Genomic DNA, 564706 nt, shown 5'->3' with positions numbered 1-564706 from the left:
TCCTGAAAAACGTGTTTCAGTCAACAGGACCCTTCTCACACACATCTGGTGGGAATGGCATTAAAACAGAGCGCAACTAGCTATGAACAGGAAACTAGTTAAGTCAATTAATTATTGTCTTGAGAGAAAATAATGGCGTGGACGGAAATGAGTTACGTCAGCCAGGAAGATTCACTTAAAAACTCTAAAGTAAATTGAATATATTAAATATCTATAATATGAGCTATGTGTTTGTTTGTGCCATTTTGAAACCCGGGTGTTGAATTTTGAGCTCTACACAACAATATGTTTCAAAATAACGATTTTTGTTTATAAAATCAACTTAGCTTTGCTAAGATACTATATTTGTGCTTTTTTATTTATTTATTTCATTACATTGAAGTAAAGTGGACGCATGTTTACAAGAAAATGCTAAATTAGAATGAAAAGAAGCAGAGGGAAGAAAAAAATGATTATTTCTGCCTCTTAACAGGAAATATTTACTTTTCACATTTAAAGAGCTTTCATTATGATTATTACACTTAAGTACCATTCTTGTGATGGGATTCATTTTATACCATGACATGAATTTTACGCCATATCGCTCAGCCATCAGTCTCTAGTTGATGCACGTTAGTCTGACCAAAATATGAATAACAACTTACACACGTTCAACCGTACTTGCAGCCATACTTAACCATATAAAAAATGCTGGCATGTTTTCATTTGACAACGCGACATTGGGTGATGCTACAGTATAGAGTATACCTTCTTGATGACAGTAACCTGTCCGAGGTATCCTGCTGTGCCACTCTCAATGAGAGGGATGTCGGCTGCCAAACACATTCTGTTCACATGGTTGCGAGCGGCTGAGGAGGTAAAAAGTAGATGAATATCCTCATCATCTTGGGAAAGATAGAAAAAGGTCAATGAGCCCAGATGTACACACCTCGGTTATCCAACGCGTTCATCACGAGGATAAAATGTTTAAAAAACTCCACATTGTAGTCAGGACTGTTGGGAGAAAGTTTTTTTTAAATCCATGATTTCCACATACAGTATTCTTTGAGCAAAACGGACACACGGCAAAGACAATTACTTCATGATGCTGTCATGGTAGGCAGTAATTTTTGCAGACGGGCAAAACTGCAAGGCACTCTCTTTGGCGACCTGGAGTAAATATCAACACACAATCTGGAGTTACTGAAGCACAAGTCCAGCGACAGTGCATCATTACAACAGCAGGTATCACAAAATGTCACATGGAGAGCATACCTGTGCTTTAGACTTGCCAACATGCTTCTTCTGAAAGAGGAACTGGCGGTTCAAATTGCTGACATCAATTGTGTCCAAGTCAATCTGCAAAATGAATGATTTCATAAATCTCATGTATACATGTAATGAGTGCTGACCTAAACCTTGACTTGATAAATGCTTTACTATCCAAGTAGATTACTGTATTTATTTTAATCAAAGCCAAAACAGCACACTGTTTTGATAGCAGAGTCGTTGTATTTTTGTTTTCAATACGAGCACTATGTAACCTTAAAGTGGTAACACTATTTTGTGTGCAGTATATGCCTCCCAGTACTCATTTATTATTGCTTGTGTTGTTAAATACGCCTCAGAAGCTGTACTCTCTCATTCAACCAAATTTTGGAATTGAACCAATACTTCAAATGTAACCCCAATCTTTGTCCACACAAGAATCTGCATTTCCACTTGTGCACAAATTGCGAGTACTTTTGCCATTGGGTATGGATCACAGTGAGCCACTCCAACACGTCCTATCAATTCCTTATGAAGGCAAAAGACACGAAGGAATGAACGGCCCCAGTTACTGTACCTGTGAATCACACAGCTGGAGCCATCTATCATTGTGTCAAGATCGGCCTCATTAGACTCACTCGTGATCGCACACAAAAACACAGCAACTAAATGTGATGCTTATTCTAAACACAAGCTACATTTGTATACATTATTTGAAGTGATCAGACAAGTCAGTCGTGTTAATGGCGCCAAAATACCTCTCCTGGCGCTCGGTATGTGCGTAGATTCCACGAACGAAATTGTTCCCACACATTTATTTCAGTTATTGAGGTGAAACGAATCACCAACATATAGGAGTACAATTGACTTATATTTCTAGGGGAAGTCAGTCACCTAAAATCTGCACAGATTAGAGGTACAGTGCTGCACAAAGACTTCACATGGTAGTAAGCGCGACATTCTGTAGCACAAAGACTTTAGCGTGCTAGTCGGCTAAGCTAATAGGCAAACAAACGTGAGGTGTACAGACCACTTCTATATTTTTGAAGCCAGTGAGGACGAGATTCTTCAGCAACTCGCAGCCGATACCTCCCGCTCCCACCACCAAGACCTTGGACGTAGAGAGGGAGTCAGCCAATTCCTTTCGGAGGGAACCCACAAGTTGAACCATGGTTGATGGGTACAGCCACAAACTCAGTCTGTAGCACCGGGATGCTAGCGGTTAGCTTAGTCTTCTACCTCGGAAGGAAGGACTGACGATGCCCCGCATAGACATATGTAATGACATATTTAATGAAGTTTCCCTGTTGCAGCGATACGTTAACCAGTCCGCCATATTAAATGTGGCATATCTGAACGAACCAACAAAGTTAATGTCTCACACGCACTCAATCAGACAAATAATTAATTCATAACAAAGTTTTTCTTGAATTATATAGCTATGTTTGTTGTTGACCAGTTAGCATAGAAGCTAACACAGCTATGTACTCGTGGACAAAAACTCGAAGATTAACATTGATTTGCATCCATTGCCGGAACTGACTAATAATTAATTGAAATTACGATTCAAATAAAATTTGTGGCTTAGTATTATTTTATATATATATATATATATATATGTATTCTAGGTGCTTAAGCATATAGACTGAACCAAACATCTTAAACTATTTGAAATGGCAATTCAAATAAATATCTTCTTTTTTTTCTTCTTTTTTTTAAAGGGCACCGTTGCTGTTTGACTGTACGTTGCAAACACTGATCGGAATATATGACTGGATAGCCGATAGGCCAAGACTTTTAAAGTCGCGAGGCCGCCATATTGCTCCTCCCAAAAAACGTTTCCCGGCATAGATCATATACATTTACAGTATCGAAATTGGAGACCATTTAAGACAGTACATAGTAGAAAGAGCATGATTTATGATATTTTGAATTTAAGGATTTAAGACATTTTACAACTTGCTTGAAATACATGTATACAATTTTATGCTTAATGACGTTTGCAGGAGGAAACTTTTGTATTGACCTTTTGCACGTGACGTCACAGCCCTCATGGGAACGCCCCCTACAGGACGCTGGACGACAAAAGAGCCACTTGCCTGTATTGTAACCATTAAATCTCGTACAGTGTAAAGTCCTTTATCTAATCGATCATCTTATAAAATGGTCAGATCTTGCTGGCAGTCGGTTGTGCAGAAAGACAAAGGAGTAAACCAAATGTTGCTTTTTATCGCATACCTACTAATGAAGACGAAAGACGTCGATTGATAGATAAATGTTGTAATTAGTAGATAAATGTTGTAATTAGTAGATAAATGTTCAAACATTTTACTAATAAACGTACACTCTAACAAAGATTGTAACAACCAGACCTCGGATAAGCGGTAGTTAATGGATAAATGGATTTAATAGCCAAATCCTGAAATGTAGATTTGACATGTGAGTTTTTTTTAAATAAAGAGCACTGACATTTACATTTAATGGATCTTGATTGGTTGTTTTTATATTTTATATTAATTTATATTTGTTATATCAATTTAGCTACTAGTAATCACAATCACTGGAGAAAATCTGCTCGTTTTAGTTCATTGTATTTGCCATAAACTCATTAAATTATAGTTTTTAAAAAAGTTTTTCTAATGGTTGTTTCAATCAAAAAATAATCAGTCAAGAAAATGTTGGCATTTTTGCCACATTCAATGTGGCGATGACTTTGCTATATAGGCCTAAATCAGGATCCGAAGAGGAATTTTGAGGATATGGTTTTTGTATCCTTCTGTGTGCCCCACCATGCAATTGTCATTCTTATTCTCTAACCTTCATGTATTTTTTTATTTCCTTCTTTTCTTTCTTTCTTTTTTCTTTCTTTCTTTCTTTTCTGGGACAGCGCCATCACTTGCAGATTGAAAGTAATGTTCAATACTTTTGCCACTTTTAAAAACACAAAATGAACCACTTAACGCTGCAGCAATTGGGGAACTGCTTTTGTTGACTGATACTATACAATATCTCTAATAGACTAATAGAATGTGCATATCTGGATATGTTGATTGGGGCGATACACAGATATTTGAAATAGCCTCATGAATTTTGGACAACTGTATTTTTGATTGTTAGGATAAAAGTTCTCATTAACATGTCAGACAGTGGCCAAACTGGCTATATGCTTAAAAGTGCCCGAGCATAAATTATAGGTAATTGCCCTGTAGTAACCCCCTGTTGGTCTATCAACGGGGTAGCACAGAAGAGGGACAGTTACAAGGGGTCGAAATATAAGCATTATTTCAAAGGATGAAGCAGTTTAAATAAAAAGGGTGGGACTTTAACAGTGTGTGAGTAATTCGTCTTGGCTGATCATCAAATATGCCATATTATGTCATTATAAAACAATAATTAGAAATATAGCAAGTTTGCAAATTATTGTGCAGCAAATGCACTTTGTATAACATATGAAGACTTAGATTACGAATAAAAGCATTCTATTGAGTCATGAAAACGGAAATTTTGGGAGTCCCCTGAAGGCACCAGCAGCTGCCCGGAAAGTCGTTGGTGTCATCCACTCTACTGTCATTTGGACTCATTCTACCAAAGAGACCGCAAGGCACGCGTTAAATGTAAGTCAACTCTCCCACGTTTTGCATCTTCTATCCGTACATGAGTAAATTACAAAGTCACGTTGTGTAAAGTGCATTACAATAACGAATGTAAACAATTATGTTTTATTCATTTTCTATAATCTCGTCACCCTGTGCGAGCAGTCAACTGTCGTGTAAATAAATAGCTGGTGAAAATCAATAGGGCATGAAGACACCACTCGAGTTTGTGTGTGCATGCGTGCGTGCGTCTGCGTTTGTGTGTGCGGTGACTAAGCACGCGTGGGCTGATTACACACAGTTTAATTCATCATCCATCCCCTTCAACTAGATTTGTCAGAAGTTTATAACAGGCTGCTAACAAAGTTTGGTTGAAGACACGTCGGTCGGTCTTTTTAGGAAGGTTACCGTTCTCATTAACTCCATGTAAGTCCCCCCCGACCTTTTTTTTAATTTATTTGTTGATCAAGCCAACGCCATCAGTGTTGCCAAGGCCGAGACGAGACATCGGCCAACACTGCAGCAGGCAGAAAGGACACTAACAATGGCTTCCTCAGGACAAAGCTGGCCTTTGCTGACACTTGGACTTTTACTGGGACTTCATCACACCTCGTGCTTCTGGATCCTCGATGTTGTCTTCCCTCCCGATTCAAAAGCTCAAAACCATAGCAACATCACACCTCCACTCATCATTGGTAAGTTTACTTTTACCTGAAAAGATGCTTCTTCTACTGCCCATTGTACCCATTTTGTGAACTTGGCGCAATTGAACTTCAAATAGTAATACCGTAGTTTTTGGGTGTTCCACTTTGGAGGTCCCATTGTAAACTGTTGAGATTAGATTACAAGGAAGCTTCTGGGCGCCATGTGGGTGGTACTGTGCCAGAGGTAAGAGCTGTGAGCTTGGGGCCCACAAGGCTGTTTGTTTAGTAAAACAAACCTGCTCACTGATTATATGCATATGTGACCAAGGCTGTTCATTTACATTTGGAATTATGGATTTAAACTAAAACAACGTAGTTCAATTAAATATGTACATTTTCAATGCATAGACTCTAATGTAGGCTACTATGCTATGCTAATGTTCAACTGACTTTATGCTATCACACAATGTTGCATTTAAATCCTGTACATTTTATGTTACACTCTCAACTAAACAAATATTATTGGGGTCTTAGAGGGGGGACTTGTTATTCACTTTTTGGTGTTTTCTATGCTCATCCCTCTTGTCTTTGCAGTTCCAGGAAACTTGGGGAACCGTCTGGATGCTAAGATAGACAAGCCAAAGCTGGTCCACTGGATGTGCTACAAGAAAACAGATAATTGGTTCCCCTTGTGGATTGACCTTAACATGTTCATGCCTATTGGTGTCGACTGCTGGATCGATAACATTAGGTAATATGCGTTTCATCTATTCTGAGCTCATAGACTTGGAAAATTTCTTTGATCAGAAGCTTTGACTTAAGTCGGGTGATCAATGCTTATACAGGTGGAAAATACTTTGCTGGTCTTTTGGCCAATTTGTAACCCTACCTCTTCTTACATTGGACACAATGTTGACATTTTCCCACAAATGTTTGTGTTCAGACTTGTTTACAACAGGACAACAAGACGGTCAGTCAACTCGCCAGGGGTGCAGGTGCGGGTGCCGGGGTTCGGACAAACCTATCCCATTGAGTTTCTTGACAATAACAGATTGGCTGGTGAGAGAAATACATCTATCATAACGGCAACAAACTTCAACATTAATATTAAGGTTATAGGTTAAATTCTATCAACGGTACGGGCTAAAAAAGAACTGTAAGAATTGTGTGCATTGTCTTGAAATAAAACTGAGATTAAGAAGATGTATTTACATAAGGATAAAAACGGAGTCTGCTCTGTGTTTTGCAGGTTATTTTCACACTATGGTGCAGCATTTAGTCAATATTGGCTACGTTCGAAATGAGACTGTTCGTGGAGCACCGTATGATTGGCGATTAACTCCTAGTAAGTGGTAAAAATATATTAGGTTTACTTCACTACACTATATCGAGTTTATGTGGAATATAAACAGATTATCATAAGAGAATATTGATGTTTGATACTGTGTCAAAAAAAGGACTTACTTTTTATGTAACAATGTTGCGGGAAGTCAACCCCAGCATTTTTTTTGTTGGGGTTGACTACTATGCAGCCCCACTAGTCTATATACAGTATTCTGGTTAATATTGCATTAGTGGAATATGCAGCAAAATTCAGATGTTTTTATCCATTTAAGGGGGCGGCCATTTTGCCCCTTTGCTGTCGACTGAAGATGACATCAATGTTGCTCAGGTAACAACCAGTCACAGCACAGCACAGCTTCAGAAAACAGGTGAGCTGTGATTGGTCGTTGCCTGAGCCCTGAGCAGCACTGATGTCATCTTCAGTCTGCAGCAAGTGGCAAAATGGCCGCCCCCTGAGATGGATAAAAATGGCGTGATTTTGCTTCATAACTCATATTCCAAAAATGTAAGATTAATCAGAATGTCATGTTTAGACCAGTGAAGTCACATATAACATATTGTCAAAAATGTTCTCACTTTAAGGTGAGAAAGATAAACAATTTGCTATACTGTTGTCAGACTCTTAACATAATCCACATCATTTGAAATGTGCCAATTTATTAGTTTTCCAGTAGTGCATCTATTTCTGCAGAAAAGAGAGTGACAATGATGACGACAGATGATCTTTCTTGTCTTCCCACAGATGAGAATGCAGAGTATCTAACGAAATTGCAGGAGCTGGTGGAACAGATGTACGAGCAGTACCAGGAGCCTGTTTACTTGTTGGGACACAGTATGGGCTGCCACTACGTCCTCTACTTCCTCAACCATCAGCCTCAGGAATGGAAGGACAAGTACATTCGGGGCTTCATTTCCCTCGCCGCTCCATGGGGGGGCGCTGTTAAAGTACTGAGAGTCATGGCATCAGGTACTGTTATGGCATGGCAAGTGTTTTCTAGCCTTTATTGAGCTAAAGCACTTATTTTTCATTAGAATTATATCGTGCACTTTACCAAAAATAGTAATTCAGTACCTTCTGATAGAAATGAAATTATGTTTCTATGACACACATGGTGATCTCTCACAGCATACTAATTAATGTGCTGCTGCATAATGGTTGGGAATCAGCGCCATATTTTATAGTGCAATAAAAGTTATGTACCAACAAAAACCTAGTTCATTTATTTTATTTTTTTTAGGTGAAAATGACGGCATCCCAATGATTTCCAACACCAAGATCAGAGAGGAGCAAAGGATGACTACAACAAATCCCTGGATGCTGCCAACAGAGAAGGCGTGGCCTAAGGACCACGTCTTCTTATCGACGCCATATTTCAACTATACTGGACAGGACTACCAGCGCTTGTTCCAAGACATCAATTTTGAGGACGGCTGGTAAATTCATATTGTACTTGCATCATACTTTTAGCTATTAGCTTTATCCACTTCTGCTTTGATGTTCTGCAGACCCAAATGGCTTTTCATGTGCATTTATATTATGAAATATATATATATATCTACACACAATTATGAAGTAATGGTGAGTATTCAATATTTGATCTGTCCGGGTCAGTAATATTAAACATTAAATGGGAGATATACTTTAATAATAATAATGCATTATATTTAGCGGTGCCTTTCTTGGCATTCAAGGACACTGTACAGTATGTTGGCAAAAAATAAAATAAATACAAATGTATTTGGTCTTCACATCCCAATTAAAACACATTAAAAAATATGTAATAACAAACCAAATATGTTAAGCACCTCTCCAAGGGAAAGAAAGTATCCACCACGAGAACTCAGCTGACAAACATTTGATTGGTTTCAGGTACATGAGGGAAGACACGAAGAACCTGACTGGTGATCTCCGCCCTCCTGGTGTTGAGGTGTGGTGTATGTACGGCATTGGACTACCTACTCCAGTCACGCATATTTACGACGAGAGCTTTCCCAACGCAGACCCCATAGACTTTGTTTACGACGATGGAGATAACACCGTGGGCAGCCGAAGCATGAGTCTTTGTAAAAATTGGGTAGGACAGCAGGAGAAGCCTGTGCATGTTACGGAATACAGGGGGTTGCCACACCTGGATATTGTATTCAATGAAAAGGTGCTCAATCAAATACAGCAAATCTTAGAGGGGAAATCGGAGATACCCAAAGAAGTTGATGTCAGGTCTGGGCAGATATAGTCAACAGCATTTTGAAGTCATGTTAAAAAGCACATGCAGCAGGACCGGGAATAGCAGCAATAAAAAGTTGTGTATGCCTGACCTCAAGTTTATAAATGATGAAAATATACTCTGAAAGCTTGATTTTTTTTTTCAACATAACAATTCTGTTGTGCATAAAGATATTCTTTTGTCCGGCATTTTCGTGGTTATTGTGCTAAATAAGTTGTTGTAGTATGAGACTAACAAGAACCCATACAGTTTTATTGTGTCGCACCGATACACCCATCCACTGTAAACCCATCTTGTTTTGTGTTCATTTTGTGTGTTACTGGGATTCAAATGCGGCGTTTGGTGCGCAGACTTCTCCCTTCGAAAAAAATAAAAAATAAATCCCCGTTGGACTTATCTGAGTTCGATTACTTCGGCCTTGACTGAAGTTGCGTTACCAAGTAAGATTGCTCTGCGTTCTGTTTTAAACCTCGTGACGCGTCATCATCACGTTGTTTCATGCAAACAACGTCAACTATTTAAGGTTCGACAAACGGAACGGGACAAGTTACTTCGTCGAATGGCATCTTAGCAAAGTGGAAATGGCTTTTCGGCTATGAGACATCGGGAGTCATGGGGGGTAGACAGCGGATAGCCGCCTTCTCGCTTCTCACAGTCGCGTTGTTATTGTGGCTGTTTTCTCAAAGGTGCTCCGGAAAACCTGTGGGGAAATGTGGGGGCAACAAGCCGTGTCAGTCCGTGGGTGCTCCAGTGGTCCTCGGTAAGTGTTTACTGTACTTCACAGTTCGCTGTCTTTGCTTTACTTTGGTTTTGTTTACATCGATGTTAAACGTCAACAGTTGACGAACGATGAGCGACACGCGTCCAAATGTGACTTCAATATGAGGACAAATTGCATTTGTTTCTTTTCTCAATATTCTAACTTAATATTTTGTGGTATTTAGGTCAGTAAAATATAAGATCAAGTAAATGCTTGGATTGAACACTGCGACTGCGTGATAGACGCGATGAACGTTTTAAATTATATTTGCGACATTATTGTGCAGTTTCACTTTACTGTGACGCTGTCGTCTTATTGTTATTTTAAATCCTTTAAAGTCCCCGAAGATTGACACTATACATTAAGACACTCTGTGCACTTATTTCTTCATCTACAGACGTCTGTTTACGTTTACAGCCCTATCACAAGACTGCTTTGTTGCAGCCAATCAGATTCCTGGGGCAATTTGAGCCAATCCCTTCATTTATTTGCACACTACATCATGTGACTCTTTTCAATCAGTGCATTTTACACAGTAATCCAGTTTACACATGATTACCATTGTATTCTCCTTGTCCCCCTGACTCGCTTGATCAAGTGTGGTTGATTTTGTGGAAACCTTATCTTGTTCGTACTTAAGTCTGTTGACATGAGGTCAGGATAACTGTTTGTGTGGCAGTGGCACTGATTAGCACATAGTTGGAGCAATCGTCCACGTATCTATCTACCTACCTCAATGTGTCTGGTGTGTTGGAATATTTTAGCCTACTTCTTGATGATGAAGAAATATGTCTAGCAGTCTTACTTTCAGCTAACAGTTAAAAAAAAATTAAGATCAATGTTTTGTCTTTTAGACAAAATGGCCACATGTACTCAAGGCCATCAATGGTCAAATGTCAATGTGAATGAACTCAGAAAGCGATCTATAGCTGAAGACATCCAAACAACACTTTGCATGATAAAAATAGCAGCTAGATAAAATACATGTCCAAACTTTTGATTTGGGTACAATTTCATATTTGAAAAAGGGCCAATGTTATAGTTTTTTTTTAGAATTCAAAATACATTTTTCATTGTGCTTTCGATCATCTTGGTCACTATAATCGTGATATATATTGTGTCTTTGTGGCTGATTGCAGTTCCGGGGGACTTGGGAAACCAGCTGGAGGCAAAGCTGGATAAACCCAGTGTGGTTCATTACATTTGTTACAAGAAAACAGACACCTTCTTCACTTTATGGCTCAACTTGGAGCAGCTCGTGCCCGTTGCCATTGACTGCTGGATGGATAACATAAGGTATGACACCTGTCAATCAAAGATGCCGCTATCCATACCTTCCCTTCCCGATTTTTTGATTTAGTATTCACTGTGAATTAATGAAATTCATTTTTGGTTCATGTTTAAGGGCAATTATATTTGGTCTTTCAAAAAAAAAAAACATTTTGATAGCGTGCCGAGTGAGTGAAAAAAAATTGACAGACTAGTTCCAAAATGTAAAAATCTGTTAGGATTGAGGTTCATGCTAACTGATTATGACTGAAATCATTTTAAGTCGTCACACTCCCAACATTCAGCTCACTACGGTACCGTTCGGAGCTGTCAACCCTGACCAGTTTACTACACTGTAGAAGAAGAAGTGGAGTTATGTTGCATATTCTATGGTTAAATAATGGTTAAAATGTGAGTGTGAATAGTTATCTATGTGCCATGTGCCGGTCTTGTTGACCACTAGCCATCTCTGTTGTCCTTCCAAAGGTCAGTTTTCCCAATGAGAGGTGCCGTAAACAAACAAATGTTGAGGTAATCCTTAACAGTTAGGAATGTGTCTACAAAAACTGTTATAAACTACATTTTAGTAGGATAGTATTAAAGTAGAGTAGTAGAGAGTACAGTCTAAAATAAGACTATTATATTTATATTAACTGACTTGTGCAACGTATCCCGTACTCGAGCTGCGTCAAATGTTCGGCTTTTACAAAGAGAATGTTGAGCTTTGACGATAACGAGGTCCTGATGGACAAAATAATGCAAACGAAAGCTTATCTGTATTGACACTGCAGTTTGACACTACTGTGAAGTAAATTAAATCCCAATAATACACGTTGCTCAAATGAATAGCCCTTTGACTCAGTCTCAGTCAAAACGGAGTATATTTATTTATGCTTGTAAAAACTGGATTTTTCATAATCATACAGCGCTTGTATTGCAAATCATTACGGTAGTTTGCACAGGTGGTCGAACTGTTGTGGATTGTTTTTACCCTCTCGAAAAGCACACTGAGTATTTGTGTCTAAATTATTTGACTGGAAATGTAAAGATAGCCTATTTAAGAACACTTCTAGCCTTTTAAAAATATTTTCCCATAGTGAAACAGTCAAAAATGGGCCTCTTCACATGATCATTTTTGCCTCAGTAATTTCCTTTCCTGTCCTATCCGAGTGAGATGATCCAGAAGTACTTGGAGGATAAGTGCGTTCAAATTCTATAAATGCTTAGGAAAGGTGCCAGGATGCAACCTTTAAGCCACCTTCAGCAAAGGTTACTCTTGTCCAACCTTTATGAAATGATATTACCCACAATTCTTGTCATATGCCACCTAGAATCACGTGAAAATGTATTTAAAATCCAATTTCTTTTTGAGAACAAAGCTTTACTATGATCCCAAAAGATGACACTTTATGTTGATAATAATTTGCGGACAAATAGTTATATCTTTTTATTTCCAAATAATTGAGGAGACCAAATAAATACAAATAGCGGTCCAAAGTTTAATAAATGAAACAGTAATGACACAGCACTTTGTTTTATTTTTCTTCAATCAGAAATGCTTTGCGCTGGTTACTGCTGTAAAGAATATTGCAATGTTCACTATGATCTTTTAAGCAGTACTGTATCATTGTAGTAAATCAGGAAACATCAGTACGTTAGTAACTACCCAAAAAAGGGAAGATGTTATTCACACAAGGTGACGGTCTCGCACCACAGAAGCGGAACTAACACCTAAGTCAAGGTCTCCCTATGACTGTGTTCATGTGTGTGTAGGCTGGTCTACAACAGGACCACACACACCACCTCGTCGCCACCCGGGGTGAACATCACCGTGCCGGGATTTGGCCAGACGTACTCAGTGGAGTATCTGGACCCCAGTAAACGCAGCTTGGGTGAGTGCATTTCAGCCTACAAGAACTCCAATTGTAACTTGAGAAAACGTTTTGATTAACTCGTCTCTGCCTGGTGAGCCTTTTGGGCTCTTGCAGAAGTGAAGTTAATTTGAGACCATTTTGTGTTGTGAATTTTCCTTAATTTATCTTATTATATATATTATATACATATAAAGTGTGTTATTGTTTTAGTTCATTCTAAACCAGTAATTTCTTATTAGTCAAGGAGAACGTGAAGTAAAATGCTTTGGAAAAGTTACCAATGCTTCCATGTAGTGTTAATTTTATCCGCCATTTTTGAATTTAGTCTCAGTTTAGTCCAGTTTCAATCACACTTGTTAGTTTTTAATCATAGTTAGTCAACCTCATCCTGTTTTTAATTAGTCAATTTTTAGTCGACTATAAATCTAGCAATTTAGTCTTTATTTTAGTCCAAGAAAACATAATTTTATCCGTCAAGTTTTAGTTGGAGACAACGTTGTAGTCTAGTTTTAGTCAGGACACTCATTTAACCCCTGTAATTTTTCTCTCCATAAGATTTATGTTGAACATTTCAGATCTAAAACTATTTCACATAAAAATATATATATATATTTTTTTTAATGAAAAACAACTTGACACACACACAGTGGTTACTATGGCTCCATGCTACGAGCAAGTAAGTTAGCTAGCATTAGTTAGCGGTCGGTTTAACATTATTGTTGGAATGTTACAGCCGTTGGATTAATGTTACGTTACTATAACTATATAAATATATTTTTTTAACTTTTCACCGTGAAACCACCTCCTGTCTGTCCCATGTGTTTGTGCATGTTGCACTCGCTAGCTAGCTAGCTAGCTGCAGATTTGAAAGGGTGTGTGTCACGTGACAAATTAGCAGAGACAAGATTTTACAAAATTATATCATTTTCGTCTTGTTTTTGTTCATAAACAAAACTTTTAGTCCACTTTTAATTAAGTGAAGTACATTGTCTCGTCTTTATTAGTAAATAAAGTAAATTAGTAAATACATACTGATTTAGTCCTAGTTATTTTTTATTAATGAAGGTTTTAGTCTAGTCTAGTTTTAGTCCTGTGAAAAATGTGTGTTGACGAAATGATGTTTGTTTAGTTTTTGTTCGAAATCAACACTACTTCCATGCCACTAAAACCAGCTTGTGCTCTTGTCTGCCTTTTAGGTATGTATTTCTTTAATATCGTACAGGCGTTGGTGGACTGGGGCTATACCCGAGGTGACGATGTCAGAGGAGCTCCCTATGATTGGAGGAAAGCTCCCAGTAAGATGAACACACTACGGCTCCTTCCGTGAGCATCCATCTGCTTCTCAGTTTGGATTCTGAGACGCCTTGTTGCTTTCTTCCCAGATGAGAACAAGGACTATTTCCTGGCATTGAAGCAGATGATCGAGGAGATGGCAACGAATGCGGGTCGGCCCGTTGTTGTGATTGCCCACAGTATGGGCAACATGTACACGTTGTACTTCCTCAACCAGCAGACGCAAGCCTGGAAAGACAAATACATCAAAGCGTTCATCGCTCTGGGAGCGCCGTGGGCCGGCGTGGCCAAGACGCTACGTGTGATCACATCTGGTGAGAGAAGGAACTGTGTCTTGCTTTTTTTGAGTGGTATCAGACAACTATAATACCCACAGTAATGCCAGTAACACATTACTCCAAAATGTGTATTTTTTTCTAGGAACTAGTAAGCGCAATTTCTGCAAGCTGAATGCTAATAGCTGAATGCTAAGTTGAATGCTTATGAAGGAAATATAAATTATGTGAAATTTACAAAGTATTAATTGTAGTTGATAGTTAAATTAATAAAAATAACACCTCAACTGCAATCTGTCAAAGGTGGGATTCGAACCATTTGCCAGTCAAAGCTCAGTCCCATTGAAAATGAATGGGGAAAAATTTATATTTACCGTTAAATTGTGCGAGTACTGTAATGTGAAATCAGACGATATAAACACTGGAAGGTGGACGGTGTAAAACGGAAGTATTATGTGTGAGTTGTTTCTCAGCAAAAAAGTGAGGAGAATAAAAATCACAATAACATATGTGGGAATGCTTCCAGCATACTGCTGCTGAAAATGGCTCAACGAGTCAAGTATCCCTTTAGTATTGCGTTAGTGGAAGGTGAATTAAGCAGCAAAATCCAGCCGTTTTTTTTTTATTAGTATCAGAAGGCGGCCATTTTGCCACTACCTGTTGAGTGAAAATGACATCACATTTCAGGTAACAACCAATCACAGCTCAGCTTCAGAAAACAGGTGAGCTGTGATTGGTTGATACCTGAGCAACTGTGATGTCATCTACAGTCGACAGCAAGTGGCAAAATGGCCGCCCCTTGAGATTTTTCTGCAAAACTCATATTCCACAAATGTAATATTAATCAGAATGTAATGTTAAGACTACTGAGGTCACATGCAACATATTGTCAAGAAATGTTTAAGGTTGACCTCCCTTTTAAGTGAAAGCCAGAAAAAAAACATCGAAGTTTAGTAAGGTAACAAGCCTATTTTAAAGTGTAATTAAAATAAACCGTCTTTCATATTAATTCATAGCTCATTTGCATCTATTTTAGCATAAGCTTAACATATAAGACAAAACAAAATCTGATACTGTTTATTGTAATAAAGATGAACTCATTGAAACCCAAAAATGCTGTGCAAGAGCATACAGAAGGCCATGATGCAGCTTCTGACATGAAGAGGTCGCTTAGAGCAATGGTAGTTATTAACAGAAACGACCAGCAGGTGGCAGCATAGTATAAGAGATCAGCAAGGGCCATGTTGCAACAAGCTCTTTTTGATTGTGTCTTCACCAGGAATGTGAATATTAATGAAACTTCGCTATATTCTACTGCTAATTGCTGCAAAACGGAAACAGGTACAAATTTTAAAACATTCCTGATGAAAGACGAGACTCTAATCTTTTTTTTGGTAGGTTCCATGTTTTTGTAGCAATAGAACACAATATTCTGCGGGCCTTGCAAAAATCGGTCAAAATCGAGTAAACCAGCGGGGGGGCGAAGGGGATTGCTTCAGTGAAAATGGCTGGGAGTGACTGAGTTAAATTATCTTTGTTCAAAAATACACGGGGAGAAGAAATTGAAAAATTTATCGCTTATTCGATTGCAATTGCAAAATTGAGGGGGGAAAATGGCAATTAGATATTTTTTCTATTAGTTTAACACCACTTTTGCTAACAAGAGTATGAAAACCTAGGATATTTTTATTGTATTAGAACAGATAGAAAATGTGTGGTTAATTAGTGAAGTCATGCGATTAATTACGATTAAAAATGGTAATCGCCTGACGCCCCTAATTTTTTATAATCTTTTCTTAAAAAAAAGATTATAAAAATTTTGAAAAAAATAATTGCAATTATTTTATTTTATTTTATTTTTTAAGAAAAGATTATTAAAAATTAGGGGTGTCAGGTGATAATTTTTTTAAATTGCAATTAATTGCATGACTTTACTAGTTAACTCACGATTAATCACAAATTTTATATCTGTTCTATATGTACAAAAAACGTTTTTCTAGGTTTTCACACTCTTGTTAAAAAAAGTGGATTTTTTTTAAACTAATAGAAATAGTTCAAATGAATTTATGACGGGTATAGCCGTCAATGGCAGTGAATAAGTTAATCAAAATGTCATGTTTAGTCTCCTAGTGAGGTCACATATAATATTATTGTCAAAAATGTTTAAGGTTGGCTTGCCCTTTAAAAACAAATCAGAAAGTTCCACACCTTTTGATAATTGTATAGAAATGGGGGGGGGGGGGGGGGGATCAAATAAAAGTAATGAGTTAAAACGGTGCTGGATTTTGAGCAGTGAATGAGTTAACAAATATAAATGATACATGTGTTAGCTTTCATTTGATTATCATTAAAAGGCCGTCATCAGAGAAGTACACACTGTCTACTTCCACTTTCTTTCAATCGGTTTGTGTTTTAGGTGACAATAACGGCATACCGGTCATCCGACCACTGAAGATCCGCTCTCAGCAACGCACGGCCGTGTCCACCTCTTGGCTCCTTCCCTATTCCCACACATGGCCTAAGGATAAGGTGTTTGCATGTTTATTCATTATTAAAGCTCCAAAGAACTCACCATCAAATTTTGATTGTCCCAACAATCAAATACCTCCCTGCCACGGTGCCAACAATTTCACAAGCAACCAATTAATTGTATGACACGTCATCAGAATTACAGCAGTTCAAAATGAATTTTCCGCATTTCCGTGCAGGTTTTGATCCAGACACCCACCACTAACTATACCGTGACGGACTACAAGCGGCTATACATGGACCTGGGATTCGAGGACGGCTGGCTGATGCGTCAGGACACGGAGCCTCTGCTCTTCGACCTCACGCCGCCGGGCGTGGCCGTCCACTGCCTGTACGGCTCCGGCGTTCCCACGTCGGAAGCCTTCCAGTACACCTCCAAGTTCCCCGACGAGGATCCCACCGTGGTGATGGGCGACGGCGACGGGACGGTCAACCTGCTGAGCGCCACCCAGTGCAAGCGCTGGGCGGGGCGGCAGGAACAACCGGTGACCTTGCAAGAGCTTCCCGGGAACGAGCACGTCAACATGCTGCTCAACGTCTCCACTGTGGCCTACATCAAGAAGGTGCTTTTCTAGACTGCGGCAAGTTTGCGCAAGCCGTCTTCAACATACGTCAACACACTTGTCGTCAGTTATGCTGTTCAAATTGTCATTGGTTTTTGCCCTCTAAAGTGCACATGCCAAACTGCCAACTGGAAAAACGCGGCAGCCATTTTGACACCTCTTAACCACTCAAGTAACATCATTATTATTCATATCTAATTGTTTTCAAATGACTGCTGTACAAGTGCGTCTTGTGACATCTTTTTTTTTGAAGAAGAAGTTTTAAAGGTCTCATTATTCAACATACTAAAATAGTTGTCAAATGTGTAAAAGACATGTCTGTGACACGCATTCGTCAAAATGGGGGGGTGGGGGGGGATCAGGCTAGTCCATTGTGTGTGTGACCTGATGGTCTTGACTGGCTAAGTGTGCCAGAGTGCAGATAGATCGGAAGACGCCAAGCCAGGACGGGTCACAGCAACACAACAGCCTAGCTCAAGTCACCTATCCACTCATTAAGAGGCCTATTCAAACAGTATACATTACTCATTCAAATCTGAGCTTTTAATTGAGTAAACTCATATTTTCTCTTCTTTTTTTTTCTTTTTTTTAAATCAAGTTTTACAAAAGTCTCTGGCTTGTTACATTGTGTTCATTTTGTATGACAAATTATAAATGAGTAAGATTGTTGTGTCGAGTTAGTTGGGCAGTTTTACTTTAAATGATTCTGAAAATCTGACCTCATATTCTTCGTGTCTCTTCTAACTGCTTCTCATATGTTAACGAGGACGACGCACTGTTTCTGATATTTATGTTCTAAAATTATTTTCAGTTTTATCTTGAATATTTTTTTTCTGTTGCATCAATGTTGACCCGTGTCATTTTAGCCAGTGCCAAATTATAGACGTGTCCCAGTAAACACTAAATTTTTTAAATATTTGCTTTTGTTTGTCAAACTAACAAATTGGGTGCCTGGTTGTTTTATCTGTACAGGAATTGATTTAACAGAACACGCCATGCTGGTCTGTTTTGTTGTTCGTTGCCATCCTATGAGATTTTGCCATTACATGATGCTTTGTTTTTGGCACCACATATCACAATTAGAGATTATTTTCTGTCTTTAGACAATCAAGAAGTGTCCAGGTTGTGCTTCTCAAAAATTTTCCCAAAGGTGTGTGTGTGTGTGTGTGTGTGTGTGTGTGTGTGTGTGTGTGTGTGTGTGTGTGTGTGTGTGTGTGTGTGTGTGTGTGTGTGTGTGTGTGGGTGGGTGTGTGTGTGTGTGTGTGTGTGTGTGCTTGTGGAAATGACGTTAGTTACTCTTTCTGGCTGGAGTAATCATATTAACTGACCACAATGACACTTTGCAGTGAACTGTCAGTTAAGCACTGCCCTTGATAAAATGTTGTTATTCAAACTGACTTTGTTTTTCTTCAAATTTATTTCCGCATATGTTAGTTACATTTGAAGTGTTTTAAATTATGTCTAAAATATTTCAATAGAAAATCTGAAAAACTATCACAGCAACATCAATATCATGCAGCATGTTTGGACTATTCAAACTGACTGTATGCTCAAAATGCGAAATCACACAACTTCCTGTCTTGGTGTGTTTCACATGCCGCGATGTGCAAACATGAGAATCCACAGATGAAAAGTGACTACATTGGAAAGCATACAGGAAGTATGCTATTTATTGCATTATTGAGATTGTTAGAAACCCTGAATGACAAAAATCCCCGTATTTTGTTGCAGAACGTTTTGAGGCAATCAATGACACTTAAACTATTTTGGGTCACTTCTCGAGAGCACTCTGCTCCAGTTGTCTTGGAGACATCTATCCCCAAACTGAATGTCCTGTCCAGTATTTGTTTCACAGCCATTCTCGAGTGTCATCTGATGTGTTTGATATTATTTTGACTTGCAAGCGCTAACGGTGGCAGTTGAGTCAACTGGCTTCACAACAAGCAGCAGATATGATTTATAATAGATGTGTAATACTAACACGCATATATATATATATATATATATATATATATATATATATATATATATATATATATTTATTCCTTTTCTTCTGCAAAAAAATATTAGTTAATATATAAAGAATATAATATTAGGCCTACTGCCATATGGGGTCGATGCCTCCGACTTCCGGGTTTTACACGTCAGCGCTGTTTCCAGCCACTGCTGGCTGCGTTCCAACACTCGCACCCCCACCCCTACGCCCCCCCAACCGCGTGCACCCGCTCATCGTCGGGAGACGTCTCCGCTATCTGAAATGCTTCGGACACTGAGACAGACACTACATACTCGCAGCATCGCACCCCGTCGACGGGAACGGGCAACCGAGGGGCACAAAGGCGGAAGCGCAAGTACTGGGACGCGGCCCACACGTTGCAAACTGGAAGCGAAGTTGATGGGTGAAAACCCGGAAGTCGGAAGTCTCGCCTCCTCCTTGGCATATAGTCCATTGAAGAAGCCAAGACGAGTTAAGAATTGAGTCTCCGTTACAAGCTAGCCGTCTGTCTTACACCGCCCCCATGTGGCCAAGCCGCGTACACATAGAATGAACAGCACAATTCATTGCAGGAGAAAATGTAACAAAAACGGTCAATTGTTTTATGTAATTAGGTCCTTAGATTATTTTTCTTGTTAAAAACACTGTACAACGTTTTGGGGCTACTTTAACCGATTATGGCCTTTCCTTTCATTTTAATGGCGAAATATGTTTTGGGATACAAGTGTTTTGAGTTACGAGAGTGGACAAGGAATTAATGAACACATCTCAAGGCCCATTGAGGTAAATGGCTCTGATGTGTGGCAATTTTGGGCTGGAAAATATAAGGAAGAAAAGAAAAAGCTACTTATTTTATTGCTAAACCTTTAATGGACAAATCAGTATATAATGATACATTACCATAATAGAAACAATACTCAGTCATGAGTTACTTTTTAGGTCCTTTTATATATGATTAGAGTACATTTCAGTCTGTATTTGAATGTTATATTATCTGGCCATTTAGTAGAAATTATAAAGCCAAATTTCAAATCAAAACAAGATCATTACGATTGCGGTGCAATGTGCCTGCTGTTGCTGCTGAGCAGTTTGGGGTAGGCTGTGCCAAGCGAGCGTCCATGTCGGATGACCACCAGCTCCATCTGACACTGGTCGATGTTGACCAGCACCGTGGTGCTTCTCTCCGTGTTCATGAGGAAGATGACGGTGAAGACGGCCATCTCGAACTCGGGGCTGGTGCCGATGAAGGAGCTGCCCACGGGTTTGACCACGCTGTGCCAACTGAACTGGAGGCTCGCCACGTGGTCGTCCTCGTCGGGCTGAAAGGGATGCGAGAGCGTCAGGTGGCCTGACGACCGTAGCGACGAGCGGCCCGAGTGTTCACACGTACCAAGTCGTGCTCCCTCGCCTTGTAGCCCTTATAGTCCAGCAGTCCGCCCTTTTCCTGCATGTAGAACTGGATCCAGTTATGGAAGCCTGTGATTTCACTGCTAGATTTGAGCTCGCCAACAAACACATGCTCGAAGCCGCAGGAGTCAGGCCTGTAAAAATGATTCCAACAGAAATGTGTTACAAATTCTCATTGATTTTGGTCAAATTGCCGCCCTTTTCATTCAGTGGTGTAATGGTTGTTTGAGCCAAGCAACATCGTAGACAGGGAATGTGCTCTTACCCAGTGTTCCTTTGTCTGTGGTAGAGATGAAACCAGATCAGGCGCAGCTGACTCTTAAAGTGTCTCAAGTTTGTTGAAGACTGTCCTTTACTCACCAGATATCTGTGAGTACGCTGCAAAATAAAATAAAAGTCTCAATCTACATTACTGAGCACTTCTCCTTTGCCGAGATAATCCACCAACCTCACTGTTGTGGTGTAACAAGATAATAAAAAGGAGACTCTAAAATGTGCAAACAACATATCTTTGCTTTTGCATCTAATTCAACTGAGATAGGCTTCAGTTCAGCCAAGACCCGAATGAGAACAAACACAAAAAAAACAGCTGAATGCTACTGTTTTGTAATTGATTAAACACAATCAACAAGGACAATCAAAAAAAGCTTGGGTAAAAAAATAACCCAAATTGTGTCAAAAAGGGACCACCCCAATTTTGGGGTTATTCACTTAACCCCTAAAAAGTCAGGTCAAATTAATGAGTTACAAAACAATCCCAAAAATAGTTGCTTTGTGTTTTTTTGTTGTTGTGTGGGTTATTTAACTGAAAAAAAATTGGGTCAGGTCATTTTCGACCCATACAATCGGGTTATCCAATTAATCCCAAAAGTTGGGTGTAATGAATAACCCACAAAACAACTCAACAAATTGACATCAACAAATTTAAAGAACTCAAAGTTGGGTCAATTAATTTTTGACGAAATTCAATTGGCTAATTCAATTAACCCCAAAAAGTTAGGTCAAATGATTAACCCAACAAATTGACAACAAATAAATAACTCATAAAGTTGAGTCAGATCGCCCTTGACCCAATTCAATTGGGTTATTCAATTAACCCAAAAGGTTGGGTCGAATTCAATTCAATAAATAACCCACAAAGCAACCCAATCTATTGGGTTGTTTGTTGGGTCCAATTAAATTAAATGACGAATCCACAAAGCAAATCAATCTATTGGGTTGTTCGTGGGTTATCCATTTCATTTAATTTGACCCAACCTTTTGAGTTATTTAACCCAAAAAGTTGGGTTGGGGCATTTTTGACCATATTCACGTGGGTTATTCAGTTAATACAAAAAGTTAGGTGAAATGAATAACCCACAAAATAACGTTTTATAGTTTGCTTTGTGGATTATTAATTTAATGTCACTTTTTGGGCTAAACAACTCAAACAGTTGGGTCTATGTTATTTGATTTTTTACCCATATTTTGGATTATTTTTGACCCAACTGTTTTTAAGAGTGTACAGCTTGCCCCCCCTCACAAATTCCTCAAGTACTGGTACAGGTCCAGTTTGCAGTGAGGCCAAGACAACGCAGCATTCCACAGCTGCACACAGATGTTCCACATGTTTACTGTTCTTCCTCCGTGAAAGAATGTTTCCAGTGAAAAGACCAAACTCCCTTTGGGGTGCAGCTGCAACCTCACCCCAGAAGCCGTTCAAGAGGGCGAAAAACAACATTCAACACGCTACTGAGTGTGAGGGGAGGAAACTATGGACACACACAGACCAATCGTTTCTTGTTAATTAATTGAAATTATATTTAAAAAAAAGAACAAATATATAAACAGTGCTATTAGCACTTTTTCACGTTTTATATTCTTAATTTAAACATTTCTTTCAATCTCATCTAAAAATGACCTGCCATTTTCTAAATCAAAGGTGGCCCCCCCGAGCCCAAAAGTTCACCCACCACACCAGATGGAAAGTAACAACAACCCAAGTAATGGGCACGTCGTCCCAAACACATCTGAAGTGTACCTTCATGACTTCTGTCTCTAAGATGGCATCCAAGAAAACGTTGGTCTCGGTCAGCTCTTCGGCAGTGACTCGCTCAGCCACGCCAGTTGCCCTCTCGTAGTTGTCCAGCAACCTCAAAAGCCCTGAAGAAGCATCATTTACACACACACACATGCTAACTGTGGACTCTTAGAATTCTTAATAACCACATTTACGCTCTTTGTCCTCACTAGTAAGACAATTCAGCTCACTAGTAACAGCTGTAATATCTTTTTTTTCATTACTCGTGCCACTAATAACCTTCTAGTATGCAATTAAACCATACTAGTAAACTACTAGGCCAAGCTAGTAGGCAAGTGTCACGCACTAGTAAGCACCCTAAAACAACAACAAAAAAGCTTAAAATGGATACCGAGGGGATCAAATAAAGGCTCTAATTGGCTGCCCATTTTTACGGTCACGAGTCATGATTTCATGAGTTCGGCATCTTATCACAACATCTCACAGCATACACACACCTTTGACACAATAGAATACAATGGTAGTTGTAACTAACTTAAAATGGTGGTGGTGTTTCTCATCTTGAGCTCATTGACATTGGAGAAGAGAGGCAGAGAAGCGTGATCTAGGACAACCTGACTGCCCGGGCTCACGTACCCTGCTCGACCCTTGCACAACAAAAACGTCATTACAATCACATCAGCATTAAAAAAAAAGAAAGAAAGAAGACGATGCACTTAAGAGTGCAGAGATTCTTCATACTTGAACTGAGATGGTGTAATCTACACCTGGCGTCATTCGATTTGTATCCAGCCTCCACAGCTCATCGAAAAGGTTGGAAAGTTCTTGGTTTAATACCAATCTGTCATGAGGGGAACATTCGGCAGTATTTTGTTATTGTACGTCTACAACAAAATGCAGTGGTGAAAAATAAACACGTTTAAAATAGGTTCTTAGTGTGATTAAGTAAGATTTTTTCAGGTATCTGTACTTTAGTAGTTTTATTTATTTATTTATTAGAAGTTTTTATTTTTATTTTCCGTTTTTCAACATATAGCCTAAATAACTGAAAGTACAAAAAAACACCAAAAAAAAAGTACCGTTGTAGTAAAGCAGTATGTACATTTTAGTATGTACAGTACTTTTTTCCCCCTTTTAAGTACAAGAGTTTAAAGTGTGAGTATTTTTGGCACCTCTAACAAAGTGTTAATACAACAAAAAAATAAGAAATAAAAAATATGGTACAGTACCTGGATGCATTCAGTCCACTGAGAAACACTCCCAGGAGGAGGACTACACATATCCTGCTAAAAAACAAACAAGCGGGGGGAAGGGGTGACTTTGGAATGTTTTCCATCATAAACGTCAAAATAGTATTACAAGCACCCTTAAAAGGTGCAAGAAAAACAAATTAAAGACCAAACCTGAAAGCCATGATGCTTCTTGTTTCCCCCTACTGCGCACCGACAGCAAGCAACGAAAACAATGCAAGTCCTTTAAATTGCGCATGCGCAAAGCTGACCTCAGGTAAACGCTGCAGATCCGTACATTCACCACCAGGGGTCAATGTGCCTCATCCTATGAACTAGCGCGATTTTTAAACGAGAAACTAGTTTTAACTTTATACATTTAATGAGTTAATTGTATTATATCTGGTGTGTATTGCTTTCCCCTGTGACTATAATACAAACCAGGCAGATTGTTACAGCAGTCAAACAACATTCCATCACATTTTGAAATCAAAATCAAATTAAAACGCTCCAAAGTCCAATGTATATCAATGGACGGAGAGGGTCATTTCACAGTTGACCACCATTTTGTCTCCTGACGTAAACTCGAAAATATTCATTTCCGCAGCGAGGATAACTTTATATTGCCATCTACTGTATTAAGAAATATTTTGACAATTGTTATGCTCGTTGTTAAATATTTGACTTTTTGAATTAAAGGCTACACTGATTCATTCTCAACTCAGGTCTTAATACTTACTTAGTACCCGAGAGCAGGATTACAGTAGACCTGAAAATATGACGACTACATTTTCACAGCATATCCCCACCGCACGGACTTAGTGGTTAGCTTGTCTATCTTACAGCTCTGAGGTTCAGGGCTCAAATCTTAGCTCAGGCTTTCCTGTGTAGCATTTACATGTTCTCCCTGTGTTTATGTGGGTTTTCTGTAGGTGCAGTACACCAGAGCCCTCCCACATAAACAAACATTAGACTCAAAGAAGACACTAAATTGTCTATATATCTGAGTGTGACTGATGAGTTGTTTGTCTATAAAGTCTAGTGCATACCTCACCTTTTGCCCCAAGTCAGCTGGGATGAACTCCAGCTCATGCACAACCCTGAATACAAACACTGTCGAAAATGGATGGCTCTCCCCCACAATCCCCCACATCTACAATAAAATTCCAATCTCAGTAATTGTGAACTGTTGACAAAGACCAGTGTGATTTTAATTACTTTATTGCTCTTCGAATTAGAAATAGCATTAAGTAAAACATCTGTCAGGTCAGTGGGTGCATTATATGGTTACTACTGAATATGACAGCTACTTAAAGCAGAAAAAGTAATGCGACAGATTTCCATTAAAAAACAACAACGGAAGTAAGAACAAAAGAGAAAAAAAAATGCAGCAACACTTTATATTAATGTATCAGCTCAATATGCATTAGGCTTGTACAGTTTCATGTATTGGTGCAAATGCATGCAGTATATTATTGTTGAAATGTTCAGTGTACTATAAAATATACGACAACTTACTTTGTATTAGAAATGTATATTTTTTTTTTGTAGAAAAGATAGCAGCTGTCATTTAGAAATATAACTTTATCTCCCCTTGTCAATGAAGTTCATTTGTCCCCTACTCAACACCAAGGAGTTCATTTAAAAGATATTACATCTATAATGTCTTAATCCACTTTGAATTTGATTTAAAAAAAAAAAATACCAGCACATAACTTAGTAGAAAATATTTCCAGAAACCAGCTGGCAGGCAGTGGCGTAGTCCTAAATGTTTCCTCCCTTCTTTTGGCAACAAAGGAGACACAACTAAGCGACTAACACTAGCTTGATAAAGAACGGTATGGCTCGTCATGAAATGGAACGCTAACAAACAACTATTGAGCAAAAAATGCAGGCGAGTGGAGTTTGGTGTTGTTTTTCATTCACATCAGGACCAGGTCACATGGTGACGACAGTCTCATGCGGTGGAGTCGTCATCCGTCACGCTGGGGTTGGGGGAGTTGGACATCTTGAAGAATTCATCTTCTTTCAACATGCTCTGTGCACGTGCAGCAAACGGAGATGATCAATTTAAATGTCAAACATCAGTCAAATGTCAACATTCTTGACCGTTTGTACCGTCAGATTCTGGATTCCCTCGGAGAAAGCGCCGATTTGTCTGACAGTTCCCTCGGAGTCGTCCATCTGTTTTACGGAAAGCACAAATGTCAAACGCGAATGTACAGACGGCGCAGGTTGGCGTTAGAGACTGAAGTGGTCCAAGCTCACCTGGTCCAGCCTATCGAGGTCGTCCTCGTAGATCTGGAGCTCAAAGCCTTTCTGAAAACTTCGTTCCTTCGGCATCTCCACGTCCATGGGACACACGTACTCCTCGTTCTCCTCCTGCCTTTTCTTCCGCAGACTGCCGAAGTTACCAAATGACAGTTTCCTGGGCTGGTGCGGGAACCAAAATGGGGGACAATTTTAATGGTGTCCTTCACGTTTGTAGACTTAAAAAAAACAACCATTCAGCCTCACATTTACATATTGGCAATTTAAAAGGGAAGTCAAACTTAAACATTTATTGACAATAATATGTTATATGTGAACTCACTTGTCCAAACATGACATTTGGATTAATATTACATTTGTGGAATATGAATTATCCATCACAGGGGGTGGCTATTTTGTCACTTGCTGTTGATTGAAGGGCTCAGGTGACAACAAATCACAGCTCACCTGTTTTCTGAAGCTGAGCTGTGATTGGTTGTTACGTGAGGCCTGAGCAACTGTGATGTCATCTTCAACCGACAGCAAGTGGCAAAATGGCCGCCCCGAGATGGACAAAAACGGCTGGATTATGCTGCTTAACTCCTATTCCACCAACACAATATTAACCATACTACCGTAAACTGGTTGGGCTACATAGAGCGTATTATTGTAAGGATTTTTTGGGGGGGGGTTGACTTCATCTTTAAAAGTGTGTTTTGGAAACAGGAGGTTCCAAATGACCTGCTAACCATAGTCCACCATGATGCCCAGGCTATTGACCTTTTGCATGTGACGTGACAGCCCTCATGGGAACGCCCCCTACGTCGGGACGCTGGACGGCAAAAGAGCCACTCGCCTGTATTGTAACCATTGAATCTCGTACAGCATTAAGTCCTTTATCTAATCGATTATCTTATAAAATGGTAATATCTTGCTTTGCGGTCGGTTGTACAGATGGACAAGGGAGTAAACCAAATGTTGCTTTTTATTGCATAACTACTAATGAAGACGAAAGACGTCGATTGATAGCAACAATCGACAGAAAGGACTGGCAGCCCACAAAGTATTCACGAATTTGCAGCGATCATTTTTTGCGAGGTTAGTAGATAAATGTTGTAATTAGTAGATAAATGTTCATACATTTTACTAGTAAACGTACACTCTAACAAAGATTGTAACAGAGGTGTCAAATTGCGTGTTTCAAATCACATTAACGAGCCAGATAGTTAGCGTCCACTCCAACTGCACGAACACACAGCTTAGTTTTAAAATGTACCTTCTTCAAAACTATTAAGTGCATTTGACTGTTTGATAATGTGGGATTTCATCTTTGTACTTGGAGTTTTTTTTTACTCTAGAGCCAACGGAGTCATATTCATGAAATGACTGCATAGCTTGCCACTACGACAGTCATTTGTTCCATGCTAGTAAACATAGTAACTTAACATAGAACGGACTGTGTTAAGAATAAGTCAGTTAGCATGATCAACAAGTTTTGCCTTTGCATTACGAGGTATATTGTCCCCCGGTGTGAGCGTAGCATCTCGTCCCAGAGACTCAGCCAGCGACGAGCTTTTAAATCAGCCCCGGTGTAAGGAGAAGAGACGGCATTGACTACATAACGTTATAAGTCGTGCGCTGTGAATTCCGGCAAAGTCGGCGATTTGATTAACTTGGTAAAAACAGCAGGCAACAGAAGGTAAGGGCTGTTTTCAAACTAGCGATCTCCAATTTAAGTAAATATCGCGCTCTATGAGTCCCGACTAAATGTGCCACTTCGACCTTTAGTTGAAGTAGTAGATTCAATGGCTCTATGGGCAATAGTACATTTTAAGTCGCTAAGTCACTAAGTCACTCCGGGTCCATTCAACAATCATTTATTTCCGCCGTCCGTCACAGGGCAGTCACGTGATCACGTGACGTCGGAGCAAATGGTCAATAATGAGCCTCAAGTAGCACCAGTTGAAGGAATTCAATGAAATGCTCAAATTGCCATATGAGTGTGTGGTCCTACCTTAACCTTGGTGGTGGCAGTCAGCAGAGTGTAGTCCGGGTTTTCCAGACACTCCTGTTTGAGCTGCTGGGCCTCCGAACCAATGAGCAGGTTGAAATGTGTGGCCAAGTGGCGACGCAGCAGCGTCTTGTTGGGGGGGATGTTCAACAGCAGCGCCATCGTTTCCACATTAAACCTTGGCTCCAGCACCTTTAAGACACACCAACGCTCTTAAATTAAAGTGCAGTTAGCGCAAAACAGCACACGACTCACCATCAAGCCTCCGTGCACGCCGCTGCCTCTCAAGTTGGGCGCGTATTCAGCCAGATCCGCCGAGCGCAGCCACTCCATGACCCTGTGGTTGGTCCACTGGGAGATCTCGGCGGGGGATATATTGTTCTGCGGGCACAAGGAAGAGGAAAACTAAATGCCGTTGAAAATGTTGTGGCATGAAGCAGCATTCGCGTCTGTTCGGTATGCACCTCGTCAGATGGTCTGCGTCGCAAGCAGTTGGGCTCATAGTTGTTGAGTCGCAGCACTTGGATGGCGCGCTTGATACTGAGGTGGTGCAGGACGCTGCCCACTTTCATAGAAAGCAGGTCATCCTGAGGGATTAAGGACACACTGATGACTAATAGGAACGATTCTCATGATATGATTAAACCAATCAAAAAAGAATATATGCCCGAGAGTGTTGTTGTGTGCTGTTTTGATGTGTTGTGTGCAGTTTTTGGAGTTTAAAGGCCCATGCCATCTATTTATTATTATTATCATATTTTTTTAAAGAATATCTTGTTGCAAGCCATTACCTTCAAAATACTGACATTTCACTATTGTTGCCGCCCATCCAGTTCATATTAGTAGATAGCAGCAACTTGTTGCTTGAATGCTTTTTTTTAAATGATGAATTAAAACAAAAACAAGACTGTAGAACTGTGGAAAAAGGAAAACACTCTAATACCTACCGGGAAGTAACAGTTTACATGACTATGCTTCACCAACCAATACAGATTTGCTGTGTGAGGTAACCGCCATGTTTTTTGTTTTTGTTTTTGTTTTTTTTACCACCAAGCTGATGCCATGCTTTACATTTTGATGGCACATTTGGCGGTGCAAAGCTTGGTGGCTTGGGTTGCCAAATAAGGTCTTAATCTCCTGCTGGGCTTTGTTCCGGAAGTCTAAAAAAACCTGGCGCTCTTGAACAAAAATATATATACAGTTGATGAAAAAAACGGTTCAGACGCCAGAAAGACCATGTTGACAAAAACAGGCAGAAAGACACGTTCAGTTCGCTTTCGCCTAAAATTTCAGTGAGTTCATCAACTTTTGTTCATTGAACACTGGCCACCTCGAAGCCATACAAATACAGCCAAGTATTCATATATCAATAATATATGTATATCAACACTACTCACAAAAAGTTAGGGATATTTGGATTTTAGCTGAGATTTATGGAAAATGTGACGCTACAGTGATATATCATGAAAGTAGGACATTTAGTGCACTTTTACTTAGAAGTTCGCCCACATCGCTGCGTGACTGCTAGCTTGACTTCCCTTTTTGGCGTTTCTTTGATTGACATTGTAGTTGCGACCAACGTCAACACAACGCTATCCCGAACTCATGTTCAGTCGCTAATTTAGGACGCTAAGAAACCGCTCATAATTTACGCCGTTATTGTTTGATACAGCAGAAGTCTTGCGGCTCGCTGTTGGCTGGACCAATGAGTGTCTGGCTGCCGGCCGGCAAGTAAGCTTGGGTCTTACTATAAATCTTTTTCAATATTCTGGACCAAGGCTACTTTGTAATCCACTCTCCATGTTTAAAGGGAGGGAATGTGCCTTAAATTGCACGGTCTTTTCATTTAAAAAAAAGAAAATAAATTGACGGTCTTTTCATTTAAAAAAAAGAAAAGAAAGATCATTAGAACTTTGTCTTCATTTATTTTATAATACACTTTTGATCATTAAAAAAGAAAAACATTAAACTCAAAATGTCAAACTTAGCTGTTTAGATTTTAGGAACACAACTTTAAGCCATTAATACCTTGTTATTTTACACATAAACTATGTAAAAAAAGGAATGTTTCTTCCTCATATTACTCTTAAAAGTTGTGTTCCTAAATCCTAAACAGCTATATTAGACATTTTGAATTATTTTTTCAAATTTAATGGGAAAAGGTGTTTTACAAAATAAATGAAGACACTAAATCCTACACGGCTGTATAAGACATTTTGAATAGATTTTTTTTAATTTAATGGAAAAAGCACTTTACAAAATAAATGAAGACAAAGTACTATTTATCTTATCTTTTTTTTTTTTTGCTGATCTGAAAAACGATCCGATCCGTGACTCAAATCCGTGATCCGTTGCGCCAATAATGATGATACAAAAATACCCTTTTTTTTTTTTACAGGAAACTTCAACTCGGACTGACAAACATTGTGAGGCAAGCATGTTTTGCATCTTATTCCGAGAACTAGGAGGGAGTAAATTTGTTTCCTCAATGTGATGTTCTACGAAATGTACCTTTTCTTCACAGACCGTGATTGAGATTGACCTTGTGATTTATTTCTATTATTATTTATTTCTAATAGACAAGGTGTTGAGTAGACTTAATCAGTAAGAAGACTATTAGGGATGCCCACTGTCAAAAAAACTCACCACAGTCATGTAGTGCAGCATACGACCATCTACCCGTCCCTCATCAAACTGGGTCTTATACTGCGGCAGCCCGATGTCGTCCAGCCACCCTGAGAGGACGAGCACAAGTCAGTGAAATTGGAATTTTCCGAGCAGCGCCCAGCGGACAGCTGGTACTCACTGGTCACCCAGTTGTAGTCCAGCTTTCCCTTGTTGTTCTCTTCCTCTGAGCCAAGAGCCTGCAGAGCCAGCTGCAGCTTCTTCCGGTGCAGTGGGTGTTTGATGCCCAACTCCTGAACAGCAGCAGCATGACAAGCGAGAATGATACCATTTTTAGGTTAGCATTTTTCAACCCCAAGATGGAAGACTGTTGTTGAGAATGAAGTTCAGTTAATTATTTAAAGGTATGTATTTTCTCGGTAAAAAGTTTTACCCAGACAGATAATTTTTCAATTGAACAGTTACATTCACTTTACATTTGTTAAAAGTTAACCTCTGTTCTATCCATCTCACCCTCTCCAGGTCATGTTGGGAGGCCTGAAGCAGCGTCTGTCCAGACGAGATCCACGCACGTGCCATGTTCACGTAAAGACCAAGACCTTGCTCTTGCAGCCACTCACACACCTGCTCCTTGGACCAGCGTGCGAACGGAGCATCCACATCACTGAGAAAGCCCAAAAGTAGCTTGTTAGGGTGAAATGTAATGGTCAACCAAAAGGATTTCTCCAGAGGTAGGGATGTAACGATTCCCTCAAGCATGATTAGATTTTTGATTTTCAGCTAACGATTTTCAATTTGATTTTTTTTATTATTATTATTATTATTATTTTTTTTTTTTTTTTTACAAAATGTATTATTTGATAACCAAAAGATGTTTTTATTTGAACATATCTATTTTGTAACTTTATTTAAAAAAACAAAAAAAGCAAATATTTTTGACCGTTTAACTATATTTTTATCTTGTTATCTGTGCTTTGTGGTTAAGGTTAATATTCTGCCCTCACAACACGTTCTCAACTTTGTGTGGCGAGACAGATATTATGAAGAAGGAAGCTCCAGAAGCTTTGTTAAGGATTCGTGTTGATTCCTTGACACGGAGGTTTGTTCTTAAACTTCTATTAATCTTCTAAAATGTATTGAAATACATAATGTGTATGTCTTTATGGATTCTCATAAAAAAATGATGTAATGGGGAGCTAACTTGAAAAGTTTTGCTTCTTTCTGCCCCTTCTCAAACTTGCATCTTATCATATTGTGCTTTTTTTCCACAACAGTTAGCATGGCGTTGTGAATCAATGCTTTTATTTTTTTTACTATCTACCTATCCAGAGGCCTGAAAATAAATGAGAAACCCCTATTGCGAGTGTGATTATGAATCAAAGGCTTACTTGTTGACTCGCTGGAAATCACGAGACCAGCCCAGTCTGGGTCCAGCTGTGGCTCGCACGCCTCCCCTTTTAAAATCTCCAACTGGCGGGTTGTCGTCCAGGTTAAATGTTGTGGACTGGCTTCTCTTAAGCCTTAAACAAGGGGGTGATTTTCATTTTAAACATAAGCCAGTTTGAATCTAAGCTCTTTAGCCAAGGCCATGACTATCAATGTCATGTCATAATAATAAAAACGCACTCACTTGCCAAAAAGTTTCTTAATTCCTTTCGACTTCTTCTTGCCTTCTGGCGTGGTGGAGAGCGTGTGAGTGCTGTCACTGTTCGCCGAACTCTGAGGCAGCCCGGCCAAATCTAGGTGATCTGTGCCTTGGCGTTCCGTATCAGCTGTGCAGACAAATGGACACACAACATTATCGGCATGATGAGAACCCGAACTTCTCTGTGGGGGCCAAAAAGCAGCCAGACGGACGCGGTGTTCCAAAGCAGGACTTTCCATGCAGAATGGTGCATGCGGACTAAAACATCAAAGAAATAAATCATGTTCTTTTTCTTCAACTAAATGAAGCAGAGCTTAAAAGGTTTGGTTGCAAATGGAGAAATGTGGGAGGATCTTTCAGATGCATGATCATTTCGGTTGGATACACATTTGTGTTGGGGGTGGGGGGTAGAAATGCATGCAGGCACGCAGACAAATCAGCATACACAACGCAACTGTTATGTTTCACAGGCAGACAAATTGTGACTTTAGTTAGGCAGCTAAAACACGAGCTGAGCGGCGAGTTGCAGAAAGGCGGAGTTGCAGAACTCGTCACTCCTTCCTGTAATAACCAATGGGCTATACTGTACCTAGCATAGGCGCGCTTGCACTGCGGCTGCGGTCTTCATGTGTTACACACACAGACACACAAAACATCACAGGTACCCAACAGAAAGAAAAACAAGACAAACACAATTCATGATTGAAAAACCAAAACATTCAAGAGGAATTAACACTTAAATATGAGTGCGCGCACAGCGAACAAAGGGCGTAGAGCACCACATAAACAGACTTGCAGTTTATAGTAAATGATGGCCTTTGTGGTTGATCCCATGGGTGTGTCCTGGTGCTATAAAAACGGTCCACAGTAAAAGAGACATCTACAGTTTGAGACGTCCCCTTGCTACCTTGCCTTGCACTCACCAAGATTCTGTGGGCTTCCAGTCTTCTTGCCCCCGCGCAGCTTGAAGAAGCCCTTGCCAAAAGACGAGCGGGCCTTTTTGGAGCCAAAGCTGTCGTCCTCTGTGGTGGTGAGCGAAGCTGCTGCGGAACTCAATGGTGGCTTCTCGACTGTTTCAATGACGTTTTGTGTGTTCTAGGACAACACACACATAGAGGACACAGGTTATAAAGTGATCTGCAACAGAATAATTTACTGATATTATTATGCTTAAAACAGATGGCTTATGAGATATATAAACCACAGGGGGTCTTGGTTTAGGTCTGAATTCCGTTATAAAAGTGGCGCTGTAGCCTCAATGAGTACAGAAGCCATGTGGTAACAACACAGCAGTAAAGGCAACTTTATGGTAAATACTAGGGCTGGGTTAAAAATAATAAGAAGAAAGATTTTTGAGCCTGATATCTATCCATAAAACTAATGAATCGATTATTTCTATTGATCTTTTTTTCCACATTAATTCATAAGAAAATACAATTTTAAAGGCCAAAGTATTTTTTGTATCTGAGTGTTTTCTTGAAATTTACTGTTCACATGAATTTAAAATTATTTTCTTACTGGTACATTTATGAAAGACCTGACTTATTGCACTTTAAGATAATACAGAATATTTTTTAATTTATATCCACAATAATATAATTAAAATTGTGAAAATATATTTATTTCATCCTTGTTGATGTCAATGTTTGTTTAACACTTCTGTGAGCATAACACACATAACTTAATTTGGAATTTAATGAACTCTTGTGAATCGAAATCAGATCGATTGAGGAAATTAGAATCGATACCCAACCCTAGTAATTAAAAAAAAAATGTTTTTTTTAATCTTATGTATTCTTACATTACTGTGTAAAATAGTAAATTACAAGCAATTCGGAATGTCAAAATGTTGGGACTGACAAGTGTTATTTTGTTCAGTATTCTTCTTACCTTCTCATTTTTGCTCCTTTCTACAAAATCATGGCTGGCATGCTGGCTTGTATCTAGGCTGCTGTAATGATGAACAGATCAGAGTTGGAATTAAATAAAGCGGGGTTTGAGGTGAGCTTTGCAAAGTCCTCCACAAATTTTAAAGTAAACAGATGCATGCATGTGCATGAGAAAATGAAATGTTTTCAAAACCATGAATTAAAGACCCGAACTGTCCAATGAAAACCAGGTGCCCTTCATAGGGCCTACAAAAAAATGTCATTTTGGGAGTCGGATGATATATATTTTTTATGCTCTACCAATGTGCATCTGAAGCTGCCGACTCTGCAACTTGGTCAGCATCAGAAGGGCTGGACGAGGACGAACCATCGTCACACAGACCATTGAGGATTTCCAGCTGCGCAGAAGATGGAAGACAAAATAAACGGATGACACACTCACAAAAACATATAACCATAAGTAGTGCTATGGCAACTTCCTTTCATGGCCTCCAGAATAAACCTCAGTGTCTCAATGACCTTAAAACTGAATAGAGAAAGCGCCATATACATCTGATGCATTAGTATTATCACATTGTGCTAACAAACCTCATCGGTGTTCTTCTTTTGCTCTTCACTATCTGTGAGCTCATTTGTGTCAGCAGACAAAAGGTTGGACGACAAGCATGAAGCAAAAACATCAGCATGAGACGCAGTAGGATCTGTAAAACAATGAAAACGAGTACATTGAGAAGACCAGAGACGTTACAGAATAATGTACTTTTAACACGGTTTCTTTTTTTTCCAAATTTATTTTCAGACATTGTAAGATGTTAGTAACTAAAATATCGCCAACCTTTTTTCCCTTGCACTGACATCACCATTTCCTGAACTTTCTTGTACCTCATCAATGACTGCTTTAGATCCTCAATCTTATGGTCCTAAAAAGAACAGTTTGTTCAGCTAACATAAGAGTAAAAGCGCAATTTGGTGGATAACGGAAAATGAAAGCAACTCTACCTTCTGTTCATTGGCCACCGTCAATGATTCAACTGCTTTCTTCATCCGCTGTACTTCCACATCTAGTGAGTAACAACAGATGTTATTCGACATGTGATAGTCAGCAGTTTCTGAATGAGCAATCAGCTGGAACACAGAAAGTAAAGTTATAGGCCTTTAAAATGTACAAGGGGAAAAAAAAACATACCTCATTTGTGATTTTGTGTTATTTTTTTCTATTTGGTTATTTTTGTGTTTGTTTTTGTGTCCGTACACACACCAGGAGGTCATTGCCGAAAAGGCTGTCTCTTTCCCGAAAACTGGGTTCAGTGGGAAATTGAATGGCAGGGGATTCTGCGCAAGCAACACTACGGCGTCAGAAGTGTCTTATCTGGGCTAGAGAGAAAAAGAACTGCACAACTGCAGTCCTCATTACTGATCAAAGTTATATTTGGTCTTTAATTAAGCATAGCTGTGCAGGTCAACAAAAAGGTGCAAACAAAAATAAAATCCCACTTGGAGTGAATTTCATGTGAGAAGCATCACAATATATTGTAGGAACTGCTTTCGTTTTCCTGCAGAATTCAACATTGGCCACCAAATTTGAAGAGCACCTGTTGTGTTAATTCTTTCGACATTTAATGTTATGAACACATCCTTCAAAAATGTTTGATCAGCTGCACACACTCATCCACCTATTTTCTTAATATCAGTTAATTACTTGCATAATTTAAAAAGACCCCCAACAGTTTGACATGAACAAATATTCTGACTGTCAGACAAACATTTATTAAATGCGTTACTTTAATGCATGTAGTTATGTTCATTGCTCAAACAAAACCTATGTTACCTTTAACGTAACCGTCCGCTGTCAAGCTAAAGAATCATCTGTGGCCAAAATTAATAATGTGATTAATCTGCATTAATACATGATTAATGCAATTTTTGGGGTGATTAATCAATGAGTTAACACTTTAACTTTGACAGAACTATTTTTTTTAAATCAACATTAAACTGAATGCAACTTCACTTCTTATCAAACTAAATGGTGAATATCAGTAATTTGCAAGAATTGAATAATCGGCCATTTCAGAAACTTATCATGCCCAAGACATTTAATATATCAGTTAAAACAAAAGTCAATCAGCCAATCAATTCCAATGATTGTTCACTTCATGCGATTAAATGAGATGATTTCGGTGGCAGATGAGTTACAGTGTTCTATGAATACATGAACGAACAGAGACAGGAAAGGCACACATATGGACACACTCAAACAATGTCACACACACACACACACACACACACACACACACACACACACACACACACACACCCACCCACACACACACACACACACACACACACACACACACACACACACACACACACACACACACACACACACACACACACACACACACACACACACACACACACTCACACACTCACACACACACACACACTCACACACACACACACACACACACACTCACACACACACACACACACCAGTGAGCACAACAGCAGGTTAGCAGGACACACACTGGTCACTGGTGTGAGCAAGAAGTGTTTAGAGAAGTGACACGGGTTGGAGGGGGGGTCTTCAGGGCTACAGGGGTTGAGGCAGAGGGATGAGTGAACAGCCTGAAAGGTTGCAAACACATTTCATTCCTCATTCCTGTCAAAAACACAAAGCAAACAGGTCTTGTCGCTGTAGCAGCTTATATGTTAAAAACATACTGTTAGGGACTTGAGGATGATGTTGGTTTGGTTTAGATCCTTACAAGCTGTATAAAAACAACACAGTTGACCGGAGCTGCGGTGTTCTCAGGGCACATACTACTAGCGCTCTGATGGGCAAATACAGTAATGGACAAGCAGAGTTCACATGGCTCATGCTCGTTCATGCAAACAGAGGGTGAGATGGGTGCAATAATGAACAGAAGCATAAACCCTCTTACGTTTTTCTTTCAGCCTCTTTCTAAGAGTTTCATCTGGATGAGAGAATAAAGAGGAACAAAATGGGGAAAACAAAACAAAATATGCAGTCAGTCGTGACTTATATTTAAAAAAAAAAAAGGAGGGGGGGATCCAATTGCTTTGGCAATTCAACGACCTTGTAACCACTGTAACATTAACGTCATGCATGCTCACATTCAGACTAATTCACGTTTCCCACCTCTCTCTGTCGGATCTGCACAGTTTGAGGTCGTGGCTTTGAAGCCCGTCTCATCCTGCGGTCTGCACATCTCGCCGTCTTTGCCCTCCAGCTGCCTTCTCAGTAGGACGAGCTCCTCCTGTCAAACGCAGGACACGTGTGATGACATATTCTTCTCAAAGACACTCGAATACTCCGCCTAACTTCACGCAACAAAGCACAACACAAAAAAGGTTTCATAGATATCGATGTGGCCAACAGGCAAGCCACAACTGGAGTGCGTCTCATCCTTCTTAATTGCAAACTTCTTCGTTCCTTGATGGAATCTCTTGGAGGACGAGTTTACATGTAAACAAAGGAGCTTGCAAATAAGAAAGAGAGTCACGTGTGCTCTGAAGGTATGTGTGTGGGGTGGGTGCAGTATGCCAGCACACATCATAAACATATATATTAGGAGTAGGAAGCAAGCATGACAAAAATAAAGCAGGGGGGGGGGAAGCTTTCTTCAATTGGTGTCTTCCAATCTAACGGTACTCTCTGTACATTTGGTTAAAAGAGTTAAAGCAAAACTCAAAGAAGGTCTGCAAGGCAATTGAAACTGTTTGGTATCCTTAAATAAAAAAATAAAAAAAGGAGGAGGAGCTGAAGGAAGGGAGAGGCCAAGCCGATAATCATACAGCAGACACAACAGCGATCCTGTGAAACGCCAACCTTCAGTGCCTGCAGTTTGTGCTCCTTCCTCTCTTTCTCATACTGCATCTGGCCCATTTTGATTTTCTGGCTAGAAAGCTTGGCCATTAAAGACTAGCAGTAGGGAGGAAAAATCAAGACAATGAGAGAAAATGTGCAAGAACGTAAAAGAGATATACACTAGAGATAGAAACAGTGGTATTGGGACGCACACCTCGAGTTGTAGCAAACAATCAGCTGTTGAGCTAAACCCCTAACTAACCCTTACAAGTAATTATTTATGGTATCAGGACTTTTTAGACAATTCTATTTGTCCAACAGTTTGGGAAAGACCCCCGCATGATTTGGCCCCAGGATACAAAGACAGTCATAAGTCTGATGTTTGAAGAAGGCCCTGAGCTCAAGTCCAACAAATACTTTTGGGTCATGGCCCCTCTTGTTAAACATCAGAGGCCTAATAAATATTTTCCTGCATGAATGGACAAAAAGTCGTCCAAGAAAAAGCTGCTGTAGCTGCAAAAGACAACTCCGTTGTTTGTCTACCCAGTACCTTAGTCCGTATTAGGGATGGGAATTTTTACGCAAAACATTTTTGGGGATGTTCGACGCTTCTTTTTTTCAGAACGATGCCAGTACTCAATTTATAGCTAGTACCAATACCACTGGTACTTTTGATACATAAAATCCCCCCAACCAAAAAAAAAAAGACAAATAATTTAAAAGAAAGACTTAAGATAGCATTTTTCCTTAAAATGGCAATTTTCTATTCTACTAATTTCTAGTTTCTGAGTAAAATGGCCACAAGAGGGCAAATAGCAATACGCAAAAAAATAGGTTACAAAGGAAATTGAAAGAAATTGTTCATTGTTACTGGAATACAGATTTTGCCCTCTGTAAAGGAAATGTGTTTGAATGCCCAAGTTATTGCATAAAGCACAATAAAAATGAATATACACATCCACTAGCTTCATCATACAGGCAAGCAATGATTTCTATTTGCTAGACTGCAATTCGAGCCATATAGAATGTCAAAGATTACGTGATAAGGCTTCTATTTCAGTTCGGAACGTATAAAATAAATAACATTAAGTCAGCATATAAGTGGTGATACGATCTGGAATGGTTGTGCACATGCTTCACTGTATGGAGCGACAATATATATATTTGTTTCTGGAGCATAAAATCAAATAAAATTACAGCAGTCTAATGTGAGCTTGTCTGATGAGGTTATATTGAACGTGACAGTAAAGAATAGAGGAAACGGAGAGAACAAAGTGCAAACCAAGAAATGTAAATTTGTAGTTAAGAATTGCTATTTTTCAAAACTATGCAAGTTTCAATTTAATAACTCACCTTTGTTGTTTTAAGTTTCTTTTCATACTGTTGCTTTTCATTCTCCAACTCGGTCAATCTGTACCGCAGTTCATTAATCTCCAGGATTAAATCCTAAAAGAGGAAACTCGAATAGAATAATTCTTTCAAGGACGGCAGACAAGTACTTTGATCAGAAACAGAAATGCAAACGCACATTTTCCAGATAGATGCTCAGTTCCCAGAGCGATTGTAATTACGATATAAGAGGCTCAAGTTACAGTCAGCAAGTTCAATGGAACAATACACCCTATGGCATATGGACGTCTTATATTCAATGCTATATTTGAAATGTAATTTATTACTGCAACAGTGGTTTAGAGAAGTCGGAGTTAACTTCAGGAAGCAAGGCTAGTTGTATAGATGAGAACGGAAGGTGTGAGAAGTGCGACTTAATTCCTTCTACTGTTTGTTAATTTATTGACAACATCAAAGGCAAGAGTGGAAGCATGAATGAATGCCTAGTTGGTGCGTGTGTGTGTGTGTTTGGGGGGGGGGGGGGGGGTTCAAGAGAGTGACAGGCAAATGCAGACTATTCCTGTCTGCATACCTCGCTGTCCCGAAATTGTTCATCAAAGTCCAGTCTCTCTTTCTGAAAGGAATTCAGTTTCGACTTTAGGTTGGACAATTCTGATGCCAGCTCCAGCTTTTGGGTTTCAAGGGCTGATCGGCACAGAAGTTCCTGCAAGGAAAAATGAAGACAGGTACGAGAAAATTCACAATGTCAGTATCGGCAAGCATTGCAGACCACATGAAAATTGTTTGTATAAAAAAATACTAGTGACTGCATAAAGATGACCTGTTGTAGCATCTCCTCAGTTGCGTTGAGCTTCTCCCTGTGCTCATCCAAACACAAGTCCAGGTCCCGAATCTTTTCTCCCTGAGCGTCCACCTGGTCCGTCAGTACACTAACCTGCACGCAAGAGGACATCGGTCTACTTTAAAAAACATTTTCAAAGAGGGGGTGTGTCTTTGTGTCCTCTGGCCTTACCTGAAGCACCAGCGACTCCTTATCACTCTCAAGTCGGGTGAGCCTCTCCTGGTAGTGGTCACCCCCTCCCGCAGAGAGGTGCCCGTTGGACTACAAAGACAGAAGACAGCAGGGATTAGTCAAAGAAAATAATGTAGTTGGATATGAGCGTATGGGAATGTTAACAATAATAAATGTTTTGGCATCAACTTAAAAGCGCTCGCAGTATAATCGTTTGTCCCACACAAACCAAACCTTACATGGCTGAGACTGCTGGACAGGGTGAGTTATGACATGACACAAAAACTGTGGCATGTAGCTGGAAGTGGGCCATCCCTTTCCCCCAACACAATTTAGGTCTCCCAGAATCAGCAATTTTCTTGTGACAAAAGACAACAGTTCATGCATTCCAAAAGACCTCGGCAAATTGGGCAGTCATGTTTCCACTTAACAAACCATTTTGTTGTCGCCTCGATGAATTAATGTCTGCGTTTCTGGATTAAGCAACCGTGGCAGCATAATGTGCAAGACATATTTGAAAGAAACCCAAACAAACATCCCAAACATCTAAACTGCACATACGCCATTTTACATCAATCAATTTCTTATGAGACTGATCTGAAGTGAGGCTACGCCACTGTCAAGACAATTCTCTGCATGTTTTGGAGCCGCTCACCAGGCGACCCTGAAGCCACTCGACAAGACTTTCAGCTGTGGAGTCAGGAATCTGGCAGCGAAGACTGTTGCGTCCATCATTATCCAGCAGCTCCAGAATGCCTCGAAGGTCTTCCAAAAGATGAAGAGCCCGTAAATTGCCCATGAAAGGAGAGCTGGGTGACTGACAGTCAAACAACCCATTGGAGTAGTCCAGAGCCTTGGATCCTAATATAAAGAAGAGTAACAGAGGCACGCATTATGAAGTGCTGGAATACAATGAATAAGATAACTAACTACTTAAAACTAAATTGGTAATGACACAAAAGAAGGCTGGTAGCTTAACTCATTCACTGCCATTGACGGCTATAGACGTCAAAAATTCATTTGAACTATTTCTATTAGTTTCACATTTTTTTCCACTTTTGTTAACAAGAGTATGAAAACCTAGAACAATTTTTTATTGTACATTTAGAACAGATATAAAATGTGTGATTAATCATGAGTTAACTAGTAAAGTCATGTGAATAATTACAATAAAAAATTTGAATCGCCTGATGCCGCTAATAATAAAAAAAAGAATAGATTATTAAAAAAATAGGGGCATCAGGCAATTAAATGTTTTAATTGTAATTAATCGCATGACTTCAATAGTTAAATCACGATTAATCACAAATTGTATATCTGTTCTAAATGTACAATAAAAAAAAGTCTAGGTTTTCATACTCTTGTTAACAAAAGTGAAAAAAAATGTGAAACTAATAGAAATAGTTCAAATTAATTTTTGACGTCTATAGCCGTCAATGGCAGTGAATGAGTTGACGTGTGAATTAAAAAGTATTGAGCTCTCAGCACATCAGCTCCTCACTATGCAAATATTACTCAAGTAGGAATAAAGCTCTCATAGAGGAAAGGGATGATCAAAAGCTATTTAAAAAAATTATAACAACACCTTATGCTCTTTAGTTCAGTTACTCATGTACCTGCAATAAGCACGCTATTCTGTTTTTATGGGGTTGTAATTTGTAAGCATAATGATCCAAACCATAATTGACCATTTTGATTTTTTCATGATCTACTCTTCAAAGCACCATAAATTATAGGCGCCAATTGTTGGCTTCTCTTGTGACATCACAAAGTCAAACAAGCAATGACATCAGTGGCTCCAATGACGCGTCGCTGAACAAGGCTGCATCAATTGTGAACATGGCGACTTACTGTAAGCCACATGGTGTAAATGCGGACAAAATGAGAGCGTGCCAGTAACTTCAAATTGGGCTTAGCTTATCATTTGCGCTTTCTTAGTCATTTCTCTGGAAACAAAGTGGACCTCAGCAGAGGCTTGTATTCACACATTCTGACTATAATGTGATTATGCGCCGACACAAACCTGCTATAATGCCATCCATCTGCTCAAGAGCAGCTGCCAACATGTCGCTGGCATCCGCCATCATCTTCACACGCTACAGAAAAAAAACTGGAAAAAGACAAAAAAACATATAAGGAATGCATGTACATTTGATATTTGAACAATTGCGTGAATTGGGTCTCTTGTTACCCAACCCCAAAAAAAAACCACAACATATGATTCAATGATCCGAGTGTTTACCCTGTCAAGCATACGAAAAGCTGGTTTGTTTTAATGAAGTTCAGGTCCACTACCAGGTCACTAAACACTTGCTACCAGGCAATGTTCATTGGTTTCAACTCTTAACAGCACCAAATACATACACATTACAGTCAACACAAATACAAATTCTACAAACTTTTACCAGGTGCACTTAACAATTAAATCCATATAAGATGAATGGTAAGCCATACATTATAATGTTCCTATTTACAGTAGTCTGTCATTGTGATGTGTCCTGAATCAATTTGACTATGGAAAAAGATCGTGATTGCAACATGATAAAATAATTGGGCATAAAATTAACGTAAGAAAAAAAAATCTGGTGAATGGAGCCCTTGAGAATTTCAACGAGACCATTTGTCTAGAATTTTGGCCGAATGACTTTCCCCCCACATGACAGTGAATACTTTGTAAGTGACGTGAGGATGCATTTTGGGGTTCCAGTCTTGCATGAAGGCCAAAACAGGATAGTGGATCCTTTCTCTCTGGTTAATCAAAAGGCATTATGATCATGCGATGACACATGCACAGGCACTCATTGCGTGCATGCGCACACATTTAACCTTAAACTTCAGTAAACTTAATCTTTGCTTGATTATCTACTGGTTTAGTTTATGGAGACTTAATTTTTGAACCTCTAAAGGTGTCTGACACGCACAAACCCTCTTTCTTTAAACGCCTGCCCTGCCTCACATCCTGGGAGTGGCCAACACTGGACACATTTTCTAACTTGATGGAAACCACCCACGGTACTGTTATTTCAGCATTCCTGTGGGCACATTTTCCACTTCATTTACCGTAAACTAAGCATCCACTGAAACATACGAAAACTTGAGAGAGCCGAGAGAAGAGACGACCCCGCAAAACAGCGCAGTCAGTACGATAAAGTGATGGTGTATTGTTAATGATACCATTTTCAATGTGTCATAGGACTTTTATCAGCAACTACATTTAACGTTCTACAGAATCCATCCGTTTTATTCTGTTGTGCCAAACAAATGTGCATACAGTGCTGTGAAAAAGCACTGTGGTACCATCATTTTCATCCAATAGTTTGGTTTTTCAACTGATTCTGATGAACCAAACCAAAATTAAAAAACAATGTCTAATTTTATTTTTCAATTGTCAGTATTTTATTTATTTATTATCACCTTTGTCAGTGTTTAAGTTAACTCAGTGACCAGTGTAGAGTTTTCTTTCATCAACATTGAGGTAGCAGCTTGTCCATTTGTACTGTATAGATACAAGTCTATTAGTCAGGTAGACATATCATGAAAAGGAGGAGAATAGCAGTACTGTGCAACTTTTAATCGACAACTAATCGATTCTCGAGCAATCATTTAGAGACCTGGTCAAACTTAAAATTGTCCAAATCCTCAGAATTTCAGCAGTAAATATTCTCAGATTTTTGTAGCCCTCCATGAAAGTCGTTTTTTTACAATGAGATATTTGCAAATAACGATGTCCCGGTCACATTTTTTTTGCAACCGAGTCCGAGTCACTTAACTATGAGTATCTGACGATACAGAGTCCCAATCCATTACCTATGCAATGCAATGCCATGAAGAAGAAAAAGAAGGCCACATCCAAATTGTGTCAATTATATTACAGTATTTGAATGAAAGTATGCCAAGAGGATACGTTTTGGTTGTAATGTAAATGAGCAGTGTTTATCAAGTGAAGAACTAAAATATGTTAGCCTGCGCTATAGAAATTAGGTACATTTAAAAAAAAGAGAGAATTTTTTTTTTTTTTCAGCAGATACCGAACATCTGAAAATTATGTGATTGGCCCCAATTTCCGATCATATTGATCGGATTGGGACAACCCTATTTTCAACCATTTGCAAACATCTGCCTTTAATTTGGAAAACAATAATCAACATTTTTGCCAATCTGATGGATCTTACGTACCAAACCCATAACGGAATCGTAATTAACTTATATTTGTGCATTTTCTGCCCAGCCCAATTGAAATAATGTCCTGGGTTTTTTTTTTAAATAAAGGGATGGAAATTAAAAACTTTTTTTTTATTAATTAATTGACAAAATAATAAACAAGTTAATCAATTATTAAAATAATCGTTAGTTGAATGATTAGAGGAGAACAACATTTTAACATAACACGGGTACAAACTCAATCTAATAGTTAATAAATGTTTTATGACGACATCACAAGCCAAGAGAGAGGGTTGCATATTTACACATGGTTGCATATTTACACATGGCTTCCAAGCAAAAATGCTCCCAATACAAGACCAGACACGCTGCATCTGTCGCCACTAAACTAGTGTTAAGACCATGACTGTCGTCGCCATCATGTGCAGTGCAGGGACCTCAGCTCAAGGGAAGCTTAATTACAGGGAAGACCGATCTGTCTTTAGATCCTGAAATACCTCCTCAGGATGTCAGCTCCATCCAGACCAAAAGCTACAACAGATTGCCAAGCTGTGATGGTGTCTTCACAAAATCCATTCTGGTTGTCGAACCAACTTGGTCCATATGTAAATATCGCATCTGTACAACATGTCAAAAGCGACATCTCTCAAAGTCCAAACATGCAAGCATCATTCTCCAACACAAAGTCATACTGTCTGCCCCTCTGAGTAGCTCTTAGAGCAGCCATAGCAGGCACAAAGACAGTTATTGTTGCTGCTAGCAGGGTGTTTTGACTGATGGACAGAAAGGGGGGGGGGGGGGGGATGCAGTGGTGCACTACACATGATATGTGAAAAAAACCCATTGATCTAGAGTGTTTCCAAACAAACCCAGAGTCTTGCCCTAAAGTGAAAAAATCCACATCATTTATAGAGGGACAGGCGGGGAATAAAGAGTGAGAGAGCAGACCACAACAATGGCTGTTCAAATCCATCAGCTCAGGTCCCTCCAGGCAGTGAGAAGAGACACTCAAGTCAGCTCAAGTATTCCTGCTATCCGAAAGACAACAATCTTCTATTCCTCAATCCCTGTGCGACCCAGTCAAACAACAACAGCAGCCTCTTGTCTGGGAGGCTAATAGAAGCCATGCAACTGGCTTTCACAGCTGGTGATGAGACACTGAAAAAAAAACAAAGAAAGGTTTGGACAGATGGGAAATTTCTAGTCATAAATCATGTACTTTCTGTGCTCTTTTTAAAATTGGGACCAAAGAACTACCGGTAAATAAGTTCCCTCACATAATGATGACGCTTGGGAAAAATTTGTTTCAATAAGAACGCAACAGGTTTTTGACCAGAACTTGTGACATACTTTAGAGGCCATGGTAGGCTATTTAAAGTGAGCTTCTCAGTAGGTACAGTTAGTCCACTAATCTCAAAGCTGTTAGTTTGATCCCCGTCACCTTGACTTCAAGCAAGAGGTGCCCTCATTTGCTCTTCATGGACACAATATATTGTAACACAATGAAAGGTCAACGAAGCACCTACATTTTGTATAAAACATGACAATAGTACTGTAAGCATTAGCTTGTGTTCATAAACGGTAAATACAACAATTTTATGCCATGTCTTCAAAAGACGACAATATTGTCTTGTAAATGGGAGCAAAATGCAAGCTGTGCACTTGCAGCCTACTTGTGGCAGTCGCCTGCTCTGGGAATAACCTTGCAGCTATTTTCAACCTAAGCAAAAAGGCAGGTTGCATCATCACTAATTTTACACTGCAAACTAACGAATGCCATGGGAGCGAGATTAAGTGTAGAGGTGAATAAAAACTTTTTTTTTTAAAGAACCAGGCAGTGCATCCATCTTGTGGAAATCTACTAGCAAAGGATAGGAAATGGCTCCTGCGGTGATTCTGAATACCATGTGATTAAAATCTTCTGAAATGTCTCTCGTCTATACGTTTGCCAAATATCTTAGCGACCGGTTGTTGACTTGGGAAAGTAGAGTGCATTCCTTACATTTGAACCAACTGTACTCCATTTGACTCATTTCTGTAGTTACTTGACATCATGTTTCATTGTTCCACAAACTGTCACCACCCTAAAACATTAACCGAAAAAGAAAATATTCAATTAACATCCTAATTTTCAAGCAGAAGTTAACAAACACTATACACACTTCGAACACTTAATAAGCACTGGACCTCTACAGTGTGACGTCACTATTTATAAGCACAAGGCAGCTAGCCGGAGAAGCTAACACAAACATCTTCACTCAAAGCCCGTCAAACATCCCAATCAGATGGACTGAAACGCTCACAAAAAAGCTACAAAGCCCATTGATCACAATGAACTTTTCAATATTGAGAGTCATATAAAGCCACGGCCAAAGGACCAGAACCAAAGTAGAAACCAACCGATAACCACAAACAACGCTTGTGCTCAGTCATCTATATAAGGGGTGTGCCCAAAAAATGTATTCTCATAAGAATCGCGATTCTCATTTAGTACGATTCAGAATCGATTTTAAATGTCCCAAAATCTATTTTGTTTGAATTATTTTATACTGTCCTTGTTGTATGTGCCTTTATTGGGAGCACTGTTCATGTTGTACACGATTTGGCCACTTAGGGGCAGTGTGGTTTCACATGTTCTGATACACTGTTAAGTTGTAGCCACATAGAAGCAAAAAGTAATGATCAAGTTATTCCAATAAAAGGTTGTTTTTTTTGCAGTGTAGGAAGAGCATATGTCGATCACTAATGTTAAGATGCTTCCCTGTATACATTCCTGAAGTGTTTTATATGAATAGTTCTTTTGAGTGATAAAAGTGCCACGAGTAGCGCGCTAATTAGCATTAGCGAGTCAGACTGGAGTAGATCATGACAATTATTTGTATATTTATAATTTGAAGAAGAAATCATTGTCAATCAAGTCATTTTAAATCTAAAATCGTTCTGAATCGAATATCGATTCTGAATCGAATCACAGACCCAAAAATCGGAATCGAATCGTGTGACAGTCAAAGATTCCCAGCCCTAATCTACATGGCCACTGGCAAACATCTTCAAATATCATGACGTTCAAATGCTTGTTAACACAAGGTAGTTGGGCACTGCCAGAGTTTTTTTTCTTTGAGTCCACTTCCAGCAACCAGTCTTCTTCCACTTTCCACCATAATAGTCAAAATCACAAAACAACACAAAAAAACTAAGTAAAAGCATGAGTCCCTTGTTACTGGCTGACATGAGCTGTATGATGACATCATGTGGGATGATGGTTCAAACGCCTAAAATACTTTGTTTACTTTAAGGCATATTTTCCCACAAATGCCTTTGAACTTCATAATGCAACTTTTGGGGCTTCTGAAATTCAACGTACTGTATTTTAATTATTTCAAATGTGGAATATTGAAAATGTGGAATCTGAACACACAAAAGGTAGAGTAGGGATTGGCAGCCTAAAATACTCTTAAGAGCCATTTTGTTTTTTAGTTTTAGTTTAGTTTTTTTTTTTTAACATGCAATAATCAAAAACTGTAGTGTGTTGCATTCATGAACTCAGTGGGCTACTACAGAGAAGGGGGAGGTGGGCAGACTTTAACCCATCCATTGTAAGACAAGATGCCATCGGTGAGGCTATGTGAGCGATGTTTGTTTTTAATTTAGTCCCGACAGGATTTCATTAAAAAACGGGCCACCAGGCTTTTCTTGCTCCCCTGCCAGGCAAAGCAGGCCCAAAGCCAGTGATAAGTAGTCGCGGCCGTCGTGTGCAATCATTTCTCGTCGACGAACGGCTAAGGTGGGACGCAATGTCTTGGCGCTAAGTCATTTGTCATCCGCACAGTCTATGAAATGCTTTCCTGCTTGTTATTTGTTGTCAGCAACACCCCACCCCCGTCGACAAATATGTTTCGTTTTGATGATTTCAAGTAAAAGTACCCAGTCAATCGCGGTACGCGGAGAGATGGACAACTTCAATTCGACAAATTCATGCTCAAATTCACACATCAATCTGTAGGAACTGAAACCACACATCAGTAAGGATCACGACACCATCAGTGATGTTATACTGTATATAGTAAGTATACACTCTACACCAGAGGTGCCCAATTTCGGTCCTCGAGAGCCCCTATCCAGCCTGTTTTAAACCATGTCTCCATCCTCCAACGCAGCTGAATCCAATGATTAGCTCACCAGCAAGCTTTGTAGAGGCCTGATAACGGTGCTGATCATGAATCAGGTGTTTGTGAAAAGAAACATGGAAAACAGGCTGGATAGAGGCTCTTGAGGACCGGACTTGGGCACCCCTGCTCCACACTACTCCCAAAAAAAGTTTGGGATCTTATGCTTTCGGGTGCAAATTCACGATGAACCTATAATGCACTTTAATCTTTACAAGTAATTTTTATTTGACCTTTTCTAACCTTTTGACCTACGTGTCCAACTATTCAGTGTTTCAGTACATTTTGCACTACTTTCTGCTCTCTAACAAGGAGCGGAATGGCCAAAATTCACAATCGGCGTTTGATCTATGAATCGACCAATACGTTTCACACAAGTCCACTTCTATACCTTTCCTGTGACTCTTCAAGCCTCCTTGTATATCTGCTGTGACCTGTTGGTGACACTGAGCTCAGTGGGCTCTGTTGATCACTTGGAAGGTGTCAAAATGTGAACCGCATGATGAAGAGGACGGCTTGAAATTTGAATAAATATTGGAAATGAAACAAGAAATGCATCGGTCCATTCATGGATTTAAAAAAATATATACTGTTCGAACAAAAAAGTACACAAACATTAAATCGTTTTAATGTGCAAATTAAGTTCAGGTGTAAAGGATAGAGTGCATATTAGGTTCATCCTGAAATGTCCCTATTATAAACTTTTTGTGAGTATTATGTAATATTATAGTGAGGATAAGCAGCATGTAACAAATCTATATAGTTTAAAGCCCTGAATAAATGTTTCCACATGGGCATCACCTCCACTCCAGATGTGCTGTATAGTTAAACAAGATAGAATTCGAATCACTGTGGTTTGTTGACATTGTTATTGGAGCAGCTCATTCTCAGACGATTGTATTGTCCGGGGACGCATTTGAAAAGTGATAGGTTTTAAAAGGTCGGCTGCAGGGTAATAACCGGAAGAGCAGCTGATCAAATGTTACTGCTTTACAAAATCCATCTAGTGCACAATCTCTCTTTGTATGTGGGATAGGTAAACACTAAGGAAATCTCAGCAAACTGCCTGTCTTCTCATGCAAGTGACTTTATACGTGCTAAAGAAGGTGGCTGGCAAAAACAAGACCCAAGTGGCAGTATTTAAAACCACACTACAAAGAAATACTCAAGACGTTGTCGTTTGCGATTTCTATTATATACGAAATTACTTTCACTAGAATGTGTAAGGTTATACACGGACAGTCACCGTATGACACAAATTGGGGAAACGTTAGCATCAATTTATCCACGCCTTCATGAAATGTAAATTGGTATCACTATCAATCAACTCTTTCTGTTGGGTTGAGACATCAGCCATGGCACCGTTATTACAATCTCAGCTTCGTGTATAGTTGTGAAAAACAGACATTCCAGTGGCGCAACAATGTGGAAACGTGGACAAGCAACTCCGCTGTGCGAGCCCGCGACAACGAATTGTTTCCACGAACGAAATGCGCAGCTTTTTTTAAACACTAAAGTTTAGTTGGATATGTTAAATCACTGCCGAGACTGCTAAGTCACTCACCCAGACACAGGCGTAAAGTACTTCACCGATAACGTTGGCCAAAAAACTCCACTAAATCCCCAAAGTGTCGAGTGGCTTGTTGGGAAACTTCTCTGTGTCCACCAGTGTAGCCGTGGGTCCACATCGCTACGCCATGATGTTCCCGTCACAAGACGGTTGAAAACGCGGTGACGTCACAGACGGAGAATCCCACCCTGCTGCCGCCTGGAGTCCTGCTACGTTCACGTACAGCAGCCAAAGTAGGAAAGACCGCATTGCCAAATAAGAGACCGAACACTTGTTTGATAAAATTTGACTTTTCCAACTTTTTCCAAGAAAAACAAGGAAAAAACCTCCATACAACTTGAATCGTCCAGCTCAACCATCAACGGTACATTTTTTTATGAGCCATTTTGTACAGTTGGGACATTTTGGTGGTCCACACCTCTTTTTGAGAATCAAGACTTGGTTTTAGAGTTTAGGTTTGAATTGGGTTATGGTAAGGAATAGAGGTAGCCAATCATTTTTTAGGGTTGGGGTTTGGGGAAGGGGCTAGGGGAGGCATTATGTCAATGAGATGGCCCCACAAAGATAGTAAAACAATCTTGTGTGTGTGTAGGTGTTAGAGTTGCGTGCGTGCGTGTGGGTGCGTTTAGACCTCTTTCTGAGAGTCAAGACTTGGTTTTAGAGTTTAGGTTTGACTTAGGTTATGGTTGAGGTTAGGGTAAGGAATGGGGGCAGGCAATCAATTTTGATGGTTGGGGTTAGGGGAAGGGGCTAGGAAAGGCATTATGTCAATGAGATGGCCCCACAAAGATAGCACCGTGAGGATGGGTGTGCGTGTGTGTGTATGTGGGTAATCAATAAAAATTAATACCTAAAATGGCACTGTGTGCGTACTGCGTACCCGATGTATATGTTGCTTTTCCTCTCTGGTTGTCCCTAATAGAAAACATTTAACATCAATCAGTAGCTCATGGCAGGCGAGAGTGTGTCAAACATAATCAAAAATATTAATGCATATGAAATGCATTACTAGATTTTGCCGATAACGATACCAGTATTTGGAGGTGCCCTGATACTGCACTAAAGCGCTGGCATCGGTATCGGTGAGTACTAACAAATAACGGGCCAATGCCATTTACCGATACTAGTATAGAAATTTGAATGCAGCACACATTCACTGATGTGTGATCACAAGTGTTCGGTGCATGAATTTCCCTTTTCACAAAGGTTTTTAAACAGTGCCCGATAAGATAGTAATAATTAGTGAGTATGCAGTTCTTTAGAATTAAAAAAATATGTTTTTTTAAATGGCGTGGTATCGGTACGGTATTGGCATTGGCCTATATGGCACAGCCCGGTATCGGAAGCCAAAAAGTGAAAAACTATCTATGCACTACCAACACAGAAATGTAACACAGGCAGCAATGTCTCCTGTGTCTACTTTAAAGTAACTCAGGACTAACGTATGTTTAGCCATTTCAATCCAAAGTTCTTGAATAGACAATAGAAGTTTAGATCAATCATGGACTCCCTTTGCCGAGTCCCTCTTCAGGGGTTTCTCCACCCTGACGGTGCAGAGATCACATTCCAGCATCTTTTTGATCCAGTCATCATCCAACGCTCCCTCGATGAACTCCTCCACACTTATGACGGCTGCGGACATAACAAGGGCGGGCAAAGATTAAACCAAAAAGTGTTTTATCTTTATTTACCCTCTTGAAAATATGTCACTTTTTTTTCAATTCAGTTGAAATAAGACAAAAATGGTGCAGAAGGTTGTGAAAGGATTTATGTGGCACTTGAACAGGGAGGGGGTGTGTAGACTTATCCACTGTATGCAGATACATAGGGGAGATAATGTTCTCAACTTCTCACCATTGTTGTCTTTGTCTAATCTCAAAAATATCTTGTCAGTACATTCCTCAGCTGTTAGGGGGTTTGGTTCAGTTAAACCTGCTGCTTCATTCATCTTATAAACAGCCTGGGAACATGTGGAGAACATAAAGCAGGTGATATTAGGTCAAATGACATATTCATGAACAGAAAACACACACACACACCTGCATAATAGCGAGCATCTCCTCTCTTATGATGGCGCCGTCGCCATCTTTGTCAAAGAGCTTGAAGGACCAGCGTAGCCTCTCTACTGCTGAGCCTTCAACCAGCATGCTGATTGCCATCACATACTCCCTGAAATCTACCAACCCATCCTGCAACAATACGGGCTTTTTTTTTTTAATGACAGCTTTGCACTGCACACAAGTGTTGTGTACTTTTCTTACCTCATTTTTATCCAACGTGCGGAATATCTGTTCTGCATACTCAGCTGATTCCATGCCCACTGTTACATTGCAGAAATGCCTTTGAAACTCATGAAGCGTAATGAGTCCACTTGGGCATTTATTAATAAACATTCTGCCATGACAAGAAAGATGCGTTTCTATTTATTGAGCAGAATAGTTTGAATAGCTGATTAATTACCAGATAACAGACATTATTTTTTATATCAAAATCTAAAAACATACATAAAATATAAAGAATATCTGTAATGTTTTAGAACCACTTTCATGTTACCGTATTTTTCAGCGACAAGATACTGATCTGCGAAACATATGCCCAAGGTCAGTGTGTGGAGATTACATGTGCTGGAAAAGCTTGATTAAACCCCTGAGATGAGATAGTCAGATAAGTCAACTGATTTTGAACCACTTTTTCCACAGCAGCATCACATAAAGGGTGTTTATATTTACATGCTGTAAATACTTTAATTCCCTCAGTAAAGTAGGCTGCTTTATAGTGTTACATAGATTTCATTCTGGAAGGCATGTACTGTACATAACATTTTTAGAGCTATTCTATAACCAGAAAAAAAAAAAGCAAGGTAGAAAGGTGATGCTTTTTGGTAACCCTGCAGAGTAACGCACATGAATTTGTTTCTAACATTCATTAGTATTATGGTTTTAAGTTCATAGTCATGTTGTATACACATTCAAAAGCACAAACAGACATTACCTGGACCATTCGTAGAGTTCCGTTATATAAGACTCTCCCTTCCAGTGATACATGCTTGTAGCCTGGCCCATTCTGTGGAGCAATCGGTCCGAGATGAGCCTTCACTTTTACACAACAAACAAATCCCAGCTTACAACGCTGCCTTTATACAGGGTGTCTGAAAATTACTAAAAGCTGATCACCTCAATGGAGTAGAGACAGCCTTTTGCAAATAGCAGGATGGGTGGGGGGGGGGGGGGGGGGGTCGGGGTCCAAAATGAAACATTGCAGTGAAAATCAAGTCATATACATTGTACTCCTTCAGGATGATTCTGCCTACATAAGTTCAGTCCTCTACCAGATAACACAAATTAGTGTAAAGTTTGGTCTAAAAAAAAAAAGCACATTCTCACACCTTGCCATGTCCCCATCTTTGCTTTTGGAAAACCACAACCAGAACAGCTCATGGCTTCATCACCTCCAATGGCTGTACTGGCCATCTGGCATTATTTTTTTCTCCATTTTACCGGCCCACAGCCTGAGAGAGCAGTCCATTAATCCATTTGCAATATTGACAGCAAATTGAACCAATCATTGTGCTTGTCCAGCCCTGCTTGCCACTCTTCCATATAGGCCAGAATACTAATTATCAATTCATTTGATAATTGATTAATTGTTGATGAAAGGGGAAGTCAATCTAATAATATTATTTACAATAATATGTTGTATGGGCCCCCACTAGTCTAAATACGGCATTCTGATTAATATTGCGTATGTGAAATATGACTTGCGCAGCAAAATCCACAAGTTCTTATCCACTTCAGAGTTCAGTAAATGACCAATCATGGCTCACCTCTTTTCTGAAGCTGAGCTGTAATTGGTTGTTATCTGAGCTACTGAGATGTCAGTTTCACAAAATGGTCGCCCCATGAGATGGATAAAACGGGTGGATTGTGCTGCTTGACTCACATATTCCACAAACACAATATTAATCAGAAAACCGTGTTTACACTAGTTGGGCTGCATAGAACATACTGTAAAACAAACAAAATAGCCCCCCCTTTAACTTTTTTTCCTGCCGTCAACATTAATTAACGCGAACGGAAATCCCAAAGTACCGCCATCGTTACTTGACATCATCTACGTATTTTTTGTTTTTCAACTCAATGGGCATCGCAGCGTCTTGTGCAGCTCTGCTTTCGTGAATGAGCTAGAAGGGGGAGAGACACTAACTATGGCCAGCAGATGGGGGCATTGCATCTCTTTTCAATGGCATCCCATGGATCAAAACAATTGAAATGATAACATGGCGGATGTTTGGGAATTTTAAACATTTTCAAGGATGTCGTGAATGATCAAAACGTTTGTCACATATTTAACCTCCTAAGGCTTAGTGGCCACATACGTGGACAGTACTTTGTATGTAAAAAAACAGCTTGGACAGCACTTTGCATGTAAAAAAACAGCTTAGGAGGTTAATTCAGTGTGTCACTAAACAAAAAATATTAGCGTCTTACTGTTGTGCCGAAAACGTATCTTCCCAAAAAATTAGAAAAAAAATCAATTAGAGCTGAGTGTTACTCAAATTACTTATTTTCAAATGGTGATTACTAAAGAACGGAATAAGGTATAATCATACTTTTTTTTTTTTCTAATAAGAGAATGGAATCCAATCATTCATATGCTATCCACCATATTTACGTAGTCATAGCACACAATATTCTGTCTGCCTTGAAAGATGAGTGAAAATGCTTGAAATTGGCAGGCACTTTTAGGGTTTTTCTTTTCGGATGTTTGGCAGTAAAAAAGTTAATTATTGCACCTCTTGTTCAAAGCTTAATTTTTTTTTATTTTTTTTTTAAACACTTCTAGTTGTAATTATATATGTGACTTGGGCCGGCATCCGCATCAATATTACAGTTTCTGATTTAAAAAAAAATGCACATGGGGTCATGTTGTGAGTTTATTAAACTAACATTTATTAACAAGACGGCCTGGTAAGAGATGCCACACTTGTTAATTGTAGCAGCAATATGCCATAGACAAATACAGTAAGGGCTTCCTCTCGAGTCAAACGTGGCAGAACGTGGCTGAAAACAGTACCATGTTTAACAAATGACAAATTCAAGGTCCTGTGCAGCAGCAGTCAGTTGTATAAATGCTCACATGCACCAGTCATTCTTGACAACATATAAGAGCCATGCGACTAGAAAGAGAACAGATATAAAATCAAAACACGATAAGACAAAATATATGGTGTCACTTCAACAGAATAAGAGGTCAAACATAAACCCTTCCTGCAAGGTTGATCACTCACAAAAGAAGCTGATGTTGAGGCAGACAATGGGAAACTGTAGCGCTACAACAGTGCAATGACTGAATTACAAGAATGGACATACAGTGAGGTGTATAATGTAATTGACTAGCTTGTGTCTGTGAATAAAAAACAAACGATGCTGCTCTCCAAATTTGGTCAGATAGTTAATATAGAAGCAGTGATCACAGCTTTATTTAAATCATGTGTGGCATAGCATGCCACGCTTTGTCAAGTCGAATCCAGAAATATATTTCAACATCATACAAGTAGCCCTACTTTCAGTCATCTGAAGTGTCACACATGAAAATAAAACACAGACCGGCTTATTGCATGACAAAGTGGAAATGTCCAAAGGCACTTTGGACAAAAGCAGGAGTGTCCAGGAATTCCGATCCTCTTAACCTGTGGACCCCTCGTATTTCAAGCATGTGACAAGAGACACATTTCGTCACGGATCATAAATAGCTGTTATTATAAAACCTTTAGCAGCCCCAAAAGGATACTAGTAGGAACAATGGCAGCATGGATACATGGAATTACATTACATAGCTTGGCTGGTACTCACATCTTTGCTTTCAGTGACTGAATGGTGCACAAACGGTATGGGTGTTATTTGAACATCTCTCATCATTCACAATGCACTGAAACACAAAAGGCCTTCATCTGCACTGTATCTGTAACAGATGGTCTTACAATGCAATGAATTAATTTCACGACGATGAATGGTACAATTTTTCAAAGTGAAATTCAACCAAAAGACAAGTCTTGAGACATAGTCTACCAATCTATCCAAGAGCTGGAGTGGACCTGTGAGTTTCACCTTCATCGAAATAATTCCTCTTATCTTATCAAGACTTTTTCCACAATTGGATGCTTGCAACTTTATGATAAAAGTTTGGCGAAGACCCCATTTTGTTCCAGCACTGGTTAAACAGCTCTGCAGTGAGACTGAAGTCCCACAAAATCCCACACAAGCCAGCCATTCCCGTGTAGTGTGTTTTGTGCAATGTCAACCGTGGACTCAACAACATGAGGTAACTAACTGAAGAACTCATTCAAATGTCTGATCACAGTACAGCAAGAGAAATTTACCGCCATCATAAAACAAGGGTGACAATGACGTGGAAAACGGGCCATACTTGAACCATAAATGGAATGCTTGATGACTGCATAATATTATCTCTTAAATCTCTGAACGGGTAACTGCCATTGATATAATATGAATAAAAAGCTTAACTGCTTATTATAAAGCCGACCACAAGTATGAACACAGTTGCACATGTGAACAGAACAGTTACATATTTCAAGTTTAAGTATGTAGGGGAATAATGTTAAATATCAAATACTGCTGCTACAGCTGCTGAGAACTGTCTGACTATACCTTAATAGTGGGTGGGTGGCTGGCTTGATCCCCCCCCCCCATCAGTCCTGAGTATTCACCTCTTCTAATAATCACACAAAAAATAAACTATATTATAGCTTTAATAAGACAGATGTGTGGTGATCGCTGAGCCATTGTCTCATAATGTCTATTGAAGTGCAAGTGTGAGTTGCACGTGTGGGTACTGCAATGTTTACAAACCCACAAGGACTGTGACAAAAACTTCTGCTCTGAGGCAAAAGTGGGAAGGGCGAGGTTAACATATATAGGAGAAGCATCGCTTCATTAAAAAAAAAAAAATCAAAGTTCAATGTAACAAAAAACAACAACAAAACGTCAGTTCAGTGGAGTTTTTTTTTTTTTTTTGCATGACTCCCATCCTGTCTTCAAGTGTAGGTGGAAAACATAAGCAGGACTCCCAAAGCACTGTTTGTTTCAACAATGTCCTTTAGAAATAATGGATTTGTTAACTGTGAGAGGCCTCACAGTCAATCATCATTTTCCATGGCAGGCAGACTGCAGTAAGGCTTTGGAGGCACATGAACATCCTCCAGAGAAAAGCCGTAGGTCCTCATCAATGGCGACAGAGTTACCTGTTAAGAAGAGTCGTTCACACAGTTTATAAGCAGGCTTGGGGAGTAACGGAATACATGTACCGCCATTACGTAAGCAGATTGCAAAAAAATAATAAAAAATTCCATTACAGTTACAGGAAAAAAACGTGTAATCAGATTACAGGTACATTTATTAAAAATGGGGATTACTTCGAGGGATTACAATTTCTACGATAGAGTGCGAAATAGAGTGTGAGAGAGAGTTCGAGAGCGAGCGAGAACGAGAGCGAGAGAGAGCGCGTGCACGCCCGCACGAGTGGGACCGTCGCTACATGTCGGGGAGGTGGGATCGAACGAACGACCTGACTAGTCGTGTCCTCCACACGCGGGCAGTTTGAAAAAGCTTCACGGACGGGAGGAGGAAATGGCGACCGGTATTTACTGGAACTTACTCGGAGCAAAAGTTTGAGCTGAGACTCCAGCGGCATGCTACGGCGCTGTAGCTTCTTCCAAACAAATCTTCCTCTCACCAATTCACTATTTAAACATCATACACTACATATACACGGCTAAACTTGTGACTGGGATCAAAGTTCATTTTGCAGTTGATGTCACGCATCGTCATCCTCATTGGATCACTCTATTTATCTATATATGAGGTGTGGTTGCTTTCAGTGACAGTTCGAAAACAGCATATGGCCTTCAATCAATCAATCAAACGCCTACATGCTTTTTAATTACATTAGGATTTTTGCTATTTGTAGGCTGCTCGGGTCCCTCTCACCCGCAAATAGCAGGGGAACATTGTATAGAATATATATTGTGGTGATATTTATTTTTATTTTGTTTTCATGAGCATACTCAATATTGGAGTAAACCAAAAGTAACCCAGTTACATTACTTTAATATGATGGTACTTGGATTACGTTACCAACTACATTTTTTAGCAGGTAATTTGTAACTGTAATGGATTACATTTTAAAAGTAACCCTCACAACCCTGCTTAATAAATAAAATATAAAACCTGACAGATCATTCCTGTCATTGTCTCGCCTTTCAACTGTGGATTCTATAAGGACCAGTGCATCTCTTCAAAGTCCTCTCCTTCGCCCAAGTTGGAGTCGGTCTCCAGGAGTCTCATGATCACTGCCATAGCTGCTTCGTCGTTGCTAAGACTGCCAAAGCCCGGTTCAACCACACTGTCCAGGTCGAGCTGCGAGTTGGCCCCTGTAGCGGGTTCACCGAAAGAACAAGGTTATTGAGATGCGTCGGCCATTTCTTTTTGACATGACAACAATGCTGTAAATACACGTCAGACTCAGGTTTTTGACACCAAAGAAGAAAGTACTGTAAACCACACCGTTTATTTAGGGGGATACTGTCAAGGGAACAATGTTAACGCTTAAGTAGACAAAAGACACAACAAATACTTTAATATTTATAAGGCAATTCTACACGGCAAATATATATACATTTTTGTTGCCAAAAACAACAAAAACGTGTAAATGAATATTGATTGAGTAAAAATAAAATAAAAATGTTGTTTAAATGACCCCCAAAACAGGATTAAAGAATGTACCCATGAGTGTCCCCCCGCCAGGAAATGAAGCTGCCTGGGAGTGATCTTCTGAGTTGGACTTTTCTGACATCTCCATCTCTGTCGCATCCCCATTTGGCACCTAGACAGCGAAAGACATGAAGGTCAAACTGTAAGTTTGCATATGGCCCACAAGATCTATCCTTCTACCCATCCATTACGGGCCAGGAGCTGTAAATTGTTTGGTCATGTCGTAATTGAGGTGTCGGGAAGGAGAACCAAACGTGTTACCTCGGACGACTGGACTAGGACTGACTCAAGGATCCTCAATCAACACACGTCTGCGTAACCATAACAAGCTTCAATTGATCATGAGCTTATTGACCTTGAAATTATTTTTGTTTTAAAATGCCACAGTTGTTTTGATTGAATCTGCAAATCTAAAAATTAAAAAAATATGAATTATGGAATTAATTAACTGGTCTCAACACAATAGACCAAATATTTTCAATGAGAGGATCAGGAAAGGGTGAGTCTTCTTGTTCGGTCGGAACGTTTGCAGCCGGGTATATGATGGATTCCTGGAACAAGTGGAGGATTGTATGCTTGTCCATCCTTTGTGTCAAAAGTGTCAAAGACATATAAAGGACATCATTGGAATTCCCAATTACAGGTATTTTTCTCTTTGGAGTTGGCAGTTTGGTGATTTATCGCAAAGTTGGGGCAAAGCAGTTATGACAGAGGGCCTGAATCATGTTACTAAAGCTCAAGCGACGACTGAGCTCAGTCACAAACTAGATGCGATTCCTGGAATTCTTTCGCGAGATGGATAACAACATGGCACAGTTGACCTCAAAGAAATGACAATAACGTCTAGTAATTGATGACCATTGAGCGGTACAGGCAGCGACCTAAAGATGACTGAAATTCAAGTCAGCCTGAGCTAAAGCATCTGCTTTTTTTTTTTTTTTTTAACTACTGAACGTAGAATATTCCATTTCGAATGGCTACTGCCACCTGCTGTCTAAAATGAAACTGCACATTACGTCACATCCGCAGACAGGGCGTGGGAAATTCTAACCCGAATCCAGTCTGAAAACTATTGGCCAGAGTCTCGCAGGGGTACCCATTGTGAACAGCTAAGGTGTTAATCTACTAATTAGAAGGCATTTCAGTCATAAATGGTCATATAAAAAGCTTATTGTAAAGTTCCATATTGCAGCTTTAAGGCCTTGGCGGAGGTCGTTGTCCCACCCCAACGTTTACACAATCCGAATGCTCGAGCTTCCTTCCTCTTCCTTACCCCTCTCTGACCTTTTGTGATTTAGGCCACTGTCAGGACTCACCCGACAACAATGAGACAATGTGTTTTGACGAGCTGGCTAAAACCAAGACACGGATGAAGAGTATAAAATTGACCCACATTGTTGTTGACTTGGTTGTGTGTAGTTGTGAGCGGGGATTTGTCCAGAGGCAGGCTGAACGGGCTGACATTACCACTGGAGGGTGACGAGTTCATCCTAAAGCAGGATATAGGCAGGCATTAACACACGTGGAAAGAAAAATCGACGTTAAGTACATACGGTGTGTACTATAATGATTCCTCACCTGTTTAAGTCAAGCAGCTCATTGGCAATCTGAGTCCCAATGGTTCCAGCATATATCATCGTACCAGGTGTGGTAGAGATGCCCGGTATAATTGGAAGAGATTTCTTTCCGTCCTCTAAAAGAAAGAAGTGATAACAAAACATGTACCTTGAGTACAACACAGTACAATAGCTCATTTGAACTGACCTCCTAAAGCCTTCGAAGACTGTTCCGTCATGTTCCCTGACCGACTTCCTCGATTGTGATCATTTCTAGTGAGAGCAAGGAGGATCGTTGGTGAAGTCGCTACATTGTTGCAATTGACATCAACGTGTGAAGCATCTACTTACGAGATGACTGTATTTGTTGACACGATGTATTCCACTTCTTTGGTCCACGGGTTTACAAAACTAAACCATTGACTTTGCAGTGTGACAAATGAGCCATATTTTGTTTTAAACTTGTAGCAGTTTGTTTCTATTTTCTCTTTACTTCGCAGCACTGCAAGAGGGAAGAACAGCCAGAATTGGAGGAAAAGGAAACGTGTTGCCATTTACTCCCATCTCGGTAGCGAGAAGAAGTGTATCTTACCTTTTCGATGACGGTCAGCTAAATGCGGTAAGTCGTCTTGATGGAAGTACTCATAGCATGAAGTACCAAGCAATTCTTGGGGAAGGTAACCAAGAATGGTTGTTGCTCTGTGAAATGTCATCCATTGTTAGAATTGGAATAGCAGTGTAAAGGCCTAGCTAGATACACCAATCCGACGCCGGCCAAATGTGACGCACGTCGCGTTGAAAAATGACGTAAATACACACCGCACCGACTACAATGTACATTCAGCGCATGCGCGAGATGTAATTCTCCTCCATACCATCGGCGGCGGTAGTCATTATTCCCAAAGGCAACCGGAAACCTCTTTACAGGGCGGGATATAAAAAACGTAAACAATGCATACCGGTTACTTTTTCTCTCACAATGTCCACCCACATGAATGAAACCCTCCGGCTTTTTGCACAGTATCATATATAAAAGAAAATCCTACCTGCTATATCCAGTCGCGTCCCCATGTCATACCTTTTTCGGCATACCCTTTAACGGTAATATCATACAATGCTGGTCCCTCTTGAACCAAAGAGACAAAGTCATCTTCCCGATTTTCTTTCCAGACAGACATTGTACGTTCAAATGCGGAGGGTACACCAGGGTGACGATGCGCAAAATGAGCGGGGGGAAAAAACGGCCCAGGCTTTCCATCAGTACTGTTTATCCGCGTTCGTCACTTCCTCTTCATGCTCCGTGCGCTGATCCGCTAGCTAACAGCCAATCACAGACTCAACATGTCGAATTTGCTGAAATCGCCCCTTGACGTAGTCCAACTCGATCTGACTTTACGACAGTAATTTATACACTGATCAGACGGCCCAACGCTGTCCAATTCCTGACATCGGATTGGTGTACGGAGGCCTTAAAAGCAATGAAGTAAATCTCAAATACCCAAAGTGAATAGTAGGGGTGTTAAAAAAAATATAAATTCGGCAATATTACAGCACACAATTTTCGTATCGATTCATATGCAGCCAAATTGATTTTTAAAGACACATTTGATGGAAATATTCTACAAAATGTCTTAGGGTTAGGTTTCACACTTTAAGCATGGAAGAATGTTATATTAATGGAACATTTTGCCTTAATATTTTATTTCAATGCTGTTCAAACATGAAACAGATTCCAACCTGTTTGTTAAATACAGTGGCTCACAGTTATAAGCCTGAAGTACATTTTCATACAAAGCTTACAGTGTACATGTACAAGTTTACTGATTAATATTTTCAAAATTTTAGTAAAAAACATAAAAAAATCGTTAAAATCATTTTAAGATTAATCGGTATCGAATCGTGTTACAGATCGAATCGCAAGGTACTAGGCAATTCACACCCTTAGTGAATAGAGCACCAAAGAAATTGAAAGTGGCTAATTTGTGAATATATTTGAATTTAAAAAAGCAGTCAAACTAACAAAAAACACACACTTCAACAATGTTTCCCTCTGAAAAAAATGGAAGCGCTTCAATTCCAGTTTACCTTTGATCAACAAAGGTGAACTTGCCATCCATGGTATAGCGAGTGATGAACTCTGTGGGTTTGACCCGAAAATCTCCATTAACTTGGCTGGACGAGTGGGAGTGGATGCGCCCCACGGCGACCAGACAGCTGAAGTGGGAGCTATCTTGCTTATCCGTGTCACTCTCGCCTTCTGTTTCCAGCTGACTGGAGTGCCAGCTGCGCATGTAGCCTGTACAGTGCACCGTACAGTACTTCTGCGACTCTAAGTAAACACAGATATAGATCAGATTGAAATGGGACATCTGGAGTAGTAGAAGTGCTTGGATCATCGGCTACCCATCGTTTCAGTGATCCATACCTTTCATTGCCAATCACAAAACGGATCACCTGCAGCGCGCATTTTGCTACTACTACAGACTAGCCTTCATGTTAAAGACCAAACCAGTAAATGTAATGTCTATTTGAAATAATGTCTTGTTTTTGTATAATAAATGGATAGAAATTTGCATATTTAAAAAAATAATCAGATTAATCAATTAATGGGGAAAAAAAATAAGGTTGGGCGAGTACCAATACCAGATATCGTATCATGCCAATACCAAATATTGGTGTCTGGCTTATACCTGGCCTTATTTCAAGGTATTAGTACTTGTGACAGCAATTCCAGTAACCCTCTTGTGGCCGTTTTACAATCACAAACGAGAAATCAGAAGAATAGAAAATTGCCATTGATTTCATGAAATTAGAAGGAAAAATGCTATAAGAGATCTCTCGTAGGTCTTTCTTTAAAAAAATGTAATAAAATGTTTTATGTATCAAACATACTAGTGGTATCGGTATTTATTGATTGTACATGAAAAATAATGAAGTTATGAAATTAACTCTGGACAAAAATAAACTTTTTATTGCTGAAAATGGCTCAATGATTCAAGTATCCCTTTAACACATAAGGCCTAAAGCGCCTGGCAAAACATGCCTCTAAAACCCTTGAAAAAAATGAGGTTTTCCTGGAAATTCAACAATATTAAAAAAATAATTGATATCTCAGCTCCTGAAGCAGATAGAAACAAAATTCCAAAAACATTTTAGCGGATATGTCATTTTGTTTTGTTTTGACCAATTCTTAGTAGGGACTCACAGATCACAATTTTCTGGCCTTTCACCGATCTTTTAAAAAGTCTGACCTGCCGATCCCGATTTTTTTTCCATTACAAGCAACATATACCTTCAGTGTTCCAATCTTATTTTATTGGAAAACATTGACCAATATGAAATAATACAAATGGGTTGTTTTAACTGCACATGAAGTAGTTCTCTCAAATAGAAATGAAAATCCTATTAGTCATCTCAGCACAACAGGACAGTGGTGGACTTTTTCAGACCTCTACAAACAAATGTCTGCGGGTATATAACTCCATATATATTTACCTTCAACACTGGAGCGCAGTTAGAATAACCTCGGGGGATCGAGTGGTAATTATGTGTCATTCATTCCGTTCCGATTTATCTGCCCCGACTTCCTTAATTTTGGAAGATCGGTGATCGGCCGATCCCTTAAAAATAAACTGATCCCATCTCCCTCTTTAGAGGTCTGGAAAAGTCAGCCACTGTCCTGTTCTGTTTTGTGAGATGACTAATAGGGTTTTCATTTATATTTGAGAGAACTACTTCATGTGCAAATTTAAACAACCCATTTGTATGATTTCACCGATATTGTTCAATGTTTTCCAATACAACAAGATTGGAACATTGAAGGTATATGTTGCTTGTAATGAAAAAAAAATCGGGATCTGCAAAGGGAAGAGCGGCTTTAACGGGAGAAGTGCGGTCAGTCGCTCCCGGCCTTAATTGTGTAAGGAATTTGACGTGACAGTTGCTAATATATGGTAAAGGAACCTGAACTTGCCTTCTCTGCACGTTTTTCTGTTCACATTTATTTTTCACAGAGTGAGGTCTTAAGGCTAATGAAAAATTAGGATGCTATTGTTGTTATTGCTAAACTCTTCCCTTCTGTGAGTGCTCGAAAATATTTACAGAATGATTTCACTACCTTTCTTTTTGGAGGTGCTGGCCTGCAATTCCTTCTCTTCAACTTTGACAAAGTTTTTGTTGCTCTTCATGCGGCAGTAAAAGGAGCGCCGTGCGCCTGAACACAATCGTGTTGCGCCGACTGGGAGGTCAGCCTGGACCTGCAAACCAGCTGTAGATACGACAGCATCACATACTGCATGTTCTCACCCAGCCACAATTTGACAAACAAGAAATAATTGCTTTACTTTTTGCATCTATTAGCCGTTCCCGCGGGTACAGTTCAGAGGCTGAGAGCTGCTCCTTCACTTTACCAATGTCTTTAGGGTGGACATAATCAAAGAAGCTCTGTCCAATCAGTTCCACCTGCAGGGAGAAGGCAGAAGTTTGAACATGACCTACAATGGTGCCTAAGAGGTCATAATCCATACCATAGTTGTAATTCATAACACAGTAATACAGTGACTACAGATTTCATATCCCAGAGCACACTATGTAAATCTAAAAGTTAACGAGAAATGCAAACAGAAGTCATGAGAATGATTAATTTTTATTTAAGATAATAACTTTTTATACACATACCAGGCACTAGATTATGACAACTTGTACAATAAGATATCCAATATAAGAGTTTCATCACCTTTTTTCTCCCTTTACAAAAACATACATTTTTGATTTGACACCATCAATAATTAATTCAGTAATATGTTTATTATTGTGGTTATTAGGGGTGTGAATTCCCTAGCACCTGGCGATTCGATTCGTATCACGATTCGAATCTATAAATTGATTATTATTTTTAAAAACTCAAATTTAGAAAATACTAATCAGTAAACTTATACATGTACACTGTAGGATTTGAATGAATTTTTATTTATTTATCTGAAAATTCAGGTTGCTGTCTGTTTCATGTTTGAACAGCACTGAAATAAAACATTAAGGCCCAAGTTCCATTAATATAACATTCTTCCATGCTTAACCCTAAAGGTAAGACGTTTTGTTGAATATTCCCATAAAAAATGAATGTTCAAAAATTTATTCGGCCGCATATTGAATCGATTCGAGAATTGCGCGCTGTAACGTCGCGATATATTGCCGAATCGATTTTTTCTAACACCCCCTAGTGGTTATAGTTTGCTTTGATGTAGAACTGTATTGCATTATCCAAACAGAACACAAAATAAAATGATAAAGCTCTTGTACTGGATATCTTTGCATTGTTGTGGTCATTATGTTGCTACTGGTTGATGATGTGTATGTACTCTTTGTTTTAAGTGTGTCACATTTAGAGATTCACATGCTGCAGATAGAGTAAAAAAAAAACAAAGAAACGTAAATGGAACAAAAAAAACAACAAAAACCAAGTGTTACCCGACTATAATTTAATATCTTCGTGATGGACTCAGAGACAAAAACAATTTTCCCACGGTCACAGCCGACTACAAACAGGAACCCATCTGCAGCCTGCCGACAACAAAAAAAAAAGAGAAAATCTGAAGGATATGGTGCGCCACTGTGATAACATTGTCACGTGTGATAACATTGTCAAGACACTAGGACGAATTCACAGAGAATTACAGTATATGAAAAGCATTAAAGCTGTTGAATTAGAATTAGTGGTGCTCCGATCGATTTCTGTGTAAAAGTACGTGATCGGCATGTGTCGATCAATGCCTTTCATTGCCAGTCACAAAAATTGATCACCTGCATCTCATACTTTGCAGCCAGCTAGAGACCGGCCTGTGTGCAGCGAGTCGCCTCTTTTTTCCTTAACATTGCACAGGTGCGCGGCAAACCAAACCAAACATGCTGCCGCGCGGAGCTTTTATGTAATTTGAGAGTGCCACTTATCGATGCGATCGTCACTCATGGATGATCATCATCATCACAATCAGCAGCATGAATCACTGATCGGAACACCCCTAATTAGAATTGAACATGTTAGTGGAAATCAAGTCGGACGGCAGGTATTTTTTACCTTTAAGATAAGGTGCTGGAGCTCCTCATCAGGTAGGAATGATGGTTTGTAGTTGGTGTCAGAAAAAGAGCTTGCAGAACCTGAAATGTGGCAGAAATCAAAAGCGCTCCAAAATTCATGTTCTCTTCATTGTGTTTTCATTTCAATTGGCAATTGACTGATATGAAACAATTGTAATACACTTGTCAGCAATATCGCCCAGCTCCAATTCCACCACTTTCCCCTTTTGTCAACACTGCATGGAATCTGGTAGAATTGCGTGAGCACACACTTTAGCACTCGCTGTTTGGGATCTTAGTGATCTTTATTTGGAGCGCTGTTCATGTTGTACCCGGTTTGGCCACTGAGGGGCAGTGTGGTTTCACGCGGTCTAATACACTGTTAAGTTATAGCCACATTAGAGAGTAGAAGGAAAAAGTCACAATCAAGTTATTCCAATAAAAGTTGGTTTTTTTTCAGCATGTAGCCATTCTTTTGAGTGATAAAAGTGATTAAACGTGACTTCTCTGTAAATCCTATAAATAAATTCCACACCTCATTCTCTAAACATAACAGGAGTGTGAATGATTAAGCCCTCCAACAACCAGACCAGACATCCCAAATATAATTATTGCATATTTGTAGAGAATCTAATTTATGTGTCATTAATGGAAAGGGTCAAGCAAAACACAGTGGATGTAGTGGATGTGGTTTCAAGTCAAATGTGGTACCTCTGAGGGATTTGAGGTGTTGCACGGCCATTCTGAGCACAGTGAGTTTGTCCAACTTCCGAGACATTGGGTTACATGTTGGAATCATGTCTGACAGCTTGTCAATGAGCGTGTTCATTTTGTCCCGCCTTCTCTTTTCAATTTGGCTGTGAGGCTCTCTGCAAAGACAAACAATCATATTTTATTTTCACAGCACATTCTACATTATTTTTTTAATACGGAGTAAAAAATGCTGTTTGCAACCTGAAACATTTCATTTTGGCATGTTGATCATCTCCATCTGAGCTGTGGGCAAGAAAAAAAAATGTTGAAATTTGAAATATTGCGGATATGTAATGTAATACAAAACACATTTGTGGTCTATGTTCAGTGCGGTAGACACATCACCACCAAACGGCAGCGACTCATTGTCACACTTAAAATGGCCAGACTGACTTATTGTAAGTTTCAAGACGCCATGGATACTAACTAGAGGACACACCTTAGTTTAATTCCTCCGTGAGCTGGCACCTTACCGTGGTGGAGGAGTTTGTGTGTCCCAATGATCCTAGGAGCTATGTTGTCTGGGGATTTATGCCCCTGACAGTTTCACCCATGGCAAACCCCTTATGATGAACACAATATATGGACAGAAGTGTCCCTTGCCTGGACGCGGGTTACTGGGGCCCCCCTCTGGAGCTAGGCCCGGAGGTGGGGCTCGCTGGCAATCGCCTGCACCCATGGGGCCCGGCCGGGCACAGCCTGAAAAGGCAACGTGGGTCCCCTTCCTATGGGCTCACCACCGGTGGGAGGGGCAAAAGGGGTTGGGTGCATAGTGGGGTGCCTGGCGGGCCTGCCGTGCCCCGTCCTGCTGCGTTGGGGGCGCGGGCCGTGTTGGGGTGGGGGGTGCTCCTGGCTCCTGGGTTTGTTCTCCGGCCGGTGGCCTCTGAGGGGCCCGAGGGTTGTCCCTTGGCGCTGCCGTGGCCTGGGGGGCCCTGGGGGTTGCGCTTCCTCTGTCCTGGCCGGGGTCGACGGCTCCCCTCTTTGATGGAGGTTTTCATGCATGCCAGATCCACCACACCAGCATCTATCGAAATTCAAACACAATCTGCTTCTTCCTCTGGTCGTTGAATCGGTGGAGGCTGGTGTCTGTGGATCTCACTCTGCTTCGTTTGTCCTTCCTTCCTTTCCTCAGTCTCTCCTTTGGTCTCTTGAGGTCTCCCTAATTTGTTGGAATTTAGATGTTTCTGGGGTTGGTGAAAGACTCTGGTTGGTAACCCGGTGGGTAGTAAGTGATGTCTGGTCGGTGCTGGATTTCACTTTCCTTCTTCTTTGATCATTCCTCGGGTGTCCTGACAACCTCACGACTCTAGCTGGATTCTGAAATATTCGGTTTAGGTGAACGGTATGGGATTTTTAATAGGTTTTAGGTGAACTAATGAGTACACACTCACACACACACACATGCACACACACGTACACAATAAAAATGAGAGGAAAAAAACATGTTCAAACATAAGGGTGTCCATATGTGCACTGAGTGACTTTGTAGTTGTGTCATTGGATTTGCGGCCGCATGTTTTGGACACTCGGGTGAAGAAAGAGGCGGAGCTGTCAAATGTTCAAGGATCAACATTGGCCCGGCTTTCACTTGCTGGAGTGAGCGAGCTAAAAAACGACGCTTGTCCTCATAGGAAACGTGGTCTTCCTTCAGACATAACAATATAGATTTTGTCCATATGGCGTCGCCATAATCAACGTAAACTGAGATTTCTTTAGTGTTGCTTTAACATGTCCCTGTAGGCAAATTATTTTCCAACTTTTCTAGGTGTATCATCATTTTTGTGTGTGTTTTTGTAATGATTCTGTTGAACCACAATTCAAAAGCAATGTCTGTTTTTCATTGGCTAATTTCCAATTAAGTTTAATTCAATATAACGTCCGTCAGATTTAAGTTATTTAACCATTGCGGCCTTGCAGAATAAACTGGGACTCATTAGTTCACAACTTCTTTCTTCAGTAAATTTTTTTTTTTTAAATTTGCAATGAAATAATCATTGGAATTTATATGATATTCTAAATTTAGAGGACCAGTGCAGTTGAAGCAGGTCCCATGTCCCAAAAAGGCTAGGACCCCTAATAACATTTTGACTTAAAATCTAATTTAATCACTAGTATTAAAGGTAGTAACGTGATGCATGTTTTTTTTTAATTACTTTTTTTTTTATTATTTCTACTTTTGTACTATGTAGTCAACTTTTTTAAATATATTTTTCTGTTTGATCCTCGAGAGCCCCTATCCAGCCTGTTTTCCATGTCTCCCTAATCTAACACATCTGAATCACATTATCAGTTTATCGACAAGCTTTGCAGAAACCTCATAACGACCCTGATCATGAATCAGGTGTGTTGGAGGAGCGAAACATGGAAAACAGTCTGGTTAGGGGCTCTCGAGGACCGGATTTGGGTACCCCTGATTTAAAGCAACACACCATTTATTAAAAATGTACCAGCTATTCTGCAAAATGGTTAATTCTCAACTCAAGACATTTTTGGAGAGTCACGTGATCATCGTGACGTATCGCGTGCTGTAAACATGCATAGAATAACATGGCTGCAAATTACTACAATGAGACTCACGAGGATTTATTGCGTCCCCCCGGCGGACATCAAAGGGGGAATTATGAATACTGGCTGATATATCAAGGTGGTTCCCTTCTCGGTCAGGCTCTAGTATATACTGTAATACATTCATACATAGATACAGGGTTGGGAAGGTTACTTTTAAAATGTATTCCATTACAGTTACCTGCTAATTTTTTTTATTTAGTAACATAATCCAAGAACCATCATATTAAAGTAATGTAACTTGATTACTTTGGATTACTTTTACTCCAATACCGAGTATGCTCATGAAGACAAAATGAAAATAAATATCACCACAATATATATTCTATACAATGTGCCCCTGCTATTTGCGGGTAATAGTGACCCGGGCAGCCTACAAATAGCCAAAATCATTGTGTAATTAAAAAGCATGTAGGCTATAGATTGGTTGATTGATTGATTGAAGGCCATATGCTGTTTTCGAATTGTCACTGAAAGCAACCACACCTCACAGTTTAGACACACAGACAGTTAGACAGATCCAATGAGGATGACGATGCGTGACATCAACTGCAAAATGAACTTTTATCCCAGTCACAAGTTTAGCCGTCTATATGTTGTGTATGATGTTTAAATAGTGAATTGGTGGGAGGAAGATTTGTTTGGAAGGTGTAACTCACATTATGGTTGTAGGCTAGCGGGCTAGCTAGCAAGAAGCTATAGCGCGTAGCATGCCGCTGGACTCTCAGCTCAAACTTTCGCTCCTTCAGCAAGACGAGTAAGTTCCAGTGAATACCGATCGCCATTTCCTCCTCCCGTCAGTGAAGCTTTTTCAAACTGCCCGCGTGTGGAGGACACGACTAGTCAGTTCGCCCGTCCCCACCTCCCTGAGATGTAGCAATGGTCCCACTCGCGCGGGCGCTCTCGCTCTCTGTCTCTCGCCCTTGCACTTTTTCTCATCGTAGAAATTGTAATCCCTGGAAGTAATCCCCATTTTCAATAAATTTACCCGATTACATGTTTTTTCCTGCAACTCTAACGGAATACAGTTAAAAAAAAAATTCTGATTACACAACGGCGGTACATGTATTCCGTTTACTCCCCAAGCCTGCATAGGCACATAACTCATATGTTCACACACGCAAAACCTACTCAATTTGGTCTTCTTCCATATCTGCATTGATGATGGAGGTCAATCTTGTTTCCCTAAGAAGATGAAGATATTAAAGTAATAATAAGCATCACTGGCAGCAATTTGAGAAGAAACAATGTTAAGAAGAAACAAAGTGGAAGCAAAAGTCATACTTACTGGTTGTCCACACTGCCCTTTCGTTTCCGGGGCATCTCCATGCTCAAAGACATGCCAACCATCGAGGAAGGAGTCATCAGGCTGGGCAGAGGGATGCAGTTCATTTGGTTGTCCTCAACCAGTACATCTTCTGGAGAAAAAGATCAATAGAGCAAGCTGCAGGTGGATGGAACTGTTGGCAGTCATCTCGCCGTTAGGTTATTGTAAATGGCATTAAATCGCCTGCTGTTGTCCCGTGAGGAATGGACACCTACTTTACTTTCGATAGCTCAGCATTGAGCAACATCGATTACTCAAAATTCCGTGCATGCGTGGACTCTATTCTTAAATTCCCTCCAGCTGAAAATACTAATCATAGTTTGCCAAGCGTTCAAAGAAAAGCTTGCATGTGAGAATATTATTAGCCACAGATGTCGATGAGTGAATGCAGGCACTGCTAGCGGGCTACCTAAAGCCTAGCTTCAGTGATTGAGGCGCTCACATGCTACACATGACAATTATGCATACATTATGCTCCCCTCTAATGGCTGATGTTTTTCAAATGTAGTCAGTCCACTTCAACACAGTTGAATTTTTCCCCCCAAAATCTTCCCATCCCATCTTCTATAGCAGAGGTTTCCAAAGTGAGGGGTCGCTATTACAAATTGTATATTGGGAGTATTACTTTCAAAAGGTTCCAGAACTTTGTGTGTGTTTCTGATTGGTGTCATGTTTAAAATGTTCATAGCTGTTTTGACGTGTCACTACTGTTTAGATTTCAGAGGTTTTCATTAGATCCCACTTTTTTGTGTGTGCCCTTTCTGCAAATGCTTCTTACTGGCTAAAATGTCAGTTGAATATTACATGAAACCTCACATAAGGACTTATTTTGGTGTTACTGAATTACCCTCCCCTAGTTTGAACGAAATGCACGTATTTGGCAAGCGTGTGCTACCATGACTCAGAAGTAAGTCGGTCATAAACGTGAGAGAACAGCACGAGATAAACCAAATGCAGCAGATATCCCAGACATCTATTTTTAGCTCTTTTCCACACTGTGACCCAAATAGCAATTAACAGATCATCTGCTAGATAACCAGGTTGCAGAAATGACTGGGCATCCCTACGTGCATAATCCTGGTCACTACCTTGTGCGTTCATTAACACGCTCATTCATTAAATCCTTGAATGAACATCTGCTGTATTTAAGATGTATCTGCCGTCAACAACGCTGCACAAGCTCACTTTGTCGGGTAGCATGGTTAACACACACAAGTTAGTAGCTTTATACAAAAATTCACAGCATTTTGACTTGAGGTGCAATGATTAATTGACTAATCAACAACAAATTGATTATCAACCTAACAATAATTATTTTTTATAATCAATTCATTGTTTAGTTACCTTGTTTAAAATTTTCAATATCAGTATTTCAGCCTCTAAGCAGTAGATACTCTCAGATTGCTGTTGTCCTCCATGAAAGGTGACTTATTTTGTTTGCGCCTTAATATTTTATTTCAGTGCTGTTCAAACATGAAAAAGATTGCAACCTGTTTGTCAAATACAGTCGCTCAGTTATCAGCCTAAAGTTTCAGAGAAATAAATACATTTTCATACATATTTTACAGTCTACATGTACAAGTTTTATCAGTATTTTCTAAATTTGAGTAAAAAACTAAACAAACACAATAACCGACGTATAGTTTTGTATCGGGATTAATATGTATCGAATCAAATCGCCATGTATTTGGCAATTCACACCCCTAACACACACAGAGTTAAAAAAAAAATCCTTTCAAAACATGCCAAGTGCAACTGAAGACACATGTGATCATGCTAGCGTGAATGAAATTGTAACAACTCAGTTATAGTCACAGTAAAACCAGCAAACCTGAATAACGGGCTTAGAATCAACTGAATGCACCATGCAAAATACCAAATGAAAACGGACCAGACTAAGACAATGTGTCAAGACAATCTACGGTCCTCCTACGGATGTCTGACGAAGAAGACAATATACCGGCAGAACGGTAACAATGTGACAAATGCAAAATGGTGGTAAAAATTACATCATCAACCATACCTGTACACTTGGTGAAACAAAGGCGCTTTACTTCAAAGTTCTTCTAACACTTGAATTCCATTATAACACTATAAAAATATAAACGCAACACTTTTGTTTTTGCTCCCATTTTTTATGAGATTAACTCAAAGATCTAAAACTTCTTCCACATACACAATATCACCATTTCGCTCAAATATTGTTCACAAACCAGACCCCCCCCCCCCCCCCCCCACACACACACACAATATTGTCTTCTTTTGTACACCGCTCTACGCCGACAGATCTCCTTGCATGTTTGCGTGAGTGGTCTGCTTCTTCGTGTGATGTGCAACAACAACAAAAAATATGTGTGAAATGTATTTTCCCCTTGATGGATCATAAGTTTAATAAAGTGAATTACATTTGATAGTTCATCACCCGTGCTGGCTATTTTACAGTATATTTAGCAGAGACTGAGTCTTTCTTATAAGCTGAATTTCAATTTCTATCATCAAACTTTCCCTTGCTGGTAGCCTATGATAACCAATTTTTTTGCCGTAGAAAGAGAAAACAATGTGGAAAAGCCGCGTAGAAATCAGTGTTTTCAAGTTAGGGTTGCTTAGCAAGTGGCAACTTAAGATGGCCGCCATGCATACAAGTCGTTACTGTAATATTACCATCCCTTCGAAACACGATGCAATCTGATTAGGATTTTTACAGTTCAGCGGTGAACTGAACAGCATTTTCCTTCCACCAGGACTGCAAAACATGACTGGAGATGTAACTTGAATTAACATAAATGACAAAATTAAAGAAATAGAAGCATTGGTGCCTTCAAAAGAGAAAAAAAGGGGGGTGGGGGTTAAATTGTACATTTGATCTTAGTTTCAGCAGGAAAAACATTTAGAAACTGTACTTTATATGTTATATGCAATTCAAGATATGATTTAAATTCCTTAAGTTTGTGCATTTTGTACGAGGTAAAAATAAGTTGTTGGGCCTTTCACAGGATTATGTGAGACCCTTTAAGACATGCATGTTTACGAGAGATGGCAAATATTTCCTGAAGGTGTGCAAGCTTAGTCAACGTTCATCTTGACAGCGAAAATACGTTTCTAACGTAATATGTAATACATTAACCATACCATTTGCAAGTCAGGCAACCTGAAATCGCCATGTAATTTTTTTGCAGGGGTTCTTACATATTGCTTTCCAGTAGTGTAAAGCTAACTTTAAGCCGGGCGGTCGTCCGGACCAGTAATTGATTAAAAATGACGAAACAGTTCGATGGAGCACATTTGATAAATGTTAGGTTAGGATTAGGGCTGTTTAAAAGACAACGAGATCGTAATGTCAAACTTCGCTGGGCTATTAGAGTGTCGATAAAAAGCTAAAATGGTTACTTTTGAAACACGATAAACAGGCCTTGCTACAATGCTAAGCTAACATTGGCTTGATTTTGCTGGTCTTTCAGGCTGCTCATGGAAAAATGCTCGCCTTTTGTTTCAAATGTAATTATGGCAATTGGAAGGCCGACACGGACTTACTACACACACTACTCTGGAAACATGAAATATAGTTAAGCGTTGCATAAAGAGTCGCAACGGCGACTTTGCTCTACTGATCTACTGACCTACTTTTAGCGATGGCGCAAAGTTACGGTCACCCGTTGCGGAATAAACAAGCGTAAACGACAACGTTTATCACACTCAGCAGATAAATATCAGCGCGACAAATTGAGCCTGAGCGTAGAAATGATCAACGTTAGAGAAATGCATTCAACAAATTACCTTCCATTTCGCCGTCCGCTCTGTCACCGCCGCCAGCGGCAGTATGCGTGGCCGCCATGGCTGGAGCGGGTGCGCTTCGGCCCTCGACTCCAATGCATAGATGAGGCTCGAATTACGCCGGAGATTGCCTTTTGTCTTTACCAAGACGGGGACTTAGACAATGAAAGATGCATCGTTTTACAGGTGTCGTGCTTTCGTACAATGAACACAGAAGGATCGCCTGTATTGTGGACAGTTTGGTGGTGAAAAAGCGCGGAAGCGATGGCACTTGTCTCCTCCTACCCGTGTTCTGTCGGATGACCACCACCGCGGTGTCTCCCTGCTGTCACTTTACAGACAGTACAGTCCCACCATTCACATAAATTCATTGTTTTATTGTTGTTCAACTCACACGCGGTCCTAATTATGACTGACAACGTAAACTTTAATTCATTCGTTGCAGACATTATAGCTGGACAAGGATTATAGATACAGATTTAACAATCAACTGTTGACTGCTACTCGATTAAAAACAACAACTTGTTTTAGAATATGTCAGCTGGAATGAGCTCAGGATTGCGGTATGATTAGTTATCATATTATTATCAATCATAAATTAACATTATTTCACTGCATCGAAACTAAGACAAGTCGAGCGCTTTACACCTACAAATACAACTTCACTTGCGTTTTTTGTACCATACGTACGAGAACAAAATTGTCACTTAATCTGTTTAATTTGGAAATTACATTTTCATTTTTATTATTCAATAATTGCGAGACAAATGAAGTCACGTCCAATGGCAGCACTCTCCAATTTAAATACTCCTCTTTTTTTCTTTTTATAAATGAAACTAATGTTGGTCAGAGTACGTACTGCAGTGGCGTCGAGGTCAACTCTTGTAGAGGTCTGCATTCATCCCGCAACACTTCTCACTCCGACCACTAGATAGTGCACTAGTACTGTTTAAAAATGGAATGGTTAACAACTGGTGCTTTTATTACTCTAGTTGTCTTTAATGAACATGAATGTAATTATGACCAATCAAATGGTTTTCCATTAGATAGTAGAAGGTAAAGTAAATCTGTATCCATATTCATATAAATGCACAAGTCATGGCTTCATGCAGGTTATACAAATCCAGGGTTGTATTCAAATAAATGCAGGCTCAGATTTTGCATCGATCAAGTCAGTTTGTGAGTAAATTAATTTACCATTTTTGCTGAGTGGTGTGTTGTGAGATGTTTCTGATGTAAAATGTATGCCTTCCTTGACTCAAGGGTTGGGAAACACTGTTTTACCGAATCACGTACATAGATAGATTTATTGTGATGCACATTAAACTAGAACTGTAAATATCAAAGAGAAATAAATGCTCATAAAGCCAAGAACAACATTCCCTTATTAATATATAAAAGTATTCCCTCTTTGCAGCTAAAGGCCTAAGCTTAAAGCTGGCAATCCGCTATGTGTTGGCATCGCAATCAATTACTTGAGTAGGTGACCCTTTGGAAGTTGGAACAACCCTAATATCAAAAACATCATAAACGGATATCAATGCAATGAATAGAATAATGACTATAGCAATATAGCTGATAATACAATTCCTCTTTGGGCGCATACGTCTCGCCTCAATGCAAGTTGTCAAGCTCATGCATCTTTCATTGTTCACCTGACTGGCTGAGATCAGATGAACCTGCACAGACGATGTTGGAACAAAAATGATGGTGACGATAGATGAGCGTGTTATAAGCGAGGGGTTGGGCAATACCTGCCCCTCCTTTCTGGGAGTATATGCCATAGAGAGGTAACAGGAAGGTGTGCTTTTAGTTTAAAAATGACCATCATGCCAACAAGCTACAAACTGGATCCTCTGCTTTCATTTACGCTTTACTTTACTTACAAGTCCTTTTCTCAAATGGAACTTTTCAGAGATGAAATTGCCATTAAGGAATACACCAACATCATCAACCCCTCCCTCCACTTCTCCGAAACACGCTGAATCCTCGGACAGGGTGGTTGGATAACGTGCATTTTATCCTTGGCGCTACTCAAAGGTGCACACAACTTCTTCGGCGACAAGCTCACCAAGAATGGGGAACATCTAGTGGATTTTTAGGGGTCAGAAGTATCAAGACATTTGAAATAAAGAAGGTCAAGACATCACCAACATGTCTTTGAGGGGGCAGATGCTAAACCCTGCGACAGAAGAAGTGAAGAGTACAGTGGGCAACTCTTTGGGGAAACTGCAACGGTGAGGACGTTTTTTTTTTTTTTTGTCGAGCTGTTGTCTGCAGATGAGGGACAAATTTTAAAAAGTATTTGTTTACGCAGTGTGCTGTGACATATGCTACCAGAGGGATAGCTAAGACAAAACATTTTCTCAGATGTTAACATGCATACATTAAATACTAGATTATTGTGCTTGACAACACCACCTGTCTGTAATTTAATCTTGAGTCAATTTCAAAAAAGTAATACATACCTCATGTCTGATAAATAATTGACAGGGATTGAGAGTCTGTGTGTGCGTGTGTGCAGTTTTTGCACATATGTAAGATATAGAGTAAACATCATTTTTGAGTCAGTATTATAAATGGCATGGTACGTTCCTACAGTTGTAGCGTTTGCACATTGACACGTCTCATGTACAATCAATCATCCCTAAATCTGGAAGTATAATGTATAATCTATTCTGAAAGATATTGGTTCTGTACTGCACTGTAATATTGTAATAATACTTGTATTGCTAAAAAAACAAAAACAAAAAAAACACCAATATTATGACAGTTCTAATTATTATACATAAATGAACAGCTTATATACATACTCACATACTCCCAAAAATATTCCTCATCGACTGTATATAATTTGGGGGATGCTTTATACACCCACCAATCCAATCCACACACCCATCCAAATGTATTCTGTAGATTAGAGTGAGGGGCTAGGTAGCGCAAAAAAGATCCCTCTCCCGCCTAATTCTGGGGGCATCGAGCATCTTTTCTAAATATAGATGTAAACAGATTCCATAGTTTATCATATCATACGTCAAAACCGTATACCAGATATCGGTATCAGGCTGATACCTGGCCTTATTTCAAGGTATCGGTACTCGCAACAGCAGCCGATACCAGTATCGACCGCTCTCTTGTGGCCGTTCATGATCAGGAGCTAGAAATGAGAAGAATAAATAATTGCCATTGATTTCTTGCAATTTTAAGGGGGAAAAAAGCTATATTAGGATATGTAGGTCTGTTATTGTTTTTTGGGGGGGAAATGTATCCGTCAAAAGTACTAGTGGTATCGGTATTAGGGATGTAACGATATCCAAAAAAGTCACAATATTGTAAAAAAAACAAAAACCTCAATATTGTATTTTTGTGAGATACTTACTTGCTAATGCAATATATTTACTCGCTTCACAAGCATATAAGGTTCGCCTTCATCTGCCCATTAGCGTGGATTTTAAATAGGGATGCACGATAATATCGGTGGCCGATAATTATCGGCAATTATCGACCACTTTGACGTCACACAGATAAACCAGACAATAAAGAAATCCGCCGATAATAATAGACATGCCACGTTGGTCTATCTCTAGTGGTCGTCGCTCAAGTTGTGCCTAACTCCTCAACCCCTCCCCTCACCTAGTTTAGTGTTGCATATTTGTGACATCATAATGCGCGCAACCTTGTGTTGACATGTCAGTCGCCAGTGTGGGCTTTCTTTAATGTGTCTCCCCAAAATGTTACCCACGCAGTTTTTGTTGCATTTTAAAAACATGACTGTTCTGTTTTGGCAAACTCCAAATGAGTTACCGGTTGTCACCTTGACAAGCAGCACACGCACGCACACACACCCCCACGCACCCCCCCCCCCACACACACACACCCCACCCCCACACGCACGCACGCACACACGCACACACGCACTCACGCACTCACACACTCACGCACTCGCACGCACGCACGCACGCACGCACACACACTTGAATTCAAACCTAAACTCTGAACCCAAGCCTTGACCCTCAAAAAGAGGTCTTTAGTTATGAGGACCGGCCAAAATGTCCTCACTTCACAAAAATGTCCTCAATCTGTTGGTTAAAGACGTATTTTGGTCCTCACAATGTAGGGGAAGAGGCAGGAGCCCTGACAGCAAATAATTATCATCTGACTTATCGGTTATCGACATTGGCACTTTCTAAATTATTGGTTTATCGGTATCGGTTGAAAATAGCATTATCGTACATCCCTAATTTTAAACATAGAAGGGCCAAAACATGCCGTGTGAAAATTAAACTGCACTAACAAACTAACCACCAGAGGGTGCGAGAATTGCACAAATGGATCGACTTTTTTTTTTTTATAACAGATGTGCTGCTCTTAATATGGTGACATGACGACGACGATATTGTGGCAGTTTTAATATCGCGATATCACGATATTGCTGTTGTCGTTACATCCTTAACCGTATTGGTCACTACTTACTTACATACTGATATCAGTTCAGTATATGAATGAACACTTGTGTAGTTATATTAAAAAGGTGAAATAATTGAAAACGTTTTATATTCTAGTTTCTTCAAAAATAGTCACTCTTTGCTGATGATTTTCTTGCACACTGTTAGCATCGATGACCTTCAATAGTAGTCACCTGAAATGTCTTTCCAACAGCATTGAAGGAGTTCCCAGAGGTGAGAATGCCAAGAGTGTGCAAAGCAGTAAACAGAGCACAGGATGGCTATTTTGAAGAAACTAGAATATAAAACATGTTTTCCAATGATTTCACCTTTTTTTAAGTACAAAACTCCAAATGTGTTCATTGTTAGTTTTGATGCCTTCAGTGAGAATCTACAATGTAAATCGTAATGACAATAAAACAAACACATTGAATTAGGTGTGTCCAAACTTTTGGCCTGCACTGTATACACATGTACTGGGTACAGCAAAAATATCTAAATCAATCGCAGTATTACGCAATTGACTGGTGACCTGGTTTACCCCGCATCTTTCCCAAAGTCAGCTAGAGACCGTCTCCAGCTCAGCCACAACACAAATAAGGACAAGTGGATGGACATAGCCTATAAGTACGCTTTACTAACAGCTCATGTGATTTGTTCTACCGTTTTATGCGCAGGAAAATAGATGGCAGCAATGTGGAAGAGGAGAGCCACATTGAACTGACTGAGGATGGGTGTCCGGTGACATCCCCATCTCGTCCGGCGCCGCTGCTGGACTGTAGCTGTGGTGGTCTGCCCAAGCGTTACATCATCGCTATCCTCAGTGGCCTGGGATTCTGCATCTCCTTTGGCATCCGTTGTAACCTCGGTGTTGCAATTGTGGAGATGGTTAACAACAACACTGTATATGTGAATGGAACTGAAGTACTCCAGGTAGACATTCGCTTGTGATATTCAGTATTTAGGGGACCTCCAGGGTCAAAGTTCATCAGGAAGCTGCGTGCTTTCATTATACACATCCCATCTTCTTAACTCTTTTTAGAAAGCTGAGTTCAACTGGGACCCGGAGACAGTCGGGCTGATCCATGGCTCATTCTTCTGGGGCTACATCGTCACTCAAATTCCTGGTGGTTTCATCTCAAACAAGCTGTCTGCCAACAGGTCAAATCTATTTGAAGACAAATTCTATCAAGTTTATTTTTTTGCAAGATATGACATATTTTGGTTTGCTTGTTAATGTTTCTCCTAAGTGAGTTACATGTCGATAGAATTAGTACGCGAGCACTGCCTTTCAAGTTGAAGCACTTGAGCTCGATGTGGGCTCACTATTTGGCAAGCAGTAGGTCACTCTATTGACGTACAGCAGTGTATGACGTTTTTACAAAGGCTTAGCATACTCATGAATAATTCAACTCCTCATAAAACAATTTAATTTGATCATGTTACTGTTTTTCACTGCTGCTGGGAATACGTAAGTGCCACAGGGATTCGCGTTCATTGCATGAAAAATAGGGCTGAGAATCGTTGACTGTCTCACGATTCGATTCGATTCTGATTTTTGGGTCTGCGATTCGATTCGGAATCGATTATCGATTCAGAACGATTTTAGATTTAAAAGTATTTAATTGACAATGATTTCTGCTTCAATTTATAGATATGCAAAGAATTGTCATGATCGACTCCAGTCTGACTCGCTAATGCTAATTAGTGTGCTACTCGTGGCACTTTTATCACTCAAAAGAACGACTATTCATACAAAACGCTTCATGAATGTACACAGAGAAGCATCTTAACATCCTACACTGCCAAAAAAAAAAACTTTTATTGAAATAACTTGATCATGACTTTTTGATCATGTGGCTACAACTTAACGGTGTATCAGAACGAGCGGAAATAGTGGCCAAATTGTGTACGACATGAACAGTGCTCCCAATAAAGGCACACACAAACAAGGGCAAGACAGTTTATAATAATTGAAATAAAATCGATTTTGGGACATTTAAAATAGATCCTGAATCGTACTTAATGAGAATCGCGATTCTTATGAGGATCGATTTTTTGGCACACCCCTAATGAAAAACATGTATTTATTCTATGAAAGAAGGCAAAAAGCATCCAGCAGCATCTTCAGGGTAGTGTTCTTAAATGGTTAAACCTGTTCATTGCTCTGAGCAGTGCCGATGGAGCAGATAGTAGTCCTGTAATAAAAGCCTCACAGGAAAAGACGACACGCCACCGACAGAGTTAATAATGAAAGATCCTGCCTCTGATTTCTTTCTGAAACACCAGCCACTGGAATATTACAAGTGTCACTTACACCCTGTTTTGGAAAAAGAGGAGAACAGGGGGATTCAGTGATGAAGGAGAAAAAGGCGAGAATCATGACAGCACTCATGAAGAAACGGTGGACTCAAAGGCATTACTTCAGTGCACAATCAGAGGTGTGAGATACGTACAATTGCACGGCTGACAAAAAGAAAGTAAGCAATACTGTATTTGGAGGGAAGAAATCCAGTGGTCCGTGTTATCATGACCGCTGACATCAAACAAGGGTCTCCCACACATGCCAGAACCCACTCTCAAAATAATGTTTTTTGTTTGTTCTTTTTCTCACTGCAGGGTGTTTGGAGCGGCCATTTTCTTGACATCAGTGCTGAATATGTTCATCCCATCTGCAGCAAGGGTGCATTACGGCTGCGTCATGTTTGTTCGCATCTTGCAGGGCTTAGTTGAGGTAAGGAATGTCGATACACGTCACCACAATAAATATCCATGACGCTAGCGAGTAGCGACTGACTTTAGGGGGGGTCAAACTCGGCGGGTCAGTCATGCTAGACGCATGGAAACAGTCTACGAGCAAGATGTTTACTGAGCTAAACCTACTATGTTCCTGGTGCCAAATTCACTGATATAGACGTTGAAGAACATACTAATGTTCAATTGAATAGATGGCTTGACTGTAGAGGGCTGAAAAAGACCCGACCTGATCCAGAGGTAAAGTTTTTTTTTCCTCCTTTTTTCTGAATTATCGCAACTGACACTGTCATTCTCCAGTTTCAACTACTTGCTATCTTAACAAACCTCAATTCTTTCAATTCATTTAATACTTCCCGCTTACTAAGGCTGTTTCCTTACTTCAGAAAAGATAACTTTTCATACATCTCACACAATGCCGCGATTTATATGAAAAGCAAATTTATTTATTTATTTTTTAAATCAGGCAGTAAGCAAGACAGGTCCAAACAACAGTGCAAAACCATTTTAGCATTTTTCCTCGTCATTCGTTATTGTCGTCCAGCAGTCGGAGTAGGGCCAAACGGCAAAAATGAAAGGCTTCACTTCACTGGCGTTAAACTGGTCTTTCGGACGTCCGCACAAGTTGACCCCCATTCACATTTATCCCTCTGAGTTTTTGGCTTTGGGAAACGAATAAAAAAAAAACATATCCTTCATATGTGGACGGTCGTAGTGTCTGGAGTTGTTTCTGCAAGTTCCATAGCAACAGTGTTTACTCAGTAGGGATGGGAATCGATAAGATTTTTACGATTCCGATTTTGCTTTACGATTCGATTCTTAATCGATTCTCTTATCGATTCTTTAAAAAAAATATGAATAAACATAGACTAGCATCCACTTTTTTATGTCTTAGTTGTATCTGTAAACAAGAGACATGTTTAAAAGTAACATGGCCCGACAAACCCAATAGTGAAGTTTTAAGGTCCACATTTGAGGACTCCTCAATGGGGTGCCATGGGGTCCCCAGAAAAAACTGAAAAGAAAGAAAAATGGAATTGAAAAAAATTATCATCTTCTGTAGAAATTTACAAAATACAATCTAGATTATTTTGTGACAATAATGTCCAACTCCAGTAACATTTTAACACTAAGATGAAACTCCTCCCAGTAGACTGGTGTGTGACTCCCGTGAGCAGTGTCAGTGTGGCCGCGTGGAAGAAGAGAGTGTTGCTTTTAAATCATGGTTTGTTCTGTACATCTTTGCATGTTTTGCAACCTTGAATGAAGCCTGATTGGAAAAAAAAAACACGACACCCGCGGGCCGCGGCCTTTACCCTCGCAAGCCGGCGCCGTTTAGTGAGATACGGGCTTTAACATTAGCAGTTACTAACGGCACGTTTCACATAAAGGCACACTGGCGCTAATATAGTTACTAGCAGTATCCAGAGTGTTGGTAGGAGCGAACGCTTGCATTGCTGGCGGCCGTTGCTGCTGCGTTGATCCCACCGAGACTCCGGAGCACTCACAAACACGACAGTCATCGCATGCTGTGTGTGCAAATGCTCTTGCATGGTGATAGTTTCCTCCCTTAGATGAAATATCCAATTTGCAAACATTGCAAGTTGTCCTGTTGTTAGCTTTTCTTGGGACAAACTTTCGAACCTGGCACCATGTTTGTTGCTCGGCGCGCACGGGAAATCAACAAAACGCGTGTGTGGTGACGTCAGCAGAAACGGCAAACGATGCCAACGAATTGAAACACTGGGAGCCGGTTCTCAACAACAATTGCGGAGGCACGTGGTGGCCAGGGGTGGCCACGGCCAACCCAACCCCCCTCTACAGCCACCCCACGCGCCCCCCGGCGGCCACCCCGCTGGATCCTGGATATTCAACAATATTGTCAATGCCTACTAAATAATTGATATCTCAGCTTTTATTATTATAAACTTTCAATATATATTTTTTTAAATCAACAAACAACTGTGTCGCATCTGCTACTAGTTTTAGTTATTTATTTGTATGTTTAATGTTCAGTGTTTTGAACAAATAAATGTGTGTTAAATTAGACACAAAAAGAAAAAAATTGATGTATCAATCTTGTACAGTAGAAACACGCTGATATTTTAAAAGGACACAATAAAACAATTAATAAATAAGAACTACAGAAAACAATATCATAAAAACAAACCACGGGTTCTTTTTAACCTGTATTTCTTGTAAAAATGGTCCATTCAGATATTATGATTGTATTGAATTATGAAATCAAATACACTTATAAAAAGCTGTAACAATATCAAATAACATGAAACAATGTGATCATCCAAAAGACATTTATTTATGTGTGAACTTTGACTTTCAAACATGATGCCAAACAGGCAAAGAACTCCTGCATCAAATTAAGTTCAGAGTATTGAGTGCTGTTTACTAACACAAAAATAACTACAGGTTTTACCACAGGAAAAACAAGGGGGGGGGATCATCTTTTAGTTTTTTTTTTTTAATACTTAGTCGGGAATTTCGCTGTTCGGTTTTCGTTTCTACTTATTGTGTACAGGTCAGTAAGTAACATTTGCCTTATTGCCGCCAAGTGGCAGAAAGCTGTATTGTAACTGAGCAACTCATTGACAAATGTAACAGCTCCAATGCATGTTTTTTTTCTGAGATAAACGAGAACAAAAACAAGCAGTACTATAGCACTCTATTGTGAAATGACTAATGGACGTGCTTTCATTATTTTTTGGGCACATTTCCCATCTAGGGTGTCACCTACCCAGCCTGCCATGGCATGTGGTCAAAATGGGCTCCGCCTCTTGAACGCAGTCGACTGGCCACAACATCCTTCTGTGGTGAGTTCAACTTACGAAAGAAAGCATCCGTTCATCCCTTTTCTATATGTACCGTAAAATGTCCCCCAGCTGGAATCTTTCCTAGGGTAGCCTACTCCAGTTTCCTTCCACATGTTAAGTTAAGACTAAATTGTCAGTATGTGCCCTGCGACCAGTTCAGGGTATCCAAAGTCTGCTGGGACAGGCTCCAGCTGATCTGTAACCAGTGTTGGGGCTAACACATTGTAACGCGTTACCGTAATATGTTACATTTAGGCAGTAACAAAGTACTATAACATGTTACTCGTTATATCTCTGCAATAGTATTACAGTTATTGAGTCCTGTAATGCATGTTTCAATGTTTTCAATTGCGTGTTTCAATCTGCCTCTCCACGTTCGAACTGCTCCCACAGCGGAGTGTTTTAAGTGTCGTCATGTGACCCACTATTATTCCTTGGCTTTTAGTTCAACGTGAATTGTGTGGTCCTCGAGGTCTTTTCATGTTTTTATTTTTATTTTTTTAGTTATTATTTTTATATTAATTTTATTTTTTTTAAATTGCTTTTTAAATTATTTTTAATGTATCAAATTTTTTATTTTACTTATTGTATTTTAGTATTTTATTGACTGTTTTTAATTTTTATAGTTGGTTATGACTTTGGAAAAGGCTTGTTTATAAAATGTGTGGATTGGATTATATTTATGGATTATATTTATAATTTTGGACCATAAAACAAAATTAATCACCAAATATAAACAAGAAAGCAGTTAATATAATCATTTACAATTTGAGTTGGTAACTGACACTGATGTTTGATCTCACAAATGCTCTTTTGGAGGACACACTCTAACACCTTGTAGAATGGCAGTTCATTTCAATTGACTACATACTGTAATTTTCAAGTTTATAATATGACAGATAACTGAAAGTTTCACTGTATCCCGTAAAACTGCTACCACCGCCAAAGTAATATTATGGCCTTAAAATAACATTCAACTAAAACCCGTCTTGTTCCAGGATCCTATGCAGGAGCCGTGATTGCCATGCCTTTGGCTGGTGTGTTGGTTCAGTACATTGGGTGGCCGTCAGTCTTTTACATCTATGGTAAGAAACTGAATGTCATGCATGTAACATTTCTAGCAAGAACAAAGGCAAACAAGTGTAGAGCTTCTTGAGTCATTAAGTCAACAATAAGCTGTGAGAGGATTTGTTCACAAATAAAACATTTCAGCGTGCAAGACATGAAGGTCATCTTTTAATTTTCACTCTGGAAACCAATTTTACGAATTAAAAGGGGACTCAGCCCCCCAAAAATTCTTCCCAATAATATGTTATACTAAGACCCATTAGTGTAAAGAAACGTGATATTCTGATTAATATTGGGTTTGTGGAATTTGTGGCAAAAGGGTCCTCATGTGTCAAAATGGCAAAATTGAGATATTCATATATTTGAAATTCTACACCTAATTCCTTTTAAAATGATATATAATACATGGGCGTACCTCAAAAATAGACAAAGTTTCAGCAATTTTAATGTTGCCAGGTTGAATTACCTAGTTTTGAAAAAAAAAAATTTAATTAATCATTTTCAAGTTTTGCATCTTTCAAATTTCCATAGCAACCAATACCTTAGGAAAAAGATACTGACCCCAAATTCAAAGATCACTGGAAAGTCATTTCAATAGCAGGTAAGGACATCATCAGTGATTTGAACCCTTTAAAAGGAAATTTAGGAAATTTGACCTTTCTCCATTTTGAAGAGCACATTGATCTTATAATTCATCTTCTGAGGCATCATCAGATTTTTTAAATTTTATTTTATTGTTGCTCCTTGTAAATATTTTCTTTTCTTTCAATGAGGTTTAGTTGATTTAATAATTTTGTGTCATTTAAAAGATTATTTGTCATTTGGCGTACACTACTGTATTTACAAGTCACTCATGTGCTATGTGCATTTTTGGGCGGGAAGATTGACCATTGCCATAATTTTTCATCTTCAAGTTTCAAATTTCATTGCTTATATTTGATTTAAAATTCCAACCTAGAAGAGCATAAAGTGAAAAATTGTGGTGATATTCTGCGACTCTGCCAGACGGTTCATTTGTGACGCATCGATCAAGTGGCGTGTCATCTTTCATAGACATTCATTTTTGTGCTGAACGGTTACATTATGGTGTATTTCGACTTTTATTATGTGTCTTTTTATATCAATCATTTGTAACGCGACATTAGAGGCGAAGATCTCCGGGTTATTTTGAGGCAGGTTTCTGAGATGGGCTGCTAGCTTAAGTCGGCTAAAGACAACGTTGGCTAAAGATGCACTTTTTCTTATAATTGTTTATTTATATACACTTCTATTATAATTGTAACTTTTGGGCTGCTGGGAAATGAAAATAGAAACCTCAAAATCTCAAAGTCGACATTTTTGTCCACACAATCTATTTTTGTTATTTACTCCAAACTAATGTTGCCGAAATGCGGAGACCTTTTGCAGGGCTCAAGTAACAACCAATCACGACTCAGCTTCAGAAAACAGGTGAACTGTGATTGGTTGTTGCCTGAGCCGTGAGAAACTGTGATGTTATTTTTAGTCGACACCAAGTGGCAAAATGGCCGCCCCCTGAGTTGGATAAAATTGGGTGGATTTGCCACTTAATTTATATTCCACAAACACAATATATCAGAATATATCAGAATGTTTAGACTTAGTGGGGCTTCATAGAACATTATTGTTAAGAACACTTCTGGGTTGACCGAAGCAAATCACAAATTATGGTACAAGTTAGCATAAACCACAAACCACTTACCAGTATTTTATGAATTTCAGTATTACTGATTAATTTATTCACTGGACTTATTAGGAATATTCGACAAGAGGCTATTTAAAGATGTTATCCCATTAATGACAGTTCAAATTCCGTCCTGTGAAAATTCATTTTTCGTTACTATATAATTACATGAGCACAGAAATCCAGTACAGTATAACATGGATGCCATTTGCAGGTCGTTCATGAACTAACACCCACAAATCTGCTTAATTGAATTTAATTGCTCAAAATGTCCATCTCACAAGATAAAGTTGCATACTGTATAAAATAAAAAAATATATAATGACAGCCAACAAACATGCAAGAACACCATGTGGAATCATTATTGGATGCTTATCATCACCAAACAATCACGATACTTTACTGTTAGTTGTATTTTGAATGCGTTTCACAATAAACCTTATCTAAATTGCTCTGAAGATTGATTAAAACGATTAACGCTGACATAAAATTCACACTTTGCTAGATGTGTTTTAATAAAAAGCCACTCCGCTTTGTGTGCGATACGATCTCATGATTTATTGATGTAAAGTAGCACCGTCCCGTCTGGGTGCTGTGACTCATTATTTCATCTGAATAATAATGAAGCTTCTCAGGTAGTGAGTCAAGCTTTCAACTTGGTTTCATGATTCTGCCTAGCTCCTCATCAAAACTTTAAAAGGACTTTGCCGCTTAGTATGTTTTATTCACTCTTGTGTTTCATTGACAAAAAAAAAGGTGTTTTTGGAATCCTATGGTATATCCTGTGGCTTCTGTTGGCCTATGGAAGCCCTGCGGTACATCCAACCATCACGGATGAAGAAAGGACATACATTGAGTCCACCATTGGTGAAACAATCCACCAACAGAGTGTCACTCAGGTAAGGGAACAGTGAAATGTGAAATGATCATTTCACACAACATGTTGACGTGACAAGCTTTTTCTCACTTCTTATACGGTAAGAAATTCAAGACACCGTGGCGTCGTTTCTTCACCTCCATGCCAGTCTACGCCATTATCGTGGCTAACTTCTGCCGCAGCTGGACCTTCTACTTGCTTCTCATCAGCCAGCCGGCATATTTTGAAGAGGTCTTCGGGTTCCCAATCAGCAAGGTTCATCACACTTTTATTTGACAGAGACCATGAATCAGGGCAATGGTATTTTATATTACATGTCCAAAGCCTATAATGCTCTTGCAGGTGGGGATTCTGTCTGCTGTGCCCCACCTGGTCATGACTATTGTTGTTCCAATCGGAGGACAGCTAGCGGACTTCCTGCGTAGCAACAAAATCATGACCACTACAAATGTGAGGAAACTCATGAACTGCGGAGGTAGGTTGAGGAAACCCAACATGTGTTCCAACTGAAACGGACCACATGGTCGTTTTTTCAAGCACGAAAATCTTAGATTAGATTAGAAAATAGAGAGTCAATGAAAAGGCTACTCTCCCTGTTTATTTTGCAGTAAACTCTATGACAGGGACCTGCAATCTGCGGCCCTGTGGATCTCTAAAAAACTTACTAGTAGATTTTCTTTTTTTTTACATTTAAATTTTTTAGATAAAATATTATTTAAATGAAATAATTATTTCGATTATTAAGGATTTGGATTAAAAAAAGAATAATACAAATTTTGTCCCAAAAGAAAACAAGAAAACAATAAATGTCTTGAAAATGTATTTTAAAAAGGCAGAAAAGAAAACATTTAAAAAGTAACTATAAAATGTCCAGAAACAAAACCAAAAAAAATCACAAAAATGACCATTAAGTGACCACAAAAGTGCCAAAAAATGTCAGAAAATTGATAGCAAAAAAGGCACAAACCAAAATGTGAGAAAAAAACTAAAGAAAAAAACTAAAGAAAAATAGGAGACAGAAAATTACCATAATGTGTCCATAAAATTGCCAAAAATGTCAGAGATTTGACAGTGTAATGGCACCTTTCCTTTCCTTTTCGTCGTTACGTAAGCAGGGCCACCAACCGTAGTCGATCTTTCCACCTCAGCAATGACCACAAATGCAAAACGCCATTGCGAATGAACAAAAAAGGTTTCCACTTTATTTACAAAAAAAATAGTGATTACAAAAGCATAAACAAACTTACGTTCAGCACGGTTAGACAAAGTTGTTGCTTCTAGCCCTACTTGTTTTTCCTTTTTATTTATGTCAACAACACACTTTACGACAACCTAACAAGATGGACAAACTAACGGAGCACAAATACTCAAATATTCGAAATAAATCTACATTACACAAAGTAACAAAAATAAAATGCCAAATATAGGTTTGTGACTAGTAAACAAAAAGTATTCAAATGGAACACAAATAGATAAACATATATTGACATTTTAACGAATCTATATTCATATTTTTCTTATGGCTCTAACAGACAGAAATGCGCAAAAGTCTAATAATGTATGAACAACGAAGTCAGATTTTTTTCTCTCCAAAAAACGAAAGATGAAAGGTAGAAGAAAATGAAACTCTGATGCTGCATATTTTTATGTTATGGTGCAACTCTATTTAGCTCTTGGGCCCCCAGTACAATTGACTAAAACTAACACACTGTAAAATGCACTGTAACAAATTGACTGTATAATTTACAATGAATAACTGGCAAAAAAGTTGCCAGCTAATTCTTGTAAAATCTCATTTAATTACTGTGAAAATCTATGACAGTATGTTACTGTATTTTTTTTTTTATTTACATGTATTTACTGTATATAAATTACAGTTACTTCTTGTATTTACTTTTTTAAGAAAACAGCAATTCGCTGTAATCTAGTTGACAAAATCCATCCATTCATTTTCTTAACCGCTTATTCCTCAAAAGGCTCACTGGGGTGCTGGAGCCTATCCCAGCTGGCTTTGGGCAGTAGGCGGGGTACACCCTGAACTGGTCGCCAGCCAATCACGTACACAATGCGTGCATGACGTCACATTCGAAGACAGAGGGCGGGAAATTCGAACCTGAATCCAGTCTGAAAACTATTGGCCAGAGGCTTGCAGGAGTACCCATTGTGAACAGCTAAGGTGTTAATCTGCTAATTAGAATATGTTTCAATCATAAATGGTTAAATAAAAAGGCTATTGTAACGGTATTTCTGGGCAAATTGTTACATAGGGCAGCTTTTTTTGTATTTGTACTTGAGTAAATTCACGCAGGGGTACTTTTTACTTTTACTTTAGCGAGTATCTGGACTTTTTACTCCACTACTTTTCTAATTGTGTTTACGTTACACAATCCTTTTTTTCCCACCTTGTTTTTCTAATATTTTGTCAGGCATGTGGCATTCGCTCATAGCGCTTGATCTACCAACACGAAACAGGCGAAGAAGTAACTAACCAATAAAAAGTAAGCCTAGCTAAGCGGGCACCTGATGGCAAAATTGGCAACACGACAGACGATATCATGACAGGAGCCAGTGAGATGACAAAATCATGCAAACGAAGAGGCAGTTTAGCTCCTACTTGAGTATTAAACAAAGTTCACAATCATCAGGGAACTTATGGAGTCAGTTGTCTGCACTAAGCGAAAAGGGGGTGAATAATTTCGTACATCCAACTTTTCAGGTTTTTTATTTCTAAAATGAAGTTTAAAGTATCGTATGAATTTCATTCCACTTTATGATTGTGTTGATTCTTCACAAAACAATTGAAATGTTCTACCTTTATGTTTGAAGGCTGAAATGGGGTAAAAGTGACAATGTGGCACATGTGACGAGCTTGTTGAGTTTGCACTATAATTGAATGTGGTCCAATACAAGAGCTTCATCGCAAATCTTATATTTACAAAGATAATATTGTTCAGTTCATTATGCAGATGTACCAAATATTTGGACTGGTGTGTGCGTCAGTGTGGCAAACATCTTAATTTTTTGCCTTGCAGTTGGCATATCATTCTGTTCATTACCACATGTTGTCTTTTTGCAGGCTTTGGTATGGAGGCAACTCTTCTGCTGGTGGTCGGGTTTTCACACACCCGAGCTATGGCCATCTCCTTCTTGGTGCTTGCTGTAGGCTTCAGTGGATTTGCCATCTCAGGTACTAAAGTGATGCCTTGATTTACTAGTGCCACTACTTTCAAGATATGAGCCACCACTCAGCCATTTAAAAAAAAAAAAAAACTTGACTTGCGAGCAATGATTTGAGTTACAAGTGAGCACCAGTGAATTGAAACAAAATGTACCCATTTACAGTGGAACTTGGAATCTAGTTTATCAACAAATTACAATAATTATGCTTCCTGACATGCGGAATATTGGTCTTTTAGGTGAAATTTCAATATGAACCTAAAATGCACCCTAACCTTTACAATTCAAATGTTTAAAGGTCTAAAGATAAGTTTATCTGTGCAGGTTTAATCAAGAAAGTTCACCCTCAAGCTCAATATCCTGAACTTTTTTTGTGAGTAGTATATAGCCCCTATTGCACCTGCAGAAATCTCTGACAAGCATTATTTACTCATTTGCTCCCCCAAAAAGTTTTTTTTTTAATTACGTTTTTTTCATGCTAGAGCATACAGGCTTTGATGCAGCCTCTGAACTGAAGATAATGCCTGAAGCAATGGTAGTTATTACCAAAACGGCCAGCAGGTGGCAGCGGAGTATAAAAGATCAGCAAGGGCTAAGCTAATCTATATTCTAATGCTAATTGCTGCAAAACGGAAACAGATAGAAATATACTTTTTTTTCTGATGAAAGAAGAGACTCCAATCTTTCTTTTAGTAGGTTCCGTGTTTTTATAGCAATAGAACACAATATTCTGTGGGCCTTGCAAAATCTGTCAAAATCCAGTAAAACAGCCGGGAGCGAAGGGGATTGCTTCAGTGAAAATGGCTGGGAGTTGATGAGTTAATGAACGTTGTCAATACACAATCACATGCTTACTGTTGTTGGCAGGGTTTAATGTCAATCATCTGGACATCGCTCCTCGCTATGCCAGCATCCTGATGGGCATTTCTAATGGGGTGGGAACACTGTCTGGAATGGTGTGTCCCCTGATTGTTGGAGCCTTGACTATTCACAAGGTACATGTTTTGTTGTTGTTTTTTAAGGTAGGGTTTGATCAACTAAAAACTTCTTGTACTTTGTATAATGTTATGAAAGCACACCAGCCTTTTTTGCACCATGGACAGTTTTCATGTAAAGACATATTTCGGCATAGACATAAATGAAAACAAATTGTTTAAAATACAGCTCACCATTATACTGAATGCTGTTGTTGTAATTAGTGGCAGTCCTGCACATGATTTTCTTCAAGTTGACTTGGGGTCTCTTATGTTCTGGAGCAGAGCATGTTGAAAGATGGAACATCATAACCAGGCTCAAAAACATTAAGCATTTCTATTTTAGATTGCATGATGAAAAGTTTTTGTTAGCACACAGTTGTTATTGTCTATGCATTATTGGACAACTTCGTGCTGCTGTCCTTGTTCCACGCCACCGTTTGGTATGAATATTTTAAGACTAGCGACGAAGCTAGCTGAAGCTAGGTGCCACGACGCTAACTCCTTTGCTCATCTACAACCAGCTTATATTCGTACTCTTAGACTCGCACAGATGAATGAGGGCTTTGTCGCCTTCATGAAGAGACATTTTGCTGCTACACAGAGCCATGTAAGTCTGCCAACGGCAGAAGACAGGCAAGTTCTCGGTAAATTAGGCAGTTGGTCAGCTTTGAGCAATACACATTTATTAATGTGGAGTAGTAAGATTGACCCGTTTATTAGTTTGCATGACAGCCTATCATACAAATAAACCTTCAAATGACAGCGGCCCAGAATTTTTGCTCACTGATAGTGCTCTGTGCTCCCAAACTGGAGAGATGGTTGCCACGTGGGTTCAATCCCCGAGCAGACTGTTGCCCCACCCAAGAAAAATGTCGATCGCTGGAGATTGATTTAACTCAGTCACTGCCATTGCCGGCTATTCACGTCGAAAATTAATTTGAACTATTTCTATTAGTTTAACATTTTTTCCACTTTTGTTAACAAGAGTATGAAAACCTAGATTTTTTTTTTTATTATACATTTAGAACAGATATAAAATGTATGATTAATCGTGAGTTTACTATTGAAGTCATGCGATTAATTACAATTAAAAAATGCAATCGTCTGACGCGATTTAAAAAAAGAAAGAAAAGATTATAAAAAAATCAGGAGCATCAGGCTGTCACGGTGTGGTCACGGAGCGGCGTGGTGTCTGTCGGCATGTGAAGTGGGGGACCCAAAATGCAGGGAGGCAGGAGAACCACAGCAGGAGTGCGAAACTGGCATGCTTTATTTTACAGAAAACACTAACCAGGGTACTGGTTAATGCTAACTAAACAACAAACTGAAAAGATACAAAATCAAAATGACAGAAAGAACTCCGGTGGTGACCGTGACAAGCAGCAATGATCCCACGCCGACTGATCACCACCCGGGAATTAAATACACTCACACTAATTGGGTAACTAGCCACACCTGGGGCCAGGCATAAGTGGCTGAGGGCCCGGATTGGTCAACCCGGAAGGGCTGGAACCCACTCAGGACCAATCGGAACCCTCAACCAAAACCAGATCTTCCCAGACATGACACAGGCGATTGAAATTTTTAATCGTAATTAATTGCATGACTTCACTAGTTAACTCATAATGAATCACAAATTTTATATCTGTTCTAAATGTACAATAAAAAAAAGTTTTCATACTCTTGTTAACAAAAGTGGAGAGAAAAAAACGCTTAACTAAGTGAATGAGTTATTATAGTATTGAAATAATAATAATAATAATCTAAAGACATCATACCAATTGTTGTCTAATTGTCTAGCATCAAAATTAAATCAGCTGAAAGAAAATTGACATACATTCAACTTGGTTAAATGACAAGAATAATCAAACTGCAGCTGTATTTCTAGTGAGAGTCAAGGTGTGGATTTATCACCATCCCTCTTATCTCAGAGGTGCATCACCAAAAGAGCAGCGCTTCATTCAGGATATTCTTTGACTCTATTCTTTCCTCCCTTCCGACAGACACGTCTTGAGTGGCAGAATGTCTTTGTTATCGCATCCATGGTGCACTACACAGGGGTCATCTTCTACGCTATCTTTGCCTCGGGAGAACAGCAGGACTGGGCCAACCCCGAGAGTACGAGTGAGGAAAAATGCGGCTTCATCGAGGAGGACGAGCTCGCTGAAGAATCCGAGCTCAACAGCGACAGCATGACGGCTCCCAAAATGAGTTACGGAACGACGGATAGCTCGTCAGGTCGGAAACACGGCTGGAAAAAGAAGAGAGGGGTGAGCATGCAAGAGGAGGAGCAACATTATGCTAATGGAGACTATCAGAATGGATGCCAGTGAGCAGCTCTTTCAGAGACTTTCACACTTTGGTGATGATGCAGTTTTACACCTGTGGAACTGAAGTATAATGGACCTCAACCAACTTTCATCAACTTATATGAAAACACCAGTTTTGGAGTGATGCCTTGTCTTTGAAAGCAATTCATTATAAAAGATGAAATGCTTGAAATGTATCTTTATCATTATTTCAGAATTCATTTGTCTTGTCAAATGTCAAGTGTGAACCTATGCAACATAGCAGAGCATAGTGATAAGTGTGCGGTTTTTGATTGAATGCTATTGAGGAGTGAAAACATTAGCGATGCCTGCACAATGTAATATCTAATACAAGAGTACATAATGTGATTTTTGATTGGGCCTCATTTGTCATCAGGTGTGCCCAATGTTGCGGCAGGTGACTTGGTGTCTGTTCAATTATTTATCCTGTAAATCTTACCTGTTTTTTGTTTTTTTAATAAAACTAGATGTTGAGTTCATCTCCAAAGCATTTCAACTAACTTTTTATTTAATTTTTTACGTTTGTTAATGTTCTAAAGACACATAATGCTCATCTTAAGTGCTGACAAAGAAAAACTGTTCTGTACACAAGAGTATAATGTGAGAACATCACTTTTTGTTTGTGTTTTAATTTAATTGACGTAAATGTAATAAACTCAAGTTTGATCTTTCATTCAGTTGAGGGAATGTACATTTTCGCTCCTGGGTTTGCTTGGTTGTTGTACCTTGGCGCTGCCGTGGCCTGGGGGGCCCTGGGGGGTTGTGCTGTGCTTTGTCCTGGCCGGGGCCGACGGCTCCCCTCTTTGGTGGAGGTTTTCGTGCATGCCAGATGCACCACATCAGCATCTACCGAAATTCAAACATAATCTACTTCTTCCTCTGGTCGTTGAATCGGTGGAGGCTGATGTCTGTGGATCTCACTTTGCTTCATCACTCCTTCTTTCCTTTCCTCAGTCTCTCCTTCGGTCTCTTGAGGTCTCCCTAATTTGTTGGAATTTAGATGTTTCTGGGTTTGGGGAAAGATTCTGGTTGGTAACCCGGTGGGTAGTAGGTGATGTCTGGTCGGTGCTGGATTTCACTTTTCTTTCTTTTCTTTGATCCTTCCTCGGGTCTCCTGACAACTTCAGGACTCTAGCGCAATTCTGAAGTATTCGGTTTAGGTGAACGGTATGGAATTTTTAATAGGTTTTTGGGCAAATTAATGAGCACACACTCACACGCATGCACATATGCACACACACACCCGCACCCGCACATACTCACGCACATACAAAAAAAAAGGAAAAAAAAGAGAGAGAGCAATGATGATGACATGTCGAATCGGTAAGATTACCGAATGAACAATACTGAGCTCTCTCAAAAAATAAAAAATAAAATACAAAAACGCCAAATTTGGGTGATGTCAACACTTCTGGTTCATCATAATTGGATCCGAGCTAACCAATCACAATCACAAGTTGAATTGCATGATGTTCATGTTAAAAATGTTACAATTAAGCCTTGTGAGTTTACAACATGTTACAGCCATACTATCCTGGCGTCCACTATAATGAATAAAAACATGAGATAACAACCCCACCCCCCAAAAAAATTCCATGTTGTTCTTATGTGGAAAAAAGTCAAAATCTGCCAAAAATAAAAAATCAAATAAAAAATTGCCCAGCAGAAAAAAATGCAGGTCTGAAGGGGTTTTAAAATGGTTCTTTTTCTTCAACATGATGACTTTTACGCCATAGTAATGTGCACAAACAGTTCATGGAAATAGGGAAAGCGACATTTGATGAGTTTAATGCTGTTTTCTCAAACTACAACAAAACTCTGTTCCTATCACTGACTGTTTATAGTAGTAGGCGTTTACATTTTGTCCTTTTTTTTTTTAAGGCCAAAGATGGCTCTGTTTTCCGTCACAGTGTGGTAAACATCCTTTGTCTTATCTGTCTTCATACTACAGTGCTTCAACATAATTGCTTGACAGGATATCCCTCACTAGTGTCATACTTACATTTTCATAATAAACGACTTGCTTTTGAGATGATATCTTGTGTTTATTTAGTGAACAAATACAAATCGAATTATTGATTATTCCTCTTGTTAAAGTTCTCGAGTGTTTATGTATAGTATTAGTACTACCCCAACAGTTTATCTGGGTGCAGTAACAACATTTTCAGCCAGCATGGAGCATCTGCCTTTTTGCCATTGTTAGATGTACAGTAGCAAATGTCCCGTCACAGAGTCCATCACTGGCAGCTTGTTCCCAAACACAAACCACAGAGTCCAGCAGCCAATGGCAAAGGTTCTGTTTATTCCAGAGAGACTGTTCTGTTGACTCAGAACAACCCCATTGAATGGAGCAACAGCCCGTCAATGATTAAACTATTGTTTATGGGCAATATGAGGGGGGAAGAAAAAGAAATGTATCATCAAGACGAGGAAAACGATAGATCTGGTCTAGAATTATTTCGACAGTATTGCTCCTTTATACATTTCCACAATTGATTTACAACAGTCAAGAGTACAAGTTCAGCTTTAACTCAATTGTTAATTATATAGCCTTTGTATTCATTTTCTGATTTCCTACATTTTCAAGTATTTGGACAAATGAGATGTCTCTGAGAGTTCACCTATGATGACTTGTGGTCACGTAAAAAAATATATATAAATAAAAAGCTAAGCAATGAGGCCTTATAGTGTTGTCAATGCTGGTTTTTACCCAGAATTACATGTGTGCTCTGCATCATGCTAATTAGTGAATGTCCAGTGTGTGCTGTTTGTGCATGTGGGTGGGATATTCAACTTACTAGAGACTTCATGCTTTTAGAGATAAAGAGGGTGTTTTTTTTTTTGGCAAGTGTGTTTTAGTGGGTTTGTGGGTGGGGGGATGAGTACAGGGATGGACAGTTTAATTAATAACCACCATCCTTTTCTCCCCGACCTTAGTTGGTCACACATACTTTCACTGAAGCCCAGACATTAGAAAACATTGGCAAAAATTGACGTGTGCTGTATAGCTCAGTGTGGACTTCCAAGATCACAAGGAACAAGGAGATTCAAATAGTGGGAATCATCCAGCTTGGAAAAGGTAAGGACCATGACAGCATGTATCATGATGATGAGCCCACGTGTGCCAAAAGTGTGTGCTTGATGGCGGGTGAGATGTCTGCCGCTGTGTGGGCAGTTACAGAAGATACTTGCTTTCTACATCATAGTATAGGATCCCTTGGGAAATTATTTTAATTAATTAAAGTACACTTATTACTGACGGCACATACAGTAAAGTATAGACAGGTTCGTTTACTTTGTTACTTACGGGTCACAAAATGGTTACATTGCATTCTCATTATGCTCTGAAATCAGATACAAGAGCTGTATCAATACAAAACAAATGGTTTTGACTTGCACTGTCAGAAAGGTATTCTTTTATTAATGTTCATGCCCAACTCTTGTGTTTAAAGTAACCATGACCTCTCACAGCGTAATTTCTTCTGCGTTGACCTATTTGTAATGAACACATTTGTACACTGTATTAAGTAGAAGGAATGTAGCATCAAACTAATGAATTCATCACACCATAGTTTACTGTACATGCTATGGCTAGTAAGTAACGTGGGGATGATGTCAGAGTAATCTGATTGGACGCTTAAGAAATGATATGATCTTGTCACCACATTGATTTTCTGTGCACGCTTTTGCCTTGGAGCTCCCTGCAGAACGGTGCAATCTTTCAGAAGCATTAATTGTGCCCTGAGAAGTAATTGCTTACCCCTATCAAATGGGTTTGCGTTTTTATTGATTGATTGAGTTTGAGGAACACTATCCTGCACAGTGTTATGAGTTAAAGTTAGATTATAGGGATGGTAAGAAGAGTATAAAGTTGTAATTTCCAAATAAGAAAAGAAGACACCGAGGACAACACTAGTGCAAGGTGCTGACTGCAACATGCTGCTTATCTGTCCATTTACTATATCTGTAATATTACTGATGTGGGGGAAAAACAAGACATCATGCTAACTATACTTAATGAAGTGTCCGGTTAGTTTCAGTGAGAGTACCGTGAGTTTGTTAAGAAATCTCCATCATCCTTCATGACCTTCATTTGCCGCCTCCCTGCAGGCACGGCAACTCATCCCTGTGTGGGAGAGAACGCTTGACAGGTGTGTTGATGTCCACACTCACAAGCTCATGCTTAATTACTTTTCAGTGAATGTGTCACTGGCTGCTACAGGCAGAGCCAGAAGAGTGTTGAGATCTTCATCAGGTCACTCTTGTTACAGAGGGAAACAGACACAAACTTCCACGTGGCGCAGTTTGACCTAACAAGCTTCCTTCATGAACGAGTGGGTGGGCCCCGACATCAATGTGGTGGGACCACTGCAAATCCCACCCATAGATGAATTCGCCATCTCAGAGAACTCCCATTTATTTGGTAAGTCTACTTGGCATGAAACACTTTCCATAATCCATAGGCAGGGGAACACAATAAGATTTAGGGATGGTTGTCATATAAGCACCCGAGCTTGTTGTTTGGTGCTCTTTTTTTTTCCCGGCCCACCAACCGCATGAATCAACTTACACTTAAAGCAAATCTGGGCAATGTTGACTCTTCATATGTGTAGATAAGTCATTTTAAGATTACGGGGGTGGGGGGTGGTTTTTCAGTTTTTGTTTCCTAATTACAGGCCTACTGGGGCTACACTGGAGCACATTATTACATTCCCAGACCTCATGCGCACCGGCGCACCACTTCTATGTGCACCTCTGGCAACTGCGTACAACCATGCTAATGGCAGCACAATTTGGATTTCCGTTTGACCAGCTGTCTACTTCTGTCACATTTGTACTTCACCCACCCAGCCAATCATACATTTTATGCTATCATATTAAGGGTCATTGCAAGGTGCACCTTGAACTGATTGGGGAAGCAATGGGGTGTGAAATTTAGGTGTGTTTTAGGAAGGGCACAACATTTCAAGAGAGGTCAAAATACAGTGGTATCTTGACTAACGGGCTTAATTTGGTCCATGATCAGGGTCAAAACTAAATTATTTTTTATTATTATTATTATTATTATTATTGAACATATAAACATAAAGACAACACAAAACACATTACAAGTATAACATATACGTTGAAGTAAATAGAAAAACAAGAATAGGGAGAAAGAGAATAGTTTATATGTTCAAAAGGGATAGGAGGAAGTTAAAAACGTATCTAGTCCTACCCCTTATTGGTTTTATGTTGATACAATAATAAGGTTAACGTATTTTAAAAGAAAAATGTATACACCTAGTCATATATATAAGTGCACTTTAACATACGCACATTTGCCAACAACATATGTACATGAAATTCATAGGCATATACCATAATACATTTATGAATCATATCCTCATACTCACGTATACAATTTTCATTACACCCATACCGATACATCCCAAAAAATGACAGCATATATACAATTTTAACAGCTCATGTCTGATTTAAGTTTTTTTTTTTTAACTTTGCTTTTAAGCATTTTTTTTTAATTCAGCAAGTGACCGACATCTTTTCAGGTCAGTTCCAAAATTATTCCACAAATGAACATCTTTTACAGAAATGTGCTTAATATTTGTTCTTGTTTAATTTTTTTGTAGACACTTGTATTCTCTCCTGTAAAAATCTGTTTTCCTCATTAAAATTAATAGAAATATCATTAATCCCATCCAATGCCCCAAAACACCACAATGTTTTTGTGACATATTTTCAATAATGGAACTGTATATAAAATACTGCATAACTAACCTCAACTTAAACCACCCAATCTTGTGACTGTATGAGGTCCCAAACGTAATCATTATATGTATATATTTAAAAAAATATGTTCATTATAAATGCCAGTAATAACAGTTAACTATTTCAGACCAAAAGAGAAAATTAAAGTCTACCTGTGGTGGTCAGAAGGAGAAATTTATATGGTTTATCAAGGTTGGAGCAAAGGCTGTGACATCACCATGTTGAAAGCCATCTCAGCTCAACTGACTTCCCCAATTAAACGCTGCATTTTTTGGTGAATCCAAGTCAGACTTCAGACTTCAGAGTCAATATTCACAGAAGGTCCATCAATCGGTGACTGGCGACACCTGTTTGATGACAAACAAAATGAGACAGGTAGAAGTGCTGCCACACATGTTAGTATTCTCCGACTGTATAAAAGCCGGAAGCCGGGTCGGGTTATATTGTTTTTGTTTAATTAAATAATACTGTAATAAATAAATAATAGAGTCTGGATGGCAGATTTATGTCCATAGGCAAGCGATCTGGCCTCTGTGTGAGTAACGGCGTGTCAACGTTGTGACGTCATATTCACCCCAAACATGGCGACAAGTATTGCCAGCCCAGTAAAAATTATTTTTTGACGTTTACAGCCATCTATGGCAGTGAATGTGTTAAAATTAATGAGACAAATTATTTTGGCAAATACAAGAATAGATACTAACACCAGGTGTTTATCAAACTTTACAATATATGATCTGTTTCGCCATCAATACCTCGAAATGTTCCACCGGAGGTACACTTTAATTAGCCTGTTTATGTTGAGTAAAATCCATAAAGCCCCATATTTTTTAAATTAAAATATTTACTCAATGTAAGTAAAAAAAAATAAAGCAATTTTATTTTTATTTAAAGAACTTTCTTCTTATACATCACTGTTAAAAATTCACTTTCAATTAAGCAACATTAGTTGAATGTAAGTAATAAAGTACATTTGAATCAATTTAAAATCAAGTAACCAGTAATGTAACTAAGTTACTTTCAAAGTCTAGTAATCAGTAAAGTAACTAAGTTAGTGGCAACACCGCTGACCATGAATCCCTTGATCTGCTCCACAAATGAAGAAGTGTATTGAAAATAATTATAATTTTGTAACCCTACTTTTAAATGGATGCACCATTATAGTGTACCACATTCCCTGCATAACAAGCAGCTCATAATGAAAATACCTGCCACACAGTAGCCATTTCCATTCCCCGGATGTGCAGATGACTCCACATACTGTTATGCTACCTGTAAAGAAGAAAGGGATTGCCTATAGTTAATGAGTAGCTCTAGCAACCTTTGCGCCTCTTGGGATGTCTCGGGCATGCACCAAGTTGTTCGAAGCCTGTTGCTTCTGTTCTCATAAGTTTGGCTTGAAGCAGAAAATACATGGAAGATGGCTTGGTAGTTAGTGGGACGAAAAGAAGTAAACATCAAAAGAAAGTGCTGTGCTGCTGTCACAGTATGTATGCTCTGAATGGTCCGTGTGTTCGGTATCTCAGACATGGCCATCGTCAGAACCAAATCTTTAAGAGGTCAGTGTTGTTTTGTATATTTCACCTACTGTTTATGTCACTAAGTGCTTCTTTGTCCCACGTCAATACCTGATAATATTTCACCTGTTATGTAGTAACGATTCTTTTCCGGTCTTTTTAATAATGTCAGGTCTCACAACCTTTGAGAATTACGGGCGACTGTGTTGCGATATTAACATTATTGTATCAGTTTCCACAGAGCAGCTTGTTTGGAGAGGCGTTACATGTCACTCCAAAGACACGGTGTGCTCTGTGAGAGTCATTTGTTAATGATTTATGGCCTTACAGTATGTGGCGTGGATTTTCCAGACTACTGCTTAGCTGGAAAGAGCTTTATAGGATTACATGACATTCCACTACAGTGAAATCCCAACGTTAAATTGAGTATGTTATGAACTTACTGTGGTGTACACGTTCACGTGCTTGCGGAAACATGGTAATGGCTATGGTGACATAATAATGTGGAATTGTCAGAATAGGACATTAAGACTTTTGTCAATCGGGTTCACTGGTTTACACTAAACGAAACACACAGCGCAGGGGTATGCAATTAAAACCCACCAGGATTCTGCAGTTATTAGAAAACTGATATCCAACTAACTTGAAGAAATGTGTAAATACATGTTTTATAATAAGTGAAACAAAAAATCATTTAAAGGCTATATCAAAATTGGGGATATATTATAGCAGTGCACTAAAATTGACTAATCTGTCCCTCAATAAATCAACAATCTGCTTATAAATAATGCATGTCATGAGTGTTTTAATGTGACCTAAGGAAGGCATTATTCAATTGTATGATGCCGAACTTAAAAAAGGGGTAAACCAAACTTCATGTTGCCACATTCCTGACAAGAATTGCAGCCCGGAGTTGCATGTGAACCTTCACCTAAAATTGCATGTGGTGCAAAAAAAGACATTTCCCATTTCACCCAATAGGTCACTCTGAACCTACATGACTTGAGTTGTTCCCTTCAACTCTACCTTGAGTTCCAATTCATTATACAAATAGTTGGTTTTGCTTATTTTCCAGAATTACTCAAAATATTGAATTTTCTTTATGGTGGTATCTCACTGAGCAATGAAGGTATGCGAGTGTTTGTGAACGTAGCAAATGTTTCTTATTTTTTGTCAGGGTTTGTTGGTTGCAAACAGTTGCAAAGACGTATGCCAGCTGTTTGCACACATTTTTAATGGTGGCAAACAGTTTTTCTTGGCGCCAAATTGATGACCAGGTTGTGTAGCTGGAGAAGGTTTGTTGGCTCGAATGTAAGGCTGGATGGTGTTGAATGCAGAGAAATCGGTAAACAGCAGTCTGGTTAAAGTATATGCATAGTCCAGATTCAAACCCTTATTGGAAGTTAATCCAACCTACTGATAGATATGGTAGCCAAACTCTGACAATGGACCAAATCTTGGCTGTTTGGCAGCTGATAAAAAAAAAGGCTACAACAACAAACGCAAATCCACTATGTATTTTTATGTGCCTGTACTAGCAGCACAAACACCATAACAAGGGCAACAACAAAGCTTTAATATGGTAATGCTTATGAACGATACAAGCAACACAAAAGCTGGGGTATTGTGTAGAAATAACAATAAATGTGAAGCCACATTTTTATGTAACTATATTTGCAACGCCCTCAAATGCGGCAACATAACAAGGCACCACAGAACAAATCTAAAGTCCATGAGTAACTCACTCACCATAACGCTAAATTAAGAGCGACTTACCGCAGAAAAGGTCATCATGCGTGGGAATCTCCTGTAGCAGTAAGTCCATGCACCTTTCTTTTTCTTCTTGGTCAAAGGCTCCTGTATTGTCTCATCACTGGGCCTTTTCTCTGTTGCAAAGACACTTTCCAAATGTGTCTGTTTTTTACTCATTTTGCTAACTTGTCAATTAGCATCAGCGCTACGCGACTGAGATCATTAGCGTCTTGACATGCGTCAAGAGTCCACCGTAAAACAGAGAGAATCTGGTCACTTTTCAAAATAAAATATTCCTAAGCCTCGGCTAATCAATTAAGCGGAAGTACAGTAAGTTTTCTTCAACTATGCGGCCCGCCATGGCCCACGGCCCAGCAACGCTCCGCTGCCCGGTGGTTTGGGAACACTGCTCTAGCAACAACAAAAAAAACATTTAAAAAAAAACGTATGAATATGTTTTTGGGACCATGGCAATATTTAAAATATAACTTTTTTTATACGTTTTTGGGAACAAATAAGCTAAAGGGGAAGTCAACCTTCAACATTTCTTGACAATAATTGTTATATGTGACCTCACTAGTCTAAACATGACATTCTGATTAATATTATATTTGTGGAATATAAGTTATGCAGCAGAATCCAGCCATTTTTATCCATCTCATGAGGCGGCCATTTTACCACTTGCTGTCGAGTGAAAATGACATCACAGTTACTCAGGGCTCAGGCAACGATTAATCACAGCTCAATTTTGTGAAGCTGGGCTTAGTGCAGTTTTGTGAAGCTGAGCTGTGATTGGTTGTTACCCAAGACCTGAGCAACTATGATGTCATTTTCACTCGACAGCAAGTGGCAAAATGGCTGCCTTTACTTGATTTCCCCTTTAAGGCAGGATTCAAACTGAAGTAGCAGCTCTGATTTCCGTAGTTAAGGCATTCCAGAGCTCTGCAGCTCGAATCAAAAACACTCTTGAAACTGTGGACTTCTTTTGGGCTCTTGGGATCACCAAAAGACCAGAGATGGGAAGTAACAAAGTACAAATATTTTGTTACTTTACTTGAGTAGGTTTTTTCAGTAATTTGTACTTTCCTGAGTATTTATATTTTAGATGACTTTTTACTTTTATCCATTACATTTTAACGTAAGCGTCTGTACTTTTTAATCAATACATTTTCAAAACCAGGTCATTACTTCTGTTTTTAAATGCATGAAAACAATTAAAATACTTGACCTCGAAGAAAAAGCAGCCATCAAAGTATCCTGGCTCCACCAATCATATGGAGCATTTCACACAGTCCCATACATCCCAGCCTGTGATTGGCTCTACAACATGCGATCACATGACATGCAATTGGCTAGATTAGAACAACCCGTAAATATGAGGGTAATTTTTGCTCCATTCGCTAATATCTTTCAAATTGATGTAGGAGGAAACATCTGGTATAAATACTTTTTACTTCTACTCATCAAGTACATTTCAGAGCCTGTACTTTTTTACTTGAGTAATTATTTGAGCAAGTACTTTTACCAATGTTGTTTTTGTACTTTTACTAAAGTAGAGAATGTCAGTACCTTTTCCATCTCTGCAAAAGACCAAGAAGGACAAGAGTACAAAAAACATCCAACTGTAGGAACAGAAGCCATCATGGGAGCAAGACAGAACATAGCACAGACAATGGTGAAGATAAAAGCATGCTCTGGCATCTTCTTGGTGTTGCGGCAGAGATTTAGACTGAGAGCTGATTACAACTGATGCCAGGTGGGCACCTCCCTGCTCCATCTTGGTGACACCAAGAAAAAAACACACGAGCCAATGGACAGAAAAAAAGAAAAAAAAACTCAGTGTAGCTTATGGCAGGATACCCCAAAGGGACCTACATGACTTTTTAAGATGACTTTTTAAGATGACATTTGCAAAAATCCCTTTTTGCATATTTGGTCGAGAATGAAGGAATGACAGGTCCACAAACGTACCATTGGATCATCCAACAACCATCCATCCATTTTCTTCCGCTAATCCGAGGTTGGATCACGGGGGCAGCAGCCTTCCCTCTCCCCAGCCACTTTGTCTAGCTCATTTGGGGGATCCCATGGGGTTCCCAGGCCAGCCTCTCTCCTCTCTCCGGCATATTCTGGGTTGTCCCTGGCGCCTGTGGCTGGTGGGACCTGCCCAGAACACCTCTCCAGGGAGACGTCCAGGAGGCATCCAAACCAGCTTCCAACAGTCAGACAAAAATTGGAAAGCTCTGCCCCTTATTCGGACAGCCAAAATGGCCTTGACTATAAATGCAGGATGGCCACCGATTAGCCAAGGTCCAAAGAAGAGGAGGCGGCACCGTAAGCGGGCCTACCTGACTGGTGATGACAGGCATGAGGTAGAAAAGCTGTAAAACTGGGTGCATCTTGAGGGAAGGGAATTTTAGTCTGAAAAGGGAATTTGGACAACTTTAAATTGGAACTAGAAAAATTCCCGCGGAAATTTTGAATGGGCCTGCTAACTCTTGCAACTCTTTTCAATGAGCTGAACAGTTTAAAATTTCAACCGTTGAAATCGCTCAAGAAATGTGAAAGTTATAATCAACTAAAAGTATTACTGCCCCTTTAAGAAACATGCACATTCACGCACATACATTTCATTTTAACTAACATTTCAATGAGCTGAACAGTTTAAAATTTCAACCATTGAAATCGCTCAAGAAATGTGGAAGTTAACCATAATCAACACTATGTTACTGCCCCTTTAAGAAACATGCACATTCACGCACACACATTTGATTTTAAGTAACATTTCAATGAGCTGAACAGTTTAAAATTCAAACCATTGAAATCGGTCAAGAAATGTGGAATCTACCATAATTAACAGTATCTCACTGCCCCTTTACAAAACATGCACATTCACGCACACACATTTGATTTGAAGTTGTGAGGAGACGTCACGCACCAACACTCCATTGATTTGTATAGGATTACGCTCACCTCAAACAAAAGCCTCTCGCGACTTAACGGTTGAAGATGCAGATTCCAGAAATGGCTCGTTAGAACGGCAAGGGTTTGGGGAACGCGAGCATGTTCTCAGTTTTTTAATCGGATGAAAAATGACCAAATGAGAGCAGGTTGAAAACTTATGATTGATCGAAAATGAAGAGGGAAAAAACGGCGAAATTAACATGGAGGAGATAGGCGTCAAAGTCCGACTTCTCCTCGCTTAAAGTGAAAATAAAGGTACTAAATGACACCGTAGCCAAATAAAACTTAGTTCTTCAGAAAGCAGAGGCTTGTGGCTACAAAATGTGCGAATTTGAGGTCTAGTGAGCAAAGATTGTGGCCATGGTGACGAGTTGAAGTGAAACTTTTGGAAATAGATTTTTTGGTTCCCGTCACTGAAGCCTTAATTAGTCACACTCTAAATAGGCGACTTTTCCCCTTTGCTCACTGTCTTTGAACCCTCACAGGGGGGAGAGCTTTCATTCCTTAAAATTTTTTTTGACACTGAGCTAAAGATGACAAAAATTCCAACAAAATGAGCTAATTTTCATATCGGTCGGTTAATGTATGCGCGCGCAGCGTGTCTTTGAAAAAGGTGCTTGATTGGAGTTGATCTCTTTCGGATTCCCATTCATTCCTATGGGACTTTATTTGGGAGTTTTTTGGGAATAGCGTCGCCATGGTAACTGGGAATTCTTAGAAAAATAATGCCGCACCGAGTCAGATCGAGCCGCATCGTTTGATACCTCATTTGTCCCGGTGCGATCTACGGTTCGGGCCGCATTTTTGCGGAAAAGTCGGTGGAATAAAATATAAAAAAAATAAAAACTAGAAAAATTCCCGCGGAAATTTTGAATGGGCCTGCTAACTCTTGCAACTCTTTTCAATGAGCAGTTTAAAATTTCAACCGTTGAAATCGCCCAAGAAATGTGGAAGTTATAATCAACTAAAAGTATTACTGCCCCTTTAAGAAACATGCACATTCACGCACACACATTTGATTTTAACTAACATTTCAATGAGCTGAACAGTTTAAAATTTCAACCATTGAAATCGCTCAAGAAATGTAAAAGTTAACCATAATCAACAGTATGTTACTGCCCCTTTAAGAAACATGCACATTCACGCAGACACATTTGATTTTAACCAACATTTCAATGAGCTGAAAAGTTTAAAATTTAAACCATTGAAATCGCTCAAGAAATGTAAAAGTTAACCATAATCAAGATCAAATAAAGTATCTTACTGTCCCTTTAAGAAATATGCACATTCACGCACACACATTTGATTTTAACCAACATTTCAATGAGCTGAACAGTTTAAAATTTCAACCATTGAAATCGCTCAAGAAATGTAAAAGTTAACCATAATCAAGATCAAATAAAGTATCTTACTGTCCCTTTAAGAAACATGCACATTCACGCACACACATTTGATTTTAAGTAACATTTCAATGAGCTGAACAGTTTAAACTTTCAACCATTGAAATGGGTCAAGAAATGTGGAAGTTAACCATAATCAAGATCAAATGAAGTATCTTACTGTCCCTTTAAGAAATATGCACATTCACGCACACACATTTGATTTTAAGTAACATTTCAATGAGCTGAACAGTTTAAAATTCAAACCATTGAAATCGGTCAAGAAATGTGGAATCTACCATAATTAACAGTATCTCACTGCCCCTTTACAAAACATGCACATTCACGCACACACATTTGATTTTAAGTTGTGAGGAGACGTCACGCACCAACACCAACTCCATTGATTTGTATAGGATTACGCTCACCTCAAACAAAAGCCTCTCGCGACTTAACGGTTGAAGATGCAGATTCCAGAAATGGCTCGTTAGAACGGCAAGGGTTTGGGGAACGCGAGCATGTTCTCAGTTTTTTAATCGGATGAAAAATGACCAAATGAGAGCAGGTTGAAAACTTATGATTGATCGAAAATGAAGAGGCAAAAACGGCGAAAATTACATTGAAAAGAGATCAAAAATGTGCGACTTCTCCTCGCTTAAAGTGAAAATAAAGGTACTAAATGACACCTTAGCCAAATAAAACTTAGTTCTTCAGAAAGCAGAGGCTTGTGGCTACAAAATGTGCGAATTTGATGTCTAGTGAGCAAAGATTGTGGCCATGGTGACGAGTTGAAGTGAAACTTTTGGAAATATATTTTTTGGTTCCCAGCACTCAGACCTTAATTAGTCACACTCTAAATAGGCGACTTTCACCCTTTGCTCACTGTCTTTGAACCCGCACAGGGGGGAGAGCTTTCATTCCTTAATTTTTTTTTTGACACTGAGCTAAAGATGACAAAAATTCCAACAAAATGAGCTAATTTTCATATCGGTCGGTTAATGTATGCGCGCGCAGCGTGTCTTTGAAAAAGGTGCTTGATTGGAGTTGATCTCTTTCGGATTCCCATTCATTCCTATGGGACTTTATTTGGGAGTTTTTTGGGAATAGCGTCGCCATGGTAACTGGGAATTCTTATAAAAATAATAGCGCAGCGAGTCAGATCGAGCCGCATCGTTTGATACCTCTTTTGTCCCGGTGCGATCTACGGTTCGGGCCCTATTTTTGCGGAAAAGTCGCTGGAAGATGATATAAAAATAACTAGAAAATTCCCGCGGAAATTTTGAATGGGCCTGCTAACTCTTTTCAATGAGCTGAACAGTTTAAACTTTCAACCATTGAAATCGCTCAAGAAATGTGCAAGTTAACCAAAATAAACAGTATGTTACTGCCCCTTTAAGAAACATGCACATTCACGCACACACATTTGATTTTAAGTAACATTTCAATGAGCTGAACAGTTTAAACTTTCAACCATTGAAATCGCTCAAGAAATGTGCAAGTTAACCAAAATCAACAGTATGTTACTGTCCCTTTAAGAAACATGCACATTCACGCACACACATTTGATTTTAAGTAACATTTCAATGAGCTGAACAGTTTAAACTTTCAACCATTGAAATCGCTCAAGAAATGTGCAAGTTAACCAAAATAAACAGTATGTTACTGCCCCTTTAAGAAACATGCACATTCACGCACACACATTTGATTTTAAGTAACATTTCAATGAGCTGAACAGTTTAAACTTTCAACCATTGAAATCGCTCAAGAAATGTGCAAGTTAACCAAAATCAACAGTATGTTACTGTCCCTTTAAGAAACATGCACATTCACGCACACACATTTGATTTTAAGTAACATTTCAATGAGCTGAACAGTTTAAAATTCAAACCATTGAAATCGGTCAAGAAATGTGGAATCTACCATAATTAACAGTATCTCACTGCCCCTTTACAAAACATGCACATTCACGCACACACATTTGATTTTAAGTTGTGAGGAGACGTCACGCACCAACACTCCATTGATTTGTATAGGATTACGCTCACCTCAAACAAAAGCCTCTCGCGACTTAACGGTTGAAGATGCAGATTCCAGAAATGGCTCGTTAGAACGGCAAGGGTTTGGGGAACGCGAGCATGTTCTCAGTTTTTTAATCGGATGAAAAATGACCAAATGAGAGCAGGTTGAAAACTTATGATTGATCGAAAATGAAGAGGGAAAAAACGGCGAAATTAACATGGAGGAGATAGGCGTCAAAGTCCGACTTCTCCTCGCTTAAAGTGAAAATAAAGGTACTAAATGACACCGTAGCCAAATAAAACTTAGTTCTTCAGAAAGCAGAGGCTTGTGGCTACAAAATGTGCGAATTTGATGTCTAGTGAGCAAAGATTGTGGCCATGGTGACGAGTTGAAGTGAAACTTTTGGAAATAGATTTTTTGGTTCCCGTCACTGAAGCCTTAATTAGTCACACTCTAAATAGGCGACTTTTCCCCTTTGCTCACTGTCTTTGAACCCTCACAGGGGGGAGAGCTTTCATTCCTTAAAATTTTTTTTGACACTGAGCTAAAGATGACAAAAATTCCAACAAAATGAGCTAATTTTCATATCGGTCGGTTAATGTATGCGCGCGCAGCGTGTCTTTGAAAAAGGTGCTTGATTGGAGTTGATCTCTTTCGGATTCCCATTCATTCCTATGGGACTTTATTTGGGAGTTTTTTGGGAATAGCGTCGCCATGGTAACTGGGAATTCTTATAAAAATAATAGCGCAGCGAGTCAGATCGAGCCGCATCGTTTGATACCTCTTTTGTCCCGGTGCGATCTACGGTTCGGGCCCTATTTTTGCGGAAAAGTCGGTGGAAGATAATATAAAAAAAAAAACTAGAAAAATTCCCGCGGAAATTTTGAATGGGCCTGCTAACTCTTGCAACTCTTTTCAATGAGCAGTTTAAAATTTCAACCGTTGAAATCGCTCAAGAAATGTGGAAGTTATAATCAACTAAAAGTATTACTGCCCCTTTAAGAAACATGCACATTCACGCACACACATTTGATTTTAACTAACATTTCAATGAGCTGAACAGTTTAAAATTTAAACCATTGAAATCGCTCAAGAAATGTAAAAGTTAACCATAATCAAGATCAAATAAAATATTTTACTGTCCCTTTAAGAAACATGCACATTCACGCACACACATTTGATTTTAACCAACATTTCAATGAGCTGAACAGTTTAAAATTTAAAGCATTGAAATCGCTCAAGAAATGTAAAAGTTAACCATAATCAAGATCAAATAAAGTATCTTACTGCCCCTTTAAGAAACATGCACATTCACGCACACACATTTGATTTTAAGTAACATTTCAATGAGCTGAACAGTTTAAAATTCAAACCATTGAAATCGGTCAAGAAATGTGGAATCTACCATAATTAACAGTATCTCACTGCCCCTTTACAAAACATGCACATTCACGCACACACATTTGATTTTAAGTTGTGAGGAGACGTCACGCACCAACACTCCATTGATTTGTATAGGATTACGCTCACCTCAAACAAAAGCCTCTCGCGACTTAACGGTTGAAGATGCAGATTCCAGAAATGGCTCGTTAGAACGGCAAGGGTTTGGGGAACGCGAGCATGTTCTCAGTTTTTTAATCGGATGAAAAATGACCAAATGAGAGCAGGTTGAAAACTTATGATTGATCGAAAATGAAGAGGCAAAAACGGCGAAAATTACATTGAAAAGAGATCAAAAATGTGCGACTTCTCCTCGCTTAAAGTGAAAATAAAGGTACTAATTGACACCTTAGCCAAATAAAACTTAGTTTTTCAGAAAGCAGAGGCTTGTGGCTACAAAATGTGTGAATTTGATGTCTAGTGAGCAAAGATTGTGGCCATGGTGACGAGTTGAAGTGAAACTTTTGGAAATAGATTTTTTTGGTTCCCGTCACTGAAGCCTTAATTGCATATCAGAGTGGCGATTACACTCACTGTCTTTGAACCCGCACAGGGGGAAGAGCTTTCATTCCTTAATATTTTTTTTGACACTGAGCTAAAGATGGGAAAAATTCCAACAAAATGAGCTAAAATTCATATCAATCGGTTAACGTATGCGCGCGCAGCGTGTCTTTGAAAAAGGTGCTTGATGTGTGATTTTGTCTTTCCTTTTCCCATTCATTCCTATGGGACTTTTATTTGGGAGTTTTTTGGGAATAGCATCGCCATGGTAAGTGGGAATTCTTAGAAAAATAATGCCGCATCGAGTCAGATCGAGCCGCATCGTTTGATACTTCATTTGTCCCGGTGCGATGTACGGTACGGGCTGCATTCTTGCGGAAAAAACTGTGGAAGATTAAAAAATAAGATTAAGAATAAAAAAAATAAACCCTTTTTCTAGGATAGTAATATGTGCCTGCTTGCTCCGCAAGCAGCAGCTTCGCTGCTGCTTGCTCCGCTTAGCAGGCCCATAACTAGAAAAATTCCCGCGGAAATTTTGAATGGGCCTGCTAACTCTTTTCAATGAGCCGAACAGTTTAAACTTTCAACCATTGAAATCGCTCAAGAAATGTGGAAGTTAACCATAATCTACTAAAAGTATTACTGCCCCTTTAAGAAACATGCACATTCACGCACACACATTTGATTTTAACTAACATTTCAATGAGCTGAACAGTTTAAAATTTAAACCATTGAAATCAGTCAAGAAATGTGGAAGTTCACCATAATCAACATCAACTAAAAGTATCTTACTGCCCCTTTACAAAACATGCACATTCACGCACACACATTTGATTTTAAGTAACATTTCAATGAGCTGAACAGTTTAAACTTTCAACCATTGAAATCGGTCAAGAAATGTGGAAGTTAACCATAATCAACAGTATGTTACTGCCCCTTTAAGAAACATGCACATTCACGCACACACATTTGATTTTAAGTAACATTTCAATGAGCTGAACAGTTTAAACTTTCAACCATTGAAATCGGTCAAGAAATGTGGAAGTTAACCATAATCAACAGTATGTTACTGCCCCTTTAAGAAACATGCACATTCACGCACACACATTTGATTTTAAGTAACATTTCAATGAGCTGAACAGTTTAAAATTCAAACCATTGAAATCGGTCAAGAAATGTGGAATCTACCATAATTAACAGTATCTCACTGCCCCTTTACAAAACATGCACATTCACGCACACACATTTGATTTTAAGTTGTGAGGAGACGTCACGCACCAACACTCCATTGATTTGTATAGGATTACGCTCACCTCAAACAAAAGCCTCTCGCGACTTAACGGTTGAAGATGCAGATTCCAGAAATGGCTCGTTAGAACGGCAAGGGTTTGGGGAACGCGAGCATGTTCTCAGTTTTTTAATCGGATGAAAAATGACCAAATGAGAGCAGGTTGAAAACTTATGATTGATCGAAAATGAAGAGGCAGAAACGGCGAAAATTACATTGAAAAGAGATCAAAAATGTGCGACTTCTCCTCGCTTAAAGTGAAAATAAAGGTAGTAAATGACATCTTAGCCAAATAAAACTTAGTTCTTCAGAAAGCAGAGGCTTGTGGCTACAAAATGTGCGAATTTGATGTCTAGTGAGCAAAGATTGTGGCCATGGTGACGAGTTGAAGTGAAACTTTTGGAAATATATTTTTTGGTTCCCGTCACTGAAAGCTTAATTGGGTATCAGAGTGGCGATTACACTCACTGTCTTTGAACCCGCACAGGGGGGAGAGCTTTCATTCCTTAATTTTTTTTTTGACACTGAGCTAAAGATGACAAAAATTCCAACAAAATGAGCTAATTTTCATATCGGTCGGTTAACGTATGCGCGCGCAGCGTGTCTTTGAAAAAGGTGCTTGATTGGAGTTGATCTCTTTCGGATTCCCATTCATTCCTATGGGACTTTATTTGGGAGTTTTTTGGGAATAGCGTCGCCATGGTAACTGGGAATTCTTATAAAAATAATAGCGCAGCGAGTCAGAGCGAGCCGCATCGTTTGATACCTCTTTTGTCCCGGTGCGATCTACGGTTCGGGCCGCATTTTTGCGGAAAAGTCGGTGGAAGAATAAAAAAGAAAAAAAATAACTAGAAAATTCCCGCGGAAATTTTGAATGGGCCTGCTAACTCTTTTCAATGAGCTGAACAGTTTAAACTTTCAACCATTGAAATCGCTCAAGAAATGTGCAAGTTAACCAAAATAAACAGTATGTTACTGCCCCTTTAAGAAACATGCACATTCACGCACACACATTTGATTTTAAGTAACATTTCAATGAGCTGAACAGTTTAAACTTTCAACCATTGAAATCGCTCAAGAAATGTGCAAGTTAACCAAAATCAACAGTATGTTACTGTCCCTTTAAGAAACATGCACATTCACGCACACACATTTGATTTTAAGTAACATTTCAATGAGCTGAACAGTTTAAACTTTCAACCATTGAAATCGCTCAAGAAATGTGCAAGTTAACCAAAATAAACAGTATGTTACTGCCCCTTTAAGAAACATGCACATTCACGCACACACATTTGATTTTAAGTAACATTTCAATGAGCTGAACAGTTTAAACTTTCAACCATTGAAATCGCTCAAGAAATGTGCAAGTTAACCAAAATCAACAGTATGTTACTGTCCCTTTAAGAAACATGCACATTCACGCACACACATTTGATTTTAAGTAACATTTCAATGAGCTGAACAGTTTAAAATTCAAACCATTGAAATCGGTCAAGAAATGTGGAATCTACCATAATTAACAGTATCTCACTGCCCCTTTACAAAACATGCACATTCACGCACACACATTTGATTTTAAGTTGTGAGGAGACGTCACGCACCAACACTCCATTGATTTGTATAGGATTACGCTCACCTCAAACAAAAGCCTCTCGCGACTTAACGGTTGAAGATGCAGATTCCAGAAATGGCTCGTTAGAACGGCAAGGGTTTGGGGAACGCGAGCATGTTCTCAGTTTTTTAATCGGATGAAAAATGACCAAATGAGAGCAGGTTGAAAACTTATGATTGATCGAAAATGAAGAGGGAAAAAACGGCGAAATTAACATGGAGGAGATAGGCGTCAAAGTCCGACTTCTCCTCGCTTAAAGTGAAAATAAAGGTACTAAATGACACCGTAGCCAAATAAAACTTAGTTCTTCAGAAAGCAGAGGCTTGTGGCTACAAAATGTGCGAATTTGATGTCTAGTGAGCAAAGATTGTGGCCATGGTGACGAGTTGAAGTGAAACTTTTGGAAATAGATTTTTTGGTTCCCGTCACTGAAGCCTTAATTAGTCACACTCTAAATAGGCGACTTTTCCCCTTTGCTCACTGTCTTTGAACCCTCACAGGGGGGAGAGCTTTCATTCCTTAAAATTTTTTTTGACACTGAGCTAAAGATGACAAAAATTCCAACAAAATGAGCTAATTTTCATATCGGTCGGTTAATGTATGCGCGCGCAGCGTGTCTTTGAAAAAGGTGCTTGATTGGAGTTGATCTCTTTCGGATTCCCATTCATTCCTATGGGACTTTATTTGGGAGTTTTTTGGGAATAGCGTCGCCATGGTAACTGGGAATTCTTATAAAAATAATAGCGCAGCGAGTCAGATCGAGCCGCATCGTTTGATACCTCTTTTGTCCCGGTGCGATCTACGGTTCGGGCCCTATTTTTGCGGAAAAGTCGGTGGAAGATAATATAAAAAAAAAAATAATAAACCCTTTTCTAGGGTGGATAGTAATATGTGCCTGCTTGCTCCGCAAGCAGCAGCTTCGCTGCTGCTTGCTCCGCTTAGCAGGCCCATAATAATAAACCCTTTTCTAGGGTGGATAGTAATATGTGCCTGCTTGCTCCGCAAGCAGCAGCTTCGCTGCTGCTTGCTCCGCTTAGCAGGCCCATAACTAGAAAAATTCCCGCGGAAATTTTGAATGGGCCTGCTAACTCTTTTCAATGAGCTGAACAGTTTAAACTTTCAACCATTGAAATCGGTCAAGAAATGTGGAAGTTAACCATAATCTACTAAAAGTATTACTGCCCCTTTAAGAACCATGCACATTCACGCACTCACATTTGATTTTAACCAACATTTCAATGAGCTGAACAGTTTAAAATTTAAACCATTGAAATCGCTCAAGAAATGTAAAAGTTAACCATAATCAACAATATGTTACTGGCCCTTTAAGAAACATGCACATTCACGCACACACATTTGATTTTAAGTAACATTTCAATGAGCTGAACAGTTTAAAATTTAAACCATTGAAATCGCTCAAGAAATGTAAAAGTTAACCATAATCAACAATATGTTACTGCCCCTTTAAGAAACATGCACATTCACGCACACACATTTGATTTTAAGTAACATTTCAATGAGCTGAACAGTTTAAAATTCAAAGCATTGAAATCGGTCAAGAAATGTGGAATCTACCATAATTAACAGTATCTCACTGCCCCTTTACAAAACATGCACATTCACGCACACACATTTGATTTTAAGTTGTGAGGAGACGTCACGCACCAACACTCCATTGATTTGTATAGGATTACGCTCACCTCAAACAAAAGCCTCTCGCGACTTAACGGTTGAAGATGCAGATTCCAGAAATGGCTCGTTAGAACGGCAAGGGTTTGGGGAACGCGAGCATGTTCTCAGTTTTTTAATCGGATGAAAAATGACCAAATGAGAGCAGGTTGAAAACTTATGATTGATCGAAAATGAAGAGGGAAAAACGGCGAAAATTACATTGAAAAGAGATCAAAATAGTGCGACTTCTCCTCGCTTAAAGTGAAAATAAAGGTACTAAATGACACCTTAGCCAAATAAAACTTAGTTTGTCAGAAAGCAGAGGCTTGTGGCTACAAAATGTGCGAATTTGATGTCTAGTGAGCAAAGATTGTGGCCATGGTGACGAGTTGAAGTGAAACTTTTGGAAATAGATTTTTTGGTTCCCGTCACTGAAGCCTTAATTAGTCACACTCTAAATAGGCGACTTTTCCCCTTTGCTCACTGTCTTTGAACCCTCACAGGGGGGAGAGCTTTCATTCCTTAAAATTTTTTTTGACACTGAGCTAAAGATGACAAAAATTCCAACAAAATGAGCTAATTTTCATATCGGTCGGTTAATGTATGCGCGCGCAGCGTGTCTTTGAAAAAGGTGCTTGATTGGAGTTGATCTCTTTCGGATTCCCATTCATTCCTATGGGACTTTATTTGGGAGTTTTTTGGGAATAGCGTCGCCATGGTAACTGGGAATTCTTATAAAAATAATGCCGCACCGAGTCAGATCGAGCCGCATCGTTTGATACCTCATTCGTGCCGGTGCGATCTACGGTACGGGCCGCATTTTTGCGGAAAAATCGTGGAATAAAATATAAAAAAAATAATAAAAATAAACCCTTTTCTAGGGTGGATAGTAATATGTGCCTGCTTGCTCCGCAAGCAGCAGCTTCGCTGCTGCTTGCTCCGCTTAGCAGGCCCATAACTAGAAAAATTCCCGCGGAAATTTTGAATGGGCCTGCTAACTCTTTTCAATGAGCTGAACAGTTTAAACTTTCAACCATTGAAATCGGTCAAGAAATGTGCAAGTTAACCATAATCTACTAAAAGTGTTACTGCCCCTTTAAGAAACATGCACATTCACGCACACACATTTGATTTTAAGTAACATTTCAATGAGCTGAACAGTTTAAAATTTCAACCATTGAAATCGGTCAAGAAATGTGCAAGTTAACTAAAATCAACAGTATGTTACTGCCCCTTTAAGAAACATGCACATTCACGCACACACATTTAATTTTAAGTAACATTTCAATGAGCTGAACAGTTTAAAATTCAAACCATTGAAATCGGTCAAGAAATGTGGAATCTACCATAATTAACAGTATCTCACTGCCCCTTTACAAAACATGCACATTCACGCACACACATTTGATTTTAAGTTGTGAGGAGACGTCACGCACCAACACTCCATTGATTTGTATAGGATTACGCTCACCTCAAACAAAAGCCTCTCGCGACTTAACGGTTGAAAATGCAGATTCCAGAAATGGCTCGTTAGAACGGCAAGGGTTTGGGGAACGCGAGCATGTTCTCAGTTTTTTAATCGGATGAAAAATGACCAAATGAGAGCAGGTTGAAAACTTATGATTGATCGAAAATGAAGAGGGAAAAAACAGCGAAATTAACATGGAGGAGATAGGCGCCAAAGTCCGACTTCTCCTCGCTTAAAGTGAAAATAAAGGTACTAATTGACACCTTAGCCAAATAAAACTTAGTTTTTCAGAAAGCAGAGGCTTGTGGCTACAAAATGTGTGAATTTGATGTCTAGTGAGCAAAGATTGTGGCCATGGTGACGAGTTGAAGTGAAACTTTTGGAAATAGATTTTTTTGGTTCCCGTCACTGAAGCCTTAATTGCATATCAGAGTGGCGATTACACTCACTGTCTTTGAACCCGCACAGGGGGAAGAGCTTTCATTCCTTAATTTTTTTTTTGACACTGAGCTAAAGATGGGAAAAATTCCAACAAAATGAGCTAAAATTCATATCAATCGGTTAACGTATGCGCGCGCAGCGTCTCTTTGAAAAAGGTGCTTGATGTGTGATTTAGTCTTTCCTTTTCCCATTCATTCCTATGGGACTTTTATTTGGGAGTTTTTTGGGAATAGCGTCGCCATGGTAACTGGGAATTCTTAGAAAAATAATGCCGCAGCGAGTCAGATCGAGCCGCATCGTTTGATACCTCATTTGTCCCGGTGCGATGTACGGTACGGGCCGCATTCTTGCGGAAAAATCCGTGGAAGATAATATAATAAGTTGAAAAATAACTAGAAAAATTCCCGCGGAAATTTTGAATGGGCCTGCTAACTCTTTTCAATGAGCTGAACAGTTTAAACTTTCAACCATTGAAATCGGTCAAGAAATGTGCAAGTTAACCATAATCTACTAAAAGTGTTACTGCCCCTTTAAGAAACATGCACATTCACGCACACACATTTGATTTTAAGTAACATTTCAATGAGCTGAACAGTTTAAAATTCAAACCATTGAAATCGGTCAAGAAATGTGGAATCTACCATAATTAACAGTATCTCACTGCCCCTTTACAAAACATGCACATTCACGCACACACATTTGATTTTAAGTTGTGAGGAGACGTCACGCACCAACGTTCCATTGATTTGTATAGGATTACGCTCACCTCAAACAAAAGCCTCTCGCGACTTAACGGTTGAAGATACAGATTCCAGAAATGGCTCGTTAGAACGGCAAGGGTTTGGGGAACGCGAGCATGTTCTCAGTTTTTTAATCGGATGAAAAATGACCAAATGAGAGCAGGTTGAAAACTTATGATTGATCGAAAATGAAGAGGCAAAAACGGCGAAAATTACATTGAAAAGAGATCAAAAATGTGCGACTTCTCCTCGCTTAAAGTGAAAATAAAGGTACTAAATGACACCGTAGCCAAATAAAACTTAGTTCTTCAGAAAGCAGAGGCTTGTGGCTACAAAATGTGCGAATTTGAGGTCTAGTGAGCAAAGATTGTGGCCATGGTGACGAGTTGAAGTGAAACTTTTGGAAATAGATTTTTTGGTTCCCGTCACTGAAGCCTTAATTAGTCACACTCTAAATAGGCGACTTTTCCCCTTTGCTCACTGTCTTTGAACCCTCACAGGGGGGAGAGCTTTCATTCCTTAAAATTTTTTTTGACACTGAGCTAAAGATGACAAAAATTCCAACAAAATGAGCTAATTTTCATATCGGTCGGTTAATGTATGCGCGCGCAGCGTGTCTTTGAAAAAGGTGCTTGATTGGAGTTGATCTCTTTCGGATTCCCATTCATTCCTATGGGACTTTATTTGGGAGTTTTTTGGGAATAGCGTCGCCATGGTAACTGGGAATTCTTAGAAAAATAATGCCGCACCGAGTCAGATCGAGCCGCATCGTTTGATACCTCATTCGTGCCGGTGCGATCTACGGTACGGGCCGCATTTTTGCGGAAAAATCGTGGAATAAAATATAAAAAAAATAACTAGAAAAATTCCCGCGGAAATTTTGAATGGGCCTGCTAACTCTTTTCAATGAGCTGAACAGTTTAAAATTTAAACCATTGAAATCGGTCAAGAAATGTGGAAGTTAACCAAAATCAACAGTATGTTACTGCCCCTTTAAGAAACATGCACATTCACGCACACACATTTGATTTTAAGTAACATTTCAATGAGCTGAACAGTTTAAAATTCAAACCATTGAAATCGGTCAAGAAATGTGGAATCTACCATAATTAACAGTATCTCACTGCCCCTTTACAAAACATGCACATTCACGCACACACATTTGATTTTAAGTTGTGAGGAGACGTCACGCACCAACACTCCATTGATTTGTATAGGATTACGCTCACCTCAAACAAAAGCCTCTCGCGACTTAACGGTTGAAGATGCAGATTCCAGAAATGGCTCGTTAGAACGGCAAGGGTTTGGGGAACGCGAGCATGTTCTCAGTTTTTTAATCGGATGAAAAATGACCAAATGAGAGCAGGTTGAAAACTTATGATTGATCGAAAATGAAGAGGGAAAAACGGCGGAAATTACATTGAAAAGAGATCAAAAATGTGCGACTTCTCCTCGCTTAAAGTGAAAATAAAGGTACTAAATGACACCTTAGCCAAATAAAACTTAGTTCTTCAGAAAGCAGAGGCTTGTGGCTACAAAATGTGCGAATTTGATGTCTAGTGAGCAAAGATTGTGGCCATGGTGACGAGTTGAAGTGAAACTTTTGGAAATAGATTTTTTGGTTCCCGTCACTGAAGCCTTAATTGGGTATCAGAGTGGCGATTACACTCACTGTCTTTGAACCCGCACAGGGGGAAGAGCTTTCATTCCTTAATTTTTTTTTTGACACTGAGTTAAAGATGACAAAAATTCCAACAAAATGAGCTAATTTTCATATCAATCGGTTAACGTATGCGCGCGCAGCGTCTCTTTGAAAAAGGTGCTTGATGTGTGATTTTGTCTTTCCTTTTCCCATTCATTCCTATGGGACTTTTATTTGGGAGTTTTTTGGGAATAGCGTCGCCATGGTAACTGGGAATTCTTATAAAAATAATAGCGCACCGAGTCAGATCGAGCCGCATCGTTTGATACCTCATTTGTCCCGGTGCGATCTACGGTACGGGCCGCATTTTAGCAGAAAAAACGCGGAAGATTAAAAAATAAGAATAAAAAAAATAAACCCTTTTTCTAGGATAGTAATATGTGCCTGCTTGCTCCGCAAGCAGCAGCTTCGCTGCTGCTTGCTCCGCTTAGCAGGCCCATAACTAGAAAAATTCCCGCGGAAATTTTGAATGGGCCTGCTAACTCTTTTCAATGAGCCGAACAGTTTAAACTTTCAACCATTGAAATCGCTCAAGAAATGTGGAAGTTAACCATAATCTACTAAAAGTATTACTGCCCCTTTAAGAAACATGCACATTCACGCACACACATTTGATTTTAACTAACATTTCAATGAGCTGAACAGTTTAAAATTTAAACCATTGAAATCAGTCAAGAAATGTGGAAGTTCACCATAATCAACATCAACTAAAAGTATCTTACTGCCCCTTTACAAAACATGCACATTCACGCACACACATTTGATTTTAAGTAACATTTCAATGAGCTGAACAGTTTAAACTTTCAACCATTGAAATCGGTCAAGAAATGTGGAAGTTAACCATAATCAACAGTATGTTACTGCCCCTTTAAGAAACATGCACATTCACGCACACACATTTGATTTTAAGTAACATTTCAATGAGCTGAACAGTTTAAACTTTCAACCATTGAAATCGGTCAAGAAATGTGGAAGTTAACCATAATCAACAGTATGTTACTGCCCCTTTAAGAAACATGCACATTCACGCACACACATTTGATTTTAAGTAACATTTCAATGAGCTGAACAGTTTAAAATTCAAACCATTGAAATCGGTCAAGAAATGTGGAATCTACCATAATTAACAGTATCTCACTGCCCCTTTACAAAACATGCACATTCACGCACACACATTTGATTTTAAGTTGTGAGGAGACGTCACGCACCAACACTCCATTGATTTGTATAGGATTACGCTCACCTCAAACAAAAGCCTCTCGCGACTTAACGGTTGAAGATGCAGATTCCAGAAATGGCTCGTTAGAACGGCAAGGGTTTGGGGAACGCGAGCATGTTCTCAGTTTTTTAATCGGATGAAAAATGACCAAATGAGAGCAGGTTGAAAACTTATGATTGATCGAAAATGAAGAGGGAAAAAACGGCGAAATTAACATGGAGGAGATAGGCGTCAAAGTCCGACTTCTCCTCGCTTAAAGTGAAAATAAAGGTACTAAATGACACCGTAGCCAAATAAAACTTAGTTCTTCAGAAAGCAGAGGCTTGTGGCTACAAAATGTGCGAATTTGAGGTCTAGTGAGCAAAGATTGTGGCCATGGTGACGAGTTGAAGTGAAACTTTTGGAAATAGATTTTTTGGTTCCCGTCACTGAAGCCTTAATTAGTCACACTCTAAATAGGGGACTTTTCCCCTTTGCTCACTGTCTTTGAACCCTCACAGGGGGGAGAGCTTTCATTCCTTAAAATTTTTTTTGACACTGAGCTAAAGATGACAAAAATTCCAACAAAATGAGCTAATTTTCATATCGGTCGGTTAATGTATGCGCGCGCAGCGTGTCTTTGAAAAAGGTGCTTGATTGGAGTTGATCTCTTTCGGATTCCCATTCATTCCTATGGGACTTTATTTGGGAGTTTTTTGGGAATAGCGTCGCCATGGTAACTGGGAATTCTTATAAAAATAATGCCGCACCGAGTCAGATCGAGCCGCATCGTTTGATACCTCATTCGTGCCGGTGCGATCTACGGTACGGGCCGCATTTTTGCGGAAAAATCGTGGAATAAAATATAAAAAAAACTAGAAAAATTCCCGCGGAAATTTTGAATGGGCCTGCTAACTCTTGCAACTCTTTTCAATGAGCAGTTTAAAATTTCAACCGTTGAAATCGCTCAAGAAATGTGGAAGTTATAATCAACTAAAAGTATTACTGCCCCTTTAAGAAACATGCACATTCACGCACATACATTTGATTTTAACTAACATTTCAATGAGCTGAACAGTTTAAAATTTCAACCATTGAAATCGCTCAAGAAATGTGCAAGTTAACCATAATCAAGATCAAATAAAGTATCTTACTGCCCCTTTAAGAAACATGCACATTCACGCACACACATTTGATTTTAACCAACATTTCAATGAGCTGAACAGTTTAAAATTCAAACCATTGAAATCGGTCAAGAAATGTGGAATCTACCATAATTAACAGTATCTCACTGCCCCTTTACAAAACATGCACATTCACGCACACACATTTGATTTTAAGTTGTGAGGAGACGTCACGCACCAACACTCCATTGATTTGTATAGGATTACGCTCACCTCAAACAAAAGCCTCTCGCGACTTAACGGTTGAAGATGCAGATTCCAGAAATGGCTCGTTAGAACGGCAAGGGTTTGGGGAACGCGAGCATGTTCTCAGTTTTTTAATCGGATGAAAAATGACCAAATGAGAGCAGGTTGAAAACTTATGATTGATCGAAAATGAAGAGGCAAAAACGGCGAAAATTACATTGAAAAGAGATCAAAAATGTGCGACTTCTCCTCGCTTAAAGTGAAAATAAAGGTACTAAATGACACCGTAGCCAAATAAAACTTAGTTCTTCAGAAAGCAGAGGCTTGTGGCTACAAAATGTGCGAATTTGATGTCTAGTGAGCAAAGATTGTGGCCATGGTGACGAGTTGAAGTGAAACTTTTGGAAATAGATTTTTTGGTTCCCGTCACTGAAGCCTTAATTAGTCACACTCTAAATAGGCGACTTTTCCCCTTTGCTCACTGTCTTTGAACCCTCACAGGGGGGAGAGCTTTCATTCCTTAAAATTTTTTTTGACACTGAGCTAAAGATGACAAAAATTCCAACAAAATGAGCTAATTTTCACATCGGTCGGTTAACGTATGCGCGCGCAGCGTGTCTTGGAAAAAGGTGCTTGATTGGAGTTGATCTCTTTCGGATTCCCATTCATTCCTATGGGACTTTTTGGGGGACATTTTGGGGAATTGTGTCGCCATGGTAACTGGGAATTCTTATAAAAATAATAGCGCAGCGAGTCAGATCGAGCCGCATCGTTTGATACCTTATTTGTCGCGGTGCGATCTACGGTTCGGGCCCTATTTTTGCGGAAAAGTCGGTGGAAGATAATATAAAAAAAAAAATAATAAACCCTTTTCTAGGGTGGATAGTAATATGTGCCTGCTTGCTCCGCAAGCAGCAGCTTCGCTGCTGCTTGCTCCGCTTAGCAGGCCCATAATAATAAAAATAAACCCTTTTCTAGGGTGGATAGTAATATGTGCCTGCTTGCTCCGCAAGCAGCAGCTTCGCTGCTGCTTGCTCCGCTTAGCAGGCCCATAACTAGAAAAATTCCCGCGGAAATTTTGAATGGGCCTGCTAACTCTTTTCAATGAGCTGAACAGTTTAAACTTTCAACCATTGAAATCGGTCAAGAAATGTGGAAGTTAACCATAATCTACTAAAAGTATTACTGCCCCTTTAAGAAACATGCACATTCACGCACACACATTTGATTTTAAGTAACATTTCAATGAGCTGAACAGTTTAAAATTTAAACCATTGAAATTGGTCAAGAAATGTGGAATCTACCATAATCAACAGTATGTTACTGCCCCTTTAAGAAACATGCACATTCACGCACACACATTTGATTTTAAGTAACATTTCAATGAGCTGAACAGTTTAAACTTTCAACCATTGAAATGGGTCAAGAAATGTGGAAGTTAACCATAATCAACACTATGTTACTGCCCCTTTAAGAAACATGCACATTCACGCACACACATTTGATTTTAAGTAACATTTCAATGAGCTGAACAGTTTAAAATTCAAACCATTGAAATCGGTCAAGAAATGTGGAATCTACCACAATTAACAGTATCTCACTGCCCCTTTACAAAACATGCACATTCACGCACACACATTTGATTTTAAGTTGTGAGGAGACGTCACGCACCAACACTCCATTGATTTGTATAGGATTACGCTCACCTCAAACAAAAGCCTCTCGCGACTTAACGGTTGAAGATGCAGATTCCAGAAATGGCTCGTTAGAACGGCAAGGGTTTGGGGAACGCGAGCATGTTCTCAGTTTTTTAATCGGATGAAAAATGACCAAATGAGAGCAGGTTGAAAACTTATGATTGATCGAAAATGAAGAGGCAAAAACGGCGAAAATTACATTGAAAAGAGATCAAAAATGTGCGACTTCTCCTCGCTTAAAGTGAAAATAAAGGTACTAAATGACACCTTAGCCAAATAAAACTTAGTTCTTCAGAAAGCAGAGGCTTGTGGCTACAAAATGTGCGAATTTGATGTCTAGTGAGCAAAGATTGTGGCCATGGTGACGAGTTGAAGTGAAACTTTTGGAAATATATTTTTTGGTTCCCGTCACTGAAAGCTTAATTGGGTATCAGAGTGGCGATTACACTCACTGTCTTTGAACCCGCACAGGGGGAAGAGCTTTCATTCCTTAATTTTTTTTTTGACACTGAGCTAAAGATGGGAAAAATTCCAACAAAATGAGCTAAAATTCATATCAATCGGTTAACGTATGCGCGCGCAGCGTCTCTTTGAAAAAGGTGCTTGATGTGTGATTTTGTCTTTCCTTTTCCCATTCATTCCTATGGGACTTTTATTTGGGAGTTTTTTGGGAATAGCATCGCCATGGTAAGTGGGAATTCTTAGAAAAATAATGCCGCATCGAGTCAGATCGAGCCGCATCGTTTGATACTTCATTTGTCCCGGTGCGATGTACGGTACGGGCTGCATTCTTGCGGAAAAAACTGTGGAAGATTAAAAAATAAGATTAAGAAGAAAAAAAATAAACCCTTTTTCTAGGATAGTAATATGTGCCTGCTTGCTCCGCAAGCAGCAGCTTCGCTGCTGCTTGCTCCGCTTAGCAGGCCCATAACTAGAAAAATTCCCGCGGAAATTTTGAATGGGCCTGCTAACTCTTGCAACTCTTTTCAATGAGCTGAACAGTTTAAAATTTAAACCGTTGAAATCGCTCAAGAAATGTGGAAGTTAACCATAATCTACTAAAAGTATTACTGCCCCTTTAAGAAACATGCACATTCACGCACACACATTTGATTTTAACTAACATTTCAATGAGATGAACAGTTTAAAATTTCAACCATTGAAATCGCTCAAGAAATGTAAAAGTTAACCATAATCAAGATCAAATAAAGTATCTTACTGTCCCTTTAAGAAACATGCACATTCACGCACACACATTTGATTTTAAGTAACATTTCAATGAGCTGAACAGTTTAAAATTTAAACCATTGAAATCGGTCAAGAAATGTGGAATCTACCATAATCAACAGTATGTTACTGCCCCTTTAAGAAACATGCACATTCACGCACACACATTTGATTTTAAGTAACATTTCAATGAGCTGAACAGTTTAAACTTTCAACCATTGAAATGGGTCAAGAAATGTGGAAGTTAACCATAATCAACACTATGTTACTGCCCCTTTAAGAAACATGCACATTCACGCACACACATTTGATTTTAAGTAACATTTCAATGAGCTGAACAGTTTAAAATTCAAACCATTGAAATCGGTCAAGAAATGTGGAATCTACCATAATTAACAGTATCTCACTGCCCCTTTACAAAACATGCACATTCACGCACACACATTTGATTTTAAGTTGTGAGGAGACGTCACGCACCAACACTCCATTGATTTGTATAGGATTACGCTCACCTCAAACAAAAGCCTCTCGCGACTTAACGGTTGAAGATGCAGATTCCAGAAATGGCTCGTTAGAACGGCAAGGGTTTGGGGAACGCGAGCATGTTCTCAGTTTTTTAATCGGATGAAAAATGACCAAATGAGAGCAGGTTGAAAACTTATGATTGATCGAAAATGAAGAGGGAAAAAACGGCGAAATTAACATGGAGGAGATAGGCGTCAAAGTCCGACTTCTCCTCGCTTAAAGTGAAAATAAAGGTACTAAATGACACCGTAGCCAAATAAAACTTAGTTCTTCAGAAAGCAGAGGCTTGTGGCTACAAAATGTGCGAATTTGATGTCTAGTGAGCAAAGATTGTGGCCATGGTGACGAGTTGAAGTGAAACTTTTGGAAATAGATTTTTTGGTTCCCGTCACTGAAGCCTTAATTAGTCACACTCTAAATAGGCGACTTTTCCCCTTTGCTCACTGTCTTTGAACCCTCACAGGGGGGAGAGCTTTCATTCCTTAAAAATTTTTTTGACACTGAGCTAAAGATGACAAAAATTCCAACAAAATGAGCTAATTTTCATATCGGTCGGTTAATGTATGCGCGCGCAGCGTGTCTTTGAAAAAGGTGCTTGATTGGAGTTGATCTCTTTCGGATTCCCATTCATTCCTATGGGACTTTATTTGGGAGTTTTTTGGGAATAGCGTCGCCATGGTAACTGGGAATTCTTATAAAAATAATAGCGCAGCGAGTCAGATCGAGCCGCATCGTTTGATACCTTATTTGTCGCGGTGCGATCTACGGTACGGCCCCTATTTTTGCGGAAAAGTCGGTGGAAGATAATATAAAAAAAAAAATAATAAACCCTTTTCTAGGGTGGATAGTAATATGTGCCTGCTTGCTCCGCAAGCAGCAGCTTCGCTGCTGCTTGCTCCGCTTAGCAGGCCCATAACTAGAAAAATTCCCGCGGAAATTTTGAATGGGCCTGCTAACTCTTTTCAATGAGCTGAACAGTTTAAAATTTCAACCGTTGAAATCGCTCAAGAAATGTGGAAGTTATAATCAACTAAAAGTATTACTGCCCCTTTAAGAAACATGCACATTCACGCACACACATTTTATTTTAACCAACATTTCAATGAGCTGAACAGTTTAAAATTTAAACCATTGAAATCGCTCAAGAAATGTGGAAGTTAACCATAATCAACACTATGTTACTGCCCCTTTAAGAAACATGCACATTCACGCACACACATTTGATTTTAAGTAACATTTCAATGAGCTGAACAGTTTAAAATTCAAACCATTGAAATCGGTCAAGAAATGTGGAATCTACCATAATTAACAGTATCTCACTGCCCCTTTACAAAACATGCACATTCACGCACACACATTTGATTTGAAGTTGTGAGGAGACGTCACGCACCAACACTCCATTGATTTGTATAGGATTACGCTCACCTCAAACAAAAGCCTCTCGCGACTTAACGGTTGAAGATGCAGATTCCAGAAATGGCTCGTTAGAACGGCAAGGGTTTGGGGAACGCGAGCATGTTCTCAGTTTTTTAATCGGATGAAAAATGACCAAATGAGAGCAGGTTGAAAACTTATGATTGATCGAAAATGAAGAGGGAAAAAACGGCGAAATTAACATGGAGGAGATAGGCGTCAAAGTCCGACTTCTCCTCGCTTAAAGTGAAAATAAAGGTACTAAATGACACCGTAGCCAAATAAAAATTAGTTCTTCAGAAAGCAGAGGCTTGTGGCTACAAAATGTGCGAATTTGAGGTCTAGTGAGCAAAGATTGTGGCCATGGTGACGAGTTGAAGTGAAACTTTTGGAAATAGATTTTTTGGTTCCCGTCACTGAAGCCTTAATTAGTCACACTCTAAATAGGCGACTTTTCCCCTTTGCTCACTGTCTTTGAACCCTCACAGGGGGGAGAGCTTTCATTCCTTAAAATTTTTTTTGACACTGAGCTAAAGATGACAAAAATTCCAACAAAATGAGCTAATTTTCATATCGGTCGGTTAACGTATGCGCGCGCAGCGTGTCTTTGAAAAAGGTGCTTGATTGGAGTTGATCTCTTTCGGATTCCCATTCATTCCTATGGGACTTTATTTGGGAGTTTTTTGGGAATAGCGTCGCCATGGTAACTGGGAATTCTTATAAAAATAATAGCGCAGCGAGTCAGAGCGAGCCGCATCGTTTGATACCTCTTTTGTCCCGGTGCGATCTACGGTTCGGGCCCTATTTTTGCGGAAAAGTCGCTGGAAGATAATATAAAAACTAGAAAAATTCCCGCGGAAATTTTGAATGGGCCTGCTAACTCTTTTCAATGAGCTGAACAGTTTAAAATTTCAACCATTGAAATCGGTCAAGAAATGTGCAAGTTAACCAAAATCAACAGTATGTTACTGCCCCTTTAAGAAACATGCACATTCACGCACACACATTTGATTTTAACTAACATTTCAATGAGCTGAACAGTTTAAAATTTCAACCATTGAAATCGCTCAAGAAATGTGCAAGTTAACCATAATCAAGATCAAATAAAGTATCTTACTGTCCCTTTAAGAAATATGCACATTCACGCACACACATTTGATTTTAACCAACATTTCAATGAGCTGAACAGTTTAAAATTCAAACCATTGAAATCGCTCAAGAAATGTAAAAGTTAACCATAATCAACAATATGTTACTGCCCCTTTAAGAAACATGCACATTCACGCACACACATTTGATTTTAAGTAACATTTCAATGAGCTGAACAGTTTAAAATTCAAACCATTGAAATCGGTCAAGAAATGTGGAATCTACCATAATTAACAGTATCTCACTGCCCCTTTACAAAACATGCACATTCACGCACACACATTTGATTTGAAGTTGTGAGGAGACGTCACGCACCAACACTCCATTGATTTGTATAGGATTACGCTCACCTCAAACAAAAGCCTCTCGCGACTTAACGGTTGAAGGTGCAGATTCCAGAAATGGCTCGTTAGAACGGCAAGGGTTTGGGGAACGCGAGCATGTTCTCAGTTTTTTAATCGGATGAAAAATGACCAAATGAGAGCAGGTTGAAAACTTATGATTGATCGAAAATGAAGAGGGAAAAAACGGCGAAATTAACATGGAGGAGATAGGCGTCAAAGTCCGACTTCTCCTCGCTTAAAGTGAAAATAAAGGTACTAAATGACACCGTAGCCAAATAAAACTTAGTTCTTCAGAAAGCAGAGGCTTGTGGCTACAAAATGTGCGAATTTGATGTCTAGTGAGCAAAGATTGTGGCCATGGTGACGAGTTGAAGTGAAACTTTTGGAAATAGATTTTTTGGTTCCCGTCACTGAAGCCTTAATTAGTCACACTCTAAATAGGCGACTTTTCCCCTTTGCTCACTGTCTTTGAACCCTCACAGGGGGGAGAGCTTTCATTCCTTAAATTTTTTTTTGACACTGAGCTAAAGATGACAAAAATTCCAACAAAATGAGCTAATTTTCATATCGGTCGGTTAATGTATGCGCGCGCAGCGTGTCTTTGAAAAAGGTGCTTGATTGGAGTTGATCTCTTTCGGATTCCCATTCATTCCTATGGGACTTTATTTGGGAGTTTTTTGGGAATAGCGTCGCCATGGTAACTGGGAATTCTTATAAAAATAATAGCGCAGCGAGTCAGAGCGAGCCGCATCGTTTGATACCTCGTTTGTCCCGGTGCGATCTACGGTTCGGGCCGCATTTTTGCGGAAAAGTCGGTGGAAGAATAAAAAAGAAAAAAAATAATAAACCCTTTTTCTAGGGTGGATAGTAATATGTGCCTGCTTGCTCCGCAAGCAGCAGCTTCGCTGCTGCTTGCTCCGCTTAGCAGGCCCATAATAATACTAGAAAAATTCCCGCGGAAATTTTGAATGGGCCTGCTAACTCTTTTCAATGAGCTGAACAGTTTAAACTTTCAACCATTGAAATCGGTCAAGAAATGTGCAAGTTAACCATAATCAACAGTATGTTACTGCCCCTTTAAGAAACATGCACATTCACGCACACACATTTGATTTTAAGTAACATTTCAATGAGCTGAACAGTTTAAAATTTAAACCATTGAAATCGGTCAAGAAATGTGCAAGTTAACTAAAATCAACAGTATGTTACTGCCCCTTTAAGAAACATGCACATTCACGCACACACATTTGATTTTAAGTAACATTTCAATGAGCTGAACAGTTTAAAATTCAAACCATTGAAATCGGTCAAGAAATGTGGAATCTACCATAATTAACAGTATCTCACTGCCCCTTTACAAAACATGCACATTCACGCACACACATTTGATTTTAAGTTGTGAGGAGACGTCACGCACCAACACTCCATTGATTTGTATAGGATTACGCTCACCTCAAACAAAAGCCTCTCGCGACTTAACGGTTGAAGATGCAGATTCCAGAAATGGCTCGTTAGAACGGCAAGGGTTTGGGGAACGCGAGCATGTTCTCAGTTTTTTAATCGGATGAAAAATGACCAAATGAGAGCAGGTTGAAAACTTATGATTGATCGAAAATGAAGAGGCAAAAACGGCGAAAATTACATTGAAAAGAGATCAAAAATGTGCGACTTCTCCTCGCTTAAAGTGAAAATAAAGGTACTAAATGACACCTTAGCCAAATAAAACTTAGTTCTTCAGAAAGCAGAGGCTTGTGGCTACAAAATGTGCGAATTTGATGTCTAGTGAGCAAAGATTGTGGCCATGGTGACGAGTTGAAGTGAAACTTTTGGAAATAGATTTTTTGGTTCCCGTCACTGAAGCCTTAATTAGTCACACTCTAAATAGGCGACTTTCACCCTTTGCTCACTGTCTTTGAACCCGCACAGGGGGGAGAGCTTTCATTCCTTAATTTTTTTTTTGACACTGAGCTAAAGATGACAAAAATTCCAACAAAATGAGCTAATTTTCATATCGGTCGGTTAATGTATGCGCGCGCAGCGTGTCTTTGAAAAAGGTGCTTGATTGGAGTTGATCTCTTTCGGATTCCCATTCATTCCTATGGGACTTTATTTGGGAGTTTTTTGGGAATAGCGTCGCCATGGTAACTGGGAATTCTTATAAAAATAATAGCGCAGCGAGTCAGATCGAGCCGCATCGTTTGATACCTCTTTTGTCCCGGTGCGATCTACGGTTCGGGCCCTATTTTTGCGGAAAAGTCGCTGGAAGATGATATAAAAACTAGAAAATTCCCGCGGAAATTTTGAATGGGCCTGCTAACTCTTTTCAATGAGCTGAACAGTTTAAACTTTCAACCATTGAAATCGCTCAAGAAATGTGCAAGTTAACCAAAATAAACAGTATGTTACTGCCCCTTTAAGAAACATGCACATTCACGCACACACATTTGATTTTAAGTAACATTTCAATGAGCTGAACAGTTTAAACTTTCAACCATTGAAATCGCTCAAGAAATGTGCAAGTTAACCAAAATCAACAGTATGTTACTGTCCCTTTAAGAAACATGCACATTCACGCACACACATTTGATTTTAAGTAACATTTCAATGAGCTGAACAGTTTAAACTTTCAACCATTGAAATCGCTCAAGAAATGTGCAAGTTAACCAAAATAAACAGTATGTTACTGCCCCTTTAAGAAACATGCACATTCACGCACACACATTTGATTTTAAGTAACATTTCAATGAGCTGAACAGTTTAAACTTTCAACCATTGAAATCGCTCAAGAAATGTGCAAGTTAACCAAAATCAACAGTATGTTACTGTCCCTTTAAGAAACATGCACATTCACGCACACACATTTGATTTTAAGTAACATTTCAATGAGCTGAACAGTTTAAAATTCAAACCATTGAAATCGGTCAAGAAATGTGGAATCTACCATAATTAACAGTATCTCACTGCCCCTTTACAAAACATGCACATTCACGCACACACATTTGATTTTAAGTTGTGAGGAGACGTCACGCACCAACACTCCATTGATTTGTATAGGATTACGCTCACCTCAAACAAAAGCCTCTCGCGACTTAACGGTTGAAGATGCAGATTCCAGAAATGGCTCGTTAGAACGGCAAGGGTTTGGGGAACGCGAGCATGTTCTCAGTTTTTTAATCGGATGAAAAATGACCAAATGAGAGCAGGTTGAAAACTTATGATTGATCGAAAATGAAGAGGGAAAAAACGGCGAAATTAACATGGAGGAGATAGGCGTCAAAGTCCGACTTCTCCTCGCTTAAAGTGAAAATAAAGGTACTAAATGACACCGTAGCCAAATAAAACTTAGTTCTTCAGAAAGCAGAGGCTTGTGGCTACAAAATGTGCGAATTTGATGTCTAGTGAGCAAAGATTGTGGCCATGGTGACGAGTTGAAGTGAAACTTTTGGAAATAGATTTTTTGGTTCCCGTCACTGAAGCCTTAATTAGTCACACTCTAAATAGGCGACTTTTCCCCTTTGCTCACTGTCTTTGAACCCTCACAGGGGGGAGAGCTTTCATTCCTTAAAATTTTTTTTGACACTGAGCTAAAGATGACAAAAATTCCAACAAAATGAGCTAATTTTCATATCGGTCGGTTAATGTATGCGCGCGCAGCGTGTCTTTGAAAAAGGTGCTTGATTGGAGTTGATCTCTTTCGGATTCCCATTCATTCCTATGGGACTTTATTTGGGAGTTTTTTGGGAATAGCGTCGCCATGGTAACTGGGAATTCTTATAAAAATAATAGCGCAGCGAGTCAGATCGAGCCGCATCGTTTGATACCTCTTTTGTCCCGGTGCGATCTACGGTTCGGGCCCTATTTTTGCGGAAAAGTCGGTGGAAGATAATATAAAAAAAAAAATAATAAACCCTTTTCTAGGGTGGATAGTAATATGTGCCTGCTTGCTCCGCAAGCAGCAGCTTCGCTGCTGCTTGCTCCGCTTAGCAGGCCCATAACTAGAAAAATTCCCGCGGAAATTTTGAATGGGCCTGCTAACTCTTGCAACTCTTTTCAATGAGCTGAACAGTTTAAAATTTCAACCGTTGAAATCGGTCAAGAAATGTGGAAGTTAACCATAATCTACTAAAAGTATTACTGCCCCTTTAAGAAACATGCACATTCACGCGCATACATTTGATTTTAACTAACATTTCAATGAGCTGAACAGTTTAAAAATTCAACCATTGAAATCGCTCAAGAAATGTGCAAGTTAACCATAATCAAGATCAAATAAAGTATCTTACTGTCCCTTTAAGAAATATGCACATTCACGCACACACATTTGATTTTAACCAACATTTGAATGAGCTGAACAGTTTAAAATTTAAACCATTGAAATCGCTCAAGAAATGTAAAAGTTAACCATAATCAACCATATGTTACTGCCCCTTTAAGAAACATGCACATTCACGCACACACATTTGATTTTAAGTAACATTTCAATGAGCTGAACAGTTTAAAATTCAAACCATTGAAATCGGTCAAGAAATGTGGAATCTACCATAATTAACAGTATCTCACTGCCCCTTTACAAAACATGCACATTCACGCACACACATTAGATTTTAAGTTGTGAGGAGACGTCACGCACCAACACTCCATTGATTTGTATAGGATTACGCTCACCTCAAACAAAAGCCTCTCGCGACTTAACGGTTGAAGATGCAGATTCCAGAAATGGCTCGTTAGAACGGCAAGGGTTTGGGGAACGCGAGCATGTTCTCAGTTTTTTAATCGGATGAAAAATGACCAAATGAGAGCAGGTTGAAAACTTATGATTGATCGAAAATGAAGAGGGAAAAAACGGCGAAATTAACATGGAGGAGATAGGCGTCAAAGTCCGACTTCTCCTCGCTTAAAGTGAAAATAAAGGTACTAAATGACACCGTAGCCAAATAAAACTTAGTTCTTCAGAAAGCAGAGGCTTGTGGCTACAAAATGTGCGAATTTGATGTCTAGTGAGCAAAGATTGTGGCCATGGTGACGAGTTGAAGTGAAACTTTTGGAAATAGATTTTTTGGTTCCCGTCACTGAAAGCTTAATTGCATATCAGAGTGGCGATTACACTCACTGTCTTTGAACCCGCACAGGGGGAAGAGCTTTCATTCCTTAATTTTTTTTTTGACACTGAGCTAAAGATGACAAAAATTCCAACAAAATGAGCTAAAATTCATATCAATCGGTTAACGTATGCGCGCGCAGCGTCTCTTTGAAAAAGGTGCTTGATGTGTGATTTTGTCTTTCCTTTTCCCATTCATTCCTATGGGACTTTTATTTGGGAGTTTTTTGGGAATAGCGTCGCCATGGTAACTGGGAATTCTTATAAAAATAATAGCGCACCGAGTCAGATCGAGCCGCATCGTTTGATACCTCATTTGTCCCGGTGCGATCTACGGTACGGGCCGCATTTTAGCAGAAAAAACGCGGAAGATTAAAAAATAAGAACTAGAAAAATTCCCGCGGAAATTTTGAATGGGCCTGCTAACTCTTTTCAATGAGCTGAACAGTTTAAATTTTCAACCATTGAAATCGCTCAAGAAATGTGGAAGTTAACCATAATCAAGATCAAATAAAGTATCTTACTGTCCCTTTAAGAAATATGCACATTCACGCACACACATTTGATTTTAACCAACATTTAAATGAGCTGAACAGTTTAAAATTTAAACCATTGAAATCGCTCAAGAAATGTAAAAGTTAACCATAATCAAGATCAAATAAAGTATCTTACTGTCCCTTTAAGAAATATGCACATTCACGCACACACATTTGATTTTAACCAACATTTCAATGAGCTGAACAGTTTAAAATTTAAACCATTGAAATCGCTCAAGAAATGTAAAAGTTAACCATAATCAACAGTATGTTACTGCCCCTTTAAGAAACATGCACATTCACGCACACACATTTGATTTTAAGTAACATTTCAATGAGCTGAACAGTTTAAAATTTAAACCATTGAAATCGGTCAAGAAATGTGGAATCTACCATAATTAACAGTATCTCACTGCCCCTTTACAAAACATGCACATTCACGCACACACATTTGATTTTAAGTTGTGAGGAGACGTCACGCACCAACACTCCATTGATTTGTATAGGATTACGCTCACCTCAAACAAAAGCCTCTCGCGACTTAACGGTTGAAGATGCAGATTCCAGAAATGGCTCGTTAGAACGGCAAGGGTTTGGGGAACGCGAGCATGTTCTCAGTTTTTTAATCGGATGAAAAATGACCAAATGAGAGCAGGTTGAAAACTTATGATTGATCGAAAATGAAGAGGGAAAAAACGGCGAAATTAACATGGAGGAGATAGGCGTCAAAGTCCGACTTCTCCTCGCTTAAAGTGAAAATAAAGGTACTAAATGACACCTTAGCCAAATAAAACTTAGTTCTTCAGAAAGCAGAGGCTTGTGGCTACAAAATGTGCGAATTTGATGTCTAGTGAGCAAAGATTGTGGCCATGGTGACGAGTTGAAGTGAAACTTTTGGAAATAGATTTTTTGGTTCCCGTCACTGAAGCCTTAATTGGGTATCAGAGTGGCGATTACACTCACTGTCTTTGAACCCGCACAGGGGGAAGAGCTTTCATTCCTTAAATTTTTTTTTGACACTGAGTTAAAGATGACAAAAATTCCAACAAAATGAGCTAATTTTCATATCAATCGGTTAACGTATGCGCGCGCAGCGTCTCTTTGAAAAAGGTGCTTGATGTGTGATTTTGTCTTTCCTTTTCCCATTCATTCCTATGGGACTTTTATTTGGGAGTTTTTTGGGAATAGCGTCGCCATGGTAACTGGGAATTCTTATAAAAATAATAGCGCACCGAGTCAGATCGAGCCGCATCGTTTGATACCTCATTTGTCCCGGTGCGATCTACGGTACGGGCCGCATTTTAGCAGAAAAAACGCGGAAGATTAAAGAATAATAAGAAGAAAAAAAATAAACCCCTTTTCTAGGATAGTAATATGTGCCTGCTTGCTCCGCAAGCAGCAGCTTCGCTGCTGCTTGCTCCGCTTAGCAGGCCCATAACTAGAAAAATTCCCGCGGAAATTTTGAATGGGCCTGCTAACTCTTTTCAATGAGCTGAACAGTTTAAACTTTCAACCATTGAAATCGGTCAAGAAATGTGGAAGTTAACCATAATCAAGATCAAATAAAGTATCTTACTGTCCCTTTAAGAAATATGCACATTCACGCACACACATTTGATTTTAACCAACATTTCAATGAGCTGAACAGTTTAAAATTTAAACCATTGAAATCGCTCAAGAAATGTAAAAGTTAACCATAATCAACAGTATGTTACTGCCCCTTTAAGAAACATGCACATTCACGCACACGCATTTGATTTTAAGTAACATTTCAATGAGCTGAACAGTTTAAACTTTCAACCATTGAAATCGGTCAAGAAATGTGGAAGTTAACCAAAATCAACAGTATGTTACTGCCCCTTTAAGAAACATGCACATTCACGCACACACATTTGATTTTAAGTAACATTTCAATGAGCTGAACAGTTTAAAATTCAAACCATTGAAATCGGTCAAGAAATGTGGAATCTACCATAATTAACAGTATCTCACTGCCCCTTTACAAAACATGCACATTCACGCACACACATTTGATTTTAAGTTGTGAGGAGACGTCACGCACCAACACTCCATTGATTTGTATAGGATTACGCTCACCTCAAACAAAAGCCTCTCGCGACTTAACGGTTGAAGATGCAGATTCCAGAAATGGCTCGTTAGAACGGCAAGGGTTTGGGGAACGCGAGCATGTTCTCAGTTTTTTAATCGGATGAAAAATGACCAAATGAGAGCAGGTTGAAAAGTTATGATTGATCGAAAATGAAGAGGGAAAAAACGGCGAAATTAACATGGAGGAGATAGGCGTCAAAGTCCGACTTCTCCTCGCTTAAAGTGAAAATAAAGGTACTAAATGACACCGTAGCCAAATAAAACTTACTTCTTCAGAAAGCAGAGGCTTGTGGCTACAAAATGTGCGAATTTGATGTCTAGTGAGCAAAGATTGTGGCCATGGTGACGAGTTGAAGTGAAACTTTTGGAAATAGATTTTTTGGTTCCCGTCACTGAAGCCTTAATTAGTCACACTCTAAATAGGCGACTTTTCCCCTTTGCTCACTGTCTTTGAACCCTCACAGGGGGGAGAGCTTTCATTCCTTAAAATTTTTTTTGACACTGAGCTAAAGATGACAAAAATTCCAACAAAATGAGCTAATTTTCATATCGGTCGGTTAACGTATGCGCGCGCAGCGTGTCTTTGAAAAAGGTGCTTGATTGGAGTTGATCTCTTTCGGATTCCCATTCATTCCTATGGGACTTTATTTGGGAGTTTTTTGGGAATAGCGTCGCCATGGTAACTGGGAATTCTTATAAAAATAATAGCGCAGCGAGTCAGATCGAGCCGCATCGTTTGATACCTCTTTTGTCCCGGTGCGATCTACGGTTCGGGCCCTATTTTTGCGGAAAAGTCGCTGGAAGATAATATAAAAATACTAGAAAAATTCCCGCGGAAATTTTGAATGGGCCTGCTAACTCTTTTCAATGAGCTGAACAGTTTAAACTTTCAACCATTGAAATCGGTCAAGAAATGTGGAAGTTAACCATAATCAAGATCAAATAAAGTATCTTACTGTCCCTTTAAGAAATATGCACATTCACGCACACACATTTGATTTTAACCAACATTTCAATGAGCTGAACAGTTTAAAATTTAAACCATTGAAATCGCTCAAGAAATGTAAAAGTTAACCATAATCAACAGTATGTTACTGCCCCTTTAAGAAACATGCACATTCACGCACACGCATTTGATTTTAAGTAACATTTCAATGAGCTGAACAGTTTAAACTTTCAACCATTGAAATCGGTCAAGAAATGTGGAAGTTAACCAAAATCAACAGTATGTTACTGCCCCTTTAAGAAACATGCACATTCACGCACACACATTTGATTTTAAGTAACATTTCAATGAGCTGAACAGTTTAAAATTCAAACCATTGAAATCGGTCAAGAAATGTGGAATCTACCATAATTAACAGTATCTCACTGCCCCTTTACAAAACATGCACATTCACGCACACACATTTGATTTTAAGTTGTGAGGAGACGTCACGCACCAACACTCCATTGATTTGTATAGGATTACGCTCACCTCAAACAAAAGCCTCTCGCGACTTAACGGTTGAAGATGCAGATTCCAGAAATGGCTCGTTAGAACGGCAAGGGTTTGGGGAACGCGAGCATGTTCTCAGTTTTTTAATCGGATGAAAAATGACCAAATGAGAGCAGGTTGAAAAGTTATGATTGATCGAAAATGAAGAGGGAAAAAACGGCGAAATTAACATGGAGGAGATAGGCGTCAAAGTCCGACTTCTCCTCGCTTAAAGTGAAAATAAAGGTACTAAATGACACCGTAGCCAAATAAAACTTACTTCTTCAGAAAGCAGAGGCTTGTGGCTACAAAATGTGCGAATTTGATGTCTAGTGAGCAAAGATTGTGGCCATGGTGACGAGTTGAAGTGAAACTTTTGGAAATAGATTTTTTGGTTCCCGTCACTGAAGCCTTAATTAGTCACACTCTAAATAGGCGACTTTTCCCCTTTGCTCACTGTCTTTGAACCCTCACAGGGGGGAGAGCTTTCATTCCTTAAAATTTTTTTTGACACTGAGCTAAAGATGACAAAAATTCCAACAAAATGAGCTAATTTTCATATCGGTCGGTTAACGTATGCGCGCGCAGCGTGTCTTTGAAAAAGGTGCTTGATTGGAGTTGATCTCTTTCGGATTCCCATTCATTCCTATGGGACTTTATTTGGGAGTTTTTTGGGAATAGCGTCGCCATGGTAACTGGGAATTCTTATAAAAATAATAGCGCAGCGAGTCAGATCGAGCCGCATCGTTTGATACCTCTTTTGTCCCGGTGCGATCTACGGTTCGGGCCCTATTTTTGCGGAAAAGTCGCTGGAAGATAATATAAAAATAATATTAAACGCTTTTTTCTAGGATAGTAATATGTGCCTGCTTGCTCCGCAAGCAGCAGCTTCGCTGCTGCTTGCTCCGCTTAGCAGGCCCATAACTAGAAAAATTCCCGCGGAAATTTTGAATGGGCCTGCTAACTCTTGCAACTCTTTTCAATGAGCTGAACAGTTTAAAATTTCAACCGTTGAAATCGCTCAAGAAATGTGCAAGTTAACCATAATCTACTAAAAGTATTACTGCCCCTTTAAGAAACATGCACATTCACGCGCATACATTTGATTTTAACTAACATTTCAATGAGCTGAACAGTTTAAAAATTCAACCATTGAAATCGCTCAAGAAATGTGCAAGTTAACCATAATCAAGATCAAATAAAGTATCTTACTGTCCCTTTAAGAAATATGCACATTCACGCACACACATTTGATTTTAAGTAACATTTCAATGAGCTGAACAGTTTAAAATTCAAACCATTGAAATCGGTCAAGAAATGTGGAATCTACCATAATTAACAGTATCTCACTGCCCCTTTACAAAACATGCACATTCACGCACACACATTTGATTTTAAGTTGTGAGGAGACGTCACGCACCAACACTCCATTGATTTGTATAGGATTACGCTCACCTCAAACAAAAGCCTCTCGCGACTTAACGGTTGAAGATGCAGATTCCAGAAAAGGCTCGTTAGAACGGCAAGGGTTTGGGGAACGCGAGCATGTTCTCAGTTTTTTAATCGGATGAAAAATGACCAAATGAGAGCAGGTTGAAAACTTATGATTGATGGAAAATGAAGAGGCAAAAACGGCGAAAATTACATTGAAAAGAGATCAAAAATGTGCGACTTCTCCTCGCTTAAAGTGAAAATAAAGGTACTAAATGACACCTTAGCCAAATAAAACTTAGTTCTTCAGAAAGCAGAGGCTTGTGGCTACAAAATGTGCGAATTTGATGTCTAGTGAGCAAAGATTGTGGCCATGGTGACGAGTTGAAGTGAAACTTTTGGAAATATATTTTTTGGTTCCCACCACTCAGACCTTAATTGGGTATCAGAGTGGCGATTACACTCACTGTCTTTGAACCCGCACAGGGGGAAGAGCTTTCATTCCTTAATTTTTTTTTTGACACTGAGCTAAAGATGGGAAAAATTCCAACAAAATGAGCTAAAATTCATATCAATCGGTTAACGTATGCGCGCGCAGCGTGTCTTTGAAAAAGGTGCTTGATGTGTGATTTTGTCTTTCCTTTTCCCATTCATTCCTATGGGACTTTTATTTGGGAGTTTTTTGGGAATAGCATCGCCATGGTAAGTGGGAATTCTTAGAAAAATAATGCCGCATCGAGTCAGATCGAGCCGCATCGTTTGATACTTCATTTGTCCCGGTGCGATGTACGGTACGGGCTGCATTCTTGCGGAAAAAACTGTGGAAGATTAAAAAATAAGAAAAATAAGAATAAAAAAAATAAACCCTTTTTCTAGGATAGTAATATGTGCCTGCTTGCTCCGCAAGCAGCAGCTTCGCTGCTGCTTGCTCCGCTTAGCAGGCCCATAATAATAATATTAAACACTTTTCTAGGGTGGATAGTAATATGTGCCTGCTTGCTCCGCAAGCAGCAGCTTCGCTGCTGCTTGCTCCGCTTAGCAGGCCCATAACTAGAAAAATTCCCGCGGAAATTTTGAATGGGCCTGCTAACTCTTTTCAATGAGCCGAACAGTTTAAACTTTCAACCATTGAAATCGCTCAAGAAATGTGGAAGTTAACCATAATCTACTAAAAGTATTACTGCCCCTTTAAGAAACATGCACATTCACGCACACACATTTGATTTTAACTAACATTTCAATGAGCTGAACAGTTTAAAATTTAAACCATTGAAATCAGTCAAGAAATGTGGAAGTTCACCATAATCAACATCAACTAAAAGTATCTTACTGCCCCTTTACAAAACATGCACATTCACGCACACACATTTGATTTTAAGTAACATTTCAATGAGCTGAACAGTTTAAACTTTCAACCATTGAAATCGGTCAAGAAATGTGGAAGTTAACCATAATCAACAGTATGTTACTGCCCCTTTAAGAAACATGCACATTCACGCACACACATTTGATTTTAAGTAACATTTCAATGAGCTGAACAGTTTAAACTTTCAACCATTGAAATCGGTCAAGAAATGTGGAAGTTAACCATAATCAACAGTATGTTACTGCCCCTTTAAGAAACATGCACATTCACGCACACACATTTGATTTTAAGTAACATTTCAATGAGCTGAACAGTTTAAAATTCAAACCATTGAAATCGGTCAAGAAATGTGGAATCTACCATAATTAACAGTATCTCACTGCCCCTTTACAAAACATGCACATTCACGCACACACATTTGATTTTAAGTTGTGAGGAGACGTCACGCACCAACACTCCATTGATTTGTATAGGATTACGCTCACCTCAAACAAAAGCCTCTCGCGACTTAACGGTTGAAGATGCAGATTCCAGAAATGGCTCGTTAGAACGGCAAGGGTTTGGGGAACGCGAGCATGTTCTCAGTTTTTTAATCGGATGAAAAATGACCAAATGAGAGCAGGTTGAAAACTTATGATTGATCGAAAATGAAGAGGCAGAAACGGCGAAAATTACATTGAAAAGAGATCAAAAATGTGCGACTTCTCCTCGCTTAAAGTGAAAATAAAGGTAGTAAATGACATCTTAGCCAAATAAAACTTAGTTCTTCAGAAAGCAGAGGCTTGTGGCTACAAAATGTGCGAATTTGATGTCTAGTGAGCAAAGATTGTGGCCATGGTGACGAGTTGAAGTGAAACTTTTGGAAATATATTTTTTGGTTCCCGTCACTGAAAGCTTAATTGGGTATCAGAGTGGCGATTACACTCACTGTCTTTGAACCCGCACAGGGGGGAGAGCTTTCATTCCTTAATTTTTTTTTTGACACTGAGCTAAAGATGACAAAAATTCCAACAAAATGAGCTAATTTTCATATCGGTCGGTTAACGTATGCGCGCGCAGCGTGTCTTTGAAAAAGGTGCTTGATTGGAGTTGATCTCTTTCGGATTCCCATTCATTCCTATGGGACTTTATTTGGGAGTTTTTTGGGAATAGCGTCGCCATGGTAACTGGGAATTCTTATAAAAATAATAGCGCAGCGAGTCAGAGCGAGCCGCATCGTTTGATACCTCTTTTGTCCCGGTGCGATCTACGGTTCGGGCCGCATTTTTGCGGAAAAGTCGGTGGAAGAATAAAAAAGAAAAAAAATAATAAACCCTTTTCTAGGGTGGATAGTAATATGTGCCTGCTTGCTCCGCAAGCAGCAGCTTCGCTGCTGCTTGCTCCGCTTAGCAGGCCCATAATAAACCCCTTTTCTAGGATAGTAATATGTGCCTGCTTGCTCCGCAAGCAGCAGCTTCGCTGCTGCTTGCTCCGCTTAGCAGGCCCATAATAACTAGAAAAATTCCCGCGGAAATTTTGAATGGGCCTGCTAACTCTTTTCAATGAGCTGAACAGTTTAAACTTTCAACCATTGAAATCGCTCAAGAAATGTGCAAGTTAACCATAATCAAGATCAAATAAAGTATCTTACTGTCCCTTTAAGAAATATGCACATTCACGCACACACATTTGATTTTAACCAACATTTCAATGAGCTGAACAGTTTAAACTTTCAACCATTGAAATCGGTCAAGAAATGTGGAAGTTAACCAAAATCAACAGTATGTTACTGCCCCTTTAAGAAACATGCACATTCACGCACACACATTTGATTTTAAGTAACATTTCAATGAGCTGAACAGTTTAAAATTCAAACCATTGAAATCGGTCAAGAAATGTGGAATCTACCATAATTAACAGTATCTCACTGCCCCTTTACAAAACATGCACATTCACGCACACACATTTGATTTGAAGTTGTGAGGAGACGTCACGCACCAACACTCCATTGATTTGTATAGGATTACGCTCACCTCAAACAAAAGCCTCTCGCGACTTAACGGTTGAAGATGCAGATTCCAGAAATGGCTCGTTAGAACGGCAAGGGTTTGGGGAACGCGAGCATGTTCTCAGTTTTTTAATCGGATGAAAAATGACCAAATGAGAGCAGGTTGAAAACTTATGATTGATCGAAAATGAAGAGGCAAAAACGGCGAAAATTACATTGAAAAGAGATCAAAAATGTGCGACTTCTCCTCGCTTAAAGTGAAAATAAAGGTACTAAATGACACCGTAGCCAAATAAAACTTAGTTCTTCAGAAAGCAGAGGCTTGTGGCTACAAAATGTGCGAATTTGATGTCTAGTGAGCAAAGATTGTGGCCATGGTGACGAGTTGAAGTGAAACTTTTGGAAATAGATTTTTTGGTTCCCGTCACTGAAGCCTTAATTGGGTATCAGAGTGGCGATTACACTCACTGTCTTTGAACCCGCACAGGGGGAAGAGCTTTCATTCCTTAATTTTTTTTTTGACACTGAGTTAAAGATGACAAAAATTCCAACAAAATGAGCTAATTTTCATATCAATCGGTTAACGTATGCGCGCGCAGCGTCTCTTTGAAAAAGGTGCTTGATGTGTGATTTTGTCTTTCCTTTTCCCATTCATTCCTATGGGACTTTTATTTGGGAGTTTTTTGGGAATAGCGTCGCCATGGTAACTGGGAATTCTTATAAAAATAATAGCGCACCGAGTCAGATCGAGCCGCATCGTTTGATACCTCATTTGTCCCGGTGCGATCTACGGTACGGGCCGCATTTTAGCAGAAAAAACGCGGAAGATTAAAAAATAAGAACTAGAAAAATTCCCGCGGAAATTTTGAATGGGCCTGCTAACTCTTGCAACTCTTTTCAATGAGCTGAACAGTTGAAAATTTCAACCGTTGAAATCGGTCAAGAAATGTGGAAGTTAACCATAATCTACTAAAAGTATTACTGCCCCTTTAAGAAACATGCACATTCACGCACACACATTTGATTTTAACTAACATTTCAATGAGATGAACAGTTTAAAATTTCAACCATTGAAATCGCTCAAGAAATGTAAAAGTTAACCATAATCAAGATCAAATAAAGTATCTTACTGCCCCTTTAAGAAACATGCACATTCACGCACACACATTTGATTTTAACCAACATTTCAATGAGCTGAACAGTTTAAAATTTCAACCATTGAAATCGGTCAAGAAATGTGGAAGTTAACCAAAATCAACAGTATGTTACTGCCCCTTTAAGAAACATGCACATTCACGCACACACATTTGATTTTAACTAACATTTCAATGAGCTGAACAGTTTAAAATTCAAACCATTGAAATCGGTCAAGAAATGTGGAATCTACCATAATTAACAGTATCTCACTGCCCCTTTACAAAACATGCACATTCACGCACACACATTTGATTTTAAGTTGTGAGGAGACGTCACGCACCAACACTCCATTGATTTGTATAGGATTACGCTCACCTCAAACAAAAGCCTCTCGCGACTTAACGGTTGAAGATGCAGATTCCAGAAATGGCTTGTTAGAACGGCAAGGGTTTGGGGAACGCGAGCATGTTCTCAGTTTTTTAATCGGATGAAAAATGACCAAATGAGAGCAGGTTGAAAACTTATGATTGATCGAAAATGAAGAGGGAAAAAACGGCGAAATTAACATGGAGGAGATAGGCGTCAAAGTCCGACTTCTCCTCGCTTAAAGTGAAAATAAAGGTACTAAATGACACCGTAGCCAAATAAAACTTAGTTCTTCAGAAAGCAGAGGCTTGTGGCTACAAAATGTGCGAATTTGATGTCTAGTGAGCAAAGATTGTGGCCATGGTGACGAGTTGAAGTGAAACTTTTGGAAATAGATTTTTTGGTTCCCGTCACTGAAGCCTTAATTAGTCACACTCTAAATAGGCGACTTTTCCCCTTTGCTCACTGTCTTTGAACCCTCACAGGGGGGAGAGCTTTCATTCCTTAAAATTTTTTTTGACACTGAGCTAAAGATGACAAAAATTCCAACAAAATGAGCTAATTTTCATATCGGTCGGTTAATGTATGCGCGCGCAGCGTGTCTTTGAAAAAGGTGCTTGATTGGAGTTGATCTCTTTCGGATTCCCATTCATTCCTATGGGACTTTATTTGGGAGTTTTTTGGGAATAGCGTCGCCATGGTAACTGGGAATTCTTATAAAAATAATAGCGCACCGAGTCAGATCGAGCCGCATCGTTTGATACCTCATTTGTCCCGGTGCGATCTACGGTACGGGCCGCATTTTAGCAGAAAAAAACGCGGAAGATTAAAAAATAAGAAAAATAATAAACCCTTTTTCTAGGATAGTAATATGTGCCTGCTTGCTCCGCAAGCAGCAGCTTCGCTGCTGCTTGCTCCGCTTAGCAGGCCCATAACTAGAAAAATTCCCGCGGAAATTTTGAATGGGCCTGCTAACTCTTTTCAATGAGCTGAACAGTTTAAACTTTCAACCATTGAAATCGCTCAAGAAATGTGCAAGTTAACCATAATCAAGATCAAATAAAGTATCTTACTGTCCCTTTAAGAAATATGCACATTCACGCACACACATTTGATTTTAACCAACATTTCAATGAGCTGAACAGTTTAAACTTTCAACCATTGAAATCGGTCAAGAAATGTGGAAGTTAACCAAAATCAACAGTATGTTACTGCCCCTTTAAGAAACATGCACATTCACGCACACACATTTGATTTTAAGTAACATTTCAATGAGCTGAACAGTTTAAAATTCAAACCATTGAAATCGGTCAAGAAATGTGGAATCTACCATAATTAACAGTATCTCACTGCCCCTTTACAAAACATGCACATTCACGCACACACATTTGATTTGAAGTTGTGAGGAGACGTCACGCACCAACACTCCATTGATTTGTATAGGATTACGCTCACCTCAAACAAAAGCCTCTCGCGACTTAACGGTTGAAGATGCAGATTCCAGAAATGGCTCGTTAGAACGGCAAGGGTTTGGGGAACGCGAGCATGTTCTCAGTTTTTTAATCGGATGAAAAATGACCAAATGAGAGCAGGTTGAAAACTTATGATTGATCGAAAATGAAGAGGCAAAAACGGCGAAAATTACATGGAGGAGATAGGCGCCAAAGTCCGACTTCTCCTCGCTTAAAGTGAAAATAAAGGTACTAAATGACACCGTAGCCAAATAAAACTTAGTTCTTCAGAAAGCAGAGGCTTGTGGCTACAAAATGTGCGAATTTGATGTCTAGTGAGCAAAGATTGTGGCCATGGTGACGAGTTGAAGTGAAACTTTTGGAAATAGATTTTTTGGTTCCCGTCACTGAAGCCTTAATTAGTCACACTCTAAATAGGCGACTTTTCCCCTTTGCTCACTGTCTTTGAACCCTCACAGGGGGGAGAGCTTTCATTCCTTAAAATTTTTTTTGACACTGAGCTAAAGATGACAAAAATTCCAACAAAATGAGCTAATTTTCATATCGGTCGGTTAATGTATGCGCGCGCAGCGTGTCTTTGAAAAAGGTGCTTGATTGGAGTTGATCTCTTTCGGATTCCCATTCATTCCTATGGGACTTTATTTGGGAGTTTTTTGGGAATAGCGTCGCCATGGTAACTGGGAATTCTTATAAAAATAATAGCGCAGCGAGTCAGATCGAGCCGCATCGTTTGATACCTCTTTTGTCCCGGTGCGATCTACGGTTCGGGCCCTATTTTTGCGGAAAAGTCGCTGGAAGATGATATAAAAATAATAATATTAAACACTTTTTTCTAGGATAGTAATATGTGCCTGCTTGCTCCGCAAGCAGCAGCTTCGCTGCTGCTTGCTCCGCTTAGCAGGCCCATAACTAGAAAAATTCCCGCGGAAATTTTGAATGGGCCTGCTAACTCTTTTCAATGAGCTGAACAGTTTAAACTTTCAACCATTGAAATCGCTCAAGAAATGTGCAAGTTAACCATAATCAAGATCAAATAAAGTATCTTACTGTCCCTTTAAGAAATATGCACATTCACGCACACACATTTGATTTTAACCAACATTTCAATGAGCTGAACAGTTTAAACTTTCAACCATTGAAATCGGTCAAGAAATGTGGAAGTTAACCAAAATCAACAGTATGTTACTGCCCCTTTAAGAAACATGCACATTCACGCACACACATTTGATTTTAAGTAACATTTCAATGAGCTGAACAGTTTAAAATTCAAACCATTGAAATCGGTCAAGAAATGTGGAATCTACCATAATTAACAGTATCTCACTGCCCCTTTACAAAACATGCACATTCACGCACACACATTTGATTTGAAGTTGTGAGGAGACGTCACGCACCAACACTCCATTGATTTGTATAGGATTACGCTCACCTCAAACAAAAGCCTCTCGCGACTTAACGGTTGAAGATGCAGATTCCAGAAATGGCTCGTTAGAACGGCAAGGGTTTGGGGAACGCGAGCATGTTCTCAGTTTTTTAATCGGATGAAAAATGACCAAATGAGAGCAGGTTGAAAACTTATGATTGATCGAAAATGAAGAGGGAAAAAGGGCGAAAATTACATTGAAAAGAGATCAAAAATGTGCGACTTCTCCTCGCTTAAAGTGAAAATAAAGGTACTAAATGAAACCTTAGCCAAATAAAACTTAGTTCTTCAGAAAGCAGAGGCTTGTGGCTACAAAATGTGCGAATTTGATGTCTAGTGAGCAAAGATTGTGGCCATGGTGACGAGTTGAAGTGAAACTTTTGGAAATAGATTTTTTGGTTCCCGTCACTGAAGCCTTAATTGGGTATCAGAGTGGCGATTACACTCACTGTCTTTGAACCCGCACAGGGGGAAGAGCTTTCATTCCTTAATTTTTTTTTTGACACTGAGTTAAAGATGACAAAAATTCCAACAAAATGAGCTAATTTTCATATCAATCGGTTAACGTATGCGCGCGCAGCGTCTCTTTGAAAAAGGTGCTTGATGTGTGATTTTGTCTTTCCTTTTCCCATTCATTCCTATGGGACTTTTATTTGGGAGTTTTTTGGGAATAGCGTCGCCATGGTAACTGGGAATTCTTATAAAAATAATAGCGCACCGAGTCAGATCGAGCCGCATCGTTTGATACCTCATTTGTCCCGGTGCGATCTACGGTACGGGCCGCATTTTAGCAGAAAAAACGCGGAAGATTAAAAAATAAGAAAAAAAACTAGAAAAATTCCCGCGGAAATTTTGAATGGGCCTGCTAACTCTTTTCAATGAGCTGAACAGTTTAAATTTTCAACCATTGAAATCGCTCAAGAAATGTGGAAGTTAACCATAATCAAGATCAAATAAAGTATCTTACTGTCCCTTTAAGAAATATGCACATTCACGCACACACATTTGATTTTAACCAACATTTAAATGAGCTGAACAGTTTAAAATTTAAACCATTGAAATCGCTCAAGAAATGTAAAAGTTAACCATAATCAAGATCAAATAAAGTATCTTACTGTCCCTTTAAGAAATATGCACATTCACGCACACACATTTGATTTTAACCAACATTTCAATGAGCTGAACAGTTTAAAATTTAAACCATTGAAATCGCTCAAGAAATGTAAAAGTTAACCATAATCAACAGTATGTTACTGCCCCTTTAAGAAACATGCACATTCACGCACACACATTTGATTTTAAGTAACATTTCAATGAGCTGAACAGTTTAAAATTTAAACCATTGAAATCGGTCAAGAAATGTGGAATCTACCATAATTAACAGTATCTCACTGCCCCTTTACAAAACATGCACATTCACGCACACACATTTGATTTTAAGTTGTGAGGAGACGTCACGCACCAACACTCCATTGATTTGTATAGGATTACGCTCACCTCAAACAAAAGCCTCTCGCGACTTAACGGTTGAAGATGCAGATTCCAGAAATGGCTCGTTAGAACGGCAAGGGTTTGGGGAACGCGAGCATGTTCTCAGTTTTTTAATCGGATGAAAAATGACCAAATGAGAGCAGGTTGAAAACTTATGATTGATCGAAAATGAAGAGGGAAAAAACGGCGAAATTAACATGGAGGAGATAGGCGTCAAAGTCCGACTTCTCCTCGCTTAAAGTGAAAATAAAGGTACTAAATGACACCTTAGCCAAATAAAACTTAGTTCTTCAGAAAGCAGAGGCTTGTGGCTACAAAATGTGCGAATTTGATGTCTAGTGAGCAAAGATTGTGGCCATGGTGACGAGTTGAAGTGAAACTTTTGGAAATAGATTTTTTGGTTCCCGTCACTGAAGCCTTAATTGGGTATCAGAGTGGCGATTACACTCACTGTCTTTGAACCCGCACAGGGGGAAGAGCTTTCATTCCTTAAATTTTTTTTTGACACTGAGTTAAAGATGACAAAAATTCCAACAAAATGAGCTAATTTTCATATCAATCGGTTAACGTATGCGCGCGCAGCGTCTCTTTGAAAAAGGTGCTTGATGTGTGATTTTGTCTTTCCTTTTCCCATTCATTCCTATGGGACTTTTATTTGGGAGTTTTTTGGGAATAGCGTCGCCATGGTAACTGGGAATTCTTATAAAAATAATAGCGCACCGAGTCAGATCGAGCCGCATCGTTTGATACCTCATTTGTCCCGGTGCGATCTACGGTACGGGCCGCATTTTAGCAGAAAAAACGCGGAAGATTAAAGAATAATAAGAAGAAAAAAAATAAACCCCTTTTCTAGGATAGTAATATGTGCCTGCTTGCTCCGCAAGCAGCAGCTTCGCTGCTGCTTGCTCCGCTTAGCAGGCCCATAATAAACCCTTTTTCTAGGATAGTAATATGTGCCTGCTTGCTCCGCAAGCAGCAGCTTCGCTGCTGCTTGCTCCGCTTAGCAGGCCCATAACTAGAAAAATTCCCGCGGAAATTTTGAATGGGCCTGCTAACTCTTTTCAATGAGCTGAACAGTTTAAACTTTCAACCATTGAAATCGGTCAAGAAATGTGGAAGTTAACCATAATCTACTAAAAGTATTACTGCCCCTTTAAGAAACATGCACATTCACGCACACACATTTGATTTTAACCAACATTTCAATGAGCTGAACAGTTTAAAATTTAAACCATTGAAATCGCTCAAGAAATGTAAGTTAACCATAATCAACAGTATGTTACTGGCCCTTTAAGAAACATGCACATTCACGCACACACATTTGATTTTAAGTAACATTTCAATGAGCTGAACAGTTTAAAATTCAAACCATTGAAATCGGTCAAGAAATGTGGAATCTACCATAATTAACAGTATCTCACTGCCCCTTTACAAAACATGCACATTCACGCACACACATTTGATTTTAAGTTGTGAGGAGACGTCACGCACCAACACTCCATTGGATTGTATAGGATTACGCTCACCTCAAACAAAAGCCTCTCGCGACTTAACGGTTGAAGATGCAGATTCCAGAAATGGCTCGTTAGAACGGCAAGGGTTTGGGGAACGCGAGCATGTTCTCAGTTTTTTAATCGGATGAAAAATGACCAAATGAGAGCAGGTTGAAAACTTATGATTGATCGAAAATGAAGAGGGAAAAACGGCGAAAATTACATTGAAAAGAGATCAAAATAGTGCGACTTCTCCTCGTTTAAAGTGAAAATAAAGGTACTAAATGACACCTTAGCCAAATAAAACTTAGTTTGTCAGAAAGCAGAGGCTTGTGGCTACAAAATGTGCGAATTTGATGTCTAGTGAGCAAAGATTGTGGCCATGGTGACGAGTTGAAGTGAAACTTTTGGAAATATATTTTTTGGTTCCCGTCACTGAAAGCTTAATTGGGTATCAGAGTGGCGATTACACTCACTGTCTTTGAACCCGCACAGGGGGAAGAGCTTTCATTCCTTAATTTTTTTTTTGACACTGAGCTAAAGATGACAAAAATTCCAACAAAATGAGCTAAAATTCATATCAATCGGTTAACGTATGCGCGCGCAGCGTGTCTTTGAAAAAGGTGCTTGATGTGTGATTTTGTCTTTCCTTTTCCCATTCATTCCTATGGGACTTTTATTTGGGAGTTTTTTGGGAATAGCATCGCCATGGTAAGTGGGAATTCTTAGAAAAATAATGCCGCATCGAGTCAGATCGAGCCGCATCGTTTGATACTTCATTTGTCCCGGTGCGATGTACGGTACGGGCTGCATTCTTGCGGAAAAAACTGTGGAAGATTAAAAAATAAGATTAAGAATAAAAAAAATAAACCCCTTTTCTAGGATAGTAATATGTGCCTGCTTGCTCCGCAAGCAGCAGCTTCGCTGCTGCTTGCTCCGCTTAGCAGGCCCATAACTAGAAAAATTCCCGCGGAAATTTTGAATGGGCCTGCTAACTCTTTTCAATGAGCCGAACAGTTTAAACTTTCAACCATTGAAATCGCTCAAGAAATGTGGAAGTTAACCATAATCTACTAAAAGTATTACTGCCCCTTTAAGAAACATGCACATTCACGCACACACATTTGATTTTAACTAACATTTCAATGAGCTGAACAGTTTAAAATTTAAACCATTGAAATCAGTCAAGAAATGTGGAAGTTCACCATAATCAACATCAACTAAAAGTATCTTACTGCCCCTTTACAAAACATGCACATTCACGCACACACATTTGATTTTAAGTAACATTTCAATGAGCTGAACAGTTTAAACTTTCAACCATTGAAATCGGTCAAGAAATGTGGAAGTTAACCATAATCAACAGTATGTTACTGCCCCTTTAAGAAACATGCACATTCACGCACACACATTTGATTTTAAGTAACATTTCAATGAGCTGAACAGTTTAAACTTTCAACCATTGAAATCGGTCAAGAAATGTGGAAGTTAACCATAATCAACAGTATGTTACTGCCCCTTTAAGAAACATGCACATTCACGCACACACATTTGATTTTAAGTAACATTTCAATGAGCTGAACAGTTTAAAATTCAAACCATTGAAATCGGTCAAGAAATGTGGAATCTACCATAATTAACAGTATCTCACTGCCCCTTTACAAAACATGCACATTCACGCACACACATTTGATTTTAAGTTGTGAGGAGACGTCACGCACCAACACTCCATTGATTTGTATAGGATTACGCTCACCTCAAACAAAAGCCTCTCGCGACTTAACGGTTGAAGATGCAGATTCCAGAAATGGCTCGTTAGAACGGCAAGGGTTTGGGGAACGCGAGCATGTTCTCAGTTTTTTAATCGGATGAAAAATGACCAAATGAGAGCAGGTTGAAAACTTATGATTGATCGAAAATGAAGAGGCAGAAACGGCGAAAATTACATTGAAAAGAGATCAAAAATGTGCGACTTCTCCTCGCTTAAAGTGAAAATAAAGGTAGTAAATGACATCTTAGCCAAATAAAACTTAGTTCTTCAGAAAGCAGAGGCTTGTGGCTACAAAATGTGCGAATTTGATGTCTAGTGAGCAAAGATTGTGGCCATGGTGACGAGTTGAAGTGAAACTTTTGGAAATATATTTTTTGGTTCCCGTCACTGAAAGCTTAATTGGGTATCAGAGTGGCGATTACACTCACTGTCTTTGAACCCGCACAGGGGGGAGAGCTTTCATTCCTTAATTTTTTTTTTGACACTGAGCTAAAGATGACAAAAATTCCAACAAAATGAGCTAATTTTCATATCGGTCGGTTAACGTATGCGCGCGCAGCGTGTCTTTGAAAAAGGTGCTTGATTGGAGTTGATCTCTTTCGGATTCCCATTCATTCCTATGGGACTTTATTTGGGAGTTTTTTGGGAATAGCGTCGCCATGGTAACTGGGAATTCTTATAAAAATAATAGCGCAGCGAGTCAGAGCGAGCCGCATCGTTTGATACCTCTTTTGTCCCGGTGCGATCTACGGTTCGGGCCGCATTTTTGCGGAAAAGTCGGTGGAAGAATAAAAAAGAAAAAAAATAATAAACCCTTTTCTAGGGTGGATAGTAATATGTGCCTGCTTGCTCCGCAAGCAGCAGCTTCGCTGCTGCTTGCTCCGCTTAGCAGGCCCATAACTAGAAAAATTCCCGCGGAAATTTTGAATGGGCCTGCTAACTCTTTTCAATGAGCTGAACAGTTTAAACTTTCAACCATTGAAATCGGTCAAGAAATGTGCAAGTTAACCATAATCTACTAAAAGTATTACTGCCCCTTTAAGAAACATGCACATTCACGCACACACATTTGATTTTAAGTAACATTTCAATGAGCTGAACAGTTTAAAATTTAAACCATTGAAATCGGTCAAGAAATGTGGAATCTACCATAATCAACAGTATGTTACTGCCCCTTTAAGAAACATGCACATTCACGCACACACATTTGATTTTAAGTAACATTTCAATGAGCTGAACAGTTTAAACTTTCAACCATTGAAATGGGTCAAGAAATGTGGAAGTTAACCATAATCAACACTATGTTACTGCCCCTTTAAGAAACATGCACATTCACGCACACACATTTGATTTTAAGTAACATTTCAATGAGCTGAACAGTTTAAAATTCAAACCATTGAAATCGGTCAAGAAATGTGGAATCTACCATAATTAACAGTATCTCACTGCCCCTTTACAAAACATGCACATTCACGCACACACATTTGATTTTAAGTTGTGAGGAGACGTCACGCACCAACACTCCATTGATTTGTATAGGATTACGCTCACCTCAAACAAAAGCCTCTCGCGACTTAACGGTTGAAGATGCAGATTCCAGAAATGGCTCGTTAGAACGGCAAGGGTTTGGGGAACGCGAGCATGTTCTCAGTTTTTTAATCGGATGAAAAATGACCAAATGAGAGCAGGTTGAAAACTTATGATTGATCGAAAATGAAGAGGGAAAAAACGGCGAAATTAACATGGAGGAGATAGGCGTCAAAGTCCGACTTCTCCTCGCTTAAAGTGAAAATAAAGGTACTAAATGACACCGTAGCCAAATAAAACTTAGTTCTTCAGAAAGCAGAGGCTTGTGGCTACAAAATGTGCGAATTTGATGTCTAGTGAGCAAAGATTGTGGCCATGGTGACGAGTTGAAGTGAAACTTTTGGAAATAGATTTTTTGGTTCCCGTCACTGAAGCCTTAATTAGTCACACTCTAAATAGGCGACTTTTCCCCTTTGCTCACTGTCTTTGAACCCTCACAGGGGGGAGAGCTTTCATTCCTTAAATTTTTTTTTGACACTGAGCTAAAGATGACAAAAATTCCAACAAAATGAGCTAATTTTCATATCGGTCGGTTAATGTATGCGCGCGCAGCGTGTCTTTGAAAAAGGTGCTTGATTGGAGTTGATCTCTTTCGGATTCCCATTCATTCCTATGGGACTTTATTTGGGAGTTTTTTGGGAATAGCGTCGCCATGGTAACTGGGAATTCTTATAAAAATAATAGCGCAGCGAGTCAGATCGAGCCGCATCGTTTGATACCTTATTTGTCGCGGTGCGATCTACGGTTCGGGCCCTATTTTTGCGGAAAAGTCGGTGGAAGATAATATAAAAAAAAAAATAATAAACCCTTTTCTAGGGTGGATAGTAATATGTGCCTGCTTGCTCCGCAAGCAGCAGCTTCGCTGCTGCTTGCTCCGCTTAGCAGGCCCATAACTAGAAAATTCCCGCGGAAATTTTGAATGGGCCTGCTAACTCTTTTCAATGAGCTGAACAGTTTAAACTTTCAACCATTGAAATCGCTCAAGAAATGTGCAAGTTAACCAAAATAAACAGTATGTTACTGCCCCTTTAAGAAACATGCACATTCACGCACACACATTTGATTTTAAGTAACATTTCAATGAGCTGAACAGTTTAAACTTTCAACCATTGAAATCGCTCAAGAAATGTGCAAGTTAACCAAAATCAACAGTATGTTACTGTCCCTTTAAGAAACATGCACATTCACGCACACACATTTGATTTTAAGTAACATTTCAATGAGCTGAACAGTTTAAACTTTCAACCATTGAAATCGCTCAAGAAATGTGCAAGTTAACCAAAATAAACAGTATGTTACTGCCCCTTTAAGAAACATGCACATTCACGCACACACATTTGATTTTAAGTAACATTTCAATGAGCTGAACAGTTTAAACTTTCAACCATTGAAATCGCTCAAGAAATGTGCAAGTTAACCAAAATCAACAGTATGTTACTGTCCCTTTAAGAAACATGCACATTCACGCACACACATTTGATTTTAAGTAACATTTCAATGAGCTGAACAGTTTAAAATTCAAACCATTGAAATCGGTCAAGAAATGTGGAATCTACCATAATTAACAGTATCTCACTGCCCCTTTACAAAACATGCACATTCACGCACACACATTTGATTTTAAGTTGTGAGGAGACGTCACGCACCAACACTCCATTGATTTGTATAGGATTACGCTCACCTCAAACAAAAGCCTCTCGCGACTTAACGGTTGAAGATGCAGATTCCAGAAATGGCTCGTTAGAACGGCAAGGGTTTGGGGAACGCGAGCATGTTCTCAGTTTTTTAATCGGATGAAAAATGACCAAATGAGAGCAGGTTGAAAACTTATGATTGATCGAAAATGAAGAGGGAAAAAACGGCGAAATTAACATGGAGGAGATAGGCGTCAAAGTCCGACTTCTCCTCGCTTAAAGTGAAAATAAAGGTACTAAATGACACCGTAGCCAAATAAAACTTAGTTCTTCAGAAAGCAGAGGCTTGTGGCTACAAAATGTGCGAATTTGATGTCTAGTGAGCAAAGATTGTGGCCATGGTGACGAGTTGAAGTGAAACTTTTGGAAATAGATTTTTTGGTTCCCGTCACTGAAGCCTTAATTAGTCACACTCTAAATAGGCGACTTTTCCCCTTTGCTCACTGTCTTTGAACCCTCACAGGGGGGAGAGCTTTCATTCCTTAAAATTTTTTTTGACACTGAGCTAAAGATGACAAAAATTCCAACAAAATGAGCTAATTTTCATATCGGTCGGTTAATGTATGCGCGCGCAGCGTGTCTTTGAAAAAGGTGCTTGATTGGAGTTGATCTCTTTCGGATTCCCATTCATTCCTATGGGACTTTATTTGGGAGTTTTTTGGGAATAGCGTCGCCATGGTAACTGGGAATTCTTATAAAAATAATAGCGCAGCGAGTCAGATCGAGCCGCATCGTTTGATACCTCTTTTGTCCCGGTGCGATCTACGGTTCGGGCCCTATTTTTGCGGAAAAGTCGGTGGAAGATAATATAAAAAAAAAAACTAGAAAAATTCCCGCGGAAATTTTGAATGGGCCTGCTAACTCTTTTCAATGAGCTGAACAGTTTAAACTTTCAACCATTGAAATCGCTCAAGAAATGTGGAAGTTAACCAAAATCAACAGTATGTTACTGCCCCTTTAAGAAACATGCACATTCACGCACACACATTTGATTTTAAGTAACATTTCAATGAGCTGAACAGTTTAAAATTTAAACCATTGAAATCGGTCAAGAAATGTGGAAGTTCACCATAATCAACAGTATGTTACTGGCCCTTTAAGAAACATGCACATTCACGCACACACATTTGATTTTAAGTAACATTTCAATGAGCTGAACAGTTTAAAATTCAAACCATTGAAATCGGTCAAGAAATGTGGAATCTACCATAATTAACAGTATCTCACTGCCCCTTTACAAAACATGCACATTCACGCACACACATTTGATTTTAAGTTGTGAGGAGACGTCACGCACCAACACTCCATTGATTTGTATAGGATTACGCTCACCTCAAACAAAAGCCTCTCGCGACTTAACGGTTGAAGATGCAGATTCCAGAAATGGCTCGTTAGAACGGCAAGGGTTTGGGGAACGCGAGCATGTTCTCAGTTTTTTAATCGGATGAAAAATGACCAAATGAGAGCAGGTTGAAAACTTATGATTGATCGAAAATGAAGAGGCAAAAAGGGCGAAAATTACATTGAAAAGAGATCAAAAATGTGCGACTTCTCCTCGCTTAAAGTGAAAATAAAGGTACTAAATGACACCTTAGCCAAATAAAACTTAGTTCTTCAGAAAGCAGAGGCTTGTGGCTACAAAATGTGCGAATTTGATGTCTAGTGAGCAAAGATTGTGGCCATGGTGACGAGTTGAAGTGAAACTTGAAATCTATTTTTTCTCTGTCTACACTCTGATTCTTAATTGGTCCGCTCTAGCTCATGCAATACACACACATGGGATAAAGGATATTTCACTCACTGTCTTTGAACCCGCACAGGGGGGAGAGCTTTCATTCCTTAATTTTTTTTTTGACACAGAGCTAAAGATGACAAAAATTCCAACAAAATGAGCTAAAATTCATATCGGTCGGTTAACGTATGCGCGCGCAGCGTGTCTTGGAAAAAGGTGCTTGATTGGAGTTGATGTCTTCCGGTTTCCCATTCATTCCTATGGGATTTTTTGGGGGAGTTTTTTGGGAATAGCGTCGCCATGGTAACTGGGAATTCTTATAAAAATAATAGCGCAGCGAGTCAGAGCGAGCCGCATCGTTTGATACCTCATTTGTCCCGGTGCGATCTACGGTTCGGGCCGCATTTTTGCGGAAAAGTCGTGGAATAATAAAAAACTAGAAAAATTCCCGCGGAAATTTTGAATGGGCCTGCTAACTCTTTTCAATGAGCTGAACAGTTTAAACTTTCAACCATTGAAATCGGTCAAGAAATGTGGAAGTTAACAATAATCAACAGTATGTTACTGCCCCTTTAAGAAACATGCACATTCACGCACACACATTTGATTTTAAGTAACATTTCAATGAGCTGAACAGTTTAAAATTTAAACCATTGAAATCGGTCAAGAAATGTGGAAGTTCAACACAATCAAGTATCTTACTGCCCCTTTACAAAACATGCACATTCACGCACACACATTTGATTTTAAGTTGTGAGGAGACGTCACGCACCAACACTCCATTGATTTGTATAGGATTACGCTCACCTCAAACAAAAGCCTCTCGCGACTTAACGGTTGAAGATGCAGATTCCAGAAATGGCTCGTTAGAACGGCAAGGGTTTGGGGAACGCGAGCATGTTCTCAGATTTTTAATCGGATGAAAAATGACCAAATGAGAGCAGGTTGAAAACTTATGATTGATCGAAAATGAAGAGGGAAAAAACGGCGAAATTAACATGGAGGAGATAGGCGAGAAAGTCCGACTTCTCCTCGCTTAAAGTGAAAATAAAGGTACTAAATGACACCTTAGCCAAATAAAACTTAGTTTTTCAGAAAGCAGAGGCTTGTGGCTACAAAATGTGTGAATTTGATGTCTAGTGAGCAAAGATTGTGGCCATGGTGACGAGTTGAAGTGAAACTTTTGGAAATAGATTTTTTGGTTCCCGTCACTGAAGCCTTAATTGCATATCAGAGTGGCGATTACACTCACTGTCTTTGAACCCGCACAGGGGGAAGAGCTTTCATTCCTTAATATTTTTTTTGACACTGAGCTAAAGATGGGAAAAATTCCAACAAAATGAGCTAAAATTCATATCAATCGGTGAACGTATGCGCGCGCAGCGTGTCTTGGAAAAAGGTGCTCGTTTGGAGTTGATATCCCATTCATTCCTATGGGTTTTTCCTTCCTTGAATTTTGGGTGGTTTTTTGGGAATAGCGTCGCCATGGTAACTGGGAATTCTTATAAAAATAATAGCGCAGCGAGTCAGAGCGAGCCGCATCGTTTGATACCTCATTTGTCCCGGTGCGATCTACGGTTCGGGCCGCATTTTTGCGGAAAAGTCGGTGGAAGAATAAAAAAGAAAAAGAAAAATAATAAACCCTTTTCTAGGGTGGATAGTAATATGTGCCTGCTTGCTCCGCAAGCAGCAGCTTCGCTGCTGCTTGCTCCGCTTAGCAGGCCCATAATAAACCCCTTTTCTAGGATAGTAATATGTGCCTGCTTGCTCCGCAAGCAGCAGCTTCGCTGCTGCTTGCTCCGCTTAGCAGGCCCATAATAATAATAATATTAAACACTTTTCTAGGGTGGATAGTAATATGTGCCTGCTTGCTCCGCAAGCAGCAGCTTCGCTGCTGCTTGCTCCGCTTAGCAGGCCCATAATTAAACACTTTTCTAGGGTGGATAGTAATATGTGCCTGCTTGCTCCGCAAGCAGCAGCTTCGCTGCTGCTTGCTCCGCTTAGCAGGCCCATAACTAGAAAAATTCCCGCGGAAATTTTGAATGGGCCTGCTAACTCTTTTCAATGAGCTGAACAGTTTAAACTTTCAACCATTGAAATCGCTCAAGAAATGTGCAAGTTAACCATAATCAAGATCAAATAAAGTATCTTACTGTCCCTTTAAGAAATATGCACATTCACGCACACACATTTGATTTTAACCAACATTTCAATGAGCTGAACAGTTTAAACTTTCAACCATTGAAATCGGTCAAGAAATGTGGAAGTTAACCAAAATCAACAGTATGTTACTGCCCCTTTAAGAAACATGCACATTCACGCACACACATTTGATTTTAAGTAACATTTCAATGAGCTGAACAGTTTAAAATTCAAACCATTGAAATCGGTCAAGAAATGTGGAATCTACCATAATTAACAGTATCTCACTGCCCCTTTACAAAACATGCACATTCACGCACACACATTTGATTTGAAGTTGTGAGGAGACGTCACGCACCAACACTCCATTGATTTGTATAGGATTACGCTCACCTCAAACAAAAGCCTCTCGCGACTTAACGGTTGAAGATGCAGATTCCAGAAATGGCTCGTTAGAACGGCAAGGGTTTGGGGAACGCGAGCATGTTCTCAGTTTTTTAATCGGATGAAAAATGACCAAATGAGAGCAGGTTGAAAACTTATGATTGATCGAAAATGAAGAGGGAAAAAGGGCGAAAATTACATTGAAAAGAGATCAAAAATGTGCGACTTCTCCTCGCTTAAAGTGAAAATAAAGGTACTAAATGAAACCTTAGCCAAATAAAACTTAGTTCTTCAGAAAGCAGAGGCTTGTGGCTACAAAATGTGCGAATTTGATGTCTAGTGAGCAAAGATTGTGGCCATGGTGACGAGTTGAAGTGAAACTTTTGGAAATAGATTTTTTGGTTCCCGTCACTGAAGCCTTAATTGGGTATCAGAGTGGCGATTACACTCACTGTCTTTGAACCCGCACAGGGGGAAGAGCTTTCATTCCTTAATTTTTTTTTTGACACTGAGTTAAAGATGACAAAAATTCCAACAAAATGAGCTAATTTTCATATCAATCGGTTAACGTATGCGCGCGCAGCGTCTCTTTGAAAAAGGTGCTTGATGTGTGATTTTGTCTTTCCTTTTCCCATTCATTCCTATGGGACTTTTATTTGGGAGTTTTTTGGGAATAGCGTCGCCATGGTAACTGGGAATTCTTATAAAAATAATAGCGCACCGAGTCAGATCGAGCCGCATCGTTTGATACCTCATTTGTCCCGGTGCGATCTACGGTACGGGCCGCATTTTAGCAGAAAAAACGCGGAAGATTAAAAAATAAGAAAAAAAACTAGAAAAATTCCCGCGGAAATTTTGAATGGGCCTGCTAACTCTTTTCAATGAGCTGAACAGTTTAAACTTTCAACCATTGAAATCGGTCAAGAAATGTGCAAGTTAACCATAATCTACTAAAAGTATTACTGCCCCTTTAAGAAACATGCACATTCACGCACACACATTTGATTTTAAGTAACATTTCAATGAGCTGAACAGTTTAAAATTTAAACCATTGAAATCGGTCAAGAAATGTGGAATCTACCATAATCAACAGTATGTTACTGCCCCTTTAAGAAACATGCACATTCACGCACACACATTTGATTTTAAGTAACATTTCAATGAGCTGAACAGTTTAAACTTTCAACCATTGAAATGGGTCAAGAAATGTGGAAGTTAACCATAATCAACACTATGTTACTGCCCCTTTAAGAAACATGCACATTCACGCACACACATTTGATTTTAAGTAACATTTCAATGAGCTGAACAGTTTAAAATTCAAACCATTGAAATCGGTCAAGAAATGTGGAATCTACCATAATTAACAGTATCTCACTGCCCCTTTACAAAACATGCACATTCACGCACACACATTTGATTTTAAGTTGTGAGGAGACGTCACGCACCAACACTCCATTGATTTGTATAGGATTACGCTCACCTCAAACAAAAGCCTCTCGCGACTTAACGGTTGAAGATGCAGATTCCAGAAATGGCTCGTTAGAACGGCAAGGGTTTGGGGAACGCGAGCATGTTCTCAGTTTTTTAATCGGATGAAAAATGACCAAATGAGAGCAGGTTGAAAACTTATGATTGATCGAAAATGAAGAGGGAAAAAACGGCGAAATTAACATGGAGGAGATAGGCGTCAAAGTCCGACTTCTCCTCGCTTAAAGTGAAAATAAAGGTACTAAATGACACCGTAGCCAAATAAAACTTAGTTCTTCAGAAAGCAGAGGCTTGTGGCTACAAAATGTGCGAATTTGATGTCTAGTGAGCAAAGATTGTGGCCATGGTGACGAGTTGAAGTGAAACTTTTGGAAATAGATTTTTTGGTTCCCGTCACTGAAGCCTTAATTAGTCACACTCTAAATAGGCGACTTTTCCCCTTTGCTCACTGTCTTTGAACCCTCACAGGGGGGAGAGCTTTCATTCCTTAAATTTTTTTTTGACACTGAGCTAAAGATGACAAAAATTCCAACAAAATGAGCTAATTTTCATATCGGTCGGTTAATGTATGCGCGCGCAGCGTGTCTTTGAAAAAGGTGCTTGATTGGAGTTGATCTCTTTCGGATTCCCATTCATTCCTATGGGACTTTATTTGGGAGTTTTTTGGGAATAGCGTCGCCATGGTAACTGGGAATTCTTATAAAAATAATAGCGCAGCGAGTCAGATCGAGCCGCATCGTTTGATACCTTATTTGTCGCGGTGCGATCTACGGTTCGGGCCCTATTTTTGCGGAAAAGTCGGTGGAAGATAATATAAAAAAAAAAATAATAAACCCTTTTCTAGGGTGGATAGTAATATGTGCCTGCTTGCTCCGCAAGCAGCAGCTTCGCTGCTGCTTGCTCCGCTTAGCAGGCCCATAATAAACCCTTTTTCTAGGATAGTAATATGTGCCTGCTTGCTCCGCAAGCAGCAGCTTCGCTGCTGCTTGCTCCGCTTAGCAGGCCCATAATAACTAGAAAAATTCCCGCGGAAATTTTGAATGGGCCTGCTAACTCTTTTCAATGAGCTGAACAGTTTAAACTTTCAACCATTGAAATCGCTCAAGAAATGTGCAAGTTAACCAAAATCAACAGTATGTTACTGCCCCTTTAAGAAACATGCACATTCACGCACACACATTTGATTTTAACTAACATTTCAATAAGCTGAACAGTTTAAACTTTCAACCATTGAAATCGGTCAAGAAATGTGGAAGTTAACCATAATCAACAGTATGTTACTGCCCCTTTAAGAAACATGCACATTCACGCACACACATTTGATTTTAAGTAACATTTCAATGAGCTGAACAGTTTAAAATTCAAACCATTGAAATCGGTCAAGAAATGTGGAATCTACCATAATTAACAGTATCTCACTGCCCCTTTACAAAACATGCACATTCACGCACACACATTTGATTTTAAGTTGTGAGGAGACGTCACGCACCAACACCAACTCCATTGATTTGTATAGGATTACGCTCACCTCAAACAAAAGCCTCTCGCGACTTAACGGTTGAAGATGCAGATTCCAGAAATGGCTCGTTAGAACGGCAAGGGTTTGGGGAACGCGAGCATGTTCTCAGTTTTTTAATCGGATGAAAAATGACCAAATGAGAGCAGGTTGAAAACTTATGATTGATCGAAAATGAAGAGGCAAAAACGGCGAAAATTACATTGAAAAGAGATCAAAAATGTGCGACTTCTCCTCGCTTAAAGTGAAAATAAAGGTACTAAATGACACCTTAGCCAAATAAAACTTAGTTCTTCAGAAAGCAGAGGCTTGTGGCTACAAAATGTGCGAATTTGATGTCTAGTGAGCAAAGATTGTGGCCATGGTGACGAGTTGAAGTGAAACTTTTGGAAATATATTTTTTGGTTCCCAGCACTCAGACCTTAATTAGTCACACTCTAAATAGGCGACTTTCACCCTTTGCTCACTGTCTTTGAACCCGCACAGGGGGGAGAGCTTTCATTCCTTAATTTTTTTTTTGACACTGAGCTAAAGATGACAAAAATTCCAACAAAATGAGCTAATTTTCATATCGGTCGGTTAATGTATGCGCGCGCAGCGTGTCTTTGAAAAAGGTGCTTGATTGGAGTTGATCTCTTTCGGATTCCCATTCATTCCTATGGGACTTTATTTGGGAGTTTTTTGGGAATAGCGTCGCCATGGTAACTGGGAATTCTTATAAAAATAATAGCGCAGCGAGTCAGATCGAGCCGCATCGTTTGATACCTCTTTTGTCCCGGTGCGATCTACGGTTCGGGCCCTATTTTTGCGGAAAAGTCGCTGGAAGATGATATAAAAACTAGAAAAATTCCCGCGGAAATTTTGAATGGGCCTGCTAACTCTTTTCAATGAGCCGAACAGTTTAAACTTTCAACCATTGAAATCGCTCAAGAAATGTGGAAGTTAACCATAATCTACTAAAAGTATTACTGCCCCTTTAAGAAACATGCACATTCACGCACACACATTTGATTTTAACTAACATTTCAATGAGCTGAACAGTTTAAAATTTAAACCATTGAAATCAGTCAAGAAATGTGGAAGTTCACCATAATCAACATCAACTAAAAGTATCTTACTGCCCCTTTACAAAACATGCACATTCACGCACACACATTTGATTTTAAGTAACATTTCAATGAGCTGAACAGTTTAAACTTTCAACCATTGAAATCGGTCAAGAAATGTGGAAGTTAACCATAATCAACAGTATGTTACTGCCCCTTTAAGAAACATGCACATTCACGCACACACATTTGATTTTAAGTAACATTTCAATGAGCTGAACAGTTTAAACTTTCAACCATTGAAATCGGTCAAGAAATGTGGAAGTTAACCATAATCAACAGTATGTTACTGCCCCTTTAAGAAACATGCACATTCACGCACACACATTTGATTTTAAGTAACATTTCAATGAGCTGAACAGTTTAAAATTCAAACCATTGAAATCGGTCAAGAAATGTGGAATCTACCATAATTAACAGTATCTCACTGCCCCTTTACAAAACATGCACATTCACGCACACACATTTGATTTTAAGTTGTGAGGAGACGTCACGCACCAACACTCCATTGATTTGTATAGGATTACGCTCACCTCAAACAAAAGCCTCTCGCGACTTAACGGTTGAAGATGCAGATTCCAGAAATGGCTCGTTAGAACGGCAAGGGTTTGGGGAACGCGAGCATGTTCTCAGTTTTTTAATCGGATGAAAAATGACCAAATGAGAGCAGGTTGAAAACTTATGATTGATCGAAAATGAAGAGGGAAAAAACGGCGAAATTAACATGGAGGAGATAGGCGTCAAAGTCCGACTTCTCCTCGCTTAAAGTGAAAATAAAGGTACTAAATGACACCGTAGCCAAATAAAACTTAGTTCTTCAGAAAGCAGAGGCTTGTGGCTACAAAATGTGCGAATTTGAGGTCTAGTGAGCAAAGATTGTGGCCATGGTGACGAGTTGAAGTGAAACTTTTGGAAATAGATTTTTTGGTTCCCGTCACTGAAGCCTTAATTAGTCACACTCTAAATAGGGGACTTTTCCCCTTTGCTCACTGTCTTTGAACCCTCACAGGGGGGAGAGCTTTCATTCCTTAAAATTTTTTTTGACACTGAGCTAAAGATGACAAAAATTCCAACAAAATGAGCTAATTTTCATATCGGTCGGTTAATGTATGCGCGCGCAGCGTGTCTTTGAAAAAGGTGCTTGATTGGAGTTGATCTCTTTCGGATTCCCATTCATTCCTATGGGACTTTATTTGGGAGTTTTTTGGGAATAGCGTCGCCATGGTAACTGGGAATTCTTATAAAAATAATGCCGCACCGAGTCAGATCGAGCCGCATCGTTTGATACCTCATTCGTGCCGGTGCGATCTACGGTACGGGCCGCATTTTTGCGGAAAAATCGTGGAATAAAATATAAAAAAAATAATAAAAACTAGAAAAATTCCCGCGGAAATTTTGAATGGGCCTGCTAACTCTTTTCAATGAGCTGAACAGTTTAAACTTTCAACCATTGAAATCGCTCAAGAAATGTGCAAGTTAACCATAATCAAGATCAAATAAAGTATCTTACTGTCCCTTTAAGAAATATGCACATTCACGCACACACATTTGATTTTAACCAACATTTCAATGAGCTGAACAGTTTAAACTTTCAACCATTGAAATCGGTCAAGAAATGTGGAAGTTAACCAAAATCAACAGTATGTTACTGCCCCTTTAAGAAACATGCACATTCACGCACACACATTTGATTTTAAGTAACATTTCAATGAGCTGAACAGTTTAAAATTCAAACCATTGAAATCGGTCAAGAAATGTGGAATCTACCATAATTAACAGTATCTCACTGCCCCTTTACAAAACATGCACATTCACGCACACACATTTGATTTGAAGTTGTGAGGAGACGTCACGCACCAACACTCCATTGATTTGTATAGGATTACGCTCACCTCAAACAAAAGCCTCTCGCGACTTAACGGTTGAAGATGCAGATTCCAGAAATGGCTCGTTAGAACGGCAAGGGTTTGGGGAACGCGAGCATGTTCTCAGTTTTTTAATCGGATGAAAAATGACCAAATGAGAGCAGGTTGAAAACTTATGATTGATCGAAAATGAAGAGGGAAAAAGGGCGAAAATTACATTGAAAAGAGATCAAAAATGTGCGACTTCTCCTCGCTTAAAGTGAAAATAAAGGTACTAAATGAAACCTTAGCCAAATAAAACTTAGTTCTTCAGAAAGCAGAGGCTTGTGGCTACAAAATGTGCGAATTTGATGTCTAGTGAGCAAAGATTGTGGCCATGGTGACGAGTTGAAGTGAAACTTTTGGAAATAGATTTTTTGGTTCCCGTCACTGAAGCCTTAATTGGGTATCAGAGTGGCGATTACACTCACTGTCTTTGAACCCGCACAGGGGGAAGAGCTTTCATTCCTTAATTTTTTTTTTGACACTGAGTTAAAGATGACAAAAATTCCAACAAAATGAGCTAATTTTCATATCAATCGGTTAACGTATGCGCGCGCAGCGTCTCTTTGAAAAAGGTGCTTGATGTGTGATTTTGTCTTTCCTTTTCCCATTCATTCCTATGGGACTTTTATTTGGGAGTTTTTTGGGAATAGCGTCGCCATGGTAACTGGGAATTCTTATAAAAATAATAGCGCACCGAGTCAGATCGAGCCGCATCGTTTGATACCTCATTTGTCCCGGTGCGATCTACGGTACGGGCCGCATTTTAGCAGAAAAAACGCGGAAGATTAAAAAATAAGAAAAAAAACTAGAAAAATTCCCGCGGAAATTTTGAATGGGCCTGCTAACTCTTTTCAATGAGCTGAACAGTTTAAACTTTCAACCATTGAAATCGGTCAAGAAATGTGCAAGTTAACCATAATCTACTAAAAGTATTACTGCCCCTTTAAGAAACATGCACATTCACGCACACACATTTGATTTTAAGTAACATTTCAATGAGCTGAACAGTTTAAAATTTAAACCATTGAAATCGGTCAAGAAATGTGGAATCTACCATAATCAACAGTATGTTACTGCCCCTTTAAGAAACATGCACATTCACGCACACACATTTGATTTTAAGTAACATTTCAATGAGCTGAACAGTTTAAACTTTCAACCATTGAAATGGGTCAAGAAATGTGGAAGTTAACCATAATCAACACTATGTTACTGCCCCTTTAAGAAACATGCACATTCACGCACACACATTTGATTTTAAGTAACATTTCAATGAGCTGAACAGTTTAAAATTCAAACCATTGAAATCGGTCAAGAAATGTGGAATCTACCATAATTAACAGTATCTCACTGCCCCTTTACAAAACATGCACATTCACGCACACACATTTGATTTTAAGTTGTGAGGAGACGTCACGCACCAACACTCCATTGATTTGTATAGGATTACGCTCACCTCAAACAAAAGCCTCTCGCGACTTAACGGTTGAAGATGCAGATTCCAGAAATGGCTCGTTAGAACGGCAAGGGTTTGGGGAACGCGAGCATGTTCTCAGTTTTTTAATCGGATGAAAAATGACCAAATGAGAGCAGGTTGAAAACTTATGATTGATCGAAAATGAAGAGGGAAAAAACGGCGAAATTAACATGGAGGAGATAGGCGTCAAAGTCCGACTTCTCCTCGCTTAAAGTGAAAATAAAGGTACTAAATGACACCGTAGCCAAATAAAACTTAGTTCTTCAGAAAGCAGAGGCTTGTGGCTACAAAATGTGCGAATTTGATGTCTAGTGAGCAAAGATTGTGGCCATGGTGACGAGTTGAAGTGAAACTTTTGGAAATAGATTTTTTGGTTCCCGTCACTGAAGCCTTAATTAGTCACACTCTAAATAGGCGACTTTTCCCCTTTGCTCACTGTCTTTGAACCCTCACAGGGGGGAGAGCTTTCATTCCTTAAATTTTTTTTTGACACTGAGCTAAAGATGACAAAAATTCCAACAAAATGAGCTAATTTTCATATCGGTCGGTTAATGTATGCGCGCGCAGCGTGTCTTTGAAAAAGGTGCTTGATTGGAGTTGATCTCTTTCGGATTCCCATTCATTCCTATGGGACTTTATTTGGGAGTTTTTTGGGAATAGCGTCGCCATGGTAACTGGGAATTCTTATAAAAATAATAGCGCAGCGAGTCAGATCGAGCCGCATCGTTTGATACCTTATTTGTCGCGGTGCGATCTACGGTTCGGGCCCTATTTTTGCGGAAAAGTCGGTGGAAGATAATATAAAAAAAAAAATAATAAACCCTTTTCTAGGGTGGATAGTAATATGTGCCTGCTTGCTCCGCAAGCAGCAGCTTCGCTGCTGCTTGCTCCGCTTAGCAGGCCCATAATAAACCCTTTTCTAGGGTGGATAGTAATATGTGCCTGCTTGCTCCGCAAGCAGCAGCTTCGCTGCTGCTTGCTCCGCTTAGCAGGCCCATAACTAGAAAAATTCCCGCGGAAATTTTGAATGGGCCTGCTAACTCTTTTCAATGAGCTGAACAGTTTAAACTTTCAACCATTGAAATCGGTCAAGAAATGTGGAAGTTAACCATAATCTACTAAAAGTATTACTGCCCCTTTAAGAAACATGCACATTCACGCACACACATTTGATTTTAAGTAACATTTCAATGAGCTGAACAGTTTAAAATTTAAACCATTGAAATTGGTCAAGAAATGTGGAATCTACCATAATCAACAGTATGTTACTGCCCCTTTAAGAAACATGCACATTCACGCACACACATTTGATTTTAAGTAACATTTCAATGAGCTGAACAGTTTAAACTTTCAACCATTGAAATGGGTCAAGAAATGTGGAAGTTAACCATAATCAACACTATGTTACTGCCCCTTTAAGAAACATGCACATTCACGCACACACATTTGATTTTAAGTAACATTTCAATGAGCTGAACAGTTTAAAATTCAAACCATTGAAATCGGTCAAGAAATGTGGAATCTACCACAATTAACAGTATCTCACTGCCCCTTTACAAAACATGCACATTCACGCACACACATTTGATTTTAAGTTGTGAGGAGACGTCACGCACCAACACTCCATTGATTTGTATAGGATTACGCTCACCTCAAACAAAAGCCTCTCGCGACTTAACGGTTGAAGATGCAGATTCCAGAAATGGCTCGTTAGAACGGCAAGGGTTTGGGGAACGCGAGCATGTTCTCAGTTTTTTAATCGGATGAAAAATGACCAAATGAGAGCAGGTTGAAAACTTATGATTGATCGAAAATGAAGAGGCAAAAACGGCGAAAATTACATTGAAAAGAGATCAAAAATGTGCGACTTCTCCTCGCTTAAAGTGAAAATAAAGGTACTAAATGACACCTTAGCCAAATAAAACTTAGTTCTTCAGAAAGCAGAGGCTTGTGGCTACAAAATGTGCGAATTTGATGTCTAGTGAGCAAAGATTGTGGCCATGGTGACGAGTTGAAGTGAAACTTTTGGAAATATATTTTTTGGTTCCCGTCACTGAAAGCTTAATTGGGTATCAGAGTGGCGATTACACTCACTGTCTTTGAACCCGCACAGGGGGAAGAGCTTTCATTCCTTAATTTTTTTTTTGACACTGAGCTAAAGATGGGAAAAATTCCAACAAAATGAGCTAAAATTCATATCAATCGGTTAACGTATGCGCGCGCAGCGTCTCTTTGAAAAAGGTGCTTGATGTGTGATTTTGTCTTTCCTTTTCCCATTCATTCCTATGGGACTTTTATTTGGGAGTTTTTTGGGAATAGCATCGCCATGGTAAGTGGGAATTCTTAGAAAAATAATGCCGCATCGAGTCAGATCGAGCCGCATCGTTTGATACTTCATTTGTCCCGGTGCGATGTACGGTACGGGCTGCATTCTTGCGGAAAAAACTGTGGAAGATTAAAAAATAAGATTAAGAAGAAAAAAAATAAACCCTTTTTCTAGGATAGTAATATGTGCCTGCTTGCTCCGCAAGCAGCAGCTTCGCTGCTGCTTGCTCCGCTTAGCAGGCCCATAACTAGAAAAATTCCCGCGGAAATTTTGAATGGGCCTGCTAACTCTTGCAACTCTTTTCAATGAGCTGAACAGTTTAAAATTTAAACCGTTGAAATCGCTCAAGAAATGTGGAAGTTAACCATAATCTACTAAAAGTATTACTGCCCCTTTAAGAAACATGCACATTCACGCACACACATTTGATTTTAACTAACATTTCAATGAGATGAACAGTTTAAAATTTCAACCATTGAAATCGCTCAAGAAATGTAAAAGTTAACCATAATCAAGATCAAATAAAGTATCTTACTGTCCCTTTAAGAAACATGCACATTCACGCACACACATTTGATTTTAAGTAACATTTCAATGAGCTGAACAGTTTAAAATTTAAACCATTGAAATCGGTCAAGAAATGTGGAATCTACCATAATCAACAGTATGTTACTGCCCCTTTAAGAAACATGCACATTCACGCACACACATTTGATTTTAAGTAACATTTCAATGAGCTGAACAGTTTAAACTTTCAACCATTGAAATGGGTCAAGAAATGTGGAAGTTAACCATAATCAACACTATGTTACTGCCCCTTTAAGAAACATGCACATTCACGCACACACATTTGATTTTAAGTAACATTTCAATGAGCTGAACAGTTTAAAATTCAAACCATTGAAATCGGTCAAGAAATGTGGAATCTACCATAATTAACAGTATCTCACTGCCCCTTTACAAAACATGCACATTCACGCACACACATTTGATTTTAAGTTGTGAGGAGACGTCACGCACCAACACTCCATTGATTTGTATAGGATTACGCTCACCTCAAACAAAAGCCTCTCGCGACTTAACGGTTGAAGATGCAGATTCCAGAAATGGCTCGTTAGAACGGCAAGGGTTTGGGGAACGCGAGCATGTTCTCAGTTTTTTAATCGGATGAAAAATGACCAAATGAGAGCAGGTTGAAAACTTATGATTGATCGAAAATGAAGAGGGAAAAAACGGCGAAATTAACATGGAGGAGATAGGCGTCAAAGTCCGACTTCTCCTCGCTTAAAGTGAAAATAAAGGTACTAAATGACACCGTAGCCAAATAAAACTTAGTTCTTCAGAAAGCAGAGGCTTGTGGCTACAAAATGTGCGAATTTGATGTCTAGTGAGCAAAGATTGTGGCCATGGTGACGAGTTGAAGTGAAACTTTTGGAAATAGATTTTTTGGTTCCCGTCACTGAAGCCTTAATTAGTCACACTCTAAATAGGCGACTTTTCCCCTTTGCTCACTGTCTTTGAACCCTCACAGGGGGGAGAGCTTTCATTCCTTAAAAATTTTTTTGACACTGAGCTAAAGATGACAAAAATTCCAACAAAATGAGCTAATTTTCATATCGGTCGGTTAATGTATGCGCGCGCAGCGTGTCTTTGAAAAAGGTGCTTGATTGGAGTTGATCTCTTTCGGATTCCCATTCATTCCTATGGGACTTTATTTGGGAGTTTTTTGGGAATAGCGTCGCCATGGTAACTGGGAATTCTTATAAAAATAATAGCGCAGCGAGTCAGATCGAGCCGCATCGTTTGATACCTTATTTGTCGCGGTGCGATCTACGGTACGGCCCCTATTTTTGCGGAAAAGTCGGTGGAAGATAATATAAAAAAAAAAATAATAAACCCTTTTCTAGGGTGGATAGTAATATGTGCCTGCTTGCTCCGCAAGCAGCAGCTTCGCTGCTGCTTGCTCCGCTTAGCAGGCCCATAACTAGAAAAATTCCCGCGGAAATTTTGAATGGGCCTGCTAACTCTTGCAACTCTTTTCAATGAGCAGTTTAAAATTTCAACCGTTGAAATCGCTCAAGAAATGTGGAAGTTATAATCAACTAAAAGTATTACTGCCCCTTTAAGAAACATGCACATTCACGCACATACATTTGATTTTAACTAACATTTCAATGAGCTGAACAGTTTAAAATTTCAACCATTGAAATCGCTCAAGAAATGTGCAAGTTAACCATAATCAAGATCAAATAAAGTATCTTACTGCCCCTTTAAGAAACATGCACATTCACGCACACACATTTGATTTTAAGTAACATTTCAATGAGCTGAACAGTTTAAAATTCAAACCATTGAAATCGGTCAAGAAATGTGGAATCTACCATAATTAACAGTATCTCACTGCCCCTTTACAAAACATGCACATTCACGCACACACATTTGATTTGAAGTTGTGAGGAGACGTCACGCACCAACACTCCATTGATTTGTATAGGATTACGCTCACCTCAAACAAAAGCCTCTCGCGACTTAACGGTTGAAGATGCAGATTCCAGAAATGGCTCGTTAGAACGGCAAGGGTTTGGGGAACGCGAGCATGTTCTCAGTTTTTTAATCGGATGAAAAATGACCAAATGAGAGCAGGTTGAAAACTTATGATTGATCGAAAATGAAGAGGGAAAAAACGGCGAAATTAACATGGAGGAGATAGGCGTCAAAGTCCGACTTCTCCTCGCTTAAAGTGAAAATAAAGGTACTAAATGACACCGTAGCCAAATAAAACTTAGTTCTTCAGAAAGCAGAGGCTTGTGGCTACAAAATGTGCGAATTTGATGTCTAGTGAGCAAAGATTGTGGCCATGGTGACGAGTTGAAGTGAAACTTTTGGAAATAGATTTTTTGGTTCCCGTCACTGAAAGCTTAATTGCATATCAGAGTGGCGATTACACTCACTGTCTTTGAACCCGCACAGGGGGAAGAGCTTTCATTCCTTAATTTTTTTTTTGACACTGAGCTAAAGATGACAAAAATTCCAACAAAATGAGCTAAAATTCATATCAATCGGTTAACGTATGCGCGCGCAGCGTCTCTTTGAAAAAGGTGCTTGATGTGTGATTTTGTCTTTCCTTTTCCCATTCATTCCTATGGGACTTTTATTTGGGAGTTTTTTGGGAATAGCGTCGCCATGGTAACTGGGAATTCTTATAAAAATAATAGCGCACCGAGTCAGATCGAGCCGCATCGTTTGATACCTCATTTGTCCCGGTGCGATCTACGGTACGGGCCGCATTTTAGCAGAAAAAACGCGGAAGATTAAAAAATAAGAACTAGAAAAATTCCCGCGGAAATTTTGAATGGGCCTGCTAACTCTTGCAACTCTTTTCAATGAGCTGAACAGTTTAAAATTTAAACCGTTGAAATCGCTCAAGAAATGTGGAAGTTAACCATAATCTACTAAAAGTATTACTGCCCCTTTAAGAAACATGCACATTCACGCACACACATTTGATTTTAACTAACATTTCAATGAGATGAACAGTTTAAAATTTCAACCATTGAAATCGCTCAAGAAATGTAAAAGTTAACCATAATCAAGATCAAATAAAGTATCTTACTGTCCCTTTAAGAAACATGCACATTCACGCACACACATTTGATTTTAAGTAACATTTCAATGAGCTGAACAGTTTAAAATTTAAACCATTGAAATCGGTCAAGAAATGTGGAATCTACCATAATCAACAGTATGTTACTGCCCCTTTAAGAAACATGCACATTCACGCACACACATTTGATTTTAAGTAACATTTCAATGAGCTGAACAGTTTAAACTTTCAACCATTGAAATGGGTCAAGAAATGTGGAAGTTAACCATAATCAACACTATGTTACTGCCCCTTTAAGAAACATGCACATTCACGCACACACATTTGATTTTAAGTAACATTTCAATGAGCTGAACAGTTTAAAATTCAAACCATTGAAATCGGTCAAGAAATGTGGAATCTACCATAATTAACAGTATCTCACTGCCCCTTTACAAAACATGCACATTCACGCACACACATTTGATTTTAAGTTGTGAGGAGACGTCACGCACCAACACTCCATTGATTTGTATAGGATTACGCTCACCTCAAACAAAAGCCTCTCGCGACTTAACGGTTGAAGATGCAGATTCCAGAAATGGCTCGTTAGAACGGCAAGGGTTTGGGGAACGCGAGCATGTTCTCAGTTTTTTAATCGGATGAAAAATGACCAAATGAGAGCAGGTTGAAAACTTATGATTGATCGAAAATGAAGAGGGAAAAAACGGCGAAATTAACATGGAGGAGATAGGCGTCAAAGTCCGACTTCTCCTCGCTTAAAGTGAAAATAAAGGTACTAAATGACACCGTAGCCAAATAAAACTTAGTTCTTCAGAAAGCAGAGGCTTGTGGCTACAAAATGTGCGAATTTGATGTCTAGTGAGCAAAGATTGTGGCCATGGTGACGAGTTGAAGTGAAACTTTTGGAAATAGATTTTTTGGTTCCCGTCACTGAAGCCTTAATTAGTCACACTCTAAATAGGCGACTTTTCCCCTTTGCTCACTGTCTTTGAACCCTCACAGGGGGGAGAGCTTTCATTCCTTAAAAATTTTTTTGACACTGAGCTAAAGATGACAAAAATTCCAACAAAATGAGCTAATTTTCATATCGGTCGGTTAATGTATGCGCGCGCAGCGTGTCTTTGAAAAAGGTGCTTGATTGGAGTTGATCTCTTTCGGATTCCCATTCATTCCTATGGGACTTTATTTGGGAGTTTTTTGGGAATAGCGTCGCCATGGTAACTGGGAATTCTTATAAAAATAATAGCGCAGCGAGTCAGATCGAGCCGCATCGTTTGATACCTTATTTGTCGCGGTGCGATCTACGGTACGGCCCCTATTTTTGCGGAAAAGTCGGTGGAAGATAATATAAAAAAAAAAACTAGAAAAATTCCCGCGGAAATTTTGAATGGGCCTGCTAACTCTTTTCAATGAGCTGAACAGTTTAAACTTTCAACCATTGAAATCGGTCAAGAAATGTGGAAGTTAACCATAATCTACTAAAAGTATTACTGCCCCTTTAAGAAACATGCACATTCACGCACACACATTTGATTTTAAGTAACATTTCAATGAGCTGAACAGTTTAAAATTTAAACCATTGAAATTGGTCAAGAAATGTGGAATCTACCATAATCAACAGTATGTTACTGCCCCTTTAAGAAACATGCACATTCACGCACACACATTTGATTTTAAGTAACATTTCAATGAGCTGAACAGTTTAAACTTTCAACCATTGAAATGGGTCAAGAAATGTGGAAGTTAACCATAATCAACACTATGTTACTGCCCCTTTAAGAAACATGCACATTCACGCACACACATTTGATTTTAAGTAACATTTCAATGAGCTGAACAGTTTAAAATTCAAACCATTGAAATCGGTCAAGAAATGTGGAATCTACCACAATTAACAGTATCTCACTGCCCCTTTACAAAACATGCACATTCACGCACACACATTTGATTTTAAGTTGTGAGGAGACGTCACGCACCAACACTCCATTGATTTGTATAGGATTACGCTCACCTCAAACAAAAGCCTCTCGCGACTTAACGGTTGAAGATGCAGATTCCAGAAATGGCTCGTTAGAACGGCAAGGGTTTGGGGAACGCGAGCATGTTCTCAGTTTTTTAATCGGATGAAAAATGACCAAATGAGAGCAGGTTGAAAACTTATGATTGATCGAAAATGAAGAGGCAAAAACGGCGAAAATTACATTGAAAAGAGATCAAAAATGTGCGACTTCTCCTCGCTTAAAGTGAAAATAAAGGTACTAAATGACACCTTAGCCAAATAAAACTTAGTTCTTCAGAAAGCAGAGGCTTGTGGCTACAAAATGTGCGAATTTGATGTCTAGTGAGCAAAGATTGTGGCCATGGTGACGAGTTGAAGTGAAACTTTTGGAAATATATTTTTTGGTTCCCGTCACTGAAAGCTTAATTGGGTATCAGAGTGGCGATTACACTCACTGTCTTTGAACCCGCACAGGGGGAAGAGCTTTCATTCCTTAATTTTTTTTTTGACACTGAGCTAAAGATGGGAAAAATTCCAACAAAATGAGCTAAAATTCATATCAATCGGTTAACGTATGCGCGCGCAGCGTCTCTTTGAAAAAGGTGCTTGATGTGTGATTTTGTCTTTCCTTTTCCCATTCATTCCTATGGGACTTTTATTTGGGAGTTTTTTGGGAATAGCATCGCCATGGTAAGTGGGAATTCTTAGAAAAATAATGCCGCATCGAGTCAGATCGAGCCGCATCGTTTGATACTTCATTTGTCCCGGTGCGATGTACGGTACGGGCTGCATTCTTGCGGAAAAAACTGTGGAAGATTAAAAAATAAGATTAAGAAGAAAAAAAATAAACCCTTTTTCTAGGATAGTAATATGTGCCTGCTTGCTCCGCAAGCAGCAGCTTCGCTGCTGCTTGCTCCGCTTAGCAGGCCCATAACTAGAAAAATTCCCGCGGAAATTTTGAATGGGCCTGCTAACTCTTGCAACTCTTTTCAATGAGCTGAACAGTTTAAAATTTAAACCGTTGAAATCGCTCAAGAAATGTGGAAGTTAACCATAATCTACTAAAAGTATTACTGCCCCTTTAAGAAACATGCACATTCACGCACACACATTTGATTTTAACTAACATTTCAATGAGATGAACAGTTTAAAATTTCAACCATTGAAATCGCTCAAGAAATGTAAAAGTTAACCATAATCAAGATCAAATAAAGTATCTTACTGTCCCTTTAAGAAACATGCACATTCACGCACACACATTTGATTTTAAGTAACATTTCAATGAGCTGAACAGTTTAAAATTTAAACCATTGAAATCGGTCAAGAAATGTGGAATCTACCATAATCAACAGTATGTTACTGCCCCTTTAAGAAACATGCACATTCACGCACACACATTTGATTTTAAGTAACATTTCAATGAGCTGAACAGTTTAAACTTTCAACCATTGAAATGGGTCAAGAAATGTGGAAGTTAACCATAATCAACACTATGTTACTGCCCCTTTAAGAAACATGCACATTCACGCACACACATTTGATTTTAAGTAACATTTCAATGAGCTGAACAGTTTAAAATTCAAACCATTGAAATCGGTCAAGAAATGTGGAATCTACCATAATTAACAGTATCTCACTGCCCCTTTACAAAACATGCACATTCACGCACACACATTTGATTTTAAGTTGTGAGGAGACGTCACGCACCAACACTCCATTGATTTGTATAGGATTACGCTCACCTCAAACAAAAGCCTCTCGCGACTTAACGGTTGAAGATGCAGATTCCAGAAATGGCTCGTTAGAACGGCAAGGGTTTGGGGAACGCGAGCATGTTCTCAGTTTTTTAATCGGATGAAAAATGACCAAATGAGAGCAGGTTGAAAACTTATGATTGATCGAAAATGAAGAGGGAAAAAACGGCGAAATTAACATGGAGGAGATAGGCGTCAAAGTCCGACTTCTCCTCGCTTAAAGTGAAAATAAAGGTACTAAATGACACCGTAGCCAAATAAAACTTAGTTCTTCAGAAAGCAGAGGCTTGTGGCTACAAAATGTGCGAATTTGATGTCTAGTGAGCAAAGATTGTGGCCATGGTGACGAGTTGAAGTGAAACTTTTGGAAATAGATTTTTTGGTTCCCGTCACTGAAGCCTTAATTAGTCACACTCTAAATAGGCGACTTTTCCCCTTTGCTCACTGTCTTTGAACCCTCACAGGGGGGAGAGCTTTCATTCCTTAAAAATTTTTTTGACACTGAGCTAAAGATGACAAAAATTCCAACAAAATGAGCTAATTTTCATATCGGTCGGTTAATGTATGCGCGCGCAGCGTGTCTTTGAAAAAGGTGCTTGATTGGAGTTGATCTCTTTCGGATTCCCATTCATTCCTATGGGACTTTATTTGGGAGTTTTTTGGGAATAGCGTCGCCATGGTAACTGGGAATTCTTATAAAAATAATAGCGCAGCGAGTCAGATCGAGCCGCATCGTTTGATACCTTATTTGTCGCGGTGCGATCTACGGTACGGCCCCTATTTTTGCGGAAAAGTCGGTGGAAGATAATATAAAAAAAAAAATAATAAACCCTTTTCTAGGGTGGATAGTAATATGTGCCTGCTTGCTCCGCAAGCAGCAGCTTCGCTGCTGCTTGCTCCGCTTAGCAGGCCCATAATAATAAACCCTTTTCTAGGGTGGATAGTAATATGTGCCTGCTTGCTCCGCAAGCAGCAGCTTCGCTGCTGCTTGCTCCGCTTAGCAGGCCCATAATAAACCCCTTTTCTAGGATAGTAATATGTGCCTGCTTGCTCCGCAAGCAGCAGCTTCGCTGCTGCTTGCTCCGCTTAGCAGGCCCATAACTAGAAAAATTCCCGCGGAAATTTTGAATGGGCCTGCTAACTCTTTTCAATGAGCCGAACAGTTTAAACTTTCAACCATTGAAATCGCTCAAGAAATGTGGAAGTTAACCATAATCTACTAAAAGTATTACTGCCCCTTTAAGAAACATGCACATTCACGCACACACATTTGATTTTAACTAACATTTCAATGAGCTGAACAGTTTAAAATTTAAACCATTGAAATCAGTCAAGAAATGTGGAAGTTCACCATAATCAACATCAACTAAAAGTATCTTACTGCCCCTTTACAAAACATGCACATTCACGCACACACATTTGATTTTAAGTAACATTTCAATGAGCTGAACAGTTTAAACTTTCAACCATTGAAATCGGTCAAGAAATGTGGAAGTTAACCATAATCAACAGTATGTTACTGCCCCTTTAAGAAACATGCACATTCACGCACACACATTTGATTTTAAGTAACATTTCAATGAGCTGAACAGTTTAAACTTTCAACCATTGAAATCGGTCAAGAAATGTGGAAGTTAACCATAATCAACAGTATGTTACTGCCCCTTTAAGAAACATGCACATTCACGCACACACATTTGATTTTAAGTAACATTTCAATGAGCTGAACAGTTTAAAATTCAAACCATTGAAATCGGTCAAGAAATGTGGAATCTACCATAATTAACAGTATCTCACTGCCCCTTTACAAAACATGCACATTCACGCACACACATTTGATTTTAAGTTGTGAGGAGACGTCACGCACCAACACTCCATTGATTTGTATAGGATTACGCTCACCTCAAACAAAAGCCTCTCGCGACTTAACGGTTGAAGATGCAGATTCCAGAAATGGCTCGTTAGAACGGCAAGGGTTTGGGGAACGCGAGCATGTTCTCAGTTTTTTAATCGGATGAAAAATGACCAAATGAGAGCAGGTTGAAAACTTATGATTGATCGAAAATGAAGAGGGAAAAAACGGCGAAATTAACATGGAGGAGATAGGCGTCAAAGTCCGACTTCTCCTCGCTTAAAGTGAAAATAAAGGTACTAAATGACACCGTAGCCAAATAAAACTTAGTTCTTCAGAAAGCAGAGGCTTGTGGCTACAAAATGTGCGAATTTGAGGTCTAGTGAGCAAAGATTGTGGCCATGGTGACGAGTTGAAGTGAAACTTTTGGAAATAGATTTTTTGGTTCCCGTCACTGAAGCCTTAATTAGTCACACTCTAAATAGGGGACTTTTCCCCTTTGCTCACTGTCTTTGAACCCTCACAGGGGGGAGAGCTTTCATTCCTTAAAATTTTTTTTGACACTGAGCTAAAGATGACAAAAATTCCAACAAAATGAGCTAATTTTCATATCGGTCGGTTAATGTATGCGCGCGCAGCGTGTCTTTGAAAAAGGTGCTTGATTGGAGTTGATCTCTTTCGGATTCCCATTCATTCCTATGGGACTTTATTTGGGAGTTTTTTGGGAATAGCGTCGCCATGGTAACTGGGAATTCTTAGAAAAATAATGCCGCACCGAGTCAGATCGAGCCGCATCGTTTGATACCTCTTTTGTCCCGGTGCGATCTACGGTACGGGCCGCATTTTAGCAGAAAAAACGCGGAAGATTAAAGAATAATAAGAAGAAAAAAAATAAACCCCTTTTCTAGGATAGTAATATGTGCCTGCTTGCTCCGCAAGCAGCAGCTTCGCTGCTGCTTGCTCCGCTTAGCAGGCCCATAACTAGAAAAATTCCCGCGGAAATTTTGAATGGGCCTGCTAACTCTTGCAACTCTTTTCAATGAGCTGAACAGTTTAAAATTTCAACCGTTGAAATCGCTCAAGAAATGTGCAAGTTAACCATAATCTACTAAAAGTATTACTGCCCCTTTAAGAAACATGCACATTCACGCGCATACATTTGATTTTAACTAACATTTCAATGAGCTGAACAGTTTAAAAATTCAACCATTGAAATCGCTCAAGAAATGTGCAAGTTAACCATAATCAAGATCAAATAAAGTATCTTACTGTCCCTTTAAGAAATATGCACATTCACGCACACACATTTGATTTTAAGTAACATTTCAATGAGCTGAACAGTTTAAAATTCAAACCATTGAAATCGGTCAAGAAATGTGGAATCTACCATAATTAACAGTATCTCACTGCCCCTTTACAAAACATGCACATTCACGCACACACATTTGATTTTAAGTTGTGAGGAGACGTCACGCACCAACACTCCATTGATTTGTATAGGATTACGCTCACCTCAAACAAAAGCCTCTCGCGACTTAACGGTTGAAGATGCAGATTCCAGAAAAGGCTCGTTAGAACGGCAAGGGTTTGGGGAACGCGAGCATGTTCTCAGTTTTTTAATCGGATGAAAAATGACCAAATGAGAGCAGGTTGAAAACTTATGATTGATGGAAAATGAAGAGGCAAAAACGGCGAAAATTACATTGAAAAGAGATCAAAAATGTGCGACTTCTCCTCGCTTAAAGTGAAAATAAAGGTACTAAATGACACCTTAGCCAAATAAAACTTAGTTCTTCAGAAAGCAGAGGCTTGTGGCTACAAAATGTGCGAATTTGATGTCTAGTGAGCAAAGATTGTGGCCATGGTGACGAGTTGAAGTGAAACTTTTGGAAATATATTTTTTGGTTCCCACCACTCAGACCTTAATTGGGTATCAGAGTGGCGATTACACTCACTGTCTTTGAACCCGCACAGGGGGAAGAGCTTTCATTCCTTAATTTTTTTTTTGACACTGAGCTAAAGATGGGAAAAATTCCAACAAAATGAGCTAAAATTCATATCAATCGGTTAACGTATGCGCGCGCAGCGTGTCTTTGAAAAAGGTGCTTGATGTGTGATTTTGTCTTTCCTTTTCCCATTCATTCCTATGGGACTTTTATTTGGGAGTTTTTTGGGAATAGCATCGCCATGGTAAGTGGGAATTCTTAGAAAAATAATGCCGCATCGAGTCAGATCGAGCCGCATCGTTTGATACTTCATTTGTCCCGGTGCGATGTACGGTACGGGCTGCATTCTTGCGGAAAAAACTGTGGAAGATTAAAAAATAAGAAAAATAAGAATAAAAAAAATAAACCCTTTTTCTAGGATAGTAATATGTGCCTGCTTGCTCCGCAAGCAGCAGCTTCGCTGCTGCTTGCTCCGCTTAGCAGGCCCATAATAATACTAGAAAAATTCCCGCGGAAATTTTGAATGGGCCTGCTAACTCTTTTCAATGAGCTGAACAGTTTAAACTTTCAACCATTGAAATCGCTCAAGAAATGTGCAAGTTAACCATAATCTACTAAAAGTATTACTGCCCCTTTAAGAAACATGCACATTCACGCACACACATTTGATTTTAAGTAACATTTCAATGAGCTGAACAGTTTAAAATTTAAACCATTGAAATCGGTCAAGAAATGTGCAAGTTAACCAAAATCAACAGTATGTTACTGCCCCTTTAAGAAACATGCACATTCACGCACACACATTTGATTTTAAGTAACATTTCAATGAGCTGAACAGTTTAAAATTTCAACCATTGAAATCGCTCAAGAAATGTAAAAGTTAACCATAATCAAGATCAAATAAAGTATCTTACTGCCCCTTTAAGAAACATGCACATTCACGCACACACATTTGATTTTAAGTAACATTTCAATGAGCTGAACAGTTTAAAATTCAAACCATTGAAATCGGTCAAGAAATGTGGAATCTACCATAATTAACAGTATCTCACTGCCCCTTTACAAAACATGCACATTCACGCACACACATTTGATTTTAAGTTGTGAGGAGACGTCACACACCAACACTCCATTGATTTGTATAGGATTACGCTCACCTCAAACAAAAGCCTCTCGCGACTTAACGGTTGAAGATGCAGATTCCAGAAATGGCTCGTTAGAACGGCAAGGGTTTGGGGAACGCGAGCATGTTCTCAGTTTTTTAATCGGATGAAAAATGACCAAATGAGAGCAGGTTGAAAACTTATGATTGATCGAAAATGAAGAGGCAAAAACGGCGAAAATTACATTGAAAAGAGATCAAAAATGTGCGACTTCTCCTCGCTTAAAGTGAAAATAAAGGTACTAAATGACACCTTAGCCAAATAAAACTTAGTTCTTCAGAAAGCAGAGGCTTGTGGCTACAAAATGTGCGAATTTGATGTCTAGTGAGCAAAGATTGTGGCCATGGTGACGAGTTGAAGTGAAACTTTTGGAAATATATTTTTTGGTTCCCAGCACTCAGACCTTAATTAGTCACACTCTAAATAGGCGACTTTCACCCTTTGCTCACTGTCTTTGAACCCGCACAGGGGGGAGAGCTTTCATTCCTTAATTTTTTTTTTGACACTGAGCTAAAGATGACAAAAATTCCAACAAAATGAGCTAATTTTCATATCGGTCGGTTAATGTATGCGCGCGCAGCGTGTCTTTGAAAAAGGTGCTTGATTGGAGTTGATCTCTTTCGGATTCCCATTCATTCCTATGGGACTTTATTTGGGAGTTTTTTGGGAATAGCGTCGCCATGGTAACTGGGAATTCTTATAAAAATAATAGCGCAGCGAGTCAGATCGAGCCGCATCGTTTGATACCTCTTTTGTCCCGGTGCGATCTACGGTTCGGGCCCTATTTTTGCGGAAAAGTCGCTGGAAGATGATATAAAAATAACTAGAAAAATTCCCGCGGAAATTTTGAATGGGCCTGCTAACTCTTTTCAATGAGCTGAACAGTTTAAACTTTCAACCATTGAAATCGGTCAAGAAATGTGGAAGTTAACCATAATCTACTAAAAGTATTACTGCCCCTTTAAGAACCATGCACATTCACGCACTCACATTTGATTTTAACCAACATTTCAATGAGCTGAACAGTTTAAAATTTAAACCATTGAAATCGCTCAAGAAATGTAAAAGTTAACCATAATCAACAATATGTTACTGGCCCTTTAAGAAACATGCACATTCACGCACACACATTTGATTTTAAGTAACATTTCAATGAGCTGAACAGTTTAAAATTTAAACCATTGAAATCGCTCAAGAAATGTAAAAGTTAACCATAATCAACAATATGTTACTGCCCCTTTAAGAAACATGCACATTCACGCACACACATTTGATTTTAAGTAACATTTCAATGAGCTGAACAGTTTAAAATTCAAAGCATTGAAATCGGTCAAGAAATGTGGAATCTACCATAATTAACAGTATCTCACTGCCCCTTTACAAAACATGCACATTCACGCACACACATTTGATTTTAAGTTGTGAGGAGACGTCACGCACCAACACTCCATTGATTTGTATAGGATTACGCTCACCTCAAACAAAAGCCTCTCGCGACTTAACGGTTGAAGATGCAGATTCCAGAAATGGCTCGTTAGAACGGCAAGGGTTTGGGGAACGCGAGCATGTTCTCAGTTTTTTAATCGGATGAAAAATGACCAAATGAGAGCAGGTTGAAAACTTATGATTGATCGAAAATGAAGAGGGAAAAACGGCGAAAATTACATTGAAAAGAGATCAAAATAGTGCGACTTCTCCTCGCTTAAAGTGAAAATAAAGGTACTAAATGACACCTTAGCCAAATAAAACTTAGTTTGTCAGAAAGCAGAGGCTTGTGGCTACAAAATGTGCGAATTTGATGTCTAGTGAGCAAAGATTGTGGCCATGGTGACGAGTTGAAGTGAAACTTTTGGAAATAGATTTTTTGGTTCCCGTCACTGAAGCCTTAATTAGTCACACTCTAAATAGGCGACTTTTCCCCTTTGCTCACTGTCTTTGAACCCTCACAGGGGGGAGAGCTTTCATTCCTTAAAATTTTTTTTGACACTGAGCTAAAGATGACAAAAATTCCAACAAAATGAGCTAATTTTCATATCGGTCGGTTAATGTATGCGCGCGCAGCGTGTCTTTGAAAAAGGTGCTTGATTGGAGTTGATCTCTTTCGGATTCCCATTCATTCCTATGGGACTTTATTTGGGAGTTTTTTGGGAATAGCGTCGCCATGGTAACTGGGAATTCTTATAAAAATAATGCCGCACCGAGTCAGATCGAGCCGCATCGTTTGATACCTCATTCGTGCCGGTGCGATCTACGGTACGGGCCGCATTTTTGCGGAAAAATCGTGGAATAAAATATAAAAAAAATAATAAAAATAAACCCTTTTCTAGGGTGGATAGTAATATGTGCCTGCTTGCTCCGCAAGCAGCAGCTTCGCTGCTGCTTGCTCCGCTTAGCAGGCCCATAACTAGAAAAATTCCCGCGGAAATTTTGAATGGGCCTGCTAACTCTTTTCAATGAGCTGAACAGTTTAAACTTTCAACCATTGAAATCGGTCAAGAAATGTGCAAGTTAACCATAATCTACTAAAAGTGTTACTGCCCCTTTAAGAAACATGCACATTCACGCACACACATTTGATTTTAAGTAACATTTCAATGAGCTGAACAGTTTAAAATTTCAACCATTGAAATCGGTCAAGAAATGTGCAAGTTAACTAAAATCAACAGTATGTTACTGCCCCTTTAAGAAACATGCACATTCACGCACACACATTTAATTTTAAGTAACATTTCAATGAGCTGAACAGTTTAAAATTCAAACCATTGAAATCGGTCAAGAAATGTGGAATCTACCATAATTAACAGTATCTCACTGCCCCTTTACAAAACATGCACATTCACGCACACACATTTGATTTTAAGTTGTGAGGAGACGTCACGCACCAACACTCCATTGATTTGTATAGGATTACGCTCACCTCAAACAAAAGCCTCTCGCGACTTAACGGTTGAAAATGCAGATTCCAGAAATGGCTCGTTAGAACGGCAAGGGTTTGGGGAACGCGAGCATGTTCTCAGTTTTTTAATCGGATGAAAAATGACCAAATGAGAGCAGGTTGAAAACTTATGATTGATCGAAAATGAAGAGGGAAAAAACAGCGAAATTAACATGGAGGAGATAGGCGCCAAAGTCCGACTTCTCCTCGCTTAAAGTGAAAATAAAGGTACTAATTGACACCTTAGCCAAATAAAACTTAGTTTTTCAGAAAGCAGAGGCTTGTGGCTACAAAATGTGTGAATTTGATGTCTAGTGAGCAAAGATTGTGGCCATGGTGACGAGTTGAAGTGAAACTTTTGGAAATAGATTTTTTTGGTTCCCGTCACTGAAGCCTTAATTGCATATCAGAGTGGCGATTACACTCACTGTCTTTGAACCCGCACAGGGGGAAGAGCTTTCATTCCTTAATTTTTTTTTTGACACTGAGCTAAAGATGGGAAAAATTCCAACAAAATGAGCTAAAATTCATATCAATCGGTTAACGTATGCGCGCGCAGCGTCTCTTTGAAAAAGGTGCTTGATGTGTGATTTAGTCTTTCCTTTTCCCATTCATTCCTATGGGACTTTTATTTGGGAGTTTTTTGGGAATAGCGTCGCCATGGTAACTGGGAATTCTTAGAAAAATAATGCCGCAGCGAGTCAGATCGAGCCGCATCGTTTGATACCTCATTTGTCCCGGTGCGATGTACGGTACGGGCCGCATTCTTGCGGAAAAATCCGTGGAAGATAATATAATAAGTTGAAAAACTAGAAAAATTCCCGCGGAAATTTTGAATGGGCCTGCTAACTCTTGCAACTCTTTTCAATGAGCTGAACAGTTTAAAATTTAAACCGTTGAAATCGCTCAAGAAATGTGGAAGTTAACCATAATCTACTAAAAGTATTACTGCCCCTTTAAGAAACATGCACATTCACGCACACACATTTGATTTTAACTAACATTTCAATGAGATGAACAGTTTAAAATTTCAACCATTGAAATCGCTCAAGAAATGTAAAAGTTAACCATAATCAAGATCAAATAAAGTATCTTACTGTCCCTTTAAGAAACATGCACATTCACGCACACACATTTGATTTTAAGTAACATTTCAATGAGCTGAACAGTTTAAAATTTAAACCATTGAAATCGGTCAAGAAATGTGGAATCTACCATAATCAACAGTATGTTACTGCCCCTTTAAGAAACATGCACATTCACGCACACACATTTGATTTTAAGTAACATTTCAATGAGCTGAACAGTTTAAACTTTCAACCATTGAAATGGGTCAAGAAATGTGGAAGTTAACCATAATCAACACTATGTTACTGCCCCTTTAAGAAACATGCACATTCACGCACACACATTTGATTTTAAGTAACATTTCAATGAGCTGAACAGTTTAAAATTCAAACCATTGAAATCGGTCAAGAAATGTGGAATCTACCATAATTAACAGTATCTCACTGCCCCTTTACAAAACATGCACATTCACGCACACACATTTGATTTTAAGTTGTGAGGAGACGTCACGCACCAACACTCCATTGATTTGTATAGGATTACGCTCACCTCAAACAAAAGCCTCTCGCGACTTAACGGTTGAAGATGCAGATTCCAGAAATGGCTCGTTAGAACGGCAAGGGTTTGGGGAACGCGAGCATGTTCTCAGTTTTTTAATCGGATGAAAAATGACCAAATGAGAGCAGGTTGAAAACTTATGATTGATCGAAAATGAAGAGGGAAAAAACGGCGAAATTAACATGGAGGAGATAGGCGTCAAAGTCCGACTTCTCCTCGCTTAAAGTGAAAATAAAGGTACTAAATGACACCGTAGCCAAATAAAACTTAGTTCTTCAGAAAGCAGAGGCTTGTGGCTACAAAATGTGCGAATTTGATGTCTAGTGAGCAAAGATTGTGGCCATGGTGACGAGTTGAAGTGAAACTTTTGGAAATAGATTTTTTGGTTCCCGTCACTGAAGCCTTAATTAGTCACACTCTAAATAGGCGACTTTTCCCCTTTGCTCACTGTCTTTGAACCCTCACAGGGGGGAGAGCTTTCATTCCTTAAAAATTTTTTTGACACTGAGCTAAAGATGACAAAAATTCCAACAAAATGAGCTAATTTTCATATCGGTCGGTTAATGTATGCGCGCGCAGCGTGTCTTTGAAAAAGGTGCTTGATTGGAGTTGATCTCTTTCGGATTCCCATTCATTCCTATGGGACTTTATTTGGGAGTTTTTTGGGAATAGCGTCGCCATGGTAACTGGGAATTCTTATAAAAATAATAGCGCAGCGAGTCAGATCGAGCCGCATCGTTTGATACCTTATTTGTCGCGGTGCGATCTACGGTACGGCCCCTATTTTTGCGGAAAAGTCGGTGGAAGATAATATAAAAAAAAAAATAATAAACCCTTTTCTAGGGTGGATAGTAATATGTGCCTGCTTGCTCCGCAAGCAGCAGCTTCGCTGCTGCTTGCTCCGCTTAGCAGGCCCATAACTAGAAAAATTCCCGCGGAAATTTTGAATGGGCCTGCTAACTCTTGCAACTCTTTTCAATGAGCAGTTTAAAATTTCAACCGTTGAAATCGCTCAAGAAATGTGGAAGTTATAATCAACTAAAAGTATTACTGCCCCTTTAAGAAACATGCACATTCACGCACATACATTTGATTTTAACTAACATTTCAATGAGCTGAACAGTTTAAAATTTCAACCATTGAAATCGCTCAAGAAATGTGCAAGTTAACCATAATCAAGATCAAATAAAGTATCTTACTGCCCCTTTAAGAAACATGCACATTCACGCACACACATTTGATTTTAAGTAACATTTCAATGAGCTGAACAGTTTAAAATTCAAACCATTGAAATCGGTCAAGAAATGTGGAATCTACCATAATTAACAGTATCTCACTGCCCCTTTACAAAACATGCACATTCACGCACACACATTTGATTTGAAGTTGTGAGGAGACGTCACGCACCAACACTCCATTGATTTGTATAGGATTACGCTCACCTCAAACAAAAGCCTCTCGCGACTTAACGGTTGAAGATGCAGATTCCAGAAATGGCTCGTTAGAACGGCAAGGGTTTGGGGAACGCGAGCATGTTCTCAGTTTTTTAATCGGATGAAAAATGACCAAATGAGAGCAGGTTGAAAACTTATGATTGATCGAAAATGAAGAGGGAAAAAACGGCGAAATTAACATGGAGGAGATAGGCGTCAAAGTCCGACTTCTCCTCGCTTAAAGTGAAAATAAAGGTACTAAATGACACCGTAGCCAAATAAAACTTAGTTCTTCAGAAAGCAGAGGCTTGTGGCTACAAAATGTGCGAATTTGATGTCTAGTGAGCAAAGATTGTGGCCATGGTGACGAGTTGAAGTGAAACTTTTGGAAATAGATTTTTTGGTTCCCGTCACTGAAAGCTTAATTGCATATCAGAGTGGCGATTACACTCACTGTCTTTGAACCCGCACAGGGGGAAGAGCTTTCATTCCTTAATTTTTTTTTTGACACTGAGCTAAAGATGACAAAAATTCCAACAAAATGAGCTAAAATTCATATCAATCGGTTAACGTATGCGCGCGCAGCGTCTCTTTGAAAAAGGTGCTTGATGTGTGATTTTGTCTTTCCTTTTCCCATTCATTCCTATGGGACTTTTATTTGGGAGTTTTTTGGGAATAGCGTCGCCATGGTAACTGGGAATTCTTATAAAAATAATAGCGCACCGAGTCAGATCGAGCCGCATCGTTTGATACCTCATTTGTCCCGGTGCGATCTACGGTACGGGCCGCATTTTAGCAGAAAAAACGCGGAAGATTAAAAAATAAGAACTAGAAAAATTCCCGCGGAAATTTTGAATGGGCCTGCTAACTCTTGCAACTCTTTTCAATGAGCTGAACAGTTTAAAATTTAAACCGTTGAAATCGCTCAAGAAATGTGGAAGTTAACCATAATCTACTAAAAGTATTACTGCCCCTTTAAGAAACATGCACATTCACGCACACACATTTGATTTTAACTAACATTTCAATGAGATGAACAGTTTAAAATTTCAACCATTGAAATCGCTCAAGAAATGTAAAAGTTAACCATAATCAAGATCAAATAAAGTATCTTACTGTCCCTTTAAGAAACATGCACATTCACGCACACACATTTGATTTTAAGTAACATTTCAATGAGCTGAACAGTTTAAAATTTAAACCATTGAAATCGGTCAAGAAATGTGGAATCTACCATAATCAACAGTATGTTACTGCCCCTTTAAGAAACATGCACATTCACGCACACACATTTGATTTTAAGTAACATTTCAATGAGCTGAACAGTTTAAACTTTCAACCATTGAAATGGGTCAAGAAATGTGGAAGTTAACCATAATCAACACTATGTTACTGCCCCTTTAAGAAACATGCACATTCACGCACACACATTTGATTTTAAGTAACATTTCAATGAGCTGAACAGTTTAAAATTCAAACCATTGAAATCGGTCAAGAAATGTGGAATCTACCATAATTAACAGTATCTCACTGCCCCTTTACAAAACATGCACATTCACGCACACACATTTGATTTTAAGTTGTGAGGAGACGTCACGCACCAACACTCCATTGATTTGTATAGGATTACGCTCACCTCAAACAAAAGCCTCTCGCGACTTAACGGTTGAAGATGCAGATTCCAGAAATGGCTCGTTAGAACGGCAAGGGTTTGGGGAACGCGAGCATGTTCTCAGTTTTTTAATCGGATGAAAAATGACCAAATGAGAGCAGGTTGAAAACTTATGATTGATCGAAAATGAAGAGGGAAAAAACGGCGAAATTAACATGGAGGAGATAGGCGTCAAAGTCCGACTTCTCCTCGCTTAAAGTGAAAATAAAGGTACTAAATGACACCGTAGCCAAATAAAACTTAGTTCTTCAGAAAGCAGAGGCTTGTGGCTACAAAATGTGCGAATTTGATGTCTAGTGAGCAAAGATTGTGGCCATGGTGACGAGTTGAAGTGAAACTTTTGGAAATAGATTTTTTGGTTCCCGTCACTGAAGCCTTAATTAGTCACACTCTAAATAGGCGACTTTTCCCCTTTGCTCACTGTCTTTGAACCCTCACAGGGGGGAGAGCTTTCATTCCTTAAAAATTTTTTTGACACTGAGCTAAAGATGACAAAAATTCCAACAAAATGAGCTAATTTTCATATCGGTCGGTTAATGTATGCGCGCGCAGCGTGTCTTTGAAAAAGGTGCTTGATTGGAGTTGATCTCTTTCGGATTCCCATTCATTCCTATGGGACTTTATTTGGGAGTTTTTTGGGAATAGCGTCGCCATGGTAACTGGGAATTCTTATAAAAATAATAGCGCAGCGAGTCAGATCGAGCCGCATCGTTTGATACCTTATTTGTCGCGGTGCGATCTACGGTACGGCCCCTATTTTTGCGGAAAAGTCGGTGGAAGATAATATAAAAAAAAAAACTAGAAAAATTCCCGCGGAAATTTTGAATGGGCCTGCTAACTCTTTTCAATGAGCTGAACAGTTTAAACTTTCAACCATTGAAATCGGTCAAGAAATGTGGAAGTTAACCATAATCTACTAAAAGTATTACTGCCCCTTTAAGAAACATGCACATTCACGCACACACATTTGATTTTAAGTAACATTTCAATGAGCTGAACAGTTTAAAATTTAAACCATTGAAATTGGTCAAGAAATGTGGAATCTACCATAATCAACAGTATGTTACTGCCCCTTTAAGAAACATGCACATTCACGCACACACATTTGATTTTAAGTAACATTTCAATGAGCTGAACAGTTTAAACTTTCAACCATTGAAATGGGTCAAGAAATGTGGAAGTTAACCATAATCAACACTATGTTACTGCCCCTTTAAGAAACATGCACATTCACGCACACACATTTGATTTTAAGTAACATTTCAATGAGCTGAACAGTTTAAAATTCAAACCATTGAAATCGGTCAAGAAATGTGGAATCTACCACAATTAACAGTATCTCACTGCCCCTTTACAAAACATGCACATTCACGCACACACATTTGATTTTAAGTTGTGAGGAGACGTCACGCACCAACACTCCATTGATTTGTATAGGATTACGCTCACCTCAAACAAAAGCCTCTCGCGACTTAACGGTTGAAGATGCAGATTCCAGAAATGGCTCGTTAGAACGGCAAGGGTTTGGGGAACGCGAGCATGTTCTCAGTTTTTTAATCGGATGAAAAATGACCAAATGAGAGCAGGTTGAAAACTTATGATTGATCGAAAATGAAGAGGCAAAAACGGCGAAAATTACATTGAAAAGAGATCAAAAATGTGCGACTTCTCCTCGCTTAAAGTGAAAATAAAGGTACTAAATGACACCTTAGCCAAATAAAACTTAGTTCTTCAGAAAGCAGAGGCTTGTGGCTACAAAATGTGCGAATTTGATGTCTAGTGAGCAAAGATTGTGGCCATGGTGACGAGTTGAAGTGAAACTTTTGGAAATATATTTTTTGGTTCCCGTCACTGAAAGCTTAATTGGGTATCAGAGTGGCGATTACACTCACTGTCTTTGAACCCGCACAGGGGGAAGAGCTTTCATTCCTTAATTTTTTTTTTGACACTGAGCTAAAGATGGGAAAAATTCCAACAAAATGAGCTAAAATTCATATCAATCGGTTAACGTATGCGCGCGCAGCGTCTCTTTGAAAAAGGTGCTTGATGTGTGATTTTGTCTTTCCTTTTCCCATTCATTCCTATGGGACTTTTATTTGGGAGTTTTTTGGGAATAGCATCGCCATGGTAAGTGGGAATTCTTAGAAAAATAATGCCGCATCGAGTCAGATCGAGCCGCATCGTTTGATACTTCATTTGTCCCGGTGCGATGTACGGTACGGGCTGCATTCTTGCGGAAAAAACTGTGGAAGATTAAAAAATAAGATTAAGAAGAAAAAAAATAAACCCTTTTTCTAGGATAGTAATATGTGCCTGCTTGCTCCGCAAGCAGCAGCTTCGCTGCTGCTTGCTCCGCTTAGCAGGCCCATAACTAGAAAAATTCCCGCGGAAATTTTGAATGGGCCTGCTAACTCTTGCAACTCTTTTCAATGAGCTGAACAGTTTAAAATTTAAACCGTTGAAATCGCTCAAGAAATGTGGAAGTTAACCATAATCTACTAAAAGTATTACTGCCCCTTTAAGAAACATGCACATTCACGCACACACATTTGATTTTAACTAACATTTCAATGAGATGAACAGTTTAAAATTTCAACCATTGAAATCGCTCAAGAAATGTAAAAGTTAACCATAATCAAGATCAAATAAAGTATCTTACTGTCCCTTTAAGAAACATGCACATTCACGCACACACATTTGATTTTAAGTAACATTTCAATGAGCTGAACAGTTTAAAATTTAAACCATTGAAATCGGTCAAGAAATGTGGAATCTACCATAATCAACAGTATGTTACTGCCCCTTTAAGAAACATGCACATTCACGCACACACATTTGATTTTAAGTAACATTTCAATGAGCTGAACAGTTTAAACTTTCAACCATTGAAATGGGTCAAGAAATGTGGAAGTTAACCATAATCAACACTATGTTACTGCCCCTTTAAGAAACATGCACATTCACGCACACACATTTGATTTTAAGTAACATTTCAATGAGCTGAACAGTTTAAAATTCAAACCATTGAAATCGGTCAAGAAATGTGGAATCTACCATAATTAACAGTATCTCACTGCCCCTTTACAAAACATGCACATTCACGCACACACATTTGATTTTAAGTTGTGAGGAGACGTCACGCACCAACACTCCATTGATTTGTATAGGATTACGCTCACCTCAAACAAAAGCCTCTCGCGACTTAACGGTTGAAGATGCAGATTCCAGAAATGGCTCGTTAGAACGGCAAGGGTTTGGGGAACGCGAGCATGTTCTCAGTTTTTTAATCGGATGAAAAATGACCAAATGAGAGCAGGTTGAAAACTTATGATTGATCGAAAATGAAGAGGGAAAAAACGGCGAAATTAACATGGAGGAGATAGGCGTCAAAGTCCGACTTCTCCTCGCTTAAAGTGAAAATAAAGGTACTAAATGACACCGTAGCCAAATAAAACTTAGTTCTTCAGAAAGCAGAGGCTTGTGGCTACAAAATGTGCGAATTTGATGTCTAGTGAGCAAAGATTGTGGCCATGGTGACGAGTTGAAGTGAAACTTTTGGAAATAGATTTTTTGGTTCCCGTCACTGAAGCCTTAATTAGTCACACTCTAAATAGGCGACTTTTCCCCTTTGCTCACTGTCTTTGAACCCTCACAGGGGGGAGAGCTTTCATTCCTTAAAAATTTTTTTGACACTGAGCTAAAGATGACAAAAATTCCAACAAAATGAGCTAATTTTCATATCGGTCGGTTAATGTATGCGCGCGCAGCGTGTCTTTGAAAAAGGTGCTTGATTGGAGTTGATCTCTTTCGGATTCCCATTCATTCCTATGGGACTTTATTTGGGAGTTTTTTGGGAATAGCGTCGCCATGGTAACTGGGAATTCTTATAAAAATAATAGCGCAGCGAGTCAGATCGAGCCGCATCGTTTGATACCTTATTTGTCGCGGTGCGATCTACGGTACGGCCCCTATTTTTGCGGAAAAGTCGGTGGAAGATAATATAAAAAAAAAAATAATAAACCCTTTTCTAGGGTGGATAGTAATATGTGCCTGCTTGCTCCGCAAGCAGCAGCTTCGCTGCTGCTTGCTCCGCTTAGCAGGCCCATAACTAGAAAAATTCCCGCGGAAATTTTGAATGGGCCTGCTAACTCTTTTCAATGAGCCGAACAGTTTAAACTTTCAACCATTGAAATCGGTCAAGAAATGTGGAAGTTAACCATAATCAAGATCAAATAAAGTATCTTACTGTCCCTTTAAGAAATATGCACATTCACGCACACACATTTGATTTTAACCAACATTTCAATGAGCTGAACAGTTTAAAATTTAAACCATTGAAATCGCTCAAGAAATGTGCAAGTTAACCAAAATCAACAGTATGTTACTGCCCCTTTAAGAAACATGCACATTCACGCACACACATTTGATTTTAAGTAACATTTCAATGAGCTGAACAGTTTAAAATTCAAACCATTGAAATCGGTCAAGAAATGTGGAATCTACCATAATTAACAGTATCTCACTGTCCCTTTAAGAAATATGCACATTCACGCACACACATTTGATTTTAACCAACATTTCAATGAGCTGAACAGTTTAAAATTTAAACCATTGAAATCGCTCAAGAAATGTGCAAGTTAACCAAAATCAACAGTATGTTACTGCCCCTTTAAGAAACATGCACATTCACGCACACACATTTGATTTTAAGTAACATTTCAATGAGCTGAACAGTTTAAAATTCAAACCATTGAAATCGGTCAAGAAATGTGGAATCTACCATAATTAACAGTATCTCACTGCCCCTTTACAAAACATGCACATTCACGCACACACATTTGATTTTAAGTTGTGAGGAGACGTCACGCACCAACACTCCATTGATTTGTATAGGATTACGCTCACCTCAAACAAAAGCCTCTCGCGACTTAACGGTTGAAGATGCAGATTCCAGAAATGGCTCGTTAGAACGGCAAGGGTTTGGGGAACGCGAGCATGTTCTCAGTTTTTTAATCGGATGAAAAATGACCAAATGAGAGCAGGTTGAAAACTTATGATTGATCGAAAATGAAGAGGCAAAAACGGCGAAAATTACATTGAAAAGAGATCAAAAATGTGCGACTTCTCCTCGCTTAAAGTGAAAATAAAGGTACTAAATGACACCGTAGCCAAATAAAACTTAGTTCTTCAGAAAGCAGAGGCTTGTGGCTACAAAATGTGCGAATTTGATGTCTAGTGAGCAAAGATTGTGGCCATGGTGACGAGTTGAAGTGAAACTTTTGGAAATATATTTTTTGGTTCCCACCACTCAGACCTTAATTAGTCACACTCTAAATAGGCGACTTTCACCCTTTGCTCACTGTCTTTGAACCCGCACAGGGGGGAGAGCTTTCATTCCTTAATTTTTTTTTTGACACTGAGCTAAAGATGACAAAAATTCCAACAAAATGAGCTAATTTTCATATCGGTCGGTTAATGTATGCGCGCGCAGCGTGTCTTTGAAAAAGGTGCTTGATTGGAGTTGATCTCTTTCGGATTCCCATTCATTCCTATGGGACTTTATTTGGGAGTTTTTTGGGAATAGCGTCGCCATGGTAACTGGGAATTCTTATAAAAATAATAGCGCAGCGAGTCAGAGCGAGCCGCATCGTTTGATACCTCTTTTGTCCCGGTGCGATCTACGGTTCGGGCCGCATTTTTGCGGAAAAGTCGCTGGAAGATAATATAAAAATAATATTAAACACTTTTCTAGGGTGGATAGTAATATGTGCCTGCTTGCTCCGCAAGCAGCAGCTTCGCTGCTGCTTGCTCCGCTTAGCAGGCCCATAATGAAAAATAATAAACCCCTTTTCTAGGATAGTAATATGTGCCTGCTTGCTCCGCAAGCAGCAGCTTCGCTGCTGCTTGCTCCGCTTAGCAGGCCCATAATAATATTAAACACTTTTCTAGGGTGGATAGTAATATGTGCCTGCTTGCTCCGCAAGCAGCAGCTTCGCTGCTGCTTGCTCCGCTTAGCAGGCCCATAACTAGAAAATTCCCGCGGAAATTTTGAATGGGCCTGCTAACTCTTTTCAATGAGCTGAACAGTTTAAACTTTCAACCATTGAAATCGCTCAAGAAATGTGCAAGTTAACCAAAATAAACAGTATGTTACTGCCCCTTTAAGAAACATGCACATTCACGCACACACATTTGATTTTAAGTAACATTTCAATGAGCTGAACAGTTTAAACTTTCAACCATTGAAATCGCTCAAGAAATGTGCAAGTTAACCAAAATCAACAGTATGTTACTGTCCCTTTAAGAAACATGCACATTCACGCACACACATTTGATTTTAAGTAACATTTCAATGAGCTGAACAGTTTAAACTTTCAACCATTGAAATCGCTCAAGAAATGTGCAAGTTAACCAAAATAAACAGTATGTTACTGCCCCTTTAAGAAACATGCACATTCACGCACACACATTTGATTTTAAGTAACATTTCAATGAGCTGAACAGTTTAAACTTTCAACCATTGAAATCGCTCAAGAAATGTGCAAGTTAACCAAAATCAACAGTATGTTACTGTCCCTTTAAGAAACATGCACATTCACGCACACACATTTGATTTTAAGTAACATTTCAATGAGCTGAACAGTTTAAAATTCAAACCATTGAAATCGGTCAAGAAATGTGGAATCTACCATAATTAACAGTATCTCACTGCCCCTTTACAAAACATGCACATTCACGCACACACATTTGATTTTAAGTTGTGAGGAGACGTCACGCACCAACACTCCATTGATTTGTATAGGATTACGCTCACCTCAAACAAAAGCCTCTCGCGACTTAACGGTTGAAGATGCAGATTCCAGAAATGGCTCGTTAGAACGGCAAGGGTTTGGGGAACGCGAGCATGTTCTCAGTTTTTTAATCGGATGAAAAATGACCAAATGAGAGCAGGTTGAAAACTTATGATTGATCGAAAATGAAGAGGGAAAAAACGGCGAAATTAACATGGAGGAGATAGGCGTCAAAGTCCGACTTCTCCTCGCTTAAAGTGAAAATAAAGGTACTAAATGACACCGTAGCCAAATAAAACTTAGTTCTTCAGAAAGCAGAGGCTTGTGGCTACAAAATGTGCGAATTTGATGTCTAGTGAGCAAAGATTGTGGCCATGGTGACGAGTTGAAGTGAAACTTTTGGAAATAGATTTTTTGGTTCCCGTCACTGAAGCCTTAATTAGTCACACTCTAAATAGGCGACTTTTCCCCTTTGCTCACTGTCTTTGAACCCTCACAGGGGGGAGAGCTTTCATTCCTTAAAATTTTTTTTGACACTGAGCTAAAGATGACAAAAATTCCAACAAAATGAGCTAATTTTCATATCGGTCGGTTAATGTATGCGCGCGCAGCGTGTCTTTGAAAAAGGTGCTTGATTGGAGTTGATCTCTTTCGGATTCCCATTCATTCCTATGGGACTTTATTTGGGAGTTTTTTGGGAATAGCGTCGCCATGGTAACTGGGAATTCTTATAAAAATAATAGCGCAGCGAGTCAGATCGAGCCGCATCGTTTGATACCTCTTTTGTCCCGGTGCGATCTACGGTTCGGGCCCTATTTTTGCGGAAAAGTCGGTGGAAGATAATATAAAAAAAAAAATAATAAACCCTTTTCTAGGGTGGATAGTAATATGTGCCTGCTTGCTCCGCAAGCAGCAGCTTCGCTGCTGCTTGCTCCGCTTAGCAGGCCCATAATAATATTAAACACTTTTTTCTAGGATAGTAATATGTGCCTGCTTGCTCCGCAAGCAGCAGCTTCGCTGCTGCTTGCTCCGCTTAGCAGGCCCATAACTAGAAAAATTCCCGCGGAAATTTTGAATGGGCCTGCTAACTCTTTTCAATGAGCTGAACAGTTTAAACTTTCAACCATTGAAATCGCTCAAGAAATGTGCAAGTTAACCATAATCAAGATCAAATAAAGTATCTTACTGTCCCTTTAAGAAATATGCACATTCACGCACACACATTTGATTTTAACCAACATTTCAATGAGCTGAACAGTTTAAAATTTCAACCATTGAAATCGCTCAAGAAATGTGCAAGTTAACCAAAATCAACAGTATGTTACTGCCCCTTTAAGAAACATGCACATTCACGCACACACATTTGATTTTAAGTAACATTTCAATGAGCTGAACAGTTTAAAATTCAAACCATTGAAATCGGTCAAGAAATGTGGAATCTACCATAATTAACAGTATCTCACTGCCCCTTTACAAAACATGCACATTCACGCACACACATTTGATTTTAAGTTGTGAGGAGACGTCACGCACCAACACTCCATTGATTTGTATAGGATTACGCTCACCTCAAACAAAAGCCTCTCGCGACTTAACGGTTGAAGATGCAGATTCCAGAAATGGCTCGTTAGAACGGCAAGGGTTTGGGGAACGCGAGCATGTTCTCAGTTTTTTAATCGGATGAAAAATGACCAAATGAGAGCAGGTTGAAAACTTATGATTGATCGAAAATGAAGAGGCAAAAACGGCGAAAATTACATTGAAAAGAGATCCAAAATGTGCGACTTCTCCTCGCTTAAAGTGAAAATAAAGGTACTAAATGACACCTTAGCCAAATAAAACTTAGTTCTTCAGAAAGCAGAGGCTTGTGGCTACAAAATGTGCGAATTTGATGTCTAGTGAGCAAAGATTGTGGCCATGGTGACGAGTTGAAGTGAAACTTTTGGAAATATATTTTTTGGTTCCCAGCACTCAGACCTTAATTAGTCACGCTCTAACTGATGCAAGAAAGGCGACTTTCACCCCTTTGCTCACTGTCTTTGAACCCGCACAGGGGGGAGAGCTTTCATTCCTTAATTTTTTTTTTGACACTGAGCTAAAGATGACAAAAATTCCAACAAAATGAGCTAATTTTCATATCGGTCGGTTAACGTATGCGCGCGCAGCGTGTCTTTGAAAAAGGTGCTTGATTGGAGTTGATCTCTTTTGGATTCCCATTCATTCCTATGGGACTTTATTTGGGAGTTTTTTGGGAATAGCGTCGCCATGGTAACTGGGAATTCTTAGAAAAATAATGCCGCACCGAGTCAGATCGAGCCGCATCGTTTGATACCTCTTTTGTCCCGGTGCGATCTACGGTACGGGCCGCATTTTAGCAGAAAAAACGCGGAAGATTAAAGAATAATAAGAAGAAAAAAAACTAGAAAAATTCCCGCGGAAATTTTGAATGGGCCTGCTAACTCTTTTCAATGAGCTGAACAGTTTAAACTTTCAACCATTGAAATCGGTCAAGAAATGTGGAAGTTAACAATAATCAACAGTATGTTACTGCCCCTTTAAGAAACATGCACATTCACGCACACACATTTGATTTTAAGTAACATTTCAATGAGCTGAACAGTTTAAAATTTAAACCATTGAAATCGGTCAAGAAATGTGGAAGTTCAACACAATCAAGTATCTTACTGCCCCTTTACAAAACATGCACATTCACGCACACACATTTGATTTTAAGTTGTGAGGAGACGTCACGCACCAACACTCCATTGATTTGTATAGGATTACGCTCACCTCAAACAAAAGCCTCTCGCGACTTAACGGTTGAAGATGCAGATTCCAGAAATGGCTCGTTAGAACGGCAAGGGTTTGGGGAACGCGAGCATGTTCTCAGATTTTTAATCGGATGAAAAATGACCAAATGAGAGCAGGTTGAAAACTTATGATTGATCGAAAATGAAGAGGGAAAAAACGGCGAAATTAACATGGAGGAGATAGGCGAGAAAGTCCGACTTCTCCTCGCTTAAAGTGAAAATAAAGGTACTAAATGACACCTTAGCCAAATAAAACTTAGTTTTTCAGAAAGCAGAGGCTTGTGGCTACAAAATGTGTGAATTTGATGTCTAGTGAGCAAAGATTGTGGCCATGGTGACGAGTTGAAGTGAAACTTTTGGAAATAGATTTTTTGGTTCCCGTCACTGAAGCCTTAATTGCATATCAGAGTGGCGATTACACTCACTGTCTTTGAACCCGCACAGGGGGAAGAGCTTTCATTCCTTAATATTTTTTTTGACACTGAGCTAAAGATGGGAAAAATTCCAACAAAATGAGCTAAAATTCATATCAATCGGTGAACGTATGCGCGCGCAGCGTGTCTTGGAAAAAGGTGCTCGTTTGGAGTTGATATCCCATTCATTCCTATGGGTTTTTCCTTCCTTGAATTTTGGGTGGTTTTTTGGGAATAGCGTCGCCATGGTAACTGGGAATTCTTATAAAAATAATAGCGCAGCGAGTCAGAGCGAGCCGCATCGTTTGATACCTCATTTGTCCCGGTGCGATCTACGGTTCGGGCCGCATTTTTGCGGAAAAGTCGGTGGAAGAATAAAAAAGAAAAAGAAAAATAATAAACCCTTTTCTAGGGTGGATAGTAATATGTGCCTGCTTGCTCCGCAAGCAGCAGCTTCGCTGCTGCTTGCTCCGCTTAGCAGGCCCATAATAAACCCCTTTTCTAGGATAGTAATATGTGCCTGCTTGCTCCGCAAGCAGCAGCTTCGCTGCTGCTTGCTCCGCTTAGCAGGCCCATAATAATAATAATATTAAACACTTTTCTAGGGTGGATAGTAATATGTGCCTGCTTGCTCCGCAAGCAGCAGCTTCGCTGCTGCTTGCTCCGCTTAGCAGGCCCATAATTAAACACTTTTCTAGGGTGGATAGTAATATGTGCCTGCTTGCTCCGCAAGCAGCAGCTTCGCTGCTGCTTGCTCCGCTTAGCAGGCCCATAACTAGAAAAATTCCCGCGGAAATTTTGAATGGGCCTGCTAACTCTTTTCAATGAGCTGAACAGTTTAAACTTTCAACCATTGAAATCGCTCAAGAAATGTGCAAGTTAACCATAATCAAGATCAAATAAAGTATCTTACTGTCCCTTTAAGAAATATGCACATTCACGCACACACATTTGATTTTAACCAACATTTCAATGAGCTGAACAGTTTAAACTTTCAACCATTGAAATCGGTCAAGAAATGTGGAAGTTAACCAAAATCAACAGTATGTTACTGCCCCTTTAAGAAACATGCACATTCACGCACACACATTTGATTTTAAGTAACATTTCAATGAGCTGAACAGTTTAAAATTCAAACCATTGAAATCGGTCAAGAAATGTGGAATCTACCATAATTAACAGTATCTCACTGCCCCTTTACAAAACATGCACATTCACGCACACACATTTGATTTGAAGTTGTGAGGAGACGTCACGCACCAACACTCCATTGATTTGTATAGGATTACGCTCACCTCAAACAAAAGCCTCTCGCGACTTAACGGTTGAAGATGCAGATTCCAGAAATGGCTCGTTAGAACGGCAAGGGTTTGGGGAACGCGAGCATGTTCTCAGTTTTTTAATCGGATGAAAAATGACCAAATGAGAGCAGGTTGAAAACTTATGATTGATCGAAAATGAAGAGGGAAAAAGGGCGAAAATTACATTGAAAAGAGATCAAAAATGTGCGACTTCTCCTCGCTTAAAGTGAAAATAAAGGTACTAAATGAAACCTTAGCCAAATAAAACTTAGTTCTTCAGAAAGCAGAGGCTTGTGGCTACAAAATGTGCGAATTTGATGTCTAGTGAGCAAAGATTGTGGCCATGGTGACGAGTTGAAGTGAAACTTTTGGAAATAGATTTTTTGGTTCCCGTCACTGAAGCCTTAATTGGGTATCAGAGTGGCGATTACACTCACTGTCTTTGAACCCGCACAGGGGGAAGAGCTTTCATTCCTTAATTTTTTTTTTGACACTGAGTTAAAGATGACAAAAATTCCAACAAAATGAGCTAATTTTCATATCAATCGGTTAACGTATGCGCGCGCAGCGTCTCTTTGAAAAAGGTGCTTGATGTGTGATTTTGTCTTTCCTTTTCCCATTCATTCCTATGGGACTTTTATTTGGGAGTTTTTTGGGAATAGCGTCGCCATGGTAACTGGGAATTCTTATAAAAATAATAGCGCACCGAGTCAGATCGAGCCGCATCGTTTGATACCTCATTTGTCCCGGTGCGATCTACGGTACGGGCCGCATTTTAGCAGAAAAAACGCGGAAGATTAAAAAATAAGAAAAAAAACTAGAAAAATTCCCGCGGAAATTTTGAATGGGCCTGCTAACTCTTTTCAATGAGCTGAACAGTTTAAACTTTCAACCATTGAAATCGGTCAAGAAATGTGCAAGTTAACCATAATCTACTAAAAGTATTACTGCCCCTTTAAGAAACATGCACATTCACGCACACACATTTGATTTTAAGTAACATTTCAATGAGCTGAACAGTTTAAAATTTAAACCATTGAAATCGGTCAAGAAATGTGGAATCTACCATAATCAACAGTATGTTACTGCCCCTTTAAGAAACATGCACATTCACGCACACACATTTGATTTTAAGTAACATTTCAATGAGCTGAACAGTTTAAACTTTCAACCATTGAAATGGGTCAAGAAATGTGGAAGTTAACCATAATCAACACTATGTTACTGCCCCTTTAAGAAACATGCACATTCACGCACACACATTTGATTTTAAGTAACATTTCAATGAGCTGAACAGTTTAAAATTCAAACCATTGAAATCGGTCAAGAAATGTGGAATCTACCATAATTAACAGTATCTCACTGCCCCTTTACAAAACATGCACATTCACGCACACACATTTGATTTTAAGTTGTGAGGAGACGTCACGCACCAACACTCCATTGATTTGTATAGGATTACGCTCACCTCAAACAAAAGCCTCTCGCGACTTAACGGTTGAAGATGCAGATTCCAGAAATGGCTCGTTAGAACGGCAAGGGTTTGGGGAACGCGAGCATGTTCTCAGTTTTTTAATCGGATGAAAAATGACCAAATGAGAGCAGGTTGAAAACTTATGATTGATCGAAAATGAAGAGGGAAAAAACGGCGAAATTAACATGGAGGAGATAGGCGTCAAAGTCCGACTTCTCCTCGCTTAAAGTGAAAATAAAGGTACTAAATGACACCGTAGCCAAATAAAACTTAGTTCTTCAGAAAGCAGAGGCTTGTGGCTACAAAATGTGCGAATTTGATGTCTAGTGAGCAAAGATTGTGGCCATGGTGACGAGTTGAAGTGAAACTTTTGGAAATAGATTTTTTGGTTCCCGTCACTGAAGCCTTAATTAGTCACACTCTAAATAGGCGACTTTTCCCCTTTGCTCACTGTCTTTGAACCCTCACAGGGGGGAGAGCTTTCATTCCTTAAATTTTTTTTTGACACTGAGCTAAAGATGACAAAAATTCCAACAAAATGAGCTAATTTTCATATCGGTCGGTTAATGTATGCGCGCGCAGCGTGTCTTTGAAAAAGGTGCTTGATTGGAGTTGATCTCTTTCGGATTCCCATTCATTCCTATGGGACTTTATTTGGGAGTTTTTTGGGAATAGCGTCGCCATGGTAACTGGGAATTCTTATAAAAATAATAGCGCAGCGAGTCAGATCGAGCCGCATCGTTTGATACCTTATTTGTCGCGGTGCGATCTACGGTTCGGGCCCTATTTTTGCGGAAAAGTCGGTGGAAGATAATATAAAAAAAAAAATAATAAACCCTTTTCTAGGGTGGATAGTAATATGTGCCTGCTTGCTCCGCAAGCAGCAGCTTCGCTGCTGCTTGCTCCGCTTAGCAGGCCCATAATAAACCCTTTTTCTAGGATAGTAATATGTGCCTGCTTGCTCCGCAAGCAGCAGCTTCGCTGCTGCTTGCTCCGCTTAGCAGGCCCATAACTAGAAAAATTCCCGCGGAAATTTTGAATGGGCCTGCTAACTCTTTTCAATGAGCTGAACAGTTTAAACTTTCAACCATTGAAATCGGTCAAGAAATGTGGAAGTTAACCATAATCTACTAAAAGTATTACTGCCCCTTTAAGAAACATGCACATTCACGCACTCACATTTGATTTTAACCAACATTTCAATGAGCTGAACAGTTTAAAATTTAAACCATTGAAATCGCTCAAGAAATGTAAAAGTTAACCATAATCAACAATATGTTACTGCCCCTTTAAGAAACATGCACATTCACGCACACACATTTGATTTTAAGTAACATTTCAATGAGCTGAACGGTTTAAACTTTCAACCATTGAAATGGGTCAAGAAATGTGGAAGTTAACCATAATCAACACTATGTTACTGCCCCTTTAAGAAACATGCACATTCACGCACACACATTTGATTTTAAGTAACATTTCAATGAGCTGAACAGTTTAAAATTCAAACCATTGAAATCGGTCAAGAAATGTGGAATCTACCATAATTAACAGTATCTCACTGCCCCTTTACAAAACATGCACATTCACGCACACACATTTGATTTTAAGTTGTGAGGAGACGTCACGCACCAACACTCCATTGATTTGTATAGGATTACGCTCACCTCAAACAAAAGCCTCTCGCGACTTAACGGTTGAAGATGCAGATTCCAGAAATGGCTCGTTAGAACGGCAAGGGTTTGGGGAACGCGAGCATGTTCTCAGTTTTTTAATCGGATGAAAAATGACCAAATGAGAGCAGGTTGAAAACTTATGATTGATCGAAAATGAAGAGGGAAAAAGGGCGAAAATTACATTGAAAAGAGATCAAAAATGTGCGACTTCTCCTCGCTTAAAGTGAAAATAAAGGTACTAAATGAAACCTTAGCCAAATAAAACTTAGTTCTTCAGAAAGCAGAGGCTTGTGGCTACAAAATGTGCGAATTTGATGTCTAGTGAGCAAAGATTGTGGCCATGGTGACGAGTTGAAGTGAAACTTTTGGAAATAGATTTTTTGGTTCCCGTCACTGAAGCCTTAATTGGGTATCAGAGTGGCGATTACACTCACTGTCTTTGAACCCGCACAGGGGGAAGAGCTTTCATTCCTTAATTTTTTTTTTGACACTGAGTTAAAGATGACAAAAATTCCAACAAAATGAGCTAATTTTCATATCAATCGGTTAACGTATGCGCGCGCAGCGTCTCTTTGAAAAAGGTGCTTGATGTGTGATTTTGTCTTTCCTTTTCCCATTCATTCCTATGGGACTTTTATTTGGGAGTTTTTTGGGAATAGCGTCGCCATGGTAACTGGGAATTCTTATAAAAATAATAGCGCACCGAGTCAGATCGAGCCGCATCGTTTGATACCTCTTTTGTCCCGGTGCGATCTACGGTACGGGCCGCATTTTAGCAGAAAAAACGCGGAAGATTAAAGAATAACTAGAAAAATTCCCGCGGAAATTTTGAATGGGCCTGCTAACTCTTTTCAATGAGCTGAACAGTTTAAACTTTCAACCATTGAAATCGGTCAAGAAATGTGGAAGTTAACCATAATCAAGATCAAATAAAGTATCTTACTGTCCCTTTAAGAAACATGCACATTCACGCACACACATTTGATTTTAAGTAACATTTCAATGAGCTGAACAGTTTAAAATTTCAACCATTGAAATCGGTCAAGAAATGTGCAAGTTAACTAAAATCAACAGTATGTTACTGCCCCTTTAAGAAACATGCACATTCACGCACACACATTTGATTTTAAGTAACATTTCAATGAGCTGAACAGTTTAAAATTCAAACCATTGAAATCGGTCAAGAAATGTGGAATCTACCATAATTAACAGTATCTCACTGCCCCTTTACAAAACATGCACATTCACGCACACACATTTGATTTTAAGTTGTGAGGAGACGTCACGCACCAACACTCCATTGATTTGTATAGGATTACGCTCACCTCAAACAAAAGCCTCTCGCGACTTAACGGTTGAAGATGCAGATTCCAGAAATGGCTCGTTAGAACGGCAAGGGTTTGGGGAACGCGAGCATGTTCTCAGTTTTTTAATCGGATGAAAAATGACCAAATGAGAGCAGGTTGAAAACTTATGATTGATCGAAAATGAAGAGGCAAAAAGGGCGAAAATTACATTGAAAAGAGATCAAAAATGTGCGACTTCTCCTCGCTTAAAGTGAAAATAAAGGTACTAAATGAAACCTTAGCCAAATAAAACTTAGTTCTTCAGAAAGCAGAGGCTTGTGGCTACAAAATGTGCGAATTTGATGTCTAGTGAGCAAAGATTGTGGCCATGGTGACGAGTTGAAGTGAAACTTTTGGAAATAGATTTTTTGGTTCCCGTCACTGAAGCCTTAATTGGGTATCAGAGTGGCGATTACACTCACTGTCTTTGAACCCGCACAGGGGGAAGAGCTTTCATTCCTTAATTTTTTTTTTGACACTGAGTTAAAGATGACAAAAATTCCAACAAAATGAGCTAATTTTCATATCAATCGGTTAACGTATGCGCGCGCAGCGTGTCTTTGAAAAAGGTGCTTGATGTGTGATTTTGTCTTTCCTTTTCCCATTCATTCCTATGGGACTTTTATTTGGGAGTTTTTTGGGAATAGCGTCGCCATGGTAACTGGGAATTCTTATAAAAATAATAGCGCACCGAGTCAGATCGAGCCGCATCGTTTGATACCTCATTTGTCCCGGTGCGATCTACGGTACGGGCCGCATTTTAGCAGAAAAAACGCGGAAGATTAAAAAATAAGAACTAGAAAAATTCCCGCGGAAATTTTGAATGGGCCTGCTAACTCTTGCAACTCTTTTCAATGAGCTGAACAGTTTAAAATTTCAACCGTTGAAATCGCTCAAGAAATGTGCAAGTTAACCATAATCTACTAAAAGTATTACTGCCCCTTTAAGAAACATGCACATTCACGCGCATACATTTGATTTTAACTAACATTTCAATGAGCTGAACAGTTTAAAAATTCAACCATTGAAATCGCTCAAGAAATGTGCAAGTTAACCATAATCAAGATCAAATAAAGTATCTTACTGTCCCTTTAAGAAATATGCACATTCACGCACACACATTTGATTTTAAGTAACATTTCAATGAGCTGAACAGTTTAAAATTCAAACCATTGAAATCGGTCAAGAAATGTGGAATCTACCATAATTAACAGTATCTCACTGCCCCTTTACAAAACATGCACATTCACGCACACACATTTGATTTTAAGTTGTGAGGAGACGTCACGCACCAACACTCCATTGATTTGTATAGGATTACGCTCACCTCAAACAAAAGCCTCTCGCGACTTAACGGTTGAAGATGCAGATTCCAGAAAAGGCTCGTTAGAACGGCAAGGGTTTGGGGAACGCGAGCATGTTCTCAGTTTTTTAATCGGATGAAAAATGACCAAATGAGAGCAGGTTGAAAACTTATGATTGATGGAAAATGAAGAGGCAAAAACGGCGAAAATTACATTGAAAAGAGATCAAAAATGTGCGACTTCTCCTCGCTTAAAGTGAAAATAAAGGTACTAAATGACACCTTAGCCAAATAAAACTTAGTTCTTCAGAAAGCAGAGGCTTGTGGCTACAAAATGTGCGAATTTGATGTCTAGTGAGCAAAGATTGTGGCCATGGTGACGAGTTGAAGTGAAACTTTTGGAAATATATTTTTTGGTTCCCACCACTCAGACCTTAATTGGGTATCAGAGTGGCGATTACACTCACTGTCTTTGAACCCGCACAGGGGGAAGAGCTTTCATTCCTTAATTTTTTTTTTGACACTGAGCTAAAGATGGGAAAAATTCCAACAAAATGAGCTAAAATTCATATCAATCGGTTAACGTATGCGCGCGCAGCGTGTCTTTGAAAAAGGTGCTTGATGTGTGATTTTGTCTTTCCTTTTCCCATTCATTCCTATGGGACTTTTATTTGGGAGTTTTTTGGGAATAGCATCGCCATGGTAAGTGGGAATTCTTAGAAAAATAATGCCGCATCGAGTCAGATCGAGCCGCATCGTTTGATACTTCATTTGTCCCGGTGCGATGTACGGTACGGGCTGCATTCTTGCGGAAAAAACTGTGGAAGATTAAAAAATAAGAAAAATAAGAATAAAAAAAATAAACCCTTTTTCTAGGATAGTAATATGTGCCTGCTTGCTCCGCAAGCAGCAGCTTCGCTGCTGCTTGCTCCGCTTAGCAGGCCCATAATAATACTAGAAAAATTCCCGCGGAAATTTTGAATGGGCCTGCTAACTCTTTTCAATGAGCTGAACAGTTTAAACTTTCAACCATTGAAATCGCTCAAGAAATGTGCAAGTTAACCATAATCTACTAAAAGTATTACTGCCCCTTTAAGAAACATGCACATTCACGCACACACATTTGATTTTAAGTAACATTTCAATGAGCTGAACAGTTTAAAATTTAAACCATTGAAATCGGTCAAGAAATGTGCAAGTTAACCAAAATCAACAGTATGTTACTGCCCCTTTAAGAAACATGCACATTCACGCACACACATTTGATTTTAAGTAACATTTCAATGAGCTGAACAGTTTAAAATTTCAACCATTGAAATCGCTCAAGAAATGTAAAAGTTAACCATAATCAAGATCAAATAAAGTATCTTACTGCCCCTTTAAGAAACATGCACATTCACGCACACACATTTGATTTTAAGTAACATTTCAATGAGCTGAACAGTTTAAAATTCAAACCATTGAAATCGGTCAAGAAATGTGGAATCTACCATAATTAACAGTATCTCACTGCCCCTTTACAAAACATGCACATTCACGCACACACATTTGATTTTAAGTTGTGAGGAGACGTCACACACCAACACTCCATTGATTTGTATAGGATTACGCTCACCTCAAACAAAAGCCTCTCGCGACTTAACGGTTGAAGATGCAGATTCCAGAAATGGCTCGTTAGAACGGCAAGGGTTTGGGGAACGCGAGCATGTTCTCAGTTTTTTAATCGGATGAAAAATGACCAAATGAGAGCAGGTTGAAAACTTATGATTGATCGAAAATGAAGAGGCAAAAACGGCGAAAATTACATTGAAAAGAGATCAAAAATGTGCGACTTCTCCTCGCTTAAAGTGAAAATAAAGGTACTAAATGACACCTTAGCCAAATAAAACTTAGTTCTTCAGAAAGCAGAGGCTTGTGGCTACAAAATGTGCGAATTTGATGTCTAGTGAGCAAAGATTGTGGCCATGGTGACGAGTTGAAGTGAAACTTTTGGAAATATATTTTTTGGTTCCCAGCACTCAGACCTTAATTAGTCACGCTCTAACTGATGCAAGAAAGGCGACTTTCACCCCTTTGCTCACTGTCTTTGAACCCGCACAGGGGGGAGAGCTTTCATTCCTTAATTTTTTTTTTGACACTGAGCTAAAGATGACAAAAATTCCAACAAAATGAGCTAAAATTCATATCGGTCGGTTAACGTATGCGCGCGCAGCGTGTCTTTGAAAAAGGTGCTTGATTGGAGTTGATCTCTTTCGGATTCCCATTCATTCCTATGGGACTTTATTTGGGAGTTTTTTGGGAATAGCGTCGCCATGGTAACTGGGAATTCTTATAAAAATAATAGCGCAGCGAGTCAGAGCGAGCCGCATCGTTTGATACCTCTTTTGTCCCGGTGCGATCTACGGTTCGGGCCGCATTTTTGCGGAAAAGTCGCTGGAAGAATAAAAAAGAAAAAAAATAACTAGAAAAATTCCCGCGGAAATTTTGAATGGGCCTGCTAACTCTTTTCAATGAGCTGAACAGTTTAAACTTTCAACCATTGAAATCGGTCAAGAAATGTGGAAGTTAACCATAATCTACTAAAAGTATTACTGCCCCTTTAAGAAACATGCACATTCACGCACACACATTTGATTTTAACCAACATTTCAATGAGCTGAACAGTTTAAAATTTAAACCATTGAAATCGCTCAAGAAATGTAAGTTAACCATAATCAACAGTATGTTACTGGCCCTTTAAGAAACATGCACATTCACGCACACACATTTGATTTTAAGTAACATTTCAATGAGCTGAACAGTTTAAAATTCAAACCATTGAAATCGGTCAAGAAATGTGGAATCTACCATAATTAACAGTATCTCACTGCCCCTTTACAAAACATGCACATTCACGCACACACATTTGATTTTAAGTTGTGAGGAGACGTCACGCACCAACACTCCATTGGATTGTATAGGATTACGCTCACCTCAAACAAAAGCCTCTCGCGACTTAACGGTTGAAGATGCAGATTCCAGAAATGGCTCGTTAGAACGGCAAGGGTTTGGGGAACGCGAGCATGTTCTCAGTTTTTTAATCGGATGAAAAATGACCAAATGAGAGCAGGTTGAAAACTTATGATTGATCGAAAATGAAGAGGGAAAAACGGCGAAAATTACATTGAAAAGAGATCAAAATAGTGCGACTTCTCCTCGTTTAAAGTGAAAATAAAGGTACTAAATGACACCTTAGCCAAATAAAACTTAGTTTGTCAGAAAGCAGAGGCTTGTGGCTACAAAATGTGCGAATTTGATGTCTAGTGAGCAAAGATTGTGGCCATGGTGACGAGTTGAAGTGAAACTTTTGGAAATATATTTTTTGGTTCCCGTCACTGAAAGCTTAATTGGGTATCAGAGTGGCGATTACACTCACTGTCTTTGAACCCGCACAGGGGGAAGAGCTTTCATTCCTTAATTTTTTTTTTGACACTGAGCTAAAGATGACAAAAATTCCAACAAAATGAGCTAAAATTCATATCAATCGGTTAACGTATGCGCGCGCAGCGTGTCTTTGAAAAAGGTGCTTGATGTGTGATTTTGTCTTTCCTTTTCCCATTCATTCCTATGGGACTTTTATTTGGGAGTTTTTTGGGAATAGCATCGCCATGGTAAGTGGGAATTCTTAGAAAAATAATGCCGCATCGAGTCAGATCGAGCCGCATCGTTTGATACTTCATTTGTCCCGGTGCGATGTACGGTACGGGCTGCATTCTTGCGGAAAAAACTGTGGAAGATTAAAAAACTAGAAAAATTCCCGCGGAAATTTTGAATGGGCCTGCTAACTCTTTTCAATGAGCTGAACAGTTTAAACTTTCAACCATTGAAATCGGTCAAGAAATGTGGAAGTTAACCATAATCTACTAAAAGTATTACTGCCCCTTTAAGAAACATGCACATTCACGCACACACATTTGATTTTAACCAACATTTCAATGAGCTGAACAGTTTAAAATTTAAACCATTGAAATCGCTCAAGAAATGTAAGTTAACCATAATCAACAGTATGTTACTGGCCCTTTAAGAAACATGCACATTCACGCACACACATTTGATTTTAAGTAACATTTCAATGAGCTGAACAGTTTAAAATTCAAACCATTGAAATCGGTCAAGAAATGTGGAATCTACCATAATTAACAGTATCTCACTGCCCCTTTACAAAACATGCACATTCACGCACACACATTTGATTTTAAGTTGTGAGGAGACGTCACGCACCAACACTCCATTGGATTGTATAGGATTACGCTCACCTCAAACAAAAGCCTCTCGCGACTTAACGGTTGAAGATGCAGATTCCAGAAATGGCTCGTTAGAACGGCAAGGGTTTGGGGAACGCGAGCATGTTCTCAGTTTTTTAATCGGATGAAAAATGACCAAATGAGAGCAGGTTGAAAACTTATGATTGATCGAAAATGAAGAGGGAAAAACGGCGAAAATTACATTGAAAAGAGATCAAAATAGTGCGACTTCTCCTCGTTTAAAGTGAAAATAAAGGTACTAAATGACACCTTAGCCAAATAAAACTTAGTTTGTCAGAAAGCAGAGGCTTGTGGCTACAAAATGTGCGAATTTGATGTCTAGTGAGCAAAGATTGTGGCCATGGTGACGAGTTGAAGTGAAACTTTTGGAAATATATTTTTTGGTTCCCGTCACTGAAAGCTTAATTGGGTATCAGAGTGGCGATTACACTCACTGTCTTTGAACCCGCACAGGGGGAAGAGCTTTCATTCCTTAATTTTTTTTTTGACACTGAGCTAAAGATGACAAAAATTCCAACAAAATGAGCTAAAATTCATATCAATCGGTTAACGTATGCGCGCGCAGCGTGTCTTTGAAAAAGGTGCTTGATGTGTGATTTTGTCTTTCCTTTTCCCATTCATTCCTATGGGACTTTTATTTGGGAGTTTTTTGGGAATAGCATCGCCATGGTAAGTGGGAATTCTTAGAAAAATAATGCCGCATCGAGTCAGATCGAGCCGCATCGTTTGATACTTCATTTGTCCCGGTGCGATGTACGGTACGGGCTGCATTCTTGCGGAAAAAACTGTGGAAGATTAAAAAATAAGATTAAGAACTAGAAAAATTCCCGCGGAAATTTTGAATGGGCCTGCTAACTCTTTTCAATGAGCTGAACAGTTTAAACTTTCAACCATTGAAATCGCTCAAGAAATGTGCAAGTTAACCATAATCTACTAAAAGTATTACTGCCCCTTTAAGAACCATGCACATTCACGCACTCACATTTGATTTTAACCAACATTTCAATGAGCTGAACAGTTTAAAATTTAAACCATTGAAATCGCTCAAGAAATGTAAAAGTTAACCATAATCAACAATATGTTACTGCCCCTTTAAGAAACATGCACATTCACGCACACACATTTGATTTTAAGTAACATTTCAATGAGCTGAACAGTTTAAAATTTAAACCATTGAAATCGCTCAAGAAATGTAAAAGTTAACCATAATCAACAATATGTTACTGCCCCTTTAAGAAACATGCACATTCACGCACACACATTTGATTTTAAGTAACATTTCAATGAGCTGAACAGTTTAAAATTCAAACCATTGAAATCGGTCAAGAAATGTGGAATCTACCATAATTAACAGTATCTCACTGCCCCTTTACAAAACATGCACATTCACGCACACACATTTGATTTTAAGTTGTGAGGAGACGTCACGCACCAACACTCCATTGATTTGTATAGGATTACGCTCACCTCAAACAAAAGCCTCTCGCGACTTAACGGTTGAAGATGCAGATTCCAGAAATGGCTCGTTAGAACGGCAAGGGTTTGGGGAACGCGAGCATGTTCTCAGTTTTTTAATCGGATGAAAAATGACCAAATGAGAGCAGGTTGAAAACTTATGATTGATCGAAAATGAAGAGGCAAAAACGGCGAAAATTACATTGAAAAGAGATCAAAAATGTGCGACTTCTCCTCGCTTAAAGTGAAAATAAAGGTACTAAATGACACCTTAGCCAAATAAAACTTAGTTCTTCAGAAAGCAGAGGCTTGTGGCTACAAAATGTGCGAATTTGATGTCTAGTGAGCAAAGATTGTGGCCATGGTGACGAGTTGAAGTGAAACTTTTGGAAATATATTTTTTGGTTCCCAGCACTCAGACCTTAATTAGTCACACTCTAAATAGGCGACTTTCACCCTTTGCTCACTGTCTTTGAACCCGCACAGGGGGGAGAGCTTTCATTCCTTAATTTTTTTTTTGACACTGAGCTAAAGATGACAAAAATTCCAACAAAATGAGCTAATTTTCATATCGGTCGGTTAATGTATGCGCGCGCAGCGTGTCTTTGAAAAAGGTGCTTGATTGGAGTTGATCTCTTTCGGATTCCCATTCATTCCTATGGGACTTTATTTGGGAGTTTTTTGGGAATAGCGTCGCCATGGTAACTGGGAATTCTTATAAAAATAATAGCGCAGCGAGTCAGATCGAGCCGCATCGTTTGATACCTCTTTTGTCCCGGTGCGATCTACGGTTCGGGCCCTATTTTTGCGGAAAAGTCGCTGGAAGATGATATAAAAACTAGAAAAATTCCCGCGGAAATTTTGAATGGGCCTGCTAACTCTTGCAACTCTTTTCAATGAGCAGTTTAAAATTTCAACCGTTGAAATCGCTCAAGAAATGTGGAAGTTATAATCAACTAAAAGTATTACTGCCCCTTTAAGAAACATGCACATTCACGCACATACATTTGATTTTAACTAACATTTCAATGAGCTGAACAGTTTAAAAATTCAACCATTGAAATCACTCAAGAAATGTGCAAGTTAACCATAATCAAGATCAAATAAAGTATCTTACTGTCCCTTTAAGAAATATGCACATTCACGCACACACATTTTATTTTAACCAACATTTCAATGAGCTGAACAGTTTAAAATTTAAACCATTGAAATCGCTCAAGAAATGTAAAAGTTAACCATAATCAAGAATATGTTACTGCCCCTTTAAGAAACATGCACATTCACGCACACACATTTGATTTTAAGTAACATTTCAATGAGCTGAACAGTTTAAAATTCAAACCATTGAAATCGGTCAAGAAATGTGGAATCTACCATAATTAACAGTATCTCACTGCCCCTTTACAAAACATGCACATTCACGCACACACATTTGATTTTAAGTTGTGAGGAGACGTCACGCACCAACACTCCATTGATTTGTATAGGATTACGCTCACCTCAAACAAAAGCCTCTCGCGACTTAACGGTTGAAGATGCAGATTCCAGAAATGGCTCGTTAGAACGGCAAGGGTTTGGGGAACGCGAGCATGTTCTCAGTTTTTTAATCGGATGAAAAATGACCAAATGAGAGCAGGTTGAAAACTTATGATTGATCGAAAATGAAGAGGGAAAAAACGGCGAAATTAACATGGAGGAGATAGGCGCCAAAGTCCGACTTCTCCTCGCTTAAAGTGAAAATAAAGGTACTAAATGACACCTTAGCCAAATAAAACTTAGTTTTTCAGAAAGCAGAGGCTTGTGGCTACAAAATGTGCGAATTTGATGTCTAGTGAGCAAAGATTGTGGCCATGGTGACGAGTTGAAGTGAAACTTTTGGAAATAAGATTTTTTGGTTCCCGTCACTGAAGCCTTAATTGCATATCAGAGTGGCGATTACACTCACTGTCTTTGAACCCGCACAGGGGGAAGAGCTTTCATTCCTTAATATTTTTTTTGACACTGAGCTAAAGATGGGAAAAATTCCAACAAAATGAGCTAAAATTCATATCAATCGGTTAACGTATGCGCGCGCAGCGTGTCTTTGAAAAAGGTGCTTGAATTGGAGTTGATGTCTTTCCTTTTCACATTCATTCCTATGGGACTTTTATTTGGGAGTTTTTTGGGAATAGCATCGCCATGGTAACTGGGAATTCTTATAAAAATAATGCCGCAGCGAGTCAGATCGAGCCGCATCGTTTGATACCTCATTTGTCCCGGTGCGATGTACGGTACGGGCCGCATTCTTGCGGAAAAACCCGTGGAAGATAATATAATAAGTTGAAAAATAACTAGAAAAATTCCCGCGGAAATTTTGAATGGGCCTGCTAACTCTTTTCAATGAGCTGAACAGTTTAAACTTTCAACCATTGAAATCGGTCAAGAAATGTGGAAGTTAACAATAATCAACAGTATGTTACTGCCCCTTTAAGAAACATGCACATTCACGCACACACATTTGATTTTAAGTAACATTTCAATGAGCTGAACAGTTTAAAATTTAAACCATTGAAATCGGTCAAGAAATGTGGAAGTTCAACACAATCAAGTATCTTACTGCCCCTTTACAAAACATGCACATTCACGCACACACATTTGATTTTAAGTTGTGAGGAGACGTCACGCACCAACACTCCATTGATTTGTATAGGATTACGCTCACCTCAAACAAAAGCCTCTCGCGACTTAACGGTTGAAGATGCAGATTCCAGAAATGGCTCGTTAGAACGGCAAGGGTTTGGGGAACGCGAGCATGTTCTCAGATTTTTAATCGGATGAAAAATGACCAAATGAGAGCAGGTTGAAAACTTATGATTGATCGAAAATGAAGAGGGAAAAAACGGCGAAATTAACATGGAGGAGATAGGCGAGAAAGTCCGACTTCTCCTCGCTTAAAGTGAAAATAAAGGTACTAAATGACACCTTAGCCAAATAAAACTTAGTTTTTCAGAAAGCAGAGGCTTGTGGCTACAAAATGTGTGAATTTGATGTCTAGTGAGCAAAGATTGTGGCCATGGTGACGAGTTGAAGTGAAACTTTTGGAAATAGATTTTTTGGTTCCCGTCACTGAAGCCTTAATTGCATATCAGAGTGGCGATTACACTCACTGTCTTTGAACCCGCACAGGGGGAAGAGCTTTCATTCCTTAATATTTTTTTTGACACTGAGCTAAAGATGGGAAAAATTCCAACAAAATGAGCTAAAATTCATATCAATCGGTGAACGTATGCGCGCGCAGCGTGTCTTGGAAAAAGGTGCTCGTTTGGAGTTGATATCCCATTCATTCCTATGGGTTTTTCCTTCCTTGAATTTTGGGTGGTTTTTTGGGAATAGCGTCGCCATGGTAACTGGGAATTCTTATAAAAATAATAGCGCAGCGAGTCAGAGCGAGCCGCATCGTTTGATACCTCATTTGTCCCGGTGCGATCTACGGTTCGGGCCGCATTTTTGCGGAAAAGTCGGTGGAAGAATAAAAAAGAAAAAGAAAAATAATAAACCCTTTTCTAGGGTGGATAGTAATATGTGCCTGCTTGCTCCGCAAGCAGCAGCTTCGCTGCTGCTTGCTCCGCTTAGCAGGCCCATAACTAGAAAAATTCCCGCGGAAATTTTGAATGGGCCTGCTAACTCTTGCAACTCTTTTCAATGAGCTGAACAGTTTAAAATTTCAACCGTTGAAATCGGTCAAGAAATGTGGAAGTTAACCATAATCTACTAAAAGTATTACTGCCCCTTTAAGAAACATGCACATTCACGCGCATACATTTGATTTTAACTAACATTTCAATGAGCTGAACAGTTTAAAAATTCAACCATTGAAATCGCTCAAGAAATGTGCAAGTTAACCATAATCAAGATCAAATAAAGTATCTTACTGTCCCTTTAAGAAATATGCACATTCACGCACACACATTTGATTTTAACCAACATTTGAATGAGCTGAACAGTTTAAAATTTAAACCATTGAAATCGCTCAAGAAATGTAAAAGTTAACCATAATCAACCATATGTTACTGCCCCTTTAAGAAACATGCACATTCACGCACACACATTTGATTTTAAGTAACATTTCAATGAGCTGAACAGTTTAAAATTCAAACCATTGAAATCGGTCAAGAAATGTGGAATCTACCATAATTAACAGTATCTCACTGCCCCTTTACAAAACATGCACATTCACGCACACACATTAGATTTTAAGTTGTGAGGAGACGTCACGCACCAACACTCCATTGATTTGTATAGGATTACGCTCACCTCAAACAAAAGCCTCTCGCGACTTAACGGTTGAAGATGCAGATTCCAGAAATGGCTCGTTAGAACGGCAAGGGTTTGGGGAACGCGAGCATGTTCTCAGTTTTTTAATCGGATGAAAAATGACCAAATGAGAGCAGGTTGAAAACTTATGATTGATCGAAAATGAAGAGGGAAAAAACGGCGAAATTAACATGGAGGAGATAGGCGTCAAAGTCCGACTTCTCCTCGCTTAAAGTGAAAATAAAGGTACTAAATGACACCGTAGCCAAATAAAACTTAGTTCTTCAGAAAGCAGAGGCTTGTGGCTACAAAATGTGCGAATTTGATGTCTAGTGAGCAAAGATTGTGGCCATGGTGACGAGTTGAAGTGAAACTTTTGGAAATAGATTTTTTGGTTCCCGTCACTGAAAGCTTAATTGCATATCAGAGTGGCGATTACACTCACTGTCTTTGAACCCGCACAGGGGGAAGAGCTTTCATTCCTTAATTTTTTTTTTGACACTGAGCTAAAGATGACAAAAATTCCAACAAAATGAGCTAAAATTCATATCAATCGGTTAACGTATGCGCGCGCAGCGTCTCTTTGAAAAAGGTGCTTGATGTGTGATTTTGTCTTTCCTTTTCCCATTCATTCCTATGGGACTTTTATTTGGGAGTTTTTTGGGAATAGCGTCGCCATGGTAACTGGGAATTCTTATAAAAATAATAGCGCACCGAGTCAGATCGAGCCGCATCGTTTGATACCTCATTTGTCCCGGTGCGATCTACGGTACGGGCCGCATTTTAGCAGAAAAAACGCGGAAGATTAAAAAATAAGAACTAGAAAAATTCCCGCGGAAATTTTGAATGGGCCTGCTAACTCTTTTCAATGAGCTGAACAGTTTAAACTTTCAACCATTGAAATCGCTCAAGAAATGTGCAAGTTAACCATAATCTACTAAAAGTATTACTGCCCCTTTAAGAAACATGCACATTCACGCACACACATTTGATTTTAACTAACATTTCAATGAGCTGAACAGTTTAAAATTTAAACCATTGAAATCGGTCAAGAAATGTGGAATCTACCATAATTAACAGTATCTCACTGCCCCTTTACAAAACATGCACATTCACGCACACACATTTGATTTTAAGTTGTGAGGAGACGTCACGCACCAACACTCCATTGATTTGTATAGGATTACGCTCACCTCAAACAAAAGCCTCTCGCGACTTAACGGTTGAAGATGCAGATTCCAGAAATGGCTCGTTAGAACGGCAAGGGTTTGGGGAACGCGAGCATGTTCTCAGTTTTTTAATCGGATGAAAAATGACCAAATGAGAGCAGGTTGAAAACTTATGATTGATCGAAAATGAAGAGGGAAAAAACGGCGAAATTAACATGGAGGAGATAGGCGTCAAAGTCCGACTTCTCCTCGCTTAAAGTGAAAATAAAGGTACTAAATGACACCGTAGCCAAATAAAACTTAGTTCTTCAGAAAGCAGAGGCTTGTGGCTACAAAATGTGCGAATTTGATGTCTAGTGAGCAAAGATTGTGGCCATGGTGACGAGTTGAAGTGAAACTTTTGGAAATAGATTTTTTGGTTCCCGTCACTGAAGCCTTAATTAGTCACACTCTAAATAGGCGACTTTTCCCCTTTGCTCACTGTCTTTGAACCCTCACAGGGGGGAGAGCTTTCATTCCTTAAAATTTTTTTTTACACTGAGCTAAAGATGACAAAAATTCCAACAAAATGAGCTAATTTTCATATCGGTCGGTTAATGTATGCGCGCGCAGCGTGTCTTTGAAAAAGGTGCTTGATTGGAGTTGATCTCTTTCGGATTCCCATTCATTCCTATGGGACTTTATTTGGGAGTTTTTTGGGAATAGCGTCGCCATGGTAACTGGGAATTCTTATAAAAATAATAGCGCAGCGAGTCAGATCGAGCCGCATCGTTTGATACCTCTTTTGTCCCGGTGCGATCTACGGTTCGGGCCCTATTTTTGCGGAAAAGTCGCTGGAAGATGATATAAAAACTAGAAACAAAAATTCCCGCGGAAATTTTGAATGGGCCTGCTAACTCTTTTCAATGAGCTGAACAGTTTAAACTTTTAACCATTGAAATCGGTCAAGAAATGTGGAAGTTAACAATAATCAACAGTATGTTACTGCCCCTTTAAGAAACATGCACATTCACGCACACACATTTGATTTTAAGTAACATTTCAATGAGCTGAACAGTTTAAAATTTAAACCATTGAAATCGGTCAAGAAATGTGGAAGTTCAACACAATCAAGTATCTTACTGCCCCTTTACAAAACATGCACATTCACGCACACACATTTGATTTTAAGTTGTGAGGAGACGTCACGCACCAACACTCCATTGATTTGTATAGGATTACGCTCACCTCAAACAAAAGCCTCTCGCGACTTAACGGTTGAAGATGTAGATTCCAGAAATGGCTTGTTAGAACGGCAAGGGTTTGGGGAACGCGAGCATGTTCTCAGATTTTTAATCGGATGAAAAATGACCAAATGAGAGCAGGTTGAAAACTTATGATTGATCGAAAATGAAGAGGGAAAAAACGGCGAAATTAACATGGAGGAGATAGGCGAGAAAGTCCGACTTCTCCTCGCTTAAAGTGAAAATAAAGGTACTAAATGACACCTTAGCCAAATAAAACTTAGTTTTTCAGAAAGCAGAGGCTTGTGGCTACAAAATGTGTGAATTTGATGTCTAGTGAGCAAAGATTGTGGCCATGGTGACGAGTTGAAGTGAAACTTTTGGAAATAGATTTTTTGGTTCCCGTCACTGAAGCCTTAATTGCATATCAGAGTGGCGATTACACTCACTGTCTTTGAACCCGCACAGGGGGAAGAGCTTTCATTCCTTAATATTTTTTTTGACACTGAGCTAAAGATGGGAAAAATTCCAACAAAATGAGCTAAAATTCATATCAATCGGTGAACGTATGCGCGCGCAGCGTGTCTTGGAAAAAGGTGCTCGTTTGGAGTTGATATCCCATTCATTCCTATGGGTTTTTCCTTCCTTGAATTTTGGGTGGTTTTTTGGGAATAGCGTCGCCATGGTAACTGGGAATTCTTATAAAAATAATAGCGCAGCGAGTCAGAGCGAGCCGCATCGTTTGATACCTCATTTGTCCCGGTGCGATCTACGGTTCGGGCCGCATTTTTGCGGAAAAGTCGGTGGAAGAATAAAAAAGAAAAAGAAAAATAATAAACCCTTTTCTAGGGTGGATAGTAATATGTGCCTGCTTGCTCCGCAAGCAGCAGCTTCGCTGCTGCTTGCTCCGCTTAGCAGGCCCATAATAAGAAGAATAATATTAAACCCTTTTTTCTAGGATAGTAATATGTGCCTGCTTGCTCCGCAAGCAGCAGCTTCGCTGCTGCTTGCTCCGCTTAGCAGGCCCATAACTAGAAAAATTCCCGCGGAAATTTTGAATGGGCCTGCTAACTCTTGCAACTCTTTTCAATGAGCTGAACAGTTTAAAATTTCAACCGTTGAAATCGCTCAAGAAATGTGCAAGTTAACCATAATCTACTAAAAGTATTACTGCCCCTTTAAGAAACATGCACATTCACGCGCATACATTTGATTTTAACTAACATTTCAATGAGCTGAACAGTTTAAAAATTCAACCATTGAAATCGCTCAAGAAATGTGCAAGTTAACCATAATCAAGATCAAATAAAGTATCTTACTGTCCCTTTAAGAAATATGCACATTCACGCACACACATTTGATTTTAAGTAACATTTCAATGAGCTGAACAGTTTAAAATTCAAACCATTGAAATCGGTCAAGAAATGTGGAATCTACCATAATTAACAGTATCTCACTGCCCCTTTACAAAACATGCACATTCACGCACACACATTTGATTTTAAGTTGTGAGGAGACGTCACGCACCAACACTCCATTGATTTGTATAGGATTACGCTCACCTCAAACAAAAGCCTCTCGCGACTTAACGGTTGAAGATGCAGATTCCAGAAAAGGCTCGTTAGAACGGCAAGGGTTTGGGGAACGCGAGCATGTTCTCAGTTTTTTAATCGGATGAAAAATGACCAAATGAGAGCAGGTTGAAAACTTATGATTGATGGAAAATGAAGAGGCAAAAACGGCGAAAATTACATTGAAAAGAGATCAAAAATGTGCGACTTCTCCTCGCTTAAAGTGAAAATAAAGGTACTAAATGACACCTTAGCCAAATAAAACTTAGTTCTTCAGAAAGCAGAGGCTTGTGGCTACAAAATGTGCGAATTTGATGTCTAGTGAGCAAAGATTGTGGCCATGGTGACGAGTTGAAGTGAAACTTTTGGAAATATATTTTTTGGTTCCCACCACTCAGACCTTAATTGGGTATCAGAGTGGCGATTACACTCACTGTCTTTGAACCCGCACAGGGGGAAGAGCTTTCATTCCTTAATTTTTTTTTTGACACTGAGCTAAAGATGGGAAAAATTCCAACAAAATGAGCTAAAATTCATATCAATCGGTTAACGTATGCGCGCGCAGCGTGTCTTTGAAAAAGGTGCTTGATGTGTGATTTTGTCTTTCCTTTTCCCATTCATTCCTATGGGACTTTTATTTGGGAGTTTTTTGGGAATAGCATCGCCATGGTAAGTGGGAATTCTTAGAAAAATAATGCCGCATCGAGTCAGATCGAGCCGCATCGTTTGATACTTCATTTGTCCCGGTGCGATGTACGGTACGGGCTGCATTCTTGCGGAAAAAACTGTGGAAGATTAAAAAATAAGAAAAATAAGAATAAAAAAAATAAACCCTTTTTCTAGGATAGTAATATGTGCCTGCTTGCTCCGCAAGCAGCAGCTTCGCTGCTGCTTGCTCCGCTTAGCAGGCCCATAATAATACTAGAAAAATTCCCGCGGAAATTTTGAATGGGCCTGCTAACTCTTTTCAATGAGCTGAACAGTTTAAACTTTCAACCATTGAAATCGCTCAAGAAATGTGCAAGTTAACCATAATCTACTAAAAGTATTACTGCCCCTTTAAGAAACATGCACATTCACGCACACACATTTGATTTTAAGTAACATTTCAATGAGCTGAACAGTTTAAAATTTAAACCATTGAAATCGGTCAAGAAATGTGCAAGTTAACCAAAATCAACAGTATGTTACTGCCCCTTTAAGAAACATGCACATTCACGCACACACATTTGATTTTAAGTAACATTTCAATGAGCTGAACAGTTTAAAATTTCAACCATTGAAATCGCTCAAGAAATGTAAAAGTTAACCATAATCAAGATCAAATAAAGTATCTTACTGCCCCTTTAAGAAACATGCACATTCACGCACACACATTTGATTTTAAGTAACATTTCAATGAGCTGAACAGTTTAAAATTCAAACCATTGAAATCGGTCAAGAAATGTGGAATCTACCATAATTAACAGTATCTCACTGCCCCTTTACAAAACATGCACATTCACGCACACACATTTGATTTTAAGTTGTGAGGAGACGTCACACACCAACACTCCATTGATTTGTATAGGATTACGCTCACCTCAAACAAAAGCCTCTCGCGACTTAACGGTTGAAGATGCAGATTCCAGAAATGGCTCGTTAGAACGGCAAGGGTTTGGGGAACGCGAGCATGTTCTCAGTTTTTTAATCGGATGAAAAATGACCAAATGAGAGCAGGTTGAAAACTTATGATTGATCGAAAATGAAGAGGCAAAAACGGCGAAAATTACATTGAAAAGAGATCAAAAATGTGCGACTTCTCCTCGCTTAAAGTGAAAATAAAGGTACTAAATGACACCTTAGCCAAATAAAACTTAGTTCTTCAGAAAGCAGAGGCTTGTGGCTACAAAATGTGCGAATTTGATGTCTAGTGAGCAAAGATTGTGGCCATGGTGACGAGTTGAAGTGAAACTTTTGGAAATATATTTTTTGGTTCCCAGCACTCAGACCTTAATTAGTCACGCTCTAACTGATGCAAGAAAGGCGACTTTCACCCCTTTGCTCACTGTCTTTGAACCCGCACAGGGGGGAGAGCTTTCATTCCTTAATTTTTTTTTTGACACTGAGCTAAAGATGACAAAAATTCCAACAAAATGAGCTAAAATTCATATCGGTCGGTTAACGTATGCGCGCGCAGCGTGTCTTTGAAAAAGGTGCTTGATTGGAGTTGATCTCTTTCGGATTCCCATTCATTCCTATGGGACTTTATTTGGGAGTTTTTTGGGAATAGCGTCGCCATGGTAACTGGGAATTCTTATAAAAATAATAGCGCAGCGAGTCAGAGCGAGCCGCATCGTTTGATACCTCTTTTGTCCCGGTGCGATCTACGGTTCGGGCCGCATTTTTGCGGAAAAGTCGCTGGAAGAATAAAAAAGAAAAAAAATAACTAGAAAAATTCCCGCGGAAATTTTGAATGGGCCTGCTAACTCTTTTCAATGAGCTGAACAGTTTAAACTTTCAACCATTGAAATCGGTCAAGAAATGTGGAAGTTAACCATAATCTACTAAAAGTATTACTGCCCCTTTAAGAAACATGCACATTCACGCACACACATTTGATTTTAACCAACATTTCAATGAGCTGAACAGTTTAAAATTTAAACCATTGAAATCGCTCAAGAAATGTAAGTTAACCATAATCAACAGTATGTTACTGGCCCTTTAAGAAACATGCACATTCACGCACACACATTTGATTTTAAGTAACATTTCAATGAGCTGAACAGTTTAAAATTCAAACCATTGAAATCGGTCAAGAAATGTGGAATCTACCATAATTAACAGTATCTCACTGCCCCTTTACAAAACATGCACATTCACGCACACACATTTGATTTTAAGTTGTGAGGAGACGTCACGCACCAACACTCCATTGGATTGTATAGGATTACGCTCACCTCAAACAAAAGCCTCTCGCGACTTAACGGTTGAAGATGCAGATTCCAGAAATGGCTCGTTAGAACGGCAAGGGTTTGGGGAACGCGAGCATGTTCTCAGTTTTTTAATCGGATGAAAAATGACCAAATGAGAGCAGGTTGAAAACTTATGATTGATCGAAAATGAAGAGGGAAAAACGGCGAAAATTACATTGAAAAGAGATCAAAATAGTGCGACTTCTCCTCGTTTAAAGTGAAAATAAAGGTACTAAATGACACCTTAGCCAAATAAAACTTAGTTTGTCAGAAAGCAGAGGCTTGTGGCTACAAAATGTGCGAATTTGATGTCTAGTGAGCAAAGATTGTGGCCATGGTGACGAGTTGAAGTGAAACTTTTGGAAATATATTTTTTGGTTCCCGTCACTGAAAGCTTAATTGGGTATCAGAGTGGCGATTACACTCACTGTCTTTGAACCCGCACAGGGGGAAGAGCTTTCATTCCTTAATTTTTTTTTTGACACTGAGCTAAAGATGACAAAAATTCCAACAAAATGAGCTAAAATTCATATCAATCGGTTAACGTATGCGCGCGCAGCGTGTCTTTGAAAAAGGTGCTTGATGTGTGATTTTGTCTTTCCTTTTCCCATTCATTCCTATGGGACTTTTATTTGGGAGTTTTTTGGGAATAGCATCGCCATGGTAAGTGGGAATTCTTAGAAAAATAATGCCGCATCGAGTCAGATCGAGCCGCATCGTTTGATACTTCATTTGTCCCGGTGCGATGTACGGTACGGGCTGCATTCTTGCGGAAAAAACTGTGGAAGATTAAAAAATAAGATTAAGAACTAGAAAAATTCCCGCGGAAATTTTGAATGGGCCTGCTAACTCTTTTCAATGAGCTGAACAGTTTAAACTTTCAACCATTGAAATCGGTCAAGAAATGTGGAAGTTAACAATAATCAACAGTATGTTACTGCCCCTTTAAGAAACATGCACATTCACGCACACACATTTGATTTTAAGTAACATTTCAATGAGCTGAACAGTTTAAAATTTAAACCATTGAAATCGGTCAAGAAATGTGGAAGTTCAACACAATCAAGTATCTTACTGCCCCTTTACAAAACATGCACATTCACGCACACACATTTGATTTTAAGTTGTGAGGAGACGTCACGCACCAACACTCCATTGATTTGTATAGGATTACGCTCACCTCAAACAAAAGCCTCTCGCGACTTAACGGTTGAAGATGCAGATTCCAGAAATGGCTCGTTAGAACGGCAAGGGTTTGGGGAACGCGAGCATGTTCTCAGATTTTTAATCGGATGAAAAATGACCAAATGAGAGCAGGTTGAAAACTTATGATTGATCGAAAATGAAGAGGGAAAAAACGGCGAAATTAACATGGAGGAGATAGGCGAGAAAGTCCGACTTCTCCTCGCTTAAAGTGAAAATAAAGGTACTAAATGACACCTTAGCCAAATAAAACTTAGTTTTTCAGAAAGCAGAGGCTTGTGGCTACAAAATGTGTGAATTTGATGTCTAGTGAGCAAAGATTGTGGCCATGGTGACGAGTTGAAGTGAAACTTTTGGAAATAGATTTTTTGGTTCCCGTCACTGAAGCCTTAATTGCATATCAGAGTGGCGATTACACTCACTGTCTTTGAACCCGCACAGGGGGAAGAGCTTTCATTCCTTAATATTTTTTTTGACACTGAGCTAAAGATGGGAAAAATTCCAACAAAATGAGCTAAAATTCATATCAATCGGTGAACGTATGCGCGCGCAGCGTGTCTTGGAAAAAGGTGCTCGTTTGGAGTTGATATCCCATTCATTCCTATGGGTTTTTCCTTCCTTGAATTTTGGGTGGTTTTTTGGGAATAGCGTCGCCATGGTAACTGGGAATTCTTATAAAAATAATAGCGCAGCGAGTCAGAGCGAGCCGCATCGTTTGATACCTCATTTGTCCCGGTGCGATCTACGGTTCGGGCCGCATTTTTGCGGAAAAGTCGGTGGAAGAATAAAAAAGAAAAAGAAAAATAATAAACCCTTTTCTAGGGTGGATAGTAATATGTGCCTGCTTGCTCCGCAAGCAGCAGCTTCGCTGCTGCTTGCTCCGCTTAGCAGGCCCATAATAAAAAAAATAAACCCCTTTTCTAGGATAGTAATATGTGCCTGCTTGCTCCGCAAGCAGCAGCTTCGCTGCTGCTTGCTCCGCTTAGCAGGCCCATAATAATAATATTAAACACTTTTCTAGGGTGGATAGTAATATGTGCCTGCTTGCTCCGCAAGCAGCAGCTTCGCTGCTGCTTGCTCCGCTTAGCAGGCCCATAATAAACCCCTTTTCTAGGATAGTAATATGTGCCTGCTTGCTCCGCAAGCAGCAGCTTCGCTGCTGCTTGCTCCGCTTAGCAGGCCCATAATAAAAAAAATAAACCCCTTTTCTAGGATAGTAATATGTGCCTGCTTGCTCCGCAAGCAGCAGCTTCGCTGCTGCTTGCTCCGCTTAGCAGGCCCATAACTAGAAAAATTCCCGCGGAAATTTTGAATGGGCCTGCTAACTCTTTTCAATGAGCTGAACAGTTTAAAATTTCAACCGTTGAAATCGCTCAAGAAATGTGGAAGTTATAATCAACTAAAAGTATTACTGCCCCTTTAAGAAACATGCACATTCACGCACACACATTTTATTTTAACCAACATTTCAATGAGCTGAACAGTTTAAAATTTAAACCATTGAAATCGCTCAAGAAATGTGGAAGTTAACCATAATCAACACTATGTTACTGCCCCTTTAAGAAACATGCACATTCACGCACACACATTTGATTTTAAGTAACATTTCAATGAGCTGAACAGTTTAAAATTCAAACCATTGAAATCGGTCAAGAAATGTGGAATCTACCATAATTAACAGTATCTCACTGCCCCTTTACAAAACATGCACATTCACGCACACACATTTGATTTGAAGTTGTGAGGAGACGTCACGCACCAACACTCCATTGATTTGTATAGGATTACGCTCACCTCAAACAAAAGCCTCTCGCGACTTAACGGTTGAAGATGCAGATTCCAGAAATGGCTCGTTAGAACGGCAAGGGTTTGGGGAACGCGAGCATGTTCTCAGTTTTTTAATCGGATGAAAAATGACCAAATGAGAGCAGGTTGAAAACTTATGATTGATCGAAAATGAAGAGGGAAAAAACGGCGAAATTAACATGGAGGAGATAGGCGTCAAAGTCCGACTTCTCCTCGCTTAAAGTGAAAATAAAGGTACTAAATGACACCGTAGCCAAATAAAAATTAGTTCTTCAGAAAGCAGAGGCTTGTGGCTACAAAATGTGCGAATTTGAGGTCTAGTGAGCAAAGATTGTGGCCATGGTGACGAGTTGAAGTGAAACTTTTGGAAATAGATTTTTTGGTTCCCGTCACTGAAGCCTTAATTAGTCACACTCTAAATAGGCGACTTTTCCCCTTTGCTCACTGTCTTTGAACCCTCACAGGGGGGAGAGCTTTCATTCCTTAAAATTTTTTTTGACACTGAGCTAAAGATGACAAAAATTCCAACAAAATGAGCTAATTTTCATATCGGTCGGTTAACGTATGCGCGCGCAGCGTGTCTTTGAAAAAGGTGCTTGATTGGAGTTGATCTCTTTCGGATTCCCATTCATTCCTATGGGACTTTATTTGGGAGTTTTTTGGGAATAGCGTCGCCATGGTAACTGGGAATTCTTATAAAAATAATAGCGCAGCGAGTCAGAGCGAGCCGCATCGTTTGATACCTCTTTTGTCCCGGTGCGATCTACGGTTCGGGCCCTATTTTTGCGGAAAAGTCGCTGGAAGATAATATAAAAATAATATTAAACACTTTTCTAGGGTGGATAGTAATATGTGCCTGCTTGCTCCGCAAGCAGCAGCTTCGCTGCTGCTTGCTCCGCTTAGCAGGCCCATAACTAGAAAAATTCCCGCGGAAATTTTGAATGGGCCTGCTAACTCTTGCAACTCTTTTCAATGAGCAGTTTAAAATTTCAACCGTTGAAATCGCTCAAGAAATGTGGAAGTTATAATCAACTAAAAGTATTACTGCCCCTTTAAGAAACATGCACATTCACGCACATACATTTGATTTTAACTAACATTTCAATGAGCTGAACAGTTTAAAATTTCAACCATTGAAATCGCTCAAGAAATGTGCAAGTTAACTAAAATCAACAGTATGTTACTGCCCCTTTAAGAAACATGCACATTCACGCACACACATTTGATTTTAAGTAACATTTCAATGAGCTGAACAGTTTAAAATTCAAACCATTGAAATCGGTCAAGAAATGTGGAATCTACCATAATTAACAGTATCTTACTGCCCCTTTACAAAACATGCACATTCACGCACACACATTTGATTTTAAGTTGTGAGGAGACGTCACGCACCAACACTCCATTGATTTGTATAGGATTACGCTCACCTCAAACAAAAGCCTCTCGCGACTTAACGGTTGAAGATGCAGATTCCAGAAATGGCTCGTTAGAACGGCAAGGGTTTGGGGAACGCGAGCATGTTCTCAGATTTTTAATCGGATGAAAAATGACCAAATGAGAGCAGGTTGAAAACTTATGATTGATCGAAAATGAAGAGGGAAAAACGGCGAAAATTACATTGAAAAGAGATCAAAATAGTGCGACTTCTCCTCGCTTAAAGTGAAAATAAAGGTACTAAATGACACCTTAGCCAAATAAAACTTAGTTTGTCAGAAAGCAGAGGCTTGTGGCTACAAAATGTGCGAATTTGATGTCTAGTGAGCAAAGATTGTGGCCATGGTGACGAGTTGAAGTGAAACTTTTGGAAATATATTTTTTGGTTCCCAGCACTCAGACCTTAATTAGTCACGCTCTAACTGATGCAAGAAAGGCGACTTTCACCCCTTTGCTCACTGTCTTTGAACCCGCACAGGGGGGAGAGCTTTCATTCCTTAAATTTTTTTTTGACACTGAGCTAAAGATGACAAAAATTCCAACAAAATGAGCTAATTTTCATATCGGTCGGTTAACGTATGCGCGCGCAGCGTGTCTTTGAAAAAGGTGCTTGATTGGAGTTGATCTCTTTCGGATTCCCATTCATTCCTATGGGACTTTATTTGGGAGTTTTTTGGGAATAGCGTCGCCATGGTAACTGGGAATTCTTAGAAAAATAATGCCGCACCGAGTCAGATCGAGCCGCATCGTTTGATACCTCATTTGTCCCGGTGCGATCTACGGTTCGGGCCGCATTTTTGCGGAAAAGTCGGTGGAATAAAATATAAAAAAAATAAAAATAAACCCTTTTCTAGGGTGGATAGTAATATGTGCCTGCTTGCTCCGCAAGCAGCAGCTTCGCTGCTGCTTGCTCCGCTTAGCAGGCCCATAATAATAATATTAAACACTTTTTTCTAGGATAGTAATATGTGCCTGCTTGCTCCGCAAGCAGCAGCTTCGCTGCTGCTTGCTCCGCTTAGCAGGCCCATAATAATATTAAACACTTTTCCTGGGTGGATAGTAATATGTGCCTGCTTGCTCCGCAAGCAGCAGCTTCGCTGCTGCTTGCTCCGCTTAGCAGGCCCATAATAAACCCTTTTCTAGGGTGGATAGTAATATGTGCCTGCTTGCTCCGCAAGCAGCAGCTTCGCTGCTGCTTGCTCCGCTTAGCAGGCCCATAATTAGAACTCCTTGGCCTTACAAATATGTTTTAGAGGTTCTAAATTGCGTGCAATAAACTAGTTTACACAGTAAAATCTCGTTTCCACCGCTGGCATCTACTCTTCTCTACTCTACTCTACTCTACTCTACTCTACTCTACTCTACTCTACTCTACTCTACTCTACTCTACTCTACTCTACTCTACTCTACTCTGCATTTAGCCCCGTCTCCACCAACAAATCTACCTGGCTCTGCTCTACTCTACTGGCTTTTTCTGGCACCTGCTCCTTTGCGGGCATTAAGTTTGGACTAACGTGCAGAAGGTTCATAGTTGGAACCATTATCCACAATATCATTTATTATTTACTTTAAAAAAAAAAAGATGTTCCTCAGTAGACATATACACAAAATCATGTATATCACTATCCTGTTTTTTTTCTCATGCTCTTCTTGTTCTTCTAGATATTCTGGCAGATCAGAGCAGTCCTCTGCTACAAGACCCTGACATGTTCAGCAGCTACCCAGGCATGCAGTACTCAAGCATGGAGCCAAGCGTGCCCACGCCATACTACTGCAATCAGAACTACTATCCCCAGTACAATGGAGAGGACTGGTACTCTCACACTGGCCTGTATGAACTAAGGAAAACAACACTGGAGGTCAACTATGGCGGTGATAGGGAGGATGTCTCTGCTGTCATGCCTACTCTGTGCAAGAGGGCCCGGCATATGTCACAGAGTGGACGCATGAAAGGGGAGGAGCTATGTGTTGTTTGTGGAGACAAGGCGTCCGGCTACCACTATAATGCTCTCACCTGTGAGGGCTGCAAAGGTGAGAGTACAGAATTTGTGTATTTCTGGATGGAGATGAGTGTACAAGTAATTCCACACTGCCAAATTAAACAATGTTAAGAGTGCAGGCTCATCATTTGACAAAGAATAGGTTCAGGTCTACCTCCTCCGCTTTCTGTGGTGCTAGGTTCCCTCTCAACTTTCTAGAGCACAATACAAGAGAAACATGAGCTTTGTTGCATTAATGCCTGCCATTGTGCTGAATCTTCTGTGTCAGAATGTCCTATAGCTGTTTCATAGTTATCCTCTGTGTCCGCGTGCGTGTGCCTGTGTTTAATAATAACTTTCTAAACATGGATTTTGAGTACAGTGGAACCTCGGAGTTTGAACGTCTCGAAAGTCGTACAACTCGGACTTCAACCAAAAAATCTGAGTAAAAAATGCCTCGGAGTTTGAACTCATTTTTGGAGTTCGAACACCCAAAGCAAGCTAAGCTGAACGTACCTTGAAAACGGGTAGCCGAGTGAAACCGAGCAATGCCGAATGCTCACGCTGCGGTAGTTGAGACGGCTCATTTCCAGTCAGATCGTGAATAAAAAGACAACAGTGCCAGTGGCAGCAAAGAAAAACATACAGTGCTACAAACCAAAGTGGAATTAGGAAGGAGATTATCGCGCCGTTGTAACTACCGTGACTACTTCTGTAAATACTGGCACGAGGACCCCGCTTAGCTGTTCAACAACGTGCCTGACGTTAAACAACGCACGCAAGGACCACTTAGTAGTCTAACAATATGCCCAATGTAAAATAAACAAACTCAGCACTGAACTAAAGCTAGCATTAACATAGCATTTATCATCCGCTGATGCCATCACACCACAACAGGTAAGGTAAGGTATTTTTATTGTTTGAATACTGTACTGTACTGTAAATGTATAAAACATTAATAGAAATTAAAATAAGAATTTTCTGTTTTTGGAGCTTGGGAACGGATTAATTGCATTTACATTATTTCCTATGGGAAAAAAAGTTTTTTTCAACCAAAAATTCACTATTCATTTCCAATGCCATAATCAATATAACATACTTTGTTTTTACCGCTATATTGTTATATTTGAAATTCCAAAAATTCAGCTGTGCACCTTGGAAACAATTTTCAACATGACAAAAATTACCATTCATCAAAAATTCCAAATTTTCACCATTCAAATGCTGTACCCACAAATAATGCAAAAATTACTTTTTTTGTTTTGTTTTGTTTTTCTCCTATAATTTTTACTCTTTCCTTCTTCTTTTTTAAAACTGATTCAAAACATTCAAACTTTAAACTGATCAGTTCATCCCTACGGCATTTTTTTCTTCAAAATTTCAAACTAAGAGCTAAAAAAATTTATATTTTAGTTTTTCTCCTCTCATCTCTACATTTATTGACTGATTCAAACCATTCAGCTGATACCACCAATCTGTTGCCCACAGGCACCAGGTAGCCCCGAAGCACCATATGAGCAGCTACTGGGCTTGTCCTGAAATTACTGTAGCTCACCAGTGAGGGGACATTGAGACAAGTGATCATTTCAAACTGCAAATATTGGCAGAGATTTATAGGAAAAGTGTTGCATTTTGAATTGATTTATATCTGTTTTGTAATTATTGTGAGAAATCATCATTATGAGATAAGAAGAAATATCTCTCAGCTTCAATAAGTTTAGTCAAACTTAATCCAGAGAGTATCTGTTTTCCCAAACCTCGTAGTAGCATTTGATTGCTAGTTGACAGTTGAGCAGGAACTGGCTTTAGCGTATTGAACGGACACACCCACAACGTTTGACAGCGGACGCAATGGCATGATTTCTCATGATTTTGAAACCTCAATTTATACGTTTTTTATGACATGAAAATTTGGCAGGTTTGTTACTACACTCAGAGTAGTTTCACTTTACAGGGACTTTAAACAATTAGGCTGTGTCTTATCTCTGAAGAACAAAGTACAAAAGCAAAGTGATTGCCTTCATAACTGAACTTTTCCCTTTGTCCACCATATTAAGGTTTCTTCAGACGGAGCATCACAAAGAATGCCGTGTACAAGTGCAAAAGTGGAGGTAACTGTGAGATGGACATGTATATGCGCAGGAAATGCCAGGAATGTCGACTCAGGAAATGCAAGGAAATGGGCATGTTGGCAGAGTGTGAGTGTTTTTCTGTTTGTCATCCAAAGGTTGTTTTTAGAGAAAGTAAAAACATATTTTCCAGAATAAATGATCAAATACCACAAGAATAGTTAGTCAAGACCTTCTTTGTTGAACTTTGACTTTAATATTATGTTAAGAATTTATAGTCACTTTTTACAAAGATATTCTTGTAGGATTGTGACTTTTATACCCCAAAAAACAAATTTTTAAGATGACACTTTTTTTCCTCTCTAAACAATGTGAATTTGTCATTATTCGTCAACTCTTTTTAATTCCTATGACATTTAGGGGTTTTAATTAGCATTAGAATGATGAGTTCCTTAGAAAATTGTCTCCTCTCTAAATCCTCAGAACTAACATTTTGTTTTTGGCATCACCATGCATACTCTAGAACTGCTATTACAAAAGACAGTTATTCTAAATGCTGCAACACCTTCTAATCTCACATGGCCTGATTAATTTAACACTAGTAATGGAAGTATTGAATGTCTCACACACGTTTGTCACACAACAAAAAAAGGCTCGCTCGGGCACCACTGTCACCACCACTACTTACTGTTTTTCACTTGATTGCTACAGCAAGAGCAGAGCACGATCCTATAAGAATGAAGCAGCGTTTCACGGTCATGCTTTTGCCCTTAGTGTGGATACATCTTGCCAGACTAAGAAATTTACAATGAATTCGTCCATATTCAAAAACCAAACTGATTTTATGGCCTTGAAGCTTTAAAGCTTCCTTTCCTGTCGGCTGCAGGCTTGCTTACCGAGATCCAGTGCAAATCTAAAAGGCTAAGGAAAAACACAAAGGCCTCTCCAGGACAGTCGACTGGAGATGAGACTGAGGCAACAGACAGCAAACAAGTTACATCAACCACCAAATTGTCAAAGGTACCGATATTTTACTTACTCAAAACTAAACAAAAAACAAATACATTCATCATGTAAAGTTTGCACTGCTAATTCCTAGCGTTTCTCCACCTGTTGGTTTCCAGGAAAAAATTACTAAAGAGCAGCAGGCACTCATGAAGGCCATTGCAGACGCCTACAACAGACATCAAATTCCTCAAGAAGTGACCAAAAAACTGGTATAGTGCTTTCATTTTCTTTTTTCTTCTTTCTTTTTTTTTTAACAAATGCTCTTAAAATGTTCTTAAAAAATAGAAGCTTTTTAGTTGATTTTAATGTCATCTTAAATGATTGCTGTTTCCCCATGCTAGCTACAAGAGGAGTACAGCGTGGAGGAAAATTTTCTCCTTTTGACAGAAATGGCAACAAGTCAAGTCCAAGTTCTGGTGGAGTTTACAAAAAATATCCCAGGTTTTATTCTTCTAAATGAGACAGTATCTGCTTTAGTAATGCTAAGAAAGACCAAAAAGAAAGAGGTACTAATTGTGTTTTTTCCATGTCTCTTCTCCAAGGTTTTGTGTCTCTGGATCATGAGGATCAGATTGCTCTGCTTAAAGGTTCAGCAGTAGAAGCCATGTTTCTGCGCTCTGCTCAGGTTTTTAGCCAAAAGATGCCCAGTGGACACACTGAAGTCTTAGAGGAGAGGATACGTAAGAGTGGTGAGTCCACAGAAGTAGTATGTTCGTCTGAATGAATTTCTTTCAGGAGTTTATTGGGACGTATTTAGATTAAATTGACCCCAAAAAATTACTTTTACAAATGTTATCCTTCATGAATCTATTGATGCATCATCTTATTATTTGCGGCCATTGGAGTGAGATCCTTCATGTGCATAATTCATCAGCTGAGACGCACATCTTGGTGACCTGTTGATCTCTCGCCGGGTTTTGGTTACACTGGGTCACATACTCATACTGGGTTCTGTTTCATTCTGCGTCCGTGCGTGTGTGTGTGTGTGTGTGGGGGGGGGGGGGGGGGGTGTGTGTGTGGCTGTCATTGCTGGCAAGACAAAAGGGTCAATAAAGAGTGAAATATTTGTGAGAACTTTAGGATAGGTTTAAAGGCAAACAACATAGTAAACATTAATAATAATAAAAATGTGAGAGTGAATAGTTGTTTTTTTGTATGAGCCCTGTGATTGGCTGGCAGCCAGTCAAGGATGTACCCCACCTCTTGCACCACAAAGCTTTTTATTTATGCGAGCCGAGGTATCAAGTTGGACAGCTGACAGAGTGACAGCAGGAGAACGTCACTGGCTCCCTCTGCACTGCTCAAATGTGATTGGTGGTCAGCGGACATTCATACAAAAAGGCCAGTGGAGAAGAGTGAAGGAAGCAAAGCTGTCTGAAGAGACCATTGTTCCTTATCCAAACATCAGTAGTGCTATTGTCCAAATGTGTCTCTCTCTTGGGCCCTGCTGGCATTTGTGAATGAATAATGATGTGTCCAAGCAGACAGACATCTTTTTTTAAACCAGTGACTTTCAAATAAAGTTATTTTAACATACAATAGCATTGATTTTAAATTGTAACTTTGGAGCAAGAGATTCATTTAAAAAGAGAGACTGACACTTGGACTACCCATCCATCCATGTTCTGTACTGCTATTCCTCTTTGGGATTGTGTGTGAGCTGGAATCTTTCCAAGTTGATTTTGGTTCATGTGATTACCTTCATTAACTCATTCACTGCCATTGACGGCTATAGACGTAAAAAAATTATATTTCTATTAGTTTCACATTTTTTCCCACTTTTGTCATCAAGAGTATGAAAACCTAGAATTTGTTTATTGTACATTTAGAACAGATATAAAATTTGTGATTAATTGTGAGTTAACTATTGAAGTTATGCGATTAATTACAATTTTAAAAATTAATCGTCTGACGCCCCTCATTTTTAATAATATTTTCTTTTTTTTTAAATTAGGAGCGTCAGGCGATTAAATTTTGTAATTGTAATTAATCACATGACTTCACTAGTTAACTCAAGATTAATCACAAATCTGTTCTAAATGTACAACAATTTTTTTCTAGGTTTTCATACTCTTGTTAACAAAACTGGAAAAAAATGTGAAACTAATATAAATAGTTCAAATAAATTTTTGACGTCTCTAGCCGTTAATGGCAGTGAATGAGTTAAAGGGGAAGTCACCCCCCCCCCCCCCCAAAAAAAATCTTGACAATAATATGTTATATGTGGCCTCACTAGTCTAAACATGACATTCTGATTCATATTACATTTGTGGAATATGAGTTAAGCAGCAAAATCCCGCCATTTTTATCCATCTCAGGTAGCGGCCATTTTGCTACTTGCTGTCGACTGAAAATGACATCAATGTTGCTCAGGGCTCTGGTAACAACCAATCACAGCTCAGCTTCAGAAAACAGGCTAAGATGGACAAAAACGGTTGGATTTTGCTTCATTACTCATTACACCAATGTAATATTAATCAGAATGTCAATTTTAGACGAGTGACGTCACATATAACATATTATTATCAATAAATGTTTAAGGTTGACTTCCAATTGAAATCTTGTCAATTTGTTGTAAATGGATGTTTATTTGCTTTGTCAAATCAGCTTTTTGCCCTTGTATAACTGCATGTTTTTGTCATTCAGGCATTTCAAAGGAGTTCATCACACCAATGTTTAACTTTTACAAAAGTATCGGTGAACTCCACATGTTGCAGGAGGAGCAAGCCCTCCTCACTGCCATAACCATCCTGACACCAGGTGAGTGCCTGTCGACTGATCCAAACGCAGCTTTCTTGTGTCACAAAGTTCAACATTCAAACGTCTCAATTAATAATAAAATCTACTGTAGATCGACCTTACGTGAAGGATCAACAGGCTGTAGAGAACCTGCAGGAAGCCATGCTGGACGTGTTGAGGAAGCTGTGCGTTTTGCAGCATCCGCAGGAGGCTCAGTACTTTGCACGTCTGCTGGGCCGCTTGACCGAGCTGAGAACACTCAACCATTATCATGCGGAGATGCTTACGTCGTGGAGGATGAACGATCACAAATTCACACCGCTCCTATGTGAGATCTGGGACGTGCAGTGAAAGGCCGCATGGGATGTAACATGGACATTTTCAAAAAAAAAAAAAAAAGAGTCAAGGTCCACAATGGTGTATATGAACTGGTGTACATATACTTCAAGTAAACTCCTGTACAACTATTTTGATTGATAGTACCTGATTGTCCTCAACAAGTAAAAATGACATTGCCTATTTGGCTGCTTCGCATTTTTTGGACTGTAAGTCGCAATTTTTTTTTCATTGTTTGGTGGCTCCTACAACTTGGGTGCTACGCGTTTAAAGTTCAGACTTGCACCCAAAACCCTCGTTCCCTAATCGCGTTGACGCCGATAAATCACCTAATAGTTGACGACAAGGCCTACTTCGTACGCTTATGTTTCTTCTTCTACCTTCTTTTGGCGGTTGGCAAACACTTTTGGTCCACTACTGCCACCTTGTTTTGTATTTAAAATTTACAGGACTAAAAAGCACAATAACAGATCTTTGGCCACAATGCAGCGTGGGATTTTAGTTAAAGCAAAACATTTTAAACTAAAAGTTAAAAAGTTCCATAGTTAGAAGAAGACGCTTTCATATCCAACTGGAACACGTTCACTGCCATCAAACGATCGGGGAACGGGTATTTTGGGTGCAAGTCAAAGCTCTACTTTTCTTGGCCTTAGTTATTATAAAATAACACCCCACCAACAACAACCCCCCAATTAACCAATCACACGTGTTTTTGGAATGTTGAATGCAAAATCCATGTGATGCAGATGTGTTAATCACTCAACCAGTGTGCTGCCCATTGAGAAACTGTTTTGTTTTTAAATATGTATATATTAAATGTAGTGTTATGGCTATTGTGACTTTCTATTTATTACAAATCTAAGGTATTTTAATTTCTGATGTGGTTATATGAGCTTATGTTTGTTTGCTTTTTTAGCAGTGAAATGGCAGATGCACAATATTACCAATTGTATATCAAGTGTTAACTATTAACCTACTGTATATAGAAATTACATAGCTGGTTAAAATATTTTTTTATAGCTGACATGCTCCGTAGCTCTAAATTACTGTACCATTTTTTTATTGTCAAGAAATTACAAATTATGAAATAACTTGTTGATTTTCAATGTTTAATCAGGCATCAAATACACATATCACTATAAAAAATAATAAAACAAGAACATCTTAGCTCATAAAAGTCCCTCATATTCACCAACTCACAAAAACAAGTAATAACTATACACATTTTACATGATTAGGGTTATGCTCTTACAGCGTTTTAAGTAAAACTCAAAACATAGGCTACACTATAAATCAAATTTGGTCTCATATGGTCCATGCACTGTGCACGGCATTTTTTGAAACATATCGAAATATCTGCTAATGTCACAGCACCACCTCGTGGAGATACACGTTAATGAACAACCCACAGGAATTAATCTTTGGTCAGTTATAGATACATAAATATATACACGTTGCAAAAAAAAAGAAGAAGAAAGAAAACAGTAAAACACTTTTGTTACTACTTGTATAAAGTTGTTGTTTTTTTGTTTTGTTTTTTAACAGTGATGGTGGCATTTACAGTTTGGTTTCTGTCCTCATTTATGTGCGTGTGGCTTCAGGATACACCAAGAAGCCTGAGAAGGTGGTGTACCTCCCCTGGTTGCTGTACACAGCGTAGCGATGATCGTGCTGACTGTACAGCCACACAGTGTCGCCCCGGCGAAGGGACAGCATCAAGCTCTGACTCTGCATCTCTCGCCTCTTGGATGTGTCGTCGTCAAACACCATGGCCTGCACCACGCCATCCCCAGTCATCAGCTTTACAGAGACAGCCTTACGAGGGTGTTTCCCCACCGTGAACGCAAAATAGTAAGCCCCCGGGAAGCGGCATGTGAACCTGCCTGAGGATTTGTTAAAATGCCCCCCGATGTTGACGAATTCCACGTCGAAGGTCAGAGGTGACTTGTGATGCTGCTTGCCTATAAACGTGGATGTCCGTGCCACAGAGAAGGCCGATCTGGGCTGCTCCAATGGCGGATGTCTGACCCGAGATTCAGCCTGAGGGGGACAGTGAGGGTGAGGAGTCAGGTGGTTGCTGATGTAGCTGCTTGAAGAGGTGTCAGGATAGACGAGGTAACCGGAGAAGCTGACGTAAGGGCCGACATTGCTGTACAAAGCATACTGAGAGCTCTGCTGCAACAGTAACCACACTGTGTCCATTTCTTCCAATGCGATCATGATGCTTTGGCTTTGAACTTTCCTGCCCTTCTTGCGGTAGTCATCATACACGATTGCCTGCACCTCTCGCCCGTTCTTCACCAGAATGACAGACAGCATTTTATTTGGGAATTTCCCCATTGAGAAGGAGAAGTAGTACACTCCTGGGAGGCGGCATCGGAAGTAGCCAGTATCTGGATTGAAATCCCTTCCGATGTTGACCAAGAGTTTGTTAAAAGTCACAACACTCTGTTTGCCTCCCACTATGCTGCTGGTGCGCGTAGCAGAGAAAGCTGAGCGCTGACTTGGTGTCACTGGAGGGTTATGCAGGGGTGAGACTGGGCCACAGCAGGTGATTGTGATCAGTAAAGCTGCAAGGTAAATAGGTGGGCACCATTCTGCTGAAAAGGAAAAGACAAAGACACAAAGAGCAGGTTTAAAGAATCGTCCCACTTTGGTTGAGTCACATGCCGACAGTGCTTTGACGTGTCCGATTGGGTAAAGACCTACAATATTGCAGCTTAATGTCAATCACAAGAAGAAAGACTGCAAACTAATTGAATTGATGTGAGCAGTAGCGCTTCCATAATATGGCCGATACTGTCTGTGCTCTCTGTGAACACATGGGACTCAATTAAGTTCTGCTTCATCTGCTCCTGTGTGAGGTGAACAATGGACATTTTTAGGAGAGTTTGGTGAGGCGGGGTGGAATGGAATGACCGGGTGCAACAAATGAAAGTTTGTTTGTTTTTTTACATGAATTTTTCATTGACTTATTAGAATTATAAAAAAATAAAAAAAATAAAATGTGTTTCTTGCCAAAGACACATTCACAATTGGTTTAAAGGCACAATACCTTTTAAATAAATAAATAAAAAATAGTGCATATAGTGACCCAAATGAGGATAAGTAGCTTTGAAAAAAATGAAGGAATTAAATTTGGACAAATGATCAAAGGTATTTTAAGATCAGTAAAATGTTAATAATTTCATGACAAGATTAGAAACCTTTTTGATCCTATAATAGGAATGGTAATTTCACATTTCACTTGACTTCCCTAGCCTTGTTCCTTTTATATACATATTTCACAAAAATCCAATTAACTGTCTGAAGCAGTAAGAGGTGAATAGGACTAATATTCTGGTTCATAATTACTCGGTGGGCTGCGGTCAAATATGCTTTCCATTAAAAAACAAAACAAGGGAAGAAATAATAAAGAAACTAGCACCGTGGAAATAACTTAACCAGGTCGATGTTAGACTCAACAACTTGATATGGGCGTTCACCTATCATCTAATAATGCCACAATAATTGTCATCCTGCAGAAACAAATACAGCTCAACATTCTAACTTTTTTAAATTTTTATAAAAGACAGAATTTCACAGATTTTTGTGATTACAATCCGTCTGTCATGACATGTTGTTGTAGTAAATGACAACATTCTTGATAAAAATATAAAACTCACCTGTTGAGCAATGCAGCGTATGAATTCCTAACATATTTATATTTGTAAAAATAACAAAGTTCCAAAGAGGTGATTGTTGGCCAAGTGCTAATGTCCCAATAAGTTCTCATAACAGGCCTGAAGTGCAAACGGCTGTCCTTTTGTCTGCATGCATTTGTCAAGAGGAGGAGCTCCACACCATCCTCCAATCTTTGGCCTGCTGAGCATAAAAAAGGTCAAATTGAAGGACAATCTTTCATCCCCCTATTTGCCTGCAAAGCTGCAAGTCTAATTCACCCTTTGTTTTGTCTAAAACAACCAGCTGTGATAGAAGAGGCCCATACTAGAGACTTTCTTTTGTGCAAGGCAGATATTTTATGTAGAAATGTATAACTATTTAGAAAAATAATAATGTGGCTTTGGTTTATCTCTGTTTTGCAGCAATTAATACAACCAATCCAAAACTATTCCATTACTGATCTGCGTCATTGATAATTTGGATTAAAAAAAAAACTGGTTAATAATAACCAAGTCAAATCTAAACTTTGACTTATAATACTCAGAAAATTACGACAGCCTTTGTCAGATTTAGAACTTTTACTCAGGTTATATTGGTCAAGGGGACTTCAACGTATTTCAAAGTTATATTCTGCCAAGGTGATCGTACTTTTACTCAATAATCGCTTTCAGACAACAAGACTGGTCGTTGGTGTGTACAACAGATGGTTTGCAGCAAGTGCTTCCATCTGTGGTCATGACGCAGAGAACCCGGAAGTCGTAGGTGTGTGCGTGTGCTGTCAACGAGAGCAGGCACTGACTGAGCTAAAGCTCGCATTTCAGACAAGATGACAGGACTGCCTCGCAGGATTATAAAGGTAACCACTTCACGTTCCAAAATAACACCGTGGGACTTTTTTTGTTGCGGTCCTTACTTAATACAATCGACTCACACGCCCAAAATATCGAATATGGGCTTTTTGTGCTAACGGTAGCATCCACCACGACACCGTTAGTTGTCCGTAGTGACTTCCGTTTTCTTTCCGTGCGGGTATCGGTCAAAAGTTTTGGTTAAAACGCAAGCATCCCGTGCTAATCGTGTTTGCCTACGCTAATAGTTAGACACATATTAAATAATGGGTTCGCCATTATATCCGTTAATATACCGTTGTAAGGACTGACGGTCTTCCCGGCTAAGCAGGCTAACGAAGCTAACCGTGCTAACCATGTCTACCCTCGTTGTGTATTTAAAAATTGAAAACTCGCAATACTAATACAGTATTTTTTTCTCTCTCTCCAACATACTGGTTTTCACTCAAATCTAAATGGCAGGTTTTGAAGTTGGCTGTTTTACAAGTAATTTATTTGATCGTGCGGCCTTTTGGGGGGAAATTTGCGTGTTAAAATGAAGGAATAATAATGGAATGGGTGATCGCTTGTTGCCAATGTGTATTAACGTTATATTTTAGAATATAACTTTGTTAAATAAAATGTTGGCGCTCTGTTGGGTTTTGTATTCTTCAAAGCATTATTAGAATGGGAGGGCAAACTGGATTAAAACGGGTTTGACGAATAATTTACGTTGTAAAAAAAAATGGATAATTCGGAAACCAAACTCTTATTTTAAGGTTTATATTATGATTTATAATGATCTGTGTTCTGTTTTAATGTTTGTAATTAGTGAAAACTCAATGAATGCCATGTATGATACAAATTGTATTTATCCATACTTTTAACTTGGGGTGTTGGCATATTTTAGTCAATTATGTATTCCTGGCAGGCCTCATAAGAGTCAAACCCAGACGATCAGGCTGAACGACACTATTCCACAGTGTCCTTTTAAAGAATCCAGATCAAATTGAATCACCTCATAACAAGCCGGTTATCAGTGGAGTTCAGGATCATTTGGTTTGTAACCCCAAACGAGCAAAGTTGGCGAAAGGTGTTGCCACTCAAATGCCCTCTCCATTGATTGATGGCAGCACCTTTGAAGCACTTCTACCTAATTACACACATACTGCATTGAGTTAAAGTTTGCATTTTACACTGCAATTTGAGTACTGTGCTGCACTTCATTGACATATCAAGTTATGATTTTTAAGGCACATACTACACACACACCATGGTGGTCAGTAACCAATGCCATAATTAGAAACCAATCCTTCAGTCAGAAATATTATCTGACATCTACCACTTTGAGGGTTCAATGACCGTGTTAAACATATTGTTGACTGGCGTATTAAGTTAGGTTTACACAGTGGTTGGTTTGCAGTGGTCTTCCATACCTGTGGTGGTGACATAACTTACATTTGTACATAACTTGGAATAGCTATCAATAACATGTGATAACTACAGTAGATTGAAGTCATTACAGTAAATATTTAACACTTCTAGGTAGGGCTGGGTGATTTTGCCTAAAAATAAAATCTCCTATCCCCCCCCCCCATTTTATTGCCCCCCTACTTTTTAAACAAAACAATACGTTGAAAAAACAACTTTGTTGTAAAAGATAAACAGTGCTACTTGTGTCCCTCAATATAACGCAAACAAACATCACATTTTGGCTGTGATGTAGGAACTAAGACTGTACTGATTTCACAATTACAAGTACTGTACTGTTGTACAAACGGAGGTGGCTATTAGGGGTGGGAATCTTTGAATGTCTCACAATTCGATTTGATTCCAATTTTTGGGCCTGCGAATCGATTTTCGATTAAGAACGATTTTTGCTTCAAAAATGATTTGATTGACAATGATTTTTGCTCCAATCTATAGATGTGCAAGGAATTGTAATGACTTGCTAATGCTAATTAGCGCGCTACTCGTGGCACAAAAGAACGGCTCCACACTGCAAAAAAACAACTTTTATTGGAGTAACTTGATTGTGACTTTTTCCTTCTACTCTCTAATGTAGCTACAACTTAACAGTGTATTAGACCACGTGGAACCACACTGCCCCCAAGTGGCCAAATTGGGTACAACATGAACAGCGTTCCAAATAAACACAGACAAAGGCAAGACAGTATAAAATAATTTAAATAAAATCGATTTTGGGACATTTAACTCTTTGACTGCCAGACGTTTTCAGAAAAGGGATGCCGTCAGTGCCAGCCGATTTAAGCATTTTGACTGATCTTTCAAGGTCCACAGAAAATGTTCTGTTTGGACTATGGAATCACACGTACTACCAAATGAAAGATTGGACTTTCATCTTTCATCAGAAAAAAAGAGTTTGTTTCTACCTTATTCCGTTCTTTAGTAATCAACAACAGAAAATGGTTAGTTTGACCCAATTTCGTCTGTTTTGGACCAAAATACGGAGAAATCAAGCTTTTAGTGAAACAATATTATTTCATGCATTCTAGTGAATTTGACACTTCTTTTTGTCCATGAATGATGCCACAAACACCTAAATAGTGCTTTACTTCTATAAAACACTACCACCAAGAATGAAAAAGTGTTTTTTGATAGCAAAATACGTTTATTTACATTCAACAGTGTAACAATTTGACAACAATTTGGCAAACTATTTACAAATGTGTGCAACTGTGGTGCTATTTACAAATATGTGGATGTTTCAACGACAGTTTTTCTTTTTGTAACACTCTCCTGCGTGCAAGGAGACGCAACAGCATTTGCACAACAGATTGCCTCTTCGCGTGCGCCACTTTCTTGCAGGCCGTTTTTTTCCGGGGAATAGCAAGTATATACTGCAGTGTGTCATCAAGTCTAATATCAGGATCATGCTACGGTTTCGTTACGTCTCGCTTCCCCGTGTCCTTCAGTTGCTATACCGGGTGGTAGGAGATGTTCTGATCCATTTTATCCACTCCATTCATGGTGGCATCGTAGTCCAGAAACAGTGTCTTCTCCGTGATCAGACTGTACCCGCTCCTCCGATGAATATGCATTGGACTCGGGGTACTCTTCATTGTCCGATTGAATGTCCGCTTGTGCAGCTCCGGCGTTAGCAGCGGTAGCCGCGCTTAGCCGGTGAGGCTTACTACGTGTCATAGCAGTCGCGTCAAAGCTTCCAACTTTGGCGTAGAGCTCGGAGTCATCATCATCATCATCATCAATCTGCATTGGTCGATGCCAACTCTCCATCGCCCGATCGAATGTCCGATTGTGTAGAAGTACCCGGCCGGCTATTGTGCGCGTTTTCCGGCCTTAGCAGCGCTAGCCGCGCTAGCCGCGCTTAGCCGGTGAGGCTTACTACGTGATAGTAACAGTCGCGCCAAAGCTTCCAACTTTGGCGTAGAGCTCGGAGTCATCATCATCATCATCATCAATCTGCATTGGTCGATGCCAACTCTCCATCGCCCGATCGAATGTCCGATTGTGTAGAAGTACCCGGCCGGCTATTGTGCGCGTTTTCCGGCCTTAGCAGCGCTAGCCGCGCTAGCCGCGCTTAGCCGGTGAGGCTTACTACGTGTTCATAAACACGTCAAGGCTTCCAAGGCGTCAAGCTCGGAGTCATCATCATCGTCGACATCAATGCGCTTTTTAGTATTGATTGATGCTTTCCGTCTTTGAAAAAAAATGCTCAAGCGTGAGCTGCTTGTAACCGGTTGCTTGGTCAAGCCATTGTGGCTTGAACCAGCCATTGTCTCCTCAACACTCTAGCTCCGCCTCACGTCTTCTACTGACGCCCACGGTGGGCGGCCCATCCAACCTTGTGCAAAGAGAGTCATCGCTGCCCTCTAGGGGCCAAAACGAGTCTTTTGCTAATCAGATCTGCCTGATACTTTCAGCACAGCTGCCCAAGGCTTTCCTGCACCCGTTTTTGAAAAAAAAAACAAAAAACATAGGGGACGTCTTTTAACGTCCTCGGCGCCCTTCCCTAGGTTTATGCTAAACGTTTTATAACGTTTATGGCAGTCAAAGAGTTAAAATCGATTCTGAATCGTACTAAATGAGAATCAATTTTTTGGGCACCCCTAGTGGCTATTTTTCCATGAACAGCAACTTTTCTGCTAGTTTTACTTGATTGGTCAATCCCCAGAGTGAGAAATTCTTGGCCTGCCATAAATCTGCTATTTCACCGTGATTATAGCTTTCCAATTAAAGCAGTTGGCGCAGGAGAGACAGCAAAGCTCGACACTGCGACCAATTTACCACAAATGCGTCAACTTTACAATGTTTAAATTGCTGGTAAAAATCCGTTCCGTTCGCTAGTGCACATTTTAATTAGTAGTGCAACAGATCTTTAAGCCATAACTCGTTCGGATCAAGTGCGAGGACGAGTCAAGATGGCCACCACGCGCTGCCTGCTGAAGGCCAACCAAAATAAATGGCTACCAACTAATACATGGACGTCAATACAATAGGGTTGGTAGGCTTTTATTTTGAAATGGACCCTTGAAGCGCACGGTTGTGTGTCTTCTAACTTGACTTGTTACGGTCCACGGTATTTCGTGGCCGCTTCTTTCTTCCACCCCGTGTGGTGGAGCAACTCTCGACGACCAAGATCAACACAAGGCCATCCCGAAATCATATTCAATCGCTAATTAAGGACACCAAGAAACCGCTATTAAATTACGCCGTCATTTTATGATACGGGTGGCACAAGTCTCCGGCGTTAGCAGTTAAGACGCTAATGGAATGTAAACATTAATGTCTTTTGACGCCTCGGACATTTCATACTCGCACAGAAAGAAGTCCATCAATGCTTTAAATGTTAAAGATTGAAAATATGTAAACAATGTGGGCTTTCTATCAATCTATAAAAGTCGACATATATCAAGAGAAATGATGGGGGTGTAATCACTTTGCTATTTTACCAAATCAATGGTACATCTAGTCACTTATGTTTACAATCCCTAATCTAATAACTAAGCTTCCATTCCCTTCTAGTGGTTGATATTTAAATGAATAAAAAATAAGTAATAAACCTTCCTGTTGTATATAATTCGTATAACATTTGCCACCAAAAACTGGAGTGACTTTACATGAGTCCCCTTTCAACAGCAGGCGAACACTGAACAAGAATAATATTCAGAGTCGTAGCATAGCAGTTTTATTTTCACTTCACTTTCAGCTTCAATGTCAGTTGAGGGGAAGGTGGTTGGAAGGCCTCACGATAAGAGCTGGACCTTCTGTGTTAATAATGTTCACATAAAAATAAAAAAAATCTCCCCCTCAATGTTTTCTTTTAAAGTTACATAAAATAATTGACTTGTTTTGCCAGACGCTGCTTTTTGCAGACAGTTTGTTACAGTAAAATATCTTGCAATTATATCTTGAGTCACTGTCAATCTTTACTTTTTTTCTTTATATTAACCTACGGTATGCAAATTGAGACAATTGTACATCAGCATATATGGCCACGTTGCACCTCCCCAAAAATGATGCGAGCAAATCCTGTGCAGTGCGACCAAGTTAAAAAATAAAAAAAAGTTTAAAAGTTAGTGTAGAGCCCTACAGACACCACCAGTAGCAGTTTTTGTGCTAACGATTCCCTTATCGGTTCTTCACGATAAATCTGTTATTTCTGGTAACTATGGCTGCAGCTAACTATTATTTTAATAATTGAGTCGTCTGTTGATTGCTTTTGGTGATGAGTTGATAAATCAGATACAAAATGTTTTCATTTCTATCCTTTATTCAAAAACAGAAACTGACAAATTCAGTATGATTCAATTACTATTTTGGAAGAAAATATGCAGAAAGTTTGATCATTGTCTTCCAAAGTAGATGAAGTTTGAAGTTTGCAAATGTTTTATTTTTCATTAAAAGGAACCCCGACTGTAATGACAAGTTTGCTCTACATTATTTATTTGGTTGCTGCTAACATATCTATGAGATTCACCCCAAAAACAATTTCCAGTTTAATACTTTTTGTAGAGACTTTATTTGGACGTATGCTTCCATTGTTATTTACTTCGCAACGCACGCAGTGCGTAGTGATGTAGAATGGCGGCTGGCTCTCTGCCGAGCAATGTGAAACATCTATAAAGAAAGCAAGGTAAGCCTCGTAGCGTTTCTACAAAATGTGTTAAACTAGAAATGATTTTAGAAAAATGGATTTCATAGTTATGTTAGTAACAACCAAATAAATAATAGAGAGGAAACTTGTCATTACAGTCAGGGTTCCCTTTAAACAAAAAGATCATTAGGGCTGCTTTCATAAATTGAAGACTACAGAAATTGATTTGGACAATTAAAAAAACAAACAAACAAGGTCTTTTAACAATTGACTACAAAAATAATTATCATTTATATGATTAATTTAGGAATTGGTTAGTTGTTGATTAATCATTGCATTTCTACTTATAATGTGTCATTCTGTAAATAAAATTGTCACTGCATGATTCTATATTGGAATAGTAAAGCTAGGACATCGTATTACATCAAACCTATAATTTTTCAGTAATAGTGGTTGTGATGTCAAATGTTAAATCATCAATAAAAATTTATACTGCCGGAAAAAATACTACATGCAAAAAACTAACTACATAGAAGTAATATTTTCTTAAAGGCTCAAATAATAGATCATAATGATAATAAATAGGGGTGTGAATTGCCTTGCGATTCGATCTGTATCACGATTCATAGGTCACGATTCGATACCGATTAATCTTGATACGAATCAATAATTCTATTATTGCGATTTTTTTAAACAAAAATTTAGAAAATGGTAATCAGTAAACTTGTACATGTACACTGTAAGATTTGTATGAAAATGTACTTCAGGCTTATAACTGTGAGCCACTGTATTTAACAAAAAGGTTAACATCTGTATCATGTTTGAACAGCATTGAAATAAAATATTAAGACTTAATGTTCCATTATATAAAATGTTTCCATGCTTAAAGTGTGAAACCTAACCCTAAGTAAGACATTTTGTTGAATATAAAAAATGTATCTTTAAAAATCGATTCGGCTGCATATGAATCGATACGAGAATTGTGTGCTGTAATATCGCGATATATTGCCGAATCGATTTTTTTTAACACCCCTAATAATAAACATAAAATAATCATTGAAACTTATGCTATCATGATAGACGGGGCCAGTATTGGTTCTGACAGGCCGACGACTCATAAAGGCCCAATATCAGACCTCGTTATAGGGTGTTTTATTTTATTATTATTATTTTTAAATGCGTTTACATCTAATTCAATTTGTATTAGAGGTACTCATGTTAAAGTTTTGCCTTGTACAGTTAATCAAATGTTTATGACAAATTATTTTATCATTTTGTTTAGAATTTTATCTGGATGGTATTTGATTTAGGAGGTGCCAGTGTAATTTCTGTTGAAAAAATAATAATAAAATAATTTAACCCAACAGAAAAGAATACAGTTAATTTTCTTCACACACAAATTTTTCTACGTGTAAAGTGGGAGGTAGTCGTGTAGAGAAGAAAGCCTAATAGGAGCAGAAAGATGTAAGCTGTACAGGTGAGTGACTAAGCTGGCGACAGACTGACATTGGTGGGAAAAAGGTGGGAAGATTGGAGCCCTTGAGCCTTTGGAACGTGTGATTGGTCCTGGGATCCCCTCTTGTCTGTGTTTTCACTGCATGGTTTTGTCTGTGGGTTATCTAAAACATTTCAGGAATTTCACTCGGAGCTACATTCAGGAGAAGCCTGTCAAAAAACAAGTGCGGTTGCTGTTTAGCATTCCTTTGCAGTTAGCGGGTTCTGTCATTGTCAGCCATAATGAAGCTTCCAGACTGTATCGGATGAAGACTGAAAAGGCAGAGGCGTCCGAAGACCTCCTTTGTGTATTAGTAGTGTATTGTATTAGTTTGATAGTCTGATGGATTTTTTTCTTGGATAGTAATAATGATTGGTTTGTACAATTGAATGTAGTTGCATTATTATAGTTCGTACAAACCCAAAAACTTCCAAGGTTTTGTCTTATTGCTCACTTTGCTGTGGTTGCTAGCAGGGAGTAAGTAAACTTGCTGCAGTGGCTGATGAGTGCGGAAGTAATGGTCTCCTGTGGCTTGGTGTCACCTCTAAAACACTGTGACATACTGCGCAGTTTGTATTCATAGCACACAGAGGCAGACACTTCCTTCCCTTGTATTTTCGTTTGTTGTTGTTGTTTTTTTTTTTACAATGACATCCACCAGAATCCACCACTTGGCTACTCACCAGTGCAGCTCTGATACTGTAAGAAAACCAGATTAAAGAAAGTAAAACAACCTCAGACGATCAACCCTCTGTACTGCACACTGTTTGCATCTCTTGATTATACAGTAGCGGAATGTCATAGGCTTTGATTCACACACAATTGCTGAGCTTACCTTGGGTCGAACTTAACTGTCATGGTTATTCCAAACAAGCGACTTCAAAACTGGGCAGGCACTCAAGAGACCCAACTATTCATTCATTCATGTTTTTGTTCATTAAAATAATGGCTTGTTCATTTAAAAAGAAAAGTAACTACTAAAAAAATAAATCTGTTGAATATTTGCAAAATTCCCCATCTTAACTTCACATGGAACATTTCTGGAAATTTACTGGAAATTTTCAGCCGATTTGCAACCGTTAGTGTAAATAATGATAATAATAACTTGGATTCATATTGCACCATTTAAAAGACCCAGGAACGCTTAACAGTACAGTACAGGGTGTTTCATCTCAATATGTCACTTTATGATAACTTTTATCTCAATAACTGTTGAAGATATGAAAACCAAACTTTTTTTCCCCCCTGAAAACTAATGATCTTAAATTTAACACAGAAAAAATTCGAACACAAACATCCAAGATATAAACGTTGTATTAAAGTTTTCACAACGGTATTTCATTTCTTGCCAAAACGGAACAAGCACATCGGGATCGATGGTTATCAAGGCCTGTCCGAGTCTTCAGATCATCCAGTCATGTTAGAATGCCTTCTCCTTTACAGTAAAATACATTTTAAGCAAATAACTGGCAAATCGGTGGAAATGGCATTTTATGCAAAAAGTTGACACCATGATTGTAATGTCACACTGGTCTGGCAAAATGAAACCAATTTTATCCTGCTATGTTTACCAGTTCCTGAGATCCGAGATTTTGTAAAGTGACATTGAGATGAAACACACTGTATTTCCTGGCGTAATTAAAGTGTGTGCGCCAAATGCAGGGCTACAGACTGCCCCAAAATGGTGACATTTGAACAGCGATTTTAAAATTTGAGACAATACAAGTAAATGTGTCATCTACTTGCGCTCGTGCGACCAGTAATTCTGCTGGTTATTTTTTTCTTTAATTGCTATTCGTGAATATTTCTTGTTACTGACCATCTCCACACTTCTGCCAATTTCTTAGTAATATAGTTCCAATGAATGTCTACTTATGGTGTCCAACCCTTAATTTTTTTACTTGATTAGTGGGCACTGTGAACCTAGTCAAAAAAATGTTTAGTCTGGAGCCCTGAAGTGTCCTGTTTTTGCATGAGCTGCCGAGGAACAATTGTGTTGACTGACTGCTAAACGGAAGTCTTGGGACCACATTTACCCTTATGACCTAATTGAGTCTCAGTGGGTAAGAGCCGTATGGAGAGCGAAGAAAATGGCGTCCTCTATGGACCTGTTTGACCTATATGCAATCGTGATGAGCAGATAAATAGTTACTAAAAGATGTATGTGTATCTGTGCACCTTCCAGTTAACAAATAACTGTTGTCTCCTAAAAATAACACATCTATATATGTACCAATAAGTAAAGACGCAAGATGAAGAAATCACAGAAATATAAGCATCAAGAGACTCCGTTAGGCCCTTAGCCAACTTTGACAAATGTATTTTTTGCTCCAACTACTGTTGCATGACAAAAGTGTGCGCCACCACTTTCACTCGGTGTTCTTTACTGCTAAAAGTGTGATTCTAAAATCTAAACAGAGTTGTCTGTGACAGTGTATTTAATATTGTGCTTTGTTTTGTTTTGATTTTCCAGGAAACTCAGCGCTTGTTTGCAGAGCCTGTGCCAGGCATCCAGGCACAGCCAGATGAGAGCAATGCTCGCTACTTTCACGTGGTCATTTCTGGACCGCAGGACTCGCCTTTTGAGGGGGGTACATTTAAATTGGAACTCTTTTTACCTGAGGAATATCCAATGGCAGCACCTAAAGTCCGCTTCATGACTAAAATATATCATCCCAATGTAGACAAGTTGGGAAGAATATGTCTAGACATTCTGAAAGGTAATACACAAATCATGTTCGTATCAATAGTTACCAGTTTGTATGTTACTGTGTACTTTTTGCCAGAAGTGATAGAAAATCAAGCCTTTAACAAACATTATGTTGGCGTTTGGTTACTGAAGGGAATCTTCTTGACAATGTGTTGTTATTGTTTATCTGCAGATGAATTGAGAGATGTCACTTTAAAATGCCTTTCAATCTGCCAAAAGGTCTTTTGAATGACACTTTCTCTGGGGTCAAGACTTGGACAGCTGTCCCCTTAGTGCTTGTACACCACTCACCTATTGCTGCCTTTTATAATAGCTTGCGCCATATTGTCCGTCCGCCCTTCCTGGGCGTCTATTTTCATTGTCTTAGCCTCCTCTGTTGTGTCTTCTGTTTATCCAATTCTTATTCCAGACAAATGGTCTCCAGCTCTGCAGATTCGCACGGTGCTGCTCTCAATCCAGGCGTTACTAAGTGCACCAAACCCTGATGATCCCTTAGCAAATGACGTTGCGGAGAAGTGGAAGACCAATGAAGCTGAAGCTATAGAGACAGGTAAGACATGCTAGGTTCAAATGAAGTTCATTACTGGAGGTTCTTTCCTGATCTTGCTTAGCGTTCTCCCACTTTAATCTCATCTGTTGGATTAAAGCACACCTGGGCAAAGTACGGCCCACTGGCCACATCCAACCTGTCCAGTCTCTGACCGGACCCCGCAGTCTTTAGGAACTGAAAATAAAACGTAACGTATTCTGCACTTTTATTTTCAGTGCAGTAACAGCCTGGTACAAAATTGAGGAAAAGCAACCACTTAAGAGTGGTTAACATTGTCGCTGTGTTTGACATTTCACGACTCTTTCAGTGACTCATTTTTATTTTTTTAAACCCGGACTACTGACTATGCCAATAGTGGTCTTCACGCTAGCAACATTTTCATTTCCTCCCGCAGTGATGACCTGTTTTTAAAAACCGGAATATGACCCCTGGGTTACCCCCTTTCTAACCCAAAGTCTTCATCCTAAAAACGCATATCGAGGTACCTCGATTGAATGGGACATTGGTTTGCCTTTTGCACATGGTCAATTCACAAGGAATGTTGGCCTTTTAAGTACAGAAAGTACATGTATATATATGCGCGAGGCCATCTCTGGCGCACATGTGCTACCCACATGGGAAAGTTTGACAGTGCAACAATACACTTCATGAGAGAGGAAAATGACTACTTTATTAGTGTGGAGAGTGACATTAAAATACTGTCTTATCAACAGTATAAAAATGCCAAGCGCAAATGACGTCTATTTACGTCATATTTTAGACTGAGGGGTCGATCTTGTTATCATGTGACAGTTACTCGCTAGAAAAGCAGAAAGCAGGGTAAAGGGGGAAGACCTCACGCAGTTTGCGATAATGTATGCAGTCCGAAAATTATAACGCAATTTGATCCATGTCATAAAATCAAATCCAAACTTTGCCAAGCGTAACCGGCCGCACTCTTTGACTTGAGTGCTCGTGTGGTTGAAGTGCTCTAATGTAATCATTAATTACCTGGTCAGTACCAACAGACTACCATTTTAATAATGAATGACGGAAACATTGACAGATGCCCATTTCGCTGAGAAATGACGGATTGACGATTACGATGCGGTTCGGCTTGAAATATTGATGAATTGACGATGACGGAAAGGTGTCCCGACTGTTGACGATTGACAAATGACGGACGTTCAAAATTGACACCCCCACTTCTGGATTACAGTTTGTACTTTATGACACATAGTGTATTCAAGTGCTTTATAACTTGATCTAAAAAGGCTGTGCATCATGATGATGACTGTTTGTTTATTTCTAAGATGCCCCATCCAAGTAATAATTTCTTCCCTGGCCTGTAAGTGGTCTATTGCAATAAAAAAAAAATAATAATAATAATTGCTCACAAATGAGCAGGACAACTATCTGGAAATATTCTTGCTGACTTTTAAGTTGTTGTTTCCCCCCCTTCTTCAGCCAAGTCATGGACCAGACTTTATGCCGGAAACAAATGAAGCGACGAGCAGCCTGTCAAGTGAATACACACACGGAAGTCAAGTGTGAAACGCAACAAGTCCTCATGTTCTGCCAATACCTCCTTTATTTGCATTTGAAGGACACGGTCAAATTTCAACACGCACACATACACGCGCACACATATGCTATAAATAAACATGAAAAGGGAAAACTGCTGGCAATTAGTGATTGCATTCTAGTAAAATGACTCGTCTTTGTCCTAATTAACTCACTACTGTTTCCTCTGAAGTTTACGTCAGCTCACCTTGGCTTTCTTTGTACATCAATAGTCTGTCAACTGCTGCTTTTTAAGCTTTCCAAGAGGGAGAAACTTGCGTCCCACATCTTAGCTGGGGCAAGGAGGGGGGGGGGGGGGTTATGGAGGGTTACAAGCAGAAAACAGCAGGTGAATGGGGGGAGGAAAGAAGGGCTAGTTGTGGCCAGTAAGGTATATTTTTATGTTTATTTTAAGTTTTGTGTTCCTTTGTCAAGATTGATTAAAAGCAACTAACAACTGCTAATAGTTCCCGCCTGTAGTGTGACGCCCAGATGGAGCTGCAATGTCAGTCTGGCCATTCACAAAATGGCTCTCCTTATTTAACTCACAGATAATAGGACTGAAAGCCAAAATTGAGCCTTTACTTTTACAAGTCACATACATCACCATCACTTTTTAACCACTGTTAGACAGAACTGCGTTAAGTGTGTGTCAGTGCTGTTAGGATGGGCATTATGGACCTTGGCTTAGTTTGAGCTTTTGTTTTATTTTAAAATATCTAGTCCTCGTGTATTGTATTTTTTTCTTCTTAGTATAGTCATACTAAACTCCACTCAGCCTTTTTTTTCTTCTTGTGCATTGTCAGTCTGACCTTACAAGATTCAGTTGTGTAACTATAACCTTCTTCCCAATAGCATTTAGATCACCAAGCAGGGGTTCCATTTGAGCTTTCACCTTATTAATAAATAAGTCAAGATTGGAATGGCATAATATGTGATGCTGGGGTGTTGTATGATCGGTCTCCTCCAATTTAAGTCTGTGTACGATTTGACACCTGACAACATTTGTGGCCACAAAGCCCAAGTTAACTGTAAATGTATTATTTTTGATCATCTGGGAAGGAACATGTTTTCCGTGTCCTGAGAATGTTATGGAAAACGATCATCTGCATACATTTCAGTTCTGTAAATAAACTGTTAGTTAATAAACACATGATTGGGTTTGATTTGATCTCTTTTGTTGTCTTCTCTTTAAATCGAAATAAAGCTTAATTAGCAGTGACCAATAGTCACAAATTTGAACATCCCACAGACGTTTCATTATTGTCACAAGGCAATAGAAACAACGGCAAGTTCTGAATTTAGACCAATTTAAAAAATATTTCACCCATTTTAGGATATGAGGCAATGAAGTAGTGCCATAAGGTTTTAGGGGTGGCTTTACATTGACTACAAACGGATATACTAAAACAAAAAAAACATCCATGCACTTTCTGTAACGCTTGGCCTCACAAGGTTCGTGGGTGAGCTGGAACCCTATCCTGGTTGGTTTTGGAGCCAGAGGCAGGGTTCATTCCTGACTGGCCGCCAATCAATTGCATGGCTCAGATACAGTAGACCGACGACTGAGACTCTCATTCGAATGCGTTATGGGGAACTAAGATAATGTGCATGTGTTTTAATGGGAGGAAGCCCGGGTAACTGGAGAAAGAAGAGTAAGTAGCCTACTTAGGAGTGGTGGATTTGAGATGTGAACCCAGATCTGTGAAGCAGACGTGTCAACTAGGTTGCTGTGTCCTGATCTATTTTTAAACTCCAATGTTTCATTTATTAAAACTATTACAGTATTGATCTTAGTGGACACAGATATCCCACACAGACAGCAATACAATGTATGCATTGTACTTAAGTAATGTACACCAATAAAAATCATTGCATTAGGGAATATTTATGTATTGTGTAATCTGGAAAATTGGCACACCAAATTACTTTGAGTCCAGTGACCAAGATTGCGCATCATAGGGTTTTAATTTGACTACAGCATAATGTACATCAAATAATAATAATAATAAACGTTCCCTGGGAAACATGCCCAAAATAATGATGGTGATGCCAAATGATACATCAAAATCAGTTTAATGTACACATGTACATTACATTTTAGGAAAAAAAGAACATGTCTCTGGCTCTGGTTATATTTCAATATTTAATCTTAGAGTCAAATAATTTCAATGTTATCACTTGTAACAGTCATTTGTAATAAAATAGAAAATACAGGCATTGTGTGATGCTGCCAATTAGTAACATAATAGCCTAAACAATGATAATCATCTTATTCATACGATTTTTTCTACCTGTTTTCCAATTATGTTAAAGACAGAAGCATTAACTTTGTGCAACTTGCAAAATGACATTTACTAAAAATAAGTATAGTTATTTTACAGGGCAGGCTCTGCCACAACCAATATGGCCGACTTTCTGACGAACAGCAGCAACCGGTCAACCCGCTCAATGAAGCATCTATTTACGTCTATGCTCCTAACTCGGCTAGTAAAAGAAGCCCGCCGACTTCAGACATAAGTTTGTGGTTTGTGTGACATCAGAACCGAACCTCCATCTATCACCAATTAACGACCAGACGCAGCCTGACGCAGATGAGAAAAGGTCGAGAGATGAATGACGCATTAAGTCCACATTTTGTAATTGCGACAAAAATATTATCTTCTGGACTCGACTGAAGCTCCACGCACTTCCAACCTATGACATTTGTTTTATTTTTCTGCGTTTTTACACTGAGTACAATTTTACATGATGAAGTTTAAGCCCAACAAGAGCAGGACGTATGACGACGAAGGATTCAAAAGACGAGCGGCGTGTTTGTGTTTCAGAAGTGAGTCTGAAGATGAGGTAAGACCTACTGCTTCTTTTGTTGTTCAACAACTGTTCAAAAGTTGTGTACTTTATATTTGACAACATAGTTCTCATACATGATTGCAAGAGCTTTTATTGGGCTGGTGGTGCGTTCAATGGAACGAGTGCAGTAATAATATTTAGACTCCATCCTGAAACCCTGATCTTGTGCTCACAGCAATTTTCCAAATTAAGACGTAAATCTTTCTATTATAACTTCACGCTGTGTTGACAAAGGCTGTGTTGTTAAAAGTCTTGTATTCTACCTAATGAAGTGGCCAACATATGTTATTCTCATGGCACCCGTTTTGATTGTTGATCAACCAGGTTGTTTTGTTCCCAGCCGGAATGGAATAAGTAAAGGCCACAAAAAACAACAACTAGATATTCATTCTTTGTGGTCTGTTATCTTCTTGGCTATTATTACTAGGGCCCAACAAATGTGGATTTTTTTTTTTTTAGGCTGATGCTGATTCTAGTATTTGGCAGAATAAAATTCCGATAAGTAATTAATTGGCCAATTAATAATAATAAAAAACAATAATTATCTTTTTAGTCCCTTAAAGCTGGCAAATAAAGATATATATTAATTGCAGGTCATATTACAGTTAACATTTTTAATTTATTTATTTGCCATTTAGTATTTGTATAACTTGACAATTTCTCCCCCCCCCACCCCCCCTGGTTTTCATTTTAGTTTTTTGACGGGTGAATGTTTGAATATCGTTATATTTGTCTTATGTTGTGGTGTGTTAAAAAAGAAAAGAAAAGAGAATGTTTGTTTTTTGTTGTTGCCATTTTTAAAAGGGCTAATATCATCTAATGAAACCGGATAGCCGATATGTCAATTGCTGCTACATTGAATTTGCACTGCTTGAACTGTTGTTGACCATCCCCAAAACACCACGATTGTTAAAAAAAAGAGGCTTTAAAATAATGATAAACCATTAGGAAAATGTGACCATCAGCAAATAAATAAATAATAAATAGACTTTAACATTGTTACGGGTTAGTCTCTCCAATTTCATCAAAAGTCTGTGGCTTCTGTGTGCTTGTGTCTGCAGGGTGGACCTTTCCCACCCCATCACAGCTGTGCTTGAGAGGTGGTGGTGGTGGTGGTGGTGGTAGGTGGGTGGGGAGGTGTTGAACGTTACACAGTGTTCTAAACACTAAGTGACCTATGAGCTGCAATTTTTAGAAACATGGTGCAGGCTCTTGCTGTCCCCTGCAGATTTGCTTTCATGGCCCCCTGTGCTGCTAATCTCTCCACTCCACTCTCATTTCTCCTCATTGCCGGGTACTCTTCACTATGTCCTGTCTTGTGAGAAAATCACGTATGTACATGTATTTGGATTGTAGTGCAGGAAGAAGCAGCCGTCTCACACGTCACACAACATTCTGTTCTAGTCTTTGCTTCCATTTCACACACGTCACTATTTCTGTGGAGGAGTCCTGTCCGCATGCCAGTGTTGACAGCCATTGCCTTATTTGTTTTGCTTTGCATGAATACGATGGCCGAAAAAGTAATTGCCCCCTTCCTGATCTTTTGAACGCCTTGTACGGGATCACCTAAAAAGCATCACTTGACCTCTGCTGGACCCACTGCAGTTTGCCTAGTGTCGTTTGCCAGGTTGCAGTCAACATGGGGCTGCACTTCATCCTGGAACACCTCGACAGCGCACGGACCTAAGCCAGAATCCTGTTGATGGACTTCAACTCTGCGTTCAACGCCATCATCCCGGAACTCCTGCCTGTCACGTCTTTGTCATAGTTGCTTGTTACTGCAATAATAGCGTAGCTCATACTATCGGAGACAAATTCCTCGTGTGGTTTTACATATTTGGCCAATAAAGATGATTGTGATTCTGATCAACCTGCAACCTAATGCTTTTCCAGGCCTTGTGTGTTTCTGGTAGAGGTGCACCTATCGATCGACCCGCCGATTTATTGGCAACGATTTCCTTAATTTTTGAAGATCGGTGATCGGCCGATCCCGTACAAATAAACGGATCCCATCTCCCTCCTCAGAGGTCTGAAAAAGTCAGCCACTGTCCTGTTCTGCTAAGATGACTAATAGGATTTTCATTTTTATTTGAGAGAACTATTTCATGTGCAGTTAAAACAACCCATTTGTATTAATTCACCGATATTGTTCAATGTTTTCTCAAAAAACAAGATTGGAACACTGAAGGTATATGTTGCTTGTAATGAAAAAAATCGGTATCGGCAGGTCAGGCTTATTAAAAGATCGGTGATCGGCCAGAAAATTGTGATCGGTGCACCCCTAGTTTCTGTTTTTTTTTTCTCCTTTCAGTCTTCTCTTCAGGAACTGTGGTAAGCCCTATTGGGTTAAGTCCGGTGATTGACTTGGCCACTTTTTCTCCCTTTGTTGTGTTGGCACTGGCAGTACGTTTTGGGTCTTGTTGCATGACGAAGCTTCTCTCAATTAGTTTGAATACATTTGACAGCGATTCTGAATCGTACTAAATGAGAATCGATTTTTTGGGGCACACCCTTAGTACGTAGTGTGACCTAATTGCACAAGAAGATAACTAGGACTGTGTGTTGTCACTGTTGACAAGCTATCTGCTGAGGTCATTAACCTCCTCTCGTAAGCGCTCTTGTTTTCACACTAAATGTAACTGCTGATCCAGTGGTTTTAGAAAAGCCTGTTGACCGAGTGTACATGCGTACAACTGTCTGCGTTTTGAGCATGTGCTTGAATGCCATGCGTATTTGTCTGTAAGACCGACCGCTGTCAGTACATTTCAATGCTATTGGAGAGCATTTTGTCATTTGATTAGTCTGATCGAAAGTGGACTTTAATATGAGCCCATAATTGGAGAAGGTTGGTGGGGTACTCCTTGGCAAAGAACCAGAATTGTGTTTTCATGGAGGATGGTTTTCTCAATATAATTTTTCACACACCAACAAATACATTCTTGGGATTTTAACCACACAGCCTCACACATTGGTCAGTCCCCTCTGGGGCCTGCAAGGTTGTGCAACATCACCATGGAGATAGATTCATGACAAAAAAATAAATAATCAAAGATCTCATACTCAAAGCTGATATGACATTGCTTGTATTTCATCTGGCAGTCCATCCCGCAGAAAACGAGTTATAATTCTTCTTTTACATCTACTGTAGGTGCTACTGGTGAGCAGCAGCCGACATCCGGAACGATGGATTGTGCCAGGGGGAGGAGTGGAGCCCGAGGAGGAACCCTGTGGGGCTGCTGTCAGAGAAGTTTATGAGGAGGTAAGGTCAGATCTTCAGAATGATGGACACTCATTCATACAATATGCCAGTAGCAATATCACATACTGTGATGCAGATAAGTGTCAAGATAATATTGTTAATGCTTGACAGCTTCCATCCATCTATTTCCTGTACCGCTTATCCTATTCAGTGTCACTGGTGACATGGAGTCTATCACTACTGGACTGTTAATCTTTTCGTCTTCCTGGGGGTGGCGTAACATAAAATCATTGAGAAGCACTGGTTTAAAGAGAAGTTCTCTGACCTTGCTAACAGTTTCGGCTATCGGCTAACAGCCCGTGAGTGGATTTGTGCTGAAACAGGTAGGGGTCAAGGAAAAAGGGAACAGCCTTAAATAGAAATAAACATTGTTTACCTGATGTCGTGTTTGTATAAAATTGGGTTCTACAGATGGCAAGAAGTGTTTTACCAAAGCAAGTCATTGCAGCTGGCCCTAAATGTATCTTCAGCATGAAGCTCATTAAGCCGAAAAAAATTATCACAAATTAGCCACATCTTTGTTTAAGATGTATGTTGTTGTTTTTTTACTATTGCTGTATATTTTTAAGAATAATTTGTCTATCCATAATATGTAGCGTGTGTAAAATATTATCAGTTGTATCATGCTACTATTGAACCAAATAAGACTAATATCATTTTGAGCTACCACTAATAACACGCGTTTCCTACTGACTCCATCACATCATTATCATATTGTAAACACACAGGCATGGATTCAGATGCAAAGACAGATGGGCATACACTCGGGGTGGGAATCTTTGAATGTCTCACGATTCGATTCCGATTTGTGGGTCTGCGATTCTTTTCAGAATCTATTTTCGATTAAGAACCATTTTTGATTCCAAATGATTTGATTGACAATGATTTTTGCTTCAATCTATAGATGTGCAAGGAATTGTAATGATCTACTCCAGTCCGACTCGCTAATGCTAATTAGCGCGCTACTCAAGGCACTTTTATCACTCAAAAGAACGGCTCCATGCTGGAAAAAAATACTTTTATTGGAAAATCTTGATCGTGACTTTTTCCTCCTACTCTCTAAACTGGCTACAACTTAACAGTGTATTAAACCGCATGGAACCACACTGCCCCTCAGTGGCCAAACATGAACAATGCTCCAAATAAAGGCACACACAGACAGTATAAAATAATTAAAATAAAATCGTTTTTGGGACATTTAAAATCGATTCTGAATCGTACTAAATGAGAATCGATTTTTTACACACTCCATGATGTGCTTACTGCAGCTCCCTAATACAGTAGTTATGTCCAGGTAAATGTTATAAATGTTTAGCATTGATGCCCAGCCACTAAATTGTGTTTTGCTTTTCATTAGGAGGTGGCTCATTTGGCTATGTGCTGATTGAATGGTTTGTGTTTTGAGGTTGTGCCTTGGATTGTAGCGTGTTGACAACTTTGAAGTACGGCATTGAAGGCATTTGGGAAAGCCTATGCCCAGATGTGTATGAATATAGATGAGCTGCAAACAAACCAACAACTTGGACAGTCTTCAACTTAAATGAGCATATATACTTGACAACATGGATACATATATAATTCTTCCAATTTACAATGTCCTTTCAAGTTTAGACAACAATTTAAGATAACACTAAATGTAAAAATAATAAGTTGAATTATGTCCCTGAAAATTGTAACTGGTCTATTTGATCAGTTGTAGTTTTGCTGATGTGCAAGCTTTCTGGAGTGTTACCCAGTGATGTGCTTCAATATATGTCTCATTTGTTGTAAACCGTATCATCATCTGCGCATTTTCTCGTTTTGGTAACGTTTCGCCTACCCTGTCATCTCTGTTGCGCCATCTCACCTGCAGATGGCAGTGTTGACATGGCATCATCTGGTCTTCTGTTGTTGTTGCATTTCTTGTCCACTTTGTTCTTAATTTTATTCTAATATTATCTATCATGAGTATTCCAATGCGCACTATCATTGGCTGGTGAGTGGTGACCAGTCCAGGGTGTACCACACCTTTTTGCCAAAGTCAGCTAGGATAGACTAGTTAAATATGACCCCAATAAGGTCAAGCGGTAAAGAAATGGATAGCTCATTCGATATCCATTTGGAAGTCTCCAAATTGTAATGCTGGCGGAATGTGTTTTGCTTCTTGCATGTGCAGGCTGGGGTTAAGACCAAGCTTGGCAGACTTCTGGGAATTTTTGAGGTAAGCCTGTAAAACTGTCACAATAATTTTTTGTTGAATCCATACATGAAATATAACAAAATGTATTGTAATTAAAACACAGAACAGCTCTGAATCTGGTTACCTTCTTTTGATACTGTTACACTTATTTTGTTATTGTCTTCAGTTTTTTGCTGCTAAATTGTTGTGTTCCTTTTGTGTCTGTTAAGAAACAAAATAGTAATAATTACAGTTTGTGCACCACATTTATCCGACAGCTTTACACACAATGCATTGATAGAGCAGAAATTAAAAATAATGTTGTCATCGAAACCTTTCCAGGACAACCAAGACAGAAAGCACAGGACACATGTTTATATCCTCATTGTTACAGAGATACTGGAGGACTGGGAGGACTCTGTCAGCATAGGTAACGTTCACATTGCCGCTTTTACTCGCACATGAATATGATATTTGGATTGCAGTATGTTTGCTTATATTTTCTTAGGACTAGGAATAAAACCTGTTGCTTTGTTGCTTTTCACATTAACTGATCATTGACAATATGGGACCGGTTGTCTAAGTTCAAACTTCTTAAATAATATCTAAGTTCAAAAGATGAATTCATATTCTTGCAAAGAAGGAACAACAAGAACACTTCTCTAAGCTTCTCTTTTATGCATTTGTAAGTCAGCCCCCATTATTTTCATTAAACGTGGACTATGCTATCTGTCTTCCATTGTCTTCTCACATTCTAGGAAGATGGTCCTGTGTGACTTCATCTTCGGATTATATCAGGAACAGGAACAATGCCCCATTCACAAACCAACTCAATCAGTCATTAATAATTTCTAATCTATTTATGTGTGTTTATTTGACCTCTGAAGAACCCCCCCCCCCCCCCAATTGAGTTGTACGGGTTATAGGTCACATTAATTTAATCCAACCAGTGCTGCTTGTCACAATCTCTGAACGCAGAACAATCAAATCAAAAGCATGGCAAGTGTAATCTAGCTCCCCCTGCTGGATGATCGGTGTAGTGCAGCGTGCTAACGGTTTCCTTTATCCTCTCTGATATTGTATGCAGGAAGGAAACGTAAGTGGTTCAACGTCGATGAAGCCATCCGTGTGCTGCAGAGCCACAGGCCTGTCCATGCCGAATACCTGCACAGATTCAAGAACACGCGAAACTCCACCTGCAACCCAGTGTGGAACGGCAACACATTGAGCTCCCAAGTGATGGACATCAACACTCCTCACTATGTTGTCAGTGCAACATGAACTTTGGATCTCGTCAACCGACGAGAAAGTCTTGAAGAACTCCAAAATGGACCTAAACGCACTGTTACCTACATGACTTGCAGAGTTTTACACGATGAAGCACGGATGCTCACGAGATTGATTTGAAAAGCATTTTGAGGGTGGGCTTGCAGAGTGCCAAAATGTCTTCAAATAATAGTTACAGTTGTATGTGTATTTTTATAACGATCATCACCAACTGGTTGAGCAAACGTGTGTCCCTTTTAATGCTTTCTCGTTATTTTTATTAGAGTGTTGCGTCTGCACTTTAAAGGTCTTTTTATTCTTGATGATTAAATAATACAATATTTGATTGTTGTTGCAGCTAGTGTTTGCTTGGTTTCCTGGTGCCCAGTACTGACAAGTGCTGCCTCTCAGAGGAAGTCATAATGCTCAAAATGCCTTGTTGACAAGCCATTAAGGAGTATATCATGTGCTTTAAAAAATGCAAAATTATTTTGGGGAACTGTAAAGATGTAAACTAAAATAACCTCATGTAGGAGACAGCGAAGGTATTCTGGTGGTAATATTTAGTATAAAAATTAAATCACATCTGAATGAAGTCGAACATAAAATAATTTATTATGGAGTGGAGTGTACGAGGTGTTCCAAAAATGTGAACCATTTGAAATAAGAATATTTGATTAACTAAATAAAATCAAAATTCCAAAAATATATTGAAAGTGATATAAAATGTATAACTTATTTTACAAAGCATAATGAATTGACTGATTAAACTATGAAATGTCATTTTTTGGGACATTCTATTAAAAATATTTGCTTGTGTTTTTTCGACAAAAATGGCAAACCTTGTATTTATCTGAGTGTTTTACGATTTTGCAATCCGTGTTCAAGCTGACAAATGGGAATTGAACATATGGAGTGTTTGAACAACCTTGAATTATAACTGAATTTAACGTATTTTTGTGCCTAAAAAGCATTTATTTATTCAATTTTCCCGGGAAATCACCCCTACTATTCTGTCATTAATTCACAATTACTTTGCAGGCATCATTTGGAAGGTCATACTGTTTTGTCATCAAAATTAACACACTGAGCATTTTTCCTCTTCATTGGTAAGCGCTCGATCTTGTAACAGGCAATACATGTTCTTAGAGAAATGTGCTGCTCATGTTGTTTGTGAAAATGTTCTACTAAAAATAAATGCACACCAACAGTTAAATGCTTTTGTATTTCCAGACGATTTGACATGTGTAGCGTCCTGTTCAGAATAACCATCCCTCCCATGACCCGCCCCTTCTCTGTTTCTGCCTGGTCTTGGTCAGGTGTCTGGTACAGCGACGTAAACTTTCCTTCAGTGAAACCGATTCGGGTTCGCGTTGGGGCAAACGCTGACAAGGCCATGCTCAGACGGATATTACAAATGGTAAGCTTCCACGACAGCAATCCGAGCTATATGACGTTTACTGGAGCCAAAAGTGATTTATTTTTATTATTTTTTTGTTAAACGTAGGCCCGTCCTTTTCTGGATTCTACCGGGGACGCGCCATTTATCTGATAGCATGTCGCGGATGGGCGGGGTTAATGTGTTTTAGCCGGCGATTTACGGACATAGGCGGAAATAGCACATCCCGCCAAGTGACGGGTGATTTATCAAGCGCTCCCAATGCTGGGTTGCCAAAGTTAGCATTAGATGCTAACCCGTTTTAAATTGACAGTGATTACTTTATTCAGTGGCGTATCAATATAGTACGTGTATGTTACAACACATCACACCACTACATAATTCGGCGGCGTGGCAACGTCTGCGTCGTGTCGTAAATGAACGACATCAACACATCATTAACCACCAGATTCTCATATTTGTTTGGTTTCCGTTAGCTATAATGTTGGCTTGATTCATCAACCATTCCATAAATGCTAATCGGTGTTAGCCCCATACTGACTGCTGCTACATCCTTACTCTGCGGTTTGACCAATCGTAAATTACCATGTGAAGGTTCATTAAATCCCATTCATTGCAACATATAACGGTGATGTGACCTTGGTTGTATGGATACAGTGTCTCCCGCATAACTTCAAATGTGCTGTCACGTATACTTGCGACACATATGTTCCGTATGACTTCATTTCCCATGATTCAGTGCAATTTTGGGAACTGCGAAATCTCGGCACATACAAGACAACATCAGATCTAAAGTTGGCTTCATAAGTGGGTCCTGTACTACGCCCTCAATTGCATGTGTCACATGAAAGGTTAAAAGTTATGGGCTATCTGGAGCGTGTCCTAGCATACTCTGGAGAAGGATTAAAAAAATAATAATATATATATATACCTTACACTTTTGTTATGAAGGCAGATGCGGTTCTGGTTAATGTTTAGACTGGAAATATTTGAAAAGGGGTGTGTGAAGGTTTGTGCAAATTTACAGCCCCCTTCCATATATATGTATATGTATATATATATGTATATGTGTATATATATATCTCCATCCATCCATCCATTTTCTTAATCGCTTTTCCTCACAAGGGTCGCGGGGGGCGCTGGAGCCTATCCCAGCTGGCTTCGGGCAGTAGTATATTAAACACCTCTCACACTGTACACCCTGAACTGGTTGCCCGCCAATCGCAGGGCACACAGATGAACAACCATCCACACTCACAATCACACCTAGGGACAACTTGGAGAGTTCAATTAACCTGCCACACATGTCTTTGGAATGTGGGAGGAAACCGGAGTACCCGGAGAAAACCCACGCGAGCACGGGAAGAACATGCTAACTCCACCCAGGAAGGCCGAAGCCCGGACTCGATCTCACGTCCTCTGCACTGGGAGGCGGACGTGCTAACCAGTCATTCACCGTGTCAGCACGTAGAAATTACAAGAGCATTTGGAAAACTGCACCACTTAAAGCTATCAGTGAACACGGCCTTTCGTGACGTGTGATGATGGCTGTGGGAATATTTCTGTGCTATAATCTGATGAAGCTATTGGAAAGATATGACACGGTTTCATCTTTTTGTCTGGACCTTGCACTTACACCCATGCATTCTTCCTTTTTGTCCATTTGTCCTCATGTGGCAATTAAAAGGGGGGGAAATGTAGCTAGTTATAGAGACAGTATCTCACACACCCAAAATGCATATGCGATAAGTCAAGAATTCAAGGGTCCAACTTTTCCATCCGTGCAGCATGCATGCGTGTAAAAGTGCACTTAAGCTTGTCATGATAACAATTTTCTCAGAACGGTTACATGTATGTAATGTAAATGACCATTTATTGATTCCGAAAAAAAGCTGTCGTGTACATTTAATTCATCGAACAATAAGTTGCCATAGTCATTATTGTGACAGGCCTAACTGCACTGTATTTGTATTAAAGCTGTGTCTAATATTAGACACCTCTCACACTGTTATATTTGTCTGCCCAGAATTATTATTTTTTTATATAGCTTTTGTATTAAAAGTCATTAACACATGCTGGTATACTCAGTAGATAATGCCGTGGGCAGTCATAAAGGTAAATCGTTTTTCCCTTTAAGGTGATTGAAGTGATTGCCTTTATACTCAAGTTTAACAGATCCTTCAAAATATTTCCGTTTTCCAGACTCCTGGGAAAGGAGGCTCCCAGAATGCAGAGTCGGAGCAGCCCAGCACAGAAATTAACCATGACCAAACCTCTGAGGTAGTTCAAAAATATTGTTTTCCTCCTTTCCTTTAGCAGCATAGCTATAACAGTTAACTTACCACGTCGCTATCCATGTTTAGGGCTTCATCTGTCCTCAATGCATGAAGTCCCACAGCTCAGCAGAGGACTTGTTCAAGCATTACGAGCTGTTCCACGACACTGGAGACCTTCCTGCTCATGTGGCCCCTACCAGGTGGGATTAATTTATCCATTTATTTCGATACCACTTATTAGGAATGGGTGTTTGACTGGGGCCTAGTACACATATATATTTTATATATATTTTAATTCTTCAAATGTTTTTAACTATAAAACTGATGAGAACAGACACATCTGGAAATATTTTTCGAGTGTTTCTGAAGAGAGCCGGAACCTGAAGCATTATAAGATGGTGACATCGACGAGAAAAGACTTGCTTTGGAAAATACTACTTGTGTCTGGGACACCCACATTTATTTAAAAAAATGATATCTGGACGCACATCTTTACTTGCCAACACTTCCTTGTCTCTCAATCAAGGCGCTTCTTTGATTGGCTACATTCCGTTCCTGTTGCAAGTTTACCGAGTCAAATGGACATGGAAATATTGAAGGCCGAGTACACACATTAAGACAATCGGCTTGTTTTGATCTCAATTTTGCCTGTTTCCAAACCAAGGGTGTCAAACTTCCCACAAACTTTTGCCTTATAAGATTGACTTGATCCTAATGTCTGAGGTGTGTTAAGAGCGGATTTGTCACGATAATAGGGTCCATAACGAGTCGGGCCGACAATTTTAAATATTGAACATATTCATTGATCAATATTCATGACCAAAAATCTATGTGTGTGGGGGAAGTCGACAACTCGTGCACCATTTGACCACGCGGACTGTGACGTGAACGGGATGTTGTCAATCAAAGAAGCACCCTGACTGACTAACAAGGAAGCGGGGGTAAATATAACAAAATTTGTCCGAGCCGATATCTGTCCAACCATTTTCTGAACTTTTCATCCTCCCTCTAGAGTCGCAGGTGTGCTGGAGCCTATGCCAGCTGTCTTTGGTTGGAAGGCGGGCTACCCAATGTCATTTTTTTGTATAACCATGGGTTGCCAACATTGCTACACTCACGCCTCCGCTTCAGAAACAGTTGGCAACAATCGGCGCGTAACCAAAAGTGTTTGCTTTTCTTTACTTTGTGTTTGTGAAATGACGTGTGATCATACGAGAGCTCCGCCTCAAAGGACTGGATTCTCTTAAAAGCCAATTTCAGATATCGACGGCTTCTTAAAATAATCGCCTTAATCATTTTTTTTTAGATCTTTCAGGAAACACAAAAAAATTAACCATTTGCATCATGAGGAGAGGATTTAGGCAAAAAAAATGACATAGGCAATTATTTTAAGAGGGTGACAATATGGGCCTCTGCCTGAGTAATGGAGGGACATTTAAGTCGCAGTGATGTCTTAGGATACAATTTTAATTCGTTCTTTGACCGCACTTGTATCTCAAATCCCATTTCCTCATTGAAAATGAATGGAAATGTTGTTAATCCGTTCCAGTCCCGGGAACGAACCCAAAAAAAATGGTGTAGAGTTTTTAAGATGGAAAAATAGCACTCTAGAAGCACTATAGAACTACAATGTTGTACTTATAAAAACATAATTAAATAGAATGTCAACAACTAAACAGTTTGTGCGTCATGAGTTAATGCTGCAATCCAATTCATTGCACGGCTCCTTATGATGTGCCGCATTGGCCACCGGGAGGGAGTAATACTCGACCATACAGTCGTTTTGTAAAGAAGAAGAAGACGTTCTTCTTTGATTGTTTTTACAAAGAAGAATAGTGCTTCTTCGTCGTCTACAGCGCAATTACTGTAAGTGACTCATGCTGTAATATTAGTCATTTTTCATACTAGTTAAAGGATATATTCCTTTGAGTATTGCTTTATTATCGATGTACGTGTTGCTCTACTGTTTGTTTTCAAATAGCCTTTGCTTCAAAACCCACAAGCATCGATGCTAGCACGCGAATGGTGTTTTGCATTGTTTGTTAGCACTAAAACACAAGGCAAAGCCATGTGCTTGGTTGAAATAAAAATTTAAAAACATGTAATTTTCTTTGTTTTTATGTTTAGCTTGACAGTAAACTTGAACAAGGAGTGCCAATAAACAGCTTACAGACACTTTTTTTTGGGGGTGTGGGGAAGAATTGGTCACTACAGCTCATAGGTCATAGCTATGTTGCTCTTCTCAGGCACAGCTCCGGATTTTTTCTCTCCCGGGGCTAAAGGGAGGCTTGACCAGTACATAGGGAGGCTGAGAAAATGATTTATATTTTAGAACGTCAAATAAAATGCTGGAGTGGGGCTACACAAATTTCTGACTTGGTTATAGCGCCCCCTAGCCGCAGTGCCATGCCTGGCTCTTTCTTCTTCAGTCTGCAGACTTGTTGAGACTGAATCAGTAGAACCTCTGCAATCCATTTAGTCTTAGATCAACAATCACACAGTGGACTGAATTCTGCATGCCCATCTCTATTGATCGAGTATCCTGTTCTGGGTCACAGGATATCAACATTTGACTAGATTTTAAGGTACAATCATGACTAATCGGCAGTTAATTGCAGGGCGGTTGGATATTTATGCACTATAATTATGGCAGGTTTTTTTTAAGCAAAAGTCAACCCTCTTCTCTTTTTAGGGAAGACCTAACAATGTTGCGGCAGGAGGTTCAGGATCTTCATACGTCACTTAAGGTGTGTTTGTTTCCCTGCACTGTAATTTTAGATAGCTGCACAATAATCAAAGATTTCTCTAATTTCCTTAATATTTAGGAAGAAAGATGGTTCTCTGGGGAGCTGAAAAAAGAATTAGACAAAGTCCAAGGACACCTGAAGCAAGTAATTCCTTCAAGATGTTTTAACTTGTGTTAAAGAGGTTTCACACATTCTAAATGTTGTCTAATATTTAGTCATAAACATTATGGTGATGCTTTGTCATGCGGTACAGTGTCACACTGTTCTCCCTCAATCCCACAGAATGACGGACAGATGAGCTCAGAAGATTCAGGTGGGGGTTGCGCAACACCCACAAGTATGCATATGCAAGATGACAACAATGCCACTAATGTGTCTTTCTGCCCCCTCAGTATTAGAAAAGAAGTTAAACGAATCAGAGACAGAGAAATTTAACATCAAGCAGAAAGCCGCGCAGCTGGCCACAGAGATTGTAGGTTAGTGTGGGCATGGGACTGCCATCCCATTGATGCTCAGTCCATCCATTTCCTATGCTTTTATTATACGTTGATCAACTGAACTGGTCGTGTTGCATCCACTAGATATAAAGTCCCGTTATGATGAAGAGAAGAGTTTAAGGGAAGAAGCAGACCAGAAATGTTCCAATGTAACTGAACTGCTTCAACGAGAGAAGAAAGAAAACGACAAACTCCAGACTGAACTGGTACAACACACAATAAAATGACATTTGTGCTAATTCTCAATAGTTGTAAAACACAAAAATCTTAAATTTTTGTGTTTTCATTACTTTCCTTTGAGTGTCGGCATAGCTAACATGGTCGCCACACATGTCTATGCATTGCCTTTGAAGGGAACATAGCCACTGGCTACATGGCCGTCACATAGGTGCGTCTGTTAGCCTGCTCGAGTCTGTACTGCATATCTGTGTCAACAGCAGCTCAACCCAAAAATATGTGTACCAATCTGTCTGTTGATTCCAATTGCAGCAAATTCTGCATCCAACAGACAGTCACATTTGTGTGTGGACTGGTCACTATATTCTGTCTGTTAAATCCTTAGTCAGTCCAATCAAGGCTCCACTGTGCTGCAAAAAATATAAAACAAACAAAAAAGCAACATAATAAATGTTTGCATGAAAATCTATGAGAGCACGAATGATGAAAGCGTGAGGGAACGCTGTATTTTTGGCACCAACTGCCTCTACTCTGCCCTCTAGCTGCAGCGTCCGGGAGTGGAGGACGTTGAGGTACTGCAGAAGGAGCTTGTGCAGGTGCAAACATTAATGGACAGCATGACTCGCGAGAGAGAGGACGAGTCTGAGCGCCTCAGAAATCACTATGAGCAGCTGCAGGCTAAGTTCACTTCCTCAGAGGTGAGATTGGGACACTTTATCAGCTCTCTTATCCTTTCTCATCACAACCTCCAGCCAATGTGCTGCAACACATTGCCACTCTATTTCTCTGTATGTTTGGATTTCGGTCGCACTAACTGAACATCAGCAGTGAAAGTGAAACATTTCGTCAACGATGGCTGAACATACAAGTTTAATTTGTTCCATGAACACACTCATAACTCAAAGCACTCCAATCTGAAATCTTTCTCCATTTAAATGAATGGAAATTCTATTCTATTATTGTATTATAATTAAATGTTTGTATTGTGTTTTTTGTAAAAAACAAACAAACAATGAAATGTAAACAAACTGTTTTGGTTAGTTTTTATCATTTTCATTCAGTGGACATTGTGCTCCTCCTACTGTGCACACCTTGGCCACTAGGGAACAGTATCATACATGCATATTTCATGGTGCAACATATAGAACATTAAGTAGCAGAAATATATGTTTTTCGCATAGCTGTGTTCAAATATTTATATATATATATGGTTTTTTTTTTTCAACGTTCTTCAATGCTCACAAACTGCTGGTACTTCTCTGTTCAGGTGCAAAAAGGGTTCTAATTCTTTTCTCCAACTTTTCTTTCAGATGACTATATCGCAACTGAAAGCGGAGCTGGAGAAGGGTCCACAGGAAGCAGCTGTCTATACACAGCAGATCCACCAGCTACAAAGTGACCTGAATAATCATCAACAACAAAGCCAGGTAATGTGCACAGAATCATTATTTGACAATTTTCCGATTGTATGCCTTCACAGTTGGATTCAGTGGATTCATACTGACTATAGTCAACATTTTTCCATTTATTTTACTTAAGTTTACTATGAATTGTGATGATACGCCCTGCTTGGCCATCGTTGACTGCAGGTGATCACAAAAATCAGCCATGGTTGTATTAAAAGTGCGCTCTAAATATAGAGTTGAGTTGAGTGATGGGAGTCAGCATCCTAACTGCGTGATTTGCAATGCCAAGTTGTGCAATTCTATTCTAGCACAACTAGCTAGCTAGCAAAACTAAAACAACACTTCTTTAAGCTGCATGGAGATGGGGAATACAAGAACACACTTTTCTGAATCCAAGGTGAAGAGAGCCAGATTACAAGGTTAAGAACCACTGGTTTACACATTCTGTGTGAAAGAACAATTGGAGTCTGCATATGTTGTATGAGTGTTAGGTTAGCAAGAAGCAGAATGCTGAGTTAGCAGCATTAACCAATGTGAGCAATTCATTTGTCCTTTATCACCCTTTCGTCATATTTGCTGCCAGGGTTGACACCAGGGCGAGTGCTGCACACATACATTCCACAGTATTCAAGCATGCTGTCGTAAAACCTTATCTTAGAAATGCCATACCATTCTTCACTCTGAAGTGTTCATGGGTCAGTTCTTTCCTGTAGTTTACGTAAGCGGAGGCACAAATGTGTTTCCTGGCTGCCTATTTTTTGCTACAAGCTAAATATAGCACATATTCCAAAATGATGCCTAAATAAAGTTATGCACTTTCATTCCTCAACACTGTTTTAGAGACATATGTGGCAACAATGTACTTTAGTGCATGGTAACATAATTGGAACAATGCTTTATTTGTTAAACAACTTGTGTAGTACATGGTGGTCATTGATAGTGTAGTGATTCACTTCCAGGCAGCCAGTGAGGGTTTGATTTCTGCCCAGTGACTATATGTGGATGTGTAAATGGTTGTCTGTCTACATGTGGCTTGAGAATCAATCCAGGGTGTAGGCTTTCACCCACAGCCAGCGTTTGCATTTGAGCGATTCACGACAGAATATGTGCCATAAAACGGGAATGTATTGTACTTGCGTACAGTGGACCCCCCCCCCGTCCCCTGCATGCTTGCAGTTCAGCACCTGTGGATTCACTTATTCACTGTTTAAAATAATTGAATAGAATCAGTTATTCGCCCACGAATAATGAGAGGGTCCACTGTACTCACATATTTGGTGCTGTATCTTTTTTTGCATATTTGGCTTTAAATCTGTGTTGTTTTTTAACTGTCAACCACTATTCCTTCTCCCGCTGATCTTATGTCCTTCGTATGTCTCCTTCTTCCAGAGTCTTTCTGAAAAACTGGGACGCAAGGAGAAGGAGTATCAGCAGCTGGAGGAGCAACTAAAGACAGAAAAGGCTGCCAAAAAGTCGGCCCAGCACAGCCAGAGAGAGAAAGAGCGGGAAATCATGGAGCTGCAGGCCCGAGCCACTGGAGCTGAAACATCCCTGCAGAAAGCTAATGCAGAGCTTGGAGAGAAAGCTGAGGAGATGGCCAAGTTGAAGGGTGAGATTACAGACCTGGAGGTGAAGCATGCCGAATTGAAGGTTGAGAGAAAACAGTTGGAACAGCAGAGGGAAGAGAAGGACAGCCAAGGTGCTCAGCAGCAGACTGAAATCAGTCAGGTGAGTCCAACCTATCAAAGCCAATTGCTTTACATCCTGCTACGTTAGAGATTTGATTTGGGATGGATTTCCAAGATGAAAAGGCTCATCGAAAGCAGCAAATTGCATGAAGGTTCCACATCATTGAAATACAGTCATTTTATAAATAGACTTAATTAATCGTGTGAGAGAAATTAAGACTCTTCTGTGATGTAATCATCATTGTTCTCCCTGCGGGCTGTCTAGCTTCATGCAAAACTGCTAGAGGCAGAGAGGCAAGTGGGTGAGCTGCAAGGTCGTCTGAAAGAACAGAGGCAGCTCTCCGGGGAGAAACTGAAGGACAGAGAGCAGCAAGCAGCCGACCTGCAGCTTAAACTGTCACGTGCTGAAGAACAGGTAGACATGAGAATAATATCAACCCAGATGCTGCATACCACTGAACAAAAATGAACCTAATTATGTCAGTTGCTGTACTGTACACATTTTGCTGTATACCACTGTAAGCTTAAGTCTTGTATTCATCAAAAAGAAATAGGTAAATGAAAGGCTGCCTTTTCAAATAAATGAAGCGAATACATGGATAAGTGATGCAAAATGTAGTTTCAAGAATACAGACCATGTTTCATTGTTTTCCTGGTAGACCAAGGAAAGTTCCAGTAAGAACACAGACCTGCAGCACCAGCTGGAGAAAGCCAAGCAGCAGCACCAGGAGCTGCAAGCACTGCAGCAAAATACCAACGGCAAGCTCCGCGAGTCACAGGTACAGTGCACAAGAATCAAAGATTTATTTTAACCTTCAGCTTTGCCATGTGGCTATGAATTCCCAAAACAAGTATACAGGGAGTCCTTACTTTCTGACACCTTTGTCCAATGGCAGTGATATAACCCCAATCTGTACGCAAGTCGGAACGTGCCGCACTACGCCAACACAGTAATAAAGTCATGATTAAGAGTAAATATAGGAGAAATACTGACAGTATAGGCGCGAATCGTGATATTTTGAAAGTGCAAGAAAGGCGCATAAGAAATTGACGTAGGACAATATTCCTCTCAATAAAACATTGCTACTACTTTCCTGATACTCATGGGCCCTTGTCTTATTGCTGTAGACTGACCTGGAGCAGGTATTACGCCAGATTGGAGATAAGGACCAGAAGATCCAAAACTTGGAGGCCCTGCTGCAGAAGAGTAAGGACATTGTGACACAGCTGGAAACTGAGAGAGAAGACTTGTGTGCCAAAATTCAAGCTGGGGAAGGAGAGACTGCTTTGCTCAACCAACTCAAAGAGAAAAACCACACACTACAGGAACAGGTTAGTGAGGTGACACACTCACACAGAAAATGTCCAGTTCAGTTGTCAAGGAATAAGTGGCTAATTGGAATAGTAGTCAGTTTGTTTGTTTGTTTCATTCACTAACAACTTCTGGTGGCGACGCATTGTATTGACTAAATTAACTAACTAAATGAACTCATTTACATGCAAGGACAACACCAGGACAATCGGGGGCCAGCCACTCATCAGACCGTAAAATACACCAGACAATTCTCAAATTGTTAAAACAGCAATCACTAATAATAGAATCCTATAACGAGTTTGAAGATATATTTTAATCACATTAGTGTACATGAGCCTCACTTGATCAAAGAGTGCTATAAGTGTACATACGCATAGATGTATAACAAAATAAGAAAGAAAAAAATCTGACCTATCGAACCTCTACACAGACCTGTAGAATATTTTCCCTATATGAGTCACAGTGCTTGGGAACGTGGATCCCACCCTCTACACACCCAATTCTAACCATATATTGTATGACCAATGCAGTACACAAATATGAATTGAGCTTACTGGCCTATGATTCGTGAAGGGTGAATCATGAAAACAATGCTTAATAATTTGGTGGAAACAAGGAAAGGAATATTGTTTGGTGGCCTTGGCAGAAAAAAACGGACACGACAAAGAGGACAGAAGAAATAAAAAATTAATCGGGTTTGATAGTCACTACATCACCAAACTGCATCGCTAAATTTCCTTGTATCTAAAATATGCAAGTGGTAAACCTTTTTGTACATTTACACACATTTTCCTGTAGATTTTTATTGATAAGCCTCTCTCTCTCTCTCTCTCTCTCTTACACCCTATCTAAGTTTTTAACCACTGACTTTTTAAAATACATTTACTTTTACTTCTGATGATTAAGAACATTTAATATTGGAGAATACATTTTGATACTTACCTGCTGATACTTTGACTATTAATTGAGCAATATTCTACAAGGTGGCTTCTATGTTATTAACACCTAGGATATTTGACCTCAATTATCACTTTCAAGTATTATTCCTTTTCACGACTGTTGAAAATAAATAAGTGAATATGAGCGGACTTCATTATGATTCACCAGTTTAAGGCTGCACTTTTAGTCAGTGAAACCTGAGGCAAAGACTTCATAAGGTAGTGTACCTACCATATTAGTGTCACTGGCGAGATATGCATTCTATTACTGAGTCACTAAGTTCCAAGTTCAACGTTTACAAAGGAGTGCTTTATCAAATATTTTGTTCTTTAACCCCTTCGGACCCATAGATTATTGCAGTGGACATGATATATTTGTGTGTCTAAACTAATAAAAACACACAATTTGGATGATGTCAAGTTGACAACACTTCTGGGTCATGATGGGATCCTAGCTAACCAATCGCAATCGCAAGTTGATCTGCATGATGTTCATATTAAAAATGTTACATATAAACTTGGTAAGTTTATAATACGTTACAGCCATACTATCCTGGTATCCACTATAACAAAAATAAAAACATGAGATAACCCCCCAAAAATTCCATGTTGTTCTCATGTGCGAAGAGTCAAAATCAGTAAAAATAATAATAATAAAAAAATGCCCACGCCACCTCACAACTTCTTCACTACCATCATCAGCTCACCCATGACCCCATTGAGGATAATTGCTATAGAAAAGAAAATAGATTTATACATTTTCCCCTTACTTATGTTGTAATCGTATAAATACATTTTAAAAATTCTGAATCTGAATGTATTATTCTGTGTACAGTAGCTTTTAACATTCTCTTGTTTTCTCGATATGAAGGTAATCCAGTTGACAGACAAGATGAAGAATCAATCTGAGAGCAACAAGCAAGCCCAGGACAATCTGCATAAACAGGTTCAGGAGCAGAAAACTCTCCTGCGTTCATCCCAGGACCGAGCCCACACGCTGGAGACTTCTGTCACTGAGCTCACTGCTCAGCTGGCAGACAGCAAGGGGAAGGTGACCCAGCTGGACTCCCAGGTAGCTATTGGCCGACGTGCCTCTTTAGTTTGAAGGGCAGTTGTGGATAAAATCCTCCTTTGTATTTGGCCTGTTTTCCACCAGCTGAAGGCAAAAACAGAGATGTTGCTGTCTACAGAGGCAGCCAAGGCTGCACAGAAGGCCAACCTGGAGAACAACCTCGAGTCTGCCCAGCATGCACTGCAGGACAAGCAGCAGGTGACTTGTGCTTCAATGCTTTTCAAATGTGATCTTGTGTTGGGTTAAAAATAAATAAATAAATAAGGACTTCATTAATTTCTTTGTTTTAAATGCTATCTTGTGAAGGAGCTTGTTAAAATTCAGAAGAATGTGGAGGAGCAGGCACAGAGGCTCAAGGAGAGGCAGGAGCAGTGCAGTCAGCTGGAAGCCGCTCTGAAGGAATACAAGGACAAACTTCTGGCCTCGGAACAACATGGAGAGAAGCTGGAGGGGCTCAATAAGGTCAGTGCTGTTAAAGGGTAACTCAACACTAAATCAACTTTTTCCCCCCTGATAAACTGGTGTCTACTAATGCTGTCTACATGTCTTGGTCATTATTTTGACATTTTAGTGCATGTTTGTTGAAAGCTTGAATTTGGGGCAAAAACCGTGTGTTTGGTGCTATCTTAAAGTTAAACCCTGAGATAAACACAATTTGGCTGTTTGTCCTGTCATTACATCAGAAGTGGCCGACTACGTCTCTTGTGGACCGTGACGTAGTCGCCCCCCGCCACCCACCGGCTCAGTCTCGTACATGCCTCCTTAAACACCTTTTGAACGGCAATTTCAAATCTTAGTGAGGGGTGGAGCAAGAGCCTGATTTCCTGTTGCGTTACCCATTTACGGCCTCAAATGGATTTGATGACTCACTGAAACCCATGTGCTTATTTCTCAGAAACTGGAAGCACAGGTAGCGGAGCAGCAGGCCGCAAGGGATCAGACACTACAAGAAATGAAGAATCTGCAGAAGGAGGCATTGGAGGTCAAACAAAAAGCGAAAGAGCTGCAGCGTTTGCTGGACAATGAAAAAGCAGCGTGAGTATGAAAATGGATGTATGGTTCACAAACTGGGGTGCCCGGACCACCTGGGGTCCGCAAGCTTTAAACTGGTGATCCATAAAATATTTTTTTATAATTTAATGTTGTATGATTTTAAGTGAATACATACTTTGTGTCGACCGTGTCAAAAAAACCCGTATATGATTATGTCATCACAAATGTATGCATTCAACATGCATTATTTTGATCTTGTCATTTTCATTTCATGTTAACAATTTACAGTGCGTTGCTCCATTTAGGAACATGACACTTCAAGAGGAAATGAAGACAAAGAGCTCCTGTTTGAGTAACACTCAGAAACAGTTGGAGTGCTGTGAGCAGGGCAAAGCTGCCCTTGAGCTCAATGTGGCCAAGCTGACTCAAGAAGGGAAGGCTCAGCATGCAGAATGGGACAAGAAAGCAAAGAGCCTTGCCGCAGACTTACTGAAGGCCCAACAGGAGAAAGACACTCAAATGAAAGAGTTGTCCTCCACTCAGGAAAGTCTCGGCAAGACCCGAAAGGCCCTGAAAGAATGTCAGAGTCAACTAGACACTGAGAGGAAGACTCAAAAGGCAGCCATGGAGGACAAGGTCAGTTCCAATTTATTAATTACATAGTTGCACAAACGCATGAAGTGGTGGATTCCATTTGTAGCAGATCTTAAAAACATACGAGAACTTGAGACTTCTGTGAACAAGCATTTAGTCGGTATGTTCAAGTATTAAATGGTTTACTCTTAGTTGTTATTGAATGAGAAGCAGCGAGATGGGGACAGTTATAGCCACTTAAGAAGTTTGGGATCGTTCCAATCAGTCACTGACATAAGTGTGTCTTCAATTCGTAGGAAAAGTCCTATGAAAAGGCAAGAGGGGACCTTCAGAGGAATAATGAGAGCACCAACAAGGCAATGATGGAATCTAAGCAAAAACTGGAGCAGTTGAGAGAGGTAACGGCTGAAAAAAGGTCCTATCCACACATATGTTTTTCAAAATGTGTTTTACAGCTATATCGGGGTTCATCGTTTGCGCCCCGCTAGGCAGCCAATGTGTTTCTAAGCAGTCTTTTTCTTTTTTCCTTTTTCTTTTTTTTTCTCGTTACAATATAGTTACTGTAATGTCCTTGTATTTTGTAAAGTGTGTTTTAATAAGTTGAAATGTGTTTAATCAAAGTGTGCGATGGGTAGAAAAGGAGTACAGAATAGATCGCACTCTATAAATGGGACTTCACTGTACATCAACGTTATAAAAATCTCTGCCTACATGAAAACACATTTGTTAGCAATTGTATTTTGGCCAGTGAAAATGCTGGAGGGGGGAAAAAAAACAATTTGATTTGGTACCATATTCTGACGCCTCTATTCCTAGATTAATATTATTTTTATTATTAGCACTCTATACAGAATCTGAAAAAGAGCGGCTATTTATTTATTAATTTATTTACTGCTTGATGGTTGCATGATAACTAACACAAGGCAAACAGCTCTATTTTCTCAGTCTACACACAATAAAGACGTAGTTAAAAATAAATAAATAACTAAATCTTCAGCCTGGTTGGATTTTGCCAAAAAAAAGTGGTGTTCAGGACAGCAACGTACGTGTGGAGGAAAATACCTGTATACGTGTGGCAGATTTTTTTTTTATGAAACAGTGGAGTAACTTTTGTCTCTCCTTAAATGTCAGGTCGAGAAGAAGCTGAAAGTGCAATTGGCATCATTGGACCAGCAGAACGCGAAGTCTCAGGAAGTGCTGAAGGAGAAGGACCAAAACTTGGGGAAGCTGGAGGCGCAACTTAAGACGGCCACGGAAAGTTATGAGGAGGAGATGAGGAAACTCAAGGGACAAATGGCAGAATTACAGAAAGCCAGCGTTAAAAAAGTAAGCAGGAGACAAATATGTAGGGTTGAGCCATCAAATTGGCACCCTGGTTTTGGTTCATCTTCTGAGTGTTTATAAACTATTGGATTGTCTCGTCGAGGTGGAGGAAGAGCGCCAACAGAGGCAGCAGGCAACAGAAGTCAGCCAGCAGCTGACTTCTGAGAGGAGCCGGACCGCAGAACTACAGAAGGCCTTCCAGCAAAGTCGCGAAAGCCTCACTAAGATCCAGTCGGACTTGTATGGCAAAGAATCTGAGCTTTCGGCACTACAGCAAGACCTCAAAGTAGGCTTAGGTTGTTGTTTTTTTAAAGATGAGTTTGTGTATCTGTTCTGAACATCTCAAAGTAGAAATGAATCAGAATGAGCATTTCATTTTATTTTCTGTCTCTGTGGTGAAAATGCCACAATGTATATCTATAAAAACATTACATCTATATAAATCCGTGTTTCTGACACGCAACCCTCCGAAAATATTCAAGCACAGGTAAACATGACGACAAAGCAAAGAACCACTACTTTATTTAGCGTGTCGTGAGTGACATGAATAGAATGTCTTTTATTGACCAGAGACTATTACAAGTCTATTTGCATAACAGTTTCAATTGGGTTTTCCAATTGAGCACAATGACATGACACTCATACATGTAAACAGGTTATCCTGAATATTCCAGAAGGCGGAATTTTGACTTTAACCCGAATATTGACTGCATGTAAACGTAGTCATTGACATTGTACTGTAAACCGCCTGATGAGTGTATAACCAGTGGCTGAAAAGCTGGGGCGAAAAGGACCACACATATCAAGGCAGGACTTAAATAGAAACACAAGTCACAGTGAAAAAATACATGCTGAGTGCTAACTCAAATCTGGAAGCTTTATGTAGGCCAAAAAAACAAACAAATCATGTGTGATCACCTTAACTAAAGTCGGATCACGCACCACTTTTACCCAATTCAATAATATTTCCCTTATTGTAGGTATCCGAGGACAAGCTACGTTTGAACCAGGAAGAGCTGGCAGCTAACCAGACCCATCAGACTGTCTTAGAAAATCAGATCCAGGAGCTGAAAAAGAGCCGGAGTTCTCTGGAACAGGAGCTAGGTAGTCGAGATCAGAAACTCCAACAGCAGGAGAAGTCATTGAAAGATCTCCAGAAGCAACAGGTGAGACATTTGACAAATGCAGCATCCTCTCCAAACAAGTACTGGGCTAGACCAGACGTGTTCTGTCTTTTTCTTTCAGTTTAATTCAGTAATAATGCTGCAACAGGTTTAACTCATTCTGGAGCATTATCGACAAAAGATTTGCAGCTAAAAAGTAAAACCTCTGCTTGATGACGCGTGTTCAGGGTCAAGTTAAGGTGGACTTGGAGAAGGAGAGGAGCAAAATGGAGGAGCTGGTCAAAGCCAAGAGTAACCTGGAGAAAAACAACGCCAGGCTGACGACGGAGATGAAAACGCTAACAGAGAAGAGTGACAAGGTCAGTTCCTTGCAATGTAGTTCTGATACGGGCTGTTGTATCCTTACCATCATTATGAAATTTGAAAATGCGGTAAATGATGAGACAAGGAGATGAAGTCCGATTTCCTTTACTCTCCATACAAAAGTAACAAGAAAAAAGTCACAAGCAAGCAGCCCCCCAATTAGTTTTTTTTATAAGAGCCCCTTGAACGCTTCCACTTTTTCACCGGCATTCCGGTGGTCGTGCTAAATACTTTAGCTAATGCTAGCACTATTGCTATCAACAGTTTTAACCAAGTAAACACTTACCGCTATCTCCGGGTGGCGACAGACCTGTATAGGATGCACTGTGAATGTGTGCCACACTTTGTCCCGCTGCACGCATCCAAACTACATTGACATTTGCCAGAAAATGTTTAATGTACCATTAGCCAACATGTCTGCGGTGTGTGCACATTTCAATTTATATTGTGCTTGGTTAAAACGCCAGTGCTAAATAAATATTTTATAATAATATTATAACTTTGATTAATTATAATAAATACAATGATAGTAAAAATTGGCGTTTCGGTTTTCGGACAAACATTTTCATTTTGGTGCATCCCATTGTTGTTCCTGTGTGTGTGTCGCGTTTCAGGAGCTGCGAGAGCTGCAGGAAGCCAAGCAGCTGTTGATCCAGCAGAAACTGGAGCTGCAGGGCCAGGTGGAGGTTGCGCAGGGCACCCTCCAACAGGAACAGAAAGAGCACCAGACCACCAGGGACAGCAGGAGTCAGAGAGAGGATCAGCTTCTCGCCAAAACCAAAGAACTCCACGATCAGCTGGTAAATCCACTCAAGAAATAAATCCTGCAGTTTTATGTCCAGACTTACACACAATGGGTGAAAGTCTTCAATATAGCAACACTATTTTTCCCCAAGTTTGACCCCTTCCACAAACATATTTAAACTTATTAAAACTTTCTTGCACTTTTGTCAAACTATTCCTCAGCAACTTTTATCACTCTGTCAAAAAATAGGAGACGATTCTATAACATCACTTCGATGAAGCAAAAGGAACATCTGTTTGTCATTCCCAGTCGAAATTTTGTGTAAAACTGAAAACCAAACCACATACAGTAAATTTGTCTTAATGAAAGTCTGCTTGCTTAATGCTAACATATAATGTGAAAAGCCATTGATGTGCTAACAGGAATTAGCATAGCTATTAAGGTTATTGTTAGGGATGTTCGATATCACTTTGTCAGACCGTTACCAGATATCTACTCAACTCTTGAGTAATCAATCGATACCATGAGTATTTTTTATACATAATCCCCCCCACCCTTACAAAAAACAATGACAGATCATTTTAAACAACAGCCTATGTATCCCAAGAAAGCATTTTTCCTTAAAATTGCATGAGATTAATGAAGTGCTGCTCAAATAGTGTGGCCAGTCCCCTTTGCGATAAGCATTTTTTATTTTAGCCATACTAGAATAAAGTGTAATTTCACATCTAGTACAGTAGGTGGCAGTGGCGCTCTCATTGTCGGGATGTGTGCGGGGAGTGAAAACGATGTTTAAAGTTATTCAGCAGGTTTATATTGCTTTTTTTTGTATGTAATATTAAGGCTATAAAATGTTATACAGAGGTGTACTTATAACAATTTTATAGACAAATTATACTGTTTATAGACACAGTGGAAAGTTGCGGAGGTCTCAAAATATGTTCTTCCTAGGTTGGCGTGAGAGAAAGTACTTGAGAAGCACTGAATTAATGACCATTTTTAATTCTTCTAATTTAACGGCCACAAGAGGGCAGCTAATACCAGTATCGGCCGTCATGAGCACTGATAACCTTGAAATAAGGCAGGGTGGTACTCGCCCAAGCCTAGTTATTATAAACCAAACAATTGCTACTGAAAGGGGAAGACAACCCCCCCCCCCCCCAAAAAAACATTATTGACAATAATATGTTCTACGCAGCCCCACTAGTCTGAATTCGCTTTTCTGGTTAATATTGCGTTAGTGGAATATGAATATGATGAATCCATCGTTTTTTATCACAAGGCGGCCATTTTGCCACTTGCTGTCGAACAACCAATCACAGCTCAGCTTCAGGAAACAGGTGAGCTGTGATTGTTCGTTGCTTGAGACCTGAGCAACTGTGATGTCATCTTCATTCGACAGCAAGTGGCAAAATGGCCGCCCCCAAAATGGATAAAAACGGCTGGATTTTGCTTCATATTCCATCAGAATGTCATGTTTAGACTAGTGAGGTCACAAATAACATACCATTCTCAAGGAATGTTTAAGGTTGACTTCTCCTTAAAACACACAGACCAGCAACTTATATTAACTCATTCACTGCCATTGACTGTTATAGACGTCAAATATTCATTTGAACTATTTTTATTAGTTAAACATTTTTGTATGAGTATGAAATCCTAGAATTTTTTTATTGTACATTTAGAACAGATATAAAATTTGTGATTAATCGTGAGTTAACTCATGAGTCATGCAATTAATTACGATTAAAATCGCCTGACACCTAATTTCTAATAATCTTTTCTTTTCTTTTTTTTTATCGTGCCAGGCGATTACATTTTTTAATTGTAGATCGTAGATATAAAATTCATGATTAATCTTGAGTTAACTAGTGAAGTCATGTGATTAATTACAATTTTAAAAAAATTAATCGCCTGATGCCCATAATTAAAAAAATAAAATAAAAGATTATTAAAAATTTGGTGTCAGACAAATAAATGTTTAATTTGTAATTAATGGCATGACTTCAATAGTTAACTCACGATTAATCTTAAATTTTATATCTGTTCTATATGTACAATAAAAAAATAAAAAAAGTTTTTCATACTCTTGTTAACAAAAGTGGGGAAAAAAATGTTACTAATAAAAATAGTTCAAATTAATTTTTGACGTCAATAGCAGTGAATGAGTTAAGAGAGTGCACGGGTACACCATTTTGTGTTGGTCACCAAAAAAGTGTGGCCACCTTTTCTGTACAATGTCTACACGGCGCGAGATCAAATGACACCTCCTCTTGTAGGCATCCGAGAAGCGAGCCAAAGATGAGCAGGTGAAGCGAGGGGAGGAAATGGAGGCCAAACTGGACGTTCAGGTGACGGCGCTGAATGAAAACGTGGCCACGCTGAAGAGGGAGTGGCAAGGCAGCCAGCGGCGAGTTTCTGAGCTGGACAAGCAGACGGACGAGCTGAGGGGGGAGATCGCGGTGCTGGAGGCCACTGTTCAACACAACCAGGATGAGAGGCGTGCGCTTTTGGAGAGGTGTGTTCATGTGGGGGCCAGTAAATGTCACCTTTGTTTGCTTATTGAAATCAACCGTTAATCCGTCCATTTTCTGATGCGCACTTCTAATGAAAACAATGAACAGTGAGTGAGTGAGATCAATTTCATGCTAGTAATCTCCAAACAGGTGCGTGAAGGGCGAAGGAGAAATTGAGAAGCTCCAGGCCAAGGTGGTGGAACTGAGGCGCAAAACGGACGACACCACGGCAGCCATGCAAGAGCTGGGCCGAGAGAACCAGTCACTCCAGGTTAGGGAGCCACAGACCAGCCCGGACCGCCGCTGGCGCCTCGCGTTGCGTGCAAAATCCAAATCTTCATATCTGCTGTGTTTGTTTATTAAGATTAAGCAGTCCCAGAGTCTTACCAGGAAGTGGGCAGAAGATCACGAGGTGCAGAACTGCATGGCGTGCGGGAAAGGCTTCTCCGTCACTGTCAGGAAGGTAAGAAGGAAGTTCAGATAAGTCTGAAGGCCATCCGCTGTGATAACCGCACACCGACCAGCCGCGTTTGGACTGCGCAATATAACGAGGTCCAACACAGTCTGATACGACGACACACAATCTGTGGCAATTCTAAAGGTAACACATAATCAAAATGTTCTTTACACTATGTTCTATGCACCCCCACTAGTCTAAACACACCATTCTGCTTAATATTGTGTTTGTAGAAGATAAACGAAGCAGCAAAATCCACCCGTTTTTAGCCATCTAAGGGGCGGCCATTTTGTCACTTGCTGTTGACTGAAAATGACATCACAGTTGCTCAGGTAAACAATCAATCGTGGCTCAGCTGTTTTCTGAGATTGGTCACATGATGTTTGTAAGATGAGCTGTGATTGGTCATTACCGGAGCCCTGAGCAACTGGGATGTGATTTTCACTAAGTGGCAAATGGCCGCCGCCTGAGATGTGGATTTTGCTAGTGGTGAACTAATAATTTATTCAGTTAAAAAACACTTAATTTGAATAATAATGCAAAAAAAAAAAGGTTAGATCACATCAACATACTTTTTTAAAATATATATAATCGTAAGTCTACTAATCACTCATTATTTACATAGGTTGTGACACACCTTTCATGAGGTCGCCGTCTTTCTGCTACAATAATTTTGCGAACGTTGTTAGCCTCCGGTGGTGCTTGCAGCTAGTGTCGGACCCAATGGGTCGACCACCGCTTGCCTTCCACAGGTGGAGCCTGCAGGTGGTCGTCGCTGAGTCCCGCGATTCGGACGTCCGTCGCTTGTCTCCTTCTATTTTGCTCTCGCTAGCTGTTGCTAGCTTCTACCGCTAGCCGCTTTTGTTAGCCAGTCCAGCCCGTTCTTGCTAGCCACTCTTGTTAGCTGTTCCGAGTTCTTGCTATGTGTGAAATGTATGCCATGTTCAAGAAACGTTTTTGAAAAATAGATCATTACAATAAAATGCATTTTCAACACAAATTCAAGACTTAAGGCGTCATCAAGTATCAGCACCTGGCAAGTACTCAAAAAAGGACTTAAACTTGTACTGGACTGAAGTTTTAGATTTTTCGTTATAGTTACTTTTTAATTCATTTTGACTGTTTTTTATTTTTAGAGCAGGTTTGTTAGTTTGTATTTATTTTAAAATGCTTCTTTTGAGTATTTATTTTTATTTTATTTATATATATATATATATATATATAGTATTTGTCAATTGCAAGATAAAAAAAGGAGGGCAACAAGTATTGTATAATCAAGTAAAATAAGTACCTGTGCTGACGCACAGCAATACAATTTTTTTTTTAAATGCATAAAAAATGAACCCAAAAATCTCTTGTATGTTATTATTTGACAAAGGACATTTTTGATATAATTATAGTTACTTTTTTTGAGTTTTATAAAAGTATGATGTACTAGTTTTAGTTTATTTTGTTAGTTAACAATGCTTATCGTTTCGTTTTGCAGCGTACTGCGTCATACTGACCGATGTATCCAATGTTTTCGATTCTCATATACCTAATTACTAGTTGCAAATTACTGTTTGATTTCCCACCTGATTGTGTGTGTGTGTGTGTGTGTGTGTGTGTGTGATTGTCTTGTTCCCGCAGCACCACTGCAGACACTGCGGGAACATCTTCTGCGCCGAGTGTTCGTCAAGGAACGCCCTGACGCCGTCCTCCAAAAAACCCGTGCGGGTGTGCGAGACGTGCTTCGAGGAGCTCCAAGGCTGAGTTAACTCTCACGGGGGGGAAAAAAAACTCAAGTTTTCATGTAAGATGTGCACTAAAAAGGACATACCCAGTGTTGTGAAGATGCGGGGGTCCTTTAACCGGCGAGTGTCAGGGTTACGTGATGACGTGGGAGCAATTGGAATTGTGTGTATATGTTTTTGTGCCTTTGCTCATTCTGTGAACGGCCACCAGGTGGCGACAGAAGCAAGTAAACGCCTCCCATGACTTTAAGTTCTCTTTATCTGCAGTGTTTTGCTTCTGTGAACGTGGCGTCAAAAGTGGTAGAGACGTTGAAGGTGTCACCGGGCAAGTCCGTCTGTAATAGTGATGTTGAAAAGCACAGCTGCCGCGCAAATGTATATGCAAGTAACTATTTTGTCTTAAAAAATGAAAGAACAAAATGGCATATATATTTTTTATTTATTCATAATGCCTCCATCAGTCTAGCATTATGCTTTTGATGAGATTGGTGTGTTTAGATCTATGAAAGGTAAAATGCCACATTTGGGACAAAACGCTCACCATCCCATGACTCGGTTGATTTTTGCTTTTTTTTTTTTTTTTTTAAGCTCTGATATCAGATCAGTTACTGCATGTTGCCTTTGTGTGGCAGCCTGTGTGTGTATTTGTTGACATTGTTGTATATCATGACCAAAGAATGTGAGGAGAGGAAAACACCAATTTCATATTTCAGTACACTCACATGATCATGTTCCGTTTTTAACGCAGCACTGCACGCTGCGTGTGACATTCTTGTCATGTGCCACATTTCTGTTTTTGCGTGTTATCTTTTCTGAGGTGGTGCTTGTTTATTTTTTTTCAAAATGGTAATGCAGTCATTAAATGTGCGTGCATGTTTGTGTGTGTGTGTGTGTGTGTGTGCGGTTTTTGTTTGTTTTGAACTACTGCCGGACCTGTGTGAGCCTGCTTGTCTTATGTCAGGATGCACACAGCACGACCTGCACTTATTATCGCCCGTTTTTGTCTCCGATGCTTGTAAGAATTGAAATCCTTGTTTAATTAATGACCACAGTTGTCAGTCATTAGTTGTTTTAGCACTGAGGCAGGCTGTACAAACATTTGACATTTTTGGCTTCATGCTCCAACTTGTGTCCATCTCAGCTTCACAAATACTCTTTTTGTGTTATTTTACATCTACCTCAGATTGGTAGGTGAGTGGGAGCGCTATTCCAACCTTCAAGTCATGTGTCATAATAGTCTGCAGAAAGACCACACAGTACATAATCCTATTCATAGCTCCTTTTTTTCATGTATTACAAGATTACAAATTTCTGTCCCTGGAATGCTTATTACAAAGGCTGACATAATTATCTTTATATAATACTTTTGACAAGAGAAAGGAAATGTAAAATGTGTGAGTGCAATTTTTTTTTTCTGACCACACACTTGTAGATTAGACACTGAACTGTGGCTTTCTTTTTTGTTCCGTCTGCTGTCAAGCATGCTAATCGGCGTAACGATATCTGATGATGGTATGAATGGTTTTATCTGGTGGTTGAGAGTGAAGGTGTGTGCCTTTGTGCACCGTGACCTCTGTCAAGGTGGGCCAACATGACGTATCGAATAGACAAGAAAGAGAAGTTGTACTCTGCACTCACATGAATCGGTTCCATTTTCTAATAAATAAAACATTTATCATTACATCACCTTTCCGCACTCGTTGACTTTTTTTTGCGTATGGAACGTCACAAGGAATGGCAATGTGGGAGGAAGAGAAAATGGCACAGGCTGAAAATGAATTCTTGGCACGTCAGGATTGTAAAAGTTGGAAAGTTTCCAATTTGCAGCATAATCCTCGCTCGCCACAACCCGACTTGATTTTTGTGTTAAAAACATACTCTGTGTGCTTATGACAAAACCAAATGTTTATTTTGACAAAGGAATTCTGGAAATATTCATATATAACTATGTATGTACAATAAACTACAATGTACAAATTACACACCCTTGTCGAAATGCAAGTTCTTCTTAAAACTTCTCCCGCCATTAATATGACATAACCTGCATGACTCAATTGGGAAAGAAATGCGTTTAGATATGGGAAGTAAAAATGAACCTGAGACGATGTGGTTGCACAACCAACTTGCATTGTACACGAGACAAAGAGGTAGAGTGAGACGCATTCCCACTCATCCACACCAGACCAACCAAACATCTGTCAGCATCATCATAAATCGGAATAAAATGATCAAAATTCACATCAACAGCCAGTGTAATGTTCCTCGTTGTACTACATGAGCAAAGCTTTAATGGTGCACTACTGTAGCGGTGGACTGTACAGTACCGGATATGCTAGCGCTAGCGGAGCTGTAGAAGACACGCGGTGGTCGGTGAAGCGCACGCGCGTGGTTTCAGATCTGGGACGACTCCAACCATAACGAGGCGTTCTTCACTCGCGCCTGCTGAGAGTCCAGCTTCAGCATGGCCGACACGGCCTCCTCGATTTTCGACAGCCACGCTCTCTGGAAAACATTCAGTATGATGATGAATGTCATGCCAAGTCACAAAAACATAGAATGAAGCTTTATTATTGGCGACCGTCCCGTGTTATAAAACATTCTACGATGTGACAGCCTTCACCTTGGAAGCCTCTGACGCAGCCTGCAGGACGAACGCGCCGATGCACTGCTGGTAGCGGTTCTGGTGTGTAATTATAAAAGAATGAGGCAGTCCTGATGCTTAAAAAAAACCAAAACAAAGATTTCTATTAAATGATGTAAACGTCACAATGAGCCCTGATGCAAATCGGCAATTGTTCTTACTTGAGGCATTGAGCTGATCAATGTTCCTGAGCTGGAGTCGGTCCAGAGAGACGGGCTGGTCGAGAACCGTGAAGGTGCAGCCTTCCTTCAGCAGCTGGTCCAGCTCCAGGTTCTGCGACAAGCGCAGGGAGTTGGCTTCCGGTCCCAGGGACCTCTGCACGCACGCACACACAAGAAACATGTACAGTTGTGTTCGCAACGGGGTTCAAATAGTCTGGGCTTCTTCATTATCATTTTTTATTTTGTTTTGTTTTTAAAAAGGCATAAAACTGGTTTATTAGTTTGAGTATTACTATTGTTTTTAAATAGTCATTTCTGGACTATAAGCCGCACCTGACTGTAAGCCGCAAGTGTTTTAATGTTATCGCACCGGGTTCCCACTACCTGCTTTTCCATAATGAGTGCGCAAATTGTCTCGCTCTTGTCCTGTCTCTCCTGTATTTGGGCTCACTTGGTTTGTTTTGCTCTGTTTAATGCTCTTGCACCCCCTTGTGTTCTGATGGATAAGCCGCACCTTTGTATTAGCCGCAGGGTCGAATGCAAGTAAAAAAAAGTAGCAGCTTTTAGTCCAGAAATGACTGTACGTTGTTTAGTGCCAGTATAACATTTTTGGGGGGGACCTTCTGTAGGACCTACAGCAAAACCAAAAATAAATATTGAACACTGAAAATAAACCTGAAAAAAGTTCATATTTGATAATTGATAAAGACTAGAACGAAGGACATTTTAGCTTTAAGTATAGTTACTGTTAGAAACACAGGATGTAGTTTCAATTAATGTTTGTTAGTTTTTAAAGCATTTGTTTTTTTTTTATTTGGTAAAATATTTTTTTTTTTCAATTTTAGTCTTAATTATTTTTGCTAGTTTGTCATTTATTTTCTTTTAATTATTTAATTATTATTTTAATTATATTACTTTTTGCTTATGATATGTTTTATTTTAACTATTATTTGTAATCATGTTTTTAATCCATATTTACTGCATATGCATATTGTTGTTAGCGTTACTTTTATTATTGTAAACTTTGTCCGAAAGGATGTCAACAACGCGACTACAATAGCAGTTCACAAGTGAAAGAAGAAGTGTTCCCAATGAAAATTGCTTGACGCTTTTTTATTATAGCGAACGTGACACCTGTGTGTTTACACACCTTCTTGTTTCTCTTCATCTTGGTGATGAGCAGGAATTCGTCAAAGAGGAAGAGGTAAACGTCGATGAGCTTGGCGTTCTCTGGGAAAAAAAAAAAAAAAAGAGTCAAAGGAAGACGGCGTGAGTGTCTTTCAAACGCTCGGCCAAACAACGTGCATGAGAAGCGGACGGGCGGACCTGTGAGCACCAGTTTGCCTTCGTGCAGCAGACTTCTGTGAGAAATGAGATTCTCCAGCGTCACGGCCTTCAGCAGATGTTTCACGGTCTGAAGATACACGAGAAAAAGCAAGATATCAGCTAGAGGTTGACATTTTGTGACAAGATCGCATCTGAGCTCGTTGTAGAAAGTAAAAGAGAAATGAAAAGTGACATCTGATGTGTCACGGCCTGATAAGAACAAGATTGGATCATCTTATTTGTATTTGAAGTGCAACAAGGTCACTGCCGTTTGGAAACATGATGTTATTGCGATTGCTGAGTACTCTTACTGCTTTGATAAAAGTGGTATCTGGCCCGGCCGATAATTTTATGAATAGCGACATCAACCTCTTTTTTTGTTTTGAAGGCCGATATATTAAAAACGTATTATATTTCTCCTCTGTCTGCTCCGAGTCAGCGGCTGTTGACTCCCTGCAGCATGGCCCGCCCACAGCACCATCTGATTGGTTGCCCGTGCAGTAACAGCCAATAAGCAGCAATTAGCGGCTATTAGCCCGCAAGCTAACGGTTAGCTTGCAAATTAGCGGCTATTTATGAGTTAGCGTGCGGGTGGAGGTTAGCCCCACGAGCTAACCGATAGCTCGCGAATTAGCAGCTCGCGAATTAACCGCTATTAGGTTAGCTCGCAGGCTAACCTAATAGCCGTTTTTTAGCGGCTATTTGGGAGTTATCCCGGGATAAGCGTGTGGGTGAGTGGTTAGCCCGCGAATTAGCGGCTATTTGGGAGTTAGAGTGCGGAAGCCACATTTTAGTTGATGCAAAAGCTGATGGCAAACAAAAAACCTTTAACATGTTGCAAATCACAAAAGCTGTTCAATAAACATGTTCTTGGAGGCATGCATCTTGGAGGAGAGTGCTGGAGTTGTTATTATTACTTTATTATTTAAAAAAATTGGCACCAACTTTTTTTTCTTTTTTCTGCAAATGTATATCGGCTTCAAATATCAGTTATCGGCCTCCCTGACTACCAATTATCAGTCTTGGAAAAAAGCATGTCGGTCTATCTCTAGTATCTGACTACACTTTTCCACAACTAAGTCAATCATATGTGAAGTTTTTTGGCATCACCGACCTCAGGGACGAAGGCCCGCTTGTCCCGCTCCCACACAGGCAGCCACACCAACGCGTCTCCAAGCTGTTTGACCTTCTGGTAGTTGTCCAACCATTTCACCTTTCCCTCCAGGTCACCTTGGGGGAAAGACAATGTTACTATTCACAATCATGACTTTCTACTACAATTAATCGGGTTTCAATTACAGATGAGCCGACGGGTTCCCACAAAGGTTATCTGAGCTGCTGCAAAGATACTCATCCATCCACGGGGGCCTTTTTCCTTTGGGAAGCATTCTCTAGTTTTGTCATGTAGAATTGACTTGTCATGTTTATGTCCTTGCTTCTTCTCAAGATTTTCACTTGGTAACAAAATGGACTTCTTTCACTTTTTTGCAGAGCTTTAACGTTCAAGTGTTAACACTTAACATCGGTTACATTCTTTTTTTTCTCTTTTTTTTTGTGAGACAAGAATGCTAAGAATGAGTTTTGAGAATTATTTTGACTTTCAATAGAAAGATATGTATGTATATAAATTAGAAAGCAACCAGCATCCGAGTGTTACTTTGACTTAAGAGTGCGCCATCTTACAAATTTAAATCATGAGCGCAGCCAACCTGCTGATATTTTGCTTTGTCTTGCGTGCAAGAATTTGACATGCATGTTAGCTTGAAGTACTCCACCACTAGATGGCGCCACTCGGCAGTGAACTTCACAACAAAGTGTGAAAATACAGCTAACTTTAAATGTCTGATATTTGAAATCCAATGGTGCAGAAACACAGCATATAAAAACTATTACGCGCCACCAAAAAAAACTAACTCAATTGCGACAGTCAGTTTTATCATCAACACTACATACGGTGTATATTCATAATGTATGCATTATACTGCCCCCTTGGTGGAAGTAGTAGTTCTAAGGCTGGGTTAATAAATCAAATTTGATCCATTGTCATTTGGAAAATCGGATCTGAAAATGTGCTAAAATTGTGAAATCAAACTTTGTCTTCTGGATTATTAAAAGCTATTGTTCTTATGATCTGTTACATCCAGATGTTATTGTGAGTTGTAAATTGCACAAGTGGCAGAATGCTGGATGCGTAGTTTGCAAGACATGTTTACAAAAGCTACCAACTACTTAATTGTGGCAATTAAGCACAAACTATGATTTTTAAGTTTAAGTTTATGTCAAAACTGATTAAGAATCAATTTACATTATTGTTGTCTGAACATTTTGCACAGGAATACTTTTTGAATAAATGAAATCTTTAAATAAACATTTGCATTTCAAAAAGTCATCGCGTCCCAGCAGGTCATCTTGGGATGGTTGCTCGTCAAACACGACAGGTGTGACAACATGCTGATACATTAGAGCCAACTAAGATTATAAAAAGAAATACCCCGCCTACCTATGGGGCACTCCTTGTCACCGCACCCGAGCAACTCTGCCCCTCCTTTAAGGGTTACGGGAAATATGCAAGTCCGCCTCTCAGGTGTGCGGCTCAACACAAAACTGTTATCAGGGTTGCACCAAACGAGTCACGATCAACTACAACTTTGCAGAAAATCAATTATGCAATACATTTTCACCAGGAACTAATTCTAAGCAATCTGGTGACCAGTGGTTGTCTCATGACTTGAGCTAATGCTACATGCTATCTGGGTTGACGGTTCAACAGCGCTAAACAAGATAATGCACTCATCATTATCTGACAGCTGACCGATCCCCCATTCTAACAATGCAAACCTGCTGCCAGAAAAACTCAGCGTTCGCCTCATCATCGGCAAACACTTTGTAGCAATAATGTGCAAACCCCTGAATGAGGAAGCAATTTGTCTTTTGTTATGAGCGCAGGACGTTCTCACATATCGACACGTCCACTTGCTCGGCGACCGCCTGCACGTCTCTGCTCTCCTCCTCCGTGTGGAACCTCTTGGCGATGTTCCGTAGGAGCAGCGGGTAGCGGGTTAACCTCTGCAACGGCGCCACCAGCAGGTCGCGCAGTTGCAACCTGCGGCACTGCTTGTTGCTCTCGCACCACTGGGTCACAAAAACACAGAGCGAGAAAAAAAAAATACATTCAAGAGGTGATGAGTGACAAAAAATGAGAACAAATATAAATAAAATGAGGACATGAGCAGGATGTTTGTCGGTGCTGACAGATTTAGAATCTTTTATTGATCCCAGGGGGAATTTGTTGACGCACACGCAGAGCGCAAGTGCCCTGCTGTACCTTGACGTAAGACCCAAAGTCCTCTCTGGGCTTGAGGGTGTCCAGATAAAGCAAAGCTGTGGAGTAGTTGAGGCAGTACTTCTGCAAGCAGTGGCATATGCTCTCCCGGAAAGTCTGCCAACAGATAGCAACGCCGCATCAGATCGTGCGCAGCAGATAAACGCATCGTAAAAGCAGCGCTGATTGGCTGCATACGACCACAGACGCGTGAAAATGAAAGAAAAGCACGCCGAGGTCACTGACAAACGAAATGTACTGAAAATTAACACGATTGCAGTACAACTGAATTATTTCAATTTTTGGGTTGAGAAACAAAATTGGCCTGGCTAAAAAGGACACTGTACCTTTAAAAGTGTCGTAACCCCAAAAACTGTATTCACATTATTTTACGAAGCAACCATGGCCAAGGGGTTAAGAATTTACTCATTCACTGCCTTTGACGTCTGCAGACGTCAAAAATTAATTTGAACTATTTCTATTAGTTTCACATTTGTTTCCACTTTTGTTAACAAGAGTATGAAAACCTAGAAAAAAATGTATTGTACATTTAGAACAGATATAAAATTCATGATTAATCTTGAGTTAACTAGTGAAGTCATGTGATTAATTACAATTTTAAAAAATTGACCGCCTGATGCCCATAATTAAAAAAATAAAATAAAAGATTATTAAAAATTTGGTGCGTCAGACAATTAAATGTTTTATTTGTAATTAATCAAAGGACTTCACTAGTTAACTCAAGATTAATCATGAATTTTATATTTTCACAAATCTGTTCTAAATGTACAATATATTTTTTATAAGTTTTCATACTCTTGTTAACAAAAGTGGAAAAATGTGAAACTACTAGAAATAGTTCAAATGAATTTTTGACATCTATAGCCGTCAATGGCAGTGAATGAGTTAATTATGATACATGAACGAAAATCATTAAAAAGCCCTTTCCCGAGAAAATGCTTCCTAAAATATAGTTTCCTAAAATATATATTTTATATATTTTATGTTTGACAATTGCATTTGAGGTTCCGACAAGGTTGTCTAAAGAGAGATATGAAAAATATATATTTTAAATGTCTTCAGAAAGCTCACATAACTTCTAAAGAGTATTTTATTATAATAATAATAATTCAGATTTAGCCACTTCGTTTCATTTCCGACCAAAAGATTAACATTAAACAATTAACATTTGTCCAGAGCATTAAAGGGATACTTGACTCATTGAGCCATTTTCAGCAGTAAGAATATAATATTTTGCCTATAATTAATGTGATAACTTCTTAATTTTTATGAGCAATCAATACCTTTAAAAACTTATTTTGCCACTTGCTGCCAACTGAAGATGGCATCACCTGTGCTGTCGTTCTACTTCCTCAGCACAGGTGATAACAATAATAATGATAATAATGCATTCGATTTATATAGCGCTTTTTTGGACACTCAAAGATGCTTCACAATGGTTGCATTATTCATGCGCTCAGACATTCGGTAAGCTACCTGGGGCAGGCTAACGGAAGCGTGGCTGCCAGTGTGTGCCTACGGCCCCTCCGACCACTACCACGCAATCGCATCTTCCATACACCGGTGTGAGTAGCATTGGAGGCAATGTGCGTGAAGTGCCTTGCCCAAGGACACGACGACACATGACTTAGGGAGAGCGGGGTTCGAACAGCCGACCTTTTTGATTACTGAACGACCGTCTCCACCATATGTGTCAAACTGCGGTCCTCGAGGGCTGCAGTCCTGCAGGTTTTGGAGGTTTCCCTCTTCCAACACAAGCTGATTCCAATCAGCAGTATCGTTATCAGGCTTATGCAGAGCTTGCTGATAAGCTGATCATATATCAGCTGTGTTGGAGAACGGCAACATCCAAAACCTGCAGGAGTGCGGCCCTCCAGGACCGGAGTTTGACACTTATGGTCTGCACCCTGAGCCACGGCCGCCATGTGATGTCATCTTCAGTCGACAACAAGTGGGGAAATTACTTTTTAAAGATTATAGACAAAATATTATCGTCTTACTGTTGAAAATGGCTCGATGAGTCAAGTATCCCTTTAATAATTTAGTTTGCATTTTACCAACATCATTGACAAACGACTACTTATCAGTATGAACTCTGATCCGCAAGCGATGACGGATATTATCAGCAGGTAAACGACGCGGGCAGCCCTCTACGATAATACATCCATACATTAATACTTTTTCTATCGTACTTCAAGAAAACTCTTGTTGTGTAATGTCGGTGTACTGTGTCGTATTGACGCTTTCTTCCCACCAGCAGCTTGATGTGTCATGTCATGTTTTTTGGTTGAGTGTTTAGCACGCAAAGCTGGCAAGTACTCGAACGCTGTGGCATTGTTTTCCGTCCGCAGCGCCTGGCACACAATGTCAAGTCACCCAAAGGAAAGGAACGCATGTGGGCTGATGTATTGAATCATTTGAATGACATCAAATGGTTTAGGGAGAGGCCCGTGAGAAGTCATGAGTCACCCGGCACAGCCTTTCTTTGATGCCTGACTCACTGGGGGCATTTGATTTGTCAAGGTCTACTGCCAGCCTATGGAAATCGGAATTATTTGGACCAACAACAACAACAACAAAAATCTTTCCTGGATTGTTGAAATATTTTGCTAATGTGTGAGAGAGATCTAGAAATAAATGAGTGATGTCTTACTTTGATCAACAGCTCCAGCAGAGGTCCTTGGTTACTATCGGCGAGGTCCAACGAGTCCTTGATGACTCGCAGCAGGTTGTTAAGAAAACCAAAGCTCACCTGCAATCAAAGACGTCGCGTGTCCAATGACTAATGCACAATGGCTACTGTCTACCCAGTAGTTTTAAGAAAGTCAGTCATACTTCTCTAGACCAGTGGTTCTGAACCTTGATGGAGGTGCAGAACCCAGTTTCCTATGCACATTCACCAAACCCTTCTTTATTTTATTATTAACTCATTCCCTGCCATAAATTCATAAAAAAAAAAAAGATGATTTAAAATAAGGGGCAAGAGGCGATTATTTTTTTTTAATTGTAATCAATCACATGACTTCACTAGTGAACTCACGATTAATCACAAATTCTATATGTTCTAAATGTACAATTAAAAAAATCTAGGTTTTCATACTCTTGTTAACAAAAGTGAGAAAAAAATGTTAAACTAATAGAAATAGTTCAAATGAATTTTTGACGTTTATAGACGTCAACGGCAGTGAATGAATAAAAAAAGAAAGAAAATATTATTGAAAATTCGGGGCGTCAGGCGATTAAAGTTTTTAATCTTAATTGCATGACTTCACTAGTTAACTCGCGATTAATCACAAATTTTATGTACAAAACTAAATGTACAATAAAAAAAAAATCTAGATTTTCAACAAAAGTAGAAAAAAATGTTAAACTAATAGAAATAGTTCAAATTAATTTTTGACGTTTATGTCAATGGCAGTGAATGAGTTAAGTATTTTAGCGTAGTTGCCGGAACAAAAGCCAAACGATGATAATGTGACGTTTGTGATGATTTATTGATGCGATAACGTGTAAAGTTATCAGGTCCTGCCGCTGTGCTCGTGTTAAAGCTCACCAAGCAAAGCTCGCCGAGGTTTGCAAAGAGCCTCCAGGCGTCGATATCGGCCAGGCAGTTTCTCATCTGAAGGTTTGTGAGCGTAGCCAAAAACACCTGAATGCAACAAAAGGAGGCAGACAATCGGCTTAGACTCTTGTTTGTAATCCGAAAGCACAGAGAGAAATGTAAAGAAATGTAAAGAACAAAGCAGCAGGTGTGGGTTTTTTGTTTGGGTTTGCCGTGTTTGTGTTTCTGTGTGCATTCGGTGGGCATTGTGCAGACAAAATCACCTCTTTGAGGACCATGAGCTGATCCAGGAAGTAAACACACTCGCTGGTGAAGAGCTCCCAGATGGCCTCTTGTCTTTTAGAGGCCAGCGGGTCAGAGGTGGCACTCCACTGGGAAGACTGGTCCTGCAGGAACTCTGCTGCCGAGTAGTCCTGCACAAAAGCGAGCGGAAGGTTTTTACAAATGTCTTTCAGGATCAAAGGGAAAGTAAGAGAACGGCGAGAAAGCTATGCTATCATTTAGTTGTGTACATGTATCCCATTGTGTGACGTTCTTCCCACCGTCAACATGTGCAGTGTGTGTCAATGTGATATTTAAATGTCGGAGGCCGGTTAGCGCCGAGAAAATCAGGTTCTTGCCCAGCTTGTTATTTCAGAGCAGCACGTTGGACACAGATTCTGTTTGGATTGGAAATCTGCATGTGTTAGCATTTCAACTTGAATATTGCATCCATTGACAATCCCTCGCAGCGCAGTGAAGACATATTTACACAACAAATACAAATAGCGTGGCCCGGCCCTGCTGACGGAGGTCATTTCTCACCTTATACTTTTGAAGGTCACAGTTCCGCCAGTCCTCAATTTGTGCTGTTGAGAGATGGCCTTCCATATCAGACAGCAACGTGCTGGTTTGGGACTTCCCTTTAGTCTGAAAGTTAAAAAGGCATAGCTTTAACAACAACAACAACAACAACAACAACAACAACAACAACAACAACAAAAGTGTCGCGCGTGTGTGCTAGCGTGCGCATTCAAGCCCAGTCTTGCGTGATCAAGCTAATCAATTTGGCTCCACTTTTACATTGGGCACCATTTCCACCAATTACAAACTCTAAGAGGAAAAAGGGATGAGGAGCCATATTAATCTGCTTTGTGAAATGGGTCAAAGAACAATGTCGAAACCTCAACAAACACACACAAACAAAATATATTAAACAGAACCAGGAACGCAACAGCCGCTAAAAGCAAAAAAAACACTTACTGTGCTACGCCTTGAAAAAGGCCACTTTGACTTCTTTGTGTCTGCAATTGCAAAGGGAACAAGAGAGAACGTATCAAATAATTTGAACCAAAACAAAGCGCAGGGAAATGAGTTACAAATGAGTTGGCCTACGTTAGAGAGCTTCTTGTTTTGTTAGGACTGATCAAGCTTAAAATGGTTTCCAAATCATTAGTAAAATAAAGAAAGCTTTTAGAAGCGTGCAACTCTGTTGTAAAAATGCTAAACCCAATTGTAATCAGAAAGTACACGCCAGAACAAAAGAGCAGGGAAGCATGATTGATGAGCATAACTGGCAGATAAAGGCCAGATATTTGAACCGACGTGTCGTGAGGAATTATTTTTTTTATTTTTGGCATTCTGCCAGAAGTACAGTACAATGGGAGGATTTTTTTTATTTATTTTTTATACCAGAGAAGTTGTTTAGCATGTCAGCTGCTCCATTGGATACAAACAGATCTCCAGGTGACACATCCAAGCCAGGTAAACTGACCACTACAGAGCTCCGCCTCCTTTCCTCCAACCTGAAGTCGACAGAAAGAAAAAAACCCACATGAGGTGGTCTTGTAGCCAAATGATATACGTGACATTTATACAAGCAACACAGCTTTGATCGAGTCAATACTTCCCGTATGTCAGGAGGAAATAACTAAATTCCATTTATCATTCTTCTTGAAATGCCAGTGAAACAACATCTGCACTGTGTGGCAAATTGGCTATTTACGACACACGTGGAGCAGAAATAAACACAAAGTGGCATTTTTGTGGCCTTTCGACAGAGCCAAGCTTGTCAACGTTTCACCCCATTTATGGCAAAAGAGGCACGGCACGATTGTGTGGCGCTTCTCTGATCCTCTTGGTCTCTTTTTCAGTTAGTTACCAAGGCATGTTTATGGCAGGGGGGAAACAAACAAACAACAGGTGTAGCATTTTGCCCAAGGCAAAGCTCTCAAGTGTTTTAATGAGAGCGCAAACACGAGCATATCATAACAAATGTCACTCAGTCGTGCTGGGAGTAAACGTGTCATTTCACACACACACACACACACACACACACACACACACACACACACACACACACACACACACACACACACACACACACACACACACACACACACACACACACACACACACACACACACACACACACACACACACACACACACACAATACAGTAAAACCAATTTCTCAGCTTAACAGGTTGGTTCAGTATTGTTTTCAAACATTTCCACACAATTTTTGTAGTTGCAAAGTCTTTTTTTTCCCTTTTACTGTATTATTGCCCCTCTGGAAAATGTGTTGCTTTAGTGTTAGCGACTGACCGATAGTTTGTAGTCAAAATTCCAACTCTTTGTTGAGCAACTTTTCAGATATGCAAAATTGCGTGGGTTTTTTGTTGTTAATTTTAGACAATAGATGTTTTTTGTTTGAAAACGTACAAAAGGTTCAGAGGGTCATCAGTATGTCTTAAAAGTTAAAGGAAATTCCAAACAAGTAAATACCGTAGCTTTCTATAGTTTAACAGTAAAAAAATGTTTTCCCAAAATTCAAAAATAACTGAAATCTTAACTCAAATGCAATTGTCAAACATAAAATGTGGAAAACTATATTTTAGGAAGCATTTTCTCGGGAAAGGGCTTTTTAATGACTTTTTTTCATGTGTCATAATTAACTCACTCACTGCCATTGACGGCTATTGACGTAAAATTTTTATTTCAACTATTTCTATTAGTTTAACTTTTTTTTTTCCTCACTTTTGTTAACAAGAGTATGAAAACCTATCATTTTTTTATTGTACATTTAGAACAGATATAAATTGAAGTCATGCGATTCATTACGATTAAAAAACTATCGCCTGACGAGATTAAAAAGAAAAAAAACATTAGTAAAAATTAGGAGCGTCAGGCGATTAATTTTTTTAAATTGTAATTAATTGCATGACTTCACAAGTTAACTCACGATTAATCACAAATTTTATATCTGTTCTAAATGTACAATAAAAAATTCTAGGTTTTCATACTCTTGTTAACAAAAGTGGAAAAAAAAATGTTAAACTAATAGAAATTGTTAAAATGAATATTTGACGTCTATAACCGTCAAAGGCAGTGAATGAGTTAAACTTTCACATATCTGTTTTAGTTTCAAACAATAACAGTAGCAGAGATTTCCGAGGGCTGGTAGCATCTCTTATAAAGTGAAAAAATGAAATTCTAAATTCCCTGTGGTTAACACAGACTTCAATTGATATTTTATCGGGTGTCAGATTTGTATTTTTAAAGGCCAATACCGATAACCGGCCTGGCCGATAATCGGCATATCCCCAGTTAAGATACCTTCAGGGTGATGCTGATCGACAGTCAATCGTGGGATTTTGCAAATGCCATGACACAAACAAGTGCTCTATCCTTCAACCTATCTAGTTCTGAAAGTAGGGGTTCACTCGCAGCCGCCTGACATGTCGTGACAGTTGGCCGGTGACCCTTGACAGCTCTCGGTGGTTTCCCTTCCTAACACTGACAAAAGGTTCAGAGCAACAGAAGTGATGAAAGCAGATCATTGCTCCTCGTGTGCTGTTACTTTACTGAACTCAAGTTAGTGTTCATAACAAAACCATGAGGAAGTACAAGAAAGAGGAACGGCATGATCCCTAGTTTGCCTCGGCCTATGATAACATGCAAAACAGCAGCGGCCATTTTTCTCTTCCTCGTTCGCACACAAAGAGCTACGAGGTTACGTTTCTGCAGTCGAGCCAGCTCAACTGTCAAACAAGCACACATGCCCGCAGGCGGGAATCAATGCACTCGGATAATTTAGTAGCATTCACCCTGGTTGGACTTGGTGCAAACGGATCCTTTCAGGTAAAGTAACACCGAGTCAGCGTTAAAGGAGATAATAGTTAGTGGGCAGCAGCACCTGAGCAGGATCCAGCAGGCCTAATGAGATTGTGAAGAAGGGCACGAACGCTGCCTGCAAACCAGGTCAGCTCGTGTGCGTGCGCTTCATTCCGCAGCATCCTCACAATGACATGCTGTTGCTTTGTGGCCACTCAGAAAGCCTCCTCTGTGCCCACTCGGGGCGCTTGTTAAAATGGCGGCTTTGTTCCCCGCTCAGTGAGAGAAATAATGATGCACGAAAACAAAACTCGCGCCGCCAATGCCTTTGCAGCGCTCGGCCGCTGCGAGGGGCGTAGTGCCAGCGTGTAATTAAAGAGACAATAGCTGCCTAATTATCCAGCCAGGGAACAGCCCAGCCGCCCATTAGAAGGGGTGTGGGTGGCACTAAGAGAAAACAGCATTAATGAGGGTTTGTCTAGTCCACACATGACCATGGGACTCTCAAAACTTAACTGTGCTCCATTAACAAAGACACGAACGCGCAACGGGGCTTCCTTCAGCCAGAGGTCCCGAGCGCCCGTTGACAAAAGGCAAGCTGGAACAAGATGGGCCGGAGGGAGGAAGGGTATGTTTACACATGCCTCATATTCAAATGTGGACGATGCTGACTCGGCATGCAAAACACTCACCTAGTTGGGCGATGCTCCTTCTCCTGCAAAAAATGATGCAGACACAAGTCAAGATCAAATTGAAATGTGCACCACGTTTTAATGGTTACATTTTTTTTTAAATAATACGTTATATGCTCCCCCACTAGTCTAACCACAGGATTCGGAATAATTCTAAATTTCTGGAATGAGTAGCAAAATCCACCTGTTTTAATCCATCTCGGGGGGCGGCCATTTTGCCACTTGCTGTTGACTGAAAATGACATCACAGTTGCTTATGACCAATCACGGCTCAGATTCTGAAAACAGGTGAGCCGTTATTGGTCGTTACCTGAGCCCTAAGCAACCGTGATGTAATTTCCAGTCGGCAGCAAGTGGCAAAATGGCCGCCCCCTGAGATGGATAAAAATGGCTGGATTTTGCTACTCAACTCAAATTCCACAAATGCGATTATGAATCAGAATGCCGCGTTTAGACGAGTAGGGGCACATACAACATATTGTAAAGACAATTTGGGGGTATGTATATATACTAGTGCTGTCAAAGTTAAAGCGTTAACTCCTTAATTAATCACAAAAAGTTATTGCATTAATCATGAATTAACGCAGATGAATCGCACTATTAATTTTGACCAGAGATAATCCTTTAGCGTGACAGCGGATGTGCTAAGGTAGCACAGGTTGTGTTTAAGCAATAAACATAATTACTGTATTAAAGTAAAGCATTTAATAAATGTTTGCGTATTACATTTAGAATATTTGTTCATGTCAAAATGTTGGGGTCATTTTTTTTTCAATTTATAATTATGCAAGTAATTAACTGATTAGAAAAAGAGGAGGATGAGCATGTGCAGTGGATCAACATTTTTTGAAGACATCCACATAACAGGTGCACTTCAAATTTGGCGTAGAATTTTTTTTTGATAAAAAAGCCTTTTTATTTAAGTGATTATTCAAAATTCTAAAATGTGATTAATCCGATTAAAAAAAATTACCGTTTGACAGCTCCAATATATATATTCCTGAATTTTGTCTTTGAAAATAATATGCCATTCTCCAGGTACTTAATAAATGTAACGAAGCCTTGTAAGGAGGGATAATCAACATGGAAAGATGTATCTGCATATGCGCCAACACTTTTTTTTCCTTGGCGCATGTGGCAGGTTTTGTGGAATCAGTCAAGCCCTAGCCCTGCTAACAAACGGCAATGAAAACACAACCTTGGCAGAGGTAAACACCACGCTATAGCTTTTGTCTTTACAGTACACTCGGCATTCCGCGGCCAATGCCGAGTGCTCTTCTAACAAACTGCGCCATTATATCACTTTCAAAGACATTCAAGTTTGAAAGTGTTTTAAGTGGTCGCTCCGATTGAAAAGCCTCACGACATCGGTCGGAGAATGCCAGTACTCGATTGAGAATGTGCCGTGCTGAATAGCAGGAGCTGATGAAAAGATCTCCTATTATCTTCTTCCATCGCTCACTGACCCCTCCATTATTAGGTGACTGCTGACTGCCGTGAATGGGGGCCCAGGGAGAGCACTTCCCAGGCCTCAGCGGGCAGCGGGCTCGGTCCGAGCTGTCAGTGCATGTAACTGCTGATTCATTGGCTGTCAAAAGCTCGCATTGTGGATGACCACCACAGGGGGCAAGGAAGAATGAGCCCGATAGGACTTCTACAAGGAAGGAATGTGTAACAATTTAATTTCCAGGCTGTGGATTAAAATCCACACCAAACGACACTACATGACCCGAGATTTAAGGGCCCTGGGTTCAAGTCCCTTGAGTAGCATAGTGATCCGGGCGGGAGGAGGAATCGAGCCGGGCCTCCCTAAATAGAAAAAAGTTTGAAAGAAAACTTCTTTTTTTTTTTTGCTCAGAATTTAAACCAATTCCCAGATTTTAATGGCATGTCTGTGACATAATTGACTCAAAATCCCCCAAGGATCAAGAATTACTGCACACTTCTCAGTAAAATATCTTAAAAAAGACAGATCTCTGCCAAGACTGACTAATTTTGCTATTTATTTTTATTTAGCCTTTATATAGCCTTACAGCTGTTCAGGTCTCTGTTTTTTTTTGTTTTGTTTTTTTTACTTTTAATATGCAATTGATTGATTGATTGATTTTGTTGTGCTTGATAAAGTAAAAAAAAATTCTCTGTGGCCCTTGCATCATTCAATTTATCTGTATGTGGCCCTCAGAGTAAAAAGTTTGGACACCCCTACTGTAGGAAAAGAGACTGGAATTTTAAAAGGCGCATCATATAGCAGATAGTGATATGTAGCCTACCAAAGTGGTCGATGCCGAACTATTTTTTTTTTTAACATAGAACAATCCCACTGCTCACCTGTATTTCACTATCAGGAAATCCAAAATCTTTCACAAGACTAGGATGAGCACTGCGACATTGTGGCTTCATGGAAGCGATACCATTGTCGAAGGTCTTTGATCTATGTGATCTGGTTCTTTGTCGGCCACAGAGTGAAATTGGTGGATGCTCTTGACAGATCTCGCCAGCAGACAGGAGGGGGCTTGTGGCCAGGGGAGACTTTACTCTGTGTAAAGGTGATGACTGGAATGCAGTGGAGGGCTCCTCCTGGGTGCTCCCCATCCTTGCGGGGTCTTGCGAGGCCAACACGGGACGCCTGGTGCTCCTCATCCTCCTCAAGGTGGGAGATGTGGAGATGCGGCCGGGAGCCTGCCGGTCGAACTGGAAGAAAGGTGCTAACATGCCATCATGATCCAGCATAGGTGAATGCCTCAGCTTGGAATGTGTCCGTGTGAGATCAATGTGCATTATCACCGGATGGCTGGTTTGGCACTCCTTGTGCTCGAAAGGCCCCAGGTTCGTTTGTGTCTCTGCATCTGCCACACCTGGAGTAACGACTTCATTTGCCACCCATTCTATGTAACTCCAGTCCAACTTCTTTTCATTGTTCTCGTCTTTGTCTTTCATGACAGCATGCTTCATTGTAGACATTTTAGCCTCAAATGCATTGTAGTGCAGCAGGCTTTTAGAAAGTGTAAGGTTTAGGGGTCTGGATAATTTGCCTCATCTGATGAAAGGTCAGATCCTGCGGTATTCCAACACAATTCACGCCAAAAACCCTCAAGATCCTGTGAAGTGAAATAATAATAGAAGTTAATAATAGAAAACAGCCTTTTATCCATATTATTCTGAACAAGACGTATAACGGCACGTAACATTGACCATTCACGTTAGACTCCTTGTCATGGCTACTTTTAAACACGTGTTAGGAACCGTGCGACCCAGCTGAAGGCAACAAAGTGGATTACAAGGTTTATTCCATGTGACAATGGTGCGACATAAAAAGAGTCACAGACAGGGCTGCTCGCTTTTAGGTTTGAAACGTCCAGCGTATGATAGGCTACCTCCCAGCTTTAAATCAAGTCACTTTCACGGCTACTGTCACAACATTAACATTGTTTGGTAGGTAAAAGGCAAGCCACCTGCATCGGGCTGGATACAAAAAAAAAGGAACTCTGCGACGTCTTAGTAACGCGTCAATGCAATGGGCGCTAATGGAGCACCTGCGCCGGGCACACGGGCTCATTAAAATGGAATGGAGTCAAGTGTACTTACATGCGTGGAACTCAACCGCCGAGACGCGAACTTGGTGGCGGCCGTCGGAGGGGGTGTGGGAGGGGGGAGAGAAGCGTGACCAGGGGAGGGGGGCCTCCTGTTCGGCTTGTGCAGCGGGAAAGCAGAAATGGTCCCAAAAAAAATGCTCACGACTAGCCTAAATAAATAAAACAATGCCCGGTCTCTGTGCGTCTGTGGCCGTCTGTCAAACGAAACGACTGTATGTTTGACAATTGAAGCAAGTACTGTTGACTACACGAGGGCGTGGAGACTTTGACAAGCCAAGCTGGAGTAAAGGTGCAACTGTGCACCGCCTGTATGGAAAGTTGGAAACATCATACGTACTCAGATTGTGAACGCGCGCGCGCGTGCATTCAACTACAAGCTTGATTGTTTGCTTCTTCAATTATGTGAAAAACCTTTCGTTCGTTTTAATTGTATTGATTTTTACTGGCACAACTTTCCTTATTTATTTTTTTAAGTGTCACAATTACTGGCTGTTGCAATAAAGCAGTTGAAACCCAATAATGATAGAGTACAGTCATTTTCATACAAGCAGGAAAATGCGTTTGTTTACTCACTGGTTTATCAACTGCGGACGACTGTTTTTATTTCAAACATGTTCAGCAGGTGGCCCACCTGTTTGTGTACAATATGAACACTAGAGGGCGACGTAAGTCAAATATTAAGAGTAGTGCAGTGCTCGGCCTGAGAAGCTTAATATACAACGCCGTGTCGTGGTCCCTGGAGAAGTAGGTACACTATACAGTACTCTCAATTTAAAAATATATATATTTTTTAGTAGTCCAGAAAAACGTCCTATTTTAGAAATTGTGACATGTAAGTATTAAAAATCCGTAATTGTAGGCCTACTTGCTCACAATAATAAAATGATCATGACTTGTTAAGAACAGTTTGTAGTTACTACTGGTAACACAAGCACCCTGAAATGTAATATGTATTTATCATGAGGCAAACCTATATGCTGTTTTATAACATGTTACTATACAATATTATGTTATTAAACAAATTACAATATTTAGTGAACAATATGAACACAAATAGCGAAAACCTTTTACTTAATTTATCCCCATTCTTGTGTTTTAACTTACTGTAAAATCAAGTACCAGCCTAGCTACTATATACAACTAAACTGTGTGTAACTGTCAGTGTCCACCTCGGGGATCAAACTCACGTGTATGAAGGCAAATCATTTCACCTGACCTAAATTTCTGGTTTACCATTGTGGCTTTGGAGAACAATTTGAAGGATTGGGGGTTTTTTTCCGGCATGCCCCGCCCTACTCTGCCTCTGCCTCATCAGTCCTTATGCGAAAAGTTAGCCAATCAAATCAGCGAAGACAGAATTAGAGCCAGGAGTGTAGGCCATTGCAGAACGGTGCATGTGCATCAGGGAGATTTAAAAAGTGGGTATACTCAATGACTGAAAAATAAGTGGGTAGGCTGGACTACACCACTGGCGTCGCCTTAAGTATCGTAATTGATCAATTATCAGTCCATATTTGTTTCCTTTCTTTTTTTCCGGCTTTTGGCGTTTAGAGTCACCACAACGCGACATTATTCTCCCTCCAAGCCTATCTTTTGCATCCCTTTCTCTCACACTAACTGCCCTGTCTTAAATTTCATTTGTCAACCTTCTCTTAGCTATTACTTGACAACTCCGTATCCATCCTTCTACAATATGCTGATTATCTCTCCTCTGAATGTGTCCAAACCATCTCTAAGTCTGGTCTCTTGGTGTCAAAACATCTAACATCTAACCTGGTCACTTCTATATACTCTTCTAGTGTGATGTCACGTTTGTGTGCCGCCAATGCTGGAAGACAGGCGGCCCACGCGACCTACTTTCCAACTAGGGATGTTTTTTTGCTACATTTGTCATATTTTCTCACCATTTAAACGAAACGCTAACCGAAAACTATGCTCTCTCCGTGTATTTCTATTGATTGTTTGCGGTCGAGGAGGGTCAGCAGTAGCTGAGCATTCTGGGTAAAGTGACGTCAGCGAGAAGGGTCTATTGACGATTCCGAAATGACGTCACAAGTAAAAATGGCAATTAATTCGGTGAAAGAAATCTCTCTGCTCGTTGAAAAGCATTGGTCTTTGGATCGTTGTAATTTGATTTGTTATAATTATTTTGATTTTAAAATGTGATGAGATGGCGTTTGACTACTATAACAATCTGTGTAGTTTGTATGGTATTCACAGGAAAAAGCAATACAATCTACAACCAACATAGACAAGCACTTAAAAGCAACATATTCTTCTAAAATAAAAATAGCCACACTTGCCTCAATCACACACAAGAGACCCCAATTCTTGCGATTTGGTGATGTCACATATCTTTATGATTGTATCCACATTTTAGGATGTCCAATATCACGTATTTATAGGAGAATAAGAATCCTCCTCTGACAAAAGGTGTGGCTAAAATCATCATGTTATCTCGTCTTGGCACTGACCAAAATGTTAGAGTATTCTTAAAGCAAGGCTTGGAGGAAATCATATGTAAATAATACAAGGTGTTTGGGAAAAGGGCTAACGCAACATCCAGTTGTCACATCATTCTATTTGGGGGTGTTTGGGTCGAGGGTTAGTGTCCGTGGGTTAGTGGTCATGCACCATGATAAACTGATGCTCTTCTGACCCTATTTTTTTTAAATTGACTAGCAACAACAAATAAATTCATGACACTTATGGCGACTAAGAAACTTTATACAGAGGAAGCGTGGCCAGACTAGCTATCACTCGTGGAAGCAGCGACAAATTACACTTTCAATTTGTGTAGCTGATCAGTGAGTGTATGTCATCATTAAACTACAAATACTTTGTGTATTTGTAGTTTAAATGTGACGTTATAATTTGGTAAAATTCTGACATAAAATGTATTGTATTGTATTGTATTATATTGTATCGTATTTTCAAACCCCTCAGTTAGTTTTGCTCCCTTGCAGCACAATAAATGATGATGTGCATGTGCATATATATCTTTTTTTAAATTAACTCAAAAGTTGTTTTTCCATAGTAGCACAACATGCATTTACTTTATTGATAGTAGTGCAATAAGTGATTGCTGATAGTCACAGTATTTGTTGCTTCCAGCTAGAGCTAAAAAGTGCAGTATATATATAAACAAATGTGGCAAAGTGTTTACCATGGCTGTTATATTGAATCATTTCAGAACCAAATAATGTGATCAAATGTGATTTTGCATAATAGTTTATTGCAAAATCATTTAGTTTTGCTGGTTACTGGTTATTAACTGATTATTTATTTAAACAGACAATTAACAGTCTATTTCAAGGATTACAGAAATCACAGAATATTTACTGTTGAGATGCTGAAATCACAGGATTTGAACCATTTTAAATTAAAGAATGGCACTGAACGATAAACGGATTATCAAAAAAGCTGTTGCTTGTTTAAAGATCATTTATTTGTCGATCAATTGATCAATTGTGACACCTGCATGATCAAATACTCTCTTGGACGTGGAGTTCACCAGAGCTTCAGAGGTTGCCACTGGAATCCTTTTCTCCTCCCCGATGACGAACGACATCAGCGAGCTGGCGGATATTCAAGACCTTATGTTTCGCAACACGCTTCTTCAATGAGGATGCCCCAGAGATGTTCTATCGGGTTTAGGTCTGGAAACATGCTTGTCTAGTCTATCACCTTTACCCTGTCTTAACCTCTTAGCAAGGAAGTGGTCATCTTGGAGGTGTGCTTGGTGTCACTATTATGTTGGAATACTGCCCTGAGGACCAGTTTTGAGAGGGAGGGGCTCATGCTCCGCTTCAGTATGCCACAATTAGTTAGTTAGTTAGTTAGTTAGTTAGTGGTTGCTTGGCCAGTAAGGTGGCTGTTGCGACCAGTCGTCTGAAGTCATCTCGGTCCTGGACTCGAAGCAGAAGGTCGGAAAGGGGGCTGGTGGCAGCCACCTGTGCTACCCAGGTGAGTCTTGGGTGAACACGGGGGCGGCGCCAGCCGCGAGGAGGAGGATGAGATGCGTCGGTGAGGAGTTGTTTTGCCGGTACTGAGTCATCCAGACGAGCCACGTGACCGAGCAGATGAAGTCGTACCAGCGGACATAAAGAATGCTCCTGTGGAATGCGTCCAGGCGCCGTTGCATAACTGCTGAGAGCGTCCATGTTTCGCTGGCGTAGAGTAAGACTGGGATGATGAAGGCGTCATAGAGGCGGAGTTTGGTGGCCGAGCAGATGGAGTCGGGATCCGGGAGTACTGAGAACCTGCGGACCTCGATTGCATAGTATTGAGAGTAGGCCGGGCAGCGGTGCTTGTCACTATCTGGGTGGCGGGTGCTGCTGGCAGAGGGTGTGAAGCGGCAGAGATGCAGGTGGAGGGTTGCGGCCCCAGCTCGGCACTCCTTAAAAGCCCGTAGTCGGAGATGAGATGAAGAGAAAGGAGGTTGAAGGGACACTGATGAGAGTGAAGATGAGGATGCGAGGGTGGGGCGCCTTGCCGCCAGTGCACCGGGGAGAACCCTTCCTTGTGGGTTTGGGGTAGACCCGTCAGAAAATCCGTTAGCTTCCCGAAAAGAGAGACGTATTACTTCTCTGAATGGTTTCCGAAGCAAAAAAAAGGGGAGCACCTGAGTGGGTTTCTAACCAGGAGTTGCCCGCAGAGCTCTGTGCCGGAGGCTATGAGCAAAGGGGGCTCAGGTGGCAACAGTATGCCACAGTACAAGTTGTCATTTATGGTTTCCTTAATGAAGTGTAGCTCCCCAATGCCGACAGCTCTCATGCAGCTACCAGACCCTGATGCTCCTGACACACTCCTCACCTGGTTGCCCCCACACATGCTTGACACTATCTGAACCCAAAACGTTTGTATTCGTCTAATCAGATCACAGGAAATGGTACCAGCTTGTCTTCAGCAAACTGTTTGCGGTCTTTTTTTGTGCATCATATTTAGAAGAGGCTTGCTTCTGGGACGATAGCCATGCAGACCAATTTGATGCAGTGTGTGGCATGTGGTTTGAGCACCGACAGGCTGACTGCCCACCCTCTGCAGCAATGCTCCCTTATTCACACCGGAGAACTTGTAATTCTAATGAGTCACATGATACTGGGGAGGGAAAATGACTAACTGTGCTCAATTTGGACATTTTCACTTAGGGGTGTACTCACTTTTGTTGCAAGGGGGGTTGTCTATTAATGGCTGAAGTTATTGTGATGGAACAATACATTTACACTGCTAATAATAATGCTACAGTGGGTAGCCTACAACATAAAAACACAACAATAAAAGCAATGTATTAAAAGCAGCAAACAGTAGAACGAATACAAACACTGTAAACAAAATAAAACAATCGTAAAAATCTAAGTTGAAATGCCTTTCTGAAGAGGAAGGTTTTAAGTAATTTCTTTAAAAAATAAATTACAAAAAATCCACCTTCTAAGGTGGTCCGGGAGGGTGTTCCACACATGAGGAGTTGCAGCTTCAAAATAAATGTTGATAAGCTGACAACTTTTGACTGTGTCAAAGTGTCATTTTGTCAGTCCATTAATTTAAAATATATAATTAAATATATGCACAAATGTGAGGGATGTACTCACTTTTGTGAGATATATGTATACATGTGAGATACTGTGCATGTGTGCTGATGATCCATTATCGGTGTAATGATCGAAGAGGAACATAACAACGCGTGTTGTAGTTGAGGCCTGTAGTTAAGGAGGACTGAGCGGAATTTGCTCGGAGGCCTGACAGCAGCAGTCTCCGCCCCCTCGAGGTGGATGTGAAAAGCAGATCTCTGCCACTCTGACATACAGGAAGAAGTTCAATAAGCCTGACAGAAGACGCCACTTCTTGAAGAAGTTCTTTTGAAATACACGTACACCTCCTGGTAAATTCGAACATGAGGAAGGAAGGTTGATGAGCTGGACGGGCGCGTGGATTCAATCGCTACTTCAGGCAAAGACGTATGTGGACAATGGGGGAAGCAGGACAAGTTTGAAGCAGATCATCACGTCTCCAAAATGTCAGAGCACAGATCCAGCTTTCTTCACAATGGAGACATCGTGTCTCTCTGCGCCGAAGGCTCGGTGAACGGCTTCATCAGCACTTTGGGGTACGTCGCTCCTCACCGTTGCCCGTCTCTTTCAAACTCCGCAATGTGGACTACAGTACTTTCACGTGTCTCTCTCGCTCTGCTACTAAAATCACACGAACATGTAAATGTGACGGCACAGCCGTTCCCCGTCCAATGCTTGACGCAAATGTAACCGGTATGCAAAGCAGGAAGACAAGTGCAAACCATTACCGTCAACTTTCTTTCCCTTTTTGGCCCACTGAGGAGGAAGTGGCGCTTACAAATGTCACGCTGCATGCATGCCACAAAATTCCCCACTTCAATCACACCATGCGTAATCATCAGCAGTCAACTCAACAATACAGGATGGAGACTGGACACTTATGACACTGTACTCGTGACGTTTTCAAATACAGTTTATTTATTTATTGTACACTACGGTGCTATTTTTAGGGGCAAACAGTTGACTATCAACCACTTATCTGGGAAAAAATACACTAATACAAAACGTGGAGAAAAAAAGGAAACTTATTACCAAATAATGCAAAGTTTATGTATTTTTACGTTTTTATTTAGTAGTGCTAGTATAACTCGTTTTCCAATACTTTTTTTTAGTCAAGGCACATATTTACCCAAAGACAAATTTCACGGTACACGTCCCGCCAAACAAAAACACGACAGAATGGCATATAATGAAATAATGACAATCTTATGTCAATTTACTCAAAAAATTACTGATATTAAGTCCATGTGTGTTTAATTAAATACAATCTGTAGACATAGATCAATTGTGCCTTCTACCATCTAATGGATTTGTGTAGCATGTTGCTGGCGAAGATAGATGAAAAAAGATACGTCATTCAAAGTACAAAAAAAAAATCTGGCTATTTTGGACCATATACCACGTGCCAACCTTTTTGTTGCTCTGCCTTAGCTTCTGTAAATCAACATTGTGTAGGCAACCGCCATCTTGAATAATATGAAATTCAGTATTTGTCGGTAAGATCAAAGATCTTGCAACGACGTCGTTTGTCCAAGCTGTGCTGTCGTAGATCATCAGCTCCAGATTTCCAGATGCTGTTAACACAAGAGGAAAAAAATGCTGGTTTTACAAATGACAGTAGCCTGGACTCTGGATGGACATCGAAGTGGAATGATTTTGTTGTTGTTGTTTCATGGCGAAACAAAAGGCAAAGACAAAATGGTGAAAGGAACTTCTCCTGCAATGTATTATCTCATAAATTTGTGTCTTCAGCAGATAAGTTTGCAAATTGCTGGCTGACAGCACATTCAAGGTTTTCTGGTGTAATGGAACCTGTATGTGTAGTGTGAATAAATAAACATATGACAACAGCGATGGGTTTTGAGGCACCGTAACTGACCCTGAACTGAAAGCATTTCAGGGTGCCCTGTGGGATCAGAATCCTGCAAAACAAGCATGATCAAATGGGTGGGGAATGACTTTGCCCCACCCTCTGCTTCTCAGTCTTGTTCTTTATGGTTTGGCACCGTTTTTTAAAAGCAGACTTGTTTGCCATTTCATCTTCTTTTGATTCCAAGTGTCCTTTATCATTTGGGTTCTGAGGAGGAACCGCATTTCTAATTTGGATCTTTTTTTTTAAAAAAAAGAAGGGGAAACTCTCTATGAAACTATCCAAATCTTCAATAAGAAGTTTCATAGAAAAGCACCTACAATTAAGTTGTGTTGAGTTGATGCAAATGCACAGGGAAGCAAACTGGGACAGTAAATACAAGTGTCCATGTTGTGATTGTATAGCCAGCAGTAAAACAACTCCTGTATTTGATTGTCAACAAGCGCTTTTAACCTAATAAGAGAGCACCTTGAGGCAAACAGCCCAACCCCTGTCAGCACACTTTACATTGAGCTGGAAATTGTGCCTTTGTTTGCAGAAGCTAACATGAAATCTCTTCACCCATTACACACCTTTATATTCTAAACAAGCAGAAGCCGGAAGACTCTAAGGTTATTACAAGTTCACCAGGGCCCTCCAGATTCATTCCAAGTCTTTTTCATCTTGAGTCTTGTTTAATTTGATGCAATGTCAGTCTGTGCTGTTGTGATAACTGCCGAAAATAGCTTGTATGGCGAAACCTACGGTTGAGCACAATTCGGGGACCCTGGTTAACCTCTGATTTCTTTGAATTTTGTAGCAATTTTTCCCATGTGGATAATACAAATTAAAATAATATTTTCCAGAGTCAGACTGCCATCACAATAAAACCTGTCCAGACATTTTTTCAAGTGACATTTTAACATCAAATGCTGTAAAAGTGTCCAAAAAAAGAATTAAACATTGTTAATACAAACATTACAATACTCAGTTTTAACATGATAAAAACTGAATGACACAGGCGATGGAGTTTTACAGCAGCGTACCTCCTTTTTAAATTTTTTTTAAAGGACAGTGTGACAGCGAGTGCATTTTGAAGCATGTGCACAGCCTATCATCATTACTACGTTTGCCAAATACTTCTCTTTCGGGTATCCGTAGCAGAAAGATGGCGTCGAAACATGTCAACCCCTTGTAAGGCGCGGCGCGACCTATCTAATATAATTATCCGTTTCTAGACCCAAGATTATATGGAAAAATGTACATTGTTGTGATGGATCTTTTTGTGTGCATTAAAATTGCTAGTGGGTTTTTGAAAAATTGTAGATTGTCTCTTAAGGATTAAATTTTCGTTGATTATGGCGGCCCCATATGGACAAAAGCGCTATTGTTTTCCCTTGAATGAGAACCACATTTCCCATGAGGACGAGCGCATATCATCGTGAAATCTGGATGTCCCAGGCGCCCGCAGTTGGACTGAATTACATTGTTTCCAGTGGCTATTTTCTATGTTTTCTTTATACAGCACTGTAACGTTTCTCAAGTATGTTAATAGCAGACGGTGGTTGTGATCTTACCTTCTTTATTGTAAAGAGGGTTCCCTCGTATTCCGCTGGGATTAGGTTCCAAAAAACACCTGCAACAAATGAAATCCGCGTAGTAGTGAGCTTTATGTTTTGCATTTATCATAAATGTTTTAAGGCTCTGAAACCCCTCACCACTACATTTTCTGACATTTCTTTCTAGTTTAAACATTCTCAATGTTCATACCGTCATAAAAAAAAAATAGTGCAATTTTCAAAATGAACCGCATTATAGCGAGGGTAGACTGTACACACACAAACGCTGTGCTCCCCCTGCCTCCCTTGCCGTGATTCATTCACAAGCATTCGTAAACAAGAAAGCATACAACTTTTGAGTGTTGCGTGGCTGGTCAGGTCAGTGTGGAAGGGCGAACTATCAAGCTGACGGCTATTTATTGCTACCATGCAATTTTACGATGGCTAACATTAGCATGATCGTTTTGTTTTGAGCATGGCTACCTACTAAAAAGAGCCGATTCCCCGCAAAGGGGGCGTCGGTTGGAAATCCCCTTTTGTCATTCACCTCACACCAGCAAGTGAAATCCTTTGAGTTGAAGGCGTTTTATAATTATTATTGTCGCCTCAGACAAAAATCTTCGTTTCTTGGTATGTTTTGCAGCTTCTCCATGATAATAGTAATCGCACATAGGCGCGTTTGACTCGAATTACGTCTGGAACGACTGGGAAAAGGACGTATGTCGTAAAGCAGTCTGCGCGTTTTTTTTTTGTTTGTGTGTGGCGAGTTCAGTTTAGTGCCAGTAAAAATGATACAGAGCCCCTCAGGCCATTGCATAGGTTTCATTAATCTAGCTGTAAGTCAATGGTTCATCAGCAGAATTACGAAAATATGAATTGAAGGTTCAAAAAGTATTTAGTGTTACTTTAAGCTGTCACGAGTGTAAAATTAATTTAAACCTTGTGGAAGAAACTCTTTGAGAGCCATTTCACAAGTGACCCTATGTACACTATATAGATACTGCTGCTTAATTGTGAGTCTGCTAACTGCTAAGTATTAGTATGTTTTTTTTCTTTTTAGAATCAAATATGTTCAGAGGAAGGGGTGGGAATCTTTGAATGTCTCACGATTCGATTCCGATTTTTGGGTCTGCGATTCGATTCAGAATCGATTTTCGATTGATAACGATTTTTGATTCAAAATGATTTGATTGACAATGATTTTTGCTTCAATCTATAGATGTGCAAGGAATTGTAATGATCTACTCCAGTCTGACTCGCTAATGCTAATTAGCTCGCTACTCGCGACACTTTTATCACTCAAAAGAATGGCTCCACGCCGGAAAAAAAACAACTTATTGGAATAACTTGATCGTGACTTTCTCTTTCTACTCTCTAATGTGACTACAACTTAACAGTGTATTCGACCGCGTGGAACTACACTGCCCTTCAGTGGCCAAACCGAGTACAACATGAACAGCGCTCCAAATAAAGGCACACACAGACAAAGGCAACACAGTATAAAATAATTTAAATAAAATCGATTTTGAATTGTACTAAATGAGAATCGCGATTCTTATGACAATCGATTTTTTTTGGCACACCCCTATTCAGAGGTAGTGCTAGGTGATATGGGCAAAAAATAAACTCTCATTTATTATTATTTTTTCTTATTGCCCAGCCCTATTCAGAGGTAAATCCTTTGATGTTCCAATCCTATATGGGTGTGATGTCATGATTGACCCCAATTTGAGTGCTAAAGGTTTGTGCAAGTTTGGATGTATACTTTTCCAAATTGTTTTTGTTGCATTGTTTTGGTCTGGGTTGAACGAACTCAAAGGTGTTTTAATTTAGTGGACCGAGACCAGTATTTCAGTTTTTTGCTGCATAGTTTATGTTAACAGTCTTTTAAGTATGTCATTGTTGCTCTGCTTAATCAACAGGTTGAAGCATGCAGGATCAAGCGCTTGTTGTGGAAAATAATCCACATGTAAAGGGTTACTTCTCCTGCCTGCCTTCCTTTCCCTTGACATAACTGCGAATATTATTAATTTCTCCCTTTTCTATCTTGTTGGTTCAGTGTGTTTAACACCCTCTCCGGGGCTATAATTAGCTCCTGTGTGTCCAGCCTGGTTGCTTTATCTGTGGTTCATGGTTAACTCGGTTACAGGGCAAACCGGACACGCAACGCAGTGTGTGATCGTCAAAGCTCCTCCTCTGTACTTCAGCTCCTCTCTCTGTGGATTTGAGTTACTTATTTGTGACCATTTGGCACTTTCCTGTGTACCTGTTTTGCACTTCACGATTCCACCTGTTGGTTCCTTTCGTTGTTGGTCTCGATCTGATACTAATAAGGACTTTTTTTAGGAAATAGTAGTCCGCCTATGAATTGACAGTGATCAAGTGCAATAGAATGAATTAGAGCGGGAGGAGAATGGATTTGCTTGTGCATGTCAGCCTTTGTATGTCGCTTTTGCATTACATGCTTTTTAACTAGAAATACAGCCAGCAGCTAACCTCGCCAGCCAGATTTATAATTGTGACTCACATTGTCGATCTGGTACTTCACTGGGCAGACCCGTTCCGGAAAGGCGGGGCTTGCTGTACAATACTTAGAGCTGATTGGACGATGCGGTGCTGGATAGGGGCCTCTCGAGGACCGGACTTGGGCGTTGTTGTTGTTTTTTGACTCAAATTTAGAAAATACTAATCAGTAAACTTGTACATGTACACTGTAAGATTTGTATGAAAATGTATTTATTTATCTGAAACTTCAGGCTTATAACTGTGTGCTTAACGAACAGGTTGCAATCTGTTTCATGTTTGAACAGAATTGAAATAAAATATTAAGGCTTAATGTTCTATTAATACAACATTCTTCCATGCTTAAAGTGTGAACCCTATCCCTAAGTAGGACGTTTTATTGAATATATCCATCAAAAATGTATGTTCAAACATCGATTCGGCCGCATATTGAATCGATGCGAGAATTGTGATGTATAACTGAATCCATTTTTCTTTTTCTTAACACCCCTATTCATAAGCTTTCCATCCAGTTCAGCAGTTTACCGTATAATTTCATGCAGGGAGGCGAACGTTGTGTTACGTGAAGTTATTTTAAATATTTATGAATGAAGAAAGCTATCTAGTTTTACTTTATCCATCAATCCATCCATTTACTTAACGGCTTATTCCTCATTATACACGAGTAAATTGTGTTTTACTATTCACGGTACGTGTTTCCATAGTGGTCACCATTGTAGAGTGACATCACATTGAAGTCGGTTGGTGAAGTCGGGTACTTTTTTTTTTTTACGACTTTGCAAGTGAGAATTCCGAGTTCAAGGGGGCGTTTTTGTACACGCATCCTGTTTTGAAGTCGGAAAAGTCAGATTTCCCACTTTCCTCAAATGCAGCATTAGGCACTGTGATGTCATTTTTTTGTTGACAGCAAGTGGCAAAATGGCCGCCCCTTGAGATGGATAAAAAAAAAAAGGTGGATTTTTCTAATTAATTCATTTTCCAAACGCAATATTAATCAGAATGCTGTGTTTAAACTAGTGCGGTCGCATACAGCATACTATTTTATAAAGATTTAATGCGTAGTGCGTACTAAGATAACGTCACAAGAATATCAGGATGCTTAAAAAAAAAATCTTCCTAATGTAGTATGACTGCGTATTAGGGCCACGTATAAATATATTTTTTTAGAGGGTGGGGGCAATATTCCGAGAAAAAAAACCTCACAAATTTAACCACTTTATAAACTCGCAAATTTCCGAGTTTTTTTCTTGCAAATTTGCGCCTTTTATAAAGTGGCAAATTTGCCACTTTATATAGAAGCAGAAGAAAAAAACTCGGAAACTTACGAGAAATACACGTAGCGTAGCTCTAGTCTAATCATGTGAGGATTCGTTGGTGGTTAATGGGACACTGTTAAAAGGCAGGATGGAGACGGATTCATTCTTAAATTAAAACTTTACTCGTCATTCATCGCAGCCGGAGCAACAACATTTCCTGATCCCTTATCAGCTGACTAACACTAACCAATCAGATGCTAGCATACTTAAGGTAAATGCTAGTGAATGACGGAGAGCAGCAGATTCGACACATCAATTTAGATACTTGTACAAAAAATACCAAAATGTATGTACGTGTAAATAATAATTCTGGAAACGTAAATATAAATTTGAACAAATTAACTTAAATGCTTGATCGTCCGGGTGTGGACCTTTGCAAAGCGAAGCATCTTTGTCGCTGGCCAGTGGCCGTACACAACGGTTCAAAGAGCGAATGCTTAACATGATGTGGTTAATCTATGCTAAAGCTCCTTGAGTGGAAACCCGACCGAAAAGTATTGGCACAAACAGTCGAGTAGTACGCTACGTGTATTTCTCGTAAGTTTTAGATTTTTTTTCTCACAAATCTGCCACTATATAAAGTGGTAAATTTGTAAAAACTCGTCAATTTGTGAGTTTATAAAGTGGCAAATTTGCAAAAAAAAAATTCTCGGAATATGTTTTTTTTATACGTGGCCCTAATACGCCGTCGTAATATAGTGTTAATCAAACATATTTTTAAATGAATTCCCCATTGAAAATGAATACAGCTCATGTGTGTATTTTATTAATGCAGCACTATCTACTATTACACAGTCTGTGTATTTATGTTGAACCATGGAAATGTTCATGTTAAAACATTGTTTCTTATCAACACTTCACAGTTTCCTCTTGTGGCAAAATCCCACTGTTGCTCACTTAAATAGCCTTCAATGGCTTCATCCCGACTAAGAAGGCCAAGAACTATGTACACACTTGATAACGGAGAGCAAACATATGTCAACACTATTCAACACTCTATCGTGGCTAGTGTACAACATCAGCTCCAAGGACAGCAGTAACATGTAAAGATGTTGATTACACTTCCGTTGCTCTTTTTCTGCAGTCTTGTCGATGACAGGTGTGTAGTCCAGCCTGATGCAGGAGACTTGGCAAACCCTCCCAAAAAGTTCCGAGGTATGTGGAATTGCTCAAACTGTTGAGGCTAACCATATGCCTCGCAGAGTGCGTTTTATGTGTGCTTTGTTGTGTTTAACTGCCTGCGCTGGCCTCCGCTTGGTAAATAAACATGACTTTTGCCATAATAAGAGTGTGACTCATGGCGGCAATGCCAGCATGCCTAACTGCTTTGTTCATTTCCTTTGCTGCAGATTGCCTCTTCAAGGTGTGTCCCATGAACAGGTACTCTGCCCAGAAGCAATTCTGGAAGGCTAAACAAGGAAAACAAGGGAACAACAACACACAGGCGGACTTATTCAAGAAGTTACAGGTTCAAATTCACTCATCGTATCTTATATGCATCCCTTTATAACAATTGGCTGTAAGTTGTGTTCGCTTCCCAGCATGCAGCAGAGCTTGAGCAGAAGCAGAACGAGTCGGAAAATAAGAAGCTCCTTGGAGAAGTTGTTAAATACAGCAATGTTGTCCAGGTACTGCCCGTCTGCAAACACTTGACCCCAGAGCCGGGTTTTCTTTATTGTCTTTATCAGGGCTTGTCACTATAGCCTCTATGGTAGCCATTCATCCCGTATGTAATTAAACTGCTTTGATTTATAAGGCAGGGTGTGCTTTAGCTGTTTTTCCCATGCCGTAAGATCCGCTATTATACAATCAGCCTGTGAACGTGCCCATTTCTTGGCTCTCAGCTCCTGCACATCAAGAGTAACAAGTACTTGACAGTGAACAAGCGTCTCCCTGCCTTGCTGGAAAAAAATGCCATGCGAGTTTCTCTGGATCCAGCTGGGAACGAGGGCTCCTGGTTCTACATTCAGCCTTTCTGGAAGCTGCGCAGTGAAGGAGACAATGTAGGTGCCCATCATCTGCTTGCACTCGTCATTTGGACAGACAATGGCAATGCGCCAAAATGGAAACTCCTGCAACCTTCTTCATTGTTTGTCCCAATCCAGTAACTTTTCTGATTTTGTCCCTCTTCTCTGGCTTTAGCATCCTATGGTTCAAGGTATTGCCCTTGATTGTGCATGACCATTGTTCATTAGTGGCTCAGATTAGCAAGCATGGTTAGACAGGCTTTCCCCCTTCTCTAGTCCGAATGCCACTAGTTATGCTTCACTTTGTTGTAAATATTGAAGTGCAGCCTTGGAAATAGTGAAAATGTATTGGTTTGCAAATCATAGTACGCTCCTGCTGTAAGTTTTTAGATATAATATACACTGCATTTAAACTAAACTGAAAATAGTGTTAGTTCAAGTTTGACAGTAACATTATGCACTGAAAAAAATAATAAGGATATCATAAATTACTGATTTAAAGATTCTGCTGTATATTACTATCTCATGTTATCCCCGTGTTGAATCTCATATAGAGCTGTCAAAATTAATCGGCAAGTAATCAATTTAATGACAATTATTTTAATAATCAAGTAATCGTTTGGAGCCATTTTTTTTTTTTTTTTTAATTGTCCAAATTCTCAGATTTCAGCATATCAACAGTAATTTTTCCCTGATTTTTGTAGTCCTTCATGAAAGAAGACTTATTATCTAATCAAAATAAGACATTTGCAAACATCTGGTTTTACTTTGGAAAACCATGACCAAACCGGTAACATAGTACAACATCAACCCTCCCCTTTTAATCACTATACGAAGACGAAGTACGGAGTAAACACCACTCGCTGGTTATAAAGAATAATCAGGGAAAAAATGCTTTTGTAGTTAGGGATGTAACGATCACGCCAATATCGTGACATCGCAATATTAAAAAATCTCACGATTTTAAAAGCACTACATCTGTTTACAAAGTCAGGTTGCTTTCCATTTGTGCAGTTCTAGCACCCTCTGGTGGTTAGTTTTTTTTGTGCAATTTAATTTTCACAAGGCATGTTTTGGCCCTTCTATGTTTAAAATCCACGCAAATGGTCAGATGAAAGGGAACGTAATATGCTTGTAAATTGAGTAAATATGTGGAGGAACTCAATGTGTGCACAATATTCAGTGTTTTTAGAGATGGTTGTTTATATGCCTTGCTGTTATTTACAAAAGCACAATATTGTGTTGTTGTTTTTTTAGCATGAGCTCTTTTTTTTCTTTTTCTTTTTACAATATTGTGACTTTTTTTTTTATATATATCACCAACCTCCCCACAATATTGTGATAATTATCGTACCATGACCTTCATATCGTGATAATATCTTATTGTGACGTTTGGATATCGTTACATCCCTATTTGTAATGCACTTTAATGCAACATTAAAATATATCATATTAGTCAATTAATTGATTGAATAATCAATAGATTAATCGATTCTAAAAATATTCGATAGTGACAGCACTAATCTCATACATGGTGCATCATACATTGTATGATTATTTATACAGTGAATAGAGGATTTGCTATTCATTAAATCTTATTTATTTATTGATTGATTAATTGTGTAGTCCTGGAGAGCATGAGCTGTGATATGTATGCTGCACATACTTCTACATGTGTCCACACTGACATACTACAGGGTGACACAAAAAAATCGGGAACTTTTTAACAATCCAGTAAAACAAAGAGTGATGGAAGAAAAATATTGTATTCATAGTAATTGAAAGCTTAAAACATGCCATTTAAGAAACAATGAGATGTTGCAGCGGTCAATTAAGGAATCTCAACTCTCAACAGATTTCAAGAATGCATTCGTACAGGTGAATGCCATCTACAGGACGTAATAAAAATAAATAAAAAAAGAAAATTCCATCAGTGTTTCTTAAATAGCATGTTTAAATTACTATGAATAAAATATTTTTCTTCCATAACTCTTAGTTTTATTGGATTGTTAAAAAGTTATAGTTTTTTTTTTTTTGTCACCCTGTATTGCAGTGAGCATGTCTTTAATTCACCCTCTTTTGCACAATGCCTCAAAATGGGATTGGGGGTGGGGGGGGGGGGGGGCATTTCTTTGCATGGTTCATTTCCATTGGGATGTTTAAAAGGAATTTCCCATTGAGAAACAAATGTCCCAAACTTGATTTGAAGGTGGTGGTTGGAGACAAGGTAGTGCTGATGCCAGTGAACGCAGGGCAGCCTCTTCACGCCAGTAATATCGAGCTGCTAGACAACCCTGGCTGCAAAGAGGTGGGACCACCAATACAACGTCTTTGTAAGTTTCACTTGTTCACCCGCTCCCCTCCTGCTTCATGTTGCAGGTCAATGCCGTCAGCTGCAACACGAGCTGGAAAGTCACATTGTTCATGAAGTTTAGTGACTACAAGGAAGACATCCTGAAAGGGGTTAGTTCGATTTTTGCCGTTTGTGTGTATCTTTTCGTCAAAGTGCGTATCTTTTCGTCAAAGTGCTTGTTTGACATTTTGGGGTGTTTGTGTGCCTTTTCCTAGGGGGATGTGGTTCGGCTTTTCCACGCAGAGCAAGAGAAGTTTCTGACCTGTGACGACTACAAGAAACAGCAGCATGTCTTCCTCCGTACCACACTGCGACAGTCTGCTACCTCGGCCACCAGCTCCAAGGCACTGTGGGAAGTTGAGGTAAAACATGACATGATTCACTTTTTTTTTTTTCATTGACACAAATCTGTATTATTCTAATTCAATCAACGAGTAGTTTTAATTTTAAGTGAAATGCTTTTGTAGTTTTGTCAAGAACCTGTAATTTATCATTGTTCATTAATTTCTCTGAATGTCTTTTCAGATTAAAGATAGTGGGACTTGATGGTTCTCTGTGCATGTTTTGACTATTCTGTTTACAGTGGTACCTCGGAATTTGAACATAATTCGTTCCTGCGAAGTGTTCAAAGTCCGAATTGTTCAACCTCCAAAATATTTTTTCCCATAGAAAATAATGTAAATGCAATTAATCCGTGCCCATGCTCCAAAAACAGAAAGTTCCTATTTTAATTTCTATTTGCGTTTTTTACATTTATAGTACAGTACAGTATTTAAACAATAAAAATACCTTACCTGTTGTGGTGTGATGGCATCAGCGGATGATAAATGCTATGTTAATGCTAGCTTTAGTTCAGTGTTGAATTTGCTTATTTTACATTGGGCATATTGTTAGATCACTAAGCGGTCCTTGCATGCGTTGTTTAACGTCAGGCACGTTGTTGAACAGCTCGCGAGTATGGAGCACCTCGAGTATTCACGATCTGACTGGAAATGAGCAGTGCAATGTCTCAACTACCGCAACGTGAGCATTGGCATTGCTCGGCTTCACTCGTTTACCCGTTTTCAAAGTATGTTCGGCTTTTCTTGGGTGTTCAAACTCCAAAAATGAGTTCAAACTCCGAGGCATTTTTTAAAACATTTTGGGGTTGAAGTCCGAATTGTACGAGTTCCTAGACGTTCAAACTCTGAGGTTCCACTGTATTTTCTTTTTTTTTTTTTGCTTTGTTTTTATACCCGCCCCCTTCTCCCCTTCTGCCCAGGTTGTTCAGTATGACCCCTGCAGAGGTGGGGCTGGTCAGTGGAACAGTTTGTTTCGCTTCAAGCACCTCGCCACTGGCAATTACCTCGCAGCTGAGGTGAACCATTTTCACCAATACATGTTTATGTTTTTGTTTTTTTAGAATACAGAAAATTAATTACCATCATTATTTCACAGATCATGAGATAAATAAATACAAGATAAAAAAAAAATATTTTTGATTAATTAATTAACTTTTGTGATAATTTACACAAGTAAATGAGCCCTCTCTTGAGAAGGACAACACTGTGCTGTAGGTGGCAGTGTTTCCTTTGATGCAGGCAGCGTCAGGTCTTCACTGCAGTTTTGATTGGTCGATGGCTAGCACTGACCAAGTTATGATGAGAAACGTCTTCCCCTTGAAGTCACTTTTAATTTTTCTTTCTCTGCAGGAAAACCCTGAATTCAAAGTCAAATTGGAGCCTATAGGAGAGGTGAGTTTGTCTCATGATCACGTTGAGCTTCTAAATGACATACCATTAATCTCATCCTTGCACCAACACATAGTATCATCTAACAATGTTTTTAATTTATAGATAAAGAAGCGGGCCACTTTGTCAATCATGTTCCACTAAAAGATGAGTCGGACTGAAAATGAATGAGTCACGAGAAGGAGTTGTTTGTCTTAACTGCAGGTCCCCCTCTGTCTCGTTATGCAATTTTGCAGGCTGTCTTAGACTCACAACTTTAAATACACGCACACACACACACGCATGCCTACTCCTATTCTATATCTAGATTCTTAAGCCCCTAGCTACCTTGCGCATTTGTATTCAGGCAGTGAGCGCACACACAAACTGTCTCACCCTCGCACACTTTCTTATGCCCACGCTGAATTTCAGACACACAGGGGGCTCCTTACATAACGTCTCGGTGTGTGTGTGTGTGTGTGTGTGGAGAGAAAGGGGGGGTGGGGGGTGCTCTGTGAAATGGGTGGGAAGGGTAGAAGACGTGCTGTCTGCTCCGCTCCGCTCGTCTGTTAAACTGCTGCGGTGAGTCACCAGTGGACTGGGGTGGGTGGGGGGTTAGGGGGGGGGGGGCGTATCGAAACTGATGTGTGAAGGCACATCTAGGCGGCTTCCCATTGATATGCAAAGGAAAGTATGTGGAATTAACACATTAATCTATACCATGCTAATACTGCAGTATAAGACACTTCCAACCTTTTTTAAGACAGAATGCTGCTTTTGTATTTAATGAAAAGTTCAGAGCAACAAGTTCCTGGCATAAATAATGCATAACACATTATGATGAAGTAGTAAAACATTCCGGTCAGTGGTTATGTGATCTCACGGGTAAAATATAGACAAGGTCCTTTGAATGTACTTAATCTGAACACACGTTGCACATGATTACAAATGTGTCAAAGTCAAGGCCCGGGGGCCTGTTTTGACCCTCTGCCTCATTTTATGTGGCCTGCAAAGGCAAACCAAAATTACCTCCAAATTAATAACATTTCAAATTGGCTTCACTTACAATAACAATCACCCTTTTAAAATAACTTAAAATTGTTGATCTTGTTTTTTTTATGTAACTGCCTGCTGATTTCAAAACTGGTTATCCATATATTATTCTGTATTTACCAGTAATAATATGAGGCATGCATTTATTTCTGTGGGTTAACCTCTGAGGAAAACCATAACTATGACGCGCGTGAGAAAAATGAGTTTGACATCCCTACATTTGTTCTATTATTTTCAAGGAAAAGAGGAGAAAAAGTCAGTTTACTCAATTTAATCATGTGCAATCGATCTACATGATCACATTAACTGTTTTTCAGTAAGTAAGTAAAATGGAAATATTGAATATACATCAATATCTGTGTACCCTGGCTGTTTGTGTTTGTTGCTGCAGAATGAGACGGACTCTGTATATTCCAAGCGAAAGCATCAAGCAGCAGACAAGATTGCTTTTACGTTGGTTTCTGTCAAACATGGAAATGACATAGCCTCCCTTTTTGAGCTGGATGCCACCACGCTGCAGCGGGCTGACTGTCTGGTGCCCAGGTTAGTAGTATCTTAGAACTAACTGACGAACACTGAAGGGGAAATCAACTCATTTATTTATTGTGGTACATTGTATATATGAGGGGCTTTTGAATAATCATGTTTGCCTGGGTGTGTTTTTTTTCTCTCACTAGACCATATATGTCAAAATATTTGGTTTCAGTCAGTCATCTTAGGAATTTACATGAGCAGACAAATTAGTAGCAATTTTTCATCCACTTGGTGGAGTTTTATAACGTACTGTGAAGTGTGGGTTTGCACACATGATTTGAATACTAAAAGACAACAACATTGCTTTTGCCTAGTATTCTTTTTGGACTTGAGACCAAAACTCAAGTCTAAGGTACGGAAATGTCTTGTAAATTAAGTTACGTAAACTTGCCATGAGAGGTTTTAGTCTGGAATTTTGGAAATTTGGAAAAGTTGGACGATTTTAGGAATGTATGGGAATACTAAAAATAATTTGGAATAATATATACAACAAAATATAAGCATTTGTATTTGATATTAATACAGTACTTTGTCATTTGAAAAAAATTAAAATTGTTGCCTCACTATTGTAGAAATGATCAGTGCTTGGTAATAGGATAATACGTATACTATGGTTATTCATAATTATGCAGCAAGATGTTTTCTAAGCCCATTAAGAACCTATTAAGCCCAATACACACTGACTGCGGAACGGCCATGGTGCGTTTTCCGTACGGCCGCCGGACGGATTACAATTCAAACTGCGTGCATTGCGTGAGCTGCCGTGTCCAGAAATCTGCTCCCCACAGACCACAAGATCACGAGTGTTCACGTTGGAGAGTTGAGTTCACGCAATAACAACCGTGTATATAGAGTCCTATTTGTAAACAATAGCCACACTTGCCTGTTGTCACATCAATATGCTTTTGGACATTATTTTTTTTATTTTTTTGTTTTTGTTTTTTGAGAGAGCTCAGTATTGTTCATTTGGTAATCTTACCGATTCGACATGTCATCATCATTGCTCTCTTTTTTTTTTCTTTTTCTTTTGTATGTGCATGCGTGTGAGTGTGTGCTCATTAATTCACCTAAAACCTATTAAAAATCCCATACCGTTCACCTAAACCGAATACTTCAGAATCCCGCTAGAGTCGTAAAGTTGTCAGGAGACCCGAGGAAGGATCAAAGAAAATAAAAAGTGAAATCCAGCACCGACCAGACTACCCACCGGGTTACCAACCAGAATCTTTCACCAACCCCAGAAACATCTAAATTCCAACAAATTAGGGAGACCTCGAGACCAAAGGAAAGACTAAGGAAAGGAAGCAGAGTGAGATCCACAGACATCAGCCTCCACCCATTCAACGACCAGAGGAAGAAGCAGATTGTGTTTGAATTTTGGTCGATGCTGGTGTGGTGGATCTGGCATGCATGAAAACCTCCACCAAAGAGGGGAGCCGTCGACCCTGGCCAGGACAGAGCAAGCACAACCTCCCAGGCCCCATAGGGCCGGAGAGCAAACCCAGGAGCCCGGGGCGTCCCCCACCCCAACACGGCCCGTGCCCCAAGCCCAACGCAGCAGAACGGCAGGCCCACAAGGCGCCCCACCCCTCGCCCCGACCCACAACGGCCACCAACCACAACACAGGCCCCACCTTGATGCCGACGCTCGACTTCCTGTCTGGGCTCATGTAATTTTTTCAGCTTCATGAAAATCCGCAAGCGTTCCGCATGCGGCGTCCGGAAAAAATAGAACACTAGCGAAAAACTTCCGCAGCGCCACATCCCTTCCACATCGCATACGCAACACACTGCAGCTGGTGTGAATTGACACGCGGACTCGAATGCTTTCTATTCCTTGCGGCGGCCGTACGGAAAATGCACCGCGTCCGTTCCGCAATCAGTGAAAATTGGGAATTTTCTTTGTAATTCCCATTGAAACTCTAATAATTTTCTGAATTTGCCAAGCCTCGTTCGACCTAATCAGATGTTTTACAGAAACTCTTACGTGAGGCTGAGGCACCTGTGCACCAACACATGGGTAACCAGCACCAACGTGCCCATTGATGCAGAAGAGGAGCGTCCTGTTATGCTCAAGGTTTTCATCTCTATGCTCACATTACTCTGCGAACTGACCTCAGATAAATGACTTGGCCTTTTCCTGTGGTTGTCGCAATAGATTGGCACCTGTTCCACTAAAGAGGATAAGGAAGCTTTTGCTATTGTATCCGTTCCCCTATCGGAAGTCAGAGACTTGGATTATGCCAACGATGCCAGCAAAGTCCTTGAGGCCACCGTGAGGAAGCTTCAATATGGAAACATTGCTCAGAATGAGCGAAGGTAAAGTCAACTAAGGTCACCAAGTTATGTTCAAGATTTCATGTTTTTGTACCCTGACATTGTTTGCAGGTTTGTGACTAAGCTGCTGGAAGACCTGGTTTTCTTTGTATGTGTGGTTCCAAACAATGGCCAGGAGGTCCTGTCCGTTGTGACTTCTACACCCAACCGAGAGAGGCAGAAACTGATGAGAGAACAGAATATCCTTGCTCAGGTCAGCGCATTTCTATAGTAATAATTTCTGTCACATGCTCATACACGCATACAGACACACAGAGCATTTCAAAAGTTAATTGTAATGTTGTAGTTTGCAGTGGTGGGAGTGGGAGTCAACCTTAAACATTTATTGACAATAATGTTATATGTGACCTCACTAGTCTAAACATGACATTCTGATTCACATTACATTTGTTAAATATGAGTTATGAAGCAAAATCCAGATGTTATTATCCATCTCAGGAGGTGGCCATTTGTGAAGATGACATCAATGTTACTCAGGGCTCAGGCAACGACCAATGACAGCTCACATGTTTTTTTGAAGCTGAGCTGTATTGGTTGTTACCTGAGAGAGACCTGAGCAACATTGATGTTGATCTTTAGTCAACAGCAAGTGGCAAAATGGCCGCCCCCTGAGATAGATAAAAACTGCTAGATTTTGCTGCTTAACTCATATTCCACTAACACAATATTAACCGGAATACTACATTTAGACTAGTTGGGCAGTATAGAACATATTATTGTCACAAACAAAAATGGTGGTTGACTTCCCCTTTAAGTATTTTTTAAAGGCTGATTTACAGTAGTACCAGGTTAAAGTCACTTAATTTAGTTCAAGCAGCTAAAAAAGAAAAATAGGGTATTCTCCAGATCCATAAGTTTTTTTTCTTTCTTCTTAGATAGGAGAGACTCTCTCTGTGAGGTACTGGTACATAACACGACCATTAAAATGCAGCTAGTTCCAAACCAGAATTGCAATTGCATGATTATTTACAGTAAGGCGTGAATACGGCAAGTCAGGTATATCAGTATAGTTAAAGATGATCAGGTGGTTTGGTATCTTCAACATTACGGGCAAGATGGAGTAGATGTTAAGTTGATTCATCCGAGTGTTTGTCCCTCCAGATCTTTGGCATCCTCAAGGCTCCATTCACGGACCAGGGTGATGGCCCCATGTTGAAGTTGGAAGATTTGGGAGACCAGCGCTATTCTCACTTTAAGTATATGCTGAGACTCTGCTACAGAGTGCTGCGACACTCCCAGCAGGACTATCGCAAAAACCAGGCACGTCTTAATGGGGATCTTGTTGAGTTCGGTCACACAGGTATTCAAGGTTGTCTAAGGATACTTGGAGAGTTTATAAAAGTTCTGCCAGACTGTCGACATTAGGAAATAAAAGGTTTGCTGGGATCATAGGTTGCTGTACATGTGACACCAAATTCAGTCTGAATTAACTCCTTTGAATAGTGAAATTAATTTTTTTTATGACGACCGTAAACCCAGTCCTTTTCAAATGAGGCAAAAATGAAGACATTTTAAATAAAGGGTATATTGCCATATAAGGCTAAATTTGTATCTCATTTATCTATTTACTGTTTAAATTAGTAATTAATGGAGTAATTTTACATATAACAGGTGGACATGTTTCTTTGTCACAATAGATTAATTTAATTAATTACAGTATATACAGTAATATCTGGACTATAAGCCGCTACTTTTTTCACTTACATTCGACCCTGCGGCTAATACAAAGGTGTGGCTTATCCATCGGACCACAAGGGGTCAGGCAGAGCAAAACAAACCAAGTGAGCCCAAATACAGTAGGAGAGACAGAACGAGAGTGAGACAATTTGCGCCCTCATTATGGAAAAGAAAGTCGCAGGAACCCGGTGTGGTAACATTAAAACACCTGCGGCTTACAGTCGGGTGCGGCTTATATGTGTAACAAACGCGCGCATTGCCCAAATTTAGCTAGCACGGCTTGTAGTCAGGTGCGCCTTATAGTCCAGAAATTACTGTAATGATCTTTTTGTCTGAAATGTGTATTTTGGTACCAGGTTTGTCATTCGGCTTTTTAGAATTATTTAGGAAATGTTTTAAGTATAGTCGCATGTGATGATAATGGCTACTGAGATGATCACCATATATATATTTTTAATTGTAATTAGATGGATAGAGTTTTTCCCTCATGCCTTTATTGATCAACAAACAGCAATTATTTAACCAACTTTACTCCCCCCTCCCTTATGTATAATTAATTAAATAATATTTATAAATGTTTCTATTCTATTCATGTAGGAGTATATAGCAAAAAAGTTCTCAATCATGCAGTCTCAAATTGGGTATGAGATTCTGGCTGAGGATACCATCACTGCTCTGCTGCACAACAACCGCAAGCTACTGGAAAAGCACATCACAGCCAAAGAGATTGAGACATTTGTCAGCCTTCTGAGACGGAATAGAGAACCCAGGTAATACATAGTCACCTCTTACATTTTGCCATCTGATAAAGTAGAAACTGGCAAGTCTCCTCGCAAAATAAGGATTAAACACTTTGCTTCTCACTTAGCTTTACACATTCCATTCTATATTATTGTCAACTTAGTGCTGTACGTACTGTATGTTTTACTGAACATCTCTAATGGCTAATGTGAGAGAGAGCAAGCAGACTTAGCTGAAGACTATCCCTAATTGTCGGGAAGTGTGTCCATATACATAAATGGGTGTTTAATCCAGAAAATTAAAATAATGAATTTCTGAACTGTATGACCTCAAGGGCATTTGAATTTAAGATTTAACTGTGTGTGTGTGTGTGTTTTAACTTTATTGTTAAACTGTGTCTGCTCCGTTCTTTCAGATTCCTGGATTATCTCTCAGATCTGTGTATGTCCAATAAAACCGCCATCCCTGTCACACAGGAGCTTATTTGCAAATTTATGCTCAACCCCGCCAATGCAGATATCCTTATCCAGACAAAGTGAGTTACACCACGCGGGATTTATATGACTTAAATCATCCTCGTGAATGTCATGTTTCTCTTGTGTGTATCTATTTATGTATACAATAACTTTTTCCATAATAGTGCCTCTTTTTTTTCAACCAGCATGCCACGCATAAAGCAGCTTAATGTCAGTTTTTTTTTTTTTTTTTTTTTTAACAACTACTCTGTCACACTCGCATCCAGACTAATCCCTAATACCGAGACCCCCCTGGAGTCCTCTTTGATGCAGGAGGACGGGGAAGAGGAGGAGGCTTGGCTCTACTGGATCGACAGCCACAAGGAGCCTCATGGCAAATCCATCCGCCATCTGGCTCAGGATGCTAAAGGCAACCATAAGATGGATGTCGATATGATCACTTACTACAGGTGGCCTTATTGCTCTTACTTCCATAATGCGCTCAAACTTTTTTTTTTTTTTTTGCCCTGTGGCGAAATGATGGAAAAAACTTTTTACTGCGGAATGCCAGCCTTTTTCCAATCACTCATTCATTTCCTGTTGTCAGGTATCAGCTGAACCTGTTTGCTCAAATGTGCCTGGACCGTCAGTATCTTGCCATCAATCAGATCTCCTCTCAGCTTCCTGTGGATCTCATTTTGCGCTGCATGTTTGATGACTGCCTTCCCTACAACCTGCGAGCCTCCTTCTGTCGCCTCATGCTACATATGCATGTGGACCGCGACCCACAAGAAGCCGTGGTTCCTGTGCGCTATGCACGCCTGTGGACTGAGATCCCATCCAAGATCACCATCCATGAGTGAGCATCAGACATCTGCCTTGGCACAAAACATACAATGCGGCCCGTTGCATGCCTGTTGTTATTGTTTTTCTCTGCAGGTTTGAATACGAGTCAGCAGATTCCTCAAGAGAGGAGATGAAGAGGAAGTTTGCTCCCACCATGGAGTTTGTTGAAGAATACCTCAAAGATGTGGTCAGCCAGCCATTTCCATTTGGGGAAAAAGACAAGAATGAACTGACTCTTGAGGTATAATAAACCTGAGAAGTTGCAAAGCAGATTCTCTACCGCACTGGTGTCCACACTATGGCCCAGCGGCATTTTGTGACCACTATCCAATTTTAAGCGACCTGCGGCCTATACTTACAATAATAACTGCTACTAATAAATTTACTGTAGAGCTTTTGTAAAAATGCAATGTAACTAAAATTTCTCTTCGCAACACTGTGCTGAAACAAAATAATTACAAGCAAAAATGTTTTCCTCCACTTTCTACTCTGTATGTAGAGATGGAGAGATACAATTCTAAACTATTTGCCTTATAGAAAGCTGTTTGCAAACAAACCAAAAAACTACACAATCATATATAAATAAATAGATTAATTAATCAATTAATTAATTAATTAATTAATTAATTAATTGCATGATAAATTTAAATAAATAATTATTAAAGTGGCCCTTGCATCTTTTTGATTTTTCTGTATGTTGCCCTCGGAGAAAAGTTTGGACACCCCTGCTCTACAGTAATCTCAATATCTGTTTTCATGTATGAATTTTGGAGAACCTTTTTTTGACCATCAAATTGTATTTTGTATCTGCATTTCTAAAGCCTTTTTAAAGGTACAGTATGCGGCTGTAAAACTGCTAGCAAGAAGTAATGTAGCCTACACTCCTTGTCCCTGCCACCTCACATCTCGCAGAAACTTCCCAACTCACGAACGTGGATGCATGGCAGCTGTGTTGCTAGCATAACTTATTCATGATGGATGGAGTATTGCCAAACGCGATATATTACCAGTTTGATGATGTTTTATTTTTTATTTTTTAGAATGTATGATTAAGTATAAGATAGCAACTTGACTGATGAACTGATTAGAACAGGCACGTTGGCACTGGTAATCGTAGTTGTATGCAGCTACTATCTGGACTATCTGGTCCACTGTCACCACAACTTGCGACTTCCAAGAATCAAGAATCTTTATTGTCATTATGCAAGCATAACGAAATTTTGTTCCAGCAGCTTTCGGCACAATTTAAAAAGGCACATAGTATAAAAACACCAAACTAGACTACATAATAAATAATTAAATAATTAAAAAAGTGCAGACGAATTGTGCAAATAGGCAGGATATTGCAACATTTTGTTAAAGTAATACAATGTGGGTCTTTGCCGTTTAAAATGCATAATTCGTAGGTGAGCGGAGGGTGAGTATGTTTGGAGATGGGGTGATGCAATTCACTGCTCTGGGGGAAAAAACTATGCAGCAGTCTGTTTGTGCGAGTCCTGATACTCCTGTACCTCTTTCCGGAGGGAAGAGGTACAAATAGTTTGTGTCACGGGTGGGTGGGGTCTGCAGCTATGCGACTAGCCCTCCTCCGCATCCTGCCGACTTGAGTTGCTTGACAACAAGTCCAGGTGACAGTGGGCAAGAAATTTAGTTGTCCATTGCAGTCCAACCCAAGACACGCTCATTTGAATAACATTTCATCCTGGCAGTATGGACCCAAAACTGCCAAAATTTAAAATAAATAAATGACTAAATAAATGACTAAAAGTGAAAATAAAAACGGGTATAAAAAATATAATAAAAAAATTAAATATATATATATATATATATATATATATATATATATAATAAAAATAAAAACTGATATAAAAAAATATAATTCAGTTTTTATTTTTATTTTTTTCGTCATTTACTTATTTATTTAGTCATTTATTTTGAATTTTGGCAGTTTTGGTCCTCCATATGTGAGTGGCAGTTCAAATGAGCAGATGAATGACACATCCCTTGGTCACGCCTTCTGCCTCTACAGACTATGATTGGATAATTTTTTTCGTGCCGTGACAACATTTACAATAATAGTTAAAAATTCAATTAGAGGCATATAATGGGGAAAGAGATCATTTTAATTCTACTGTCGGGCCATACAGTTTCAACATCAATTATAAAAAGTGTCTTTTTTTTTTTGCATACTCCATCTTTAAGGAAGGAAACTAATGTACATATGTATAGAACATATTTTGTGCCACTTGCAGTGTGTCTGTAGGCTTCAATACAGCATACTAATACCTTCCTACTATACATTTTTGAATGTCTTTATTTTACCCTTCTCTCCTCTAGGTGGTGAATCTAGCACGTAACCTGGTTTACTTTGGTTTCTATAGCTTTAGTGAGCTCCTGCGACTCACCCGCACTCTACTGGCCATACTGGACATTGTCCAGCAGCCGCTCACTTTTATGAACAAGCTCGCTAAAAGTCCAGAAGCAGGTGGGTGTTCCTACAAGTGATTTTATTTTACTGCCTGTTTAGCCTAATTAGCTCATCACGTAGCTGAGATTATAAAGATTGAGATACTAAGTAATTTTGTTGACTATTGACGCTGTTCTGTGAAAAACATTTACGTCCATTTTTGTCTTTATTTTTTATTTTTTTAGTCTATGGGATGAAACTGAATGCAGACATCTCAAAAACGAAAAAAAAATTAAAAAAGAGGACATAAGTGTTTTTCACAGGACGCCATGTAAACAAATACTAGACAGATGTCCAAGTGTGTGAAGGTGGCTGTCTCCCCCAGGTAACAATGTCCTGCGTACCATCCACGGTGTCGGCGAAATGATGACCCAGATGGTGATGAGTCGAGGTGTGCCCCAAGGCCTGCCGGACACACCTCCTTCACTGCGCTACGGTAAAGGACACATGCTTCTGGACAACGGGGACGTCATGGTGATGGACACTAAGCTGAAGATCATAGAGATCCTGCAAGTATGTTGCTCTCAAGTCAATGGGCATAGAGCGATCTGGTTCAAACTCATCTGTTTGGTATTTTGGTGGTGTTCTCACTTGTCTTTGCAGTTCATCCTGAGTGTGAGGCTAGATTACAGGATCACATATTTGTTGTCCATCTATAAGAAAGAGTTTGGCGAGAAGAGCATATCTGAGAGCGTTACTTCTCAAGCTGACATGCTCCCGAGCTTTACACGTAAGATGTATTTTAAGATTTGTGTTTACTTATTAAGACTTCACTCTTCCGGTCTAAATGCTCCACTGTACACTTTGTTTTGTCTCCAGCTTCCGAGCCAGACATTGATGAGATTGCGTCTAAAGCAGAGAGCATGTTTGCTGGGAGGTAGGTCAAATTTGCGCTGACTCTTTGAGGTATAAATCACCCTCACACATTCATTAACCTTGATTAAATAATGCCCCTTGTGTGTAAACATAACTGTCAAAATGTGTTTCTGAGAATTCAAATTCCCGTTTATCTCAGCTCTGAATTAAGTGCAGTGGAGCTTGATAATGAAGGTGGCCGAACGTTTCTGAGGGTTCTGATCCATCTCATGATGCAAGAATATCCTCCATTGGTGTCTGGCTCACTGCAGCTCATCTTCGAACACTTCAGTCAGAGAGCTGAAGTGCTGCAGGCCTTCAAACAGGTACACACCAATCAGTTTTGCTGATTTGACAAAGGTTAGCATCAGTTAATTAGGAAATGTGGTTATCTTAAAGGATTTCATTGGTTACTGTGAAGTAATATTGCAGTTTGTGCTTTATTTATTTCCTCTGTGTCTGCCTATTATGCAGGTCCAGCTATTAGTTTCAGAGCAGGATGTGGAGAACTACAAGCAGATAAAAGCCGACTTGGACCAACTGCGACTAACTGTTGAGAAATCAGAACTGTGGGTGGAGAAGAACGGAGTCTATAACAGTGAAGACCTTGAAGTTAGACAGGCCAAAGAACAAAACATAGAGGTAAACAAAATGCTATCCACAACAAAGTTTAAATGTTTATATTGCTTTGACAGCAGTGTTTGCCAACCTATTGAGATAAGCCGCATATTTGACAAAAGAGACTCACATGGAGATGACAAAACAAAAATGTCAAACGTGAATGCACACATTAGTTGCCATCTAATGGAAAAATGGATTGATCGATGAACAAAGATACATTGTTTGTAGTAAATTAATCATTTTTGGACCAATTAGGTGGAATTGGATAATTTCCCATGGCACACATTCTTGACACAGTGGTTGGGAATCACCGATTTGACTCAGTATCACCCCGCGCATCATTTTTTATTTTTTATTTTTTCAGGCTGTCGTATGCAATATTTTGTATGCAGTATGCAGAAATGCTCTGTGTTCCGATTAGTATGTATTTTGTCAATGGGCAGCTGCCGTATATTCTGACTTTATGGATACATTGAAAATGTTTCAGATAGAAGTGAGCGATTGACATGTAAGTACCACCGCTTGTGATTGGCTAACAACTGACAAGGGTTGGACTCTTGGATATTTATTGATGATGTCATTGCATCTTCCTCAGTGTAAAAACAAACCAACAGGTGTCTGAGTAGGGCACGGGCAGCACCTTCAGTCCTGTGGCTGGCTAGCTAGCGTGGCTAACACCGTGTGCAGCAGCTCCTCTAAAAGTCCCTTATCACCCACTATGGTGTCGAACAAATTAAATTTCTGATAATAATCATTGTTTATATTTAGTCTCAAACACCGGAGAAAATACATGGTGCTATAGTCAGAGGTGTCGACCGGCGGGTAAATACATTTCAGACATCATGATGAATGAATCAAAATTGAAATAAAAACAAGTAAGCTGTGAATTTTTCACTTGAAACTATTCAAATAAATAATATAATAAAATATAAATGGCACATTTGTTTTGGCTCGAAAATCAAAATGGTCCTGACAAAATATCCAGAATGTTCCTGAGAGGCGATGATCGGTGTTGGCATCTCTGAGCATGTAATTAAAATTGCTTGTAATGACCGATTTTTTTTTTTGTGTCTTGACAGGAAACCGGGTTGAGCACAGTCCATGATGGGAATCATAAACCTCAAATAGACAGCAAAAAAGAAAACAACTACAACATTGTCAAAGAGGCACGTTACATGCTTGTCTCTTCACATTATTCTCATTGGATGTCAAGAATTCTGCCTGGTAGTTGTCAATAGTGTTCTTTGTGTGTCATATGTAGATCTTGCTACGGCTCAGTAAGCTGTGTTACCTTGGTAAAAAGATCCGTACACAGCAGCAGAGGCTACTGAAGAACATGGGGGCTCACACAGTCGTGCTGGACCTGCTTCAGATCCCTTTTGAAAAAGTGAGCATTAGCTGCAACTGCTGAGTGCCTTATCTTGTCTCAACCTGCCTGACTCTATCTCCCATCACCTCTCTTTTAATTCTTCCTTCCCAGAGTGATGAGAAGATGAATGAGATCATGACCCTGGCACATGCTTTTCTGCAGAACTTCTGCAGAGGGAACCATCAGAACCAATTTCTGCTACATAAACACCTCAATCTCTTCCTCACTCCAGGGGTGGGTATGATTGTGACTTTCTAAAATCTTATTTGGGAAAGCACTAGAGTTAAACTGAAAAAGACATTCGCTGCAAAATTTAAAGGTGGAGTACGCACTTATCCAGCTGCTAGCCAGATTTGAACGTAGCCTCACTTCACACCACCCCTCCACTCGGTCCCACACATCACTGAAAAAATCTGCCCCTCACGAATGTGCATGCAACGTTCATTTGTCTGTACAATTGTGCACTATATATACAAGCTCACGTTAGCCCAGGCTGCTACGTAGGTAGCATGTCTCATTCATGTTGGAAAGTTGCTGTTTTAGTTTTTGGAATGTACAATCAATTCAAAATAGAAAATAAGTCATCAATTTACCTGACAACGCGATGCGAATGCTAACTTTGAACGCTTCTTGTTAACCAGAGTTCAGTAATCCACTCAGTACTGTGTGCTGTAGCCAGGACCGGCAGACCGAGTGTGCGCGGTCATGGCGTGCACGGGAATATGATTGACATGTTATTTGGTCACACCCTTCTGTCTCTACAATCTCTGATTGGCCAGTTTTGTCACACTGTGACAATTCTAGAAATAATTCAAAGTGAAATTAGTCTATACTGGGGATGGGAGAATACCCATACAAGCATTATTTTAAGGTATTGGTATTCATGATGGTGGCCGTTTCATGATCAGGAATTAGATTAAAGAATAGAAGAATAGAAAATTGTTATTAGTTCCACACAATTTTAAGAAGAAAAAAATATATAGGTCTTTACAGGGGGTTTCCTGGCTCAAATTTAGGGAGAGGTGGTATCATCCTGACTATGATGGGGGACTACTGATACCAGGTATTGGTATCTGTAGTCAATTATATGAATACAAAGTTGCCATTAACTTCATGCAATTTTAAGGAAAAATAATATATAGGGATTTATAGGTCTTTCTTCTAAAATCATCTGTCATTTATGGGTGGGGAATTTTATTTACTTGTGGTATCGGTATTTGGTATCAGTAGCGGTGACTACTCAAGATTTGCGTATCGGTCGAAAAAAGTGGTATCGGACATCCCTAATCTTGACCATGCGCTAACATGTATTCTGTAAATTCAAGTGACTCGCTTTCATTTTTTACAGGCAACTTATAATAATTCCATGTTTCAATAATAAGAATAATAATTCCAATTAGTGTTGTTCCGATACCGTATTTTGGACCCCGATACCGAGTTTTGCAGTATCAACCGATGCCGATACTGTACCGATACCTAGGTTGTTGTTTTTTCCAACATGAAAAAGCTGCCCTACCATTGGTTCAGAGCATTCAAGGGCCAATAGGATATCTTGGCTTGGCATGCAGTGAACACGTCACACATCAGTGAATGTTTTGCTCAAGCAAGACACAAGATGATGCATCCAAAGTCCTACATCAGCGTCGGGAATAATGGTATCGGCATGTTACTTGTTAGTACTTGCCGATGCCGATACCATTGTTTTTATGCAGTATCGGGGCCTCTACCTATACCGGTATCGGAACAACACTAGTTCCAATAAGAATATAACTATTATCATGTTAAAGCATTCATTCATTAGCAGTTACCCAGGCTGGAGGTCTTGAGCAAAAAAGGTGGAGGTGGCCACCTCTGAATTTTGTACACAGGAAAAACTGTTATCTGTCACAGTTTTTTGGAGGGAATTTTATGTAGTACTGGTATCGGTGACAAAAGAGTTGAGTATTTGTACTGTTATCGGTCTGAAAAAAGTGGTATCACTCATCCTTAGTGTGTACTCATTAAGTCTCATATACATGCTCGTACAATGTTTCCGATGCTATATTTTTGTGGAGATACCTAAACGTAAACACTGATATCAACACTAAACTGGACTGTAAATAATGCTCTGCAAAATGGATTATGTGTGGCTGGAGAGACCACCATTCCCACCATTCCCACCATTCTAATGTAAGTACTTGTGTGTGTGTGCTCGTTTTAAGGAAGAAAATAAAAAGTGGTATCTGGGACCTTATTAGTGTCCTGTAATATTTTTGTTAAATGTCTTAACGTGAAGCCTCCTTCTTTTCTTCCTAAGACTGAATTCCAACTCTTTTGTTTCTCAACAGTTACTAGAAGCTGAAACAATGCGCCACATCTTTATGAATTACTACCAGCTGTGCAATGAAATCAGCGACCGCGTTGTTCATCACTTTGTCCACTGCATTGAAACGCATGGGCGTCATGTTCTGTACTTGAAGTTCCTGCAAACCATTGTGAAAGCTGAAGGGAAGTATGTAAAGAAATGTCAGGACAAGGTTATGACTGAGGTGAGGGATCTGTCCATGAATTGTTTGTTTACTGTATTATTTTTAGCAGAGCCAGTCATCATAAACCTTGTAAATAAAATTACATGGTGTACTGTTGACAATATTGAGCAAGACAATTGTTTATATATTCTTGTTTGGTGACTTTGGTTTTTGTCTTAAATATTTAAATATGTACGCTTCCTGAACAGATGTTGAATGAGTAAAACGTAATAATTAACCAAACATCAAAACAAGCTATTTGTTACTGCAAATGTTTAAATCCGAAATGTCCTGAAATAACTTGGAGCTTTATATCCTTAAGTTTGTGATGGTAAAAGAAAATGTAAAAAAGGATCTTTCTTGTTTTCCTTACAGCTTGTGAACGGTGGCGAGGATGTCCTGGTTTTCTACAACGACCGCTCCTCATTTCCGGTCTTACTCCAGATGATGGGCTCTGAGCGTGAGCGCACTGATGAAGATGGAGCGCTGGCTTACCACAACACGCTTGTGGAGCTGCTTGCTGCCTGCACCGAGGGCAAGAACGTCTACACGGAGCTGAAATGTAACTCTCTGCTTCCACTGGATGACATTGTCAAAGTTGTCACGGATGTCAACTGCGTCCCAGAGGTAAAGGCTCCAATGGAACCTGTTGTCCATCTGCCTCATTCGTATGTATTATTTTGATGTTCAACTCTTGTGTATTGTTATCACATAATTTGAAATGTCAACATGCGCCACAGTTGAAAAGGTCGTATTCAAATCTCGGGTCTGGCCTTCCTATGTGAACTTATCTTGTGCTCCGGGTTCCTCTTTCCACAAACAAGTGTGATATGAATCTAAGCCAATGGGTGTGGATGTGAATAGTTGTTTGTCCCTGCGATTGAGTAACCACCAGCTCAGGATGTAATCCTACCTCTCGCTTCAAGTCAGCTGGAATAGACTCCTGCTCACATGTGACCTGAATGAGGACGATCACTATAGAAAATTGGCAGATGGAACTTTTTAAGCTTTTCTTTTCTTTTTCCCTAACAGGTGAAAACTGCATATGTGAACTTTGTCAATCACTGTTATGTAGACACAGAGGTTGAAATGAAAGAGATCTATACCTCCAATCATATCTGGAAGCTGTTTGACATTATCCTGGTTGACATGTCCAGAGTAAGGCTCAAATTTCAAGTCACAATTCCCATATAGCATCTTCAGAGAAGCTATTGGCTCGATAATACTCTCTTTTGCTTTTCCAGGTGTGTAACACGACCACAGACCGGAACCATGCCGATTTGGCCCTCGAGAAGTATGTGACAGAAACAGTGATGGCCATTGTCACAGGTTTTTTTAGTTCACCATTTTCTGTGAACCACTCCAATCTTCAGGTATACTTACAAGTAAACCTACACGAGTATCATTACATAGTTAAAAAAATTGTAGGCACTGCATTGTTTTTTTATTTGAAATAGTTTTATAAGGTTTGTTGGTAGACATTTGTACCCCAAGGGGCTTTTGCGTCTTCCCCTTTGCCACAGACAAACCAATCCATCTTTATCAAGCTGCTCCAGTCAGCTTTCAGGCTGTACAGCTGCACATGGGTCACTCAGAAGGCAAATATTGAGAACTGCATCAGGACGTTAGCTGATGTTGGTAAGTAACGTGCAATTTCAACATCAGTTTGACTCATTTGGCTAGAATGCTGAAAACAATTCCACCAATTGGCAATGCTTTTTTCTTTTCTTTTCTTTTTTCAGCCAAGGCACGGGCAATAGCAATCCCAGTTGACCTGGATAGTCAGGTCAACACGCTGTCTCTCAAGGTTCACAGCAATATGGTTCAGCGGGCAGCAAAGGACTGGAGGAGCACTGCTCGCACGCGGCCCCGCAAGGAGAACCTGGGCGGCCCTGACTACAAGACTATCATTGAAAAGTTGCAGGTATTTAGTTGATCTACTATCTAAAGTAAGAAATCGCTATCATCAGGATGTAAAATGTGAAAACCTTGACAGACAATGTATCCATCACATTGCTTTGCTTTCAAATGAAAACTTTATCTCCTTTATTTCTTCCTTCATTTATTTCCTCAGAATTAATTGACGAATGTGCCTGTGTGTGCGCGCAGGGTGTTGTGTCCCATCTGGAGGAGCAGTTCAGTCCGATGGTTCAGGCCGAGTTTTCGGTGCTGGTGGACGTCCTCCACAGTCCTGAGCTGCTGTTTCCAGAGGCGGCTCGCCTGCGTTGCGAGAGTGGAGCTTTCATGTCAAAGTAAGTCACTATCGCAACAGGTTTAGGAGTGAAGGAAAACACAAACTCTGTTTTTAATATAAGATCACTTAATAATAAACCCTTTCTTGATGATGACTTGATTTTAGATTATAATCATAACATTGCTGATGTTTTGAAGCACCCCCTCCCCGCTTCTAATATATATATTTTTTTTTTAAAGCCTTGATTGGTGTGTTAACAACTTTTGAACATCACTGTATTATTTTTAGTAATCCCATTCTCATGCGCGTTTACAGACTTTCCAAGCAGTTTTAAATTTGTATCACACATTTGTCACCAACCCTCTTTATTATCCATAACAAATATAGCCAAGGCTGTTTTAGGTGATTTTAACATACGCATCAACAGTCCCATCAGTTGCAGCTGAGCATTCTCTGCCCATATCAAAGTTCACCCTTTGGACCTTGACATCCCCTTAGGACTGTTGACACAAATCACATTTATTAAAATTTTGCAATCTCAGATCACTTTTGCAATATTTTCATAATTAATTATATATATATATATATATATATATATATATATATATATATAAAATAATAATAATAATAATAAAAAAGTCCATTCCGGAACACACAGTGAGAAAGCGCCACTAAGATTAAATTGTCTGCTAATTTTCTTAACCTTTAATCAGAAACACCCACAGACATTTTAGCTTTCTCTTGCAATTTTATTGTAGATGGTTCTAACAGAAAAATTAAATAGGCACTCTGCACTAGACACTAAAGACTGGGGATGAGCGAGTACGATGCCAGGTGTCTGTATCAGGACGACAGCAGGCCTTATTTCAAGTTATCGGTACTGGCGCCAGCGATCAATACCAGTATCAGCCTCCCTCTTGTGTCCGTTTCAGGAACTAGAAATTAGAAGAATAGAATATTGCCATTAATTTAATGCAATTTTAAGGAAAAATCTTTATTTGAAATTATGTCGTTTTGGGGGGGGGGGGTGTATTTGTATCAAAAGTACGGACAGTATCGGTACTTGGAGTACTTGTTCTGGCATTGAATAAAAGTGGTACTGAACATGCCTACTAAAGAAGGGTTGCTAGACACATTGCAATATGTTAATTGTTGGAATTGTCAGAATACAAGACTAGGAGAGAATGTAAAACAAACCTTGTCATCTTCTTGTTGTATAAATGCCATCAGGACAGAACACGCTCAATGCCAGTCTTCTATTGTCACCTTTTGTCTGTTGTGTTGCATTCCTTTTCTTTTCACAACTCCTGATGGGTTGCTATAAGATGTCACACGATTCACGAATCTGATGTGAATGCCATTAGGGTTTATTGTTTCAAACTGTTCAATTGTGACTGAACTGTATTATTTGATGAAAAAATCCTAGCTCTTGATACTTTCACACTTACAATCTAAACTTTATAACAAATACTAATTGTTACATACATTCTCATTCTTACATTTCATACATAAATCGTTTGATCAATTATGAAATTTGTTGTACTGTTTGCCAATGCCATCTGATGTCCGGACAAAATAAAACTCATAAAGAAGCCGATACAATATTTCATCACACTGACAGGCTTATCAAACACACCAAGAAGCTTATGGACAAAGAGGAAAAGCTTTGCATCAAGATCCTGAAGACACTCAGAGAGATGCTGGACAAAAAGGACTGGTTTCAGGAGTCTGTAAGTAGTCCGCCCACCTTATTCGGCTGACATACACACACACAAAGCCCTTGTAATGAGGTGAAAATTTCTCAAGGTTTGTTGTCCGCCTAGCCTTGTTTCAAAATGTCAGTAGTGCTGTGCCGCTACTGGCAACCCTCATTCTCTCCCATGTCTGTGAGCCAAGAATCGCCCTCATCTGTATGCAGTAGGCCTTTCCGAGTTACATAAGGACAGGAGGCACTTGAGGACACAGACTGAGAGGGAGAGTAGAGGGAGCAAGCAAGGGGAGCTGGTAAAGGATGAGGCGTGAGGTTTGAAAAAAGCTAATCAATACTGCAGCGGGTGTGCGGAGGACGCTGCTTCTTCAACCGGAGTTTGGGGAAAGAATCACAGCAGGTGATTGCGGGAAGTGACCGCATATGAGGGTTTTTGGTCCCTACGGGCCGGAATGTAAAAGCATGCAAAATAGTCTATTGAGAGGATTGCTTCGAAGTGTAAGGAGGGGTGCGATGATCCTCTTCTCAGGAAATGCACATTTATCTTATTTTATACACAAACTTGCAACTCTTTCATTGATATTGGTGATCATTATTTTAACAACTGTTGTTATATCACTATTAACACTTTTTGTATTGTATGCCACCATTGTGAGAATTGACAAAAGCCTGGTTTACATGGATCCTTTTATTCAAGTCAAGCTTATTGAGAGAATCACAAAAGAGTCTCAAAGGGCTTCACATGCACACAGTTGACAAACAATGACGACATCCCCTGATCTAATCACAAGAATTAGAATGAGAATGAAACCCCATAAAATAAAACGTTTTTTATAGAGCGCTTTTATTGACACCATATGGTGCCCAAAGCGCTTTACAATTGAAGCCTCACATTCACCAATTCACAGACATACCAGTGGTCGGTGCCCTGCAAGGCACTGCCAGGTCCACTGGGAGCAAATCAGGGTTCAGTGTCTTGCTCAAGGACACTTCGACAGTCGCCGGGGGTGAGGATCGAACCCACAACCTCACGGATGGTAGACGACCACTCTACCACTGAGCCATGCCACTCCCAGAGTCAAAATTCTCCAAATAAACACCTCATTTGCGATAAACAGGCCAAATTTGAATGGACTTTCATTCAGATTTAAAGGGTGGTAAACAATGCAGTGTTTCCCCAGCATTGTATTATTTGTATTATCAAATGTATTTTTTTATTTTTATTTAGTTAGATAGGTAAGATTTCAAGGACTCTTTGGAATAGTCTGTTTTGCTCTTAGCCCTATCCTATTTGTAATTAGCATTATTCTGCTGGGGATCCATGACCTGCTGCTTGAGATGAAGCTTTCTCACACTGGGCAGTAAAGTTCACTCAGAATGCCTTGGTCGTCTTGAGACTTGATTGCACCCTGTAGAGATTCAAGATAATATACTTGTGGTGGGGATGAACTGTAAAATGCTCATGAATCAGATTGAATTTCCTTTACCCTGGATGTATTTACATTTTATGATACTCTCAATCTCATTATCGAATCGTGTCCCATTAGTACAGAATGAGAGTCTCTTTTTGAACTGTGGAACAGGGCATTCAAAAAGCCAGACAGTGCGCAGAGGTAGGATAAATATCGGCTTGTATAGGTGTGTGTGCTCAAGCATGTCTCTGTGGCCTCTGTCATATCCTTGTAGCCCTGAGCGTGGAGCTGCAGCCTCACCGCACAGAGGGAGGGAGGCGAGGCAGGGAGGGGGCGAAAGAAGTTGATGGAAATAATGAGAGAGAGACAGACAAGAACAGACAAGGAGAGGGAGACGGAGTGACAGCATTAGCATTGGAGGCTGGTGGCTCCCCAGGGGTGCAGAGAGTTGGTGGAGGGAGAGAGAGAGAGCACAAGATGGGTGGGGGCAGCCATGTGAGGATCCATGTGAGCGGAAGAGGGGGAAAAAAAAAGTGTGCGGTGGCTGCAGAGTGAGGGATTGGAGAGAAGCGGCGTCTGCTCAGTCCATGAGGAGAGAGGGCAGGGGGTTGTACTTACGTAATAGCCTGCAGTAGCTGAGCCAACGTCACGTGGATCATCACGTTCTCACTCACCCCCCCAATCCCCCTCCCTCCTCCGTCTCTCTCCTCTGTCTGCTCGCTAACGCTCTCTTCCTCCTTTAGTCTCCCCTCGTGGCTTTGTCTGAGTCCACCACTTTCTGGATGTACACCTGGGTTAGCTTCTCGCGCTGCTCACTGAGCGGTCAACAGCATAACTGGAGAGAGACACGGGCAACTTTCTGAATAGTAATTTTCTAATGTTTAATGAAATATTCTCCGACTGTATCCTATATCACTCAAAAGATCCTTTCACTCTCGCAGCCTTTGGTCATCTTTAATCAAAGTCGTGTTACACTGTTTTCGTCCTTAGTGTGACATTTTAGGTGAGCTCTGTGAACGCTGTAATTGAACTTTGTGCTGATCGGTTGCAAACAAACTCTTGCGTGGTTTGCTTGTGGTGGGACAGCGAGTCGACAACAATCCAATCCAGCTTTGGCCCTAAGTAGCATTGCGAAACATGTCTAACATTTAGCATGTATGAGATTAGCATGTACGTTTAATGTATTTTCCAAGCTTTATTGTATTTAAATAGGAAAAAAACTGATTGCACTCACAACTTATTCTGGTGTACAAATGGCAACAGGTGGATACACAAGGTTTATTGTAGTGTACCTTCTGCCAAGATAATTGAAGGGTATTTACTTATTCTACCTATGACTAAATACCGCTGGCATAAATAGATGGAAAAAAGGCTATGTGTAATACGTATTTAATTCTTTACTGACAAATTACAAATTGCAGTGTTAAAGTTGGTCGCATTTTGTCTTATTTAGCTTAGCAGACAAGACCCAGCCAAAGCTAATCTTTGTCCCCATTGTATGGTAACCAACCGGGACACTTATATAAACAATCTTCACATCAACTGATGTCATAAAACTGCAATCAGTCGTCAACAAGATGTATGTCAACATCTTGACTTATGTCAACTTCAACCGCTGTAAATATTAGAACAGTCAGCCTGATATGTTGAATTTTAAGAGCATAAAGTCTTCCTAGGTGCTCACTACAGCTTACTGACAAAAATGCTTACTATTCGTAAAGTCCAAAATATTGCAACAGCTCTTCGAATAATTTCAGAGGTTGACCAGTAATATAGTTTTGTGTCTTCTACCCACATAAAAACCATACCTGATGTTCTTATGGAACTTGGCACCTGACGACTCTTCTCAGGTGGTTTGTCGGAATAAAAGCACATTAGCACAAAGTTTGTGTTGTGCCGAGCTCTTTGTCCACAAAATGAGAAGGAGCACAGGTACAACGTTGGTGGGCTTTTCAAACTACGACTAATTCTGCTGTGTTCCTTAATCCCGGGTATAGACACTGGATAACTGTTGCGTAGCAATTGTCACATTATTTTCTCCTCCTCGTTCAAAACACCGCAACAAGTTCCCAAGGCATGCAAGATATTTTTCGATAGAATGGGTGCTTACGATCATTTAGAAAAGGAGAAAATGAAAATGTTCAAATAAAGAGCTCACTGACACAAAGCCCGCTGTAAAAAATAGCATAATTCTTACTGGAAGTGTCTTACATGAAGTCACACATATAATCGTTTCTCCATGAGAGCCCACAGGAATAAGATGGATATAGGGCACTTGAGCGCTGCTAGCACTGCTAGCCGCTAATGCTGGCAACATATGCTGTATAATACAATTAAGTTTTTTTTTTGTTTTGTTTTTTGCGGCCTTAATTGGCAATTGAACGTGATTTCAAGACGACAGTGTGTTGTTGCTATCGGCAACAACCGTTTTGTGGCGCCCCAAGCTGATCAAGAGACGAGTCAAGTCAGTCGTTCTGTCGCAACATGCTGCTGGGAACTAGCCTGGAAATTCAGATTCACTCGCGGCTTAAAAATAATTGAAAAGCACTGCCTTAAAGTGCAATTTGCTGGTGTACTGTATTCATAGTAGATCGACCAAACAATGTCATACGATGTAAATGCATCCATACATTTATTTATTTTTCCCGCTCACCGTCTTATACTCATCTTTCTTTTTTTCTTTCACACTTATCCCCGTCAGGCTCTGTCAGTCACGCTCTGTCAGTCACACTCTGTCCTTTTTTTCCCTCACTTGCCAAATTTAACTCCACCTGCCCAGCCCAAGGCAAAGCAGATTTACAGATTACCACCCTCTCAATGCTAAGCGCATCGCATGCACCCATGTATATGGTAAGCCTCTCTTAGACTCATACACAGTCCGAGGCATGCGGTGCCAAGCTAGCTGTCCTTATATGTCAACTCATCCATGAGATCATGGACATCTCACATGCGTTCACCTTTTATTTGAATTCAAGCTGGCTAGCTGTCTGCTGTGACCAGCCAGAAAGTTGACGTCAGTTCGTTTAAACTCTATGACCCTAAATAAGAAATGCAATGAGAGGCTAAATATGCTAATAGTGAAAGCCCTATATGAAAGTCTTAATGGCAGGAAAAAGGGTGTCTTTGATTCGTCAGTCAGGTGTCTTTGATTCGTCAGTCAGGTGTCTGTTAGCGCATGTTATGTTCTGGTTTCCCCAGTGACAAGAGATCGGCACGTGTTGTTTGTCTGCTCTGGCCGTGACTGGGCACAGGAAGTGTGCATGTGTCAGTGTGCATGCATGATGTGCTTGTGTGTGCAAAAGTCACTCTATTCAACACACACACAAAAACACTGTTTTTCACATATAAACTGCACAGCTTTATGAGACTTACATAATACAAAAGAAAATAAAAGCTTTAATCCATTAATTTACTCCAAGCTCATATGAAGCGTTCAATAGCATTTTGTTAAAAAATAAAAACAGAAATAAAAAAATTATTTTTTTTAGTTTTTAACACTAATAATAATAATAATAATAATAATAATAATAAAAACAAATGAAATTATCCAACTTCTACCCAGTGACTTGAAGTGTGCGCAGGGTTTGAGTGGCCATCGGGAGTTTTCCCAGGCTTGGTGTGCCCCAGGGCTCTGTCCTGGGTCCCTGCTTTTCATCATGTACTTCATCACCATGTTCCATAAAATGTTATATCCTCTTTTATTGCTTCGTGGATGACACCCAGCTGTACTGCTCCTGCAAGCCTAACATTTCACTTCCTCCGGCCTTCTTCACATCCTGCATATCAGAAGTTAATGCCCATTTCACCTCTAATTTCATGCAATTAAATGCTGACAAAACAGAGGTTCTCCTTGTTGGCACAAAATCTACGTTGTCCAAAGCGTCTCCATCTCTGTTGATGATGATTATTATTATTATTATATTTATTTATTGTTTTATTGTTGTTGTGAAATATTTAAGTTAATAGTAAGAATAATACAGATGGTCAGTTTTAAAATGGCAGAGGCAGGGGCAATGTCTATTGGATGGGAACCAACCAACATGTCCCTAAAATGGGTGCCGTATTAAAATAAATATAAATATATATATATATATATATATAGTTATATCTCTGGTGTCAGTGCCTAATACTGTATTTCCCAACTTCTTGAAAGAGTAGAGACAGAATATCCTTTATCCAAAATTGAGTGAGAGTGTGGCAAAGAATTCCTTCCAGCAGGTTACGACAGCCCTCCAAGTTTGCTCGCTTATGGTAGTCATCAATTATGATGGGTACATTTCAAATTACAGTATAAACATTTATTAGAGTTTGTTGCGGCGGTACGTAGCCATGTGATTGTGCATGCCGATGCGTGATCCGCAGGCCTTGTCAATGAGGGACAGAGGTAGGCAGTAACTAATGTGCACAGGATGGCTCTATCCTCCTCTCTCTGTGGCCTGCTCCTGAATGTTGGAAAATTATTTGGTGGCAGGTGGAACTCTAGATGTGGTGATCAGCAGCCAGGGATTCAAGTGTTGTGGGCGTAAATTTGCACTACTTCAGAAGGGTCATGAAGTAATTCTTTAGTGCTTCACTTGCCGAAGACTGTATTGTATGTAAAACACCGGCTGCAGAACATTATGAAGAATGGCTGTATATAGCTTGGAATATGGCTCAATCATTATTAACTCAGTCACTCCCAGCCATTTTGCCACTGAAGCAACTCCCTTTGCTCCCAGTTGTTTTACTGGATTTTGACTGATTTTGCAAGGCCCATAGAATGTTGTGTTGTATTGCTATAAAAACATACTAAAATAAAGATTAGAGTGTCGTCTTTCATCAGTTTCCATTTTGCAGCAACTAGCCTTAGAAAATAGCTAAGTTTCATTATTATTCACAAATCTGTTTAGAATTCCGGGGAAATCGGCTTGTTTTTAACATGGCCCTGGTTGATCTCATATACTCTTCTGCCACCTGCTGGCCGTTTTTGTAATTACTACCATTGCTTTACCCGTTCTCTGCAGTTCAGAGGCTGCATCAAAGCCTTCTGTATGCACTAGCATAAATAAACACAAACTTATAAATACGTCTTTGGGACACTTAAAACATTTAAAATAGAACCTATTAATATGTTTTGGGAGCAAATGAGTTGATGAATCTACCAGAGTTGAAGATGGAACATTAAGGAAGAAAAGATCACAACAGACACCTGAATGTTTCAATTAGTTGAGATTTCACTTCAAGAGTGGGAACAGACTACATTCATTGAAAAATTAATGAACAGAAAACACAATTTTGGTGAGTTTAAGAGGAGCTAAAATACTCTCCTGGGATTGGGAAAATCTGCAGATAAACTGCATCATTGTTTCAATTGAAGCAGTTAAAGCCAGGAAAGAAAAAGTTGCAGCATATAGTTCAAACTTGAAAGTAAACGGATGAGTTTGTTGAATTGTGGCATGCGTTTACCTCCTTTCAGTCCACTTACATTTTCAGCATAATATGGAGCACAAATGCAAATAGGATAGAATTCATGACCTCCATCCATTCATTTTCTTCCACTTTATTGCCTTGCAATAGATAACAAGCTATAACCGTGTGATGTCTGCTGAGATAGCGTCATTAGTGTGGCTCTGTTTTCGAAGCTTTTGGTAGGTGGTGCTATTAAGCCGGAAGTAATAATGAGCATGCATGTACCTGCGTTTTTTTGTGGCAGCACATTTTATTCCTGCATTTATTGCATGCTGTGTGACATCATCCTATGTGTCCTCTTACATAATTGTGTGGCGTCATTCTAGCCTTTGTGTGCCTCTGTCATCTCACCCATGACATAGATCATCACAGCTTGAAATGAAATGTTTAGTATTATTTGTGCACTCGGATATATCGGAATACTAAAATCATCTAGGAATACATTACATTGTGACCATATCTCAAAATGATCGGGAAAACAAACACTAATCTGCCATAAAATTTTATTGTATCAGTTCATCATGTGAAACAAACGAGCCGTGCTTGGTCACAAACATTTTTTTTTTAACATGTCAGTCGTTCTAATTTAACTCATTCACTGCCATTGACGTCTATTCATTTTAACTATTTCTATTAGTAAAACATTTTCCCCCACTTTTGTTAACAAGAGTATGAAAACCTAGAATTTTTTTAATTGCACATTTAGAACAATATAAAAAAATGATTAATCATGAGTTAACTAATGAAGTCATGTGATTAATTACAATTAAAAATGTTAATCACCTGACGCTCCTAATTTTTTATAATGTTTTCTTTTTTTTTTAATCGTGAGTTAACTAGTAAAGTCATGCAATTAATTACGATTAAAACATTTATCACTTGACGCATCTATTTAACTCTTTGACTGCCAGACGTTTTCAGAAAAGGGATGCCGCCAGTGCCAGCCGATTTAAGCATTTTGACTGATTTTCAAGGTCCACAGAAAATGTTCTGTTTGGACTATGGAAACACACGTACTACCAAATGAAAGATTGGACTTTCATCTTTCATCAGAAAAAAAGAGTTTGTTTCTACCTTATTCCGTTCTTTAGTAATCAACAATAGAAAATGGTTAGTTTGACCCAATTTAGCCTGTGTTGGACCAAAATACGGAGAAATCAAGCTTTTAGTGAAACGATATTATTTCATGCATTCTAGTGAATTTGACACTTCTTTTTGTCCATGAATGATGCCACAAACACCTAAATAGTGCTTTACTTCTATAAAACACTACCACCAAGAATGAAAAAGTGTTTTTTGATAGCAAAATACGTTTATTTACATTCAACAGTGTAACAATTTGACAACAATTTGGCAAACTATTTACAAATGTGTGCAACTGTGGTGCTATTTACAAATATGTGGATGTTTCAACGACAGTTTTTCTTTTTGTAACACTCTCCTGCGTGCAAAGAGACGCAACAGCATTTGCACAACAGATTGCCTCTTCGCGTGCGCCACTTTCTTGCCGGCCGTTTTTTTCCGGGGAATAGCAAGTATATACTGCAGTGTGTCATCAAGTCTAATATCAGGATCATGCTACGGTTACGTTACGGTTTCGTTACGTCTCGCTTCCCCGTGTCCTTCAGTTGCTATACCGGGTGGTAGGAGATGTTCTGATCCATTTTATCCACTCCATTCATGGTGGCATCGTAGTCCAGAAACAGTGTCTTCTCCGTGATCAGACTGTACCCGCTCCTCCGATGAATATGCATTGGACTCGGGGTACTCTTCATTGTCCGATCGAATGTCCGCTTGTGCAGCTCCGCGTTTTCCGGCCTTAGCAGCGCTAGCCGCGCTAAGCCGGTGAGGCTTACTACGTGTTCATAACAGTCACGCCAAAGCTTCCAACTTTGGCGTAGAGCTCGGAGTCCTCCTCATCATCATCATCAATCTGCATTGGTCGATGCCAACTCTCCATCGCCCGATCGAATGTCCGATTGTGTAGAAGTACCCGGCCGGCTATTGTGCGCGTTTTCCGGCCTTAGCAGCGCTAGCCGCGCTAGCCGCGCTAGCCGCGCTTACCGATGAGGCTTACTACGTGTTCATAACAGTCACGCCAAAGCTTCCAACTTTGGCGTAGAGCTCGTTGTCATCATCATCGTTGACATCAATGCGCTTTTTAGTATTGATTGATGCTTTCCGTCTTTGAAAAAAATGCTCAAGCTGAGCTGCTTGTAACCGGTTGCTTGGTCAAGCCATTGTGGCTTGGATCAGCCATTGTCTCCTCAACACTCTAGCTCCGCCTCACGTCTTCTACTGACGCCCACGGTGGGCGGCCCATCCAACCTTGTGCAAAGAGAGTCATCGCTGCCCTCTAGGGGCCAAAACGAGTCTTTGACTAATCAGATCTGCCTGATACTTTCAGCACAGCTGCCCAAGGCTTTCCTGCACCCGTTTTTGAAAAAAAAAAAAAAAAACATAGGGGACGTCTTTTAACGTCCTCGGCGCCCTTCCCTAGGTTTATGCTAAACGTTTTATAACGTTTATGGCAGTCAAAGAGTTAAAAAAAAGAATTTTGTCATTAAAACATTTTTTTTTTTTTTAAAGAAAAGATTATTAAAAATTAGGGGCGTTAGGCGATTAAAATTTGTCATCGTAATTAATCGCATAACTTCTCTAGTTATTTCACGATTTTATATCTGTTCTAAATATACAATAAAAAAAATTCTAAGTTTTCATACACTTCTTAACAAAAGTGGAATTTTTTTTTAAACTAATAGAAATAGTTCAAATGAATTTATATATAGCCGTCAATGGCAGTGAATGAGTTAATATGGCTAAGGAATCACATGGCACCTTCCATTTAGCAGTTCTGAATGCTTGTTTATGCTGCAAACTTCCTTGAAGCAGTCTCACCAATTGCTCTCACATGTGGGCCTAATTTGTTTTTCTGTTGTGCCTGTTTGCTGGATAAAAACATGTTCTGTGCAATGACGGTGCATGTCGAAAACATTGTAACTGGGCGCATGTGATAATTTTGCAACTTTTCATGAGATACGTGGACGTGGATCTGTTGTGTTGATTCAATTAGAGCATAACAACATTAGTAATGAAATAATGCACCAAAAAACAGCCTATAATAAACACTCCTGTTGACATCATCAAATTACCACTTGTAGTCCTATAGTTATGTCTTGCTTTAACTATTTAGAAGAAAACAGAGGTCAATGAAAACGAACAACCTAACACGCCTATCAACTAATCAGTCATGGTTCTTTTGCCATTAGTGACGGTCATTTGATCTTGTGTAGGAATTAAAATAATGCATTCCAACCCATAAACACCCCTCTTTCATTTTCCCCTGCCTCAGAGGACATCAGTTCATACAGTATTATTATTATAGCTATTGTTCAGTGACAAACACACATTAAAAAGTCAGTGTCTGTGCCTGTTTGAACTTTGTTGCCAACTCATCGCATCACATAAGCAGTCTCGGATAATATAATGTTTGGCGTTTTACTGGATTATGTAAACCGGTACGCTGGCAGTATTAATGATAGACTTACATCATGTGGAGAGGGCAGAGCACTGCCGTTATGTGTGTGTCCATTTAAAAAACCCAGGCTAAATTGTTGAATAACTTTGCTAGTTTGCCACTTTTGGAGCAGTGTGGTCAAATCTTTTATTTTCTGTAGACTGTTTAACATTTGGACTTGACATCAAAAGATCAATATGAGACCAGAGAGGGACATCAGAACAACTTTTATTTCCTCTTATCTGACACTTAAGTTGGGAGTTGGCACCTTTTGATTCACCATCAAGACAGGCCTGGATCCAGAGGTGTGCCTGAATGACCCGCATCTGGTCAAGGGAAAACATCTTTCTAATCATCATAACAGAGTATTTTTTGTTCTTTGTTTTTTTTTTCTGGTTTCCCTAACCTTTGACCTGTTTGCCATGGGTGCCAGGGACATAAAGTCCAGATGACTTGCCTCTTAGGATCATTGGGACACAAACTCCTCCACCATGATCAGAGGGGGAGTTTGATCTATAGAAATGTGTTGTCTGCCAATTGAAAGAAGGAAATCTATAATAGTAGATTGAAGTACTTTAAATACGGTAAACGTTGCATATTTATCTTTCGTTGCCAAATCCAAATGGTTTCAGTCTACAGCAAAAACAAAGGAAATACCCTGATTGATCCAATTCTGTGAGATGGGGGTGTACATGGCTTTGTTTCTGAGGTACCATGTATCACACGCTTGTATTCTCTAGATAAGTGGTGTCCAAAGTATGGCCAGTCTAAAAACGATATTTATACAGTTGATGGATACTACCACTACTAGTATTTACTGTAATTTCTGGGCTATAAGACTTTTTTCACTTGCATTCGACCCCGCGGCTAATACAAAGGTGTGGCTTATCCATCAGATCACAAGGGGGCACACTATAGAGGAAGTGCAAGAGCATCAAGCAGAGCAAAACAAACCAAGTGAGCTCAAATACAGTAGGAGAGACAGAACAAGAGCGAGACAATTTGCGCCCTCATTATGGAAAAGAAAGTAGCGGGAACCCTTATATACCGGTGCGGTAACATTAAAGCACCTGCGGCTTATTGTCAGGTGCGCCTTATATGTGTAACAAACTCGAGTATTCCCTAAATTTAGTTAGCACATCCTATAGTTAGGTGCGCCTTATAGTCCAGAAATTACTGTAATTCATTTTATATTCTGTAGATCTTTTCTAGATATAAAAATATATATCCCTAACACAGTAGTGAATAGTTGGTAATTCATTTTTAGAAGCGAAAATTGCTTCTCGGAATTATGAACCTATTACATTAATTAATCAACTGCTTTAAAAATGGTCAGATTACAAAGATTGCTCTTGTTTTGGTTCTGAATATAAAGGTGGGATTTGGCTGCTGTCAACTCTAATCTAATGATAAAGGGCTGGGCCACCTTAATATTTAGAAAAAAATTCTAAACTCTTTGCCTCATCTCATTTTACACTATAATTTTTTTCAAAGTAACTACTTGACTGATTTTTGGCGCATTTAATAAATTAATGTTAAAAATGTGTTAAGTGGCCCTTGCATCCTTCGATTTTTCTGGATGTGGCCCTCAGAGGAAAAAGCTTGGACAACACTGCTCTACATGGTTAGCCTGACTTTATCAGTGTGATATCTGCCAAAAGTAGGGTTTTACTGGGACCTCGATTTTGTTGTGTCACCCGAGTCCACCACTAGCAACGATCTGCGATATTCGGACCCTTTTATTTGGCTAACTGTGCTCCCTATGGCCTCAGTTTGGGAGACAATTGACCTTGTCTGACCATAGTCCAGCAAAGCGCAACCTCTTTCACTTTTCCTCCATGCGTCTTTGTTATAAAAATACAGATAGCAGAAATGCACAGCAAATTTAAGATGGAGGAGGGGGGAAGTGGGTCGGTGTATGAAAGCCAATGGTGGGGACCGGCAGCTCTGGACACCGCAGTGTGGCGTGCCGGTGCACATTTTAAAACCGCAACAAAAACCTGCACCATACTTGTTTTTGTTTCCTTGGCAACCTTGCATCCTCTCATCAATTACTCTACCTCTATTTCCGTCACTCCTCTCATGGCTACTACACGTCTGACTGGAGGCTTTCTCGTCAATGCAGCAACAAAATGAGTCAGACTGGGCTGAATCTGCCCTGCCGCCATCCTGCCTCTCGTCTCCTCTCTCTCTCTCTCTCTCTTTCTCTCTCTCTCTCTGCAGAGCGAGCCAGCAGACTGCAGCACCCTGTCGAGAGAAAACAAGGAAAAACCCTAGAGGTTTTCTTCTCAGTCATACTTTTATTTTTAAATTTATGCATAACTAACACGTCCCAAAAAAAAGAAAAAAAGAAAGAGGAGAAGTGTTAAGTAAAACATGATTCTAGCTGCAATAAGTTACGTGTGCTTTGGGACGCGTTTGTAATGTCTGTCTTGTATACACACACAGACTGTGTCTGTGCGTTGCTGCATGGAAATGAGGGGGGGGGGGGGCTCAGTGGATCCTCAACTTTAGTTCAAGAAGGATGTGTGTGTTGTGTGAACACTCAGCCAGACAGTGCAGGCAGACAAGTGTCTCCACTGACTGCAGATGAGATGTTTACTGACACAGAGAGCGTCAGCTGCATGTGCACGTCCACGTCTGCTGGACTGCACCTTGCCAACAGCGTTGGTGAGGCATGACATTGCCTCATTTGTCTCTGGATGCAGTTGAACCACTTTATGCTATCCTTGACAATGTAGTGCAGTATTAGCATTGGGGCTGCACTATGTAACCGTTCAGGCATAATGTTAATGCGTGCCATTTTTCATGTAGTCTTCATGAAAATAACTTAAAATCTTAATCTTATAGTTACTCCTCATGGCAGAAGAATGGTCATAAGATTTTATATATATATATATAAGAATGATTCATAATAATAAAAAAGGGGCCTACTTGCATCGTTTCCACTCTTTCAGACGATCATCTCATGTGCATAGAGCACATGTATTGGACTCTTTCAAACAATTCCAGCACACGTACTGTAATTAATGCACATTTTATCACATACATGAAATTAAAATAAATGGTTGGCAATATAACAAGCATTAAAGTGTTATGTCTGACTCCTGCTATTTGTGGGGGATAGCACATTTTTGCAACTAATTGATACTCCCCTAAAAGTGATTATGATTGCCTGTGTTTATACCCAGTAAATTCTATAGAGTGGGACCAAATAGACTCTGTTTTAGAGTAATATTTACACTTGGAAGAAAGTAAAATAAAGAATTGAAAAAAAAGTTCTGTACATGAAGTGCAAATCAGACATATACAAACAAACACTTGAATGAATGAATAAAAGATACCACATCTACGATCCTCAACACGTTAATGGACAATTCTGAGCTTACCTAATGTTATGGAAAATAATTATTTGGAACGTATTAACATACGTTTATACTGTATTGTGGACACCTTTATTTTCATTAACGATGGGCTTTTCACTTCTTTTTACATGAAGCAATATTGAAATGGCCTTGACTGATAAGCCTGCTCGGACCAGAATGCTTGCTTTCCTGTCTAGTTGACCCTCCCTTTCTCCTCCCAAAACCTAGCCAGGCTGCATAAAGAATCTTCTCATGAAAATTTACTGCACACACTCCCACAGTTCACTTCTTGTAGACTGCTCTGTAAGACTTGTGTAGATTTGAATGATTGAGTGGTTGGTACCTGAGCAATTGTGATGTAATTTTCACTCAAGAGCAAAATGGCCGCCCCCTGAGGTGGATAACAGCAGGTGGACTTTGCTGCTTAACTCATATTCCACAAACATATTATTAATCAGAATGTCATGTTTAGACTAGTGGGGGCACATACAACATGTTGTTGACTTCACCTTTAAAAGAAAATGACTGTGTGGATCATCTAACAGTATGTTTTCTTTCCATTCAGGGAAAGGAGTTGAGAGAGATTCTCCTCACTCGCTACTTTGGAAATCAAAGACTTATTTCAAAGTCCGAGATTGGGACTGGAAGCAACTCATCTGCTGGTTTTGCAAAGCCAACATTTGGAGGTACAGACCATCAATTTGATGATGCAAGTTTGAATTTCACTGGTGTCCAACTGCTGTCAAGTGTTTCCATTGACATGGTTGCAATATACGATTGATATTTGCAGGAGGTTCTCTCACAGCCGACTTTGACAAGCCATGCAGTAGTATAATGGAGATCCAATGTCAGCTGGACATTGTTGGGGCATCTGAGCTCGTGATTGACCTCATTGTCAACACTAAGAATGACCAAGTGTTTGAGGAGAGTGTGCTGTTGGGCATTGCCCTTTTGCAAGGCGGGAATACACAGATACAGGTAATTAGCATAGCCTTGCGTATCAATTTTCTCTGCAAGAGTGACAAACATTTGAAATGAAAGTCTGTCTGCCTCCACTAGGACTCCTTCTATAACCAACTTTACAAGCAGAAGACGTCAGAGAGGTTCTTTAAGGTTTTCTACGACCACATGCGTTTGGCCCAGCAGGAGATCCGTGCCACTGTGTCGGTCAACATGTTTGAGCTCAGCAGCAGAAAAAGGGATGACGAGGACATTGGGAGTGTTGGATTCAGAAAGGGTACAGACAAACCATGAAATATTTGTAAAAAAAATAACTTCTTTTTTTTTTTTTGCACCCACCCCGACCCTGTGTTATATCATAAACATTGTCTATCCACATATGGGCTGCAGCCACTGAAAAGCTTCAGTCTCCTTAAAAAAAAAATATATATATATCCTCCAGACCCCAAATCCCAAAACGATATGTGTGGTCTTCAAGCTCAATTTGAAATAGTTGTGGAGAAAGCAAAATGTAGCTTTGCTGACCTCTCTGTAGAATGTTATTCCCATTCCATGCTGTCACGTGGGAGACCATGTGACTTCCAACATCCCCGGCCTATCAAAAGACCATTGTATCAAGATTGTGTGCTTTCATGTTGCAGCACCCAACTCAATCCTAGTTTTTTGTTAACTCCAGAAATTGTTATGAGGGTTTTCCCCCCACACTTTTGTCCTTTAATCAATCAATTTCAATCGATACCTTTTTGTCCTCCATTGAAACGTGTTATCTTACATTTTCACCCATGCTGCAAGGGAAAGACTCAGGACTTCATATGCGGGAGGACATGCGAGGGCAACTTAAAGAGGCTTCGTCTGTGACCTCTAAGGCTTTCTGTGCTTTCCGAAAAGAGCTGGATCCTGATCTTGAGGCCTTGTGCCAGAACAGTGAGGTGACAGGGGCTGAGGAGGCCTTAGAGGAGACCCGCATGAGCCAAGCCATCACTATTATGAAACCCATCTTACGGTTCCTTCAGCTTCTCTGTGAGAATCACAATTGTGATCTGCAGGTACTCTTTTTCACATCATTTTGAAAGAAGCTCCTATTGTGGATTTCACCACTGACTTGTTTTCTGTCTGCTCGGTGCGTAGAACTTTTTGCGCTCACAGAACAACAAAACCAACTACAATATAGTATGTGAGACACTGCAGTTCCTGGACTGTATTTGTGGGAGCACCACTGGAGGCCTTGGGCTACTTGGCCTTTATATAAACGAAAGCAACGTTGATCTGGTTCGTCAAACCTTGGAAACCATCACAGAGTACTGCCAGGGCCCCTGCCATGAAAACCAGGTAGAATGCTAACCGGTTTATCTCCATTTTTGTACGCAAGTTTAAAAAAAATACACACGCCAAACTACAAATTGTATGTGAATGATGGCAGAGGAAATGTCAATAAAAGAAATAGATTTTGTAACTAGACAAAGTGGAATTTCTAGAGAAATTGCGTGGGAATGCCGAACGCTGATTGCTAAGATTTGAACGCATGTGCTTATGAAGTAAATTAAAAGATAAATTATGTGAAAATTACAAATTGTTAATTGTAGTTAAATTAAAAATGAATAAAAAGAAAGCTTGCAATCGGGTGCAGGTCGGATTCGAATCCTCGCCTCTCGTTTACCAGTCAAAGCTCCGTCGCACTACTGAGCCACAGTGGACTTGATGTCATCATTGAAATGTTGTGAAATGGTACTGAAGGATGTGTTGCTGAATGCCAGGGAATGTGTCATTGAAAATTTAATTTAATTCACATCATTTCAGAGAAATTATAATCCATTTCCTGATATGATAGTTAGTATCTAACCATGGAATGTACTAAAATGTGGTCTAAGCAAGATTTGAACCCAGGTACTCCGTGGTGGCACTAACCACTGAACTATCTTGACAAATTTATTTTGAAAAGTGTCATCTGATGCTGAAAGCTATAATGCATTTAATCATTTCAGTACAATTATTACCCATTTCCTGATATGATAGTCAGTTGGTAGTAACATGTATATCACTTGGCATAATGGCCATGGATATATTTGCAATGTACAGTTGGGAGTGGGATTTGAACCCGCAACCTCCTGATTACCAACTGCGCCACTAAGCAGTATCAGAGAGCTGGTAATGATGATCAGTTGTATATACGGAAGTGGGCGTGGAAAGTGGGACAGAAAAAGTTCATTGTCAGTCCCATTGAAAATGAATGGGGAAAAGTTGATCTTTAACGTTAAATTGTGCGATTACTATAAGTAATGTGGAATCAGACGATATATATATATACCCCGGGAAGGGTGTAAATCGGAAGTATTATCTGGGAGTTATTGCATGGCAAAAAAGTGAGCAAGATAAAAATTGCCTAAAATAATAATGGTTAGAACATAAGTTGGAATGTTTTTCAGCACTTCCACAATAATAAAGGTTCCAGCATTCCCACAATTACATCAAATGATACAATAGACATTCATGCACCCCAACATATCACATCAGTCCCCAAGACACAATGCAAATATGCTTGCTTTAGGCTGTGAGCAAGCTTAGGGGTTCAATCTAAAGTAATAGCTCGCCTTCCCTTTGATTGGGTTTGATCCACTGAGACATGGAGATGCTGTTACGCACCATTAAAATGAGCTGATTACGTCTTACTGTTAAAGTTTGGAAGTTTACAAAGTATGTGCTTGTAATTGGATGACTCATTCTCATTCTTCTTTTCAGCATGATGTTTCAATTTTCTTTCTAATGCGAGCCGTGCACTCCTGTTTTCAGACATGTATAGCAAGACATGAGTCAAATGGTATTGACATCATTATAGCTCTGATTGTAAACCCCATCAACCCCCTGGTGAAGAACCGCATGGACCTGGTGCTGGAGCTCAAGGTGAGGCTTAATCATGAGCCTGATAAAAGTGATTGCACAATGATTGAGGCTAAGTTAAAAATATTTTCTAGAATAATGCATCCAAGCTGTTGTTGGCTATCATGGAGAGCCGCCATGACAGCGAGAACGCAGAGAAAATTCTCTTCAAGATGAGACCCACTGAACTTGTGAGTATCCATCCTCTATATGCGTGTTGTGGTGCTTATACAGCGGAGGCCATTTTGAAATCTGAACAATTGTTGTGCCTTAGGTGGACGTCATGAAAGAGGCTTACGCCCAAGCTCTGGAAAGTGAGGAGGATGAGGACAGTTCTCTGGACCACATCAAGCCATTAGATGTTGGTCATAACATTTACATACTAGCCCACCAGGTTAGTAACCACACCTGTTTTTTTGCTCACCCACAGCAATTGTTGCATTTGCTCCCTGTCGGTCTGACCTTCTGCTGACCTCAGTGTTGTGTGGTGATTTATATTAGAGTGCATGTATATTTTTGTATGCTCTCTGTGCACCTTTTCTCAAATTTATGTGCGATTTGAGTGTGACACAAAATATGTAGCTGTTTAATTGTGCAGGTGATGAAATGTTTGTTTGAATGTTGTCTTTGTCTGCTGTTAGCTAGAAAAAGCTAGCTGCGTCTAGCTGGCCTTAAGTTTTGTGTCTTGATTGTACACCGTCGTACAGTATTTTGGACTGCCCAGCCTACTTTGGTCGTTATAGTAACAAGATGAATCCACTTGAATTCACATTTTAAACTTGTTGAACATTTGTAGGTCACTGATGGTGTAGTGCAGGGGTGGCCAAATTTGGTCCTCGAGAGCCACTATCCAGCCTGTTTACCATGTTTCTCTCCACTAACACACCTGATTCATGATCAGGATCGTTATCAGGCTTCTGCAAAGCTTGCTGATGAGCTGATCATTAGATTCAGCTGCGCTGAAGGAGGGAGACATGGAAAACAGGCTGGATAGGGGCTCTCGAGGACCGAACTTGGCCACCCCTGGTGTAGTGGTTCACTTATCTGACTTCAGTGAAGGCAGCGTGGCTTCAGTTCCCATTCATTGTGTGAATAGTTGTCTGTCTCTATATGTGCCCGGAGATTGACTGGTGACCAGTCCAAGGTGTAGTCTGCCTTCTGCCTGAAGTCAGCTCTGAACTGCAAAAAAATAATAATAATTAAATGATGGATCGGTTGACACCTTAGCTGTTCATAATGGGAGCCTCATGGCCAATAGTTTTCAGAATGGATTCGGGTTTGAATTTCCCGCCCTTTGTCTGCGGATGTGATGTCTTGAAGAAGGGAAAATGTAGTTTAATTTTCCGGCCACAGGTGGCAGTAGCGAATCGAAATTCAATTTTCTGTATTCAGTAGCTTTAATGTAAAAATAAACAAACAGGGTCATAATTAACAAAGCACCTTTCAACAAATCAAAGTGGAAGTTGCATTGTCCTCTTGAAGGATGATCATTCTGATAATAAGCAAAGTATTTAATTAATTTTTATTCCTGCCCAATTTGACACCTTTTTTTTTTCATTCCCCAGCTGGCTCGACACAATAAGATCCTACAGCAGAGTCTGAGGCCAGGGTCGATTTTGGCTTCTGGATCAAGCTTGGACCCTGACAATGAAAAGGACGATGCCCTTCAATACTATGCCAATCACACAGCTCAGATTGAAGTAAGAATTTGGTGTTACTGCATTCCGGTTTCTTTTCTGGATCTACCAAATCAAGTCATTTGCATTTGCCAGATTGTGCGTCACGACCGTAGCATGGAACAGATTGTTTTTCCAGTCCCCAACATCTGTGAGTACCTGACCGAGGAGTCGAAAATGCGTGTGTTCACCACCACTGAGCGAGATGACCAGGGCAGCAAAGTGAATGACTTCTTTCAGCAGTTTGACAATCTCTACAATGAGATGAGCTGGCAGAAGAAAATCCGAAGTGAGTCTTTGCATTTTGCGACACTGTGTAAAAAAAAAAAGGTGATTTTAGTCACTTGTTTCAAGAATTCTTTGTGCACCTTTCTTGTGTTTCTTTGTCTTCTGTCCAACTGACTGGTGTTGTCATTGTAAACTTATCTGTAGGTGTACCACGAATTGAAGTCTGTTCTAAAAATAGCTCACCAGTGATTGGACACTCTCTTACTAAGAAAAATTAAAACAGAAGAAGACTATCAACATTTATTTATTTATTTACTTAAACTTAACATGGTATATGTTTCTTAATGTACCAATTTTCCTATATTTTGTTTAAAAACTAAATAGAATGTGTGAAATGAAAGAAAGAAAAAAAAATCCCCAAACATTTCAAATAAGCACATTTTAGAGCTGTCATTTTAATACTTTGATATTTTTACTCATATTGGCCCATTCCTATTTGTAAAGTTTCCCGGTGTGTCTGTGAAAGTATCACCATCATCTGCAATGCACGCGCATTCAGACCACACATGTCACTTGGTGGTAAACCAGAAGAGCTGCAAACAAAAACATTTTTGCTATCCATATATATAGATATATATATGGCTGTTATAATAAAAATGCATGTTAAGCAATGTAAAACGTATTGGGATACATATGTATCGTATCGTGACCCCTGTATCGTGATACACATTGTATCGTGAGGTTGTTGGCAATACCCAGCCCTACAACAAATGGCAATCAAAAAAATACCCCTTGTCTTTTGCACTTAGCGAAGGGCAGCGCTAATCTAGTAATTAATTTTTTTAAATGATTCAAAGGATTAAACAAATAAGTAATATGTTTCTTTATATTTTTTCTCTCATGCTTCCTTTTTTATGTAGAAAATAAGGCTTTGTTTTGGTTCTCCCGCCATATTTCTAATTGGGGGAGCATCTCCTTCTACCTGGCCTGTCTGCTCAACATATGCGTGGCTGTATTCTACCCATTTGGGGATGATGGAGATGAAGGTGAGAAATTAATATCTGATATAGCCTTTCTGTTTTATAGTATTACATTGTCTTCAATTGGATGTCTAATGTTGCATACAGTCTAGGTCTTTTTTTTTTTACAAACAAAATGTGGGACAATTGTGATCATGTCTTCAGGGTCAAAGCCAATGGAGGAATTCAAACTCTATAATGGTAATTTTTCTCAATCCTGATACCGTTTTTTTAGTGTTTCTATTGTAATGAGTGCGCACATAAGGTAGATGAATATCACCAGTAAAAAGAGTAAGAGTTTTCCATTAAATATTCGTGAGACAATACATAATTTCCTAACAGTGTTTGAATGTGGAATTGTGTTGTGCTAAGTTAAAACGTTAAGTTCTGAATAATTCAATGGATGAAAGGCGAAAACCAATGTCACCATTCCTCATTTCTTTCTCTCCATAGGGATCATATCCTCTTTCAACTGTATATTGCTGTGGGCGGCATTGGCGGCGTCCATTGCTTTACTTCCAGTGCTACCCAAACCGTGGGGCATCCTTTTCTTCCTGGTTTTCCTCATCTTGCGTGCCATTTACACCATGGGCCTGGGTCCTGCTTTGCTCCTACTGGGTACCGTCAATGTAGGTGGCCGAACACTTGAATGATGTGTTGCGCTATCTCCTGAATGTGTTTCTTGTATACTCTTACAGTTGTTCAACAAGTTAGTTTTTTTGGTGAGTTTTGTGGGAAACCAGGGGACGTTCACCCGTGGTTACAAAGCTGTCGTTATGGACATGCTTTTCATCTACCATCTGGGCTATGCAATCATCTGCGTTCTGGGTCTCTTCGCGCACGAGTTCTTTTACAGCTTTCTGGTAAGAACTGACATGCGCTACACAAGATGTATTGGATAAATAAATACATTGTAGATGACTAATGATAATCTCGCCACACAGCTCTTTGACTTGGTAATCAGAGAGGAAACGCTACTTAATGTCATAAAGAGCGTGACAAGGAATGGACGCTCTATTATCCTGACCGCAGTTCTGGCCATCTTTCTTGTCTACTTCTTCTCGATCATCGGCTTCCTCTTCCTCAAAGATGACTTCCGCATGGAGGTGGACCGGCTACCTGCATCAGGTTAGAATTTTATCAGTAATTTTTCAATAATCACTACGGTACACACACACATTATATATGTATATATATAACCTTATTAAATGTTTAGTCATACCCAAATCTACAATGCTGACATTGAAAATAATGGACTTGAGCAAAAAAAAATCATAGTATTGTCATTCATTCTTGAACAAAAGTTGTTGATTTAAGAAAAAGTATGTAAACTTCTCACTTAATCAGGCATTGCACCTCCTTTTGCAATGAGACCTTCATCCAAACACTTTCTTTAGTGATTTATCAGTCTTTCACATCTACTTTGGGGGAATTTTTGCCACTCTTCCTTGCAAAATGCAGCCAGTTAGAGTTTGGATGGGCGTCTAGCATATACTGCCCGCTTCAGGTCCTGCCACAGTATTTTGAAAGAATTTAAATCTGGATTTTGACTGGGCACATCCAGAACATGAATCTTGTTGTTCTTCAGGCATTCCTTGGTTGTATTGCTGGAATGCTTTGGATTATTGTCATGTTGCATGAGCCATCGTCTACCAGGCTGTAACTTCACAAAGGACGGCTTCAGGTTATGATCCAGGATTTCACAATATTCTTCTGAATTCATGATTCCCTGGATTATGTGGAGTTGTCCAGGTCCCGAGAATTTAACATTCTCACCCCCATGCTTCACTCTAGGGTGAAGGTTCTTTTGCTGGAATGCAGTGTTGACTTTTCACCAAAACATGACAGTTCAATTTTGGACTTCCAAAAAGCTTCAGTGTTGTCCAGGTACTCGCTGGCAAAATTGAGATGGGCAGCTTTGATCTTTTTTGTGAGCAGAGGCTTCTACCTAGCAAGCCTTCCATGAAAGCCTTGTTGAAGCATGCACACGTCTCAGATGCAGCAAAAGAGCAAATCCCTCGATGTGATGCACAGGTTGGCTTTCACCTGAATTTCATATAAAATGTAATGGTTCGGATTGAACAACAGAATCAGGTTGAAACAATTGGAAAGTCCAAATTGCTCAAGAGGTTCACAAACTTTTGAGCAGCACTGTATATATATATCTATCTATATAAAAGAGAAATGTATGCTGAGCGCTCTTGTCATTCACTTCAGAGTCCACGTGATTGTCAATTAAGAGACTATTTGTCAATTAGTGTCTGCCTGCACGTGCACGGGTGTAAGTGGTACCTATGAGCGCAAGCAGTGAGTGAGGAAGCAGAGGGGAGGGAGGAAGACGCTTGTCTGCAAGGGGCAGATCATTTCCAATAGTAGAAACCAGCTGAGGAGCTTAGCTATATAAAAGTTATTTGTTGTTTCACTTTTTTTTTTTTTTTTTTGGAGGTTAATCCGAGGTGTATATATATATATATATTAGTGCCTGGATTTGGGGCTATAATCAGCACTCGCTATTCTCGTTCATGTTCATGAGCAGGCGAGGATTTTTTTTTTCACATTGTTTATTCTGAACAATTTGAGGATGTTGGTTTAAATGTAACAATAATGGCACACAATTTGAAAAAGTAACAAAATTTAAATGTCCATTTAAATAAGAGCTCTGTGTATTTAAACTTCATTACTAATAAAGTCAAAGAGGCATTCATTATTTTAAAACTATCGCTCCCAATGAAGCTCGAAAATGAACAGTGTGTTCGCAGACACATGTTTTGAAAACGCTGCAGAGTGTGGGGGTGTTAATGAGCATTGCACGGTCAGGATAGACAAGCAGCAGGCACATGTGCACCTGTTGCATAACCTGGTGGCCACGCCATTCTGTGTGCTGCCGAACAGCGCGCAGACACGCGCGCACAGCACAGCAGTGGCAGGTTATGTAAGCGGCGGCGCTCGTGCTTCTGTGGTTGTTGGCTCAAGAGGCAGCTGAGGTGCAAAGCTCCAGCAAACCTGTGGAGAATGCTGTCGGTGTCCAAACAGCTGCCAAACGAGGGCTTTGACCCTTGCACCCCACCACGGCTCATGTGCCTCGTAGCTCGGCCCCGCTCCCTTTCTTTCAGATGATTCCATTCAAACAGAGCTCCTAAGCTGCTCACAACTTTACTGCTGTGCAATTGATTTGTTCAGCTTTTTTTCAAGCAGCACTTCGACATCCGCCCACCCGGCAGCTGCTGTTTACATAATAATCTTGCTGATTACCAGCACTGATTAGATAGAACGAGGATGATTTCATTTCTAAAAAATATTTGCTTTGCATCTGTTTTCAACGGCACTTGGGCTGGGGCCCATCCCAGCTTAAAGGGTGAGAGGTTGGCCGCAGCCTGGACTGATCACCTGTCAATCACGACAGACACTCACATTCACACCTATGGCAATATAGTGTTTGTTGAACCCGATATACTGTGCATGCTTTTGGACTGTGGGAGGAAGAACCCAGTCAAGCCAAGGAAGAACATACAGCACAAACTCAACAGAAGCCAAAGTTGACAGTGACACTGCACTTTTATCATTTATCATAGGACAAGGACATTTATTTGATAAAGCAATGGTGGAAGATTCATGTACAAAAGAGAGATGCCCTGTTTCCACCGAAACTGCTGCTGGTAAGTTTGTCCTTTTGCTGTTGTTTTTGTGACATGTTCACTAACTCATTTCTGGCTTATGATGTGGCAAATATTTTGTGGTTTAACTGAAATCTGAACATATATTAGCTTTTTGACAGAAAAACAACAGGACATCAGTGACAGTGTACACACAAACTCACACACACTGTCTTTCACACATGCACACTGACATTCACACAAATATATCTGGTGAGGCAAAGAAAATGACTCACCTGCGTTAAATCCACACACACACACACACGTGAGCTCATCCATTCCCATCGTCATGTCATCCTCATCTTCAGCGGTCATTGTTACCATCAATTCAACATTTAAAGGGGAAGTCAATTTTACAATAATATGTTATATGTGACTTCACTAGTCTAAACATAACATTCTAATATTACATTTGTGTAATGTGAATTAAGCAGCAAAATCTAGCAGTTTTTATCTATCTCAGGGGGCGGCCATTTTGACACTTTCTGTCAATTGAAGATGACATCACAGTTGCTCAGGTTTCAGGTAACAACTAATCACAGCACTGCTTCAGAAAACAGATGAGCTGTGATTGGTCGTTGCCTGAGCCCTGAGCAACTGTGATGTCATCTTCAGTCGACAGCAAGTGGCAAAATGGCCGCCCCCTGAGGTAAATACAAGCGGATGGATTTTGCTGCATAACTCACATTCCACAAATGTAATATTAATCAGAATGTTATTTTTAGACTAGTGAGGTCACATATAACATATTATTCTCGAGAAAATTTTAAGGTTGACTTCCACTTTAAAAGTTAAATGACGTTTTCATGCTCTTAAAACAGCATTTTTGTGTGTGTTAATTTCCGATTTGATGTTCAGTCATATATTTGCTAGCTATTAATGTTGTGTCTTTCATAATCAAGTCATGAGTCTGCTGAGATCTCAATCAAATCATCCACCATCAAGAGTTTTTTTTTTTTTATCCATGGTCTCCGCCGCTAGGTAGTGTACCAAGTAGCATGTAGGCTAACCCATTCACCATCCAGGATGTTTGCCGCGAGAACTATTTACAACTACCTTAGCAACGAGAATATTTGGCTGCTTTAACATCTCGTTGTTGGCCTCTCACACTGCCCTAGCAACAGACGATAGGAAGTTTATAAATGTGGAGGCTGGCCGGATCTGAGAGACAAGCTATCTTAGCATTAGCTAGGACGAGGCTACAGACGAGTACAACATGATGGGGATGAATTTAACCCAATCCCGCCTCAAGTACTGCGGGGTGTGAATTTAGGTTGCTTAATTTGCAAGCATTTTTTCCCATAATGGATTCCCTTTAAGTCAAGATAGGATCTTTTTACCTTTTTATTCTTTTACATGAATAACATATAACAATTGTTATCCTCTGTTTTCTTTCTGTCATACTCACTGCTTACGCACTTGTTTTTGGATGAAGACAAAGGAACTGAGAGGGTGTGCGACACGCTGCTTATGTGCATTATCACCGTGTTGAACCAAGGGCTACGGAATGGTGGTGGTGTTGGCGATATCCTGAGAAGACCCTCCAAAGAGGTCAGATAAGGACATATTTGTAATGTACATAGATGACATTTGTTTTTCGTTGGCTAATTTGCATTTTCTCTATATTTTGCCTGAACAGGAACCGCTGTTCGCGGCCCGCGTGGTTTATGACCTGCTGTTCTTCTTTGTTGTAATCATCATTGTTCTCAACCTCATCTTTGGCGTAATCATTGACACCTTTGCCGATTTAAGGAGCGAGAAACAAAGGAAGGAGGAAATCCTCAAAACCACCTGTTTCATCTGTGGTGTGTACGAGTCCATAAATCCTACCTAATTTTGCAAAGTTTGTAAGAAATTGTATGAATGATGAGACGATACCTTTCAGGTTTGGAAAGGGACAAATTTGACAACAAGACGGTGTCCTTTGAAGAGCACATCATGTGTGAGCACAATATGTGGCATTACTTGTACTTCTTGGTTCTGGTGAGAGTGAAGGATCCCACCGAATACACCGGTCCAGAAAGCTATGTTGCCCAGATGATAGCGGTCAGTATTATATGCACACACACTCAAACCATTCTAACCAATTTCCCATGCAGTATTTGCTCGAACAAAGGCATAATGTGTTTATGACCTTTGCAAATGGATACCGTGAGAGTGGGTTACAATACAATGGAACCAAATCTAACTTATTGTCATTGTACATGTCACAAGTACAGAGCAACACATTTCACTTAAAAACATATTTTCCATATAAAAGAACCACAATCATGTACTATACACAGAATCATTACAAATAAAACATTTTATAAACATTTACCGGTACCTAAATGTTATGGAAAAAGGCATACTTTACATTTCAACCTAATATTTAATGTCCAATGTTACAAATGTATGTAATTAAGTGCCTAATTTCCAACAATTGGTCATGTGTAGACCGTCAGCACACCAAGCTAAAAACAGCAACAATTGTTCATGCTATCCATGACTGAACACGCCGCCAGCGGTGAGGCCAACTTCAAAATAAAATCTTTCCAAATGCTTTTATGCTGACATTCGTCCCTTGGGTGATTTTATTTTGAAGTTGTTCCTGGCAGCGTGTCGTAGCGTGACCGCTGACTCTCGTTGCTGTGTTTTCCGAACGTTTGCCACGGATGTCTACAACACAATGTAGTCCTGAAATCAAGTTCAATTGCTAATTAAGAACGTTAAAAAAACCTACCTAATTACGCTGACATGGTATTATATGGCGCCTGTTGCCAGCATTCAGTGCCGACTCTAGGGTTAGCATCTCCAGCGTTAGCCGCTATTTGCTAGCTAGCCTGCAGCAAGCAAAACGACGAGAGCCATCAGATTACTTTGCACACGTTGATGCTGACAGGATGACAAAGGCTGATCACTTTTTAACAAACCAGGCTCTCTCAAATGTGCTGTTTAAGCCAGCAAACTCGCGACATATGTGACTTTGTTTCATCAATCAAAAGCTATGGGGAGAGATTTCATTTATTTATTTACGTAATTCGTTAAAGTGACATTATGTAATCTTTAGCGCCATGGTGGTGTAGGACCCAATGGGTGGAAAGCGTTTACCTTCCACAGATGGGGCCTATTGTTGCTGGGTCTCATGATTTGGGCTCTGGTCGCTTGTCACCTTCTGCTTTGCTCTCGCAAGCTTTTATTAGCTTCTCCCGCTAGCCACTCTTGTTAGCTACTTCAGCCTATGGCTCCGACTAACTCCTGCTAGCCGCTCCTGCTAGCCGCTCTTGTTAGCTGCGCTCCGGCTAAATGCGGCTCACTGCCGTGATGTGCGTGCTTAAAAATGCACACACTTCGGCTGCATTGTATGATATAGCGACATCTTGTGGTCAACTATTACACACTGTCACTTTAAAGACAACGAATTAGCAGAAAGAAGTAAATCTTGTTATATCTGCCCCTAATCAACACAAAATGAATACCAACTACAGTGAAGGCAGAACAATTATATAAATTTATTTAAAAAAATCATTAAATATCATAATTTCTTACTGCATATCAATATCATATATATCTATTTTTAGTAATTGTGCTTTAATATATTTCTTAAAAGTACAAGTGAACAGATTGTATAGGGAGATTTATCTATATTCTACAATCTCAGTGAAAAATATTTTTTTTTACCATGAGCAGTAAACGACAAACTCGCTTCCATTTTATTACACAATAAATGACAAACCTTTTTTCATATCCCTAAATGAATTATCAATCAATTAATTGTCAAAAATAGCAATCTCTTTGAATGTAGAGCCAATTCAAAGAATGGATGTCATTTGCGACACTTGAAAAAAGTTATCTATACATATTATACACAGGATTTTACAGTAAGATACAACCTGCCCAAGAGACAAAAAAAACAATGACCAACAGAGGGTGACAGAAAAAAACATTTCTCAGATGAAAAAGAAAAACGTAAGGAAGTGGGAGGGGCTAAAAACAGCCCCAGACTATGCTCTATAAAAAAAAAAAACTCATCAAACAGCCACATGAATACCATACGCAACAAGCAACGACTCGATTGTTTTTGGCATGACTACATAAAACTACACAAAGCTTGGTAGGGGGTGTCAAAGCCAGATATCCAGATAAAATGCGGTCAAATTAAAAATAATAGTTTTATTTTGCAGTCACTCCCATCCATATCCACTGCTAATTAATGTCTTGCGTCATTCTCAATGAACCAGAAAGATAAGACGCTAACTACAGACAGTCTTTCACTTTTGTCTATTTTAATTCTTGTGCCTTTGCTTCATGTATCACCTGCGCTAGTGAGAGGTCATGTACAGTATAGTAATGCGCCGTAGACACGTTTGCCTCCACTGCACAGCCACAATCAAACAGAGACTGAGCCTCCAGGCCTGTGCCAAGCATCATTTCCTTCTGCTTTTACATGACTGGAGAGAGACGTGGTTTCATTGCTAAGGTAGTCTGCCCTCAGGAATAGAGTGTAGTTAAATAGTAATTAAAGCCATTCCAGCTCTATTAGCATCAGTGCACCAACTTGCAACACGGACACAGACCAGAACGTGAGGGAGGTAATGGCAGCAGTGTTATAGTGCACGTGTGGTGTATGCTTGTGTTTGTGTGTAAAGGGACAGGAGCTACGGGCCCAGCAGGTACTGCATCAGCCGAGTTACATAACCCATCTCAAGTGGCCCGCTAATAGCTCAGCCTGCCTGGCACGTGCTCTCCTGTGCCTTTCACTCACGCACACACACAAAACACACTGTCATATTATAAGCCTTTCATTTTACCCTACAACACACACACACACACAGTAAGTTGAAAAAACAACAACAGAGGTGACGGCATAGTAAAAAAAAAACCTGGGCAAAGCAGAGGTCCAGTTTTGCTTTGTAGGATCAAATCTAGTCAGCTTTACATAACAAATTTCAGATAAATATCTGTGTGTGCGTGAGCGGGGAGAGATTAAGGGAGAAAATTGACACTATCATCAAATTAAGTGTGAGTTTGAGGTGACATTGTTGCCATCATTCAACACACGGAGCTTTGTGTGTCCATGTTCGTGCGCTAAACAGCTCAGATTGTGTTGTTATGGCTTAAATATAATCACAATTGGCTTTCTCACTCTGTTCCGACCAACCTTGTTGGAATCCTGGTATTTTATTGACTTTTACGTTCAAAATCCAGCACCATTTTAACTCATTACTTTTATTTGATCCCAACATTTTTGACAATAATATTATATGTGACCTCACTAGGAGACTAAACATGACATTTTGATTAACTTATTCACTGCCGTTGATGGCTATAGACGTCAAAAATTAATTTTAACTATTTCTATTAGTTTAACATTTTTCCCACTTTTGTTAACAAGAGTATGAAAACCTAGAATGTTTTTATTGTATTAGAACAGGATATAAAATTTGTGATTAATCGTGAGGTAACTAAAGTCATGCGATTAATTACGATAAAAAAATTGAATGACACCCCTAATTTTTAATAATCTTTTCTTTAAAAAAAAATTATTATTATTTTTTTAATTATTTTATTTTATTTAAAAAGAAAATGTTATTAAAAATTAGGGGCATCAAGTGATTAAAATTTGTAATCGTAATTAATTGCATGACTTCACTAGTTAACTCACGAGTAATCACAAATTTTACAACTGCTATTATAGGTTTTCATACTCTTGTTAACAAAAGTGGAAAAAAAATGTTAAACTAATAGAAATAGTTCCATTGAATTGATGACGTCTATAGCCGTCAATGGCAGTGAATGAGTTAATCTTACATTTGTGGAATATGAGTTAGGAAGCAAAATCGAGCCATTTTTATCCATCTCGGGGGGTGGCCATTTTGCCACCTGCTGTTGACTGAAGATGACATCAATGTTGCTCAGGTCTCAGGTAACAACCAATCACAGCTCAGCTTCAGAAAACAGGTGAGCTGTGATTAGTCATTGCCGACACAATATTAACCAGAATACCATATTTAGACTAGTGGGGCTGCATAGAGCATATTATTGTAAAAAAACAAACAAACAATGGGGTTGACTTCCCCTTTGACTTCATACGTTCAAGAAAATATTGTCATTTATTTTTTTACTAAAAAGATTGCAAACATTGGTGTAGCCATTTTTGAATTTGTGGATTTGATGAGCAAAACTAATGCTGTGACTGTTTGGACCCGAGGCTCCTGAGTGGTCAAATTTTTCTTGGCTTTACCGCATGTGCAGTACAGTGTGTACACTTGATGGGATGGCGCCTGCAGCAACCATGAGAGGCACATGGAAATATGTAAATGCGTGCTCATTTAGGTGTTGAAATTGATTAGTGGAGCAACAGTCAAGTCATTCAGGCAAATCTGCAGATCGCCTACAATCATGCTTCAGTATCTAGTAATTAGACCAACAGTAGGAACCTTGTTTCAACAGAAAATCGCTTTCTTATTCTTTGTATATGCCTTTTTAAAGTAACCCTCTCTGAATTAGCGGTTTTCTGCAGCGGCAATTTTCATCCTACAGTACTTTTAATAATCGGGTATGTTGGTTTTGGACTATGGCAAGAGATAAGAGCAAGAAAGTTCAAATCTTTTTGAGCGTATACTAGCACAGCATAATATCAAACAAAAATAAGAAAATACTATTGTGTAGTGTTTGGAACAAGACAATATTGGATGTTTGTCCCATCTGAGTCATATTATTGTTGGCATGTATAAAATATCTAAGCTTGTCGCAAGGCCACAGATGGGAACGTACTCGAGTACCTGTAGTTTTTTTCAGTACTGAGTATTTTTATTTTTTAGACTACATTTTATTTTTATCCGTTACATTTTAACATGAGTATTTGTACTTTTTACTTAATAGATTTTCAAAACAAGGTCGTTACTTTTTGTTTTTAAATGCATGAAAACGATTAAAATACTTGACCTGGAAGAAAAAGTAGCCATCAATCTATCTTGTAAGGAAACATCCGGTAAAAATACTTTTTACTTCTACTCATCAAATACATTTCAGAGTCTGTACTTGTTTTACTTAAGTAATTATTTGAGTGAGTACTTTTACTTTGACCAAAGAAGCTTTTTTTTTTTTACACAAGTAATTTTACTTTTACTCATGTAGAGAATGTCAGTACGCTTCCCATCTTTGGTCGCAACATAATATTAAAACACATTACCCATGAGGGAGGGGGGGGGGTGTGGAATGAGGAAGAGCCAGCCACAGCATACCGCGCTGCGGGTGGAACGGTTTTGGAAAACTGTCCACACCGTTTGGTTCGAATGTTTCGGTTTGGTTCTGTTCGTTCCCTTTAGTAGTCTAAATAAGGCAGAACAGATTCTCTTTTATGATGATGCAGACAGCAGAGTAAAACACAACAAAAAAGGCCAAATCTTTCTTTGTCAACCGAGTCTGAAAAATGTTGCAGGCTGCTGATCTCTGTTGTCCCAACTGACTTTTTCATTGATAGACCTCCAAACATTCACTTGGTCGTAACCACAGTATTGAGATTAAATTACTTTTATTAGATTTATTACATAAAGAATAATAAAAAAACAAAGCACGCTCTCTTTTAAAGCGTATGTGTAACCAGAAATATATTCTTATATAAGAGAAGGTGGAAGAATACCTCACTCCTCCGACAGAACGCGCCGTGGCGGTGCCAGTCACATCCCACTCGCGCCACCGTTTAAGTCGTCTTATCAGAAGGGGCCAAGAAATATTACACAAGATCAGCTGATGACAATTTGTCTGCGTGATGCAATGTCTCGCACCCACTACACGTTCATGCAGATGCACACACGCACACTTTGTATTACAGGTCCAAGTCCGTTGCGTAATGCCAGTGGTTTGCTTTATTTTCTTCAGTGACATTTTACGTTGTAAGAAAAAAATCAAATAAGATGAGCGTGAGGGGTATTTTTTTTTTGTTGTTGCTCAAGAGCCATATTAGAATTTTTTTTAACTGATAATTGATAATAAATACATTTTTAATTGTTGAAATTTAACTGTAAAAATATCAAAACATTTAATTAAACATTTAAATCATCTTTATTTTACCATTTATATATTACTTAATGTAATATATTAACCAATTTTCACATTATGTAAATGAATACTATCTAATGCGGCACGGTGGCTGACTGGTTAGCACGTCCGCCTCCCAGTGCAAAGGTTGTGAGATCAAGTCCGGGCTTCGGCCTTCCTGGGTGGAGTTTGCATGTTCTCCCCGTGCTTCCGTGGGTTTTCTCCGGGTACTCCGGTTTCCTCCCACATTCCAAAAACATGCATGGCAGGTGAATTGGACACTCCAAATTGTCCATAGGTGTGATTGTGAGTATGGTTGTTCGTCTCTGTGTGCCCTGCGATTGGCTGGCAACCAGTTCAGGGTGTACCCCGCCTACTGCCCGAAGCCAGCTGGGATAGGCTCCAGCAACCCCCGCGACCCTTGTGAGGACAAGCGGTACAGAAAAATGGATGGATGGAATACTATCTAATACTTTTGAATAAAACAATTTTGAAAAAAAAAATAAATTAAGGCAACAAATATGACAGGACTCTTGTAATAGAATGTTTGAATGTAAATGCTCAGCAGGCAGATTACAAAAAAAAAATTTGGGAATCTCACTATTTGTGGTTTTACTTCACCAAAATTTTTTTAAAAATATTGAACTTCTCAAAAATAGAGATTATATCATGGACAAAAAAACATAATGAGCATTTGTTATTTGTTGTCCAATTGGTGGGAGGAATCTTTTTTTTTTAGACCGCCTGCCCTCATTATTGCTGCCCCAATGGAAAAAAAAAAAATTCTAGGCAGTTTTTCTGAACAATCAAATACCTTTTATGTTTCGGTAAAAAATAAAACACTCAATAATACAATAATAATTTATACAAAAATGTGTGTCTCTCAGCCGCCGCATTCAGATGTCATTTTCTATTTGCACAAATGTCTCTTTCACATGTCAGATGACACACTCACAAACGATAACACTCCAATCCAATTTGGGCTCTTGCCGGTTATTAGTCCTAATGAATGTACGACCACCATTGAGCGCCGCCGCGAGACGGAAAAGAGATCACGCTCGGGCGCAAAGCAGAAGATTGTGTTCTGAGAGGGTGATTTTGATTCAAATTTGATGTCAGTTACAAACACCTCCATGTTTACTCTTCCCCTGCAGTCTGGCCTAAAGTGCAGTAGCACTCCCGGAATCACACCCCGCTTGAGGCCGACTGTGCCAAAATTGCCGCTGCCGTCTCCTTGACATTCTGACTCAGCTCGATTGTGACCGTTATTCACTTCATCCTTCCCCCAGTTTCTCTCACACCCTATCTCCCCTTCATCTCTCAGGAAAAGAACTTGGAGTGGTTCCCCCGAATGAGAGCCATGTCTCTGGTGAGCAACGAGGGGGATAACGAGCAGAATGAGATGCGATCGCTGCAGGACAAGCTGGAGAGCACCGTCACGCTGGTAGCGCAGCTCTCCGCCCAGCTGTTTGAGCTCAAGGAGCAGGTAAAGAGCCATTTTCATACTCTATTATTGTACACCACCGTATTAACTCGAGCCTCTTTTGACCTTAAAACATTAGTGGGCCAAGAGGTCACAGGGAATGGGGGATCTGTACCTAATCCTCTTTTAAACAATTTGTTGTCTTTTAGGGACCTTAACTCATTCACTGCCATTGACGGCTTTAGACGTCAAAAATGTATTTTAACTATTTCTATTAGTTTAACATTTTTTTCCACTTTTGTTTAAAAAAAAACGTATGAAAACATAGTTTTTTTTGTATTAGAACATATATAAAATTTGTGATTAATCGTGGGTTAACTAGTGAAGCATTATCGCCCGACGCCCCAAATTTTTTATAATCTTTTCTTAAAAAATGTTTTTACTTAAAAATAAAAAATAAAATATATATATATATATTTTTTTTTTAAAGGAAAGTTATTAAAAATTAAGGGCATCGGGCGATTAAAATTTGTAGTCTTAATTAATCGCATGACTTCACTAGTTAACTCACGATTAATCACAAATTTTATATCTGTTCTAAATGTACAAAAACATTCTATTCTAAAAATTCTAGGCTTTCATACGCTTGTAAAAAATTGTAACTCATAAAAAATAAATGGCAGTGAATGAGTTAATGGAGATCTATTACACATCAAGTGTCTTAATTACTTTGTAGAGGACCAACGCTTTCAGCATGCTTTCCACTCTATTTTTGTCTTGCTGAAAGTAGCCCACGTTTTCCTGTCTAAATGTCCCCTCCTAGAATGGGGTTTAAAAAAAAATAATTTGCTATTTATTCATTGAATGTGGGTATGTCGCTCCCGTCATTACGCACACCACCAGTGAGTGGATGGCATGTCCCTCCCACTTAATGCTGACAAGGATCACAATTAAGTACAATCTCCACCCTGAGTCAAATCTCAAGCAAATGTTCCAAATATACGCTCAACTTCTCTACACGGCTTTCAGACCTTTGACCGGTTAAAAGTCAGTCCGGGGCCATGCGGATGACTACGCTGATGCAAGCGTGACTGGTCGCTCCCATCACCTGCCTCCTCGGCATGTGATCCCGGTCACGGTTTTGTCCTTGTTCCTCTTGCGACACATATGTCAACCTAACGCTCACTGGGGGAGATTGACGCTTCCAATAAACAAAAACAACAACAGCAAGGCGGTCAGCTCGAAGCAGCTGATGCCTGTTATCGCGTGAATCGCGTCCCTCTCTGACCACCGCGCGCTTGTGTGTCCTCCACAGATGACCGAGCAGAGAAAGCACAAGCAGAGGCAAGGATTATTGAGTCCTCCGCAGACAAACCATCACGTCGCTAATCACTGAGGGTCTCGCAACCCTAACCCTGGGGGAACAATACAAACGCATATGCGCACACCTTTCGTTACTTCAACAGTGGCTGACAGATGATTAGTCACAAAGTGCCTTTTTGCATGACAGCGTCGCCGTTTATGGGCCACATCTTCACCTATGTGCCGTTAAGAGGTTGCCTTGCACACTTGCATGCAGAGTGGGCCAGCTCTGTGAATGATTGAGTGGACTTGGCGCGCATCTGCCAGTGTGGTGTTGGTGTGCCCAATAGAGGGTGAAGGGAATAGTCGTGGTAAGATGAGGTGTTTGCTGTCTCAGCCCAAACGCCTTCGTTTTTCTTCACGTCGTCAAATCAGAAAGTGGACTACTGGTACCGAGGTTTGTGCTTAGCTGGAGCTTGGAGGATTTTTCATTCCTTTTAGATTTCTGCTAAGAACTTTTTTTTATAACTGGAGGAATATGTTTGTTTGTTTTACATTTTCGGAATCTTTGCTGCCTTACTCATGTTTTTAAACTGGATTACGGTTTGTTTAAAAAGCACTTTTTCCATATGAAAAGGAGAAACCTGGCCAGTTTGGAGGATTGCCTTGGGTTATGATGCATTCACTGCACCGCATCTTTTTTCTTTCTTTTTACAATTCTGACTTACACAGAGTAATAATTGAATGTGAATACAATTGATAGTTATTACTTGAAAATTTAAATGTTACGTACATTGGCATAACTGGAGACAATAATGAGATTCGTTTTGAATGGGATGTCAGATACAGTAAGCGGTAACTTTTTCTTTTAAACCTTGTCTGTTTAAATAAAGTGAATATATAAATGTGATGACGACTTTTTCTCCCACTTTTTTTACCGTGAACATAACGCGGCCTTCTTCATTCAGGCGTTGCTGTATTTAAACTCTGGCATTTGGTTACTTCTCTAATATTAGAAATGAAACTCTCATGTTGTTGTCATGTGAGCGGTTTCATTCATGTTGCCAATTGGCACACAAGAACTCTACATCAGATTCAACTTTTGGAGTCGCTTGCCAGGCGTGTTTAAATGTAAAAAGTAATTAAATGCACTAAAGTAAATTTTCGTCACCCTGCGATTGACTGGTGACAGTTAAAGGGGAAGTCAATACAACCATTTTCTTTATATTAATATGTTGGATGCCGTATTAAACACGGTATTGTAATTGATATTACGTTTGTGGAATATGAATACAGTAAAGCGGAAATCCATCTCAGGGGGCGGCCATTATGTCACACGTCAACAGAAAATGACTTCTCAGGACTCGGATAGCAACCAATTACAGCTCAGCTTGTGAACGTCACATGACCAAACTCAGAAAACAGATGAGCTGTGATTGGTCATAACCGAACCCTGAACAACTGTGATGTCATTTTCAGTTGGCAGCAAGTGGCAAAATAGCCGCCTCCTGAGATGGATAAAAGTGGTTGGATTTTGTGCATTAAGTTGTTTTTGCACAAATTAGTGTCACGGGTCTAAAGAAACTGCAGCTTGTGATTAGCATTAGCTTCCACAATTCGATGTAACACTAATACAAAGCTATTAATGCTTCACCATCTTCACGTTTGTCCTTGTGTAACCCACATAATTAATGCATCCCACAAAGTCACCCAAGGTGTCCTGACGTTAGGAGACCCCCCCCCCCCCCCCCCCACACACACACACACATCCTAGCTTGCCTGTGCTGTTTACACCAGCAGGCCTGCGTCTGCTCCTGCTGCCCGTGACAGCCATTAAATTTAGCCCACGCAGAGACACTTTGCTTAGCAGCTGTTACTGCGTAGACAAGACGAATAAAGTGCAGTAATCATTGAATAGGGTGGCGTCAGAAAGAGAAAGATAGGGAGGTGACGATCTGTCAAGGGCTCCATTCAGGATGACAAATCTCATACACACTACTGTTTTATTTCTTTATTTTTTTTACTTTTGTTGTCGTTTTGCTTTTATAAACTAGGGAAATGCTGTCACGCACGTTTTCACTTAATGTTAATACACGATTGAAATCCTGATATGCGCTACTTTTTTTTTTTTACTTCTTTTTTTTTGCACCCACACTACTAAAATGCTCAAACCCCACTAAAACACTTCCGCTATTGTAATTTTTCACTTTTCATACACTACTGAAATGTGCTCACTAGTGAAAACTCATTCACACTTTGGTTTGCTATGTGTGAGAGTGTTTTAGTAGCGTGGCAGGCAAAAACAAAATGATTTCTGCATGACGGAATGTACGGTGTGGAAAGTGTTCAATAATTCCTGCTCTATGGGGTAATTTGACAAAAGCATGTCAGTCACCTAATTGTTACAAAAATGTACTCCTTCAACATTATGCTGATGAATTCATATCATTTTAACTTTTAATACGTATTTTATACAATTTTTTTTCTTTACATTTTTGCAAACAATAAATATTTCTTAAAGTGGTAGTCAACCTTAAACATTTTTTTGACAATAATATGTTATGTGACTAGTCTAAACATGACATTCTGATCAATATTACATTTGTGGAATGTGAGTTATGAAGACAAATCCAGCTGTTCTTATCCACTTTAGGGGGCGGCCATTTTGCCACTTGCTGTCGATTTGAAGATGACATCACAGTTGCTCGGGGCTCAGGCAATCAATCACAACTGTTTTCTGAAGCTGAGCTGTGATTGGTTGTTACTTGAGACCTGAGCAACATTGATGTCAATTTCAGTCGACAGCAAGGGGCAAAATGGCCGCCCCCTAAAGTGGATAAAAACAGCTGGATTTTGCTGCTTAACTCATATTCCACTAACGCAATATTAACCATAATAATATATTTAGACTAGTGGGGCTGCGTAGAACATATTAATGTCAAAATAATTTTGGGGGGTTGACTTTAAATACATTTTTGGTATCTTGCATTGGCATTTGTTAGACTGTGCAAATGTGTGTGTTTGCTAAGTAAATATTTTATATTTGAGTGAGCCGTAGTCTAATTCTAATAATTTAACATGTATGTTTTTTGGCATGAGGGAGGATGCCATGTTAATGTTGTGGCCAGTGAATAATGTGGAAATTGTGGGCTGAAACGGGGAACATTAATGGCCAGCCATTTTCAGACCCTCCTTTACCCTACCATGTGGAAATAAATACATATATATATATATATATATATATATATATATATTTATTTATTTATTTATTTATTTTTAAAGACACATTTTGACAAACTGTGCAACCTAAATGGTAATGTTTTGTGTTTTGAGAATCACAGTTGTATCACGGGTCACCAGAAGCAACATCCTGCAGTGTTTTTGTTTGATTGTTAAGGAGGGCGGCGGAAGGTTCCTCCTTGGTGTCCTTTATAAATAAGCCTGCCCCGTGATGACAGGCATGTGACTTGCTGTGTCTAAGCCTTTTGTCGTCACATGTGTCATGACCGCAAAACAACACAAGCACAAAGGTCCCGGCCTTTGAATCATCACCCATGATGCACATTTTTATTATTATAATGTCAACTATTCTCGTTGCGCATGATTTATAATAGACCTGTGTCAAGTAGTTGGCTGCCACCTCCCACCCGAGATATTCGTCAAGACTGATTTCCAATGCACCAGTGCTGGGGTAAAGTGTGCGAAATGATGAATTGCCATGACAGGGCAATCTTTGAGGAAACATTGCAGTTCATTAGCTATGAGAAGTCACACTTGTCAATTAACGGTTTCGATCACGGTCAAATACATGTGAGTTTAAACAGAGACGACATTGTCTCTTGCTGATGCCACATGTTAGTCATACGTTTGCTTTCGGGCATTGGAAGCAGCGCTGGTGTTGAAGACAAACACGAGGCTGTTAAGAGTTTGGTTAGCACGTGTAAGTTGTGCATTTTTGTGTAAAGGGATGTATTTACGTGCACATATGTATACAATAACATCATTGATTGGCCCCACGTATTAAGGCTTTGGGTTTTTTCTATTTACTATCCCCCTCAAGGGCGGCGGTCGACTAAATATAGATGTATTGCTCCGTCTTCTGATTGAATCGTGTTCGGTTGTCGTTTTTTCAAACTTGTTGATCGCTGATGGTGATCGGCCGAAAAATCCACCCTCGGCAGCCCTGATGACCATTTATTGAATATATTGTTAACGTCCTATGCATGGTGTGTAACCTTTAGCCAATATACTGGTTAACGTAAGCCTGTCAATGCATATCCTATACAGCAAATTACCTTTAATAATGCTATCATTATGTTACTATACATTCATGTTAATAAAGTCTCCCAATAATTAAAATAAACATTAATATGCATCACTTTTATTTTCTAGTAATGTCTGCTAATGTTCACATTTTTAAATGGTGGCTTCACCAACATTCCTATGCAGAAAAAAAGCCCAGTGCTGAATTGACTCCCACAGAGTTGATTTGAACTCTTTTTCACACTTTATATAGCTCCACACTCTCCAGAGTTAAAACAACACTCACTATTTCACAATGGGAGAGATGACATTTTTAACTCACTAAGTAGAGTTAAGTTAACACTATAAGTAGACTAATAACTTTTCTCAGATGCATCTGTTTTCTCTCTCTGTCAGTGTTAGTTTGAATCCTTAAGTTTACCCTGACTGAGATTTGATCCCCAGAAAATCTCAAGTCAGCAGCACGACCCACTGAGCCATCCAGCCACCATGACGTTAAGTCTTTGTAAACAACTTCAGCGTGATTACAAGTAGATCAGTTATTCAACAAAACTGCCATGTCATAATTTCACTGCAAACAACTTTGCATTGAAGACCATTAACTAATTGAGACGAGTTGACCGCAATCTCTTCTGTGAGTGTAAATGACTTCATGGGCCCAAACTCCTTTTGTTGAATGTCAGTCTTTCCCAGTGATAAGCAAGGAGCAAAGGAGGATGAGGAGAAAAATGGCGCTTATTTGTCTCTCTCAAACTGCAGAACTTTCAGTCCTTGTCGAGTCATTGTCTTTTTCTTTTCGGGGGTCGTCCTTTGGCGCTGCCGCGGCCTGGGGGGCCCTGAGGTGTTGCACTTGCTCTGTCCTGGCAGGAGTCGACGGCTCCCCTCTTTGGTGGAGATTTTCATGCATGCCAGATCCACCACACCAGCATCTATCGAAACTCAGACACAATCTGCTTCTTCCTCTGGTCATTGAATCGGTGGAGGCTGGTGTCTGTGGATCTCACTCTGCTTCGTCTGTCTTTCCTTCCTTTCCTCAGTCTCTCCTTTGGTCTCTTGAGGTCTCCCTGATTTTTTTGGAATTTAGATGTTTTTGGGGTTGGTGAAGAACTCTGGTTGGTGGCCCGGTGGGTGGTGTCTGGTCGGTGCTGGATTTCACTTTCCTTTGTTTTCTTTGGTCCTTCCTCGGGTCTCCTGACGGCGGTGTTCGGTTTAGGTGAATGGTATGGGATTTTTTTAATAGGTTTTTGGTGAACTAACGAATACACACACACTCGCACGCACACACGCACATACACATACTCACCCACATACAAAAAAAAAAAAAAGAGCAATGATGATGACATTACCGAATTAAACAATACTGAGCTCTTTAAAAAAATAACAATAAAAAAAATAAAAAGTCGAGTCATTGTCGCACCCATGCCATGTCCTGTCGTCATCATTTCCTTGCCTAGCCTTGGTCCTGTTTGGTTTGTTGCTTTGACTTGTGTTTTTGGACATTTGTTGATTTTATTATTTTTGCCAAGTACCTTGTTTGCTTTTTCTTAATTAAATCCCCTTTTTTGACTGCACCCCTGCGCAATCTGACACTTTGCGAAGGAATGTGAATTTTTTTGTGAGGGGACGCAATCTTTGCGAGAGAATACAATTTACCCCCCCCCCCCCCCCCCCAATGTCACTTTAGGGCTCCGTACTGGTAACATCTAAATCAAGTGACTTGGGTGCAAAAAAAAATTGTTCTACAACCTCAAGCACACTGCATTGTTAACTGAATACCTCTTCCTGGAAATAAAAGCGCTTTTTCTTTTGTTGTTTGTTGTTACTGTAGAAGTCAACTTAATGTTGTGGCCTGATGATGTTTTCACAAATAGGGTAACAAATAAAAACCACGCAAGTCAGTGGGGAAAATAAATCCCATTCAATATGTTTTGAAATGTTTTACTTTTGTTGTTTGTTGAGTTTTTGTCAATATCACACATACAACAACATGCCACTGAAAACAAAATAATGTGACTTTCTGGCTGCAAAATAATAAATTAACTCATTTGCTCCCAAAAACGTATACACATTTTCTATTTTAAATATTGTCATGGTCCCAAAAACGTATTTACATGTTTGTTGCAGTTCTAACCTGACGAGGACGCTTAAAGCAATGGTAGTTATTATAAAAAATGACCAGCAGATGGCAGCCGAGTATAAGAGATCAACTAGGGCCATGTTGCAGCAAGCTCTTTTTCCCAGTGTTTTAAACAGGTTTGTGAATAATGATGAAACTTCATGAAGCTATCTTTTAATGCTAATTTCTGCAAAGCGGAAACAGATGCAAATATATTAAAATATATATATATTTTTTTTTTCTTGATGAAAGAAAGAGACTCTAATCTTTATTTTGGTAGGTTCCATGTTTTTATAGCAATAGAACACAATATTATGTGAGTCTTGCAAAATCAGTCAAAATCCAGTAAAATAGCAGGGAGCGAAGGGGGTTGCTTCAGTGAAAATGGCTGGATGTGATTAAGTTCAAAGCAACACATTGATTCTCATGCATATTTTTGCCTGAAATAGTTTCATCATAAATGAAAATAATGTCAGCTTTATACTAAGGGAGATGACAATTAAACCAAAGAAAGGACAAAGTGAATATTTCACAAGATTGAACTCATTAAATGCCATCTTGTGATGGAATAATGTAAAGGTCAAAATCTATTAGAGGAAGCATGCTTGCTTGTGTAATTTTGTGACACACCACTCGCCAGCTGCAACATACGAAAGTGGTACAAAAATGCATTTGAAATATAATACAGTTTCCACACAAGATGGCTATGACATCCCCATAAAGAGCCAAAGTTGGCGTGTCCGCTGAGTCATCCTGTTAGGCTTTGTTCCAGCGCTGGAAGGATCCGATTTGAAGGCCAGAGAAGAAGACTTGGTAGCGGTGCTTCCACATGATGAAGGCGCCCACAGCGCAGAAGAAGGCCTGGCCCAAGTTGAGCACAATCTGGAGCAAGTAGTAGAGCGTGAGCGTCTCTGTGATGTCCTGACAGTCGCGGACGCCATCGTAGGTGAAAGTGCGAGCGATGGGGTCGCGCGGGTCCAACGTGCACACGCAGGCCTCCGTGCTGGGCAGGCAGCTGAAGCTGCTGGTCTGCACATGGTGGTATGCGGCAAAAGCCACAGCCAACAAGGATATGACCAGGCCGATTACGCACAAGGTGAAGTACAGGATCTGTGCGCGGGAGAAAAACATGCATGATCAATATTGTTATTGTGTGAATGCTGAGAGATGTGTATTAAAGTGAAAGTCATCGTAAACATTTTTTTGACAATATGTTATATGTGACCTTACTAGTCTCTAAACATGACATTCTGATTAATACTACATTTGTGGAATGTGAGTTATGAAGCAAAATCCAGCTGTTTTTATCCATCTTAGGGAGCAGCCATTTTGACTGAAGATGACATCACAGTTGCTCAGGGCTCAGGCAACGACCAATCACAGCTCACCTGTTTTCTGAAGCTGCGCTTTAATTGGTTGTTACCTGAGACCTGAGCAACATTTGTCATCTTCAGTCGACAGCAAGTAGCAAAATGGCCGCTACCTGAGATGGATAAAATCTGCTGGATTTTGCTGCTTAACTCATATTCCACTAACATAATATTAACCAAAATACCATATCTAGACTAGTGGGGCTGCATAGAACATATCGGTTGACTTCCCCTTCAAGGGTGTTTTTGCCCCACAATCAAAAAATGTTAAAAAGGTTCAATATTTCTGATCACACAAATTGTGTGGTCAAATCCAACCCATGTAATCGTGACTTGAAACAAATGCCAATTAAGGAAGTGACCTGAAGTTTGTGCTGTTGCTGGACTTCATTGGAGGACCAACTGGTAATGTTGACTGCTTAAATAATGTTAATTATCACAATAATATATATATATATTTTTTTTAAACACGCAGAGTTTGCCATTGCAACATACCAACAAATATGCTAACAGTTAGCTTAGCTTTTCACATTGCTTTGCCTTAATACTCTTTCTTCTTCTTTGTATTTTCTGGCAATCTGGATTATCCCCATCGCACAGTTCTGCCTCCCAAGGTATTAATTGTTCATGAAAAATAATAAAGTACCCACATTGATATTAGACAAATATATATTAAATGGCTAAATGAGTCAAGTAGCTATCTCTTTAAAAATCAGCTTGAGTGTACCCTGCTTAACAGAATGAAATGTGTGTCTGGTGTGGTATCAATGAGTATTACTTGCTTTTGGTATATTGGATTATTTTTTTCCCTACAAGAAGCTGCCTAAAATGACTTCCTAAACTCTAATTCTATTCCAGTTATGCTGACAACCTGTAACAAAACGCCATCTGGAATAATATTCACTCGTGTTAATAAGGGCTTTGAATCCTTTCATACTTTAGCCGAAAAGCAAAGTAACACTTCTTAGTTGCTAGCATACATTTCATAAGAACCATAGTGTTATTATCATTGTTGCACTTTTCTAATGTGGCGTTCATAAGTCAACAACCAATCAAAAGCGCAATTTGTGGCAACAGCCGCATTGTTACTTTTCTCAATCAGAACACATGTGTTCTTCAAGAAGACAGGATATTTAATTAATTGACAGAAAAACAGAAAAATGATGTCCTATGTTGTCTTCAAGAATTTACTTAGCATCCATTTGCTCTGATGCTTCTGAATTCACAATTAGAATGGAATCCGGTGACTCATCCACGCACTCATGTATTAACCGGCTTTTATGGTCTAAATGATTTCTGCATTTATCCTTCTTACAGCATTCATTCACATGACTTGTGTGAGGGAATTGCAATTCGTAGGCTCAAGTTATTTAGGCCCGAATCGCATGATCTCTATTGTAAAGAACGTCTGGAGGGATTTTTATTGCATAAGGCCCAGAGGTCCTCTTGAGATAAAGACTGAATGATTACACTTTAATGGTCAAAGGTCATCTGCACTGTGACCTCAAAGGACATGACTTGAGCATATTATAAAATGACACATGATCCCCCAAAAAACCTGTCACAATGTATTTTTCAGTATGAACTGCATATTTTCTCTGTTTTCCGTCTCCTTGTCTCCTGATTAACCCAGAGAACTCAAATTCGTAAACAGCCGTGCGTGCTGGCTCTGTGCCTGTTGCAGGTTCATTTCAAAGAGATTACCCACAATCCTACAGGGCAAGGCCTGACCCTCAGATCAGGAACCCGGGCTTGTGTGTGTGTTTTGAGCGACCGGCAGTATCTAAAAATACAGTTGTAAAATGTGACAATGGCTTTATGATGTTTATGCAACGTCACAAGCGCAATAACACTTAAGTTTGATCTTAATCCTTCACTTATATAACGGCAGCCCTCATTCGCTGGCATGTTTGTCCTTACTTACGCCCTCCTTATGGATTATGCAAGATGATGAGCGGCGCTTGATTCCAAATGGCATTCTTGCTAATTTTGGAACAGCCGTGAAATCTGAAGCATGGTCTGATAGGAGGGGGGCGCGGTCACAGCAAACGGATCAACAACTGTTTCGTTGGCGAGTCGTGCTTGCATTTGGCCACGAAAAGAAACGGATTCTTGTGCTCGCCTCTGTTCGCTGCATGCATATTTTAACAATCACACACAAATGATGTAGAATCTAAAAATAAGACATTGAAGAATGACTGAAGTCAAACGTGTTTTTTGGCACATGGGTCTGTTGACTGCAAATACTCCCATTCAGCCATTTTCTGCGGCCAGCCTTGTAAAGGCAAATTTAAACTGCTTTTGTATAATCACTATTATTGGCATTGTTGTTTAGTGCAAGTGGTTATAATGTTGTGCTTGGTCTGTGCACATTTTGGTCCTTTTCTTACATAGTACCAGTATTACATTAACATTCATACTTTGAATAAATCAACACGAACCGCACACACACTGTGGATTTCTTATGTGGCCTTCTTGCAATATTTCTTCATGAACTCTTTGAATACAATGAATGCAACCTCTGAATGAAGAGATAAGGACTCTTTCTAGGCCGTATCACTCCTTGATAGACTGATTTGATCTCCTTTAAGATCGCAACTACATACATTCTTGTGAATGAAACTACTCTATGAAGTTATGTCTTTTGCCATTGTCATTTTTTCTCTCTCTGGAGAGAGACTATTTTAGGTTGAGCCCCTTTTCGCTTTCAGGATCACAACATGAAAGGAGTTTTGAGTTTTTTTGGGGCAGATGAACATAAAAATAGAGAATGCTGGGGTAAATGAAGCCATCTCTTGTTTTTCCCTCCTACATCCCCCCAGCCTCGCCCCGTCCCTTGCTCTCACCCATCCATCCACATTTCCCGCTCTGTCCACCTCTCCCTTCCTCAGCATGATATTCTCTCTGTAGGTTCATCCTAAAAATAGTACAGAATCCTGAATTAAGTATTGAGGACCTTGAGCCTGTATACACATTATAATAAATTTTAGTCATAGATTCCATCAAGTGGTAACTGACAATGCACAATGATGCAAACTCTGTTGGAGCTTAAATTTATTATGCTGCTATTAGACATACTAAGCGATTAATTGACAAGTAATCTATTACTTAATAATTTAATCAACAAATATTTTAATAATTGTTTAGGTCGTTGTTTAACTGTCTTTTTTTATTTTATTTTTTTACATTTTTATTATTTACTAATTTTATTTTTATTCATTACATTTTTATTTTAATAATTTAATTGATCAAATCCCTCCGCAAACTTTGGAATTCAATATTTGTGGAGTTTTTATCATGTTCTTGACATAAATAATGTCTTATATATATATTTAGTCATGTTTAGTGCTAAAAAAAATAAACAACTAAACAACAATTGAGCAATCACATGAGAGGGATTGACGTTGTACTCACCAACCTTTTTGAAAGGGATGTGGTTACTGGCTTGGACATTGTTTTCCAAAGTCAAAGTAAATGTTTGCAAGGGTCTTTGGATTGAGCACAAACGATCAATCAGTCTGCTTTCATGAACAATAAGAGAAATCAGAGAATATAATTAGGGCTGGCAATTTTATTTTATTTTATTTATTTATTTATTTTTCTAAAGAGCTCAGTATTGTTCATTCGGTAATGTCATCATCATTGCTCTCTTTTTTTTTTTTTTTGTATGTGGGTGAGTATGTGTAAGTGCGTGCGTGCGTGTGTGCGTGTATTCGTTAGTTCACCAAAAACCTATTACCCGGGGGCAGAAGGGGAGATGGGGGCACCGGAGGACGGCCGGCACCCCCGAACCCCAGGCCCAGCGGGGAAAGGCCCCAGTCGTCACTCCAGCGTTCTTAGTGAAGGCTAACCCCTGTTACTGAGTCCGCCAGCTCGCCGACTGGCGAACTCTACCCCTAAACCTTGAATGTGACCCCACCCATTGTATATACAAGTGTGTGTGTGTGGTGCATTAAAATTGGGAGCAGGTGAACCGGAGCAGAAGGAAATGATATCCCCACGCTCCAATCCACCCGTCTCCCAGGCATGTCAGTGAGTGTATGTGGTGCATTCAAAAAATAAATAGGGGGGCGGCACTGCTCTATACTGCGGTCTGCCCCAACCGATGGCACCCCACCCCGGCAATTTTTGATTCATAAGAGCTCAGTTTGATTCGATTTCAATTTTTCCCGATTCGATTTGATTTACTTCAATTCAATCCTGTCCATTTTATCGACGGAATAATCAATAGAATAATAAATTCTAAGAATATTTGATAGTCCTAGTTGCTATACAGCTAAATTAGATGGCTACCAGATTGAATTTATTATTTATTATTATCCGCCACAGTTCATATGGTGCACTTTTATGCTATCTTTAGCACCCAGTTTGGGAGCATGGAGGGGGTGGCGTCATAAACATAAACATAGTCACATGATCATCTTTTGAATGGTTTATTTTCTTAGCAAAAAGTGGTGGCTCATTTTGCACCTATGCTCAATTTACCACAGTCTCCCTATGCCGTTTCCATGGTTGTAAATGAATTAGAGGACCTTATTGATTTCTGCGCGACAAGACCGTCAACATGACCACATCCTGTTTACTCGTGTACATATAGACCCACCTTGAAAATGAACTGCGCAGTGGAGCGCTCATCTGGGCGATTGGTGACACAGTACAGGATGAATCCCACAATGGCAACCAAACATAGCTGCAAAACAATACAGACACCTTAGCGTCATTCATTTAAAAAATAATCACTTTTGAAATTGATCATCTTGTGCGTGTGTGTGTTTGCTTTGGGTCCTGAAACACAACACATTGTTTTGCTCGAATTTTGACAACTGCCAGTAATTGATTGCATATTAAGCGATGACATGACTCTGTCGAACTTCCACAGACACTGTCTTTCTTTCACACTCTTTCCACAGTGCAGTTGGAGTCTTGTGACTAACGTGCAGCTTCTAATTTCACGGTTATTCCCAGGTTCTTAAGCACTCAACAACAGTCTCTGGAAAGTTTTTGATGACCTCGGTGTTTTTCACTTGGATTCGTCTCGTGAGAAGCTAACTCGGGACGTTGATGACCAGGGATGTTTTCGACAGCAGATTACATCTTGGATAGACACTAAGATAAGGCGGAAACAAACAAAGGCTGTGTTGTTCAACTTAATGTGCGGACTCGAATCACATGACTTGGAATTCAGTCGTCTTGGCTTGACTTGACTTGACTTTGACGTGAACTCAATGAGCTCTATTTTCATAGAAAGCGCAGATGTACTTGGCGTACAAACTGGTGCATTTGGATTTTCCTGCCAGGATAAGTCTAGTTTACCGTGTTTGGGAATCTGGAAGACCACATGACACATTAGACCAGCTCGGAGTAGGTCTAAGTTGTGGCGTAGGTTGTGTGATGGTGAATTTGGTGACCGAGTCGCAGCCAGACAGATTCTAGGCTCTGTGAACATGTGTGTTGGATATCATCGTATTTCATTCATAAATAGGACAGCAGAATGCAATACACCCTCTGAAAGAAATCAATTCATTGAACACATCATTATTATTATTGTTATTGTTTGCTAAAGGTAGTTTGCGTATGTCGATCTTCTGCATGGACTCCAGCAAGTTTATTTCTGCTTCTGTAATGTCAAAGACTGTGCGCACTTCTAGCTCGCTGACTTGGAAGGGAATGAGTGGAGCCTCTTACATTTGAAAATCTATTCCTTATTATAGCATGCCTTTTTTAAAGATTTTTTTTCAATTGTCAGCAGGGTTTTTATAGTTTTGGAATCTTCATTATAGTTTTGTAGTATAGTTTTTATTTCATTTTGAGTTTTGTTTTTTTGAATTAAGTTAGTTTTAATTAGTATTCAGGGCGGTTCTGTTAGTTTTTATTAGTTTTAGTCATTTCAAAAATGCTTAGTTTTAGTTTAGTTTTAGTATTAGTTTTCTTTTTCTTTTTTAATGTGTATTACTTGTGTGCAACATTTAAATTGACTACTGGTATTTTAAGCACTTCCACAGTTAACTATAGGCATAGAATGATGAAATCTTTCCTTTGACACAATCACGATGTAATTTCTTATGAAATATGAGTTATTTCGGTGGCTATTTTTCTTAACCGGAAGTCAAACGCTCGGTTCAGTAAAACCCCGCCTCTGCCGCGCCCCTTTCATGACGTCGTCCGATCCGGCTTAATCGCGCAACGGCCACGATACATCGCAATAGCTTTTAAGCCGATTTTTAAAATGGACTCTAAATCTCTGCGTTTGGTCATCAATTCTTGAATAAACTATTGAAACCAAACGGGTCCTTGCCGCAAGAAATGGTGGAAGTGGAGGGGAGCAGAGAGGTTAGAGAAAAGAAGGAGGAGGGAAAAAAAGCACCACAGCGGGTCACAAACCGCATCATTTAAATTCATCAGTGCAAATGTTTTACTTGTAGTTTAGACCAGTGTCAGCCAATGGAGTTTAAGACAGCTAATTGTCATTTCATTGCACTTTGGCATCGCAAATGTGAAGAATAATTGATTGCTTTGAATTCATTTGGACAGAATGTTTATTGATAAAGGCTACTTTTGGCATTATCCCATGGAGGGGGGTCTCAGAGAAAGTGGGCGTGCGTTTAGTCCGCAGAGGCGGCGCGGGGGTGGGGCCGCACGCAATGACGTCAAACCGCGCCGACAGCTCGTTTTCTCAGGTTGGGAGGGGCTGGTGCTTGGAGAGCAGAATCACCTTGAATTTCTCATACAAGGGCGAATGGAGGAAAAGAGAACTTAGGTCATGTTTTTGGTGAGGAATTAGCATTTTAACATGGCTAAAAGCTCCAAAAAGTTGATTTCTCATGTAGCAGTCCCTTTAATACATACCATGGTAAAATGAAAAAAGCAACACACGTCTTATTTAGCGTTGCGTTTCGGCAGCCAAAGCTCGCCATTAGAGCCAAAAGTCAAACACGCAAAATTGTCGCAGAGGAATGACGTTATCTGAAGGTGCTTTTCTATTGGCTGCTGCTAGATGACATTTCTGTGCGACACACTTTCAAACGTCCTTATTGCGGCTAAAATCAAAACAATATACTTCAATCACATTTAAAATCAACATAAATTTATTACCAAAGCTAAGGACATTTTCACTATAATTTTTGTTAGTTTTAATTAATTTTGTAAATGTTAGTTTTTTTAAATAGCATTTTTGTTTTTATATTATTTCATTAAGGAAAATGTTTTTTATTTTTTGCATTTTAGTTATTTCGTTGGTTTGGTTGTCAGTCTATTCATACATTTTAAGAGCTTCATGTGATCAAAAAAGTTTTATCTTAAAGTTAACCAACACACCCCACATCATACATCTGGATAAATTGACTTCATGCAAACTACAGGTATTGTAAAAGGTAACTTAAGAATTTCATTCAAACAATTTTTTGTACTATATTTTATTGGAACTTTGATCTCTGGAGTCACCACTGATTTTAGCAGCAACCGTCCAAGTTCTTCCAAAGTCTTTGCTTTGGTACAAAATGCTTCTTTCTTTAACCAACCCCAAAGGGTGTTAAGTTGGGGCTCCTGGTCACTCATGTCACTACACGATGGAGTCATAACTAAGAAGTATTTGAAAGTAGGGAGTTATTTTTCATCCACCCTAACTTCTCTGACAGTGTCAATGAAAACGGAATATTATTCAAGTAAAAAACAACAATGACAGCGGCAGTTCGCTTTCAACTGATGATGCCGACATTCAGTTTGCCTCAAGTGACAGTGTGGCTCTGCTTAGTTCACATGTATAATTACGTGCATGCTTGTCCTCTCAATATAGAATGTTGGTTGAACTTTCTGGCTTTTTTTCCCCCCGAGTCCGCCAGGAGAAGGAGGGTCACCACGCTTGAGACGGAATGTGGTGTTCGATTATGTGGCTGGTTTGTCTGAGAAAATGAGAAGGATGTTCTCCAAACATAACATACTGTATAGACGCAGCAACACCCTTCGGCGAGAGCTGGTTTACTCTGACAAATTCCCAAGAGACAAACAAACTCGGCAATATCGTTTATGAAGCGCAGTCTGTCACATTCTGGACAGAGAGGTCTGATGGTTTGGAAAAGCTGTGTTTCTCAACCCAGGTCCTCGCGCTTTCCATGTCTCCCTATTCCAACACAGCTGATTCCAATGACAGCTCATCAGCCAGCTCTGGAGAAGCCTGATAACGATCCTCAGCTGCGTTGGACATGGGAAACAGGCTGGATAGTGTGACTCAAGGACACTGATCTAATCAACCGGTCGCACCTGACAAAAACAACAACAACCACCATGTGACATACAGTGGGGAAACTCCACACGTATGATTTAATGTGAAATGTCCTCACCAACCAGGAAGCGTTCATTTGCTTCCATTCACCCTTTTGCGGTTTAACTGTCTGTGCACTCGTGGGCGGACACTTAAAGGAAGTCAGCGACTGTTTTTGTTAGAGTCGTGTAAGTCGCATTGCGAAAGGTCAAAGTGGCATGTTTCACTTGCGAGGTTGTATCGGATTACTTATCAAACAACACAAGTTGAATCGGACATTGACAGTTGAATCCAAACTACTTAGACTAGATCTTTGTGTGCTAATACCAGTGAAGTGAGGCCATCACCGGACTTGCAGTGTGGAGAAAATAGAGACGCATTTCCTTACATGCACTCGTAACAAGAAACCAGAAGCGTCCATGCAAGGAATGTAGAAGGTGAGCACAAAGACGGCGCTTACAATGATCCCAGCCCAGTGCGGCGTCTCTCTGGCCAGGAGTGACGGGCTGATGGCCAGCATGAGGAAGGCCACCACTGTGACGGCGACCCCCAGGAGCAGTTGCGACAGGGCCACGAGCAGAGGGAAGCGGCACACTCGGCACTTGCGCTCGTCGTCTGCCGTTGGGCTATCTTCTCTCCTCTTTCCGCCATCCCTCTGCTCGGAGGAACCTTTCTTGCCCATGTTTCCTGTCGCTACCTAACGGTCCGCACCTCTCAGTCCTCACCGCTTTTTTGGAAAGGAGCTCGGAGCCTCCCGCCCCCACCTCTTATTCCCCTCCCTGCCCAGGCCTCCTCTCACCATAGCTGCTATTTGGAAACAGGAGGCGCTGAACTAATATGGAAAACATTTGGAAGGGATTCCTTGAGTGGCTCCGGTGCCACATATAGAGCAGGCGGTTTACAGTGGAGCAAAGGAAGAGGAGGGAATGGCGGCAGAAAGTCGCAAAGGGGGATTCCAACGTACCACTGCGATGGCGTGATCTGAAGTATGCGTGCGAAAGAGAGTTTGAAGTTTGAAGGGGCAAATTTGCGGGGATTTTTTGGGGGGAGGCTTTATAAAGTGGGAAATTTGCGAGAAAAAAAAATCAGAAACGTAACTTACCACTTAACCACGTTTTTTTCTTGCATATCTGCCACTTTATAAAGTTGCAAGTTTGCCACTTTATTGGGTCACAAATTTGCCACTTTATAAAGTGGCAAATTTACGAGTTTTTTTTCTCTTGCAAATTTGCCACTTTATAAAGTGGAAATTTGTGAGTTTTTTTGGGGAATAATACCCCCCTCTAAAAATATATACTGTATATATTTATAAGTGGCTCTAATACGCCGTCGTACTATAGGGCAAATCGTTTAAGATTTTATTAGATTTTGTGGTGGTTAAAAACCTGTAGCCCATCAGTATATATCAGCCCCTGCAAAGCAGCCCAAACACGATAGGAGCAATCGTTATGATCATTTTTAAATCAGTTACTTGGAAATAATTCATGTGATGTTTTCACAATTTTTGCTTGTAAAAATGAATTATCTTTATTCACCATGGTGTTATGAAGTGAAATGTTTTTAACTTGTTTAATTGCAAAAAGTTCCTGTTCGGATAATGGATGGATGGATGATTTGCATCTTTGCAGATTTAGAAAAGCTTTACAGTATATGGTAATGGGTCATTTTGATTGTTTGGCGTCATAAGCCCATGCGGGCTGAGCATGCTATTGGATGCATGACATTAAAAAACAAGACAAATGTAAAATGTATAAAACAATTGTATTAGTAGTAGATGTCATTTTTAGTAGCGGTATATGCTGCGGGCCGCCTAAAAATGGTTGGTGGGCCACAAACGCCCCCCCCCCCCCCGGGCCATAGTTTGAACACCACTAGTATAAAAAAATATTGCTTTAATTGAGAACTCAAAATTGACCGTAGGTTTGAGCATGAATGGTTGTTTATACATTCCACCTAAATATGTTACAAACACGGTGTACAGTCAATGCTAAGGGTCCGGGGTTCGAAATGTTGGCTCTGGCCTTCCTGTGTGGAGTTTGCATCTTCCCTGCATGTTTGCTTGGATTTTCTCCCACATTCCAAAAAACGCGCGTGAGAGGTCAATTGAATTCAATTCTAAATTGTTCATAGGTTTGAATGGTTGTTTCTAGGGGTGTGAATTGCCTAGTACCTGGCAATTCGATTCGATACCGATTAATCCTGACACAAATCTATAAATTGATCATTGCGATTTTTTTAAACTAAAATTTAGAAAATACTAATCAGTAAACTTGTACATGTACACTGTAAGATTTGTATGAAAATGTATTTATTTATCTGAAAATTCATGTTTATAACTGAGCTACTGCATTTAACAAACAGTTTGCAGTCTGTTTCATGTGTGAACAGCACTGAAATAAAATATTAAGGCTTAATGTTCCATTAATATAACATTCTTCCTTTTTGCTTAACTCATTCACTGCCATTGACTATAGACGTAAAAAATTCATGTGAACTATTTCTATTAGTTTAACAATTTTTCATTTTATTTCATTTTTTATGAAAAACTTTTTTTATTGTACATTAATAACAGATATTAAATTATCATGCGATTATTTACGATTAAACGCCCCTTATTTTTATTTTTTTTAATTAGGTCCGTCAGGCGATTACATTTTTTAAAATTGTAATTAATCACATGACTTCATGATTAGTCACTAATGTTATATCTGTTCTAAATTAACAATATTTTTTTTTCTAGGTTTCATACTCTTGTTAGCAAAAGTGGATTTTTTGTTTTTTAACTGATAGAATTTGTTAAAATGAATTTTTGACGTCTATAGCCGTCAATGGCAGTGAATGAGTTAATATGTGAATCCTAAACCTAAGTAAGACGTTTTGTTGAATATTCCCATAAAAAAATTATGTTTAAAAATCGATTCGGTCGCATATCGAATTGATTCTAGAATTGCGCGCTGTAATATTGCCATATATTGCCGAATCGATTTTTTCCAACACCCCTAGTTGTTTCTGTTTGCCGATCATATATTTCCCCCGTGATTAGCCGCATCTCACCCAGAGTCACTTTGGATCGTCTTCAGCTCATCTACAAAAAAAAGATGCTTAGATTTGTATACACTTTAATTGAGCAATAAAAAAGAAGAAGGTGTACGAACTGCACCGCCTGCTGAGCTCAATAAAGGAGTGTGATGCACGTGTTCAGGCACACAGCTGGGCTGCTGCCATGGTTACAATGCACCGCATGAACGCACGTTTGCGTGAACAGGAGCACACGTTCAATATTTGAGCCCCGTGTTCTCTTTATTTACATACTGTAGACTTCTGTAAAGACTCAAGTTTGCTGTTTTTTGTTTAAAATGTGAGAAAAAAAACATGCTTCTATTTGACGGCACCGGGTTGGATTTGTTTGTCCATTTGAAGCTTTGACTTGCTTCTGTGACAACCCATTCTTAATCGACAGGATTTAAAAGGATGCTGGTACACAACACAAGCTCCATAAAGACGTGGGTGAGAAAGTTTGGTGTGGATGAACGTGACTGACCTGCACTGCGTCCTTACCTCAACCCAATAAAAGGCTTTTGGGATGAATTAGAGTGGAGACTGAGAGCCAGACATTCTCGTCATCGGTGTGTGACTTCACAAATGGGCTTCTGGAAAAATGGTTAAAAATGACCATGAACTCCCCCCTAAACCTTGTGGACAGCCTTCCCCGGAGAGCCGAAGCTATTCTAGCTGCAAAAGGTGGACGGACGTCATACTAAATGGGATGGATTTAGCATGGGAGTCACTTAAGTTCTGTTCCGGCTCTGAAAAGTTTTACCTGGGGTGGCGAAAGGGGTGGAGGAGGCTCTGTTTTTATTTATTTTTGTTAAGAGTTTTGAGAGTCTTCACTTTATTTCCAATGCTAAAGCCACTCTGTGGGTTATATCAAAGGAAAAGTACACACTTTGGTGAATAGATGAAAGCTACAAGGCCACATTTCAGCCCGGGTTACCTGAAGCTGAAGCTAAGAGTGCATGCTCACCGTCTTATTTCGAGCCGATTAGAACTGGCGAATGATAAACGACGGCATCGCTGACTCCGTTTTGTATAACATTTTAACAAGTCTGTGCAGCACAATCATGTCTCCACATTGAGACCCAAAGCAAGTCAACGTAATAAACTGACAATCTATAAAGAAGTGACGGCGGGAATGTGAGTGTGAGTAATTGTCTATCTCTGTGCCCCGTGACGGACCCAGTTGAGGGTATAGTCCGCCTTTTGCCCAAAGTCACCTGGGATCGGTTCCAGCGCCCTAGCATTGAAAATGGTTGGATGGATAGTTTAATATGTTTCACAAATCAGACCTGACGCGATCACAATGCTCACTATTGGCTAATTATTTGTATTTAATGACACATTCTGAATATAAGACTTACTATTTTAGTTTGACAGAAAATAGTTTATTGTGTCTTTGCATAGAGAAGCTACATATAAAAACAATGTGTTACAATTATTGTTATTAGCTTTAAATTAGGAAGTTGAGTGCAGTCTAACGTGTCCAATTTTTAGCATAGGCTGAAGGCCTCAAATTGCTGGTCCTATATTGAACACAACACTATGTGATTGATTGATGGATGGATGGATTGATTGATTGCTCAACTGAATAAGGTCTTATAAGAGGACAACAGGGACAGCAGTGACATTAACCGAGGAGAATTAACCACAATGTCGTAATGATTTGTTGTTGTTTTTTTTAAGCACACACACCAGTTCTGCTGTTAAAAAATGGACTCATTTTGAGTTTGTTGGCAAAGTTATGGCAACACATTTGGATATCTTAAAACCCCGTACCAATGCTCACTCTTGGTTTAGCCGAGTTATCAAAACAGTTTCTGTATAGATGCTTGCAGTCATTAAAGTAAGGATAAAGAAGTCGAATCATCACTTCTACTATTACCAGCCGGGGTCTTTCTTAACTACAGAATGTGTGTACTTTCCTATGGTAATTTATAAAAGCGCATCAGATAGAAAAAAAAAGCAGCGAGTAAATTAGTAATATCCTGTTATTGTGGTATTTTTGGTTTTAAATCTACTACTAAGCGGAAGAGGTGTAAAGTTAAAGTACACGTGACCCGACGACGTCTCGTTTGATTTGAAGCTCTCACCAAGCATGTGCTCGTTTAGTCGTTGCATGAATCAAGTCTCAGAATGATTTCAGCCTCCAGCTGTTGGCTCGCCGGCTGCGGCTGCAGTGACACATTCGAAGGCACGCGCACGCACGCACGCACACAGAGCAGGTTTAGCGGACTCGCACCGTGAGGACACGTGAGCTGCAAGCCGTTCCCTCGCCGAGTCGCGCGTGCGCTCTCGCCCAGCGAAGTGGCCGCGGCGTGGAGGAAGGAGGGGGGGGGGGGGACGGGGGAGGGGACTAGGGAGGGGGTGGAGGTAGGGGGTGCCGCGGTGGGGTTGGTGTAGCTGGGGCGGAGAGACACATCAGCGGCGGAGGGGGAAGTAGAGGTATCAGTGTAAGGCGGCGCAGCTCCAAGCAGAGGACACGCACACCGTGTGCACCATCAGCCGCGCGCCTCGTGGAATAACAAACATTTGTGCCAAGGAAAACTGCAGGAGAGATCTGATGGATGAAAGAATAGCACATTTACAGGAAAGACACTTCATGGAGCGCGCGGACTTTTTGGGGTGAGCGTCTTTTAAACTATTTCGCCTTTAAAAAGTCTTAGAAAACAACTGTGTGTTCACCGGACACTCTTGTACTTTTAGGGTGGACTACCCTTCTCTGTACATGTGCAAACCCAAAAGGGGAATAAAGCGTGAAGATGGCGGCAAGGTGTGTAATATAAAACATTTGCCAACGTTTTATGTCATTGTTTATTTTTGTTGTAATCATTACGTAACTTTGGAACACCCGTATCACATTTTCTTTTGTCCACAGGACGCTTATAAGTTGCCACACCGTTTGATAGAGAAGAAGAGGAGAGATCGAATCAATGAATGTATCGGTCAGCTGAAGGATTTGCTGCCCGAACATTTAAAGCTGTCGGTAAGATATATACATAAAAAAAAAAAACTTCTTAAAAGTTTAGGTTGCATTTAAACGATAGAGACGTTAAACTTGTTTTTTTTTTGTGTGTGTCCACAGACGCTGGGCCATTTGGAGAAGGCGGTTGTTCTGGAATTAACTCTAAAACATTTAAACGCATTGACTGCGGTCACGGAGCAGCAGCACCAGAAGATCATTGCTTTGCAGAACGGTAAGATCAACACGTTTCATCAAGCTGTATCGATGCAAGTAGATAGGTGTGGTGAAAACTCACGCACAGTGGAAAAGGACAAATAATACTTGCACGCACGGGCGCGCTTCGGAGTGCAGCAGACGCGCACGTGCACTGACACTTGTCGATCACGTGTTGTTGTCGTCTTTGGGTTTGATATATTTTAATGTAGGCTACGTTGCACCACGTATCGAACTTGAAGTTGGTAGCTTCTACATATTGATCTTGCCCACTGTTCGGGTTAAATTTATGGAGAGAGGCTTTTTTGGTGACATTTTACAAATAAATAAAAAAACTGAAATATAATGACTTTTCCCAAAAAAAACAAAATACAAATGCTAAATATTTTTAAAATGCCATTATTTTGTACAGGTGCAAAATTAATGTAGGCTACACTCAGATTGCATTGAAAGTTTTACCACCTGCAGAAAAATGGTGGCAATAGCAGGAACCTTGATACTGGGAAATTATGCCATCATTTTTATGGGATAGTGGGCAGGGTTCAACAGGGAGCTTGAAAAAGTCCTGAGAACTGTCTTTGTTTCCACAATATTTCCACAGGTTTCTGCACTGAGAAAAAAATTACTTAATTTGATCATGTACATTGGTTACATGTGTTTAAAATATGATAAATGGTTGTAATTTTAGCCTTAAAAATAATAGAATAAGGTATGTTAGTTTAACACAATTGAATCATGTACAACTGATGCATATTCTAATTAAATTGGATTAAAATGGATTCCCCTGATGGTCATTGAAGGTTCATGGGTAAATCCAAAAACGTATTCGTAACTGACCCCCCAACCAGACTCTTGCTCCTCCCCTCACTAAGAATTTAAAAACAGCGCTCACAAGGGGTGTTGCATGGAGGACGGTTAGGCGTGGTCTGGCTGTGATGACAGCAGCAGTGAAAACTACAATCTAAATAATTTCAATACTACCACAAGCTATGCTAAATTAACTAACCAAATGCTATACGCTAATAAATCACTAACCTGAAAATTGCCATCTACTACTTCAACTCCAACTTGCTAAGGAGGCGTGTACGAGATTGAGCCGGTGGGTGGGCAGAGAGACTACGTCATATTGTACGAGCAACGTATAGTAAATCACTTCTCGTCCAATGAGAGGACAAACAGCCAAATTGTGTTGATCACATTCCTAGTGTTTAATTGAAGATGGCGCCAAACACCCGTTTTTTGTCCCAAAGCTTTCAACAAACATGCACTAAAATGTCAGAAATAATGACCAGGACATGTAGACAGCATTAGTAGACACCCGTTTATTCATTTTGTCAGCAAAAAAAGAAAAGTTGATTTCATATTGACTATCCCTTTAAAGCTGACCAATGCAGAAAATTGAATTTCAAATCACTACTGCCACCTGTGGCAGAAAAAATAAACTGCACACTCCCTTGCAGGCTTGCAGGAATACCCGTTGTTAACAGCTAAGGTGCTAATTAGAAGACGTTTCAGTCATAAATAGTCAAACATAAAGGCTATTGTAAAGATATAGCATAGATATATACAGAAGTCATACATGCCTGTTAGATATATTTCCAATCCAAGCTTCAAACTCTAAATTGAAGTAATCCCCTTTGAGCCTTCTCTGTTATGCCTTCATGCACTCCTAGGAGCTATTCTTCTGGGATCCCCTTCGTCATCATGACTATCATGATGCTGTCCACGTCTTCAAAGGTGGTCACCTTGATGACCTCCTTTGAGCTTGGATGGTCAGGGTTTTGGGAGCATGCAAATTGTCCACGCTCACCTATTCTCACACACTAAACAAAGCAAATACTGCAGGATTTTTTTGTGGATGTGCTTATAAAACACACCTCATCAATTTTTTTTGTTAATCCAGACACAAGTAGTGCATAAAAAATACTGTTCATAATTAGACATCCATTGATGTCGCAACGTTATTAATACAGTTTCAAAACATGAAATGCATCATTTCATATAAACAATCATTATGATGTTGTTCTTGGCAGGAACATGTGCAAAGAAAACGAAGAGCATAAGGGTTAAACTTTTTTTTTTTTTATAATTTTTTAACAGGGGAGCGGCCGATGAAATCGTCCACACACCCCGATGCAGAAGCTTTCCATTCCGGTTTCCAAACGTGCGCCAAAGAAGTCCTGGATTACCTGAGCCAGTTCGAGAACTGGACGGCGCACGAGCAGAGTGGCGCCCAGCTGGTCCAGCACCTCCACAAGGCCCTGGCCCGGGTCCAGTCTGGCTCACTCCTCCCCCAGCAGCAGCACCAGCTCCCCGCCGGCGTCTCACCGGACGGGCACAAAGGCGACAGCCAAGCCAACTGCGTCCCGGTCATCCAGAGGACCCAAGGTGGGGATCTGACTGAGAACGACACGGACACGGACAGTGGCTACGGGGGCGAGGGGGGCAAGGACAAAGAGTGTGAGCACAGCAACACCTTACAGGCGGCCAAAGGTGTGAAAATCAAGCAGGAGTTTGGAGACGATCATCCGGCCAAGAAACCAAAGATGAACTGGTCCGGTAATGGCTCGGGGGGCGCCGATGTGGCGTTCATGAACTCTCTGATGGGATTAACCGGAGTTGGACAGCAGACTCCGATTTGCATGCCTTTCTACTTCATCAACCCATCAGCCGCTGCCTCCTACATGCCTCTTTTCGAAAAAAGCAACATGGAAAAGGGCATATACCCGGCGGCGGCACTGGCCTCCCCCTTCCCGTGGCTGTACCCCGCACAAGCCTCCGCAGCCGCGGCGGCGGCGGCCGCTGCGGCCTTCCCGGGCTTGTCTGCGCACTTTGGAGCCTCGTCTCCGTGCAAGGACCCCCAATTCTCTGATGACGGCGAACCCCGCGACGGCGAGATGAGCTCACCCGAGGAGCGTGAGGAAATTCCCACGAGTGATGAAGGTGACGATGACGAGGAGAACGGGATTCACCGGTCGCGTGACCCGTCACCCGTCTGTCAAAGCAGCTAACTTGTCTGGGTCGGATCACCTTCACCCAGGAGGACATGCACTCTCTTATTCGACAGATTTGTTGTGTGAATGCTTAGAGTCAAGCACCCCTAACTTAATATTATAGCATTGAATATTATTATTATTATTATTAGTTTGCATGCTCTCCCGGTACGCTGGCCGATGCAAAAACATTCATGTTAGCTTTATTAAACACTCAAAATTGTCCATACACTAAACCCCTGCTGAACCAAGCCACCCTAAAAATGGTTATAGTCACAATTCAAATCAGATTTATTGGCCAATCATATAAAAACACACAATTTTACAGTCACAACCTGTCCGAGAACCAGGAAAATAACAATGACTAAGAGCGGGAGACAGAATGGGAAGCCTGGCGGCTTGCTAGTTAGCGCCCTGAGTTTCTTATATGGAAAGGGGGAAAAATCAGGAAGGAGGGAGGGGAAAAAAAAAACAAATCCCAATCTGTACTTCTTTAAAGGGGAGCACAGTATGGACCTGGAGAAATGTTTTGAAGACTTGCCTGTGTGGGAGAGGTGTGTGTGTGTGTGTGTGTGTGTGTGTGTGAAAACAGCCAAAGCGAATCTCCTACATTAAAAGCGTAAAATGAAATATGGTCCCAAAACAATTATCATCGTAAAACAGTCTTACATTTTCTTTAAAAGCAAATGGCGTAAAGATGATTTAATATGGAAAAAGTACGTATTTTCATACGGACATATGAAGATCTTAGTCAAGATTTATCACTTCAAGGGCTTTGGCGCCATCTTGTGGTGTTACACAAAGAGCACAACAATGTGAATCAGTGAGTTAGATTATAAATACTATATATACATATACAATACTAGATTATAAATACTAAAAAATAAATGTGCAACCCCCCCCCCCCCCCCCCCCCCCCCCCCACCGAGTGACGTGGCTAAACACGTCGCTCTGTAACCAGATTAAAATTTTGAATGTTGCACATGTAACCAAAATCAAAAATACCATATCGTATCACGAGATTTCTAAACAAAATAACATATTGGAGTATGAAGTAAGTCATATCAATACAGTGTGTGTTTTACAAAAAGCAAAGCATAGTGAGTGATGCTAAAATATGCAAATGCAGTTAATGAATGTTGACCAGAGCCTCTCAAATATCCACATGGACATCCTAAATTCTAGCCCGTATCCTCTTCTTGTATTATGCTAATATAGCTATAGCAGCCAGGGTAATCCGTTTCCCCGATGACAATCGCGTTTCGTTGTTTGTGGTTCAATAAAAACTCGAGCGTACCTCAAAATGTTTCTCGATAAGAACACCAGGGGTCATAATTGGTTATGTAAGCATGTGACGGTATTTTGTCACAGCTGTCCAGTGTCCACATTAGTTGCGTTCTGCCGCATTGCTTGGTGTGCCGCGGTTCCGATGTCATCCCCTAGGGAGCGTGCTTGCACAGTATGTTACACTGTGATGCATTGAATTGGTGAACGTCCTTCAATGTTGTTGCATCTCTCAGCATTCACACAATTTGTAAGATAATGTCAATTTCTGAGGATGTGGACGAATGTCAACGCTGTGGGTCCATGGAGGAAATTTTTATGTATTATAGCAACTTTGACGGAACACTTTTGACAGTGTGTGCCTTTTGCACTTATGCTAGATTAAATAATCTGAATGCTTATCGACGATGATTGGCATAAACGCAGCAAAACTGTTTGTGATGCACTGCAGTTACTTTTGTATCCGCTTTGATAAAAAAAAAAATTCTCGAATGGCAGCATTGATGCCAAATTTTGAGTAGTGCAAGTGCGCAATATCCCAGATAGTCTCTTTGGATGAAAGACGTCACGAAGGACCATCTGCCAAGGTTTGGAACATCTCGCTGCATCTGCTCGGACTGTAAATATTCAAACCCGGTTGGCAGTCGGGTTGATCAAGATGTAAATGTGCACTGGATGGCCTCGACGGCCACAATACCTCACCCCCAGCTTTTTGCATGGGGTACTTGGAGAGACATTGCTGTTCCTCTGAAAACACAAGAATTGTCACACATAAACACACACACATACACGTAATCGCCATATAAAATCAATCAAACTGAATGACAGTTATATTTGATCCAAAGTCAGTCATGCTTGGGCTCGTTCAAGTCCTTCACTGAGATACTGGAGAAGCCTTTCCTCCCCCAAGTGACGCATTTCTGTATTGAGATGCATTGAGCCCCTTTACCTCCAGGAAGCAATGTAGGATAGCACCTTATAGATCTTTGATATTGAATGTATCTGTATTTTCCAAGCTGTTAACGTTTGTATGTAGGAAGAGCGTTCCTCTCTGAGATGTAAAGTGCACTTTTTTTCTGCTTTTACTCCCACCCAATCCCTGAAAAGTCATGTTATCCATGAAAAGCCAATCACTGTAATTGACCTTTTGTGTTGTCGTATTGTTGCCTTGAATCAAACGCGTGATTTCAAGTCAAACCAGGAGTGGAGGTCACATGACTTCATGCAGTGGAGGGGGAATTCTGTCATCTGTCCCATTTTTTAGCAATTCATCATTTGGATCATTTGGGTCCTAATCAGCTTTCATAACTCCCACTTCCCTAATATGTTTTTTATTATTAAAAAAAACAAAAACAAAAAAAAACAAGTAGAAGCTGTGGTCACATGACACATAACTTTGGTGACGTTAAGCTTTTTTTTTCTTTTTTCTTTTTTAAAGTTCTACATGTGATTGATTACACATGATTCACTTTGTATTTTGCAAACTTGACGTTGCTTTTGTAGTTTTCTTCAGCTGGTCTAGCCTCAAATTGCTCATCAACTGTTATATAAAGTGGCATGTATGTCTGTAAATATTCTTTGTGAATGTACTATGAACTATATGTCAATGTTGTAGAAGTCTGGATTTTTTTAAAGAAAAAAAAAAAAGATATTTCCTGAGCAGTTGTTGCACATTTTGTTGCTTTACACATTACGCTGTTCTAAATTATTGCTGATGAATTGAAAAATAAACATCAAAAGTCAACATGGCACTTTTTCCTCATTAACAAATCCTGCAGCAGACTTAAAATTCTTCTACTAAAAGTATAGGCCTGCATATTGTTTTCAAACCTCAACAGACACGTAGAGTAAGTGAAAAGTAAGTTAGTCAAGCAGCTCCAATGAAGATGACTGGTCATGCCTGAGGAATGTACAGTAAGCCCAGGCTTTGAACTCATGTCATGTGATAGAAGGATGATGAAGAGATTACCTCAAATGGAAAAACAAGGGGCCCAACGGGGGTCCACCCCTGGTTTACTGTAACATACTTTGCAACTTGATAAATAACTAAATTATTGTGAATCTCCCAGTTCAGATCTCAAATTAAACTCATGGAAGGTCGACCCCCACCTTCACATTTCATACTGTAGTCCTATGCGTTCTCGCTGAGGCCCCGTGTATGTGGTAGGTTTCACCTTTGAGTAAATATCGCCATCTACTGGCCAAATCACACTAGCACAACACACTAAAAACGTTTGTTTGTTTCTTAAATGTCTGTCGGACAATTTTATTGAATCATGCATTTATCATCTCCTCAACAGTTACAACCGTATAGCTGTCAAGGTGGAATAAAAATATGTAGGTACATTGACATCTTGCAAATCTCAAGAGCATTGTAAACAGTTATCACAGCTACATCTCATCACACAAAATGCACGCGAGTATGTTTCTTAAAGTGGGAATCCACCCTTATTTATAGGTTGACATTCATATAAAAAAGAGACATTTAAAAATCAAGGTAAATTATACATTGGCTATGATATTTCTTATGGGATTTGTACAAAGTGACAGATGCAAAGACCGCAAAATCATCAAACAGAATTAACTCGCTAAATAAAGCATAAAGAATGTTTAAAATGGGTTTAATCTTAATACTGAATATTTTACAGCAAATAAATGGAGATAACATAGTAACAATGTGGAAAAACTTGCAGCCATATCTGTTCTCAACCAGTCTCTATAAACTATTGGCAAGAACAATTTTACTCATTGCTGTGCTGTCAGTGCAAGCAATGTGGCACTACTCAAACTACACCAAACGCAGACTTCAATATTGCCAGGTTGGCTTCATGTTCACCCTCGTACACTGCCCACCAAATCCATTAAGGCACTTTGCTGTGGTTAGCAGCTGAGATACAATCTAACATGAACACATAATTGGTCATTAAAAGCTGTAGCATGCCACAAGAAATTCACTGTAATATTGGTGCTTCGCACATATATGGCTATAAGAACATCACAATCATGCGCTCAGAGTTGTTCATCTTTGGCCACAAGTGGAAAACATCCAACAAAAAACAAATAAAACATTTCAGCGGAGAATTGACGTGATTTCATGAAGCACATATTACTGCAAGAATGAGAGCACTGCATTCATCATAAAGGGAATGCAGCATTTGGCCGGCTGAAGACAAAAACATATTTGAGATGAGGGAAGAAGTGTATAGAAAGGAACCTATTAATGCATAGTTTTAACAAGTCAGAGTTACAGTAAACTAAATGATAACAGTTTTCTTACATCCTTCATAATTTAAGTCAGTCAGCCCATCAGTTAATATGTTCATTGCATAACTACTAAATGGATATAATTCATCGATTCACATTCATCCTAAAAAGGCCTTTGTTTGGAATTATAGTACCAACAAGAAACCAGTAGAAAGCATTCAGCAGCTACTAGAGTGATTAAAATGACACAGGTTGTGTTTTAAAAGATGTCCATTGCTGCTGGGTCCATGTTTAGAAAGGGTTCTAAGTGCATGCCAATTTTCTGTGCCAACAAATCCTTCACGTCAACGTTTACCAACACTGTACAATTTGTGTTATTGCGGTATCCTGTCCAAAGATATCCAATTGAAATGGCTCTGAGGAGAAATGAGCCATTGTGCTACAGTCTCAGACAGCACGTGTGCAGTGGAGCTTCAAACATAGATGCCCTCTGGGTTCAGACCGGCGCTGAGAGGACTTTTTAAGACCCGTAGATGACTGGACAACGGTTGCAGGGACACGGGGCGCTTCAGGGAGCCGGTTAGTGGAACTAAATCTAAAAATGGAAACACAATCATGTACAATGATATTTCAAAAATACACTTCCTGTACAAGTGATAGAGCTCATAAGTCTATCTCATTTAGTGAGAGCAAATTTGGCTTGATTTCAGCCACGGTTAGATTTATTATTTTTTTATTTATTTTTTTTTAGACATTTGTACTTGTCTCTAATTTATGTTTGGCGCTGAGAACATTCCACAGTTTAGCTCCCTGATAGCAGAAGGTAAACTAAAGCTAGCTATTTATGCTAGCTAGCTAAAAGCTAGCTTAAAACCAACACACTTCTGCACCACTGGGGGGCAGTGCTGAGATACAAAGACGATTTTATGATCTGTTCTTAAACATTTAACACACACATGAAGCTGTAAAATAAGTTTATGGGGAAAGGACTAAGACACTTCACCAATCACTTTTATAACTGAAAACCATCACCATCATCTCCTTTATGTTAGGACTGTCCCTGTCCTGGTTTTGCCAACTAAGGACATCAAAATGGAAAAATCTGTATGTGTGTATATTGCATGGAGGGTGCAATATATCTGGTTCTACAGCCATTAATAAATGAGTGCACCAGAGAACATAAACAAGATTTAGTCTCCCGTGTCTTTGAGACAGAATTTGCCAAACCAAGCGTTCATTCACTCAGCAGTTGTGACTTGCTCCATTATGATAAAATGGTCGCCGTGATGTCAGAGCAACAGCGACAATTGCTTCCAACACAAAGAGGTGTGGGCAGAGAGTCTTGTGCTAAATTCACACACTGGTAGAGTGTGGCAGTGTTTAACCTCTGCTACGTCTCCGATGCTAACGGAGTTGCTGGGGGAAAACACAGCCTAATATAGTTTGTGGCTCTTCGTGCTTGTGCGTCAATTCTGTGATTGACTGGTGACCAGCGAAGTGTGTACCCTTAAGTCAGGCTGGGTGTACTCTAGCTTCCCTGTGACCCTGAACAAGATAACTGGTTGATAATGAATGGATGTTTTCATGTATCATTAATCAGACTTCTTCCGGAAATATGGGTAATAGAAATAAACCTTCATTTGATTGAACCCATGCAATTGAATGCTTTCCCCCCCTCTTTTTCAGCTCTTATTGAAGATGACAAAGCTGTGGTCTGACGAGCCTTCCCCAGAAAGTGCTGAGTGCGTGATAGAGGACGTGCGTGCGTGTGTGTGTGTGCGTGGAGGGGGCTCAGGAGGGGAACAGAGGGTAAATGAAGGACTTGAAGTCCGCTCCTTTGGCTGTCGGCATGGAGACTAAGTGCCAGCTCCTTGCTATGTAAATCGCTCCCACTGAGCGCTATTGCTGCTAAGGCACCTTGTACTCTCCTATATGATTACACTACAATGCATATCTCAGGTCAGACCCATTCAGATGTGTCAATCATCAGTGAGCCTTGAATCACTGACCACCATGTCATTTACCACAAGGTCTGCGCTCTCACATTTAACCCGACACTGGCAGATATTACATAATGTTGACGGCTCTTATTATTCATTGCATGTGCTGATGATCAGTATTTAATCTTTTACGGAGCCCAGCTGCGTATATTTAGCAATGTATAGCTACCAATTAAAGGAGAAAAGGACATTACCTATAATACGATTGCTGCTTGCACTTTCGTCCTCTGCCGGTTCAGCCGGAAGCACTGTGACCTTGGTGCCCGTTTGCTTGATGAACTGCTGCAGGTTAACCTGCCTCAGCTCCTTGGTTAGCTGTTCCAGCTCATGCTGCATGTCCTTTAATGAAACAGTATATTGTCACGAGGATGCAGGAATGGAAAATAATACATATCTTATTAAGGAACATAGGCTGCATGTCCCTATTTTTTGTTTGTGGTAGAAAATCACAGAGTACCATTTTGAGCTGTAGGAGAGAATTTATATTTTCTGTCTCCAACTTTAAAGCATCAAACAATCCAAATGGGGCAACTCTATCCTCATAACTTCAGAATAGATAGAGCGAAGCATATGGTTGCATAATTATCCGCCATAAACAGTACAACAATACACTCCCAGGAGCTATGCTAATTTTCTCCATACTGATACTAATGCACGAAATGGAACAAGCGTGGTTGGACCACTTTGAGGTCAGGGCTATCAAGTACTTCACCACCTAATTCTTCTGGGGTCCAATCAGGAAGAGAAAGTTGCTTTGGAAGCATGTAACTGTCAGGTGTACATATCAAATCCTGTATGTTTAACGTAAGGCGGATTAATTCAAATGTGCCTCGAGACTTGGAGGTCTGCAATTTTGTTTCAACTGCCGGCAACATAACTGAGTTTATGTAGTTTATGAAGTCATAAATATAATAATAAATAAGTGCCTTGAGAAGTTGAATTTGTTGGTATGACTAACTAATGATTAACTAATGCACAAAATGTGCTATATAAATAAAACAGCCTCTCCTTGCTCATTTTTTCAAAATCAAAACACTCACTTGTATCGCAAATCATCTTTCCCCATTCAAATGAACGTAAATGCCATTAAAGAGGACGTCAAATCAAACATTTTCCTTACAATATGTTCTATGTGGCCCCACAAGTCCAAACACAACATTCTGATTAATATTACATTTGTGGAATATGAATTAAGCAGAAAATCCCCCCACTTTTATCCATCTCAGGGGGCGGCCATTTTGCCACTTGTTGACGACCGAAAATAACATTACATGCCTAAGGGTTCAGGAAACGACCGGCTCAGCTGTTTTCTGGGGTTTGGTCATGTGACTTTCGCAAGTTGAGCCCTTATCTTATGCCAGGGATAGGGAACCCTGATTCTCAAAAGCCAGTCCTGCCTCTTTTCCATGTCTCTCTCCTCCAACACAGCTGACTCAAATGATCAGCTAATCAGCAAGCTCTGTAGAAGCCTGAAAACGATCTTGTTTAGGCTTAGGGATGGGTAAGTTCGGTCCTAGAGAGCCGCAGTCCTGCATGTTTTTGGTGTCTCCTGCCTCCAACCCAGGTGTTTCAAATCATCAGCTCATCATTACGTTCTGCAGGAGCCTCTCAGTTTGAGGAGAGAGACATCAAAAACATGCAGGACTGCGACTCTCTAGGACCAAACTTTGTTGTCATATCCAGTCGACAGCAAGTGGCAAAATGGCCGCCCCCTGACATGGTTCAAAGTCGGAAGATTTTGCTGTTTAATTCATCCATCCATTTTCTTAACTTCATATTACACAAAAGCAATATTAATCAGAATGCCGTTTATACACTAGAGGGGCTTCATAGACCATATTATTGCACTTTTTTTTGGACTTCTTGTTTAATCCGTTCCAGTACCCCCACAATACACTATAATTTTCTGGTATTTTTTTTTTTAAATAGGAAAAAAATGCATTTTGTTATAACAAAAACATACAATAATAACATCATAAATAGAATGTAAAGCATCACGATTTATGCTGCATTTGAGGATGGTTGGAAGTCGGACTTTTCCGACTTCAAACCAGGAAGTGTGTATGGGAACGCCCCCTTGAACTCGGAAATTCCACTTGCGAAATCAGAAGGAGAATAAAAAGGACCTTAACTTCACCGACGGACTACAATGTGACGTCACTCTACAATGGCAACCCCTTTGGAAACACAGATCGTGAATGGTAAAACACAATTTACTCGAGTATAAAACTAGATAGCTTTCTTCATTCATCAATAGTCAACATAACTTCACTTAACACAACGTACGTGACAGTATGCACCTCCCTGCATGAAATTGGTGAACTACTGAACTGTATGAAATGCTTTTAAAATAAGATAAAAACAATAAATAAAGCAAGATTGCGAGAAGGCAAGTTTGCTGGAGGTCAAAATGAGTTTTGAGGTACAAAGTAAAAAACAATTTATCACTATCCGCTATTTTGGTTGTTTACTTTCGCCTCGAATGCTTTCAATTCAAAACTGGGAAAAAACAACTTCCGACCATCCTCGAATGCAGCATCACTCCTACAATCAATTAATTGTGCTGCCCACCTTGGCCACTGGAGGGCAGCATAATAAAGGCATGCAGATGCAAACGAAGAAAGCGAGTTCTGTAAGTGACTATATAGTAATTTTTCATAGGCCAAAAAACATATGCCTGTGTGTATTTGTCATATTATTTCGCTACATATGTTGCTACACCTTAAGTGTTAAATCTGTCACTTATTGAGGCTAACTGCTAACTAATATTATTAAGTTAGCATTAAGCTAAGTGGACTTTGCCATTGCAAAGCTACGTGGTTCTTTCAATTACATAAAGCCTTTGTTTTGCTCATGTCTAAAGTTTGTGCTTGCCAGGCAAAGCAAAAAAAAAAAGGCCAGACCTACACCTGTTGCAAAGACCAAGTATATTTGAATGACAAACACTTGTGTGTAAAACAATCAAGTAAAAAACAGCAAGTATGACTGTAATTGCTTTCTTGTGGCACGTGAAAACATAACCTTATGCCACTGTGTAAATAAGTTAACAGCTTGCCGGTTGTGACTTTGAAATGTCATAAATGGAGAAAAAAAATACTTTGTAGGTCATATAACATTCAAGAGGGCAGTGAAATTCATAGATTTGTCTCACCTGTAGCTTCTTGCTGCTTTGCCCAAGTGACCTGTCCACAGCTCTGCAGCTGCTCTCCATCTGGACAGCTTGTCGCTCTTGTGCTTTCAGTTCTTTTTTGACCCGGAGCACCTGAGCTCGAGCCTCTGCCTCATTGAGCCACTCGGTCTCCTGACGCTCTCTTTGCACACGCATCTCCTCCAAACCCGTTTCCACGACCTGATGGCAAACAAATAGTTCAAGGCCAGAACACAATTCTTGAACATATGTACTACACAAGTCAAAAAGTAGCTTTGTTTTCTTCATTCGTTTTATTTGCCAACTTGCTCTTCTTAACCTCCAACGAAACACACCTGCACCATTGCCAGCTTCTCTTCAATCTCCTTTTCGCAGCCCTGCAGCCGACCACGCAACTCTCCTAGCCTCTCCGCCAGCTGCCGCTCACTCTCCAGCTCAATCTGCAGCTCGGTGGTCCAAAACTCCTCCTCCTCCATCTCCACCTCGGTCTTCCTCAGATGCTTCTCCAGCCTCAAAATCTCCTCCATCAGACCCCCATCTGAGTCCCCGCCGCACCCTGGAGCTCGTCCCGCTCGCACCGCGGCCCAGGCTTTGAGCTCATCTTCATAAATCTCCAGTTTCTTCTCCAGCACACTGAGCGTTTCTCTCTGAATGCCCACCAGTCGAACCAGGTCCTCCATGCGGCAGGCCCACAGGCCACGGGATGCACTCCCAGTGGCTCCTCCTGCATGATGGTGAATCCCGCCGTTTCCTAGATGAAGTCTCCTTTTGGCCTCAGTTTCACTTGGTCGCCCACCGCTCAGTATCTCCCTGAGACCTCGGGGCGCTCCTGTAAAGGTGAGAGACTTGCGCCGAGGCTCGCGGCGACAGAGGGAGCGATCATTGGGATGGTGAAGCTTTGCGAGTGGGGGGAGGCTCTGTCGGTGAAAGCCGCGTTCGGGCCTAAGAGGGGGCCCTTCTGAAGGGGGGCGCTCAGTCAGGGAAGGGCCTGTGCGGAGCAAAATTAGCTGGACATCACCTGCGTATTGACCCCACGTATTTAGAGAGGCGACTGGGCTCTCATGAGGGGCTAGATGACGCTCCGTGTCCCGCCATTTTTCTACCAGCGTGTATCTCCCAGTCCGACCTGCCAGCAACACAATACAGAACTGCTTTAAAGATTTCTATCCACGAAGACAATAGGACTTAAAGGAGACCAGAGCTTGCAATTCTTTATCGTCACATGGGCAAAATATAGGCTGGAAAATTAGCACTGCTCAACACCACGTCACAAAGCATTTGTGTTAAAAGAAAAGGAAAAGGCAGAGGAGGGGGCTCTGCTTTGTCAGCTTGGCAGGGGAGAAAGGGATGAGTCATACTTTCCCTCCTCCAACTGTAGTTGTGGGAAGTGATGTCAATACAGTCTGCTCAAGCACTTCTATTCCTCACACAGCCATATGGGGAGGGGTTGTTGTTTGGAAGAAATTGCCAATAAAGCCACGATGACCCAACCGAATTTCAGCAGGAACAGCATTTAGGGGCAGATAATCTAATAAATGTGGGTTTTTTCCCCTATGGGATGACATATAAATGGGTTGATGAGTGTTTTACAATATACTATTCTGCACATTCAATATAATTTCTGTTTCATACTGAAGGAAAGCAGTTTGTTTTATATAAATTGGCCTTGTACAACCAAACAATATTAATCATACCAATATGTCATTCAGCAAAAAGCAATTTACTAAAACACTGGTGTTTTCAGGCATTAGTGTGGCTGCGGTGTGAGACACCAACCAGTGATTAGAACTCTTTGCTTCTTAAAGCATGCGAGGGCAGAGAGTGCAAGTTCTGGAAAATCTGCGTTGTCAAGCCTATTCCCCATTCTGTGTTTCTGTGTTTTATTTCACTCTCTCAATTACTTGGGTAGCATGTTGAAGTAACACGTTTTTGTTTGCAAGTTTGACTGTATAAAGATGTAAATCCCTGTATAACGACAGAACATAACTGCAATGCTTCAAAACATTCCTTCAAGCAGCTCTGTTGTGACAGGGAGCTAAATCTCTGCTTTGGGAGGCTGAGCATGACGTTTATTCATACACGAAAACAGTAATTCAAAGATAATGAAGTCAGTTATAATGAAAAAAAGGATCAAGAAGATATTTACAAAAAGTACGGTGTGAAAGTAAATTTTATGTCTCTTAAGCCGACAGGGCACTTGTAGTCACATTCCAATACAGTTTCACTGGGCGTAGAATTATGATAAGAGTTTAGATTATCAACATACTGTAGTATCGATGCACAGAGTGGCTAAGACTTGGAATTAGATACAGTATGGAAGTTTAACAATATTTATTCCAGGGTAACAGTAGAGTAGACCGACTACCTAACAAATAAAGTACGGTACTGTTTTTTGGGTGGTCAGTTTTAGGTTTGTGACCCTTTTATCTGTGGTCCTAGTAACAAGCCTTTGCATTTGTTTGTGGCCTCACACATAATTCAAACATCAGTATGAGGGGGGGGGGGGGGGGTGATTCCGGACCTCAAAGTGGTCATAACTTGTTACTAAGGCATGTAGCACCCTATAATATAGTCATTTCCTGAAAATGTAATGTCTGAAAATGTCAAAATGTGCCCTTAACTCAATCAAAACTGTACTAAAACCAATCATGTAGAAAAAACAACCTGATGGGAGCCTTGTTAAAATTGTGGTTTTGTGCAAATTGCGCAAAAAGTAATTTGAACAAGGTTCTATAGATAGGAACAATAGACAGGTAATACATGCCTCATTAAACTGCATGGGTGACCCTCATTAGTCGGGTCAAAGTGTCAGCACGTGACATTTCTTGAGTGCGGACGTCACAAAAGCCAAACTAATATTTCATCTTTTATCAATCTGTGCTTTATTAACGTCTGCTGCCGAAAGCGGCTGAACGTGCTTGAAGGATAGAAGGGGCATCCGTTTGTGATTGAGGCGGCACCAACTCTGAGAAACATTTGTCTGTCTTAATGATATCAGCTCAAACTGTATCAACCCCTCTGGCCACTACAGCAGGTGTAATGGATATCTCATCACTGACACGGCACACTTGGTGCCCTTTTGCTGTCTTTATATGTATTTTGGCTCTGTCCCACTCTTAACAGTAAAATGTACACTTGGAAGAACGTTTTTAAAAAATAAAAGTCACTCAAGGGTTGCGGAACAAGCCCGCAACTTCAGGTCTACTCCCTGAGCCATGCAGGTCTTACTGTATTAGTATATCGCTCGTGTCAGCTGGAATCTTTGTAACTCCTTTTGGATATAAGCAAACAGTAGGAGTGGCATAGCTCAGGTGGTAGAGTGGCAAACTGTCTCCCAAGCTGAAGGTTGTGAGTTTGTTCCAGTGTAATAAAAACATAAAAATAAACTAATTTTAGGCAAAATCTCCCTTTTCAAAATTTACTTAGAATTTCTGAGTGAAAAATCTTTAATAGTTTTTTGTTTTTCATGGGATAGGCAAATTCTCTTGGACACAAAAAAAAAACTTTGAGTAAATTTTACTCTGAATTCTTTACTCTCTTCCAAGTGTAAATTTTACTCTGTTTAGAGTGAGTACCGTCTGATTTTTTTATTTTTATTGCACTGCCAAAAGTTGTACAGAAAGCTAACCAACTATGAACACAGCAAATGCTCATATTCACACTTATATGGGCAACATATAGTTTTCAAATATAAAATGACGAAAGTACTCGGAAAATAAATCATAAGCATGAGGAGAATATGCACAGCTTGTCTTACCGATCGCCTGAGCCAGAGCAATCACCACTTCCTGGCAGGTGGTTGCTTCAGTAACCCCGCACACGACCCTTTGAACTCCATCCACCCAGACCTTCAGCTCCATTTTGGGTCAAAAGTGACGAGTCTTACTGTGACGTGTTGGCCCCAACATTCTTGAAGACATCAGATGCGCAAGGGCAGCTGAAGCCCTTCTGGCTGCTTCTTGGGAAGGAAACACAAGAGGAAACAGGAAACAGACAAGTGAGGATGTGCTCAAGGATCGGTTACCTTAAAGTAGAACTCAAACCGTTGTTATTTGGTACAATTAATCATCATGCTACTAACAGTTGCTCATTGTGAAAATATTGAGGCCAGTCATCCCCTTCATTACCATTTGGCCGTAACACTATTGTTTTGCACTTAATCACTGCCATTCACGGCTATAGACGTCAAAAAATACATTTGAACTATTTCTATTATTTTAAAAAAATTTCCCACTTTTGTTAACAAGAGTATGAAAATCTAGAAATTTAGAACAGATGTAACATTTTTGATTAATTGGGAGTTAACTTGTGATTAATTATGATTAAAAAAATTGACGGACGCCCCAAATGTTTAGTAATCTTTTTTTTAAATCACGTCAGGCGCTTAAAATGTTTTTTATTGTTATTAATCGCATGACTTCAATAGCTAAGCCATGATTAATCACAAATTTTATATCTGTTATATAAATGTACAATAACTTTTTTTTCTAGGTTTTCATACTCTTGTTAACAAAAGTGGAAAAAATGTTAAATAGTTAAAAGGAATTTCTTGACATCTATAGCCGTCAATGGCAGTGAATGAGTTAGTAGGTACGTCGTGCCTACTGAGATGCAGGAAAACAGTGCCAGTAGACATTCCCTGGCTCAGATCCTGCTTTTGTAAGAACTAGGAAGCCATGAGGACAGAGGAGGAAAATTATGTATGTGACATAACAAGAGAATGAAGCAGCATGAAAATGTTTGGTTGCAAAACAGGAAGGTAGAGCCAGAGCGGATCACAATACAAGGAAGTGACGAATGCTTTTGTTTTTAATGCCACTGTTCTTTGCGCTACACTAATCCATCCTTTCTGCTTATCACAACCCGCATTTGATATGAGATGCAAGTAAGTATAACAGATTGAGTGGTAACTCACTATATTTGCTCTATTACGCTGACTTACAAAGTTTTTGCAATAATTGTACTTGAGTATTTTTTAAATGAATATACTCAAGTAATTATTTGGAGTAGTACTTTTACTTGAGTCATTATGGTTCTGATTATGATTTGGCTACACTTCCCACCTCCGAGTATAACCTTTCAGAAACCACTGAGAACAAACAGACGCTCAACCAACGGGTGAATAACATTAACAGCTTTATAACACATGTGTTATGTTACATGAAGGTCAGTTTCCAACATAATGTGGCGTATGAAACACTCATCTAGCGCGAGGGACTCCCTTTCAAGGACGTTGTACTCGGAGAGAATGAATGCTATGACTTTATGGTGCAATTCCAGTGTTGCAAATGGTCGACAATTATCCAACCCCCCTGTCGATCACATACAGGCTTGGCCTAAGCACAGTACGCTGCTTTTCCAGAGCCACAACCCAGTACAAGGTAACATTCGAAAGTCAGATGATGAAATAGAATTAAAGAGTGTTGTTAGTATCAGTTATCATACAAGTAGGAAGCATTTTTGTGTAGGGAAGGAACTAACTGAATTATTGATGTTTTCTAATTGTATCTTACATCAACTGTTAATTAACGCTGTTAATTTTAAACTTGTTTGTAGCATCAAGGAGGAAAAACATGACATCAGGTCATGCATAAGAACAAAATATTACTCTAAATTCAGAATATTGAGATTCTTTATTCCTCAAGGAGGGCTGGGCGATAATTCACTATCGATATGTATCGCGATAGACACGTGATCAATAATAATCGGCATTGTGCATTCTGTAGGCAGAGGCTACGGTGTGGCGTTTTGGTTGTTTTGAGCATAAAAGCTGTCCATAATTTTTTCCCCCCATTACAACCGAACTAATTTGATGTAATTGTGGCTCACATGACTTATACAATAGTTAGTGCACTGTGTATCTGTGTGTATGTCGATGGTGTGTTTTCTCATTACACTGGCTGAATTCAGGGGTTTTCTCAATTTAGGCTTCAAATAAAAGAGGCATAAAGGATAAAGGCCATATTTTTCCTGCCGGCACCCAAAACACAGTAACAAATGTATAAACCTCTTTCCCTTCAAGGCCCTGATACAAAGCAGCCTTTATGGATTAGAAGTGAGGGAGAAGGAGTAGGGAAAAAAACACAAAACAAAAAAATTGTATTGATATGGTGACCCAGTGAATGAGAAAGGTTTAGGAAACATAAAGCCAATCTTAATATGTCTTTATCACCTAAAAATTAACTCATTCACTGCCATTGTCGGCTATAGACGTCAAAAATTCATTTGAACTATTTCTATTAGTTTATTTTTTTCCCACTTTTGTTAACAAGAGTATGAAAACCTATATATATTTTTAAAGAATTGTATTAGAACAGATATAAAATGTGTGATTAACCCTGAGTTAACTAGTGAGTTAATTATGATTACAAATTTTAATCGCCAGATGCCCCTAATTTTTAATAATCGTTTCTTTAAAAAAAAAAAAGGGAAAAAAGATTACTAAAAAAAATGTTGTTTTTAAAAGAAAACATTGTTAAAAATTAGGGGCAAATTTGTAATTGTAATTAATGGCATGACTTCACTAGTTAACTCACGATTAATCAAAAATGTTATATCTGTTCTAAATGTACAAACAAATAATTATAGGTTTTCATACTCTTGACAAAAATGGAAAAAAAATGTTAAACTAATAGAAATAGTTAATAGCCGTCAATGGCAGTGAATGAGTTAAACTAGCTGATTTACAATCCAGCTGATTTACAATCAGTTTCACACATGAACGTCAGACACATTGATTGATAACAAGAAAACCTGACGAGCGAAGCGGAGCTTTGCAGGGCAGAGAGCCATTTTACGCCGCACGCTCAAAGCCACAGTCTGGGGAGATGCCCAATCGCTGATTTGTGCAGCTCATCGAAGCCAGAGAAGCATTTCAAGATGGCTTAAAATACTTTGATATGATCAGCTGCAGGAAACATGTAAACCCTCGTGAGCAACTGTGCTGTTGACTCGAGGTGAATTCCTCTGAAAGCACAGAGGCGTGTGCCGTCTGCGTGCCCGCCCGTGACTAACCTCCAGGTCGAGTTGGCCAGGCAAAAGGCTTCAACTGGCGACTGCTGTAAACAACCTACCATATGCTTGCTCGTGTTTCTTAGTTGCTTACACGGTGCTGAAACTCACACCAAAGAGAAACGCTGAAGGAGACTTAAGTGCAGGAGCTTAACACTTGCGCTGGTTCTTCCAGGGATTTACAGAAAATGAAGCAATCACTAAATGACCTGGCAATAGTACAGTTTAAAAGATTGCCTTTCCATCACGAAGGTTTTATCTGAGCTAAATAAAACAGCGTGAGATCACCTCAGGAGGAGGGCTGTTTTGCAACCAAATGAAACAAAATACTGCTCTCACAAAACAACTCTGCAGCTCACTGAAAAAGCTACATTTTGTAGGGATGCACGATAATGCTATTTTCAAAAAAAAAAAAACGGAATATTTTTTAGTTTTACTGATTATTTTTTTTCCCGTCAAAAATTATTCAGAAAAATAGGCTGAAAATAATTATTCAGAAAAACAGGAGAAAAAAATTACTCAGAAAAGGGGGGGTTATCCAGAAAAACAGGGGGGGAAATTATTTTATTATTTTAATAGCGGAAGCGGACACTTTGTTTACTTACTGGCTTTCAATAAAAGGAATGAATGTGTATTGTAGTTTGTTCTCTAATCTCTGAGGGAACCCCCCCCCCCTCCCCAAAAAAATTTTTTTTCAAAAAAAAACAGAACAAAAAAAAATCAAAAAACCAAAGCTTCCCCCAAATATTTGTCAGTAAATAATTATTTTATAAAACAGGGAAAAAATTCTCAGAAAAACAGAAAAAAATATATTTAAAAAAAACAGGAAAATGTATTTTTTTGAACAGAATTTTTTTTTACAAAAAAAACAGGGAAAAAATATTAAATAAAACAGAAAAGAAATACCCAAAAAAACAAAGCTACCCCCCAAAAATTTGTCAGAAAACCAGGACTTTTTTTTATTCAAGTGAATGCAATACGCTTCCGTAGGCGATAACCGAATTGTTTGCAAAATTAACTTGAACACAAATATACTTTTGCGTCCTACTATAAGTCTAACATGTACAAACACAATGAAACATTCTGTAAAGCACCATGAAGCTGAATTGTATTGATATTTCTGCTTCAAAGACAACCAGTAACTCATTTTGAGTTTGCCGAAACGAAACAGTCATGTTTTAAAAATGCAACAAAAAACTGTGAGGGTAACATTTTGGGGAGATGCATTAAAGAACTGATGACTGCCATGTCGCCATGATGCATCTTCTGTGAACACGAGGTCGCGTGCATTATGACGTCACAAATATGCGAGACTAAAATAGGCAAGGGGAGGGGTTGAGGAGTTGGGCACAACTTGAGCCACAACCACAACAGATGGACTAACGCGGCATGTCTATTATTATCGGCAGATTTCTTGATTATCTGGTTTATCTGTTTGACGTCAAATTGGTCAATAATTATCGGCCTGACACACAGTATGTCATACTGCTGCCAATTTTAAACAATGGGCTGTTCATTACAAGCTTGTTTGAATGCTACAACTTTCAACCCATTTGCACTTCCTGTGACGCAAGTGTGGTTTATACATTTTAATCAAAAACAGATCCTTTGTGAAATAAATGATGAGCAGAAAAAAAGACAAATGTACGGTAGTTCAATGTGCACACTGTCATCAAAAGTTACACCCGGGAAGAATCTGAACAGGGAATTGCCCGAGTCACCTGGATGGTTAAGCTTTTGTAGTCACTTGTATTGAAGCGGTGAAAGCAGACTGGATTTTACTCATTGGAAGCAACAAACAGAAGTTTATTATTTCACTGTCTAAACAGGAAGCCAGAAAAAAAGAAGGAAATACTCATGAGGGAATTTTTTAACAAAACTTTCTCTTAAAAAAAAAAAACTACAACAGATTGATGGAAACTTGAAGGAGTGAAGTTCACCGGTCTGGTGGAGTCATTACAGTATGGCCTGCACAGTGCATACCAAGAAGTTTGATTTCGTTATTGTAATCCTTTCATACAGACTGTCGAGCCAAAAAAAAAGGGAAAGTGGTGGACGAATATCTGAAATTTGATTTAGTTCACCAGTAAACCCTATACTTATGTCTTGAATTTGAAAAAAAAAAATACAATTAAAAAACATTTTATTTTTCAATTAACTCATTCACTGCCATTGGCGGCTATAGACGTCCAAAATTAATTTGAACTATTTCTATTAGTTTAACATTTTTTACCACGTTAATTAACAAAAGTATTAAAACCTAGAATTGTTTTTATTGTATTAGAACAGATATAAAATGTGTGATTAATCGTGAGTTAACTAATAAAGTCATGCGATTAATTACAATCGCCTGACACCCCTCATTTTTAATAATCTTTTCCTTTTCTTTTAAAAAAAGATTATTAAAAAATAAAAATGTAAAAACAATTTTTTTTTTAAATTAGGGGCATCAGGCGATTCAAATTTGTAATCGTAATTAATCGCATGACTTCACTAGTTAACTCACGATTAATCACAAATTTGATATCTGTTCTAAATGTACAAAAAAATAATTTCTAGGTTTTCATACTCTTGTTAACAAAAATTGGAAAAAAATTAAACTAATAGAAATAGTTCAAATTAATTTTTGACGTCTATAGCTGTCAATGGCAGTGAATGAGTTAAGAAGGGTTTGGTGAATGCGCATAGAAAACTGGTGGGTTTCAGTACCCCAAACAAGATTAAGAACCACTGGGTTAAACACTTTCTCTCATATTCTCTGATACTCCTTCAGTAATGTATCAAATTTAATGTAACTACTACAATCACTGAGTTCAAAAGGACAATCAACAAGTATGCCACCAAAGAAAGAGTAAACAATGGAGTGCATGGCAAAGACTGTACCCAAAAATGGGCCTTGATCTTAAAGAGCCAGCGCTGATAACATCCCGGGTATACATTCCTAGCCTGTAAGAATGCAACAGCGCATGACCAAAAGATAAGGACGCTATGGGAACCCGTTGTCTGTGATCTTGATGGTTATGTCCTATGTGGCAATCAGGAGCCATGGCGGGGACGGGAAACTGGCCTCTTTATTAATGAAAAAAAAAAACTTGTGAAAAATGTATATTGGACGTTTATTAGCTTTTTTGGAAGATTTGGGGGGGGGGGGTAAATGTTATGGAGGTTAATCAGTGTCTTTTGAAAATTGACTGGTTAGGAAGTGTGAGGCCCTATGTGGCACTGCAGCAACGCTGATGAAAAATTGTGGCCCCTCCCTGACCTATGGAATAAAAAGTGTTTTTTTTCCCCCAGCTTTTAAGTTGATAAAAACGTTCATTCTTTCAGTCAGTCATTTTGGTTGTTTCCATGAGAGCGGTGAAGTGCACACTGCACACACTTGATAATGGGTCTGAAAGTAGATGACGTCTCCGTCTTAACACTGAAAACCGTTGTCTGTGAAAATGGAACACACAAGCTCATGTGTTTGAAGTATTCCGTTTGAGCATGCACGAGTGTGTCACAACCAAAACAACAACGGCGCTTCACAGTGCTCTCGTAGCGCTTGAGCTGATAAAGCTTCTCCAGCAAAGCGTACATTTAGTCCACCACAGTCGCATTACATACATACAGTATTGTAAATCTAATTCTAAAACCCGCTGAGTGACGGTGCGAATATGATAGCAAATGGTCGTGTGTCTCTGTATGTGCCCCTCGACCTACTGTCGACCAGTCAAGGCTGCAGACTGCCTGTTTTCTGAAGTCAGATGGGTTTGGCTCCATCTTAATGTATAAAAGAGATGACTGTAACTGTAGTCTCTACATGCAAGATTCGAGAAGTATTTTATTTGTTTTAAACTATATTAAAACTAGATTGTGTGTGTTGTTCCAATATTTCAATGTATGCCTTTGAGGGTAAACCCCAAACGTCCCTCTGCCTCTCGAGTTGGCCGGTATTAAAATCTATTAGGCCCTGGAGCAGCCTCCTCCACTTAAGATGTCAACGCTGGCAGTGACTCGAACATCTGGATGGCACATTTGGCCGGGAAATAATGCTGCTTTTGTTTCCGTGCCATATGCAACGCTCACTTGCCAGCTTTGAAGAGACAGCAGGGACGCAGCAGGGCAGCGAGAGGCCCCTGGACAGGCTTTAAATGTTACAGTACTGTGGTTTGTCATATATCATCTGGTGTCGAAGCACACGCTTGGGCTAAACATTTATGCAGCTCAAACTGCTCCATTACAGGCACTGTAAAAAGATTTTAAAATATTTAAAAGATAAAGATTAAAAACAATTCTGCAAGGTCCCGTTTATTGTGTTTAACTTTTTTTTATTTTTATAATAATAATCAAATAATTATTAATAATTTAATAATATTTGCTATCCTTCTATCGGGTTTATAATATATGTATTAGGGATGGGCGAGTACCGATACTAAACAGTATCGCATCGGGCTAATGCCGGCCCTATTTTAAAGGTATTGGGTACTCGTGGAGGCTGCTGATACTTAAAATAAGTACTTCTCAGTAGTAGTTGCCACTATATTATAGCAGTTGGCAAATCATCATCTGCAATTCTACATCAGAAACAAAGGACTTTGTTCACAATTGTTGTCATTGTGTCAAATGAAATTTTATATACTCGATACAGTATATCTCAGTATAACCTATGCTGTATTGGGGAGTGCCGAAAGAGTGAATACTTAATTAAATACTGGTCTCGGTCTGGAAAAAAAAAGTGTTATTGAACATCCCTAAGATACAGAAGTCTTACGTCACGAAATGTGCCCAAACACAGCGCAATTCTTGTTCTGAGATGCTGTAGTGTATTCATTGACTGTGTCAGCAAGTTTTCCAGAGATGAGTGAATGTGTAGCAACCACTGAGTATCTACTCGAATAACACAGCGTCACAATAGCGCTGAATTCATATCAGTTAGTTTTGCAAGCCTTATATCTTTTATCAGTGCATCCAATCCAAAAACTGTAAACATGTCACACTCATTTTGACATAAAGTATGTTATGTATAAAAAAAAAAAGGGTGGACTATGATGAAAGGGCACCCTATAATGTAGCCCTCTGTTCTCTGGTTGCTATCGTCTGATGACTTTATTAAGTACATCAAAGTGACTCAATTCTAAGTTTTTGTTTTTTTTTTCGAAGTACAGCTATGAACTGAAGACCAAAAGACTCCACAGGTTGGTTCTGCTACTGCGCAGCTTGATCTTTTAGTCTGAAATGAGATTCTCTTCTCGTGAGTAAGCATAGATGGGGGGAAAATAAAGCAACGCTAATGGCAGCACACCACCAGCAGCACACAAAGACTAAAGGTAGTTTGTAGAAAACGGATGGAAACTTCATCTTAAGTAACCAAGCATGTATCGGTATTCGTTTTACGAACGTGCAGTTAAGTTGAAATAGTTGCTTCAAAGCCTCATAAAGCTCTCTTTATTGATGGCGAAAGGCAGGAGAAACTACTGGGAAAAGATCAACACAACGGCAGTAGGCAACATTCCACTATTATTAGCGCCATGTACTGCTCTTACCTTTATGGCGCAAAGACGACTCGGCTCGCTCACTGCTCCTTCAGCCAAGTGAAGTTTGCAGATGAAACATTCGTAGAGGCGAGAATAGCGCAAATTGTGTCCTTCTTCACCATTGCCCCCAAACGACATGCGACAAAGTGCTGCTGGTTGTTTCGGCGACCAAAACGACAAGGACGTTTGTGCTCCCTGTCCCAAAGTTTGACTCGGTCCACTCGCGTGCTCGTGTTTTGCTCTCTCGCCAGTGAACTGCGGAGGGGGGGGGGGGGGTGGAGGTGGAAGCCCCACTCCCCACACTTGTCTCCTCTTTCCTCCTGCAGGCGCACACATCGCATTGGAAGTGGGGCACCGCAAGGCATTGTGGACCGTTTAAAGGGAGAGGCTAGCCTGAGCCACAACTCCCGCATCCAGGGCATCTGGTCACGGGGAGCGGGAGGCGTCCTCGACATCACACCTACTGACCTTCAAGTCACCGCACTTCACCTAAAAACACCATAACCACGAATCCTTTGAGGAAAACGTTCCCCCCTCCCTTACAGTAAATCTTGGATATGAAAATAAATGAACACAATAGCCTACTAGAAACAATACTAGATTATTTCTGCTGGACAACTGGCAAGAAAAGAAAATTGCTGAGGGGCAAAATTATAAAGTATTATGTCAAACTTGAGACCCGGGGGCCAGATCCGGCCTGACAAATTTTTATTTGGGGGGGGGGGGGGGGGGGGGGGAGGGGCTTAAATACCAAAACTGCAATTGTTTGACTTTTAATAGATATTTCAAACATATTTTTGCTACCAATCCGCCTTTAACAAAAACAAACAAACAAATTGAACAAATGTGTTTATGTGTTGTAGTACGAACATAATATGAGGGGATCATACATTTATATGGGTTCACAATCATAATGGCAATCATAATGGCAGTGGTGTAGCCCAGGGTATACGCAGACATACAGCAAATACCCACTTCATTTTCAGCCAGCATTGCGTAAACCCATTTCTAAATCTCCCCAGATGTGCACCGTTCAGTAATATCTGTTAACCAGATTACCCATTCTTTCTTCAAGGATGATGAAGCCGTGGCCCACCATCCTCTGATAATAAAATTAAATTAAAAAGTGAAACTTAAGAATGTACCAACTTCTCCATGAACCACTACACACCACTGCCCCCAAGGTGCCCATAACTGACATGACAAAAATGAGTTTGACACCCCTGCTAATGCTTTAGGTCAAGGAAGGCCATGCGGCCCACTCCCACACTGCGAGTGCCCCTTTTATAAATTTCAGAAAATTATAAAACATACTGTATTAGTTTTAAGTTGCAATAACTCTGCTCATCACTAGATGGCAGGCATCGCTATTATAGCACTTCATCCATCATAGAGAAAAAGAGGGCACGCCGTGATAAAAAGCAGGAAATTGTGTCTTTCAGGTAGAATAGGAAGCAGATTATATATTGAGTGAATTAAAAGACAAATCTATGTGCCTAGTTTACATAGAGATGCTATCAGCCATGAAATATTTCAACCTTAAATCGAACTACAGCACGTTGCGCAAAGATACATGCGAGAAGTACCACACAGAAGCTGTCAGAGCCGCTCTCATGGCTGATTTCCCTTTTTTTTGGTCTATTTTAAATGTATGGTATAATATACAAATAAATACCATCAAGCCGAATGTGTTTACAAACCTTTATTGTGCCAAGGCGCATATTTTACATAATAAAACAAACAAAACAAACAAACTCATGACACGACAACACCATGCCAAAAAAACAAATTGTGGATACATTTCTCATTTTCAATCAGGCAGTACGTTTTCGTTACAGTTCTGAATTTTGGGGTACAAATCTCATTTCTGGCCATGCTGTGTGGAGTTTGCATGTTCTTTGTGCGACAGTGGGGGTCTTCTCAGGGTGAAGTTAGGTTATTTAAAATATTAATGTGATTTATGTGAGTAATGTCTATTTGTCAAAATTGTCACTGTGCCCTGCAATTTTGGCAAGTGGTGTGACGGGGTCCACTCCAGGTATACCGTACCTGGCCTCTCGTCAAAAGTCAGCCGGGATAGGCTCCAGATCACCTGCAGCCTTAACAAAAATATAGAATATAGAAAATGGTAAGATGGATTAAGAAAGTAAAAACTCAAAAGCAAGAACATTACAATGATTTATTTATTTATTTTTTAAAACACTAATTACTCTGATAACAACATGCAGCCGGCATGCACACAAAACTGCTCAAGAAAAAATATAAAGACCCACTTAAAATATATTTTAGAATGTTTGTGTACACCATGAAACTAAAAATCTGACAATTGTCACAAGCTTTCCACTGAGCTGGGATTTTTACTAGCTACTGGGCTCATCCAAAAAAAAAAAAACATTCTTGAGATCCCATCTATCCATTTTCTATATTGCTTGACCTCACTCGGGTCATAGATGAGCTAGAGTTGTACGACGGGTGGGTGGATGAATGGATGGATGGATGGATGGATGGATGGATGGATGGATGGATGGATGGATAGGTAGATAGGAGAAAACCCATACAAAAGAGGTCACAACAGAGCTCAAACGGGTGAAGCAGGTCTACTAACCACGAACCCACTCTACTGCCTAATTCAAAATACGTTTTCATGTTTTAAAATTGTTTTGCTGTGATTACACTTTCCACTTTGTGCGCCTCTCTCTCCCCCATTTACACTGAAGATTGCAATGTGACATAAACTACACATAAGAAAAGCCTGAGCCAAGATTCCATTTTTTGGATTTACATGTTGATTTGTGCTGGAAGGCGAAATGAGTTTTCTTCTTCACCTTTATATGACATACTTGAAGGTTAAAGGTAGCACCACACGCTGAAAAAACATTTGTAATACTAAATTATATAAAAACACATGGATCCACATGCTTTTGAGTGACTCAATGTATGACTTTTATACATTTTCCACACCGAAACGGCCTGTATAACAAAGTGGCAGTGCTTCATTTTGATGGTCGTATTGTTGAATAGGAAATGTCTATCCCTGAAGGATTCCCTTGGACTCAACAGAACATTTAACCAGATGGCCATGCAGAATTGATATACTTCATAATAAACAACACAGTCTCGTACAGGTCATTTGAAACTGACGAGTTACAACATACCTTGTTTGTACTCTATTAGCAATTTTTGGATGGCTACCTAGACTTCAGCAGCACCAGTGCCACATAATAAAACATGTGAGTACACCATTAAATAAGTCATTCAAACTAATTTATACAGTATGTTAAAGTCCTTATGAATACATGGTGGTTTTTTTGTTTTGTTTGTATCAAGGCAGATAGATACTGGCAATTGGCAAGTGGTGCTTTTGAGAATTTTATAAAATACAAAGTTACTGCCCCCAAGTGGCAAGTTTGAATACCTAATGTAATATTGTGTATAAATGACACTGCCCTGAGAATGTGTTGTTTATTTGAATTGAGAAGACTAAACTTCTGGAAACTATTGTCAAACTAAGCCAGTAACACAGTTTTTGTCCCTGACTAAACATGAAATTGCTACTTCACAGGGTGCTCAAGGGGGAAAAACAGCAATGACTCAGCATTAATGATTATATGGTTGTCCCCGGTGGAGTCCAATTTAGTAGTTTAGCATGATGAGACAGTCACTCACATGCTGTGATTTTGAGTTTAAATGGATGCTTAGCACACTTATCTTAATACGTAATGCAACAAAGGAATGTATGACAATTGCTTGATTCACAAATCGTATTTGTTGTATAAAAAATAGCTGAAAATAGCCAATTTAATTGATATATCATATTTTATATTCGATATAATGTTGCCCTGGGATTAGCTGGCGACCTGCAGTGAACCGTGCCTTTCATCCATTGTGACGTGGGATAAGGTCTAGCAGACCTTTGACCTCCAAGCTTATACCCCGAAAAAGGACAGACGGCACAGAAAATGGATGGATATTTTAATGTAATTAAATATAGCTTAAATATAAAACAGGGCTACAGTACTAACTATAGAATTTTGAGAAAATAGTCAACATGTTTAAAAAGGTTGTTATTCATTAATTAAGCATGTTCAATACGTCTGCATCTTTTCGAAGTGTTTATTTTTCTTCTAAACATTTTTATGTAATTTTTTTTAATATGCAATACATTTTAGTTAAGCCATTATTTACTGTAAGAACGGTTACCCCTATTTAAGCACAGAGGCGACATGGTCACAGATTGGTTAGCTGCTAACCTGTGCTAACCGTTAGCACATCCACCTCACAGTTTACAGGTTGTACTTGTGGGTTCAAATCTGGGCTCCGGCCTATCTATGTATAGTTTTCATATTTTCCATGTGTGGATATTCTCCGAGTATTCCACATTCCTAAAACGGTAAGTTAATTGAAGACTTTTCAATAATATGTTTTATGCAGGTCCACCAGTCCAAACAGGGTATTCTTATTAATATTGTGTTTGTGGAATATGAAGTAAACAGCTAAATCCACACATTTTTAGCCATCTCAAGGGGCAGACATTTGATAATTTGCTGTCGACATAAAATGACATCACTGTTGCTCAGGGTTCAGGTAACGACCAATCACAGCTCACATGTTGTTGTTTGTTTGTTTCTTAAGCTGAGGCGTGATTAGTCGTTACCTGAGCCCTGAGTAACTGTGATGTAATTTTCAGTCAACAGCAAATCGTTAAATGTCTGCTCCCTGAGATGGACAAAACTGGTGGATTTTGCTGCTTAAATCATATTCCACAAATGCAATATTAATCAGAATGTCGTATTTAGATTATAGGGCGCATATGCCATATTATTCTAAAGAAAAATGTGGGGTTGACATAATTTTACAATGTTTTATTTATTTATTTATTTTATTTTTAGGAATAAAGCTGATGGCGGTAATTGGAGAGTTAATTATTAAAACAGAGTTACTGCAGAACTCCAGGTATCACGTTTTGATTTAGGATTATTTTTGTTAAATCAACAACAATAATGCCGAAAACAGTAGTCTCAATACAGTATAATAAACTGTGGGCTCAATACATACTGGCGAGCCATTGGCTGCGCTTGTGCTTGTCTCGCGTTGTGCTTTTGTTCGTTTGTTAACACTATAGATAAAAACCAGCGTAGTCGCAGCGGTAAACATGCACTATTTTAAACCCACGTTTTTATTTGCACGCGTTGTGTAAACTGTAGCTGCGTAAATGCAAATCAAGTGCGCAGCCGGGATCCGAGTGAACGCGCAGGAAAACTGACAAGGGCTTGCCAAATCACTTCCCTGCCTTGGAATGACGTCCAACCGGGACTTTGCAGTTATATTTAGAGCCTATATATAGTGGAGTCGCCCCCTAGACTTTGTTGACTGTGCAGCAGGGCAGCAACTCGGCAGCAGCTTGTTCTGAAACACAAACCACGTGACCTACAGTTCTACATTATACTTTGTCTTTACATTAATATACAAATAAAAGTCTGCCCTTGGCCTTTATAAAAACAAACAGCAACATTTTTCTAACAACCACCGAACCAACATTTCACAGGTGGGGTAATAAAATATACAATGCATCTATATATTGACATTAAGCATAGCTAAATACATTAGATTTTAATTGACATGACATTATAGTGTGTTTCTCGCGGTAGAAAGGTTCCAAAGTGGTACCGACCAAAGTGGGCTCACCAGCGATGCTTTGTGGGTAAAGTGCGTCCCGGTATCCGCCCATATTCGCCAAAAGGAGGCCAACCTGAGCAGCTAGGCCGACCGACGTTGGAACAAATGGAAAGTTCAATCGATTGATTTGCTCACTTGTTTTTGCCCGTTCTCGCGTGCTTCTGACACCAAGCAGACAGGTTTCATGCGGGCCTTTGGTCGTGGAGCAGGCAATGCAGACATCGTGTGAAACGAAAGGACGATCAGCTTGATTCAATTTGTCGCCACTTCAGACGCGGAACTCCGATCGTTTAAAGGTAACACAAATGGGGACAAGACGCATATTTGGATTATTTTACGTTTTGTTGATACATCAAACCCACGATCCTTCCTAGTCGTTAAATGTGGAAATAATGTTATTTTTGTGCAGCGTTGTTAGTGAAGTAGGATCTTTTTTCATTGTAAACGCAAACTACGCCCAGTTGTGAACCGAATGTCGGCCCTGCAATGCAGCCCTTTAAGCTAACTTGTCAACGGCGGCTTGAAACTATGCACCATTCTTCCCCTCTAAACTCAATGAATGATACTGATTTCCGGGCTGACCAGCTAAAGACTGTTGGTTATACGACTTGTTTTCGGTAATGGCCATACAAACGAGCGTCAATATAGTTTTAAGGTCGCGGGTTAGCTCCAAGGCTAGCCTAGCTTTTAGCATACTGTAGCCTGGTTGTTCACCGGGTTCGGAGGTTTTCAGTCCACCAACCTGGCAACCGAGCTGGATCCCACAGTACATTTAAATCTGATTTCTTTGGACGTTCGTAACCCGATTTGGGTTGCAGACTTGAGGTTTGACAAGTCACATCGGTTATACCCAAAGAGCTGAGAACTGTCAGTTACTAACTTATTATTATAATATTAGTCGGACGCCCAGATCCAATGTAAGTAAATAATGTAGAGACTTGATAAGAATGTCAGAGTGGTGTTACCATAACAATTTACCGACATGAGTCCTGGATGTGAAGTATTACATATGTGGCTGGAGTGTTAGGAATTTTCAATACTGATTGATGTTTTAATTTCAAGTAAATACTGGTCATTTTGTACTTGCGGACAAAACGGTAAAAGCTCTTCAATCACTGAAGGCATCACAGCAAACAACAGTATGCTGTGTCATCTTTTTGGGTTTACTGTTAATACAATTAATTTACTTTTTATTTAGTCATCAGTACATCTCGTATGATGATTGCAGTTGTTTCTGAATGCTTATGTTTAGCCACATTTTTCCCATAGTTAAATAAAACTATAATAATGAATTAATTTATCACAACAAATGGGAATGAAAAAGCACTTTATCAAGGGTCTGCTCAACGATAATGTTAGTCTGGCAAGTTTGGGAAAGTTGTTCTATAAAGTGCAAAGTACGCATGGTATTACCTTTTGCTCACAGGAATCACTTTTTTTTCCTATTGGCAATGACAAAAATGAAATAATTTCCTGAAAAGAATGACAAACCTTCTGCAACTATAAACTATACAGCTTCGATACAGTAAACAACTGTCAACACATTAAGTAATCAGCATTGCAATTGTATTTTTGCTTAAGTAACAATAAGTAACATTATTTTCTGATGATATGCTTTTCTTTGGTGCCCCAGGTGAATCATGACGGAATATAAGCTGGTTGTGGTGGGAGCTGGTGGCGTTGGCAAGAGCGCGCTTACCATTCAGCTCATCCAGAATCACTTTGTAGATGAATATGACCCCACCATTGAGGTATGTATACACGCATAGATGCTTGTTCAGTGTGTGTATGTATTTTTGTTGCATGCCTATTTCCACATTGTATTTTAGTCTGGGGGACGAGTATTGAGAACCTCTGTAAAAGTAGCTCCAACACGTTCTTCGAGTTTAAATGTTAAAGACACCAAACCGGTTTTAAATGTCCTTGCCACTGCCTGCCAGCTTTCTTAAAGGCTGAATCTATTTAGATAGGTCACTCTCATTATGATGACAGTTAATTAGCGTTATGTAAAGATGTGCTCTGCACACTTAATATGATAACTGCTGACTCACATTTGCTCATCATAATTATTAGTATACGAATCGATGTTAAAGGGGTTGCCATCACATGAATGGCAATCTGCAAATGTGAGTTTTAAGAAGTGGTTGTTGAAGAAGTCACAGATTATTTTTGCGGCTCTCCGCTCCTCAAGCAGGTCCATCCAAAATTGAGGTGCTCTGATGGAGCGTGCTGTTTCGTCTTTAGTTTTAAGTCTTGACAAACAACCAAAAAGCCTTCACCTGCAGATCTAATGCCACAAGCTTGCGCATATGGTTTCTGAGCCAGACTAATATGTGCTTAATAACGACCAAAATTGTAATCAATTCTGTAACAAACTTACAGCTAATAAAGTGATGAGAAAATTGGGGTCATATGTCGTGTATTTGATTCAGTGAGCCTTACCTAGCTGCGGCCATTCTGACCCAGCTTTAGGGAAAGAAAGCTTATCATCATAATTATTGTCATTAGTAGTAGCAATAGATGCATTTTATGTTGTTTAACTAATTCCAGAGAAGAATGAGTTGCAATAATCACATTTGGAGAAAGGGCGGTAATATGAATAATTGCACATTAAACAGTAATAATTTTGTACCTTTCAATTTTCTATCTAGCAGATGCAACAGTGTACGTAGATTAGAATCGCCTCGCTTGTTTTTCCCTAGTCATATTGCTGGGTGAATTACACAAGTCTCAATTATGTAATTGTAACATTGGCCATAAAAAAAAAATATTGCACGCCAGTCACATTCTCAACCATTTTGTTGTCTTACTGACCCAAATGGTGGCCTCCTCTTTCAGGACTCTTACAGAAAGCAAGTGGTGATTGATGGCGAGACGTGTCTACTGGACATCTTGGACACTGCAGGTCAGGAGGAGTACAGCGCCATGAGAGATCAGTATATGAGGACAGGGGAGGGCTTCCTCTGTGTCTTTGCCATCAACAACACCAAGTCCTTTGAGGACATTCACCACTACAGGTGAGTCAAGTGGTGACCACATTGACAAGTGACAAGGGTTCGGATATCCTTCAAAATTTCAGGACGCCAGGAACATCGTGTAAAAACATCGTTAGTGCCATTACAGCAAACCTTCTCTTTGTTTACATCGTTTTTAGAATTGAGTGGTGGGACAGACATTTCCTGAAAGTGCAAAGCTTTTACTGAACTAAAATCTATTACTGTCAATGTCCAGAGAACAAATAAAGCGGGTGAAGGACTCCGAGGATGTTCCCATGGTGCTGGTGGGCAACAAGTGTGACCTCCCGTCCCGGACAGTGGACACCAAGCAGGCTCAGGACTTAGCACGTAGCTACGGCATTCCCTTCATTGAGACCTCAGCCAAAACCAGACAGGTATAAGTCCAAGCATGTACACGTGCACGCGCACACTTTTTCCAAAGCATTTTATCCTAAACTGTTGTAGTTGTGCACGCACACACTTTTTCCAATGCATTTGATCCTAAACTGTTGTAGTTTTCTCATAGGTGGTCCTCCTCGCTTAGGTGTATTTCACAAGTTTGTGTTGTTTTATCACAGTGTTGCGAAAAAATATTTGCCACCTACTTGATAAAAAAAAAAAAAATTGTCACTCATAAAATGTTTGATCATCATCATACCAATCTTAATATTTCACAAAGACAACCCAAGTAAATATAAAGTCCAGTATTTTTCATTGTTCCATTAAATTACAAGTAGTGAAGTTGTGCCAGACCATCACACTGCTACTACTACCACCATGTTTGGATGTTGGTAAGATGTTTATTTTTAATGTTGTTATTTTTTTTACAACAGATGTAACGGGCCACATACCTTTTCAAATTGTTATGTCTTAAGATCTTCTCCAAAACTCTCGGGGATCATCAAGATGTTTCTTGGCAAATGTGACACGTGCCTGCCTTTGTCATCCATTTTGTTAGCACTGATTTTTCTGCTTGGAACTCACCCTTGTATGAACATTTTCCACCCAGTGCCTAAAAAAAAAAAAATAATTTTGTTGTAAACACTGACCTTAACTAAAACTAGTGAGGACTGCAATTCTTTGGATGTCATTTTTGTTTTTGTTTGCGTCCTCCTGGGCCCTTGTTATTCAGGTTGGCCTTCCACTCCTGGGAACCATTGTTCCCAGTTTTCTCCCTTTTGTGGAAAAAGGTTGTGACTGTGCTTTGTTTTATATAATGGATATCTAGCTTTTTTTCAGGCAATAGATTTCAATCACTTTAGTAGTCGTAGTAACAACAATAATGATGATAGATGATAATTTAAATACACTTTATTTTGCGTCTAAAACAGAATTACAGGGGGGGAAAAAAATAAATAAAATGGAGGTCGCAAACTGGAGTGGCGATGTAGAGGAGGTCAGACAGGTATGGAAGAGTCTTGTTTTCACATTTTCACATAAGGCCTTTTTTTCTCCTTAAAAAAATGTTTAGGAACCACATTTTGCATTTACTTGGATTGTCTTTTTACAATGCTAATAATGGCTTGATGATCTGCCGCAAGTGTGAAATTGCAAGAAGAGTGGCAATTATTTTTTCATGGCAGTGTGAGTAAGATGTCAGTGTTCTGATTGAATTGAAAGTTAATTTCTCAGGGTATACAAACATGTGGCCCGTATCAAAATTAACCATAACTGATTAATATCAGTACATTTCCTTTGATGAGGCTCAAGGTAATTGATTGTGGTTACTGCTACTTACTGGGTGTTGGAATGTTTTCCACGGGCTCATTGGTTTCATCTGATGAGGTCTCTGTCGTTATTGGTGAATGAGTGGCTGAAGCAGTGAGCCACTTCCTTCCTTGCTTGGTTGTTGGTTTGTTGTATTTTGGTGAAGTCAGCAACGCACTGCTTTCATTCTCAAATCAGGCACAACTGCCCTCCTCCCAAGTTTAGCAATGCTTTTTTTCCTTCACAAGGGGATGCTATTTCACTCAATACAATTTTGATACCTCTGACTTGCAACGCCTGCTTTGCCTTGGGTTGTCCGTCATCCTTGTGGGGAGTTCTGGAACAGTGAATTTCCTTTGTGGATGAATAAAGTCCAGCTATGTTCGGAGCAGACAGAAAACAGACAAAACTTGAGTGATTTAAAAACTGTGATGTGCAGTAAGACACACATTTTGTGTAAATTCACATAAGATGTATTAGAGAGTGCCAAAAGTGATGATGGTTTATAGGTGCTTAAAGAGGAGGTCAACCCCACCAAAATTTCTTGACAATAATATGTCCTATGCAGCCCCACGGTATTCTGATTAATATTGTGTTAGTGGAATATGAGTTGAGCAGCAAAATCCAGCAGGTTTGAGCAATATGAGAATGCGGCCATTTTGCCGCTTGCTGTCGAGTGAAAATGACATTGCAGTGGCTCAGGTCTCAGCCAATCACAGCTCAGTTTCAGAAAACAGGTGACTTGTGATTGGTTATTGCCTGAGCCGTGAGCAACTGTGATGTCATCTTCAGTCGACAGCAGGTGGCAAAATGGCCGCCCCCTGAGATGGATTAAAAACGGCTGGATTTTGTTGCATAACTCATATTCCAAAAATGTAATATTAATCAGAATGCCATGTTTAGACTATAGGTCACATATAAATTATTGTCAAGAAATGTTTAAGGTTGACTTCCCCTTTAACTCTTTTACTGCCAAACATTATCCAAAAAACAACCCCGACAGTGCCAGCCGATTTCGAGCATTTTCACTCCTCTTTCAACCCAAAGAGAACATTGTGTACTTTGACTTCATAAACATGGTGGATACCATATGAAAGATTGGATTCTATTTTTTCATTAGAAAAATAGTATGTTTCTACCTTATTCCGTTCTTTAGTAATCACCATTTGAAATAAGTTAATTTGAGTGACATCAAGCGAAAATAGAAAAATAAGGAGAAAACAAGCTTTTTGTGAAAAGATACATTTTCTGTACAACAATGACTTTGACAATATTTTTTGTTTAGTGACAGTCTGTGAATTAGATTTCATGTGACAAAGGCTTTGATCATTCACGTCATCCTTGAAAATGTTCTATTTCCTAAGATCCGCCATGTTTTCATGTAATACACGGGAGCCCATTATAAAGAGATACACTGCTGCCATCTGCTGGCCATAGTTAGTGGGTGTTTTTGGATTTCACAAATCCCATCACAAACCAGCACAAGAGGCTGCACTGCCCATTGAGGAAAAAAACATAGTTAACGTCAATTAACGTTTTTGGCGGCATTCATTGATATTTTAGTATACGTCATTAAGCGTTTTTGGCGGTAAAAGAGTTAAATGGAAGATGACAGCAACCAGGAGGTAAGTTTTTACAGTAACTCTGACTCTCATAGAACTTGTTGCCGGCTGGTTGGCCCACCTGAAGCTACTGGCCTGTGTTTTAAGTTCTGTGCCGATAACGCTGTCTGAAGCTGTGCAACGTTGCCCCCCATTGTATTGGTAACTACTGAGGGAAGTTGTGTCTCATGCTGCAGAGAGTGGAAGATGCCTTTTACACTCTGGTACGGGAGATCAGACAATACCGCCTCAATAAGCTCAGCAAGGAAGAAAAGACGCCGCGCTGTGTCAAGCTTAAAAAGTGTGTTGTGATGTGAATGGGGTAAGTGTCAGCAGCCTCGCCCCCCCACCCCCTACCAGCTCTTCTGTGTTTGTACTGTTTGCTGTTCAAACTGGATTGTGGAGATTAAGGCGAAGTGGTGTTGGATTCTCCATGCTAACGTTCAGATTTCTGCTGGGGCTGTGGTGAGGTGCTAACAGGTGCCGATGGATGATTTCTGTCTGCATCTGTATCTCTGTCATGGCTCAATGTAATCTAAAGTTGGTGTCACTCTGACTTGGTGGAGTTGAATTTTCTTCTTTCACACTTGTAAATTCTTGGTCCAATCTGGGGCACACGGTTTCCCCCCCTCCCCAATCATTTCCACACGATCACCGGCCATGATATTAGGTGCACAATCTAATGAAATTCCAAGCCACAATACATCCATCAGTGTTCTACTGCTGCTTATCTTGTTGACTGTCACATATAACTTTTTTCGAAAGGATTTATACTCCTGGGACTGGTAACCAGTTAATCACAAGACATGTATAGTTGGGAGAACCATTCGCCTTCACATGCATGCCTATGGGGAATTTAGAGTCTTCAGTTAACACCTTGTGTGTGAATGTGGGAGGAAACTGGCGGACCCTGACAAATTGCATACAATGATGGGAGCACAACCAAAAAAGGAGAACAAAGAGTCAAACCGAGGGCCTTCTGTGAGGCCGATGTGCAGCCTCCACTGGCCAGACACTCTCAAACCCGCTTTATACTCTCAAACTGTTCGCAGAGAAATTTTAAACCTGTTCCAAATTTGATGGCGACAAGAAGAACAAGCCTTCGCCGCTTGGTGAGAAGTTTTACAGATGTACCTTGTTTAGTGGCTGGAGTCTTGATGGTAATTAAAGTACTTGCAATTAATGATAATAATATTCGTCAATATTTAAAGTAATCAGTCAATATTTTTTTTTATTAGTTGAAGAATCAGATTAAAAAAAAGTTATACCTTTACTAAAAATAGCAAATTTCAAATTGGCAAGAAAATCCTGAAGCGATCAAAGTAAATACATTATGCATTGGTTTAAGAAATAAATGAATAAACGTTGACTCTACAGTCGTGCGCTATTGTTGACAACACGTCACCCACTGAGGGATAAATAGAGGGACTTTCAAACCCAAAATTTTAAACTGAAGAAGCCTTTTGAACTGAAGCTGAAATATCTCAACTACATGACCTGCATGACTATTATTTCCTGTAAATACTGTATACTAGTATTCATTTGAAGAAAAAAAAAAAAACTAGAATTCATACCTAGTTTAAACTAATGAAAAGTCCCAGTAGTAAACGTCTCTTTGTCAGTATTTTACATGCTCGTGCATAACTGTCATGCTGCCAATGAAAGGCGGGTTTTCTTCTTGATTGTTATTTTCGGCCAAATGTGACCAATCTTTGGGGCTCTGTTGCTCACATTTGATACGCGTCTCTCTACATGCGGTGTGATGCCATTTGATAGCGGAACGGTTCGTTTTCAGTTCGGTTCAACCGGCTTACGATAAAGTACGGCGCAGTTTGAGAGGGTAAGGATGCACTGAATTTTTGTTAACAATCAAGTTGTCAGTACTCTAAATAGCAATTTTTTAACAATAAAAAAAAATCGTTTGTATGAATTCAGCAAATATACAGAAAATACTCCTTGAACAAAAATAAGTCAAAGTAATTGTCTTTGTATTCTGCTATACATGAATATTGCTTCACTGTACCTGGGAAGTTCACATGACTTTGACTACAGTGTGTGCCAGTTTGACATTGTTACAATTTAAATGAAAACACTCACGTTTGAAGAGCACATGGCCCCCCAATCACCATCCCCAGCTTCTGGCCAAGCTACTAGTGTGAAAGTGCGTCAATACGCTGAAATCAACACAATGAAAGGTGTCTGGGCTCATACGCCAACCTGGGTGATTAACAGCGATCACGCTGAATTGGGGACTCAATCGTTGGCTGAGATCGTTCCAGGAGGGAGGTGCGTTGTGGCTGTGATGAGAAGCCGGCACACGGCGTGCGAGTGCTTAAGCCTGTTTGTTTTTGTTGTTGTTGTTACTTTTACACACACTTCTCTTGGTAATTCCCCCTCCAACCCCCCGCTTGCTGTCAACCTGAAGCCATCACACAATGATTACATTACCCACACGGTTTTCTCACTGTTAAGTAGCTGCATTTACACTGAATTTGTTTATTCAGCAGCAGGTTGCAACCGAGATACCTTTCCGAGGGTTGTATGAGTCCTCGTTAACTGAATTGGACAGACGGCATCTTCCGCTCTTCCCACTGAAACGGCTCACAATCAATTCACAACAAATGCAATCAGTTGAAGTAGATTCTCATCTTATTTCTTGAAAGTAACTGCAGCTACTTTCTGTGATTTTATAAGCGCTTGATCTTTCCCACCTTGTCACATTTGTAACCTTCCTTTGCATTCTTGTCGCAGGGAGTCGACGATGCCTTTTACACGTTAGTACGAGAAATCCGCAAGCATAAGGAGAAGATGAGCAAGGAGGGCAAAAAGAAGAAAAAGAAGTCCAAGTCAAAGTGCACACTCATGTGAATAATCAGTCCTTTTGCAGATAGACTAAACAAAGAAACTATGTTGAACAGAAAAAGTAATACATTTTGTACGTCACACTAAATTATTAGCCTCTTTCTCAATACCCACTGTAATCAATACTAAAGCTGACCCACTTTTTTTTTCTGCCTTAGCTTTATTTCTTCCTTATTTCTTATTAAGTGCCAGTTGCTCACACACATTGGTTAGATTTTTATGGGTGATGTTGAAATACACAAAAAAAAAGAAGCAGCTGTTGTTAAACTGCGTCACAGCACATGCCTAACAACCTTTCCCATGATTATTTTGTCCTTTTTGGCAAAAGGTTATTCATCCTATTCATCCCTCAAACGTGCTAATGTCACTCATATGTATGCATGAAGTCCTTTACTACTCTTCAAATGTTCTAACATCTTTAAATAGCTATTAATGATTTGTTTGTACCTTGTGGGGAGTGACCTCTTCACCTACTTGATTTCGTTTCCCTGCATGCATGCATTTTGTTTCGGATGACGTGCGTATATGGTTGATTGGATGGGCAGTCTTCAGTAATGTTTGCGTTGTTTGTTTGTACATGACTATGATCCTCTTTCGACCTGTGCTTTATTTGCCGGGTTTTGCACGTCCACAAAAGTAACACCCTATTTGTTATTTGCTGTTTTTGTTTATACTTTAAAAGGTCTGTAGGATTCTTTTGGGGGGGGGGGGGGTTACAAGAAGTCAAAGGCAGACATTAACAATGTATAGGGCCTTATTGTTTTGAGTTAAAATTAGACTTTGCATTCCCCTAGTATACCCTCCTCTCAGACCTAAATCTTATACATGACATTATTAAAAGCCACCGGACAGTATGATGCAGCTTTTATACATGCTTCACTAAGTGATTTTTTTTTAGTACAAGTTTACTTTTATTTTAATTTTTTTTAAGATTGAATCCCCTCAAGTGTTGCTGAAGATTTTAGGCAATTTTTTGATGTAAATCATCCAGCAAACTAATTAGACAGTTGTGTATTGCCTTGATATAAAATTCTTTCTCCTAGGCAATATTGTTTGAAATTGCTTTAAAAAAAAAAAGAAGAAGAAGAAGAAAGTCCGAGCTTCTCTTGTGGGTCAGCTTATTTGTTTGCCTTTCCATGTTTTTCTTTTTCGGTTTGAAGCTGATTACCTTAAGGAGATGAATCTGCCTTCCATGTTTGCATCAGATGCTCGGGAGATGGCAAGGCGAGCCAAGACATGTTTGGATTGTTTTGCATGTGATCAGAACACGCACAGGAGGCTGTATGAATATTTCACAATTTCAAAAATAAGAGCTATTTTCTTCCACTGTTTTGTATCTTTGAGTTTGTTCTCAAAAAGCAGATTCATCGACTGTGCCCTGTTGAAGACTTTCACAATCAGTGTTTTGCTGGTTAAAAGTTAGTGGCCCATGTTTGCCAACAGGCCACAGAGGGTTTACAATTTCTGACCACTGGGGGTCAGCCGAGACACTTTGAAAGATGTTAAAGGTTGTCTTTTACCAAACCTGTTTTGATCCCTAATTGCGTGCCAACAGCTGATTTTTATTTCTCACATGAATCACTTAAACCTTGATCATATGTTAACAACCTTTGTATAGTTGTGATACTGAAAGGTGATATTTTGTAAATTGGTGTGTGTCTTGCAGAATGTTGCTTTAATGGACTTTCTCTGCGCGGTGTGTGTGACTAGTGTGTCTGTGTCCAGGGTTAGGGAAGCGAATGAATGGCCACTTTGCAACATGTCGAGTGGTGATCTGATCTCAAATGCGTCTATTTTTTGCCATGAATCTCACCACTCCTATTTAATGTGTATTAAAGAACATCAAAAGGAAGCTGACTCTGTATTTTTTTTAAGGTGTTGAATTATACAGTATAACAACCTTTAGGCATTGGACCAGCTCGGCTAGAAATGAAAAGGAAATAAACAGTTGTCGAGCATCAGCGCAACTCTGGAATGAACTCTCGTTTACCCTGAGATTTGCTTTAAAAAGGTCATCCAATTTGCCGCAGTCTCTTCATATTATACAGCTTGTGACTGAATAACGTATGAAAAAGAATACTTGGGAGTGCAGTATTCGAATACAATGTTAAAAATGATTTTGTACTATCTTGTTTAGCCAGCAGGGGGCAATGTTTATGCAGTTCTCTTAGATAAAAGTGAAATGAATCAGTAGCACCATTAAATCAGTTTTAATTCAAAGTCTGAATTTGCAGATGTGTTCAGATAGAAGCAAAAGAGGCGAGGCAGCGCCCTGCATCATCAGTCAATCAAGACTGACACTGGGAGGATGCAAACCCCACAAAGACTCGAAGTAATCTGAACCATCATCCCACCCCAATCTTGCCGTGAAGCAGCATTGCTGTCCTCACTCTAGTTTCACGCATGTCTCACCAGGGGCGGGGCTTTAACTTCTTATTTGGGGGAATGACAAGAAGTGGTCATAAGATGACACACGTGAGTTTTCACCAGTGTCGTGTAGTTTGTGAATGTTTAGTTCAAAAGAAGTGCTCTATTAAGTCAACATGGCTGAACGGACGCGTCGCCGCCTGTCATTCACTTGTGATTCTTCGACCAATGAGCAGCCAGCGTGCAGCCACTTTTTTTTTTTTATAAAGGTGCTAGAGACCACCCTCACCCCAGGGACTCGCTCGTTCTCCTGGGGGACTCTCATAGGCAATGCCAGTCAGGGTCTGCCTGTTCTGCTGAGAATGTCGCTGAGAACAGTGTTGCCATGGCGACCTCAGACCCCTCTACCTTCGTCCTATTATTTAGCTCACATTTATTGGCTTGGCTTCAGACCATGTCTTTGTCTGTTATCAAATGCATATAGACAACTGTCAATTCATATGTACACTGCTAAAAGTAGTAATGCCAATGACATTATCTACATCCTTAAATCACGAAAGTAAAGCTGGCAATCATTTTTTACTTGGAGTTCATCAGGGGTGCACCGATCACAATTTTCTGGCCTATCCCCGATCTTTTAAAAAGTCTGACCTGCCGATCCCAACATATACCTTTGGTGTTCCAATCTTGTTTTATTGGAAAACATTGAACACTATCAGTGAAATAATACAAATGGATTGTTTTAACTGCACATGAAGTAGTTCTCTCAAATAAAAATTAAAATCCTATTAGTCATCTCAGCAGAACAGGACAGTGGCGGACTTTTTCAGACTTCTGAGGAGGGAGATGAGATCAGTTTATTTTTAAGGGATCGGCCGATCACCGATCTTCCAAAATTAAGGAAATCGGGGCTGATAAATCGGGAGGTCAGTGGATCGGTGCACCCCAGAAATGGCCCGTGAGGGGGTCCAGTCTGGCCCGTGAGAGTAGAACACATGCGGTCTTAATTTTTATTTGATTTTTTTATTGAAATGAACTGCTGTTGCTAATTTTGTCCACTGGAGGGCGCACTGACGACATTCTGAAATGTGTCTGTTACTCAGGATTTGATGCACTCATTTTTGTTATGAAATATCCGAATACTTCACAGTAAAATAGGAATAAATGGGAATATTTATTATACGTTCCACTTTATTCAGCAGTGGGCAAATCAATAGGATCAAATGTAATGGACTCCACTGCATACCTTTGTCATTGAATCCATAGTTTCACTTAGTTGGGACTTTTCCCCAAAATTAAACACATCATAAAGTTTCCTTGCACGTGACATTGTTGTCCTCTTGCTTCAATCACTTCCTCCAACAAAGTGTTCAAAGGATCAGCTATGTTTAGTCACGTTTGATGAAAGGGAATGTCATGTTGCTTCAAAGATTAGATCTTTTTCCCCGACACATTTCTAAGACGTAAATGTCAAGCAGATTGCGAGCAGAGGCAGCGAACATGCTTCAAACACACATTCGTGCTCATGCGTCTATATCCTCACAGAGTTGCCATAATTGGGTTGACAGAAAAGGTTTGGTCTAGAAGCATCTTGTCGTATGTTATTATTGCCAGACATGTTTATTGACATTGCTATTAAAGTGATCTTATATTAAATCTTTGTTTTTTATTTTATGAAAACTAATAATGAAAGCATAATTAATCATTTTAAAGGGAAGTCAACTGAAAACTATTCTTTACAGTAACATGCCTCTTAACACTCGCATTCTGATTCATATTGCGTATGTGGAATATGAATTAAGCAGCAAAATCCACCCATTTTCATCCATTTCAGGGGGCGGCCATCTTGCCAGTCATCAGTGAAAATGTCATCAGGCAGTGGCGAGCGGTCATAAAAAGCTATTAATGCGGCGCATGCCCAAGCCATTCAATAAAACCATTGCAAATATTTATCTGTCAGTGTGCTCTATTATACAATACGTTAGTTCTACTGCTTTGGTCTTAAATTCCTGTGTAATTTGTCCTGTTTTCCTCACGGAGAGGTGGAAAGCCGACAGCTTGTTTCTGTACGTGCGCCTTTTGAATGGCATAAAAAAGCTGGCAGTAAAGCAGCATTGACAACGCGCATGCACATAATTGCTTGCCTTGTTCTTCGTTAAACAGTCAGTAGTTGAGAAAAGGGCCGGCAAATGGCGGATTTTTATCCGGGATGGGAACCATCGCCGGCGGGGTAAATTTTTTGAAAATCCTCAGTGTCCTACAGGTCTTTGGGCGGCCGTATCTCCCAAACCCTCCGTCCCACTGGGGACATACAGGTATCCCTGGATTCGTCTCGACGAGACCTTTCCAACAGTGTATGGCCGTTGGCGTCCACGGCCTTGCGTCCCTGAGATAGAGGGCCGGCAAATGCCAGATTTCATGCCCGAGGAGGCTCCAGCGTTATCGGTTGTGCTTCGCGGTCCTCTGGCCATGCCCAGGAATGCTCCAGTGAGAATATAATTTCAAGTGGTCGTCCTACTGAAGTAGCCTAATCATCATGAAAACCGGGAAGAATTTTGTCCCTCACTTTCAAGCAAGGACGTACGAGAAACAGAAATGGCTAGCTGGCTGTCCACAGGTTAGCAAACTTTATTGTTTTGTTTTGTTTGACTTAAGTCTGCACACTCCTCGCTCAGTTCATCTTGGGCAATATCTGTGTGTAAGTTGCAGCTCGTACCAATCATTTGGTTGTTAGTTGAAACCTCTTGCAGCTCTGCTGCGATGTCATTTTTTCCTCTCCCGGGTTGGGCACGGGCCATTTCCGAATACTGTAAATTCCAACGTATTGGCAAATTTGTGGGCATGTGATTTTGTCATTTCACTCACAGTGTGTGTGCATCTGCATCAGTCCTGAATATTTCCGCTTTAATTTTATACCTACACACTACTACACAGTGGTATGCAATAATAATTAAATAATATTCAATATCAAAATGAATAATAAAAATACCCAAACATTTTCAGCTCGCGCCCTTGTGCCCGATGTGTCACTGTACAGCATGCCCACTCTAAAATGTCACCGCACGCCACTGATCTCAGGTAGCAAACAATCATGGCTCAGCTTCAGAGAAAGGTTCTCACCTTTGAGATTGGCAGTTCTTATTCTGAGCAACTGCGATGTCATTTTGTGACAGGTACGTGCATGCGCTCACACACAAGCAATATCAATGCTGCTCTTGTAACAATTTGCCCAAAATATCTTGACAAGAGCCTTTTTATTTGACCATTTTTGACTGAAACGTCTAGCAGGTAAACATCTTAGGTGTGCACATTGGGTACTCCTGCAAGCATTTGGCCAATCATTTTCAGACTGGATTCGGGTTAGAATTTGCCACCCTCTGTCTGTGGGTGTGACGTCATATGCGCATTGCATACGCGAAGAAGGGGGTGTGCAGTTTCATTTTTCGTCAACAGGTGGCAGTAGCGATTCTAAATAGAATTTTCTGCGTTCAGTGGCTTTAAGCATAAAACACTAACAGGTAAGCTGAACATACACACATTGAATTTTAGTTTTTAAAATATACTTTCTGTACTGTATGGTTCAACACTTTCAACACAGCCTGTTAAAAAAGGACACAAAAGAAAAGAGCTCTCAAAGTTTGAGGGTGCTTGGATTCACTTTAGGGAGGCTTCATCACCCCCCAAAATGGGCTAGAAATGCTTATGTTCCACGCCAAAATCATACTTTGTGCACTGGGGCACCGCCATCCTGGAACAGAAACAGATGTAATCCATACAATCCAAGTTGTTGCCAAATTACTGTTGTGAACAGTCAACCAGGCTAACGTATTTTGACAAGGTCTATTACTCCTTCTCTTTAAAGAGTGGGTCTAAGGTGTCCGCCACTAAACGCGCAGCAGCGAAAAAGCGAGGTGATCTAATGAATTATGCAGCGAAGCCTTTCTCTCAGCCTGACAGTCTGAAACCAGCATGAAGAAAATTGGAGAAGTACAAGCCAAGTGCAGCCTTCGCTGACGCCCCCTCCCCAGCCATCCTCCATCCCTCAGGACCCCAGGGGCCAAGGCCTGTCAGTCAAGCAGCCCGACTAGCTACTAGCTACAATCTGGGGAAAGCACCAAGGGGCCTGCAGGTATGATAAAATGAGGAAGTGATGTCTCCGAATCCAATCCGTGGCCCCTCTGGCTCATGTCATGGCGAAGAGGTGGGGAATGTTGTTAAACTGCAGACAACAAGCTGCAGATTGGCTCCACATAAAAAACAATCAAGCATGCTAAATGCAACTTCCTGTTTTCCGTCTGCTGTCCACTAAGCAAGCCCAATTTGGCTCTTTGGCAGACGGCTAAGTATGTTCTCACTCGGGTAATGAGAAGCCCCCAAGTTCATGTGTCTTGGAGCCGACAACGCAAAGCCGAGACGCGGCACGGCCGTGTTTGTGAGCCGCCCTGGAGGAGCCACAGAGCCGGATGAATATTCATGACGCGCTGATGAATTGTGTTGCCACTTTAAAATCACTTATCTCGCTTCTTGTATCAGCAGCAGCTCTTTGCCACCTAACATTCATGGGCCACAGCATAGAGGCCCCCGCTTCCAACTACCAATTATCATCTGCCATCATTTAACTCACGTTGACACAAACAAAGCAATTTGCCGTACCCGTTCATTCAAATGACACTCTTCGGGAATTGCGGCTGACTGTGTTGATTGGATTTCTTTTTGTGTGCCTCGCAATCACTCAAGATATGTTTGCACACAAAAAAAAAGATGAACATTTATTGCTTTAAACGCATCAAGTGTTTTGAGAGGGGTGAAGCAATTTGTTACATAGCAAAGTGTACATTCAAACATTAACAGCATCTGTACTATCAAATGAAATGGAACTACAATGGCAGTACACCATTTAAATCAGGGGTGCGGGTTCTGGATTTGTAGGGTTCCAGTTCCATCACGGCCGAGGGCTGAGCTGGATACTTATTTTATTTATTTATTTATTATTATTTTTTTAAGAGCTCAGTATTGTTCATTCGGAAATGTCATCATCATTGCTCTTTTTTTTTTTTTTTTTTTTTAAATATATATATATATATATATATATATTTTTTTTTGTGTGTGTGTGTGTGTGTGTGTGTGGGTGAGTATGTGTATGTGCGTGCGTGCGTGCGTGCGTGCGTGCGTGCGTGCGTGTATTTGTTAGCTCACCAGAAAACCTATTAGAAAAAATCTCATACCGTTCACCTAAACCGAACACCAGGAGACCCGAGGGGACCGAAGAAAACCAAGGAAGGCGAAATCCAGCACCGACCAGACACCCCCCACCAGAACTCCTCCCCAGCTGAGCTGGATACTGCCCTCGAGTGGTGTAGTCCAGGGTATGTGTATGTTCTTATTGTAAAAAAATATTCTTCCTGACCCTTCAAATATGGTGTTGAGCTGTGTTGATGGCCCAGTGGAAGCGCTCTGCACTCCAAACCGGAGATGCAGTCATGGTTTGGGTTCAATCCCCGATTTGGGCGGATGCAGCCGGGTAGAAATATCAGCCGCCAATAGCGGATGAATGCGCATCCGTGAGTAGTAGATCTTGGAGCAAAAACGGTTGGACGCCTTTGTGCTAATGTTAGCCTTAAAGTAGCTAGATTAGGATAATGTGGGATCCCGCATAATTGTTCATTTTCAGTAAGTGTTTAATTAACCCAGTTTGCAAAGAATTTCATGGCAGATTGTAATGTTAGATGGAACTGTCATAAATGGCCAGAGATGATCTCAGTGTCTATGAAGTTTGTTTGTTGTTTTAAGATCTATATTGACTATATTATAACACTAGCCAAGTTACTTAACTCTAACTAACCTACTTTGTACATGATCTAGTTCAATTTTATAGTAACCAGGCTGATAGTTGATTTTAAAGTAAGTTAGAACACAAGAATGCTGACAAATAGTTAAAAAATCAGCCTAAAACAATATTAAGTTCTAACCAGACTGTTTTTCAGTACACTGTAAAATCGGAAGTGTAAGTGTAACTCCCATAGTGTTAAATTTAACACTTTCGCCAAGTTTATATAGTTCTCACCAGTTCCGAGTTAAATTAACACTTCCATTAAGTGTAAAAATTTAACTAATTTGGGTGTTATTATTTAACTTTTTACTTTAAAGTGTTATCTACTTTCTCCTATCAATGATATATATATATTTTTAACATTATCAGTGTTATATCTTTTCATTTTTGGCAATAATTTCTCACCGTTTTGTTATTACTTGTAACCATGAAGTGTTATATTCATTCCTTTAATTTCTCACAGTTTTAGTGTTACTTTTTGACAAGTTTTTATTTTTCAACCCAAATGTAGAAAGTGGTACTCGAACCTTGTACCTCGCACTTGGGGGGCAACAACAATAACAAGTACGCCACGAGATAGTAGTACATGTTCACTGCGGTAAAATTATTTCTTGTAGGTCTAGTTCCCGCACGATTCTTGGTAAATACGAATTGCTACTATCGGTAATATCCACTTCGTTTTTAGTTTTACAGAAAAATAATGAACATAAATTACACTACTCATGAAAATCCGGAACTTTTTGTTTTATGTCTCACATGCTTTTTCTACATTAATTCATGAACAAAATAATTCAAGAACTGTATAATTTCATCCTTAACTCATTCACTGCTATTGACGGCTATAGACGTCAAAAATTCATTTGAACTATTTCTATTAGTTTAACTTTTTTTTCACTTTTGCTAAGTATGAAAACCTAGACTTTTTTAAAATTGTAAATTTAGAACAGATATAAAATCTGTGATTAATCGTTAGTTAACTAGTGAAGGTTCTTTTCTCCCATCCGTGTTTCCTTCCTTCTGATTAGTGTGTGAATTTTCGTCACTGTGTTATATTCATTTTCGTTTAATCATTGACAAAATAAATTCGATTTTAGTTATCGTTGTTGTCTCAATGAATGGCTTCTATTTTCGTTTTCGTTGAATTTTCGTGACAAAAAATATGACGAAAATTGATCGCTGGTTACCAGTAGTCCAAACTCAATTTTGGGACAAATATACCTTCAAAGTCACAACCCATGTCATGCAAGACGTCATCATGTACTTCACTTATTAGCGATGCAATTCGTCTTTGCTTCATGTCTTTGTCATTTAAGTAATATATTACAAAAAAAAAAAATGCCTGTACATGTACGAAATGTTTTGTGATGGGGACAGTTTCACCCTGACTAGCTTGAGCAGGAATACAATTCTAAAAGCAAAACTGCTAAAACGGCTTTTTAATTTGATCTCATTAAATGACGTTGATGTCGTTGTCCAATGAGCGTCCATATTGTTCTTTCACGAAGCAATTTCCTCATACTGATGGTGAAAGAAATGGTGGACGCAACGGTGGCTTATCGAAGACGGTCATGTTGGGCATCCCCAGACGAGTGATTCATAGCGAGCTCATTGCTGGCAACAGACAGGACATCCACACCTTTATTGCTTCCATCCATCACCATCACTTCATCAATCTAAACTGCTGTGAGCCGCCTTCCCAAACAGTCCCCGAACACCCATCCGGAGATTTACACCCATCCTTTAGCGCACTCGCTTTAATACACGCACACACACAGACACCCACACACATTGAGTTACAGTGAAGGCCAGAGAGTTTGGAAAGGCCATTCGGCAACCAAACATAGTTTGATTCCCCCCCCCGTTGTCTGACAGGCTATGCTGCAATCTGAAAGCCACTTACACTTTCCGTCACATCAGACCACCTGATACCACCTTCTGCAGCCGCCATATTATGATGGATACAGTAACCAGAGGGAGAAATCATTCAAAATGTTCCATTGCTTGCGCCAGGGTAAAAGCCAAGCAGTCTGAAAGTTTGAAAATGATGTTCTATACGCTCACTACCAGCACCAAAGTAAGGAATATAATTACTAATAATCCCTCTGATGTCATTTCAAGAGAAGTATGTGAGAAATGTGAAGCTGATGCACAACTAAACATATCACCAAAGTCAAAAATATATAGTAACCATAACCACTATCTAATGCTGCTGAGCGTCAATTATTAATATCTGGCATGGAAGACAATAGGACATTCAAGGGGCTGTATTATGGAACATTGATAATATATACTGTATACACGTATATAGTTCTGCATCACAGTTACGTAAACGTATTCACAGTTTAGGCCGGGGTATCCAAGTCCAGTCCTCGAGAGCCCCTAATTAGCCTCTTTTCCATGTTTCTCTCCACCAACACACCTAATTCATGATCAGGATCGTTATCAGGCTTCTGCAAAGCTTGCTGATGAGCAGATCGTTTTGATTCAGGTGTGCTGGAGAAGGGAAACATGGAAAACACGGCTGGACAGGGACTCTCAAGAACCTGACTTGGCCACCTCTGGTTTAGGCTGTTTAAAACTTTTAAAAGGGAAATTGTAATTCAAAAAACAACACTTAAGTGTCTGCATGACTTTTCAGTGTTACATGATGAAAAATATTTGTGAACCAAACCAGCCCTCTCTAGCACCATCTGGTTGTTTTTTTGTGGGGTGCGGTGGTAATGGGATATTCCTTTTGTTCATTTCAATCATGTTTTTTTTTTTTTTGAAAATTGCTAAAACTTGTCCTTTTTAAACTTCATGTTGTTTCTCAAAGATGGATCCACTATTGATTATCATTAATTACAAACATGATAACAGCAATGAATTAAGTGGTTATAAGAATCTCTTTGCTCTCTTTCTGCTCTTTATTATTTATTTGGTTGTTACTAACATAACTATGAGATAAATTTTTCATAAATCATTTACAGTTTAACAAATTTTGTAGAAACTTTATTTGGATGTACGTTGCCATTGTTATTTACGTCGCAACGCTAGTGTCGTGTCGTTCACGTACGTTTCGTGCAACAAGAACGAATCTTTTCCGTGAACGTGAGTGAACGGATCACTTCCTGACGAACGATTCGATGAATGAATCTTTTGAACGGTTCTTTTTAATGAACTGATTCTAAAGATTCAGTTCACTTAAAAGAACTGTCATGCCCATCACTACCAGACGCATTCAAAAGTTTCGATCGTCCCTTTAGAACGTAACGAGGCTTACCTTGCTTTCTTTATAGAGGAATTTGAATTTGCCCTTTTCCCACAATGCATTGCCGGCTGACATTGCTACGTGTTAGCGCCGTGACGCCGCGGTACACTCTCTCACTGTTGTCAATTCATCGAGTAATGACGTTGACTACATGTGCTATTATTAACTGCTCCAGCCGGGGTGGAAGAGATAAAAAGCGTTTTTTTTTTTTTAATCGCATTCCTAAGGTAATTTGTGGACAGGGGAAAGCAGCAGACCAGAAAAGTGAACGGCGAAGGCAAGCATGAATTGTTGCGATCAACAGATTAAAAGCGCGGCCGTATGAACCTCGACGTGTCCGTTCGGATCGTTTCAGAAAGATGATAAAGACAGGACTTCCATTAAAATTACTGTGTGTGGTACTGGAAAGTGGATCGAGTGATCAGTGCTGTGCTGTAGAATGAAGCCATTTACGAAATCTGAGAACCTCATATTGATAATTGGGAGACAATTATGAAGTCAATATGTTACTTTATGTGCCAGTATAATAAATTGTCATTCTTGTGTTGTCATCTAATTAGTGAGGGAATGTGAATTGATTCTTAACCTGCTGGATTTTGAAAACATGTAAAGAATGCAAAAAAATGTTTTGGTTGACTTCTCTTTGAAAAAGGTTAATGGATTCAATATTGACAAGACGAACATATTTTGTGCACATGATAATGTATTTAGTTTTGATGATGACATGAGAGGACAAATAAGGGAAATATTGACTCAGATTATTTCAGTCGGACCAATTATCATGCATAATGTATTTTTTAATGGAAGACAAACATGTTTCGCCTTCTCAAGGCTCATCAGTGCAGCTTGGGTTTCCCAATAAATAATAGAGAAAACGGCAGACATGTTTTGTGTGTTTTCTTGTTTTAAGTCGACAAAAAGTAATCAGTCACTTGGGGATTCGGATTCGGATTCTTTTTTCCTCAGAAGTTCCTCTCCAAGCAGTCAGGACAAAACCAGTCTGCCTCAGGTTCAGCTTTCAGGTTCGCACATGACAAGTGAAACCACTCAAACGAATCATCTGGTTATCCAGTTGTTTCTTGAGTGTCTTTGTAGATGTAAAGTCAATGCTATGCAGGGGAACAAAGGGAACCCTTGTCAATGAGGCAGGTAACGTCCAATATGCGGGGTTCTGAGTTGATGTGACCTCCACATAAAACAAAACAGAAGCTACATGGGAACAGCATTCTCCCAGTCCTGTCTTGCAGTCACAATGAGCTGAGATCACATTCGCCCTCATTATCTGTAATAATCCAGGGTGTCAAATTGAGGTCAGACATATTTTGGGAATGCATTACTCTTCCTTTGATAAGTGTCCACTTGGTTTATGCGGGTAAACACAAACGTCATGAACCCATCCACAAACAAACCGGTCATAGCTTTCTAGAATTTTGTAGTTCTGAAAATTCTTCAAAGTGTAAAATGGGCTGTGTTGAAAAATCTGATAATTTACCAAGTCCGGGTATGAAATTGCTGGGAAGATATCGTGGTCATTACTCCCGTCGTACACTTGACGACGCTCAAACTGTCAATCTGATACGGATCTTGACCCCCGATCACAGTGATTTTCTTCTTGTATCGTAAAAAAGCCTTCTTGTCGAGTGAGTTGTAATATTTCTGCATCGTACTAAATTCGATAACGTTATATTTTCCCTGACTATGCGTGGACGCGTACCTCTCGGTAAACACGCCTCTCAAAATGGACGACCGCACGGGATTGTGGGATATGTTGTGTAACAATAATGGCGTACGTCCAAATAAAGTTTCTCCAAAATGTATTAGAAATTATTTTTGAAAAATTAATCTCATAATTATGTTAGTAACAACCAAATAAATAATATAGAGCAAACTTGTCATTACAGTCCTGGTTCCTTATAACGCTGACGGTACAGGCTCATCCTTGCGGTTTTGTTATTTCAAAGATAAATAAAATGCTGAATTCTAAGCAGCCTGGAAGCATTAATTTGTATTGCTGGGGCTCAGATGGCTTGTGATTACCTCATTCTTAAAAACGCAGTAATGCACTCTTCTTATCTCCCCTGTCTGTATCCTCTGAGGGGCCAAGCCAGCCCATCGCAGTGCCAGTCCCAAGCCCGGATAAATTGGGAGCGTCTGACTCAGAAAGGGCATCCGTCCGTAAAAGCAATGCCAACACTTATATGGAAAAGAGCCTAAAACAAACGGCGGGCGAAAGCAGTCGATGTCCTGAGCAGGAATATTTGAAGAAGCTCATCCTAAATGGTGACCCTGAAGAAGAAAAATATGTAAAGAAGATGATCTTCCCTGTTGTAGTGCGTGGCTTACCAGCTGCAGGCTTTCCTTTGAAATCAAATGAATGTTCTAATGCCGTGGTTCTCAACCGTGGTCCTCGAGTAGCCCTGTATCTGTTTTCCATGTCTCCCACAAGCAACACAGGTGTTTCAAACGATCAGCTAATCAGCAAGCTCTGCATAAAGCCTGATAACGATCCTCAGCTGTGTTGGCTGGGGAGACATGAAACCAGTGTTTCAATTAATTCTCCTTTTTTTTTTGGTTCCTGCTGTTATAACGAATGTCTGATAGCCACACAACACCCCTCGCTATTCAACACATCCGTGACGCATATGCTGTCATTTTGTGTCAATACAGAGAAAGAATAGAATGTATTTTTTGTCAACTAAATCAATAAGATGTGGAGGGGAACCTTTAACTCTAAGGGCCTTGTCAAAGTCTTGACTGAGGCATCACACTGTGCTCCAAATATTGAATACACTGAGGTATTTTTTTGGTCCAATACCAAGCCATTTTTAACCAGTAGCAGCTGAGTGCCATTGTTTGTCACCGATGTTTACCGTCTAGGCTTCACACATGCACAGTAAGTGTTGACTAGGGAGAGAGATGTGAGAAGCGGCTTAATGGCGAGCAAGAGCAAGGGGAAGCCACTTTAAGTGTCGGACAGCATGGGGATGCTCGGGTAATGGTGGTTTCTGTGGCGACAAAGCGAACAGCAAATATGCTGAGAGAGACAGAGACACAGTATGTGCTTTTGGGGGCACAAGTTGGGAATCTGCTTTCACAAATAGCACCTTGAAAACTATATTAAGACACTCACAGTGTTTGCTTCACAATCTGTTCACGTGTGAGCATGTTTGTGGTTTTATATGCAACAGGATTTATGAATTTATATTCACACCCTCACATGCAGATAAAAATAGGCCAGCCGGAATAATAATGTACCTTGCTGGCAGCTATTCAAATGTACACCCTGTCACAGTCATACCAGCTTAATGTAGAGCACTGGCAGCAAATATTTTTGCTCTTGTATAAAATTACATTATGAATAGAGATCAGATTAAAGATAATAAAAATAATAATTTAAAAAAATCTATTTATCGTTAAACCTACACCTTGCTCAGTTGTAATTCTGATTAATGTATGTCTAAGGCCACATAAAATGTACACTTAACACCTTCAGTCTTTTAACCTACCTCAGGAAAGATGACATGGGATTGCGTTCATGACCGCATAATTTGGGTTATTCACCATATTCATGATCATTTTTAGAACACTCTTCTTTTGCACTATTGTAAATGATAGAACCTTAACCCAATAGAGCATGCAAAGTGATATTTTCGTCCAGTTTTTATTTGTAAAAAAAAAAAAAGTTTAAAATATCACATACATTTCGTTCCACTTCATGATTGTGTCTCACCTAGCGTCGAGTCTTCACAAAAAAATCCAATTAATTCATTATTGTCATATTTTAAAAAAAAGATTAAGAGACAAAGTGTAGGATTTAGTGACATCTAATGGTGAACTAATAATACATTTGTTTTAAAAACCCACTATTATTTCAATAATATGCACAAAAAATATATAAAAGTATTGCTAATTATATTAAATAGTTCGCGCCGCGCCTTACACGAGGCTGACATGTTTCGCCACCATTCTGTCTTTCTGCTACAGACACCGAAGGAGAAGAACTTGACAAACGTAGTTAGCCTCTGGTGATGCTTGCAGCTAGTGTTGGACCCAATGAGGCGACCGCCTCTTACATTCCACATCTCATGCCTGCAGGTGGTCGTTGCTGAGTCCCGTGATTCAGGCTCTCTCTACTTTGCTCTCGCTGGCGTTTCCTGCTAGCCGCTCCAGGTAGTTCTTGCGACTAGCTCCTGTTAGCTGCTCCAAAAGTTCTTGCTAGGTACTGCTATCCCGGCTGCTGCTCACTCGCTCACTCCAAATAATATTTGTAGGAATTGGTGGTAGGCTAGCGAAGTGCACGTGCTTCCTATTGTTGCATTCTATTAGTTCCCCACTAGATGGCACTATATCCTACCCGACATCCCTTTAACAAAACAAAACCAAACAAAAACCACATTTTACGAGTGGGATTCAATTAAATCGGTTTAGTCAGTCACTTAGAAAGGTTAGCAAAAAGAGTGGTTGGGTTTGTTTCCAGGAATTTAATGTAAAGTCAATGTACTGTACTTGACATGAAGGAAAAGAACTGTGTGTGTGCGGCGCATGTGTGTCTGTCTGTGCGCGTGTGTGTGTATGTCAGCATTATCTCTGCCTCATTCAAGTCATGCGACAGGTCAGACACCTCATTGTCACTTGAGGCTTTCATGGGCTGACTTGAGATGGGCTGTCATCCAGTCCAATTATACAGAGAAGAATAGCCATTGTTGCGCACTGGGGGTTGATTCAAGACCCAATAGAAAAGCCACGAGGACAGTACAGAATTCGACAGCCTCTGGCTCCGGCTCACACACATTCGGAATCACACGGCCGAGCAACTCCAATATATCGGTGATAACTAAAAGCCAGGATGTAGTGGAGCGCTTCCAGTCTGGCTGACTTACTGAGTGATAGATGAGAGTTTGCGGGAGATAACTTGGAGATGGCGAAACAGTCGAACTGCACTGGGGGGTGACACCAGCTGACATGAACATCCTCATTTGGAAGCCTTCTGCATTCTCCTGTAGCTGCCGCTTGAGCTCCTCCAGAGTCAAAAGGTCCTTTTCTCGTAGAACGGATGTCAAGAAGCGCCACTTACCTCGAAGCACTCACGGGGAACTGCTTTGATTTATTTAATACTAGCCTGCCACTGCGTTCACATTGTGTCTTCTGTCATGTTAGTCTCTGTTAGGCTTATACAAACCACAGGAAGGAGCAAGACAAGATATGCAGACAGGCCGGATGAATCAACGCAAATTCTCTATTTCGGTCTCAGGTGTTAATGAATTGCATTATCTAGATGGCGAATGATTAAGAAGACGCAGCAGAAGGACCCCCTCATCCGTCATTTCATTAAGTTTGTCACCCGTCTCCTTGTTTATCGTCAAGAGTTGTGACAGCTCAAGATGGCGGAAATCTTAGTTGAGATAATCCGATCCCAGACAGGCCTCCAGTGTCCTCGCTGCTCATTCCCACTCACTGATGTGGAACGCGCCTGGCTTAGGTAAGGAGACGGGATTTGCTCCATGTGTGCTGTTACCGACACCCCCACACGCACCCCCCCCCACACACACACACACAAACACACACCCACCCACACCCACACACACCCACCCACACACACACACCCACCCACACACCCACCCACACACACACACACACACACACACACACACACACACACACACACACACACACACACACACACACACACACACACACACACACACACACACACACACACACACACACACACAGAGTTGGGTTTACATGTCTCGTGGGGCCATCTCATTGACATAATGCATTTCCTAGCCCATTCCCCTAACCTCAACTATAACCCAATTCAAATCTAAACCAAGTTTTGAACCTCAAAAAGAGGTTTGGACTCATGAGGACCACCAGAATGTCCCCACAAGGACACATGGTTCCCACAATGATAGTAAAAACCCAGAAGTGTTTATGATACACGCACACGCACACACACACACACACACACACACACACACACACACACACACACACACACACACACACACACACACACACACACACACACACACACACACACACACACACACACACACACACACACACACACACACACACACACACACACACACACACACACAACATCAATCTCCTAATCTCCATCAAGCACGTTGTTATGAAAGTGACAAATTCAGCCTTTAATTCAACCCTAATTAATTATTTAGTATACACTGCATGTTAAGTGTAAGAAGAACACATTGGCGTGTGCGATAATTGCCTTTGCCTTCAAGGTCAGTTTAAATGTTCATTAACACCTGAGAATACTCTCGTAATTAGTTGTATCCATCCATCCCAGCTGATTTTAGGGCAAAAGGCCAACACGCTGCATTCAATCAAAGAGTCATTTGTGAATGGAGCAGTTGCAGTCAAGTCAGCTATGTGAAGGACTAGCAATGGTGCCCACAGCAATGTAAACATAATTCAATTATAGCGGTAGCTGGATTGGCCAATATTTTGCATTTGATGTAAAATCGTTGAGCGGCTTTAATGTCTTATATTGCCTGATCAATCAATTACGTCATTGAACGGCTCAGAGAGATTAGACATTGCATGTTATAGTCAATGTTTATCAGTGTTTAAAAAAAAAATCAGTTTTAGGGTTTAATTCCCCCCCTCTCGCCATGCATTTCAATTAGCGTTAATTATGCAAGGGTTTTTCACTATTCATGGAATGGGTCAGTCCCTATTCCCCATGAATGGCGGCAGTCGACTGTAGAGTAAATACAAAAGTTGTTAAATAGATACATTGCTCCATCTTCTGATTGAAGCATCATTTGTTGTTTTATTTCAAAGTCACTGATCGTTGATCGGACAAAAAAATCCTGATCGAGTAAAGCCCAATTAAAAGATTGTTTAAATTATGTTGAATTGATTGGGAAACAAAAAGAAACAACATTGCAATATTCATATTCATAAAGTGATATTATTTATTTATGTACATGTACATTATTAGTTAAAATAATATATTTTTTTGTGGTCCCAAGGTTCAAATAAATTTAGTTTCATTGTAGAGCTGTATTCTGAATCAATTACTTCATTTGCGCAGCAACGTTAACATTTTGTGGAGCTTTTTTTTTTTTTTTGCAAGGACCTGAAGCAAGGGTTTTATCGAACAATAAAAATATGACAATAAAATGAATGACTTTTTTTTTAATAGAACCAAGTTTTTATTTCTTAAATTCACATTGGGAATAGCAGCAAGCTGTTTTTTTTTTTTGCCGAGAAGCAAAGCTAAATTGATTTTTAAAAAAAATCTGCTGTACTGCAATTTTGAGAACATTAATTTTGCAGCCCTCCAAAGTCAAAATCCAAACTTTATTGTGCAAACAAACAAATAAGATTACTGATATTAAAAATATTTACTGTATTAATTAATATACTTTTAACCTTATAGACCACGCCTCCTGGCTGACGTACAGCGTAACGGGAGTTAATTAATTTCCTTTTCCATTTAGCAAGTATGATTTTCTCTCCAGACACTAATTAATTTGCCTGCTACATGTATTTTGGTGTTTGCCATGCAGCACTTCATTCCTGCGTTAAATGGGCTAAACGTGTCAATCTTGGGTTCACTTAGCCACTAGCGTGGCTTCTCTACCTTTTCTCGTCATCTGTTCATGAGAATGATACTTGTAAGTGTAGCTTATTCACTGTCACAGAAACGATTGCCAGAGGACACGTCAATGAATTTTGTGTGTTCGTCATTCAGCAATTGTCAACAATCGGGATACCCTTCTGTCATCGACAATCCGTCAATATTTCAAGCTGAACTACAGTCCCAGGAAAGAAGAAGCGAAACGGGCGTCCGTCATTGACGGGTTGATGGACCGTCCGTTATTATCGACGGAATGCTTACCTCTGATGTTTACTGACTTAAAAGCAACCGCAATGTATTCAGGCACACTAGGGGCCAGCCGAGGCTCGTTCAAACACTGTTTAGCCTCTGTAATGCACACACAATCTCTTTACACACATGAGATAGCAAGAAGAGCGTGGTGGGGGACGGGTGGGGGTGAGTGTCACTATGGGAACAAGGAGGCAAGATTGAGAAGCGAGTTAGGACAACAACACAGCAGTATATACAAGTCGTGCTTCTTGCCAGAATGTGCATGTTCCCATTTTGATGCATGTTACTTTCTGCCGCGTTTTAGTTCGTCTTGATGTGCTGTGTGTGTCACGCAGTGGACATCTGTATCTATGTGTGTGTTTGTGGGTAATATGAATCCCTTTAATAGGGCTAATCTATTTTAATCTCACCTGCCACTGTTACCTTACAATGATGAATGTAATCCTAAATGAGTCAAGACACAGAGAAATGCCTGTGGGAGACAGCGGACCGCAGCGTGTGCGTGTGTGTTTGCGTTCACATTTAACCGTGTGTGCACGTGTTTATCCACGCACGCTTGTGCTGCGGCGTTAACAGGTTTCCCCCTCCTTTTTTCTGGAAGGTCACCGATGTCCTTGGTGATGTCTCCTTGTGTGGTAATCAGCACCATGGACAGCAGCGGCCACGAGCACCTCAGCAGACGTTCATCACGGGAAGCTCCCGCGGTTTTTAACCACTTTCATTGCGCTGATCTAAAAGAATCGCAAAGGCTGCCTATTATATTTTCTCATCTTCAACACTGACGGAAAGAAGACACACAAGCTCGATGCGAGAGAGCTGCAGGCAGCCACGTCTATAGAACGAGAAGCCCTCACAGATATAGATTCGCTTGATGATGACAGGTTCACTCAGCCCACTGAGGGCTAAAACACAACAGCGGGAAGCCCTGGAAATTCCCGATTTCAAACTTGTTACTGAGTTGAGCTTCCCAGTGAGGTTTTAGAGAGCAGTTAGAAGCAAATGGAAGAGAGGACATGAGGGGGAAAAAAGCCGGTGAAAGATGCGAGATAAGAGACTGCTAGAGAGAGAGAGAGAGAGAGAGAAAGAGAGAGAGAGAGAGAGAGAGTGCAGATAGGGAAAGCCTCCTCTGTGAAAGGATGATGTCAGTCTGCAGCTGAGCCCCGGTCCCCAATTCGATGGGGGTGAGCACAGTCTCCCAAGCAGGCGTGAGGGTGCCAGACGAACCAAGAAGAAAGATGAGGGAGGGTCTGCTGAATTAATGAAGAGCTGCAGGTACCATGTCACCTTATTGTGCATCTGTGAGTTCATTCATTAGTGCCTTTTATTGTGTGTGCTGCTTGCCACTATCTGCCACTTTTGTTTCTTTTTGGACTGTATGTGTAATGTAGTGTTGATCATTATTAATTTTTTTTGTGCGTAATGGACATGACAGCAATGCCCTCTGGGATACAGTCAGGTGACCAACCAGTCACAATTTTATTATACTTGCACAATATAATAAAATCCGATTATTAACATTCACTTTTGATTGACAAGTGTTCATGTAAAAATATTTTCATTATTGCTTCATGGCGGCTTGCAGTGGTGTAAAATGGCATCATGCTGGGAGCTAATATTGTCTTAACTCTCATGTAACTATTTGAGGTAACCAAAATATTAGACACAGTACGATGCAGTACAGTTCTACACTACTCCTGTTTACTCTATAGATGGTGAGTCATCCTGTACCAGCGTTGAGAATATACAGCAGGTCGTCGCATCTGCCCTGATCTCAAACGGGGAATGTGATGTTCAAAGTCACACAAAGCAAAGATAGGAGGGGAGAACCGATTGATGGCAGCATGTTTGAGGTCACATTCAACAGGCGGCGACATTGACAAAAATGGGAAGTGAGTGATATTGGACTCACTGTGTGTCGTCTTTCCCCTTTGTGTGTCATCGACTTCCGCGTTGCGAACCGCGGGCGAGAGCGGGTCACAGACGGGCACCTTGCAGTGGCGATTGTGGGCATGATCAGTTAGTCACTGCGTGGGTTCCACCAAGTGACAAATTAAATGCACTATCTTTTGTCCATCACATTGCAGGCATTTGCATTTGAGTTCTCTGTGATGGGTGCGAGTGAGGGAGAGGCAAAACTGCAGGCCAACAGGTGTTGTGGGAGAATTGATTGCTCTTTGTGATTTCATTGGAGAAAGATGATGTCAAGTACTGAAATCAGATGGCTACTACCTTGCATTTGTCATTATGAAAAGCCAAGCAAGGAAAATAAAGACATCTCAAATAGGATTATGAAAAGTCATCAAATGTTTTTATTTTCATGATTGGTGCATGTACACATAAATGCTAGTGAGGTATGTAGAAATGGTCTATTTCCATGGCGACATCGTGGGATGCTCTCATAGATCTTTTTTGCAGCACAAGCAGAGGCTGTAATGAATTCTTATGTAGGTATTTCCCCAAATCTCTGAACAAATAGTTTAAATATGGTCACACGAGTGAGCACTAAAGAATTGGTGAGCCAGAATAGAAATACTTCTTGAGAGTTTAGATTGAATATGTTTAATAATGTGACGTTCTGAACAGATTTATAGTCAACATTTACGCCAAGGAATCAAATCTTCTCTACTGTCTCTGTATTTACACCTTCAATTAGTACTCTTACTTGATTCTTTGCTTTAACATTTCCAAATACCATTCGTTTTGTCTTATTTACATTTATTGGTAACTTGTTTTTGACCAACCATATTTTTACTTTTTTGAATTCTGAGGTAATTATTTCCAAGCTATGCTGCATTTTTAACAACTCTGCATTTTCTCACAAACAAACATTTGTCTCATCTGCAAACAATTTTCAAGAAGTGGGAAACTTTGCATATATGATTCATATATAATATAAACTATTTTGGTCCTAGCATTGACCCCTGTGGGACACCACACACAATATCTAAACATTTTAATTGAAACTCCCGTAATTCCTTATTATAATTTTTTTTTTCCGATCAACTAAACATGTTTGGTTTGAAGGAACAGCAGGCGTTAAGTCAACATTGCTTTGCTAGTTTAGGTTATTAGCGATGACCTTTCTTCCCCACTCGGATCCATTTCTCAGTGTCCTTGACAACACCTTGAACATTTGACCACATTCCACCTTCGACTTCACTGGCATGTCTTTGTATTTGCGGCTCTATTGTGGCGCTCTCCTCCAAATCGAGCAATTTGCAGTGACACCACTGTGAGGTGCTGGGCCACACTCGCCCACAGCATTTTCTTTCTTTGCCTGGCCTTGCTGCTGCAGCGCCATTAATTGCAGGAATAATCAAACAGGTAGAGCTTTTGTTCTCACTGTCTCACTCTTCCACGCAGACTCAAGTGAAGTAACAAATGGTTGAGTCAATGAAAAGTCTTTGAGCTGTGACTTCCTGCTGAGAAGCTCCTAATTAAAGTGTGCTTGACTTTACTTTCATGTTTCCTCTTCCATTTTACACACTCTGTATTTTTAGCCTCTCATTTGTTTAGCGATTCCTTTTCATGCTCCCTATACCCGACTTTCATAAACTCTCATGTCAGGTGCAATAGTCTGAGATGCCTTTTTATGTTGGAGCGGAGGAGGCAAGGTTGTGATTGTTGTCAGGCTACATTGGTTTGATGTCTTGATTTGTGTCTCATCTTCATTCTCACCAGGGAAATGTGTTTATTTTGAATTATTCATACACAATTCTCACTGTAGAACACAACTTCACATCACATCACCCCAATGGAATTTCATTACAATCCAGCCTACGTGTTCACTCATCCCTTTCCTTCTTTCCATCCATCTCCAGCTCGCCTCACATTCCCAACAGAGGCGACCTGCACGACCCTCGGCCCGAGTGTCATTACCGCTGACCGGCGGCCCGTCTCTCGCGGCCCTCATCCCGCCGCCTCCCCGGGAGGCAGCCAAGAGGTGAGATGAAAATGGAAAGGCAAAAAGAGGGATGGGATTGTCAGAAATGAGGGAAACAGATGGATGAGGAGGGAAAGAGCAGACCAAAGGCAGTTGCTGAGTTGGTAGTAGGAGAAGAAATAGAGGCTGTCAGCAGACGGAGGGGAGAGAGCAGAAGATGAGAAGCGACAGGGAAGGAGCCTCGCAAATGGAGAGAAGAGCTGCTATTTCAAGAGCACACTTCCTGATAATGTCGCTCCACTTCAAAGTGCAAAGCGTTCCTGTCATGCTCCTGCACGGCTCGGCCTCTGGAGAATTTCCTCATAGATCACATGATAAAATGAGGCTTGCTAGTGGGGAGTGGGATTCTCTGTGTGTGTGTGTGTGTGTGTGTGTGTCTCCTACTTACTTTATGTGACACAGTGGCTGGAACTTGAACAAAATATACTCCGCTATCACTTTCTTCTAGCACACTGCTGACCGGCGGATGTGGAAGGAGGAGATTCACCATCACTTCAAATTGACAGGTAACACTAATGTAAAGTGAATGCATAGCTCAGCACAACACAAGGAGCAGTAACTGAATAAACCACATTTGCATCTTTGGTTCAGAACCTTCCTACATGCATTTTACAGTTGTCGTCTTATCTTGGGCATACAATTAATATTACCTGCATGTAATGCATAATTAATCATCAGTGCTTCAACTATCAGAAACGTTTGTCAATTATTGTACTGTATTTAAAGGCACAGTGAGTATTATTTAGTGCCATCTAATGGTAAACCAATAGAATGCAACGGTGCCTCAGACAGACCACGCTTCGCAAGGCTACCACCAATTACTATTTGGAGTGAGCGGGCGAGCAGCAGGAGTGCCGATCAAAAGTGACTAGCAAGAAAACACTGGAGTGGCTAACAATAGCGGCTAGCAACCAGTATCTGGAGCGGCTAACAAGAGCTAGCGGGGAAGCTAGATAAAGCTAGCGAGATCAAAGCAGAGGGAGACAAGCGGCGGGAGCCCAAATCACGGGACTCAGCAACGACCACCTGCAGGCCCCAGCTGTGGAAGATGAGCAGCGGGCGGGGACGCGAGCTGTTAGCTAAGGCTAACTACGTTTGCAAAGTTCTTCTCATTTGGCTTTCCACAGCAGGAAGATGGCGGTGAAACATGTCAACCTGTGAGGCGTGATGTGACCTATGTAATTAGAGATGACAAGATCTACGATTATATCACATATACAGTGTTCAGCATATATGAGTACACCCCCTTCGAACAATTGAAATATTTCATTCAATATCTTAATAAGGATAAGAATTTTTTTTACTAAATGTTTTTTGTAGAATATGTACTTAACTCACAACATGAAAATAAGGTTGATAATAGAATACACAGATTACAAAATCATCAGTTTTTTCAAACTAACTAATGCAAAAAATGTATACATCCCGCACCAAAAACGACTACATCTAGTATTTTCTATCACCTCCATGACTTTGATGGATAGCAACACGTCTGCGAGGCCTGGAATGAACGAGTTGCCAGTCTTTCTCTCGGGGTCTACTTAGTTGTACAAAATGTTCTTTAATACATTTGTTAAGAAAGCTACTTTTTGTGTGTGTTTTTCCTAATTACCAAATCTTGTTTGCAATCAATAGCCCACATTTGTGGGAATATTTTGAAGAATAGTATCCCATAGAAAATCTTAATTCTGAAAGTAAACTAAAGATGTTCTTACAAAACTGTTTGGGTGTACTCATTAATGCTGAGAACTGCATATGTATATATACATATAAAATGCATATTACCGTAATTAATAGTGTTTTTTTAATGACTGACTTAAAATACACATGAAATAAAAAAAAGATAAATAATACACACTGTCCCTTTAACATTCAGTTCTTTTGTTTTGCATAATTTTTTTTAAACGTTGTATGGTGAAAAGCAGAACAACCTTAACTGTAAAAATAATAGTTTAATTAAAATAAAATGAAATAAAATGTACAACCCCCACTCTATCGCGTTGTTATATCACAGATTATTTGTATGTGTTATTACAGTTGTTAGTCTACAATTTTTTTTAAATAGTTATTTTTTTAGTTTCGCTTTATCCCTTGCTCTTGCTCTCAATTTATGTGTTTAAATGTGTTTGTGTTGTTTTAAAACTGTGCTTAAAGACATTTAAAAAATTTTGTGTGCCATAATTACTATAAAAACATGCCTAGGGTGTATTTTCTATATTGTGGATTTCATTTATTGCGGGAGCGATCTGGAACGTAACCCTGTAAAGGAGTGGGGATTAAATTTCGATAATTAATGAGGGATTTTGTCTGGATGGACTGATTGATATTTTGCAAATTGCACATAATGAGACAGATTCATCAGGTATAAAATAGAATTGAACCTCACTGATCAATAAATGAGTTAAGAGCAGCATTTCCCATGTCGGCTTTTTAACAAAATATTCTGTTACTAAAACGTCTAAACATAATGGCAGAGTTTGTCTCCCCCACCCTTTTTTCTTCAAGGTTTCATCATTCTTCAGCGATCGTCTGTCTTCTGTGTCTCCACAAGCAAGCCAGTGTGTAGTATGGCTTTTTATTCCTATGTGATGATGGCAAATACTCATGTAGGAATAGAAGCCACTTTACACGTGGTGTGAGGACAACATGACGCGCGCCTGCAGACACGCTTGCCAGTCGACCATCCTTCAGAGTTGTGTGCTGTAATATGAAGTGTGTCACTGATGTGTGCGCATCTGTTTTTGCCTCCTGGCACCAGCGCTGCTTTGAGTTTGACGCACGGCGTGACAGCAGATCTGCCGGGACGACAAAGTGATGTGCAACGGAAGGAAAAGAGCCAGGAGGGATCGATACAGATCTTTAATAACAACTATAAAACAGGCACTTGGTGATCCACTTTACAGCTTGCACAAAGCACCGACTGCACTTATGCACTTCCCTTTCTTGTCATTCTTTCTGCACATTATTAAAATAAAACTTTGACTGGAAGCATTACACAGACAATGACCTACCTGCAATACTATACAAAACAAGATACATACAGTATAAACAAAATAAAGCACCTTTTGTTGTCCAAGTAAATACTCTTCAGTATTAAACAGTTTGGAGTTGCTGACACAGATGATGGCAATTGTGGTGTGTGTATGCGTGTTGGTGAGAGTTTGGTACTATTATCAGTGCATGGGAAGAACTCCGAAGACAGGTGGAAGGACGGCAAAGCCCTTGTACGCACCTGAGTTTATACAATGGAATCTTTCCTAATGTAGTGTTGGAGCAGCCTACAGATGGAGCCCTTGGAGAGTTTACACAGTATCTCCAATCAACCACTAAACACACAATGTGATCAATGTGCTGTTTAACTGCTACAGGTCTCATGTTCCCTTCTGAGGACATTGGAATTCACATTACAATAAAACACAACGTAGCACCATGGAACGTTTATACAAAAGGCTAATAGAATGCAGTGCAGTAATGTTACAATAATACACAATAATATATTGGAAGCATGTACAAAGACAATAGCCCAGGTCAACAATTACATCATTTGGTCCATTTCCAAGAAAGACGAACACGGGTTAGACCATGTGATGAATGCAAAATGAACATGCATCTCTTAAAATTTGACTGTCTTTTCAAGTATTCTTTTTCGTTTCTTTTTTTTTTTTTATAAAAATCTGAAATATAATCTCTGGAACAGATTATATATATAAAATTATAAAAGCAAAAGCAGAAAAGATTTTTCATTTTTAGAAAAAAAAATTCATGTTTGGCATTTGTCCTCACATTTGTGTGATACAAGCGCATGTACAAAGAAGACATAAAGTGACTACGTATTAAAGATAGCATTTCACAGAAAAGAGCTGTGCAATCTCATTCACCATAATGAATTAAGTATCAAATCTTACGAACTGTGAAATGGAAAAGTTTTCATTCACAGGTCCCTCAGTGTCCGCTCAGTTAATCGATTCGGACGCGTCCTTCCTTAAAGGAATCTTAAAGCTTGTGAGTTTCTGGCCAAACAGCTGGCTTAGGAGGTGGTTTTGGGACTCTGCCGTCCTGTAGGAGTGGCTCTCGACTGACCTCACCCCCTGCTTTGGTCTGGACTTGTTCAAGGAATTGTTTATGGGGACAGAAGACACTTTGGAGATGGAAGTGTGCAGGGGCCGCCCCACAGTTCCCTTTTTGCTTTTGTAGTCGCCGTTAAGAGGGACGGCAATGTCAGCTTTCTTTGGTGCGCAGCTATCAAGCAGACTTCGTTTCAACTGCAACCCCAAGGTTGACGTCTTGCACTTGGATATGATTTTGTTGCTCACGACATCATCTCGCACTGAAGCGAGAACGGGGTAGTCGTTGGGGCCGTCGAATTTTCTTTGCGTGGAGGGATTCAAACACTTGCTGGGGTGGTACTTCTTTTTGGCCTTGGGGTCCACGCCGAAGTTCTCCTGAGTTGCTGGGAAGGAAACTCTCGACAGGCTGTTTGTGGACTTGACCTCCTTCCTCTTCTTCGGAGCTCTCTGGGGTTCTTTCTCCTCATGTGACGCCGACGACGTGGTGGAAGCCTTGGATTGGAGGACCTGCGTTGAGTCTGTCGCCTTCATGCTGGGTTTAGCGTTCTCACTTGTTCTGACTTTGTCCTTCTGTTCCTCCCCATTCAATGAACCTTGTTGTTTGCTGGCAGCTCTTTGTGTAGAGTTTTCAGCCATCACGTCAGCTGCTTGTCGTGTCTCGGGTGTCTTTGCCGTGACTTGCGCTTCTCTCAGACTGACGAAAGAGTCTTTACTCGGTGGAAGGGAGTCACTTGATTCCGTGTCGCCGTAAGATGAGATGTCATTCACTTTAGTTATCTCCTTCGTCTCACTATCTCTCTCTTGAGATGCTGACCACTCAGGGGTCTCCACTCTAATGCACACAGACTCATTCTCCTCTTTCACATCACACGGTTCGCTTGTCGATTCTCCGTTACCTTCTTGGTCAAGATTAGCTGCGAGTGTTGCGTCATTTTGCTCTTCCTTGGGGACAGCAGTGGAGGAGCCCATAGAAATGCATTTCTCCAGCTCTACCAGGAGATCCGAGTAATCCTGACCAATGTCCTCAGTCTTCACATTTGTGCTGTTTGTGTCATCCGTGGTGGTCTGTGTGGAGTCATCCAACATGGGGACAGTCGCTTTCGGAGTCTGCGTTTCGAGCCCTTGATTTAGGTGCAGCGAGCTCACACTGGCAATGCCACTGTCCGTGCTGTTCTCCTGCAGGCTGTCGGAGAGAATCCTTCTCTTTTTGCTCGCAGGGGAATCGCATTCATCATCTTTGCACGGAGATGCTTTGACCGGCCTGTGAACGCCTCGGAATTTGAAGATTTTGTTCCCGCCTGACAGGTGTTTTTCCATGTGGCGATCAAACTGCTCCTTCTTGGAGAAGGTGTAGTTGCAGGTGCTGCAGATGAAAGACTTTTTGATCACATGCATGACATCAGCACACAGCTCACAGGTGTAGAGGGTGGTGTGTTTGGAGTCTGGCTCGTCCGCTTCCTTGTGCGCCATCTTCAGGTGCTCTTTGAGGTCCTGGGCGTCTTGATACGAGACGGGACATTTGTGACACAGGAAGATCTTCTCCAAATTGTGAACCACCAGATGGCGCTGAAGTTTGAAGGGTTTAGGGAAGCGCTTTCCACAGTGGTGGCAGTCTCTGGAGGGATCCTTGCAATTGGGGTGCATCTCCACATTTTTAGGTGCTTCTGTTTTGTGAAGGACCTTAAGTGGGGTCAGTGCGTTCTTGTTGCCGCTTCCTCCTTTCGATTTGTGAAGCTTTCGCTCAGCTCCTTCTTGGGTTTTGCCTGCTTCCAAGTTGGCAGCAACTGTTTTTTCTTGTTCTTTAGTGGTTTTGCTGGACTCTCTATTGGCTTTGCTTGGCCGGTGCTGCATGATGGACGTGATGAAGTTCTTCACGGCTGTTTCCTGCATGAAGCAGCCGGGGATGGTCAACATGGAGCCCTGAGTCTGACCCCGGCGAGCAAACTGAGTGGCATGCTCTCGCAAATGCTCGTTGTACATCCACACATCCGAGATCTCCTTCAAACACATGCCGCAGGTCCAAATCCCACTTTTGTTCTTTGCATGCTTCTCCCACAGATGGTCTCGCAACTGCTCCCTGGAGCTGAACTTGCGTTGGACACACATGTAGCAGGTTGGCGGTGGCGATGGATTATGGGACAACTTGTGGAAGTTGAGCTCGCCAAGAGTGAGGAACCAAGTGAAGCACACCTTGCACTTGTACTGCTTATCTTTCACCTTTATTCCACCTTCTTGTCGCTTTCGGCCTCGCCGCTCCAGTAGCTTTTTCGACTTTTCATCGACCTTGTTCTCCATGTCGCCAGGTGCAGTGGGAGGAGTCACCGGGACATCTTTGCTGGATTCAAAGAACTGAATTTCAGGCAGTTGAAAGGTGGTGTTGATGTTTTGAATGTCGATGTGGAGTTTTTGAGCACTCTCTGTGACACGCGGGGGCAGAGGGCAAGCTGGGTTTGACGCCTCTGCTTTACTGATGATTGGCTCGGAGGTCGCAGTGGAATCCTGAGAGCTACTCCACTCAACTGAAGGTTGATCAACAGTGCTTTGAAATGGATTCAAAAGGTTGTTTTGTTCTTCTTCTTGATCATTTGGTTTATCTTCAGACACTGTCTTTACATCAGGGACCTTCAGCGCACTGTTATGACACATGTTTAACATGATGGTATCATCAATTGATATAGTCTCATATTCACAGGAGGTTGTTTGGTTGTCACTGAGTGTCTTATCTGTTTGGCTGTCCAAGTGAGGGGTCGTGTTTTGCGTTTCTGGTGGAGGGGTGCAGTCCTGAGCAACATCAGAATCAGATGAAAGCTTCTGCCTTTTATTTCTTTTTCCATAAACTCGCTGGCACTTTTTCCTCTTTGCCTCTTCGTCTCTTGGAAACAATTGTGAGAATATGGTGTCATCGTCAAGTAAGGCCTTCAGATCAGGACTTATGCCGGGAGGAGCGAGAGGAGGAGGCGGAGTCAAACAAGCGAGCGGATGTAGCTTGTCTGACGAGACGTCGTTTAGCTCACACTTGACCTCTACTGCCACTTTTCCAAGAATCTCTTGGGCTAGTTTCTCATCTGATTGTTCATCCAGACTCTTGCTAGATGGCGGGTGTTTTGTGCTCATATTCTCCTCTACTTGCCCTTTCACCTCCTCACTCAGGTCTGTGCATAAAATCTTGTCTGTATCTGTGACTGGATTGAATGTTCCACTTTCACTGAGAACATTTGTCTCTTCAGTTGGAGATTGTGATGCATTCTCAGAGACAGAGTTTGAAGTCAGACTGCAAAGCGTTTCCTCTGTTCCAGTTCCATGTCTGTCAGTCTGTTCTTGCACATTGCTTTTAAACTCGGGAGTTATAGCCTGAAGGAGGTCTGTTTTTAATATATTCAAAAGCTCATCTGAGAACGGGTCAAGCTTGGAGTTTTCTCCGCTAGTTTTCTTTTTCCGAGCTTTGCTGTTCTTTTTTGTTTTGGTTGGCAGCAGAGAATTCTGATTGCCCATTTCATCCTTTGCCACTGCACTTGCCTTGACTGCCATTTGTTCTGTGGCCGACGCTTTCAATATCAGGGTGGTACCAGTCTCTGTCATCTCATCTATTTGGGTTGGGGAGGACTGTGAGTCATCTTTATGTTCCTTCTCCCCAGAATGTGATGCTTCATAAATAAGCGACACCCGCTGATTGCCTGATGTTGTGCTTGGTGGCCCAACAGGCTTTTCACTTCTGGCTGCATGTTTCATGGCCTTATGTCTCTTCAAACCTGGCACAGTCCTGAAACACAGGAAGCAGATTTCACAAAGTACTTTCCCTTGCTGAAGGTTGTTCGGAATCTTTTTTGGTGATGTCTCTTTTTTCAAACACTGGCCAGGTTCCAATGACGGTTCATTCTCACAGAGGATGAGTGGCTTAGCAGTGAGCAGACAACCTGAAATGTCCTGAATGGGAAGTAGACTGCGCTCTGCTGTTCCTGATGATGATTCAAAATTTCTAAGAGGCAATTTGATAGATTCACAGGGTTCGGGCCCATCCTCCACGTTCTCATTTACATTACCAGTTGAGGAATTTGTGCTTTGGATTTCAGCTGAAAGACTCAAACACATGTCCTGTATGGCCAGTGGTTCATTTAATGAACTTGTTTTATTTGCCTCAACTGGATTCAGTGCCAATGGTGAGTCAGTGGGTGGTTTGTTCACAATCAATTCTGGAGTAAAGCATTGCTCATGTGCATCGCTGTGACCTGATTTAATGTATGGATTGCCATCCAAATTGCTCGCTGGAGAAATTGGTATGTAGTCATATTGAGTGAGTTGCGGAGGCTCATCTGAGTTGTTTTTATAATTCAGATGACTGAGCCTGAAGTCGTTATGAGAAGGATCCCTTTTGTCGAAGATTTCTGATTGTTCAACTGTGCTGGGCACAGAAGCTGGGAAATGTATGTTGATGTCAGCATTAGGGAGTTCAAGATGCGGTGGGCTTGTTAAAGAAGAGTCCATATCGACTGTTGTCTTCATGGCTACATCACAGTCCATGACCTCGTTTTGGCATTCAGGCTTGGCACCAGGCAATCTTGTTCTTTGAATTGGACTTGGGTCCCCAGCATCATTACATTGACTTTGACATGTGTCTTCTTGTATGTCCATTTCCTTCTGTTGTGCTAAAATTGGGCTGACCGGTGAAGAGGTGTGTAGAAAGTTACATTGATCTCCATCTACTCCCGCTCTACATGGTGAGTTCACGTGACTTGCCATGAAGTCCACAGGTAGACCTTCTCTGATGTCGTGGACATCTAAAAGATCCTCTTTTCTTTGAAGCACATTAAATGACAGATTTGGTTCATTTTTCAAAGAGTCATCAAGCTGAGGAGCCTTGCAGGGATAACTTGTAGCATCAGCGTTATTGAGGATTTCCATCTGGCTGAGGACTAACAGACTGTTTTGTCCTAGTGATTGAATGTCTTGAAATGTTAAGCCGTTCTGGGTACATTCTGCGTTGCTTTCCACTAGAATTGGACTGCAGGGCTTATTTGTGGTGATTATGTCCACTAATAAGTCAGGATTTGGGCTAACATTGTGAATGTCAACTAAACAATGTCTATTCTCAATGGTGCTTTCGGCGTGACCACATTTCAATTCATCACCATTGGGCATCCCGTCAACTGGTGACTTGTGAATGTCTACACTGGGTTGAAGGAGAGTTGCTGATGAAGGAACGAGTGCCTCTGCTTCCTGATAGCTATCTGTCAAATGCAGTAACGGATTCACATTTTTGTCTGCGTTCGTGTCCTCATCTGCATGTGAATCCACCGCACTAGAGCGATGAGAAGATTCAATCAGCGTATTCATCTCAGGTACACGGCCATCTGAAATTAATTCCATCTCTGCCTTGCTAACGCTGTTTTTGGTGGGCTCGCTCGGCTCTGATGAAATTTGCTGGTTTGCACAGACGATGTGGTCAGCACTGTGAGGGAGGGCTGACTGTGACTCTTTGAGAATTAATTCAATGTTGTCCTTCTGCTCCTTGTTATTTGAAGGTGAAAATATATCCTGCTTCTTAGTAATTGCCACCTTTTCACTGTGATCCTCTCCCTGAGCTGAATGACACTCACTTTCTTGTTGTGGACTTGTGAGAGAGGTGGCATTTGGCTCCCTGTGTTCTGATATAATGGGTTCACTTTTGAATAGAGAGTCAGACATGACCTCAATACTTTTCATCAAGTTTTCTGTGTATTGGTTCCGTTCTAAGATGTCCTCTTTTCTTTCAACGTCAATGTCTTTTTGGAGATTTCTCTCCTCTGGCTTGTGGTCATTATAGAGTTGTGAGTTTATCATGATTCCATTTGTAGTGTCACCCTCTTTTTTAGCATAATTCTCAAGGGCCACTGTCACACTGTGGGGACTGTGATGTCCACTCACCAGGTCAAAGTGGAATGGGCTGGTCCATGGAAGTTCTGGTTCATGGAAGGGCTCTGAAGCCACTGGAGCATCTATGGTATCATTTTCAGACTCTTCACTCAGCCGTAAAGGTGAGAATTTGCTCATTTGTAGCTGCTTCGGGTGCTCTTGGCTGAGTGGAGTTTCCAGCTTAGTTGTCTGCAGCTGGTTTTCAAGCTCGTTCACAATTCTCTTGATTTCCAATTCATCCTCGGAAACACAGCTGCTAAGATTTGCACTGTAGTCAATTATTTTTTCTGGCAGAGACAAGGCCACATCATTGTAATCTGTTTTCTTTTCATTGGATTTATCAAAATTGCCTTTATAGTGAGAAATATCATCTGGTAGCACTGGACTTACTATTAGGTTCCAGTCTCTTTGTTCCAGAAAAGGAGAAAATGGGGGCACAAACTCTTCTTTTTTGTCAACTATGCTCTCTAATGAATGGAAACCGTCTTTCTGAATCGGCATGTCAGAGTAAAGGCCACTGTCGAATGCTGCTAGGTCGCCAAACATTGATGAAGTGTCAAATGTAAGAGGGGACTTCATGAGCCCCTGATCCTGATCCAGGGTGTAGGGCATAAGGTGGAGTGTGTCTTTTTGTATCAAGGGGCCCTGGCTTTGGGTTGGTGAGAGGCACACTTCATCAATCAGGGAGGTGCAAAGAGTTGCAGGTTTGTGCATGTCTAGCTCATTTACTAGAGCGATAGCCTTTGCCTCCTTTGGCTGTTTTTCAAACGGCAAAGTGAAGCCTGAGTCTTCTGCCTGTGTGGAGCGGGGCCTCGGTCTTCTTTTGCCCTTTTTACTTTTGTTAACATTAGAATCTGTTTCTTTGTTGCTATTGGCAGAGTGTGAAATACATGGCAATAGTTTGTTAACTGCAGCACTGCCACACTGGATCTGTTCTTCTTTGGGGCACAGATTATCTGTGCTTTCGAGCGTGTTTGTGCACAAACTGACTGTTGGGATATTTTCCTTGCTGTTAGACATCAGCTCTCTTGATTTGAGATCGCCATTGGTTATTTTTTCAAAAGCTGTGACCAATGGCATCGGGTCAACAATTTCTGCATGTGGAATTGAGTTGGTTGAATTTTCAGTACTATCTTTTTTGCCAAAGAGATTGGCCTTGTCAGCGTTACACCTCTTCAAAGATTTAGTGAACGTCAGTGCTAGTGTGCTGGCCTCGTTGCAGGAGGAAATTTCATTGCTTTTCTGCTCAGGAGATTCTTTTTTTTTAATGTCACAGTCCGAGTCAATGCGTTCAATGCTTTTAGGGCTGTTTATGCTGTCGCTTGAAACACTCACAGATGTGCTGAGGTCACTGCTTGTGGAGGACCTGCTACCCCTCCTTTTCAGTCTCTGGGGAGAACCATGTTTTTCAGGTGAAAGTGAAATCTCCTCATTTTTCTTCACCTCAAAACACTCTTTTGAGTCATGCCTCCACGCTGCTCGGTCCCTCTCGCTCCGAGCTCGCCATTTACACTCTTTGGTGTATGTGTACTTACACCGACCACTTTGGTTAAGTCGACCTTGGCTTGCTATCTTTACTGGCTCACGTTCATCATCTGAATCTGAAACATAGTCGTACTCTCCGAATGCGGGGTTCTGCACAGTTGGCGTCAATCTTTCCATCACTAAGGAGAACTGGAGGTTTTTGCTGCCTTTAACATTGAGCTTGTTTTTTTGTTGAACTATTTTATGGATGAGTTCTTTGCTCCAAGTGCCACCCCCAGTGCTTCTCCTCTTGCTCTCTTTCACCGCAGTCCTCGAGGTTGGAGATGTGGAGGCTTGGATGGGCATTGATGCTCCAAGTGCAGATTTGTCCTGAGAGCTTTTAAAAGCGCAGCGTTCAGAGAACGTGCTAGATAAGAGAAATCTTGGGGTACTTGCGCTTTCATCGTCACTTTTGCACAGCTTTCTGGCCTCCTTCACTTTACTCTCGTGTTCCTTCATCTTCTCCCTCGAGGCAGTTTTGGGATTTTTAGGGGAGGTCTCTTTTTTAGTGTTGTTTTTTTTCTGATTGCACTCAAAATTCAGAGGTGTTTTCGCAAGTTTGTCACTGTATGTTTTATTTCTCTTAGGGTTGTCAACATCTGAGTCGTAAAAGGAATGTTCCTGTCTGGAAGAGCTGCTGTCGAGTGCTGCTTGTATGTCTTTGTTCTCAACTACGACAGATTCCTTTGTTTTCACACACTGTTTGTTTGATGTTGCTTTGACAGTGTTTAGGTCATCATCGGCAAATGCATCAATAAAGCTACTGTCTATCTCTGCATTGTCTGACTGATACCCGAGCCCATTCAGAGCTTCTGTAATTAAGCTGTCTAATTTGGCATCCTCCATTTCCAGTTCAGGAAGAGGAACGGGGAGGTTGCCAGACCCAGAGAACAAGTTAAGTTTCATTGGGTCATCCTTGCTGTCAACTTTGGTTTCATTGTCTGATATCAGTTCTCCATTCTTATTCAGGCCCAAAAGAGAAAGATGAAGGTCAGAAGGGCATCGAGGCATGGAAACATTTGGCGGCGATGACACTGCTTTCGGTGGTTCTGTGTGGAACTTCCTGTTGTCTTCTATCTTTGACATATTGGGCTGTGTGCAGTACTGCTTATGTCCTAGAAAAGAAGCAACATTGCTGAAATTCTGATCACACTGCTTACAAGTCAGAAGTACATCTAACTGGTCAAGATTTGCAGTAGTTAATGAGGTGGCAAATAGCTGATGTGCGGAGTAAGGTGGGGGAGGCTGGTGATGCTCCATCCCATAACTGTCCATGTAACCTTTGCTCCCATCCATTGTTGTCTTTCCGTGTGTGTTACTATGCAGGTAGCCCATCATGTTGTCTTTGTCTCTGTCTGGTGCATAAGGAATGTTTCTTTGACCTTCGGCATGAAACTGATGGGAGTGAGCGTTTAGGTGATCGGATGCTAACTGGATTTTGGACTGAGGCTGGTGATAAAACGGGACGGGGCCACCTGACTTTGACATTTGACTGTCCTCAGATGTGCTGTTGACCGGGCTGGTGGATGCTGGGGAGAGGGACGAGCAGGTGCTACTAGATGCAGGGGTGTGAGCAGGCGAGGGCAAAGGGGATTCGTAAGGCGACACCATCATCAGGCCCATGGGTGCCACTTGTAATGGTGAAAAGTTGTAGTTCCTGGATGATGATACTGGAATAGTTTGGTTGAGCCCGAAATATAAAGCCTTATTTTTAGATTCACATAATTGTGCATGACTCATCTCTACTTTGAAAGCTGAGACCTGTTTGACAGCCTCTTGTCTTTGGTTCGAAAAACTTTCGCTATTTCTGCTGCTTTGAAATGAACTGGGGATTTTCAGCGAGCTATTTTTATGTGATTTATTATTGTCCTGCCATTCAGAAGGAGAAACCATATAGGACATTTTCTGATTACTTATTTTGCTTTGAAAACTCAATTCATCTGCGGGCCGTAGTTGCTGCCACTGCATTCTGTTGTCTTTAGATACATGTAGCCTTTGATCAGGCGCAGACTGGAACTGAAATTTGTCACTCACATCACTGTATTGAATTGAGTTTTGCTCCACAGGTAAAAATGTCTTATTAGGCCCTTCCCAGGAGTGCGGTAGCCCATTTAAAACATTATTATTGCCATTTTTATCAAACTGCACTGAGCTTGTGTGAACACGATTGACTGTTGAGCTGTTCATTGTTTTGCTAAGAAAGTGCATTTGTGCGTGTGGAATAGTTCTTGTGTGGTGCACACTTGCTTGTGTTCTTTGGTTGACAGTCGTGTCTTTCAGGTGACAGTTCCTCGTGCTCCCAGGGGCTATGGCTGCATCTTTGCTGTCGACTTGTCCGAGACCGTCTGTGCTCTCTGTCAGGGCATTCTTCCCCTGCTCCGGCTGCTGCGAGATGGAAGCAGAACTGTCACTGCTGGTCGAGTCCTCACTCAGATTCCTGGGGTACTGAATAGAGGCTGCAACCCCTTGAATAAACTGTGGCTGCTGGGCGTGAGGGTAAGAAGAGCTGCGCGGCTCTGGCTGCTGTTCATTACTGAATTTAGTGCTGTTCTGAGCAAGGTTTGGCCCGTCTGCAGGCAAAAAGGAAAATGAATTATGAGTCCCATGAACAGAACCAAGGGAGGAGTCTGTAAAGTCTTGGGGTTGTGGGTTCTGTTCACAGGGAAAAGAGTCAGAGGTTGACTCTTCCAAAAAATTATATCCATATTGGAATGAACCAGGCACAAGGGCATTTGTCTTGTCTGTATGAGCAGTAGATTTTTGCGATGACGCATAGTTAGCACCATTAAACGTCTTGTCAGGAGACTGCCACGCGTTCGAGGCACTCAGCTGAAAGTCAGTCAAGATCAGCTGACCGCCCGACTGTGCACTGTTGTTCTCCATTGTGGCAGGCTGCTGTTTCTGTGACAGGGGGAGATGTTGGTGGGATGGCGTCCCACTTGAAGATCCCAGTGCCTGTGAGGTAAAGCTTGAAGAGGTAAGGTTCGAGGAGGCCTCTTGGAAACAGCGGTTGTAGTTGAGCTCTTCTTGCTGTATCTCAACCTCTCTCTCTGGTATACTGGGAGTGTGGAATCTGTAGCTGCCCGAGACTGGGCCACGGCCGGTGTCCAGTTTTGTTGCTGGTGAAACCTTCTGCTGTGGGTAGGCAATCCCAATGTTGAGGTTGGAGCGGGTGTTGGTAATGCTGAGACTATACAGGTGCTGTGGGTTGTCGCGCTCTGACTTTCCAGACCGCTTACTCTTATCTCTGCCGCGTCCCTTTCCACTTGGTGATTGGGGACTTCCTTTGCCACTGGACCAGGTTCTGTCAACGGCAAACTTTGATCTGTTCTGCAATGATCTGAAGTCAATCTTGCCTGCTTGCTGTGGCCGTATTACAGCTTCGCGCTGCTGAGTACCGCTGCGCTCCTTTTTTACTTTGTCAAGCTTAGGGCCTCTGCTGCTGGTTCTGGCATCAGTGTCTGCGCTTGAAAAGTGCTCTGAAGACTCCTTTGTTGTTTTGACGCTCTGCTGTTGCACCGCTGTCCTCTCATCCTGCAGTTTGGACTCAGCGCCCAGCTCTTTGACAGCATGCATTCGCTGAGTCTCTCCTGCCATGGTGCACAATTAGTGCGTTGAAGGTCCGCTTCTCAAATGAGGTGTCTGGGTGACAGAGGCATTGTCTTCTGGAGTGCATGAATCAGCAAACGTCCACTGGCAGGAAGTGCAAGGACAGGGCTGCTTGCTGCAGGCTCATCTCTTTACTTTCATTTTTGAGCTGATGATCTGGCAGCCCGGCAAATCAGACCTGGAGGGACACAGAAGACACGATCAGTTAAAAAGCTTGAGCTATTTTATCAAAATGATTCTACTAACATAATAAGAACATATAAGAACATATGTTTACTAGTGAAACATTACACATTATTCATATTTTATGAATGTAGTAAAAGACATAAGTTACTCCATCTTGTAGTAAAAACAACAATCGTGAGTGATTAACTAGAGCAAGCAACATGAACATTTAGAAATTGATTTTCATGAGTAAAGTGTATTTTTTTCTCTCCATTTCAGCCAGCAGAGCGCACCATTGCATCATGTCACAACGTTGCTTGGAAGGCCCAACTACAGAATGTCAGCACATTGCCAAATTCTGTCAAGAGTGTAACCCAACCGAAAATGTCCTAATTATGACAACACAAAAATAAACAAAAAATCTATATATAGTACATGTGCTAGTCCTCATAAATCATCACACACACAGTTTAAAATGACGAAGCAGAAAATGGCACAGGATCATACAAATGCCACACCAGTCCCTAAAAAGCTGACAGTCGGTATAGTATTCACAGACACCTTTAGTACAGTGACACAATGTTACTGTGTTTATGCTTTTGCTGAAGAAGAACTTAGATCATGGAGGAATATCTAGTATTAGTGGGTCAGTCGTTAGACATTTAATATTGGGCACAGTGACGCTTGTTGCCTTTCCTCAGGCATCCCAGACACGGCCTCTCAGGTCCTAGTTTACTTTGGCCACAACTGCTGCTGCTTTTTTTCAGGCCAGACCAGATGAAAGCTAGAGTTTAGCACCAAAAAGTCATTCATAGGAACTTAAATCTGACCTACTTTTCTTTTTTTCCGTGGCTATGACATGCAGAAGCCACAGAAGAGACCGTAATCATCATTAGGATTTACACAATAATACATTTGTCTGTGCACATTTTAACCTTCCCACGTCTCCTTCAAGTGAGTAGAAATAACATTCAAATATTATTTAATGAGAATGTGGTGTAAGTAATCAGACCTCCACCCTGGACGGGGTGACGTTCGTAAAAGGGTTTCAGTCAGTGAGTACAATTCTGAAAATATGCTGGGTTTGTTTTATGAAGGTCTTTGTTTTAAAGAAATACTACTGCTTTAAATGTCGAAATAAATCTTTTGGCCTAGCTTCAATATCTAATGGACTCCTTTGGCTTCACTTTAATTTTCATGAAAATCAGACAAGTCTTTTTCTCCCAAACTTTAAGAGGTTGGACAGCTGCACAGCATTCTGTAAAAAAAATTGCTTCTTGAGTTATCTGTGAAATTTTAAGGATGTTCTAATAATGTTGTCTTCTGCACACCCAGTTGAGTCATTTGACCGTATTCTCTGTGTCTCTCCACCTCCCTCCCTCATATATATATAAATAAATAAATAAATATATGATATGTATATATATATATATATATATATATATATATATATATGTGTATATATATATATATATATATATATATATATATATATATATATATATATATATATATATATATATATATATATATATATATATATATATATATGATTTGCCCCCGGGTCTTGATTTTTACGTCTGTGGTCTATTGTGACATACTCATTCACATGTCATCATTTGCATATCCAATTACACATCTTACACAATGAAACACACTCAACATGCAGCGTCCCTTCAGCAGTGTATCAGGTCAAAGCTCTTTCACAAAGGACTAAAAGACGGGGGACAGAAGATTGGGAAGTGGAGCTGAGATAAAATGGCATCTCCTCTCAGGAGGTCATTCTCTGGCGTATGTTTCCGATATGTCTCAGCCTTTGGTAAACCTTTCCAAGGTATTTAGCACATGAGAAGAGAGGACTGAGGCTGCGACCTGGCTGGGTTTTAGACCTGGTTGTGAAAAATCACATCTTCTCTGCAGCTCCGCACACTCTGAAAGCCAGAGTGTCTGCAGCTGTCTTAGCCGCAGGTTGGGGAAAGTGGCATGAAAGGCCCTGCCAGCATCTCCATCAGTCAGTGCTTGATCCATCTCCTCAGAGTCAACAGTCACCATCATACATCATAGCCTCAATTGTATTTGCCCAGACCGCCCGTTGAGGTTCAGGGCGGTGGATGAATGGCTATGGCAACAAAAAGACCAGTATGAAGGAAGAAAGTAGCACCAATGCCTCAGCTGCCAGTTTACAAAGACGGGCCATTTATTTTTCAATGTATGCTGAGTACACTTTCCTCCAGACGTATGCATTTCAATAGATTCTGCACTTGAACCACACTAATCAGAGGCTTCAGTTACTTCACACACAGGCCTTGCATATCAGTCTCAATATTTTGTGAGACCTCACATTTTGGGCTGGCTTATCTGATTTTATCTTTAAAAGTAAAAATTGACCTTGGACTGTCAAGAGTATTGGTGGTGCCAAACTGCAAGCATGGAAGGCATATGGTGATATCAAATTTTGCAAGCCTGCTCTAAATTTGGTTCCAAAAGAGTGTTTTAGTGGGCTTTCAGGGGTCAATTAAGGTTGGGTGTGCACACTTCCTTTCTGTAAGTCTTCTTTCACATTATAAAGCTTCTCAAGCATCCCATGTGGCGTTCCCAAAACACCAATATTAGGGTAGATTGACATTGCTGAGGACTGGTGAACTGGTATATTTATGGTAAAGGCGCTTTTGTGTCGTGAAATTGGAGGTTTGTTACATTACACATTCATGGCAAGTATTACGTTCGTTGAGGAAGTGGGTAAGGGGTAGTTGAGTGAACACTCAATTTCCTGGATGTCCTTTCCATCATTTTGGTGCAGAATTAAATGTGGTGTCTGCTTGAGTGAAAAAATGCTGGTCACACTGAAAATCTTTGTCGACTCATCACTTCACTGTTTTGAGCTATAATTGCTTTCACAATTCCTTGTTTCCTTGCCAATAAGCTGCAGATCTATGAAAATCTGTTAGCTTAAAGGACTACAGACTCAGCATCTCTGGACTTTGTTTTTGTGTTCTCTGTAACACAAGATCAACTTAATGTGACGATGGTTGGAGATATAATTGCTGCCAAGATAGGTGACCTTAAAGTAATACAAGACTTACAAAAAATTTCAACACTTAATTTATATTGAGCGATTATGTATATTTAACTATGTTTATAGTACTTTTTATGAATATTTTTGCATTAAATACAGTGTCAGGTGATCATCGTGACGTATCGTGTGCTATAAACACGCATAGAATGACATGGCAGCCAATGACTACAAAGAGACTCACGAGGAATTATTGCGTCCTCCGGCGGACATCAAAGGTGGAATTACACCCTATAGCAAAGAGGCACTTCTTCAAAAGCAGCGGCCCTACAGCCACGGGGGACTCGCCAATGATTTGTGTTCAGCCGAAAGTAAAGTTGAAACTGGCTCGATAAGGAGGATGTATTCAGCCGGCTCATAGCGAGTCGAAGTTGGGGAGCGTCTGCAAGTTGCGTGTTACAGAGGCTCAAATGACCAGTCAAGTCACCATTGACATTGGTCACTCTGGAAAATGGTCCCAAACCTGGATGGTAAACATCCGGCTGATTTTTACTCTGCCAGGCCATCTACATGTTGTGTGCTAAGCACGCCTTAGCCCACATTAGGATGGACCACCGCCCAACCCCCACACGGAATGACATGAAACCTGATGTGCTGAGGATTTTACTCTGATCAGAATTGGTGCAGTAATTAGAAGACAGCCCTTTTCTTGCCCAGTACGTCAGCCAACTCCCATTGAAATGAACAAAGGCGGCTGTCGTTTACGCACCGGGTACGTCATCACGGTCTCGTGACCAGGATAATGGCCGATGGTATGTTCTTATTTTGATACTTAATCGGTTTAAAAAAATTCAGGGAATGAGTTGCCAGATATATTTGCACTTTTATTCTTTATACACAATGCCTAATCCAATACTGGAAAATAAGTTATTAGTGTTGTGTTCTTTTAAGTGTGTAGCAATTAGAAATATTTAGAACCTTGAGTAAATCATTCATTAAGGCCTCTTTATACACCATCAGCCAAATGTGACGACGCCTACCACCTGTGACCGTCAGCACGTCACGCTGGAAACATGCTGTAAATACACACCGCAATAAACAGACGCCTACGCCGACTAGTAAGTACCTTCGGCATATGCGTGAGACATAATACTCTTCATACCGCCGGTGGCGGTAGTCACTATTCCTTATTGCTTAAGCTCGTTACTGAGTATTGTGTAATATAAAAGTAAAGGCTACCTAGTATATGCAGTTGCATCACTCTATCAATATACCCTTTAACGGTAATGTCATACAATGCCAGTCTCTCTTAAATCACAGTGATTAATTCATCATCTTGAGCTTCTGTAATTACGTCCAAATGCGGAGGGTGATAATGTGCAAAATTCCATCGCTTGCTGTTTTCTGCATTTGTCACTTCCTGTTTTTGCCCCATGCACTGATTCGCTAGCTAACAGCCAATCAGAGTGATCAAATGTCACAACGATTTGACACCAATTCAACATGTTGAATCCGCCTAACACGCCTCCCCAGACACTCCCCAAAAAGACACTAATGTACCAACGTCCGGACACTTGCCGATTTTCGGCGTTGGAGTGGCGTATCGAGACACTGAGCATGAATAGTGCCAAGTGAACACACAAACAATAGCCTTTTCTAAAATGGAAATGAAAACAAACCATTCGTATGAGCATCAGCTTTACTTTGTCTCAGACACAAGAAATGAGGTCAGCTCAGGAAAAAGGAAACACAGCAGAGAAGTTCATTTACTTTCAGGAAAATCCCACATTGAGGTGAGTGTGATGCTCAGTAGGCTGTTTAATGATGGGGTGGGGTGTCGGGGGGGACGGGGGCAGCCCGGCAGAATAAAAGCCGTCTTGCTGCTCTCATCAGACCGCTGCCGGCATGACTAGTCCAGCGAAGGGAATGTGCAGTCAGAAGGGCTGGCCCGGAGCCCACACTGGGGCATGCTGCCAAAACCTCGGTCAGCGTGCCTGCCTACTCTGTATTTTTGGAAACAGCCATTATGCAAGCAATTTGCCTTTAAGATCTCTGCATTCAGAGACTGGGAGGGAAGAAAATGTCAATGATGTGAGGACAGTGCAGCGTGTTTTCACAGCAATGCGACCTCGGATATGAATACAGAAAGTGGAAGTGTGATCATGTGTGATCTGTCAGTATTTCATCACACACCTTACTTCCTTACTTGTGATGTATGGGCTAAATATTTGACATAGTTCAACTTCCTCCATACTGCTGATAGTTTGACAGGGTTGTTTTGGTTCAAATGACGCAGTCCAGTACTGACGAGAGACTGTTCTCGTAGTGCCTTCCTACCTCCACCAGCTAACTCCACCCTTAACCCAGTGTGGTTAGCTGCGCAGCTGAGAAGACGTAATCGTGTGTGTGAGTCTGAGTGTCTCGGTGTGCTCACATGTGTTTGTGTGTGTGTGTTTAAAGGGACTTTAGTGTGTAATTCCAGAGGCTCCCTTTACCACCTCCCTAGATTTTCCCCCCTCTCACAGATGAGTATTCTTTTATTTATTTATTTTTTCTAACCACTGGATTCTGTTTCCATATTGCTAACCGCAACATTCCACAAACATGATTGAATCTTTGTTTTAGTGGTTAAAGGTCATTTTCTTTCCTCTTTTTGACATCATCGCCCTTGTGTCTGCATGCGTATGGAACATTACTTTTGTGGTCATTCAAAAAAACAGGTAAACTATTTGATTGATCATAAAAGAAGACTGGAAGGAGCGGGACTGCAGCGGAAGGTCAAGTGGGAAAACCTTGCCTGATTCTTCCTGCTAGGCAAGTCAAGCTTATCTTTAATTGACAAATTCCTTCATTCAGGTTTCATTTCTTCCACCTTCCTTCTTTCAGTGTATCAATATTTGCTTGTCCCTTCTTTAGCCGGGGCAAACGTATTTGGTTCCATCTCAAAATGAGTTTTATTAAAAGAAAGAGATACTTTGAGATTAAATAAGTATAGGATTAGCTTGATTGTCGCAGCTATGTCTGGGGCAAAACTCCTGAATTTTAATAGCTGAAGAATCAACCGGGATACTTTTTAGAATGACAGCACACTGGGGGAATTCAAACTAATATTATAACTGCATAACTCACCAGTGTTTAGGCAACCCAAACAGCAAGAATGGGACCTTGGGGTGGTCCCTACTGGATATGAATGTGGCAGATGGACCCCACAAATCCAAACAAAAAGTGGGGGAGGAAATATAGCAGTACTCAAGGGTCTCAACCACACACAGCAAAGAAGTCATAAATCATCACTTTTAGTTCGTTTTGAATAGAAACACAAACTGATGTAAAAATACGGACAGATGAAAGAAATCTGTGTGCAGTTTTATAAATGTCATTTTAGTATTGTTTTACTTCATTCCATGGTTTCAAACAAAACAAGCTAATTTAGGAACATATCCACACATTCCCTTCCAAAAATACTGGAGTGAGGCCAATTTCGTGTTTCCTGCACACATCTGACTTGAAAGGCTGAACATACTGTAACACAAAGATATCAACAGTTTAGCTTTAATTATTGCTATTTAAACAAGCAGTTCATTTTACTGCTGTTATCATGTACATCATCAACAAAGATTATGCTTCCCCCCTCCCAAAAGAAGCCATACAAGACCAAGACATGGCAATGCCTCCAATTTCACAGGTGTGTTTATACGTTAGGGATCAAGAGAAAGAACGAAAGGGTAACCCTTTGTAGCATCAGTCTATAAAACTCTACCCCAGAAATTCTGAGTCGCGGCTCTGTACATTTTGGCAAATTCCAGCTTGGCCCGACTGGATCAGGATAGCTTCGTTCGCTTCATTCCTACCCTCTGGAGGTTGCTGCTGATGTCACTAACAGCTCACGCAACATTTCATGAACTGCTGCTCATTTCCTTGACCTGCCAAACTGATGTCTGTTATTTAGCATAACAATTATTTTCTTTCTTGTCCTGCTCTCTATTTCTCATGTCAGTTACACTTTTTAATGAGTATACTGCAAACGTAGAATTCACATGCAACATAAATGAAGAGTGTTTAAATAAGTAAAAGTAAAGTAAAAGTAACAAATGGCCAAAAAGTCCTTTGTGTTTCTTCAGTGTCAATTAATTTCATATAAGCCCTTTTGGGATTGATTAAAAAAAATATATTCCAGTTTTATACAGCAACAAAATACAATGAGTGGATTCACACAAAATCTAACTCTCTCGCTCTACACACACACACACACGCACGCACGCACGCACGCACGCACGCACGCACGCACGCACACCCCCCCCCACACACACATACTAAATATATACACTTAGTTCAGCGGCCCGAGTTAACTGCACGGGTCCCCAGGGGGTCGGCCTTAAGAGTAGTCAAAAGGGACCATAACTGATTTAATGAACCTTTTACAGTATTGTCTATTGCACTGCGCACCAGAGGTCACAGACGTGCAAGTCACAAGCAAGTCTCAAGTCATAACCTTCAAGTATCAATTAAGTCCCAATATACTGTGGGAAAAAAATTGAGCAAGTCAAGTCACCACCAAAGTCAAATCACACATTCTTGCTCACTCATGACATAAAGGCCATTGGAGGGATTTTTGTTTTATCACTGTCATTGATATCTCTAAAAACATAATAAACACACAAAAAAGTACATGCAGATCTCTAATACTTAAATAAACTTAAGCATACAAAATACATTTAAATATACTTTCATGTTTTAGAAGAACACGTGACACTTCAACCTCAGCCCATGTCCATTGCTGGGGATGCCAGATCGACACACGACACAAAATTATAATTTTTTTTTACTTCAAAAACAAAATATGCACTATATATATATATATATATATATATATATATAAAAAGATTTTCATATCACATCATTCACACATCTAAGTCCAGTTTTTCACAGGTTTTAATTAAGCAAAAGCAGCGACTCAAGTCCTTTTGACTGTTTGCTGTCTTTGTATCAGCGTGTTTGTTTTATTGATATTAATTACATTGAGCTACTTCTGTGTGGTTTTACACAATAAAAACGAATAAACTTGAAACATGACTGTGAAGGTCCACGTGTACTTATAGTGTAGACTCGCAAGGCTTCAACTTTGAGACACGTAAATGCTACTGGCAGTTCGCCTCTGGGCGGGCCAGCATGACAGCGGCGGTCGTGACCACGTCGCAGCATGTTCCCGTGCAGAGCGGAGCGACTTTGTCCTCGCATGAACGACCTGCCGCCGCAACTCGCAGAGCTTAATTCGCAGTTGGCTTTAGTATTGCCTTTTTCGTTTAATATATTAAATAGCCACATGGCTGACATGGCTCCTCATCCAATTGAACAGAAGGTATTAGTGTCATAGTATCGGAGCATTTTGATACATATAATATCAGCATAGATACAAATATCGATATTGGAGCTGTATATTCTCGACTCTATTTCACAGGAATCATTGATCTGCAAGAAAAGCAAAGGCAGCAGCAAGTAGGTGAAAGTCCAAAGATGGGATCGGTCCTGCGGAGGCAGTTACAGTGTGAGTGTCTGATGCCTCAGGGTACTTTTCTTATTGACCTGTCAGGCACCATGAATCAACGAACAAACTCATCTAAGGTAAACGTGCACGGGCAGGATGCAAAGGATCCCCATGTCACCAATTACACCTGTTTGACAGAAGTCCATTCATCCTGTAATATGTGATACACACATGAACGATCCAGCACAACTGGCCAAAATCTCAATGATTTTTCCACGTGTCGCAGTCACAGCTCATATTGGGAGTAATAAATGCTTACATGCAAATTCTCAAGTTCGTTTTTTATGCCACTGATACAACGACATTAGAAAATAATAATTTAAGCACATCCTTAAATTAGTATAACAATGAATACAATATTGTAGATAAATAAAAAATAAAAAATAAATTGAACTCAAGCTCTGTTCGCAAAAATTGGACTTGAACAAATTTGAACACATAACACATACAACCACACATCTGTAGTGGCAGAGTAAATGAATGAGATGTCTTTAACCTCCTCAGAATGTTCTCTTTCGCCGGCTTGCACAAGATTGGAATGGCTATTTGGGAATTTCTTTATTTCCTTTTTTTTTCTATGCAGTTTGTATTGCCTATCAAAAGTCTGCAGCATTTCTTTAAACCAACACCAAGCGTGGAAACACGTTGAATACAATAAAATACAGTTGGGGTTACGTTACCCAGACCCAGAGCCAATGAATGACTCATTTGCATATCAACAACTTCCCAAAATAAAGGCCTAAGTCATATTTTGAAATTATTATTTTTTTTGTGCCTAAACATCTCCTCACGATGTTGGCCACCTCTGCTAAAATCAGCTACGTTCTCGGTCATAAAAAGATGCAGACTGAAGTGGTAAAACCTAACTGTATTCTTATACGATCTCATATCACGTCTAAAAGTTTACAATGATTGCAATGTGTTGGGTTTTGCGAAACGCACACTGCGCTTCAATTTGGCATTGCGTGAGAAGAACGGAAAGGTGGGTAGCATTGGTGTAGGAGAGGAAACAAAAACATCAGCCCTATACAACACATTGGCAAACTGAAGGAAAGGAATTGACGTTTATGACTGAACTTCTTTCAGCTTGGGTGGGTTGAAAAGAGTGGAAAGGTTAACAGTGGGGGAAAAAACCTTGACTTGATACTTTTCTCTTCCTTTTTAATTCAATTCAATTTGTACCAAAGCTGCCAATGGTAAAGAGGGAATTCCAGGCACAGTGTGCTTGAGTCACAAGCAGAATTTTCCATATTCACTCTGACTGACTCCTTTTAAATAGTCCAGGGAAATGTCCAAATGACCTAATTACAACTCAGGGTTTCCTAAGTAGCCTGTGTCAATGAATGACATGATATTCAAAATGTTCATAGTCACAAAACAGTAGCGGCACTTTTGTGGCAGTGAATCCTTCTTTTCTTCATCTGGGACAGTCGACTCACAATTGTCCAGATGACTTTTTCTCTTGCATCCTACTTTTTTACAAAAGTTTTCCATGACCTGGTTCGGCCTTCAATGGTTTGCTTCAAGCTCAATTATTTAACCAGACAGGTCACTTCTTCACACACTTATATTCTACAAATCAGGATATGGGTAATGTTTTTCAGTCTAGTGTGGAAATCAGCAATAAATGACTGCAATACAAAACAATTGGGACTCTTTTTACTTATTTGACATTAAAGTTGGTGATGACAAAATATTTGGAATTGAATTACAATGTATGTTTGCATTAGGATGTCCTGAGCATTTTAACTGTAAAATATGTCATGATAACATAAACCTTCCTCCAATCTGAAACAGTAATATTGCCAAACTATCCATCCATCCATTTTCCATGCTGCATATCCTGTTCAGGGTCGTAAAGAGCTGGAATCTATTCTACATGACTTCAGGTGAAAGGTGGACTTCATCCTGGACTGGTCGCCAGTCAATCACAGGTTAGAGCCACATTAATACAGTGGAAACTCTTAAGTTGGACAGACAGACACTGCTAAGGTCACATAATTCAGAATTTGAACCTAAATTCCTCCTAAATTGACACAAAGTGTTGACATGACAACACAAGACGTGCCATTTGAGTTACTGTCATATTTTATTCATTTCAGTGTAATTCGATTTTTTGCTGATTAAAACTAAAATTTGCATGCTGATTCCAAAATTGCAGTGAGGTTTTTTCAAGCTCCCAACAGGACAGTATTATCTATAGCTGCAAACAGAAAGCTGGCATAGTAGAAATTAAGAGGTAGTAGCCATATCCTTTGTAAGAACATGATAGTGTTAAATAAACATTGCAGTCATACTTGTCTCTTTCCTATTTCATTGTATGCCAATATTTTAATTAAAAAACGCATATTTGACAAGTGCAGTATTTTAAAAAAAAATTTTAAGCAAACGGGGTCTAGTTTAAAAACTTGATGTGATAGAGAAAAACTGACATCAGTTTTGGATTTCACACAAGGAGTTAAAAAACAACAACCTGTAAGACCTAACTCAACAAAAATTGTGTTACCCAGTGTTATTATTAACAGTAAGTGACGTATTATTATTATTATTATTATTATTACACTTGTATGATTGAGTAGATTTGTTAAAAAATGCTTAAAACGGGTACAGGTAATAAAGTTCTATTTTTCTTTTTCTTTTTTATGGTGACAGATCAATTGTGATCTTATCTCCATAATAAAATTTTCAAATTTCCAACACTGACGAACTGAGGAGCATAAAAGCTTGCCTTGACCCATCAACACTATAACAATGTTCTATTTTAGAACACCAACCCTTTGGCAGCTCATTTAAGTAATGCTTAAAAAACAATTACATTGTATATGTTCAAACAAAGGTGTCCTTTCATACATTGACGTTTTTCTATGCTGTCAATTAGATACATTGAAGTAGGTTTCTAAATGTATCCTTTTATTTTTCTGCATTTGCTTTTAAGTTTGCGTTGAAAGCCACTTTATGGTAATGGTTAAAAAATGGTCAAGACAATGAAAACAAAATAACGTGATGGTAGTGTCTCACATCGCTGCTTGGTGTTTCAGCTTAAGTGCTGTGTCATTGGGCCACCTTTGGAGTTATTTGCAGCTGTGAAAACTACCTATGAATACAAAGCAGGGGTGGTGACCTCGAGCAATTACACCATTCTAAAATTTCACTCATTCACCTACAGCAGTTGTGTTTCTTGAGAAATCTAGTAGCCACGGTGGGGGAGCTGGGCATTCAAGAGACAGGAAAGGGGACAGATTTCAGATCTCCTACAATTAACAAGATGCATTGCAAAATCTTTCTCTGAGTGCCAGGAGAAATGAACCTTGACAACTATAGCATTATTCCTCATCTCTGATTCCATTGCTTAAATTATTTTAGTATCACTGCTTAACTTCCGATCAACTTCACTGGCAGCAATTTGGGCAGTGGTAACTAATTTTGGCAGAGGAGCCACCTGTGGATCAGGAAACAATATTTTCCTTTTTACAAAATACTTATGAGTGCTTGAAAACCACATATGCACTTTGTCTTGCAGCCATCACAATTCGGCATCATCCACTCGTTTTGTATCTTTCACGCGGGGTGTGGCCACTGTCTGGCTACCTGAAGTGTCCCCGTGCATAATAGGACCAAGAGAACTGCTTTTGAAAAGAGGCTCTGTGCAGCATCTGCAGATCGCCTTACACAACCACTTCCTGCTTCCGAACCACTCCTCACAGGCAGCACTGTGTCAAGTCCGAAAAAAGCGCAAACAGAGAGGTTCAGTCCACTCAAGGGCTGAGCACAGGACTCTATTCATTTTTACCCGAATGCTCCTCCCTGCTTCTCTCCTAAGCATGCCCCAGGATAGCTTTATTTTAAAATTCACAAATATTGCACTTTCTGAGGCATTGGAGTCAACTCTGCTGCAACCCTGGCACTTGAGGTGAAGCAAATTGGTGTCAGGTATCAGATAAAGGCACACCTCTGGCATCCGTATTGTTACATAACAAGGTCATACATTAAGGGAGACTTGTAGCGTGTTCTGCATTTGCATGCAAGACCCCCTACAGTGTGGGAGCAGGGTTAACAGCCAAGTTAACAAAAATGGGGAGGAAAGGCTCAGAATCGGGTTTCTCATCTATGCCTGGAATGCTCACTTTGTCCCACCTATACAAGGCAGTAGTGGGAGGGGCTACCGTGAAGGGATAGTTGGCTCCTACTGAGCTGGTCTATGCATGTCGAGAGCCAATGAGGGCATAGAAAGCAGGGGTATTTAATTCAGATTCCAGGGGAAATGGCAAAGTGGACAAATAACTCTTTAAATAAACATACCCGGGACATTAATGATGAGTCTGTGACTGGCCTGGATGTTATTGCTTTGCCCTTTGCATACTGCAAGGGGAGGGCCAAGAGTTTGAGCTTCAGGCTGTTTTCACTACTGTCCTTGTCGTTCCTACCTTCCATCATTGGACACTGCATGTTTTTCTACATTAAACACATTAAAACAGCACCTGATACATCCATGCCTACCAGGGGGATAGAAAAACATTCAGGCTGCCGGCTTCTAGGGCTTCCCCGTCGGATGTCAGCCTCAGATGAGAACACGAAGAATGACGCTCTGTAAGGCCACTGCAAGAAGTCATTCATGCTGCCCCGGTTTAGCCACGGAGAAAGTGTGAAGCACTGACCAATAGTGGTTAGAACAGAACTAGTACTGATCCAGTCCCTGCTGTCCAACACTAAACAACACTGGTATTGATATAATCCCGAGTGGACAGGATAGCACCTCAGAGACAACATGTCCACTGATTCACCTGGTCCCACCGAGGCAGAAAACACTGACACTGATTCAGCCGGCAGCTTCTTCCGACGGTTCCTGTCAACTCATGAAATGGGACAACACAAGACAACAAGACACAACTTTCTGCAATAATCAATCACTACACTTTGTTGAAACACTTCTAATATGACTTCTGCTCTGTTCAAGAACTCCCGTATTTCCAGCAGGACTGAATCAATGACTGCAAGACCAATTTCCCTCAAAATCCGAACCTGTCGTCACATACATGAAAATACGCATGTTTTTCAAATCACCGTAACTCCTGAACCGTTAGCGCTAGCAACGTAATTCCAACGGTTTCTGAAAGCAGAGAAGCGGAGCTTTACGTCGATAACACATACATTACGATAGTTTGCAGAATGTCACGTGTGGAGGATGAGGAAGTCGTGCGTCATAGAGGGGAGTGACTTCAAATCACTGTAACTCCGGCAACACAATTCCAACACATTCTGAGAGTGGAGAAGCGGAGCTTTGCATCAATACCTAATACGTTATGGTAGCTATTTCTATACGTTATGACAGATTTTCATGTGTGGAGGAGGGGGAAGCAGTGTGTCATAGAGGAGATGACACATGTTTATTCAAATCTCCGTAACTCCGGAATCATTTGCGCTCGTAGCAAAATCTGAAAGCGGAGGAGTGGAGTTTTACGTTGAGAGAAAAAAACAAACAATAAGAACTGCTATGATAATAGGATTAAAAGGGTTTTTATTAAACTCCACCAAGCAAGACCAAATTATCCGTGCCATGCAGACCAAAAATATCTCAAAAGGTAGGTGCGTCAATGAATTTTCAGCATCCATCTTCATAATTCGTCAACAGTCGGGACAATCTTCCGTCATCTTCAAATTTTCAATATTTCAAGCCGAACCAAAATGTCATCGTCAATCCGTCATTCCTCAGTGAAATGGCCGTCCGTCAATGTTTGTGTCTTTCGAAGTGGGCATCCGTCCATGCTTCCGTCATTCATCAGCAAAATAGGGATTCCCTCATTGATTCGTTAGTACTGACTTGGTTATTGATGATTACAATAGAGCACCTCATCCACACAAGTAATCATGTCAAAGCAAGGAACAATGCAGCTTTAAGCTCTCAGTCCGCTTGACATTGTTTATATAATGTCCCCATATATAGTATGTGTACACGGTCATAACTGTCATGACTACTGCCGCGCACAGCCAACAAACTCAATACTTTCCCTTTTTAGGACCCTTAGCTGTTCAATAACCTGCCTGACTTAAAATAGTGCACCAAAGAACTCCTTAGCTGTCTAACAATGTGCCTGGTGTCAAATAAACAAGCTGAGCACTAAATTAATGCTTGCAAAAACATAGCAGTAATGAGGAATTTGCAACAGGAGGAAAACATTATCATCGCGGTCTGCAGTCACCCGAGCTGTACAACACGGCCCGTTATCAGTACTGGGAAAAAGAGAGAAAGCTTGGAGAATGGTGTGCGAGTAGGTTAGCATACTTGGTATATTTACTTGTTTACTGAAGGAGAAAAAGTGTGGCTCGGCCACTGTTCCAGGAAAAAAGTGGAAGAAGTACGTGACAGTCAATGTTTTCATAATTCGTTAGTAAAATGGGCATTCCATCATTGACAGAGTGCCCAGATCCGTTAGTATTGACCCTCTTTTTGATGATTACATTGATGAACAAAAACCCACTTTAGGTAATGCTTAGTCCGTCCGTCAAGTTTCTCGTAGATCGGCAATCATCAACAAAATGGGCGTCCGTCATTGACAGATTAACGGACCTTCTGTCAAAATTGACAGAATGCTCACCTCTGAAGGTGAAGGAAAAGAACAAAATCCCCGGTAGAGGTCACGTTTTTTTCCACTGAGACAGGCTCAGGCTCATGAGAGATCCGTGGTGGGGGTCAGTATAGATAAAGTGTCTTCTGTGCATCAAACACGCCCTTCCTCTGGCTTCACAGACCCAAATGTGTGAGCGTGTGTCTGAGGTGTGCAGCAGGGCCAAGCCAAAGAGTGAACCCCAGAGAACATCGTGTATTTTGGATTATTTATCTAAAAGCACAACTTAGAGAAAATACAACCATTCAAGAGCACTTCGAGAGCCACATTTTAATTCAAACTTATATAATTTCCCTCTAGGGATGTTATGCACTCAGACAGCATACATGATGAATATGTGCAGTGTATATGCAATAAGTAACAGTTTCCTAGTCTTTTCCTAAATCTCATTTGTAATATCAGACCGAGTGTGGGCCACATCCACTTGGATCCTCTTCAGAATGTAACACAACAATACGCACAAACTGGAGCATTTCCATCCGAAAACACATGAATTATACTTTACTTCCGTCTTCCCTATTTTTACAGCTGCTTGTCAAATAGATCTGCTCAAACACTTTTCTCCTCTGTGGCTGAAAAATAAATCCACAGTGTTCAAGACTTCCTCACTCTCTGCATAAACAATCACTAATCATAACCCCTTGACCTTCAAATGAACAAAAACAATTTCAAAATCTGTATGTGTACATAGGTTGGTTGTCTTTAAAAATCCATTTCCATCCAGTGATAAATACAAACGTACAATTAGTTAAACAATTTTTAACTTGATAGAGGACTACTTGACCCATTGGCTAGGCACGTTGCACTGTATGAATGCAACCATCTCAATGGGCAACACAATGACTGTTATTTACTGTTCACTGCTGACTTCCCAGTCACTGTACAGGCACTAATCCGTAAAGTCCAGCACCCCTGAGGGAGTCAAACAATTTTCTTTGGGAAAAATATGCTTATAAAGTCATCATGTATCATATGCATAAGACCTCTTTAAATCATTTGAGACCTCAGCAAATCTCACAAGACCCTTATATGTACCATGAGACTGCAGCTAAAGAATTCATTACAAAAAAGTGTTTTGCTTTTACTTTGGTCTGCAACAACATTGGTGGTGAAGAGCAGAAATATGATGATGACCGTACAACTGGAAAAGAGTTCACTTCAAAATAGTTCTTTTTGGAACATATTCTAAATACATTCAAATGGCAGGTCGACCTGTGTCCTAGAACAGATTGTGCGGTACCAATACATATGCATAATCAAGTATAATTTTCACCAGCACCAATAATGGCCCTGAGCAGCACTGATGAAGAAAACATTTGGCTGGGATCGGAAGTCCTGTCACAGTCCATTAAGTCTGAGACAGAGGGACAAACTAAAGACTCTGAAAGTCCATCCATGCTTTTAACCTCTCAGCACAGCATTACAGACAAATACAGGCTTCAAACTGATTTATAATCAACTTTGGCCGAAATGCCCTGACTTCAAGTTGTCATGACAGCATCATATGCCTCATTTATAATGGCAAAGCCTCAGCCTACAGGCCTGCGGGAAATTTATTGACCATGTGGGGACAGCAGGTCATTAATACACAGACTGAGATTTTAGTAAAATGTGCCAACAATAGTCACACACATACGCACACACACACAATTATATATATATATATATCAGGTGTCTCATTCAAATTTCCACATTCATGTCCTGTTCTCTGTTTTGTACACATATTTTCAAAATGCTTCATGAGTATCCAAGCACATCCCATAAAATAAAATAAAATACAGCATGTGGTGGGGTGTCATCTTGCATCTCTTAACCTGTGACAAATGTAGACACCAAGATACCGTACATCAAATTTGTTTCCACAAAAATATAGCTCAACTTCAAGCACTGACAGCTTATGAGGGGGCGTATATGCATGCAACAGTTCTTGGAATAACACATGAACATATTCCCATCTGATTGGTATGTTGTCTTCAGAGTGTAGAGCCTCTGTAACCCTCATCTACCTCACTATCGTGCACACATGCAGAAAGAGGATGTGAAAGCAATTGAAATGATATACAAGCTCATAAAGTTTTGAGAACATTTCAAATGTTAAAAGCTTTATCCAACCAAAGAAAGCAAACCCCCAAAATACAAGAGGTAGACAACTGGAATTACAGTACTGCTGTCACCTGAGTTTAGAATATCCAGCTGTAGATCTGTATTTGTGAAATAATACAAACTATCAGCTGAAATCAAATATAGTGACAGAATAACTACTAGTTTTTGTTTGGTGAGTCAAGGGCTCTATAATCTCGTCAAATTTATGCTCCATTCTCGTGACGGTAAGGGGGTTACATGGAGTACATGCGTGTGAAATGTGGACTGATTAAATGTGAACATGGTGACCGCACAACCTCTTCAACTTACTTTGAACTGTTAATGAGCAATGTTAGGCAACTGTAACGTTGAAATTGTGAACTTTGCAGCCAAGTGGTGTTTAAATCAGTGAATATCTGCAGCATATATAATTTTCTGGCAGTCACAGACTGAGCATAAGATTGTGGATGCATGTGAATGATGGGTTGGCCTCCCTAAACCGGTATTTTAGCTGGAAGTTTGAAATGATAGAAAGCTTAGAATCAGCAGCTCTTAACCACAGGTCAAAGGGACGGTCAAGTTGGTTGACCATAAAGTTGAACACAGTGTATCCACCTGTTGAGAGTCGTTGCCAGATTTACTCCAAATTGTTCAGAAAAACCACAAGTGTGCAGTCTAGAGGATTCTCCCAACTTTGAGCAGATGGCTGTCTAGGACAAAGACTGTTTTAGTTTCCAGTGGAAATCTAAACGTTTGAGAGACAGCGTGCAGTATTTTTAGAACCTGGAGCCATCTTTATGAAACGTTTCTCATCACGATTCACCAAATCCCAGTCCACTTAAAAACAAACCATCACTGTCCTGTTCCATTTATTTTCCTGGAAGTCAAGGGAAAAGCACACAAAGATGACACATCAGACTGGGTGGCTGTCTGACCTGGTACAGTAGCACGCTGTGACTCAGAATGGAAGCTCAGAGGCTGGAAGCGAGGAAACATTTAAAGAATGGCTGACGATATAGGCTGTGCGATACACTATTTACGCGGTGAACCTCTTAAAGGAGCATGCCACTGGGCCCTATAAAGGTTCATCTGTTAATCTACATTTCCAAGCTTTAAGAGCTTTTATTGCTCGGAGTAGACCCACAAAATCTCGGGGGCCAAATGGGTATGTAATAGTGGTGCACAGAGCCCAACGAGCTGCCTGGCATGGGAAGAAGGAACTGTTAAAATCCACTCAGCAGTCTTCTCAAACTCATTCTCACGGCCTTAAAGATTCACCAACTTTCCTTGCATCACTCCCTTTTTTTGCTTTGACACTGGCTCAGCCTTGCCACTTTGAGCTCAGTTTTCCATTTTAATCCCTCCTCCTTTTCTTGTCCCTTTTCATCCCTCTTTTTTTCACCCTTTCCAGCACAGACACACTCTTTGAAACAGACTCTTTTAATAAGCCTGGCCCAGTGGGCAGTAGGCAGAGAAGCCAGGCTATTTTTAGATTGCACACAGATATAAAGTGGAAGGTTTTTCTTCATTCTTGTAAGGCGTCTTCTTCCTTCACTCTCTCAAGTCGAGTTCAGCATCTCTGTGGGGGATCACGTTTTAACTCCCCCGCATGCTCTCTTCTCATCTACTCCGCTAGACTAATCTCAGCCTCTACCACCAACAGTCATCTTTTCCAAACACTGACATCATTTTAAAGACCAAACTTCTTCCTCTGCTTGTGGGGGCCGCTCACTTCCGTCTGAACAACAAGAAATGGGTGAGTCTGAGATAAAGAGAGGGAAAAATGTGGAAAAAAAACACAAGCTGTGAGAAAACACATCTGCTTAATACGCCTATACCTCAATACACAATGTAGTCCTCACATCCCCATTTCTTTGACATACTGCTATGATGCTAAAATTCCCTCACCTCATTTCCACCCAGAACTTTTGAAATGAGAGCAGGGGATATCGTCCTTTGGTTTTACTGGGCCTATTCTCACTGACACAAGGCCAAGTTGAAAAGAGGACGCAGCTCCTGTTACATCCCGATATATGTCTCCATCCATTTGTAATTATTTTGTTTTTTATTACCTCCGCCAAGTAAGAAAGCACCAGATAAGAAGTAATGTTTTGATGACCGTTGGTGTGGTTAGTTCAACAACAAAACATATTTCTACAAAACTTATAGAAGATATCCATTCAGGTGGATATCAATAGATTGCCTATTGTGAATAAGAGTCACTATCACTCAGCTATGCGAATGTGAAAGAGGCAGACTACAACCTGGGTTATCTCTGGTATAAGTGGAATAGCCTGCAGTCCTTATACAAGGTAAACAAACATTTCCCCTCAAGATTGATCCCTACTAGTAGTTTGAATAAATGTTTTGCTCCCAAGAAAAATCATAGTGCTGTTATGCTTTGTTACACAACTGGAGGACCTTACCTAGCTTAAGCACTACATTCAAATTGATTCTTCCCTCCTCATTTGTGACACCTGCAGTCTCCATGGAACAATTGAGTGAGAGTGTGACAAAGCATGACAGTAGTGTGTTACACAACAGCCCGAAAAAGAAATACAGACTGAGCGAAGTGATTATTATTGCAGCGGAATACTGAAACATTTTGAAACAAACTAAATTATTGCACCCAATGGAACATTTTACATCAGCCTACAAGAGAGTTATAAAGATATCATTTCTATCAAAGTCCACAATAGAAGGTAATCTGCATTGCCTTGCCAATGGCAGTCACCTTATTCTATTTCTTTTAAGCCCGACGAGACTGTTACATATTGCTGTCTGAAAGCCCTCGGAATACAGCAGTGATAAATCATAGAATAATGACTAAAATTTGGATGTTCTTTGACAGCTGTGTGTTTGAACCCTGCAGGTCTATTCTTGATGAAAGACTGTGAAAATGTGTGATGTCTTAATGATGTCCTCAAAACAAAGGAGGGGCAAAGTGTGAACATAAAAAAAGAAGAAGAGAGAGTCGGGTCGTTTTCATTTTGGTGCCTTTTGAAGTAACTGCACAGGCAATAGCAACTATGATCCTATTTCAATTGGTCTGGTCAAGTTCACTTATTTTGTTAAAACACATTTATTACAAATAGCTATTTTCTTTATCAATCTATGCAAGGAATGTAGATACTAGTGGCAGGTAGAAAAACTAATACACAAAACCTGTGTAAGCTATGCACCTGCTACCACTCATACAACAGAATAAGTCATAACTGAGCAATGATGATGACATGTTGAATCGGTAAGATTACCGAATAAACAATACTGAGCTCTCTCTAGAAGTACAGCATATCAGTTGTGTGTTATAAATGCCCAGATTTAACCCTAAGTGGGTCATTTTGTGGCTAAACAGTGAAGAACTGATTATTATTTCAATATTCATACTATTTGACATATTCTTTCTTTTTCTTTTTTCTTTTCTTATGTAAAGTGGGTGCCTTCTCTCAAAGGTTGGAAATACTGTTGTAAGTAAGGGACATGAGCACATTTCCTGAAAAAGTAGACTATAAAGCACCAAAAAGTCATTCAAATGGACTTTTATTCTAATTTGGACATTAATAATGTCTACACAGACAAACCAAATTAGACCATGACCTCCAATCACAGAAGCCAGTGGTAAAGCACGAGAAAAGACTTCAAAAGGCCTCTTCGTGAGCATTCTTTTTTTTCACTCTTTAGGAGCTGATGAGAGAGAAAAAAGTGACCACATTTAAGCGACAGTATTTTTCAATCACACATAAATAGCCCGTGTACGTTATTGCACCTGAAACTTATGCCGCACCAAAGTAGCGGCTGTCCAAATTCTGTTTACTAGATGCATCCTGGCTCACACTCTCTCATGTTTTATTCATTTCAATATCAAGTTAAATGCTAAAAATGAAATGTCAGCAACACTAGTGAAATAACATATTTAGGCCAATCACAATATTTCATCAACAAAAGGTCCCTGGAAAGATGAAAAGCCCTCAGGCCTCTCTGGCTTAGACTCGGTGGTTGCTTCAGTTGTAGAGAAACCTGAGAAATACGTCTGCCCTGCCCACCCTGTGTCTCCCTCACTGCTCTTTCATTTTAACGGGGGGTGTGGAACACGTAGCAACTCAGCCAATAAGATTGGTAGTTTGCCTCTTGGGCCATCAGAAACTAAGGCTATGTACTGTATTTATATCTACAGATAAGAGAAGTAGGAAGATGACAGAATAAGAGACGTTCAAAAGACGAAAGATTGAAGATAATGTTACAGACAGCCTGGGGGATTCCCTCATCCACCTACCAGGTGCACACCTCCGTCTACAAGACAGCTAAGCTTCTTGGATGACTTTAAGCTTCTCAAATAAAATCCAGCAACGAGTAAAGGCCGTTTATGATCCAGGGGATGATTTGAATATTAGCTTCTCTATTATAAGGAATCCAGAGGCCAGAGGTTTGCCGTCTAACAAATGCAACAGGAAAGACCTCTCATCTCCACGTCTAAAGAGGATTTATCTTATAACAATACATGGAATAGAACTGTGTGATTTACTATATATAAAAATATGAAAAAAAACATGTATAAAAACATCTACCGTATGTATGTTTATATCGTAATTTTGATTTGTGGGGTATTGGGTTAGCTCATTGAGCTAGTTACGACATGCACGTAGCATCCAAGATGGTAACACAACAACAGTCGCTTTTTTTGTCCTTGTGACTCACTGTCGAGACATGACTAATAGATTCATGCTCAATCCAGCTGTTAGACTAATCTAACTGTTAAGCGTGAGTTGATTGGTCATGTTTGGAATTTTGACACAGCAACTGTTACTCTCAAGCTGGTCAGCTAAATTCAATAAATGGTCTCTTTTTGTGTGACAAGTGACTTTCAGAGGCCTTTCACCTTGGGCCGTATGTTACACTAACATTGTATGAAAAATTAATGAATGTTAATTCAGCAACGCTGCATCATTCACTTATACTGTACTTCTTTAAGGCACTGCTAGAAATTCATGGCTATAAACAACATTGCACATTACACTAGTTTACAATGTGCATAACAACTATGTATATTCCTTGAAATCTGAGAAAAGATTTACTCTGTTTAGTATTATTCACCGAGAAAATACAAGAGAAAATTACCATTTTGCCAAATTGCCAAAATACTATATCAGGTGTCAGGATATAAAATGCTCAATATCGGGATATTACATTTTGCCTAAATCACACAGCCCTAACCTGAAATGGAAGGGTAGTAGTGACGGTAAGAGAAAAGGTAAGACAATAACCATAGAACCGGAAATTTCAGTTATTGCAATGGAAGTAAGTGGCACACACTATTGCTAAGTACAAAAAAATGTAACTTACGATTTTAATAGTAAAGAATAGTATCAATAGAATCGTTAAGAATGTTGAATAAAAAGTGATGCATGAAGCTAGGTGCCTTTTGCAAGCCTCCATCTACCTGCTTTGTGTTTGCTCCAGTGAGTAATTCTATAATATTTTAGTCTTGGTTAGTTGGTTAGGGAATTGCTATGCAAAAATGTTGTTGAAAACATTTTCTGTGTAGTTAGCAAGAAATTATTTCAATTGCAATCAATCTCAATGGAATAAATTGTCTACCACTGAACAAGTTGTCGAATTTAGAGGTTCTACTCTAAGTTTCATGACCGCCACCCATGGCTCTTTGATGCAAGTATTGCGTCACTGCCCCAGGGTTAGGCTACCATTAAAAACGTCTTCCTAAACTTTAAAGCTATTCTCGTGTAATTTTATTTTCAGGAGCTTGGGGGGATGCCGAATGTTCTGCCAAAAAGGCTGTCCACTTTACTTACACGATGTGCTATAAATCTATTTAAAAGCACATTTTCTGCATCTTCAACATTAGCAGCTTCACAGCAGCACGTGTGTAAAATGAATTAGGACTAAAATAACTAGGACTAAAATGACAGGTGTTCTCCACATACTTGACAAGACAAAATACGGTCGTCGTAGGATTCCCACGTCACCGCCCTGATGATAATGCTGTTGCGCTTGAGGCAACAGCTGACAGAATCGGACCACCAAACTACATGAGTTCTGCCATCCTCTGAAATACGCATATTTCATGAAGAACTCTTCAGTGTTCTATTGTTTGAAGGTGATGGTTTATTTATGGCATTTCTTTTTATACTTCTAAGTATTTTTCTGGTTTATTTCTCCTTGGCACACTTTCTCCTTGGCTTAGGATACTGTACACCAAATTGGGCAGTTTTTTTTTTTTAGATTGATTGCCTATTATGTGCAATTTTGCAAATACAATACTTGAGGAGACTAAGGAGAACAACTTTCACAACACAACTTAAAGTCTTTATCAAAAAGACAGTGTTCAAATTTGAGCTGAAGGTGAGACTCAAGGCCATCAGTAATCATTTTATGCCTCAGTTGTTGTGAAGGGACTGATGTCATCTAAACTCAGCGACTGTCAATCTCAAGTCTGACATCAAATAGGAAAGGAACCAGATTGGCAGACGAAGCCCCACTGTTTATGAACCCTCCACTGCCGCCTCCCACCACTAATTCGACCTTATGTGCGTCAGCCGTCACACATGGTTCACATAACAAATCCCTTTCTTCTCAATGGCAGTTTCAGGCTACATCCAAACACGGAAATGAGATATCCACTACTGTGCTGCAGTTGAGACTTGAGGGGTGGGCACCAACTTTGCACTGCTCAGATATAACCAACTGATAGCCATGAAAACAACACAAGAGCCCTTCAAACAAAAACACATGTGGATGTAGGTGAAAACACGCCCCCACGCACACTTTTACTTGCATTGTAGAGTACAACCATGCTGTCTGACAGCTGCACGAGCATAACACTTCAGCTCTTTAGAAGAAGTCCACAAAACTTAGCAGTGAAATCCAACTTTGCTCCAGAGCTATTTTCAAAGTTTTAATGAGGCTTTTTTTTTTCTCTCTTAAAGACATCGATTTCCTGCTGTTGCAATCAGTGAAATATTTATTTTTGGCCTGGCAAACATTACCGTCTACTGACATTTGGAAAACTTAAGACGAATAATCCAATTTTGGGGTTTCCTTCCTGATCCATTATGTTGTGCAACTTTCCAAAACAAGGATTGAGGAAACAAAACAAGGACAAAAAGGAAAAAGCAAGCAAAGTTGACAGCGACATTGACACGCCCCTCAAATTATAATGCTTACACTTCAGTTTGGACTGAAGTTTGTCATTACTCCTCCCCGCCACTCGACTGACCTGCACATCCCATTTTTACTAGTGCACAACCACCTGTTTAAGCCTGACAAACACACTCTGTAAAGTGAGGTTATAGTGCGCTAACATTTATACAGAGCCTGCACATTTACAAGATGATGCCTTCCAATCGTTTTGGAGCAACCTTCATCAATGTCACGGAGACATATTCAACGGGATTCATGAATGGAAACGGATGAGTCAAGGTCTTGGCAGATCACACAAGATGATGGCTGTTGGAGAAGAAGATAAAGAGACCGCAAAATTATATTTAAACCTCAGGCAATAACTGATGGAACATCATAACGCACTCGTATTTTTTGCCAAACGCGCATCAAATTGTTCCGTCAGGGTAAACTTGTTTGTAGAATTAATACTGAGTTTACATTACCACACAATTGTGCACCAATCATTGCATATTTGAGATGGAGGACTCTGGAGTGCTTTGCTTTTCCAAAGTGGTGAGAGCGTGTGAAGATCCATTATGTTCTTCATACTCCCCCCCCCCCCCCCCTTCTAAAGCAGACTGTATATGTTTGTCTGTGCCAGCTGTGTGTGCTTGAAGCTGGGTGTGGGGCGTATACAAGTGTCTGACAAGACTGCACGGTGTGTAAACACATACTCATAAACAAATTATGGGCCGGAAGCACAGATCACCTAGGTGTGCTTGACCCCTTTAACCCTGGGCTCAACTTTCGCACTTTCCCTTTGTGTGAGATTCAAAGTGTGCAAGAGTCTGTGAGAAAGGACGCACATGCCACAACATTTTTTTGATTTAGTTAATGACTTTGTACGCAAAGACTAATCTAAATGATCCACAGCTCTGTTTGCATTTCTGTGCGTGCGTGTGTCAATATGGACGCGAGTTGGACAAACTGCAGATTAGTGAGAGACCACACATTTCCGCATCCCAAACATCTGCCATTCCAGTGTTTGTAGTAACCTGTGTTGCATTTAAAGCACCACACCCGAGATTAAAGTAGAACAACTCTATGTCATGCCGAAAAGGTGAGGCAAGCAGCACTTTCAAAACAATCAAGACCCAGTTTATACAGACAACTTAAAAAAAACCCCACAACAAGTCACTGAAATGCTATGCATCATTAGGGTATTATACTCACTAGGGAGGACAGTGTGAGAAGGAGGTCATATGCTGTATACACAGACAGTCTGATTAGTGCATTATCCACAATAGAGCGTTTCCTTTTCTCAGTGCACAAATGCGGAACGGAAATATGACCGTCATCCGCTGGTGCTGTCATTCCAAGTCTCAGCTCACTAAAGGGCCAAGAATCCGATATGAATTTCTTGAGTAAAGGGAAGCGTTCAGGCTGAAGCTGGAGCAAACGTGCCCGTTTGAACCGGAAATATTCAGCAGGGTTGGAGCTGAGAGCTGTTTGAAGCGAAGATGCTGGAGAGGACCTGACAAATACACGTGTGTTTGAGGGCCAAACAGAGTTGAAGGCAGAGCTCCCATGGGGAATCTGACAGTAGACCCTGATAGTCTTCTGCTACTGACTATCCACTATACTGACAGTTTCAGTGTTTCACAATAAGTGCAGTCATTGCAGAGAGACCACTCCACCCACAATAAGGTCTTGATTTTATTTGATTTGCTACCGTGAAAAGATTAATTTTAACTACTTATAAAGTGGTATTGTGTATACATACAATTAGGGATGTTCAATACCACTTTTTTTCCAGACGGATACCAATGCGAGTACTCAACTCTTGAGTAGGCGCAGACACCGGCAAGTACAAATACCACTAGTACTTTGATACTCCCCCCCAAATACAATCATTTCCATCCAATTATTTTGACATTTTTAAGCAAATTTAGTAAAAATGCGCAAAACAAACATGCGACTTGTGCCCATTTTCCTTTTGTGATTATTTTGTGAATATTGAGAGGAGAGGAAACTGCACCATGAGATGATATCATATTAGTGCGTCTCTCTGCCACAAGACACTCGGCTGACTGTCAACAAAAAGATTAAAGAGGAAGTCAACCCACCCAAAAATATTGACAATAATATGTTCTATGCAGCCTCACCAAACAAAATTACAGTATTCTGGGTAATATTGCGTTAGTGATATATGAGTTAAGCAGCAACATCCAGCAGTTTTTGTCAATATCAGAAGGCGACCATTTTGCCACTCGCTGTCTACTGAAAATGACATCACAGTTGCTCATGTCTCAGGTAACAACCAATCACAGCTCAGCTTCAGAAAACAGGTGAGCTTGATTGGTGGTTGCCTGAGCCCTGAACAACTGTAATGTCATCTTCAGTCAACAGCAAGTGGCAAAATGGCCGCCCCCTGAGATGGACACTGCTTCATAACTCATATTCCACAAATGTAATATTAATCAGACTCGTGAGGCCACATCTAACATATTATTGCCAATAAATGTTTACGGTTGACTTCCCCTTTAATGTTTACTTCTTTAATTCCAGAAATATTTCTTGCCTCCCCCAAACGTACCTTACTTAATTGTGCACTGCCATTTTTTGTGACTATAATATGCAAGTGTGACCTGCGACGTGGGTCTTGTTATCGTTTATTTGCAAAATGTGTTTCCCAGAGGTGGGCATTCCGTCAATATTGATGGAAGGTCCATCAAGCCGTCAATGACGGATGTCTCATTTTGCTGACGATTGACGGAACACTGACGGATCCCCTCTTCGAATGACGGAAACATTGATGGACATTCATTTTGCTGAGCAATTGACGAATGATGGATTGATGGTTTGGCTTGAAATATTGACGGATTGACGATGACGGAAGGGTCTCCCGACTGTTGGCTCCAAATTCATTGACGCGCCCACCTCTGGTGTTTCCATAGCCAAAATTAGCATTTTCTTTTATCGATATGCTGAAAAATTCACCCCCTCCAAGCGTAAATACGTACTTAAGAACTTTAGACCTTTTTTCTAATTTCTCACATTTCCGTTCAGATTAGTCAATCCCTACATACAGTACAATCGTATACCGAAGGCATTAAAACCTGCCATTTATTTCAAGTCTCATAAGACAATCTTTCTTTTTTAAATGCCACAGGTATGTTCATTTGCCTATAGTTATCCCCCCAAAATACATTTGTAAATAAAACATTTTTTTTAAATCCACTTTGGTGCAAAGTTTCCTTCAATTGACACTTAAAGTATATTACATTTGGATGAATAAAGCAGGGTGGCTATACTGACCTTTTGACATGTCTGTCAACCCCTTCAATGAATGCGACTATACGTCTATGACACAGACAGCTGCTGCCCGCATGACAGTTATCAGGAGCCCTCAACACAAGCTTTCAAGTGGACCTCGGCACACTCCTTTCCAGCCATTTCTCAAGGCTTTCCCTTTAAATAAAGCATGACGTCAGGCTGTGCACAGGTCTATGGGCCCAAAACAAATGTGTCCTAACAATGCCACATCTGGAGTGAAACGGCAGGAGTGAGTGGGGAAGCGTAGGAATGCGGAAGTCTTGAAAAAGGGAAAGCAAGCGTTTAAACTCTTTTAGCTCCAGGACCCAGGCTCGCCAAGTCTGACCTATAATTTACTGGTGACTCCCCTCGCCCCTCTCTCTCTAAAGGCCTGATCAACTCAGTGTATACATGGAGGCTGCTTCAGTGGCTTGGCAAATCCATTTAGTCTAGTCCACAGGTCCAGCGAGACAATTTAATGCTAAATAAACTAAAAAAAGGGACTGCGTGTGCGCTGGTAATGCTTCACTAACACTGTATCACTCGGCTTGAACATTTCCAAGGAAGTTTTGAGGGGGGGTAAAGAGTTCCATTGTTTTATTTGGCTTTAGTCTGACTTTTCGGTGCGGTTACAGGGGGAGGTCCTCCTAAAGTCTTTGCGAGCAGCCTGTTCTTGTTGTCACTGTCAGAATCAATCAGAGCTGCTGGGTCTGCAGTCAAGCAGCAGCAGGAGTACAGGAGCAAGGCAAATATTCAGACCAATTTTCTGCTTTGAGTAAAGCATCTAATGAACACACAGGTTGGAACAGACAGCCAGATTATCGCATGGTGTGACACGCAGACAGTAATTGAATTCATTGTCAAGGATGCAAAGCGGTCAGCAAATAGACACAAGCGTATATACTACTTGTACACCTACGCATCCGTTTGCTCCGGTGACGGAATGTGTGTGGAGGTCTCAATAGACCATTTAGATTGAAGGTGTGTGAGTCATATTTGGTAGGATGGAAAATATGCTGAATGTGTTTGAAAGGGTGGACACAGACACAGATAGGGAAGAAGCGGAGGAGGAGGAGGAGGTTGGGTAAAGGGAATGAAATGATGGAAGCTGATAGATTCTCCTCATCTTGAAGTCATGTGTTTTACATCAGCACTAGGATCACGGCGCTCAGCTTTCAAAATATCAACTTCCAATATACTATGTCATGTGGGCCCAACTCCAGGTGAGGACAAGCAGGTGGTCACCACCAGCAAGAAATGTATAGTAGAAAGTCTGGGGGAAATACATTTCTTGTTATTATTTATTATTATTATTTTTTTTTTACTTAAGACAAATATGTACTTTATCGTTACTGTAATCAGTAGAAGTGACAATCTAGTTTTGTGAGATTAATTGAAAATACAGGTCAACGACGGACCAAGATAAAATATTAGAATTATGAATAGGAAGACCGATGCTTTTGTAACTAAAAACAGATGATTTTACTTTGCATATCTACACTCACAATTGGATTTGAGTCAGAACAATCGTGATTCCTCCTACCTTTCCAAAATAGAAAGTAGGGATGGGCGAGCGCCAATACTAGGTATATGTATCGGGTCGATACCAGGCTTTATTTCAAGGTATCAAGTACTTACCAGTATCAGCCGCCCTCTTGTGGACATGTTACTATCAGGAACTACAAATTATAAAAAGAGTTGGGAACTCGTAATGGTATCGGTCTGAAAGAAAGTGGTATGGAACACTAATAGAAATATATGCCAACTGTAAAAAAATACAAGAAAAAAAAGCCATGGAATATATACTTTCACAAAAGTTTAAGGATCTGATCATTTCTAATGACCCAGCAGAAGTTCACACATATTTGTACATTTCATGAATGCAGTCTGCTTCTTGGATGGCAGCTTTGGTCATAGAGCACTGTGCAAAGTGTCTGTAAAATTGTAACGCTAGTGTAGTCACCGAGGCAATTTTTCTTGAGTTTTTTAGTTTAGTCATCCAATAAGAAGCTGAAACCAGCAAATCAAGTCAATATTGGGTCAGAGAAGTTAGAAAGTTAGAAAGTTAGAAAGTTAGAAGCCTTGACCCTTATTACTCCACATGTGAATGAAGAGAGGAATGCCCTCCATGCTGTTATGTAATGTAAACAACCAGTCTGGACTGTGTCTGCATCTGTATCCAAACTACCAATGAGTCATGCACACACACATACAAAAAAAGAAAAAAGAAATCACAGTTAGAGTATTATACTTGATACTTCGGTATAGATGAAACGGAAATAGAAAGGAGGATTAATAATAAACAGAATGGCCTCTTGGGGTTGTCTGTCTCTTTTTGACTGCAGTCTTCACACATTGGCCTTCCCATCCCAGAACCCCTGTGGCTATTCCTATCAATCACAGACGACGGGTTTTCTCCAAATCACGCAAGTGTTGATCTCAAAATGTCTGGCAGACTGACCATGGTGGAAGAATGGAGGCGGTGGAGCTGTAAGTGAGTCTAAGGTTACATTAACAGGCAGTGAGACCGCGAGGGGTGGTAGCGGGGTCAGGAGTCACGGCGCACTGGCAAACAACTGAGCCACCCAGCTGGGAAGTCAACAAGAGATGCTTTCCGCTACGGCCCGGAAAGCCCTGGCAACAGACGATGCTGGCAAACGTGTGTGACAAATGTGGCGTTTGAACCCAGTGACGGGGTCTCAATCATCACCAGATGAGGCTGTGACAGAATCTGAGCCGAGAGACGGCAGGGGACGTGCAGAAACAGAAAACGGCGATAATGACGCATGTATTGATTGAGGATTGATTGAAAGTGTCTGGTCTTGTTTATGCAATATTTTAACACCGAAATGATTCTTCTGCAAACTCCTTGTTGGTGCCATTAAAACAACCTTTTATGGCTCTAAGGGTGGTTAAATATGATGAGCGCCTGTTGGGAGGAGAATGAGAGAGAAAGTTGCTGTTTACTGGACTGTAATCAAGTAGTTTTTCCTGAGGCTAATGCTGTTGTCCTTTGAGGCTTAATGATCAGGAAACTATTTCATGATGATCTCTTTCTGCCATCCAGTCAAACTTTGACACATTCTGTCAGAGCAGAGGATTAAATATCCACACACTCAATGAAGTATAGCAAAAATGAATTTTAACTTGTATTTTCCTTCTCTTCACTCTTGCCTTTATCTCATGCTCTGTACTTTCCTCTCTCCTTCACTCCTGCTTGCCAGTTCTGGAAAGTACATTCACACAGTTCAGCAGTGACACAAGGACCGTCTCCACCATGGCAGACCGTGCTTGTGTTTTTTCAATTAAGCTGGGCTCCTGTACACTATTCATTTGGGAAACCATAATTCTCATGGCCCGGCAGAAACTAATGGAAAGTCACTTAGAGTTCTTTTTTTCCAGGAGAGGTATCGGAAAGACTCGTTCCCTATAAGTTGTTTCAGACCGGCGAGCATGGAGGGTGAAACTGGAATAATGTCAGTGAGGATAGAGGAGGTGTTGATAGGAAGGTCAAGACCTCACTGAGGGCCGTTCGGGGTATAAGCGCACGCAGTGCAAAACGAGCAGGAAGGAGGCTAGTGAAAGGGTACAGATGGATGGATTTCCAGGAAAAAAAAGTGGACAAAAAGTGGGTTTGTCGCAGACCGGATCTGAATTGGCCCGCTGGGAGGACGCATCCACGGAAATCACATCAAAGCCTGGTGTCACAGAGCTGCAGACAGTAGACTGTCTTCAGTATACTTTATTTATAGAGATGAGCCTCACACGCCAGGTGCATCTATCTGACTGCCTTAAGACAAACCACTAGAGCACTAATGTAAACATTCAAGCACTTTGTGGCTCTGACGTGCATATATACAAGATTAAAAATAAAGCAATCATGTCTGGTATTACACACTCCTAGACGGTGCACTTCTTTGCATCAATTATGTGTTACATTAGCATAGAAAATGTATGCTCAGGTAAACACATAGTTAAGACGCATCAGCACTCTATCATACCAAGTGGAATCATAAACACACGCACATGCGTGGCCATGAAAAAAAAAAAGTGGGCGGGACCTGGACCGGACAGCCCACATGACACTCCAACCCCCACCACAACAATCAACACAGACAGACAGTATGGGAGAGCGGTGCGAGCAGGAGCGGTCGGAACGCTTACCTCAAGAGTTGTGATGTGAAGTGCGTATGAGGAAAAGCCTCATGGCTGGCGGAGCCTCTGCCTCGTATCTGGCTCAGCTGTGGAGACGGGCGCTGAGACGTGCAGGCAGCGCTGAGCACAGTGTCACTCGGCAGAAAGCAGAGGAGCCGCGCGGATCCCAGGCCCGTCCACTAACACTCTGCCTTCTGAGGATGAAAAGAGAAGACTTCATTACCAGCTGGAGACCACGCCTCCACCCCTCCGCTCTCCCTCCCATTCTCCCTCCCTGCAACCTCCCCGCTTCCCTTCTCAACTCGCAGCCAGTAGCAAGCGGCCTGTCCCGGGCCAAGGGGGGGAACAGACTGCCAAAGAAAACCTCTCAGCCTGACACCAGCCAGTACTGTGCCGTGCACACAGAGAGGGGACAGAAAGATGAGGAGGGAGATGGAAAGACAGAAAGATGGCATCCTACAAGAATCCACAAACTGCTATTTGTTTTCAAAGTTTACATGAGAGAACTGCGTCAGAAGTGTCACGGCCTCATAGCTCGAAAATGAAGAGCTCGAAAATAAGCATGGATGGCGTGCATGTGTATGCGGTTGGGCTATTAAACGAGCATGAAGAAGAAAAACAGAAGGAGTAGAATTAAATTTGGATCAAGTGAAGATTGCGAGGCAGTGGGGATTCACTTAAGCACGGGTGGGGTGGCCGACAGACACAGACAGACAGGCAGACGGAAAGAAAAGCACAGACACGCTCACTGGGACACATGGAGCAAAATGGTCGATCAGTTTGACAGTCAGAGCCAGCAAAGACGCATTATGGACTTGGGAATGTCAGGACTTCTCCAATTAAGATCACACCAAACGGCAACGACGTCTCTTTCTGTCTGCTAATGTCAATAAACCCGTCTTGCTCTCGCTCAAACTGTTATCATCATGTCATTACATTGAAGATGACATCTAGTTTACTACGTTGAGTGCAAATTCCCTGTTACTCCTAATTCTACCTGCGAAAAATCTAGGAAAATACCAACTAAAAGAACACTCCGCCCATGTGCACAGTTAAACTTGGTGCCCTTGGTGTTTGTCCATCTTCAGATTGAGCAACTGCTCCTCCATCTCATCCCCTCTGCATTTCTTCAAACCCACGAGAACTTTCTCTCCCTGAAAGACACTCCTGCTGTTTACTGTCTATAATTATAAGGGGGTTGGGCAACTGCTTCATCCTGCCCCCAGCTACGCCACACACAGACCATTCTCTACCAAGTCTGAGGGTTTAAACCAGGCCATGGTGCCCAAAAAGGGGAGTTAAAGATGAGAGCACGCTGGCTTCTGAAAGAGTACCAAAAAACACACACACACACACACACACACACACACACAAAAAAAACATATTGATGTGAGTCCGAGAAATGCACAGCAGGCTCTGGACCTCAAACGTCAATTTTTTTGCTCTAAGTAGAGATTGCCCAAAGACTCTGTGGGAGCTCATTTGCAGTTAAGGTCATGCTCCAGTGCACAACAGAGACTGGACAGTCCTTCATCTTACAGACAAATTTGAAAGCAAGACGACCACAGTGAATCGCTCGATCCAATATACTGCCAGTGTCCCTGCTTGAAGTACTTTTTCTGGAGAATTCCGCCTGCATTAAAATAGCATTCAATGATGTTTTTTTTTAGACTGTTCAAATATTGGTAGAAGTAATCATGCTAATAATACACACTTCGTTAAGGTTGCAGTAAGAGTTTAACACAATTCAAAATCCCCAAGAGACGACTTCTAACTTAAAGTAAACATTTTGCAGTAGTGGATGAGGCATGGAAGGATTACAGGTCTTTGGCGTTCTCCCACTCTAACATTAACACCTACACAGACCCTCTCTGTGGCATAATGGTGTCAAATTTACACAGTTCCACAAAGCAGTACTTAAGGTTACGGGCTGCCTTCATTGTAGGTTGTGAAAAGCCCGTTCTGGGGTTGGGGTTTGACACACTTTCATAAATGTGCATGGTATGGATGAGCCAAAAGGGCTGACAAACCAATTGTAGTTCTCTTGCACAACCAAGATCCAAAAAACAGTCATGATGGGAGTCTTCTGTGGGGTTGTGTGAATTTAATCTGGAGATTTAGTCAGGGATCAAACACAAATCCAACATTTTAAATCTATGTTTGTTTACAGTCTGCCATGTAAACACAAATTGCCATTACTGTAACAATAGTAAAGAGTAATGTGGCCATGTAATGAGACAAAATAGAGCAGTAATGAAAGGCTCGGTTACATCTTTAAGCGTCATTTTGGATTCAGGTGGGGACGTAATATCACACTCTGCCACTAGGATCTTGGATAAGCTGTACTGTACACAACACAGTAGGTTTATACAGATGGAGAGGTTTGGCAGCAAACCTTTTACCCAACATCTTGGTGAGACTATTCTGTTTTGGGGATAATGAATCTTTGTGCTTTTGTTTTCAAAGCTAAGATTACTGTAACTCAGTTCTATTGGAGGAGTGGCAGAGTTTCTTTTTAAAGAGCAAGTCATAATTTATTTTAGGCAGTTCATGGTTTAGAGCTGAACACATACTGTACTGTACTACTGCAACATGTATTCAGGGTGACAGCTTTCATTATTTGTATTATTTTCCCGCTACTTAAAAAAATCCATAAAAAGTCAACGGAATTCAGTCCAAACAGAGTGAGTGTAAAATAAAAAATAAATATACCCTCCATGCATTTTCTATAGCATTTGTTCTTGTTTGGGTCATGGCTGAGCTGGAGCCGATCCCAGTTGACTTTGGATGAGAGGAAGGGGGGTACACCGAGGAATGGCTGCCAGGCAATCAATAAAATATAATAATAGTCAATAAACAAACAAGCTGTCACGCTGACATGCGCACTTTTGGACAATTCAGCATAACTTAACTTGCATGTTATTTTGAACGCAGGAGGAAGCCTGCGCACCCGCAGAAAACCTACACAAGCGTGGGGAAAATATGCAAACTCAACACAGTAAAAGTCTGAACTTGAACCCCAGACCTTGGAACTGTGAAGTAGATGTGCTAACAACTTGCCTACGACGCTATACTTAATCTTGGCTGGGTCTTCATTGTAAAGGAGAAATGGTTCACGACTGACCTACCTAGCTAAAGTTTAAAAATAGATTTTGATGCAGTCTTGGTCGATATTACACAAAGCTTGTTTCATCTATGGGGCAAAAACATGCAAACACAACGAGTGAAGATTCAAACCCGTAACCTCTCGGCTGCGAGGAAAACATGCTGACCACTCTTCCACCGTGTTGTCCTGATTAAGCAAGCAGAGTTGAATTAGAATTGTATGGATAGGTTAAACATTTTGCTGTTTAAATATATTTAATTCTCTTGTTTTTCGGTTTGTATAAGTTTCACAGTGAACTGGGAGTCAAAAATAATTTGAAGCAGAAAGTTTTACCTCTTATTATTGTTTTTTAATTTTTTTTTTACTCAAAGTAGTGTTATACAATAGGTTCCTATTTCGTGACAAAAGCAATACTTTAAACTAGTGGTTCTCTACCTGGGTTCGATCAAACCCCAGGGGTTTGGTCAGTCAGTTTCGGGGGTTTGGCGGAGATACAGCCCGCTTGGCCATTATTGGCTGCAGGTGATCACGCCACATTGCTTGGCCTATCTGTGCTGCAGATAATTTGATGCCCTGAGGAGTCGACTTTGGACTGCTGTGATGGTACATTGTGTGACTTTTTGTGACTTTAAAGCCATAAAAAGATAATATTGGTTCTCAAACCTAAACCAAACGCCATGGACTCAAAACTCTTGCTGTATTTAGTTTAATTTAGCATCCTGAATATGATTCTTGCATGAATTTTACTGTGTTCATTTTGAAGAGTGGTTTGACCAATATGTGCAATATGAATTCACACGTATAACGGATAGTACGGTGTTCCGCAGGGTTCAATTCTGGGGCCTCTGTTGTTTTCATTGTATCTGTTGCCCCTGGGCTACGTCTTAAGAAAATAGCTGCGGTTGTTTTAAAGTGCTCTATAAATATTGAGTTGAGTTGAGTGATGGGTGTCGGCGACCTAACTGCATGATTTGCAATGCCAAGTTGAGCAATTTTAGTCCAGTACAAGTAGCTATCTAGCAAAACTAAAGGAACCCTTCCTTAAGATGCATGGAGATGGGGAATACAAGAACATGACACTTTCTGAATTCAAGGTGAAGATAGTCAGTTGATGAAAAGTTACTCTCCTTGTTCATTTTGTTCACAGTAAACCCTATACCTATGTCTTGAATTTGAAAAATAAATAAATAATCATCATATTTTATTTTTCAATAAAGAAGGGTTTGATGAATGCACATAGGGAACTGGTAATAATTGTGTTCAAAATGTGTGGGAAGAGTAAAAAACCTACATTTAAAAACATTTTTACTTTTCATATGGTCAAATTTTCAACTATTGCAGGTGGAGCGTATCCTCCACAATAAATGGGGGTTCACTAATGTTGTTCTTCTTGGGGAGAAGGGGTGAGGGGGGGGTGAACTGTATTATGGAAACAGGATCACCTGCTTTGGCTCTGTGCCATGACAGTTGGCGCACTTACAGTTATTCATGTGTGGTGACCTGAGCCGACTCTTTAACGAGACCTCACAGTGCATCTTTGTCTTTCAAGAAGAGATCAAGACAAATGCCTGGTTCGTATGCAGCAACTAGAACAGCCTGACATGCGTGTGCAGTCTCCTGTTTTTCCTGAAAGCTCATCTTCAAATCATACCCGCGAGTTGAGACTGCTGTGTGAGAAGCACAGATGGATCAGGGGTCATTTCAGGTCAATTTGCTGACACACCCAAAGCACCAATGAAATGAAAGGCTTCCCGTTTACTGCAAACACCAAAGCGTCTTTATCTTCCAATTAGGACTAGTGAGAGCAACTACTGTACATACAGTAAAGTGACAGCGCACTACTACTCATTGGCTGCTAAACCTGAATGATCTCAAATATATTAAATGTTTTTATGTGATTAGGAACAGCTGTTGTTTTTGCATTGAACTGCTAAGCCAATCATATTAATCCCTTTACAGTTTGTCCAGTAGTTGCCTGCTCTCGAGTTCTAGGAATTTCACACTCAAATTGACCAGTGATGGGCCAATCACACCGTGGTGTGTCTTTCTGAGCCCAGCAGCCACGAACATATGCTTGCCTCCTTGGGCAAACATGGGGCACCCCAGCCACTGTAGACTTCGCAGCCTGGCGATGTGTACTCGCCCATCCATGTGGACCAGGAGTGAGGATGTTCCCAGGAAGACCCAGTCTGGCGGTTTTAGGTTGAGGAGGGAGTGAGGATTCAAGGTTTTGGCGGAAGAAAAACAAAAGGTTCATATCAAGTGTTTTGTGTTATTTGGAGAGTTTGTCACAAAAATTCAGAATGTGAGGTATTCCTGTCTCCGTCACTGCAATCGTGCACTAGTCAATCTAAAAATGATAGCTGTCAAAAATGTCAAACATATTACAAACAAGGTGGGATTAAGGTTCGGTAAATGAAACACTGATGCACACTGATGAATTGGGGTGCAATCTAAACTAACATGGTACTAATTAATGGGGAAAAAAAGAGAAAAAAAATTACATTCAGTGTTCAAAGTTCCAGTGTTATTTATACACTGGACTCCAAACATTAAAAAAAAAAAAATCACGTTTATGCAAGCCGAGAAAAACTGAAAGATCAATTTAGTTAATCCTCAAATAGAATTATAAATACTTTTCTTGATTTGCACATTTTATGATCAGGCATTTGAAGGAAATAACCACCTGTTGTGAAAATCAAATTGTCCGACTGAATGAAATGAATTTGTTCAGTGACAGCATCCTTCTGAGCGAAACCTTACACACTTGCATGCGGTTGCACGATTCAACTTTGACACTAGAATGGCACTCATTAGAGTGCAGACCTCCGTCAAGGCTGACCTAATCTCTCCTAAACATGTCAGTGAAAATGTCTGCCTGACTCAGTTAATTGAATATCCCCCTGGGGACATATAAAGTTTTCGGAATTCTTTGTAGATGTTGGCCAGGCAACACAGTTCCACTTCAGGCCTGTAGGTGGGGCCAATGCAAAAAACAGGCACGCCACACAGTCCACTCCTGTACGGTCAATGAAATGCAGAGGTATTGAAATAATTTTGTTACTTTGAATTATTAATGACATTTTGTTTTTTGGGCAAATTATGATGTCTCCTTGGCTGGTTGTTGCCATGGATGCAATTGAACTTGATAAGACATATCAATTCAAATGACATGACTGATAAATTTGTAGTGATGTTAAAAAAAATGACGCCGATTGTCTTAGTAGATTTCAATTGTATTTTTTTTTTTTGTAACACTGATAAAGAAATAATAAAAGGAAAATACCATTCCTCTCCACATTCCATCTTCTTTTGTAATAATCCTGTTTTACCAGTGTTAAGGAAGAAATAGCTACGCACGGATAGAGCGTCCATTGAACTGCAGTGGAACCACAGCAAAGCAAACACAGCCATCATCTGCACAAATAGGCCTTTCAAGCCTGCTGACCCCCCACCCCTTTTGTCCCATCAACACCTCCCTCTTCAGCAAGACCAAAGCCACCAAATCCAACCTTCCTTCTGCCCCTTCCAAATACACAGAGGTGAATGGTGTCTACTGTACCATCTACCTCCCTCTCTGTGGGGTAGCAACAGTTTGACAGGCCTGTATTTATGGTGAGCTGGATTCATGTTGGAATGAATCATGAAAAGCGCCAGAATGATCTCGCTGTATGTTTTATATTGAGCAACTGTGCCAGTCTGCGTGTGTGGCCGTTGTGTATGCAGAGTGATGTTTGTTCGAATAGGCGAGCATCCGCATTAGTGACGAGAATTATGATAATCCCTTTAAAGGGTGACAAAATGTGTCTGCTAGAGAGTCCCAAGGGTACGACGTGTACAACATCCACAGGCATTATTCAAGAAGATTAAGAAGTACATTCTTAAATGTGTAATGTTAGTGCACTCACAGTTTTTTTGGTTACAAAAACAGGGTTTTAAATCACTTGGTTTCTTACAAAGGCCGTTTCTCAGTATGCATTCTTGTCCGTACTTACGTTGTTGTGATCTCTTGAAACGTCATCAGTCGCGGCCCAAGTACTGTTCCAAGTGCAAGTACGCAAAAAGCCATAAGCGTCGAGAAAGAACGGACGGAATACCCGGATGTTATGTTTCCTGGTTCTGACGCATTGCCGTAAGTGTGTACCACGTGACTAGATGTTATATAATTATGAGTAATATATTGAATAAGTATCATTTTAAATTATACATGGGATTTATCCAATTTAGGATTATATTGTAAAAAAAAGTTAATATTTAATATATATTAATATATTTATCTATAATATTGTAAATTGCAGTTGTAAACTAAGTTGTGAAAAAAAAGGACGTTGTACTTTACACGTTAAATATTTATTATTATTTACACTCATAAAAGGGGAGGAATACTGTACTTACAAACGTGACGCTGGTGTGGGGCAGCAATGCACATGCCGTGCCTAATCTGCCGGAAAAGAAAAGAAGAAGAAAGAAGAAGAACAAACGTGATGCTCCTCCGCTGCCATTCGTTCCTTGAAGTACAAAATGCATCTTGGGATATTTTCTCAGCCAAGCCTTCACCAATCAACAACCAATGGATCCTTGTGTTTAAGATAGCAAAAAGAATGACATCCGGGAAATCCGCGTGGTCTTGGCTTATGCATACTTCTGATACGCCAGTGGGATATACGTGCTTGGGAAGTACGTTCTTTAGACCGGGCTTACCAAGACCCGACTCGTCTGTGTTCTTGATATTGAGTCTACAAAGTCTACTTTGGCGAGCCAATCTACAGTATTCACATCTGGTACTCACAAAGAAATATAATAATCCATATTTTCTCAGTCATCCATTTTCTATAACCTCACTAGGATCGCGGGTGCGTTGCCTGGAACCTATCCAAGCTATTTTGGGCGAGAGGCGGGATACACCTTGGACTGGTGGTCAGCCAATAGGCACTTATAGATGACAAGCTGTCACACTTATTTACACCAACGGATAATTTTGTCTTTATTGAACTTCACATTCATGGACTGTAGGTGTAAACTGTTATTAATTATAACTTTATTATATTTATTTATTTAATTATTTATATAACTGTTTATTTATTATTTAATATATTTTATTATTATATTTATTATCATTATTTAATATTATAAATGCTATTATTATTATTACACAGGAAAGCTGAAGCCTTGGATTCAAACTCTTAATCTCAGAACTGTCAGGCAGATGTGCTAACCACAAGCTAAGGTGCAACATAAAGCTGCATTGCAGAGTTTAAAATTTTAATGTTAAAGATTTTTCTACATCATGCGTGCTCCACCAATGCCCAAATGAGTACAAAGAGCCATGACTTTTTAACTGTGACTGTGTCTATCAGTTTGTATCTTCCATTAAGTGTGAAGTGCTTGAACACAGTTTCTTGGCGGTGGGGAGGGTTGGAATGGTGGAGTGCGACGTCTTGCTCGTCCCCGTGCACATGTAGTGTTGTGTTAGGTTGCGTACGACAAATTGGGATGAAAATTGAAAAAAAACAAACAAGAAGAACACATCCCAAACTCCAATTTAGACTCCAAGAAAACTGAAAAAAATTCAGGCCCACGTGGTAACACACGCGCCATGCACAAGCGTGACACAGAGGCTGCAGTTACACTTTAGGCCAGAGGAGGCAGTCATGAGTAAAAACGTTCCAAACTCCGCAATGCAACTTTGAAGGATCTTTGTGCAGTTTGTCACTTTTTTACTCACGGCTGCCACCTTTAGCCCAAAGCGTAACTGCACCATCTGTGTCAGGCTCGTTTATGGTGCGCGTGCGAGTACGTGCACGATCTTAAGTGCACGCCACATGTGCGCTACTCCGCGGGGACGGGCATGACTTCACCCTCCACCACTTCACTTCTCCCCTCCCCAAAGAAACTGTGGAGTGTGAGGGTCTGCACTATAAAGGGAAGATAAAAGCTGATAGGTGCAGTCAGAGCAAAACAGTCAGGGCTCTTCGTACTCATCTGGGCATTGGTGGAGCATGCATGATGTAGAAAAAGCTTTAATATTACTTTTTTTTAAACCGCACAATGCACCTTTAAGAGTTTAAGAAATAATGATTACCGTGTTGATATTGAGAGAGATTGTCCTCATAAGGACAGTACTCGGGATGGCGGCCAATCCTCTTGTAGCTTTTTTATGATCTAGAAATTAGAAATTAGAAGAATAGAAAATTGCCATTAATTTCATGCATTTTTAAGGAGATTTTCTTTCTTTAAAATGACCTATCTTTTTTTCCAATTGTTATGTATCAAGAGTACTAGTGGTATCGGTATTTGGTATTGGTGACTACTCAAGAGTCGAGTACTCGTACTGGTATCGGTCTGAAAAAAAAAAGTATCAAACATCCCTAATCATCATTGTGGTGGCAGCAGCAAGTCTGTAAGGACTTGGGGATTTCATATCAGAGGTCACGGGTTAGACTACAAACAAAAATGTCCAACAATGGTATCTAGTTTTTGGAGAGTTTCTAGGGTCCAACACACAAGTACACATCAGAGTGTGAGTTTAATTTATTTTTGAAAGATACCAATAAGTGTAAATTTTTTTATGCATGAAATTAAAAAAAATTGGGTCGAGTGAGATGGAGCGCATCCAAGCTGACTTTGGGAAGGAAGTGTGGTTCATGTTGTAATGGTCTCCAGTCAATAAACGGGCACATTCACACTCACATTCACACCTGTATGGACAATTTGGAGTCTTAAATTAACCAATCGTGTTTTCCGAGTGTGGGTGGAAGCTGGCAAACCCAAAGAAAACTTGAGCAAGCCCGGGGAGAACAGTGAGGCTGAAACCAAAATTCAAACCCCAAAACTCAGAGCTGTGAGGCAGATGTGATCACAACTAGGCGACCAGCCTGCCCTTATTAACATTCCATTGGATCTATTTTGATTTTATTTTGCTCTGTAAGTTACAATTTCCATTGCTATTTCAAATATGTCCTTTTACTATGCAGATATGACACAGAGCTAGCATCTCAATTTGAATCTATATGTACAGCGCAGTGTCTCAGCGAGTGCACGGTAACAATAGGAACTGGGGTGAGCCATGGCAGACTTCTCCCTGTCCTTTGCCACATAAACCTTTAATATGAGGCCTCCTCAGCACCAGTCGGCCATTTAAAAAGGACTATACCCTGTAATTGACCTTAAAAATACTTTCCGTGGAGGTCGGCAGCCATGTCATTGGCCCGCGGCCCAAGCAGTGGCCGCTTCTCCCCAGCCTGGAGGAGCCTGGGAAGGCCTCCGAGGGTATATTTAGTGGCCCTGAGTGGAGCAAAAGTTGCAGATAATGCCAGTCTGTGTATAAAACCGCCCTGCCGCCCACGAGTTGGCCTCTAACAGGCACATTTCCCTCTCCCACGGGGATGTATTCCTTGTGGTCAGAGGTCATCCAGATGCAAGCCAGGTAAATATACAACCACGGGAGATACTGACCACTGTCAATCTCCTTTGTGAAGGTGAGGCATGCCACAGTGCAGCATCATAAATCAGGTGTTGGCAAAAGTATACGTGACAACTAGGAGTGTCCCCTATAGTCATTGCACAAAGTTTGGATAATGTGGTAAACGTCTGTCTGCTGGTGTGCACATTGCATTACAGTGATGTATTGCATTAACATGGTGTCCATGTGCCACCCAGTAGAATTAGAGGAGGGGAAAAAAGTCATAATTTACCTCACACTATGTCTAATGTCAAATACAGAAACATAGTCAATGCATACATCAGGCTTTGGCTTGAATTCAAGCCGGGTACACACATCTGGAAAAAACAGGCTGATGTTGAGTATTTCTTAGATCAAAGTCAGCAAAGGTGTAATTATCAAATATCTCTAATGAAATCATTCTGAGTGATTATCCTCTGGTAAATGGTGTGTTAGGAATGATTTTTCCGACCTAATCTGCCCAGTCAGGCTGGTAAAACTGTCCAGTGACATCACAAAAACATATGTGTGTATGTGTGCTTAACACCGGTTTACCCGAGCCACAGACTTCATCAGTGTGCAACTGAATTATAGTCAATTTAGGGCAATCACACATCCCGATTATGAGTCTCGCCAACCACACTGTTTGGTCCCACTTATACGCTATACGCAGGTTCCATTCGGGTGTCCCATTTTTTTCAGTAAGCCAATTGTGTATGCCGATATAGTTGTCATAGAGATTCATACAATAAAATTCATTTGACGGTTCAATTATTTTCTATCTCCTTTCACATCCATGTTTGCGTTCTCATCCACAACTAATCGCGAGCAGGTGTGTTGCAACTACTACTTCCTGCTTCCGTGTCTAAAAATCATGGGAAATGAAGCTCTACTAGCCTAATGCTGCGGTCGCTGGTCAGACCAATATATAAGAACAGGTCCATTTTTAACCTTAACGTTCCACTCCACATCATTTGAGCATTTCAAACTAGACACCACCTCAACAGGTCCTTGCTGCGATGTTATCAAACCCAAACACACTTATCCTCTCTTCAAGATGCCTTTTAGGAATTTCACAGCACTTTTTAAGAGTAATGTTCAGATCAGACCAGTTCAAATTACCTGCAAGTACAGAAGATTGCAGAGGCTCGGAGCTGTATGTGTTTGGTAGTCATCACCGTGACTGAAGTATTGCAGCTACTGAAGCTACTCACGTTTATAACATTTCTGCTGTTTTTTGTTAAAAGGTTTCCAAAGGGCATCTGTAAAGAAAATTTATGATTTCTTTCATCAAAGGAAAATTATAAATTCCTGTGTCTTATGGATTTAGTGGTAAAAGTATAGTTTGACCAAATCTTACCTGCATGTGTGCGTACTGTTACACATCTGATCAGAATCTTTTCACAGTGATAAAAAAAAAAGAGAGCTCAATAACAGAGTGGGCCCCTTTCCTGAGAGGCAGAACGGGGAACACTCAAAGCAGCAAGATATGCCTGACTTGGTGCCACTGACATTATGCAACGGTCATATGTCTTGTCTCAGGGGCTCCCAGAAGCTGTTTTCATGTCTAACTGGCTCAGTTATGGGTTGGTGAACTTTCTGTCTGCACAGCGATAACTACGGGCTGACATGATGGTTTGAACCCAAACTTGCTAGAATGTTGTTTTCTTTATCGCTGGTGTCTTTGGACAAAAACTAAATGCATGTATTATATCATTTATTTATATATGTATAGCATCATATGACAAACAATTCACCTGACCGGAAAGAGGTGCTCTATCTCATTTTGCAGCATGTGGAAGTTGGTTACACTTGCACATAACCCCTTTAAATGAATTGCTTTTTTTGTTTTGTTTTGCAGAAGCATGCCATTCAAACATTTAAGGTCCTATTTTTGTAGTCAGGTGCCCTGTGCACTCAGCATAGTAAGTTTAGTCTACCGTGTTTGTGAATGCATTGCACCTCGCTGGGCGTTCCAGAGGACGCCGGCTGTCACGCACCAGGGGCATCATGCCATCTAGATTTTAGACTCGCAAAAAGGAGGTCTAAGTTGTGGTGCAGATGGTGTAACGTGATTTTGGTAGATTTGATCAAGGGGCAGGCAGACAGATTTGGTGCTTAGCAGATGAGTTTGGTATTTAATTGATAAATATGACAACTGCGTGGGAAATCTCTCATCTGAATCATTGTACAATGTAATTAATTGAATACATTATTGCTATTATCATCTAAAAAATATTTTGATAGCACGCCCCTGTACACGTTCAGGGGTGCAAGGCGTTTTCCAATTGGCCCTGTTACATGCGTGGCCGACTACATCCTCCTCAAGGGAAGCTCTTGCAGTTCCTTTGCGCCCACAAATCTCATCTCTCGGCACCCAGCGAGTCAATTTCTTCTTCCGCAATGTCAAGCACTAAACGCACTTCTACCACCCTCATTTGAATGGCAATAAGGGGAGCCACTTCAATTGGCCAGGAGTCGACTGTGTTCCATGCCCCAAGGGCACAACATATTGCATTTTTGCGCGAGTCAAGCAAAATACCAAAAGAAAGACAACTCCACCCAGTTGTATTTGATTTGCGCTGGGCATGAAAATAGGGCACTTATTCTTAATGTTAATGTAAAGTTAAAGTTAACGTACCACTGATTGTCACACCCACCTAAGTGGGGCAAAATTTGTTCTCCGCATTTGACCCATCTCCTGAGGGAGTGGTGAGCAGCAGGAAACCATTTATGTATGCATATTTGTCCTTGCCCTTATACACACATATTATGGAGTAAAACTATAGTGGGGTTTCCATCCAATTGTTTCAATTGTTTTAAGCGAATTTACTGACAATGTGCAAGACGGACATATGACTTATGCCCGTTTCCATCTGATCTTCTTTTGCAAATATTGAGCTTTAGGTGGCGGTATACATCATAGAAATGTGATCCACCAGTAATTTAAAAAAAGAAGAAGAATGGGAAGCGATTGCGTCGTGCGATGACGTCGTATCAGTTTGCTTTTGTAATTCTTGATAAACCGTAGCGTTTCTTTGCTGTTTTCCATCTGAAATATCATTAATATTCACCTCTTTACTTAACTCTAAAAGTATTTCTGTTTCATCGTCCCCCCCAAACATTCAAACAGACGTAATAGCCGATCAAAACGTGCGACGTGTATCCAGTCTTGTCAGCGTTTATTTGCAAAACCTGTTTCCATAGCCAAAATTCGGCATTTTCCTTTTTTCCATACGCTTCAAAATCCACCCCCTCCAAGTGTAAAAACCTTTCTTGCAAAATTTTGGGTCCTTTTTCAAATTTCTAGCGTTTCCATTCAGTTTTAGTTTCGCATTTCTTGAAGACTCGAATAAAAATGGGTGGATGGAAACCCATATGTCAACATTTGAAAACAGAGGCCTACAAACATGCATTGATGCATGTGAAAATACTGATTTACATATCTGGTCAACAGCTGTGTGTTTTAACTATGGCACTGTAAAAAAAAGTTCAATATTATGTAACTTACACCTGTTTTCTACTGGGTAGTGTTGATGTCATCTACCGTTAAACTTTGTTTACCCTGTCTTGTGTCTCTTCTTCGTCTGTTAGTCTTAAGCAAAATAGGTCCAACAGATTGGAATATCCTTTTGATATTACGGTGCAGCGCATATCTGATTGTCATCAAATGTCTTTCTGTGTGAGTGTTTTCATTAATATGGATGCACAAAACCTCAATTGAAAGAAACATCTTGGTTCCTATCTCAGGTTACTGCTCAAGTATAAACTAAGGGTCTATCAATAACAAATGTGTACTGTTTGATGTAATGTAAGAAGAAAGGTGCAAGAAATGTCAACCAAATTCGGCGTGATGTGTTCACAGTGGTAACAGTGACAAACCTAATGACCACTCCTTGCCCATCTGGGATGCTGGTGACGCACTGCCTTCTCTCTCAGGATACTGAGTTCAAACCAATAATTTCATTCAGATGAAAATGAATGTTTCCAGATTAATACAAGCCATATTCCTTTGGAACTGTGTTCTTCTCTTTTTTTCTTCTTTGTCTTGCATTTTTTTCATGCCCAAAACATGTGGCTGAAAATGAAAGGAAGATGTAGAAAAGGAGAGGAAAAGTACAGGACGAAAGATGCACACTTTTTATGCTTTGTTAGACGACACGTGCTTTTTAAGGAGGCCATGATAAGATAAATCTCTGGGAAAGCAATGACGCTACTTGTAATATTATTTAACCCCCCCAAAACACCCCCAAAAATGCAAGCATTTGTGCAGATTTGGCTCAAACATACTCAACAAAACGTTTCTTTTTCAGTCACCGTACAATGTGTTTATAATTTAAGATGCATCTCATTGGAAAGCGAATGATCCAGTTGCGATTAGTGGGACTTGGCAACAAATACAGAAGATGGGATTGAGAGTCACAGCTGTCCCTGCCGTGCAGCCGTGGGCCGAGCATTTGACCGGCTGCAGTTCATCCAGCTGAGGCAAAGCGCTGCGGTGTACACAGAAGTACACAAGCGGTCATGCAATGAGGCTGATGCAGCCGCCAGAGCCGTCAGCCCCACAACGCTCACTGGAACATGGCATTTAGATTGTACCAGTAGTATGAGCTCTGTGGTTAAATGTTCACATTGTCTTTCTTTGTGTGATGCAGATGAGACACGGCAGCAGCTTTTTGGCCGGAGTCATGTGAGGGAAACATGCTAAATGACGGATTGATGATGGATGTACAGCACAGCAGACAACTGCAATCATTTTATGCTTTCCGGTTTTCAAGTAACCATAGAATGTCCCAATGTTCCTGCCACATAAGCCAGAGCCGTGGCTCCACGCTTTTCTCAAGTTATTTCTGCTGATCAGTGCAGTAAGAATAATTTAACATTACATTAGTTTCAATCCCATTCTGATGTTTTGCCTGGAAAACATTCACCCCCCATCCATCTGCCACACTGCGTGACTGTGATGCATGTGATGTAATGACTGGGCTTTCTCAACAGCCATGATCTGGTCACCCGCAGCGCCTGAATGTACTCGAACATATGAAGCGCAGCTTTGAAAGAGAACTTCAAATTAGTCATGACTCATTCATGACTGCTATGTTATTATATGATTTCTCTACCAGCGATGATTTCAATTGATATATAGTTCCAGTAAAATCATCCCAAAATATCTGTATACCTATCAGAGACAAATGTCGCACAATAATCACACATTTTTCTATATAACCCCAGTTGAAGAATAGCCATCAGCATGTCGTCAACCGCTGTGCGCACTTCCTTCCCCCATCCACGAGTGACAATTAGTCAACTCTAGATGTCGTTGACAAGGTACAACATTTTTACATTTTAATGATTAGTTTGATCTGTGTAGGCTTTCAAAACAATGAAGTAATTCTACTCCTGCAATTCAAATTTGAATTGCACTTCTGCTTCCTATTTGCCACCTCAATTCAAATTCAACAATTGAATTGGAAATTAGGGGTCATTCTCAATTCAATTCGGAATTTTGCCCAGTCTTGACTTCTATGAAGTAATTTGATGGCAAGGCAAATGCCCCACTCATCAAATGGGACACATACCAGCAATGGAGAGCAAACAAATTGACATTCCACACGTGTACCCACGGGCATCCGTTTGTCCCATTTGTCTCCTCGAGATCAAGTTTGACCCGAGTGACCTTAAGCAGTGTGTATTTGTTTGTGTCCCTGTTGGTTATTTTCACATCGACTGTTCCTAATGTAGTGGAGAGCCAAAAGACCACACTCGAAGAACAGGACTCGTTGCCTAGCAGCAGTACTTTTCAACATCATTTATTGCCAATAGTTGTGCGCAGTAATTCACAGAGCTCCAGTGAAATAGCAGTGATTATGTAACATTTGCACCAAGTCCTCAGATGCTGACACTTTGGTAATTCCATTCTTCTATGTCACAATTCCCTACCGTCGAAATGGTCTACACTTCAACCTCACACTTGTCATAAATCAAGCAGTCTTTATGAATCTGAGGCGTATAATTTTAGCTCAATTAATTTTTACATGGATTGAATGTGTGGTGTGGGCCCGATGAGGTAGAGACCCAATGGATGTTTTGCCTGGCGGAATGCAGCCTCGCTGAGCTGCCTGAGATTTATGTGACAGCTGTGGGGTGATGCATGTGGCTAACAGATGGTGGCATCCTGCTCGTCTATTCTCTCTTGGCTCATCACTTCTTAGTCAAACACCGCACCCACTCTCGATCCGCTGCACCGTTTTCTCCAAAACTCGACTTCAACCACTTGCTGCTGGTCGTCAATATACATATGGGGCTGCATTTGCTGACTCAGTTATCAACTCCAGACTTATCTCCAGTATACCCCCACTGCTATCTAAATTAAAAGCACTGAGCAAACATTGTGGTATGCACTGTCGCACACATGCCGAGATCCACATTTATTCGAACAATGAGCAATAGATTGCAGACTGTTATTCTTTTTCCACGGTGAACCTAAATTGATACTTCACCCAAAATCCACAGTATGCGAAAAGCATAACTCACCTCCTGCAGACTCCAAAGCAGGCTGCGGTCGCAATTTTGCAATGGAAATAAAGTGGCAAAGCGTTCATTGAAACGTGCCAAAATGCCTCCACAGTCAAAGTGAATATTCTTTTGTATAACTCTGGATGATGAGGAAGTCCCAGACAATTTCAATTCTCATCAAAAGCCTAAATGCATGTTCAGCCCGTTCTCGGCATGCTTCATCAAATTGCATTGTGCAAAGATGCCACTGGCAGTGCTTTAAAGGGGAAGTCAAATCAATTTTTTTAACAATAATATGTTTTATGCAGCCCCACTAGTCTAAATGTGGCATTCTGGTTGATATCGCAAAAGTGGAATATGAGTTAAGCAACAAAATCCAGCCGCTTTCATCCATCTCAGGGAGCGGCCATTTGCTGTCGACTGAAGATGACATCAATGTTAGTCAGGTCTCAGGTAACAACCAATCACAGCGCAGCTTCAGAAAAAACAGGTGAGCTCTGGTTGATCAGGCCTGAGCCCTGAGCAACATTGATGTCATCTTCAGTAGACAACAAGTGGCAAAATGGCCACCTCCTGAGATGGACAAAAACCAAAAATTTTATATTAATTAGAATGTCACGTTTAGCTAGTGAGGTCACATATAACATATTATTGTCAAGAAATGTTTAAGGTTGACTTTCACTTTAAATGTGTATTATTACAAAGTAGCAATTGTGTTTTGGTTTCTGTTGACGCCATCTATCAGCTCATTTGCCTCACGTTGATCAACAGCAGGTTGCAGGATGAAGAAAAGGAAACCTTTTGGACTTTTCCAACTTCCCTCTTAACTTCCTCTAACCCTCATTCTGTTGCCAGAGCCCAAAGGTCTGTCTAGTGTGTAAAATAGAGGAAATTAAAACAAATACCATTGTGGATTCAAGCCTGTCAATTGGAATGGCATATTGTCATGGCAAATGTGCTAGCCTTGAGCCATGTACGACTTGTCTGCCAATCAAAAAAAGACATCAAAATTATGCACTGGCTGAAATGGCCATGTGGCACATACAGTCATTTACACAGCCGTAAAATGGTAACCCGTGGGAGCTCACCAGCGAACACTCACACATCTAATAAAAAGCAGCCACAGCTGAAAGTCATCACCCCCCGCCCCAACTTGCTTTCTCCCACCAAGCTTGTGTGCAAATGCAGATAAACACACAAATACAATCAGACACGGAACCACCTTGGACTGATGTGTCTGTTCCACTTTGCTCATCTCGTCTCACTCTCAGAGTCTGGGAATGTGCCGCTCTGTGGTTTTAGCGACACACTGGGCACACTGCCACAGGGAGTCACCTCTAGGTGTTGTGAGGGAAGTCTGCGTGTGCGTGTGCGCGCGACTTGTGAGTTCATCTAGTCCACGCGACCGCAAAGCAACGACCACTTCTCGTGTCAAAGACTTTCCTGCACGCACTGATACACAGACACACAGACGGAGCTTTGCGAACGCAAATCCAAACATGTAAACACCCACACATTTACACATGCACACGGGAGGAAAACTGCCGTCCCATTAGTCACGGGGGAGGCTAACGTTTGATCTCACTCACCATTTCATTGAAAATTAGTTGAAATGTGTACTTGTATTATTAATGGCTGTCTTTTTAATCTGTCTGGTAATGTATTAGTTAAAAAGGTCCCTGAGCATAAAAAGGCAACAGAGATTGCAGTTATCTCCTGCAGCATTGTGTTTTGGGGTTGAACTCTCAACGCCGACCATTCCTCCCACATTCCAGAGTCATGCATGTTGGCTTCATTGAAGACTTCAAATTGTGAAAAGAAGTGAATGATTGTTTGTGTAGATCTGCCATTGTGATCGGCAGTCAAGGATGTGCCCCGCCTCTCGCTCAAAATCAGCTGGGATAGACTCGAGCTCACCCGCGATCTCAACGATGAAAAGCTCTATTGAAATTGGATGGATGGACTGTTAACTTCCATTGACTAAATAACATAGCAAAATAGCAGGCACAACATATTTTCACCAGATTTGCCTTTTTGCATTATCTTCCAATAATCAACATAAAACTTAACTTAAGTAACTGGCCACCCTGTCAACAATTTCAAACATGATTTTTGTGATAATATATTAGTTTTAGTTAAGTTCTCGATTGTATTCCCAGGAAAAGACTGTCTCCACTTTGGTGTCTGGTTACGCTGGACCGATCCCAGTCTGGCATGCTGCCCTCCGTCCCAGCTGGGAAGACTTCATGATTTCAAAATGACAGCATCGAAAATCAGGAGAGGTGGCGGATAGGCTGCAGCGCAGCCCGTAGACCACACCAAACTGCGTTCACATTGTATATTTGAACAATCAACAATAATAAACACTACAAAGCTTCGGGCAGGAATTCTGCTTCATTAACTCAGTTATCGTTCTTACACCAGAGTTCAAAGTCTTGATAATTGTTAGGAACAAACTATCTCAACGCGCCCTCCACCCCTGCTTCTCTCCTCGTGTGCCTGAGAAAATTCTACAGGCTGTTGCTTAAAATCTCAAGTGTCTAAATACACAGCCCTGTCATAACACTGTTCTATATTTTCATTTAAGTCTTAATTACACATACACATTACTAGTATAGCTTAAATGTGTATATATTCTCCTGACAGCGAGCACCGTGTTCACCTGGACATTAGGCACTTAATTAGTTGACTTATAGCAGCTGTAATGATTGTATATAACGATTAACTAAGGATCAAACTTGGCGTATTGTGGAAATTTTCACCTGTAAACTACAGGGGGGGAAAAAAACTGTTTTGCAAAAAAACAAGAAGGGGTAAAATGTACACATAACACAAACAATAGTCAAAAGCAAAAAACACACACAGCTTTGTAGAATAATAATAACATAGAGAAGAATAATGTCAAAAAGTGATTAAAGGTTGATCAAATCTGCTGTTTACAGAAAATTTGGCAACACTCCAGCTGTGTTATTGGGCTATGAGCTCAACTGCAAACTGTTTTCAACTTGCACTGTTTGCGGTCCACTAAACTTGACAATCTGATAGGAAAGTGGGGCGGAAGCGCAATCTGAGCGTGAGATGCCAAAAGTCAACCTGCAAACTGCCACCAAGCATCAGCAAACTTCCTTCAGCTGCTTTGACAAAAGTGGTTCTCTGCTGGTCTTGCAAGTTGTTACGTTTGCACACCCATAAACAGTGTGTAAAACAAAAACAATATTTCATTGCTTATACTTCCTTATATTCTGCATGGACTACATGCACTACTTTGAGTTGAATTGTTCATATGGGACTCACAGTTGGACACAGGAACTGAACAGCGGTCTCCCATGGCAAAGTCTGCTGTTTATCTAACCTCTGCACCCCTGACGTCGTCTTCACTGAGACTTCCTCACTACAGTCAGTGCAACATTTGCAAACGTTCGCTTTGTGCTGATCCAAAATTAAATTGGGAACATCAACATTTTCCGGACTCTGACTTTCAGCAAATGTTCTAATTAGAATGTTGTAGTGAACTCTAAATATTGCGGGTGAATATCCATACAGTATATATGAATTAAAGGAATTTCAAATGAGTGTTGGAATGAAAGTAGTTTAAAAAAAACTTTATATTATTCCACCTCTCATTTCAGCATCCACACAAAAGGTTGCTTCAACAGAAGAGGTCGTAAATGACAAATAAAACTGGACGACAGCGTCCAAAAAGGAGGGAGGAGCAGGAAGAGGAGTGTTTAACATGAGGTAAAAAGTTGTCATTCCAGCAGCATTTACTGAGTAGACAGACGTCATCCGCTCCCTCTTACCACTCTTCAACGTATTTTCTGTCACACCCTCGTCTCTCCATCTGCTCAAACCATTTTACCTATAGCCAGACATTTTACTCCCTTGGCTTTCCATGGCAACACTTTCAGACTTTTCCAGCATTTTCAGCAAACAATAATTTCTGTCTAATGTCACCAGCCAATTGTATTGTTGTACAGTAAGGGTCTCAAACCAGTGGTCCAGGGGCCATTTAAGGCCCGTAGGATGATATTTTATGGCCCGGTACTTGACATAAAATTTTTTGTTAGTGCGGTCCCCCACCTTTGTTGTTGTTGTCATTGCTGTTTTTATTTTATTTTATTTTATTTTTTAATCTCTTACGGATTCCCATATTTCTGACTCATGACACCTTTCTGCAAAACATAATTCTTAACTTATTCACTCCCAGCCGTTTTTACTGAAACATGGAACCTACCAACAGAATGATTCAAGTCTTTCTCTCTTTCAACAGGAAAAAAAAATCATCTGTTTCCGTTTTGCAGCAAATAGCATTAGAATATAGCTAAGTTTAATCATTATTTACAAATCTATTTGTGGGTAAATTAGCTTTTTTCATCAAGGCCCTTGTTGATCTTTTTTTGCTCTGCTGACACCTGCTGGTCGTTTGTGTAATAAAAAAAAATTCAACCGTTCTCTGCAGTTGAGAGCCTGCATCAAAGCCTTCTGTATGCTCTAGCATAAAAAAACAAACATAAAAACATGTATAAATACGTCTTTGGGACACTTAAAACATTTAAAATAGAACATATTTATACTTTTTTGTCAGCAAATGAGTTAAGTGATGGCAAGAATAGGGCAAAGATATCCTGTCACCCAATCTCAAGTTGGCAACAAAAACGGGTCATTTCAAGCAAAACAGGCGACAGAATGATTTTTGTTGAGCACAGGTGCTCCCCGACATGAATTCACAGAGGTGTGGTGCTTAAAAAGTCAGATGTCTTTACTTAACAAGACAAGCTGAGGGAGATGAGAAAGAGGACCGGGTCACCAGTCTTGTTCAGTTCACGTTCTGAAAAACTATTACTGCTCTGTACTGTTATTAATAAAGTGGACCAACTGAATTCTTTTGAATACTTGAACTCTTTTTTTGTGTGGAATACTTGATGTGGCCCAGACACTCCCAGACTTTTATCTCCAGATGCCACCACATAAGTAGAGTTTGTGACCCCTGTTGTACAGCGTTTGTCACTTGCATCTTGTTGTACTGCTGACCTCACTGTGGACAGGTCTCATAAATCAATAAATTCACCAAATAAACATTTGAAACGAGATCCTTGCTTGTAACGAGTGTAAAGTTTGAGTGCTGACCGAATTGCTGTCAAATTGAGTAAAATGTTATTCTTCACTTTTCAAGTTAATGGCTGTTGCACCACTCTAAATGTTGAGAAACTATCTGGTCGACTCAGACACAAACACACGGCATCCAGCTGTGTGTGTGTATAATGATACAAATAACAACGTTACACTCACATGGGGAATGCCACCCCTGGCAAAGCTGAGGAATATTTTCCACCTTTTAAAACAAGTGTGGTGGCTAGGCAGGCACATGGAGGCAGACTGGCATGACTGAGCAGGTTTCACCCGACATCAGGTGTGCTGGTCTGTCTGCTCTATACCTTCGCCACACCCTGACAACCCACAACAGCACCCTGCAAGCTCTGAAAGGGCTGTGACCAAAGGTAAATAACCACATGCACATGGAAATCTTCCCCGCAGTGCAATTGGATGGCAGATTTATCTTAACAGAATAGAGGCACCGTTTTATCGCACACCTCCGTCAGGTACGAGTTGATGCATTTTTCCCTTTGAGCAACTGACTCCATCTGTTTACCGCTTCTCATCGCGTTTACGGCATCTGAAGTCTGCTGCAAACATAAATCTGGGACTAAAAGAATCCAACATTTTAACGTGACAGCAAAATGTGCAGGCAGTCCATATTGCGGCCAGATGAGGTCTTGATTCTCCGAGGTCTGCCCCTCATTTGGTGTCCACTGCAGACCACAGCTGAAACAAAACCTTGTTTTCTACAAATATCGCAGACGCTGAATCAAAGCATGAATCACTGAGACTCAACATGCACATGCAGATAAATATTGGTGCACGGTGTCTGCAGTCTCCAACAATGAGTCTTATTCTCCACTTCACAGGGTGATTCACACCCACACCCACGTGTGACATTGAAAAGGTAAACTTTCACATGTGCGCCAAAGTCCGATCACTGACATGAAGATGGTGTACACACATGACTTCACTGGGGGTACGAGGGGCGCGCTGCTTGGACTGCATTAGCTTGTCAATGCAGCATGAGGGACATCATCTTTGCTGGACTTTCAGCAAAAGATTTGTTTGCGTACAAACACACAAATGCACAGTGTCATGCACAAGGAAAGCTGATAAAGTGTGAAGATATTCACCCCTCACCTCAACTCTGTGGGCTGCATGCACACTGACTCCAATTTCCAACATGTGAGGTGCCTGCGAGTCTCTTCTGTCCTTATCTCTGCTTCTCTTTCCCTCACTCACTTCTCAACCTGAAGTCAACGCGTGGCTCCAGTTACTGCACAGAAATGAGGCAGGGAAAGGGGAGGGGGGAGGGGGGGGGGGCAAATAGGTCCTGCCCAGAGTGATGAGAAAGGCATCCAAAAACACCCTCAGGAGAAAAAAGAGAGTATACTACCACTACAAAATTCACCTTCACATTTCTTTTGAAGAGGCACTTACCTTGTTGGTTACCTTCACTCTGATGCCAACATTTTCTAGAAACAAAAAAAGAAACAAAAAACCTAGCTCTTCAATTTTTTTTTTTTAAATTTGCATTCTATTTTCTTGGCTCTCTACTGTTTAAAAATATTTTCCTGCTCAGCACCCTGCTGCTGTTTTATGTAAACGTGCACGCACGCGCACACACACACACACACACACACACACACATACACACACACACGCACACACACACACCTACTTGCCTCTGTGTATTATGAGGACATTTTTTCCAAACCGGTTTAATTGTGTATTACAGGGACACCCCTTTCTGCTAATGCCAGAGAGATGGGACTTGCACCCAAAAATTTTTTTTGGGGTTGTCCAGGAAAATTTCACTTCAAAACTTGAAAAAACTCAACACACGAAAAAAAGAAAAACCTGAAAAAATCCGTAATTGTGAGGACATAGATAATGACCTAAATAAGCCACGCCCATTGCAAAAATGGTAATTATGAGGACCAACTCACATTACAAGGACAAAGTTTACACAACACACAGCAACCATGTCACTGAAGTGATTTGAAAGTTCTGGCATTCTGACTTTACACAAACTAAAATGGCATTGATGTGTAATGACTTACCTGATATAAGGACACATTGTTGTACATAACAATACTGTGAAATGCAAAGTCATACCTGATCTGTCCTAAAATTGTAAGTTTTAACATGGTGCTCATGTTACAACTTACAATTTTAGGACAGACTGAAACTGGTATGTTAATAAAACTGCTTCTTATGTGAACAGGTTATCTAGGTCAAACACAGCTTTGTAATGGATAAGCTCGACATGAAACCAGATGCAAAAGAGTCAGTGAACATTGAACATTTTATTCTTTAAAACATGACTACCTCTCATCTTAAAGGATGAGCAGTTTTCTCATAGCTCATTCCTGAAATACCTTCGGATTTCTGAATTTCTGAAACAGGTTCAATGTAGGAAGTGTCCGAAGTACTGTGAGAATCTGGAACATATTCCTCTGCTAACGAATCCTCACTTGAACTGGATACATCAGCAACCTAATTTTTTAAACGAAAACAATTATTACATACATACATACATACACATATTGTCGCTGTTCTGTGAAAAACACTTCCACCATAGGAGCTACCGGAGAGCAGCCCGCGACCTAAAAATGGAAACGTGTTTTTCACAGGACAGCAATGATATCCATATATACAGTAGATGCACACATACTTATGCATATATACAGTGGCTCTAAAATTAACCTGCCAGATGCGGGTTAAAATTCATTTTGGCGGGTGGTCATAAATATTTACTAGCTTTACTTCGCTGTTACTTAGTGATGTTACACTCGAAGTAGAAGCTTGAGAAAAGTGTCGAGCGCTCGCGGCAGAAGTAGCTCCCGCCATTGATGGGCTAATGTGCTAAAGTTAATTTACCATTTACCACCAATTTACCATTTACCAATTTTTAATGTTGACTTGTAGGAATTTTAGTCCCATACAAGCTTATTGTTGGATACAATATTTTGAACGTCTTGGCAATACACATTGCATAAAAAATTGTTGTGATTATATTTGTTAGTTATATAGTTCAGCCCTAGCATCTACTCTACACTCTTCACTCCTAACGTCTTGCTTCTGAAAACTGATTTCAACATCAATATTCAAAAAGAAATCTCGTCACCTGGTCAACTTGGTCTGTGACAGCTACGTCTTCAGCTATGTCTTCAGGTTGTGCTTCAGTTGAAACCTGGTACACATGAAGAGAAAAATACATATAAAATTCAATTCTTAGTAACACGACTGTACCTGTGCATTTACACAGTTACAGTACATAAAGAACAATTAATAGGTTAAAGTATTGTAAATGCAAACTCATTTTATTTGCCATTACAAAAATAAATAAATAAATCCTTCTGCACTACAGGTTTGTGTAAATTGGTGACGTCTATTTTTCACAATGAAACAAAAACAAGAAAATACACAGTCCTCAGAGAATCCATACCTGACCAGAGTATGAATTGTATAATAACTCCAAGCCCTCAAAACTTATTTTACAGTCACGGTGTATGAATACACTGTCCTCAGTGTCAGTTATTCACAACTATAACATTGTGAGGACTAAGTATCTGTGAGGGCTGCACAGTATTGACAAAACATGCGACATGGGTGTTTTATACAGTAATGGAGATTATTTCGACATTGAACATGGACCTAAAAAAAAAGGATCTATCTATAGCTATATATTTTTATAATCCAATGAAAAAAAATACACGATAATCCGGAAAAATAAACATGCTCATTGTGATCTAATCTTATCCAATTAAGTTATTTTTTGTTAGTAATGCCCCTCGATACGTTTCTCGTATGGCGATGCGCAATTAAGGTAGTCTCTGATTGGTCAAAGTCAGACTAAAGTATACAATCCAATATTCATTTGTTGCTTGTCTTTGCAATACACATATTGCATGAGCCATTCGTGCGACAAGATATTTTTTTATATATTGTGCCAACGTCTTGCTTCTGAAAAATGTATTTCAACGTCAACATTCAAAAATAAATCTCGTCACCTGGTCAACTTGGTCTGTGACAGCTACGTCTTCAGTTATGTCTTCAGGTTGTGCTTCAGTTGAAACCTGGTACACATGAAGAGAAAAATACATATAAAATTCAATTCTTAGTAACACACAAGTCTGTACCTGTGCATTTACACAGTTACAGTACATACAGAACAATGAATAGGTTAAAGTATTGTGAATGCAAACACATTTTATTTGCCATTTCAAAAATAAATAATCCGTCAGCACTAATGGTTAGTGTAAATTGGTGATGTCTATTTTTCACAATGAAACAATTAATAGAAAATACACAGTCCTCAGAGTGTCCATACCTGACCAGAGTATGAATTATGAGGACTGTATGTGTAACTCCAAGCCCTGAAAACTTATTTTACATTCGCAGTGTGTAAATACACTGTCCTCAGAGTGTCAGTTATTCACAACTACGACATTGTGAGGACTATGCACCTGTGATGGCTGCACAGTATTGACAAAACATGCGACATGGGTGTTTTATACAGTGATGGAGATTATTTCGACATGGACCTAAAAAAAAAGATCTATCTATATCTATATATTTTTATAATCCAATGAAAAAAAAATACACGTTAATGCGGAAAAATAAGCATGCTCATTGTGATCTAATCTTATCCAATTAAGTTATTTTTTGTTAGTAATGCCCCTCGATACGGTTCTCGTATGGTGATGTGCAATTAAGGTAGTCTCTGATTGGTCAAAATCAGACTAAAATATACAATCCAATATTCATTTGTTGCATGTCTTTGCAATTCACCTATTGCATGAGCCATTCGTGCGACAAGATCTTTTTTTTTTTTATAAATTGTGCAACGTCTTGCTTCTGAAAAATGTATTTCAACATCAACATTCAAAAAGAAATCTTGTCACCTGGTCAACTTGGTCTGTGACAGCTATGTCTTTAGCTATGTCTTCAGGTTGTGCTTCAGTTGAAACCTGGTACACATGAAGAGAAAAATACATATGAAATTAAATTCTTAGTAACACGACTGTACCTGTGCATTTACACAGTTACAGTACATAAAGAACAATGAATAGGTTAAAGTATTGTGAATGCAAACACATTTTATTTGCCCTTTCAAAAATAAATAATCCGTCAGCACTAGTGGTTTGTGTAAATTGGTGACGTCTATTTTTCACAATGAAACAATCAATAGAAAATACACAGTCCTCAGAGTGTCCATACCAGAGTATGAATTATGAGGACTGTATGTGTAACTCCAAACCCCTGAAAACTTATTTTACATTCGCAGTGTGTAAATACACTGTCCTCAGAGTGTCAGTTATTCACAACTACGACATTGTGAAGACTATGCACCTGTGAGGTCTGCACAGTATTGACAAAACATGCGACATGGGTGTTTTATACAGTGATGGAGATTAAACATTTAACACGGACCTAAAAAAAAGATCTATACATATACTGTATATATACACATACATACATATACATATATACATACATACATACTCTATATATACAGTATATATATATATATCTATATATCTATATATATATATATACACATACATACATACACACACACATGCATACAGATATAGATGTATAGATATATATACTGTATATAGAGAGAGAGAGACATAGAGAGACAGATATATAGATATAGATAGATAGATATAGAGATAAAGATAGAGATAGAGAGATCTTTATAATCCAAAGAAAGAAATGCACGTTAATGCGGAAAAATAAGCATGCTCATTGTGATCTAGTCTTATCCAAATGTTATATTTTGTTAGTAATGCTCCTCAATACAATTCTCTTGTATGGCGATGCGCAATTAAGGTAGTCTCTGATTGGTCAAAATCAGACTAAAGTATACAATCCAATATTCATTTGTTGCATGTCTTTGCAATACACATATTGCATGAGCCATTCGTGCGACAAGATATTTTTTTTTATAAATTGTGCAACATCTTGCTTCTGAAAAATGGATTTCAACATCAACATTCAAAAAGAAATCTCGTCACCTGGTCAACTTGGTCTGTGACAGCTACGTCTTCAGCTATGTCTTCAGGTTGTGCTTCAGTTGAAACCTGGTACACATGAAGAGAAAAATACATATAAAATTCAATTCTTAGTAACACGACCACCTGTGCATTTACACAGTTACAGTACATAAAGAACAATGAATAGGTTAAAGTATTGTGAATGCAAACACATTTTATTTGCTATTTGAAAAATAAATAATCCGTCAGCACTAGTGGTTTGTGTAAATTGGTGACGTCTATTTTTCACAATGAAACAATTAATAGAAAACACACAGTCCTCAGAGTGTCCATACCAGAGTATGAATTATGAGGACTGTATGTGTAACTCCAAACCCCTGAAAACTTATTTTACATTCGCAGTGTGTAAATACACTGTCCTCAGAGTGTCAGTTATTCACAACTACGACATTGTGAGGACTATGTATCTGCAAGGGTTACACAGTATTGACAAAACATGCGACATGGGTGTTTTATACAGTGATGGAGATTAAACATTTAACACGGACCTAAAAAAAAGATCTATACATATACTGTATACATACACACTCTATATATACAGTATATATCTATATATATATGTATGTATATATACATACATATATGTATGTATATATATATACACACATATATATATATATATATATATATGTATGTATATATATATACATATATATATATATATACACATACACACACACACATGCATACAGATATAGATGTATAGATATATATATACTGTATATAGAGAGAGAGAGACATAGAGAGACAGATATATAGATATAGATAGATAGATATAGAGATAAAGATAGAGAAATAGAGAAATCTTTATAATCCAAAGAAAGAAATACACGTTAATGCGGAAAAATAAGCATGCTTATTGTGATCTAGTCTTATACAAATAAGTTATTTTTTGTTAGTAATGCCCCTCAATACGGTTCTCTTGTATGGCGATGCGCAATTAAGGTAGTCTCTGATTGGTCAAAGTCAGACTAAAGTATACAATCCAATATTCATTTGTTGCATGTCTTTGCAATACACATATACTGTATACATACATACAGTATATGCATGAGCCATTCGTGCGACAAAATATTTTTTTATATATTGTGCTACGTCTTGCTTCTGAAAAATGTATTTCAACATCAACATTCAAAAACAAATCTAGTCACCTGGTCAACTTGGTCTGTGACAGCTACATCTTTAGCTATGTCTTCAGGTTGTGCTTCATTTGAAACCTGGTACACATGAAGAGAAAAATACATATAAAATTAAATTCTTAGTAACACGACTGTACCTGTGCATTTACACAGTTACAGTACATAAAGAACAATGAATAGGTTAAAGTATTGTGAATGCAAATACATTTTATTTGCTATTTGAAAAATAAATAATCCGTCAGCACTAGTGGTTTGTGTAAATTGGTGACGTCTATTTTTCACAATGAAACAATTAATAGAAAATACACAGTCCTCAGAGTGTCCATACCAGAGTATGAATTATGAGGACTGTATGTGTAACTCCAAACCCCTGAAAACTTATTTTACATTCGCAGTGTGTAAATACACTGTCCTCAGAGTGTCAGTTATTCACAACTACGACATTGTGAAGACTATGCACCTGTGAGGTCTGCACAGTATTGACAAAACATGCGACATGGGTGTTTTATACAGTGATGGAGATTATTTTGACATTGAACATGGACCTAATATATATATCTATATAATCTAATTAAAGAAATACACGTACGTGCAGAAAAATAATCATGCTCATTGTGATCTAGTCTTATCCAAATAAGTTATTTTTTGTTAGTAATGCTCCTCGATACAATTCTCTTGTATGGCGATGCGCAATTAATGTTGTCTCTGATTGGTCAAATTCAGACTCAAGTAGGGCCTGGCAATAAATCAAATTAATTGAATAAATTAAATTTAAATTGAATCGTTGAAAATTTGCTAAATCGTGAAATGTATTTTGTCTTCTGGATTATTAAAAGCTGTTGTTATGTTCTGTTACATCCAGATGTTATTGTGAGTTGTAATTTTGCACAAGTGGTGGCAGAATGCTGGATGGTTGGTTTAAAATACTTTTTATTTTATTTTTTGGCCATATCGCTTAGCCTCAGACTAAAGTATACAATTAATCCAATATTCATTTGTTGCACGTCTTTGCAATACACATATTGCATGAGTCATTCGTGCGGCAAGATATTTTCCACATATTGTGCAGCCCTAGTATCTCCACCCTCCACTAATGTCTTGCTTCGGAAAACTGATTTCAACAACATTCAAAAAGAAATCTAGTCACCTGGTCAACTTTGGCGCAGTCTGATAGCTGTGTCTTCATCAGGTTGTGCTTCAGTGGAAACCTGGGGCAGATGAATAGACAAAAATACCAATACAATTAAATTCTTACTAAGACTAGACTGCTATAATATAATTTCATGTAATCATGAATGTGCGACCAGTAATTCTAGTATGTCACATGTATGACACAATATCCAAATGTCATAAGAAATCACGATATGATAATTAACATGATATTGTGAGGTTAGCGATACTCACGATAACTGTAAAAGTAAAATAAAAAAACAAGTCACAATATTGTAAAAAATGAAATAAAAAAATTATATTGAGAAAAGAATGTACTTTTGCTTTTGAGTTTTAATTAATCTTTTATGTTTTGTCAAACCTTGCACGATATCCCCCCCAAAAAACAAAATTAAGTGTGACAACACACCATATAAACATACCATAGTGTTTTTCCATTGTAGCGAAATTCAAACATGAAAACCTTCCGGGCATCATGATACACTCTCAGCCTGTTTTCACGTTCCTGTTTGCTTAGAACTTCTCCTCGATATTCAGTAGGAAAGTCTCTCTTCTGAAAGGAGCAGGAACTGAACACTCCTCGACCTTACAAAGAAAAAAGGATACAACAGAAATATTTCATTATAACAATAATGAAAACTAGACCCATACTAAAGAATATTTTACCAATACTCACCTTTGAATTAATTAATATATTTTATGGTGAAGCCATTCTTGTCTTTACCTAAGGATGAAAAGTATGCTACCTCTTCTTTGGGTTTAACTTTTGCCCTCTGTGGCCTCATGACTGACATGTCTCACTGAAGATAATGATCTAAAGCTATAGAAAAAAATGAGTTTCAATCAGTTTGATAGGTAACTTGGTGCAGATGTCTTGAAGTTGACTTTCAGTGTACCATAATAGCCTGTGCAGTGTGCAGTAAATGTGCCAACGAAAATAAAATACAGTGGATAGCACAGCTCTGCTAAATATTTGCATAAATTAAATGTAATGAACACTAACAGACTTTACTGAAATATTTCTATTGAAAGAACAAATTTAAGTAAACACAAATGCAGCAATTTACCAATACTTCATTTATACTGTACTGGTAATACTAAGCCATTGTATATTTTCACATCAAAAACCAGCCTGTTATTGCTTTCCTCTTAAAAATTGCAATTAGCATTCATCTTACTCAACAGACGGTTAGCTCTGCTATGCTAACCGTCGCTAACAGAAGCGTAGCAATTCTAAATAATTAGCTGCATCCATCATAATCAACAGATGGTTAGGTATGCTAACGTAAGCTTAGCTGCACTTACACTGGACTTGCATTATAAATCATTTTCGCGAAAGAGGGAGCAATGTACACAAGCGACCAACAACAACAGGAAAAATTCGAGCTTCAAACCTACCTCATTAGCACAGCTACACGCCATCACATCTCGTGAAGTAAATAGAGCCGGGGGCGGTTCTCTATCGGGGCTGCTAGATGACGTCACTTCCGTACTCAGGGCAATATAATAAATCTCGTTCAAATCAACAAATTGGTTCAGTCGTTGGATTATGAACTTTGTTGATAAGAGTGGCTATTGTTCTATGATTTACAGTGTCAATAAAAAAAATAGATCACATTTAAAATGAACCCCAAAGGCTCATATATTAAATGAATTACCACAGACGAAAACAAAGGATATTATTGCTAGAATTATAGATCATTTTGTAATCATAAAATGTGATTTCAGTTTCACTTTTTTAAAAAGGTTTTTTTTTTCATTAACGAAAATGTTTTTTTGCTTTAGTAAATAAAATAACCTTGCTGCTGTCATACAGTTGCTGTCCGAGGATGTTTTAGTACTATACTTTAGTAATGGATGCATGTGTTTTTTGGCAAAATTGTGAGCGAGCCCAATTCCTTGGCTGAGAAGCAACCCTGCAAATGAATGGTCACATGATGCTTTCCTTTTGGCATGAAGCAGGACTGATGGTAGCGCTCACCTTTTCTTCTCCAGACAAGCATTTTTCCGGATGCCCCAAACATTTGGAAAGGGGGTTAATCAGAGAAAATAACTTCAACTCTTTTTTTCTTATTTTGGTCTGTATTTATGGAATCCCCTTTTCACTGGTCACACCAGGCCATCCTCCAAAAGTCTTACTCCCTCACCATGGGTGTAGATGCACTCATACCTGCTTACTGCCATTCCTGAGCAAGCTCTACACTGGTGGTGATGTCCTTATCCCGCAGCTGAATCAACTTTGGGAGATAGTCCTGGCATTTGCTGGATTTTCTTGGGTGCCCTGAAGCCTTCTTCACTTAAAGTTTGTAAGGTCACTAAAGGAAATTACTTTAATTTTCATGGCAAATAGGGACTTTGCAATTCACTATAACATTCTGGAGTACATGCAAATTGCCATCATAAAAAAACAATAATAATAAGTCAGCACTGGAGATTTTTAGAAAATCAATGTCATTCTCAAAACATTTGGCCACTGGTGTACAGAAAGATGTTACATTGTAAAGGCAGGGTGGGATGTTAAATGATGAATCAATATACGGCACTGACAGTTTCTCTGTCTCTGCCTCCAGCTGTTCAAAGTGATGTGATAAACAGCTGTTAACCATTGTATATTTTCAAATAAACAACCACTGCAAGAATTAAATGCTGAAATATATAATTAAATGTCATAGTGTATTTCATTATTTAATTTATCTACTTAGGAATTGTTGGCTGCAAAAAAAAAAAAGGCTCTGCGTCTACAGACAAACATTCACAATACACAGCATTTTGAGAAAAAACGGAATTATGGGGACATGTGCGTAATTGTGGGGACAGGTGACGGTCAGCCAATCAAATGCTGTGAAATATACACTGGTGTGAATAATTCATGAAGTGGTGCATTACGAGGACCTTCCTACAGGGGGCGTCATCAAATACACAAAAATACACAAATTCATGTAATTATGGTTTACAAGGACATTGGCTAAAACTTTGGATTTAAGCCTTCTACAGCCCTAGAAGCACTTCTGCATTGAATGAATTATGAGGACATGGGCTGTGTCCTCATAATTCAAAATGTCCTCGCAGTGTTGCGTGTATTCAGGTGACATGTCCTCATAATACACAAAGGCAAACACACACCCACACACACACACACACACACACACACACACACACACACACACACACACACACACTAACATATAGCATTCTTGCAGTATGAGCCTCTCTCTGTATGCTCTGATCTGCCTGAGAAGGAGGTTATAGATGAGGTTGACTGACCACACTATATCCATCCCTAAATGTGTAAACGAGGATTCGGTACTGCATAATGGACAATCCAGAAACAGGCAAAGGTCTGCTCTTTGGTTTCAAAGCACTTCAATACATGTATTGTACAGTGACACTATAATGTGGTTCTCTCAGGTACAACTTTCTCTCACACACAACACACACTTTTAAGGTTGAAAACAACCTGACACTTTCTGTCCAGAATGTGAGGAATGCACTGTGTACACTTGACGGAATTTTTGTCCATTTAAAAGCCAAGACACGGGAATTTTCCATCAGGTTGTGATATATTTTTATTATGTGTTTGCGGTTGTTATGCTTAAGCAGTTAATATGTATGCTATGATGATAATGATGATGATGGTGTTGTTTAAGCCACTCTTAGTTTGTCTCGTCTTATGCAGTTATTATGTTCCTCATTATGGTGATAATGTGGTCAGTTGCTATGCAATGGCAATGTGCCAACAGTATATTAGTAACACATATTTTGTCTGGTCACTCTTACTTTGTAGTCTCTATACAGTTGCTATGTCCCTCTTTTTTTCAGATCATATATGCTTTAATTCTGTCATATAGAATAATGCATTGCTCTAGCAAGAGTTACTGAACGACACTTTTGTCAGTACGTCGAGGTTCCTTAGTTGAGATTTCTCTCAGCACATCAAGGTTTCCTTATTCGTACCCTTCCATGCAAGCTGTCTTCCATGTGTTCTGCATCGAGCCCTGCTAGCCTGGTTACTTTGTATTTTTGAGTTCTGCATCAAGGCCGCACAAGGTTATTAGTCAAGGTTTCCTAGCCAAGTGTTTTCGTCTAGGCCAGTGGTGTCAAAAATTGGTTTATATGCTGTAGCATTTTTCTAGATATGCAAAAACACAAATAAATTATTTGAACAATTTGTAAAATTTTTAGGACTAAACACAATTTCTCTTCATAACATATGTAGCACTTGCATCGTCCTGATTTTCTGTATGTGGCTCTCAAATGAAAAAGCTTGGACACCCTTGTTCAACCCTGCTTTCTGTTATTACTTTGTATTTTTGCATTTAAAAAAATCTCTATTTTCCAACACCTGTGTCTTGTCTGCATTTGGGTCCTAATTCCTCACCTCACATGACAACTTTAAGAGGAAATTACACCTCAGTTTGCTCCTTGGGTATTTATAGTTTTTTTTATTTTTTTTATCATTTTTATCATTTAATGTTTTTTAGGACCAGCCAAAGGTAAGCTTACCCGCTACTGGTTGTAGCCTTAACAAGGTTCAGTATACAATCTGTTATATGCATCCTAGACTTTCTGAAGTTTACTTGGTAGCTTAAGGCATCTTTTAATGGGCAAGCATTCTTGTTTTAAATTGCGACCATGGGCATGTGATTTTTTTGTGGATAACTGTATATTAAAAAAACATTTACATTAAACTTAAAAATATGTCTAATTACAAAAACAAACAAAAACAGGAGTATATAGAGAAAAACTAATGAGATATTTGAATTTTGCAAAACACCCTAAAATGTTGTTGGCTACTTTTATGCAGACCAGTGTTATGTACTAATTATGATATAATTTTCCTTATGACTGAGCTATTGCATTTCAATAGTTGCAAGGCACTTGAGGAGCGAAAGATGACGAGATAGGTCAAAAGGAAGTGACTAAATCCAGTTCATGTATGTGGTCATAGTATGACTTTGACACCCCCACTCATTTCCAACTGTGACCCTGACCATTAGCTCCATGCTGGTCAATCATAAATCAAGGAAAGGCCTGCAGCTTTACCAACACCAGTGGAATTATGCAGAAATGAAAAGTTACATCCCCAAAAAATCTTGGACTCTGATGAAATAATCCTGCGGTATTATTTCTGCCCACATTTTCTCCATTACCCACTTGAATCAAAATAATTAAGATTTGGTTGGATAAGCGGGTCTTTTTAAACAACATACATGTATGTTTTGGACTAAAAGCCGTGTGAACAATGCTGTTTACAAGTATGGAGCCTTGAACTCTGAGTCATGATGTAGTCTTTGGGAATCTGGCACAGCTTCCTTTTGCAACAGGGCGGTCATGCCTCACTCCCCCAGAATCTTCCCAAATCCTTTTTGTGTAGTCTGAAACACCCTGGGTCCAGTTGTGTCATGGACAGTACTAATGTGCTCAAGATGATAAGATTAATTCCAGTTTAGGTCGCACATGTCTGTCTCAAGGGTGTTTTATGTCTGCTTGTGTTTGCTGCATATTTGCAAACCCACAACAAAATCCCAATTGCAAGTGCATAGGGTACGATGATGCAGAAGACTGTGAAGTACGGGGAAATGTTGCAATGCATTCCCCCACTGGAAAGTGTTCATCCCAATTCCAGTCAAGGGCAGGGATTACCATCATCTACAGGGGGTAGGGCGGATGCTGGGGGCGGCTGGAAAATCAACACAATTGCGGGTTTCATTACCCATTTGAGGATTGGAAACTCTCACAATCGTATTCATCATCAGTAAAATGTATAAACTATTGCGATATGCAGTAATAACTGGAAACTGATTTCGCAAAAACATGAAGTGGTAGCTGCTTCACATCTCAGATAGGGACTGTTCTCCCTCAGAAAGACCCTCACAAGCTCACAAAATATACGTGTAGATCCTTATAAACCCATCACAATAAAAGCGACAGCTGATCAATCCCATGACATAAAATTACACATTCATTACGCTGTAGCTACATGACAGAGGCATCATTTTACACAACCAAACTGAAGATGATTATCTTTGTATTGGTTGATGAAATGATGACACAGCTTTTGATCTGGATCACAACACAATGTGCAAGTGGGCTTCACGCTGTGGTCGTTTAGTGTATGTGAGGCTGTCTATAGTGTGCTGTACCGTAAAGCGCAGCAAATGTCTACCTGACAGAAAAATTATCTGCCAAATGTTGAACAGCTCGCGTATCATTCCTCACACAGCTCACTGGCAGGTGTTCTCATTATATAATTATTGTGAATGTATGGTACGTACCTCCCAACAGAAGACACATCATTGTTTTAATGAATGCACAATGCCTTTTTTTTTTTTTATTCAAAAGCTTCAATGTATTGCATGCCATGCGCCTCTTAAGGTACAGTAAATAATGAAAACATAAAGGATAAAACATGCATGTGCATTGCATGGGTGATTTCATCAGCTAATGATTGGAATCCACACCCAGCAGCGACAGATTCTTTACTGCTTCAATAAATTGAAAAGAAAATTGAAGGTGAAGGAGGGTTTATGTCGAAGTGAATATGCGAGCGTGAAGGAGGGAAGACGGAACGGAAAGAAAGAAAGTAGAGAAGAGAACGCAAGTGATCCCAACGGTCTCACATTTGCACCAACACCTGCTCGTACTTCCATTTGCCGCAGGTGCCAAGCATACAAGTTGACGCAGGCAATGATAACACACTATGTCATAAGAATGTATAGATCTTATAGACAAGGAACGGTCTGTCATAAACATTCATCTTGCTGATTGCAAAGACAAATGAGTCAAAAAGAAAAGCAATTTACATGTTGCAATTTTCCGAAAACAACCATGGCAAACATTCAAAGAATAACTATCTAAAGCATGTTACACACGTACTCAATATTGGGCCAGATTTGAGCATTTTTCCTCCTTTCTATTCAAAGTTGTGAGCAATTATCTAGCGGTGTGCTGTGTGAGCTGTGTGAAAAGTTTTTTTTCCTTCAAATCTACTGGGAAAACGGTTGAGCTTAAAATCGAATAAAATGTTAAAACGGTTCAATCTTTCAAACTTTCCCTTAACATTATAACGCCAAACGTATCATATTCAATACAAGACATTTTGGGTCCTTTATTTCATGAGTATAATCCCCCCCCCCCCCCCCCCCCCGACACCCACCGCCCAACACCCACGCACCCACCCACCCATTAAATCCCTGACGTGCATGATCTGAGACATGCATTGCACGGATAATGCATTAGAGGGCAGTATCACCCAGCTGATGGCTTTTCCAGCGATCTTGCAAGATCGCCCCAATTGAGAAAGGAAAGAAACCAATACTCATTAATCATTATTACTGAATTTTGGAAATACTAATATGTTTGATATGTCTGTTTATTATTATATTTTTTTACATATTTAAATGTGTGAACTTAAAGCATTGTGACTGGACGTATCAAATATTACACAAATTAAAAGTCATATGTGGAAGCTGATTTAAAATTTTTTTTATAAATGTTTGCTCAAAAGGACCAATACATTCTCTATTTACATATAATCTGAATTTTCTCTTATATATTTCATGGTTCAGGCTTTATAGGGATAATGTCAGTCTATAATAGTTGCAAAATGAACTATACTATGCCCGTTTTTGAATGACACATAATCCTACTTTAGGTGATTTAGGACCAAAAGCAGAGCGAGCACAGCTGTGTGAATATCACTGTATTCCAATACACGATATACAATATACAATGCATATTACTCTATTTTTTTCCATATTATGTGAGACATTGTGCTAACAAATTAATCTTAAAATGGGAATCCCACAGTTGTCCATGTAAATTTACAGGTGATCTCAACTGCTGATTTCAGTATTTCTGAATTAAATATGCCGTTATGAGCAATTTTCATAGAACATCCCTGTTTTGATTGTAATCTGTCTTTTGCAGGAGGGACACTTCAATGTAATAAATGATGCACAATAAACCATTTAGAATGAGACAAAGGCTAAGGCAACATATACTGTAGCTGTAGCTTTGAGTTAGTTCATGATTCAATCATAAAAAGATGACTGGATTTTTTTTTTTTTTATAATGTAGCATATTAATACAATATATACACACAATTCCAATACAAGTGGCACTAGTACTTACCACTCAAACTGCTTAATTTGATGATCACGAGACTATGCATGACATGTTTGTTCCTTTTTTCTATGATGTGATATACTTTTTTTTATTATTATGATATTTTTTACCTTACTATAAGTGCATTTCTTATTTAAAAATAATATTACATTTTACAGTATTTTGCTGTGTGATGGTGCATTCTCAAATGATGCAATTTCTTTAAAAATGTGTTATTCTGGAAATATTCACCCACATTTCACAGGCCTTGAGCAGCCACTAGATCAGTTTAGAATTTAAATCACACATTTAGGAGGTGAGAATTGAACAGTTCTCTCATTTCCCCCGATTTAAGGACCAACTACATAAATTCTTTAAAACCCTCATTCTACTCAATCGATCAATGTTTTTCCTTAAAAATTAAGGCCTTGCCCATTGTCTGAAGGAAGCTAGCTGACCCACTGTCTGCCACCATCAACACTGTTTTTTTTTTATTTTTTAGACAGCATGAAGATGAGCCAGCTTCTGATGAGGAGGACATACAAACTAAATACGGCTTTTGCAGCCGAGGCCACGGGGAGACAGAGAAAGGCACCACAGTCCTCGGCAGTATACAATTATCCAAAACAAGAGAGTCGGCCAAGCTCCTCACTGAAAGTCACAACAACTAACAACTAAATATGTTTCTATTCTTTTTTTCTACATGGATCACAGTCAGATATCTGAGAAAATCTTAACACAAGTATATACAGAAGAAGAGTCATGGCGCTCAAAGAAGGAACCAGCAAAGTAAAAACAGCCCCAACATTAGTTGCTACAGTACTGAGATAAAGTATTGAGCAATCCTCTTGTAATGACCTTTGTCACAGCAGTAATTTGATATTCAAAAACAAAAACAAACAACAAACAAACAAAACAAAAAAATACTGTGAAACTTTGTCAAGGACCAAAGGAAAACCCATAATAAGAATCTGGATAAAGGTGTGGATACAAATGACATCATGTCATGATTTCATGGCTGTTCACTTTCTATTAAAGGGGACGCATTATGAAAAGCATACTTTTAATAATACTTTTGTACTTTTAAATGTTGATATAGAAATACTTTGGTTGAACTTTTGGAATATGGGTGCAAAAGATATGTTTGGCATAACAAAACACTGCTCATCACCAAAAGAACACGATACCTGAGCTTTGGGAATGTTTTCCTTTAGCTGGAACTCAGGCTTTCGATAAGATGGATGAATTACATATTATATAATAATGACTAATTCTGAGCGCATAACCCAGTTAGAGAAAGTTGAGCTGTACAGGTTATGCTATAGGTCACATGAATACTATAAAATGTTGGAAATAATGGAAATAATCTTGGTTTCATTTTATATGCTGATTTTAAGTAGGCGCCACGGTGGATGACTGGTTAGTACGTCCGCTTCCCAGTGCAGAGGATGTGGGATCGAGTCCAGGCTTCGGCCTTCCTGGGTGGAGTTTGCATGTTCTCCTCGTGCTTGCGTGGGTTTTCTCCGGGTACTCCGTTTTCCTCCCACATTTCCAAAGACATGCGTGGTAGGTTAATTGTACACTCCGAATTGTCCATAGGTGTGATTGTGAGTGTGGATGGTTGTTCGTCTCTGTGTGCCCTGCGATCATCTGGCAACCAATTCAGGGAGTACCCCGCCTACTGCCCAAAGCCAGCGTGGGATCTTCTATTTATTTTACTTATTTTTTTCATATCAGAAAGCCCACACTATATATCGGTTTGAAAGTGACAACATTTGGTGATTTTCATAGCTCAATTCAAAATGACTCATTACCTTGTCTGGCCTGCAGGCAAAAAGCTGCAAAGTTATCCTCCTGAAGGCACACCGCTACTGTGATTTCACCAGCCCTGTCCGCGTAGCGATGTGTGTTCGCGCATACGTAGTCAGTATACCAGTAGAAAAGTCATTTACGCAAATAAGCAGATCACTACGCAGCCTTTTTATGTCGCTGTATAAAGCCTATGCGAACGTACGTCCGCACAGTGCATTCGGGAATTCAAAACACACTTTAGTGCACAGTACGGCCGTAAGATGACGCCACTCTCGAGAATATAAATGTACTTTCAAGCCTTTCTTTTTAGGTAAAACGTCAGCTTTTGAAGGATGGGAGACTTAGCTACCGCATCTTCAACAAAGTTAGGGACGGAGAATTATTCCTACTTTTCACAAAGAATTGTACAAAATGAAAGACTGGCTTCGATTAACTGGCTGTTTCACTTTACATGGTGTTTGGCATTGCTATTGCTAGCTTGATTTTGTGAGGAATTAGGCTGTTTTACAGGGAGATATCCACTTCATTACATTCTTTACCGGGCAGATTTTATTAACTGAAATTGTTCGTCTTTTGTTCTGCGGCAAATGGGAGGCGGTGCGCACTGCAGCGTTTAATGTGACTGGCAGACTGCGAACTGGCTGACGGTGGCCCAAAACTTTAGCTGAGTGGCATATGTTGAGCTGCCACACCAGAGGCGGTGGGTACAAACCCCGCTCGAAGTTAAATACAAAGGAGGCATATGTTCAAATAGTTTGAATGTATGGCATCTTGGAGAAAAGTTGAGGTCGGGCCGAGTGTCCTCTTTCGGAAATGAAAATATGGTCACCCCAGGATACGTTGCAGTCGCCTGCCGACACAAATTTGTAATTGGTGTGCGCATCTCAATTTCTGACTGACTGCCTAGCCAAACCTAGAGCTCACTGCACGTCACTGGTATACGGTACCTTAGTCTGAAAATATTCAATGTCTTGGACCTGCGGGACAGCAACATGTGTCATTAAGAAATCTGTCGGGCCAGCGCACACTGACCGATACAACCGAACCGACTAAATTTTCTCACAGTTTGTGGGGTTCTGCAAATACTTTTCATGAGTGGCCAAGACTCTGGCCACTAGTTTTACAGCTATTCTAAATTTGAATTGACTGTGGCAACATCGCAAATTACAGCCAAACAAGATTTCACACATGTTAAAAACACATTTCCAGATTTTAAACAAGCGAGACAAAATGGATACTGAGTGGGCAAAATTAATCGATAAATAATGCTATTTATGAGAGATGTTTAAGATTTATTTTGTATGCAAATAAGATTGTGTGGGTGTTTTATTTTTTTGAGAGCTCATCATTATTCATACGGCAGCCTTCCTGAGTCAACATATCATCGTTTTTTTTTTTGCGTGCGCATGTGTGTGTGCATGCGTTTGAGTTTGCGCTCTTTAACTCACGTGAAACCTGTTAGAAATCCCAAATCCTTCAACCAGATTCAGACTAGAGTCTCGCCAGAGTCGCGAAGTTGTCTGGAGACCAGAGGAACAATCAAAGGAAAGAAAAATCAAACAAAGGGAAATCCAGCACGAACCTAACACCACCTAACACCCACAGTTACAAAACCAGAATCTTTCACCAAACCCAGAAACATCTAAATTCCAACAGATTAGGGAGACCTAAATAGACCAGAGGAAAGATTAAAGGACGGGAAGAAGGATAGATGAAGCAGAGTGAGATCCACAAACACAAGCCTCCACTGATTCAGCGACCAGTGGGAAAAGCAAATTCTGTTTGAATTTCAGTAGATGCTGGTGTGGCGGATCTGGCATGTATGAGAACCTCCACCAAAGAGGGGAGCCGTCGACCTTGGCCCGACAAGACAAGTAGCAGCACCAGGGCACAACCCCCCGGGGCCCCACTGGCCAGAGAGCCAACCCAGAAGCTCGGAGCGCCCGCCCCGACACAGCCCACGTCCCAAGCCCAACAGGAGATTGTGTTTAAGTGTGGGGTTATATTGTGTTTATGTTAAATATTTCCAAACAATCAATTCCATATATGTGAGGCAAGTTCATGTTGTGCACATTAACCGACAAAACTAAATGCATTTCATAAATGAACCGCAATATAGGCCTCCTTCAGTTAAACAGTCAAATATCTGGAGAAATACTGCGCTAAAACATCTGAACTTGCACTTTCCACCATGGCTGGGACATTGCATGAAAAAAAAAAGAGCACTATCTGTAGTGTGAATTACTAGCAGACAAGGAAAAGGTAAACTTCAACCTGTGGTATTCTTCAGTTTAGGGTGTCGACAGATGGAAAAATTGCCTGAAGGAGCAGCAGGCTAGGCAATATTTCACCCTTGGGGTAATAATACAGTGCATAGTTTGCATATTGGCATAGAAGAATTGCTGTTTCATCACTTATCAAAAATGCAGCAGATGTAGCGAGATTCACTGACGTTGGTTTAGTTGCATTTTTTTTGTCTTGAGGGGTCCGAAAGGGAAAGAGATCAAAGTCCAGAGCTTGGCATTATACACTGGGGAGTTTGGGTGTGTGAGTGGATGTGCGTACGTGCGTGCTGGCAGGACCGATGAACATGTTAAAGATAAGTGCAGGTTCCAGAGAACCATCAGGGGTTTTGATCCAAAATTCAAAACCTCATGCTCACCTACCAACAAAACAAATTTAGATTTCAAAATGCATGGGGAGTGAGTTTTAATAGCAAAAAGCCTAGAAAGTGTTTGGCTTTTAAAGTGACAATACTTGGCAGAAGTTCATGCATGCATTTTCTGTTCTCCTATCCTTGATCGGGGCCATAGGGAAGCTGGAGCCTATGCCAGCTGACTCCGGGACCGAGGCAGGGTGGTATACCCCGGACTGATCGCCGGTCAATCACAGAATATCAAAGCAGACCATTCAAGCCTACAGTATGAGCAAATTTGAGTCTTTGTTGAACCTGGAAAGAGCCTTGGCAAGCATTGCAAGAACAATAAAAACTGGATTACACTCGGATGCCAACTCCTGGAACTAATCAACCAACCACTATGCTGCTTTTTGCAGAAATATTCAGTTCAACAAACCCGGTGATGCTATGACTTTCCTTCTTGTGATCAGCATCACATCAAACATTTGAGTTTGAATGCGTTCAGTAGAGGAGGTCACAGTGGTGCGTTTCCGCATTCATTTACCATATTCCTTCTGGGTTTGTCATCTCAGTGCTTTTGGATAGCCTGAAAAAAAGACTTTAGTGAGAGTGAGACAAGTGATGGCTTTGTTTAATATCCATGTGCTTTTTGCAGAGATACCTCAACAAGTCAGAGCTTGGTGTTGATGACATTAAGTAGCGCCATAGTAACTGACATAGTTACAGGGGGTGGAAACAATGTTCATGTAAAAATAAAGTCAGCAACTCATCCCACTTACCACTCGCAAATTTCAAAAGGGGACAAAGGTAAACCCATGATATTTTGGTGAGGATCTGGACAAAAGTGGGTAGGTCAGTATTATTACCACAACCAAAATGATTAAACCTGAAATTGCTTTGTAACCAACATGTCAAAGTACAACATCTTGTAAGTAAGTTGGGGGGAAAGAGGCACTGAATAAGTGCAAATAGTCTGCTAATATTCAACAGGTGAGACACAGTTTAGACAATTAGACTAGCAAACAAGTGGGTGAAGGAAGGAAGAAATCAACATTGAGTTAGACTGTATCCCAGTAACAATCAGGGGCTGAGAATCACTCACTAGGACCTCTATTGAGCCACCAGTAAAGGTCAGATTTCCTTCCCGATACTGAGTAAAATTCAAATAAACCCCAAAAATCACCAAAATCCAAAAATAAATACATAAATATAGAAATAAATAAAATGCGTGTCTTTCAAATTACAGATTCACAAAGAATACAAGAGTTATTTGTTCTAAACTCATAAGTATGAGTTAGCAATCAGAAACGTGCATTTTTATATTACCGGGTGACTCAAATTGAAATTGTCAGTAAACATTTGAACTGCATCCATTCTCTGCACTGCCTTCACAAGGATCCCTAATATTATATACTGGTTTACCTATGTGTGTCATGTCTGGGAAGATCTGGTTTTGGTTGAGGGTCCCGATTGGTCCTGAGTGGGTTCCAGCCCTTCTGGGTTAACTAATCCGGGCCCTCAGCCACTTATGCCTGGCCCCAGGTGTGGCTAGGCCTCACCGTGCGGTTGTGCCCATATAGTGCTCTCAGACCAAATGAATGACAGATGTCCTCTTGCTCTTTTTTTTTTTTTAACTAAAAATTAGCCTTGTTATTAGGGTACTTTTGATTTATTCACCAAGCCGTCCTGGCCTTAAAAGGATTATTAAACATCTGGCACGAGGGTGGTTAGAAATAAATAAGAAGGCGTCAGACTATTTTCCGCACTGTTTTGCAATATATTTCATATTATAAAGCCATTATCCAACTATTCAAATTTTATGCTTCTATAATTTACAGTCACAAATGGCAGAATTACATCTGCCCATCTCGGTTAACATGGGCAACTCAATTTCTATCCAGGAGGGACAAGCATATTGTCCAACGTTGGAGCAATGGATGACTGACTGTCTTGGGTTTTAAAACAACTATTAGGTCATTACGATTGACGGATGTTTTCAGTTGCATGCTTATTTAGCTTGGGCTGGATATCAGCCGCAGATCAAGACTGCCCACCATGGGGAGGGTATTCATCATTTGGTTGGGATATAAACATTACATCATAGAATATGGATGTTCTGCACAATAACATGACATTATTTTTGATGGTATTTTGTGTAAGGGCAGGACTGATTATTCAACAAAGCAAAATTATTATTCTGAAAATGTTTCCATGGCATTTTTGTCGCAGGGGATAGACTGTGGTATAGTTTATCAGGCAGGCCTCACAAGTGTTCGAGAACACTTGCAGGAAAAGGCCATAGAAGTACTGGAAACATTTTGTCAGCTTTCAAAATACAATCATTCATGTTGTGATTATAGACAAACAGAAAACCAAAGTTAAAACCTTTTCTATTAATTGAGGATTTACGACATGGAGTGTTCCATTACTCGTCAGTGTGAGCATGATCACTTTCTCAATTTGGTTATGAGGTTCGAAGTGGCACTAAATAATCCAGTTTGTGCAGCAGTGTAAGAGTATGTCGTCACACGATACCCCCCCCCCCCAAAAAAGCATGCTCAGTTTAAATGTCTCAATTTACTGCCTTTCATTTGATTGTTAGCAAAGGTAAGTGAGACTATAGCGAGCTACAATTTACATACAAATTCAGGTGACCTCACAGGAACGGAAGTCAATTGTAAAACGAGGATCCCCAATAATTGCCTAAATATGCATTTCATGTTAAAAATAAAAATGATGCATCCGTTTAAATCCGTTATTCCCAACGTCTGTTCCACAGCTCATGTGTCAAGACTCGTGACAGATTATCAACTCGTTTCACTTAATTATTCCGAAAATCTGCAAATGGCTGGAGACCAGTCCAGGGTGTATCTCACCTCTTGCCAGGATGAAATCAGCTCCAGCAAACTCGCAACCCAAATGAGGAAAAAATAAGAAAACGGATTGATGAATGATAATCTTTTTTTTCTTTTTTATTCATCTATCTATTTCAGCTCAAGTATATAGTGAAAGATAGAATGCATTTAACCTTTGTGTCCACCTGTTGCCATTCATACAATAGAATAAGTCATGGTTCCCTGCCAGTATATCAACTTTGTGTTAAACACTAAGAAAGTACATTTGTGAGTAAATTCAGATCACATTATTTCAAGTATTCATATTTTGGGGACATTTTTGTTCGGTGGCGTGTCGTGATGTTTTTTTGCCTGAATAAATATATGGAAACACTGGCTCAGATGACCACTGATTATTCAGCTGCAAATCAGCGCAAGGGACATCAAAGTGGGGCCTTGATCCGCAGTTCCCTTTTCCATTTCTAGAACCTGTGTCACTGCAAAACAATCCATAATCAGTAGCCTTTCTGCTCATCGTCTTTCACTTTATTGCTTGCAGGGAGCTGCAAGAGGACTGTAATTTTGGTGCCATATATTGTAATTTACCTGGGTTTTAGCTAGGCTAACCCTTGGCCTCCAAGCTGCGTCTGACTTAAAGTGACTGTTCATGGTAATGCAATGGAAGTGTATTGAACATTGCTGTGGCCATAGTGAGCTTGTGGGGGGATCGCAGGGTTCAAGAGGGTCACCGAAACCAAAATACTGTATTGTACACGTAAAACAACATATATATTTATAGACTCTGTACTTTATGGTGAAAGTTATATATATGTTTAAAAAAACAACAACTCTCAAAATACAGTATAGCTTTCAGCAGACAGTCCCATCTCCGAGATGAATGTCATAAGATTCCAGCAAAGGAGGGAACTGAAGGGTCAAAGATATACTGTGTAGATAACAGATTCCTTTCAACTAAAATGTTGCTCTAGTGACAATTGTTCTCAGATATGGATGGAATAGCTTGCAGGCTGAGAGAAATGGAAGCCTCATTTAATGCTAGATTTATCATCCCTGACAGCCACACACACTTATAATACAAGTTTTGGAAGAACAGTGTTTAAGCTCATTTATTTCCATTCCTTGCTGTATGTGAAGTTTTTCATGATGTGATCCAGGTTAGAAAGCCACACCCTCCTTACGCTAATAAACCACTTGTCTGTCACTAGAAAACCGGAGTCTAGTGTCAGCCTGCATGCTGGATCATGAAACGAGGTCCAACCCCTCAGGTCTGCTCGCCCTGTGACCCCCAGAATCACTCCTGCCTGTCGATCATCCACTAAGCTCTCGAAAAAGGGAGGGTTAGTGTGTAGGAAGAACAAACAGCTCCAAACGCAAACTAATCCTTCTTTGAGGTGTTACCGTCCATTCCACATGGCATATTAAGCGCATGCCACTCCAATGATTCTCCTCAACAAAACAAACACGAGAACTACAGGTCACGCTTGAACCGCATTACGTATGTTGAAAAAAGGACAGTTAGGGATAACAGTGGCCATGTTTACATGGAGACTTTTTTGTCATTCCGATTCATTCAATGTCATTCCAATTGAAGATCTGTGGTTTACATGTGACGTGATCCATGACACGTTCCACTCCGTTATTCAGCAGCTGTGAAACGTGCTGACATCGATCACATGGTATACCAAAATGAGTCCATTTTTTTCATTCAGGACAGTTGTTTAACACTTTTAATGAAGCAGACAAACTCTTTGTTAAGATAACGCCATTGACACATTTACTTCAAGATATGTATATTTGAATAATTGTCATATTTAAACATCCAATTGTTGAAAATTTGCTAAATTATTAAATATAATTTTGTCTTCTGGATTATTAAAAGCTGTTGTTCTTATGTTCTGTTACATCCAGACATTATTGTGAATTGTCATTTTGCACTTGATCAGGTCAGAAGCGTAAGCAAATGAGGTTATAAGGGCGGCATGCTGTAGCTATCTTGCTTTCATTTAGCCTAAGTGAGCGCCAATATGTACTTACTGTTTATTCATCTGTAAAAATAAATACATCCTTCTTTTAATTAAAATCTGGCATTTTTCCAGATGAAATATATTACATACAGTAGATAAAAAAGTATACACATCCTTGTTAAAATGCCTGGTTTTTGTTATTAAAATATTTACAGGTGGCAAAATTAGGGGGGCACTGGGACAATGACCCCCCCCCCCCCAAACACTTTTAGGCCTGTCTTTGATGTGAACATTTACTTCTTTTATCACAAATATTTTTGCACCTCTTATTTCTTGCACTGAGTGCTACCTATAGTTGCTTATCAGTAGCAACCTATCAAAGTCATGTGTACTTCATTTTTGAGCATGCTTTTCCTCTTTGTTTGAAGTGCCCCCTGATCACTTTGCTGCCACACACTCCACAAGTCATTCTGTCAACACTGAAATAAATTAATAAAATCAAACCAAGGTAAATCATTTGAAAACTTTCAGATTTTTTTGTTGATTAGGGACAGACAAAACAAGTTTTACTCCTTTCTGTCCCCTTTCATTCTTTTGCTTTACTTTGAATTTGAATATTGCTTTTTATTGTCTTTTTTTCTTTTAAAAATGAATGAAATAAAATTGATTGAAAAAAGAGAGGAAGTAAAAACAAACAAACTGAAATCATGTGATCGCACAAGTGTGTATGTGCGCACTGTAAAACAGGGATGTTGCTGTCTAAGTTATGCTAAATGGGAGTCGGCATACACTCTATAGATTATCCTGTGGTGCTGGGTGAAGAAGTGATTATTCCTACTCTGCCAACATGTGGAACTGTTAAACTTTCAATATTTCCACTCATGAATCCTTACATGTGTGGTCAACACCGAGGTCAGCCAAGCCACATTCTCCGTGATAGTGACATATGAACATAATGAAAGCCAATTACGAAGCTCATGCAGACTTCACAAATAGAAAAGCAACCGGTTGTGTTGAGTGTGTAATGCGTCTCACAAGTCATTCAATAAAAATTAGGAGAACAGTTTGCCACTGCAGTGAAGCTACAGAAAAGTTAACAGTAAGCCTGGCGTTTTGTAGTTCTTCTTCTGCTACACTTGTGTTTTTTCCCCCAGCGGTTTGTTTGTCCTGCTGCCTTCTCGCAGGTCAGTCTTGGTATTGTGACAAACATCCGGTTTCTTGGAGAATAATTGATTTTTGGCGGTTATAGTTATGTATGTGGTGAGCTTTGTCAGTCATTTTGAGTGCAGCACATACTATAAAAGCAACAACAACAAATGCTGATATTTTTCCTCTAACATAAAAAAAAGAAAATCGGTTATAATGTTGAATTTGTGTAGGGATTTGGTAAACATTTGTTTGTAGTCACGGACGTTGTAAGGTGGGAGAAAAAGATGAAGACTCCAGGCGCCTTTGAAATTCAGGGCCCTACAAAATAATATTTTCAATTTGTAGCAAAGCGATATTTTTTCATGGGGCCCCAAATTCCTGGGGGCTCCACTCCCTCTAGGATTAAAGCTCTCTCCATAATAGCAAGTGACTTTCCTGCCTTGACACAAAATAGTGGAGTTGAACGCTGGCACAATACGAAATAATGACAGACTATATGGACAAAAGAATTGGAAAATTGTGGCCTTCATTGCTCACATTCCATCTACAGTATCTACCTGATATCCTCAAATCAGCACCGGCAATTTCAGCATGATATACAGTATATGCCATGTTAATGTCTTGGAGGCTTGTGTTTGATCTACCTCGTCTTTGAAGTGACTATTTTCCCAGGTCTGAGGCACAGATGGATTCTTACTAATGTAGACATACAGTATTTGTACAACATAGTTTCTACCAGAGCACACTGTTCAACGATATTTTCCTATAGTCTTCTTCACAGCATGCACTCACACATGCATAGTCATGTGCATTAATCCTATGTTTAATAGAGGCAACGATATAAAACATTTGAATACAAGAAAAACACATAACTTTAACTGCCTTTCTTGACCAAACCCGAAATGTTAAAGATTTACAAGTATATAGCAATGCTACCCTGCTGTGCCTCATTTAGAAATGTTTGAGCTCATTGTTTGTGTTGCTGGACCCACAGTAGGTATTACATAAATATTTGTCAATAAAACACAGTCTTGCACTGATCTTTCATATTGCGTTTTGTTTTCGTAATCGCTTGCACATGTGTGCAGTGCACTACATTACCATCAGTACACCAAGCAGGCACTAGGTGCTTCTTGCTATTGGGCAAGTAGGTCATTTAAGTGGGAGGAAAATGGCCAATTATCCAAAATACAGTACTTATGCTACTAATTACTGACAGGACTTTGATATAGCTGAGAGGCACCAGCCTGTGACTCTGCAGGTTAAGTATAGACAATGGGATGGTCTTAAAGATCGGAGGGTTGAATGTTTGGGAAATGGTGTCCTTGAGCCAAGCAAATACAGAGAATCCCTCTTCCTTTGGCCCTTCGTTCTGACATTACTCCAGTGTTACATGTTTGCAGATTGCTTTCTCGTTTAAACATTTCTATTCATTGGATGGCATGTCCTCATGCTGTTAAATGAAGCCGCTGTCTAAATACTCAAAGCTGCACCTTTCAGAGTGGCCTTTTATTGTGGGCAGTCTAAGGCACACCTGTGCAATAATCATGGTGTCCAATCAGCATCTTGATATGAAACACCTGTGAGGTGGGAGGGATTATCTCGGCAAAGGAAAAGTGCTCACTATCACAGATTCAGGCCCAATTTCAATACTCGCACTTGCACCCATCAACGCACAATTGAGGGGCACAAGGGTGGAAGTGTGAGTATTGAGACTGGGCCTGATTGGTTTATGAACAATATTTGAGGGAAATTGTGATATTGTGTATTTGGAATAATAAAAAAATGAGTAACATGAACCGGTGCAGACCGATCACAAAATTTGAATTGGTGTAGATGTAGACCAAGGGCATCTTGATTTTCTTTTACACACCCGGCGCACCTGATAATTTGTTGTCTAAAATGTCGACTAAAGTTTACGCCTGCTGCAAGCAGGTCTAAGTTGTGGCACAGTCAGTGTAACGTGATTTTGCTGAATTTAACAAGCTGCAGGGAGATATTTTGAATTTTGCCAGATGTGTTGTGGATGTCATCATATTTCATTCATAAATATGACAACAGCATAAATAAAACCCTCTGAATCTTTGTGGAAATCAATTCATTAAACACATTATTAATATTATTAAGTGTGGAGCGATACTTCCTGGAGACGTGAGTGTCGACAGTGAGAGTCTAAAGATTTAATATTATGAATATGAAACATGTCAGTCAAGGTGCATCATTTAATTTAACCTGAAAGTAATGAACAGAAAGAGGAGATATTTAAAAAAAAATGTTTAAGGCAGGCAGCTATAGCATATCATACACAACGAAACTCGGTCTGCTTTACATAATTAAAAGTACAATAATTTAAAGCAAAAAAAAAAAAACCTCCAAAGAACTAAAGTTTACATTTTAGGGATTACTTAAATTAATAAATACAACTTTAAAATAATTTGGAGTTAAAAACTTTGAAAGATCTCAATCACAGGCATGATGAAAAAACACTTTAATATTAATTTCATATTTTATTTTGAAGTCATTGAGTAATATTTTCCTTCAAGTCACATATTGACCGAAATGTAAAATGTGACTTCAGAAGTATTTGGAATCAAGCAGTTACTGTGCTTTGAGCCAAATTCACGTCATTTGCCTCTTTGT

General features: G+C 39.9%; 21 protein-coding genes and 2 long non-coding RNA genes across 46 annotated transcripts in view; 11 read left to right on the top strand and 12 right to left on the bottom strand.

The window, feature by feature from the left end:
- The window catches only part of uba2 (ubiquitin-like modifier activating enzyme 2), a 13655-nt gene extending 11155 nt beyond the window's left edge, over window positions 1-2500 (bottom strand). The window contains exons 1-5 of the mRNA XM_086074449.1: window positions 2279-2500; window positions 1255-1338; window positions 1079-1149; window positions 929-993; window positions 748-848 (exon numbers count right to left, since the gene is read on the bottom strand). Coding sequence (XP_085930575.1) covers window positions 748-848; window positions 929-993; window positions 1079-1149; window positions 1255-1338; window positions 2279-2419 — 462 coding nt within the window. The 5' untranslated portion in view covers window positions 2420-2500. The remainder of the gene's footprint in view (window positions 1-747; window positions 849-928; window positions 994-1078; window positions 1150-1254; window positions 1339-2278) is intronic.
- Window positions 2501-4771: 2271 nt separating this feature from the next.
- lcat (lecithin-cholesterol acyltransferase) lies at window positions 4772-9450 on the top strand. The gene is made up of 8 exons (XM_086073654.1): window positions 4772-4862; window positions 5312-5536; window positions 6080-6236; window positions 6429-6544; window positions 6735-6830; window positions 7572-7796; window positions 8068-8263; window positions 8700-9450. Exons 2-8 carry the CDS (start codon window positions 5386-5388, stop codon window positions 9061-9063), a joined length of 1305 nt encoding a protein of 434 aa, XP_085929780.1. The 5' UTR covers window positions 4772-4862; window positions 5312-5385; the 3' UTR covers window positions 9064-9450.
- Window positions 9451-9506: 56 nt separating this feature from the next.
- Window positions 9507-17972, top strand: pla2g15 (phospholipase A2, group XV). The gene is made up of 7 exons (XM_086074798.1): window positions 9507-9814; window positions 10954-11110; window positions 12857-12975; window positions 14154-14252; window positions 14340-14564; window positions 16942-17054; window positions 17234-17972. Exons 1-7 carry the CDS (start codon window positions 9667-9669, stop codon window positions 17627-17629), a joined length of 1257 nt encoding a protein of 418 aa, XP_085930924.1. The 5' UTR covers window positions 9507-9666; the 3' UTR covers window positions 17630-17972.
- Window positions 17973-20451: 2479 nt separating this feature from the next.
- endouc (endonuclease, polyU-specific C) lies at window positions 20452-24556 on the bottom strand. 2 transcript variants are annotated; one of them, XM_086073180.1, is made up of 8 exons: window positions 24444-24556; window positions 24270-24326; window positions 23782-23881; window positions 23576-23687; window positions 23041-23162; window positions 21286-21398; window positions 21004-21154; window positions 20452-20932 (listed from the first exon to the last, which is right to left on the bottom strand). In XM_086073180.1, the coding sequence occupies exons 1-8, from the start codon at window positions 24452-24454 to the stop codon at window positions 20660-20662; spliced, it is 939 nt and encodes a 312-aa protein (XP_085929306.1). In that variant the 5' UTR covers window positions 24455-24556; the 3' UTR covers window positions 20452-20659. The 2 variants fall into 2 exon arrangements, with proteins under 2 accessions (XP_085929306.1, XP_085929307.1); XM_086073181.1 differs by having other exon boundaries at window positions 24270-24323; window positions 24444-24541.
- A 918-nt stretch (window positions 24557-25474) lies between these two features.
- On the bottom strand, window positions 25475-50930 carry ppfibp1b (PPFIA binding protein 1b). Of its 7 annotated transcripts, none has more exons than XM_086073172.1 (28): window positions 50772-50930; window positions 42904-42990; window positions 41536-41741; window positions 40881-40970; window positions 40689-40802; window positions 40440-40571; window positions 39872-39964; window positions 38540-38632; window positions 37850-37967; window positions 37632-37664; window positions 35689-35750; window positions 35525-35609; window positions 35278-35390; window positions 34990-35087; window positions 34691-34751; window positions 33724-33895; window positions 33390-33422; window positions 32786-32927; window positions 32544-32675; window positions 31669-31819; window positions 31337-31448; window positions 31177-31265; window positions 28995-29117; window positions 28786-28911; window positions 28534-28722; window positions 26538-26702; window positions 26388-26453; window positions 25475-26307 (listed from the first exon to the last, which is right to left on the bottom strand). In XM_086073172.1, the coding sequence occupies exons 2-28, from the start codon at window positions 42965-42967 to the stop codon at window positions 26227-26229; spliced, it is 2943 nt and encodes a 980-aa protein (XP_085929298.1). In that variant the 5' UTR covers window positions 42968-42990; window positions 50772-50930; the 3' UTR covers window positions 25475-26226. The 7 variants fall into 7 exon arrangements, with proteins under 7 accessions (XP_085929298.1, XP_085929299.1, XP_085929301.1 ...); XM_086073173.1 differs by lacking the exon at window positions 50772-50930 and adding an exon at window positions 45539-45728; XM_086073175.1 differs by lacking the exon at window positions 33390-33422.
- Window positions 50931-51066: 136 nt separating this feature from the next.
- LOC147175977 (guanylyl cyclase inhibitory protein) lies at window positions 51067-54227 on the bottom strand. 3 transcript variants are annotated; one of them, XM_086073184.1, is made up of 7 exons: window positions 54163-54206; window positions 53951-53970; window positions 53769-53840; window positions 53039-53171; window positions 52817-52966; window positions 52632-52737; window positions 51067-52409 (listed from the first exon to the last, which is right to left on the bottom strand). In XM_086073184.1, exons 3-7 carry the CDS (start codon window positions 53837-53839, stop codon window positions 52273-52275), a joined length of 597 nt encoding a protein of 198 aa, XP_085929310.1. In that variant the 5' UTR covers window position 53840; window positions 53951-53970; window positions 54163-54206; the 3' UTR covers window positions 51067-52272. The 3 variants fall into 3 exon arrangements, with proteins under 3 accessions (XP_085929310.1, XP_085929309.1, XP_085929308.1); XM_086073183.1 differs by having other exon boundaries at window positions 53769-53872; window positions 54163-54176; XM_086073182.1 differs by lacking the exon at window positions 53951-53970 and having other exon boundaries at window positions 54163-54227.
- A 1470-nt stretch (window positions 54228-55697) lies between these two features.
- bmal2 (basic helix-loop-helix ARNT like 2) lies at window positions 55698-75902 on the bottom strand. Of its 2 annotated transcripts, none has more exons than XM_086073266.1 (18): window positions 75614-75902; window positions 71801-71930; window positions 71644-71697; window positions 68149-68190; window positions 67906-68063; window positions 67196-67275; window positions 66589-66681; window positions 65466-65583; window positions 65240-65389; window positions 63208-63451; window positions 61715-61821; window positions 61474-61624; window positions 61331-61395; window positions 61145-61259; window positions 60960-61056; window positions 59579-59678; window positions 59053-59226; window positions 55698-58038 (listed from the first exon to the last, which is right to left on the bottom strand). In XM_086073266.1, exons 1-17 carry the CDS (start codon window positions 75669-75671, stop codon window positions 59069-59071), a joined length of 1920 nt encoding a protein of 639 aa, XP_085929392.1. In that variant the 5' UTR covers window positions 75672-75902; the 3' UTR covers window positions 55698-58038; window positions 59053-59068. The 2 variants fall into 2 exon arrangements, with proteins under 2 accessions (XP_085929392.1, XP_085929393.1); XM_086073267.1 differs by having other exon boundaries at window positions 71801-71927.
- Window positions 75903-77401: 1499 nt separating this feature from the next.
- Window positions 77402-96788, top strand: slc17a8 (solute carrier family 17 member 8). Its single transcript, XM_086073813.1, has 12 exons — window positions 77402-77847; window positions 80733-80988; window positions 81098-81216; window positions 82675-82789; window positions 85550-85637; window positions 86636-86722; window positions 89164-89306; window positions 89390-89539; window positions 89627-89759; window positions 92361-92471; window positions 93329-93456; window positions 95442-96788. Exons 1-12 carry the CDS (start codon window positions 77765-77767, stop codon window positions 95769-95771), a joined length of 1743 nt encoding a protein of 580 aa, XP_085929939.1. The 5' UTR covers window positions 77402-77764; the 3' UTR covers window positions 95772-96788.
- A 1890-nt stretch (window positions 96789-98678) lies between these two features.
- nr1h4 (nuclear receptor subfamily 1, group H, member 4) lies at window positions 98679-238948 on the top strand. Of its 5 annotated transcripts, none has more exons than XM_086073815.1 (11): window positions 98679-98847; window positions 99879-99919; window positions 100040-100191; window positions 231649-232017; window positions 234023-234163; window positions 234891-235054; window positions 235159-235251; window positions 235384-235483; window positions 235585-235731; window positions 237689-237802; window positions 237894-238948. In XM_086073815.1, the coding sequence occupies exons 3-11, from the start codon at window positions 100095-100097 to the stop codon at window positions 238130-238132; spliced, it is 1464 nt and encodes a 487-aa protein (XP_085929941.1). In that variant the 5' UTR covers window positions 98679-98847; window positions 99879-99919; window positions 100040-100094; the 3' UTR covers window positions 238133-238948. The 5 variants fall into 5 exon arrangements, with proteins under 5 accessions (XP_085929941.1, XP_085929943.1, XP_085929942.1 ...); XM_086073817.1 differs by having other exon boundaries at window positions 99803-99919; XM_086073819.1 differs by having other exon boundaries at window positions 98680-98847; window positions 234921-235054.
- LOC147175974 (uncharacterized) lies at window positions 100937-232660 on the bottom strand. Its single transcript, XR_015094601.1, has 3 exons — window positions 232482-232660; window positions 102746-102809; window positions 100937-101884 (listed from the first exon to the last, which is right to left on the bottom strand). It is a non-coding gene; the product is annotated as an uncharacterized LOC147175974 (long non-coding RNA).
- Window positions 238949-239218: 270 nt separating the features above from the next.
- Window positions 239219-241915, bottom strand: c1qtnf13 (C1q and TNF related 13). Of its 2 annotated transcripts, none has more exons than XM_086074000.1 (2): window positions 241783-241915; window positions 239219-240714 (listed from the first exon to the last, which is right to left on the bottom strand). In XM_086074000.1, the coding sequence occupies exons 1-2, from the start codon at window positions 241814-241816 to the stop codon at window positions 239699-239701; spliced, it is 1050 nt and encodes a 349-aa protein (XP_085930126.1). In that variant the 5' UTR covers window positions 241817-241915; the 3' UTR covers window positions 239219-239698. The 2 variants fall into 2 exon arrangements, with proteins under 2 accessions (XP_085930126.1, XP_085930125.1); XM_086073999.1 differs by having other exon boundaries at window positions 239219-240717; window positions 241783-241912.
- A 604-nt stretch (window positions 241916-242519) lies between these two features.
- ube2na (ubiquitin-conjugating enzyme E2Na) lies at window positions 242520-256149 on the top strand. Its single transcript, XM_086073592.1, has 4 exons — window positions 242520-242636; window positions 252655-252901; window positions 253301-253441; window positions 254888-256149. Exons 1-4 carry the CDS (start codon window positions 242607-242609, stop codon window positions 254923-254925), a joined length of 456 nt encoding a protein of 151 aa, XP_085929718.1. The 5' UTR covers window positions 242520-242606; the 3' UTR covers window positions 254926-256149.
- Window positions 256150-257469: 1320 nt separating this feature from the next.
- nudt4a (nudix (nucleoside diphosphate linked moiety X)-type motif 4a) lies at window positions 257470-265706 on the top strand. Its single transcript, XM_086074744.1, has 5 exons — window positions 257470-257830; window positions 260985-261095; window positions 263251-263295; window positions 263596-263683; window positions 264341-265706. The coding sequence occupies exons 1-5, from the start codon at window positions 257732-257734 to the stop codon at window positions 264532-264534; spliced, it is 537 nt and encodes a 178-aa protein (XP_085930870.1). The 5' UTR covers window positions 257470-257731; the 3' UTR covers window positions 264535-265706.
- Window positions 265707-265809: 103 nt separating this feature from the next.
- On the top strand, window positions 265810-289864 carry eea1 (early endosome antigen 1). Of its 2 annotated transcripts, XM_086073343.1 has the most exons (29): window positions 265810-265939; window positions 268121-268198; window positions 268282-268394; window positions 270887-270941; window positions 271020-271085; window positions 271224-271254; window positions 271334-271417; window positions 271523-271644; window positions 272158-272313; window positions 272926-273042; window positions 274411-274749; window positions 274975-275124; window positions 275369-275488; window positions 275838-276041; window positions 277834-278034; window positions 278119-278232; window positions 278341-278496; window positions 278930-279069; window positions 279333-279663; window positions 279918-280019; window positions 280753-280947; window positions 281048-281230; window positions 281925-282110; window positions 282296-282427; window positions 283046-283231; window positions 285456-285694; window positions 285843-285963; window positions 286057-286155; window positions 287779-289864. In XM_086073343.1, exons 1-29 carry the CDS (start codon window positions 265916-265918, stop codon window positions 287899-287901), a joined length of 4167 nt encoding a protein of 1388 aa, XP_085929469.1. In that variant the 5' UTR covers window positions 265810-265915; the 3' UTR covers window positions 287902-289864. The 2 variants fall into 2 exon arrangements, with proteins under 2 accessions (XP_085929469.1, XP_085929470.1); XM_086073344.1 differs by lacking the exons at window positions 265810-265939; window positions 268121-268198 and having other exon boundaries at window positions 268308-268394; window positions 271020-271081.
- Window positions 289767-307575, bottom strand: plekhg7 (pleckstrin homology domain containing, family G (with RhoGef domain) member 7). Of its 2 annotated transcripts, none has more exons than XM_086073345.1 (17): window positions 307287-307575; window positions 306030-306799; window positions 303702-303724; window positions 300587-300699; window positions 300158-300198; window positions 299720-299824; window positions 299179-299328; window positions 298907-299002; window positions 298007-298105; window positions 295336-295449; window positions 294968-295142; window positions 293125-293240; window positions 292011-292098; window positions 291835-291914; window positions 290685-290838; window positions 290503-290600; window positions 289767-290384 (listed from the first exon to the last, which is right to left on the bottom strand). In XM_086073345.1, the coding sequence occupies exons 2-17, from the start codon at window positions 306660-306662 to the stop codon at window positions 290274-290276; spliced, it is 2196 nt and encodes a 731-aa protein (XP_085929471.1). In that variant the 5' UTR covers window positions 306663-306799; window positions 307287-307575; the 3' UTR covers window positions 289767-290273. The 2 variants fall into 2 exon arrangements, with proteins under 2 accessions (XP_085929471.1, XP_085929472.1); XM_086073346.1 differs by lacking the exon at window positions 307287-307575 and adding an exon at window positions 307154-307277.
- A 5528-nt stretch (window positions 307576-313103) lies between these two features.
- itpr2 (inositol 1,4,5-trisphosphate receptor, type 2) lies at window positions 313104-381313 on the top strand. 3 transcript variants are annotated; one of them, XM_086073072.1, is made up of 58 exons: window positions 313104-313400; window positions 321196-321266; window positions 321461-321579; window positions 321653-321739; window positions 321956-322114; window positions 324288-324386; window positions 324458-324541; window positions 324647-324793; window positions 325693-325788; window positions 326123-326164; window positions 327585-327736; window positions 329705-329804; window positions 329886-330046; window positions 330116-330257; window positions 331166-331324; window positions 332339-332511; window positions 332898-333017; window positions 333225-333407; window positions 333545-333796; window positions 333877-334024; window positions 336121-336268; window positions 336576-336763; window positions 336854-336980; window positions 337070-337127; window positions 337266-337431; window positions 337580-337747; window positions 338806-338892; window positions 338988-339113; window positions 339207-339329; window positions 341423-341623; window positions 341978-342229; window positions 342635-342760; window positions 342847-342975; window positions 343126-343240; window positions 343345-343526; window positions 343712-343854; window positions 345418-345526; window positions 359812-359932; window positions 360037-360224; window positions 360306-360483; window positions 361095-361252; window positions 361335-361535; window positions 362994-363104; window positions 363176-363271; window positions 363355-363474; window positions 364646-364780; window positions 364853-365045; window positions 365905-366030; window positions 366169-366204; window positions 366457-366632; window positions 366702-366866; window positions 366948-367131; window positions 369576-369659; window positions 371092-371207; window positions 371296-371461; window positions 371542-371702; window positions 379003-379164; window positions 380417-381313. In XM_086073072.1, exons 1-58 carry the CDS (start codon window positions 313309-313311, stop codon window positions 380495-380497), a joined length of 7992 nt encoding a protein of 2663 aa, XP_085929198.1. In that variant the 5' UTR covers window positions 313104-313308; the 3' UTR covers window positions 380498-381313. The 3 variants fall into 3 exon arrangements, with proteins under 3 accessions (XP_085929198.1, XP_085929196.1, XP_085929197.1); XM_086073070.1 differs by having other exon boundaries at window positions 360999-361252; XM_086073071.1 differs by lacking the exon at window positions 366169-366204 and having other exon boundaries at window positions 360999-361252.
- Window positions 381314-386704: 5391 nt separating this feature from the next.
- Window positions 386705-397164, bottom strand: sspn (sarcospan (Kras oncogene-associated gene)). The gene is made up of 3 exons (XM_086074035.1): window positions 396870-397164; window positions 392756-392842; window positions 386705-387892 (listed from the first exon to the last, which is right to left on the bottom strand). Exons 1-3 carry the CDS (start codon window positions 397089-397091, stop codon window positions 387539-387541), a joined length of 663 nt encoding a protein of 220 aa, XP_085930161.1. The 5' UTR covers window positions 397092-397164; the 3' UTR covers window positions 386705-387538.
- Window positions 397165-401887: 4723 nt separating this feature from the next.
- On the top strand, window positions 401888-406237 carry bhlhe41 (basic helix-loop-helix family, member e41). Of its 2 annotated transcripts, XM_086074828.1 has the most exons (5): window positions 401888-402088; window positions 402170-402236; window positions 402342-402449; window positions 402549-402660; window positions 404742-406237. In XM_086074828.1, the coding sequence occupies exons 1-5, from the start codon at window positions 402027-402029 to the stop codon at window positions 405650-405652; spliced, it is 1260 nt and encodes a 419-aa protein (XP_085930954.1). In that variant the 5' UTR covers window positions 401888-402026; the 3' UTR covers window positions 405653-406237. The 2 variants fall into 2 exon arrangements, with proteins under 2 accessions (XP_085930954.1, XP_085930953.1); XM_086074827.1 differs by having other exon boundaries at window positions 402170-402449.
- Window positions 406238-409157: 2920 nt separating this feature from the next.
- rassf8a (Ras association domain family member 8a) lies at window positions 409158-428059 on the bottom strand. 2 transcript variants are annotated; one of them, XM_086074736.1, is made up of 6 exons: window positions 427807-428059; window positions 419028-419228; window positions 415606-416396; window positions 415274-415471; window positions 412317-412461; window positions 409158-410717 (listed from the first exon to the last, which is right to left on the bottom strand). In XM_086074736.1, the coding sequence occupies exons 2-6, from the start codon at window positions 419128-419130 to the stop codon at window positions 410596-410598; spliced, it is 1359 nt and encodes a 452-aa protein (XP_085930862.1). In that variant the 5' UTR covers window positions 419131-419228; window positions 427807-428059; the 3' UTR covers window positions 409158-410595. The 2 variants fall into 2 exon arrangements, with proteins under 2 accessions (XP_085930862.1, XP_085930863.1); XM_086074737.1 differs by having other exon boundaries at window positions 419028-419225.
- A 5443-nt stretch (window positions 428060-433502) lies between these two features.
- On the top strand, window positions 433503-444491 carry kras (KRas proto-oncogene, GTPase). Of its 2 annotated transcripts, XM_086072698.1 has the most exons (6): window positions 433503-433769; window positions 435107-435224; window positions 436312-436490; window positions 436705-436864; window positions 439975-440099; window positions 442529-444491. In XM_086072698.1, exons 2-5 carry the CDS (start codon window positions 435114-435116, stop codon window positions 440092-440094), a joined length of 570 nt encoding a protein of 189 aa, XP_085928824.1. In that variant the 5' UTR covers window positions 433503-433769; window positions 435107-435113; the 3' UTR covers window positions 440095-440099; window positions 442529-444491. The 2 variants fall into 2 exon arrangements, with proteins under 2 accessions (XP_085928824.1, XP_085928825.1); XM_086072699.1 differs by lacking the exon at window positions 439975-440099 and having other exon boundaries at window positions 433510-433769.
- Window positions 444492-463221: 18730 nt separating this feature from the next.
- Window positions 463222-466400, top strand: LOC147175962 (uncharacterized). Its single transcript, XR_015094518.1, has 3 exons — window positions 463222-463254; window positions 465778-465899; window positions 466348-466400. It is a non-coding gene; the product is annotated as an uncharacterized LOC147175962 (long non-coding RNA).
- Window positions 466401-468744: 2344 nt separating this feature from the next.
- Window positions 468745-536389, bottom strand: znf469 (zinc finger protein 469). Its single transcript, XM_086074544.1, has 3 exons — window positions 536306-536389; window positions 513012-513196; window positions 468745-481166 (listed from the first exon to the last, which is right to left on the bottom strand). The coding sequence occupies exon 3, from the start codon at window positions 480974-480976 to the stop codon at window positions 469853-469855; it is 11124 nt and encodes a 3707-aa protein (XP_085930670.1). The 5' UTR covers window positions 480977-481166; window positions 513012-513196; window positions 536306-536389; the 3' UTR covers window positions 468745-469852.
- A 458-nt stretch (window positions 536390-536847) lies between these two features.
- Window positions 536848-545756, bottom strand: LOC147175960 (uncharacterized). 2 transcript variants are annotated; one of them, XM_086073973.1, is made up of 7 exons: window positions 544941-545756; window positions 544219-544362; window positions 543965-544127; window positions 543520-543580; window positions 542385-542450; window positions 538296-538361; window positions 536848-537664 (listed from the first exon to the last, which is right to left on the bottom strand). In XM_086073973.1, the coding sequence occupies exons 3-7, from the start codon at window positions 543997-543999 to the stop codon at window positions 537500-537502; spliced, it is 393 nt and encodes a 130-aa protein (XP_085930099.1). In that variant the 5' UTR covers window positions 544000-544127; window positions 544219-544362; window positions 544941-545756; the 3' UTR covers window positions 536848-537499. The 2 variants fall into 2 exon arrangements, with proteins under 2 accessions (XP_085930099.1, XP_085930098.1); XM_086073972.1 differs by having other exon boundaries at window positions 544219-545739.
- Between the last annotated feature and the right edge of the window lie 18950 nt (window positions 545757-564706).

The sequence above is a fragment of the Leptonotus elevatus genome, chromosome 4, assembly GCF_054856555.1.
Source record: "Leptonotus elevatus isolate MCC_2025b chromosome 4, RoL_Lele_1.0, whole genome shotgun sequence".
Lineage (NCBI taxonomy): Eukaryota > Metazoa > Chordata > Actinopteri > Syngnathiformes > Syngnathidae > Leptonotus > Leptonotus elevatus.
Note: the sequence above shows the minus strand (reverse complement) of the source record. Positions and strands in the feature narration are given on the sequence as shown.

Bases quoted from the DNA above. Each gene is read 5' to 3' on its own strand.
- itpr2 (XM_086073070.1), top strand. From the start codon at position 313,309: ATGTCAGAGCACAGATCCAGCTTTCTTCACAATGGAGACATCGTGTCT. The intron at 342,761-342,846 runs GTAAGGCTCAAA...TTGCTTTTCCAG, and splicing joins TCCTGGTTGACATGTCCAGA to GTGTGTAACACGACCACAGA. The intron at 361,536-362,993 runs GTAGAATGCTAA...TCCTGTTTTCAG, and splicing joins GCCCCTGCCATGAAAACCAG to ACATGTATAGCAAGACATGA.
- sspn (XM_086074035.1), bottom strand. From the start codon at position 397,091: ATGGGCAAGAAAGGTTCCTCCGAGCAGAGGGATGGCGGAAAGAGGAGA. The intron at 392,843-396,869 runs GTAAGCGCCGTC...ATTGTTTTGCAG, and splicing joins CGCACTGGGCTGGGATCATT to CTATGTTTGGTTGCCATTGT. The intron at 387,893-392,755 runs GTGGGTCTATAT...TCCCGCGCACAG, and splicing joins CTGCGCAGTTCATTTTCAAG to ATCCTGTACTTCACCTTGTG.
- pla2g15 (XM_086074798.1), top strand. From the start codon at position 9,667: ATGGGGGGTAGACAGCGGATAGCCGCCTTCTCGCTTCTCACAGTCGCG. The intron at 9,815-10,953 runs GTAAGTGTTTAC...GGCTGATTGCAG, and splicing joins GGGTGCTCCAGTGGTCCTCG to TTCCGGGGGACTTGGGAAAC. The intron at 14,253-14,339 runs GTAAGATGAACA...CTTTCTTCCCAG, and splicing joins TGATTGGAGGAAAGCTCCCA to ATGAGAACAAGGACTATTTC.
- znf469 (XM_086074544.1), bottom strand. From the start codon at position 480,976: ATGGCAGGAGAGACTCAGCGAATGCATGCTGTCAAAGAGCTGGGCGCT.
- lcat (XM_086073654.1), top strand. From the start codon at position 5,386: ATGGCTTCCTCAGGACAAAGCTGGCCTTTGCTGACACTTGGACTTTTA. The intron at 6,545-6,734 runs GTGAGAGAAATA...TGTGTTTTGCAG, and splicing joins TGACAATAACAGATTGGCTG to GTTATTTTCACACTATGGTG. The intron at 7,797-8,067 runs GTACTGTTATGG...TATTTTTTTTAG, and splicing joins ACTGAGAGTCATGGCATCAG to GTGAAAATGACGGCATCCCA.
- nudt4a (XM_086074744.1), top strand. From the start codon at position 257,732: ATGATGAAGTTTAAGCCCAACAAGAGCAGGACGTATGACGACGAAGGA. The intron at 257,831-260,984 runs GTAAGACCTACT...CATCTACTGTAG, and splicing joins GAAGTGAGTCTGAAGATGAG to GTGCTACTGGTGAGCAGCAG. The intron at 263,684-264,340 runs GTAACGTTCACA...TATTGTATGCAG, and splicing joins GGAGGACTCTGTCAGCATAG to GAAGGAAACGTAAGTGGTTC.
- LOC147175977 (XM_086073182.1), bottom strand. The intron at 53,172-53,768 runs GTAATGTCTGTT...TTGTCATGGCAG, and splicing joins GAACTCTACGAATGGTCCAG to AATGTTTATTAATAAATGCC. The intron at 52,410-52,631 runs GTGAGAAGTTGA...TTATGTCCGCAG, and splicing joins ATTAGACAAAGACAACAATG to CCGTCATAAGTGTGGAGGAG.
- eea1 (XM_086073343.1), top strand. From the start codon at position 265,916: ATGCTCAGACGGATATTACAAATG. The intron at 271,255-271,333 runs GTGGGGGTTGCG...CTGCCCCCTCAG, and splicing joins GATGAGCTCAGAAGATTCAG to TATTAGAAAAGAAGTTAAAC. The intron at 272,314-272,925 runs GTGAGATTGGGA...CTTTTCTTTCAG, and splicing joins CTAAGTTCACTTCCTCAGAG to ATGACTATATCGCAACTGAA.
- bmal2 (XM_086073266.1), bottom strand. From the start codon at position 75,671: ATGGCGGCCACGCATACTGCCGCTGGCGGCGGTGACAGAGCGGACGGC. The intron at 66,682-67,195 runs GTAAAAAATACC...TGTTGTCGGCAG, and splicing joins TCCAGCACCTTATCTTAAAG to GCTGCAGATGGGTTCCTGTT. The intron at 61,057-61,144 runs GTGAGGAATCAT...ATCCTGCTTTAG, and splicing joins GAGCTGCTTGACTTAAACAG to GATGAACTCGTCACCCTCCA.
- ube2na (XM_086073592.1), top strand. From the start codon at position 242,607: ATGACAGGACTGCCTCGCAGGATTATAAAG. The intron at 252,902-253,300 runs GTAATACACAAA...TTCTTATTCCAG, and splicing joins ATGTCTAGACATTCTGAAAG to ACAAATGGTCTCCAGCTCTG. The intron at 253,442-254,887 runs GTAAGACATGCT...CCCCTTCTTCAG, and splicing joins AGCTGAAGCTATAGAGACAG to CCAAGTCATGGACCAGACTT.
- ppfibp1b (XM_086073172.1), bottom strand. From the start codon at position 42,967: ATGATGGCGGATGCCAGCGACATGTTGGCAGCTGCTCTTGAGCAGATG. The intron at 28,912-28,994 runs GTGCATACCGAA...TTGTGCCCGCAG, and splicing joins GACGCAGACCATCTGACGAG to AACAATATATCCCCCGCCGA. The intron at 26,703-28,533 runs GTAGGACCACAC...TTCCCGCACCAG, and splicing joins CTGCCACCACCAAGGTTAAG to CCCAGGAAACTGTCATTTGG.
- nr1h4 (XM_086073816.1), top strand. From the start codon at position 100,095: ATGAACGAGTGGGTGGGCCCCGACATCAATGTGGTGGGACCACTGCAA. The intron at 235,055-235,158 runs GTACCGATATTT...GTTGGTTTCCAG, and splicing joins CAACCACCAAATTGTCAAAG to GAAAAAATTACTAAAGAGCA. The intron at 235,484-235,584 runs GTTTTATTCTTC...CTCTTCTCCAAG, and splicing joins GTTTACAAAAAATATCCCAG to GTTTTGTGTCTCTGGATCAT.
- plekhg7 (XM_086073345.1), bottom strand. From the start codon at position 306,662: ATGTCTACAATGAAGCATGCTGTCATGAAAGACAAAGACGAGAACAAT. The intron at 300,700-303,701 runs GTGAGTGTTTTG...TGTCGACTTCAG, and splicing joins AAGGAGCATCGCCCAACTAG to GTTGGAGGAAAGGAGGCGGA. The intron at 290,601-290,684 runs GTAAGAACAATT...GTTTTTTTTAAG, and splicing joins TGATCAGCTCAATGCCTCAA to CATCAGGACTGCCTCATTCT.
- c1qtnf13 (XM_086073999.1), bottom strand. From the start codon at position 241,816: ATGTTAGGAATTCATACGCTGCATTGCTCAACAG. The intron at 240,718-241,782 runs GTGAGTTTTATA...TTTCCTTTTCAG, and splicing joins TACGCTGCATTGCTCAACAG to CAGAATGGTGCCCACCTATT.
- LOC147175960 (XM_086073973.1), bottom strand. From the start codon at position 543,999: ATGTTTGAATTTCGCTACAATGGAAAAACACTATG. The intron at 543,581-543,964 runs GTATGTTTATAT...CATCTGCCCCAG, and splicing joins TACAATGGAAAAACACTATG to GTTTCCACTGAAGCACAACC. The intron at 537,665-538,295 runs GTGACGAGATTT...TTAAAAAATTAG, and splicing joins TCACAGACCAAGTTGACCAG to GTTGCTGATGTATCCAGTTC.
- kras (XM_086072698.1), top strand. From the start codon at position 435,114: ATGACGGAATATAAGCTGGTTGTGGTGGGAGCTGGTGGCGTTGGCAAG. The intron at 435,225-436,311 runs GTATGTATACAC...CTCCTCTTTCAG, and splicing joins AATATGACCCCACCATTGAG to GACTCTTACAGAAAGCAAGT. The intron at 436,491-436,704 runs GTGAGTCAAGTG...GTCAATGTCCAG, and splicing joins GAGGACATTCACCACTACAG to AGAACAAATAAAGCGGGTGA.
- endouc (XM_086073180.1), bottom strand. The intron at 21,155-21,285 runs GTAAGAGCACAT...TCATTTTTACAG, and splicing joins CACAGACAAAGGAACACTGG to GCCTGACTCCTGCGGCTTCG. The intron at 20,933-21,003 runs GTACGTGTGAAC...CATCCCTTTCAG, and splicing joins AGGCGAGGGAGCACGACTTG to CCCGACGAGGACGACCACGT.
- bhlhe41 (XM_086074827.1), top strand. From the start codon at position 402,027: ATGGATGAAAGAATAGCACATTTACAGGAAAGACACTTCATGGAGCGC. The intron at 402,089-402,169 runs GTGAGCGTCTTT...TTGTACTTTTAG, and splicing joins GAGCGCGCGGACTTTTTGGG to GGTGGACTACCCTTCTCTGT. The intron at 402,661-404,741 runs GTAAGATCAACA...ATTTTTTAACAG, and splicing joins GATCATTGCTTTGCAGAACG to GGGAGCGGCCGATGAAATCG.
- rassf8a (XM_086074736.1), bottom strand. From the start codon at position 419,130: ATGGAGCTGAAGGTCTGGGTGGATGGAGTTCAAAGGGTCGTGTGCGGG. The intron at 412,462-415,273 runs GTGAGACAAATC...GTTTCATTAAAG, and splicing joins AAAGCAGCAAGAAGCTACAG to GACATGCAGCATGAGCTGGA. The intron at 410,718-412,316 runs GTAATGTCCTTT...TTCCATTTTTAG, and splicing joins AAGCAGCAATCGTATTATAG to ATTTAGTTCCACTAACCGGC.
- slc17a8 (XM_086073813.1), top strand. From the start codon at position 77,765: ATGTCTTTGAGGGGGCAGATGCTAAACCCTGCGACAGAAGAAGTGAAG. The intron at 81,217-82,674 runs GTCAAATCTATT...TTCTCACTGCAG, and splicing joins AACAAGCTGTCTGCCAACAG to GGTGTTTGGAGCGGCCATTT. The intron at 93,457-95,441 runs GTACATGTTTTG...CCCTTCCGACAG, and splicing joins GAGCCTTGACTATTCACAAG to ACACGTCTTGAGTGGCAGAA.